The 576,716-nt window shown below is 37.3% G+C and overlaps 5 protein-coding genes and 4 non-coding genes across 32 annotated transcripts; 3 read left to right on the forward strand and 6 right to left on the reverse strand.

The window, feature by feature from the left end:
* The first annotated feature begins 13,532 nt into the window (after window positions 1–13,532).
* LOC131591713 (ankyrin repeat and sterile alpha motif domain-containing protein 1B-like) lies at window positions 13,533–420,629 on the forward strand. Of its 15 annotated transcripts, XM_058862673.1 has the most exons (28): window positions 13,533–13,666; window positions 58,616–58,696; window positions 62,399–62,555; window positions 70,269–70,565; window positions 78,320–78,395; window positions 80,556–80,657; window positions 88,054–88,164; window positions 91,183–91,358; window positions 111,679–111,819; window positions 128,345–128,510; window positions 151,053–151,189; window positions 164,468–164,624; window positions 176,637–176,648; window positions 181,800–181,808; window positions 185,334–185,361; window positions 208,268–208,814; window positions 210,738–210,810; window positions 230,932–231,038; window positions 257,670–257,768; window positions 268,067–268,219; window positions 371,712–371,819; window positions 377,003–377,182; window positions 393,764–393,892; window positions 398,046–398,117; window positions 408,758–408,844; window positions 413,494–413,631; window positions 418,938–419,105; window positions 420,246–420,629. In XM_058862673.1, exons 1-28 carry the CDS (start codon window positions 13,533–13,535, stop codon window positions 420,354–420,356), a joined length of 3,756 nt encoding a protein of 1,251 aa, XP_058718656.1. In that variant the 3' UTR covers window positions 420,357–420,629. The 15 variants fall into 15 exon arrangements, with proteins under 15 accessions (XP_058718656.1, XP_058718657.1, XP_058718658.1 ...); XM_058862674.1 differs by lacking the exons at window positions 13,533–13,666; window positions 58,616–58,696; window positions 62,399–62,555; ... (1 more) ...; window positions 181,800–181,808; window positions 185,334–185,361 and adding exons at window positions 73,773–73,887; window positions 74,073–74,077; window positions 388,497–388,571 and having other exon boundaries at window positions 70,431–70,565; window positions 164,468–164,648; window positions 208,234–208,814; XM_058862675.1 differs by lacking the exons at window positions 13,533–13,666; window positions 58,616–58,696; window positions 62,399–62,555; ... (12 more) ...; window positions 208,268–208,814; window positions 210,738–210,810 and adding exons at window positions 388,497–388,571; window positions 406,207–406,214 and having other exon boundaries at window positions 230,838–231,038; window positions 398,046–398,121.
* A 15,888-nt stretch (window positions 420,630–436,517) lies between these two features.
* Window positions 436,518–466,990, reverse strand: LOC131592435 (apoptotic protease-activating factor 1-like). Of its 4 annotated transcripts, XM_058863937.1 has the most exons (27): window positions 466,908–466,990; window positions 465,769–465,910; window positions 465,298–465,487; window positions 463,907–464,104; window positions 462,695–462,878; window positions 459,663–459,775; window positions 459,018–459,149; window positions 458,374–458,612; window positions 457,664–457,831; window positions 456,721–456,852; window positions 454,648–454,761; window positions 453,903–454,081; window positions 452,783–452,909; window positions 450,744–450,869; window positions 450,039–450,170; window positions 449,141–449,266; window positions 447,913–448,074; window positions 447,516–447,644; window positions 446,661–446,786; window positions 445,624–445,743; window positions 444,878–445,003; window positions 444,404–444,529; window positions 442,853–442,972; window positions 442,406–442,531; window positions 441,529–441,654; window positions 440,944–441,090; window positions 436,518–438,157 (listed from the first exon to the last, which is right to left on the reverse strand). In XM_058863937.1, the coding sequence occupies exons 2-27, from the start codon at window positions 465,904–465,906 to the stop codon at window positions 438,014–438,016; spliced, it is 3,750 nt and encodes a 1,249-aa protein (XP_058719920.1). In that variant the 5' UTR covers window positions 465,907–465,910; window positions 466,908–466,990; the 3' UTR covers window positions 436,518–438,013. The 4 variants fall into 4 exon arrangements, 3 of the variants coding, with proteins under 3 accessions (XP_058719920.1, XP_058719923.1, XP_058719922.1); XR_009280607.1 differs by lacking the exons at window positions 436,518–438,157; window positions 440,944–441,090; window positions 441,529–441,654; ... (7 more) ...; window positions 447,913–448,074; window positions 449,141–449,266 and adding an exon at window positions 452,133–452,227 and having other exon boundaries at window positions 450,101–450,170; window positions 450,744–450,787; window positions 466,906–466,969; XM_058863940.1 differs by lacking the exons at window positions 436,518–438,157; window positions 440,944–441,090; window positions 441,529–441,654; ... (8 more) ...; window positions 449,141–449,266; window positions 450,039–450,170 and adding an exon at window positions 452,133–452,224 and having other exon boundaries at window positions 450,745–450,869; window positions 466,906–466,969.
* A 148-nt stretch (window positions 466,991–467,138) lies between these two features.
* On the forward strand, window positions 467,139–479,520 carry LOC131592436 (inhibitor of nuclear factor kappa-B kinase-interacting protein-like). Of its 3 annotated transcripts, none has more exons than XM_058863941.1 (5): window positions 467,139–467,472; window positions 469,070–469,298; window positions 469,996–470,113; window positions 470,997–471,820; window positions 474,050–474,214. In XM_058863941.1, exons 2-5 carry the CDS (start codon window positions 469,105–469,107, stop codon window positions 474,069–474,071), a joined length of 1,158 nt encoding a protein of 385 aa, XP_058719924.1. In that variant the 5' UTR covers window positions 467,139–467,472; window positions 469,070–469,104; the 3' UTR covers window positions 474,072–474,214. The 3 variants fall into 3 exon arrangements, 2 of the variants coding, with proteins under 2 accessions (XP_058719924.1, XP_058719925.1); XR_009280608.1 differs by lacking the exon at window positions 470,997–471,820 and adding an exon at window positions 476,245–479,520 and having other exon boundaries at window positions 467,259–467,472; window positions 474,050–475,217; XM_058863942.1 differs by lacking the exon at window positions 470,997–471,820 and having other exon boundaries at window positions 467,259–467,472; window positions 474,050–479,520.
* Window positions 479,521–480,473: 953 nt separating this feature from the next.
* Window positions 480,474–490,276, reverse strand: LOC131592437 (solute carrier family 25 member 3). 2 transcript variants are annotated; one of them, XM_058863944.1, is made up of 8 exons: window positions 490,131–490,276; window positions 489,819–489,975; window positions 485,029–485,150; window positions 482,638–482,817; window positions 482,342–482,523; window positions 481,462–481,634; window positions 480,918–481,028; window positions 480,474–480,806 (listed from the first exon to the last, which is right to left on the reverse strand). In XM_058863944.1, the coding sequence occupies exons 2-8, from the start codon at window positions 489,967–489,969 to the stop codon at window positions 480,646–480,648; spliced, it is 1,080 nt and encodes a 359-aa protein (XP_058719927.1). In that variant the 5' UTR covers window positions 489,970–489,975; window positions 490,131–490,276; the 3' UTR covers window positions 480,474–480,645. The 2 variants fall into 2 exon arrangements, with proteins under 2 accessions (XP_058719927.1, XP_058719926.1); XM_058863943.1 differs by lacking the exon at window positions 485,029–485,150 and adding an exon at window positions 485,308–485,429 and having other exon boundaries at window positions 490,131–490,275.
* Window positions 481,930–482,169, reverse strand: LOC131592531 (small nucleolar RNA SNORA53). The gene has a single exon (XR_009280649.1). It is a non-coding gene; the product is annotated as a small nucleolar RNA SNORA53 (small nucleolar RNA).
* A 4,788-nt stretch (window positions 490,277–495,064) lies between the features above and the next one.
* Window positions 495,065–517,675, reverse strand: LOC131591797 (lamina-associated polypeptide 2, isoforms beta/gamma-like). Of its 4 annotated transcripts, XM_058862858.1 has the most exons (9): window positions 517,267–517,675; window positions 509,518–509,644; window positions 507,186–507,341; window positions 505,129–505,229; window positions 500,476–500,595; window positions 500,275–500,370; window positions 499,606–499,716; window positions 498,313–498,404; window positions 495,065–496,954 (listed from the first exon to the last, which is right to left on the reverse strand). In XM_058862858.1, exons 1-9 carry the CDS (start codon window positions 517,507–517,509, stop codon window positions 496,663–496,665), a joined length of 1,338 nt encoding a protein of 445 aa, XP_058718841.1. In that variant the 5' UTR covers window positions 517,510–517,675; the 3' UTR covers window positions 495,065–496,662. The 4 variants fall into 4 exon arrangements, with proteins under 4 accessions (XP_058718841.1, XP_058718842.1, XP_058718843.1 ...); XM_058862859.1 differs by lacking the exon at window positions 500,476–500,595; XM_058862860.1 differs by lacking the exons at window positions 500,275–500,370; window positions 500,476–500,595.
* Window positions 517,676–524,408: 6,733 nt separating this feature from the next.
* On the reverse strand, window positions 524,409–524,480 carry TRNAW-CCA (transfer RNA tryptophan (anticodon CCA)). The gene has a single exon. It is a non-coding gene; the product is annotated as a tRNA-Trp (tRNA).
* A 441-nt stretch (window positions 524,481–524,921) lies between these two features.
* Window positions 524,922–524,993, forward strand: TRNAD-GUC (transfer RNA aspartic acid (anticodon GUC)). The gene has a single exon. It is a non-coding gene; the product is annotated as a tRNA-Asp (tRNA).
* Window positions 524,994–525,102: 109 nt separating this feature from the next.
* On the reverse strand, window positions 525,103–525,174 carry TRNAD-GUC (transfer RNA aspartic acid (anticodon GUC)). Its single transcript has one exon. It is a non-coding gene; the product is annotated as a tRNA-Asp (tRNA).
* Between the last annotated feature and the right edge of the window lie 51,542 nt (window positions 525,175–576,716).

Below are 576,716 nucleotides of genomic sequence, written 5' to 3' on the forward strand. Positions count from 1 at the left end.
TAATAGGCTATACTAAACATAGTTACGAAAAGCCTCAGAATTAAAAAAAATTACTTAATTCATCCTCAAGGCTCTGCTGGTGTTCATAGCTTCCTTCCTAGACAGGAAGTTTGTACTATCAGTAGAGCCTCTTGCTTTTATTCTGCAAAGACGTAAGTAGAAGACAGTTTGGAGAATTTAATTGCATATAGAAAACTGACTCCAGAAGTCTGTTAGGAAAACTGTTACCATGTTTTGTTTTACATTTTCTGTGGAAATTTAAACTGGTCTACAGTTTAGCTTAACACTCTTCATCTTGTTTAGAAATGCTGGTTTAATGTCTAATGAAGCTTTCAATTAGCTCACCTGAAAAAGGCTGTGCCCTTTCCCATGCTTGGCCACTGAATCCTTCTGGCATGTGCTGTTCCCGTTCTCACTGCAATTCTAATTTTGTTGGTAAGCAGCAGTTTTAAATCAAAATTCTGTGGCCTTACAGTATTAATTATAAAAGGCTCAGTGAAGAGGGAGCTTTGTAGAGATCATACCTACTCAGGCCCCTTCCGTCTAAGTCCTTTATTTCCCACTTCCATTAGCCATGTCTGTTTCTCAGTTAGAAAATTATTTGGGTGTCTTAATCTGGGATCACAAGTGATCTTCAAAGGATAACTGGTAGCTGCAGAAAACTTCCAATGTCTGCCATGATAATGGTTACCTTTATTCAAAATAATTTTATAATAAATGTGAGGAGACTGGGATAATAAAAGTAAAGACTTGTTTCAAGCATCTACGATTCCAAGAGTACGAAATGTATGTAAGTATAGCAGAAGCAAACTCCCTCCAGTGACCAGATTTCAGGTAAGTAATGATGGACATAATGGTTTCTATATAAAATAATGTGCTTGCGTTGGTCTAGTTCTTAAAACATTAATTACAAAATGCTTCAAGTCGATTTTCAGCTCACTGTTGTCATCTGCACGTTTTTGAAAGTACATCAGATTCCAGTTCAGTTGTTGGTATAAATGAATGTATTTTTCTCTACTGCAGGAACAGAACATCATCTCTCTGGTATGTTAAGTAGCAATGACATTGTGGGCACTTGCTGTGAAATCCACTAATTCACCCCTCCCTGCAGGGAAATTAGTTTTTTGACAGCCCTGCAATACAACCTTATCTTTTTTTAATTCCAACCCATGCCTCTTCACTTCTGCTGACTGACTTTGGAATAGCAGCCTCATTTCCTGTGCCTCATTGTGAACCCAGTGGCAGGCTTTGTAGTGCTGAAGCACAGCTCTAGTGCTGAGGCTCACGCGTGGCTCCCAGTGGTGCAGCACCAAGCAGCGTGCTCAGCTCACTCCACTCAGCTCTCTGCCAGTGACCTCCTCGTCTTAGTAACAACAGGAAACCTGAGAGCACTAGCAACACAAAGATCATGCTAATCGCTGTTAAGGGATGCAAAACTTTGATAGGAATAGTGGTCTTTGCTGGACGAATAAAGCTTTGCTTCTCAATAAAATTGGGAAAAAGCATTAAGATTGCTGGTAAATAAAAGCTGTGTAGTTGTTTACAGTTTTAGGTATTTTTAGCATGCTTATATAAAAAAATTGTTCTGATTTTAAAGTTTATGGAAGATATTTTTGAACACTTTAATGTTTCAAGAACTTTTTTGCAACTCTCAGCTTCTCAAATACTATACAATGTCTAGCAAGTATGTGTCATGCTACGTGCTAGCTGGAACAAGTTGCAGGAATTAAATCTTCAAAAATCAACTCAACTCTTGATAGCCTGTGTTCTCTCCCATTATAAGGGGTAACTTCTGCATCCCAAAGAGATGAATCTTTCATATTGCCACCTAATTAAATGGGTAGATAATAACTTTTTTAAAAGGTCGTTTTTTGGCTTTGTCTGCCATTGCCCAAGCCACTCCTAAGCAGTTGCATTAAAGTATCTGTATTCTATTATTCCTTCACTGTCTCCTGCCTTTCTTTTTGTTGCCATCACTCATTTTAGTATGAGTGGAAGTGGAATATATGTATTTCCTAAAGTTTTCTGCCATGTAATCTCAGTATTAAATCTTAATGTTGTTTTAACAATCACTGAGAGCATTGTTTTGGAAGTAAAAATAAGATGTACTTAGGCTGTATCTTCTTTGAGAGTAAGAAGGCACTTTGTGGAGCATAATGCATGAACCGGTTACTGCAGTTTTCCTAGGACAGAGTCTGTTTGAAAACACCATGATTTAATTTGAGTTAGGTAATCGGTAAGTATTTTAAACATATGACAGAACATGGAAAAACGAGCGCTTCGGAAGCGGTAGTCTGAGGCAGTAAGTGCTGAATAAAGAGGCACCCTCTACACAACTTATCTGTGGAACAAATCTGCAACCCTCATTCCACCGGTCCCACGGAAGGTGCAACTGCCAGAAACAGCTTCTGTCCGTGTAATGACATGGTTGTAGTAACGTGGAGTTTGCAGCGAGAATTCCAGTCCCTGCCGGTGGCTGTGCTGCCGGTGCGGCCCCGCGCTGAGCAGCGCTGCCGCCGGGGGGCGCGGAGGGAGCCGTCCCCGGGAAGGGTCACCGGACAGACAGCCCGGAGCTTCCGTCAGCTTCCCACGCTCCATTTCATAACATGACTGGAAATCAGGCGGTGGTGGTGGGGTTTTTTTTCAAATTTAGATACCTTGGAGTTGTTTCTACTGCCTTGTTTATGACATATGTTTTCCTCTTTAAGTAAATCACATGAACTGCCTGAACAGTGGCAGAAGAAAGATTTTCTTTCCCCTTTTAGCTTTAAATAAATTATAAAAACTTATTTTTCTACATATTTTCCCTTTTATGGTAAGATTTTTATCGCATTTTTTGTGCTTCATCTTTTTCTCTTAAAAGTGTAGAATAAATTATTCTGGTTTTCCTATCCTTGGGAAAGGATAGGAAAAAAAAAAAAAGCTCCACCTTCGTGTCAACAATTTGTTTGTTCAATTTCCTTGCTAACTAGAAAAAACACCTCGTTTTTAATAAAAGGAACATACAGAGAAGTTTCCTATGTTTCTCTGGGAATAACCAAATGCAATCCTTTACAAATGCTTACCTTACCCACCTTAGCCAGATGGTAATCTAACATGACAGTTTATATTAACACTATACGGTGTGGTAAATTATCTGGAGTTATTTCTTTTTATATCCTCTTTGGCTATTCAAAAACTTCCAGGCAGAATGACTAAGCAGATAGAAAAACAATTTATATAAAATCTACTGGAGGAATGGGGTAGCTTTATTTTTGTCAAATAGAGAAAATAGCATAGAAAGCAGCTGTCTCTTCGTTTCTCTGGAATATTAATGTAGTTTTTTCCTTCCACTTATTTTTAATTCTGTTTCTAACAAGAGGCTGCAACTCAAGATAGGTACAATGGAGAGTTTTTTAAGATGTCATCCTGCAGTGCCACATACTAGAACATGTTGCAGAACATGACAATATACTGGACACCAGCAAAATCACAGCTGCTCACATGAACTGAGTTGGATGTAGAAATGAGGCTTCTCTGCTCAAACTTAGCAGTAGGATAACAGCAAGTCTCCTGAAAAATCACTTCATTCCAAACATGAGATTTGCTATTGCTGCAGTATTCAACAAAAAAATATATATCTATTTACAGACTTTTTGAGTTTGTATGTAGAGATATATATATATACTTGAAAGTATTTATACCACAGCTTTTTTAAATAATTATAAAAAATATGTCATCCCCAGCATTTTATTTACTATCCAGAAGTAATGTAAGAAATATGGTAAGTTGCAAACAGTCATTGAGAAATTCTTTAAAGCTGTATCAAAGCTATTTGCTTTAACTGTGTCCTAAATCCTTCCAAATCAGCTGGCAAAGTAACTCATGGAAACTACAAGTAGAGTTTCAAACTCTACTTCATGCTCATCTTAAGATATATCTGAGAGGGGTCATGACCCGAACGCTGTTCTTAGACCTTCCTTTGCAATTATCAAAAGCATTTTCAGCTTATGCAACAGGAAAGAATACCTTCAAAGTCATAATGCTAAGAAGATTTAAAAAACTCCTTGAAATGGGACTTGACAAAACACTTCAGCAAGCAAAGGCAACCTAGAGTTAATCTCCTTTGCCTTTTCATTATGCAGAACATGTCTCTTATTTAGTTACTGTAAGTCAAGGAGGAAAAAGGGAGAGGGTTTGAAATAAGCATAAGGAAAACAATACACTAGAACAAATTCTGAGCGACTTATTCATCAAAATGTGTTCCTATGTGGCTGAACAGCTGTCATCCTTAATGTCAGTGTGGCTGCCTTTAAATCCACAGCTGCTGGAATCAAAAGGAATATTTTTACTTAGTAGCAAATAGTAATGTATAGACAGTAAAAGATTTATTTTTTTCTTCTCCATCTGGTGATAAAAGTCATATATGGAACATCATCATACTACATGTGATAGCTGGATATTAATTGACGAACACTGTCATAATCTTCCACTTTGCTGATGTCCTTTCACTTTAAGGACCCTTAGAAACTTACGGCAATCAGGAGACTCTACATCAAGTGGAATTTATGAATAACAGGAAACTTAAGTATCAGATACTCAGTATCCAATCTCACCCACTACCATTCCTGATATCCACTGGAAACAGGCCTGCCAGAAGATTCTGAGCCTGAAACACTGGAGGTGATTACTGTGAGAACTTAATTGAAGCTGTGTGTAACTAAAAAAGGATAAGGCAGAGCTGTAGCACAAACACATCCTCAGCATGGTGTACATTTTCACTACAACCATCCTAACAGGGACATGAGAAAGAGAGTTGTACTATAGAAGGAAGCAGAAAAGAGAGACTGAGAATTTCTGTGAAAGGAAATTTAAAAATTACAGCAAAAGAGAAAGGCACAATAAACAGATAAGCTGAATATTAATTAAATCAGGTGCTATGAATGCTTAGTTACTGTATACATAATGTGCATTATATCACACATTACAATACATTACAAAATGTATCAAAACATTACCAAATAATTGGAAAATATGATTTGATGTAAAAACAATCTTACCAGGAAAAAAAAGAAATTGAGTTGGCTTCGACAGCAAATCTGAGCTGTTGTTTCCTTGCTCAAATGGTGGTGGTGGTGAGATGTTTCTGTCTCTCCTCACAGGAAACAAGTGATAGGACAAGAGGTAACTGCCTCAAATTGTACTAGGGGAGGTTTAGGTTGGACATTAGGAAAAATTTCTGGACCAAAAGGGTTGTCAAGCACTGGAACAGTCTAGCCAGGAAAGTGGTGGAAGCAACATCCCTGAGGATATTTTAAAGATGTGTATATGGAACACTCCATGTACACAGTGCAGTCCATTTGGCACTGGTGGGGCAATGGTTGGGCTCAATGACCTTAAAGGGCTTTTCCAACCTGAAGGTTTCTGTGAAAAGGGATTGGGTTAATGCAGGGTAGTGTCTTCACTGGGATATTGCTGAGAGAAGCAATAGTTTGATGAAATACCAACATCAAAATAAAACTGGGCAGTTCCATATTTTGATGTTTCAAGTTTAAAAATGTTTTATTGCATTTTCAATATAAAAAGGAATGATGTGATAAGATAGTAGTGTCATAGAAGCTCATTCATTTGCCATTAGAAAGTCTATTTTCAGAAAACTACAGTGTGTGGTAGGTCCAGAGGTGTGAAAATAGGAAACAAATGTAAGAAAACAGCAGTTATCACATTTATGTGACTTCAGAATTTTCCTACTTGAATTATTCATCCTACTTTAGTTATTTGCCCAGCTTTACTGGAGGTGGATCTTTTTAGCTCCAAATTGTTGTATGCTTAATTATTTGATTAAAGATTACTTTGCATTAATTATTGCGTATTTTTCTAGGATTATGCCAGCCTATTTGCATATCCATAGCAGAGCCTGTCTCTGTACTTTCTATTCTCTTAATAGAATATGGAAATAGAACTTCTATCACAAATAGCTGCACCAGTTTTCTTCCAATGTGAAAGAATGCAAAGATTAATTCCTAGATCTGTTTTTCTGAATCAGCTCCAGTTAGAAGATTGTTGCAGACACGCTGGTATTCCTGTAATCCTCTCTGCTACCTTTGCTACTGATGCTCTGGGGTAGGTCAGTATGCTGTTACGTTCTTGAATCATTAATCTTACATGGAACAATTTTTTGTGCATGGTTCTTCCTTTGAGATCTTAGCTTTTACTTAGCTGCAGAAATAAAATCAGGGCTTTTTGCCTGGGGTTGATAGTCACCTTCAGTTCAGATGAATAAGTGTAAATCAAATTAATTGGCGGGCTTAGCCATACACTTTACCAATTATTTCTTTAGACCAAGACCTATTGCATTGTTAGAAGGCTCAAAATGAGGGAGTTGCACGTCAGCAAACAAATTACTCATGTTAATATTTTCCTTTGTAATCCAGTTACACAAGAGGTAATTGAGATTAAGAAATGCACTGCATAACCATGTCCTCATTCAAAAAGCAATAACTTTCTTCCCTAGGCAGTGCAGGACTAGCTGTCTGATTTAAACACTCTAGAATATTGTTTTGTGGGACTTGAAGAAGTAATTAAGAATGAAGAACCTTTTTACTGTTGGGCTAACTGAATAAAATATGTTGGGGCCCTAATCTTGTGCTAGGAGCTAAGTACCAGTTTCACAAAATCAACATTTCCAACAAATTTGATATTAGTTGGTGGGGGTTTTTTGACAGAGAGCAGCAGTACCCTTAACATCAGAATAACTGTGTGGTTGTTGTATATGTACCTTCTGTGGTTGTATATGCACCTTCTGTTTTACTAGAACATCTACTAGAACAATGTACTCTTTCATACTCAGTTTTTTATTTTGTCCTGAAACCTGTTGTTTTGCTACTTTATTTCACTTCTTATTCTCTTCAGAGGCTCTTTATGAGTCTGCTGGACATTGCAGGTCCTAGGAGACCTCTATATAGCTGTGCTGTATTGAGAGGTATATAACTGTGTATATATGTGCTGAGGTAAGAGGTATATAACCACACCAATGTGAAAACTAGCCATTTTTCCCTTTTACCTTCCTTCCTTTAACCAACTGTCCACTCACAAGAGAATCATCCTCCTTAAGAATAATTTGATTTCTTTAAAAGTATTCTCTAAGGACCTTGTCAAAAGCTTTTTGGAAAGCCAAATAGAACCTATTGATTGACTTGCAATTTTCTATATGCTCTTTGACTCCTCCAAAGAACTCCAATAGAAACAAGAGACATGACTTGCTTCTCCAAAAGCTGTACTGAATCTTCACTGTTGTATGCAGCCAGGTGTCTACCAATTTTCCACACATGCAAATCAACTCAGTCCCCTTCAAGCCCTCAGGAGTTATTAGGATCATATTTGCCACCTTCCACACTTCTAGTACCAAGGCCAATTGAAACAATAGCTCACACGTCATCATTTTCATTTCGTGAATGTTAGATCTGAGGTCCTTCAGACTCTTTGAGGAATTGAATCTGGTCCAGGGAAGTTACTTTTATTTAGTGATTTGTTTCAACAAAGCCTTTACTTATGGGACTGTAACTTCAGTGAACACCTTGGACTTGGCCTGTAAAGAAAGGCCCTGGTAGTTGAAATGTCAACTACTTTTTCACCACAAATAGTTATATCCACTGGGAAAAAAACCTGGGCAGACCAAAAATCCAGTGCAAAGTTAGCTATCTGCTTAATTTGTGTTAAGAATAAGCATCAAAGCTAAAACTTGCAAGGATTTGGCAAATTAAAGTTAGTAAGAGAATCAGTGGAAGACTGTACATTTGAGAATTCTATACTAGGGAAAAAAAAGAGTGCAGTGTCCATTTGGTTATAGGTTAATTCCTACTGAAACATTAATCAAAAATCTGTCTTTGTCATGTATTTCTCCTTTGAAATTTCAGATGCATTCTGCCTTGTTGGTCATCACCACATGTATGCACAAATACAAACACACCTAAAGAATGCATGATGTATGAGTGTTCACTCAACCATTTACATCAGTTCTGAGAAGTGATATGTATTCATGTAGGATAGTTACTATTAGATGAGACAAAACCAGAATAGACCCCCTGGCAGAACACTTCTAACTATGCTACTGCCTTACAGTGCACCAGCCCCCCCATGGTGCTTTCCTGGATGTTACTGATGGAGAGCAAGGATAACACTTGCACACAATTCTACCAGCTGTCTGTACTTGCAGTTGCAGTCCCTTGTCACTTGCATGTTTCAGCTGAGACTTCTCTATGATCCTTCTTTCAGGCAGTCAAAATCTAATGTGCAGGCAATGTTGTACACATCCTCAAGGGAAGATAAGAAGAGGAAAATATTTTACAGTCCGAAAGAGGTTGCAATGTATCAAAGGTAGAAGTAAGTTGTTTTTTATGCAATAAGCTGTGCATTAAGTAGTACATGCAGAGCTTTAATACTGTACTGTATCTGTCAGCACACACTGGACTGGGGCATCTCATCAGCATGCTGTTCTTACCAACTCATATTTGATTGTGCATTTCTCTCTAATGCATGAAAAATAGTCTCAAGCATATTTTGAGAGCACACTGATGTAAACCTAACATAGAGCAGAAGGATTGGATGAATAATGATACTGCTAATCCCACCTGCTGTCACACAAGAAATACATGTAAAGATATGTATAGATATCCCAGTTAACCTTAGCATCTGCCATCAAAGCAAAATCACAATTGTACTGGAAATGGCACAGCAGACAGATTTGACTTTCTGTCAGTACTATCCCATGCCCATATTCTGCAGGTTCAGCTCTCCAGCGCTAACACAGCCTGCAGTCTGTGTGTCCTTGACACTTTCCAGCAGTGGGATGTTTCAGCCCTGTGAGGAATGCAGCACACTTCCCATGGTATATTCAGATGACTCTGTAGGTTAGTGGCTGTGAGACAGAATCACAGTTTAATTTCTTCCTCTTCTGCAATGTGTTTAGAGCCCCATAAGAATGATGGTGTGGGGTCATTGCAAATGCTGGGATGGCATCTTGCTGTTGTACAACATCACTAAGGGACCAGTTTTCAATTCTTTTCCCTTGAAAAATTTCCAACATGCTTGAAAGGAAGTAAGTGTTTATAGAAAATGGGATCTAGTCAGAATTGTTTGGTCAGAGACAGGATTGTTGTGGATAAGTTGTCAAAAATGGCTTTTCTCTCATGTTATTTCAGCTTCTGCTTCATCGGGTGAATCCAAGAATCTGTGCAGTGTTTTAAGACCACAGAACTCTTGGTGTTTTTACATCCCTCATGAGTTAGTTTTAGTACCTTCAGTTTCTATAATTTTCTTTTACAGTGGGGGAGGATGCAAGTCCTTTTGCATATTTCAGTGGTGAGAGCTAAACTAAGCATCATGTGAGTATTATGGTGTGTCCCAGTTTTCCAAACCGAGGCCATGTCCACTGTGCCATCTACCTGCTGAGCCTATCCCTGAGGAGGGCTGACCTGCATCTGGGTTCCACCTTGGCAGGGAACCAGGACATGATGGCATTCACACCTGGCCTCACGAGCTCATAGTTCTTTTTTATGCTGTAGATATACACTCTAAAAAGCAAAACACAATGTCTAGACTGAAAAACACTTGCCACCCAACACTTGCATGAAAAATACTGCTTTCTCTTGGGCAGCCCAAAAATTAGAATAATAATCAGGCCTATTTAATGCTAATTTATTTTCTGCTGTCAAAAAGGGCTGATGGTTTATTCTAGCATTTTGTGCTCTGTCTCAGAATACCTCTCAGAATTTGTAATCAGAATCTTAGGCCTTCCCTATATCTTTACATGAAAGAATTGATAATACATAGTCCTGAAATATGATGTCATTATGTTTGCTATTCTACACAACTATTTTTTAACATCATGGATTTAGTGTTTTCTTCAATACCTGCAACTCAGTTTTTCATACGCCCTTCCATGTGTCTGCTTGAAAAGAGAGAGGGAAAAGTCATGGAATGTTAGAAAGCACCCATTTAATTTCCCTTTAATTCAGGGAGGCTGAAGGAGGAAGAAATGAAGAAGTTGTCACCCTGATATGAGAACAAAGCCGAGTGATAGTTGCATTGTAAAAACATTAAGGAAACTCCCTGCTTTTTACAGTCACTTCTAGTCCTTTCAAATGACAAACCAGTTAAAGAATTTCTAGGTAGGCTAAGTGCTCTCTCTGGTATTCTAGAAAATGGAAGAAAACAGAAGGTAAAGCATATGTTGTGTTGAGAGAAATTTTGCAATTGAAGGTGTGATGCCACTTAGACACTGACAGCTGCAGTGGTCATAACTTAAAATGTCTTCACAAATACTAAAATCATAGAATCAAAATTCTGCCGTGATATAGAACATCACTGCTCAAAAAGCATATAACATTTTGAAAGATCTCTTTGATGTTTTACAAATAATTTTTCCCATCTGTAACTACTGCAAATTATACAACTAGAATGTGTTTCTACATTCTATGTCTAATTCACTAATTTATCATACATACAACTTTTAACATTCCACAGTGTTGTCCTGACATTACCAGGAGTAAAAAAACCTAAGACATTTAAAAACACAAAGGAGTCTACTTAATCTAATGAATGGGTTTGACCACTTACATTCAACTCAGTCTAGGTACTTTGTTTTTCTTACTACTTCATCCTAGGAAACAGACCAGCCCATGTTCTCAATTTTTTGCTTCAGTAGCCCTTAGAATTTATCCACGTTTAACCCTTCAATTAAATAGTGCTGCTTACATTCCTTTTTACGTTTCAAATTGATAGGGTTACTCTTTTCTGCCCTATTTGTTAATGAAACAAAATCTTCTATTTGGCCTTCACAGTTTTTTTTTGGGCACTAGGCTATGGGTTTACTGGGGTTTTCAACCTTGCTACATTCATAAAATCTTTCTGAATTTGCTGGCTACTGCAAGCATCTGCTCCATTGATATTTCTATGCTGATTCTCCATACTGTTCTTCAACAGCTTTCTGGACGATAATTTCAATTAGAGCACAGTCTTAATTTTCCCCAGAAGAATTATGTAACATTTATACTGAGTCATATTTGCCATCTGCTGATCCAAGCACATAAACAATACAAATTCTTGAAAACCTGAGATTTTCCTTAGTATCTGCTTCTAATCTAGTTTTTCACAAATGTGCAGGTTTCTGAACACACCTCTGCCTTATGATTAGCTCTTCACCGAATACTGGCACCTCTTCAGAGGTTCTCAGCAAACTTGAAGGAATCTCTTCATGCAGAGCATGCAGAGGATCCATGTGAGAAGGTGTTTATCAGGCAACACACGTGACTGCGTACAAAATCAGAAGCAAGGCAGGAATACAGGGAAATTATGGCAACCTTAAAAAGAATTCAGAATGCAGGGGTGCTCTTAGTTTATGGCTAATTTCTTGGGAACTAGTTAATGTTTAAGTGGCTGGCAACAAGATTCAACTTTTTAGCCCAGCTTTAAATTACACTTTTCCACTGTGACTCTGCTGTGACTAAAGACTTAAACTATGAATCTTAATTCATGTGATTATACATTTATATATTCAAACCACAATGAAACACTTGTGATCACAGAATCAGGCCTTAAAATTGCTATTTATATCAGACTCTTTCAATAAGAAAAGCGGTAGTTAGAGAGTCCTGAATAATTTTATGCATGTGTTCAATTCTGTGTCCTGCTGACAATATTGGAGAAGACATCATTTTACACCCTGAAAATGACAAACTATGTAAATTACATTTTCTAGATAAAATATACTGTTTTGTTTCTGTGGATGACTTTATTGAAATAACAGGTCTCCATAAGGATTGTTTTTTTTATTTTGTAAGAGAAAATCAGACCCCAGAATGAAATTTCTATCAATATTTAAAATATTAAAATTGTTCAATTAGCTAACAGAACGTTACACAGGACACAGAAACACAAAAACATCTGTAAAACCGTTACTGACAGGAACTAAAGCAAATCATTAGTGAAATTAATAAGGATCTTTCCACCGCCTTAAATGTACCACAGGTTTGGTGTAATAAACACTCTCTGAAAACATAACATTAGAATCCTGCCTAACACAATGTTATTTTGCCATTGTTCCCATTGCTTCTTGTGAACACAAGAGGAGAGTGGGAACACATGGGAGAGAGCCACGGATCCCAGTTGGGGAACGGTGAGGGATCATAACTTATTTGCCTATGGTCCTACCTACACCAATTACTAAACTAAAACAGCAACACGGGGCTCTGATTTACTTCTCACATACGCACAACATCAAACGGTGCATTTGTCAAGAATGTGCCTATGAGCTGGCCAGCACTGAGTATTTTCAGCATTGCTTGAAAGAACCCAAAATCCAACGAGGAACAATTCTTTTCGGTGCCCGGAAAAGTCACACAAATTAAAAGGTCTCTGTAACAGAACCGGGAGCTCCAGAAGGGCCGACTGGCTTTGATACCAAATATATTCAGTTATACCTCCTATCCTTGGAAACCCTGAGAAGCGGCGACCCTGGCGTGCGGCAGGTGCCGGCAGTCCCGCCTGCCCGATTCGCTCCTGCCCTGCGCGGGGCCGGGTTTTTCCTCTCCGCCCGCGCGGTTCGCGCAGCGGAGCCGTGCGGGGCTCCCGGATGGGCAGGGGCCGCGGATGGCGCCGCCGCCTCGCACACACGCCGCGCTGTCACACGGGCCCCTCGCCCCGCCCGCACCTGCCGGCAGCTCGCCCCGCGGGCGGTGCGTGTCCCTCGCCGCCCGCCGCAGGAGCTCGCCCTCTGCTCCCTCCGCTCCCGCGGCTGCTCTGCCCTCAGGCCCCCCCGCCGCGGCTCCCTCGCCCCCCGTGCTCAGCGCGGGAGCCGTCCCCCGGCCCGGCGCTGCCCAGAGGCCGCCCGGAGCCGCCGCGGGGGGCGCGGCCGGCGCACCTGGCGGGGCGGGGGGCGGGCGGCGCTGCCGGCACCGCAGTGGGGCGCGGGCCGGGCCGGGCCGGGGGCGCGGCGGCCGCGGAGCGCGGGGCCGGGGCGGGCGGAGGGGGCGCCGCGCCCGGGCAGCCACTGGGAGCGCGCCAGCCGCGTCTCCTCAGCAACGGGCCTGGCACGGCAGGGCTGCGCCTCCTCCTCCCTCCCTCCCTCCGCCCGCTCCTCCCCGCTTCCGTCCGTCCGTCCGTCCGTCCGTCTGTCCATCTGTGAGGGTCGTTATCCCCGCCGGCCCGTCCGGCTACACGGGCCGAGGCTGCCCTCTCCCCCCGCCCCATCCTCCCGGCCGGGGCTGTGTGTGCATGGGAGTGGGGGGAGGTTCTTTATTGGCCTCGTCCTCCCTCTCTCCCTGCCTCCCCCCTTCTTCCACACTCCACCCAGAAATGATCCAGTGAAACTAGGAGGAGGTGATTCTCCTCCTCCCTCCTGCTGCTGCTCCTGCTGGTCTGGAAGGGACTGCAGGAATCTCTGCTGTGCTCTGCTCTGAGGCAGGGTCTGGGGAGGGGAGACCGTTCTGTGGAGGGAGGGGGCCGCTGTGGCCCGGGGTGCAGCTCTCCCGTGGGGGGCTCCTTGGTTCCCGACCATGGGGAAGGACCAGGAACTGCTGGAAGCCGCTCGCACTGGGAATGTGGCTCTGGTGGAGAAACTCCTCTCTGGGAGGAAAGGAGGGATCCTGGGCAGTGGATCTGGAGCTATTCCCTTATCCAGCTTATTGAGGTAGGGACATCGTTCCCCATAAAATGCTGGGGGTATTAACCTGTTCTTCCCTATCATCATTATCGTCGTCCCTCTCATCTTCATTTCCATTCCTGCATCCTTCATAGTAACAATAAATCGTTCACTCTCTCGCCAAGTACAAGCATGCCAGGGTTTAAAGTCACAGGCAGTCATTTTATTAATGTAGTGGTACTGAATTTCCTGTCTTCACTGCGCCTGCAGGGTCCTTGTTCATTTTGTTACTAGCTGTGGTGCAGAACTTATGTTTTGACTGCTGCGTTAATATATACAATGTATTAATTGCCCTTCCTTTGATATTTCCATCTTCAAATTTCTGCTTTAATCACAGATGGAAGTGTTTATCACAGACAAGGCATTGCATTGTGGAATTCTGTGTTAAAAGACGTAGCTTCACCCCATACCCTCACCCATAGCTGCTACCCTCGCTGGCAGAAGAAATTAGGCATGCCATAGTAATAAGCCTACAAAACAAAGAAAGGGAATCTTTTTTGTGGGGGATCATCGAGGCAGAGGAGGTCTAAAACTTAGGGAGCAGGTTAGGTAAGAGCAGCATTACTTTCAAGGTACCTGGCTTTAGTGGAGTGTAACTGGGTTACTGGCCATGTTGGGTGATAGGGCTTAACTTCAGTCATTAGTTGTGTCTCCTGGGATCTACAGCATAGCTTTGATCGTAAGTTTCATCATGCTCTTAAGTCAGAGCATTGTCACATTTACGGCATTGGACTGTATTCAGAGCAGAGAAGGTCTGCAGCACACAGTCCAGTGCTAGTGTTCAGTGCTTAACTAGGCATAGCAAAGGAAGACAAAATGAACTGAAACACTGTTGACCTAGAAGTTCAATAAATTGGGGGTTTGGTTTGGTTTTTTGTTCCTTAAAGAAAGAAAAGGCCTAGTACAATGGAAATTGATTAAATGAAAATATATTTGTGATTCTGTTGCCAGTGCCTTCTTGTCAAGGTATTTATATTATTTCCAAGTTCAAATTTCCCTATCAGGGAAAATTTAATGTTCACTCTCCAAGTTATACTGTTCAAACTGTATTATAAAATCTTGCTATTTTAAAGCTATGTTTAGTCCTGTAAACAACAACAGTTCGTGTATTTGGTAGTTTACCAAAGTTCTGTGGTGCCCCAGCTCAATTGGCTATTGCACCACTGTTGAATTACTAGCCCATTGACCAAAATCAAAACACACCATGTGATTGCTTTTTTATACTGTGCTCGAATAGGCTGCCTAGGGAGAAGTGTACCAGATAGTCAGTTGAATTTGAAATATGATACCCACTTTTCCAAGTACAGTAGTAAGTTCACTTCAGTACAATGACTAGCCATTTATAATCTAGTTCTAACGCATGGTTTGTGTAGTGGCTTTCTCCAGAGCTACTGCCTGTGCTGTATTCTTGCACTGTTAATTTCATGCTGTATGTCGTGAGGGGGTGTATTTGCTTGTGCTTGCCTTCCTTTATTAAACAGCATTGTTGTATGTTGTGTACACCGAACACGTGAACCATGTGTTTTGTATATACAGATGTGTCATCGCAGTCCTTGTTTCTTACTCAGGATTGAAGAATTTTAGGTTATAAAGTCAACTGGCTGCTTTTTTTTTTTATTTCCTGGAAGTGCACTTAACTTGAAGAGAAGTAAAGCAGAGTAAAACAAATGCTATTTAATTTATGGCATTTCTAACTAATGTTAACAAGAATGTCTATGGCTTCCGTAAACGCAACTCCAAAAATTAGGAGCGAAGTTTCATCTGTATGCTGCATCCAGCTGTATGATGAAATATTTCTAATTTAGAAAGAATTTGGTAATGGTCTGATGCTTAAATGTTCACAATCTAACACACTATGGAACATAAGACTTTTTGGAGGTTTCAGCACAAATGGCCAAAGCAGAAACTACTGTGTATTACAGTAAATGTTTTTCAAGAAAGGATTTTATGTGACAGGTATTTTGACATAGTTGTTTTTTTGTTTGTTTGGTTTCTGTTTGGTTTTTTTTGGAGGGGAGGGGGTTTGAGATGGTCCATGATCTAACTGATGCCATTAATTATGGATTAAGTCCAGAATGACATGCAAGATTAAGGTTGGATCTATCTTAGTACAGAAAAAATGGAAACAATATGAAAGTCATGTGAACATTCTGATCCTGTTTGGGAAGTCAACACCTACTGAAAAAAGCAAAGTTGTAGAAGAGCCATACTTGTACAGTATAAAAGTTTGAGTTTGGGGGGGGGATCCAAAGATTTTTTTTAAATAGAAAACCTGAAGAAGTTTACTAGTAGAGCTATACTGATATTTTTGCATACAGTTTATTAGAATAAAAACTTTTGAAAGCTGTTTTAAAAAAAACCTTACAGAGAAAAACATAGGGATGTAATTTTCTTAATTTTATTTAATATTTAGGAGTCATTTTGTCAGTAATTGCTGCTGTTTTTTTCATCATAGTTATTACTTAGTTTCTAAAATGGTGCCCCAGGACCGTACGTGTCCCACTGTGGTAAGAAAGGTCCATGTTGATCTTTCTTTCTCCTTTTGGCAGTGCTGTTTCTAGTGTTAGGTTGGAACAGTCCAACTCTTTCAGCATGCAAATGGGCTAATACTGTGCCTGATGTGTTGGTCTAGGTAGTAGGAGTACATTATCCCTTTGGATTTCTTCAGAGTGCTGGAGACAACATAGTTTATGTAGCTGAACTCTCTACAGTTAGACACCTTTTTCTGGTGGAAATTTCCTTTACAGTAATTATGCACCCTGTGAATGAAATTTAATATTCATAAATTGACAAATACACATTGATTGTTTTCTGAACCAATGAACAAACTATCTGAGCTCTGATATCCTATTTACATTTTTATAACAGTGGTTTTTTCTTAGCGGTTAACGTGTTTTATGGTACTTGGGGGGAAAATAGGGCAAACTTTTGTATGGGCATTCCATAGTTAGAACTATTTGTTGATGCTAATTGCAGACTAAATTATATAATTTTTGAAGGCCTGACTGCTAACTCCTAAGTCATTAAATTATGACAACAGTTCAGGAAAACACCTCTGTTCTGGAAGGCTATTTAAGCACACATGTAAATGTATGAATTAATTCCTACAAGAATTTAGACACGTGCTTAGAGTATGTGGAAAGTGCATAAAAATGATGTATGCTTAATTAAGACCTCATATGCACCCAGATATCTGTAATACTTACTACATAATACCTCATGCCTAAATTGGTTTATCTAAAACAATGACAACAAATCAGCGACGTTTGACTGTGTGGACTCTGTAACTTGTTTCAGCTCAGGAGAAGTTTTGGAAGGCTGCTCTGGGTCAGTTTTTGCCCCCTGCCTCAATTTCCATAGTTTGCCCTTTATCATAAAGATTGCAGGCAAATATAGTGAAGGTGAATTTCTCAGGTGCAAAGATCAGCATAAGGCATTGCAACATACTAGAGCAAGTAACCTAAATAAATGCCTAACATAATTTAGTTCCTTAAACTTGGGTACTTCCGGGTACTTCAGGTGCCCAGGTGTTTTCTGAATGGACTGATGGGCTTTGACAAAGAATCAGGAGCTCTGGAGATACATCTAAATTCCTGGTGTGATACACCAGGGTATCTAAAACTGTGTTACATGTTTTGCCTATGGTCTCTAACCCAAAACATTAGTGCAGGGCTGGAGTCTCTTCTTTTACTATGTTGAGACACCTCATGAAACATTCAAAGTCTTAAGTCTAAATTTATTTTTTCTGTTTCTTTGTGGATTCCACTGCCTGGAATCCATCCATATGTTAGTTATTATCTATGTTTCGTATTAAAAAATGAAAGTTTTTAAAGTTTAGAATTGTGGATTATTTTCCAGATTGCAAATAGAATTTTCATATATTTTTACCTAATTTCACTAGCTTTTCTATTATTCCAGTGTAAACAAAAACTTGACAGTAAAATCCCACAGTCTCTCTAACGGAATGTATAATTTAATTTCTGTATCCCAAATCCTTAAATTTGTGTTAAAAGCTTTAACACATAGAAAGAGTATAGTGTTTCTAACAACCTGGTATTTTTAATTTACTTAATTTGATCATCTCTGTATGCATAGCCTGTTTTAATTGACCAACCAGTTGTTCATTGTTGGATAAAGACAGCCTTTTTTTCTTTCAAAGAGTTTTTAGGAAAAATAACTTTGAAGGTTTTAATGTATCTCAGAGACCTTACCTCATTTTGCCACATGTAGCCATGCACATGCCTATTTGTTCTATGTTACTAGCAGAAATTGATAGTTTTTGATTATATGCTAATTTTTAGTCTTTTTAAACTGTACATGTTAAAAGAACTTTGGATTTTTAACAGGACTGTGGGATTGAATATTAATTAATATGAACTGGCACAGAGTAGTAGGGAAGGTTGAATTGGCCCTTTTTTGCTCTTTGTTGGCTGCTGCCATTACACAGCATGAGAGGGTGGAGCAGCCTGCCTGGAGCTGGTTTTTTCCCTTTCCACATTTGGCAGTGTGGCAGGGAATGGCTTCGTTCTTTGCTCAGCCTTACTTAGCGCAGCTACACCACGTACAGGCCTGGCCCAAGTTATTTCTCCTCTAAAGTGTAAGAAACACGGCAAGCAGATTGTCAGTCTGGGAGTTGCAATCTGTTTCCTCATCTGTTTCTCAGAGCAGTGTCTTGCTTGCAGCAAAGCCACAGTTTAGCCTGATGGCCTCAGTGCGTGCTGAAAGCCACACAGATCCTCTTCTGTCCTTGTGCCGAGCCCTCTGATTCATTCAGCTTCTTTTGCAAAAGCAGATCACACTTGGTAGGCCTTGTCCTAAGCAGAGACCAGCATTCCCAGATTTCCCAATAATCTTCTTTATCCTGTTAGAATAGGTAACCTAATTCTTTTGAGGACATATTTAATCTTTCTTCTTTCTGCCTTTCAGTATGGAAAGCAAACTAATAATCAGGACAGCAGTTTATGCTTCTTGGTATTAGTGATAGTTGTTTGCTGCCTTGACTCTGTTTGCCCTTTCAAATGTTTGAGCTTCTCAGCCTTCATTTTGTTGAAGGCTAAGAGAAGCTCATCTCTTTCATTATCTACCCTTCTTAGACTTATTTTTATTCTTGTTTTTGATAAATGCTTTCAATCAAAGTTCAGACAACATTTTATCTATTGAACTCCTTAGATTTATTCTCTAGTTTGAAATATTTACAGTATGTAAAGGTAGTGATATAACAATATCCAGGACATCTGATAGATGGTTAAGGACAAGATGATTCTCAAGGTCTGTGTAATAAATCCTCCCTAGGAGTTCAGTATGACCAAGCTCTGTAGTTAAACTCTATGGATAAACCTCTCACTTCTTACTCCAGAAATAGTTTTCTGAATATTGGTCAAGTGTACGTTCTATTAATTTTCTAAGTTATAGCAAATGCAAAAAATGACCAGCAAGAACTCTAGTTCTAATGTAAAATCTACCAAGGTAATTTTATCTGTCCGTAGATATGGGCAGATAAAGATATGGGAAGGTACAACTGGGAGGACTGATGGAGTGTATGATGGAATCTGGCAGACTAGTAAGGGTAATTTGACAAATATGTTAAATGTAGAAGGTAAAGAAAAACATTCAGAAGGCTGAAGTGTCTGTAACTAAAAAAAAACCCTTTTAGAATTCTTGTAGAATACTTAGCCACTAGATGACTAGTGCCTAATTCCACAGAGGATCCTATAAAGTCATTGTGATCACCACCATGTTTCCCCTCCTGTCTAACATTTATCTTTTTAAAGGTTTGCTAATTCCATAGAATTAATGCTGCTTTGTAAATTTTTGACACTGACATGACATTACTGTTTTTAAGAAGTAATGTTTTAGTAGAACTAAGAGGGGAAATAAATAAAAGGGAATGAAGAATGGTCTATTGTCTTGTGAAGGTTGGAAATGTTTTAAAGAGCAAATACAGATGCTTTTAGGGCAGGTGTTTTCACAGTCACTGCAGTAGGGATCCAGTACATAGCCGTGTTTCCAAAACTGTACAGGTAAATTATTTTATTTGCTTCAATTTCAGTTTGTATGAGTATTCATGGGTGAGTTGCTAAGGAGTGCTTACAGATCTAGGCCATTTTTTTATTTTCCTGGCAAAGGCACTAGTGGAAGCAATTTATAAACTGCTTTAGTTTATGCTACTGGTATATAATCTGTAAGGGACAGTGTAATGTAGGGTGCAGTTACAGTGCCTTTTCTTCAGTAAGCTTAGTCTGCTCATCTGGGGAGGTGACAGTTACAAGAGCTCCACAGCTGGAATTCCCTTCTGTCATGTCATGGAGTTTCTCTGCTGGCCACTTCCAGTTAGAGTACACATCCTAATCCTATACTAATATATCAAGGTAAAATATATTGACAGCTTTCAGTGTTAAATGTGTAAGGCATAGTAAGTAGTGTTAAATTCTGCCAACTGATAGGACATTTTCATGTGTGTGAAGTCTTTTGGGAAGTAGGGAATACTTTTTTTTTTACCTTCTAGCCTTTATTGGAAGACTTTTTTTTTTAATTACTTTTTCCTGGTGACAGTATTTTCAGTATGATCACTTTGCATTAAGAAGTGATACAACTGTTCTGCACCTTGCTTAACATCTATGAATTTCCAATGATGTACAGGTATTTACTGTAAGAAAGGTTCTGTGAGATTTAATTCCACACTGTTATGCTTTTATTGTAATAATTTTATACTGTTTCCTATGTATTGCACATACATTTTCTAAAGCAAGAAAAAATGCTAAAAATGACATCTTGAGTGCAATTTAGTTCCTCTTTAAAGCAGCCAGTGGCAGCCATGTTTCTGTTGATGTCAGTGTGAGATATCTAAGCTCCTACTACAGCCAATGGAGATCTAGTTATTAGGGGGCATAGAGAGTGACTGAGCTCACCCCAAATGGATATTGAATGATTTTATGTCAAAATGGAACACATCCCTCATTTAAATACTTCTGTAGGTAAACTTTGAAGAACAGGAAAACAATTGTAATTGAAAGTATATGTAGAATATATTAAAAATGACCACTTATATAGGTAGGTTGAAGCTAAATTTGGGTATAATTTCTTTCCTTCTGTGTTGTATAGCTGATTTGGATTAATTCAGAAGCAGTAGACAGGAGGTACCAATTGATAATCACTAGATTAACTGGCCAAGAGGCAGAATTCTGGCTGATTGAAGTTAGAGATACCTGAAAACTGCTTAAAATTTGTGATGTTGTATCACATGAGGTTTATTGAAAATGCACCAAGTGTACAAGAAACAAATTATAAAACATTACCTGGAGTTGAAGCTTAGGAAGATAGGAAAGGCAAAAGTAAATATGTTGACATCAAAAGAAAATATGGACTCTGCTTGGTGGGGCAGAAGACCTAGTGACAAAGCTCATGGAAAAGGTAATGACTTGTTGCCTTTTCTGCTTTGCTTGTTTGGCTGTAAAGTCGGACTTTGCCAGCTTTCAAAGCAGTCCCCACAGTAGAGGAAGATCAGGGGAACATTTACATTTGAGGAACCAATATTACTGTTACACCACTCTTAATTTTTGGAGGATTGTGTCAAACACGGGAAGTTTCTGGTAACTGAAAAAGGAAAATGTCATGCCTGTGTTCAGGAAGAGCAAAATGAAGGTTCTGGGGTTACCTGGCTCATCAGTCTATTCTAGGTCCTAGAGAAGGTTCCAGAGCATATGCTCATGGATGTAATTTCTGTTCTCTCAAAGGATAGGAACACAACTGAGAACAGCCAGCATGGATTTACTAAGTCATGCCTGACCCACCTCAATTGCCTTCTACAATGTGAAAACTGCACCTGTGGACAAGGGGAAAACTGTGGTGTTTTACCTCAGAGCAGTCTCAGTCAAAATGATGAGCTATGGACTGAATAAGAGGATGATAAGATGGGTTGAAACTTGGATGGACTGTGAGAGGGTGTGATCAACAGTACAAAGTCCGGCTGCTGGTATTTACTAGAGGGTTTCCTCAGGATTCAAGGGCCAGTACTGATTGCAGTGTGTCATGTATAGCAGGTTTGCAGATGACACCAAACTGTGGAAAAAACATTCATATGAAGAATTGCTGTAAGGAGGGACCTGGACAGGCTGGAGAAATGGGCTTATTGGAGCCTCATGAAATTCAGGCAAAAACGTTGTGTAGTCCTTCAACCAGGAGTGAACAGACTCTTACACCACCATAATCTCTTGTGCTGGAGTTGGACAGTTTTTTGTGTTGTACTTATTTTTCTGAATTGTTAGTCATTACAAAACCACAAATATCACATTTGAGTCTTTGAGTTTACACATTAGTAACTTCTTTCTCCTGTAAATGAGACTTCTTTTTCCTGTAAGAATGGTATAATTGGCATGTGGATTTTCTCCTAATCCTTCATAGCCTGGACAAGTGCTAAAATAGGTTAAGCTGTTAAATATTCACACTGTCACAATATGAGAAGTATCCAAGAGATAGATGCCAGGAAGGAAGGAAGGAAGGAAGGAAGGAAGGAAGGAAAGTTTTCTGAATCAGAATTGGGACTATCTTTTGGACTAGGTATTTTCCCACCACACATTGCCTGAATTTTAAACCTTCATGATAAAACTTTCCAGTATCATTTTTACTGGTAATCTGAGAATTAACTATTGGGTTTAATGTCTTCCATGTTTACTTACTGACTTGTCAGGGTCATTGTTTTCCATTTTTAGCTGTCACTCAATATGAATAGTGAATCTCTAGGTTATTTTTTGCAAATTAACATCCCCAGCATATTCATATAGTTTGACCCCAGAATCTCAATTAAGTCATTGGTAAGGTTTCTTAAAAACATAATTTGCACTTATTTTTAGTTTTCAGCTTTCTCAAGTAATTATTTATCCACTTCCATGTCCTTCTTGTCATCTTGATAGTTAATTTGTCAAAATATGCTCATAAGTGATTTGCAATCACCCTGCTTCCTGTTTTGTGCACATTTATTGCAGAGCAGTATCTTGCATAACCAAGTGGTAGATCTGCCAAGGATCTTCTCTATAATGTGCACAAGTAATGCGTCAGAGAACCAAATAAATCATTTGAGGAAATAAAGCATACGGCATGGAGCGTACGTACATGTTACAAATCTGTTGTTTGCCTGTCACAACAGTTAAATCTGTCCTCTCTATTCCTCCTTTCATGTAGACTATGTAAGTCATAATTTCAAAGGGAGAGGTGTTTTCTTGTAATCAGAAAATAAAGCCCCTAAAGGTGTGGAATAAGCATATGTTCTGGGTGAGAAGATGAGGGTAGAAGACAGGTGGAGACCTGAATAAAGGTATTTGGAGTGGTTTGGCAAGCAGGCTGTATGTAAAACTCTGAAAAGACTAGAATGTTAGAAATGGTTTGTAAAGGAAATGAGCAAAAGAATTGAGATTAGGAGTAAGAACTGAGACTGACCATGGCAGTTAGCAGTGCTGAGGACAATGGGAGAAGTTTAGGAGATGAGCTATGAGAAATGGAGCAGAATAAAGAAAAATTCATTCAGCAGAATTGAAAGGAAATGCACATGCACTGAAACATAGTTTTCATTCAAAGCCTGACATTTTCATATTTCCTTGCTATATTTGTGAAATGCATTTGCAAATTGTCTCCTATTCTTTTAGTGCTAAAATGAATTGCTATGATAGTGGTTAATAAAGGGCCGCCAGTCATGCCATTAGTTTAAGTGGAAGGAGGGGTTGTGATAAATCATCTAGGAAAGTTTTGCCAAGATGACAGCACAGGGTGAAATTTCAGGAGTTTTAGTCTGCTTTTTTATATGAATGATACAATTAAGGTTTCCAATGAAGTTTTTATGTATCTCACTGAATGCAGGCATTACATGTTTGTTTTTTTTTTAATGACTCAGTCTGTAGTCTTTTTCTCACTTGAAGTCCAGGATTGACAGTGCTCATTAAATAAGCAGTTATTCAGTGTTTTTAACTTACTACTAAGTGTTTAGCCCTGAGCCTTATTTTCTGCACACAATTCAACATCTTCTCTACAAAAAGAATGATTAATTTTTCTCCTGGGCTTTTTTTTTTGGTGATGTTTGTCGCTATAGTATCTGATTCCTTCACAGCATTAAATGAGTTTACTGTCCCTGTATTTCAGTGACTACGTAGGGGTTTTAATATCTGCACTTAAAAATGCTGACTGAAGCACTCTTAGATTATGGCAAGAAGTATGTGTTGAATTGGCGATTCCATCTGGTGGCTTCAATGAGCGCGTTTTTCACAGGATTAATATAGTTAGTGTAAAATTATAGGAGTGGCTCTTCACAGTCAGAATGAATGTCTGTCTAGAAAAGTACTCTTCTCCAGTTTTGACTGGGGGTTAAGAGCCTGTTCTTAAAAGAATATAGTGGCAAAGCAAACACGTAGTATGTAACAGTTTCTCCAGTGTACTCTCACAGCTTTTAGCAATTTACAGCAGCTTTCTACAACAGATGTATTGTCTTTGTATTAACTAGCTCCAGTGGATTTTTTTCTTCCATTCATTTGTTCAATTGGTCTTTGAAGCAATGCAAATTTTTAGCATTCATGGCATCTCACAGCGAGGATTTCACATCTTAATGAAGTATTATGTGAAGAACATTCTCTGTAAATTAAGTAGTATTTTATGTTCAAATGTATAAAGATCTGTTCATATATTCAGAGATTTGTTTCTGGAGAACAGACATGGATAGGATTCAGTTCTGTGGAGCAGCATTAAACTGCTGCTCCAGTTCTTACCTTGTTTAATTGATTTAATAAATACCAATGCACCTTTTAATAGTTTTGATTTTCAAAAAGAAAAGAGTTTTTATTCAATCATCCCCATTCTAGGGGATAGACCTTCAACTGTTCCAAGATCACCATTCATTGCACAATGAAAGGAAATCATGTGATTATGGCTAATACCTGTGTGTTAGTAGGATGACTTAGCACCGGAACTTTAATCCTTGCCTTTGCAATCTCAACAATTTTTAATACACTCTTTTTGTATACAGTTATGTATATACTTTCACAGAAATATATATATATTTTTCCAGAGAAAAATATATTTCTTTTGAAATTGTAAATATGGACTACACATATGGTGGTGAACAGAACCTTCTGTTAGAGGTGAGATACCTCTAATAACTTAAAAAAAAATACAACTCCTGCTGTGAATATAATATCTTTATGAGATATTATGTGGAATTTAAGATGCTGGAGGATGTTTTTTTCCTTTTTTTTTTTCTTTTCAGTGACTAATGATATAATTTGAACAAGATTCTCATTATATTACCTGAAATAGCAAAACTGAGGCAAGAAAAATTAAACTTTAATTGTTGAAAGTAAAGTGTTAAGATGAAATGAAAGAACTGTGTGTAGGGGAAAGATGTTAGTTTCCTCTCTTCTCTTGTGGGAAACAGTTATTGAGGAAACAGCAGAGTCATTCCCCAGTGATGAAACATTTCCTCTTATGCTCTAGAAAGATAGTTTGAGGCATAAATGGGATGTGTATCATTTTCCCACTTAAACTGTGAGCCGAAACTAATAAGTTACTTCAGAAGAGAAGCCATTCCTGGCCTGTGTTACTCACTGTATTGGTACTGCTTAACCAAAAAAAGAGAGAAGCTTCAGCACCGAGCATCCATGTCTCTGTCATTCAAGCAAGAAAGAATTACACAGGCATAAATGGCATAAAAGGAGTAAAAGCAGCAGAAATCTTGTCATGCATCTCCAGTGCATGAATAGCTTTTGCTATGACATGAACAGTTGCCATGTTTGCTCTCCTTCTTTTGCTTTAAAGCTCAACTGGTTGTAACAGGGCACAGACTAAGGAAGTAAGTTTTGAGAAAAGCAAGTGAGGCTGTTTAGAAGTGTCTGCTTTTTAAAATGCCAAGGGAGCATCCTCCTTGTTTGGCTGCCTATTTCAGTAGACAGCCTCCAGGGAATAAATCAGCTAATTATGATGGTGGTAAGAGACAAGGAGATTTCTTTCCCTTCTGTCAGTAAGTATATATTGTTTTCATAGGATTTTTTCTCATCATCATCATCTCTTCTTTTCCCACTAAAATTGTGATGCCCAGCTTGACAAGGGAGAAAAATTCAGGATATGAAGAATCCTGTAGTTGCTAATGCCAGCCTTGAAAAAGAGAACCTTGCTGCAGATATTCATCTCAAGGCCAGGGAGTCCATATGATAAAAGAAAAAAAAATAAAAAAATCTAGGTTAATGACTTTGGAGAATGCAGAAGGCACTAGGCTGGAAATGACATGGAAAATTGAACATAAAGCAGAATTTATTGGGTAGTTTGAAAGAATAGACACAGTGCTGATCAAAAGTGTGAGATTGGGGGTACAGGACTGATTTACAAAGTAGGGTATGACAATTTCCTGGACAAAACGGTAGAGGTCCACTTTCAGAACCCTCCTCAAAGACTGACGAAAACTTAAGAAGTGGCAAATTTATTTAGAGAGTGACAAGAAAATACATGCTGGTGGTTGGATGTTGTTTGGTCTTTGCCCAAGAGACCCATAGTGCATGTGGATGAATTTGCCTAGCTACTTTGGGAAAATGCCAGAGCCAAACCCACTATCACAGAAAAATGGGAGAAGGAAGGAACTCAGTCCATTTGTGGTATTTCTGTTAAAATATGTTCTTGGGTTAAAAAAAAAACTTGGTCAACAATGAGAAAGCAGGCCTCAGGATTATTTTTTAAAGGATGGAGCCAGAATGTCTAGACTTCTTTCTTTGGAAGTTTACTACTTTGGCTAGTTTTCATAGTAGCTAATTACCCAAATCTCCTTTGAAAGTATGAATTTATTAAATTACACGAAATGTCACCATTTCTGAGTGTCACAATTCCTAAAGAGGAATTAAGAACAATTACTGCAGAAGGTCAGCTCATAATATGCATCTTTCTTGATGAGTTTCATTTGACTTGTGAGTTGCTGTAGCACTGTCAGTTGCTCCAGCAGCTGTCATACAGCATGCAGTATTTCAGTCTTCTGGGATTCTTGGAAAAGTCCAGAATACAGCTGAGATCTTCCTGCAAAAAAAATTTATCTTTTGGTAAAACTGTCAATTCACTGTATTCCTGGAGATTTGGGTCTTCAAGGATTTTCCCTCTCAGCTCCATAGAAAGCAATCTATATAATAGATTCATTTCACAGTATTGCGCTACCAAACTTACTGGCCATCAGATGAACCTTGGGTAAAGCATACAGATTTCAGCAAAGGATGGGTTTTTTTCACTGTAACTATAGGGCAGATAATACCTTTCAAAGCAGTTGAATTGACACTCACATAGGGACTTGTCAGGAACTATTTCAAATTTACCAGAGCAGCAAAGGAGGCTGTACTGACTGTGTTAGCACTGCTCAGGGTATACTTCTAATCATGTGCAATTTTAGTCACATGGCCTAACATTCAGATCATCACAGGCAAATGCAGTATAATTTTGATGACAAATCTCTTTCCCTTTGCAATTCCATTAGGGTACATTATTACACATCTAAGCATACAGAACTTGAAAATAATGTGAATGATTAAAATAGTTGTTTTCCATTTAAAGTTGGTATTTGAACCACTTCTGATTCAGGTATGAAGAATTACTTTCTTTCTGAAGATGTTTTAAGTTTAGTGTTTGTGGGCATCATGCAAAGAGCTTTTAGCTAGATTTGAAAATGCTTAGAAACCTGGTAACAAACACGTGGGACTAAGATTAGAGATTTGTGACCCACCTTAAAAATTGTCAGAAAAGGAAAAAGTAGCCTGACATTCTCATCCAAAGTGTTATATGTCTCTTAATTTGGTGTTGTTCTGCTGTGCTGAAGTTGGCTGTATGTAATACAGTATCTGATTTTTTCCATCATTTTCAAGAGGTTTTTTTCAGGAGGTTTTTGGGTCAATAAGCATATGCTCTGAGTAGAAATTACAGTATGCAAAGAGAAGTTTGCCTTGTATCCCTTCAAATGGATTCTCGGGCTTAAGCTGGGATAATTTAACTTTAACATAACAGCTGAAGACTTGCACACCCAAACTTTAGTTCAAATTCCAAATGAAGAAAATGCATTTTGGCTAACAGCAGTGTATTCTGTATCTAGACACTGACTGCATTATTGACATTGTGTAAATTATTATTACTGTGCTAAATATTACACATCTCCAATTCTGTTTGTACTTTGATCATTAGATTCTCTTTTCCATTTGAAACACTATCAAGTTGTGTTTATATGTTTTACTGTTAATCAATAGTGAGCTAGCCTATCAATTTCTCAATAGGTCAGTATTTTCTACTACAGCTTAAAAACTTAAATGTAAATAATTACTCACTTTATCTTCACACATCTTTTTTGTTGTTGTTGCAGGATGTTACTTCAATGCTAATGAGACAGGGCTGGGTATCACCATCCTCCAGAAAATAATGCAAGTGGGAGAAAACATACTGAAGACATTTTGCAAATAAATTTGAGTTATGTCTTGCCTATATAGGAAACCTTGAAAAATCTTGAAATGAGCTCAGTCACAGTTAGGTAGTTATGTGTCCATTTTATAGATCTATGCTTCAGTGAAAAGATCCAAGTTCCTCTCCTTAGAGACATGCATCAATGATATGATGATGTCAAAGATACATGCCCTCTTCCCTCCCAATCAATATATTTGTTTTCAAGAAAGTAGAGGTGTCTGTATGTCTGTAGTTATGTATGAATGTTTCACATAGCTCTGAAGAGCAGCTGGTAATAAAATTAAAGTGGATAAGTTTGTTTATAATTTTTTCAAAAGCCAGGTTCAATGAAAAAATACCAGCTTTGCTAATTGAGCTGTGGTAGCTTGTTGTGATCTAAGTTTCTGACCGCAGAAACAGCATGGAGTGTAACAGAGCCCAAAACAGTAGTTAAGCTGATAACCCCGTAATTCACCTCTGATGTGTAGACTCGGGTTCAAGTCTCTGGTCTTAACCCAAGAGAGTTCTGTAATAACTGGTTTACTCAGCATGTACTTTTCCCTAGACCAAAGATTATACAGAGTTACATAAAAATATTGAAAGAGATTAAAGATTTTAAATCCAAAACATACAAGCAGTTGTATGACAAAGTCATGACACTTGACTGGGACACAGAATGATGGTACAGGGTTACTTTAAGTTTAATCTTCCCATCATAATCCAGCAGCCTTGAGTTTCACATTCTGTTCTTTTCTGTTTAAAAAACTTAAAAGTCAACACAAAAAACCCCCACTTCAGAATGATTCTTAGTTTAAGTTTCACATAGGAACGTAACTACCAGAGACTCAAAATTTGGAAGTCAAATACTTTAGTGAATTCTAAAGGCAATTTGCAAAGTCTGTTTGTATTATATTGAAACATTTCTGAACCACACCTTTCAATTCAATTATTTTTGTGTGACAACGTTTTGAATGAGTAAGAAATGTGTTAGTGTGCTGTGATGGTAGGTTCAGAAGTGTTAGCAGTGTTTGAAGTGGACCTGCAGTTTTCTCTGTGGCATGGACTTCGAAGTACGGGACTTTGAACTTGTAGAGTATTTCGACTATAGTTTATAGACTTAGCAGAACTTAGCAGTTATGCATGTATTTGTCGTAGGTTTGATTTGTTCAGGCACTGAACAAGATTTAAAATGTATCCTTTTTCAGATAAGTATCATCAATCCATTCATGTCTGTGGTGACGTTTTATATATGTGCAATAATTTTCATCTGCTAGAGTAATTACTATTCATGTATAACTTCTAGTTGAACTGATTGGAGAAAAATGCATTCTTTAAAATATTACATTACTGAAATATATCAATTTGGACCATAGAAGTCTTTCTTTAATATCCCTATTTCTTTCTTCCCCTTTCCTCTGATCCCTCTCTCTTGGTTTCTCTGCCCACCTGTCCCCCCTGCCTGTTCCTCCTTTCTCTGCCTCTCTCTCCCCCATAACTATCTTCATTATCTACCTTTCAATTCATCCCTTTCTCACCACATCTCTGCATCCCATTCTGCCCTGCCACCATCTCTCTCTTCTCTCTCTCCACGAGTTTAAACCATAAAAATAATCACCCGAGGCAAAATAATGCAGGAACACAAACCAGGAAGTGTTGCCTATTGGGCTAAAAATTGCAAGATTTTGATTTTAAAAATTGAAGATTTTGAAGGATACAGTGACAAAGTAGTCTGAAAACAGAGAAACTGATGTCTTTGTTTAAGAAAAAAGGTGGTGTTCCTGAGGATGAACCAGTGGCAAGTATGATTAGACTAAAACAGGACAAGTCACCCATAATCACATCCAACATTAAAGAGGAAAACTGTGAAATAGAGAAGTCGTATTTTATTTAGAATATGGAAATCTGCTTGGGTTGTATACTCTTTTCTATGAACTGAGACTTAGCATAATAGTAAGGATAGGAAGTATCCTAAAGAATTGTTGGATGATTTGACTGATTATATGTAAGTTCATGGAGAGATAAAAACCTATGCAGAAATACCTGATAAGAACATAAACTACTTCAGAAAGGAGAGCTGAAGATGAGGATGTCAGATATGTTTTCAGAAATAATTTAGATGAGAGTGAAAAAAGAAAAAGGTGTGACTAGGGATTTCTGGCAGTAAATAGAGTCGTTTTAGGTCACACACATTTAATTGGCTTTGGTGATATTGCTAGATTGTGCTGGATGGGCCTTTTTTATAATGTAAACAAAAGAACTTCACACTTAAGTGCTTCAGACTTACAATGGGGCTGCTCTGTAAGAAGATAATTAAAGTAATGAAAAACCAAAAAGAGTGAGGAAAAGTACAGTGACTGGCTGATTTACTGGTTTATAAAAAACCTGGAGGCATGATTTTGTTAGTTAAAACATAAGCATGAATAAATGTATTTATTTAGAAGAGATATAAAGAGAAGCTACAGAAGGGAACTCCTTTACACTAAGTATGCAATTGTCTTGAGAAAGAGATCAGCTGATGAGTAAAAAAGCTGTCTTGCAGAAATCAAGGTCATATACTGCACTCCACTTCAAAATCCTCTTTCTCTCCTTCTTAAACATCTTATGTCTAGAAAAACAGTCATAGAAAGTGGGGAGAGCAAATTTAGGATCTCTTAGATCCTGAAGTACTAGAAAGCATGGTGAGGTGACATACACCAATGTTATCTGTACGAGGATCAACAGAGCCGTCTAATAATCTATATATGGTTCTCTTTAGATTTACATGCGTGGAGCAATGACACCAAGCCTAGAGCTACACAGGGCGAGTTTGGGTTTAGCAGGACTTCTTAGCTCAGATTCAGTGTCATGCAAATGTGGCTACATGTCTTCCAGACTTCAGCTAGTTTTAGGAGCATTATAAATGCATACAGTTGGCTAAGAAGTGCTATTAAATCCAAACTGGCTTTTGCAGACAGTCCTATGTCTGTGTACCCACATTTGTCTGCAGATAGTCTGCCCATGAACTGTGGTATGTTGATGGCATATTGTGTGTATCACTGAATGTTGTACATTACCACATGGTGTTCTTCAGATAAAATTCACTCCACTTTAATCATACAAGAGGGATGGAGCTCTCTGAGTTGTTATTTAGTATTTTATTTTCTCATTTTAACTGTTAGCTTATGCCTTTGATGCACAGCTTGCAGGTGCTTCTGTAAAAAGAATTCTTTTTCTCACTTATGTCACAGCAGAGTTTTGCAAGTATAATGCATTTATTTTAAAAAACAACCTTGTTTGATGACAGGGTATTATTACTCCACTTTACAAATGGATATGTGAAGCCCTGGGATGCTAGGGTCAACATCACTGAGTCATTTTAGATGCCTGGTTCAAAACACCTAAAACCTGCATTCTGATGTTGCAGAATATTTGTCATCACAAACCATTTAAAAGTGCAAAGCAAATTTCCTGTGACTAACAGGGCAGCTGCATTTAGTGCTCGTGCAGTTAAAACTCAAAATATGAAGTGAGTACTCTGAAAGTTACATGCTTGATCATTCTTGCGAAGTTAGGTTTAAGAGACTTTCCTGCTGTCAGAAAACCTCTGTGGTTCAAAAAGTCTGCATCTCTAGGTCAATATTGCACTACTCTGCATGCAAATATATTCATTTTTCCCATGCAGTTCTCTAGTTCATTCAGAATATATTTCTCTTTCTGTTTAACTTCACATTTAGCAGGCTCTGTTGGTTCAGATTCATGAACTACCTTTAGAGTAGGTTACATAGGTTGAGGCAGGTTTAATGAACGAAAAAATATATGCATAACTAGTTTGTGCTACTTTCTGACTTTTCATTGTGATTTCTTAAAATATTTTTACATGATTGTGTATATATATATATATATATATATATATAATTTTCTTTTTCTTGTCTTTTGTAAAAAAAACTGTGATAAACTAGCAATTCCATCATATTTGTGGTATCGACACTCAAGATATATTAGGCCTGTTCAATTTTTGCATCACAACTGAGTAGCTGCATGATAGGAACTCATGGGCTACCTGGAGTATTCATGGCCAAAGAAGTCAACTTTTGTCCTTATGAAGCCTGTAAGCCACCACCTAGATGAACCTGATGCAGGTCAGTGAGAAATGCCACTTCAGGATGTGCTGCACAGAACTCTGTGTGCTTGACTAGAATGCTTGGTACAGGTAGCCAGTGGTTGTGTGCATTACTGTTTTGTTGAAATGGTCACTGACATTTCCCCAGTTATCATGGAATTCACTTTAGGAAAATGCATTCTGGAAGAGTGTCTAACAAGTGTTTCTGGCCACTTGATCAAAGTTCAGTTTTTCTAGTCTGTCCAACTGTCTTCTTAGCTTTAGCCTTTATTCCAAATACCCTGTGCTTCTTTGTGTTCTGTCACAACTCTTCATTTTACCCTTGGGAGGCTAATGCTGCCAGTCTTTTCCTCAGCTATTTGAATTACTTCAACACTCCCTCTCTGAATTTAATGTCTGGCCTGTATGAGTTGGGTCCTCTTTTCTGTATTCTCATTTAATATTATTTTAATTGCATGTGAATTTCCCTTCATATGCTAATTTATATTTCCTTCCCTCATCCCCTATTTTCTTCTTCTACTCTAGAGTGTCTTTCTTAGAAGTCTGGCATGTGAAATTTCAACTTAAACGAAGTAGTTTAATCATAAGCAAAGTAAAATGTGATTTTACACTGGGGTGTGGAGGTAATGCATAAGAATAGGCTGTGTTGCTAGAGCACTTGCTAAATTCACCATCCATAAAGAAGTTCTCTTTCTTCAGAGAAAGAACATATCTGAGTCTGCATTTTACTGATGGGCAGTAGCTTTTTGGCATGGTTTGTACAGAAGACTGTGATTTATTTAATTCTGCATGGTAGGATGAGCAGAGTCTTAGAGTGCACTAGCGTGTAAATAGTACACTCAGGGAACTTATTGTTTATAAAAGAAAATCTGATTATTATAGTAGAATTAAGGGAATGCTGCAATCAAGTAGCATGGAAATCGTTTTAGAAATCTTAAGATTTAAGTTACTTTTTTTAAAAAAATCATGTATGAAAATGCTTGAAAAGTTGGAAACAAAAAGCTTTTAGTTGAAGAAGGAAGAAAGCATTTATTTGTATGTATGTATATATATATACACACATATATCAAAAAGGAAAAAAATAAATCCTTCTGTAAGTGAAGCTAATTTTATTGGTTTGATTAGTTATTTTGCAGAGTGAACGTCAGAATTCCTCTGTGCCATGAAAAACAGTGTTTTGCACACATCCAGCATTTATGCATGATGCAGGTACTTTGTATTGCACTAGAACTTCTGCACTGGTAATATGTTCCAAGTAGAGAGTGGTTTCAGAATGTCAGTACATTCAACACTTTTATAAATGCATCTTTACCATGAAAGATACATGCTCAAAGTATTTGACTGATGAAATGGGAGAAGACCTTGTAAAAGTTCTCCACTCAAAAATGCAAATTTCAGAATACATGCTACATAAGTTTGTTTTTTTTTTTTAATATCTGCTGGATGTTTTATTTTATGAAGAATATTAACTTGAAAATTCTTGCCATAGCTGAGAATTCTTTAAAGGAAACTGTGAAGAACTGAACTCATGTCTTGGTATGGTGTATAGTTTTCAGAAAGGAAAAACATGACAATGAATATTGCTTTCTCTAAGTCTATTATATTTTACTATCATTTAACTTGGAATATGAAGGAAAAAATCATTAATTATCTAGAACCTGAGCAGAAAGCATTAATAATTAATGAATGATAATTTATGTAAAACTGAGTTCTATCTTAAAAGAGAATTATAAAATTGGATAATGAAAGGATTGCAGAATATGCAACTTTTTTTTTTTTTAAATTTATAATCAGATTTAAGTAAATCAAATGATACTGTGATTCTTAAAACCTTAATGTTGATAAAAACCAAACATTGCATTAACCTGAACATGAATGTTGTCATGGAGTAAAGTGTTACTAGATAAGAGATTTTAAGCAGAGACTATAAATGGTTGTTTATTGTACCAAATGTTAATGTTAGTAGCCAGAAGGTTACTCTAACAGTAAATCAAAGTGGAAGATGCATTTAAACGTGGCTGACTCCCAAGCTAATCTTAACAAAGTCTGGTCTGAGAGCTTCCATATTCCTCTAACCTGTTTGTTTCCTTTGTTCAGTGTCTTAAAATAAATTGTCACTCAGAGATATGCCAAAGTTTGATTCTGCTGAATATTTTCATTTTGGAAGGAGAAACTAAAATTACATTAGTCAAATTGACAGACACTGAAAAACTGGAAACTATTGCAAACTACTTTTCAAAACAGGATTAGACTATAGTAAAACCTAGATAATCTTCAGGAATGGGTTAAATGCAAACATTTTGATAAATCAAGAATATTTTTAAGAAGAAAAATAAAATTTTAAAGACAAAATATATAAAGAATACTGAGCATGAAGAAATTGGTATCAGAGTCTTTAGATAACCACTCCATGCATATACTTCTTTTTATACTATCAAAAGAATTGAGAGATCTCAAGAAAGCTCCAGGAATCTAAATTCTTTAGCAACATACAGTAAGAATATTCCTAATCCCAGTTTACAACACAAAACCGCTGTATTGGCAAGCAGCACTAATAGAAAAATTCCCAACAGTTTATCTCAAATTTTTCTCAAGATGGCAAGTGTGTTCCAAAATTGTAATTTCTTCTCACATCTATTAGTACGGGCTAGTGGTTCATATTTATTTAGAGTCTGTCTAGAGTTCCTCAGATGTCTGCATTGTGATATTCAGTTCCATTCTACTTCAGGTAGGTGCATCTTGGTATTTGTATTCCTCTTCTGTGATATCTGTAATAAAAATAGTGTATTTTATACAGTTGGTGGCTGGGACTCATCCTGGTGCCTGGTTCATTTTGTTTTTAAACACACAGGGGAATTCTAATCTGTCAGTACCTGCAGGTATTTGGAGCAACATCTGTTACTTGAACATGTAGCTGATCTAGCACTATACACCAGGACCTATTCTTGGCATCTCAAATAATGATAATATATTCTACTTAAATGATGTATTAAGACAGTAAGTTATGACATATTTTCAATAATTTTAAAAATTATTTGATATTAAAGGAGATCCTCAGATCGGGGAAAATTTTCTCATGGTAGAAGATTGCTGGTCTAATGTGTGCTGCTTTCTCTTGATAAAATTATGCCTTGTGTACAGGTTTGCCATTTCATTTTCAGAAGTTTTATCAAACCTAGTGATAATCTGGCTTTCACTGTAGTAAAAATTAGTGACTATTTGCAGCACCCTACATGTTTATGCATAACAAACTTTATATCTAGGTGGCCATGTTTTGAAATATATCTTTATGTTTTATTCTGGATCTGTAAGAACCATCCTATTTGTCCTTTCATATTGAAGATGCAATTTGTAGTGAATCTAAAAAAACACCTTCAGATGGTGATCCTTGAGGCCATACCTGAGAAATAAAATTCTCCTACTATCTTCAAGAGATGTTTCCCTTTCAGTACATTACTGAGGGTATTGAAGTCAGCAGGAACTTGAGCACATCTTCAGAGTATTGCATTGCTATTCTGAGAAGAGTATGATATTTAAACAGTTGGAATGAGTGCATTGTGCATTATTTTTGTGTTACATTATCCCATGGCAGGTGTACGAAATTATTTCCTATTCAGGTGTTTATGAATACATTTAGTGAAGTGCAGGATTCAAAATTCCTAGAAAGCATAATAGACAGTGTATTAGAAATGACAAGAAGCAATGTCAGTGAAACATCATACAGTTGACTGATAACAGATTAACCAAATGCATTAAGGCTTAATTTAAATAGATCTAGCATTACCCATCACCCAGAAATCTTCTGTATGTGGCGTTTTCCTTCTAAAGTAGGACAGTTGTGGTTGAAGTAATTTCAAGCTGTTGTGCTTTGTTAGAAAAAATTGAACAAAATTCAGAAGATGGTTTGAAATTAGAATTAATTATATTTTTTTATGAATAGATAAACTATTCAAAAATCTTTGTGTAAGATCTGAGGAGGTCCTGCAAAGATAATCAATGTTTACAATTTCATTCATGTTACTAATATAATAGCAGACCAAGTTTTAGTGTGAAATTATTCTCTATTTATCTTGATCTTGTGCCCTAAAATCAAATTTTTTATGGTGATTCTTTCAACTGAACTTCAATTTTAGTCGATATTAAAGATGATGGCATAAGACTATCCATTACTTTATAAACTAAGACTTTAAAATTAGGGGATTGGAAATTTCAGAATTCAAGATAAAGCAAGAATTTAATAAATCTGAAAAATTTCATATTTCTGTAGGCATCCAAAGTCATATGCATCTGGATAATGGAAGCTTCTACTAGAAGCTTCTTATTTATCATGGAGAGAAATAAAGTAGGAGAACGGGATTAAAGCTGGAATGGATAAAAGTACTGAAATGCCCTATTTAAAGCTGTGGCTGCTCTTCAGCAAGAAGTGAGATAGTAAAAGCAGTGTTCAGTGTGAGTGAAAGATGTATGTGTGTGCCTAAATGGATATCTTGATAGTGGTTTACTCTGTCTTCTGCAAATCATTTTAATTTAGAAAGATAGCATTTTCTTGAGACTATTAAATTTAGAATGGAATAGTACGGACAGCTGGCTTCAAGATAATTGGTAAATTAGAACTCTGACAGACCAGGCTACTAGCAATGAAAATATCTGTTCTTTAACCCTTTAATCCCATAAAGCAAATGTCTCAATCCTTAGAATTCTAAGTTAATACAGCTCCCATACCTTTTCCCAGCTTTGTCTCATATGCTCTCACAGCCCAATCATACTCTTTTTGTGAGTATACCTACTGCTCTTTTCACAGCTAAAATCTACACAACTAAATGAAGTTCACTTCCATTCACCTTTTCTATTCCTTTGGTAACAACCAGCCTAGTGCTGAAGGATTCTAGGTCCTTTGACCATTTTCTCTTCACTTCTGAGCTGACTGTGAAAGATTCTGTTCCTGCTTTGTACAAGGAGGACCAGGAGTAGCAGAACCTGGATTAAATGTTATTTCAGTCTGTAAGGATCCCAGTTCATATGGAGTGTAGGATAATATTTATTTAATCCTTTCTGATATGTAGTAATCTCTCAGTCTTACATCCAAGAAAGAAGCCAATCATGAAAATATGGCACATTTCTAGGATAACTTTTGAAAGCTACTGCAGGCAAAATTTACATGTCCTAATTTTTCTGTGGTGTAACTCCATAGATTTTTTTTTTTTTTGTGGATGTCTTACCACAAACTCTGTATTTATTACTTTTGTTTGACAGATTTTAATAAACTGTCATCAAAAACACAAGACATTTGCAGAATCTCCTGCATAATTCAATATAGGCTTTATCATAGAGACTTGTTATAGGTTACTGAGAGAAAATCTTTGCTCTTTTTTATGCTTGAAATGTTCTGTTGCAAAGCCTATGTCAGAATTTATTACTTTTAGGATTGTTTCTGTATTTTATCTAGAATAACCAAATATAATATATAGAGTCATTCACTAGTTAAGAGACTGGAGGTCAGGGTATTTTCCAGGTGAATGCTCTCATTTCCCTTTTTAAGGATTTTCCACCACCACTGAGCACCTTGAAAAGAAAGAAGTCAGCTTTTCTGAGTTCTTAGGGAAAAAGAGATGGCTGCTTATATTTCTGAAATGCCATCCAATCTATGGGTTGTAAATGGAGGTCTTTTTTCTTTAGTCTTGAGATTCTCTTTAGTCTCCTTATCCTTGGAAGAAGAGGGGTTTTCAGAAACGTGTGTTAGAATTTCCTCTTTACTAGATTCAAGGAGCTGCATAGTCTTCTTCTCTTAGATTATTCTGCTGAGTGTCAGCTGAGGTGCCTGATTCTGGCAATGCAATGTATGTTTATTTGTTCATAAGTGATTAACTTATTTACTCTGAGGAGAAAGATCTATATTACCTATGTAATATGATATATGTACTGTGCTTTTCATAATTCTAGGCCTTAGAAAAAGGCAACTACACTTTAAAATGAATGAAAAAAAAAAATCAGGTCATGGGAACCTGAAGAGAGAGCACAGAACATGGTAGCCTTTCAGCTTTATTCAGACAGTATTTATTTACAATTTGGTATGCCTTCCTTTTTAGAAGAGAACTAGGAAATTCAAAGGGTTTCACAGTAGTGAATTGATGGACAATACCTAGGCTTCAGTCTATGAATAAGGAAGTAAGACCAAGATTTGAAAAGCAGTCATTATAATAATGAATTTCTATTAAACCATATATAGAACAAAAAATGTAAAATTATTATTTCTTACTTGAATCGTCTTCAGGTTTTTTTAGTATCTTTGATCCCATCAGGGTATGTGTATTTTCTTCATGACAGCATATCCAAGTACATAAAGGACAAGAGGTTGAATGAAGGAATCAGCCTGGATTTACCAAGGCTAATTTATAGCTGGCTGACCTGTCTGCCATCTGTGATGAGAACATAAGTCAACAATGTGCCCTTGCAGCAGAGAAGGTCAACAAAAAACACGGCCAGCAAGTTGAGGGAAGTTTTCACCTCTGTTCAAAGACTTGTACCATTTTGGACTTCATTCTAGGAGATAAAAGCAAACTGGGGAAAATCCAGAAGAAACACACCATGATCATTAAGAGGCTAGAGCACTGGAACACGAGAAGTTGAAAGAGCTGTTGTTCAGACAGAAGAAAAGAACACTAAACAGGATCTCATTAAGGTGTCCTCAACCAAACTACTTCTTTTGGTGTTAAAAATGGTCCAGTCTTATCAGGTGTGCACAGCAAGGGGAAAATGGGGAGAGATACAAAAGGCAATAAGGAAATTTATGATTAAATATTACAGATAAAAATTACTGTGAGGGTAATCAAGCTCTGAAAAAGATTGGCAAGAGAGATGGTGAAATGTCTGTGACTGAAGAGACTTAAAACTTGACTGCACAGTTTCCCAAGTAAAGTGAACTAACCTCAAAATTGGCTGCAGGATTGACATTTTCCCATCTCAGAGACAGCGACTGAATGAGATGATTCCAAAGGTTCATTTTGTATATTCTGAAAGTCTACACAATTACATTCTCACCATCAGCATTCTTTCTTTGCTGGCAACAGTATCCACAGGTGCAAGTTCTTCTGGTGCTGAAGCTTGGCCAAAGAACTAATTGTGATCAATCATGTTCACTACTTGCTACTGTTACTTAGATTCTTAAACAATGAGACTGTTGGAGAAGAGTAATTTTCTCCTCCCTTTCTCTTTGATAGTATTATTTTCTCATTGAGTAATTTAAGTTGTACTAATTTAGTAACTCTCCTTATCGGTTACCTTCTTCATTATGGGTTGATAGAGATGATTGCATGTTCCCTTTGTTTTTCATTGTAGTCTTTCATTGTTAAAGGTGGCATTCTTCACAAACGACTTGATGATAAAGTAGTTCTGATACCTTGAAGTTCCTTCAGCTCTGAAAATTAGAGTTATCTTTTAGTGGGATAGAGCTTCTGTTGTGCCAGTCCATTATTTACATTGTCACAAACACTCTGAAAAGATGAAATTGTCCAAATTGTCATGCTATCTGGACCACAAACATAGATTTTCAGAAGAAAAGAAATAGGTTTGTTGCAAGTTTTTTGAGTAGTTGTGTATTGTGGTCTTACTTTGATACAAGTCATCTGATCAACTTTTAACCAGTCTCATTATTCTTATCCCAGTGATTAATGGGGGGACTTTATGGCAGTACTGAATGCAGTTCAATGTATCTCCTACATGCCTCTCTAGGACTGCCAAAAGCAGAGATGTTATTAATGCATCCTAGCTCCAAGTTTCTTAAGAAGTGTGTTTAGGATGGAATGTGAGGTGCACCTGCCTTACATGTGTTAGAAAGGAAAAAAACCTGGTTGGTTTGGATTGTCTGGGTATCATTACTCCATCACTATAATATGTGAGTTACTCTTGATACAATCTGCTTACTGGTGTCTAGATTAATTTTTTAGATGAAGCTCTATAGTTGAAGAGGAAAATTTGAATTCTCTGTATATGAAGAAAAGAAATTTACAGATGTGTTTTCTATTATATGTACTTTCATGCATGACATCAAGAGGTGGACCTCTTAGTAAAAAAATCAATACATCTTCATGTAATATTAATGTATATCACAGAAGAATTGATGTTGGAAGGGACCTCAGGAGATCTGCAGAAGTCAACTAGAAGAGGTTGTCCAGCCAGATTTTGAGCACCTCCAGGAATGGACACTCTGCATCTTGGGGCGTGCCACTGCTTAACCTTTACAGTAAAAAAGCATTTTCTTATTTCCAGATGGAATTTACTGTGATGAATTTAATGTCTGTTGCCTCTTGTCCTGCCACAGGGTGCTGCTGAGAACAGTTTGGCTTTGCCTTCTCTACACTTTCTGTGAGATCCTCCCCAAGCCTTCTCTAGCCTAAACAGTGCTGTAAGACTCAGTTTCTATTCTTAAAAGATACTCCAGTCCCGTAGTTTTGGAAGTTTTTTTGTTTTTTTCTTTCAGTGACAATTGTGAAATAATTATTCTGATGGTTTGGACTTAAGTTTGCCAAATGTTTTTACTTTTATTTCTTTCATCCTGAAAAGATATCTTTATTTAAAGAAACTTTATCCCCTTACATAAAAAGAATTCAGAAAAATATCAGGAAAAAAAAATCACTGTTTTATTCATGTATTATACAGCTATAACTTCCCCTCATTTTATGTTTTCATCTTAACTACAAGAATAAAGAAATAGCAATAGAACCAATAAAAATAGAGTCAAATTCTGTTGGAAACACTTAAAATATGGGGAATTGCTGTTCTTTTATTGCCTGAATTATTGACAAAGTAACTTCTCTCATTTGACTTCAAAATATTTTATGCATAATTTATGTTTTATAGTATAGTACCAAACATTGTAGTAAAACCTAATTTTATGCTGCTGTCTTTACAATGCTGAAATATTGATGATGATTTGATAGTAACTACATTGACTTTGGTATAATATCCTGTTCCCTCAATGTTTAGGTTATGTTCAGGATAGTAAGACTAATTGATCACCTTTCTAAGGGTAAAATCCACATATTATCTTTTGGAGAATATGAGACTTTCTTCCTCAGATAGGTGACAACTATGAGTTCTGCTTGATGTAGCTCAATGCCTAAGTGTGAAAATAATTTCCAAAGAATGGAAATAGACTTGGGAAGAAGTGAATAAACATAGTATATCCATATACTTCTTTACAGAACCCTCCACAGTACGTGGTGGAGCATTTAGAAATTGAGTTTATCCTGTGTTTGCAGATGCCTGTCTTTGCGTACGCAATAACCATATTTAAAATAATTTCAACTTAAAATAAAGTTTTATAGTGTGCTAAGAGATAGTTTCTAACTGTGGATTATATACATATGGATTACTGTTCTTCTCTTGTATTTCATTTGAGATCCATGGGTTGGGTTCTAAGTTTAGAACTATGGACTTCTTTTATTTCACAGTGAGTCACATCACTAGAAATAGTAAATGAAGAATAAAAAAAAATAATACAACTTTTATAGTATAACTAACTTGAGTTCTCCTTATTTTTAATCTTATGGTTGACCACAAGTTTGTGGTTGATTGATTTCTGCACACATAAGACCATGCAGCTGAAATTAGAACTCCTTGACCTTCAGTGCCTGTAATTCACTTCATCCACCATGTCCAAGTGTAAAGAAGGTAGTACAGCCTGCTAGCAAATCTTTGTGATCTTTTAATGGTTATAGTTGCAGGATGCGACTGGTAGGAGCTGAGTTCAAATAAACTGACTTTCTTTCTTCCTTTTTCTTTTGTTTATTTAGTTTGTCTTATACACAGTATTAATTGCATTTAGTTTTTATAGCTGTTTTTGTTTGTACTGGCATTGGTTAAAACGTTTCCTTGAGTCTCTCTTCCCAGTCCCATAGCTGTACAGAACCATTCCAATTTTCCTTCAGCTTTATGTGACAGTGGCCAAGAAATCAGTTCCTTTTTTATTGTGTAAGAAACCAATGGTAAACCAGTTACATTCAAGTTTGAAAGAAGGGGTCCATCTTGAGCTTGAAGAATAGTTTAAATTATTGAATTCAATGCCATTTTAACTTTAAATCAACAGAGGTTGTTCGTATCTCTTGCTTTGTAAGACAGTTTTTTTCCATAATGTGATTTATCTGTGGGAAATCTAACTTAAAATTGGTTATGAATAATTCCAGTATATAATCCTATAGTTTGGACTCTTTGTGACTCCAAGTATCTTCAGTGACAGTCTCCCATGCTCAAGTGGACTAGAGCACCTTTTTAACTTCACTATGATGATTAGGCATGGAACTGTACCTCTACCACCATGCGATCCTTAAGCAAAGTGATACAAAATTCTCTCTGCCATACTGAAAGCTGGCTAATCTTTCAGATCAGTATATCCAGTTAAAGATTTCAATTCCTAGACTCTCTGAATACACTATCAAACAATTTGACCTACTGTAGGCTTATGAACTGTGAGTAGATTTAAGACAGCATTCTGTAGTTTGATTTTATGACCTCAGCCTTCCAGAAGCTGAAACTTTGTCTCAGAGATCAGTAGAATGTGTCTCCTGCCCTGCTTCAGCTGTGATGAGGCGTTGGAACTCCTTTCTTCCCTGTTTAAATTTCCTGATTTATGCTTTCTTTTCTTTTCCATTTTTAAGGGATTTTCAGAGACAGTATGGCAGAACTATGGAAGTTCCTAGTTCCAGCACATTCTTCATCTTGGGTATGGATATCCAACTCTCACTTTCATCCTTGACCTGTTCTCACAAGACAAAAACTTGTTCTTCTTCCTGGAAAAACCATTTAGTTAATTATGGAAAATAATATCTCTGCTAAGTGGGACAAGTTTCCAACATTTAACTAGGTCCCTCTCACCTAAGAAGGCTTCTTTCTCCTTGATTTGTGATGACTGGGAAATCAGAAGTGAGAAATATGTCAGTTTAGTAAGGCTTTGTCGGTCTTTAATTTCAGCTTGTTTTGTATTGGTGGGATTAATTCTTTTTTCTTACTCAGTCACTTCTGGCTTCCTTCTATACAATTTGAAGTTTCTTTCAGAGTCTCTGTTTATAGAACTTAAATGTAGGTATTTTTTGTGTGAAGGATTTTCATATCTATGCCTACCTTTGCTTTTTTGAACCAAAAAGTACTGCTTTTTTTGGTAAGTGTTCTTTCTGCTAAAACATTGAAGATATTCATGCTGCTGTAGCCATTAGCAATATTTTCCTGGAATAAGTTCATTCTGAGTCCATTGTAGATTCTTAAGTTTTTACCACAATGAAACTCCTAGACTGCTTTGCAGGTATACTATGCAGTTATGGATGTGTTGCTAGGAATTTCCATCAATGTAAGTATGCACATGAAGGAGGAGAAAAGAAGGAAAGAACTTAACAACAGTGGTGTATTGTTTAGGATATTCACATCTACAACTTTCCTCACCCTTATCCTCTATCTAGGCGTCAAGCAGTCAAGCAAGGAGCTAAAAAAGGAATTGGGGTCAGTGTACCACCACTTCTCCCTTATATGCCCGCTGCTGGGAGAATCAAAGGCATAAAGCAGAAGCATGAACCATGGGACAGAGGCTCATCACAATCTGTCTGGACCCAAATTCAAAACAGCGGTGCTCTTGCATCCTCTAAGCTGATAAATGCTGCTGGTGAGAGACAGGCTTCTGCCAAATTTGTGACAGAAATGTGAGGCTGCATCTAACTTTAACATGCCAAGGAACATTTCTGGGTACTGGAAGGTGCCATGTGGCATTCTCCCAAGGAAAGAGCTACCAGGCACAGCTGAAGAATTAGTATGTGCCTAGGGCCTCATAGACAATCTGGATGCAGCAATCCTGCTTAGAAGATTTGAGTAGTGTAGGTGTGGAGCATTCTATGCCAGTATGACCTCAGTGCCAGGAAATAGTTCCAAACATGTTTAGTTTACTACTGCTGGTGCAGCCTGAGCTTCTAAATGGTTCAGAGTTGAAGTGACAAGAGAACTGATATGGCATTCAGGGTCTGGCAGAATGGAGAGTCCTAACCTGCATACAACCCATGACATATTTTCTGGGAGCTAAGCAGAGCCAGATAGTTTTAGTATCTATTGTGCTTTGATCTCAACAGTATATAAACATTCTAGATCCCAGATTGTCCACTGCTATTTTGTAAATGAGGACTGAAACAATTGTGCCTCTGTTACATGGAAAAAAAGTATATAAAACTCTACTGCCTAAACGTGATTGTCTGGACAATCTGTTAGGGATTTTAGGTTGTTCAGAGGGACTGTGATGTAGGAAAGCAAAAAACCAGTTTCTGTTTGTAAAATTAAAAAATACAGTCCTGTACCAGTTTACCTCTATGTAAAGATTTTTGTAACTGCAATGGCTACAAAACTGAAGATGTAAAATTCATCTTGCCATTTAAAAAAAACCTCCAAGCTGTTCTGAAATTAGTTAATGCCCCTGACTACTCCTAAAGTTTTGTCTTCTATGTGGCAGAACTATATGATCAACTATGTAAAAATTTGTATTTCACTGTAATGGGAATCTATTCCTTAATTGATTGAACAGTTTAAGTTTTTTGTTTTACAAAAAACAGGTCAGAAGTTTTGTTTCTGTTTTGTTTGCTGTGAATTTGGTATAGTTGTAGAATTTCTGCAATCATGAACTGCATCCTGGTATTCTGTTTCCATGCCCAGGGAGAAATTAACCTTCAAGCTTTGTTTGATTATGCTTTCATAGAAAATATTTACAAATTCTCTGTACATTCAGTCTACTCTGAACTGGCATGATCAAAGTCTGTGTGGAATCATGGCTGTATGGAATCTTTATGCTAATACTGTACCCCAAATTAATTCAGTGTCTCAATTATCAGTATTATGGGAGTATTACAGTATTACAGCAATGCTGTGCTATGTGTGTTTTTTCAAATTGTGTGCTATCAATGCAGGTCTGTCATATAAGTTTGGTTTGAGCTCTCATGCTTTTTAAGATACCAAGTTCCTTCAGATCACTTTGCACTCTTTTCAGGAGGCTTCTTGAAAATCCAGAAGAGATGGATATTCCAGTAACTAGATGGTTTTTAAACATTTACCTTCTACCATCATTACTATTACATTTACTTCTACAATTCCCTCACCCTAGGAAAGAAGTGTTCCTTGAATTGTGCTAACTTCAGCTTTGTCAGACATATCTATATGAGCTTCTTTGCCTGGGTGGTGGGACCATGGGGGGCCAGCCATGAATTACCAACTAGCTGGGCCTTGGCCAATTTTAAAATTTAATTCCACTAGAATGGATTTTCTAGTGTGACTCCAAATATGACAAGTGTAGTTTTGGTCAGGCTTCAGCACTTGGGGGAAAATGACCCTCTTCTTACTATTTGAAATCTGATTGTGTTCCCTTTGGTGAAATGATGGCTTCATCTGAATAACTTTACTGCCAAGATTGAACTAACAGTCAAATCTACTTGCTAAAAGTGACCTTAGAATGAGATGCAGTAAAAGGTCTTTTTTTTCCAAGATTAATCGACATTTAAAGTGAATTCAGAATAAGGTAAATTCAGCTGGGGTCTGTTTTTCAGGGGGTTTTGCGTGCTTTAACTGTCTTTTTAACAGTTAATACTAAGTAGCTTCTACAGAACCTAGCCTATATGTATGTCAGAGGCCTTCCCATCTCCATAATTTTCTAAAAACCTACAGCTTTCTGGAGATTTCACAAACAAGGATCCCTTTCTCTCTGCAAATGTATGACCTTTAATGGAAAAAAAAAGAAAAGGAAAAGATAATTATATGTATATTAAAGGAAAGTAGGATGGAATCTGCCATCCACACATGCATTTCATAACCTTTTTCTTTTGGTGTATCATTTATCTTCTTTTTGTTGTAGGCCAGTCTAGCCTTCCATGATACATTTAGATTAGTACCTAAGGTATTTAATTCAGGATTGGTTTTTTCCTGCTGAATTATATAAAGATTTAGGAACATTAATTGAATTAAACACAGCTGAAAAAAATCACAGTAATTGTTCTATGAGTCCTTCAGGTACCACAGTGCTGATAGTAGATTAGAGAGAGTTGTGATGAATCATTTTGCATGGTGTCTTATTGTGGAACTGGGATCTCTCCTGCAATGTTTTATTTTTTAAATCTATGATATTAGGAGGAATATTTTCACACAAATTTGGATTCTCTAGATATCTCTTATAAAACAGACAGTAACGAAAGGACATTAAATTATTACTGTTATGGATGAATCTTGTAATATATTTTACTAAAATGTATTTGCAAAAACAGATTTTGTGAAGTTTCCTATCAGTTCAATTTAAAGCTACAGAAAGATGCTGAAAGATAATTCTTTAAATATATTCCTTCAAATTTAGCATTTTTATTTTAATATTGCTGAAAAGTTCATGATCCACACAGCTGGAATCCTGTGGAGCACTTGCAATACTTATAGAGTAGGTTTCAGGTTAATTTCCTAGAAAACATTCTGTAGTAAAACTATTTGACATGCAAAGAATATTTCTTTGTTGATGTCTGATTGGTTTTTGGCAAATTATAAAACACAGTGTTCACTTTAGATATATCTGGAAATAAGTGATGGGTTATTGTTCTTTTTAAGCTGTTTGAAACTCTACATCAGCCAAATCTTCCTTTATAGTAGAAGATTCTGTGTCATTTAAACCTCTTAGTTTTGAATTTCATTTCTACATTTGATAAGACTTTTAAATAGAGTAGAAACAATAACTCCTAATGGATTTAAAAAGGGAGTTCTAGCATAAATAGACTAAAAATTTACTGAGTATTTTTACTGTAATTACATTTTGCCTTCTAAGCTGTGTGTCATAAATAATTTTATTCAATGAAAAGCATCATGTTGGATGAATTGATTTTTTCTGAGTGATCCAAATGATTACTAGCATATCCTACCAAATACTTTGTCAGTCATAATGAGTATGACCTTTGTAGTTATTTCAGTAACAGTGTTCAGGAAATTTTAAGTGGTGACGTTGTTATATATCCAAAAGCTTTGGAAGACCTTTGTAGTATGTCGCTGTGAAACTTCATCCTCTAGTTAAAGTATGTAATTTGTCTTTGTATAAGTAATTTTGTGGTAATAAAAGTATTTCTAGTCATGATCATAGTAATGCTTTGGATGCTGCTGAGGTAATTCTGACCTCTGTTGGCAAAGCACAGCAAATGAAATGTGTACTGAGTAGCATCCTTCTGTTTTGATATTATTTATTTCAAATATGACATGTTGCTGAGAGAAAAAAATAATGCATTAATTTTATGTTTTTATTGTTTGAAAGCTTTTTTCTATTCATCTGTTCAGTTAGCTAGAGCATAGAATAGAGAGTTTATGCTCAAACTGTCCTTAGTTAATAACATTATCTGACTTAGAAGTTTTGTACCATGCAATAATTTCATCCAATATCATTCTTACTCAGATTTTCTATGCTAAGCCAAAAACATTTTAACATTTCACATTATAATAGCTCTATATGTTAAAGATTAGATGTTAAAAAGATTCCATCTGAGGTTTGCAGTATGTCTGATAAAGACTAATCTTCAAGGCTCTGAAAAAACTTGATCAGTTTTGCCCAGTTGTACTTAATGAAGAAGCTAATTTCACCCTGATTGACTTCCTTATTTAACTTGATAATCAGTTTAAGAGAAGAAAGAAATGCTGATGCAATCTGAACAGGTGCACATTTTTTTTTCTATCTGCTGACTATAATTTTTATAATGTATTTGTCATATCTATCTCTATATTTTGTATGTCTTTCCTAAGCTGTGTCTTTGTTGAGGAAGTTAATACAAAGCTGATGTAAAGAATGAGTGTTAGCACCTGGATGGAGGCAGTCAACATGTAGATACCCCATGGTAGCATTCTAGCAAATGCAGTAAGAGCACCTCTGATTTGAAATGATGTTTCTCCAAAGAACAGACTCAAATTGTTTAATATTTATGTTATTAAACATAAACATAATGTTTACATTATAAAATTCAGCATTATAAGAGTCACTCCAGGACAATAGGAAGGAGTTTTAGTACTCTTTTGAATTCATTTTGATCAAGGTTATTTTCAATTACCTTATACCTTGCAAAAATGTACTGTTGCAGGCTTCTGATGTTCTCTGCCTTTCTCATTGTCTGCTCAGGCCCATGGAATCTGAATAACTGAGAAAGTATTCTCCCAGCACAAACATTATGTAGATATTCTACATATGTTATAGGTCATTGATAGACTTCAAGAGCCTTAATATCTCAGGATTTATATTTTGGAAGTTAGTTCCTGGGGCTCTAGTCTTTCACTCTTGTGAGTTTATGCTAAAGTTATGGCAGGTTGTCCAAAACGGTTGGACATTATTGCTGCTATTATGAGATGAAGATATGGAAGCTTTGAATTCAGAATATGGGAAATCATGTGAATAACTGATTTAATATCATATGGATGCAAACTCAAGAAGTGAGACTCTCACATCTGTTACATTTTCATATGTCAAGGTAGGGATTGATTACATTGATGCAGATATTAATGCTACTATAGTTGGTTTCTGAATCTCATTTTCAAATCTCAGCATAAATTGAGAATGAGGTGTGAGATGGCCTTCAAGAATCAAGAGGAAATGCAATCATGCATTTTTGCTTGTGTATATTTTGCTAGTGTCTGAAAGAATTATTCTACCTTTGAGGAAACCCAGATGAGGAAGGACAAGGTATTAATGCCAGCTGAGTTACCGACTCTATATATAGCAAACTCTGTTCTGTATGTCCTACAGCTATAACAAAGAGTCTTATCTCAGGTTGGTTTCTAATATGAACAATCTTTAGTGCTGGATTGAGGTCATAGATCTAGCAGCATCCATATTCAAAAATCTTTGATGCAAATTGCTACTCTTCCCAGCGCTGCTTCCAGTGCCAGATCTTCAGGAATTTTTATTCCACTTAAACAAATGTCAGTAAGTGTTCCAGGATGCATAATTAATCATTTAGAGGTTTTAAAATCTCCTTTTCTAGTAAATATTGACTTTGCCTCTCTGTGATAAGAATGTGTTTAAAATTACAAACACCATGAATTTATGATGGATGGGAATAGTGTGTTGGATCTCCAAAAATTAATTGTGGAAAAAACTCTTTTCTTACTAAAGATTCAAGGTCAGCTGAAGTAGGAAAAAGAATGGCTAAGGGAATATCTTTCCTAATACAATATGTCATCATATCTGTATTCTTGAAAGAAAGAAAAATAGGACTTTGGTTCAGTTTATTTCTGATAAAAGTAATATTACAGTGGCTTTTTAAAATTTTTATTTTAATCTCAGCTATTTTTTTATACAAAAAAAAGGAGTCAGAATGGTCTTTCTGAGAATGTGCTTGGTTCTTCAAAAGAAAACAATTATGTATGTACTATACCTCAACATTCATGGTTATATTCATACATGTATTCCATATATGATTCCATTCATGTATGGAATCAAAAAATCACAGCATATGCTGGGTTGGAAAGGGCCCACAAGGGTCATCGCCTCCAACTCGTGGCCTGCACAGCACCATCCCCGAGAGTCCCACCCTGTGCGTGAGAGCATTGTCCAGACGCTCCCTGAGCTCTGTCAGGCTGGTGCTGTGACCACTGCCCTGGGGAGCCTGTTCAGTGCCCAAACACCCTCTGGGGGAAGAACCTGTTTCTAATACCCAACCTAAACTTCCCCTGACACAGCTTCAGGCCATTCCCTTGTGTCCTGTCACAAGGGTCACCACAGAGATCAGTGCCTGCCCCTCCTCTTCCCATCATGAGGAAGTTGTAATTGCCATGAAGTCTCTCCTCAGGTCTCCTCCAGGCTGAACAGACCAAGTGTCCTCACAGACACTTCCCCTCAAGGCCCTTCACCATCATTGTAGCTCTCCTTGGGTTGCTCTCTAATAGTTTTATATCATTCTTATATTGTGGCACCCAAACCTGCACACAGGACTCGAGGTGCACTAATGCAGAGTAGAATGGGACAATCCCCTCCCTCAACCAACTGGCGAGTGAGTGTTTGATGTACTTGGAATGCGAGGGCTTTCACAGTGCTTCAGGAGATTGATTTCTGTTGTGCTTATAGACAAAAATAATGATTCTTTATGTAATTTCACTAAATATTAGTTGTCTGAAAAGAGTTGAAAGAACCCAGTATTTATTTATGAAGGGTGTTTAATATATGAATGTACCCATAAGTATTGTATTCACACTGAAAATAAATATAGCCAAGGCAATTAGCCTTTCTCTATTATATAGCCTAATACTAAATAGCACAGTGAGCTGTGTTCCTGGTTAACCTTCATTTCTATATGATCAATCTATAGATCTTACACGAAGTGCCTAGGTCAGGTTCATAACAAGTACTTAGAACCCAACTACCTCACACATTTTAGGGGGCCCAAACTCATGATCCGATGGGCGTGGAGTTGCTCTTCACAGGAACAATTAATCTGATGCACTGATCTTCAGAATTAGCCATGTGGTATTCTTTCAGATTGCTCAGATCACCTAAGATCATACATGGAGATACCATTGGCAATGGTTTTAGAACATGATTCACATTGCTTAAACATGAATGATTTTGCTTATTAAAGGTAGTGCCTGATAATCTCGTTTTGAACTGTGTATTTTCATAATTTAGTAGTTGTTCTTACAGCATTCTTCTGCAGGATGATGCCAAATGAGAGGTAACGTTTTTTTCTGTCAGGATGACTGGGTTTTCAAGGACAGGACTCTGGATTGAATCCAAAGATCTGTCTGACTCATCATTGACAAGTTGGAATTACTATGGTTCTCTGTGGACTAAGCAAAACCCCAGCTTGTCCCTATAGACAAGTGGAATACAGAGGAACACTTCTGTCATAACTGATGAAGGCTTTCTCTCTTTTAACCACTCCAGGCAAATTGGTCTTGACTGTAAAAGTTAACCAGTACTACTCAGGAACGTTTTGCTTTTTGAATATAGCCACAGTATTATGCAGCATACTCAGCCACTGTACTTTTAGATGAGTAGTCCATAAAGAATGATGAAGCCAGACTGGTGAGATAAAGGTCAAATGCAAAGTTACCTTATATATGACAGATTTTTAAAATAAAGCATAACTAATTGATTTCCTATTCCTGTGTGTGACATCATCCTGAAGTCAATGTGTTTCTCCTTTTGGTTTTTCATATTAACTGATTTCTTACAACGTTTAAAGTGATGTAACTATTAAGACTATCAGGATAAAATTACATACCCTCAAGGGAAATTAATTGCAGCTGCATGTAAACAAAGTTCTAACTCAGTTAAAATAGTTCATGTGACTTCTGTTCAGGTTTAGTTTATTTAGATTTTACCATACAGAGTATTTAATTGGAGAGACTGAGTGCTCATCAACATGTTTTTCTAGGTAGATTCTTTCCCAAACTGGGCATACCTAAATTTGAATGTAGTTATGCGTGTACAGACTGTCCAATCTGAAGAGTTGTAGGACATGCCTCCCAATGACCTATGTCAACCATACAAGACCACTGGTTTCTCTAGTATTTTTAATATAGATCTCCAAAGTTGACTCACAAAATACTTAGTAAAACTTCAGCAGAAGCCTCCTCATCATCTTCTGTTCTCCAAAATTTAACCTTCTCCCTGTCTCTCAGATGATATCACCTCCTTGATTGGTCTTAACTTCAGAGACCTACAGCCACACAACTGGCTCCCTCACCTACTTTGCTGACTAATCCAGTTTGGTCTTTGTTAGTAATCACACACTGTCTCCATGGACACATGTGGGTCCTCTGATCCAAGGTCTCCTTCCAGTTTATGGTATGCAGACCCTTGTTTGCTCATTTCCTGGCCAGACTGACATATATTATCACTAACCCATCCTCTCACTCAGGTGCAGGCAGTTTGGCCCTCATGCATGCACACAGAATAGAGGCCCTTGCCCAAGAAAATAGAATCAGAATTTAATAAGACTGAGTGCAGGACACAACCAGCCTATTGTGCTGCAGAACCAACTCTACACGTGATCAACCCTTTTTGTCCTTCTATCCCTTATCCCTCTATCTTCTCAAACTTGTTCCTCCTCAAATCACCTAAATCCATCCCTTACCCCGCCTTTGGTTCCTCCCCTAAATATCCCATCAGAAATCTTACTTAATCCACATGCCCTGTAGCCCTAGACAATAGTGTCTCTCAGCTTGAAGTGTTCTCCAGCATTGTTTCATGTTGATGTGTGTCACCCCTGGGCAGTGAGGTGGAGGCTCTCACAGCACAGTTTTGAGAGGGACCCCAACAAGGTGGGGTTGTTACCCTCTGCTGGACCTGCATAGATGGGCTTTTAATGCACTGGTGACACTTCTGTGGTGAGCTCCAGAGTAGTGGTGCTAGGGTATTACTTGGTTCGCCCACCCTCTGTTGTCCCTTTGTGCTCCTTTGTATATAAACAAGAGCTGTTTATTACATAACCTAACGTGAATAAGAATTTATGTTGTTTCCAATTATCTCAGTACTATTCCAGCCTGTTCTTTGGGTACTTCACAATCGTAATGTCCTCATTTACAGGTTCTATAATTTCTCACCTCAGGACTTCCTTTAAAGTTGTTTCTTAAGTCCTAACTCTATCAAAAGGTTTTTTGTAAAACCTTTTTCTTTCAATTACAATTCTTTATCCTGAGGCTATTCAAAGGATATGGCCATATTGACTCTCTGTAAGACTCATCACAACTAAGTCTTTTCTGGATATCCAGGATTTTTGCTATCTCTATGTGTCTGGCTTTCTGCGTCTCCTCAGCCACACACTGACCTTCAGTCATTTATAATCAGCCTTTTCATAATTCTTTCCACTGGAGAAGCAATGGATGTCAGGTTGGACTAATGATGGTAGGGGTCTCATCATTCTCCAACCAAAAATACAGTTAATAACAGCAAGAATGGTAGTGAGCAAATATACTAGGTTATCTATTGGACATAAAGGTTATTTTCATACTTTTAAATGCTGCCACCCTACTCCCAGATTTTAGTCTGGGCAGATGTAGTCTGTTAAATCTATCAGTGTTCATTTACCAGTGATATTTTACAACACTTGATAAACAATAATTACTGGTAAGATACTGTTTTTTGAGTCTTACGTTGTTGGACATAATCCCATTCTTCTACGTATTTTCTTAAATTACACTTCCATGCTTGTGTTATCACTGTAAGTGTTGATCCTTCTGTTTGCATATTTGGAAAAAGATCTTTTTCTAACCCACTGTTTTAGCTAGCTCTAAGTATAGTAATGAGTAAATGTTGTATACTAAATAATCAAACTCATAATATGTATTGCACTTGAGAGATCAAATAGAAATCATGAACTGAACAGATTCAGAATGGAAATAAGACAACAGTTTAGTGGAATTCTCCAGTTTTGCTGACTTAAACTTAGGCCAAGACTATAAACAGATCAAAGTTAAAGAAAGCAAATGGAATAAGCTGCTTTAGAACCTGAACTTAAGTAACATCCTTAATCCATGAATAGTTGAATTTTGTTGTATTATTTATAATGAAGCAACTAAACAACAGGAATCACATAGGAGATAAGCACATTCAAAGCTGAAATGTTTTTGAGTCACATTTCACACTGATACAACAAAAGTTTTTAATTGGAATTATATATACAATAAGCTTTAAGCATAAAATCAGTATTAATTGAATTGATAATCCATTTGTCATTCCATTTATTTTTAATTAAAATAAAATTATTATTTTAATTTGAGATTTTTAATTCTCAGTTGCTTTATGCAATAGGTTTTTTGGTACTGGAAAGAAGGTCAAAGATAGCCTTACTCAAAAGATCATCTACTATTTTCAGTTTAATACCTATAACTGCACCTGTTTGAAATTAATCCTAAAATACATTTTTCAATGTTTATTCCCCATGTACAGTTATTTATTAGGCGTTAAAATATGACTTTCTAAAAGGGTTTTATCTCCACTGCTACTAAAAGCAAATATTTAAATTTACTTTCTTTGAAGTAATTTGAAGATATACCTCAAATTCAGCAAATGAGTGTTGATAATAGGTAAAACCATGCATGAAAAAGAAATACAATTTTTTATAGAATAATGTACCTGGCATAAAACTGGATTCCACCAAAGATGAATCCATAGAAAGAAAAAAATTCAAATTTACTAAAATGATACACTTCTATATTTGATAAGTAACATTATTAATATATAGGTTAGAGGAAGAGTTGTCAATGTGGTATATTTGTGCATGAAATAGAGAATGGGAGCTATTTTTCTGCTGTTCACAGTAAGTAATAGTATTATTATTATTTGTCTGAATCATGATACACATTATCATGTAAAAGTTTGCATTTTCAAAATTCTCTGTAATACTGACCATGTACTTTGTATAAACTGACAGCACAACTGAACATGTGCATGAATGTGGGCAGAATACTGATAAAGAGCCTGGCTGTGTGCTCAAAAGACTTTATTCAATTTGCTTCTGTCAGATTAACAAAAAGCATGGAAATTTTGGAAGATTTTGGCTGAGAACAAGATAAATTCCTGTAATACGTATTTATTCTGTGGAACACAGGAACAGTAAGAGGCTGTGTAAATCTGAACTGGTGTTTGCCATTGACATCAGTGGAAAGAGGATGAAGTTCAGAATGTCATGTCATCAAGCAGCTTTCTAAGATTTTTAAAAATTCTTATCATTGATCACCAAAAAGATTTTCCTTTCACCTTAGCAAAACTACTATATAAGGACCAGAAATATTTTTGCATAGTCATGAAATAGTATAATGATAATGGAGTGATATAATGCAGATATATATACAGAGAGGAAATGCGATGCATAAAAAAATTATGGGTTCCTTGCAAGCATAGTTCTTGTACTGTTGATGGGGAATGTGTTTGAGATGATTATCTGGAAAAAGCTTTTATTTCCTTGCTTTTCTGTTAATTTGTGTGTAACAACAGCCATTTCACAATTATTTCTTTCCAGAAAGCATAGCAAAATAAGAAATCAATCAACGAACCATCTTTCTACCTGTCATTTTCATGCTTCTTTGAAATACTACTCTTTATATGTAACTATTTAAGCAGATGAAAAAAAAAAAAAAAAGAAAAACAATAGTAATTTTCTGACCAAGTAAAGAGTATTTTCAATTAATATTTGACATCACTTCATAAGGCCAATATACCTTGTCCACAGTGAAAGCAGACTGTAAGAAGGAGATCTTTCTGCTTTCAGCAATAATGTAGATAGTATAACAGACTTCTGTTTATTTGTGCTTTACTTTGGCAAGACGTCATGGAAGAAACTAATTGATAATCGTGTTTTAATTCATTGTTGAATAAAAACTAGTTTTTTGCACAAAAAGTAATTTCAATTACTTTCTTAAAATACATTAAGCAATAGGAAGGTTTTAATTTACTGATGTACATAGGAAAACAGATTCCTAACTTACTAATGCATGCCCCATTAAGAAGTTTGATTACTGACTGCATCAAAGTATTAGAAAAAAATATATTTTTGAAAACATTCAGTATTAATGGTATTCTAAAGAACCACTAATTTTCTGTCAACAAATATTCTTTTCTGGAGATTGAATGGTATTTGTTTTCTGTCAGATTCTCCTTAGTGTTGCTTTCACAAATGATTTAATACACAGATAAATCAATATATTTAATGATTCTTCACATATCATATACATTTATGATACTAAAGAAGGGGTATTTAGGTTTTTCCTCAATCTCTATTCCACTTTTGTTTGAAGTCAAATGCTTTGTATTGAGCTTATAGATGGCTGGACTTTTGTCCCACTGTATTCTGATTGCAACAGAAGAGCTTTAGCTAAAGCTGGGAGTTTTATAATGTAAGAATTTGTATTCAGACTGTCCAATTTGAATTTGATTCTCAGTTATCAAATCATAAATATCCCATATATATATATACTGGACCTACATTCCTTTTGTAAGAAATAATGTTCCAATACTGTCGCAATCCAAGAGAGGATTTTTGCACTGTGCCAAGGGATGAGTCCTGCAGCCGAGTCCTGCTCATGCTTGCTGTGTTCTGTAGTTTGATAACCACGCTGTGATTTTGAGCATGTCTTTGTGTACCCTTTGGGAGCTGCTAGTGATTACTCTGTCCATCCTGTCTTGTGTCTCTGAGTCATCAGCATTTACTCATTGTCTTTTGTCCTTTGCCTCTCACCCACCCAACCTGCATGTCCTGAGGAGTTACACATAAGTGCATTTATATATGCTTTAATAAAGTTTTAGAGCTGTTTTTTTATAAATCAGAATAGTTTCAGTTCAAAAATATTTCCTAAGATCAGAGTCAGGAAATACAACAATGTTTTAATTAATAAATGGATTAAAGAAGAAAATTAGGAGAGAATAAGTATTATCTTATGTGTCGAGTTTTGGTGGGAGTTTTTTGTTTTTAGTTTTTTTGTGGGTTGTTTGGTTTTTTATTCATGATGCCTAGCACATCATAAACAGTACATGAACACTTGAATCCTTGCATTTTGAAAAAACAACCAACAGACAAATCCCAACAACTCTAAGTCAAAGCAAGCAAGCTATCAAAATCAAGTGAATTATGTTCTGGTTCGTAGTGTATTTTCTTTTTTGGTAATATTTAAAATCTTACTTTCTATACACTTCTTGTTTTCTTCATTCTCCTATAAGCTGGTATACATCAAAGGATGAAAATATAATTCAATAAATAAGACAATAATCGATAAACATTATGCAGAAGTATAAGGGAGGTTGTACCTTATCAATAAATAAAGATTTATTTCCTTCTAGTAGATAGAAAGCTTGGCCTTTGCCATACAAATAACATCTGTCTATCAGGAGCTATCTGTTCAGGAACTTAATTTTTGCTATGCCATGAAGTTAAAATAATTTCCTTGAATTGAAAAGATTAGAGTGACTTTTTGTATCTGAAAGTTGCCGTCTGTAGAAAAGAGCATCTGTAGATGTTGGAGCAGATTTTTTAAAAAGTCACTTTTTTTTTTTTTCTTCTTCTTTTCACCCAAGAAAATAATTCAACCCTGTTCTTCCAAGAAATTAAATTGCAGGGAGAGGTGAGGTACCCAGCATTATGTAGAATTATGCTCACTGCAGAACACAATGTTTCACACAAATAATTCTGTATGCACACAGTATTACTTGGGGGAAAACAACTTCTTAAGTTTATGAGCTAATGAATCACTCCAATACACACAATCAAAAAGAGACCAGTCTACATCAGTATTCCCTAGTGTGCATATATATATATATCTATGTATATAAATATATATTCCATTTTATGGGTAATAAAATACAGATTCAATAGTAAATAATTCTTAAAAATCATATATTAAGCATAATGTCATTTTACTAATGGTAGATAATGAAAAATGTCAATATGAAAAATTCTTTTTACTTGTTAGTTTCAAATTATTTTCTTTAAACTACAGCACTTGATTCTAATGTATGAAGTGAAGGAAAATATGGCTTGCCAATGGATGTTTAGCATTGTATTAGAAATGAAAGAAAACAGGCTGTAATTCAGGAGTCAAAATTTTGTACTCAGGAAGTTTTAATACTGATGATTGAAAGCTGTTACGGAAGGGTAAATTGCTTCTTTAAGGGATACAATCAGTTTCAAATGTAATCGGTTAGACAAAATAGCCTGCTAGTTTTCAATACACCTCTGTTATCCAATTTCCAGGGCTTGATTTTGTTGTTGGTTTTGGTAGATTAGCACCCATGTTTTCCACTTTGAAACAAAATCTGTCCTTTAGTGTTTTTTGAAGAGTCCATAATAGATCATGAATCTCATTAAACAGGTTATGTAATGAAGCTGAATGTAAAATACAGAAAGATAACAAAATAGAATTTAATTAATTTATTTTTAAAGGCATATCTAATTTATTTTAAGAATATAATCAGCTAAAGTGGGAGCTAAAATATCAAGTTAAGTAAAAAGAATAAATTTCCTGTCCCTTTAAACAATTTGATTGGTTCCAACTAATCTGATGCTTGTTTGATTCTAGACTGACCTAAAGACAATGATTACATACTTGTGGAAAAGTAGTACAAAATCAGATGATAACGTCAGTGTAATTACCAGAATAATAGAGGGAGAAGAGATCTAATTGAAATGACTATTCTGTCATTAGTCTTTGAGTCTGCCCTATATACAGTTCATGACTCATATATAGATGGATGTGTAAAATTATTTTTATAAATAAATTATATTGCTATCAAGATGACATTTGCTATTTTAAGTTTCTTTCAAGGTAATTCATCTCTTAAAGTTTTATCACACTTGTTGCAGAGATCTTTGGATTATTTGTGGATTAAATTTCTGACACTTCTGTACTTTCCAAGCCAAAAAATTAACTTCACAATTTTTCTGTATTTGCAGCATCTGGCGAGGACCAAACATAAACTGCACTGACAGTTCAGGTTATACTGCTTTACATCATGCAGCTTTAAATGGACACAAGTAAGTGCCTCACATTTAGTTTTTATGTAGAATGGTATTTAACTATGTAATGCAAGAAAATACAGCATAGTTCTGTAACTTGTACCAAAAATTGGCAAACCCTGACTTTTTAAAAAAGCCTTATTTTCAATGGAATATATTAATATAAGATGTTTTGACACAGTCCTCAGTATTAATAAGTAGTAATGACAAATGTGAAATGTTTAAAACTATTGATTCTATACTGCTTCTTCCAAATTCTTCCTCAGTTTTGGGGAAATTTAGCATTGTTACTGCTAGTCTTGGTTCTAGTGTTTTTCCATTGCTGGGAAATCACAGCAGAAAATATTGTGTTATGTTTCTGTGTGTATGTACATATGTATAGAGTGTCAACATTTTAGGAAGCAATTTTGTGAAACAGAACAGTAGAGATTAATTGTTATCAAGGCAAAAGTAACATGAAAAAAAATTTATTAATTATACACTTGAAAGCAGGAAAAAGAAGGGTATTTTCACTAAAGAAAGTTTTGACGTAAAACTTTGGTTAACTGCTCTGTGGGAGGTAAGGAATTGATCCAAACTCAGCTGAAATTAAGAGTGATTTGTATGAATTTTAATGTGATTTTGGACTATCCATAAAATAACACATGTATACATAATTATTATGTGTTTACTTTACACATTGCACAATTTTTGCATCCTTCTAAGGATAAATTAAAATTTTAGGATGTGTCTTCAATTGTATTCTAGAAAGGTGCCTATTTTCTTTAAGATGGATTAATCTTTTTATGAATATGCGATATTTTTTCTGAATAAATATATGAAGTAAACTCTTGAACCAGATATTGTGCATTTTCCAAAGTTTCAGCTGTGTAGGAAGGTTCAGAATAATCCATTAATATATTTTTATCTCCATGAAATTAGGTCTAAGTTCTTATTATGGTCTATTAAACTCAGCATTTTTGTTCATGATTTATGGATTGTTTCTAGTGCTATTGCTAATTTTTGATGACCAAACCCGAAGCATTGGCTTGCAAAGATTGCTGGTTTTAAATAGATGAAAACTGGGTTTAGTGTATTTAATACTGGCAATAAAATAATAGTTACACAGAAAGTTAAAAATATTGCTGTATAAACATTGAAACTATCAGAGGTTTCAAGTGAATCCTAGCAATATAAAGTATCAAATCCCAAAACATACAAAAGCCAAATGATGATTTCAGATGTAGTATTGACCAAACTTTTTCTGAGGACAGGGAGGACTTAAAAACTTGGATTTATGTACAGCAGCAGATATAACTGCAGCCTTTGAAAAGTGCAGTGTTGGCTGCTATGACCCCATACACTCACAGCAGGATAAGTAGCAGTAACTGACATCACAATTATACCTTCTTACATTAAAGAAAACTGAAATACGTCGTGAGATATTTTGTGGTAAATCATGAGGGTTTCAGGACCTGTTATCCAAACCATTATACTGATCCTGCTGCAACGGCAGCATGGCCAGCGAGAGAATTAGACAGACACCTGGTGATTCTAATTTTGTTAGTCATCACAAATAAAAAATAAATTACTTTACACTCTATTTGAGTTTTTGAACTTGATATTCAAAATCAAAACGGCATACAATCATTTGACACAAGAATCTTTCCACTTAGGAGAAGTTCCTGTCCTTTAAAAACTTCTGGGATTTTAATTTTTCCCACTTTACAGTAGGTTGAACCTGAGGGATTTCAAAGTTTTTCAAGAAAAGTAAGAACATAAGAATTTGTGGCTGAGATACTTTTTGGACACCATTGTTCAAATCCTTGCTTGATCACTGTGTGTGATGAATTCCCTCCTCCTTGGTTATTCTGGGATCATTTTCTTTCCTTGGGAAACCATTCAGCTTTATCTAAGTAATTAAATCATATCTGGGGCAGACACTGGAATCTCAGTCTCCCTAAGTAATTTCACTTATCCCAGTAATGTTACTGGGCTAAGGACTTTGAGTCTTCTCCTCTCTGAAATGTATTTGTACAAAATGAAAAAGTTCTGCCAAAGCACTAAAGAAGTCTCACCCTAGATAAGTGTAATGGGGTAGGGCATTCTTGAAGGATGAAGGAGATGCATGTTCTATTTTGTAGCTTGAATGTCGCAATAGGCTCTCCCCAAAAATTCATTTGTTTTTATCTCTAGATTTCATATGTGCAGGGCTTTTCTACTGACTTTCTTCCACATAGTTCAATTTATGCTTCCTCTGTTTGGTCTTCCTTTCAGATGAACTGCTGTGTACGTCTAGCTCTCATTGGACCATTTACTGCAAAACTATTATTTAATGGGAAGTCTCTCAAACCTTACGTATACTAAAGAGTTTCCCTCAAGAGTCCCTTTTCTGGAACTTTTTGTGTAGCAGAAGTCTTTCTGTAGTGGAGCTGCTCTTTCTTGGCTGTTCTCATGGTATTTGACCTTGTCAGGAGTAACCAAAATCCAGCTTAAATTTTCCTCAAAGCTTTGATGAGATGACTCCAGTATCTTTTGAAGTCAGCTGGGAGTTTCTTTTGACCTGGATATATTCCCTCATAACTTGCCACAATTTTCTTTCAATATGCAATTAAATAAGGTTCCTTCAAGGTTGGAAGAATAATTGCCTTAGATTTATCTTCTGTCTTAATTTGTAGTCAATTTTGTAGTCATTTTTGGTCATAATATGGGCTACATTGAGCTCCCTCCCCTCACTGTTTTTTTTGAGCCAAATCACTAAGTCGGTGTTTCCATATTTGTAAAAAATGTGCATAGAACTGCCCACACTGGATCATAGATTCTCTTAGCTTAATAACTAATGAGACCTGACTGTGTCAAACTATGAGACTACAAATGCAGCAATAAGACAGAATTTATTTACTTTCTGACATACTTGTTAATGTTATCATGCCACACAGCTGATTTTTATGTTTAGCTTTTGAAGTTAAGTACAGGAGACTGCTTAAAAATCAGGGATGCAGTATACCAACTTATGCTAATCTTTCACTTAATGTATGATAAGCCACACCAAAAGTACTGAAAGGAATATAAAGAGAATTAAAATGGTAATAAGTCACTTTTCCCCTCACTACTACAAGGCAGCTGAATGTGGGAAATGAAAATAGAAGCAGTTATTTCACAGAAGTTATACATAGAAGCTATTTCAAATACCTAGCTAGATCATCAAATTGTTTCCTAACTGTCTTTTAGATAATGCCTTAAAGAAGAGGAAAAACTATTACTTAAGCCTTACAGTAAATTGTCCTCTTGTCATCCTGCCTCCAGAATTCAGCAGTGATGGGGCCAAAAGTATTTCTCTGCCTTTAGTGCCTTGAGGGACATGCCCAGGTTCTAGATGGGAAAATTCTAAAAATGATTCTGTGGTCAGGTGATCCTATTGAAAGAAACAGATTTAGAAAGCTGATGATAATATTGTTCATGGTATTCATAAGAAGCAAGAATCTTTACAATTAATAGCATTTTGTCTATGTTTTACTCTTTCATTTTCAGAAATTATTCTATTAATAAATAATATTAATTAATTAATTAATTAAACAATATTATTATAGTCTTCACTCTTGATAGCTGTTTCACTTGAGGTACAGGTTTGGGTTTTTTTTCTATTTTCCATTCTAAAAATACTGGTAATATGTATGTTCATGTAAAAACTTAATAAAATTAGCTTCCTGTCCATTTTTAGATTTACCTCCTGTTTTCCAGGGATATAGTTCTCAAATTACTTCAGTATGAAGCATCAACTAATGTAGCAGATAATAAAGGTTACTTTCCTATACACTTGGCTGCTTGGAGAGGAGATGTAGATATTGTGAAGATTCTCATCCATCATGGACCATCACACTCCAGAGTGAATGAACAGGTGAAGTGATAAAAAATATTTTATGTGCATCATCAGAAAAAAACCCTGCACATATTCTTTAGGTCTAACCAATTTATAGATAAGTTAAAAAAGTCTATTTTCCATTGTTTCAGTAATTTCTTCTCCAAGATTGATAAAATCTTTCATTATAAACATACCAGATACATTTCTTCTGGATAGGCACTGACCTAAAGAATATTAGATTAAAAAAGTAAGGAAAAAACTTCTTTTTGTTTTGGAAAAATCACATCAAGACATACTCTAACTATGCATCTTTTCTGTATGGTTGTAAATTTGCACAAACTGTGGGTTTTTTTACTGTATTAGATATTAAGTTCCTGAAAATCTTTGAGATAAAATTAATGTCCTTGGTCTATTTTAAGAGTACTGTAAATTATCAGATATGCAGAGGTAAATCAAAAACCAGATGGACTGCATGGATGCATGTGCAGCAGAAAGGACACATAAAAAGACCAAGAAAAGTTATAAGAGTATTACAGCATGTAAGGGCAGTATAAGCATGTTGCATTCTGCTGTCAAACATATGGTACACCTTCTGTTTTTCTTCTGTATATTCTTACATGGTCCATTCATAGGATTAATATTAAGAAATAGAAAGAAGCTGATTAAAATTTGACACCATCTAGGCTGACCTGCTAAAGAACTGAAGTAGGCTGTGAAATACAGATAGTAACTATTGAGCATTTGCTAGGGTAGTCAGTTGGAATGTGAAGGTGGGAGTTATCTCCTAATTCAGATCTAAGCTATAATGTCTATATTGTCTGCATGTGCACCTCTTGGTTCCACAGAGGTCTTGTCTGTGTAATCACAGGAGCCAACAGGGCTGTTCAGATGACTGAAAGGAGGATTCAAGTGTCCAAACACAGAAATGCAGTACCTTCTGAGGCCCTGCACTAGCAGAGACATCTGCATGGGCCTGAGAGTGTGACAGAGGGTGTTCAGAATTTCCAGGTCCTTGTGGAGTGGGTGGTAAGGTCCAGGTACAGTACCGCCTGGCACCCCACAGCACCTCAAATGGCAAAGTGCAATCCAACAAATTAATTGTCCTCTCAGTGCCTACATTAGTGTGGCCAGAAGGCAGACTGTGAAAAGATAAGAAATGTGAGACCTAGATTACAAACACTTAACCAGTGTGAGATGCCATGCTTTGAGTAATCTGTTCGATCTCTGAAGTTATGCACCTAGCCATTGGAATCCATACAATAACTAGGATATGAATATCAAGTATTAGTGCAGAAAATATAGGAAAATAAAGTAATAAAATACGTCCATGTGACAGTTTTCTGGGAAATTCTGTAATACTCTGACACATTCTAGAAAAAAAACAAAACTCAAAATTTGTCATTCTGTGATTTCAGTTTCAGATTAACATAATTATCCAACTTTCTCATTCTCATCAGCTGTCTTATGTAGGATGAAACCAGTTGAACTGTAGGATTACCTTTTGTCAAGGAGAGGTTTTTACAGTTTTATTTATGCATCAAAACAAAAAGCAACTGTTGGATTGTAAGTCACGCATTTGCTTGAAGACATGACGTATTTTCTACTGACAGAATACTGGAAGCTGTGTAGAAACTTCAGAGAGGGTGAGAGTGAAAAAGATATTTCAGTAAGACTAGAAAGAGAAACGTAAATTCAAACCCACTTCTCCCCAGTCCCACATGTACTTCCAGACTTCTAGAATATTGTCAAACTTGATTAGGTGTGCTGTATCTGGTTTGGTCACTGGAGCAAATAAGCAGGGATACCCTAATACTTCTATATGCCAGTGACTCAAGAAAGATCCTCAGATGTCTTCCTGTTTATGCATTTAACCCAAAAACATGTGAGCAATTCTCACAATAAATGTTGCATCTTAAGTCTTTTAAGAGAATCTTAATCATATTAAACTTTGAACTCATGCATACAGAGTTTTTCTGACCTTATAAATTCCTTGGTGTTCCACTCTAGACAATGGCCAGGTTTAGCATGTGGACTACTTTGCTGGCACCTACTTTCCTCTGCTAATTAGCACTGTACGCAGGAGAATATTCTCTGTATCCCAGGAAGAGGGAAATGTCGTGTTGTTATAGAGCCACCTCCACCCACGTATCCTCAAATAACGCCTGAGAGGCATCCTCACCCTGACGCCTGGTGTACATTCATATGAGCCTGTAGAATTCTGAGGCTTTTGCTTATTTGCAGAGAGGCTCTCTAAGGCAGGGGACTCCTCAAAGCTCTCATAACTTCTCTCTTGAGCTGAAGCTATGGCTTGTAAGAAATCCTGGACTACTTTTCTTTCCTTTTTCTTCTGATAGTTGGAGATAAGGACATCCATATTTCATTACACTTTTTCACCACAGCAAATGGTGCACTCAAGTCAGATGTTTTTCCTCTGATTTTGCTGTGGTTTTTCTGTTTGTTTGTTGGGTTTTTTTAGAGATCACGTTAAGATGTAATTGTTTGCATTTTAAGAAAATAATTTTGTTCATGATTTTAAAATTATTGCAACTAATTTGTAACACATTTTTGTTTTCATCTATCTGATGGAAATCCTGTGTGAAGGTAATGCTTCTAAATACTTATGTGAAAAAAATGAACGACTGAACGAAGAAATAAACGACAGGTTCATGATGCATAAATGTATATTACATGAAATAATGGATTTTATGTGGTATATTTTAAATTGATCAAACTGCATTCTACACTTTCAAAATGCAGTAAAGTAGCACCATAGCATCATATCCAACCATATCCAGCATATAAAGCTCTGAATGCCCCCTGCTGTTCCTATTACATAAAATTGGAACAAGCAGTAAAGAGACAAACAGTTAAATGACAATTATATTGTGGGGGTGGTGGAATGTAGACTGCCAACTCTACACACAAAGAACAGTTACAGCATAACAATTACAAAAGAAGAATTCTATCCCTGTTTAATGTAGGAGTCTTGACAGGTATGGTGTGTTTTAAATCATAAAATATGGTGACATTGCAAAAATATGTTTAACTTCATTGATGGAGATTTAAAATTATGTCAATTATAAACTGAATTAAGACAGTATGAGATCAAGATTTGTTAATTGATAATACCAAATAAAATAAAAAGGTATGCTGTTAATAGTCAAACTACTTACATATTTATTTATGTAAGGACATCTGAATAGCTAAAACATTTGTTGTGGCAACTTTCATCATAATATTGCATAATCAATAACAAATCCTAATCTATGAAAAAATGGTTAATTATCAGTCACATATAGGTCAATATGTAGTATTTGTTTTTTTCTCAGGAAAAAATGTGAATAAAATCAGGGAAAAATAGAAATATATATTATTAAATACAAATAAAATATATTCCAATTATATACATATATATATATATATATATACACACACACATATATACGGAATATGAATTGTGAAAAATTCACAGGGAAAAATGCAAACACTTCTGAAATTTTTATGGATTCGATGTGCTGTAGAATTTGCCTGTACATCAAATTGTAATTGCCACAAAACCCACCCACATTTCTTTAAAGCTGTTCAACAATTCTTCTGAAATGTGAAGAAAAATAGTTCAGGATGCATTAATTTGATGTGAACACCTAAATTTTAACATACTGCTAACTTCTCCACATCATGCAAATGAAACACATATATGTTTCTCTCAATGACACCTCAGGACTTCCAGTTCCTAAATAGCCTGCAAACACAATATTTTTCAAATTAATTTGATTTTACTCTTCAATTAATTTGAGACTAGTGGATGAATTTCAGAGTTTCCCTTGCAAGTCTTACTGTACTTTCATTTGAAGAAAAAGCGGGTACATGCAATCTTTCTGATTTAAGCCAATTTGCAAGAATAAATTGGAATTTTTTTTTTCAAAGTTGTCAACCATATTGCATTACTTTTTTTATATTGTTTACATAAGTAAAAGTGAATTTCAATGGGAAGGCAGTAGATTTGATTTTGATTCACACTGAATAATTTGCAGATAAACTTATTTTATTTTTTCAGAATTATTAACTTCTTGGTGGAAGTTCTCAGCAAACTGTCTTCCTGATTTAATACATAAAGTAAGACCATCCTGAGGTCATTCCTTTCTCTGTCTTGCATTTATTCTTTCACTTATTTTTTCTCTATTTAATTTTTTTAGTTATTAAAGTCTTAATTTTTGTGTTGTTTCTCCTCTGACTACATTTGAGTATATTCAGCATATAGATAGATATTTCCAAAATCTCCCATTATTCCCTCCTTCTTTAATTTAAACTTAAATTCTAATTTCATAACTGAGAAAATAGCAAAAAGCTTTTTGTAACAAATCTCTTGTTCACTTATTTTACACTTGGGATTATGTGACAAAGAAATGTCTCAGTGATTTAGGAAGTCTCCTTTTTCAAGTTCAGCATCAAAATTCTTCGATAAATAAAAGAGGTGAGCATCCTTTGGAAAGGTCTATTAAATCACTACTGGAGTTATTATTGCTTGTACAGTACTTGCATGGACTTTAGGAGATTTAAAACTTGCTTAACAAAAAAAAAAAAAAAAAAAAGGACTACACAACTATGCAATAAATGTCCTGAATTTACCCACAGTTTAATAGTGGCTTCACAAGGGCCTATATAATATTCATGATAGCCATTCATTTTCTTGATACTTCCTGTACTTCTTCACTATCAGACTGCCAAGCTACAATAACTGTCTCTATAATGTATTTGCTAATCTGCCCTGTAATGAATAGACCTCAAGATACGCTGTACATTTTGCAGTGGCACACATCCTTAGCAGCTAAATGATGTAGCACAGCCTGAAATACTGATGAGATGCAGAGCTGTGAAGGCACAATTCAGTTTGCAGCCACACCAGCCTGAGTTCTGGCTGTATGTGGAAGAGAAGAGATTCAGAGAAAGGCTACAGAAGGTCAGGATTATGCCCATAAAAAGACCCTTGTAACAAATAATGAAGAAAATTTTTAAAAGGTTAAAAGCTGAATCATAGAATGCTTTCCTTATTTCTGAACAAGGTCCTTTGGACATAAGAGTAACCATTTTAATAATAAAAATATTATTAGAGAATATTAGAGACTTTTTTAATACTATGTTTGCATAATATTGGTCTATTCTTTTTACCTTACATTTTGTATGTCTTTAGTTGGTTCTTATTTCTTGATCTTTCTTTTTCTAGAACCATTCAGTCATAGAATCTGTCTTGTAGTTGCTAATATATTGCGAAGTATATGAAATTTCTACGAGGATTCTAGTCTTTTTCATCAGCACTTGATGTATTATTTGGTCCTTGGATATCAAATTTAAAGCTCTAATTACAGAATAGTAATTCACATGCAGTTACTTTATAGCTGATTACCTGCTCATTTGCAATGACTGTTAACACATAAACTTTCTGTACTCCAGAAACAATTGTTTATGCTTGGAAGTGAAAATACAGGCAACAGCACTAAATTATTACCAATCTATTGGAGAATTTTTTTGTCTCTCCTCTCCTCTCCTCTCCTCTCCTCTCCTCTCCTCTCCTCTCCTCTCCTCTCCTCTCCTCTCCTCTCCTCTCCTCTCCTCTCCGAACCTCTCCGAACCTCTCCGAACCTCTCCGAACCTCTCCGAACCTCTCCGAACCTCTCCGAACCTCTCCGAACCTCTCCTCTCCGAACCTCTCCGAACCTCTCCTCTCCGAACCTCTCCTCTCCGAACCTCTCCCCTCCGAACCTCCCCTCCCCTCCCCTCCCCTCCCCTCCCCTCCCCTCCCCTCCCCTCCCCTCCCCTCCCCTCCCCTCCCCTCCCCTCCCCTCCCCTCCCCTCCCCTCCCCTCCCCTCCCCTCCCCTCCCCTCCCCTCCCCTCCCCTCCCCTCCCCTCCCCTCCCCTCCAAACCAAACCAAACCAAACCAAACCAAACCAAACCAAACCAAACCAAACCAAACCAAACCAAACCAAACCAAACCAAGTTTCAGGTAGTTGATAAAACATTGCAGCAATATAGTATTGTGACAGTATATATATTTTAATCTGAATTTCTGGTCTTTATAACAAAGAAAGCCCACATGGTAGTCTGAATAATGCACAATGATCTAAATACTTACCAGTCATCAAACCATGTCTGCCCGTGGAAGCTTCTCACTTTCCACCTGGATGTTCTCCAGCCTCTGTGTTGCAGTTTAGCAGGAAACACATTCCAGTCTCTCAGGTCTTGTGTGGTGCTGCAGACACCCCATGAGTTTGACTGCAGCATTGATTTACCTGAATGTATTGATCTGTCTCTTCTCTTTCCCAAGTTCATCTGAGTCGTCTTAGATTGCAAGAGATGAAAATGACAGCAATGCTGTTAAAACCACAAACCCAAGATTTGAGTTCTGGGTTACAGAATTAGAAACATCATTAATAAAAAATAGATCTTCCCTTTTCCTCCTTTCTAGTTTTTACTGTGCAACATGTATATTCTTATCCTAGCTAGCTTTTGAGTAAGAGTCCAAAGCCTAATTTCTCTGAATCTCTGACTCTTTCTGTCTTTCAAAAGACAATTGTTTTTTTCTGTTTTCAGTTCTCTGTCCCCTGAACTTTCTTCAGCTGACTCCATGAGAAATAGAACTACGGGTTCAGATTTATCACTTTTCGTTCCTTTAGAATGATATCTCTACCCTTCTTTAGTATCTTTCCTGAATTTACATTAAATTATTTATAATAATAATTTAAAATAAATAAAATAAGCACATTAGCTTCTTGGTTTTGTACTTTTACATTAGTAAACTGTCACAACATTTTATAAATAATTTATCAGAAGAGGCATTCAATGTACATACTTCTACAATTTATAGAGTCTGGTGTATTTTAAAGCTTTGTAAAGTCTACATGTAATATATTAATAATATAGATGACATATAGAATTCAGAGAGCTTGATAAACTATTTCTTTCCTCTTTGCCTGAAGTTGTTTGTCTCTTTGGCACCGCAGGTATACAGACATGACTGGAAGAAAACAATTTAAAAATATGATCCTTATTCTCAATACTTATTATTAAGTTTATTGAGTAATGTTTTTGGAAACGCTTGGAGGTGGGGTCATTGTTTTACAAAGCAAAAACCTGTTCAGTCCACAGCATACACATACTCACATGCCTTAGAACACATACATAATTCTAATTATGTGATTCTAAGTCTTTCTACAGGTGCTATTTTGTCTTGCGAGTTTTTATTGTTGTCTGGATAGTAACTTTGTATAGTGATACGTGAAACTAACTTGTGCCTGATACATTTGCATTGCACAATTTTTCTCTGTAATTCTATTTCTCTAATAACAAACAGCTATGGTACAAAACCAGCAAAAGCAAGAAGAGAGACTTCACTGTCAGAGTATTTTTAAGAGAAGGACTCAATCATAATTTCAGGAACAGCTGAATCAAGGAAGGTTACAGATTTTGGCATATCATGAGTTACAAGGTTTTGAGGGACATGTTAAAATGGATTGGGAGCAATGTAGACTCATAGGGAACTCATCTGCTTGAGAGCCACAAGCTGAAGTATTAATGTGTTATTATTAAAATTTCAGTGGAGTAATTCTGAAGCATTTAACATACATTACCATACATTATACTACAAAACCTGCCTCTGTAGTGATCTCATGGAGGCAATTTATAGTTACTGAGCATTTCTATTGTGGATTAAACATGAATTTCTGAAGCTTTTGGGTTTTTTTTTTAACAGAACAATGAAAATGAAACAGCACTGCATTGTGCAGCTCAGTACGGTCATTCAGAAGTTGTTGCTGTTCTGCTAGAAGAGCTGACAGACCCCACAATACGAAACAACAAACTGGAAACACCTCTGGATCTGGCAGCACTTTATGGACGTCTGCGCGTTGTAAAAATGATCATCAAAGCATATCCAAATCTGATGAACTGTAATACAAGAAAACACACCCCTTTGCATCTTGCTGCTCGTAATGGCCACAAAGCTGTCGTACAGGTGCTTCTGGAGGCTGGAATGGATGTCAGCTGCCAAGTTAGTGTGTAATTCCTTCCTTCCTTCCTTCCTTCCTTCCTTCCTTCCTTCCTTCCTTCCTTCCTTCCTTCCTTCCTTCCTTCCTTCCTTCCTTCCTTCCTTCCTTCCTTCCTTCCTTCCTTCCTTCCTTCCTTCCTTCCTTCCTTCCTTCCTTCCTTCCTTCCTTCCTTCCTTCCTTCCTTCCTTCCTTCCTTCCTTCCTTCCTTCCTTCCTTCCTTCCTTCCTTCCTTCCTTCCTTCCTTCCTTCCTTCCTTCCTTCCTTCCTTCCTTCCTTCCTTCCTTCCTTCCTTCCTTCCTTCCTTCCTTCCTTCCTTCCTTCCTTCCTTCCCTCCTTCCCTCCTTCCCTCCTTCCCTCCTTCCCTCCTTCCCTCCTTCCCTCCTTCCCTCCTTCCCTCCTTCCCTCCTTCCCTCCTTCCCTCCTTCCCTCCTTCCCTCCTTCCCTCCTTCCCTCCTTCCCTCCCTCCCTCCCTCCCTCCCTCCCTCCCTTCCCCTTTTTTTTTTTTCTTTAACATACACTTGCATTTACTTTGTTGGAAATGCTGCAAGGTGACAACTCAAACAATGTGTTAAAAGAAAGATACATATCTTCAAAGCTGAGTGCATGTTTTAATGGTGTCTTGAGACATGTAGATACACAAAGCATGTCAACCATTCCTGTAACTGTATATAAATATATTTTCTGCAGCAGTGGCTGTAAAGGTCATAAGCTGATTATCTAAAGCTATGGCCATTCGTCATCACAGCAATCTAAAACAGTTTTTCACTGAGAGCTCATTTTCCTCTAATTATTCCATTCTAAACTCAAGTTGGTAAGTAGTAACAATTTTGATTTTCTGAATTTCTAAACACTTGTTTTATAGATCTAAAAGAAAATTCTATAGCAGTACACTCTTGCAGCTACTGACTCCAACCTGTCAACTGTTTGGTGTGTCTAGTTTTATGCACTCTAAGTTATAGTGACATTAAAGGGGTAACTTTAAATAAAATAGACGTAGATGGGAAGAGACACAAGGTACAGAAGCAGTGAATTTTTTGTTCAGTTCTTTGTACTGGAAGGTGTTCATGCCTTTTAACTACAGAGTGCTGGATTCTTTTATGTGTTCCGAAATGTTACCTCAACCTTATGATTTCTCTTGATTTGGCTGATAGCACTATGTTTGTTGCAGAGTGGATATAATCTTCATATATGAAGTCACTTCCTTTCTGTGTCTCTCTTGTTGTATAAAATATGCTTTGAATTAAGTTATTTCAAGTTTATATCTGTTTTCAGATAAAGCAAGCAACCAACCAAACGTAATTACATCTACGTTAGAGTCACATTCAGACATTCTCTCCCACTTAGCAGTTGGATAGAGCCTGCTGGTAAAAACACTGAAGTTATGGGTTCAGTCCCTGTATGGGCCATTCACTCAAGAGTTGGATTTGATCCTTCTGGGTCACTTCCAGCTCAAAAGATTCTGTCAATCTGTGAACAAATCTTGCAAACTTTGTCAAAACTTTAATTAAAATTTATATCCATTTCAAGCCTTAGGTGCATTTAATCAAACTCCTTTATACAGAAAATTCCCTTTTATATAGAAAGATTGGACCTGGATTCCATACACTTTTATTTCTGGATTCTTCATCAAGATCATGTTTTTTGAGAAACAGAAGAAAAAGAAAAAGAGAGAATTTTTTTGAGAAAAAGAATGTGAAGTGGAGAAGAAAAGACAGATTAAAAAACACCAAAACAACAAAGCAAATCAAAAATATTAGTGTATTTTAAGATCAAAAGTGGACATTCATAAGTGTCTTCCAACAGAAAATGTGGTAAAATTGTTTTACTACTTTTATTATCTCTTGCATGTTTTGAATTAGTGTTGCTACTTGCTTCAAACAATTTTAAAGTGAAACACTTCTGTGTGATTTGTCTGCTTGTGAATTTTCCACTCATCAAGCTTTCAATTTAATTTGATTTTGATTTTCTTTACTAGAGAGACACTTGCAAAGGTTAATGTAAGCAGCTAATTTTTTTATCTTTCTTTTACTATTGCTACATCTTCAGTATTCTAGAAAAGTTTAATGCTACAGCAACATAGAACTTTCAAATGCATGTTTCTGAACGTAAATTTCACTTATATCTCTAGCAAGTGAATGAGGAAAAATTCAGAAACTGATGCCTGAACTGATATTTAAGAAATAGAATAATTGAAGGAAAATAGTCTCTGTCACAGCAACTTCCAAACTGATGGTTACATGAGGGCAAAATATTACACAATGTTTTTATGAAATGTGTTCTTCCTCTTATGTAATCTAGATAATTTTAGCACTGCTGTGAATTCTCCTAAGCCATTTTTATCTATAGTTATACTAAAAGTTTTTCACTGGTCTTTAAAAAATACAGTGGCTGCATTTTTTTTTTTTTTTCAATTTTTAAGAAATGAAAGGTTCTTTTAATAATAGTGATCTCTTTGACATCTACACTAAAATTATTTGGCTTACTTTTTTAAAAACTTAATTTTATTCTAATTGCTTTTAATTGATATATATTCTTGGATTTTTTTTTTTTTTGGACATTATAAAGAGGCAGGGTGATTTTTATTTTTTTTTTGCTTTGCACTAGGTTATCTTGTTCCTTCTGCTTTTGTCCTATTTGACATAAGGAAATATCATTTATTTATTTTCTTGCTGGAATACATATTTTCTATCAATATGTTCCTTTTCATTTAGCATCTTAGCATATTGGTAATTTGGCTCTGTACCTACTGTTAACTTATTACTGCTATAGCCTCTGAAAAATTCTGTTGATAATTACTGGCAGCTTATTGAATTGAGGAGAACACAAATTATCAGCCTGTCACTTAAAACTAAACTCAGCTATTTTGTTATTAATTAAATTGATCTGCATCGCTGATCGAGAAAGAACATTTTACAAAGTAATATTTTATGTGGTAAACAATTTTGTACACATTCAAATGTGTTAAATAAATTCAATTTATCACCAGTAAAGACCTCTCAGAATGTTTAGCAATGATAATATGAGTACCCTGTCTTGTATCACTCTGTAATTTTAAAGATGTATTTGTTTAAATGGGAGGTTTACTTTAGCCATCTTATCTTTCTCTTCTGTACTCCCTGAGCACTTTTAATCACAGCAAAAATTTGGGCGAATAAAAGACAGCATTTAATTTTTTATTTAATTAATCAAATATTTTATTAATTTTCCAGGTTTATCCACTATCCTTCAATCCAGAGTTATTTAGGAGAGGGCAACCCAAATCTGCTCCATCTCTTTATGCTTTGAAGTTTTCATTTAAATTGAAACATATGAAAAATAAGCAGGATTTGATTGAATGATAGATTTTGGGCCTTCAGTAAATCAAGATCCTACACAGTTCAGTATGTTTCATGTAAACAGTAGTTTAATAATTAAAAATACCCTAAAATCTTGGCCCCTTCTGTTTATCCAGCTTTCATCTATCCCTATTTGCCTTCCCTGTCTGTTCCAATAATGATGGCAATTTCCACTGCTTGTCACTGGTAGTTCTGCAAAAAGCTGTGCCGCTTCCTTTTTGCTCCCACTGTATATGGAGGAAATTCCATTAATAAATTTGCAAAGCTACCATTCTGTCCTTCAGATTCTGTGTGAAATCCATGTCAGAACTGTAGCAAACTGCCTATGAATAAGGACTAGACAAATGACCTAATTACAAGCTCTTACATATTTACATGATTAAAAGAAAATGTGTAATTATTAAAACCCTTGGTGCTTCTCTGTGAGGCTGCAAATTGTACACCAAGGTGATTTGGGTATTCTGGTATGCTTATTGATGATGTCCTTCTGTCCTAGCTTAGTTTATGTGTCCACCTGTGACATTGTACCTGTACTTAGTAGTAAACAGGGGCAGGGACTGTTTTATTACATGTTTAGCACAATTTGTGCTCTGGTTCTTTGTATCTCATATACAGAAAACTTATGCCAGAGAATCAGTATATTATCCATTGATGCAAACTCAAGCAGACTTTAGCTCACTTTGTTCATGAAAAATTGACTTTCCAAATATAATGGTAATGTTTACTTTGCCAGGAAAATATGATCCAAGGCAATGAAAGCTTCAGGAAGTAAAGCAGTGAAAATTGTCTATAAATCTTAAGCTAACTTGCTGTAGTATAGAGAAGAAGAATATATTAGTGCACAAGTACACTGTTATAAGTGAAAAAGATCTACCTAAAAGTTCTAGCACATCTTAAATAATATATAGAAATTATTTTCAACTATATTTTTTATCCTTGTGAATTGTGTAAATGTTCTATTGCACAAGAGAAAAACATTCTGAACTTACTTCTACATTCAAGTAGTAAGCTACATGTACATTTACAAAGAGAGATGTATCTACTGAGCCAGTCAGAACTTCTCTTGGCCCTGTTCATCCTGAGGTTCAGCATTCCCTCTAAGTTAAAGCAGAGTTTGGTAACTGAACTCTGGTAACAAGGACGTTTTTGCCTTCTGGATAGTTTTTGGGTCGAGGGATCTGATTCACTTGTTAGTTATTCGTTATTACCATGAAATCCTGCCTAGGGCTTTTAAAATTTGTGTCATCATTCATCTCCATGACACCTTATGCAGGATTATACGTCTGCATCTTACAAGTGTGCTTTCTCCATATTCTCAGGTTTATTTTAGTGCAGTTTCATGGTAATATTTCCCCTCTTGTTCAGAAAAACACTTTTATAGTGTACAGATCCTAGCACTGTTTATATGGTGTGCCTTTTAAATTCCTCTTTTGAACAAATTGTTCATAATATATATCTTATTTCTGGGATGTGACATTCATTACTATTGTCTCATAGCTCAGAGTTACAAAGCATAGACTGCCCTAGAATACAAGGCAGTGGGAATGTCTGTAAAGAGTTTTAGGATCATGTTCTGATATGACAGGAAATACCATCTAGGAAGAAAGTAAGTATATAAGGGAAAAAAATGGCATTTAAGGTTGGATTCCTCTCCCAGCTCTAGGAATTACATGTGTAAAGGTGGCTTAAATTCCTATACTCCCTTTATGCATAGCAGAGCTATCTTCTGGTTCTTAAATTGCCCCCAGATAGATTTTTTGCCTTATACATCTACAGGAAGTTTCTCTTCTCATATTAGTTTTAATTCAATTTCTTACAAGATGTGTGCTTTCATCAAGGAAAATATTGCTTACCTTTCCTACAGTGGGGAATTTTGATGAATGGAAAGACTGCTGCCCATGCCAATTATCATATCAGGATCTTTTTCACCCTTTAGCTGGGCAATCTGAGGATAGATCCTGTTCCTTGTCCTCAAAGCTGTTGATTCAGTATGCCAGAACATTGATCTTTCTCAGTCTCAGATCATGGTACAACAATAGAAAGTTGTTGTCACTGATGTAGTCCATTTTTTTCATTAAACAAGGTTCCTTATTAGTACAGAATTATATATACAATTTTAATCAAGGTGCAACTGATTTTCATCTCTGCAATTCAATCTCATAGAAATAAAATTTAGTGCTCTGGCTTCTTCTAACAATTGAACCTCTGTGAATTTCACTGTTGTATACATCACTAATTCTTACCCCTGACAGAATCAGAGCATGGTTGAGGTTGGAATAGAACTCTGGAGGTCTTCAGGTCCAACTCCCCGTTTTCAAGCAGAATCAGAATAAGTTGCCCAAGACTGTGTCCAAACAACTTTTGAATATCTTCAGGGACTGAGAACCTACAACTCTCCTGGACAACTTGTACCAGTACCAGGGCTGAGTTACCTGCAAAGCAAAAGAAATTCTTATGTTTGAAAGAACCTATTGTGTTTCAGTTTTCCCCCATTATCTCTTCTGTCACTGGACACGACCAAACCTGGCTTAGCCTTTACACCCTCCCTTCAGATATTTGTACACAGTGATGAGATACTCTGTAAGCCTTCATTTGTCTAAGCTAAACTGTCCCAGCTCCCTCTTCCTTTACTCATAGAAGAGATGCTCCAGTCCCTTAGCAATTTTAATGTCTCTCTCTAGTAGCTCCATCTCTGTCTTGTGCTGGGAAGTCCAGAACTGAACAGAGCATTTCAGGTGTGGATCCACCAGTAGTGATCAGAAGGGGAGCCACCTCCCTTGACCTGCTGTCGACACTCCTTGATGACAGAGAGCTCCATCTTAGTAGTGCCAGGTCCACCCAATAGTCATGCCAGTAAGTGGTCAGTCCAAAGGAAGTGCCATATCACACCAAGAGAATAATAGATTGCTGATGTCAAGCCTGTTTCAGTTATCAGAACTATAACTATTTGTGACTTTTCTGAGAATTTTTCTCATTCCCAGAAATTTCCAAGCTGCACATTAATCTCTGTGTGTACCTTTGTGGTTGCACCGTCATTGCAGAGTTATCCCATTTTGAAGTCAATTGCACTAACTGGAAGTATCCTGAAGATATTGTTTGAGTAAAAGATTCTGAATCCACCTCTAAGTAAATCTGAATATTTAGTCTTATTGTTCCAAATAAACCTGGGAATGTTCAACTGGATTGTTTCTGAAAATGGAAATATTAGAAGTTATTTTGAGATATGTGTTTTGTATGTATATTCTCTTACTGACTTCCTTCTGCTCTCTGTTACACTGTTAGTATAAGTGGTATGTAGGATATAGATGGGCATGCTCTACTTTATATCTCCATGTACTAAGCATTGGTGGGACATATGTACACTTACAGTGGGCTCACATCCCATATAAGGATCTCTGATTAATTCTAAGTATTCTGTCATTGCATTGCTGTAACTCTGATGCAACTAATAATGAATTAGTATTTTATTTCAGAATAGGTTTTTGTATGTGTGTGTCTTTAAGGTCTTTCCACCATAGTAAGTATGACTTGATAAAGTATATAAAAAAAACAAATTCAAGCAGTAAAACCTTTAACATTTTCCACAAATAATTTCAAAATCTAATTTACTATCAAAACCAAAAGAGGTAAGTCAGATACTCAGTGAGATCTAGTAGTGCTCTAGCTAACGCTTAATGCTATTGGATGGAAAGCTATTTTGTTCAGATTTTTCAGTAACAGCAGTAAGAAATGTAGCTTGTTAAGAGAGATAGTGGGTTTTTTTAGTACTGTAAATTTTATTTGAGCAAAAGTCTGCTCACAAAGAATTTTGTGTCAAAACTGCAAAATCAAAGTCACAGGCATCTAAGGTAGAATTTAAATGGCATAAGCACGGGCATCAAAAGCTGTTGGGGGTGCCCTAGGGTATTCAAGGCATCTGTATGAGGCAGATGTGAGGCAGATCAAATGTGAACATCAAGTGGACCAGCAGCTGGACACCAGAATATCCTAGGACATCTCTCACAGTATAACTGAATTGACCCAGGGTATGATCAGTTTCACATTAAAACATCTAATTGTAGATGTCCACATGTAAACTGTCTGACCCTGCTGAAGAGCTGTGTTCCACTGATGGTACTGAGTAGATTTTCACTGCCTGTAATAGGAGTTTTACATAAACCCAGGCTTGTTAACAGGGAGCTGTATTACATTCCTATTATATTTTCTTATATACTTATTAATTTTATTATAAAACTGACAGCATTTTTGTTTTTGTCCTGAATAATAATAAAAAATCTTGTATTCTAGTATTTATTCTTGCCCATTCAGTGTTTTTTATGTGTAGTTAAAATAGAAGGGAAAAAATAAATACTTATTTTCCGAGTGTATTCTTTACAGAAAGATTAATTGATATTTTAAATGTCACAATATTTCTTTTCTAGACAGAAAAAGGGAGTGCCCTGCATGAAGCAGCCCTATTTGGAAAGGTGGAGGTAGTACGCATTTTGCTTGAAACAGGTAAATTTGATTTACAGGAAACACTGAACAAATACCCCTAATTTTCCCAATCTGGTGTATGCCTCCTTAAGTTTTGGTTATACGAATTACTTTTATCTTTATCAGCCTTTTCAAATCTAATCACATGTACTTCTCATTAAAACAGTGTTCTTTTAAAACAAGAAATTGCTATACACAGAGAACAAAGGTGATGTTCAGACTCAGAAATTCCATATATGACTCAGTGTATGCCACTGTATTCTGAAAATAAATGTATTATGAGAACAAAATGGCTACATAAAATTTTGTTTTTCTCTCTGAAAGGCAGCCAAGAATATTCTTTGATGTAGAGACCTCAGGATTCATGTTCACATTTATTTCCTTCAGTTAGCTATTCCTAGCCAACATACCATTCTGCCTGCTTCTTCATTTCCTGGATAAACTGAGTGCCTTGAAGAAAAGGGAAGGCACTGTGTCTCTGAGAATTGCATTTTGTCCTGAAAGAAAAGAAGAACAGGGATATAAAGTCCAAACAACCCATCTACTGCATAATAAGTTTCAGAACTGTTGTAGGTAAATTACTCATCTAGATAACTCTCTTCTCAGATAAATTGTAAGACCAATGAGAATGAAAGTACTTAAGAAATAGTAGTAGATTCATGTACTTCCATTACATTGAGGGATCTCATTGGTCTTTATTATCAGTTCTTGTGGTGTTACTCATACATTGCAAGAAAAGGTTTATCCTAATCACAGCTCTTCAGCTGAATCTCAACTAGTGTATCCCTGGTCTCAGGCCTGTTTTCAGAAAAAAAAAAGGCCCTTCCAAGTTTCTTTTCTGTCTGGATGAAAAAGAAGGAGGCTGAAAGGGATCTTCACCTGCCCTAAAAAAGGCAGGGCCCTTTTTTTTCCTAAAAAAGGAAGGACTGGAGAACATCACACAAACACAGGAAGTCCTTTAGACCACAGAAAAGGCTCACCTTTATCAGATTAATGTGTTACAGCCTCTATCAGCGTACAATTGTCAAGACAGTGGAGTAGAATCTTCACTGTGAACTCCTTCAACCCCAAATGCTCTGCACTTCTTGCAACACTCCCCACCTTCTGCCTTTTATACCTAACAATCCCCTTTTTTCTAGTTCTTCAAAAAGAGTCAGAAGATGTTATAGGTAGCTACTACAAAGGAAAGATGTGAGCTGGTATGTCTGGCCTCTGAAAGTCAACTGCCACTGCTAAATAGCCCAGTAATATTTTGGTTTTTTTCAGAGAGAAAATTTTGTGTTTCTCACAAAACAAATTAGGAAACTGTCCATTGGATTAGGAAATTACCGTAATTGCAGCCTTTTCTGTTGGACGCTTTCAGAGTGTCCTTTTAAATCCTGCTTTCTCTATTTTTCTCTGTTTAGTGTCCTGAGAAGAATTTCACTTTGTTTGCTAAGACATTTAATATCTTTACTTTTTATGAAAGCACATCTAAGCGGAAAAACAACTTGAGTATTTTATCATAAGGCAAAATTTCCAAGGAAACTCCTACAAGGCAAAGGTAGAGAGTCAAGTACCACGCACAACAGGTTCTGATTCAGGGCAATGCTCAAACTTAATTCACAGTTTAAAGCAAGCCATTACTTTGTTAACAGTATGGACAGTGTGTGAGGAAATCCCGTGGCTGTTCATAATGCCTGTATACTACACACGGATATTTCAGTCTATTCATGGCATGAATTTTGAAAATGTTGCCATGAAGTACAACTTTATTAACATACAGATAAAAATATTTTCAGTCTTGCTCTCAAAACACATACTTGTACTATGGACTAGAAAGTTCCCAATGAATTTGGAGTTTGGAGAGAAATGTAGGAGAAACATTCAAATAATTTATTGATTTTACAAAATATCCTTTCCAGTATGGCTCTCTGTTCCTTAGGAACAATCTGTTAAAATAATCTCAAATTTGGTTACTTTATATCCCCATATTCTATGGAAACATAAAAAACATCCATGTCAGCATGTGAATTTTAGGCTACTCAAGCTTTAAACTGAAATGTATTCTGTACTTCAGCTGTAATGCAGTTGTAAAACCACTTGGTTTGAATTTGTCAGATAGTTCAGTGTGATACAACACATTTATAATCTGAAGCATTTAGGGTTAAATATTCCACCACAGATCCATTTCTTTTTCAGGAATTGATACCAACATAAAGGACAGTTTGGGTAGAACAGTTTTGGATATACTTAAAGAACATCCATCTCAGCAGTCTCTCCAAATTGCAGCTCTACTTCAAGGTAAGCCACATTCAATAATACATTTGTTAGAGAAAATAGAGAAATATGGTTGTATATAGTAATTTCTACTCTTAACATGTTTCTTTACATAAAGGAGCAGTCTTTTGATTTAAAAAGACTAGTTGAACAAAAATAAATTGTCTAATATCTGAATTTCAGACTAAAGCCTTTCTTTTTTTGAGGATCACTGACATTAGCATGGCGTGTCACTTATACTTAGTCTTTTTACATTCTTCATTACACCATAGCATACTGTAATATTTCAATAGCAGTTCCATTAAATTGTAATGATAACCTAAAATTGAAATGCTTGATTTGTTCATAAATAGCAACTAAATGACTGAAAGATGATGACAATTTCTCAATTTCATTATATTTTGCTCAATTTTCTTAAATTTAAAAAAAACAACAACAACATAAAATAAACAACACCAAAACCAAAAAAATCAGGCAGTATTTCTTTTTATTATAGGAGAAATAATACAATTTTTCGTACATGCATTTGTTCTCATTCCCTGTCGTACTTTTACGGTGTCAGGTTGATGGAAGTTCATTGTTTACTTCAATCTTATGCTCTAGAAGATGGCAGTAAAGTGATGAAACATGAGATAGAACATAACTTAGTGTTAAGCATAATTTCTTCTCTTCTGTGCAATTTGTTCCCTGCATTTTCAGATTAGCCTTTCACTAAGTGCGTTTGACAGAGGAGGTCCTTGCAGGTATCAGTGCTGCATCTTCATCTCTATTGATTATTCCCACCATTAAATAAGCCATTTTAATCAGTTCAGTGTTGGTTCTACACATGAACTAGCTCATGCTACAGGCTCCCTCATATCTGTATTTTATAAGAATATTTCCTAGAGAAAATGAGGTCATGTGGCCATACTGTGTCCTTTCTTTCCTGAATAATTTCCAAACTAGTTGAACAGCTTCTGTGAAGTTTTCCAGTAAGATGATGGACTGGAAACACAAAGCTTCTATGAGTATAATGAAAATTTTGCAGGCTGTAGGAGAGGTATTCCTGTAAGGAGCACATTCATATTAGAGCTGAACCAGTTAACAGCTTGCCTTGAGGTCTCCCTCTCTCCCTTCCTATTTTCCTTTGCCTTTTCCCTCACTTCCCCCCTTCCTCCTCCCCTACTTCCACCTACACAGCTCTCTTACATATTTCCCATTTACATGAGACTTCAAAGTGACCTCATTCAGCTCATGAACTGGTAGAATACAAAATATATATTTATTATATATATAAAATAATGAGAAACAATATTAAAAATCTATAAATATACTTTCTGTAGTATTAATTAGCTTGCCTCCTGTGTGATTCAGGTCTCAGAGTTGCCTCTATCTCAGGTAACTACACAGTGCATTGAAAACTGAGGAGGAAGAGATGTGTGGAGGACACAGGCTTCCCCTGTCAGCAGAAGGGAGTTTCTAATTTGAGCCAGACTCAAACTTCAATCTTTAAGTCCTCACAGAGCTGCAGCATGAACATAGTACCATGTAGAAGAACAGAGGGTTAATGTCATACTAGAACTTCTTCAGTGGCAGGAAAACAGTTGGTCAGTACTCCCATTTTCTTAGACATCAGAATCAAACATCCTTCAGATATTAATCTAAGATTCATCATAAAATCCCATCACCAACTAAACTAATTTTACTATCTCTTCATTGTTCCATTTTCTCCTCAGTGTGATAACCTTGCAGTCTCCACTGACAAACATTTTTTTCAGAGTACCCTTGCTCTGTGAATAATAAAGCACCCAATGCCATCTCATGGGTTTCTCATGTTAATGGTTCGGTACCTGCCCTCAGTCTTTACCACACACAGAGAGAAAAATAAATATATTAATTTCAATCCTTTTTGTTGCTTTGACATGCAGTCTTTTTCAAAAGTGTGCCCTGAAGTATAAAAATGACTGCTTAGTAGTTTCAGCTCTTATTAGTGTGATGAAACTGTCTTGTAATGAGCAGCTGTTTATTTTTGCTCTCTGCCTATAATCAGAAGTGGTGTGCAAGAATGAAAAATGGTTACAAAGATGCCATTCTGACTCTTAAGACAACCTGAGGAGTCCCTTCAGAACTCCCTTGGGGAGCTTACATAGATTCTTTTTCATCATAAAGATGTTCACTGAATCTTTATCCATCAAAGTTTGAACTGTGAACTGAAGTTGAAAAAGTCAGGAGTAGCAGGATTCAGTACTAGCACTATTGATGATACAGTTGACCTACACTCCTCTAAAAAAGACAGCTGAGTATACTCTTCACTGAAGTATGGGTATTTATCCTATTGTAGCTGAAAAATCAATGAAGCACTGGAATTTTTGGAATCCTGAATGTACTATAATTGAGTTCGACTTCAGTGCATAATGAATTCCATGCAAAGAAAGGGCAATTACCAAGAGAGATTTGGTGACTTCCAAATAAATTCCCGTTAAGGCTGCTGTCTTCAGATGGTTGTCTACAGCAGCTTACAAGGCTCTTTCATGTAGACTTATAGGAAATAGAAATTAAATTAATGATGCCAGACAATTACTGGCAGATTTTTTAAGTTTCTTGCTAATTTTGTGCTTTATGCAGACATAGTGGAATTAATTTGTTCTTTCACCTTGTTGCCAGGATAGACTAAGATTTTATCACTAAGCATTCTCATTAATTTTTACTGGTTCCCCTTTTCATTGTTCTGAGTGTCACTTTACAGTTTATAGTATTAACATAGCATAGATTTTTTCCCTGCCACAAAACATTAGCTTTCAAAATATGAAACAGAGACTGAAAGATACCTATGGACAGGCTGGCAGAAATGGACAAAGAAATAATGTGACTGTTATTACTGGTGGGCCTGTTATGCAGAGGGATAACAGAGTTTGAAGAAATATTTATAAAGAGAATGAGTTAGTTCTGGGAATATTTATAAGAAACTACTTTGAAGGAGATAACAGTAATTTCTGTGTTTAGAAGCAGTTAATGAAGGTAGTAACACTAAACCCCATGAACTGATACTAAACCCAACAGGGCTGGTAGCCACTTGTGAATAAATGCTCTCCCAGAATTTAAGAATTTTGGATAGAAATTGTCCTCCCTCTTTTAAGAATATTTAGAAAACTACTTTTTACAGATTGTAGTTTTAAAGAAACAAGGCCTTTTGCCCGTGAGGTTTTAGAAGTGATCCTAGCATTCTTGTGATCCTTATTTTACATCTGTTCTTACTATCCTGAGAAAACAGCAATAGAAGTTTCTGCAAAAAAATTTTTTTGTGTGTTTGCAAAGCCTGCCATCTTTTTTGAGACGTTGGCACATAACCTGATAGAAGGAAAATAAGTTAAAAGATCACTTAAAAGAGCAACATGAAAAAGGCTGAGTCAGCTATTGTGGTAGTTTGGCCACTAACTTAATGCTTTTTTTACTGCCTGGTAATTATAGTTGGAATTAATAGAAATGACGCTTCAGGATTTACTTCTCTCTCTTTTGTATATCTCATAATTTTCTGTGTCTTCATTAGATCTGAGTAGCATTGAACTCACTTAAAAATACTTATTAGAGTTTGGATTCTTAAGGTAGAAAGGAAGAAATAGCTGTATATGTGCTATGTACTTGGAGAGTGTAGAGTTAGGATACTGTGCCAAGCAAGGCCAGGCTACTGGATGCATTTCATGGGTGCAGTGAAACAACAGCACTCAGTGCTGAAGCAGTTAACAGTACTGGCGCTTAGGGCTTTTATAATTAGGCATTGGAGATAAAAGGGCTGTTGCCAAGGCTAGTAGGCCTAAAATTAAACCAACCAGCTGTGTTTTAGTTTTAGCACATGTGAACGTGACGCAGGTGCGAGCTGCACCATCTTTCAACTCTTTCTCCACAGCCCACTATGCTCTCTATTAGAATCTTGCTCTTTTACTATTTCAGGAAGCAGAATTCTCGTTACTATGAAACAAAGGAGATAGTAGATAAACAGATGAAAAATGGCATGAGCCCCAGTAAACGCTGCTGCATAGACAGTATGGAAGGAGATGCACTGGAAAACTGTTTCCTCTCTTCTGCTGAAGCTGCTTAGAAACCTAACATTGTTTGTACCTGTTACCAAATTATTCATAAATGGGAAATGCATAGACAGCTGCAGAACCAGAACTCCTTTCTATTCCTTTTCTATCCCTCTTTCCTTAAATATCTTTGGTGTCATTAGCACTGGCTTTTTTTCTTTTTTCTTTTTTCTTTTTTTTAATGTATTCTCTCTCTCATTCTCTCCTGCTCTTTCTGTGGACAAGTACATCTTCCATTCCCTTGAGTGCAGGAGGCCACCCTCACTGGAGGAATGGAATAGGTTTTCAGTCAAGGATTTAATTACAGCTGCATCAGATGAAAATAATTGAGATCTCAATTCCCCTTCACTGTTTTGGGGATTTTTTGTTTATGGGTTCATTTTATTTTGTTTTTCTGAGGACTTTTCAGTTTCTTTGGTAGGCTCTTGTACAAAGGCTGTAGAGCATTAACTGCATTCACAAATTAATTTAACTGCTTTTGTTGAGACTGAAAGTTTAGCTGCACCCTTACGTATCTCACAATCATAGTACTTCAGTGCTTGTTTCTGTTTTCTTTCCTGAACACAAGCACAAAAACATCTACTGATTTCAGCTTTCTCTGGGATTAAGTTAAACTTGAATAATTTAGAAATTGTCCTTTGAAATTTTGGAGACTGAAGTGAACCATCCTCCATCACAGCTCGTCTGTCAGCTTAGCACACCTGACAATGGTAGTTACCAGTCAGTTTCCTGCTACTGCATCTTCTGTAAAGAGAAGAGGAATTGGGTCATGAAGACTCAGGTGGCCTCCTTCCCATGGGAGCAAGTGAGCTGTTTTGGGAGGAGCTTTTTGAGAGCTTTCAGGTTGGGGTAGGACACAATGGAGCTGCAGAATCCTCAGACAGGTTCTGGAAGAGTCTTAGGGAGGGCAGAGGGTTTTCTGAAGATTGCTGCCCTTCAGGAAGATGCGGAGTGAAGGAGGTGTAAGCCCCTCCCTGGAAGGACATTGGCTATGGAGGGGACTGGTTCCTATATAAGTTTTATTTCTGTGATCTAGTTAGTTAAGAGAGTCTTTTGTTTGAAAAGGTGTGTTCAGATTTTTATTCTGATCAAATTTGGCCTTTTTGGTTTTTTTTAGAATTTTTGGAGCCTTTTGGTCTCCTTAGGGAAAAATTGTTCTAGGAAGAACTCTATATGAATCTACTCCATGGCGTGGCTGAAGTGAAGTATAAAAACAAAAGAAAGGAACTTATACTTAATTCAAAGGAAAATAATGATTAAAATAAATAGTTGGGTTTTTTATTTTCCAATAGAATGCAGCCATTGGTGAAAACATCCAATGCTTTTGTGTGTTTTAAATTTGGCTCTTGACAGAGACCGCCTGTCTCTGTTTTGTGTCTCTTTCTCTGACAATATTGTCAGACTTAAGCCTCTTTCAGCTGAGGCCCTGTCTTTGTCTTGTATGTATCTGGTAGAACTTTCAATAATATAAAACCAAATTAGAAATCCCACAGAAGCCCAAAGTTTTGAGGGTTGTACCCTCACAACATTGGCATGCTGCCACCCCTCTTGTACTGTACTTTGTGTGAGCCAGTTATAAAGGTTTTCTGGAAGAAAATCTGCATTTTTTAAAGTAAGTATTTAAGACTTATGTTGAACTTGGGATTTCCTCCTCAGAACTAGCCTCCAGCAGGTAAGTGCATTGGTCTGGAAGGCCTGACAAAGAATAAAAATAGAGAATTATTTTAAAACCACAGTCTTGTATGATTATGTGACAGCAAGGCTAGAGTTATTCACAATATCCCCTCCATTTCCTTTCCTAGTCATAGCTGTATTGATCTAATAATTGTAGCATTCACCTCATAGAATTACATTTCCTTTTGGAAAGTTGCATAATTACTAAGCAAACATTTTTCAGACTTGAATTTCTTTTTTCTTTTACTTTTCTTTGGGTCTGGCTTCCTTTATATCTCTTCTTCATCTTGCACATTAACTTGACAAATACTATTGCTGACAGAGCTGGAAAACATTCCAGAGCATTTTGTCATGGTGCTAGTTTTCTCATGGTCTCTTACAGCTCATCTTTGCTTCTTTGCTTTCAGACCCCCACAAAAACACAAAATAAGGACCCATTTTCATATGAAGAAATGTATGACAGATTATGCCAGGGACCATTGCCAATCATCAAACTTAATATATGGCACTTTCAAATCATACAATTTTTTTTTAAAATACCCCAACAATCTGCAAAGCATTTTGAAACTGCATGCTGTTCTATGCCATTTCCAATTTCAATTTCTCAGATGTCTATTTTATCACAGATTGTATTTGGGTTTTGGGATTTGTTATTTAGTCATGAGTAGCAGCAAGCTAAACAAGTGCATTGTAGACTGTAGAAATTAAATCAGGGAGATGCCACTTCCCAGAAGCTCCTTAGTCCTTCAGTGTGATATTGATGAAAGATGTTATTGTACTTTGCTGCTGTGTGTGTTGTGACATATCCTATTGTGGTTACTACTGGTATCAGAATGAAATTATTTAAACAGTTCTCAGAAATTCAAGAAAATGCAGATGCAGAATAACTGCCAAAACTGAGAACCAGCTGCTCTGCTGAAAAAAAAATAATTGCTACTATTGAATAAATTAGTTTCTTATTTATTATTGCACTGAAATTCATTAAGGTTTTGGTTTTCCATTGAGGTAGCTTATGTACAAAAGCACATGAAAATAATGTAGATCTTTACAAGAAAAGAACAGTAATGAAATTGAAGATTAGCATTCATTATTTCATGTTTTTCTGGTATTATAAACATTGTCGTAAACATGGGGCAAGGGAAGTTTTGAGGACAAAAACTAGAAATTTTAGCACACTGCTTTTTTGACTGCTATTTTAAACTAAATTTTCAGGATTTTTTTTTTGTTTGCTTTTTTTTCCCTCATGTACTATATCTGTGCTGCAAGCAGAGTATTTGGCTTTCTTAACAATATCAAGGTCTCCATCTATTGTGAGCATCCTGAATATCTTGACAAAAAACCCTCCACAAACTTAGAATAAAAGTCCCTTTTAATTGTAATAATGTAATAGAACAGTTATGTTGATATTTCAAGGAGACAAGAAAAACACAGGGATAGTCTCAACTCATTACCCCTACACTGAGATTTCTCTAGCAGTTTCCACAGATTAGAGGACTGGCCATTATACTGTTTTATAGTACTTTCAACAAATGATTGCCTTGCAGCAGTGTTTATGAATAATTACAGTGTTGTAATATGAAAAATTGAAAAGGCTTTAATGAAAAACGAAGTAGCAAATATACTTTTGATTGAAATAAACCCCCTTAATTCAGTCTTTTAAGTGTATTTGTATCTTTAACTTGCAGAATACATGGAAACAGGAAATGCAAGTATTTCAGAGGAACGCCCACTGGAATGTGCAGAACATCAGTCTTGTGTTTTGTCCCCAGAAGTTCCTCCATCTCCAAAGGCTAAAAGTAAATATATGTACTCTGTGAATGCAAAAACTGTACTGAATTTCTCTTTAATATTAACATTCATCTAAACGTATGAAGTGGGAAAAATATTAACAAAGTTATTGATATCAAGTATGGTTTTTTCTACCATGAATCACCTATCTTGACTACATACACTGTAGTCCATGCCATTAGAAAAGCAAGGAACTGTATTCTTAGAAAGGACAAGTCACTAATGGACTACAATGTACTGCATTGTTTGATCTTAAATCTTCTTAATTTATCTGGCCTTATCCATTTCATAATCAAGTAAAACAAAAGTACTAAATATGTTTAAATACTCTGCATGTATTGTTCACATTCAAGTTAAAAATGGAATTTACTTCATCTTTCCCAGTGAGTGCATCTACCAATTGTTTTGCGTTTGGAAGCCTCTTTAAAGGTCACAAGTGTACTGCTATTCCATTCATCTAACACAGCTTTCATACACTGTGGCAGTCACTTGTGTGCATGTGCTTTCATTTTATGTTCTGATTCACCGTTTCCACACCACAGCCACTAAAATAGAGCATTTTCTGAGTGTGGTGTCTTTAATGAAAATCATCTTCTTATAGAACCAAACCAGAATTTTGCCTTCAGTAATCATCCAGAGTGAATGTAATTGATTGCTGGCAAATAATTTAGCCTGTTTTTGGTTTTGTTGTGTGAGTTGTGGTGTTATTTTTCTTCATAGTGGTTTGTTTGTTTTTTTAGTATGGTTTTTTTTTTCTAAAACATGTTCACTGGGATAGTTTTTGTTCGTGAGAGAATGAAGGTTCCTGATGCATGTCAGATAATGATCTTCATGGTGATAGTGAATAAATGCTGTAGTTCCAATAGTATTTCCCATTGGGGTACTTAAAACATATGTGGTGTGTGAAGATAAATAGTTCTTTTGAGATTAGCAGGATTGTGAAGCAAACTAGCATATGCAATAGAAATGTCTGTCCTGAAATTAAATAGCAAATATTTTTAAAATATGTTTTACTTCTTAACAATAAGGTCATGATCTCACATTCCTCATTTCCTCTTGCAAGGTATAAATAATGTAAAACATGCAAGCTGGCTTTTGCTTGTCTATTGTGTAATCTGATACTAAAGAAAAGAAATCGTACATGATCATGCTTCCCATCCATCTGTCTGCCATTCATTGACAATCTAATTTTGGATAATTTAAACCAGCTTTGGAAGAGGGATAGCAGTACCAATTACCTTTCTGTGACTTTCATGAAAACAGGGAGCTGGATAGAGGCAAAAGACCCTAATTAGTACCTGTCCTCAAAGAAATAGGCAAAATCTGTCTTTTGTGTGTACTGGCTGCAATCAGCCAGTCAACTAGTGCACTCTCACCCAGGTCAGTCCAGTTTTGTCCCACAGAACTCATTCTTGCTCAGTAAGAAATACCGCAGGCCATATGTGGGACTAGGGACATGAATATAGCTCTGTAGGAAGCAATAGTTCCGTTTCTTTATAGCACACTGTATCTAGATTTTATAACAGGTTTTTTTATATTTAGGTATTTTACCTCCAATTTTTAGTTATAATATTAATCTGGAATAATTTTGATTTTCTAGTTAAAAATCAAAATATAAATAAACCTGGTTATATTTTTGTTTAGTTTAAAAGTTCCATGCAAAGCTACCATTGACTAAGAGTAGCAAGAATTTTGAATGCAAAATTTGTTAGATTTTACAAAGCAATTACATTCTTTTAATTAACAACTCTTGTTCTTGTCTCTGAAAATTTTGGTAATAACTGTCTGTGGTTATACTTTAAATACATTTTTGAGTATTTGAGTTAGCATAGCAAACAGTAACTGAAAAAATCTGAAACAAACAGAGCTTTGTACCAAGCAGTACACTTTTATCAGTTGATTCTTTAGTTATGCAAGTGTACTTAAGTCTGGTTTATGTATGCTGAGCTTAATATGCTCACTCTATTTTTCCTTTTCAACATTTTATTTTCAAAGATGGAGTAACATGGAAGCATCTGTGTTTTATCAAGTCTAAGCACTGCAGTTTCCACCAATATGACTGTTGTAAACAGTCATTAAAAAAGTTAAATAAAAGGGTTTCTTATTTGCTCCTGGAAACTCTTGGCTTTTTAATTTCTTATTGCTATTACTAAAGGTAGTTGTAACGCACACACACAGTACAGAATCAGAACCCAATGTGGGTTGATCATACTGAGTAGCTTTTCAGTCTGTAGGGGCCTTACTGCTGCCAGTGGGTTATTTGCAAAATGGTTAGCACTTAGTGTGATTCTACTAGTTATTACAACCACTATTTCCAATAGTGTTCCTCAGTACAGACGTATGAAGCCTATTGTCTTACTGTTCTGGTAGATTTCTTAACTAAAGAAATCTGATCAATTAAGGAGAAAACATGAAACACAATGTAGAATGCACTAAATGTGTTTCTGATAGACTGTAGGAAGGCATATTTTAAACATGTAGGGTTTGCCCAGTGTATTCTTCCACCATTCCATTTAATCCTGGGAGAGTGAGCAAGAATTATTCATAAAGCATATCTGCTTTGATGGGGGAGAGATGCATTCTTAACCACTCACAGTTTACAGAGCTTATGTAGTGTATTAATTAATTACAGCAGCAAACATGAACCCAATGCAGAACATGAGATATTGCTTTGTATGTTTGTAGAAACTTTCCTTTCCTGGATTAATTTTACGTTCTTGGATAGTTGCTATTTCTATAAATTTTCAGGATTAGAAAACAGAGAAAGGGTAAGTGTATATTCATCTTAATTAAATGCAAGGTATAGGGCAATGCAGAAGAATGTAGATTGCCTCCAGCAAATTCCCAGGCTGGAATAAGCTGCCATTATTTTTGAACAGAGAACGGTGCATGAAGATGATTGTGTAGAAGATGAAGTATGGAGAATAACAGATACTCAATAAAGTTTAAAGAATGTGCATTTCCTTTTTAAGCATTAATTATCCCAGTATTCTAATTACTGACTAATGGTGTGTCTGTTTTTAAAGGTGAAGCTGTGACTGGAGAATTATCAAAGCTCTTAGATGAAATCAAATTGTGCCAAGAAAAGGAATACTCTTTTGAAGATCTGTCTCATACACTATCAGACCATTATCTGGAAAATTTTAGTAAAGTATCAGAGGAAGATCTTATGACCAGTGGAAGCCAAACCAAGCTTAATGTAGTAAGTAAGATGGGATACAAGGACAATATATTCAGTTAAATCTGATTTATTTATAGCACATTCAAAAAAGAAATAATAAAAGAGTAAGAATAGTAAAAGGTTAACATCATAAAAAAATACATAACATGTGGTTCTTACAGATTTAGAATGTAATGTTCACTTAATTTCTCATTGTTTACCACACCTCAGAATGGATTTTTATGTCACCACTAATCCATTCAGGTTAGTTGTCTTGAGCATGATGAGGGCAAGGAAGGGTTTTTTTGTGAAATCAGTGGAGATCAGTATGTTCAATACTAGTCTGAATTTTAAATGTTAACAGAATCTGATCAAAAATGCCCCCAGAAGAACCAGCTAAACATCCTCAGTTATTTTTCTTATACATTTTATTACTATATAGCTTTCTTGGTAGTCTAATGATACTGAAGGCTGAATCTCTAACACAGAAAATTGTGGTGTTGATACTTCAGTGATTTCCAAATACAGTTGAAGATGACTTCATTGCTACTAATATAATGAATAAAGTACTCTAGGATTCATTTCATCTTTATTGTAACAAGGTTTTTGGTATTTGTTTTTTTTTTCTTTTTAATTGAATTCTCTTCCTCAGCCGTTTTCCTGGTTTCAGCTGGTTTAGGCTGAAACTTAAACCATGACATGAAATAAATGTGATTGCCCAGGGAATAAAGCAGAGAACAAAGGAAAACCGCTAAGTTTAAATTTCATTTAACATTTTTCATAAGTTTAGGAAAATTATGCTCACTTATGCAAGTGACATGGCAAGTTAAAACTTCATGTTTGGGAGGATTTATTATGACATATATAGACAAAATGAGATTTACAAAGATGCATAGCTGCCTTGAAATGCAGTAGATACTTTTGTAAAGCCCTTCAACATGTTTGAATGTTTAGATGCATAACTCATACTGAACTCAATATGAGCAAGATACTGATCCCATTTAAGCATTTTTAGACACTTGTCTAGTGTCTCTCTCAATTTAGGTGCTAACTGCTATTTAAATCTTCTCAGCTGCTGTTTTGCAGAAAATGTATTCCATATAAATCCGTCTGCTCAGGCCTAAATGAAATACAATGTGAATAGAAAGTATTCAGACACTAAATCTGTAATTTCTGTGACAGGGAAATATCAAGATAAATTAGGCAATATATGTTTTTGATATTTCATATATTTTTATTGAACTAGATGTGGAAACAAATTTTCAGAATTGGGGATTGTTTGAAGCATTTCATGGTACTTTCCTACTGTGGCATCCAGCTTTTCTTTCAGAGAAAACTGTATTCAGGATGATGGGTGTGCACTCCTAACATGAAATTAGGATGGAGGTCAGAACTTGTTTTCCTCTGCAGTAAACCCAGCTATACAAATCTGCATGGAGAGGACTCTGCTGTGGTGTGAGATTTTCCTGTTCTAAAGCATCCGTTTAATTTTTTAATATATTTTAAGGTTATTCGATCTGTTTAGTTTCTACCTGGATGCCTTGCATAAAAAAATGAAAGCTGCTTCCATTTTTGACACAATGACTTTTAATTTTGGGCAGGTGCTGCCTTGCCTTTCTGTTTAAACTCCGTGTGTAGTACATTGGTGATATGAAAACCCACATGCTCTGTAAGGGGCCATGAAAGAGTAATTGGGAAGAAGCACTAAAGTGAAGAGATATGTTTAGCTCTGAAAATGATTGCACAGGTGAATGCTGCCATACTGCTCTGGGGGCAAGACCAGCAAACATAGTCAAGGAAGATGTGTGACAGTACAGTGATGATTGAAGAAACTTAAATGAATATTTATGTATAAGAACATGAAGATACAGAGAGAGAGAAGTGAGGATGTATATAGATGTGAAGAGTCAGAAATAGATTCCTTGGATATGTATTAAAGAAGAGAGATTCTTGCAGCTTTTTCTGACTTAAGTTTTCTGTTCTATGGGAAACTTCTGTAAGAATCTCAATAGGTTAAGTGGGCTCTCTTCTGTTATCTGCATTTGTTCAGCTCACATTTGTTTCTACTCCACATGCCAAGACCCTTTGGAAGTATGGGCAGCACAGGACACCCTATGGAGTCTGTCTGGAGCAAAGACTTCCTGCCTGTTGGACTGAGCATTGCCTTTCTCTGTTACCAGCTCCAACAGAGGGCTGGAACCACATCTGGTGTGATTCTACTTCAGGTTCAAATCAGCAGGTTTTTCCTAACTTCCATTGCTGGCTGTGCTAGCATCAGCTCTGAAGAGGTGTAGAAGTTAGCTTCCTGTTGATAATGTGTTAGGTGGTGCCATTTCCAGACCAAATGTCGATCCCAGAGACAATGACTGTTGAAGGCTTTTCTACTTGTAGTTCAGCAATCTGAAAATTTCTGAATCCCAAGTCGTGCCACTTTGTGACCCTTAGGGAAATTCTGCAAAGGCACTGGCTGCTTGGACATCTGCAATTTTTACATCATGCAAAAAGAAATAGGAGAGAGAGAAATAGAAATAGGAGTGAGAAATAGGAGGCCAAGACTGGGGAGTTTCTGATTTGAGTAGTAATTTGTGGATCATAAACTTAGGAAGCTGGAGCAAAGAGCATCAGGAGCCACCTCACAAGGACAGCATAGGCCTGGGAAAAAGAAGGCATCAGTGAGCAGAGGGTATTTTAAAGCATTTTTTAAACAATTGACTCTTTTCAAGAGGGCCAAAACTGCTCTGGCTAAATGAGGTTATGATTGATTTCAGACTGCAGAAAGGAGTGTCTGTCTATCCAGAATCCATAGCCTGGAATTCTGTCCTGAGTTTTAACTGCTTACCTTTATTGTTTGAAACAGTGGGGCTCACAGTTTTTGTTTAGTGTAAGGGTAGTGTGGATGCCTGTTTTTAATGCAATAGCTTGACAGTAAAGTCTTCACCAGGAAAAGTAATGTTCAATTCTGTCCATGGCATAAGGGTAAGTTTCAACATTGGTTTTATCATCTCCCGGATAAAGTACTGATCATCGGGCTGTGATCCTTTCTATTATTGTTTCTGCATTGTACAGCCACTGGAAAAATACCAGTGCCATCTGGAGAGCAGGACTTTGTATGCCTTCTTCACAGACACATTCTCTTTGTCTGGTTTTAGGTATCTTGCATTGTTTGTTGCTCAGTGATACAGCACTTGTGGAATTCTATACTTTGAAAGAATTGGGTTGGAAGTCTTTTACATCAAGAACAGAATTGAATCCATTCCTCCATTTCATGTGTTATTAGACAAGCAGTCATCCAACAACGTAACAAGTTGTTCTGGAATGTTTGTAGTAAAGAACTACCTCTTTTCATCAAATTTTGCATTGAAAACCATACATGTTTTTATTACTTTATAAGTTTCTATTGGCTAGGTGTGTGATTTGTGACAAGGCATTAAATCACCAGAGATTTATGCACTTACAGTGTTTTTTCAAGTTAAATAGGAAGCATAATTTGCACAGGTCTGAGATTGCGTGAAAAAGAACAAAAAGAAAAAAAAAGAAAAAAGAAAAAAGAAACTGTTTTGTTTAATCATCTGAGTTCCAAATTGCTAGTCAGCTTTGACTCTTAAATTTCCTTGGGACATGGAGAAACTGACTAGGAAAATTGATGGTCAGGATCTTGCGGACTGGAAGGCATCGCATCTGGGAGAGGGAGAGTACAATTTAGCAGTAATTAGAAGTAAGGACAGTAACAGTAGACCCATAGTGTAGACATGAATAGGAACAGATCTGGAGATGAGCGAAAATGTCCCCACAGGATGCTTCCCTTCCAAAAGTTGAAAGGGGAACTGTGACAGAAGAGCAGATTTTTAGCTTCCTGAATGGGAGGGAATGATTAATGAAGAGGGAGAAAAGACTGAATGCTGAATAGCAGAAAGTCAGATGAGAGTAAGTTAATGTGATTTTTCAATTTAAAGAGTACATTATAAAGGATAAACCAAACAAAGTCAAAGCTGCACTGGAAATGTCATAATTTAAAGGTTTTCTTTTGCCACTCTGGCTGTGTTTGGTGTGCTGTCATGCAAAATATTAATGCCTTTACTGGTCATTAGAAGAAGTACATTACAACATACCATGCAGTGAGCCCCACATTGTCTCCACAAAATCGTTCATTGTCACCACAAAATTAAAGGCCAGATTGAACACAGTTTTGCAATTTTACTTCAGAGAGACTTCCAAAAGACATTCATAGACCTATGCATTATTTTAGTTGGAATTCCTATTATTTCTCAATGACTTGTATGCTGGGTGGGGCCGACAGTCGGTTCACAGATTTTTTTGCCTCCAGTTGCTGTCTTTGTTTTTCCCATTTTGGTCATTGGGATGTGAATGTACTCTTTAGTTGACCTGTGTATGCAAAGCCCTGAACTGTGGAAAGCCCTGACTGATGCTGCACAGGCAAGCTGAGGAAGCTTTATACCTGTGTATCACTCAGTGCTGATGTATTACAGTTTTCCTATGTTCCCTAAATAAAAATCTTTCAAAAACCCTTGAATTGGATTGTTCAGTGAGTCAGAAAAGCAGCTGTGCTTCAAAACTTATTTCAGAAAACATGAGGTGGAAAAAGATATAGGAAAGTCCTTGATTTTATCACAGTTCAATTAACTAAGGTGTTTCCTTTTCAAGCTGATTTAAGTACGATTGCTAGAAAAATCAGATTTTGACAGTAAATTATAGCAGTTTCACATTATTTTGGTTTTTTTTTCTTTTTTTAAAGTATAATTAAAAAAAATATTTATTTTCCAATAGATGGCAGTCTGGTTCAGTAATTTCAAGAACAAAAGCAACCATCTTATATAAGAGTTTTCCAACTTTTTTCATTTCTGCGTTAAAATTGTGCATTTTAACACAGCTGATAGTCCAAACTGCTTAAAAATGAACACCTTTAATTCCTCTAGGAGAAAAATTTATGGAACATCATGACATACATTTAAGCTACAAACTAAAATGTCAGGACTAAATTTAGAAGTGTATCATGGCAAAGAGGTTGCATACCAAGTGAGTGTTAAACAATCTGTGTGAATTGAACAGCAAGCAAGAAAATTTAAGTAGTATAATGTACATAAATTTATAACATACAAAGCAGGGATCCAGAAAAATTAAGTGAGTCTGGAAAATTAATGGAAGACAGTCAAAGTGTGTACTGTGAGAATCCTGAGCTCTAGCAAGAAGATTGCTTTAGATTCGCCTGTCCAGGGTTGTCTAAGAGCATTACCTGTTTCCTGTCAGGTGCGAGGTTCCTGTATACGTGTTCATGTGAGGACAAGTAATTCTAATTGTATTATTAAACCCAGAAATGCACTGTCTTTACTGCAAAGTATTTGTATGTTGCTTTTCTTAAAAAATAATATCAGAAAATAAAAATATGGGTTTTTTGTACATGTAAGAAATTCCTATGGATATCAAAGAATATTTTACTTTTTACTTGCTTTGGCCAGGCTGTGACTGCAAAAAAAACCAAAAAACCAGTAGGAATTAAGAATTTCTTCACTTGCATGTGTGTGTGTGTATACATTTGCTAGATATACACGTTGGATACAGTAAATCTCAGACTTTTTTCTTTTGTAAACTTCATATTTTATTTGAAAAATATTTTCCTAAAATTGACTCTTAAAAGGGCTTCATCTTACTTTGTATTCAAAAGTTTATTTCAGTCTTTGTTTTGAAAAGTGTGATTTTCTTTTCATGTAGGAACCATCACTGTTCCATATTTTTTGAGAACTACTGAGATTTTTTGAGCTAAAACTAATTTTAAAATGTGCCACTTCAATAGAACTAAGGCTCCAAGTTGATGTATATTCTTCAGAACAGTCTCTTTAATCTTGTGTGTTAGGTGGTTGCTTGCAATGTTTGCTTTTACATTTATGCTGTTGTGTTCAGAAGCATAATAAAAAAAAAAGTGTTACTGATTTTCAAGTGCAAATGCAATATCTTACTGTCTTTGGATTTGTGACATAAGTGTAGATTAAAGAAATAGTTCCAGAGAGTTTTCCAGCAGAGTATATGTTAAAGGGTTTTGCTCAATTATATGGCATAAATACTGAGAAACTTAAGGTGCCCCTAATTTATTTGTTTTTAAGCTGAAGATAGTAAAACCGTGTAGTAACTGCACTACTGTGGGATTTCACAGAAGTGGCAGCAGCATATCTGTTTAAATTTAATGTGGTTATATAATAGATTATAAATGCTGGCAGCAGTAATTTAAATTTAAACATGAGGAAAGGTTCTGTGTAGTCTCAGGGAAAAGATTTGGATTTCATCACAGGCATATAAATGTCAGTTTCTGCTTAATTCTGTCATCCAGATTGGGAAGTTGATATTTGTGCATGTTGAGAGAGTGGAAAAAATATACTTAAAAATATAATAACATTGCTGAAAACAGTGATGGTGCATATTCAGAGATACAATTTTTACTCTTGTGTCAGAGTATTAAGAAGATGACTCTATATAACAGCAATAAAACTATAATCGTATCTGGTTTATAACTAAGGAGAGATTCAAAAGCATAGAATTATGTGGTTTTGAAAGAAGTTGACTAAGAGAATATATTAGGGTGGGTAAAATTTATGCATGGTTTTTCAGAAGTCAGTTATTCTGATTAATTTTTTTCTCAAAGAAAAAGAGAAGTTATTTTTTTATAAAAAGTGCACAATTTCTTTTTTATTTCAAAAATTAATAATCCCTAGAACTTGTTGAGGAATATTTAAGTAAACTATTTAGTAGCATTATTCAAAAATACTCTTTTGGTTTTTACATTTAATATAACATTTAAATAAATAATGGCTGGATTGAAATATAATAGCTAAGAGTGACAAATATGCTCAAGTAAAATAATTGCTTTCTTGAGCCTTTAAAAACACTGCACACTTGCATGCATGCATTATTGAGAGAGTGACACAAAATTTCACAGAACAATGATGATGAGCAAGCCAGAAGTATATACAATGGATTACTAATGAGGATACATTAAAAACACATTCCAGAACAATTTTGGTTTCTTATTCATTAGGGAATATTAATCAGGCCTGATTGTATGGGGGCTTCAAAGACAGAAACAGATAAATTTTAAATTATTTAATATAGTAACATTTGCTGAATTTGATAATAAAGCTTCAATGTATTTTGCAGGTATTTACGGTGTATTAAAAAAAGGAAGAGAATTGTATTGAGAGACAGTGTTTGGAAGATTGTTGCTTTACTGAATTCCCTTTTTGTAAGAGTATAAATATAGATTTATATATATAAGTATATGTAAAATATATATATAAGTATAAATTATATAATGTAGGTATTGCCAAATTTTGATGTTTCAAGAATTTTGTATTAAGTTGCTCTTTCACCCAGTTCATTTATAAATCCTATTTTGCAAGCATACACTGACTCTTTTCTCTATGTGAAGTAAAAGTATCTCTCCCAGGATATGTAAACATAATTTTTTAGATTCCCTTGTTGGAAAGGTCTACCCACTCTCTGAAGATAAGATTATATAACTTTAAAAATGTATTTTTAAAAGCTACCACCCAACTAAAAACCATCTGCTACTCCCAGTTTCTAGTGCACACAGTAGTATTTCCGACTGAGAACTGTTGTTGCTGCTACTTGTTTTCATTAGATACTTATAATGGGACATCCAATACTAAACACTTGGTCAACATGGAATGATATACTTTCCATGAACTCCTTTACAAAATTATTTCTAAATTCTATTTAAATATGAGCTGGTGATTACAAAGAAGCAGAGGGAAACCAACTCAATGCAAATTTTGCTCCCTCTTTTAGGCTACCTAGTGAAGGGGAGTCCAGTCATTCTAAATGTATCCTTTCCTAACCTGTGTTCTGTAGCTATTAAAAAACATTATATTCTCTATCTGTAAGTTAGGCTGTGCTTCAGCACAGTGTTGTAAAAATGTATGTTATAGGGGTCCTAATAGCAGCTACGTGGAACTCTGTGCAGAATTATTTGCCTGGCATCATGCTTCACAGCTGACTAAATTAGCCTGCAGCTCCCTGCTGCTGTGATTTGGGGTAGAAGGATTGCTAGACAATCCTCCAGCAAGCTGCACAGACGTGCATGTGAGAAAGCCAGTTCATCTTAAAGAATATAAAATCTCAAAACATGACAACACTTAGTGTGATTTAAAATGCATGGAGTTAAATATAACTAGGGAAAGGTTGGCCAAACCACCAGTTCTAATCTGCATTAAAAAGTACCTACTCTTTTTTCCACTCAAATGATTTTCTGGAATATTTAAGCAGACTGTGCAATTATGTGTGTGCAGCAAATTCCTTGGCTATCAGGTACTAGCAGGAAAATAGCTTACAGACAAATGTATCTCTCTGCATGCTGTTATGTGTTTAGCTTGCAGTGGTGAAGCCTAAAGTTATCTAATCCTTTTTCTCCAGTCTGTCACATTGTTTACCACCGTGACCCTGTATTGCTGTTTTGCAGAACGTGTGCTCTAGACACAGGAATTGTCTTTTATTGGCTGAGTATGTGCTTCTTATATGTTAAAATCTGACAGAGTAGAAAAGAAGGAATGCTTTGTGGACACCCTCCATAATTTGCAATGCTTCAGGCTTGTTCTTTCTTAAAGCTGTGTTTTTCCTGACTAAGTAATCTTAGCATTTTCAAGTTTATTTTGTATGTAAGTCTTTCCATACTGCCAAGCACTTTGACTTGCCCTTCTGTGGACCCTTTCATCTCAGCTGAATCTTTTATATAAGGATCTTGGATATGGGTTTAGAATTTTTTCCATATAAAGTAATTATAATACAAGCTTTTCAGATCAAAGAGCTTGTTTGTCTTTATGGTTATAAAGCTGTGTGTAAATTTGGGGTGCTCTGGCAATGATGAGTTAAAATTTGTCTACTCAAAAATTCTGTTTGACAGCTAGGTTTTATTAAATTGACTACAGTAGATTTTATTTTTACAAGGACAATTTTAATTCAATACTGAGCACATATGTAATTTGAAGAGTCATCTCTGTTTTATTATACTTATATGAGCACCAAAGATATCTACTAATCTCGGTAGGATTAGCTAAGATCTGAGGACTTTATCAGAACTGATCTTGAAATCATCTTCCCAATATGAAATATATTTACTTTCATTAAGTATCTTTTTTTATATGTTACTCAATGCTTTAGAGAACCCTTTTTCTCATCCATGTTTCAGGATTTCTTTTTAACATCCCTGAGCTGTCTGTGCCATTGTGCCGCTGTTGCCAGTGCTGATAGCAGAACCCGTCTCTTGCATTTTTTTGGATACTCTCAGGGTCTGTCATCCTGGAGTATTCAGTAGCGTACAACACGATGCCCATTTTTAAGCTGCAGACTCCAGATTCATTTGGGACCTTCCAAGAGAGTTTCAGTCACTTCTAGAGGACAGAAGGAGAAGATAATACCAGGAGATTTCCACCCAGACTTTTTTAATGTTAACATCAACTGTCTCTTTGTGATATTATTATAAAACCAAATCATCAGGAAGACTAAGTTATTGGTCACCAAAGGTGCTTCCCTCAAGCCCTTACCTTCCTTAGAAGTCTGTCGAAAATAATTCAGTCATGGACTCCTACCCTCCATTTCCCTTGAGTTTCCCCTCTCCTCAAACTGTTCTCAGTCAGAATCATATTTCCAGATTCTCCTTCAAAGAGAACAAAAAGTTCTTTTCATCTTCCGTGCTTCTCTCAAAATGCTTTTCCTGCCTATGTGATTTAGAGCATCACCAGTAGGAGTGCTGATACTCCAAAGGTATATTGGCTTATCACATTTGAGCGATAGAGAATGGAACAAATTACGTGGTCTAGAAAGAATATTGAAGACTTTGCCAACATTTAGGTACAACCAGATTTTAATTTCTGAAAATAAATTTTTTGCTGTCTGGAAAAATTGCTTTTGGTAGAATATAAGAATGAGCTTAGATATATAGAAGATTTGTTTTTTACAGTTGTATGTAGATATTTACCTGAGGGAAAAGATAACTGAGTTAATAAGGAAAGAAGGAGAATCTGTCTTGGAATCTAAACAAAAACCACATTGTTTTAGAATGTTTTAGCTTTTGATGTTTCTGCATTTTAAAAGATGGGAATTTCTGTAATATTTTAGAACTCTTATCACTGTTGTCAGCAGTGATAAGGGACCAGTGCAGGTTTGATTTTTCTTTATAATACATAGTGACCTAAGAATAAATGAGTGGTATACCTACACATCAAGTTACAAACAGTAGAGGGAAAAAATATTAACTGTTTTTGTATATACCTAAAATCAACACTGATTTAATGTCTATTCCATTAATGTAAGAACAATGTCATTAAGCTTGGAACTTGCAGTGTAGCCTGATGATCACCATCTGACAGGAAATGCATGAGAAAAATAAGAACCATATGGGTATGTCTCAGTTGTTTTTCTCTAGTCAGTAGAACAGCATCATTTTATCCCAATGGTATAAGCAGGAGATGGAGCCTGCTAATCCATCAGAGCTATCTGAACTTCTACAAGGCCCAGTTGGAGATTAAATGTATGGTTTCACTATATTTTATTCAATGTTTCTTTTTGAAGCTAAGTAGGTACTTTCTTAGAAGCAGCAGTCTCACTTTCCTTTCTTTGCTTCTTAAAAAGGTATACAAATAATGCTAATGGCAAATAGTGTGCCATATTTCACAGGGCAAAATGAACACCCATGATAAGCTAATACAAAATAATGCTTTGTCTGAAAATTGTTCAGTAGCTGAAATTAGAGCATTGGGCAGTTTGTTTGGACTACTTGTTTAATTTTATTTTTATTCTATCCTAATTTGCAACAAGGCATATAAAATAAATTCAGTATTTTTCTCCTTAAGTCTTGAAATAGTTGACCACTCATAGCATAGAGTTTCATTGTATTCTGTTGACAGATTTTTCCAGCCTCCATTAATAAGCTTGGCAAGTACAAAATTTATAGAAAAATATACTGGACCAGATCCTATACCTCTATGAAATATAGTATCTCAAGGAATTCAGTTAAGGGCAAGATCCCAATTATTTACTATACATTAGAAAAGTTTGCCCAGGGACATCAAGAGTGTGCTAGAAATGCACCCCCTTAGCTTTTCTGTGACTTTAATATATACTGGAATCCTTGTCTGAGTTCAGTGGTATACATTTTTAAACTGAGACTAGAATCAGAAACCAGATTTATTTGATGCGTTGTGTCACATCATGCACGTGTTGGTCCTTACACCAGTTTCTTTATTTTTCCAGAGAAATGTGAGGGATGAATGACTTACACAATTTTGAGTATCTATTTTCATTTCTCTTCTCTTGGCATCTATCCTTCCTAAACTTACCACAAGCTTCATTTTTCATGAGGGAAAATATCAGAAGAGGTTATTTGCTTCAGTAATTATTTGTGATTAAGCAATTTGCATTAATACTACCACTATTATTTTTGTTCATATTGGTGCTCTGCCTAATATCTCTGAAATATGGGCTGTTCACAATCTGCGAAGAAGCACTCTCAATACTGCCTATCAAACAGACAAAAATCATATTAAAATATAATTACTTTTTTATTGCTATGCTGGTCTTTCTTTCAATTATTAATAGTTTCTTACTTATGGATATTGGAATATTTATTGCCTTGCCTTTGTCTCTGTCAGTGGTGTTTCCTGTAAGAAATTGAAATAATTTTAACAGATCGTGATCACTTATTTAGTCATTGATACTTCCTAAGAAGTGTAGTGCTTCACAGGAGTTATAGATAAAAGCAGATGACTGACTGACTTGTTTAGCTATATTTTGTAGGAGCCTAATGACATTATATTATGACTCGCTAGAGAAAGAATTTAAATATTAAGTCTTCAGATACCTAGGAATGTGTCTGGAAAAGAACATAAAGGTGTGCTTGTATTGCGGTGGATCTGAATGTGCGGTGTTGAATCTAACACAGGCAAAAAGAACAGTACCAATGAGCTCGCATGGGAAAAGCACCCCTTGTCCTACATCTTCCAGCAGTAGGGGTTACTGAGATGACTGCAGTGACGTCACTGATTTAATTATATAAGTCAGGAAAAAGCAGCAACTTGCAGTATGTGAACTTCACACTGCCAGATTTTCCTACCAGCCATAGCAAAGACTTTGCCTTTCTAGTGAAGATGATTTTGAATGCTGCTTCCACGTGCCATGTAAATCAGGCTGCATTGAGAGCTGTTCTCCAGTTGATAGTATTCTGCATCTCTGATGGGATGGGTGTGTGTGTGATCCTTTTCAGCACCTCTAGAGGAGTCTGAGTCATTGCTTGCACTTCTGAGAACAAAAGGTAGATTACTCTTTGACTGATCTTTTCCAGTTAGGCCTTCCACTTCTATAGCCTGCTAAGACATTTCAGCTGTCAGCTGTTCTACTGTGTTGTGTTTACATTCTCTTTAGCACTTGGCTGCCAATATGGCAAACCACGAGTAATTTGTTACTTCTGGATCTGTAAATCATCTAGCAAAAATGTTTTTCAAAGCTCTTTTGATTAGCTCTCAACCAGCATTCATCTTCAGATGACGAACTCAGTACTGCATATAGTTCTTCTTTAGATTGGCTTTGTCTATTCAGGTATGATTTTCCTTTACGTCCTTTATTAAGCCAACAGCAACTTAATGGAATAATAACTGCATTTTCATTAACATATATCTACTGAGAAATATGTGTGCTAAATAAAAAACTGTGCACTGGAGGAGTAATAAAGTGGTGACTTCTGCCTACTCTCTTACCACCTGATTTTTTCCCCTAATTTAATTTCTCTTCCTTCTGCTCTATATCATGACAAATAATGTATTTTCTATAAGTTTCATCATACTGCCACCCACTTACCCACCCTCTCTTTCACAATTTTAAAAATGGAAAAATGCATGGTTTACTGCTGATTTTCATGGCAATTATATAGTGGAGATTTTCAAATGTTACATGATATCATTGAGATGGTATAAGGCTGTTAAATACAGAGATCTCTCTTTAGCTATTCTCCAAGAAATATTTTCTCTGAGACATTTAAAGCCAAAAATGGTGGTCATTACTTTTAATAATGATTTTTTCCTTTATGCAAGGGCAAATAGTCTGTAGCCTTTAATTCCATTTAATATTTTTAAAATTATGAACACTTGATTTTGCTTTTCTGTGGGCTTCTATGCCCTTCATTATCAGTTTTTTCTTTTTCATCTGGTACATGAGTTTTTCAGTGACTCACATTTTGGAGTGAGTCATGTGCATATTGATTCAGGGAGACGCATAAGTCTGTCATTAACATGAGAAATTCCATTAACTTAATTGGAACTGTTCCTGTGGTTAAATTTCAAGACTCAAAAAAAAGTTACCAAATTCCTTCCCTTTTTGCACAGCCCATATTTGTGTATACCCTTCCTACATACCAACATAGGTCAAACCTACTATGACTGTGGGATGGAAAGGCATTCCTAGAAACACATTTCTGTAGCAGAGTGTCCTTGCTGTCTCTATGACTTCCTGGGTAAATTCTGTTTTAGGGCTTTATGCTTCATATGTTAAGTTCTTTCTCATGGTAAAGCAAAGCACTTGAAGTGCTTTGATATTAAATATTTGAAATTAAGTGTGCAAATAGTCTGATTTATTAGTATTAGATACATGCTGAGAGTTGGACAAGTAGTTAAAACACAGGTTCACTCTATTTTAGCTAATGTTAAGAAAGGGAAATTAATTTGGCAGTCCAATCCTGTCCCAAACACATATATTAGAGTGGAGTAAGTTATGCAAGTGCCTGTGTTTTGATACATTATAGAGAAGTAGCTTAATCCATAGATTAAATATATTAAATCAGAGAATCAAAAAACACACTGAGTTGGAAAGGAGCCACAAGGGTCATCGCGAGAGTCCCACCCTGTGCCTGAGAGCATTGTCCAGACTCTCCCTGAGCTCTGTCAGGCTGGTGCTGTGACCACTGCCCTGGGGAGTCTGTTCAGTGCCCAAACACCCTCTGGGTGAAGAACCTGTTTCTAATACCCAATCTAAACTTCCCCTGACACAGCTTCAGGCCATTCCCTTGTGTCCTGTAACACTGATCTGTTCTTGAGAGAACAGATCACTTACTAGGTTTTTAAATCCTAGAACTTTTGTTTTATCAATGGTTGCATCCTTCTGTGAGAGTAATGCAAAGATTCAGAATCATCTTAATATTCATTATTTATGCTACATACAAGGATGAATTAAAAATTTCAAATGTATTGCTCTACTTTCAATACATGTCCAGATGTACTCATTTTATAATCTCATTTTTACTTAAAATTTTGACCTTATTCAGTATGCATTGTACTTGCCATTTGTTTCCAAGATGCATTTCCTGTACAACATCAGATCCTCCTCTGGAGGCAGTGATTAGTTTTGGGGTGCTCATCAGGATAGGTGTCACTAGCACTTGCCCACTCAGGGGCAGCAACTACACAATCACGTAGTTTTCCTCATGTATGTGGATTAATCACCTTTGCCTAAAGTTAATACATTTTGTGTTTGCTAAATGCAGCCATTTGACTTGACTCTACTGACTTCAACTTACAGGAATTTCTTCTCAGAATCAGATGTCACTGCGATCTTGAGTTCAAAGGGTGTGACTGCTTCAGATGTGGTGTTCCTTTTAGAGCCCCTGTCAGAAGATACTGTCACATGCAGCTGGGCTGATGTACGGTGGTGTAGAGACCGTCCCACATCTGGAATGCTAGAGCTGGGATTTGCAGGGTCAAAATAGTCACAGAATCTCTCAAGATGATTCCTGATGTAGCCCAGCATTTGTGCAAACTCACCTCCTTCAGTTTCAGCATAGCCAGCAGATCAGGAGCACAAACTTGGTGACCATCTTGGAGATGTTGAAACAACATGTCTAGCATCCCACAGGGATTAAGACAGAGGCAGGTACAGAGTACATTTCTCCATCATTCTGCTGCTCTAAATACAAGACTATCTTTGTCTTCCTGATATTTTTTTGCAGAATGCAGGAGGTGAAGTCAAACTCTAACCAGACTCATAGTGAATGAAAGGGATGCAAACTTGGAACATGTTCATGAAAGAATGGCAGCAGATGTGCAGTGTAAGGTAAAAGACAAGATAATAAGGATGGGAAACAGAAGAATGTTTGTAGGGAGAAGGCCTTGGGGGATGTGGGAAAAGTGTGCCCAAGTTCTCAAAACCTTTCACCGCCTGGGAAACAGGATATATGTCATAACTGAGGCATCACCTTCTCAGAATCCTTGCTGACTATCAGAAGGGCACATTTGCTTAATGTGGGGATGCTGCTGTAGAAAAATAGTAACTGATTGTGTTATATATCATGCCCTAATGCTCTTTTTTTCTTCTGCATACCGCAGGCATTTTCCCCTGAGAGCAGCCTGGGCAGCAGCAGGGGGAGCACTGAGAGCACAGAACACTGTCACAGCTCTTCTGTCCCTGGCTTGACTGCTGCAGCTGCTGGGGACAGCCGTGGCAGAGATCAACCTGCTTATCCTAACTTATAGAAGAGATTCAGGAACAGTTTCCTGCTCTATTAGTTCTTAGTATAATGTCAAAATAGAATACTAGGTAACAGAACTGTAATTTTTTGCTTTTTTTTTGCTTTTTTTTTTTTTTTTTTTTTTTTTCCAGTGTAAGGTACATGTCCTTTGGGCCAAGGGCAGTTAGAAGCACATCTCTATAGAGATGACAGAAAATACATGTTTGACCAATTATTTCTGCAGAAGAAACTTCCTACTGACCTCATTGTTTCAAACTGAGTGGCAGCATTTGGCTTATCAAATGTCTGGTTACTTTCTGACTCCCGTAATCAGAAGGATATTGCCTTCTGGATTTCATCTTTGCTGCTCCATTTAAAACTATTTCCTTCCAAAGATAAATGATAAGTTAATGTTCGTGTCTCCAGAGCTATGATGCAATAGCAAATGGTAAATGTCCTCTTGTTTTGTATGTTTAAGAGTTTTCTAATGCTGTTTTGCTCTAGCAGATACTGTTTGAAAGGGTATGTGAAATACTTCTGCAAATGAATGATATTATAAAAAAAGCAGATACAAGAAGGAAAGGTTTTGATGTTTGGTTTTAGGTTTCACTGGACTAGTACAGGAAAGTCTCCTACGTATTCTGAAACAAGGGAATTGAGTCCTATTTTTCCTAGCAGTGGCTGCTTACAAATGTCAAGGCAGAAAGCAGACCAGTCTTCACTAAAAACTGAGAAAAAGAGGGACTGAAAGGAAATAAGATGTCTTCTATCATTTACTGTATTCCTTGAAAAACACTTGTCTAGGTAATAATACATTAGATAGGAAATAGTTAACATCTATTAAAAGGAAGGCCATATATAAAGGTATTTATGTATGTTTTATACATTGTGTACAGCTGCTGAGCCGTAAACTTGGTAACTGTAAGTAATAGTTAAGATTAAAGCTGCTCTCACCTCCTCTTGTTGTTGACTTAAGAGTAGAACAGACTTTTTCTGTTGTTTTTTTGTCTGTAGTCATCATTCTCTCTGCTGATAAATATTCCTCTCTTAAGTCAGGATGGAAGTCCCAAGTTATTGTGATAGACAATCTGATACACATACATGTTTTGGAGAATCAACAGCATCTTTATAAAGTGTCCTTTAATCTAAAGTAGCCTCGTGTGCAGATTTTACCTTTTATGTAGATGGAGACATGAAGAGGAAGGCTTCCATACCTAAATTTGGAAGACGTGATTTAAATACATATTAAGGGTGAAAATGAGAGGTGATGTGATAGGCTCAGTAGTGTCTGAAGAATATTTGCCACTAATTGTAGTGGTCCAGTGTTCTTATGCTAGATCTTACTGCTCTCTCACTGCTGTATCATTATTTTTCTCTCTTTACACAGAGAAGTTACTTTGTTAGTCTCTTACTACTGCAAGAAATGTCTAATACATGATTCAGTGTTCCAGTAGAAAACAGAACTTTTAATAAGTCTTTAATTCTCTATTAATATCTTGTGATTTCTCTACAAATTTTCCTTTTGCATATCATATCTAATATTATGTAAGGTTTTCTGTTCTGTTTGACAATATATGTTGCTTGTGCCTCTTCTGACTTAAGCAGAAGTTCCCTCACTGGAGCTTAGTATTGCAGTTTATATCAACGTTGCCATTTCATAATGTCTAATTCAATTAATTGAGTAACTGTGATTTTCATGGCATTTTAAAACTATATTTGTTTGGGTGGTTTTAACTCAAAACAGGCATAAATAAGAGGTTCTAAATTGTGCCTGTGTTTCTTTACTTGACAGAAATATCTTCTACTCTATTTATTTATTTATTTTCTGAGAAGTGGGCATAAATAACTTTGGTTTTACTAAAACTCTCCCTACAGGGCTATATCAAGGCTTCCCAGTAGCACACACAGAATTAGATTTTCATGTTCAAAGGATCTCTAAGGAGGCAAAATTAAATTACACAACAGAACAGGAAAAATTAGGGAGTTCTGGGAAAGGAATGAAGGCTGTGAGAGAGTAACAGGAAATTGTGCTCTAGGTTTGGAATCTTACGAGTTTGTGTGACAGTCTGAGCTTTGTGAATTGATTGTAGATTTTTCTGTACCTCATCTGCTTCTGCCAGACACATCCCTCTTCCCAGGGTATGCAATCCCAGTCTATCAAATTTGGGGTACTTTTGACCCCTTTCTCTCATGTAGCTATGAAGTCCTTCCTTCCTCTTTGCAAATGCAGCTCTCTTTCCCTGCAGTAATTCCCACATATCTCTCCCATTGCCTGGGAAGAACTGGGCTTCTGTCAAGCAGGGGTGGGTGAGAGAGGTGATGGCAATAAGTGTTTCTTCACCCTCCAAGTAGACTTTTCCTAATGGTTCTTTTTTAGTGCTTTATTGGTGTCAGAAATCTGGGCAAGTATAAAAAGAGCCATCCCTGATCTGCAGTAGTCTGTGAATTAGTATGTATTATGTTCATACCTGCATTGTCTAGTTGCATGAGAGTGCCAGTTTATTCCAGTCATGTGTCTAATGAACTCTGGCATTGACTGATCCTTTTTTGAATGATCAGGAGATCTGGCTGTATACTTTCCACTTCCTCTCATTCATATTGACATTAAATTCCTGTGATTCACACGCTATCTTAGGCTATTTATATAAAACACATTTAGCAGAAATATACAACTCTCGTTCTGCTTGTGTATTTTTTTTTACCGTTCAATAATTGTTTGGCATGGGTTTTTTTCACTCTGTACCTGTAATAGCTAAATACTCACATGCTCCCCCTTCATTACCTCTATTGTAATTCATCTTCCTTTAGTTGTGTTGAATATTTCTCGTTTATATTATCTGTGATTTTTACCTTTACCAGGTGCACTGACATTTTTATGTGACTTTGGTCTTCATTCACTTCCATTGGCTTGTAAGGTCACGGCTAATGTGTATTACCTGCTTTACTGTGCTGAGCACTGCTGCAGTTCTTGGCTTTGTTCTCTAGGGGGCAAGAAGTGCTTTATTCTCTGGTACAGCAGTCCTGAGATATAAGATACAAGTGTAGGGCAGCTACCATAGAAGATGGCATTATAAATAGAGGGGAAAGACCTCTAGTCTGCTTCCTTTGTCTATGCAAATACCTAGCAATAATAGTCTTTCATGACCTACACTCTGCAGAATTAACCCAATCTTTTTAATAATCACTATGGGAATATTGGTTGCTATGGCAACATATTCTGTGGTACTACTAGAGTGTCAAAATAACCTAATGAAATACCATACTAAGAATGTTTTAGAAATTGACTTCTAAAATAAAAAGTAAATAAATCCACCTAACTTTGCAAGATATGGCCAGATTCATGAAGTCTGCAACAAGGGAATAACCATTTCCTAACCAAGGGGAAGCAGAACAATGGAGTGGGATATATTGTGTTTCTAATCTTTGATGCATGACTTGAGATAGAATTTAGAAATATTTTCCCTGCTTAAATTAATGGTTTACTAACAAATTTTGTGTTAAGAAGTTAGCACAAGAGTCAAGAGTTAAATGGTCCTCAGATACTACACAATTTGAATTAGTGCCTGTCTTTGTGGTGCCTGTGCTTCTTCTACAGTTTCTATCAGCTTGTGTTTATCTTTAGAGCTGCTGCTGTTTCTCTACTTCTTTTCCCACCTACCTTTCTTTCACTTTTCTATTCCCTTCCATGCAGCAAACTCCATGCATTTCTTTAGTCTATTGGCTAAAATAATCTGCAGTTAAGTGTTGAGGCTTTTCAGATTATTTTTACATGGACCCCATTGCAGTGTTTTAGAGTTAATGTTACCATCAGATTGATAGCTGTGGTCAGCCATTGCCTCAAACAGTCCTATTCTGGTCAAGCAAAAATCCAGCCACTTCTGAAAGAAGCGTTCCTAAAGACAACATTTAGTATCTGAGTATCAGGCAAGCTGCTCAAGCAAATTTGAAACAGGCTGGAACACCTATTCCATATACCAATTTAAATAGGGATAAAGAATTAAGGTGTAAAAATAACTTTTTTTTTTTTTTTTTGGCTAACAATTTGTATTAGAATGAGATTTTGAAATTCATTCATTACTGGGTTAACTTTCCTCCTTCTTCTTCAAAAATTAATAAAAGTTGCCACTGCAATTCAGTTGGCATGGACTACCCTGTGTAGCAAAATAATACAAATATATGAGAACTGACCATTGTTCCTAGTTCTGTCTGTCATAGAAAATTAGGATACTGATTGAAGCAAAGATCAGCATTTTTCCCTTATTGCTCAGATCAATATGTAAGCCATGGTGTTCGTAAGTCAACGACTATTCCTGATACTTTTCATCCCTTCCAGACTATAAAACAAAATAATACAGGTCAATGTTTAAATACATCTTTTGCCTACAAAATAAGGTAACACATTTATTACTGATAAATGTAATGCAAAAATTGAAACCTTGTCTTTTGATTGATTTAGTATTTGTTGTCTGCAAAAACCTTGGACCCATCCAGGCAAAAGTTAGTTTTTATTCTTTGTGGAATATCCTAAACTTAAAAATATTACAGTGAATTTTAAAGTAAAGTGAAGTAGAAATTGTCAATTTCTTGGTAATAAAGACAATAAATATTTTCAATGTGTATTAGTATGTTCACTCAAATTTAAAGTATAGTTGTGGATAGCTCAATATGCACCTTCCTTAGCAAGTATTATTTTCATACAGCAGTTTAACAGTTGAGTAGGTACTTTGTATTAAAATAGCAGATTATCTTTTGGAATTTGTGAATGGGACATTCTTAAGACCATAAGATAAAAAAGTTTCTTTACAATATATCACTTGTTTTAACTTGAAAGTATTGTTTCTTTATGCACAGAGGCCTTCTTCAATGCGTTTATCACCAAGAGAGGAAGAAGATGATGATGCAGCTGAAAATACTTGTGGACCTTCTGGCTTATGGGAGGCTCTGACACCTTGTAATGGATGCAGGAACCTCGGATTTCCCATGCTTGCACAGGTATGTGATTTCCTTTTCATCGTAAAACTTAGTAACTATGGAAAAGCTGCTGAATCTCTGCCTTAGCCCTTAGAGTTATTTAAAGTCTTGCCTGATTCCCTTCAAAATTGCTACTTTCACTCTTCATTTAAATGTCAAAAGCTGGTTCCAAAATTAAATGTTGAGATTTGGTCATCCTGCTATAATACTTATTCATAACAGTTTAATATGGAGACTGATGTTTACTACCCCTGCTCTAGATAGATGCTGTGCTAGATAGCTTTCTTTTCCATCTGGAAAGAAATTTTGAAGTCACATAGTTTCCTTTGGGATAAGTACTCTATTTTTGACAAGTTACTAATTAATAAAATGACATCTCAGCTACTTTCTTTATAGAATTAATTGAGGACATCATGCATAACTCAACTGATGTAAGAATATAGCCTAAGACTTCTCATTGAAGATTATGTAATTTAAGGAAAAAAATCCTCAAATGTTTTCAAATGCTCATCGTAATACAGAAGAGAATAAATAGAAGTGGCTAATATATTTGGGTCTAAGTCCCAGCAACTCTCAGAGCAGATTAGTCTGCAGTATCTACCAAAGCATTCCAGCAGCTGTGTCCTGAACAAGTGATATTATATTGCTACAGAACAGGATGATGCTTATTGCTGCTTCTGGGTCTCCCTTGTTCTCTCCCCCCACTATAAATTAGCACTCTCGTTTCTGTAACATTTTTCCTGCACTTTTTGTTTTGTAGCATTGAATGAAGACCTGCCAAATTTCTGTTTAGAAGTGTCTGTTTTTTCAGTTGCATCCTTACTTGGCACTGCATTTAAATAGCTCTGTCAGATTCTTGTGTACCACACTGGAATTACATATCCTGTCTCACCACACTTCATACACTGTTGCTTTCATACCGTGACTGTACGTTTTATTCCCTTTAAGTCTCACGGGACTTGCACCTGTTAGAAGTCAATGCTGAAGCCTTCCCTGCAGTCAATGGAAACAGGATATGGCCACTCATGTGCTTGAATAACAATGAGCACTGCCCTGTCTCTTGATAAAGAGCCTTTATATTCCTTTCCCCTTTCAGTAGCTGTTTCCTACTTCATACTATCCATCATTTTAGACATTTGGCAAAGTGCAGAGCTGTTGGAATTATCCTGATTTACAATAGGAGTACTATAGTTACTAATTCTTCATTTTTAAGCATTTGTTTCAAAACATATTTCTTAAATGGAACTTTTCTTGTTTAAATATCACACATGGTTTAATTATTCTTAAACTTTCCTATGATGAACATACATGCCATTTCTGTTTCCTAATTTTAGAAAATATTTTTGTTTTCCTTGTTTCTTTTTTATGTAAGGTATACATAAAGGGTGCTATAAAATTGAGGGATGCCTTTGAAAAGTGGAATCAAGTGTGGTTGATTGGTATGTCTTTCCTATTTACAAAGAGAGATTCATTTCAACTGTAAAGTACGTTTTAAGATAGTGATTCCTGAATTAGTTTTATCCACTGTACTTAAATTTGAAGCTCAGACTTATGATATCACATACTTTTTGGTCTGAGAACAATAAGATTTTTAATTACGAGTACAAAAAAGAGTATGTTTATTATGCTTTCATTTATGATATGACATATTGCCTTTCTAGATTGTTTCTATCCATAAAAAATGATGACAGAGATAGTTTTGGTCTTTTGTTGATTTCTTTTTATGGGAGAAAGGAAAGAAAGTAGGTAGTAAAAAAATCTCCAAACTAAAAACCAGTGACTTCGGTTTTTACAAATTATTGCCATCAATGTATGCAGTTTTTGAAGCTGTTAGCTAATCTGTTGGATCTTCTACATTTACTTCAGAATACAGCAGAGAACATCTTGTTCTTAGGCTTCAAAACACAAAGTATATATGTAAGTTTCTGGATTAAGAACAGCATCTGGAATCGATCTAACAAATTATATATTATGTGCAACAGCATGTTTTAGGTAAAAGTACAAAAATATGTTTCTGATACTCATGTCAATGCACAAACATATCAGAAAGTACAGACTTCATCATGAAAAAATAGTGAGATAAAGGTATTTGACATGATGTCTTAAAATTTGTACCCTCCTAAAGGTCCAGAAATAGGGAAAAGGGTCTATCAATTGCTCTTGAACACAAACTAGTTCATTTTTACAGTTCTCCTTTGTTTAAAAATAGATTTTACAATCATATAAATATATCGTGTTTGCACATCAAAGGTGAACAAACATAAAGATTGATTCTTGCTTTGTATACACAGAGGCACAATGATAACATGAAATTGAATTTTAGGTGAGATTATGACAATGTCCATCTGTGACCTAGTAAGCTAACAGTTTTCAATATGCTGAAGGAGAGGGCAGTAATTGCCTTGACAAGCTTGGTTTCTTTCCTGCAGATAGAGAAAAAAGCTTGTCTGGAGGTACTTTTAGCATGCAACATGTCATTGCTGTCTCTACTGTGCTAGCAAGTGTTGTTTGAGAAAGGGCTATTATAGAAAGTTCTCTGTAAAATGTTATATCATTTAAAACCTTGCATAGCAGTAATACAGGTATTTTCAGAACAAGCAACTCTCTTTTACAGTCTCAGAAGTGGTGAAGTGCTGGAAGAGTTTTATGGAGAAATCTTTGTAAGAATTTCAGGGGTTTAGAGTACGCAGCTGGATTTTTGGAGATTGAAATTTAGATATGTCTTCTTAAATTAGCAGAGAGTGTATTCCATTTGTAGGTTATGATTTAGGATTAATCTGGGGCTGTTGCTTTGTTCTGGAGTTAATCTTTGGTTTAGGGCAGAAATTCAGTACCCACATACATATTCACATTTCCTTGAGAATAAAGCAGCATACTCTGAATGTAAATAATTCTATTTTCTTTTTCATGGATAGCATACCTTGAATATTTCTCTGCTAAGGGGCAAACAGGGCCTGATGTACAGAGGTAAATAGAGGGAAATCTGCAATGTCAGAGAGATGAGTGCTGCAGAATCCTATATGATCCCTCCAGTATTATCAGTTTAAAGCAAGCAGTTCGCACACCTTAATTATGACAGCCATACCAGCATATTTTTCTAATTATGATATAAAATTATTTTGAGATAAGACCTGTTTAGCTCTGTCCCATTTAGGGTGCTGCTGGGTCAGCTTGGCTGGATTGTGTCTTGAATTGTGTTGTATGTACAACTTAAAAATCCTGACAGTTATTCCACGTGTTTGACATGATGGCAGCCAGGAACACCTCATTTGTCTAACTGTTATAAAATGATGTCTGTAAAGAGAGCAGTGCAGTTGCTATGGAAAAATTGAACTTTGATTCAAAAGCCATAAGTATAAATCTTCATCTTTCCAGTTGCTGGGAAGCATGGCTCTTCACAAAAATATATGGAAAGTTTACATAAATATTTAAATGCTATGTTTCTAGCTTAGTGTCAAATTTTCATCTTTTAAGAGGGAATGAACTTCTGAGAGACCTTGACATTTTCCTTTAAGACTAATGAATATTCTGCTTATATAACTCTAGGATTCCTAGAGGTAGGAACTCCAGCAACTTTATCATGGGTTCTCCTGTGGAAGAGAGACTTTCCCCCCAAAATACCTTTTTATTTAGAGGGAGGGAAGAAAAAGTGGACGCCTAACTACATTTTTAGGGGATAAGAACTGTACGCAATAGTTTCTTTATCAATATGGGCTATGGTGGGAATATTTAAAGTTTGGTGCATCTGTTAATAGGATTATGTATTTCATGTCTGCCTTCCAGAAGATCATTTTGTCTGTCTGTACTTCTTTTTGTAAATTTAAAAAAGTAATTCTTAATGGGAAGAAATATTGTATACTGTTTGTATTGTAGAAGCTAGTTAAAGTTGTTCTGTAAAAAGCCTGACATTGAATATTATGATGTTGCAATTATTTTTACATTTTCAAAGTTGGCTCAGGATACATGAGAGATGAATGGGGTAATTAAGTAAGGAAGTAACTCAATTTTCACATAGAGATCAAATCTGCTCCGAAAAAACCACTCTGTACTGATGCTCTCATGAGAGAGGCAGCATGGCTCTATGATGTCTCTTTCTGAAGAATTTAAATATTGGAAATTTTATTTGGCATTATTTGTTTTAATTTTAACATATTCTTTCAGTTTGAACTCCCTCCATTTTCAGTTACCTCAAAAATTTTCTTAGATTTTTAGCTCGGTGTGAATGTTTGAGTAATTTTTGAACTCCTAAGGTGCAGGGGAGGTAGTAGAGAAGAGGAAGTATTTCTCCTTTGTTTTTTAACAAAACAAAGAAAAAACCAAAGAACATGTTTCAATTGAACAATGATGGCCAAAATGTTTCAGCTTGGTTTTTCAATACATTAATAACTTTACCTTTCAGTGCATTCAGTGGGAGCACATTTCAAACTGGTAAAGCACATTTGGCTGATCTTAAAGTTTCTCCAAAATTAATAACAGAAAGTCTTGTGGCTTTACCTAATTTCTATCTTACAGGGAAGGAAACCTGTCTTCTTGTTTAGTGATGTTATAGACAAAGTAGAGAAAGTTTTGGCATAAAATATACCTTAGTATAGACAGCCAGAGTTAGATTTTTATATTATCTATAATATTTTCCTATAGTTTCTAACCTTCAGTGAAAAACATTTTTTTTTCTTCCTAATTTAGTGGATTAAATGATGAGTTTACTTAAATGGGAGTAACATGGAAAGCTCTACTACCCATAAAAAGTATTTCTGTTAAACTCTTGATTTGCAATGTTGTCTCTTTTGCAGTAAGCTTAAGTCTTATTAGTAATCTCAGGAACACACCACCCACACACTGAAGCAGCTATTGAAAAGTGCAATATGTATTCTGCCTAGAAAGAACCAGCAGGTGATGATTATACCCTGCTGAACAGTGATAAAAAATAAGTATATTGAAAAAATTGTGGCTTATTTTAGTGCTATGCTACATTTTCTGATGTGCTTTAAGGAATGAAGCTGAATATTTTATTCTTGCATATGGTATGTATTGCACATGTAGGTTCTAAATTTCCAGTGTAAATTTGCAGTTGCCTGTGTAAATTTGCAGGTGTCTTGTTGCAAATGCAGTTTTACTGCGCTAGTTGTGTAGTCTAGACACCACTACACAGGTGTGTAATATGGCCAGAGAAGTTAAAATCTGTTTATCCTTGGGGACTTTCAGAATTGACTGATCAAGCTCCTCATGTTTAAGCTCTGCTTCAACTGCAAGTTTAGACTAGATGATTTCCAGAGATCTATTTCATATCATTGCTAACACCAATGTTCTAGAAGTCTGTGTAAGGCTATGGGACCTCAGATGAGCTTATTTCTTAAAAAATTTAGGAACTGCCTCGGCAGTTTGTAAATGACTGTTTTTGAAAATTTGGCTATCCCTGTCCAGGACTGTGTAAATCTGATCACTGCTGGGATGTGTTGTCTCTTGGTGTGATCATGAAACAGCAAAATTAAATAGGATGGGAGAGAGAGGAGAGAGGTGTCAAACTGTACTGGAACTGTTGATGTATGCCAGAAATAATCTGAAATATTGACGATTGCAGTGGTTTACAAGATGAAATTTAATTTCTAGTAATGGCATTCAATTTCATGTAGAAATTACTGTTGAATTGAACACTGTCACATACCTAACTGAAACATGTCACAATGGTAATCTGGGAAGATCTTCCATAGTATAACTATACTACATTTTGTTCTTTTGTGGTTTGCAGCTTAGTGGTAACTAGAAGACACACTTTCATGGAATGTTTTTGCTTTCAGTGCCGCCTCTCAAATTATGGGAGAATGGAAAAAAAATCAATTTGAATTGCCCAAATAGGAAAAGCACATGACAATTAGTTTTGTACATGAAGGAGGTTCATGTCAACTGTTAAAAACTTCATGTTTGATCTTCATCTGCTTCATAACAGAAATATTAGAGCAGTATATTAGAACCTGAAAATTTATGTTGAACTTCCTGGTTATTCTGACCAAACTGGGCTACTGTTCAGTATTAACATTTCCTGGGGAAAAAAGCCATCATAGCTATATTGTATTTGTTTCTACCATAGTACCAGGAGGAAGAATTTACTTCTACACAAAAGTGCTTGTGTTGAGGAATCTGGAGTTAGATATCAGTTGAGTGGTGATATCTGGACATGGTGATTACTACATGTATCTGCTACACTGATTAGTCATGCAGTCGTGCTTTGTGTCAGGTTGTATTTCTCTGAAGGGCTGTTTAAAGGCTCTTGATGTTTTGGGACTTTTTTGAACATAAAATGCTCTTTTCTATTCTGTTTTGGTTTTTTTTAATGACGTTAAAATATATCTGAGAACCAAACTAATATTGGAACTGTGATCTTTTTTTTTTTTTTAACTTCAGGTTTTATAGTACAGAAAATCATGGCTTTGTAGAGGGAGTCTGTGAAAGTCTGTAAAATTTGTAGACCTGATTTCTTTCTGAAGAAAACAGCTGACTGACAGCTGGACTTTTAAAAACAACAACTCTGTAGTATCTAACTGTGAATCCTCTCTTGCCGTGCGAGAAGAATTGCATGCCTTGAGTTTAAAGTCATGTCTGGTGGCAGGATTTCACTGAAAACCTTTAATGTTGGTATCCATTATACAGGGTCTTAAAATGAGATAGATCCCAAATCAACAAATTTATTAAATATAAGCATTAATGTGCTCAATCCCATTTAGGTTTTCAATAGAAATGGAACTTTATAAACAGATACCTTATATTTTTACCAAAATTCAGAACTAGTCTAAGATTTAGAGTTTCTTAAATCCCCAAACTGATTGTTATGATTTTTTACACTACTAGCAACCTGTAATTAAGAAGAACTAGTGAACTGGATGTAAAATATAATGAAACTGAAGTTGAGAAAGGCTGTAGCTGTTCCTTCAGTAAAAGGGGGAGATAGCTTTTTTTAAAAAGAAACACGTTGTAAATACATCTCTGGATAAACCAAATAATCCACCAGGCATTTTGCCAGCTTTTCTAGATAAAAGTTGTAAGTGTGAAGACTTTGAGGTAAATTAATAAATTGACGGTATCAAGCAAACCATATTATTTTTGGAGGTGCTATAATTTTATAGCATCCTAGTTTTTGTTTCACAATATTTTCTACTGTGAAGAAGAGATAAAATAAAATCTTTAGGCAATGTTCAGTCCTGTTATATCGACCTGATTTTGAATTTAGCAAAATTAAATCTATAACTGTCAGACAATGTTTTAGCCAATGGTCTAAGTACTTACAAACCACTAGTTTTGTACCTAATTAGCTTTTATGATTAGCAGACACTACATACAGGTAAGCAGTTCTATGTACATATGATGCTTTTTTTAGTAAACTGTAGTAATATATATATAGGCAGGTGATTAAATTCTCCCTTATTCAGATTGGTTTATAGAGTTAGTGTTTTTGCATTGTGAAAAATAAATATTGACAGCAGAAAGTTCCTTCAGAAACCCATCTGGATGTTTTAGCTCCTGGTATCATTAAGAAGGTGTCCGCATCTCTGAAGATGTTCCACTGATTGCTATTTACTGTTGAGCAGGGAGCCACTGCGAGCCAGCCAGTGTGAGATAGGAAGTAGAGGGATGTTTTTGATGACATGCCTAGTTTCTGAGCTGGTGTGCAAATTAAACACAAGGGCACTTAGGGTATGCAGCTGACAAAGCAGACTTTCCTTCACTCCTTTCTACCTGCTTCCAAAGTGGACAGACTGAGTGTATCTTTTTTTAAATCTCTTTTGAATGCAATAATATTCTATTGTAAGGTTCATGAGCAATTTTTGTGCTGCCTCTTAAGGATAGCAATCTTAACATCTTTCTCCCACAGTTATTTCTCATCAGGACCGTAAGATCAAAGAACTGTACACACTCCACAGTTTGGATTTTTAGTGGCTAGAATCTAATTTTCTGACCCAGAGAGACCCACAACCAAGGGTTTCCTGTTGTCTGGTTTTAGGTGGTTTCATGTGACATCCAGGCATTCCAAGTAGCAAATTTCTTTTACTTACCAACACTGTTTTCTCATCATGAAAATATGAAAGTTTGAGTTTGCAAATTACTTGAGTGTTTTTTAACTTTTAGCATTTACATTGCTATTTTGAAGATGAGTTATTATTTGATGAAATATAAGAAAATAATTGAATTAGAATTTAGAGCAATAGAATCATTAGGGAAAACAGTTTTTTTGGTGAGAACTTTTTACCATCTTGGTTTTGGGAAACACTGATATAGTAGTTTGTTTGTATATGAAGGAATTAACAGCATTAACAGAGAATACCTGTAATAAAAGTATTCCTTACAGCTAGTGTGACTGCAAATCTGAGGCAAGACCCCTTAATTCTTTTTAAATAGGCAGATGATTCTGTGGTAGCTGTTTCAAAACTGGAGTCTTGCAGTGACTCTATAGAAATTTTTTTAAGTCCAAATTTTATTGAAACTGTGATTTAGATTCCCTTATAATCTTTATTCACTACATTTTATTTGATCTTCACATTCTGTTTCCATTTCACAATAGCTAGGGCTGAGAATTTGCAATGAATAAGTAGATTATCATACCACAGATATCATCATAGTAACAATTAAAACAGTAGAGCTTTGACATAAAACAGTGGGATTACTTATTAAAAAGCCATACAGAAGTAACATTATTACTATATATAATATAGTAATATGTATATATCTCTCTATATATATCTATATATCTATATATATATATAAATTATTAGTAGCAGAATGGTTTTCCTTCAGTAATGAGTATTGAATTAAGGAATTATGTTCACGTATTGTCCTTATATTTCCATCTTAGCTACTGAAGTTCACCATGGCCACAACAGCCCTCATAAAATTGCCAAGAATATAGGCAGTATGAGGAGATAGCACTGAGCAATGGAGCTTTTTGTACCCATAAAACTACAAATCCATGAATGTTATGTATGACACGAATGTATGAATGTTAGTGGGCTTTGGCACAAGTTTGGCCAGGAAACAGCAGAGTTCATTAGTTCCCACTCAGAACTACGTTCTAAACTATGGTGTGAAATAGAAGATTACTGTATTATTTAAGAATATAGGAGATACAGGTGCTGTTCTCTTAACTTGTGTTTACTGCTAATGTGCATATATCCTATGTTGTCATGGAATAATTTGTTTTACTGTTTTTAAACACCACTTCTAGCTTACAGCATGAATTTATTTTCCCTCCAACTGTTTTTAACTGTTAGGCTTAATTTTCACATTGCTGAAATATCTGCAAAGTTTATTTGGTACTATTTAATTAGGAAGTATTAACTTTTACAAACTTTGCATGCTGCTGGGATCTTCAAAGAACAATTTCAAACTTTTTCTGTTAATTTGGTAGTTCACTTTTCTCTTCAGTTATGTAACAAATAAAAGTATGATTCACAACAAAGTTTTTTCATTTTGATAATACAGCTCTGTAACTTTAGTATTTTGGAAAACATTTTCTTGTTCTTTTTGTTTTACTGTGGGAGCATATGCAGGAGAGATTTCTTCTAAGACAGTCTTAGTTCATGCTCTTGCAATAATAACTTTTATACCGAACACACTTAAATTTTTATTTCTTCAGTGTCAGAAACTTTTAAACATGGAAGATTGTCTTTCCTGAAATAGCAAATATTTGTCCCTTCTATCAAATCTATTGTATATAGTATCAATTAATTTGTTTCTATTGTGCAAATTTTTCAGAGTATTTACTTGACTTCATAACAAGATGCATGGGCAGATATAGAATATTTTCAAAAAAGCTTTAGGTTGTTTGTAATAGAAAGTGGATTAACACATTTTGGTGATTTACTTAAGTGCATTCAGTTCTTCTCTCCCCTTCACAGCAACACATACATTTTTCATTTAGTGGCACTGTTGTTGATAGAAATTAAGCTATAAAATGTGAGAAATGTGAGGCTGCTTAACAAAGAGTAGTGTGTTAATACTTTTCTGCATTTGCTGTCAAATAGTGACTTCGGTGTAATGTTTCTCAATATTGAACATTTTCCATGGTTTCTGCCCTTAAAATGTGAGGAATTAGTCTTCGATTTGCTGCTTCAATTGGACCTGTGTGTGCATGTTTAAAACCAAGGCATTAGAGCATAAGCATCTTGCAGTATTGTTCCTTGATACTTGCAGTATTGTTTCCTTGGAGCTTGGGTTTCAGCTCATTTTATTTTTTTTAATAAAATAACCTTTATTTTAAAGAGGCATTTCCCCATGGCTTGAAATTCAAACAAGACACAATTTCTTTTAACATCTTTCATGAAAACAATGGGAAAAAAGGGAGGATATTTAAACTGGAAATTCCTTTCTAGTTTATAATTGTATTTTTTTCAGCTAAACTAAGAATCATTTATTAAAACAGTTATTATATTGTGCTACATTGCCATACACAACCATTAACATTTGCATAAACCAGATTATGTATACTTTTAATATATTCTTTGTCACAGTGAGTTATTTATTAGAGGAAGCATCTGCTCTTTTTAATGGCCTGAGTGTTGAATGCATGGGAAAGCATGTAACATGACTACAACAATCTAGCTTCATTTGAAATGCTGAATATCTGCCAGCTAGAATTATGAAAACACTGCATAAAATATAGTGACATGTTTCTGCTGCTGAGGTTAGCGCTGCATTCATTATGCTCACAATTTACCCGTGTCTTCACACATTTATAGTTTAGGCTATATTAGTGAGTTTTGTGTTATAAGGCATTGTAGGAACCTTTAGCTTTATGGGATTTATGTCTGTAGAGTTTTAGTATGAACTTTTAAATCTGAAACATGGATATATGAAAATATACATTGGAAAAAGAGAAAATAAACCTATATTTGGGGTGTTATATAAATAATGCTCATTTTTTTTTCATACATAAAGTTTGAAAAAACAAATCTAAATTTTGAATGGTTTCTGAAAAACTAAACATCATATTTACATTTCTAACTGAATAAATAGGACAACAACTCTAGCATGCTTTTTAAAATTTATGTTTTTCTCAACTCTGTGGAAGGCTTACTGAAACTTAAAAAGGCTGCTTCAGGTGCTGAAGGGAAATAATTATTTCAGTTAACTCTGCACATATATTATTACTACAACAGCAAACCCACAATTTCAGATATTTGGTGAAAGGGTAAAGGACCATACTCTTAAAATCCGTGCTAGAAATACTTTGTGCAGACCAGAGTAGATCCCCCAGTGTCATTACCCTTAAATGAGATTATTGGTGATTTTCCAGATTCTATAATATATCATGAAACTTATTATATGTTCTATGACGAATTACACATTCAAGTGTTTCTAGCTGACATAATAATGAACATTTATGATAGTTTGACTCATGAAAAATTATTTTAATTGTACGATACTATGAAACTTTGGTTAAATTATTTGTAATAGATAAATGTGCTTTTACTAGCCATAAATCATAGTAATACTCCTGGTATCTTTGACTGGAAAGGCAGTCAAAATAAATATTTCATCATCTACTTGGAGTTTTTGGTTATTGTGACATAGGAAATACTTTTAGTTGTTTTTGCTCAGTTCATTATTGTGGCAGACTTGTGCAACACTGTTCAGGTTCAAGCATTTCCCTTTCCACTTTGCTGCATGTCAGAAAACTGTTCTAATTATCTTTAGTCACTGCTCAGGACTTCTTTCTTGCTTGTGTTCTTGATTCCTCTAAGCAACCTTCAGTTGTTTATCATCAATATTTCAGTGTGAAGTCCAACAAGGTTATACATCAGTCTGTTTACAAATGTCAAGAAGTATGTTTGATACAAATACACTCAGACTAGATGTAAGGAAAATACATTTTTTTTGCAATGAGGATGGTGAAACACTGGAATAGTTTGCTCAGGAAGGAGGTAGATGCCCCATCCCCTGAAACATTCAAGGTCAGGGTCTCTGAGCAACCTGGTCTAGTTTAAGATACCCCTCCCCACAGCAAGGGGTTGACCTTTAAAGGTACCTTCCAACCCAAACCATTCCATAATTCTATGATTCTATGACATAAATGGCATAAATGCAATGTTCATTGCTCACTCTTAGGCTAATCAGGAGCTTTGGGTTGATGGAGCATATAAGATCAATAACTCCAGATTTTCATCAATGAAGTATCATAGTACCCTTCTAAGGAACATCTGGGCAGAACTGGGCGTATTTTGATGGAATGGCAGCCACCTGGATTCTGGATGCTGGTCCTCTGGCCTTCAGCAGGCCAGGGGAGACATCACAATACCCTAGTGGATCTCAAGGGGTATGTCAGAATGTAATAGCTGTTCTTCACTATCTGTATAAATGAAAAAGATATTTCTAAAGGTGGCAGATATATTGCATTCTTCCTTTCTATGTTTCCAAGGTTATTTCTACTTTGAGAGTCATGTGTGACCCCAGTGTGTTTTCCCATGGTCCAGGGAAGTAATAAAGTTTCTAGTGACCTGATTTTTATAGGAAAGGATATTGACAGATTAAGTACAAATTTTATCTTCTTGTCAGAATGTCAGTTCAGATTAGGTGCCTTATGAGCCTCTATCATTCTCTTCATAGCTTGTACGAACACAAATTTGCATATGCTGCTTGTATCTCAGCCCTTAAGCATACGTCATTCAGTTTGATTCTGAAAAGGAGGGCAAGACTATACAAAAAGAAGCAAGAGAAGCTAGAAACCTGGCAAAAATGTGGAAAAAAGATCTAATTCTAAAAACATCATATTGTTCTTGAAGATTTAGTCATGTTACACCACATTGTTTCACAATTGTGTATAACCCTTTGCAATGGCCAAAAGTAGATATTTTAGGAACATTTTCATTTCCACTGATTAACAATCTCTTACCCCTGTGCAGGTTTCAAACAGTGTATTATAGGTATTATAGCTTCAGATGTGTGCTCAGAGGAGACCCAGCTGACTGCAGGCCTATGAATAAGGGCCACAGTGTGTCCCTGGCATGTGCTTTGCAACCTCAGTGTCACATTACTCTTTCTTTCTACAAGACAAAAAAATCTAATTTATATTTATCAGTATAGGCAACAGTTCTCTAGTGATTTCCCACTAAAATTACTCACTCACTCTCAATACTGTTGTTTTTTTTAAATTTCTATTGTGTATGTATTTTTTTTCCTTTCCACAAAGAATACTTCTTTTAATGTACTACCAGACCAACACATTCTTGTTATGAAGTTATAATTTCAAATAAGGACAAATTCTGTCCTGATGTTGGTGGTCAGTTATATGTCTCATGTTCAGCAATTTGGGATGGTTAACAGAAATTTGAGATTGAATATTCTGTATTTTTAAAACAAAAATTAGCCTCATTTTGATTTCAGGACTAAAGATAAAGGAAAAGTATTTTAGGAGGCTTTATTATGCCGTTGATAGTAACTTGGACGTGTAGAATTACTGTAGTTACTTGTTATTGCAGTTGGTCAAGAGCTTTCAATCTTAGAAAAAAACAAAATCACATGGCTTCATGCTGATACTTACAGACAATCTTACAACATCTGCTAACACTTAAGTTAAAGTTGGTGAATTAGTTTAAATTTTAGAAATTTCTAGAAATGCTCAGTACCAGCAAAATGGACAACATTTTACAGCAACCAGAAGACTATACAATGCTTCTCTCCAGCAATGAGAATTTTTCTTTTTTCTTTTTACTACATATGTACTTTTTAACAAGGTTTATCATCTTCACTTAATGGTTGATAGAATTCCAGGTTTTCTAAAGTATTAACAATTCTTTTTTGGCTCTAACTCATTTAACTTCTGCTGGACATACTATTATTACATTTTATTTATTAGAGAGATATTTAGAAAGAATTTAATTGTCAGTAGTTTACATTCAAACCACTTTCTGAGTAGCCCCATCATTTTTATTTATTCTTCTCTGATGTTTATATTCATGCAATGTTAATTACAGAATGTTAAATAGCAGTCATAAAATCAAATTGAATGTTAAGAGCAATTAGGAAAGGAGTAGAATACAGAAAAAGGAACATCATTATGTCAGTATGACTACTTGGTGAACCCTCATCCTGAATGAGGAATTCTGAGAAAATGTGATTCCTGTCACAGCACTGAAGGCTGAGAGGATGAAGGGTCAAAATCCCAGAACAGCTGGGTGAGTAGGTTAGTATTTCTCATTCCCTGAAGGAGAGGACATGGGAAGTGCATATGCCGGTGAAATCACAAGGAGAGGATAAGTAAAGAACAGCCCTTTATTGCCATCTAAAGTATAAAACAGCCATGTCAAACTTGGTGAGATAGCTAAAAACTAAACGGGGGGCATGTGAGCTATGAAAGGTGACGTGCTCTAAAGGCAGCTTGAGAAGGTAATTCTAAAAAGTTGGATTGGTAGACTTGTGAAACAAAGTGAGCACCTTTGGATTGTGAAGTGTGAGACCCACAAGGTGTTGCAGAAGGAGAAGCAGATATTATGTGCTTGACCTGATCTCATGTTGGTTTCGCTGTTCTCTAGGTCAGCACTGTTGGTTACCTTTACAGACAGAATAATGGGTGACACAAAGGATGATCCAGTGTCTATTGTAATGTTTTGTGTACAAATTTTTAATGTTTTTTAAATGTAGCTGAATTCAGGCACTGAACAGGATCTAACTTTGGTGTTTTGTGACAATTTTAAGGCTGCAGTATTTCTTCATGTGCTTCTCTAGGCAGATTTACTATAATTAGGTTTTTGGCATTCTGACTTAAATGCATGTTTCTAGAAGAGTACAAGGATTAAACTGAAGTCTCCTGTTTCAGTCATTGCATTTGTAAATAAATTTTTGCCTCTGCCTTTTTACAGCATGCTTAAGTGGACAGGGTAAAACATTTTTTTCAAGGTTGGAAGGATTCCTTCTCTTGTCCTGCAGTTGCACTTCAGCTGCTTTGATGCATCTGTATAATTTTCTATTAATTACATTTAAGGAATGAAGTGGCTGATGTTAATAAAGTTACTTTTGGAGCTGCAGGAGACCTACTTGCAAAATTTTATAATCCTTATTATGTCCACTACCTGAAACTAGTTATTATTAGTTTATATCTGTGAGATTACTGAGAGCTCATAGTCTGACTGGATAGAAACTGTAAAAGGAGAAAGAGGTAGGGATGCAATCACATTCCTCTTTTAGATATATTTTTTGAATGCTGACCACCAATTTTGTATTGTTTGCTAGTACATACTATTTTTTTTTAAATTACAAATGCACCATATTATTATTTTTATTTTATTCACATGATTTTTTCCTCTGATCACTGTTCCCAGTGTTCATTTTCAAGTTCTTTGTTAGTTTAACCTGGGATTTAAATCTGTCTCTACTAAAGTCATGAAAAATTTTGAAGTGAAGCTGCTCTTGGTGCCATCGTAACCCTATCCTTCAAGAGGCCTTGAATTATTGCCAAACTATGAACTCTCATAAAGATCAAATGAGCGCAATGACCAGGGAAAAAAAAGTACAACAGGAAAAGCCTGAACAGTTGAGTCATATAATTATTTCCTAACAGTATAAATCATTTATCTGAAAAGGTGCTGTTACCTACAGCCATAGCTTCCCTTAGGTAATACCAGTTCTTGGTGAAGAAATTGTTATTCCACATTTTGTTTTAGACATTGCATTTTTCAATCATTTTCTGAGTAGGGCTATGATAATATCTAACTGTCAGGGTGCTTTCTTGCCCTTTGCCTTTTATTATATCATATCTGATTTATGTCTGATGCTTGACTTTCAGAGACATCATATGTCCAGCGTAAGAAAGATGTGGAAATATCTTTGCCCATGCAATTGCTTTCTGCTGGGATTAAAAAAAAAATAAATCTCTGGTAAATAAATCACTGCTGAAACTGGAAATTATCTTCTTATTCATGTTCAAAACTAGAAACAGGCTGCTTGATTGAATTACTGTCCTAGCAAAACTTCTAATTCCCTTTTTCCCCTCCCTCAACATTTGCTAATCAGTAGAATTTGCTGTATGTATCACTGTTATGGGACCTTTTGTCATTATTTTGCTCAAATGTAGAGCAGTAATTCATCCTCATTCACAGCCTGGGATCCTGCCATCCATATGTAGAAGGCGTATTTTTAGTTTTCTTAGATGTAATATAAACATTTTGTAAAACCATCCCTGAAGAGAACGTAATTGTAGTGGTTAATGTAATTGTTGCTGTCATGAGATACAATTAAAAAAGAAAATGAGACATCCCCTGAATTACAACCTGGCAAATCAGGTGTGGCGAAAGCAGTAATCCAGTTTTCATTAAATACAAGTTTGGTGAATCAGGTTCTTCTGTAAACTGAACAAGAACAGTATTATCAAAAATTTAAAGAAATAAGAAGTGTTATCTTTTAACATGCAAGTAATCCTTCTGGTCTGTTGCAGTTTTGGTTTATGCAGAATGTGCTATTTAATTTCTTGAATTCAAAACCTTGCTAGCTAGAGTTATTGAGCCCGGTTCTTTTACTGTGTCATCTGAGAAATATCTCTCTTACCTACTTAATTTTTGCATTTCAGGAATCTTATTCAAAGAAGAGAGGTTATGCACTGGAAGCAATACCCTCTGTACCTCTGGATGCAGTTCCTTCAGAAAATAACAGCAGTCTTTGTGATTCGATAGACATAGCAGTCACCAAAAAGCCTTGTTCTCTAGAGATAGCAAGAGTTCCTTCCTCAAGACCAGGTAAATCAAATAATCCTTTACACAGTCATTGGTGTAAGTGTTAATCTATAGAATATATAGGTTTCTATTTTTAAGCATGCAGTACTCTATTTATCACAGTATGATTTTAGTTAGGTATATCCATTAGCTACCATAAGTGCTTCACATCAGAATAAAGATTAATAGCAAAATGTTGTAGAAATTAAAACAAAGCAGATGTTTATATACTTTCCTAGATAAATACAAGGTTGTGAAAAGCTGGGTTTTCAGTTTCTTGTAGACAAGCCTTTTGCAGTAATCCTTTAACCAACCTGTTTCTTTTTTTTCAAAGTACTGCTTAGCAACAACATTATGGAACTACTTCAAAATTTAAAGTAATCTGCATTTTCATTTTATGTGAAAGAATATCTGATCCATTTTTAAAAATTAAATAGTGAATGAGGATTAAGAGAAATACTAAATGACAGTTTGACAGGCTGCTGTTTGTGTTATATATAGGTTTGAACAACAGCGAGTTAAAATAGTTAAAAACTGATAGAATTATGCTAAATCAGATATTATCTGTAAGGATGATATTATCTGTAAGAATTCTGTTTATGTTCTCCAAAATGATATGATCTCTTCCATTACCCTTGTTTGAACTCTTCATTAGTCACCACCTGGTACAGGAATTTCAGAATATAGTCATTTTGCTCTAAGTAATTGGACTGAGTCTGCTTTGACAAATGACAGTTCTCAGCAGCAGAGACCTATTTGAAACAGGCAATTGACTTTCTGACCTGTGAGATCTTGATTAGAAGTCATGATTTGGGTTATATGCGAGGATGACAGATGGCTGTTGACTAACATCGTGTTACTGATCTGGTTTGTGTAAAGGGAAGAACCTTCTTGATTTCACAGCTGAACTAATACTGAAAGAGTGCCAGAGCTATATCAGGCATAGTATATGAGGGCCAGATAGCAAGATACAGCTTTAGAGTTTGCAAGGTAAGGTGGAGTGGATTGTAATTCCAAACTTTCTATTAAATTTGGGCTGAGGAAGACTTGGTGGAACCTGCATTATAAGCAGCAGTCTAAAAGGTGGTTATAAAGATTTATGTCATAGTTGCACAGAATGGGCTAGAATCTGACTTGAACTTCAGCATGACTCTGATGATTTTGGCTCTGATAATCTAAAAAAGTTAGTCTGTGCAGGACAATATTGTGGGTTGTTTTTCAGTAGAGGAAGAAAATAACAAATCGTCTTTGCTTTTCACACTTCTACTCGCACAATTACCATAAACATATGTATTGCAGTGGAAAGACTACCATACATATATCCAGTAAATTGTAAGGGGGAGTTAATTACATGCCTTCTTAGTAATGGGTCTCAACAACATAGCTTCCCATTGTAATCAGTATTTTTTTTAAAAGATGGAGTTTTCACTAGTTAAAATACCAGGCTTTGTAATTGTGCTGTCCGCTAAACGCAAGCATTTTTCTGAGGCATAATAAGTCCATTAAGATCAGTGTGAAACACAGATCCTATAAAGGACATTTCTATGTCTTAATCTGGAAGTATGTTTTGTGTAAAGTTTAAAATAGTGTAGATCAGAGGCCTAGAGTATAACCACAGAAGGTGTAGGACATTGATGAGGTCATGCATGATATTTAGAAGATCTAACAAGATCAGCAAGTTGACAATACAAATGTACTGTAATTACTTCCCTCTTAGTTTTCCATATACCACTATGATATTTTCCCCTTGGCATTTTATTGGGAAGAACATTTGCCTGTATAGAAAAATGTGGTTTCATTTTAAGCTATAAATGTAGAATTCATTTAACTGGCCTGGCTTGAAACCCATATCTAGAATCCTGTTGGCTCTTAACTTATACTACAAATGGACCAAATGAAATAAATCATGTTACTCTCAGTTATAAGGTATTTAACTCTAGGCATAATTGTATGTGAAGTCACCCTGCCACTTTAGATCATATAGATTTATTGCTTGAATAAGTTACATATGATTATAAATAATTTATTTAAAAGAAATATCTAATTTTGCGTGCTTTTTTTCCTGAATTTCCCTCAGTTTTTGTGTCACTGAGACATGCCTTTGGGAATACTGTTTCAAATTTCTTTATTATGTGATATGTAGGACTCTGGGGAGAAAAAACAGACTGCTCTGTAGTTCTGAAATTTATTGTTGAACTGGTAAAGAATCACAGAGGATAAGATCTCATGCAAAAAATTATAAGGGCTTTTTCAGGGAGAAAAACTGAATAGAAAGCAAATAAAAGTAGTCATAAAGTTGGTTACCTCTACTTCTGAAAGCCTGTGTTGTGTGAGTTTTATTTCTGTTTGCAAGAAATTAGGTTTATATAGGAAGAGGAATAGTTGCATTTATTGGTTTATGCTCACAGGTTCAGCAGTTGCTTCTAATTATGACAGACTTCAGAGTAAAAAAGATTGCTTGTGTGTCTCAGTCCACGTTAAACTGTTCTTTGTTCCTGTGATAGGTTGATAGGGCAAGTTTGGCAGAGTGTATAAGCATCTCTCAGCACTTCTACCTTTAAACTAATAGTTAAGACATGATAGAAATAATGTGAAATATTACAGCCTTTGAGACCATTTTATTCCATTAAGTAAAATATAAATTTGGGGGTAAAATTTCATTGATCCATCTCATAAAATGAATATAAAAGAATGGATTCATTAATGAGTCTGACTGATTATTCTGTTGGATATTGTCCTGTTGAATATTGTACTGTCCTATTCCAGGACAATATCTTTATTCCTTAAACTTCAATATCTACCTAAAGTAGATATTTCTGCTACTCATTTTAATTTTTACACTTCTATTTAAAAAAGAATTCATGTGACATATTTAATTTTGAGAAGTAGTCATGAAATTTTATGAGTTCATAAGCCATGCATTGGTATTGTCCTTTTGCTTTTAGGGATGTAATGAAATATTGTGAATTAAAGCAACAAATCCTCTCAGAAATGTATAAATGAAGTTCAAAAGACTTTTATTTAGTTAGTGAGGTTTTGGTCACTTATATGGAGTCCAGAATACTGATTTAGGTAATACCACCAGTCTGCTTTTGGGACTCTGATGTTAAAGACCCTTATAGACTTGTACTCTTAGCAGCTTAGACATTCTCTACCACAGTCCATCCTTGTACCTCATAGTGTCATTCATTTTATTTAGGAGAAAAATTGAATTAAATCTGAGCTGCTTTACAGAACAAATGCTGATTTTTTTTTTTTCAGTTGTAGTTACATACATGTCCCTACCTAGTAGGAAGATTATATCTCTTTGAGACTGCTTTTATCATTTCTACTGCAGAAATGATAAATGAAATTCTACCTATGAATTCTACACCAGGTGGAAGTTTACGTGTTACATTTTCAATAATAGTGAGTGATGGCGAATAGTATTTTAACTATTTTTAGGTCTCCTTGAGTATCATCAGGAATTAGAGAGGACTTTTCAAGCTCTGTTTCTGTTTGTTACTCCCAAACAAACTTGTGGAAGAAAAAAGCAACCACCCTCCTTACGAAATTTGATTTATCTAGGCCGATTAACAAAGGTTTTAATAAAGCATCTCAATGACAAGAGACATTTTTCTATATAAACTCCATGAGAATCACCATTGGATAAGAGAATTCTAGTTCAAGAACCTATTGTGTTTCGTTATATTACTTCACTGTGGCTGCAGGTCAGGGACACCTTAGTGAACCATCTTCAACTATGAAAACAGGTGAGCTGTGGCAAAGCAGAACTCAGGGTTGGCTGCACAATCCAGCTGAGAAATAAGGCAAATAGTACGGGGCTTCACTTATGCCAACCTCTCAATTCACAAGTCAGCAATTCCCAAGCCAGTAATTTTGAAGACAGCTCTTGTACAACTATTCTACCCAGTTATATCAAAGATATGGATTCTATCAGGGAATAGAAATTGTCCTGAGATATGTGATGTGTTGCCAGTAGCCTATAGCAGGCAGGCAAGCACAAGACAAGGAGCTGAAACATAAAGAAAGTGATAGCAGCTATTCTGCTCCTTCTCCCAGATAAGTGTACTTTGAAGCAATCTTGCTGTTGTCAGTCAGGATGTTTTTGTTATCTAAAAAAATTACTTTGATTTGTGCTTAAATGTCAGTGACTCCTTAAGGAGGACCAGGCAGTTAATGAATCTGTAATTCTTCATACCTTCTACTTAAAGCCTTATAATCACAACAGGGAAATTAATAAAAAAATTGTTGACATTGAATTAATACAGTATGTCAAACTGTCCCCAAGCTGGCCAATTCTTTGCACTATTAGGGTTTTCCTTTTGCTTTCACAGCCTGGCATCCCTCTCCTGTCATTACAATGAAAACGAACCTGAAAAATTGTACTCAGTGTGTCAGATTGCCTCAGCTGTATAACACCGTGTCAGTAGTCTCACACAGATATCTAGGAGACTATTCCCCAGAAACCTGAATTGAAAAATAGCCTAGCTATGATAACATTTTTATCAGCATTAAAATATGTCTTTTACTTAGTTTCCAAAATCATCTAATACTTGGCTTGGTAAGTAAAGATGATCTATTTGTCAGATCATCAGTTTCTGTTTGACTTCAGTAATCCTGAATATTTGCCCACTTCAGTTTACCAGACTGAGACTAAGATCCCAAATACATATTTTCTAACTTGATGATTTTATACCTTCACTTTTATGTAGTTATTTTCTAGCTATAAGCAAAGCAGTGAAAAGTGGCCACAAGAAGGAACCATCACACTGCCAGATATAAAAAATTGTCTGGATGAATGGAAATTCAAGAATGTAGCTTTAGTCATCAATGCTTCATCACCTTGAAACTCTAATTGATCTGAAGGGTCACACACAAACCTTTCTGAAAGCCACTCAAACGAATTGCTTCAAGCAGAAGGACTGCTAATAGAGCTGTATTTCATATAAGTATGCTTTTTAAACCAGAGATAGCAGGATATAGTGCACTTAAACACATGACCCACCATCTAACTCCCCCAGATTAAATGCTTTCAAGAAATAGTATTTAATGATCAAGAAAAATCATCTTAGTTGTGTAGAGGGAAGTATATAATAAAGGAGGCAGTGTAACAGTTGGTCTAGAACCAGCTGAAAATACTTAATGAAATTTAGCCTAATTTCACACAAATGTTTCTGAAACAACTGACTGTCCATGAAGGCTTTTGATATTCTGGTGCATCTTCAAAAATATTACTACCTACCTGCCATCAGTGCTGAATTTTCTAAGCAGCAGGGATGTGATTTGAGAACCTTGGAATGCTTGTCAGGGCCATTAAAACTTACTAGTGCTTCAGGACGTGACTTGACATCACAGTGCTTGAACAACACTCAGGCACATGATGTGATTCTTGGGGCTGTCCTGTGCAGGGCCAGGAGATGGATTTTGATGATTTTGTGGATCTCTTCCAATTATTATTATCAGAATAGTCTGTGATTCTGTGATGATATATGAGTGCTAATCACATGTCCCTTATTGTTTGGTCTATTGCTCAAGGGGACATTATCTCCAAAGAGTTTAATTGGTCTGTAAATTGAGTGAGAAGTGAAGAGCCACTCAGAGGTTGTCATTACAGAACACAGGCATAGGTGTGTATCGTAACATAGGTGTGTATCGAGCATCCCTTTGGTGGAGTTGGTTCACTGACAAAAGAGGGTTGTGTTTCCATAACAACCTAATAGCGGAACAATTCTTAGGCAGCAAGCATTTTCTTCTCTAAGTAATTTTTTACCTTAGAGAAATGCTCCTGTTGTTAACTAAAGGTTCTGAGTTCTCAGGATGTTTTGCACAATATAATCCCCCTTCACATTTAGCACAGAAAGGGTATCATAGACCATCGAGAGAATGAGCAAGAGAGTCTCACAGTGCCCTGAGATGATGACAATACACCCCTTAAAGGGAGAAAAATTAGGTTCTAGCCTTTGTGTAGCTCCTTTCAAGATCTTCAAAATATCTGGGTTTTGTGCCTGTTACTCTTCATAGAAGTCTGTATTAGAATCACTAATCTGTGCTAGTGATTAAGAGGCTTCTTATTTCCAACTTCAGTGTATTCATGTCAAGACAGAGATATCCTAACATTCTGTCTTGGAATAAGTTGGAGATCTCCAACAAAGTTTCAGAAAAAAATCTGGGTTATAATATTTATACCAACTGAAGTGGTTGAACTGGAGAACAGATATCTTTTTCCAATTAAATGTTATATTTAGTCCAAATGAAAACAGTTTGATTTTGCTGTTTATGTTCTTTTTAGTAAAATTTACTTCAAAGTAAAAATTGAGAAATATCAAATTTTTTCAGCTGATTTTTTAGACAATAACTTAGTAATAGCGAAATTTAGTGTCAAGACCTAAATATTTTTCTTTCTCTCCTATTCTTTTTTCTTCCTTTAACCTATGTTTGAGCCAAATGGAGATAATTTGGTACAGAATGGATCAATTTACTTGTTTAACAGGTTAATTTACAGTATTGTAAGTTCACATTCAGAGTTTCAAGACACATATCTTTGCCGGAACACTTTACCAGAAACCGAAGTACCCTTCTCCTGACTTTCAGTGATGACACATTTTGTATTTGTCATTCCAATTGCCACAGGACATAGTGCACACTTATCAGAAGCTATTTTGTCTAATACATTAATACATATTTACAGCTAATATTTTTAATTTCATGTGACATTTTAATGAAAATCAAGAGAGAAAGAGATGGAAGAGTGAAATATACAATAGCTCTTCTATCTTGTATTTTGCTGGGTTTTTTCTTCAGTACAGCTAGTACTTTTTTAAACACCCTTCAAAACCAGAAAATATTCCCAAAATTTATGCCTAGAGTATTTGCTGCTGTAGCTGTTTCTATTACAGAAATTGCAATTTTATAATTTCTTTTAATTTTTAAAGTATTTTCTGGAATTTTATAGTTTCTTTTATTTTCTCAAAGTACAAATCCCCAAAATATGAGAAGCCTGGGGGTTTTGTCTCATTACAATGTTATTTTCATACCTATTTTTTGTATGATAGTATTTAATTAGGATGCTTTCTACTGACATTTTAAAATACTGTATCTCCTACAGGAGCACAGTTCACCCGTGGTCCTCTGCTGGTCACTATTATGGAGACAGGTGATGTATATCACCTGGTCTTGATGAGTAGGTCTTCAAGTGATCTGAGGCTCAGAGGCTGACATGTATTCCTAACATCCTTGATGTTAACAAATGTTTTGCCAATGATTTCAGTTTGGTTAGATTTTCACTGTATAACTTATCTTCCAAAAGAAGGTTTTTCATTAAAATTATGAATTAGTCAATTAAGGATCGATATGGGACTGGGAAAATTGTCTCTTGTATTATGAAATGAAAAATGAGGTACTATCTGGGAAATATTCTCACATATTTCCCTTTTGATTTTGTCTGAAATCAGGAGAAGATGCCTCTTAAATTATCTGCTACACTGTTGTAGTTGGAAGTGGCTGTAGATGTGTCGGTGAGGTGTGTAACCCTGATTTCTGCCCTGTTAATTACCTCCTTCCAACCACATTGTGACAGCATGTTAAAGCTGTGGCCGACTCTAGCTATATTTGGGTAGTGTTCAGGAGGTGAGTGGGACAGTCTGAAAGTTCTTTCCACAGTGAAGTTTGTTCCTAGGTTGTCCAGGTATGGCAGGTTTCTCGTATTACCCAAGAAACAAGCTCTGGTGGTCTGTATTCACTTTATGTACATAGATACTGTCCCATGTTCTTTCTTGACATGTCTGTAGCCTGCTGTCAGTGGATTTACCCACAGTCCACGTATTCCCTCCCTAATGTTTAAAGAAGAAAACATATCCATGCTTTATTGTTTCAATTTCCTTTACAATGTGGGAATCAGGATTTTTTGTTAGCAGTTAGAAAGGGAGAGGAAAAAAAAGTGACTTGTGCAAAATAAGCACCATTTTCATTAGGATTTTATTCTAATTATAAATGTATTAACAGAGCAAATTAAGAGATGAGGGAAAATAAATGATAAAAAGTTTCAGTAGGAGTTCATCCACTGGCTTTCCCTACTAAGCAGTCCTGGGCAGGATGAGATAAAACCAAAGGTTCCTCTAACACAGCTGTTCCCTTAGTTATTCTATTTTAAACAGGGAAATTTTGTATTTGGACAAACCTCTATTATCATAAAATTCTCAAATTAATAGCTAGAAAATTAAAATCCTCCAATTTTGTCATCACATGAGTGGTAGACTCTAACCCCAAGGAACTATTTTAAAAATGAATTCTTTGCTGTGTTGGAAATAAAAAAAGTTCTGTGGGGTTTTTTTTGTTGGGTTGGTTTTTTTTTTTTTTTCTTTCACTTAACTTGACTTTTGACAAAATTAGAATTTTTCCTGTAGGGCTAAAATAAAACTTCAGTGTCACAAACTGAGAAGTAGACAGTGGAACAGACAGAAATATTCAGTGATTGCTGTTTCTAGAGTGCTTTCTTGGCTGACTCTTGCCCATTTAACTGGCAGCTTTCAGAATCCTGACAAAGGGCATTAAAGGAATGAGGTTTATGTAGGCTTTTTGACACTCCTTTTACCCATAACGGATTTGCAGGATAAAGATGGTTAAACTGTTACCTTTTTCCATTTGGGTAGTGCACTCTTCTCATGCACATGTATCTGGAACAATTCAATATTAAAAAAAAATTAATTTCCTCCACTGCAAACACAGACCATTTGAATAAATTTTTTTAATCCAAATGTACTTGTAGTGTTTACCTCTATTCAACAAAGTTAACATTTTATTTTAAGAACAAAGGTTAAATAATAAGATCCAGTTTTTCTGAAGCATTTCTAATTTGCATAACTTATGTCCCTTCCATTTATTATTAACGGTGATCCATATCAGCGATTCCATTATTTCTGGTCTCAGGCTGAAAGCCTATAATGACCAAGGTTACCCCATTAGCTTCCTTTTAGTCTTCTTAAATCTTATCAATATATCTATTAGGAAATAGCACCATTTGTTGAGATGAATTCTTGTCATATCTTTTGGAGTTCTTGGATACAAATTAGATATGTTGATTAAAACTTTCTAGCTTTAGCAACTCTCATTTAACATTCATTTTGAATATTTTCGTGTAAATTTCTGTTTGACATTTAGGGAAAATATTTTCCATCTCTTGGTTTGTAATAATATTGCTCTTGCCACATTTCTAGGGTAATGTGTCATAATTTTGTTTGTTCCATTGTCCATTTCCCCCACATTTTTATGACCTTGATGCAGCAGAGGTCATGTGGAGAAACAGCATTATAATCATAAAGGCTTCCTCAGAATGCATGTGCTGAATTGAGGTTGCACAAGTCGTGTCAATTCTTACATACTGCAGCTCTAATGTACTTTCCTTTAAAACCTTATCATCTCTCTAAAAGGTTTTTAGTATATAATTAGGATAATTGCTCCTCATCATATGCTCCCCTGGATAGCATCTCTGATAATATCCTGAAGAATGAAATGTTATTCTTAAAAATACACTGTCATATTTGAAGTTAAAGCACATGGGGATGGCTGATACCATGGGATCAGTTCATTATCAGAATATGTGCACGTCTCCACCCATCCACTATGTTCCAGTAAATATGTTTGCATTAAAGTAATTTTGTTTTTTGAAGGACTAGCTTCCATTTTCGCTACAAACCAAGAGAAAAACCTTCTGCCTGATATGTGTTAAAAATTTTTTGATGTTTCATTGGGTTTTATTATTATTCATTAAAATGCAGTTGAAAAAAATTAGCCCTCACAGGAGTTTTTGTCAATTTTTTGCAAATGAGTGCTCATCAAAGTGTGTGCATTCTGACCAACGCTCAGTTTCATCCATCCTGGTGTGATTACTGTCTAGAATGATCTCATTATACACTTGACTGCATGCTGTCAGACAAAAACCCTTTTTCAAATCAAAACAATGATTCAAAGGAACATAATTATTTTTGGCTGTTTTGCATTTTAAAGCCCACATGAAAATATTATTTAGCAGGATTTGAGTTTTTCTTTGTTAAATGACTATTGCAACCTCCTTTGTAGTACTTTTGAGTTAGGACTGGAATATATATAGACCACACAGAACATATTCCATTCTAGTAAGTAATGCTACACCTCCGAGTGCTGATGGGATTGTTTGATAATTGAGCAGATGTAAATGATAGTGCCTTTTGTAAGTGGCAGTAAGTTAATAGATAAATGGAAAATAATACTTCTGTAAAATTCACCAAATTGCTAATACTAGGAATAATAGTAAAACTTCATCTGACTATTGATTTGTTTACAGTTTATGTGCATCTGGTACATTCTAGAGGAATATGTTTGGAACTGGTATAGCACTGCACAGAGATCTTAATAGGCATTTTGTAATATTATCTCCTGATGCACCTTTGAATTTTCTGCAAACCTTTTTGGTTTGACTCTTGCTCCATTTTAGAAGCTGGGAAGAACCAGTTGTCTTCGGCTCATAGTTTTTTTCCTGTTATATTCAAGACTGCATGTTGTGCTATTTTGCATTAAGATGAAATTGAGTCTCATAGTTTGAGAGATCCAGTGCTCAAGAGCTAGTGCTTTACCTATGTCTATAATGCAATGCAGTTCAAGCACTGTAAAAAAATCTAAAGTTGTTTTCTGAAACACTGAAATTCAATATAGATACATGTTGAATCAAACAAAGAACTCTGTCTTTTGTGGAAGATTAATTTCTCCACTCTATGATCTCTCAATTTCATATGATAAAGCTGCTCAGCTCTGAATGTTTAATTGATAGACACAGCAATATACATATCTTAGGGTGCTCTAGACATTGTCAGCACCACCAATGCTCTTGATGTCTCCTGCTCCTGCTTCTTGTGTAGTTTTGCCAGCTTTTTTAATATTTTTGTATTGAAGGTGGCAAGTTTAACACAGTTTATTAGGGAATGTTTTGTGACTTGCTGTAGATGGTGAGTAGACGTGTAGCACAGTTTTGTTATGTGGTTACCTTTGATTTAGCTATTAGGTTTGATGACGTGGGCAGTCCCTTGTATTTCTAAGTCCCATATAAGGGATGTGGAAGATCAAGTTGAGAACCCTAAGTGTCAGACTATAATATGAGTGACTGTATCTGTATCACAGAATATAAGAATTCTGTTCATTGCTGGGTACATCCTGTGTGCATCCCAGCTCCAAGCCAGACACCCCATGCAGTAACTCTTCTCTTTACTCACCACCAAACAAACTAAAAGTTTTTCTGGTTCTTCTGACTGGCAGCCTTTAGGAGAATTTATATTGGTGACTGACTGTGTCAAAATTGGAATATAATTTTATCATCTATCATACAATCAACTGAATAGCCACACCAATAATTTTATTTCAGCATTGGCCTGAATCAGATCTGAAATACTAGATTTTATTATTTTTTAAAAAATACTCCTATTTCTACTGTCTTTACTTTTCCAGTAAAAAACAACTTAAACATTGTAGTTTTGTAAAAATAATCAAGAGATTGTATTTAATACTTTAATACATTTAACTGTGTTGCACTGGGAACTCTTTTTAATGAGAATTATATGTATTATGCCTTTTTAATAAATTTCTCTATTAACTTTGGTACATTTGGAAAGCACATCTTGGCATAGCTTGCTAAACTTTGTTCAAGTCAAAATATTTGTGAAAATATTAAGCAATTTCTAAAATAAACCAATTTTGTACATAATGAACAGATTTATTTGCTTTATTCAGTGTAATAAATTACTAAAAAATAGAAAAACATTGATTTCTAGTGAAGGTCATCAGTGTTGCATTTAAAAAAAATTCCTCCTGTTCTATTTGAAGCTAAATAAAAACCACTCATTTGCTTCCATTTTCTCTACTTCTGTCTCCCTTTCTCATCTGCTAGTCCTGATGGCAACATATAGCTTGCTGCCAAAAAATTTTTATTCTCTTACTTTACAGAGGCTTGATTTTTGTTCTTTTTATACCATTTTCTTTTTATTCCACCTCAAAGGAAAACTTGAAGTGTGCAAGAGATTTAGGATTTTGCTATTTATCCAAATAGTGTGGGAAAGGGTTTCTATTGCCAATCCACAAACATATAGATGCAGCAAATATTTAATAGTATCTAATTTCAGAATAATTTGCTGCTGCAACAGGATATCAAACTAGTCTTTACCTTTCTTTTTCCTGATATGCATTAAAATACCTCAGTTTTGGAAGAACCCATATGAAAGAATATTTCCATATCCAGCTGCTTTATTGTATCAGAAAACAGAAAGTCTTCAAAAAGACCATTTCAAATTTTGTGGCTCCAGAGCAGGATGTATTATTTCTGTAATACAGTGTATCGTTGTGTGTATTGTCCTGGGTGATGACATTAAAACCAGCTGTTAGCAGGAATATTCTTTCCAGTCTAGCTCCAGATGCAGTTTACCTCATGACATTTTCTTTCAGAAATCATTCTCTCCATGATGGAAGACACATAATAAATAGTGCAGCACGATTAAAAACATTTTATTACCCCTAGGACTGGGAATGACACTAAATTTGTATCCATTACCATTACTTTTACGTCTATTTGTGTCTTACATTATGGTGAAAAGATGGGAGAACTTTCTGTGAATACCGTGTAAGTAAATTTTGAAAAAAACAAAACTTTCTACTAATCAATTATGTGCATTGTCCTTTAGAGTTTTTTTCATCCAACCTGATTTAACTATACAAAAAGAACAATTTGCCATTGATCAGTTTAGCAAAAATGTGTTCTAATGGAATAGCGGCATTTGCAGATGGAAGTTGTTAGTGGTTAGGGGTTTGACCAGTAAGAGTGATATGACTTGTGTGGGTCTTTCAGTTAAATTCTTATGTGTATTCCAGCATGATTTAATTGTGATTCTTTATTATATTTTAAGAACTTTAACTTAAAGAAACTTGAAAAATTTCAAGCCATATTTTTCTCCATAAAACTTGGCAACACCCCCACAATTTTATTTAATTATAATCCCTCTTTGTTTCTGTTGCACTGTGCTGGAATACTCCTTCTTGTCTAAATATAATGATTTGGCTCCATATCAAATAAATGGACCAAAGCTGCATGGTCTAAACATTGAGATTTATTCATTTGCTGTCAATAGCAAATACAAATGGCATACCTCTTCAGTATATACAAAGGTTTGTGCTAACTTTATCATTCTTTTATGTAGTTAAATGCAGCCCTCAAAAATTCTGGGACTCTATCCAAACTAGATATCTGTGGTCTCTATAATCAATGTAGTAGGTTGTATTAGTGGGGAAACATAATGGGAAGAATTTTAAGAAATTTACAAAACTAGCATATGGATCTTAGAGAACCTAAAACCAAAATAAGAAGAGAAACCTGTGACAGTAGCAAAATTAAATATGCTGAAGTGTTCAGAAGATTCTAAACGCTCAGAGAAGTTATGTAAATCCTGGTTTATCAGTCAGAAGGTAAGATTAATAATGTCTAAATATATTATACTTTTATAATACATAATTTCATCTGAATTGTGGGAAATAGGAAATAAATTAATGCAGGAATATTAGTAAAAAGGATAGAATTTTGGTATTTTTAGATGAAAATTATATGTACAAATTAAATATATAAAATATGTCAGACATGTTTTGGCAGATTAATTATAAAATGGAAAATTTGGAAATTAAAAAATGCAATCAAGTTTTTTGGGGGTTTTGAGTTATTAGAAACTTTAATGCTGTAGTGCCTAAAATTAACTGTGAATGGTTGAAAACTGGATTGTGTTATTTCAAAATTATCCACATTATTTCCTTTATCTTTCTCAAGTCATTTGGACACTATCAGAGCAATAGATTGGTCTATATAACTGGTCCACTCTGTTACGGATGCTTTGGTATCACTTTCAAATTAACCACTGAAGCCCATAAAGATTCCCTTAATTCTGACTGTGTATTAGTAGTGTATTCTATTTGCTGGACAAGTTCTTTATGCCTAATGAATATAACTGGTACACTGGATGCAATATGCAATATATATTAACAAGATACTTCTTTCAGTGTAAATATGTATTAAATGTAAATTTTCAGGGTGAGACTGAGCTTTCTACATCTCTCTGAAGCTGCTTGGGAATTTAGATACTTTAAATAAGAATAACTGGATTCTGAAACATTTTAAAACATCATTTCTCTCTGATTTTAAAATTTTTTTGGTTAGCACTTTGACTTCAGTGCTGTGATAAAGAGCTTAATTAATTGATACTTAGAAGAACTGAAGCTCATGAAAATATAGTTGTTTCCATTAATTGATTTTCACTGCATCTTTAGATAGTTGTATATTGGGAGGTTTATTGTCAAGACTGCTTAAATTATTTATTAACTGAGATTCATCCCTGGGGTGTATGGCTATCATTGACATTACTTAAATTATTTGTGAACACTTAATCTCACAAGCTTTTGTGGTTTATTCTCTGAAATAATTTGACAATGTAGTCTAGTTCAGTAATTATCCGTTGCCTTTGTAATAGTATTTTTTTTTCTGCACAGCACACTTTGGTTATTTTCTTTGTTTTAAAGGAGAAGCCTTATGAAATACTAAGGCATGAATATGATCACGTTCAGTGACCTCTCACTGATAAGTTGAATTTAAAAATAAGCACAGAAATTATTTATATTTTTTTTACAAGACTATGAGGCATCCCAGTTTTTAGCTAATGGCTAAGGTAACCAAAAATATTTTAGCACCTGTAATTATACCCTATGCTTTTCTCTGAACTCCCAGAAATATGGTGCCTATATGTTGAGACAGTGCAAACAGAGAAATCTATGAAACAGCTATCATAGACAAGTGCAATCATTTCACTACAAACCTTTTAGGTGTGGAAAAGCCAATGAAAAAGCCATTACACACACACAAAAAAAAGGTACATGGCGACTGTGTAGTATTGTTTCTGAATGCTCAATTAGATATCAGCAGCTTGCAGAGGCAGTCTCAAAAGGTTACTCAGGAAATGGTGGAAATCACCCATCATCTCTCATTAGTATTTAATGAGAGATGTTTTTCCAGACAGTTGCCTGATACTACAAGGGTTATGCAAGCTTGAAGCAGTTCCAAAGTCTATTTGTGCAGGTGGGTGATTAGAGGGAATAAAAACTTGATAATAGTCATACCCAGCTCTCTTGGATGATGCAGAAACAACTAAACAGACCCCCTGCTGCCACTGGAATGCACTTCACTGGTAATTAATTCCAAATACAATCCTGAAATAGCTGCCACATCCAAGACTGGCCCAGTTATAGCTTTGAGCGCTTTCAACAAGACAGTTGCAGATATATATTTACAATTCTACTCAGAACAATGGTTATTCAAGTTTAAGTGTGTGGGAACCAAGCAAATTCAAAAGAGCAAATGCAAACAGTTGAGTCCAACCGTTCTCCCTATGCATCCAGTGTAGCTACCTACTGATTTTGTTACTCACTATTCCATCTGTTCTTTTGAAATGTCTCTGGTAATGTTTGTTCCTTGAATTCTGAAATACATGATTGTCCTTATCTGTATTTTATAGATTTATTCCATATTGAATAGTTATGTAGGAGAGAAGATTTGCTCTGGGGATTTAGTCAAGTTAAAATAATTTTAAAGCTGAATCCCATGCTATGGGAAATTACTTACTCCTGTTTGAGGCTACTTTGTAACATGAATATTTTTGTTATCTGCCTGACAAAATGGGAGATCTAATTTCTTTTCCTGGATTTTTGTATGAACTGCATCATTTGCTATATGCAGTTGCTGTTAATGTTTGCAATGGACCCACCACTTACAGGAGACAACTTTTTTATCACACATGTTGTCCAAGAAGTCTTACACATGGCATCTGTGAATAAAATCAGTGTGGTTCCTGCAATTTTGTGGCCTGCTCAGTTTTGTGTCTATGTTAGTTATTTCCTACTTGATGGCTTGGGGCTCCTGCCTTGTAAATCTGCTCATGCTGGAAACCAGAAACCAAGAGTGGTCCATAATGAATGGACTAAGCCCAAATGCTGTCTTCATAAAAACACACACTTTTACTGAAGTCTGTGGATTTGGTTTAGAATAATTGCTCTGCCTTAGAAAGGGTTGTTAATGAGCTCTCTACAAGATTCAGGGCATTACTGACTCCAAATTATCTTTACCATGAAGAATCACATTTAGATGACTCTTCATGTGGGTCTGTGTCTCTCTCTTGCTTGTAGATTAAGCTCAAAGATTCCCAGAAGTGCAATCAGGGAAGTTTCTTGGTCTCCTCAGAGTGAGAGTATCAGCATATCTCTGTTAAAGCATCCATATCTTTGATTATGACAGGAATCATAAATTGCTAGCTTATCTATCACTTCAGTGGGATTATAAGTGGCAATTCTTTTTTCATTCCAGTCATGAATATTTTAAAAGGACTAGGTGACCATTCCTCCATTATCAAAGAACATTAAAATCTATTCCTAATGGTGCCACACATGATGGGATCAACCTGTGTTAATTTCTTAACCAGTCAATTAAATCAGCCATTTTGGGGGCTCTCTTCTCTGCAAGGAGATGTATGTAAGTTCAGTCACTGCACATTGATCCTCCAGAAATAGTACTATTTCTCTAATATCTTCTTTTTTAGTCTTCCAAGATTTCTATTGTGATTATGACTGATTTCTGTCCAGGACAGATGATTAGCATTGCTATGTTCTTTTTAGAGCTTTTCGTCTTCATGTAACATATTTGATGTTAAAAGGACATGTAACATGTACAGACAAAGGCATTCCAACTTTTTTTTTCTAAAGACAGATACAAACCCATAGCAATTGCCAAACTAGATAAGAGTTTTCTAATAGTCTAACAAATTGAGTCTGCTATAATTGATCAAACTTAGGTCTGTCATTTTACCACACTAAAAAGCATTTTGAGCCCAGATGGCATTGAGCTATCTGGACCTTTATCCAGATTTTTGCATTATCCCTGATGCTGGGGTGTCCGAAACAGATGCAGGATTTTGACCTACTGTCAAATAGTTTGAAGCATTGCATGAAATATTCCACACTGAGCAGAGCTTGAGGAAACTATTACTAATAACAAGGTGCTTTTGAATTTGTTGTCCATTATGTGTGCAGGTGTATCTCCATATGTTTATGTGTATGTATGTACATGCACATTCATTTTCCACCTTGTCCTTTTTCTCTCACAGAATTGCAGTGAACAAACCTATCCAGGCTCTGAGTTTGTAGTATAAATTTCTACAAGGTCATGATGATTAGGCTTTGTGCTTTAAGTATTTTGTACATGCCTAGTATTGTATTTTCAGATGTTTTAGAATTTAATATATGTGTTTAAGCACAGCATTAGGTGTGTAGTGTATAGTTTAGTTCTAGGTTATTACTGGTCTGTACCTCTAAAGTGAAATACACATTTCTTCCATTTTTATAGCAAATTGTAAATCTGAGAATATAGTATTTAAGTGACTCCACGAATAGTTGGAATATGGAAATAAAATAGGTGGAGTACACATTTGCATGTTGGCTCAGAGCACTAGATGTGAATATGAAATAAATCATCATTTGCAGTTGCTATTCATTTCTTCACAGGCCAGCTTTGGAGCACATAAACCAGATTCCTTTTTGATCTGAAGCTCCATTTTAGGTGGGCACCAAAAGCATAGGGTCCTTCTGGAAACTGGAAGTTGTGAGGAGCATGTGTGGAGGGGTGTTTGGTAGAATAAATAAGCTGCTAGATAGTGCTAAAAGTTCTAGCCCACGTATATTCTAAATGGATTCTAAGCAGATGAACTGCTTTTGATCTGCTGATCCATTGCCATTACACTAAGTTGTAGAAATAACTGATGTAATAGCTTATACAGACATAACTGTAAATTTTGATAAGGATGCTAGCATGTTTCTGCAATGAAAGTAGAAAACCAGATTAACTGTGGTTTCCATTTAAAAATTTGTTTGTGATAAAATCTAATTATAACTATATTTCTGGAATATGGGCTGTGTCTGGCTACTGATATTTTGCTTGCTGGGATGGAGTAAATGTTCTGGTTAGTGTACTTGCCTGATAATGCTGTGGCATTGTATACATAGAGTGCCTTTTTTTTGAGTACATTATGAGAAAAAATATCACTTAGAAAAGTTTCAGTGAGCAGTTTGTCCTCACAGTACATAGACTGTGGGATGAAAATGCTGATGAAGCACTTGTTGAACTCTGGTGCTACAGTCTATTATTATCCATGAGGGCATTTTTCTCTGTGCAGTGCTCTCTAAGAAAAAGGACTTATAAAACTGACTACTGATGCCACATGACACAGGAAAAGGCAAAAGTCCCCGTGTATGGCTTTTTTTTTTATCATCTCAGTTAAAGAGTTGACATTTTATGTTTTTGTCTGACATCTTAGAAGCCAGCCCTAGAATAACACCTCAGTTTGCTCTTACAATATACTAAAAGACTATATTCATATATTTTCCTTGTTCTACTCTATTTTCTTTGCCCTGAAATAAAGGAAATTGAGAATGTCAAGTCCTCAGTAAGCATTTTCAAAAATCAAGCTAAGCTCCAATTACACAGACCTTGTGACAACTTCTCATGTGTGGTGGAGGAAGAAGGGAATATTGTTAGAGCACACTGCAGTTCATTAGTTTTTAGCTGCTAGATGATCCCTGGATCCTGATGTTATCTGATTTACAAAGAAACATATAGATTATTGCAATGTGAACCAGGAGCTAGAAGAGAATGACAGTTGTAAATATTCCTCTGTTGGCCCCATCTGTAGCACCTATCAGAAATTCAGCATGAGAGTTAATCTTTCCTAGGTAAATTTGGTAGTTTCTTAAGCTTCCAAGTTCTATTTTCCATTAAATGTTTTTCTGAAGCTTGCAGTGTTGCCATTATAGTTACCCGAAGGGAAAAAAAAAATTGCTTTAGCTTTGTCACAAGGGAAAATTAAAACATGATTATTATATAATTTAATTCCAAAGAAAATATATTCAAAGATACTCCTAATGAAACTGTAAGTACTGTATATATAAACAGACAGGTCCTACAAATTGGTTGCAGGAACTAATTTGATGGTTCTCTCTCTGATAGAGCAGACCCAGGTAGTAAATCATTATTGGTTGCCTAATGGGAACATCCTACTGTGAAAATAAACAGCTGTCCACAATGAAGAAACTGTTTACAAGAAGCCATTACATGTCAGACAGCCCCTTGAGAAAGAAGGGAAGACATGAAATACTGAGCAGTTGGTTGATTTTTCTGGGCTGTTTATTTAAAAAAAAATAAAATTGTATGGCTTCTTTTTGCAAAGTTTTGTTTTTAGACTCCATAAACACGATCCTTTTCTTTGTATTGCCACTTAATTTTGCTTGGAAAGAAGGACTGTAACTACTCTTTTCTGAGATTGCTGCATATTGTTTATGTTGCTGAATTGGTTATGATTGTATTTACACATTGTGGCTGGAGAATTTTTTCTCAGCTCTGTCTAGTGGGGCATGTAACAGCCCTGTTTCCCCTCCTGCATGCCTTCCAATAAATTTTCCTTCCAAGAATGTCACTCCCAGTTGGTTCAATGCCACTTGTGTGGGACTGTATGAAGGGGCAAAACCTGGCTTTCAGTGAGCTACTACTGAGTAGGGTCAACAAGAAGCCTTTCCTATGCAAAGACCAAAACCTTGCTCATATGACTTGACTCCTCTGTTACCCTCTTCTGCATCTTGGAAGTGTGCTTAGACTGAGCTGAGGTGACTATCGACAAGGCTTTGAAACAAAATAAACTGGTGGGCAGATAATTGCATTTCTTACCATCAGCACCAATCTGCATTTCTTATGATGTGTCCTTTGAGTGATCCATCCTTGAGATACTTCTGTATCTGCAAGACTGCCTGATTTCACTTGCAAGGCTTTCATGTGCTAGTTAGCTCGAGGGCAGTTGTGCTAAGGACAGCCACACAGGCTCACAGGGAGGGAGTGACAGAAAGGCAGGGGCTGCTGAAGTATGGAGGAGTTTGTGTTCCTTATAGCTTTAGCTGTTTGTCAGAGACAATCATTCTGTTTGTTTCTCACACCAGAGAGTAAATAAGTGCACTAAGTGCACTTAGCTGGATTCATGTGGAGCATTTATCACGCTAGAATTTATTTTTTTACCTTCCTATATATGGTGCCTGTATGCCCACATTTCTTGACAGTAGTATAGTCCCTTGCTTGGTGTCTCTCCAAACAGAGGGCAGGGGTGTCGTAGAGCAGCTCTCTGATTCCTCAGTAAGGGAGGTTCATTGGTGATTTTCTATCTGTCCATAGAGTGAAAGAAGATGCTATATCATAGTCTGGAACAATAGAGGCTGAGACTTTCAGCTCACTTAAGGTATTACTCATATCTAGTATTTCTCCTCACAATGAGATTTTCAGAGTATGGCAAGGCTTTAGAGGCTTCTCCTCTTGACAAATCCCTATCCCTCCTTTAATGAGCTAGGCTTTCAAATCACAGAATACCCATTTACATGGTGCACGTGACCAACATTTTAAAGTTAGACACCAGGTCAGGCAGCAAAGAATATGAGGCACTTCAGGCTTTTGAAATGCTATAAAATTCTTCAGTATCAGTTATGATATTGTGAGAATTCATTTTCAGTTTCTTTCTAAGGCTGTGTAAAAATTGTTTTCATACATTATATTAACACGCATTTATTACTTTATTAAATAAGTTACTTCTGATCCAGGCTTTCTATGCACACTTCTGATGATTCAGGAAGAACTCATCTGTGTGGTAAGACTGCACACCTTTGTAACAGGCAATTTTGATGAGATACTTTTAAAAAAGTTGGACATTTTTGTTTCTGTGACAGGGTTCACTCTCTCTGGTAACACCTGAGGTTATCTACAGGATGTCTCAATTTTGGATGTCTGCCAATCTGCCATCTGAATTTTTGTTTATACTTTCATTAAGTGCTGTATCAGTGTTGCTGAAACATTCCAGCCTGAAATTTATTTTAGAAGAATAATTTGTCAATCTGTGTTTGATTAGAAACATTGATTAGAAACCTTGTCCAGTTATGTAGTGTTTCTGCAAGAAGAATCCTGCAGATTTCCTAGGATCATTCATGCTGTGAAAGTATCTGTAAGCTGGAAAGGCCATCAAGTTTACATTCCTGAAACTATTCCCCTTTATCCTATATTATCTTTGTTAATGTAACTGGGTATTTCCTACCTTTCAATATCTCTGTTACCCATCCAGGTTAGTAGGACTGAGAGAGAGAAGCTTCGGTCATGGCTTTCACGAAGGCATTGATGACTTGTGCAGAGGGAGGAGCCTGTGCATGTACTTGTAGAAGTTGGTCAAACAAAAATTCTCCAGCTTAAGAGTGCTGGTTTTACATATTGATGTTTGGGTTTTCCACAGAGTGGAAACACATATTGGAGACAAATAAACTTGCTTTCTTCAGTGAACACTGCAGGCTGTCAGTTGAGGCCCAGAGACGTGAGATTTGACGTCACTGTCTTGATGAAGAGCCTCAGATGTAACAGCACATTTAGGAGCAAGGAGCACATCTTTGTAACTCACAAAGAAAGGTGCTTAGTAAATTCACAGGCCCTGTAATAACCAGCATAACCATGCACAGACAATGACCCTTTCCCCAGAATCTGAGCTAAAGCATTTCTTTACTGATACAATTCTAAAGACCTGAAGTAATGTGGAGTCTTTTGCCTTCTGTCATTCCAGGGATTAGGTACTCTCACAGCTGAGAAGCTATTTCATAGTCCTCTTTCTCCTCTGATCTGATTTTCACTAACTTTAAAATGATCAAACAGCATTAAGAACATTTAGAGAAGGTAACAATGATATTTTATGTCCTTTTATGGTCCTTCACAGTGCCATAAAATGATAAGAGGAAGATATGTCCAATGAGCAGTTTCCCAGGTACATGCAGGTGTGCAGGTATTTTTAAGCCAGCTGTAGGTTATCTAGCTGAGGTACTGCTGGAAAGGAAGCTGCTACAGTGCAGAACTCTATGGAGGATGCAAATGTTACCTGAGAAACTGAGCATGTTTCCATGTAATCAGTCCTTGCTGGTCAGTTACACTGATCACAATGTTAAGGAAAGTTGTCAATGACGCCTATTAGCATGTTCTAAGTTCACATGTGTTTGTATAACATGTATGTGTTGTATGTGTTAGGATTCTCCAGGATGAACTATAATGCAACTAGAAGTTGCATTATAAATCTTCCTTTCAAGTTACCCCTGTTATAGTGATAATATTTGGATTCACAGTCAGTAATTCAAGGTAATAAAAGTAAAATATTTGTGCTTGGTTTCTGCCTCATTTTGTTTAGGTACTGAGAGAACGCTGTATCTTGCTTTAACATAGACTGAATGTATGGGGTGAAAAAATAAGTGTAGATATGCAATATATTCCTTAACAAATATGTTTAAATTGTATTATGTTTTGTAAGTTTAAATACTGTTCTGAATAACCTTCTTGTTTTCAAAGTTCTTTTTTATTTTAAAATATATGAAGTATTTGTAATTTCACATAGATGTTATTTTTATTCACAGATAATGCACCCCAGGTAGCAATTACCGCACCAGGATCTGGTAACCATAGAAACAGCTCTACAGGCCCAACACCTGACTGCTCTCCTCCATCACCAGACACTGCACTTAAAAACATAGTGAAAGTCATACGTCCTCAGGTAGGTGCTCACCATAAGCATCCTCTTATTTGTTGTATTTCTCCTTTGAATGGCAGGCTATGATGCACGTATTCTAAGAGGAAGTTATGTCTTTACACATTTGAGTAGGTCAAAGACATAAACAGAACACAAAATACCTTGTCATCTTAAGAATCAGTCTTAGTAGCAGAAGAAGATAACATATGAGATGAATGAGCCCAAATGTACAGAGTACATACTTCTTATAGCACTGATGACAAATGAAATCCTTATGTTGTATTTCGTATTTTTGCATACTGTTACTTTTCTTTTAAGGCTATGTGCTGAATTTATCAGTATTACTTCCATAGTACTTTTTCAGGTTTACTTTCTTATTTCTGTATCTCCATTTGCATGGAGTTTTATACCTTTTTATTTTACTTTCCCATATAGTACTGCTTATGAACTTCCATTCTAACTATCCATCTTTCTAATGCTGTTTGGGAAAAAAGATGCATAATGTGTGTAAAACTTGAGTGCTCCATATACTTCTTTAAGGAGTGCATCTCTTTAAAACCAAAACTTTAAAGTAAATACATGTTAGAACTTGGATCAGTGATATAATCAGCATAGAGTAGTTTATTTTAAAATCATGGGCTCATGGTATAAGTCAGAACAAACCTTGGGATGATCTATTTCCTTGTTTAAAAAGCCATGACATTAGGTGTGCCAAAGCTAGCTTGGACAACTACATGCTGAATTGACTAATTGTGAAACTTTCTTAGTGTTAACCAAAAAAATTTAATCTCCTACTAATTTTGGGTTCAAGTGCAGCCATCTGTTCTTTATTGCTGAGCTGATCTCTGCAGCTGAGGCACTCTGATGCTATTGGATGCAGGCTTTGTACCATCAGTCACTGGCATTTGCTTTACTTGAGGAGTAAGCTGATGGACATATGATATTTTCCTGGGAGTTGTATAGGCCAGGTTGTTTTGGTACCACACAAGTGACGGTGTCCCAGTGTTGGAGGTGAATCTCCCTTTCAGTACTCATTGGAGCACACAGTTCAGAAGGTCTTGAAGAATTAAAGGTAACTGCTAGGTGCACTTGCCATTTCTGTCTAGGAGACATTGGCATCCTATGGCTGACACTGTCACTATACAATAATTCGACTGACAGGTTGGTGCATCCCCTTCTGACACCAGCATAGTTCAGGTTTCACGTGGTGTAAATCTAGATTGCAGAGGGTCTAAAATTACAGTTTCTTCTATTTTTTCTTTTTATAGTTGTTTCTCATTTTGCTTGTTTCTGTAGTGTCTCTGTCCCTCCCACCCTACACCAATCTATAGTACTGAAATGCCTCCTTCCCTCCAAGCTGTTTTCTACAGTAGGCGGCAAACAAACAGAAAGGTAATGAAATGTTGTTGAAACAAGCTGTTGTGTGATAGTTTATTTGAAATAGCATTTAAAAAGCTGTTTCCATCATGATATTGCCAACAGATGGACCCAGAACACTTCATGGTGATGTTCTCCTTCTAGTTAACTCTGAATGGATTCAGCAGATTCTGGGGAGCTATTTTCAAATTTAAATTATTCCATTTACTGAGTCACAGTGTTCTCATCGTTCTGCAGAACAAAAGCTAGCTCTGTGATATATATGGTCAGAACTTTACCACATTTCCTAAAATGTCTCTCACATGGCCCTACACATGGCATGCTCCCTGTACAGAAAACAACAGCAGACAGGCATAATGTATGTTATGTGCTAATACAGGACAAGCTGGATACACTGTAGCATTCAGATTCCATTATGCTTCTCTTTTATTCATGTGTTTTATGCACATCCCTCAGTATTCTTTTTTTTTTCTTTGTTTTTGTTTTATATCTAATCACCTTCCCCTAAGATCTCAACTCAAGAATTTAGACAAAGAAGTTGTAGATATTTGCAATGTGCTGTTTGCTAACCATTAGTGATCATTCTGCCTGCATATTTAATTCTTTTTTTCCATTCAATTACCTGGCAAGCTCTTTGAAGGGTAGCACAATGGGATTCTATTCCTGACTGACCTCTCACCATTCATGTAAAACTAATGAATACTCTTACACAATGTATGCAAAATAATTAATTTTCTGTTGGCTGCCAGGGCCTCTTTGCATTTTTCTAACAAGATAAATTGATTTATAAGAGATCTAAACCAGGGATCATATAGATTTCCAAAACAGCTGTCACTTCTTTCCCTTTTTCATACCTTGTGCATCCAGCATGAGAAAGTGCCAGTAAAGGCGGAATGGGAAACCCTTCAGCAGCCAGCTTTGCATGAGGCAGGCTCTGACAGCTTGGATGGAATTGCCAGGGAAGACTGGCCTTTCAATACATGTAGTTATTTTAATTTATAGCCTTATTTATCTTTCCTGTAGGGTTGTACATATAATGGTTTACCAGCAGTGAGCAGAAGACTGTCTCTATGCAACCAGGACGAGAGGACACAGTCTTAAGGTGCATTAGGGGATGTTTAGGCTGGACATAAGGGGGAATTTCTTCACAGAAAAGGTGATTACACACTGGAATGGATCATACCTGGTGGAATGATCATCCCTGGAGGTGTCTGAGTATTAAGTTCAGTGCTGGAATGCCAGCCACCTCTACTACCTTCAGTGCTGAGGCTGGCAGACTTAACAGTATCTCAAGCATCTGTGTGTGCTTTTGTCTGTACACCTTAGCTATGGCTCATCCCTCTGATCTAGTATTTTGCAATTAAATTTCTTCTTTTCAAATTTTCCCATGGTCAGTCTCTGAAAAAAAAGGTTTTTGGAAAAGTTGCATATATGCAGAGAAGAAGTAAACAGAATTTAGCTCAGGTCTGGAATTGCTTGATTTTTTTTTTTTTTTTTTTTTTTTTTTTTACTGATTGTCCAGATGAGACTTGGTTTTAAACTATTGAAATGCTAGTTAATGGAGACTTTGAGAAAGCAATACATTTTCAGATTAAGGACATACGATACTCTGTATACTCACAGCACCTGTGATCCAAAATAAGGTGGGATAGGAGAACAAGTATATAAGTCTCCTTCAAGTTTTAACTTACTTACATTAGTACATAGAATAAAATATAACTTACCTTATCAGACTGTTGTTTTAGAAAGTGGTAGTAAAATTGAGCTTGTTCCACCACAGTTCCTGTAGCTCTCAGTCTGGATGAAGCCTGAACAAAACTAAACTTCTTGTGATGCTTCATGTATTTTTTGTATTAGCTACTCAATTTAATAAGCTCCTTATTTATTTGTTCAGCTCCATTTGAAAAATAAACTATATCCATAGAAGGAGAAAGAGCACCTTTTTTCCTCTGAGACTGTTTCTTTAGCTGGTGTTATTTACTTGTGGGTCTTGGGCCAATTCTCATAAAACTGAATTCTAACTTCTCACCTTTAAATTTATTTATTAAACGCAGTCCAGCATTGGCATATTGAATTCTTGTCTTTTTAAGATATATTTCATATGGCTTACTTTAGGTACAGCTTTTGATGTCAAAATGTGGATTATTTAAAAGTGACTTTGATTTTATCTATCATGAATTAGTATTTTCCCTATTTTATGTGAATAACCCAATTTCCTTAAAGTGTTGTTTCAATGCTATTAAGAGGGTTTCTGGTAGGAGGACAAAGGAACAAAGAATTTCAGTGTTTCTGACATGATGAAATTTCATAATCTTGTTCTTTCTGGTTTTATTGCTAAGATCTGAAACCATCTATTCATCATAATATCTTTCTCTTTTTTCTTATCAGTGTGGATACGCTGTCTTTACAGGAATAATATTTTTTTTTTCCCCAGTATTCTTATTTTAACCTCTGTAAACAAACTTGAAATTCAATCTATGGCTCCTCATTCACCTGGCTAAGACATCTATGAATATAATAGCAGCTAATAGTTTAAACATTAGCAGGCAAAAGTGTGTGTCTCCTTTTTCTGCAAGTTCTAACAGAACCCAGCAGGACATGTGTAGCCTCTGATAGACCTATCCCACTTGTTTAAACTATCAGGTGTACAAATGCTTTTGCATGCAGTGTGCCTGTCAGACCCATGTATGTGTGTACATATATGTATATGTACATTCATCTAGGCATAGGGAAAGACAGGGACCATGACATTCCACTCCCTGTGTCAGCCTGGACATGAATGGACAGACCATCTGTAGGAGATGTGTGCTCCAGAGCCTCCCTAGCTGACTTAAAAGTGATAATAATTTATATTCAATGAAATTATTTATCATTATTTTTGCAGGTAGGTGCAGGAGTTTATTTGAACACAAACAAGCAATCAAATAAAAATCATCTTAGAGGAAACTCTGAAAAATCACAGTTTCAGAAAATAAATTTTCAGACCTAATAGCTCCATGAGCAGGATTTTCAAGTGGATTAGTGTCGCTGTTTCCCTATGTTGAAACAATGAAACTATTTCTGCCTGCTTCCTCCCCTATGCTAGCACCATGCTGTGGTTTCCTTAGCTGTTCACAAATGAAATGCGTGCCTTGTCACAGTTGGCTTGGCACGTCCCTCTCTCTGCCAGCTTAGTGAAATCCCTGCTGGAGGTTGTTGCACCAGTGCACAACACCATGAGAACACTGTGTTGCATCTGCTGAACTTGTTTTGCAACACACACACACACAAAATCTGTTTTATTTCACCACAAAAAGGAGGGCTGGAGAGCACTGTTATGCAATAAATTCTCTCCACTCTCTGAATGAGATCACAGGACAGCGGCAGTGCAACGACCTTCTTTCTCCTATGAGCTGCTTTCTGTGCTTAGCTCCTCTTAGAACATGCCCAGCCAGGCAGGGAATAACCAGGAAAATCACTGTGAAGACTGTGCAGGCACACAGTGCTTCCTGTTCAGGTGCACTTCTTTTCATGCTGTGTTTTGGTGCTGACTTTGTGCTACGTCCATGCTTAGCACAAGAGGCAAATAAGACTTTAAAAAAACCACTTTACTGAGTTATGATTTTGTGGGGAATCAAACCCATCATATCCAAGGTAAAAGCCACTTCTGTGTACATGCTTTTATGACGTTCTGGAAGATGCTGAGCATTCCCCAAACCCTCTAAAATAAAATTGTATTCTACAGTCCACACATGGGTAGGTTTAGTGCTCATCCTTTGTGTGCCTGTTCTGGAGATTCGCCCTGGATGTCATAGTGCTTCCAAGGCTACTTGTATCTCTTAGGGCTGCAAGCATATTAAGGTGGTTGTCAGCAATCAGTGACCTTGATTCTAGGTATGTAAATATATTTCAGATTATTCTCTTAGTGACAGGGAATGTCTATACAAATCTACTGCACACAGTTTGATGTCTTCTCATTCTAATGATGTTGAATAAAAAATAAAGCTCCTAAATAGCCCTTGAAAAAGAGAGAGCAAAGCAGAGTAAGAGGTATGCTGTCAATGCCATTAAGATGTGGTTAGCAATTCATCCGTGCATGACTGAAAATAGGACAGACATTATGAAATTATTTTATTCTGGACTACTGAGTACCAAACACAAAAAAAGGTTATGGTTGGAATTGTCTCACAGGACTGATTCCTACACACACCTCCCCCCAGTACATATGCCACACATCCACCTGTTTTACCACAGCATTTATGGGAAGAAGATGTCTAACAACTCCACAGGAGAATATTTGAAAAGAAAATTCCTTAGTGCATAATGGAAACTCTGTGACTACTTAATAACAACATTAAACAAAACATTATTAAAGAGATGCATTGTAAGAGATCTCCTTTGACAAGTAACTATAAAACATATTTCTATTTATATATTTTAATTAGATCTAATAAGAAAACATAAACACATCTACCCAATACATGGTACTAATGAAAACAGCAGTGTGTGTTAGTGCATTTAATTACAGTTCAACAGGATACTAAAACACAAGTATAAATTAAAGCAGAATAACACTCTGTTGTGAATAGCTAAGGTTTTAGAATATCACATGCAATAATAAATTCATATGTCTTTCTTGGTTGAAGTTGGTTACTTAGCTGGAGAAATTCTCCAGGCTGTGATTCCTGATTCAATATAAACACAAATCATGCAGAAATATAGAACATTTTTCCTATATGAACTTGTAACAGACAGGTGAAATACTGTTTTTAAAGGCAGTTCAGATACTGAAAGGCACATCTATGCTAGCAAAAGGAGCTTTAGCTCTGCAGAGTTGTCATCTACACTGTTGAATTATGGACACAGTCCCAGGTAAAATTTTAGTAGTGTACAATTTTCTTTCTCCAAACCTATCCACTGTCAGGCCTGATTTGTGATTTGAATAGACCAAGCACCATTCCTGGTAGATAATTCTGCCTTGTAGACCCTTCTCTGACACCTAATGAAGTTTAATTGTAGGGGTGTGATCAAATCCATGCCAGTTGCCCTGCCTAGTACACATAATGCTTGGAAACACATTCAGAATCTGGAAGATTAAAGCCTTATCTATTGTGCCTTGATGGGTTTCTTACATTATATTCCTAGAAATCTCCTAGGATTCCTACAAATTTTCATTTGTTTCTGTAGTATGGGGGGGTGGGGTTTGAGCACCTTAGTAACCCTTTATTGTCATCTGATATTGCACATTTTCACACATGCATTTTGTCTGTAGCATGCAGTTTAAAAAAAGAGCCATCACTTTGGCCCTTCAAAATTTATGCTATAAGAATATAATGATGCAAGCACTTTTCATAATCTGCAGGTGAAAAGGGGGATGTTACTAGCAGCTGGAAGCTGAGCTTTTTGGAAGAAAATGGTCTTATATCCATTTTCCAACTGTTTCAGTGAAAATAACACTATTTTAATCTTTGAAAGATAGGAAATTTTTATAGCTGAGGAATGAGACATTCCTCTTATTTATCAAATTTATCTCTAGCTATTTAGATCTCATTTCAAGCAATGTTTTCCCAGGATAGGTATAATTGTGTATCTTCAAAATCTGGTCACATCTATAAAGGAAGAAAACTGGCCCAAAGGTGTTGCAGTTTTTGGCATTCAGAATTGCTGTTTCTTAGAACCCACACCTGCAATATGGTTGCAACTAAAATAAAAGTAGAAGGCAAGGAAAATAGAAACTGGGGAGAGATCAACTCTTTCCCTTATTTATTTCCTGTGTGATTTGTCATCTGAGATAAGACCACGGGTAGAAGGAGCAGCAACCTTCTGACCTTTAATTCCATACTCCAGTGGAGGGCTCTGCTGGAAGCAGAGCTAGGATAAGGTGCAGAGAGGAGAGCAGAAAGCTCTGTGTCTTTATAGTACCAGAGTCACATGGCACAGCTTCCTGACCACAGGCTACGCAAAAGAGCTGAGTCTGTGTCATTCCTGAGCATGTCACTGACAGGGGAATGATCCAAGTATTCTGAGGGACCATGAGATTACTATAAAGTAGTATGCATTGCTGCTCGTGCAGGATGTGAGCAGTGTCTTTCTCTAAATTAATAATCAATCAACCAGAAATTGCTTGGACTTTGACAGTATGATGTCATTAAAAATTAATTTAGTTTTAGAATGCATTATGCTTTTAGTATCATAAAAGATCTACAGTTAAAACACAGTGAAAGCATTTTTTTTTAAATTCGTTGGGGTTTTTTTTTAAGTCTCATGATCCTGCAAACTCCCTTTTGTGGATGCTTGGGATATATTAGATGCCAGCCTCTGTGTATTTTCTGCTTTCTGCACTTAATTAAAATGTTGACAAGTAAAATCAAGAATGTCAAAATGGGTACTGAAACTGCATATATTTTATTTTTAATTGTTGTCATAATATAAGATAAAGTTTTGTGAAATGAAAAAAGAGAAAATGATATTACCGCATAAAAAGAAAATGTGTCTTCGGCTTGTTCAATGTGGTATTTTGAGGCTTGACAGAATAATTGATTCAGTAGTCTAGTAATAATTCAGTGTAGTCTTGCACTTCTAGGTGACATAGATGAATCAAACCCAGATGCATCGTAATCTCCAGTTTTTGCAATTTCAAGGCTACTTGATCACCTTAGCTCAGATCCTATAAATCAAATATTTCTTGACAGGAGCATTGACTGATGAGAATGTATCAGAACTGATGATTTCTGCAAATCAAACTGGAGACAGGAGAAAACAAAGGAGCCCATCACAGGCTGTATTTTACTGAGAAAATGAATGTTTTGAGCTTTTATGTAAGTGTAAATGAGGAAAAGAGACAAAGATAGAAACAGAGATGGCATGCTGGAATGTAGAGGCAAAAGACAGAAACCATAAAAGTGACGTGAAATTTGTATGTGAAAGGAAGGACAGAGGTTAAAATTGGATGCATAGAAAGACAATGGGAGGGAAAGACAATGGGACTGTAAAATCAGTGTGAGATGGGACCATTAGGGAGTTTGAGAGACCTTGACAAAACCACAAATAAAGCAGAAAATAAAATTTTGCAGTACCAAATAGAACTGAAATCAACTGGATACTGTGAAGGTTTATTTAGAGTAACAGAAGTAGCTTAGGAAGGAATGTAACAATAGATAGGAGAAAACAAAAGAAGAGAGGTGCCCAGAGAAGTCACGGATGCCCAATAATCCCTGGAAAGTGCTCAAGGTCAGATTGGATGGGGCTCTGAGCAACCTGGTTTAGTTGAAGATGTCCCAGCTTATTCCAGGGGGTTTGGATCTAATGGCTTTTAAAGGTTCCTTTCAACTCAAACCATTATATGATTCTATGAAAGGGAAAATGAATGTATAGAAATAGAATGAGATTTTACAAGGAAGCAAGCTGGAGAAAGGAATATTTCTGAAGTTGGAGTGAGATGATCAGAGAATTGAAGGAATTGAATCATCTGGCCAGGTATCAAAATGAGGGATTTAAGGGGCCACTTAAGTACACTCACACGGTGTTATATATGTTAGATGAGCCTGGGGGAAGGGGCTGCAGCCTCCTGCTTTCTTTGGTAAGTCTGTATTTTATGTGCTAACTAGAATTTGAGAATGTAGGTGCAGTTCTCTCTTCTATCTCTTCTACATGTTCTGCATGATATATTGCAACTGTAACCAGTTTCTCCATTATATAGTGCAGCTGGAATTTGACAGGTTTTGCCAAATGCAGAATTTCCTTAGGCTCATTGGTTCTCAGCGTTTTAACAAACCACACATCCGTCCCTTGAGAAAGCTCTATAACCTTGTTCAGCATTCGTGAAATGGGGCAACTAGCTTTGCTGTGGTACAGAGTGTTGTGAGAATTAATTTTTTTAAGACTGTGATAGTGCTATGTACACAAATCCCAAAGGTGAGAAGGTGAAGTCAGAAGCTTGTATTGCAGAGTGTACTTCAAAGCTGAAGAAATATTTTGGTGTTAAATTGAGAAAGAAGTTTTACTCTACTGCCTCCGCTAAATGTTGTAAGAAAGATTTCAACGATCCCTTGCCTCCTTATAGTGTTACATGCCAGTCATGGTAGCATTACAGAATTTGCATGCAAATCCCATTAATGGACACATTAAGTCCTTACTTGTCTTTTTAATAGAAAAGCAATTCAATATGTGTATTTTGATGCTTTTTCTGATTTTGCAGTTTCAAAGGGATATCTTTCATTGATATATGTTCACTACAGATTGAACATGAAAATGTTTTTGTTAGACCTGATTTAAAAGTTATTTAAGTCTTATTATTGGAATATCCTTAAAGATTTATACTGATATTTTTTTGCTTATGCATTAGAAAGATTTATTCATTAGCCTTATTTGATATTCTATTTTAGGATAGGGTAGGGTTTTCTAGGTTGGTCTTATGACAATTGAAATAATATTTGTGAAGCAATGCCTTAAAAGTAAATATCAGTCATTAAAAAGATTTATACATATACATATACACTTGAATGTAATGAATAAAAATCTACAAATCTGCATGCTATTTAGCATGCTTATTGGGGTGAAATGAAGCCATAAGTGTGCCAGAATTTCATAAGGGTTATCTAAGCATGTCCAGACCTTTGTAATAGTACAAGGAAGGTATGGAATGACAAAGCTGGCTTTGAAGAATAAAAAAAGCATTATCTCTTTGGGACAGAGTTTTGTGTTTGTGTTTCACAGCTATGAAATCTTGACCCCAACTGAGTTATGGTGTTCAATATAGTAAATAATATTAGAATTTTTCAGAAAATATCTCAACAGTTCTTGGTAAATGTAGTCAAACGGTGGCTTTGGCAGATGCAATCAGCAAACCAAGTTTACTGACAGTAAGGTGGAATTTGACATTAAATTCAAAGAAAAGATTTCTAGAGCATGTCTAGATGTGAACTGGATGTGAGATTAAATCTGGGAGTGAAACACCTCTACTTTCATTTGTGTATGTAAGAATCTCTGATTTAGAGATGTAATCTCTCATCATGCTTAGGACAGATGTAGGATTCAATTCAATTACCCAAAAGTAGGAGTCTAATGTCATTTAAGGTGCCATAGAGGTGTCTTTGAAATGCATGTGGAGACTGTCAAGTATTGTACAGGGCATTTATAGGGGAGACCAGCACTCTTCTGAATGGCAGCTGGAGGTCAGGTGGGATGCCCTGAGGAATCTGCAGTGATGGTAGATACCTGCACTAAGGCAAGGGAATCAATACCAAGGGGACTGGGGTGAGGTGAATTGTTCTCTGAACTCTTGATGATATTCACTAGATCTTGATTTTATTGACTAGATCTCAACTGACTGCTCTGGGATTTTAAATAGCTAAGGTAGAAGTAAATAGCTATGCCGGAAATTTAGTTGATGAAATTGGGAATGGAATTTAATCCTAACTGTAGAAAAAAGTTTGATTCATTTCTACTGGTTTTTTTAATTTTTTTTTGTGTAGCTAGTGCTTTAGACACATAAAGGCAAAGATACCCTCAGCACAAACTGGTCTACTGAGTCTCTCATAGCATATATTAATGAACAGCTAGTGTACTTTAACATTTTACAGGACACAGCAAAAGTGCAAAAAGTTCCTCTAAGTTCCTCTAGTTTCTTAGCTATAAAGGCTTAGATGCTGGATTCCTGACTATGTAGAAAAATTATTGGCACATGTTGATTGATGGACCTTGTTAACTCCAGAAAGTATAGCAGCAGTGTAATGCTGTGGAGTACTAGAGGCTGAGAGAGCTTCTCTGCAGAAACCTTAGATTGGAAAGACATTTTAAACTGAAATATGTTTCTCTGAATCAGTAATAATAATGCCTAAGTCCAAAATATGATAGTGAAAGGCCAAATGGTGTATCAGATGCTGCTATTCTGCTCCTAAGGGGCACACAGACAAAACAGTGGCTGGAGGCCTGAGTAGACAAAAGCCAGAGCAGTTGCCTTTGGAGCTGCTTTGGGAGACAAAGCTGGACGATTCCAGCTGCCTATTTAGGCAGGAACTGTCTCAGCTTAAAAACAACCAGAGATACCGCAACTCATGTTAGGAGAAGTGTCCCCTTTTCAACAGAGGAGTTCAAGTCCTGCAAATCTGCAAAGACACCATTGCTTGGGAAAGGGCCAGAAAAATACTTCCAAATGGCCAGAGATCTTTTTCAGTTTTAGAAATAATTAGGCCATTCATGAATATGTTGTCTAGCAAAAGTGGGCCATTAGATTTAATTAATACAGATGAATATTTTTGGTCTGATCTGAGAGTTATTTTGGCTCAGATCCCAAACAATGACTTCCAACTACACTGTTTGATGTTGGAGTCTGTCCCTGTTCACTGAACTCTCCCATGAAATTACTAGACCTAGGAGTCAGGCTTTCAAAGCAGAAACTGGTTTGAATTATTGAAGAAAGTAAGTCTGCTCAATAGACCAATTGATTGCCAAAATTTCCCATTTTTCTCAGTTTTAGTATGACACAGTTAATTTACGTGGTGCCTAACACAACTTTAAGAAATAATCAACCTTACACACACCTAATTCTATTGAATTTTTCTATCTGACATTCCAATAGAAAGGGTGAATTTTTAGTGAAAACAGCCTGGTTTGGTATTTATGACACAAGCATTGCAGGACTTGTAACCTAAAAATTAAATTGACCAAAAACAAATTTGAAAATTTTTCCACTGGGATAGATTGTATTTTAACAAGTAGTTCTAAGTAAGGGATGGTGAATACCTTCATGGTCCAAGGAAGATATTATTGCTCCCAAAGGTAATAATTAGGTCTTGATACTAATTAGGAGCAAATTCTTGACCCTTACAAACATTCTGACATGTTAAGCCTGACATGCTAGAACAAGAAGAGATGAAGCATCTTTTACTCTCTTTATTCTATTTTTGTCCAGGTTTGGTTTTCCAATGCAGAATTTCCTGAGGTGTTTTTCTCTGTTGTGAAATAAACATATGGACAGCTATAAACGTGGCTGCAGGCCTCCTCTGTTTTGGAGACATTTAATGTTTCTGGTCATTGATCTTGAAGCAGGAAGGAGCATTGTGGGGTTAGGTTATTTTGGGTATGGAACCAAATGAGTGCTGCAACAGACTACTTAGCATGGCCTGTGGCTTACGAGGCGTGACACTGAGCACTAAAGTTATGCCTGTACTAGTAGGTAGTGCAGTGCAATGGGAACAAGTCCATGTAGTGAAAAAGTTGTTGCTGACCTGATGAACACATAAATTTCTTCATCTTATGGTATAGATCCCCCCAAAAGAAATTAGTTTCTCATGCTCTAAAACTGCTCTGCATTCCAAAGCACAACTATTAACTGGGGTCTGCTCAGTGCTTTTATTTGAAAGTAAATATTTGAAATCAAGTAGTAACAAGTTTTTTAACTGTTCCATGAAAACTCACACAGAAAGTTTGATTTTCATGTATGTTTTTCAAGTTGAAATGTTTCCCTTAAGCTTCCAAACATTTCAGTCTTTGAATATTTGAGGCATATTCATAAATGGAATAAACAGCAGAGGGTGTCTTTCGAGTGATGGGCACTTGGTATTATTTAGTAAACTTCATTATACAGGCATCAGCGCTCTAATTGTTTTGCAAGATGTACCCATCAATGCAGCTGGTGAAGAGTTCCCTTTCTTATCAAAAGATGATTGAAATTATTATATGCAAGGCTGTAAAGGCCTATTTTATGTTGAATTAAATTGATTAGAATGAAGACATGCATTTTTTCTAATAAAGTTTAATCCAGATTTTAGAAGGAAATTATCTCTACACACCACAGCTTGTGATATGAAATGATTTTTACTACTATAACCTTTGAGCCAAATAAAAACAGTAAGAACAGAGAAAGATTGGTTTATTAAATGTCAAGTGATGAAAACTATACAAAAAGTCTGGGTTTTTCATGCCAAACTTCTATTTTTCTTGTAGCCAAAGCAACGTACATCCATAGTATCTTCTCTGGAATTTCACCGAATGAATCACAGCCACAATTATTTTGAAATCAACCCATCCATTGGCTGTGCAAGTTTTATTTCTACTCCTGCAATCAGTCCAGCTAATTATTCCTTTGGATCTCTGGAATACAGTCTTGAAGAGAAAGAACTTCCAGGTATAGAAAAAAAAAGCTTACTTTGTCTGTCAACAAACTTTTATAAAACTTTAGGTCTTTGGGTGTAAGTTGAAATTTCTGTTGTCTTTGGTAGTAAAATACATTTATCATTAATACACAAAATTATTCCTGATGTTTTTTCTCAGTACTCTACAAAGAGTTCTAATATTTTATGACCAGTATTATGAGACATACTTTTCTCCTGGATGTTATATTTTGAATAAAACAACTGTTATTTCCAGACTTTGCCTAGAATTCGGTTATTGTAGTTTTTGAAATTATGATGATTTGTACATCTACTTTCATCACTGTGTGGTCAATATACTGCAGCAGGATTTTGAATTGAAAAAATATAATTAGAAATCATTATGTAAGCACCAGTAAAGATGTGGAAAGGAAGATTTCTAAGAAACCTGTGATTGTTTCTGCAGTAGTAATGGGATTCATTAAAGTAAAACTTCAATGTATTTGCTCTGATGATAAGAGTTTGATAGAGTGATAGTGTGATTGTAATGGGGAAGGTTTTATCCCTAAATGGAGATTTACATAATGAAAATGCTTTAAAAAGGATTAAAGTATTTCTCTTTTCACAAAAAACTTCAAGAATCTGAAATTGTCAGTAAACCAAGCATTTACCTTTTCCCCTTCAAATTCCATATAAAAGTTGCTTTATTTAGGCTAAATTTGTGACAGAAGGGTGTAGTATTTGGGAAAGCTGATGTATTGAAACAAATGTCTTTGATAGCTAGTTTATGTGATCTGCAGATCAAGTTAAAAAGTGTATTGTATTTAAAATATAAATAGGAGTAGATTACGGTAAATTAAAAATAATACAAATGTTGAAATTCAGAGCAAACTTATCAATTGGTTTTTGTAGCATTGGTCTTGAAATGAGATGAATCCTCTTCATTCCTAGTTGGTAGAATTTAAAAATTCTGAAAAGTATTGTTTTTAAATGATAAAAAAAAAAAATAAAATCATACCTAGATCAATAGAAAACTATATGGTTTGGGAACTATTGTGAAATAAGAGTGAGAAATCCTATCTTCTTTGATGAAGAGAGAGTTAAAATGATCAGAGATTATTCATATTTGTTTTTTGGATTATAATATAAACAAAGATAATATGTGCAATTTTCTTTGAAACTAAAAGAATGTGCTTATATCATGGATATAGGAAATATTTTCAAACTTACATGGAAACAATTAATTTGAATGGTATCTTTTATTCCTAGGTCTGGGGTCATTTGATTCTTTAACATTTGGGGTGTTTTCTGTTGTTACTGGTTTTTTTCTACTGTAAATTCTCCTCAGTAATCACAATTTATTCTGGGCATTTGAATGATGCTACGTATTTCTTGATGTTTAAAAGCAAAGATAAGAAAACAGAAAGAACATTCACAGACTTCAGATAATTAACTTCTCCAGATTTTTGCTGTTATGCAGTTCTGTTAAAGTTCTTCATAGTATCTGGAGTCGTTTGACTCATATCTTCTTTGGTTAAATCTACAATGGACTACACTCAGAAACTTCTAATAACTATGTTTAATTTTGTCTGAGATTGGGACTATAAGGTCATGCTTATTAGAATTTATGCTTCTAATTTGTGGATGATTTGATTTATGGATTGAGTGAAAGCTGAATTTCCTTTATCTTTGCCCAGAAAGCTAAGAAAAAATAGCAGGCAAAATGACTGAATTTCAGGGTATCTTCTACAGACTCTTCAATGGTACATTTTACAATAAGTAAATCAAGTAATTTACCATTAGTGAATGAAATATTTACAGTAAAATTACAATTCCACCCCCCATTTTCAGCTGATATTCTAGAATTATTTAAGTAATATGCAGAATCCCATATTAGACACAATATTAGCCTGAATGAAAAAAACCCACATTTTATTTTGATCATTTAGTTCATTTTGACTCCTTACAGATAGATGATGCACGGTAACTGTGCAAAAGAAAAGGAGTACAAATATGGAAACTGAATAACAAAATCTGGAAGGAACAGATCAAAATTGTCTCTCTTGAAAACGTTTTTATGGCTTGTCTCTTACCTAGAATGTTAAAAACTGAACCTTGAATAATAATGGTCAGCAACGAGCAGCAGAAGCAGTGTTCTGTGTTCTGCTACAGCTTTTCTCTGCTTTAACTAGCTGTTGTTTCACGGAAAGGTCCCTTTTTTCTTTTCAAGATCTACAGTGACAGTAAGTACAATTCATCATGTGACCTAAATATAACCTTAAAATTAATGAAAATCTGTATCCTAAAATAATGGTTAGTTTATTGCTAATTGAAGATTTGTGTGCATTTTAGTGAAACAATTAAAATGCATTTTACAGGATTTCTTAATTAGAAATTTCCATCTAAATAAAGCATCAGTATTTCCCTACTCAGTTTCGGTGCTTTTTATGTCTTCTTCGGGAAATTTGTAATTATTCATTATAATTGAGATTAAAATTAATTAATACAACAAAATAATTATTCTAATTCTATAATCTTCATAATTTTATCTTTACCTCAGTAATCTGCTACCAAAGAAGAAACAACCTGTTGTTTATGGTTCCTTTTTATGTTTGGATATCAGTTTAACTCTTGGTGTTTTCTAATTCCCTACAGCACCTGATTTGAAAGAGGGGTCCTTATTTTTAAAAAGTGGGGTTTTTTATCAAATAGAAAAACACTAAATTCTTCCACAGATATATTTCATATCTGAGACATATTATCTGAATGACAGTATATGACAACATTTCTGATTAATTATCTGGAGAACAGGCCGCATACACTGGTAAATATGTGCTTCAGCTTTGGCGTCAGATAGCCTCGTAGAGTAAACAAACCAGGTATGTTGAATGCATGGACGGTAGCAGATACCAGCAGATACCTTAATATCAGGGTGCCTGATGTAAGGATGAAGGTTCTGTCCTCTGTTTTGAACTTTAGCCGGTGGAAGAAGCTGCAACAAGGTGATGGCAACACTTCTCTCACTCCAGTAAGTGTAGGGCAGACTGCATGAATGCAGCTGTGGCGTGACCTATTCTCAGGGCTTTGTCTGGTGCTAGATCATTGACATCAGAGAAGCATTCTCAAATTCTAAGTGAATGGTGATGCTTTCATAGCATTGCATTTCACTTCAAGTTGTGCACCAGTGCATCCCAGTAATGTCAGCTACTACACATAGTAGTGTAGTAAGTTACTGAACTAAAAGTCATTACACTTCTATATGTAACTCTGTCCCAGCAAGATGTGTGTAATTTTCTTGATCATCTGAATATATATTTAGTAGGTCTCCCGTAAGATAACACACATGAAAAGTTAAATAGCTGATAATCAAGTGATTGATTGTGAGATGTTCCTCATGTTACTTTGACCATGAACTCAGACCACAGATGTGCAAGATAATTCACTCCAGGAGAGGGCAGCCTGGGCTTTCAGGGAAATGCCTGTCTAACAGATCTCTCTGCCTTGTTTTCTATATCCCTCAAGTTCTCTTGAAACCATAAATCTTAAAGATTGAAGGCAACAAAATTGTGGCCTTTCGGTAACATCAGCTTGGCACAATCAACACTTGCAGCTGAAACTGTCAGTCTGGATGATTTTCTTTTTCATTTTTGCTTGATCATTCCAAATAATGGATCTTTCTCTAACCCATATCATTTCATTATGTCTTCTTGTCCCAAGTATAATTGGGCCGTGGAATTAAAAACAGAGTCCTGCAGAGGTTCTTGCTCTGTTTCAGATCAAAATAGGTCTGTACTCAGATTCATGTATGCAGCAAACATATCGGGAGATGTCTGAAGGTAATCGCATTACAATCTTTATTTTCAGTCCATGAAAATCTGTACATTTTCAATAAATTCAGTATGCCATTCATTGTAGAAGAGGATACAGTTTTTCCTCTCATCTTCTTGTGGTAGTAAGAAGTATTCACTGAGTTTATCTCTTAGTTAGAAGGTCTGTCTCCACAGGAAAGGACCTTAATATGCTTCTACATGCCGTGTTCTCTGACTGTGAGAGCTGTTATTTAATACATTTAAGAAGGCTACATATTTCCTTAAAACAGCCCAGAATGTAAAATTCAAAAATGTAATCTTTAATGTGTAGACTAAATTTTTTTTCCTCTTCTACTTTTGAAAAAAATGCATTTGAGTCACACCTTTGATTCCTTCTATAAGTGTTTCCGGATCTTTCTTTACAGTATGTATCTGATCAAATTGTTCTGTCTCACAATCCCTATTTCAGAAGCAAAAGCAGCCTTAAAAGCTTAAAACTTGCAGTTTTGTCTTTTTCTTTTGAGACAATCAAGAAATACAGCCTATTAAAACTGGAAACTTCTTCCAGAGATCAGGCCTAAAATTCTTGGCTATGCTGCATTCCTATATACAGTCAGAATTTATTCTGGAGCAGGAATATTTCTTTATGTGACAATAGTAAAGCTGCTTTTCGAAGTAGGTCACATATTTGTCAGCATTACTTTCTCATTCAAGTATCTCATATATTAAGAGCTGATATGAGCAGATCAAACTGTGATGTCTATGTAGACTCTTCAAGCCTTGTTTCTTCAGTTATAAAAGGTTTTGGAGTGAGTAGAAGTGAAATTCAAGATGAAAGGAATACAAAGAAGAAAGTAACTTTTATTGCCAGAGCATTTTTTTAGGTGTGCTGTATACAAGTTTGTGGTACACTGTTAACAGAACCTCCTAATTAGCAAAAGAACATGGTTTTCAAGTGACAGAAAAGAGAAAAATATTGGCTTGTAATGAAATAAGAATAATCAACAAATTTTGGTAGATAAAGCATTCCCATCTTCTTTATCCAAACACCTGTACAGCGAGCGAGGTAATATCTGAAAAAAAACAGTATTACCAGTCTGTACCAACTTGTCATTGATTGAAAGTTATTTTCCAGATGAAATGGCTCCGAAGGTCAAATTCAGACCTTCTTTTATCTTTCTTCATCATCTTCTTGATTACAATGCATTCTGCCAAGGCATTCTTCAAAACAGGTTAATTTGAACCTTTTCATCTGTGAAGATTATCTGTTTTCCCCTATAATTTATAGCTAAATTCAACTGAGTGTAATTATTAAGACATAGTAGAGCTATTCCAGGAACTGCTACTGGGGATCATACTCAGTACTGTCTGATACAGTTTATTTTTGTTCTAATTAACTTGTCCAGCAGATGTAACATGTTGAGGTCTCCTTATGTTGCCCTTCTTTTTGCTGCTTCTAATTTCAGCCCTTTCAAAGTTATCCAAGGCAAGACACAGTCTGTCCCACAGGGACAGAGAAATGTAGGGTTGATCAATATTATAAACTTCTCTTTGTTATCTATTATTGTCTTTGCACACTCCAGTTTAAAAGCAACATATTTCATGAAGCTCATTGTAATTATATTGCAGTGTTACAAATATGTCAACAAGTCCAAAAATCTAGTGGCAGAAAGGTCTTCTGAGGCAACACGTGGAAATCTGTGGATGAAACCAATTCCTGTTGTATACAGTATGCTTTCTCCAAGAAATTGGTTTGTGCTAGTGCTTGCATGAAATATTAGATACAATATGCCCCTAAATCTCATGCCACCTGAATTTAAAAGTAATCTCCTTGGGATTAACTATATTATTCAAACTTAAAGTTCATGACAGTGTTACCCAACCCTTCAGTAATGCCTCTGCAGTGTTATCATTGAGTCTTTTCTCAGGCTAAAGGGAATTATCTGGGCTAAACCCACTTAGTTGTTCATGTGCACCTGCTCTCCAAACATACTGTCTCACATGTCAATCACTATGTGGACATTCCTAAAAAATGATAAAGTAATAAGAAAATAAAACATTTTTTTAGCAAGCATATTGAGAGAATAAAACTGCAGCTGGGTCTTGAATCTCTGTTATCAGATATAGCACTGGATGTGTTAATCAAACAAGGAGTGACATGAACAGCTAATCTCTTTTCAAATCAAATTCTGAGCCATCTGACCACATGAGGAAAGGCATGTGTTGAGCCATGTGCCTGCCCATCTTTTATTCAAATGGCTGTTCTTCACAGGATCAGCTCTTTTCACCCACATTATTTGCTTACTGTGAATAAAGCTAGTTAGGTATTGTTGACAATACAGGGGAAAAAAAATCCCTTGTAATAGTTAAGATATATCTACTAATTTTGAAAGCCTGTATTCTTAGGCCTCAGTCAAGGACGAAGGTAGGAAATAGAGCAATGCTGTGATGATGCTGGAGATGAAAGTTTTAGAGACTGTCCTAAAAGTGGGGAAAATTTCCCTCAGGATCCTTAGAAACACTGAGTGTTACACTGTTGTCTGTTCAGGAGTTAGCTATTTCTCTGAATCCTTTTTTGCCTCTGAAGTAAGCAGAATGAAAAGCTTACTGCAATGTATGCATGTTTGTATACCTGTCTATTTGCAACTATTAAAATATTTTACACTTCATTTAGTTCCATGCATCCCTTTCCTTGAGAGGTGTCAGCACAGATAAATAAGTGCTTCATCACATCATAAAATGATTTTCTGAAGGAACAACAGATACTACCATATTAAGTCAATAAGGACTTTCTAAGGACCTTCTTTTGAGGAACCTTTTTTTGAGGCTATGAGTGCAGTTGTTAGAAGCAATATAATTAAAAATGGTATTTATCTAATTTTATTTTTTTCCAGGTGTAATAGCAATCCTGACATGTAAGGTCAAAAGAAAAAATATTTTCTTTAATGTGTCATTTACAATTATTAGCCATTTCTAGAAGCAGAGTAACTGTAGACAATATTCATATTTAGCTTATTGTCATCTTGGTCAGCTCTTTGCTGTTTTGGTTTGTGTTTTTTTACTGAGCCAGAAGCAAAATAACTCCTGAACTTGTAGTAGGATCATTTGCAGAGAAAGATTGTTTTAGTCTTTAGGCTTCACCATGCCTTGTGTTGTTCCCTGATCTTTCCATTGGACATTTTGTAAACAAGATTGACCAAGCTGTGGAGGGATGCTCTTGAGAACTTCATCACTTCATCAGTCAGAAGAATTGCCATTGCAAGATGAAGGCAATGAGCAAAGAGCACTAGGATGTCTCAGTCTTCAATTCCTCACAATATTGTTTGCAGTACGGTTTTCTTCTGCCAGGTGAATGCACTTAAACAAATTGTAACATTATTTAGAATATTCTATCTTACATTTCAATTTATTTTTCTTTTCCTGGGTCATGTCCTCTTATTCATATTTAATTGCTTTTCTGCTTCTTCTCCTTTGTATCTTTTAGAAAGCTTTCTGCTCACCAGAAATTTCCAAGCCTTGTGTGACATGATAAGAACCGAAGGAAATGGCAAAAATGTGCCTGCTTTTTATAAAAAAATTATAGTCCTCTGAGTATAATTAGTGATGTCCAGTTTTAAGAAAAACAGAAAGCTCTCTGTATAACATACCAGCCAGTAACAAAAAAGAATTAATGTTTTCTCCTAAGGCCATAATGAAATAAAGACAATTTTGTTTCTATTTCTTGCACACAACTCAATAGATATCTTTCTTTTTTTCTGTTCCTTGCTGTCCAGTTGTAATGTTAGTTACATCATTTGATGTAGCAATCCTCTCTGTGTATGTTGTTTCAAGCTGTATAAAAAAATGGGGATGGGAAAACAAGCCTTCTTTACCTTTGGTGAATATCCAAAAACTAGGGTAGAGTCAGTCTTCCTCATTAGCTAATTAACTGCATATTTTAGAAATAGCTCTAGCTGAACAACATAAATGTGACAAATATCAGAGTACATTGGTGATGGTAGTGTTCTTGTGGAAGCTTAAACTTTGATGCCATTTAGTGAAAGATGAAAACTGATCACCAATCTCCCTCATTCTGGAATAGCCATGGTAATTCTTTTCTAAAATGGATATGATGCTGTGAGTTCCAGAATTTTGATTCCAGCCTTGAAAGCCCTTTCTTCAGCAGGATTTGGTCAATAAATCTGAGACAATTTCATGAATGATTTCAGAATGACTGAGTAGATCTTATTGTAAACCAAGATTAAATATTTCCATCTGGTTCTTGCTATATTTAATAACTTCTATACAGCGGCTAGTTTGATTTGTAATTAGAAATGAAAAAAAAATAATCACAGGTTTAAAAAAATTAAAAATATTCCTTGGTTTTGGGAGCATTTCTACCTTTTGGTAGAAATGATTGTACAAATTCAGTATATAATAAAATTGAAATTTTCAAAATTTCTTTGAAAATCCACAGAGACACTATGTGTTACACCTAATTTAGCACTTGATAATACAAGTTCTGTATATGACTTTTCAGTTCATATTTATAATTGTAGTGTAGCTCTAACTGTACAGCTGAATAAATGGAAAATATCTTTTTTTTTCATTTCTAGTGTTTACATAGTGAGAGATTCATTATCTTCTTAGAGCTATGCAGAGGGTTCACTGAACTTGGACTTAATTCATTTGAAGAAGAAAAATGTGCATGGCCATGTCTGGGGAAGATATAAATCTGTACTCTGAAGATATGTCAGAACTGTCAGATACCCAAATGAATAAGTTCTCATAAGTTTAGCAAAAACAGAAGGACAGAAAATAATGTGGTTTGTCTGAGTAAGAGTAAAGTTCTATCTACCCTGTGCCGTATTTGACCAATTATGAATGCCTTTGGGAAACGTGTAATTGCAAAACAGTGGCATAGTGACACCTCTTCAGAATGTTAAAGCCTTCCAGTATCTGCAGCCCAAGGTTCTCCTCAGCCCAGATACCTCCTGGATGTTTATTGTCCTGTGTACTATGTAACCTCACTAAGATGAATGTTCTATGAATGTATCCATGCTCCGTGAAACCCATAAGCGGATCTTGTTCCCACAAGGAATTTTGCAAGGAGGTACACACACACTTACCTAGGTATCTAATCACCATGAGGGAGTTCCATCTTTTGTTTCAATAATAATTTCAAAGCTCAGAAGGCTGGAAAGTGGGTCCACTGCTTATGTTCTAGAGCTTTCATTTGTGTCACTTGTACCCAGCAAATTGTGACACCATCTGATGCCAATTTTCTGCATTTCAACAGCACCATTCATAGAACTAAGATTCTCAGTTCCTGAGACATAGAATAATTTTCTAATCACAGAATATTCTGAGCTGGAAGGGACCCACAGAAAATCATCAAGTCCACCTCTTAAGTGAATGGCCCACACAGGGAACAAAGCTGCAACCTTGGTATTATTAGCAGTATGTTCTGACCAACTGAGCTAATATCTTGGCTTTTTTTTTTTTCTATTTATATATATTTTTCTTATATCAAAGGAAGACCTTTATTAAATCATTTACAAGGAAAGTCTTATTTTCACTTTTGTTGGTGTTTGTAGATCTTATTAGCAGCTATTTATTGCTTATGTATTTACAAGGATGAAAGTGTTGACTTGCTCTCTAGTGGCATTATATATGTTTTCTTAATATTTAAGTCATGCTGAAGCGACCTCTTAAGAATGAACGCTGGATCAATCTTGTACAGCTCACAAGGAATAAAATTAATTGTCTCCTATGGGTTTTATTTTTAAAGAAAATATATAAAAATTGGTGCCTCCAGACATATCTCATAGAATGGCAAGATTCTCTATTCTTCCTCCCAGAATCCATTTTGTCAATAGCAGAGGCAACACTCACCAAGGAGTTTGTGTCACACTTCTGATGATCAATGTAATATTATCTGCAGTCTCTTTTTAAAGCATCATGTAGATTGTAGCTTTGATAATGGGATCTGTGTTTCTGGCACAAGTCAGGCTCTAAGTGGCTGCAGTATGTCCTTGTGCAATTGTTTGCAAGATATTTGCTTGTCAAGAAAGAAAAATCTCCATGCAAAACCTCAATCTATATGTGAAAATACATGCAAAAAAGTAATTTCATCATACCATTTTAATACAACTTTAATTAAAAATATGGTTAGGTTTAAATGCATCTCTGGGGCCCAGTATGCCTGCTTTTTAAAATTTAAATCTAAGTTTTTCCTCAAATGTAATGCTCCCCAAGCAGCTTTTGATTTATCTAAGTATCAGGATATCAGGTACAAACACACACACACACACACACACACGCACACATATATATCTATTTATCTATATATCTATATATCTAGATATAGATATAGATATAGATATAGATATGGATATAGATATAGATATAGATATAGATATAGATATATAGGCTTGCCTGAGAGTTGTAATATTACTTCTCTGTGGTGACCAGTAATAGGACCTGCGGGAATGGCCTGAAGCTGTGTCAGGGGAAGTTTAGGTTGGGTATTAGAAACAGGTTCTTCCCCCAGAGGGTGTTTGGGCACTGAACAGGCTCCCCAGGGCAGTGGTCACAGCACCAGCCTGACAGAGCTCAGGGAGCGTCTGGACAATGCTCTCACGCACAGGGTGGGACTCTCGGGGATGGTGCTGTGCAGGCCAAGAGTTCGTCTTTTGGCTCCCTTCTAACTCAGCATTTTCTGTGACTCTGTCATACTGCTATGCTTAGCTTACATGAATTTTAATCAGGAGAAAGGTAGGTGTAAGTTTATTCAATTTTAGTGTTCACTGGATTCCATATAAGCAAATACTATAGTTGAATAATAATATTTAATAGAAAGAATTCAATAACAAATGATTAAAAGTTAATTTACTTTTTTGTTTCTAATTTGGTATTTCCAAGAGTTGGACCATAAAGTTGTCACTGGGGACTTTTGTTTCTGATAAATGGGTTGAATTAATGAAAAACGAACTTTTGTTTACACAGAAATCCTCTAAGAGGCAGTTTAATGCTGCTGTTACTAAGGCAAAAGTAAAAACCAGATATCCTTCAAATGAATCCTGTGTATCATATAGATTCTTGTTGGATCTTAAAATATTGGCTTTGAAAGTCTAGTGGCACCTTAAAAATGATGGAATAATAAATTATGTAAATCATGTAAAAGTAAACAAAGGTATAGTGCTCACATTTGAGCCCACATTCCCACTTAATCTTAACCAGAAGGAAGACACTTCAAGATTGCACTTCAAGATTGCTCCAGGATGTGAAAAAAACCACCATAAATAGGAACTGTGGAGACATTTCCCAGACAAACCAAAACACTAGTGCGGATGCACCTGTAAGCCTTCAGTACAAATGAGCTTCTATTAACCATGAAAAAAGTAGATGAATGAAAACAAAGAGAAATGAGAGATTCTGAATGTCTCCGCTGTAGAAAAAGCTCTAATTGTCCCTTTTACCATGTCAAATATCAGAAAGCCTAACTATGAGATACAGGTTTTGTATAACCAAGCTTATTGTTTTGCTCTTTTTTTCTGGGAACAATTCCAGGAGTTAAATGTTAAAATCATAAATATTCAATTATTTGAATCACTTGCTGTCTATCCAAGCAATTAGAATAACCCCTGCCTACTTGCTAGCTAGTTCATATCCCTAAGATAAAGTGAGATGATACTGAAAATTGCCCTCCCCTCCCTCCTCCTCTGGAAAGGTATGCTATGTCATCTTCACAAGCAAGAGAAAGGAGACACTGAAAAAGAAAAAAATCTAGTAATGACATAAAAGAAGAAAAATAGTGCTGAAAATATAGGTTCAGGGAACAGGGAAGGCTGTTTTTTCCTGTATTACCAGGCATTTTTCACAAAGCTAAAAACAGACATTATTTCTCAGAGCAGCATGTACTGCATGAACTATTCTCCCCCAAGTTTTTTTTGTGCCTTAGGAGGTAGTTTTATGTCATGACCACAGAATGATAAATATTCATCACCATTTTTTTTTTTTCATATTGTAAAATGATATATGGTCTTTCCATTTTTCCATTCCCTTTGTGAGTGATGTGCTCCCCTTCTGAGCTTAGCACACTCTAGTATAGGCAAAAACCTCCTCGATGATGTTATTCCAGTGGAACTGACAGCCCATATCTGCCTACATGGGGTGTCTACATGTTGTCAGGGGAAGGTCTCCTTGGACAGTTGTCACCTAAGAGTTTCTGAGAGAATTTAGGCAGCTGCGCTTTGATGGTTTAACAAGCAGCCAGCCCTCATATCCTGTATCTTCATGCTTTTACTCTATGGCAAATGCTGAATTTATCTACTTCACAGTGAAACAGGGATGGAGCACTGTTGGTTTCCATCCATGTAGGAATGCTAAGAGTAAACTCTTGATAAGGTACTACAAGAGCCTGAATTATGTGTTGCCTTTTATCATATAGGTACACATTGAATATGATAGGGAAATGGAAATAACACTGATCTCAATTAAAGATAAGGTGAGAAGTACCAAGGTACTAAATTCCTCATTTAGTTTTGTAGAAAAATTTTAGAGCAGACCTATTTCAAATTACAATCAAGTGTCATCATGTGTCTTAATGATTATTTCAGGAAATAATCACACATGATTATTTTAGGATTTCAAAAAATTCTGAACTGATATATTCCTTCTCTCAAGAACATTCTTTCACAGTAAAGCAGCAATTGAAACATCACCTATAGCAACAGTAGCCATGGGGAAACATTTTTTCTCAGTCAGTGAAAGCAAACCACTATCACAAAATGTGGTACATACAACATCGAAGCAAGAATATCTCCTGATGGTGTTTACCTGGAATCTTGATGAAGTAAACACTCTTAATGCATACTTCAATATTTTAGATTTTTAAATTAAACTCTTTGAGTTTAATAATGTAATATATTTTGGTCTAAACTATTCTGCCTCTTATTACTCCAAGAATAATATTGAGTTGCCTTAACTACTTACATCAGCTACATAATTAATCAGCACAATTACTTTAGAAAATGTCATATAGTTGCCTTTCTTCACCTTTTGAGATTTAAATGATCATAGATTATTATGCCTTGAATAAGTTTTTAACTTCTCATTGTAATTAGATGTCATGTTGTGTTTTCCTTGTGAGAGCTTTATTTCTTTTTATGAGAGCTCTATGCACTCTTCTCAGCACTTGGAAACCAAGCATGGTTACTGGGTATGTGCTCTCCTTCTGTTTCATTCTTCTGTGTTTAATGTTCTTAAACATTAAGGCCATTCACGCTTCCAAAGCCCATATTCAGATACTGATATTGAGTTACAGTAGTGTCGAACAAATAAAAACCCCACCCATCTCTCTGTCTATAATTAAATTCTGCCTCAGCACTATAGACAGCAGATCTTGTACAATTAGCATTGGATCTATAAGCAAATTAAGCTTAAATAATTGATTACTAAATACTGTCATTAAAGTAGTATTAGGAAAGAAAAAAGCGAAATAGTAAAAAGATGTTAACTGTATTGCACAGCTTTCAGTTGTCTTAGTCCTAAGTCTGATAACTCAAGAATAATGACAGTGATTATAAAAAATAAAAGAAAAAAGTTTCTAAGCAAATAATTCTTCTTATAAAAGAAATGTAATTCTTAGCATTCCTTATACCCCTCATCCCCTGGAACCTTGAGAAATAAAATAAAATTGAAATAAACTGAAGATAGGGCAGTAGGTCCAGTTTTTCTCTTAATAAGTGTCTATAACATGATTATGCTAAATCTGATGAGAAATTTAGAAGTATTTTGTATTCTGACTTAGAAATACTGTCAAAACTGTGAGAAAGAGAACAAGAAAAATCTACTAGATAGGTCAAAATTAGGACAGAGAAGAGAAAGAGAAGACAAGTCAGCAGTTTGATTGCAAATTCTCATCTATACTTTAAAATCCTTCTTTCAAGTACCTGTTTTTTTAATGGATATAGCAAACTGTTCTGCATGCTATCATTCATTCATAATGTGAAAAACAAATTAGTCTGTTTATAAAGGAGTTTTAATTACATGCTGTACTTACATATGCTGTATTTACATACGCTGCATTTATGAGAGCATTGAAGTCACCGTTTAGACCAAAATGTGCAAATGTATTTTGCAAAATAAAATGTTCTGCAAGATACCTATAGTTATGGGTATATATAACTATACCTATATAATTATCTATAGAAGGTGTCATAGAATATTTGATACTGACAATATATGCAATTTGGTAAGAAAAATGTGTTTAAAATGCTGATTATCAGTTAAAATTCTTTGTGGGTCTGATCCAAATCTTATTGGTATTAGTGGAACTATTCGTACTCAGTTTAGAAGATTTCAGATAGAATCAGAATCCAACACACTAAAAATTACTAGTGTTGAAGAGCTTTTTCTTTCTAAAAACACTGGAGGCAAATACATTATTTGAAAACCAGTGGGATATCATTCTGAACTAAATCTATAATTCTAAAGTAGAACATGTGCAGGATAGAACTGAACAGTGATTTAAAACAGATTTGAATTGGACTGGCACACTTAACTGACAAGACTTGGGATTATTCTGTGCTCTAAAAAGGCATTTAAATCTGCATGCTTCCTGTTTTTCTAAGGCTAGCAATCAATTTGGGGCATTTTAGCACAGTACATCACTTATTTCTGTTTCAGATTCTAAAAATTGCTTTGAAGTATATGCCAGAAGCAAAATTATTTCTGCCCGTAGATGAAATAACTCATTCTCTGTGGCTTCCTCAGATGTGAATTCAATCTCTGCTCAGGAAAAATAACATTTTTAATAATATAATAATATGTGACTCCTAATTTTAAGCTGAATGTTTAGTATTCTACATTGAACAATTAGCATTCTGATTTCCTTTATGAGCTAAATTGTGGCACAGAGTTGCAAAGTTTTTCTGGTGGAGGTGCATCCAAGAAGTCTGTCTCAGCTGGGCACAAGCTGCCCTGGGAAATAGGAGAAAGAGGAGGGACTGTTGTCCACTGCACATTATGCCAACAATAAATTTAACTTGAATCCCATTGGATAAGTGGTTATTAGAAAAGCATGGCGGTGTTAGAAATAATTGTTCCGTTTTTATTATTTTTTAATTTTACTTAACACTGCAAATTCATGCAAAATAATTCGAACCAGTTACCTCTTTGCCTCTTTTCCTCAGATGTGTAAGAAGTAACATGCCAGAAGAAAAGAGGATTGGTTTATCTCTTCTGGAGATCAGGGAGAGTTTCTGTCTGGGGTTTTTGGACAGCTGTCTTGCTAGCTGGTGTAAGGTCTTGTGTCAGGCTTTCACACATCCACAGAAGATCAGGAGCAATACACAGTCTGGCCCTGTGTGGATTCAGAGCAGGATATTAATAGAAAATCATGGAAAGAGACACCTAGTTCAGACCATCACAGCTATAGTCTCATTACCATTATTTGGTTTTCAGAACATTTTCTAATCAATTTTCCACATAACTTTGAACCCTTAAATGTTGTAAGATCATCACAATGGAGCTCTGTGTCATCGTTTCTGTTGCTGCAGCATTCAGTCTGTTGCATCTGCTTGTGTTGGTATGGTTTATAAGGAGATTTCATATAAAGTGAATGCAGGGCATGTTATCACTAAGGACAGGATCTGTGAATCATGCTAGAAATAGTTCTAGAGTTTTCAGTGCCTAAACTGGATCTCTGGAGCTATTAATTTTGCCATCATGCTGTTCACAACCTTCCCAGATCTAGTGCAAATCCCGCAATCCCTTCCTGTCCTGGGCTGGAGAGGACACATTTCCTTTTGAGGATCCATCATGGGAGCTTCTGTCGACATAAAACATTAGTGAATTTGGTTGATGATATAAAATTTAAAATTGAGAAAAAGCATGTTAAACATGTAGACATTAATGTGACATTCTCTTCTGTGTGTCCAGATTTCTGTGAACAGTAAACAGAATATACTGCTTTGGAATACTCTGTATGGGGACATGTAATAGGCTGGAAGATGCTTATACAAAATTTGAAAGGTGTTTGCATCATTTAGTGGTATATGGTGTAGTGTTTGGGAAGTAGAAGTTTATAGAGCATTCTCTTTTGATCTCATCTATTGGTCACTTTGAACCTCTTTCTGGACTCAGAGATGCACAGTAAACATGAAAACTCTTTTGAAAATGTGGTTATCAATAGAATTGTACCTTTCCAGCAAGGTATTTCCAAAGCTATTTGAAGCTCAAAGCCTGAATAAGCAAAACCAATGCAATTTTTCCCAATTATGGTTCAAGTGTGATTCTGCGTATTTTTATATAATTAGATAGCATATTGGAATTATAGAATTATGATAAAGAAAGGTTTGGTGAAAACTGTGCTGCCCTGGTATTTTGCAAGGAGTTACTGAAAATAAGTTAAGTGTGAAGCATTTCCCAGATGGTAAAAATTCACTCCAAGGAATTTAAATTGATACTCAAAATGTTGCTGTGTTCATGAAGCTCCTTTTGCATCTTTAAAAAGAAAATTGCAATGTACTCTAATCGCTGACATTTGTACTGTAATTTATTACAGGGAAAATTAAATGAACACAAAAATTGCAGGTGGAAATTTAATCTCACCCTGCATTAAAAACTCGCAGCATAATATTCTCATCTTTCAAGTTTTTACCTGTTTTTACTGTATTATCATGAAACTGAACTTTCTTCAGGGAAATATCAGTAAAAAACCATGCCCTTATGAAACAGCTGTCAGTGTTAATTTAGTTACAGAGACATTTCTTTCAGCTTAAGCAAGATTTCTTATGATTGTTTGATGTAGTGCTGGTTTCTAAAAAATATTTTTAATCAAAGGATTTGTCATTGTGTTTGAAATATTTAAGTCAGTTCATAATATCAGTCTAATATAAACATTTCTTCAAATTCCATAACATTGAAATGTACCATTTAAAACTGGGTTTTTGTCTATACTACTTTATTTTTTGTCCCAAATTTTGCATGTAATTTTGTTATCCAATATTTGATATGTGCTTAATACAAACTGAGTCAAGCAAGGCAAGTAATGTCAATTTGATTAAAGAACAGAATGATACTGATTTAATTTGGCATTATTGGCATAATAATCAGTATTAATTCAGACAAGAAGTTGCACATTCTTTGCTGAATATAACTTATATTAAAAGAATAAAATGAAGTACTTTTAAAATTAAAATATCTATAAACTTAATGCAGAGAAAGAATCTTCAAAGTTAAGCAAATGCATCTATATGCTTCTGCACAGTCATATTTTCCTAGCATTTCCAACACATAGATTCAACTTTTTATGAAAAGACAAACCAAGAACAAAAGGCCTTCAGTTATGGCTGATGTTAATTCTCTCCTGGCTTCTGCATCATTCAGAAGCTGATCACAGTTTATCTGATATAGGTAACATTTTTGTCTATCTAAAATGTGAGGTAAGGAAAGTGTATTGTTTAATTTCTGTGGCAGGAAAAGATGTGCTGCTGGTCTTAAGTCTCCTGTATAGTTGCCATTGTGTTCTTCAGAGGCAGCTGCCTGTTAGCGGTAGTTACACTGTGTTTCATGTTTGGATCAAAGCAGTTGTGGGACTGATTGTGCTTCTAGTTATTAATTTATTTCTGTGCAAGGAGAATTATTATTATTTTGCAGAGGGAATTATTGCATACATATCTGTGTATACATAGTATAGCACTGTGAAGGCAAACAATATAAGCCTTTCAATCTGTGATACTGAGAAATGAAGGCACTGTTTAAGGACAATTGTTCTGGTTTTGTTTTCTTTTGAGGCTAGCAGTAAAATACTAGAGGTAAACTTGAAAAACAGAGATTGATCCAGTTCAGTTTATAAAGCAACCAAAGATGTGATTCTTAGAATAGCCATATTTTAAAATAAAACATAATACAGAAGTATTAATTTAAATTTCTCTTAAAGACTGAAGTATGGATCCTGAATTCTTGAATATTTATATCAAATAAAGAGAACATGCAAGGCTTATATCCAACAGCAGAGGAATATGTCTTGACTTTAAGCTAATCTGTGACACAGGAGTAGACCAATACTTGTTTTCTCTTAAAAGTGAGATAAGCTCATGTCTACACTAAGTATAAAATATGAAATGCAGCCATTATTGTAGGTTACATATTATTGTTAGATTTCTCATTAGTGGAAATCATACATAAAATATCAAGTATGTATGTTTAGCATGTAGCTGAGAAACTGGGTTAAATGCCAACTCTTAGGATTTTAGATTGAAACTGAGATACGAAAAGAAGGACTGTAAGGACCTGCAGTGTCTACTTCAATGTTCTACTTCTTTCTTCATTGCTATGATTTAGCTTTTTCTTCTGTGTTTGATGCTTTGAAAATTACTTATTCTAAGACATAGTTGCTTAGAATTAATCACTGTGGCCCTAACATCTTTATCACTGATCTTCTGTCTTAAGAGGTACCCCTTCCCCCTTTCCAAAATAGAAGGAAACCATGTATCTGCTATTTTTCTAATGTAATTCAATATGCTAAATACTGAGCTCTTGGCTGTACAACAAAGCTGGTATTTGTCAACTCTTCAGTTGCTTGTATTGTCCTTCTGGCTTAACATACCCTGACTATATTTCTTTTTGTGTCAAATGATATTCATTTTCTCAAATGAAATTCAGAGTATCTATGAAGGCTAAGCTTTGCAAAATACAGATATAAAATGACAGCTAAAATTAGAGCTGGCTTTATTGTAAATATTTTTTCTAAAGTACTGGGAGGGGAGGTAATATTATTGGTATAGTTAATATTCTTTATTCCAATACTAATTCATATTTTTAAAAGTTCAAGCATAGATTATTGGAATTTTTTTTTTTTTTTTTTTTTTTTTTTTTTTTTGGTGAGAGATCACTTGAACCATATAAACAAAATGAAAGCTGGTACCAGGACTGTGCTACAACTTCCTTATTTTTTCCAATAGGACTCAGGTTTAGATTGCGGTATTTTTATAAAGCCCATGCTTTTGTTCAGTACATCAGATGGGTAATTCGACTCAGAAGAGCTTATCCATTATTTCTTACTGGCATAAAATTTCCTGTGACATTATTAAGAGAATGGCTTCCATAAATCTCACATAGATATCACAGAAATTAGTCACAAATATTTTAATTCTTTATTTGTTATGAAGATGTTGCTGAATATCAGTTACTATTTTTTTCAGAAAAGCAAGTTTAAAATTCAGCTTTCTTAGTGATTCAATGCATTTGATGATTCAATGCAGTTTGGAAATAATATAAGTTGTTAGTATCAGTTCTTTTACAATTTTGTTGATGTAAAATACATATCAAATCTGGACTGTTTTTCTGGTATTATGTAACATCACACTGCTTTATAAACTGGATACCAATTCTGAATTAAGTGGAATTCCATTCAGCGAGATTACTTTTTCCATGTTTTGTTTCCTCACAGTTGAGCTGGTTGCCTGAGCAACCAGTAAAATACCAAGACTGGGATGTGGCTGGTGCTTTCTTCCTCACTTCTAACCTGAATGCAGTTAGGGCTGTGCAGTCTTAGGAGCTGTCAGGAAAGCATTGCCCATTGCACTTTACGAAGTGAAATGTGAATAACCTCCCCTGGACTAGATAAAATCTGTGGTATTTTGTGTTGAGTGTTCTCCTAAGAAATATGAAGCTGGAGCTGATGCATTGGGTGAAATCAGAGAACTAAAGATGCGTATCTGAGGACACGAGCCTCCATCAGCCACTGTTCTTAGAGGGGGCCTTATCAGAGAAAAAACTGAAGCAGTGACAAGTGGCATGACCTGCTGAGAGCCAGACATAAAATATGTAGCATAGAGATGTGCAGAAAATCCCAAAATCTTGTTAGAGCTTCACATTCTCTGCACACAGATCAAGTGTTGCCCAAAAAATTGGTAGCTCTGTGAAACAGGGTTCCTGGGCAGGTTATTTTCATAAGTCCTGTTGATGGTTTTCACTCTTGAGCTCTTGTTAGATAAAAAGACACTCAGCTGCTCCTTCTCTTGGATTAAATAGACACTGGTAGGCCCAGTACTTCAAGAAAATTTATCAATCTGATTTTTTCTATTGCCAGTTGAAAATTTCAGTATCTTTGTTTAATAAACAGCAAAACTGAACCAATTTCAATTACGTTGAAATACGTGGAAGATCAAAAATAACCGTGGTATGTTTCTTGAAAGTATTAGCTACGTTAAGTACTCTTGGATCAGATGTTGTAATATCAAAAACAGTAATTATATTTTAGAAATATTTGGGGAGGTTGAGTTTATAGAATGAGAAAAGGTGAAATTCTTACACTAACATTTATTTTCCTGAGGCAGTAAGATGATATTTTAAGAACATGCTTATATGCAGTGAAAGGAAAAATGAAACATTTTATTCCTTTTTTTACTCCTTTTAGTGGTGATGAAAATAAAATGAAATTTTAGCATAAATTAATGGAGCATAACTTTTCTGCACAGTTGGATAAGGCACTTGGGTGCTTTTTGCTCATTTGTTTAGTAGAGAGTTCTGGTACCTGAAAGGAGAGATGATGGATTTGAGGGTTTGTCCTCCCTCATCTTCCATCATCACAATGGTCTGTAGTGTAACAGGCTCCAAATTTTACATTTTTATGTTTTACAGTCTCCTAAACAATAAAACACTATGGCAGGGACTATCCACAAGTTTTTTTTGCATAGCCAGGCTGGGTGTGAGTATTAAAAAGCCATGTCACTGTTCAACATGTGTCTGGTACTAAATAACTGAGTAGAGAGTTAATTTGTTATTTGGGAGCTGCCCTTTTGCTAACGTATGTGGTGATTTTGCTTTCTGCTTGTATAAAATGTCCCTTCTTTGTGGGGGTGGTGGGAGTGCTGTGTCTTCTGTAACACTTACAGCTAAACTGAAAATCCAGCCTTGTAGCTATTTCAGTATCAGGAGAAAACAGTCTGTAGAGAGACAGCAATCTGTGTACCAGTTCCATACCCATTTGGCTTTGCTCACATGCATGGTAAGCTGGAATTGACTGGTAAGTTTGAAGGAGTGAAGTTACCCATGTGCATAATTACATGTAAATCTGGTCTTTTTCTAGAGAAAAAAAAAAAAAATCAAAATAAGGGCTTTTTTCTTGAGAAAAAAGAATATAGTTCCACATGTGTTTTTTAAAATACTATTAATTAAGATAAGAAATGTCCAGCCTATTTAAGGAGTAATTGCCAAGGTATAGAATTGACAGCAAAATTATTGCTCTTAGGTTTTTATCATATTATTAGTCACTTCTCTATGCAGACTGGACTAATTTGTTTTATACTCGCAATTTCAATATGAATTCACTTCCTGCAGGGACTAATCACTTGCAAACCACATGAAAAAAAAAGGTCTGTACTCAAATGTAAATAGAAAACAAAATTTGATTTATGACTTTATTTAGTTTTCAGTATTTTTAAACTAAATAAACTGCATTTAAACCATGTAAAAATACACATTCTAGTTCTGAACAGTTCCATTACATGATTTCCTTTCGAAAGACATTTGTGTCTTCAAAGTCATTAACTTCATTAAGTCAATTAAGTGTGGAAACTTCATTAAGTGTGGAAAAGACCTCCAAGGTCATCAAGCCCAACCTTTGACCAAATACTACCATGCCCAGTAAACCATAGGACTAAGTTCCACATCCAGTCATTTCTTGAGCACCTCCAGGGATGGTCATTCCACCAGCTTCCTGGGGAGCCTGTTCTAGTGCTTTCACCCTTTCAGTGAAAAAATTCTGGCTGGTGTTTAATCTCCCCTGGCACAGCTTGAGGCCATTTCCTCTTGTCCTGTCTCTGGGTTCCTGGGAGAAGAAGCCAGCCCCCACCTTTCTACAAACTCCTTAAGCAAATGCTCCTGATAAGAAATACAGTCCTTAAATGTGTGCTGAGGCAGTACCATGTATTCATTCACTTCAGGAGGCTTTGCAAATACCAAAGATAATGTCAGTTTTTCAGCATTTCATGTTTTCCCAGAAGCAGAATTATCACAAAATTATTAAATTTTAGTCATTCATGCTATCTGTGGGAAATGCGACACTCTGGAAATGAACATTATACTGAGAAGTGGCAGATGCTCACACCATATGGATTAGTCAGGAACAGCTTCATGAATGTTAGGTATGGCAGAGGATCCTCTGGGTATTTTCACATAAAGAATTGCGTGGGCATAAAAGACCCAAGGACATCTGAAGTATTCTTGATCTCTCCTGCCAACTTACTGCAGTGCAAGCTCTGGAGGGTTTCGTGTGCTGTATGTCTTAAATGGTATGGAGGAGCTGCTTGGGGACCTGTAATTCATGGCATGTCTGTGGATGGTCTCTGAACTCTTCAGACCAGTGTTCTCAGCACCACTGCCTGTACTTAGGAAGGACTAGATGCAGTGACCCCATCCTGGGTGTGTGCAGCCTTTAGCGATGGTATTCCTCCCTGAGAGCCTCAGTCTGCTCTTGGAGCTAAAGTGAATGGATGGTATTTAATACAAATGACATTTAGGTACAACACAAGCATCTTCTCTGGGAAGTTTTAGCAATCATTGGAATAAGAAGAAAAGGGTCTAGAAAACCCAGAAGAGAGAGACCTGGAAATAAAAAAAGCAATAATTCTCTGGCAATATAAATATTTTTTTCTCCCCTCAATCCAATAGCAAATAGATGGTATTCAGTAAAGAAACAGCTTGGGAGATAGTTCAGTAATCTTTGATAGTAGTAAAGGTGGGAAAATATCTGGGTTTTAAACATGTATTTTTATTATTTCTCATACCTTCTTACAGAGGTCAGTATTGTCTCCATTTCACAATATTTCTGTGTTGTACAATGAACGTGTGATAACCCAGCAATTCAGGAAATAGAAACAATTAACCTATAGACCTGTGTGAGGACCTGTTAGTCCTGAGAGAGCACACTAAACAGACAAAAATTATATTGACATAGAAGGCTGTATCTTGCACCTGGGCTTCTATTTTTGCATTGCACTACATTCAGTTAGATAAAGCATTTTCCACAGCTGTGCAGCATTGCTTATCGGTGTCCTTTCCTTGGTAGGGAAATTAGATAACAAGTGTAAGAAAGCATAGGGATTGAGTCAGTTTCTGGAAAGATGAAATGTGCAGGAGAGGAGGAGGCAGATAATATGGTTTGGGGTCATAACTTGGAGCAATGAGGAAAGGCTGCATGACACAGGGTTGATACCCTGTTTTGGAGGCTGGAGCTGTGCTGTGAGAAGATTAAGAGCAGTGTTTTAAATGGAATTTTTGTAGCTGGATTGATAGAGTCTCAACTCTCATATTTTCTAAGATTAGCTCTTGCAACAGAGGCAGGTATAAAATCTCAAGGGATGTTACTTTTCATATGGAATTAATTTCTGTAGGTTACTCAGATGACCTTAAATCATATCAGGCTCAAGGCAGTAAGCTCAATGACTGCCTAGTTACCTAAATAGTTTCTTGAAAATGTCTCTTCTCAAAAAATATTGCTCTGTTTTACAGAAAACTCTATGGTTAGTGGTCATCTCTAGTATAGTCAGTGAGCCAGCCACAGCTTCTGAAATAAGATCATATTTGCAGAGATTATTTGGGGATTTTTGGGAGGATTTTCTTGACAGCATTAAAGAATATGAATGCAGTTTTTATTACCAAAAAAAAAAAAGTTAATGACTAGAAGTCTAAAATCTAAATGGGTTGCTGTGGGAAAGATCATAAAGAGGCAAGGGATTTAATTGAACCTGGCATTCACGACAACATTGCAGACTCCCAGTGCAGTTTTTCTCCTTACTTTTCTGTGTGAAGTTGCACAATAAATAAATGTTTTAAGTGAACACCATATTTCTAGCTCCCCTTCCAATATATAATGACTTTCAAAGACCCTAGAGACCCTATTTGTCTTAAACAGAAAAAAAATACTACCTTGTCTGACATATCAGTCCTCTCAGTGACAATACTGGGTACCATCTGCCGCTGATTTAAATTCATTGTATCATACTGTGTGAAAAATCATGTTTTGCAAAATAATATTTAATCATTCAAATCTTTTAAATATTTTAAATTAATTTTCTTGGAGTTAAACCATAACCATTTGCTTTTGAAGTATGTGTATCTAGGAGTAACACATCATTATTATAGCTAGAGGGCTTTGTAAAACATTCTCCAATTTTTCAATTTACTATATGTATTTATTATGACACTATGTATACTCTGTAGTTAAATTTGTTCTCACATACATTCAGTTCCTTTCATATTAAAAAAGATTCCTACAATCATTAGAGAAGTAAGAAAACCACAGTATAAGCAATTTTAAAGGACTTCTGAAAAATTCAGGGTTTATGGTGAAGTCTGACAAACACCTTAAAAGATGCTGATAATACTTAGCTTTCCTATAGTGCTGTTTTCCTTAGCAGTTCTTAAAGCCCTTTAGAAGGATTGATGTTATTGCACCTGAGGAAATTTAGGCAAACAAATATTAAACTGATTTTCAAAATTTACCTGGTAAACTGAAAATGCTAGGACTACCTCCTGAGTCACAAATACAGCAGATTTTACTTTGGACTGCAGTGTTTTCTTCTTCATTCTGTTCTGCTTTAATTAGAAAGTCTTCCATTAAGAAAAATAGTTGATTTTAATTATTTATAACATTGTTCTTGGGGACAATTAAAAATAAAGAGGTTAGTATTTTTAAAGATATCTATGCATGATAGGCAAATTGATACAAAGCCTAATTCCCTTAGTCTTTCTTGGCAACCCTGATATTTTACTTAAATTGTTGAGAATATTTCTGCAAAACAGACAATTATGCCATCTTTAAGCTGCCTCTAGCTTGGGAACTGGTATTAAAATGCAACATAACAGGCTAATTTGCTCAGGGTTGGAGCAAGCTTCACAGCCTGTTCAGTGAAATTACTCTGTAATTATATTGCAAGGTTTCTGTAACCAAGTAGGGATTTTTTACAGCTCTCTTGCTCTGTACAAAACACTGTAGCTATTGTGAATGCAATGTGTCTCATCTCACGTCTCTTTAAGGAGTTCTGTTTGATTCCTTCCTGCTGACCTTTCCTATCACCTCTTTTCCCCCTTGCTGTGATTCATCACATCAATGTTAAATTCTGATTAGTGAACTTGATGTGAGCAAAGGTATTTAAGTTACAATAAAGTAATTTTTGTGAGTTTTCTGTAGGCCATTAAATAAGACACTTCTGAAGTGTTCATGTTGCAGAGTTTCTAGTATATAATTGCATTAATACTTAGAGCAGAGGTGTATTTAACAGAATATCAATGCATACTCGTATTTTCTTCAAATTAGTTTTACCTTCTTAGCTTTCTTTCTGGCAGCTAGAGCATCTTTCAGAGTCGAAGCAAATTTGCCATTAAACCAGATAATGATTACATTTTCTGTTTCATAAATAAAGTGTATTTATTCTCTTTTATATCTAGAAGGTGTTGGGTAGAACCTTATATCCCCTTAGTAGAAGGGAAACTACTACATCAAATACTTTGGACACCACAATTTATATTTGGAAGGGGCAATTTCTTAATGTAATACTCCCAGTGAACAGCTGGTACACAGTAAATTTTATATCATCACAGCTGTCCTCAGTAATTTTTATGACTCAGCCAAGTTTGATACTAAGACTAGAAGCTTAAATTATGTTCAATTTTTGTTCCTTCACACTTAAAAAAAAAATTACTTCAGAAATAAATAAAAATATCCTAATCTCCTGATTTATGTGATTCTTGACAGTCTGTAAAATCCTAATAAATACTTGAGCGCTTTCAAGAAAATCAATTCTTCTCTAGTGGTCTATATAAAAATCAAGTTTCTTTTGATATATGTAAAATCTTTATTCTAGTTTTGATTTAGTAAGTTTTGAATGTTCTACTGTGAAAAAAAAATTTAACACAAAATGGCTTCATATTGGTGAATGTGGTTGAATCAGTATTATTATTCAGCTAGTCTGTGTCACATGTGCAAAGACACCTTCCAAAAAAGCACCATTGCATTCCCACAGAAAAAAACATTTGTTACCTTGAAAACTACCTTTTAATTAGGATAGTGGAAATTTGTCATGATGGTAGATTCATTAAAAAATAAAAATATTACTGCGTACTTACTGACAGATCTGCAGTATTCCCACTGAAATTGTGGGAAGGGAATTTCTTGTGTAAGAGGATAGAGACCTCCAGGGTGGAGACAGGATAATGAGCAGCAAATGCTTGGAGGCCACTGGAGATGTAGTGATGTGGCAGATGACACTGCCAGCTGTGTCACTGGAGTGGGATGCAAGAGATGATCTACTACATCTAAAAAATTATTCTTGGTGTCTCTAGCATCACAGCTGTCAATTAAGTGTTCCTAATCCTGTTGAGAGTCCCCCAGTAAAGACTTGTGTGCCATGCTTATGCCAGTATGATTGGCGGTGTTGCGGGTGTGCAAGGGATGAGAGTCACATCTAGCCCTCAGTAACAGGTAATGCTTCCAAATAATTCGTGGTCTTTATATGTGAAATTGAGAAAGAGGTCTGTCTCATTCACATGTTTAATTTAAGAGTATGTGGGAGCCTAGTTGTATTAACTGGCTTTGAAATTGTAGAGGAAGCAGAACAATAACAATCTTATGCATAACACTTCCAAACTTTTCTTGTGGTCTATTGCAAACATTGGATCTGCATATTAGCAGTGTTTCTGTTTTCTGAAGAATGTGATTGATAGGGCAGATAATTTCCTAGCTCATCAAATAACCTTTTTGTCAAAAGGCTGAAAAGTATAGTGAAAAGGCTGAAATTCATCCTAAGATTTTGTAATATTATTTAAAGTGAACCAAATTACTTCTTTACCTGCTTAAGCTATTTTCCTTTTTCCCCTCCATCCCAATCTGTTTCTTAGGTGTACAATCTCTATGAATTTGTTTACAATCTCATGAGGATTTAGAATGAAACTTAACATTTTTAGGTAGGGGTTCTCTCTGTAAAGTTAGCTGAAGGAAAAGTACATTCTGTGTATGTACTGGTATCTTCCAATTCACAGTATCTGTGATGGCAAATACAAGTCTGTATAGTAATGGTCATGTGTGTTTGGGATTTTTGATTTTTGCTTTGCTTTATCCGGTATAGGCCAACTCTTCACAAGAAAGGTATGGGTTCATGAAAAAGGCTAAAAATACTTTCAGTATTCTGTTCCTACTCTTTGACCCCTTCTGTTGTCTTTTCACTTGTTTAGTTGAACTTTACTTCCTCTGCCCTTAGTATTTCAGATATTATTGTGATTCTCCCAAAGTGGTGACTTCTCCTTGTGTTAATCCAGGAATCAAGTATGATCTCAGTACCTACTTCCAGCTATGCAAGAAGCTTGGTTTTCAGCTTTGAGCTTTGCACTCTTTCATTGGGTTTGGGATGTAGTTTCTTTGTTTTCAAATGGTTCTGGAAAATTACAGTGAATGAAGAAAACACTTGGGACACCAAGTGTTGGGACAACACTTGGGACATCTTATCTGAGGCCCAGGAATGCACTAATCCTCCTTCAGGAGTCAAAACAAACACCATAGATAAGACTGCACACCAAAGAAATAAGTATATAAGGACTTGAAAAGGTGTTTGATGACTTAAAAAAATTCTGCCTTCATGACTGAGGATTTGCTTAGCAATAGCCTTGATTTTACAACCTGGTTTACAACTCAGAACAGCATGGCTGAGCTTCCCACATGGCATAGCTGGAAGGATTGCTGAGTGAATAGGGAATATGCTAAGAAAACTCACTGTCAGCACAGCTAAACATGTGAGGAAGCTTTTGTGTTTTTTAAAAAAAAGACATCTGTCAAAATTAAGTTAACAAAAAAAAAAAACCATCTAAAATGAATAACTAAAAGCTATTTGGGGGTTTCTATTCATTTTAATTGAGTCAACATATAGTTTTTCAAAGGTACTTTAGCTACTTTAAATTTCTCCTTGATTTTGTCATAAGTTTTCCTATGATTTTTGTGATTGTGATTCTGAGAACATTATTTTTGTCAGAAATTGTCAATGACAAATCTATAGGTTTAATTAAAGCAGGAAAATAAAATGTAATTCATTCAGAAAATAATGTCATTGTTATTTTTGTGAGAAAAGTTGCATATAATATGATTGACTTCAGGCAAGACACCCAGTAAAAATAAAAACTCCCTGCAATTCTCTTCATCTGTAGAGAAACAGCAAACTAAGCAGTGTCCACACAACAAATATTTGAAAACTTCAGCTTGTATCTGGGCAGTGATATAGAGCTGTTGTGGCTGTGAAAATGTAGACAAGGAACATAGCAGAAATGAAAGACAGAGATGTCTAATTTCAGAATTTTGATCAAAAGAGCTTCTTGACAGGAGAGACAGATGCAGCAAGACTGAAAGCACTTGTCGAGTAGTGCAGCTCTGGTTAGAGTTCCCTAGAATTATTAATATATATATATATAACCACATAGAACTATTGCTATGTATATCTCTATGTCTACAATTAATATTCCCCCTTGACTTCTGCTCCTGTGTTTCCCCACTCTCATTTTCTTGCTTACTCTCCTAGAATATTTTTAATTTTTCTGGTATTGTAGCTCTTCTTTTAAGTTTTCTCTTTTTTTATTGGTTGGTTTCTTTTTTATGTATTTTCAAGTAGCCTTTTTATATATTCCGTAAATTAATATAGTGTGAAATAGAAATAAACTGAGTTTAAAGAGGCTTTGCCTCTTAAAAATTCTTCGACAAACACTAATTTGTGAAAGAACCATCCCATGATTAAAACTGAAAACTGATTTCCACATTTAGTGCCTTAGTATCAGATATGTTCAGGGAGATGAACCACATTATTCTATGCTCTTATGTGCAGGGCAGATAGAAGTGGCACTTTCTGACCCTAAATTCATGATTTTGTGTTACCAACTGCTGTGTGTTTTTCTAAAATACATTGTACCACACCTGTCAGATTCTGAAGAAGACAGGCCAGCCCTGCCTTAAGCTTTGGTCCACTTCAATCAGCTGGGAACCTTTGTCTCATGCACAAATTTAAAATTCATAGAATAGTTTGGGTTGGAAGACACCTTTAAAGGTCATTTGGACCAGTTGGACACCTGTGCAACATACTGGGACACTTTCTACTAGACCAGGTGAAAACTCCATCCATGGCCTCAAATGTTTCTAGCAATGAGGCATCCACTGCTCTCTGGGAAACCTCTTCTAGTGTTTCACCACCCCCATTGTAAAAAACTACTTCTTCTTATCTAGTTTGAATATTCCTTCTTTTAGTTGAAAACCATTACTCCCCTGACCTATTGACCTATTTTATACCTATTGTATAAAAATTCTGTCCCCATCTTTCTTCTAATCCAATCTAAATCTTCTAATCTAATCTAAATTAAATAATTATTGAATTAAATGTCTTCACTCAGTCTTCTCCAGGCTGAACAACCTCAACTCTCTTAGCCTGTCTTCATGGGAGGGGTGGTTCACTTCTCTGACCATTTATGTGGCCCTCCTCTGCACCTACTCCAACAGGTCCATGTTTTTCCTCTACTGAGAACTCCAGAGCTGGATCCAGGTGAGGTCTCATCAGAGGGGAGTAGAGAAGAAAAATACCTCCTCAGTATGGACCTCTCATGTCTTGGTGTATAGAGGTACTTCCATCCCCACAATGAAGATGAAATATTTTTACTTTCTATGAGTCAGTCTCTCTAACTGCCAAGATACATTAAGAACTCATACCACAAAATTAAGAATTCTTACTTTCCCACAGGAGTTCTTATAGGATTAGCCATGTAGGGGAAGAATATTGCTTTGCCACCCTTCACCTGAGAACTGTGAAGTAAAGTCATAGAAAAGTGATGGCCTTTCTGTTTAAATAGTCTTCCTCAACTAACTGACTTCAGAAACTGGCAAAAAGAATCAGACCTTTTAAATGACTGACTTATTCTGGATCTTTGTCTTTGGTTTGATAAACACAGCTGCGTTGGCTCCAGTAGAAGTGTGGTTTACCTGATTGTAGTGGTTTAGATTTGCCAATTTGAGTTTCCCGGCCAATGCACCAATAGTGTGGTGGGTTTAGCACTGGCTAAAATCACCAGTGCACTTACTCATTCTTTGCTGTGAAATATGGATTAGGAGAAGGGCAAAACAGGCTCAAAACTTTAAAGGTATAAAGAAACTTTATTAATAGAACTCCAAGAATAAGAAGCATCAGAATAAAACCTCCTAAACACCTTTCCTCCCACTGCCCAGCTTCTTTCTTTCCCTAACTAACCATGCAAAGACAGAACCTGGGATGTTAGATCAGACGCCAACTATACAATAGTCTTTCATCAGTTTTTGTAGGGAGAGGAGTTTTCTCTTGCTGTGTCATGGGGACTTCTCCACAAGAAACAGTTCTCTTGTGGTTTTTCAGTTCTATGAGTAGCAGCTGCCCGGGAAAGGTTCTGCCATTGTGAAATTCCTCCCAATTTCACAGCCCTCCTAGAGATGTGTCCATGGGCCATGAACTCATGGGGTATTATATTAAAGATGAGTTTTTCAAAGGCAAAGGTTCTCTTCATCTGTCTCTGTGATCATCTCTGGGAACAGAGGTTTTCTTCTTCTCTCCCTGAGGCCAAAGGGTCTTCATCAACTCTCATCTCTCTGTTCAAGCATCTCATGGGATCACAGCTACTCCAGCATCTGCTTGGCTTCATCAATGGATGCCTCTGCTCACATCTACAGTTTGAATGCTTCATCCCTCCATACTCTCATGAATTAAAGAATATATTTCAGTGTATCATTGGTCATCTACGTGGCCCTACCAAAAGAATATTTCAGCCCAACACTAAGGCATCTCCTCATTCACCTTCTGTCTAGGGCTTGACTCTTTCTTTACTGACCTCAGTGTTTTCACATTGTCTTCTATGTGTTCCCACTTTGTCCTTTCCTCTCGAGGAGAGAATCGTGGTCTGCAGGTCTCATCTGTGTAGTGAAAGAGTTAAATTTTGCCAGGCCTGCAGATGGATGTAGGCAGTGGCCGCCACAGTCATGATGATGGATTTCGGGCCATGCTGGGCCCCTCCCTTTGTCCAGCAGCCACTGGGAGGGGAGGCTCGGCCTGGAGCTGTCTGTGTGAGCCAGGGGGAGGTTTAGTGTTGGCAAGATGTGAGCAGCCATGGCCTGGCCCAACCTTGGCCATGCCCCACAGCCTCCATCCCCCTGCGAGCCGCTGGGCTCTGGCCCAGCCCCACCCAGGCCGCACAGGCTGCAGTGGCGCGTGGGCCTCTCCAGAGCTCCGACAGCTTTCAAGGCTGGAAGCAAGGAGAAAAAATGTCCCAGGTTTGTGCTTTTTAAAAGGTGGATCTCACAGAGGCAGATCTAATTTCTAAATGGTGCAAAATGTTGTCAGTTCTCGGAATTAGACAGCTATTGGCCTTTCTCGGGCATAGAGGAAGCTCCCAGCAGCTTCTCTCAAAGAAATCACTTCCATGGTGTTTTCTTACTTTTTCCCCAAATATCTATCAATGTGAAACCACCACACTGATGTAGAAGAAAAATGCCACTTTTAAAAAGCAGGCAGTTATTTTGATTGAAACTTTTGTACTTCTCTGTGATGATTACTGCATGTCTTGGGATTCTATCAAATGACAAAAGCAATTGAAGTTCAGATTGATTAGAGATAGTTTCAAAGTACTTACAAATGACAGACTTTTAGTTCTTCATATTGATAGTTTGACTGTGAGGTGAACTTAAGTCAAGTTACAATTAAAATTTACTTTTAAACTTCACTGATCAATTTTCATACCTGTGGAGTTAGTTTTGGTTTGGAAACACATCCATATATATATATCCTCATATATATATATATGTATATATATATATGTGTATATATATATATACATATATATCCTCATATATATATATGTAGATGTTTTTTGGTTTTTTTTTTTAAATTTGTCCAAGTTATGCTTTGAAGAAAAGAAGCTGCTTTCAGAAAAAAAAAAAAAAAGTATATAGGTCTCTTTCCTCTGTGCAGATTTATTCTTTGTTTACCAGTACTGTAGCTGTCCCAATTAGCTTAAATTCTGGCCCACCATGTATTCTCTGAGCAGAGAAGATTTTAATAGCTTAGTGCCTTTTTTTCCATCTAAAGATTTGAAGAAAATTCATTTATATGTTAAGTGTGCTAGAAAGAGGCCAGTATACATGTCCCATTGTATATGGGACATGGGACTCCTGGGTAGCTGACTACCCATTCATTTAAGAACTCCTGTCATTCTCCTTGGAAATACCTAATGCATGTCACTTATTCCCACCAACCTCACCAGCCTTCTTTCATTTCAGTTGGTGCAGATAGAAAGAATGATTAACTAACTTAATGTGAAATGCTGAAAACACTATAATTTTCAAGTCAACCTATTCTAGGAGTGACCATCTTTACTTTTTTTACTGTGCTTCTTTGTAATTGATGCTTCCATAAAAATGCTTTCAGGAAACAAGCATTGTCTAAATACTTGACATTTCATCTTTGTATCTTCATGAAATTCTTGCAAGTTAATTAAAATAAAAAAAAAAAACAAAAAACATAAAACCACATTGCAGATTCAAAAAAGTCCTTTTTGGGAACAATTGTAATTTGAAAGTCCTATCAAGAGTTTCTGGTTTTACTATCTGTGGTCATCAGAAAGGCTTTTTTCTTTCCTCCTGTCTTCTCTCTGCCTTCCCTTCTTCCCTCTTTCCTATTTTTACAAGAAAATGGTGTTTTCCCACTTTTAATCAGAGAAGTGATTAAAATGTTTTCATGGTAATTTCTCATTATTTTAACAATAAAATCTAGCAGAAGAAAGAGATCATCTGCATATTTTTTTTTCTGGTATATATCTTATAGTGCTATCTGATATGTTGAGCTGTGCTTGTTTGCTTTTAGAGAGAGAGCAAAAGTGACTTGTTTTAAATTTCTCAGGAGACCATTATTATCTGATTTCCAATTTATTCCAAATGAAGAATATGCTAATTCAAACAATCATAATATTGTTTCTGCAATTATTTGTTACTTATGATTGACATAACGAACTATTTCTGCACTCTCATTTCTCTTGGGTATGTTTGGTAAGTTAGACAACTTGCTATATCTCTTCACCTTGCTTTTGCAAGGAACTTCCCTGTTGATGGAGATTCTTCCCATTTTCAAAACAAGATCTCAGTGATCTATTGTCTCTTCAGGTGAAATGTAAGCACACTTGCTTAAATAGCAGAAATATATAAATGATAGGGAGATCAGATCTGCCTGGTTTGAGGCCTTAGTTCACATATAAACATACCAAGTGTAACATAAATAAATTAGAGCAGAATGAAGCAATAATAACATACTAGGCCAGCCCTGCTTTGGATGTATCTGAACTTGTTACCACCTGTCTTGAAGCATTGTAAATGAGAAGTAAATAACTCATGATCGGAAAAAATGTTTCCTAAATCTAAAATATCTAATTACATAGGAAAATTCATTTACTTAATAAAGATGTGACAATGACTGGATGAAATTCTACCATCTATTATTCCTGGTATTCTGATCAGACTGTTAGCTGAACAGAATCTGGTCTATAAATTATGGGACTAGAATGGTATAATTCACACAAATATTAGTCTCTTTTCTGATCCACTAGACTGAATTTGTGTTTTCCTATTTACAGCTCTTGGACTCTTAAACAAACTTATATATGTATTTCTACTGGTCTGGAGGATATTTAAGAAAGCTGTATCATCTTAGTTCTTTTAGTTTGATAAATTAAAACTCTTTATTAGACTTCGCTAATATTTATTATCCCCATGCACATTATCATCCCTGGTTAAGAAAATATTATTCTTAGTAGGTGTACCATATGTGAAAAGCAGAGCTGTTTTGTGCCTTTGGGTGATATCTGCCTCCTTTGTTTCAAAGAGAACAGCTGATCCATTCTTTGCAGAGAATATCATCCTTTCATGAATGGCAGAATTCTGTGGAAGTAGCAGAAGGTGTGACCAGCACCTCTGTGTCATTGCACTTCCTTCATAGGATGTCCCCAGATATGGCTTCATCAGAAGGGTTTCTGTGAGAATTTTAATCCCTCTCAGGCAAAATAAACCAGGTGAATTCAACTAGTCTACCCAAACTGGGGCAGCTGATTAGCCCTAGAAGCAGTTTAGAGGCCATTCCTACACTTAGCTCTGGCCCTGGAGCTGCTCAGTGTTACCTTCTGTTTGAAGAGCAGCATGGTGAGTGGTAATGTACTCTGTTGCCACAGCTACTGAGTAGATGAAACTCTGTCCTCTAACTCTTGCATGATCCTAGCAGAAACTAAATTATTCAGTTTCTATGGGTAGAATTTGTGTTGTGTGACTTTCCAGCTCGTTGTGTAAGAGGGGTTTTAATTACATTAAACTGTGCCTCTTGGTCTCTGTGAGAGCTTCTGTCCTGCAACTAGTTGATGAGTCATACAGTTTTTCATAATAATATTTTTGTTTATTTGGTTGTATTTATACAATAAGAGAGCTCTGTAAAGTGTCATTTGTGGTGGAGCGTGAATGTTTGTAATTGTCTTCCAACGCCATTCAATGCTCTTTCATGTCTGAGCAACTGTAGTCTAATGCTTGTTTTTCCTTTAACTATATCTAAAATTGAGCAAGTGCTTTTCTGCATGCTAGTAGCTTAATAAAGCTACACATTGACTGCTAGCTATGACTGCTGCTCTCCTAGCAGTAACAGTTAATTTAGAGTAGGTTAATTCCATGTTTCAAATGCACATATGTTTACAAAATATCCTAAACTGATACCTAGTGTCAGCCAACCTTTCATGCTCTATGGCACTCAGGTGATCTGCCCTCTTAACTTGATGGCTATTTGGTAGAAGTATCAACAATCATGACTTAAAAGGGTAACAAATTTTCAGTTCCTATTTAAAGTAAGTGTATGTAAGTCATCTGAAGTGGGGAATATGCACACCTGAAATTATTTATTCTACAGTAAAGGATGCTCTGAGATGTATTGTCTACATCTACCCTCAGTATTCCTTGTCTGCTACCATTTGACCTCTAAGAAACAATTCAAGTGCCAAACCAGATGTCTAGACCAACTTGGATACTACAAGTACTGTTTCTGACCTCTTGCTGCTCCACAAGAAAGACAAGGGTTTCCAAGTTGTGTGTCACACCTGTCAGCCTTTGCAATTATTTTGGATACCCTATAGTGTCTAAAATGGTTATATACTCCTACATTAGCCACTTGAATCTCTGCCCTTCTTTTCACATCTTCTTTTAAGCATCCTGTGTGTAATATTACTTTTTAAAGAAAATACAGTTACTTGTGAACAGCAAACAACTTTCAGAGATATTAAATATACTTAGAAAGTTATTATTCTTAGCTAAATTATTTTGCACATAGTTGTGTAGATTTTTTTAAAGATCATTTATGTTTTGTAAATACTTTCAAAAGAATTTAAATGGTTATCCTCTCACATTCACAACCTCCAAATAAATCATTAGGAGAAAATGATTACAGTTAATTTAGTTTTTATTCTCTCATTTTCCCCAATCAGTATTTATAACTGAAAGATGTGGTGAGCTGCAAGCTTGCTAAAAAACTATGATTTTTAGTGATTAGTTTCAATATTGTCACATATAAGCAATTATATAAAATTTCAGTGAATGTTCCACACAGAGTTGTAAATCTGAATGTAATTTTCCATGGCTGTATATGTACCTATATCTAGAATTGAAATTTTGTTCTACAGACAGAGGTATGTTCAAGACATTCTTAATTTTGTACACATTTTGTCCCTACAATCTAACAAGAGATTTAGTGAAAACTGAAAGAGGCCATTTGGGTAGGGGGCCTTTATTTTACATTATTTCTTATGAGAACATAAAAGAATTCCATTCTTTCTGGATTTGAAACGTAAGTTGAAAAAGAGCATAGATGATCTTCTACATGGAATGAGGAAACAGACAAGGTGAAGTATCTTAAAAATGATGCTCTGCTCAGAAATATATATATTATATATATATATTTTATACTGAGGTTAGAAAACAGAAATGTACGGCCAGTGCAAAGGACAGAACATACACTTTGTTTGCTTTCTGATATTGTCTCATGCTGGGGGAAGCTGAGTTGTTGCTAGGGCAAATCATTCCTTTTAAATGAAATTTTTGTGCAGTGTCTCCTTTTAGAAACATTCTTCTGAGAATCATCCACTGTTTTGTATAGTTTCTTTTGCCTTGAATATTAGTAAGTTTTGTTCCCACTTGGTGGAGAAACTTGTCATTCCTTCCTTCCATGTGATGTGTGAAACACCAGAAGTGGAACATGTAACAGGGTTTTTTTACAGTATTCAACAAAAGGATATAGTTTCAAGTGCTCATCTATCTATCACATTGATATTGCTTTGCAAAGATTTTGGTTATTAAATGTCACCAAGTTTTCTTCTTGTATCACTCTGCCCTGCTGTACTCCACTGTCAGATTAACATGTACTTTCTGAGCACAGCCACAGCCCACTCAACTGCTTTTTGCTGAAAAAAGATCCTCACAGAATTTCTCTGTGATATGTGATCTCTCTGTAGAATTACATTTTACATCCGTTGCCATTCACCTCTCAGAATTTCTTATGAAACATTCACTGAAAGCTACAAAGACTCACTGAGAGGATTTCTTTTTACTTTTGCTGCGTGGCAGAGCTGAAATGTTCCAGCAGAATTTTAGCTTGGATGTGAGTGTTGAGTTTGTCCAGTATTTCACCTGAGAGATGCTGACCATTATTTTATCTGTCTGATAGGTTTAGTCCATAAAAAATGTTAGCATGTTATTTTTCTGAAGAATCCTTATTTTGATGTGCAGGCATAAGGCAGAATTTTGTACTGTAAAATGTGATGGTTCATGAGAGCCTGTCTGTCTTTAAGATGTCTAGGAACCATGCCTTATATAGTCACATAGAAAGAAATCCTCATGGAAACGGCATTATGGAGGTGGCAGCTGCAGCTCTTTATTTTTGTCTGTGTTGAATTTTGCAGTAAAAGTTAACCCTTTATGGGAATGAGAAAATTACATTTATGTCCTCCTCAAATACAGAATATATATTTATAAAAAAAAAATCTGAAGATATACAGAAGCAGCTCAATAAGAGCTAAAATTAACTCTGTTTATACCATATTACACTGCTCTTGCTGAAAATTTGGGCAAGGACTATATTTAAGCATGATAATACGGTTGGAATTAAGCAGTAATAACTGCCTAATATCTTTCCTCACCCAAAGCTTTTTTTCTTTCTTAGATGCTGGCAAGCAATATTCAGAAAACTCCATATGGAGATATCTTTCCTAGAAGATCTTTCTCATCTTTTCAGTTCTAGATGGGTCGTTGTGAAACAGATGAGGAGAGTGAAACTATGGAGGTAGAGACAATGAGGCAGAGCACAGACTCAGTACAGAGTCAAGTGCAGACTGTGATGCTAAGGGGTGAATTGGCAGTTTTGAAGATTTTAAGAGCAAACTCCCAACCCACAGCGAAGCTCATTGTGATTTCTAAGGGGATGGGTTTTGAGAAGCTGGCAGAGTTAGAACCTGGGCACAGAGCCTGGAGACCATCAACAGCAACCTTGCCAACCACATTCTGGTGATTTCTCCAGATTTAGAAATAAGCAGAAGAAGAAACTGCAATCTGGCTGGACACTATTGCTCCTCTTCTGTGTCACTGTAGAAGCCCACAGTCTTCGTCACTTGCTTAGTAATCTTGTTCTATCTCTCAAGTCCATTGTACCTGCTATAACTTTTATAGCTCTGCCTCATCTATGATATCTGCAGCCAAAGTGCTGCCATCAAAGAGCTGTAGCTTGGTCAGAGCATGATTTTGTTTGCTGTGTGAAATAATGCCTTCCTGAATATTGCTAATTCTGTTTTTAAATACTATGAATTTTCTGTCTTACACCTTTCCTTGCTGATCATCCCCTTTTATATCACTTTGCCAATACAACTGGTATCCTCCCTGCTGAGGGTATTCTAGTGTCTGCAAAGCAACTTTACTATGCAAATATGCTTATCCATCCTTCTATAAGAGGGTAGTTTCCAAATATTACTCAGTTCTGACTGTTGGTTTTAGCAGTCAACTGAATGTGGGGAAAAGGAGTTGAGAATACATTTTTGGGCAGATATTACACATGTGCAAAGTGTGATGCTAAAAACATTTTTCTGGATAAAATGAAAACAGAACCTGAATAGAATAATCATGTCACAATAAAGTTGTTACCATAGCTATAGAACAATTTTCTAGTGGATTTTTATTTTACATTAGAAATTTTCTACCATGGCAACAGCAATGCCTGTTAAAGATCTAACTCTGTCATTATAATTTATCTATTACAGCTCTTTTCATTGGTGTTATTAACAACTGTTATTCTCCTGAATGCACTTTAGTTTGGAACATGGAATCTCTTGAGATACAAATGTGAATAAGACAATTTCCAATTTTACATGAATGCAAAATTCACAGTATTCAGTCTGCTTCTGATTTTCTTAATGTGCTCTGCAGTCTTGGAGTCAGAATCAGGAAAAAAATAGATGAGTTTGATGAAGCATCTGTAAATTATAACTCTCAAATACTGCAAGTGAGGAATGGTATTCCATAGAGTTCTATATATGTACCACAAGCAACTGTGCTGGGGTGCATCAGTGTGAAAATAAATAGCTGACTGAATTGCAATCTGCTTCCTAAATACCAGTTTGGTTGTGTATAAACTGGTGATAATAGCAATATGTATCTGTGGCTTTGAGATTATGGCACAACTGAATTTATTTGTAGTTCCAAATGTAAATGTTTTCCTTGCAACACAGATATGGCAGTATCACAGTGATTTTCAGAAGTAATCCGCTCAGATGGATAAGCTGTACGTGCACTTGTAATAACACTAAAGTTCTGTAGAAATGACATCTGTTTATGTTTTGGTATTTATGATACTATTTACAAGTAAAAAGATAAAGTGGTAAGAAAAGCAGTATCTGGTAAGGAAGCAAGATCTCTTTCTATTGGCTTATTTCTTTATTACAAAAATAAATGTACTTGCAAAATGAAAAAAAAAATTAAATAATTATAAGCTGAATGCTTCTCTCCACTGGGACTGAGTCCAAGATCTTGAACTTCTCCTGTTCCCTTCTATCCCCACCCTCTCACTTAAAGTTCCTTCTTATAAAGCTTACTCAAAGGCCTGTGAAAAGAAAAACCTGGCATTATTAAATGACTGTTCACTGAGTATAGACATATGTAATGTAATTGTTTATATAAATTCTTAGTGCCAGTTAAGTTGGCTGAAATAATAATAAGAAGAAATAAATATATGAATTAATAAAATATTTAATAGTATGGGGTTTTTTCAATACACAGCAATATTCAAAATAAGAATTTTTTTTTATATGTTTAAAAGCAGAAAGTAATATATAAAATATCACATTTTGTGCATCACTACTAAGCTTTAGGAGAAATATTGATTTCAGTATCATTTTCTAAATATGCAAAAATTAAAAAAAAAAAATCTGTCTCAGAGATGGGTAATTATTAAAAGCTGGGATTTTTGGGTTTTTTGGTTTGTTTTTTTGTTTGTTTGTTTGTTTGTTTTTTAATAAAGTTGTCTGTTTTAGCAAGGGTATAGTAGTGGTATTAGCCTGTGTAAAGCTTTTCATTCTTTAAGTTCTTGAGATGGAGTTTTTGGATATTCCCATGAACAATGAATCTGTATTTTTAGATAATGGTGCAGTTTGAAGAGGTTTTTAACATCTCCTATTTCAGGTCTTAGGTCAACAAATACTGATTTGGAATGAGAAAGTGTACTCAAGGGAATTATTTTATGATTATCTGTTATATGGTTTATTTTTTTTTCCTTCTATAATTTCTTCAGAATATGACAGTGAGTTATGCTACTGTACTGTTTAGAGCAGTATTACAGTCCATCTCTGTGCTCTCCTTATTTGCTGAACATAAAAATATTAAACATTAACTACATTAAGAAACTAAAATAATAATACAAGTCAATATTCAAAGAACATTAACCTGAACAGTTATCAATTCAAAAACCAGAAGATTCAGAAATATAATTGTTTCATTAAACTGTTGGATGTCTGGAGGATTTCTAGTCCATCCTCCTGTTTGGAGCAGGACTGTCATCATAAGATCAGACATGTCTTTTCCTAACCAGGTCTTGAAACTGTGCAAGGGTGCAGATGGCACCACTCTGGATAATCTGTTTTAGGGCTGCAGTGCAGCTTGCAATGCTGCTTGCTTCACAACCTTCATCATGACCACATGGATTATTTTTTTTCCTGACAGCCCCAGTCTTTTTCATTTCCTGGTATAGATGTGGTTTGCATTGCTCAAAATCATGGGGTGAAGGAAGTATAGCTATGAGATCTTTGCTTACTTTGTCACATAATTAACAAAGCTCTTATTGAAAGCAAAATGTATCAAAGAAGTGTCAGCTGAGGCAGCTAAAGGCAACATAGAGAATACACTGTCTCTGCCAGAGTTTTTTTTACTCTGGTCAGGATAGACCAAAGGTTACCCAAGCAGCCGTTACCTGAGGGTTATCCAAGTAGTCATTGGCTGTGTTCCTTGGTTTTTGAGTGACGAATTTGACATTAGGGTTCTGATTCTTTTGATCTATTGAAATAAATAATAACAACCATGCTATGAAAATATTCTCTGTTAAAAGATGTTTAATACTCCGAATAAAGAAAATCTTGAGGAATCTCAAATCAGATACCCAAACATTTGTACATTTTCAGCATTATATCCTTGTGTCTTATCTCCCATTTTTCAAATTAGTATAATATCACATTACAATCTCACCTTAGAAGGATACATGAGTTCATATTTGTGATCCCCTTAGATAATGGAGTCATAAAAATTTGAGAAGCTGTTAAAGAACTTGATATTCAAAAACAAATTGGATACTGTGCAGTAAATAGGTAGTAAGACCACTCTCATTGAACAGAGAGTATAAATCCCTGGAGATATTTAAAAGATGTGAAGATATGACACTTAGAGACATGGATTGGTGATGGTGGCGGACTTGGCAGTGCTGGTTTAACAGTTGGACTTGATGATCTTAGAGGCCTTTTCCAAACTGAACAGTTCTATGATACTATGAAAATGTTGAGGAGCTGCTTCTTCATTAAGCAAACTTCATTCTGAACACTAAGTGAAATAGACAGGGCATTTATGTTTGAAAACTAGTAGTGATCTTATAGAAGACTAATGGGTGCACAAAAAACTTCTGTTTTATTTTTTTCTGACTTTCTTGAAGTATTTATGTGGGTATTTTAAAGATGAAAGTTATTCCTAAGTAAAGTAGAATATATATACTTATGTGTGCACAGTGCAGTAACTGTTGTGAAAGATCAAGCTGCAAAAGGCTCATACAATATATTTGAAATCTTTGAATACATGGTAAACTGCTGCCACAATGACTATCAAAACATCCAGAATTAATGTTTTGATGTGCTGTCACTGCAACACTGCTGGAAAGTAAGAGATACACGCACTTTCTAGTGGTCAGTACATATATTTACTGGTCACAGGTGAATAGGAGTTCTCAGCAAGAACTTCATTTACAGCAGTAAACATGAGATGCCACTGGCAGTCTGTACTCTTAAACTGTTTGGGTTTTGCCAGTCTTTGGCCACTACTGAATAGACTCACCTAAAAGGGGGCCAGGCACAATGCAAGTTTTAGCTGAGACCTGAGACCATTCCCAGTAATTATTTGGGTGGATGAGCTCTGTCTTGAGAAGGCGAGTGTAACTTAAAGGACATGAGCCTAGTAATTCCTTCAGATCCTAATAGCTGTTGGCCAGTACTATTTTGTAAAATAGATGTAGCAAAATTGGTAGCAAAATTCTTGCAATCCTGTCTCTGTAAGCTTTTCCTTTTCCTGATTTATTCCTCCTGCTTTACTTTGTCCTGATAAAAATATTTGTCTCCTCAATGAGTTCAATACACAGCTATAAGATACCTCTCTGGAACATCAAAATAGGATTCATTACTAAGATGTATAAATGTAGGTATCTGAACACAAGCTGAATGCTGTTTCCCATAAGTCACTGGCAGTGTAGTTAGCCCAGTTAACACAGTACAGGGAGTGAGAGGTTCCACTCATTTTATTAATCTGGTCTCTGACTATGGTGGGAGCTAACATGTTTCTTACCCATGTAGAAAAATGAGGTATCTTAATCTGGAGCAGAATCTCAGCTACTGAGCTTTTCATGTAAAGGAAAACCACCCAAGTCAGTGATTATTTGCATAATTTATTCCTCATTTTGACTTCACCTTCAAAGTTGCAGACATATGTATAAATCAGCAACTTTCAGAAATCAAAGAGAGGATGCCCTGTGTCCTCCTTTTCCCCTGAATTTTTGCCCTAAACCAATTTTTTCTGGGTTTATTGATCCCTTAGGCTCTGTCATGTCCTACATTTAACCTTTCTCCATAACACCTCACATCTTTTTGGTTGCAAAATGTCTGAAGTGTATATTCTAGTTGGTTGTTTCTCAAAGAAGAAAAGTATATGTTCATAGGTTCTTAGAATTTTATCATATATAGAAAAACATTTAATTTTATATTTTTAAGCTGCTGACTAGTGAAAGAGTTGATGAAGTTTTGAAGTACACACCAAAATCTTTCTTCTGTCATTCATAAAGTCAAGCACTGTTTTCTTTTAGAAAGGATATTTTGAGATTTGATTGAGGCTTTTTTTTGCCAGCAGATATTTTTGTTAATTGGAGAAAACTGCTCAATATCTTTGCACATGATGCTATGCTTGATTCCTTGTGGTAGCTACTGCTGTGCACACAGTCCTACAGTTAGAGTCAATCTAGAACATACAACTTCTAGAAAAAATGAGATTAATTTATTTATTAATAATTATTAATTGTTATTCATTTATTTATTTTTAATGAAGTACTTTTTGAGATGTGACCATTAGCAGGGACACAGTTATTCTGAGTAGAACATTCTGACTTAATGCCATGTTGATAGAGGGATGTTAACCACACTAACACTTAAAGTGAGGCAGTGCAAGCCTCCTTTTTTTTTACCCTCCTAGTTCTTTCAGAAACAAGTGTAAAAAAGAGCTATAAAATTTTAAAAATCCACTCTAAAGCTTGCTATAGAAGTGCATTTTTCTGTGGTTTCTTTTTGTGTGTGTGCGTATGTACTAAGTTACATATAAAGCATGTTTGAAAAGACTTGATTTTGTGCTCTCTTTTCCCAATGGTTACTATTACTAGTCTCAAAAGTTCCCAAAAATAAAAGCAACACTCAGATCTATTCCTTAGAGACTGTCAGTAAAAAGGCATCAGAGTGTAAATTCACTATTATTATAATGCCTATAAAAAGAAAAATTACTAAGAATACTCCTGATAATAATGGTTCTTCATGTATTTTACCACCTACAAACTAACTACCTAATTCATCATACTAAACTGTGCAATTTGTGCTCATTTCAACTCAATAACAAATTAAAAGAGACATCATCAAGTTGATGGAATAGCACTGTCCTATTTTATCTTATAAATTTGTTTTTTCATGGAATTTATATATAGCACTGAGCATTGTTGGCTGTTCTTCAACCAGCAGATATTTTAGGATAAAATAGACACATTTAAGATTTTTTTTTATTAAGAAAATAATAATTCAGTTCATGGCATAATTGTCATATTTCTTTACATAAGAGTGCAGCATTAAAAATTAATTTTGAGGGGAGTAAGTGTTTTGTTGTTTGCACTATTTTATGTCCCTTTTATGTTTACAAGGTACTCTCTCATTTCAGAGCAACGTAGCCAGGGTGAAGCATCCACTGAAAGTGAGCTTCCTGAAGGACACCCTGCTGAGCAGTTTGCAGGTTTACTTCATGGATCATCACCTGCATGTGACCCACCTGAAAATCCTCTCCAGCTGTACAGCAAAGTAAACCTGTGCAGTGGGCCACTGGAGAAAAGCATTTTGAGCAAGAGTGCAGCACAGCAGATACAGCTACGGAAAGAAAGCAGCTCTGATCCTCCTGTTAAGAAAAAAAAGCCACCAATTGTAAACAGAACCATATTTCATACTAAAAATAAACCAGCAGAAAATCATACCCTGGTTGGTGCGCCAAGGATAAGTGAACAATGGGTTATTACCACTGGGGGATTTGTGGAGCGAGCGTGCACGCTGGGCAGAATACGATCTTTACCAAAGACCTTGCTGGAAATGCACTTGTGCAAAAATGTTTCAAAGTCGGATTCTAATCTTATCACCCATCCACCAAATGATAAAAAAGCGAGAAGCAATTGGAGTGAACCCACACCAAAGCCACAGTGCTCCAAAGGGAATTCGGAGAGAACACCTTCCTTCACATCAGAATGGGAAGAAGTAAGTTGTTTTTAATTTTTTAAGTACTATGGTCTTGTGAAGACACTGATATGGCTTTCAGTTTTGAAGACAAAATAAAAAGTGACTGTTCCACACTTCAAAGCCTCAGAGAGAATGTCACATTGTATTGCAAGGGAGTTCAACAGCTGGCACAAAATGCGAAGCATTTCTGTTCAAATGCTGCCCACTCAATAAAGTCTATTGTTTCCCTAGAGAATGAAGTTAACCAGAAGTAATTCTGCAATTTTTTGTGGCACTGAAATTATTGTCTACTAAAGCCCTCACTGCTGACAATAATAACATTAATAAAATCCTTAGTAACTGTGCCTATTGTTTACATATTTGCTAATTATTTCCACCATGGCAGTGCCACATCAGCAAGAGCCAGGAGAAAATGGCAGCAATAGAGAATTCATTGGGCATTCTACAAACCCTCCTTATGTATCTTATCCTCTAGCTGGTATGTAGCCTGTGTACAAAATGCTTGGCACATACCTGGCTGTTGTGTGAAGTGGGAATACTCCTAGCTGCAATGATTTTAGGACTACTAACAGAAGTGTCCACACTGAATTTGTAGTGCACATGCTTGCTCATATGAGAGACTTTATTTTAGGTTAAGAATTCAATTTAAATTAAATTTTAGACACCCTATGTTTAACTTTTTTTTTTCCTGTGCTGAATTTCAAGAATGTAAATGATTCTTCATAGACACAGAAGTACCCATCTCATTGAGGTAAATTAAGAGTGTGAAATGTTTAGATCCTTACTGCTCCTACAGAGAAGTGAGCTTTTCTCTTTAAAACTACCACAGTGGGGAAATACATCTATCTCCAGGGTGCTATTATCTTCAAAAAGAACCCAGAGTTTGATTATGTGGTTGGTTATTTTTCTAGGAAAATGTTTCAAGCTAGCCTAAATGTCTGATTTGATAGGGCATTTTAAGGCACTTTTCATTGTAGAGGAGATACTCTCTCAGTGAAGATGTACCAAGTTTTTTTTACTCAGATTTTAATTTTTACAGTTTGGATAGATTACAATAAAATCCTGATTAGAGTCAGGTCCAGGTTTGCCTTTTGACATCAAGGTTTGATCTTAAGAGTAAAAAAAGTGCCATCTATCTATCTATCTATCTATCTATCTATAGAATATGACTGCTCAATCTGCAGATTCTCTCATCATTTCTAGACTTTCTCCTGTCACCAGTGGCTGATACATACTTTTCCTACTAGCTCTAATATTGAGTTTAATAAAGTGTGTTTCTCTTTGTCTACCTTCTTAGTCCACAGCAACCTTTTGATTCTCATTTTGGTTTGTCCTGTTCTTACAGAAAATATAATAGATACAGTGATTTTGACCTAGTAAGTTCAATGTACCTCAGAAATGTGTGTAGGTTTTGGGATAAGTGCAGTGTTGTTTCACAGAGAATGTTGTTCTGTCTTATGTGAGGACACAACTATGTTTCATACCTATTTAGTCCCCTTGGGGCAGGTAGGAAAAAAAGAGGGCTAGGAAATTCTCTGGAAATATTTATTGAACAATTGGTTTCATTGTTTATATTTAAAATACTTCAGAACATACCAGATAATATTTTTTAAATTCATTAATATTAATGCTTATATAAACCACTAGTTTAGCCTAGTATAACCACTAGTGCTTATAGCTAGATGACCAGAGCCATCAGTATGTAAGAAACTCTGCCATGGAAAAAGAAATACTAGCTTTAGTTTTTGCTGGCATACAAATATTGCAAAATAAAAATCAAAGTGGAGAAATTAATTGTCTACCTTTGATTTATGTGTTTTTACAATTTTGATTGTTGTTTTCCTAATGAGAGAAATAATGCCATAAATCTATGCGTGAAAAACTAAAATAAAATACTGAAGATGGGATCCCTCAATTGTTTCACTGTTGTCTCTTTTGTAGATTGATAAAATCATGAGTTCAATAGATGCTGGAATTAATACTGGACTGGGTGAGATGAAAGATCATGCTACAAGTAAGGAAAAACAACCAACTATTGTTTAATTTTTATTTAATTGTCCATAAGGAAACTGTGGATAAGAAATTGCTAAGTAACCCACTGTGCTGAAATAATTTGTAGATATTTGAATAACCATGAACAGAATCTATGTTGTTTACTGTTAGAAATGCATTAGGCCCAGTGTCCTGGAGCTGTTGCTTTAAATAGCATCTTGGAGTCATTAATGTTGTTTTGAAATCTTACCAGAAAAAAATACTTCATTAATGTCTTTGCATTGAAGCCTTTCTTCAAGGGGGGTATTTTACAGTCTTTTCCAGATGACGATTTGTTTGGAATGATGAAACTCTGAGTATATATAATCCAATAACTGCTGACACTTTTTAAAGTATTGTATTATATAATGCTGCTTCGAAGAAATATTTGGCACAGGGCTGAAAATGTTGCTGACAGACAGTGACTGGTGTTAGCAATGATGGGAAAATCTGAAAACCTCCCCTACCATGGAGAATTCTAAGAACCCTATGTCATGCCTAGCCTGTTGGTCTGTCAGCATAAACCTGTGCAACTGTGCTGATAAAAATTTTTAAAGCATTTTATTATGTCTCCTGCTTAAGTCATGGAGGGAAAACTGACTTGCATGTCCAAATAATTTAGTTCTGAGGCAAAGCTGTGTTAACTCACCTGTACTGGTACATTCCTGCTAAAAATTGCATTGGGTTTATATATAGGGCAGGATGTTATGTACCTTATCACTTAAAATTTGGAAAAGGATATATTTAAACAACTGTCCATTTCATTACATATATATACAGGATGAAACTGTGTCTTATCAATTAAATATAATTGGCACAGCTATTTTAACAGTAGCTTGCAGTGAAAAGAAGATCTGGGATAAAGAGAAAATAACTGATTTGAATGCAAATATAATTGCAGATAAAACAAGCAGACTCAGCTTATTTTTTTTTCTAAAAAGAGTAAGGGGAAATATCACAAAACGTGCTAGGCATGTTGTTCTGGCAACTGGTCTTTCTGCAACTTTCAGCATTGGAAAACAGAACTGTACGTAGACAAACTCTATATTAGGAGATAGTGAATAATTTCTGAAGATATTATAAATAATTCAGGATTTTCTGTTTCTTAGATGTCATTGTGGTAGTTGTACCAGGTCTGCTGGAGATGGAATTATTTCCCACAGCAGTCTTCATAGTTCCTTGCATTGGTAGCTAGAAAGATGTTCACCTGTCAAACACCCTGTGCTCACTCAGCACCCAGGCTGCCTCTCCAGCATTCCCTTTTTACCAGTGAGTGGAGGGTGGGCAAGATCTTGGGAGGGGACATACCCAGGATAGCTGGCTCAAGCCACAATGAATACTCCATACCACACAGGGGTGTTCAGCAATAAAAGCTAAGAAAAAGGAGGGGGAGGCTGCATATCACCAGCTGATAGGAAGTAGAAAATAAACCTTTTGTTTTCCTTTGTCGCTCTATTAAGGAACGGTTGGGAAGAGACGACACAGACTCTCATGGAGTCAGAACAAGAGAATCCTTTAGTTTATTACTACAGCTTTGTTTTATAGACTGATTCGTGGAAAGTACAGAAAGGAAACTCTTATTGGTTAGCAAACCACTACATCACCATCATTGGTCAGTGGTGTACAATACCTCCTGACTTTCTCCTGCAAAGAAAACAAGGGACAGACAAACAGCACCTGCAAGGGCTGTTTTCTGTCTTTGAGGATTGTTTTTAAATCCTCCCATGAATTTCTCAGGGTAGCTCTCAGGCAGGACTGAGCTCTGTGGCCTGTAATAACTACAGGCACTCTGGTTCAGATTTAACATCCATATTCCTTTGGTTTTGCACAGGCATTTTCTTTTGCTGTATTAAACTGCCTTTATCTTGACCCAAGAGGCTTTTTTTTTTACATCCTATTTTCTCCCCTGCCCTGTCCTGCTGAGGAGGGCAGTGATGGAGTGGCTTGCTGAACATCTGGCATCCAGCCAGGGTCAGCTTCCCACAGTAGCACAAAGGCACCAAAGGCAAAATTGGGTGTAGGGTAAGAAGCTGCAGAGCAAGTAAGAGCTATGAAGTGGAGACAATAGCAACAGTATATGTTTGACAATTTCCATAACTTAGTGATGTGTAAATACCACTCTGTCTGTTCCTATGACTGACCACTGCTTTTCATTTTCTACTTTTTTAGGATCAAAAAATAACCTCACAACTCTTGTCATCAGCCATTTTGTGTTTCTGCTGCATACGTTATTTTTCTTGATGGAAATATGGCATTTGGTGTTTCAACTCTTGCAGGTGATAAGAGGCCTAGTCTTTGCTTCTTTTCCCAGAGTGGACATTGAGTTCCAGCTTACTTTCTATTCAGTGTGCAGCTTTCTCAACACCAACATTTTTTTTTCTTTCCTGTCAACTCCTTAACAGTCTTTAGCTAGTTTAGGATAATAGTTTGACTTTGCTCTTAACTAAGACATCAAGCTATGATCGATCAAAATACAGCTATATTTCCTTAAATTTTAAAGTTGTGCTTTACATGCAGCTTTCAATAAAGACATATCTTTCTCCTATAGACCTGAATATATGCAGCTTCACATGTATGTCTTCCACTTTTCATTCCTTTTGGCCATTTCCAGATTCAGTCAAACACAATTTAGGCAGAAAAGCAAAGGGAACTATTACTGAATCAAATGCATTACATGTATTGAACATGCTATACTTCAAGTATATTATTTTTTATTGTCTAAATAATAACCAAGTAATAGGTTATCTTGGAGGAAATAAGTAGTTCTTACTTCTCACTGCTAGCAGGCTTCACCTTAAACATAACACAGCCAAAGGTAAAGATCTGGCCTATGCTTAGGAATAAAAATTAAGTACTATGGTATCAAATAATGTAATTTTGAAACTTCATCAGTTTATGCATAAATAGGTGGGATTTTAGTTTTTACTTGAATATATGTGGGTAAAGCTTGTCCGGTAAAGCTTTAAAATAATGTTTTTAATGTTCAGAGAGTGTATGTCAAAGAAACTTCTACCGTTGAACTGCAAGCGTCTAGATTATTGAGCACTGTATTAAGGAAACTTCACTTGTCTGATAACTTTTTATCAAGTAGCAAAAATCCTGATAATAGTGAAAAGTAAATGTAGCTTCCTATGGAATCCTTCATTTTAGTGTTTGCTTAGTCCTGCACTTCATATTATTCTTCAGTGTTTTCATGAACTTCTGATAATAGCAAAAATATGTAAAATTCAAACACTGTCAATCATGAACATTAAGAGCTTTTTGTACTACATATTATCTCATTCTCAGTGAAAAATACTTGAGAAGAAATATGCTCATAATGAAATAGCTATATTTAAAATTAGACAATGATGAAATCTTGTGATGAAATTCTTGAATGGACTTGCCAGAACTTTGGCCTATATTTTCCTGCTGGTGATATCTGTAAAGACTTCTCTTAGATCTCCAGGGAAATCTCTTAAGAAGCAATTAGAGGAGCAGTAAGAGGAAAGAGTCAAAATTGAGTATGCTCATGAGGACTTCATCCACAGCATGCATTCAGGAACAAAAGAATTAAAACAGAGCTTTCTGTTTGGTAGCAGTACAGGTATTGGAGGAGCAAATTTAAAACTACAGAGAAGAAGATGACTTTTGATGTTCTCTGGCAAATGAAAACAGGACTTCTGACCAGGAAGCATGTAAGAACAACTCTTGATAACTGCCAAAACCCCCAAACACTAGCCCAAGGAATAAAACACCCCCTATTACCAAGAGGAAATAAAAGGTGCAGCTGGCTGCTGTGATCTTCTACTCAAGGTGTTGTGGAAATATCTTCAACATCTGGCACTTAAATTATGGCTGATGTTCTTCTTCAAAGAGTCAAATTTTGCCAAATTACAAAGGATTGCACCACTCATTAACATAGGATAAAGAGTAATAATGGTACTGCTAAGAACTATCCTAGAAAATCAAAAGTTCTTATCAGGCTCTGTGGCAGTGAATGAAGTTGAAGATCCAAGATAATATTCTCTCATCTCATGTCCAAGTCTAGCATCAGTCAGATACACCCTAAATGTAACTCTCCTCTCTCACAAGAGAAGTTTAAAATGAGAATCATTTGGCAAGAACAAAAATCATAATCTTAAATAAGGCAACTTGAACATATGTCTTCTCCCTGGGATTATTTAAAACAAGATTAAGGAAGTGACTGGAGAAAGTAATGGGTCAGTTTGCAAGGTATCTTTGCTGTTTGCAAGCTAATGGTAGAAGAGAGAGGGACAGAGAAGCATTAACTGAAGAGTTAATGAGGAAAATGATAATTAATTGGATATTACAACAAAACTGACATTGTTGGTACTTTATCCTAAATATCACAATAGTAGAAAAAGGGAAGAAGAGAGGAACTTTTGGCTTGTATTTCAAAAACAGTTGCTTTCAGATCTCAAAAATAGGACTAGATAGAGCTTTTAAATTTCTCTTTGTGTCCAGGGAAGCAGTAAAGACTATATTTGTTCTTGATACTTTTCCAAAGATATTGGACATGATAGTAATGGGAGGTTTTAGTTGCCATTTTTGTGTAAAAAATTACATTGACAGACTGCCCAGGGGAAAAAAAAAAATCTGAAGATGGTAGGATGTCAACAACTTCAGAGATTTTATTTTAAGAAATATGTAGGGCACAGGTTCAAGACAAGTCTGTGTGGTTTTGAACAGAAATCTACTAAAGATCATAGTACAATCTTCACCAATGTGAAGAAAAGAAAGTGTAAAAGACCAGCTGAGCTAAATTTTCATCTCTTCTTCCAGCTTAGGCAAAATGAGGAAAATTTCTCTACTAAACATGGTGGAATAACGCATGTGTGTATAGACATGTAGGAAGTGCCAAAGCACTCAGTGAGAAGCAACCAGTAAGATTTAATATAACTATATTAGTACATTAATAGATAAAAGAAGAACAAAGAAATCTTCAGTACCTAAGAGAGCTACTGGAGGAAAGGAAAAGGTGCTTGGAGTAGGTGCAGAGAAGGGAAAAGCACACAGTGATTTTTTTTTTTACTACATGAGTTTACTGTAAAGGTTGTTGGTGAAACAATTTTTTTTCCAATAAGAAGTCTTTCAAGACATACACAGCAGTAAGTCTGTGTTAGTAGGAGCTTGTTTGCAGGTGTGTGACTCAGGGTTTACTTACATTTGCAAATCACTTGGAAGGGAATAATCAAAAAATAATCTACTTTAAAAAACCCAAACTAAAATGGGTAATGGATATCATATCATCATCATGATTAAAGCTAGAATTGGATAAAATCAGAGCAGTTAAAATAATGAGTAAGAAAATAATTTTTGAAAATCACAATTACACATCAAAATAGTCAACAATCATTTTAGTTTTTTGAGAGACACTTCTGTCAAATATGTTCTAGCACATGGAGGGTGATTTAGAGTTTTATAATTCTACTAATCATAAATTCTATTTTGGATGCTGTCCATAAATGCACTAAACAGTTGCTGTGTGCATACAAGTCACGATATTTTTGGTCAGCTGAGCAAGTACCTACTCTTGAGTGCTCTCCTAGTTTGCTCCACCTAGACACAGACAGGGTAGAGTTTACTGAATTGTCTTAATTTTCTTGATCTGAAATTTTAGTTTGAAATATACTGTCAAACGTTTTTCTTACAGCTGAAATAACCAAAATTCTAGTTGCGTTTAGGAAGATTGTATTTTACGGGGTTTTGGATTGCCCTTTTGCGAGAACAGTGATTTTTCCTGTGCTTGGAGATAATCCTAGCACCATATGCAGCATCTATGTCTTCATATCAATATCAAGGCTACAAATCTTGCTTGATAACACAGCCTGAGTGCTTGCCTTTCAAAGATTAATGCTGCTTTTTTACTGAAAAAGGTATATGAAGCAGAATCATACCACATGAAAAAAAATACTTCCAAGGAAGCCAGCAAATCTGCAGAATATTTACTTTAGCAGTATTTATTCTCATGTGTAGAGCTTCAGAGAGGCTCATGAGTTGGCTCTTTTAGGGCTTCTTTGAAACCAGAAGTACTCTAGAACACTGAAGTCTGTGCCTAAGTTGACTGCACTAGCTGTATCACATTTGAAAGCAGGACTGTACTGCATTGTTCTGTATTCAGAAAAAACCTACAACTCCACTTTATGTCTAGTTTTTGTACAAGCAAGACTTTATTGCTTCTCGATGTGCCCACTGTATATTTGTGTTTCAATGTCATGTTGTCCAAATTTAATGCCAGGGACTGACAGTAGGTCACAGAGCACTGAATTAGAATACATTTTGTAGTGTTCTTTCTAAAATCTTCCATTTCAGGATGAAAGTTGTAGACAGTCATCATACAAAAGTTATTTTCTTTGTTTATTTACCTTCTCTCTACTGATATGGCCAAGGCTATTATTGATGATTTCTCCTTTGCAGTATGGGGAAAAATTTAAGAAATCTTTTCAGGTTTGTGAGGGAAATTACTTTGAGCACAAAGAATGGGAAAATAAAGTAGATGTGACCACCAGCTTAGGATAAGATGGAGTCAGGTGGGGCCACATCCAGAAAAGCTGACTGAGAAGTAAGGATTCATGTTGCATACTGTACAGCTGTAATAAAATTGAAATTGGGAAAAACCCTTGATTGCCTGAAGCTACATGCTTGGTTTTCTCTTCTTCTTTCACCTGTTCCACTGCCACTGCTGAGACATGAAGCCTTCATCAGCCCTAGTGTGGTTCTGCCTATACAAGCTAATACATAAATTCAAAAGTCAAACTTTCTTTTAACATGAATGAAGTCTTTTTAGACTGGCCCTTTTCTGTTTGCTGCCATATGGTTGCAGTTTTGGCAAAGTGGTTTTCCTCCAAAGCTGTTAATATTCTCCCTCCTCCAAGAGCTGAAAACCGATAAAATATAAGTACTTAATTAGGGCAGAATTTTAATTGGATATGTGTAGGCATGGTGGCATAAGGCAGATTTCACAGTGGTACATTATAGACTTAAAGTATATATTTTTTTTGTAATTTATAGCCTGTTTTGCAGCATTTACCTTGTCCTTTTTAAATCTCCATTTAGTTAAAATAAGAGCTTTGATAAAGTGGACCTAAATAAAAGAATTTAATAAAATGAGCCATGAAACTTCTCACTAAGAGGGACACCTCTTAAGCTTACAGTTTTGAACACATAATTATAATTTTGCCAGACAACCAGACTGTACAACAAGGATAAAATCACTTCTCTTCCAACTTCCCTTTGAAGCTGATATGCTGTGCAAAAAGACCAAAATACCTGTAGCATCATCTATGGATGGTGAAAAAAAGTAAAGGAGAGAAGGAACCTGACTCTGTAGCTGGTAGAAGAGGAACCTGATGCAATGAGACAGTGGCTGGTGTCTGCTCCCAGTGCTGTTTAAAGCTTCCTCAATAGGAAATGCATATGCAGTCTGAAATTACCAAGCTGCAAGTCTTTGAACTCTTTAACAACAATTATAGGGCTGCACTTTAGGAAAGAGAGACACACATTTGTGTTTGGTTCTGCCCTTCATTGTATCCTATTAACAACTGGAATGTGAATGTGGAATTTTAATTTGCAATGGCAGAACAGCTGGGGGGAATCTGCATAACCAAAGTCAGTATGTGATGTTACTGAAGGCAGAAGTGATTCTTCTTTTAGGTAAAATGGTTTTCAGTCAGTCACATTCTCCTGTGGAGCCTGTCACACTAAGTACCCAAAAACAAGGAGGTGTACATGTGTTTGTGCCCAAGTTGCTTGTCCATGGTCACTTATGTGTGTTGTGGTAGGCTGACTGTTGCATTCTTAGTGTATCTCTTGGGTTGCTTTTGATTAAGAAAAGAAAACTATTTTTTCATTTCCCTTTAGGAATCAACCTTTGCTGTGGTATGGTCCTTTTGATCCAAAATTTTCTTCAGTGGCTCTCCTTGTTTTTGCTTCCTTTTTCAGATATTTTTGGTCATCCTTTTGGAATAACAAAAAGATGAATATCACACGCAATGTGCTGTAATGTTGTTGCTGTAGTGCAGGGTCTTCCGCTGATAAATTGTCTGAGCTGTTGTTTTATCAGAGCACACTCCTCCTCTTGACAGGAACATATTCCCTAATGTTTTACCACTGCCAGCAGTGTCCTTGATTATCAGTACAGACCATGCCTTTAACTCTTTGAGGTAATGTCTCTTCTGGTGCTCTCACACATGCATTTCTGCCCCTGCACTATTCATACCAATCTTCCTATTTCTATTAAAAATATTTTCATTTCAAATTATTTGAACGACAATTTAAGTGTATGCAATCATCTAGATTATAAAATAGTGGAGAACAGAAGGCATATAGCTATAAAATATGAGGAAGAAATATTTTTAGCATTTATTTACTGAGAAAATGATAGTCCTAATGTACTGCATGTCATGAACTTGCCTAAAGATCACATAAATCCTACAGAAGTTATCACATATAATTGGGTTAATTTTTCTTTTTTTTACTTCTACATTGTAAAAACCTAAACAAGAGATAAAAATGTATCTGTTTAGTGATTCATTGAATCCCAAAACAAATGTTACAGAAACTGGGCAAACTGCAAGATAATTGTAGAGCTTTTAGCTATGTTTTATAATAAATGCAATGGGAGTTGGATGCAAAAAAACTGCAGGCATTCATTTTATTTTCTTATTCTCAAATATTCCTATTATATTAGCAATTTTACCCTGTAGTGTCATAAATGTAATGTGTTTTTCATACACCAATTTTGTTTGAAACAGCCTACTACGACTAAGGCTACTACAAGACTCAGGCTAAACAGAAAATAGAGTAAAAATGTAAGTCATTGGACCATATTTACCAAAGTAGTCTTTAACTCTGATTCATTTTCTTTTTAAATTTCCACTCTAAGTGCCAATCAACATTTACCTTTTATCTCTGTCCATGCTTTTTATGTTCAGTGTAAGGCTTCTTTTTCCAAAACGGTTGCAAAGCAATTCAGTCATTATATTCACAGACTTGGATAAATGATTTCTGGCAAGATGTCTTCTAGAAGGAATAGAGAATATTGATAGCAAACAAAGAAACTTAGGAAAATGAAACTATAATGTCATAAATATTGACGTCCATCAGAGAGTAAATGTATAGCTTAATTCTTGTCAATTTTGATGTAGTGTACTTGTGGCTGTCAGACCTGGTCTGCAACAGAACTGCTTGAACAAAGGAGTCTTCTACAAACTCTCTTTTAATTGGGGGATTGTCATGTAATTTTGACTGATTTAATATGCTAAGACTTTTTCAGCAGTATTTCCCCACATTGGATGTAAGGTGCTGTTGAAACAGCATAGGAAATTAAGGCCCTATTTCAATACTGATATTTTCTCATTTTAAAAAATAAGTATAAAATAAGCAGTCTGGTCTGCTGTACTGTTATTTCTTAGCAACTGAACTTTTTTCCCCCTCATGGGATACAAACAATGTATTCTTTGGAAAATTTTCTCATATATAAAGGTTTTTTATTCTCTAGAAATACATATTTTCGGGAAGAGGAGTAATGCATACTGAATCCCTACCATTTTTCATTTTGTTCTTAAACTAAGAGCTGATCCATCCATTCTATTGTTAAATATGGTTACAAAAGAAGTCTTTGTGACCACAGACATGAACAGTTTATGTACAGTTTGAATGCTACTCAAATCTATGGAAATTCAAATAGTGTACTTACCACTGTTATGAAAGCTTTCAGTATTTTTAAAATACTCTCACATTATATAATTTCCTTTTAGAAGTGAGAGATATTGAGTTATAAAGAAGATATGTATGTTAATATGTCATGATATGGAGCTATAGTATATTCACTTCTAATATATATTTTGAGACAGAGTGCAGAATGGTATGAATACTCAGAATGCAAAACTCAGAAAATCAGATTTTCAGTGACTTCCAAGGGCATGAAGCTCAGAAATACTGACAAATAATAGTAAAATGGAGAGTTCAGTAGTATGATGTTTGAGCATGCTTTGGGGACAGTGCTTAGAAAAACTGTATATGTTACTCTATAGAAAACCAAAAGTAAGTGAATAAAAGTTATTCTTACTTTAAAAGTTTGGATATACCTGTTTATGGCCTAACCTTACAAAATTACACTGATAAAACCAAATCATGCTAGATCTCAAATTAATTGGTTGTGAAAGTTGTTTAAAAATAATACTGCTCACATTACCTCCTTGGTTCTATTGGTAACAAATGGCTGACTCTTAAATCCTGTGGATTTAAAAATATTTCTGAGGATGATGTTACTGCTGCACTCTGCTCTTCCTGGTCAATTCTCTCCTCTGTCAGACCAGTCCCTGAAGTCACTGAGCTATATATAATCTATCTATGTCCACCAAGGGGTTAAATACATATCTGAGCTTGTAGATAAAGCCTAGATAAAAGGATCAACAAAGGAAGAATGCAGATTTCAGAACCTGAAAGAAAAAAAGGATTAAAACATTTCTAAAGTTATTTCTAGTAAGACTGAGGTCTTGCCTGTTTACCGAACCACAACAGTATGGGGAGAGTTTCCACAAAAACAGTTTGGCTGGATTTCACAAAGTTAATGCCAGAGTACTTGCTGGTGTGCCTAAAAAGTATCAAGCCAATGATGCCCTCATTCTATAATGCTCTAATAATCATCCTACTGTAATTCCAGAGTTTAAGAAATATTTCCTTCAAGCCATTATAAATGACGTGAGAAGAATTATCAGATCACTTGAAAATTTTATAAATCACATGTTTAGGTTCAGCTTTTTCCTTGCTGTTTAATCTGAACCTTGCAACTCTGTAGCCTCTTACACACATGTATATTAATATTTTATTTAATTTATTTGACTAAATTAAACAGTGTTTATTTCTAAAGCAGAACCAAATTCAATACCAGGTTGAAAAAATGTATGCAGAATAGGAATCAGCACATCAATGGAATTAAAAATATCTGATTAAAAATGAGGCTTTCACAGCCTGTGGCCAGAAAATACTTAAAAGGCAACAGAATATTCCTGACTTCTAAAATAGGTTTTACAGATCTGGCTTTAGTAATCAGTTTGTTGTTTTCATATATGATTGCTAATGGCAAATCTCTAAAACTTTATTCAGTATCTCTGGTGGTGTTATGTATGAAGTGATAGGAGTGTCACTCTCAAAAATCTGATAGGGTTGGAGATGTTGTGGCAAGTGAGACTATGATGAAGTTAATCTTTCATAAAAAAATAGAGATGTAAGTCTACTAAAACTGTATTAATAATGGTTTCTTGAAAGTTCAGCTGATTCACTCATGTCTCCTTCTAGTAGTCCTTGGATTTAAATAGATATGAATCTTTGGATTCATATTTCTAGTAATCACATTTTGAGTAATCACAAGAACATCACACGGTAGTTGAAAAATCTTTGGCTTGTTATAGAATTTACAGCACACCAAATTGTTTCTAGTTTTCATTCCACCTACAGAAAATGAAGTAATTCAGAATATTGAATTTATGAAAGTGAATTCATTTCCTTTCTAACCCAGACTGTTAACCTGAGTTCATGATTGTAATGCTAGGATCAGTATTTTCTTGTTTCAGTTCCTTTTATTAAGGAAGGAACTGCTTTGGAATGCCATCACATTCTTTGAAAATTATTTGAGATATACTACTTAGCCCCCCTACAATGTAACTCATGACACCAGGAATTTTACAGAACTGTTTTTCTACTTTTATCCATTGCTGTTATTTTAGGTTATTGCACTATTACAATTCTGAGAATGGCTGAGGTTGAATTATTGATTGATAATATGACTTTCCATTAAATGCTAAAAATAGCATTTAGTCTAAAGTGGTGAATTGTTCTGGAAGCTATTTCTAAAAGTGTATTTATTATTCATTGACAATACTTGCACTTCATGCATGAGTTTAGATAAATATTTCTTACAAACTCTGCTGTTTGTTTTTCTATTTACAGAGTATGATGGCCTATCTCAGTTACTTTGTGCTACTTTTGTTTTCTGCTAGGCTATTTGAAGTGTTTCATAGAGCATAATTCTAAAGAATATATTATCTTGTCAGTACACAAATCCCCCTATTTGCATATCAATATGGCATTTATATAGAGCCCAGCCATTCTTCTCAAATTTATGCAAAACAAAAATCCAGGTACATGAAAATTTTGAAGTGAGTAGCAAGAAATGTGGTGAAACAGCTCTAAACCAGAATGTGAGACTACATGCAGGTGTTGGCTTTGCTTATTTAGCCACCTCAAGGTTTGATCTGCTTTGTAGTATAGGAAATAATCTTTAACCTTCAATAATCATTACAAAATATTGGTGGAACTAGCCTGATGAGTGCATTTTCAGGTAACCTGTATCTGCAGCACCACTTGAGCTCAAGGTGAGATCCTTTAGCCTTGACAAATGAACCAGGTACGGAATGATTCCTGGAGTAGGTTTTATGAAACTTATCTGAAGAGCTGCATTTGTATCATTCCAATTTCTAAAACAAAAAGCCATGCAGGACTGAGTACAATGCCACGAGAGGTATTTACAGTGCTGTAAGCATCAGCACATATTCTTGAAACAAGACCCTAGGCTCCAGAGGTGGGAGATTGAGAATAGAACCATTGGCATGAGGGAGCTCACAGACAGGATGAACTGGGTTTATATAAGCTCATCCATATGCAAACAGTCCAGTGAGTTGCCAGAGCTGTGCCAGCATGCCACCCACTCAAGTAACGTCTTTATTATTCATTGAAAGATGCTGCAGTTTTCTTGTGGTGCTGCAGAGCCTGTGTTAGCAGGGGATAAATATTACAGAAGGTGGTTATAGAGTTTGTGTGTAATAAGGCAAGTTCCTGTTGAGAACCTGACTTTTTGTCAGGAAGCAGAGTTAGATTGTTGCTCCCTAAAAAGCAAGGAGATGATGCCCAGTGGTCAGAGCCAGGTGCTGGTGATACACTCCACTGACCACTGTAGTTAATGTTACCTGAAATACCAAATGCAACCTAGCCTTAACTCTAAAGAAATCTTGGGGTAGTTTAATCTCAGGTAAGTTATTTCATTTTTAAATGAACATCTTTTTAACCTGTTTTAAAATATTTGAAAGGGGAAATGGGAGAAAAGGATTAGAAAAGAAAAGAGACTGATGTGAAACAAAACAAAAAAAATTGTAGTAGCTGGAGGTGAGGAATGACCAAAGAGCAAATGACCGTAATTTACATGGAAAATAAGAAGCAGTGAGATAAACAGGGAGCATAGAAAATGAATTGTAAAATGAAGTTAGAAAGAATAGGAAGGAGAGAAGGGAATTCACCTGATCAGCTGCTCAAAGGAGTTGTTCACTCTGAAATCTGGTGTACTGGGGGCAAGGGAGCCTCTGAACCCAGCTAGGCAAAAGGTAACAGGAAAAAAAAAGTGCCACACTATCTCAGGTTGAACCTGATTTATAAAATAACCACGGGAGAAATCTTTAATCTTCCATCATTTACAATTTCATGATTCAGAATTTCAAAAATATGTGCCAGTATATGCTTCTCATTTTCACAGCTCTTCACAGGACCTTGCAGCAGTTACCAAATCTATGAAATCAAGAGTGAAATCTATGAAATCATTTCTTTAACAGCTGTATTTAACTTCATGAGATATCTCTGTGCAGATATCTTTTTTTGAGCACTTTCTTCAAATAGTTCTGTGTTACCCAGTTCTGTGTTACCTAGTTCTGCTTGTTTGCTAGTCCGGTGTTGCTTAGCACAGAGCTGTAAAAAGATTTGCTCAAATTTGAAATTACATAAATTTTGGTTTATGGCACCAGAAATTATAGGATAAAGGGTTGAGCTTCCTTAGTATTTTTAGCAAGACTATGTAGTATACATTTTTTATATATATGCACTCAGTGTACTAGCTTTTAACAGTAGTCTAAAATCTTTACTGAATTAAGTAAAATATTTTGATTGGTCATGGTGTCATGTAAATTTTCAAGGTTTTTTTCCCTTACTAGACGAAAGCAGTGAAAATGATTACTCATAGGTGGTGAGTGTAGTGTTACTATTATCCCGTAAAACTTCCCAAGACAAGGACAGAAATTGCTCTGAGAGAGTAACTCCTTTTTTCAGAAAGTGTTATTAACTTCCATTGAACTCAGAATAAGGACGACTCTTTCTTAGGCTGTATTTCATCAATCACCAAACTGTCAGAAAAATACATAAAGGACAATTAAGCATAAAGACACTTTCCCTTTCAGGGAGGCATTTAGCTGCAATTTGCTGAAAACTGGGGGAAATGCTAGGAAAGGATCACTGGATGTCCATCTTATTCTTATGCAATTTTTTAGTCATCTAACAGTAGCCACTGTGGTTGAAGCTGATGAATGATGAAGCTAGATGAGCTAGATAAAGCTGTGCTCTGATCCAATGCAGCTGATCCTGTGGTCTTGCAGTAAAGCATCCATCTGTTCTTAACTAATTCCTTGTGATTCAGTAGGCTGCATCTTGTATTTCTGTTCTGTAAGCCAAGGATACACATCTGATTGAAGTTGTGCGTGTTGCAATGCTATATAATGTATATATTTGATTATCCCAATGTCTTTAGGAAAAAAAATATCCCCCAAATCTATTAATTTAAAATAGAAAATCAAAATCTGCAAAGACTAACTGTATCTCAAGCACTCTTTCTGCATGGTAATAAATGTTACCAAATACAATAGCTAGCTAGCTAGATGATAGGTAGATAGATAGATAGATAGATAGATAGATAGATAGATAGATAGATAGATAGATAGATAGATATTTCTCTGCATTATGGTAATGACATTCTTGAATAGAAACGAGTCCTAGTCCAGTGGCTGTGCTCTAGAAAACAGGTATTTTAATTTTTCAGTAAGATCTGCTCCTCATTGACTGAACAGCATGCGTTCTGAAGGAGGCTAAATTAAAGTTGTCAAAGCAATCAACTGAACATGAAAAATATTCTAACTTTGAAGTGTCTGTGATAAATGTATGTTTCATGATATAGTGGAGTGCTTTGACTGAGCTCTTTCTGGGTAAATAATACATCAACAGTCAGAAATGCAAACTTGTAGAAGGGCCAGTGTGGTTCACAATGTACAGGTCAGTGCTGACAAATCATCTGTCAAGTAAAATGAATTTTCCTTGTTGACCTTGAGGTTATAGTTATTAAAGATACAGCACTTACACAGTGGTAATGTAGAGTTATAATCAATATTGGTATAAAAATCAGAAAATAACTGTATGGATGATTTTTCCTAGTCACTGAGGGTTTTTCCATTAGCTTGATTAGCTGTGATCTGAGAGCTATTTTTGTGAGTTCTGAGCCACACATAAGCAATGGAATGTAACCTTTAGATCATAGATACTATACTAGATAGTGTTACTTAAATTCAAGCTGTCCCTGTTGATTTTGTTTTGTTTCTGTATATGCCATGAAAAATGTCTCAAAAAGCACTTTCAGAGAAATATTCAGCATCACCAAATATTATCATCCACAGTACCATCATCCAAAGAGCTAGGCTGCTGACAGAAGTTATGCATTTTATGCAAGGCATCCATTTTTTTCAGAGTTTTTTATAAAAAAGATAATTTAAAATCTCTAAGCCTTCAGAGTTGCCTTATAATATAACTGAAATGAGTAAGATAAACCAGAATCCTGCATACCTTTCTTGGAACCTAGTATGCTTCTCCCATAATAAACTTTAATTATAGTGGTCTGCTGGATGTTTGGTATAGTTTTTCTCAAACAACATCCTGTTCCTAGCTATCCTTATCTCCACTCCAGAACACATGCCTTTGTTTAGTTTATTCATTAGAACACCCTGCTATGCTGCCACCCAACACTGTCACACAAGTTCTGTCATAATGTAGGCAGGTAACTTTTCTATCTGCCTGAAATCATAAATATAAGGAGAAAAATTAGATCCCATTTAGCTTTATATAAGGCTGGAAGCTTTAATAACAAAAAAAAAAAAAAAAAAAAAAAAAAAAGATTTCATTACTTACTCTAGAATCAATTACTTCTCCAGCTTTACTAAACTCACCTGCCAGCTTACCTAAATGATTCATTCTTTCATATTCTCTACTCAGGAAATTTTTGGTCACTACTAGTTACTACTAAAATCCTCCACTTTTCAATTCCTTAATACCAGAAGTGTTTAGCAATTTTCAAGAGGTATTTATGTATAAAAAAAAATTGTTTAAAATAATCTGTTCATAATGACTGGGGGAACATCTCCTCTACAAGTAATCACTGCAGTTTCTTCTCCTTAGTCAAAAAACAATGAAGAATCAAGAAAAATTAATATTGTTAACAGCAGAAAAAATAAAATTGAGAGGCCCTTAAATTACTTAGCATTTAGAGCAAATCTGTCTTAAAGTATGTTTGAAATCATGTGCCCTCTGATATCACAGATTCAGTCAATTCCAAACTCCACAATAAACATATTCTGAATCCCATTGGGAACAAGATGTCTTGTAGAAATTATCGTATAGCATACCAGATGGCATCTTTCTTGCAGACATCACTTCAGTGTGCTTCTTCTGTTGCCTTGGAGAAGAAAGAGCTCAGTACTGCTATCTCTGTAAGAGACTTAAGTGTCAGTTCTCCCGTGTAGGACTGGGTACATATTTTTTGATTGTGGTCTCACAGAAGGATTATCATAGAATTTATGTCCTTTGAAATCACAGGAAAGCTTGGTAGTGTGTAAATATGTTGAGGTGAGACCATCTCACAGTCTGCTTGGTGTTTTCAATGTCAGCACCAGCTTCAGGCATAGGCAAAGTGTAGGCACTGCCTGCAGCAGCACACTGGTGGGGCTGGCACTGATTCATAGACTGAAAAATCAAGAGACAGCCTTTTAGTCTCAAAGCAGGAACATCTGCTCCAGGTTCCCATTGCATTGGCTCAGAAAAACTGCCCAAGAGCCCCCCTGAGGTAAAACACCTGAACACCTGATCTGGAGATCTTAAAGAGCTGCAAGTTCCCTAATCCAAACAGCCCTGGCTCTATTTTGTGCCTGCCTTTGCCTTTTGACGTTTGGCGGGAGCAGGAGGGAGGAAAAGCCTTTTAGATAACAGGATACTTCAGCAATGAGACAATAGTCAGAGGTGAGGACTAGGCAGCAAGCTGACTGTTTCTCCTCACTTTCTTTCCCCTTGCTGAGCAACCTTATGTTGTGTTGATGTGTTCAGATGTGTAGTTACATGGCAAAGGACAGAGTTGGAGGAGAGTGCACGGTGGGACCAGCAGTGCTGTAATCATCCAGGGCTGGAGCCATGGAGACAGTTAGACACAGTACCAACAGCTACATGAGGAAATGTGTCTGGGGAGCCACTCAGCAACTGAATTTTGCCTACACTGTTGCTAGGCATTGAGCCAAGCACTCATCACTGGCAGCATAGCTTCCATGCTGTTTATAGTAAGGTAAGGGAGAAGCAGTTTGACCATGAAACTAGTATATTGATTATTGTGTGCGCCTTTTTGTGGGCAGCAAATTTTTGGTATTGCGGAACACAATGCAGAGACATTTGTGTCTCTGCATTTATAGGAAATACAGGAGCCAGTCATGAATAATCCATTCAAAGGGATTATGCTTCACTAGATCTCTTTCTGATATCAATTTTTATGCTTACAAGGAAAAGGGGAAGAAGGAATCAGGAATCCTTTTCAAAGAACTTTATTAATTCTCAGTCAAGAAAAATTCAGAAAGGATAGAACCCTCACCTTGTTTAAAATAACTTTGTTCTGAATTTGCCCTCTGAAGATCTTGCCCAGCCTTTTGAACTTGCCTACTCAGGGGAAGTCCCCTGTATTTCAACTCAGCATAGCCTAGCTTTCTTCATGCCTGGGCACAATCCTGAAGGGATTATGATCTGTCTATATACAAATATATTGATTCATAGTAGAGAAAACTTTTAAAAATAGGGATAATTTGCAAACATGTGTGAATAACTGCATTTCTATCTCCATGAGATCTAGAGTTCCTATCAGTTTGGCATACCTACTTTCTCTGAGAAGAAATTAATGATCCTTTCATTTATTTGAAGTACATTTAGCAATTAGAATTCTCAAAGTTTCTTCAGCAACTGAAGGTTTACCAGTGGCTGGTGAGTGTTCAGTATTCTTTTTAGAGACATCATGAACCTTTCATACTTTCTGTAGTAAATTTATCAAGTCAGTAAGAATATCCAGAATGGAATACCAGAAGATCCTGTAAGTGATCTTAGGCAACCTTCCAACTTCATGAAACATCTTCTGTGCTCAACTAAAATTATTCTTCATAATTATTATGGACTTCAGTTTGAATGAGATGTTTCACAAATCCAGGCAGCAGTCTCCAAGTGAAAGGTCATCCAGTTTTAGTCCAAGGACTAGTCAGATTGGAGATGAAACTCTTAAAATATTGCTAATTCTATATATTTAGAATCTGTTCTGTGACTGCTCAGGGACCTTCTGTGTGGCACTGGAAGAGACATTGTATTATAACGTGTTGGTCAGACTGTAGGTTTAGATTTCTATGAAACAATTATCTGCCATAGTACCATCAGTCCCATATTACCCCCTTGACAAAATCCTATAATTTCCTCATGCTGGAATTAAATTCCTCCTTAGAGATGGTCATTGCTCAAGATTCACAAAGGATAAGAAAAACAAAAAAGTAATTAATGTGCTCGATAAATGAAGCACCAGTGACAGGGTTCCTTCTAGAATTGTACCCTGAATGTACCTATTTCCTGCCTTTTTTTGCTAAGTCCTTTCATATGGTTATGAAAAACTAAAGTTTAGTAAACATTCCTTTCAGAACAAAGGAATAAAACATTTCCATCTCAAGAGAAACTGTCATAAAGATGTAATGCAGATAGAAAATACACCATGAGGTATTTAGTTTCTTATGCAGAAAATGAATTTTCCGCTCATTCAAAATTCATAACCTTTTTTTTTTTCCCCAGTTATAGTTGATAAAATTTAAATCTTCTCTAGAAATCATGCAAATCTTGTATGTCTACTTGCTATCATTCACATTTTTGTAAGAAAGGGTATAAACTTACAATTTTATTCTTTTAATTATTCATTTGAAATGGTGACCTTTTCAGTTTGAATTATTATATGTTGGCATGAAGATTTTCTTGTGTCTTATAATATTTTACAGTTGGAGAAATCATGCAGATAATCTAATTACTTTGACTAAAATTGTTGTGCCTTTTATGTCTTTTGCTGTACTATACGAGAGAAACTGTGAAATATATTAATTATCGATTCATTAAAGGGTTTTGTTATTATATAAGCAGAGATGCAGACCACTACCTATCTTACATTAAAGGGGGAAAGGGGAAGGCATAGTAAACCATGCCATGGGCTATGCTTTAAGTATTGCATTTCTTAATGTCTTGTGAAATGTAAAAATCTACAACAAATAGATATGTAAAGCGTAACTGGTATGAAGATTCTATTCAGATTTAAGTGCTCTAGGTTGCTTTTGAATCTTGCTATTTTCTGCATTTGTTTTGACTGCTCTCATCATTCAAGATTGACGCTTGGATGGGTGTGTAGGAGGAAGCAGCAGCAGCAGGCTTACAGCTTGCAGACAAAAAAAAAAATCTGCCTTATCTGATGGCTATTATTGAAAATGCGAGGTGTAGCCTAGGCTGGGTAATGAAGGGGAGCGAGCGAGGGGGAGCAAGAAGCATGGAGCTGCATACTGATGAGTGTAGGAGTACTTGATAAAAAGAATTCTTGCTGCTGGCAGTGCATTGCTCATTGTGGAGTATTCCAACAATCACATATAACGGAGAACAGCTTAGCTGACAGCTTGATATGCTTTTTTTTTTTTTTTCCCCTACTGTATGACGTACTGGTCTGTAGTAAAGATTAATAACCAAGAAATGTAGAGCTGCGATCAGATCTTACGTTATATACTGCCCGGAAAACTATGTTTTACTTCTGACTTTTCTGTTTGCTGAAAACATTAATCTGTCAAGCTGGCGGGCTCGTTTGATACCAACTTTTCCAGGAACACGATGTGGCAATGCCACCTCTCAGCCCAGGACTACCGCTATTATCCAGTGGATGGTTATTCGTTGCTTAAACGCCTCCCTCTTCACCCTCCTACAGGACCCCGATGCCCTGTCCAGACAGTGGGACAATGGTTGGAAAATATTGGGCTACCTCAGTATGAAAACCACTTGCTGGCTAATGGATTTGACAATGTGCAATTCATGGTAAGAAATCTTCCGTGCATAGCTGTGTCTATACACTGTAGCTGCCTTTTTTGTCTGTCTCTTATGTGCTCATAAGAACCTTAGAGCTATTCTGCATTGCACTAAGATCTGTTTAGTGTTTCACTTTTCTATGTGTAGCTGAATTAATATATAAGCTGCCTTTTTATAAACTTCCAGACTGTACACATTACAAAAGAGTTTAGCCTGAAATTTGGTAAAATAAAAACTGAGTATTAATGTTCTTTCTCTCCCTCATCGATCCTCCGATTAAAGAAGAAAAATGCACAGTTCTTTTAATCCATTGCAGGATTTTCATAGTATGAAAAAGCTGCAAACACCCCTTTCTGCAGTACATCACATTCTTACTTTTATTTCAACATTAACTTGTAATGATAATTAAAGAACATGCAATGCCATTTTTGCCATGAGAGGTATTTTAATAACAGAAAATTATTTAATGAAATGTGCTCTCTCTGCAAGTAATTCTGGATGTCTCGGTTAAATATTTTTTGCATCTCAGATAATCAGGCTATGGGATTCACTTGTTGAAACCTATGCCCTGGGAGAAAAAGTAATGCATTCCTATTAATTGTTCCATTTTCATGTTTTAACTCTCGGCATTTATCAGGAATGTTTGAATGAAATGAAATTTTAGTTAGGTCAGGATTTACAGTATCACCATGTGGTGTAAGGTAACAGACCTGTCATGCACAAACTTTCCACTGAAATGAATATTGACAGTAAAGACAGAAGCTTACTTGTACAGTTGTTATATAATCACTTTTCTACCTGATTCAGTATTCCTTCTTCTTGAGGCTCATCCAAAAGCCCTGACTCCATTACTTAAAAAGTATCAGAGATTAAAACATATTTTAAAATGTCTTTGAAATATACTTTAAGTACCCATATATATCTTGGAACAATTCTAACTTTTCATAACTTTTATCTGCCATATAAGAAGCAGAAGTGAAATGACATGAATATTATAGCAATAAAATCATCACATGAGTTGTGTCCTTTCTCTTTAAATTATTTTGCCAACATCATTATATGCTTTTGGAATACTGACCAAAAAAATTAAGGAACATATCTCTGCCATTTTCACATTATAATAGTGCAGATGTTTCTTCCTGTTTTTACATGGCTGGCATGTGATCATTTGCTTAGATCAGTAAAAATCATTGTAATCTGTACCTTTAAATATTCTTTAAAACAAATCTGTGCTGTCAGCCCAGCAATATGGGGGAAAAAAAAGGTGTATCATGCTGCAGTTTCCCCAAAACGTAACATATTCTTATATATGTTGTAGCATTAGTTACATAAGTAGGTGATCATTTAGTCTTAAAGAGGTTACAAAAGGAAACTGTTCACAGGAGGCTGTAGGTGGCATAACAAATGCAGAGGGGTACACTTACCACTGGTAAATTATGAGCACCAGAGAAGTCAAATAATTGCCCTGGAGGGCTTTTCAATTGTACCCTGGCTCCGGAAGGGCCTGAAACATGTCCTCAGGGAATTTCTATGACTTTCCTACATCTCTTATTACTGTACTTATGTAAACATACAAATTACATACAAGATTTTGTTATGCAATATACAAACCAAACTTCTAATGTATTAGGCAGATTAAGATTAATACTTCTCTGTTACCCGGTGTTTTCTGGTAGTTTTAAGCTTTTTTGATATGCTACAGATAAAATACATAATTACTCTTAACATTAGCTGAGGTAGCATGCACTGAATGGAAGATTAGACTTATAAATCAAATAACAATAAAAGAGCTGTGAAATTGTGTAATAATAAAAAAAATGTATTATTTCAATAGTTTTATAATTTCCAATTTATTGATTTAACTATTCATCACACTTTCACATCTTTTGGTTTTTGTCTACCAGAAATCAAATATCTCCTATATTTTATTGGAAATAAACCACTGATTTCTTTTTATATTACTCCTTTGAGTACATCAGTACATTATGTAAGAAAAGCCTCTCTTGAAAAATTTAAATGAGTGTTTTAAAAGCTATTTTTCATCCTATCCAAAATATTAAAGGGAAAATTAAACTTAGAAAGTATATAGAAAAATGAGAGGAGAAATATCTGCTATGCTGAGGAAAATTCAGATGATTACAAACTTAGTATGTTGTATTCTTCCTTAATATGACAGAACAGCTTTACCTTTATTACAGTGGTTTACATATTAAACTAGAGCTTAAAATCTTATTAACTCAAATGTTTCAGATAGGTTAGCTGTTTTGCATTGAAGAAATCCAATAGTTCAATGCAGTAAAAATCCGTTAAGACATATTTTTTATTCATTCTGTACTATATTCCTGCTTTTGTTTTTTCTGGAAGCACATTCTGACCTGCATTTATCCATTCTGTTGCCTAAGCAACAACCATCACACTCCTATTAAGTATGATTTAGTAGTACAGGTCTTACTAGCTGTTCAGAACAGAAGAGGGAATATCACAATGTTATAATTAATGTCCATGGAATAACATACATCTGAGAACAAATATATCCCATACATGCTATTCTCAACAGCGAAATTATATTAATTAAATTAACATTTTAATAAAAAGGTAATTTTCTGATAAAAAGATTTCATGGTTAATCGTTCATTAGATCATGGAAATTAACTCCTTGTGTTTAGTCTCTCTTGGGCATTAGGAAAGTTATTCACTAGACTGTAGTTGGAATTAGGAAGATTTGTTTGTCTTGCCTGAAGTGTGTGGACTTTATATGAAGAAACAGCTGGATTCCTATTAACTTTACAGTATAAATATTTTTCAGTACTTAATCAATGTGTATGTTTTAAAAATGCATTGAAACATATTATTTAAAAAATTAGCATTTATTCATTAAATACTTTATTTCTATTTACAGCATGTTTGCGCACATAGCAAGTGCAGCTCCTACCCCCTGTTAGTGTCATGCAGGAATGACACTTCCATAATATTTAGTAGGCCCCAGACAGATTCATTCCCAAGATGTGGTTCACATGTGCTTGAATATGTACATGAATACACAGTCATCATTAACTTTGGTAATTTGTTGTGTAATAGGCTGCAGTGTCCTTCAGATGTAAAAATTTGTAGTGACTTTGTGCAGATACTCTGTATTTGAAGATGCAGATGATACTGCAGTTTCTTAATGTGAAGGCTATTTCGCACGTAAACCAATTCCAAAGTGCAAGAAAACAATTAAACAGGTCATAAATCACAGTATATGAACTAGATTTAAACAGTAACAAAACTTATGCATCTTTTTGATGCATAGGTACGACGGATATCCCTGGGAAAAGCTTTAATTTTAGGCAGACTTGCAGGCCTACATCACTTAGTATGCTGAGGGGAAAAATAGAAGTTGACTTGCAGAGAAACAGATGTAAATATAAAAATGTGTGAGGTCACTAAAAGCTCTCATGCAGTTTTCTACAACTGTGAAACTTCATCAAAGACTCCATTCTGGGTTCACAGAGATAAAAGCAGTTCAATCAAATCATTGCCCAGTGGGGACTAGTTCTGATTAAGGACTGTATATGACTATCTATTTGTAGGTTGTCCTAATCATCTAAGATATTCTGAAGTTTTATCGCTTATTATTGAAGTCTGATGAAAAAAAGTCTCTTAAAAAGATTCATTAAACACACTATGACAGAAACCAGCATTCAAAGTAAGTTAACAGAGAAATATGAAGCATTTTATTATATTTTTGACATTCTAAAGCCTGATGCATAAGATAGCATGTTCACTATCAACAGTTAATATTTGCATTACCGTCTAGGCTTTCATTGCTACTTTTAAAAGACATTCATCTCTACCCCTCCAAGTACTTATGTGGGTTGCATTGCCTAATGGTCTAAGTATTGCATAAGTGGTTTGCTTTTGTTTTTGTTTTTTTTTAGTTCACTCTTTTTCACTGTTGGAAAACAGACATAGAGTGACAGCAGGGTGGGATTTAAAACTCATACATTTGATACAAGAGGCATTAATTCTCAGGATACCTACTGACATAATGTTCAACAGATCAAGTCAGTTGCTTAAATGTAGGTGTCTAGTACCAATTCAAATACCATAGGGAACCAGGAGATCTAGACAAGGCTGACAATATTGCTGAGGACCAGAGACAGCCAGGCCCTTCATGATTAGCAGCTCAAGTTCAGGTGCGGTATCACTGAGCTCCTCAGGCACCTGTAGTGTCCTTATGCTTTTGCAGCTGAAATGAATCTTAAATTACACAGTTTGTGACATGTCTAGAAACTGAACATGGATGTCTTGAGCTTCCATTTATTTGTATATGCCTTTCTTTACCTTCTAATAATTTTCTGTATTGTATTCATCCTGTGAACTTACCTGCAGAAGTATTGACCAGGTATCTCACTGGTAGGCATGGTCTACCTTCTCAATTCCCCTTAGCTGACTGCTTTGGATGTAGTTTTGAGTTAAATTTTGTCTTTTCTTTCTCCCTTCCTCACTCTTTCTTTCTTTGCTTTTTTTCTTTAATTTTTTTTTTTTTTTGCTTGTTCTGGAGGTTGATTAGCAGAAGTTTATCTGAAGACTCTCTTCTCTCAGGTGTCATTCCTAGGAATTGCTCCTCTAGAATACACAGTAATTCTTCTTGCCTTTAATCTCTCTTGAGGATCTTAAACTCTGTATCAAGTATAGAGGACAGAAGCAATTTTATTTCCTTAGAGTGAAACATACCTAAAAGAAAATCTCTATATGCATTAGCTCCAAGTCCTGCAGTTGTGGAGGCCATCAGATCTTTTGACCAAAAATATCTAGGGCAGAGATTGATGATTTAGACATTAGATGAAAGCTAAAAAAGTCCCTGTCAGTTTCTCAACACCTTTCTTAAATTAACGGTGTGGCTAGTGATGAAAAAGAGTCCAATTTTAGATAAGGCTTCTAGTCTGTAGTGACTTTCGTGTCTTCCAGAAACCAACCCCTAACAATCTGAGCAACCTCTGCAGCATCCAGGCTTTCAGCTCTCCAGGCCCATAATGGCTACTGCTGGGACTCATTGGGATACTCGTGCATTATCTGGACCCTAAGAAGACATTGTCTGTGTGTAGTTTACCCAGAAATTAAGAACTGTTTAAGGCAACCTTAAAACTGTCTGTTGATAAGTTGGTGATATACAGCAAGCCATACTTTCAGCAGAGTCCACTGATGCTGGAATAAGCTGTGTTTTAAGATTTACTACACATCTAATAAAATCTTAGAATATATTCCTGGACTCACAAGTTTTGGGCCTCACTCTTGCACCCAAGACTTGCTTTTAGCTTCATTGCAGATCTACAGAACCTAACACTAAAAATGTGGAGCTTGTCTCAGTACCAGTGTAGCCTTGGCTTATTGCATCTCTCTCATTCTGGTGCCTTCTGAGTCTTCTCCTTCACCCCAGTAACCATTGCACCTGTAGGTCCTCAGGTGGACCACCTTTCCCCTTAGCTCAAAGAGAATGGGGCAGATTTGAATTTCAAATATAAACAATTACATGTCTATTTACACATCAGTAGATGTTTAGGACTGTGTTCAGTTGCCCTCATATTGAAATTGAGATGTCTGGGACATCTGTGTAGGCTTGGACTTTATGGTACAGGATCTGTAAAATAGCCATATCTGTTTGGAGCTTCAGTCAGATTCCAAGCAATGTACATTTGCAGCACCTCAGATGACTCTAAATTCATTTCTGTGGGTGACTAAGTGAAGCACCTAATCAGACATTAAATCCAATGGAGCATAGAATGCAATTTAGCTGGGTGGCTGAATAACTATTAGGGTAGTTATTTGAGGATAAATTAAAGCAGATTCATCTGATCAGCTGAACCACTGTCTAGGCTGTATTGATGGTTTTGTAACAGATCTCCTTAAGCGATAATGTAGACACAAAATTTTTGATGGTTGATTTTGGGCTAGAATCCATACAGGGTTCACTGAAAACAAAACACAAATTATTTTCATTAGAGCTTTTCCTCCTCCCTCAGAACATGTAGCCCTGAGGCTTCAAGATCTTTTTCATCCTAGTAGGAATTCTTACTATAGAAACTGCAAATTAGAGCTCAGGTGGGTGCCGGAGTTGAAGATTGTGCCTGTCATCCTGCAACAGCAGTGGGTCTAACAAATAATGCCATTCCACATGCTCCTGTTAATGCTTCTGTCATGGTATTCCTCAAGCTAGTCAAGAGACAGAAGGGCTTATTAATGTACTACCCAGTATTGCATGTGTAAATAATAGCTTGCACTGTCTTTCTCTCTTGAGGTTTCCAGCAAGTCTGCTTCATCCTGTGTGAGTGCATGCAGCTGTGGAGAGGTAGTGCTCATTCCCCAGTGGAAGGGGAGTTTAGAGGAATCTGCTTCATGTTTATAAATCTTTATATGTAGTGTGTGTGTGAAAAGCACAGCACTGCAGGTTGGGATCCTGCAGTTAATAGAGGACTTTATAAAAATGTTGGCAGTAATGATCACTTGACAGAGACATGAAGTTTTTGTGTATTTGCCTCAAATAGTTGATTCATAAGGAATCTACCTCCAAACAGACTGTTGGCTTCATTAAGAGATGCTGGGTGTGGTGGATCCCTTGAGAGTCAGAGGGAGTATGTTTTCATCTAAACCTGTCATAGCAATTGTATATTTAAGTAACAATCAGGGATTAGTCCATCTGCCTGTATGTTAGGTTCTGCTAAGTTAATCTTTAGGTGAGGGTTTCTCTGGTTGTTCTGGAATATTTGGCCATCTTCAATTAAATGTTGTTCCACATGAGGTTGTACATACAAGGCAGAGAGACAGGACATTGGCTGCACTCTTGGTCAGCCATCCAGATGCCAGAATCTTGAGTGGAATCTTTGCAGTCACCTCTGCCATTCAGGTTAGTGACACTTGGTGCGTATTTGCTACTTTGCTAAGCTCAGTCTTAGAGGAAAGAGCTTATCCAAGGTCCACAGCAATGTATTGGTCTCAGTCATACCCTCCCTAGGAGCAAAGGGCCAAATCTAGATGTGTTGAAGCTATCACATGTAGTCACCACTAACAATGACACTATTTCATGGTATATATCTCTGAATATGATACATGAGGACTGGAATTAGTCCCATCCGTTCTAGCAATATGTTAGATATTAATGTTAAACAGGGTGTTTAAGCTAAAAGCCTGCCTAGTGCAGACAATGGCCTCACTTTGATGTACAAACACTGATGAGCTGTATTTTGAGACTACATATGTGGGGAATTGGCTATTGACCCTAAATACAATTTTATGAGAAACTAATAGCAAGTATTTCATCTTAAAGCTAGTTTGATAAAGTGTATGAAAACTCTAATAACCAGAATGAACCATGACATCTTAGTAACTCATAAAATAATAGGTATAATGCTAGTAAAGTGTTCTTGCTATGTATTTAAGGCCAAACCTTCCAACTGATTATGTTGACCAAAAGGAGCAATGGTAAACCTTCAAGAATTAGAAATGTTTGTGTATAGAGTGATGTGTATGATGATGTTCTTGATAACTGATGAAAGTTATGGAAAACTTGACAAAATGTAAACATTGTTTAAAGTAACAGAAAAAGCAAAGATTAAACAAGGCAGAAAATCTAGGAAGTTTTATGCTTCAGGGCAAAAAATTGAAGATTCACAGGACAATCAGTTTTTAGTTCTATTTACAGTTTTCAAACGAATGTCCTGTATGTAATAAGAAGTTACAGCTTATTCTTAATTATTCCATATGGGAATAATTTTAAATAAAATTAAATTTAAAAAAAAACAAACAACAAAACAAACAGAATGAAAGAAATTTTCAAAGCAACATAGTATATAGTTGTATATATTACTGGTTTAGAGCAACATTGTCCAACAAGAAGCAATTAAATGGTGTCTGGAACAGTAGATAAATTTCAAACAATAACAAATTTCCTAAGTTAAAGGACAGAGCAGTACAGAGTGGCTTGATTGTAGATAATGGCATGGTGGGACTCTAAAGGAGTTTTCAGGCAAAGATTAATGACTGCAAAGAGATAACTGGAAATAAACATGATTCTTGGGCATGTTATCCTATTTGAAGGAGGACCGGATGATGTAAGAAAAGCTTGGGTAGTTATCTGAACAAAGATTAATGCTGATCAAAAAACAGAAACATTGTAAGTTAAAGAAAGAATACATTGTGAAAGAACAGATAAATAATCAAAATGCAAAAAGGAAAAAAAAATAGGAGGGAAAATGCAATGTCATTAACTGTGTGAGTAGAATATATTCAGAGAAGTTTTTCTCAATATGCTTTAGCTAAAAGAACTATTAAAAAAGCTACAGCCACTTCTGGAATCAGATAAAATTCATTTTAGTTTTGCATTAAGAGCAAAATATAATAATTAGTCAAGTAAAGTGTTAATGAAGACCACTGAGAAATTGGAGGAAGAGAAACAGTGAGAGTAATCATATTGCAAACAGACAAAAGAGCACTTGGTTAATTAGAATATCTGAATCATCTGGCTTAGGTGCTGTTTGATGAAGAGCTTTAAGAAACTGAAGAGACAATACCAAATCCTTTAACAATCATTTTTGAGAACTTCTGGAGAATGAAAAAATTATTAGAGGACAACTAAAATAAAAATGTAGTACTAATATGTACATCAGATCACAGGATTCTTCCTCAGGATAGATTTCCAATCTCCTGGGCTCTTTGGCTTCAGCCATTCACCATACAACCTTTGCCTAAATCAAGGAGGAAATGTATGGTGGTGTTGCTGGCAACAGAAAATTACTGTCATTAGCACTGACTGGTAGAGAGAAAATGGGGCAGTATACAGAATGCTGCAATGGGATGTAATGGGAAGAGAATAAAAGCTAAATGAAGTAACTCAGCAGTTAGGAGATGAACTATTTAAAGAAACCCAGTAAAGAAACAGATGTACTGTACAACACATTGTGACCCCCATAATTTAGATGAGAAATTATTTTCTGTCAAAAGCAACTAGGAGTTCGACAAGGGAGACGAGCTTAGTTTTCCTAATGAAACTACAGCTACCTTTTAAAAGCTGGTTTAGAATGATGTACCAGGATTGCCATGCAAGTAAGCCATTCGTGGTACAGTTTGCCTGACTGCTTCTAAATTTCTCAGGTATCTAAATTTACTGCCCTTCAGTTTGGAAATCTTTTGTTTTCCCACATATTGGTGAATTTTTTGCCTTCTCCTGCACACAATACCCATATATCTTTATGGTACCAACACCCCAGCATCTGTTTTAACCTTGGCAATGACGAAAGCATTTTGTCATTGCCCTGTGTAGCCTTTAGGACCATGCTGTCCATTCTGTCTGTTCATACACTCACGATTTTGCATACACATATTACACAAAAAGGTAATTCCTTACAATGAAATGTTCTACGTGTTTAGAAATGAAGAACTGGAGAGTTACAGTACCTGGGTGACCTCAGTTTACCCATCCTGTTAACAAGCCTTATGAGAGAGTCTTCAATCACAGCTTGCTTTACTAATTTTTTTCCTTCAAAATTCCTTTCTCATTAAGTGTACTGAGATTTGAGTATGCACAGGAACATATTTCAAAGAACTAGCAGTTAAAATAAGACCTTTGTTATTTTTCTAATGCTGCATTGCTTAAATTTTATGACTTTAGCCCAATATTAATTTAAAACAATAATGAGACCCTTAAACTGCCTTTATTTGTCATTCAGAAGTGATGTACATGTTTTTCTGGATCATTAGAAAAAAATACCTGTTTATCTGAGCATGCATTTGCATTTTAGAAACTGGGATAAAAACAGCTAGAAAACATAAAACTATAGTACTTCAGGTTATAACTTGAGGCAATTGAAAATAAGTAAATGCAGTTAGAAACGCTTTTGTCACATTTTTTGTGTCAGAAGTCACCTCCAAAACTGCCCGTGCTTCACATGGGTCAAAGCACAAGCTCAGTTGTAAGAAAGTATGATGTTCTTGATTTTACATGGGACAAAAGATACATTCTTAAATCTGCTGAAAGTAAAGTAAGGGCCCAGTGTAGACAAAGCAAGCTGCTGTGTCTAAACTATGATTTTATTCCACATATGCATAATTGGTTGAATTAACAGAAAGCTTTTGTTCATTGTAAATACAAGGTCACAATGAAATTCACACCTGGTCTCTGGTCTTGTTCTTAGCCCAGTCCGGATTGAAATACATTTTCGGTAAAACAAGAAATGCAAATGCTACTTTTAATCCCCAAATAATTTACTTCTGTAGTCTTTAAAACACTAAATTAAACATTTCAAACATTTTATTCACTATGGAACATGTTCTATTCTGTATCTTTTCCATTAAACCCCAATTATTGTGCTTGTGGGATAAAATCTCCTTACAGCAATACACTGTATTTGCTTTAGTGGCTAGTACTGATGATACTGAAGGCATATACACTTGTTGAAAATGCAGCCATAGACTTAACTCAAACCTCATCTTTCAGATGTTTATTATTCTTATCTTATGCACTATTTCATTGAATTATTGGAAATGTGATGCTTTAATAACATTATTAATGGGAAAAACAATGGGTTAAATTCGCAAGATATACCATACCTGATCTAGATTTGTGTTGAAAGCCTTTGATTAGATAATAATTATTTAATTTTTTTTGGCCCGAAGTCTAGACCTAGATGGAAGTTATGACATATAAGAGCAAAAGTATTTGGCAGAAGTGGAAGGTTAAGGTTACTGTGAATAGAAATGAATAAATATTAAAAACTAGAATACCATGAATAAAAATACTCAGGTTAAATACATATCAAATAACCTTTCAATATAAATCTCAAATGGTGTTTTCTCTAAATGCCTACTTAGCAGCCAAAAATTAGTGAAGAGTGGCCCCTCTGTGCACTTATTCCTCTTTGCAGTCAGAAAGAAGGGGGAAAAACCTGTATGTTATTCACTGGTATCTTACAGTTTACACTTAAAAAAAGTATGTTATTTGCTGCAGCTGGTTACAGCTCTTAAATCTCTGAAATGATTGATAGCTTCTGCTCTTCAGAACTATTCACAACTATTTCCCAGCTTTTTCACTTTTTGAGGTTTCCTCTCCCCAGACAGGTCCCCTTTCAATCACACAGTAGGGCCACTTCTTGAAGTAAGTTAAGATGGTGTTTAGAAAGAAATAGCAGTTCTTAGTTGCTATCCTGCATTAAGATAAAAGATTGCACAACTGAGTTGGTTTTTAGCCTTGATCCATTTTTAAATATAGTATGAATATTATAGCCCTGTTTTCTTCTCTGAACTCCCTAGGCATCCCCCTTGTTGCTGGAAAGGAATTACAAATTGACAATGCAAATTATTTTATTTTGTTTTCCATCTCCCTTGGAATTTGGAAATGTGTCTATTCTGTCCATGAGCTTTTTATTTCCTGACATTCTGATTTTTAAGTACTTTTTTTATTGCCTATAGAAATAGCAGATCTTTGCTTTCTGCTTGGAAAAATAACTTTATGGAGAAAGAGTGGGATATTATACCAAAGAACCAACATACTGACAAATCTATGATTCTAAGTAATATCAAGCTTTTTGTCAGAAAATTCTTCTCTCACTGCTTGTATGGTTGATTTTCCTCTATCTCCTAACAGTGCTTCAAATATATGTTTGTTTAAAAAACATTCTGATTTCCCTCATTCTTCAAAAATAAGAAATGGAGACTCAGGGGAAAAGAGAATAAAGAAAACACTTGCTAGGACATGCAGAAGCAGCATGGTCCATGGAGAATCCATAGGACAGTATATCTAAGGGTCTTCTCTGAGGTCAGCTTTTGATTTGAATTTGAGTTTGGAGAAAATTCCCTTATCTGGCTGAGGGAAATTACATAACTTTGCTGGCCTACATACAGGAAATCAAGAGAGGATCCTGGGATAGAAATATCTGTGTATTTTGAGCTATCTTGTGGACAATTATATGCTTTTGTCTAACTTTTGATGTCCAGATTTCTAAGTACCTTTAGCTGGGAAGAACACTTTCTCAGGAGGGAGTCAGAGGTAGCCAGATTACCTGAGGAATCCCACTGAGTACTTTCAGTTCAATTCTGAATTAAGTCAATGGCAAGGCTTGGACTTAAGCTAAAAATAGTGCAGAATAACAAAACAAGTATTTAATAGTTAATTTAATTTTTTTTTTGAAAATTAATCAGGAACATTTTTTTCTGTGTATGAGATTGCTAAATGTAATTTTTCATTATTTTAATTTTTAAGTCATGCTTTTTATTCCATAAACCATATTCAGGGCAAAACAGGTTCTTAACATTCCTCTTGTCTTCCTTAGAGCTGCCTGGGTACCACTTTTCCTTTCTGTTTATTTCTGAGGTTCTCTATGTCTGACCCTTTCCCCCAAAATTCGTTTGGTTTCTGAGATCTCTTTCTGCCTCACCATTCCTGCAGTCTGGGCTCTTCTTGGGCAGCCCATGTCCTCCTTTTCTCCATTTCCTCTTTCCTAAGAAGAAATCACCCTATGTCTTTTCTTTGGTCTCCAAATCCAACGAGGGAGAGAGGGACCAGGGGAGGGAGTGAGGAAGGAAGAGAAGATGGGAAGGAGAGGAAAAAAAGAGATGAAATAATCAAAAACAAAGAGGGGACAGAGGATGCCTGCTTCTCATCCATGTTCTTTTACTAACATAAAATATTTTTACTTGATTTAAAAAGCAGTGGTCCCACCTAATTGGATGTTTTTCACCATGATTTGTCACTCACACCTCAAACCTAACAGAGTTAGTGCTGAGTGAAAACTGGCTTCCTTGTCTGGGCTTTAGATGACTTCTTGCACAGTTGGCCATGCTTTCCAGAATGCTTCATAGTTCCATGTTATTCTGATTTTTCTATTTTCCAGGGTATCTCAGGCTTCTTATTTACCTGGACAGCTAGCTACAAATTGTGACAAACTTGTCTGATAAAACTATTACACTCAAAATCCTTTAATACACATGGCAAAAGGAAGGAGCAGATTTTGATTTGCTGAAGTGTGAGTGCTCACAGCTAAAACTGAATATAACTGCAGCTGTCCTTTGAATACATATGTAGATAAACACTAAGGTACTTACTGAAATTGAAGAAAGCAATCCCTGAATTTATGCATTGAGAACTAATATACTGTATTTTTCTTTTAATTCTAGCTCTAATTTGTTCTACTTTAATTCTTTATCTGTATAATGGGTATTAAAATGCCACCTTGCTTTGATGGAGTCTTATACATTAATTCATTGTTTGGAGCTGTCTAATATTAATTCAATGAATGTCTAAAAAAAAAATCTTAAGAAAATGAGTCATTCTTACTGTTGAGGTCTTCAATGGTAAACTATATATAAGACATGGACCCACACAGAGAATGATAAAGGCTAAAAAAAGAAATATCAGCTGCCTTATTTTCCAAGTACAATCCATCCTCCTGCACTGAATTCCTGGATTATTCAAAAATATAATTATAGTGTGTGTTTGGGGCCATGTGGGATATGTAACCTGGGGTGAAGGGTAGTTAGCCAGTGTTGAACAATCTGCAGTCTGATATTTTGTAGCTTCGTGACATTCCTATAATATGTAGTGGGGATTAGTAACTCCTGTTTTGTCTGTTTTATTCATTGCAGTGACTGTTCCTTTTAGGAAGGTGTGCTGGAATCAAGAAATTACCTCAAGTGAAGTCACAGTCACCCACAATCTTGTCTCACCAGATCAGGAGTATACTGTTGTGCTGTGCAATTTGTTGATATCATTGGTGTGTTTGGACCAAATATCAGAGGTGTGAGGGACAAGGGAAACTCACAAGTATTCACCAAACTATTAGGAGCAGTTTCTTTTACTGCAAAGAAAAATTTAATTAGAAAAGGCTAGCTCTTGGAGCAATGTGTAAAGTGTCAGTAAACCCCTTGCTTTGAGTTAGGATAGGAGGAGGCCCCAAAGGATCCCTAGTTCATTGTTACATGCAGTGTCCTTGTATAGAAAGGGGTTGGTGGAAACACTCATCACAATGGCATCAAGAAGAAGGGTGCCAGAAAAGGTGGAGTGACTTGCATGAATGTTTCCTTGTAACAGAGGGAATGAGGTACTAGAGTGCCAGATTAATGGACTTTGACAGAAGATATCCCAACACCTTAAAAATCAGCTGTGTAGCAACATTGCAGAATCCTTCCACAGTGTTTTGCAACTGAGTTAGTCTGTGTACAGTTAACGTTATCCTAAGAGTGTATCAAGCTGTCCCCTCATTAGTTTTTAACACATTAATTCAGATTTCTAAGAAAATGCAGTACATCATGAGAAGAATAATCAGCCCTTTGGACAAAAAACAGAAGTTTACCTTTATAGAAAAGTCTCTTGAGGACAAATACTGTTTGCTAGTCAGGATGGAGAGTTCAGAGGGCTATATCAAGGTGCTAGGACTATGTGTATGAGACCAATATGTGACTTTAGGTTTCACAGCCAGTACTTGCTTCAGCTGAACACAAGTTGTATAGTGCATTTCTCTGAACAAGTGTGTTCAGATTGGTGGATTTTTTTTTTCCTTATATTTACTGGTAATAAAAGATTATGCCTTCCATCAGAGATGCAACTAATTTATGGACTGGTGTAAAAATACTTGTGTGAGCATTTGTAACTTCTAACTACTCAGGTATCGGTAGAAAACACAGAACTGTGGTAGTCTAATTACTGCTTTTGTGTTGCATTTGAGGTAAATAAAAGAACATTTTTAAAAGAGTGAAAAGATGTAAATGAAGCAAAGAATGTGTGCAGAAAGAAAGGTCACAATATTAGAACTGTTTCTTAAAATATTTGGACTGGGAATAAGTTGCACAGGAATAAAGAAACAGACATGAAGGGAAAAAGCAGAAACAAAATAGGTAGTTTGCTATCTGGCTTAGACAGAAATCTGATTTTCCATTTGTTTATTTTTTGGATGTGCTTGTTTATTTTTAGGTTTTGGAATTATAAATGTTTTTGTTTAATGGCAAGATACGTAAAATTTGTGGGAAAATTATTTTGAAGCCAGTGGTAGTTAATATTTTATATGAGGTCCAGTTGACAGCTACAAAGTGGTAGCCATGTATTTTTTTTATAGGTTCTGGGTGAGTTACTGCATTATCCATGACGTAGCTACACCAGGCTGCATAAAATGATACTGTGTAATATTAGAAATACGGTGTCAGGAATTGAAAAAGAAATACTAAGAAGTGTAGTGAATCACTCCAGAGTGCACTTCTAACATACAAGTGGCTCCCTAGTTATTTTCCAAAATGGAGCCTTTTCTTTTTAGATAAGGTTAGCATAAATGGAATGTGTTTCACTCATTCTTTGGGATCATTCATGAAGCTGAAAGTGATTTTGGGCAACATGAAAATTGTCCCTGTCCATTACAGGAATTAGATTATATTTCAGGATTCCTTCTGACCCAAACCAGTCTGTAATTATGTCTCTGTAAAATCATTTAGTTTGGAAAAGACTCAAGATCATCAGGTATGAGCATTACCCTGATACTTCCAATTCCACAGGTTAATGATTTTCCTAAATGCCACATCTATGTGTCTTCTAAATACCTCCAAGGATTGTGACTCAACCTGTTCTTTAGGCACTCTGTTCCAATGCTTGTTGACCCTTTCTTTCATATGCAATCTAAACCTCCCCTGGTGCAGTTTGAGGCCATTTCCTCTTGTCCCATTCCTTGTAACACAGGAGAAGACTGACTCCCACCTGGCTGCACCCTCCTTTCAGATGGCTGTAGAGAGCACTAAGATCCCACCTAGCAACCTTTTCTCCAGGCTGAACACCCCCAGCTCCCTCAGCCGCTCCAAATCAGACGTGTGCTCCAGACCCTTCCCCAGTTCTGTTTCCCTTCTCTGGACTGTTCCCAGCACCTCAGTGTCTTTCCTGTAATGGAGGGCCCAGATCTGGACACAGAATTTGAGATGTGGCCTCACCAGTGCCAAGTACAGGGGGATGATTCTAAATATCCTTTCTTCCATGGTTTCTAAAAGTTTGGGTCTGCCATCATAACAGTTTGGAAAGGTGTGCTTTTACTTCTTTTACTTCTACTCTTGTGGAATATATCTTCCCAAAGTTAATCTTTAAGAAAGATAGTCCAGTTTTCTGTCATCTCCACGACACATTAAAAAAAAAAAAAAAGAAAAACAGCTTTGCAGTGCAGGCGTGTTTTGCTGCAGTCTAGAAAAGGCATGGTAAATCAGTTTCCTCCAAATTCTAAGGAGCTGCTGGATTTCATGTATTGATTCAAATTTATGGTAGATTTTTATTTAGGAAAATCAGGTCTTCCTGGGTGTATATATATATATCACTCAGTCTCTGGTGTAGCTAAATGCCCATGTGCTTAACTTTAAACTAGGCCAAAGATGAGAGTGCAGAAAATATATACATGAGATAAATTATTGGTTTATTTTCCTTTTCTGGGCAGTTTTGGCCAGTAGCAGAAACACTGAATCAATGAGTTAAGGAGACCTTTGATCTCACCTAGTGTGGTCATACTGATGTTTCTGAACTGCAGGTTTAATTCAGATTCCCTGCAGAGTTTCTGAGGAGCAGGGTCTGCTTGGTGCCGAACATAGGCTTCACAGTGCAAACCAATCATTCCTGAAGTCGCTGCATGGGAAGTGAAGCACATCCTAAGGTGATGCAGCAGTCCATGCATGATGCACAGGATGACCAGCGGAACGATAATCAATCCTCCTTTGTGGCAATATTGACATGCCTCTCCAAATGGTTTCTGGAGAACAATAGCACCGTGTAGTGACACAAAGCGCATGGGATCGCATCACAGCGATCCGCTGGTTGCCGTGGTGACGGGAGTGGGCCCGCAAAGCCAGCCTCCTGGCTGCTGAGTTGGAAGGGATAAGAAAACACACAGCCCACTTCCCATGTGAAATGAATTACAAGAACAAGCAAAGGAAGAAAAGAAAAATGCCAACCCTTAATCAAATGTTCTCTTATTTTTAGAAAGGGTTTTAAGAAAATGGAGACCATCTCCTCTTACCTCTTGGGCCTCAGGGATTTGGCTAGTAATATCCCTGTACATACTGTGGAAATAAATCACAGAGGTTTGTATAAGAAAAATCACATGTAAAAGATATCTGTGTGCGGTGGGAAATGACAAAACCTTATTCAATCCTGCTATCCTTAGTGCTTGCCTTAGCAAATAAAATCTGTAAGTATATGTTAAAATGATTCTCAATATAACAACTATATTTGGCAGGCAAATGAAATATGCAGATATTTAGCTAGAGAAAAGTAGTATATTCCAGTTTCTTATAATTTCACAATGTCTCTTACCTTTTACCCTTGCTGCACAGCTGCATATCAAAAGCAACATGGTAGACTTCAAAATACATTTAAGCATAACAAATCAGTGGTGTGTAGAAAACACCATTGATTTTCTAGTATTTCTCATTTTTGGGAGATGCTTTGTATTTTATTATATTTAGTAATACTAAACAAACCAGGAGACAACCTCCAGTTATTAGCAGCTAAGTCCTGAAAATTATTTGGGCACCTGACAGTTAGGAAATGCCTTCATTCTGCAGGACACAGGGTGGACTAAAAATACAGCCAAGTTAGGCCTCCAAGACCATAATAAAACCACAGTGAGTAGCAGCGATTTGTGAGCATCATGATGTCTGGCTGTAGAGCTCCTGTTTCTGGGAGCAGGATGCCTACTACTGAATTAGGCAAACAAGACCCTACATAACTTAACAGGAAGAGAAAGGCATGTAGAAAAAGGGTGTGCAATGCTAAGAAGAGCTGCTCCGAAGCAGGAGTTATGTCTGAAGGCTTTGCCTCCACTTGCATCCCTGCATTAGACACTACTTGGAAGCTGGATTTTCTGTCCTGCACCCTGGATCTTGACATGTGAGTCAACCCTTTGGGTAAGGACATCTGCTTCATTGCTCTTTCAAATTGAAACACAAGCATAAGCCTGTAGCTTAGAAATTAGGATACTCGGATGAGAGAAAGTCATGCATTTTTAGCTTTTTTTCTGCTTTTATTTTTTGGCAGTCACTAGATATAAACCAGAAACATTTCTAGAAACAGCAAAAGAAGATTGATTTACCACAACCAGCTGTCACTGGTCTAATGGATAATATTCTTTCCGACTTACTGACTAAACCTCACAGCAATTTAGTTTCAGCAGGACCAATGAGCAATTCCTCCTCAACTCCAGATATCCCTTTCCTAATAGTTCTTGCATAGTTTCCTCTGTTTTTAGGAAGTTTGAGCATGAGAAAGACAGGTCAATCTTATCTCCCACCTTCTGCATGAATTCTTTAACAGGTGGGCTGTTCTATAAGAAAGATAAAGCCATTCTTCCTTCTTTTGACACATTTTAAGAAAGAGCAGCAGCCAGTTCATGTTGTGCTCCTGTTTCTGCCTTGGGCATGCTCTTAGACTTCCTACCAGATCAAGCCCTGATGGCATTTCAGAGGAGGGCCTGCTTTCTAGGCTCCCACAAAGGACTGACATGATTTCCTAGCTGCTCTGTCTGCTCTGAACTGGGAGCTTGAACACCAGGCAGCCCACAGGCAAAGCCACCAGTCAATTGCAGGCAGGAGGTGAACAAGTGCTTGAAGATGTCAGTCATAACTTTAGGGTGTAAGTGTGTGAAAGCTTATGTATTTTGTTGGGCATGTTTTCCTTTCTGCTATTTGACAGGCCCCTTCTGGCTATAACCTATTTTTAAGATGTGGATCCTGCCCGGAATTTTCATATCTTTGACTCTGCATTTTGTGCTCTCTGGGGTGATTTGGGTGGCTTACATTTTAAAACACATAACTACAGTTGATAAAAATATGGGTAAGGAAATACTTGTGTAGGATACTCTGGGAGGTAAACTGAGTTTTTGCATTTCATAGAATCATAGAATTACAGAATTGTAGACTTATAAAATAGGTTGGATTGGAAGGGACCTGTAAGATTACATAGTTCTTCTCCAGGCTGAACAACCCTAACTGTCTCAGCCTGCTTTAATAGAAGAGATATTCCAGCTCTGTGATCATATTCATGACCCTCCTCTGGACTAGAGGTTTGTGTCACTCTTGTGCAGAGGGCTTCAGAGCTGGATGCAACACTCCAGGTGGGATCTCACAACAGCAGAGTAGAAGGGCAGAATCACCTCCCTTGACCTGATGGCCACAATTCTTTAGATTCAGCCCAGGATAAGGCTGGCTTTATGGGCTGTGAGTGTGCATTGCCTGGTCATGTCAAACCCTTCTCCTCAGGGCTGCTCTCAATCCATTCTCTGCCCAGCCTGTATTAGTGCTTGGGATTTCCCTGACCCACATTCAGGGTCTTGTCCGAGGCCTTGTTGAACTTCATGAGGTTCAAATGAGCCCACCTCCCAAGCCTATCAAGGTTCATCTGGATGGCATCCCTTTGCTGACAAAGATGTTAAACAGTGCCAGTCCCAGCACTAATCCCTGAGAACACCATTAGTCCGTGCTCTCCACTTGGACATCAAGCCACTGACAACAATTCTTTGAATGCAACCATCCAGCCAATTCTTTACCCACCGAGAGGTGCATCTGTCAAGGCCATGCCTCCTCAGCTTAGAGACAATGATGTGTGAGACAGTGTCAGATGCTTTGCACAATCCAGGTAGAGGACATCAGTTGTCCCTCCCTTATCCACCAGTGCTGTAACCGCATTGCAGAAGGTCACCAGATTTGTCGGGTTTAATTTGCTCTTAGAGAAGGCATGTTGTCTGGCAGCAAGAAACACCAAATTTTATTACAAAAGTTACTTTGTTATTTTATTATCACCTCCTTATTTGTTACAATACCACTAGTGTTGGCTGGTTAAAACTCCATATTACATACAGAGAAGGTATTCAACATTTTTGGTAAGTCTGAAAATATTATCTTTGTCCCTTTCTGCACTCCACAGCCTTATACACTTATTGGAGAAAGGAATATTTTTCTAAGGCTTTAGAAGTATGATAATTAGCTCCTAGTAATATTGATTTTTAAAGTGGGTCCTTTGAGAAATTTAGCATCCAAGCTCAGAAGCATTTATAGCAAGTAATCTGAATAATGGTACAATAAAAACTCTCTGGAATTTTCATTACTCAAATGAAGTGAAATTATCTTCACAATATACATTCAAGACATTAAGATGTAATTTAGGTAAGTATTAATAATTATATTATTGAATTGTTATGACTAAATAGGTAGACAGAGTTGGGTCCACAGCATTAGTAATTAAGTGGGCCAAGTGTGACATCAGAGGTAATTTTTTCAATTGCCACCTTATCTGTGCAGCTAATTTGCATGTGACAATTGTGTTGGTTGTAATGAATCAGTGATACAAGGAGGAGGGATAAAAATAACAGAAATTCTTCTTACAAGGATCCTTGTCCCAGCTATCCATGTTGTTTAATTACCACTACACTTTAATTAACTATTCCTGTTGTGTGAAAGGTCTTTGACTAAATGATCATTTGGATGTCAATATTTGAAAAGCTTTTGATGGCACTGGTTGCCTCAGGTTCATTTCTGGAAGAGCTGAATGTGAAACAGAGAGAGATCTTTAAAGCTTAAGTCATGTGGGCCTGAGATCTGTAGGGACTCCATTTTAAACTGGCCCTGGCTCATATCACCACTTTTTCTGTACATAGAAGTGCTATCATCCCACCCTTATCTATGAGTGAAATGGCCTTTTATTTAGTTAACATTTTTATTATTTTTTTATTTTATTATTATTTAGTTTTTTATTACTTCCTGACTAAATGGCATAGACATGGAAAACTCAGTTTTCCTTGGTTTTGTGGGTTTTTTAATTGCTATGTAAGCCATAAATGTAAAGACTGGAAATAGAGCAAGGTGGGGATTGAGAATGAGCATCAGTAACTTTACACTAAATAAATTTTGGAAGAATGATATCAAATGAATATTTTTCAGTCTGCTTGGTCCTTTCTTCCTAACATATTTTATAATCAATCTCTTTCTCCCAAGACAAAATTCCTTGCTTCTGCAGGGGACTTTTTTAACAAAATATTGTCAGGTTTTTAGATGAAATAATATCTGCAGTATCTTAAGGAATCTGATAAATCTTTCTGACCTGAAAGTACAAGTTGGGCATTTAATTCAGTAATCATTCTTACAGATCTTGTTTTCATGTTAACAGTGGAAATACTAGTGAGAGGCAACCTTTTCACTTATAATGAAGCTTGCTAAATTCTGGTCATTTGCCAGTTCTAGTCTGGAAATTAAATATGTGACACATTGCCTGAAATTCTCGCACTAATAAGAAGCACTGCTTATTACTGAAAGCTACATTTCTCTAGTCCTTTCTTGCAAGTCTTTAAGAAACAAATTCTTTTATCTTGTGGGAAGACTGTGTTGTGTTTGAAAAAACCTTTTGGCATATGATTTAGATTATGAAAAAGTCTTGGTTATTCAGTGTGTTCTTTATTACATTGGGAGATGTCTTTCATTTGTTCCCAGCCAGAGGACAGTTTATCCACTATTTCAAGTTTGGAAGGATATTAGAGTTAGATGGGTGAGAAACAGAGCAATTCCGGCTGAGAAGGCTTGTTTAAGTGAGCTGTTGAGGATGTGTTTTGTAACAGTCCTTATTTCCATTGGTACCAGATATCTGCTCCCTTCCTCACCAGTTATGCATTTGGGATGGCAGAAAGTAAGGAAGAATAGAGCTCTTTGGTGCTGTTGATGTCAGTTTTCTCTCTCTGATTTCAGTCTCCAATCATGTATAATGGAAGAACATTCCCATCTACTCCAGCCCTGTTCCCACCTCTCTTATCTCACTAACAGGAGTAATGGTACTCTTGGATACTCCAGCTAAGTGTACAAACCAGCAGATTTTCTTTTCTGTTCCAGGCCATATTTCCAGCAGCTCTGTAAGCCGAAGTATGAGGCCTGTTGCCCCACTCCACTGAAATCCCTCAGCTGTGCTCCTGCAGTGCCAGGTCTCAGTTCATCAACTGTGAAGCTCGGTGCGGTACACTCTGGTGGAGACATTGGCAAGGCACTTCAAACACCCACCAGACATTGTCTGTCATACACATGCACACGATCCTGCCCACTGCTGCGTGCTGGATGCCACCTGCACCAGCTCCTCAGTCTCTTCTGATCTCATTATGTTTATGATGCAGCAGATTACTACATGGATGGCTGGGAGAGGGCAAAGGAGATGCTCCCTTCACATTGGGAGTGATGCAAGCACCTCTGCTGCCCCCTCAACCCTGTACTTACATCAGAAGTCATCCTTTCCTTACCCACATCAATCCTGTTCTTTGTCAAACCAGCTTCCAGTACATCAGACGCATAAAGTATTACCAGAAGTTGTTGTTACCCCCACTAGCACTTGGTATCTACAGCTAACCTTGGTCTCAATAATGGCTTCATGGCAAATGACTTTGACTCCATCTGTTGAACAACAGCTTTAGGTACCAGATTTACTACTTTTCCTCCTCTGCTGCCACAGATGAACACTGAAAGAACTGGTAAAGTTGGCATTTCCAGCCTAAAGCCAAAAGTCTCCAAATCTTCTATTTCTTATGTGAGTCTTTTTCCTTTGCAGGATAGAAAGAAGGATTTAAATTCAAAGTTGATTTGCTCTTTCTCCTTTTTTTAGTCAGTTTTTTTGTTCCCCAAAGCTCATCTCTTCCAACTTCAGGGGCTGAATTTCCAGATAGGTCTAGTAATACATCCGCTAGCTATTTTAAAGCTTCTGTACCATTTTACTTAGGTGACACAACCAGACATTAGAATTTTTCATTATAGCTCTCCAGCACAGAAAATATGTGAAGGAAGATTAAAAACATAGGTACAAAAGGAGGAATGTGAAACATATAGTGATGTCTGCCATTCTAATATGTTCTTCAGTCACTGTATTTTATAATCTTTGGGCACAAGTCTTCAGAGCTCTTTTGTTCCTGCAGGAGGTAGAATGCATATGGGTGCCTAGGTCTGATCCAGAATTTTTGGGAAAGACTGTATTTAGTGGATAATTCCAGAGGTGATTTTATATTAAACAACCCAAATAAATACCAGTGACATCTTTATCTTATAATGTATCATTATGCATTTTGTTCTGAAGTCATTTATAGGAACTATCTCAGAACTTGGCAGAATTTCTGGGTTTTTAAAATTATGTTGTTTTTCATATGCCTTTAGTCTCCCACATGCAGTTTCTCCTTCGTTTTTGAGCCCAACTGTTCTGTGAAACCACTGCCTTCTTGCTCAGGAGATTAGCTTCCTGTGTGTGCTTACAGGGAAAAAGATAATCCTAGGAGTTGTGCAGAACCACAAATCTGGGGGTGGAGGGTTTCAGATACACTCTTGTCTTACTGGAACTCAGAAGCAGGATCTTTCCAGTTCATTAGAATATTATGCATTAATAAGACAGGAATTTCAACACTGTAAACTGAAGTGAAATAGATCTGAATCTGTCCTTGTATAAACAATTTTGATGTTTTTTTATGGCTTTAATTCCAAGAAGTTTTCATTCCAACTAAGTTTTCCTATAGACTTAAGAAACTAAAGTATCACAAAGTCTTTTATATTTTCATTACAGAAAGCATAATAAGCTCAGCAAAGATTGCTGCCCCATATTTCCTGTTGTAAGAAGCGGTTTTGCATGTAAGCATATAAAACATAAATCTTTGGGCTCAAATTCTCTAGGTGTCTATTAGGATAATTTCTTTTTGGTGACTATTTCAACTAATGTAGCTCAATTTTTTTTAAGGATGAAATAATGTGACAAGACAGTCTTGCATTCATATTCATTTTAATTACATTTACCATGTCATCTCTGTAAAGTTAATTGAGGTTACATTTGGCCCAGCTTATAATAGATGGAAGCTAAGATCAGAGTTTCTCCCCTTGTAGCTACTCTGCAGCAGAAGGAAGTTAGGTTTTCTTCACTCTCTGTGTAGGAGCCTATGGAAAGGGACTGGAGGAGCACAAGAGGAATAATCAGGTAAAAAAAAAATAAATCAGGAAATAGGATTAAGAGGGCAATGTGAGCGGATACTAGGGAGGTAGGACTGTGAGGGATAGGCTCTTTCATTTTGCAGGTATTTCTGCAAATGAAACAGCAGCTTTCTACTACATAGTTTCATAAACTATGAGTTTATGCCTCTGTGCTAAGCAGTAGTGGATTATACTGAGTATCTAAATTTCCTGGTTTGCTGTTATGGAAAGATGAAAAGTTGTTTTAGCTCCATGGCAGAAGACAATAAAACCAGTTTTACAGGAGGGATGAGTGTCTGCTGCTGTTGACATTTAACATTGACACAGCAAAGCTCTAAAACCTGAGCTCATTCAAAGACAAGGTTGTTGCCTTATTAAACTGGGAATAAGGAGGCAACATGAATTCCAGGCTTTCCTTAGTTTTAAATATTTGCTTTTGTAACCTTGATATACTTTAAAAAATACATTAAATAATACTTAAGGAAAAAACAATAGCAAAGAATTAATAAAATAATGCTTTCTCTGTGATGCAGCAACTATGTGCAAATATTTTTCCTGTGCCTGTTAATTTAATTGAGTTTTAAACATTGTAATATTTGAAGCTGATGTCAAGGTTACTGGCATCAGTAAACAGCGATGACTACACTGTGATTATGTGTAAACATCATGCAGTAATGAAGGTGAAATCTAAAAAACTGTTAAATAATGAAGTGAAAGCAGTAGCTGCAAACAAAATAGATGCATTTATTAAAATGAATGGAAATGCATAGCCTTTGTTTTGGACTGGATCCTCAGTTGGCTCAGTTTCCTTAAATCCATTCATGCTAGCTATTTCCAGCCACTGGAGAATCCAGCCCAAAATGGATGGCTTTTTTCAAGAGTTTTCGCTGTAAGTTTACAGCCTCCTTTTGGTTACCTAAAAGAGAAAGGCAGAAAGAGGAAATTATAATTTTTATGTGTTTACCAGGGAGATGAAGGGGGTATTACCCCCACCTAATCACTCTCACTGTTTGCACAGCCCGTGCTGCGTGCACACTTATACCGGGTGATCTATTTAATCTGGCATCATTGCACAGCTCTCCTTGTAGAGCTAAGGTTTCTGCCTGCCCTGTTCTGCATGCTGCACACCAATTGTTTCAGGGTATGATTTGCAGACTTGTAGCCTTAAATCATAACAATTACTGTAAAATATAGTGTAAAATAGAATAGCTTTGAAAGGTTTCCTCGATTCTCTTAAGAAGACCTCACCTAGATTTTGCAGGGTACTCTGTGGAGAGGAACTTGAGAGTCCTCAGGGGTGCACCTGTGAACTAATCAGTCCATCTGAACACACTGAAGATTTAGCAGCTGAACAGAGTGAAGCCTTCCATATTTCAGGGTGATTTTTGAAAGAAATCCATGATGCTTTGGGACAGAAGATTTTATATTCAGAAAGAAGTCATATCCTTTATTAAGCCCTGACTCAGCAAAGCATTTAAGCATGTTGTCTTACGTGCCTATTTGCTTTTCATTTTGCCACTTCTTAAGAGCTGTGCTAAGTCAAAAGCAGCAAGCCCCAAATGGAAAGGTAGAGATCTGCTCACATAAAGCCTTTTTCATGATCAAATTAGATGAGCACAAGTAAGAATTCTTGCTTCTAGCCAATTAGTGTCATGAGACTCCAACAGGGCTAAGAGATCAGGACAGGTCTTCTGTTTTTTCAGGTTTTGTTTTCAACTGTAATAGAAACTTTTTAAAAATTAAATACCTTTTTTAAAAGCTGACTTATTTTATTAAATGATCAGATCAAAAAAGAATACAAGATTGCCAGCAATCCTGACTTGATCCATCTGCAGTTCCCCTTTTGAGCCACTATTGTACCTCCAAAGATTCCTACAATAGTCACTGCCAGCTTTTTAGAAAATTGACCTTCAAATGCTGAACTTACTGGGTGATGTCAGACTCCTTGAATTTACGAATTGTATTGTCCTATTTGTGTAGCTCCTACTGCTAACAACTCCTAAGAAGAGATGTTTGAATTGTGGAGGTTTATATAATGAACTTTTCTTGCCAGTTGTTTTGTATATTGTTTGAACAGATGGTCTTTTTCAGCTATTTGAATGTTTTGAACTATTTGACCTGCCCACAAGCAGAAAGATAAAAGCAGTGACAAGTTAGGATTGAACTGGTTCAGTTAAATTTAGGGGGATGGGGACTGCACAATTTGTTGATACCTGTCCCTTTCTTCATCATTTTACTATCAATAAACAAATAATTTTATCCTCATCCACTCTCCTCATCTTATTCTGTGTTGGGTTCTTTTCCCAGTCCAGAGAAAAATGAACATCATAAATAGCTAGGTGAGGTAGGAGGTGAATTGAAAAAATTGAGAGTTCCTGAACAATTTTGTAGTCAAGTCCTTGGTTCCAAATGAAAGAGTGTTCACATCTGGTATTTGGCTTGAGTGAGAGGTACAATTTCTCCACTGTGCTGCCAGCAGTGTTGCAATAGTCCATGGGTTCAAGCACCTTCCACCATATTTTGTTATTGTGGAAATTAATGCAACCACTATTTTATTATTTTTGTCAGATGCTATAAGTTAAGCCAAGTGTTCTCTTTCAAATGTGACGGAAAGGCCTTTTTCAGGCTATTGAGGGCATCTGTTAAGTTTTTCAATTTTATTTCACCTTTTTTCCTCATTTTTAGGGAAGCAACGTGATGGAGGACCAGGATCTCTTGGAAATAGGAATCCTTAACTCTGGGCACCGACAGAGAATACTCCAAGCAATCCAGCTTCTCCCAAAGGTATACCTTCTGTTATTATACAAGTGAGGGAACTAACCCCTGCAGTATTCACATTATTTAAAACACTTTTTCAAATGGAGATAGATATAACTACACTGGTTTTGTAGACACATTTTTTGCATATGCAAATATGGCATAAAATAATGATGGACTCCCTTCTTATAGATGTGGTTGACAAAAGAATCAGTGATTTGACATGATGGCTGTTTAGAGTGTATTTGAGTTACTTCTGGCCTTTCAGACTATTTATAGATTGACATTACATATGTGTAAATAAGGCTGTCCATGAATCCCAGAATGCCTGTCTTAACATAGCAGTTGCCCTGGAAATACTTTGCCCATTATATAAGTACTCAAAAGCATTAGAGGAAAGATTGTTTTCCTAATAGTTGGCTTTTGTGTGAGATACAGAGACTTCCTGCAGGTTGCATATTTCATTTTCTGCTGCGTATATGAATTGCTTCTCAGCTGCAGACAGAAAGACTTACAGCCATTTTCCCAATCATTTTTAGTGCTAGCCAATTTAAACTCTAGATTTTAAAATCGGTGGTAGAATATTCTGCATACCAGAATTTATCACTTCTACTTCCATTCCATACTCCTTCCAGTAGAAGGAGGCTTCTACTACCTTTCCAAACAAGACATGGTGGACTTAGCATGGAAGATTACTACTTTAATCTGGAAAATTTTGTAAGTGAATGATGAATAGTGAGCACCAGTAGGGCTCCGAAGGCTGTCACATGTGATGCTGATACTTTGTGCAAAATACTAAGGCAGGAATAAAATCAAGTGTAAAGTGCACTGAATGTTCTGGTAGCAGCATGTGGGAAATAATCGAGGTAAGTAGAGATTAGTCCACTTGATGTTTCATAATACTGGAGAATGACTAGAGTTATTAAAGGGTTTTTCAGTTTAGATCATGAAGCAGACCTTGTTGGAAAAGGCTTTTTGATGCATCAAGGCTTCCTGGATGGATGACTTGTAAAAGAGCAGAAGGGTTTCTTTGGTATGGGAAAATCAGAAGTTGTGAAGTAGTTTCTGAATCTGAGAGTGTTAGTCAATCCATATATACTACAATGTGAGTCTGCACACAGAAACACCAAAAATCATTAAAAATAATAATTTTCTATGTACCATATTAGACAAATGAGATAGATGGTACAAGAATTAAGGTATTAGAAGTAGCAGTTGATGAATTATGAAAGATATTAAAGTTTGATATATTAATTTATGAATTTCTCAGCAATACTATCATTCAAGCAAAAATTTTGTAGTCTTTATCTGAGCTCATAGCTGATGGTATTTTATGTTTATTCTGTTTTTCTTGCTTCTTAGATAAGCTTTCATGTAGTCTTGTTTACATTCTTCAAAATTAATGAATCAATTGTTAATATATCATCATGATAGTGCTATCTGCACTCATTGGCTGGTGTTTATGAAAACATTGCTAATATTGTCTGCTTTTGGAGAGTTTCCTAATGCTGAGAGCAGATTCTGTTATAAAACTACAATTGCAGTCCTTTTAAAATCTGCTTGATGAGAGACACAGTCGAGACCTAGAGGTACTCCTGAAAACCAGTTGAGAACAGGATGGTTATGCAGTTACTCAGATAAATTCTGAACCAAAGATAATTAAGTAACACAGGATGGCTTGAAGCTCAAAGCATGAATGAGATAGTTTTTAGCTCCTTCCCTGTTGAGCTAAAAAGGCAGTCCCTAAGGACCATGCTTTTAACATGTCTTTGCTGCAAAGATGTTACACCAAAACAAAGCTGCAAGCTGAAGCTGTGCGTCATGTTTCTCCACATAAATGACTCAGCAATGTAAGAAAGCTTACATAGTAAAAACACATTATTTCCTATATAAACTGAGTTCTTTTGAAGACAGGTTATAGAGCCCAAAAATTAGGATCACGGGAAGTTTTATCTAATTTTATCTAACACACCCATGTTGTATTCACAACAGCTTGCTAAAGACATAAAACACTTTCACATCCTGCAACAAACCATGAAACATTGCTGTATATCTCATTGTGTGTTGATAAGTTCAGCTCTGTCATCCTGCATTCAAAATAGTGCATACCATCTAAATATATTAAGACTTCAAACCGTAATTGGAGTCTCACTAATTTGAATCTCATTAAATAAAAATTCTGTTTGTTTGTTTGTTTTGAACATGTACCTCTTTTCTCTTCCTCATTTAATTTAAATCCCGATGACTCCATGCATTTTTTACTTAATGGCATTGCTGAGGGTGTTATTTTTAGTTTTACTAATAATGTTTCCTGTCCTGAGATAGTTTTTAGCTCATATTTAGAGGTGGAAGTTAAGTGCTTTAAAAAACACCTATCAAACATCTCCTTAAAGCCTCAGGCAGCACTTAATAAGTCTGGAAGGTAAAACTCAAGCAACAAAACTGTTGGCAAGGTTTTAAAATACCTCTTTAAAAGCTCTTTTTGTTATTCTGATACATATTCATCTCTGCAGCCTGGAAATGCAACAGGTATTTAGTAGGTAAAATTTTTTACTCATAATTGCTGTCTTCCTAAAGAGTGATGAATTTCTAGATGTCAAACACTAATATCCTGATTAGGAACAATTGCCTAGAGCTTGAAGTGGTTTTAAATACCCACATTTTGGCCAAATATAGACTAATTCATCATTGTAGTTTCTTATGTGGTGTTTAACTGTATTAAAAGGCATGTTTACCTGGATTTCTCAAAATGTTTTCCCGTTATATTCTGTATTTGAGAAGAACATTTCATAAGAGGGAAAAATTGTATATTCACCAGTAGGTAGGTAGGGTTGAAACCTTTGAGATAGATAGAATGCTTCTTTCCAAAATACTCTTTATTTTTGTTGGATTAGAGTTTGTGGCCCTAATTCTTGTCTTGTACCAACATAATTTAAGTTACTTAAGTTTCACCTTAATATTAACTAGAGCAATTTATGGCCTATTTTAATAATGTAAGGTTAAGAGAGTCTAGTAGAAATATCATCTGCAAAATTAATTATTGAAATGGAATTATTTTATAGATGACATCAGTCTTAAATTTTATAGCAGAGTTTAATATTACATTTAAGATTTTTGTATGAAAAAATGAAATCAATGAATTTTTGTTGGAGGATTTTATATGCTCTGTTAGAAAAAAAGTTCAGATATGTTGAAAAGCAGAGATAACATATAAAAAGATACTGAAGATGAAAATACCTTGAGAGAAAAAATACTGAGAAAAGAATTGCGTGCAGTGTATGTTGACTAAGAAAGTAGTAAGAGTCGTGACATAAAATTTTAGTCACACTTAAGTTACACAGAAAACCTAAGGAGTATTGTCCAGCTATTTCAGCATCCCAAACCTATGTGCAAGTGACTCCTCAGTGGGTTCCTTAAAAGGTTTTTTTTTTAAAAAAAAGGCAATTATCCCAGCTTATCTCAGAATTTATCTAAGAAAAAGGATTGGTTTTGTGTGGGATGCTCAGTGCATGGCTCCTTCTTCTGGCATATAATGGGAACACATGCGCTCATTTGACAGATGGAAGTAAGATGTTAGCTGAAGCAGCCTTCTCCTGGCTTCAGAATTATTCTTACAGCAGCTTGTTCTTCCTGCACAGAGAAGTCTCAGCACAAAGCAGGTTTGGGAATAGCAGTGATGTGCAGGCAGCCAGCCTCTTTTCTTGGGTGCTTTGCAGAACTAGACAAGAAGCAGGATTTGAGCAGGCTGTGAGCACATCCTGTCTGTGAGTGGTGTTATAAGAGCGATAAAGCTCTTCTTCCAAAAAGTGCTGGACTTATTGCTCATAGGAAACACTCTTGTGCAAGCACAGTGAATCTGGCATTTAGAAAACAGAACTACTGTGCATGTGCTCATTAACTATGCTGTGTATGTAACAAAGAAAGATCACATCATGGGTTTGCTGTTGTTATATTGCTATTGGCTTAGACACCCCAGAGCTCAGCAAGCTGATTTCAATCCTGGTGTTCAATTACCTCCCATTTAGCACTTCCATTCCTAAGACAATTTCCAAACTAGGAGATGCTGCAAAATGTTGATGACCCTTTCTGCCTGTGACTCCTTGTTTCTGGTCTGCTGGAAGTCAAAACGAAAAACAGGACTCAAAGGACATTCTTTCTACTCTGCTGTTTTCTCTGCTTCTTACACCTCTGGGAATTACTTTCCTGGTTTGAAGGGAGGCCACTCACATGCTCACTGTGCCACTTGCAAGACCTTTAACCATAAGGACAGAAAGAAGCATTAAAATCCAATACAACACATCAATTTTTCAAGTCTGAAATACAAATGGATCATCCATGTTATTTAAGTAAATGCAGCACAATAGGAATGAAACAGTAGAAGCATGCAAGCTGTAGTTCCAAGTATTTACTTCAGAGCACTCCGGCAGGCCAAATGTCCTCTCCAGGCACGTGCTTCAAAACTGCCTGATGAAAGCAGTATCAGAAATATTCTCCTTCTCATCTGAGCCTACCAGAGAGCCACTCTGGACATGACACGCTGACATTTATCTATGCCATGTAGATAATAGTAGCATGCTGCTCATCCTGCCACCATTGCCCTACAGGATGTCTTACTTACCTACCTGCTTCTTTTTTACTTTCTTATTTGTGATTGGCTCCACAATATCTACTGGCTGCTCTGAGAATTGTCAGCAGACAAGGAAATATGCTACATGAGAGGAAGTGCTATCCCCTTTTTTTGGTAACCAGACTAGGGTAGCAACCTGAAGGAGCTGACTTAAACTTTCAAATGAGATCAAAGGTCATAGCTTCCTCTTAGTCCACAAATTTCAGATTTAGATCTTCTTAAGATTACATTTTATGCAGTGGATATGTCTGAACTATTGCATACATTATCACTGAATGACAATTGTTATTCCCTTGTCCCACATACTGTATCTGATGAAGAACTAGGTTTCTTCATCCTTCTGAATGTGTAACTGTTTACATTTCTCCAGAAAAAAAGAAAAAAAAAACCAAAAACACAAAAGCCCCCAGGTGTGCATCTATTTTCCTTTAAATTTGGAAGACAGATTCCAACTGAAAAAAACATGGAAAGGATGCCTACTGAAATTCTGACAATCTTAGGTATGAAACACTGAACTCAGTTAGGAGTATTCTGAACCTGCCATTGAGGCAAGATCCTGAATCAGACACTGCTGTGAAGTGAATGTGCCTGTACTGTCTTTTTCTAGCAAGCTCCACAAGACAGAAGGCTTTTGATTAGTGGAAAGAAAAGTCAAACATTAATAGAACACAAGCTTGAATAGTTAGCTTTAAAAATATGTGACAGGGTAGATGGAATAGAAACCCAAAAAGTTATGTAGAGTTCTTCTTCACCCACTGTGTCTCTGCAGGGAGACCGGTTCTGCTCAGTGCCTTTCTCACCAGCAGTACATGCAAAGTCTTCTGATGTCCTCTGTCATTCGTGCCTGTCCCCTGTGAAAGCTGCCCCTCGGCCCCTGGCTGCGGGCTCAATTCCTGCCCAGGCACTGCAGGCTCCAGGTGGTGCCTGGTTCCAGCCAGGCTCTCTGGGCTTCAGAAGTGTCTCTCTTTTGAGCCTTCCCTTTCAACACTCCAGAGGAGGAGTGATCTTTTCTTCCAACAACATGGCTTCAACTGACCATCTGACCATATTTGTAAAATATATAATGTATAACAGACAATGACAAAGGCAGGAAACAAAAATTAACTGATATATCCCCCATTGCAACCACCTAAAATTTCTTACCTAGGTAGTTGATAGTTTCATATAAGTTCCCAAAAATGCAGCTTAAAACTCTTGAATGCACCAGCAGTGTAAAAGAAAACCCTATATGCTTGCTAAAAAGATTTTTTTTCCAAATGAACCCAAGCATAAATTCACAGTAATCATAGTCATCATTTAAAAAGCTGTAAAATCAAGTAATCTCATCCTCCTTTTACAGCACATAAAAGCTTGATTTTGATACACACACTAAGCTCCACTAGATAGTGATATTACCTTTGGAGAACATAGTATTAATTCCCCATCTGTCTGAAGATCAGAGAAAACTGGTAACAGTCCATGCTACTGAATTTACCTTAATGTTTCTAGTGTATATGTGTTTACTTTGAAGTGTTACTATTTGTGTTTATTTGTCCACCTTTCAGAGACAAAAAAAATCTGGATAAACTCTAGAATAAAAGTACCTTTTATCCTAATGTAAAATGCTCTAGTGACACAGTAGTGATAAACTTTTAAAAAGTATATCACCGGACAGACGGTCTCGTGTGAGGGATTTCTCAACCCATTAGGCTACTACTCAACACTGCCATTTTATTATGAGAAACAGCTCTTTCTGGCTTCTGCTTTCTCTTCATTTCAAAGAAAATGATACTGATGATATATCAATAGGACCTAGGAGAGAAATCTCATATGATTTGTATCTTCTTCCATACTATTTTGAATCATACTTTCTTAAACATTTATTTTTGTCTAAATCCTTTGGGCTTCAATTCCTAGCCTTTTTCACAGTTGGAACATGAAAATCTTCTGCGGTGACAAAGCTAACATTGGTTTTGCTCTCTAAACAGCTGAATGAACTGGTAGTACTGTCTGTGGAAGAACAATAGTGCCCCTATTTATGAGCTGTTAATATTTGAAAGACTCATGACTTGCAGCTCAGAGATTTTACATTGATCTGAGTCAAACAGTGTGCACCTTAGCTGGATGTTTGACACCACTGGTGCCTGTGTTGTAGCTGGTGCAAAATGATTGAAATATGCATGGAAATATGCTCAGTAGGTAGGAGGGAGTTTTTCTTTCAAGAAATATTAATCAGCAAGGAATCCTACAGGGTATAAATGATCTGTGAGAGGAGTCCAAGTATAGAAAAGATACAGTCTAATAGCCAGGACCTGTTGATGAAGACTGGAATAATTTTCAACTAAACTGAATCTCTGACAAAGTAAAAAGGCAGCACTTCCAGACAGATATTTCAAAGTGTTTTTATTTAAAAACTCAATAACATTTTTTATGAAAAGCAGATACTATTAATGATACTGTCGCATATAGATAACCAATATGTCTGTCAGTAAGTATTTGAAAGGAAAGCATTCAGGTAACTATGAAAGACAGTTAATAAAGTTTGTATTATTAAAAGGCAGAAAGAGACTTTCCATACAAGAGGACAGATACTGAAATTTTATTAATTTTCATTTTAGGTGCATTTTAGAAAGCCTGTTTTAGATAAGAGAGTGGTTCTCAGTTCATGACAAAACAAATAACGGCTTTTGTGTTGAAACCAATAAATATTCTAGTTCTGAGATTAATTTTTTGTGATAGTAGCAACTGTCCTGCCAGGGAAGCTGGGCTGGGAGCTCAGGGGGGCAGTGGGCACTGGGACAAGGTGAGTAGGGCAGGGACAGTGGCAGTGGCTGTGAGCAGTCACATCCCAGGGAAAATCCACAGGACATTCACAGGGATGAGGACAGGACAAGGCCACCTTGGAGGATGAGTCAGTGGTTGAGGATGAACAAATGTGAGCATAGACACAGACACTATGCTGTGGGCTACAGCATAGCTCAGGCAAGCGTCAGGACATGGATCTGAACTCACATGCAGCTCCTGCACAAAGCGGGGTCTGGCTAAAGCCCTGGCCAGACTTCTCACTGCTCTTCCTCACACAGATCTGATCCAAGGCTAAGCAGCTGCACTGCCTGCAGCATGGCCTTGAATACAAGCAGACAAAACTCTGGGACAGGGAGAGGGAAAATCCTTGGAGAATCAGCTGCTGCACTACAACAAACCAGTGTATTTTCATGTAGGCTATTGAGTGACCCAATAACAATTTTATCTATTGGCACCAAATCCAAAGACTGAAATTGTCACATCCATTTCAGTTGTTCTCAGCCTCTTGTTTATTGCATTGTTCACCTGTGTTTACTTGCCTGCAGCCCTTTGCAACTCTGCTGTAGTAAAGGAATATCAATTTCAACAATTCTTTTGATGGAGATTTCCAGTGGGAATTGAGAATTTAGAAACTTGTCATGTTGTGTTTACTTTTCATAGAGGCTGATGGGTTTCCAAGAGTATGGACCAGATTGTGAGGGTTTTCTCAAATCAGGAGGCAAAAAAAAAATCATTTTAAAATCAGAATCTATTAAATGTAAAGCTCAAATAGTATTAAACACAGGAAATAATTTGCATAACATGCCCTATCTGGATATGTTGAAAATTGTTTTCACGGTGCTTCAGTTTTCTTTGTTAGAGAAAGGAAACAAAAATACCTTATATTTTCTGAAATCCATGTGTTCCCTGTGGACATAGAGATGTCATCTCTATGCTAGATTTTTCTTCTTCCATTTATCGGGTTCCCGCTTTTCAAGTGTCTGCTATCTAAGCATACCCTTTTTAAAATTGGATGCTGAAATAAGTTTTCTAGGAGCCAGACCTCCCAGGATCCTCCAGTATTTTGCAATCTGCTGGACAGACTACTGTCAATCTAATATTTAATGTAAGTCAGAATGACAATGAAAGAAGACATTGCCATGTTATTGACATAGAATAATTTTGTCCTATATTATGATGAAAGTACATTCCAAAATGTCAAGTTTAACAACAAAATTGAGCTCTTTCTTTCCAGTATGATTTGTTACAGCAGTAACCTGAAAGGCTATGATTTCCAGTGTTAATCGTGTGATTTCTGTTGTCTTTCCTTTATGATTTAAGACAATGATTTCATTACATCATTTAAATATTGCAATTATTATTTTATACCCAACATCTGCAGCAGAAGACTATGAGCAAATTCTCATATTCACATAGCAATGTGCCTGCATCACTCCTCTCTGGCACTGCAGGAAGCCCAGATCAAGACCATGACATGCTGGCTTTCTGCATTTGAATGGACAGATTGACAAACACTGCTGTGGCTTTCAAATGAAGACTTCTTTTTTTTTTTTTCTTCTGCTCTGAATTTAAATTATATTTCAAATAAACTGTGAGAAATAAATTGGTTCAGGCAAGATATTAAGATCAGAACTCTCTCCTTTTTAAATTACTTTGTCACTCACTTCAAACTTAAGCTCAAAGAATTATGTTTCTGTCACACTTCCATTGTTTCTCATAAAGTAGGAATGTATCTTAGTAGTTAAAAATGGGAGACTGGCTTTTACTATTTGCAGTCACCCCTGAACAATCAGGAGAACCTATGGAAAACCCATGGTTTCTAGCCCTCTAAAGCTTCTTAACAATTTACCTGTTCAGTGTATTATCAAGTTAGCAATAGTTACACTTCCAAAGACATATGTGCAGAATACTGATGAAAATTGAGGCTATTTTTTATACCTCATTCTACTTCTATTTTTGCCAATATTGCAGATTACTTTGAAATTCATTAAAGCAGTGTGGCATAACAAACTGCACAGGTAGAGGCTTTATACCTTTTTATCTTTAATGGCTTTAATGACTACCTTTAATGTCTTTGCTTGTGTCACTGAGAGACAGTTGTGAAAGAGAAATTGCAGCTTTTACTTCCTGGCAGCTAACAAAATTCAGAAAAAATAGATGCCAGTGGTATTTCTTAGTTTTTTTTTATGAAAACAGGATTTATGACATTAGGTGGCTGTGTTTCTATATACATGCCAGTGTTGCACTTCTGTATACGTTATTCTGTCAATTCCATTCCCATAATATCTGTTTCAGTTGTCCAATCTTAGGCAACTTGACAATGAGCAATTTAAAACATGTTAAATTCCCAGGAGTGCCGTGAAAAATGTGAGCAGGTAGAGGAAAGAGACTTTTTTTAAACCTTCCCTGGGGACAGGAATATATAGCGCAGGTTCAGCTGTTATAAAATAACATATAGCCTGGTAGAAAAGATAAATTAGGAATAATACAACCAAGACCATATATTTCATTCACAGTATGATACCAAAAGAACCATTTCTCAGTTTAATTTCTTCCCCTTCTATGAAATCTAAGGTGAAAATATGATTTTTTGGGCAGTAAGGATATTGATGTGTCTTTTACCCTTGTCTTCCCTCACTTACGGATTCTCTGATGTCTGGAAAGAATTGAACTCCATCTACAGTCTTGGTATACTCTGGTGTAAAACGCAAGCATCCATAAGAAAAAGATGCATCAAAAATGGAGTTCTATCACTGCTTTTGCTCACAAAATTGTTTCATGCTGTACTAACCATTAAAAGACTGTTGATCAGAGAATAAGATAACTGACCCAAAGAAAATAATACATTTAACTCCTGTTCCAAAAGGTGTTTAATGAGTATCACCAGTAATTTTTGCTCATCCTTGTTTTTCAGATGAAGCAGATCGGTCACGATGGTTACAACCCCTCCTCTGTAGCTGAATGGCTGGATTCCATTGAATTGGGTGACTATACCAAATCCTTTCTAATTAATGGCTATACATCGATGGACCTTGTGAAAAAAATATGGGAGATTGAATTAATTAATGTAAGTTGACAAATTTATAGCAGTAGTTCCTCCCAAATACATTGTATATTGCTTGTCTTTGTACATCAAGGAGAATGCAGAACAGCAATTTACACCACAGATATCGTCATCAAGTGCTGTTCATGCCTGTAGCTGGGTTGACTGTATCTTTTGCTTCCATTTACTTTACCCATGTCTTTAGCATGGTATTCAATCAGCATGATTGTGTTTGCCTTCAGGAGGCTGAATTACATTTAAAAATATATTTTGGGAGATTATAGCTACAAAACACGTCTTTGCTTTTAAAGTGACCAAAAACAGTGCATCCTGTAGAGATACTTGTAATTTGCTTTTTCTACATGCTCCAGCTGAATTAGACATAAAATAAGGAAACCTTATATCTAGTAAGTTATTCTAAAATAACACAATTTTTTATTTAATTATCACTTTTGCTTGAAACTTCATTTACATGTCTCAGTTTAATTAATGACCACATGTGGGCAACCATAAACTTTAATGTGGACTGCACTGCAGGGTAATTTGGAATGAGAGGAAGTTTGTGCTGTTATGGTGAAGTTTGTAATGTTACAGTGAAGACATTGACTACAGCTCGACCAGTGGAATTTTCATGTGAGTTACATGTCTGAAAGTGACTTGTTTTCTCATATAAAAGACTGATGACTGTAGTTCTGCTGTGACTTCTGAAATAAATTGTAATGTCAGTTTATATGAACTTTTAGAGCAACCTCTACTTTGGAGAAAAGCCTGATATCACATGTTATTGATTCTTCACAGACAAAAGGCTCTGCTCTTCCTTCAGATGCAGGAGATACTACATCTCTGCCTCTGATTAGTGCCTGAGTCCCAGAGCAGTCCAAAGGCTACCAGTAACCATAGTCAATCAAGCATGAGATACAGCAGCTGGTATAGTTTTATGCTAGGCAACAGTTCCCACTGTGTCCCAAGCTGGAGAAATGAAGAACATAACTATGGTGCAAAGCCCTGCTGCAACACAATAGCTGCTGCATGAGGCACAGGCAGGTGCAGCCTGGGACCAGCATCTAAACAAAAGAAAAAAAAAATCATAAAAGGAGTTATTTCATATGAGTTGGAAGACAAAACCATTGAATGCTAGAATTTCTTTTCTCACTGTCACAGCTGATGTTAACTAGCACAAAAATGTAGTGTAAGGGCCAAACTGTCTCATTTAATGTATCTTGTAGGTACATAATTGAAGTCAGGATATGATTGATGCATTACGGATGTCTGCTGTTGAGTTAGTTGTAACTGGGATTCTCTTTTCTCTAAATGGCTGGAATTAAAATAAGAACAGGGGACCCTTTGCCTCAGAAGCTGATATAGACCAGCCAGCACTGAGTCGAAAAAAGTAGATCATTCTGCTCTTACTGTTTTCTGTAATTTTGCATCCTATTTTGCCACAATCAATTTGGAAACAAATTACCCTTTAGCTCCCCCAAGTGGATCATTAAAATGTCATTAAAGGTTTGTGGTTTGATTTCAAGCTTGCATAAGCTGATGAAAAGGGGAGTATCTGCACTGAAGTTAGCAGGAATAAATTTCTGTAAAGCTAGTATAAACCAAACCCCTATGTTCCTCTAACTTTAAAGCTTAACATTGTGCTCCATTTGAAGGTCTGTAGTTCTTGGGAAAAGATCCCCCTTTTGCCATGAGTTGCAAGAAGAAGCTGGTTAATAGTTGTATAATTACTTCCATAGGTATAGAAATCTATAGAGATAAATATTTTTTTCTGCCTGGTATGTTTGAATTATATTGTTCAAGAGCAGAGTTAATAAAACAGTTTTGCCTTATAAGAATTACAGTTTTAGTCCTGGCATATTTGATTCCCCCCAATTGGTAGGAGCTCAGTGTAATGATATTATGTTCACTGAGAAAATCTGTAGCTTAGAAGGGTATTTACTATTACTATTTTCTTTCAATTGAGGGGAATCTTTCAGAAATGGACAAGAAATTGGTTTGAAGCATTGTGCAGTCTGTCAGAACGAGATATTTAGCTCTGACCAGCAGGCCTGCTGTCTGAAATTGATTTCAAAGGTCTTACTTCTTCAGATGATGGCAAAGAAAAGCTTATGGCAGAAAGTTTTCGTGAAAGAATGTATAAAGGTCAAAGCCACTAAGTCAGGAACAGGACTCCTCACTTGAGTAGGTCAAAATCCAGGCACTTGAAAAACAAGAGAAAAAACAGACTCAGAATCCTAAAAATAATTCAGAGCACCCTTAGTTTGATGGCTCTTGATGCTTAAGTTGTAAATGGAACAAGAAGTTTAAATTAAAGTTGTGCCTAATATGCAATAAAAATCTATCAAGAGCTACAGAAATTATAACTTCTTCATTTCATCTTTTTAATCAGTTTCAGCCACAAAATTTGACATGAAAGCTATACCTAATTTGGTTCAAGGAATCCCTTTGTTCATATTTGATGATTTTTTCCATTTAGCTATTGGGATATCAACCATGGGTCCTGAAGGGGTAGAAACAAGTTTGATGCTAGAGATAGTATCTTCTGTTTGGATCCCTCTCTACAAGAAGCAGGTTGAGGTTCTGGAGTGTATCCCGAAAGTTGGGGAAGAGTGTGGAACACACATCCTATGATGGGTGGCTGAGGGAGCTGGGGTTGTTCAGCCTGGAGAAAAGGAGGCTCAGAGAGACCTTTTCACCCTACACCTACCTGAAAGGAGGCTGTAGCATGGTCAGTCTCTTCTCCCAAGTAAAAAACAATAGAATAAGAGGAAATGGCTTCAAGGCTCATATTGAATGCTAGATAAAAATTATTCACTAAAAGTAAAGAGTTGTCAAGCATTGGAACAGGCTGCCCAGGAAAGTCACCAAGGTTGAGTCACCATCCCTGGGGATATTTCAAAAACATGTAGGTGTGGCATTTAGAGATATGGTTTAGTGGGGCCTGACAGTGTTAGCTTTATGGTGGAACTCAATGAACCTAAAGGTCTTTTAAAACTTAAATGACTCTGTGATTAAAGTTATCCTTCGTGATTTACCCTTTATTCCCATAGGACACTGGAATGATCAGAACGTTGAATCTTCTTCTCTTCCTAAAAAGAACAGTTCTTACTTTATTTCCAACACACTTTTATTATTCTTGTAAATTATCATCTAGGTAAGCACATTTAGAACCACTGTGAGGAGAGCACCAAGCATATGAGAGAGGGAGAATGTCTGAGGCACTGGTGGTGCATCTTCCCTCAGCTTTTTTGGTCCCCCAGCCAGCTCTCTGGCATTAAGAAACAAATTGAATATTCAGCTTCTTCAAATTTATTTCAAATTATTCCAGCAAGGTAATGCCCTCTCTGACTTACATGCTATTTTCTTTCAAACTTTTATGTGTACATAAAGCATGTGTTTCTTCAAACACAATCAAGCAGGAATTTCTAAAAGCATTTGAATCAGTAGAGTAATCTTTAAAGTTATTCACTTCTGTTTCTTGTAAGGTCTCACTAGCATTCTAAATCCTTCCTCAACAAATCAGACTTTGAAATTTAGATTTTGTTTCACTAATTAATTTTTCATTTAGATCATTTAGAATTTTCCCAGATCCATTTCCTTCTGTGATATGCTTTCTGGGAAGCATTGTTCTAATTTTCTTATCCTTGGATTGTAAGTATTCAGAATGCCTTCTCCTAGATTAGGCTTTACCCACACTTCTGCTTTTGTCTCCCAGTTTTCTTGGCTCATAAGAGAGATCAGAGTCTGTATCAAGATTCAGATATAATTTATTCAATGGTGCAGCTATGAGGAACTTTTCAGAAATACATATTTTCTGCTGAAAAATAAGTCCAGTATGTTCTATAAACCCCTAACCCACCTGTGCACCTGTGCTTTGATGACTAATGATATTATTCTTGTCTGTTATTCTGGATTACTTACGTAACCCTCCCCCTGTGGGACTCACTCTCTTCAGGGAACTTTTACCATAGAGATTCTTCAGGCAAGATATAAACACCTTAAAAGCACAAAGCAGGTTATTTGTCGTGTAACACACAATATATTGTAGGACTAATGAACCAGGCATTAAATCAACCCCCACCGAGTGAGTCACTCAGTATAATGGGCAAGTAGTCATCACTCAGGAAAGGGGAGAGCTGGCCTCTGGGGCTCACTGGAACAGGCTGATTTGTGGTAGTGCTGAGCTGCTATCTTCTGATTTACCTTTCTTTTTTCTTGTTAGGATTTTATGCCTCTTCATGTGAGTGTTGTTCCTTGAATCCTTGAGGTGCCAGTTTTCCTGTCTCAACAATCTTACTTGTGTCTGCAACTTTACCTTTCTTATCTCGAATGTTTCCAGCCTGTGCACTCCCTCACAGCTCCCTCTCACACCCAAGCAATTTTCTCAGAAGGAAACTGAGAAAAGTTGCAAGCTGCACTGTGCTGAAAGTAGGTCTGGAATCACAGATAGTTGGACTCCTGGGAGGAGGGTTACATGGAAGTGGCCTGGTTTACATTTCTTCTCAATTAATTCATCTTGCACTCTGAGCTTCTTTTCTCATACACACTTCTTTCACACTGATGATTCAGTCTTTGTCTTCTGTAAAATTAATCTTTATCGTATTGGCTCAATTACTGTCCAGATTTTGAACTTTTTGGGAAGTGTCCTTGAAAATCTCTCACAAATGGCACTCCTGATTTCTCTTAGGATATAATGATTGCTGTTCAGGATCAGAGGAAAAATACTAGAGAGAGAAATTAGTTAGGACTGCCTTCCATTAGTTTACAGCTAAATACTTTGGACTTTTCACAACATGCTGGTGAGTCCCACAATTTAATTGAATTATAGTGTGTGGAAAAGTGACTCTATAGTTTAATTTAAAGTGGGTACATGATTATTGAAGCACATGATGTTTTTACTATAGGAATGAAAGAGCCTAACAGCAGCCATAGTGAAGCAGATCAGTAGGTCTACCTAACCCACTGTAATGTCTATAAAAATTACCATAAACAGAGGACAAGGGAAGGCTATGTAGCAAGTATAAAAACAAGCATATTATTAATTATTTACATAGCATTCTTAAAATAATAATTTCGAACTTAAGGACTTCTGGAATTAGGCCAAACTGGTCCTTGACTTTTTAATCTTTGATAAGTTCCTATCATCATCCAGTTTTATGATCTTACTTCTAGTCTTCTTCCCTATAGAATGAATAAATATACTGAGCTGCCAAGGCTCATTCACAATCTCTTGAAGAATTCACTAGAAACCTTTTTCCGCCTTGAAAACTGTGATTTCTCCTGCAGTTTCCTGGTTTAAACAACTAATTCTCCATGAAAGAACTTCTTCTTATGGCTTAATGTCATGACTGCTGTTTTGTGGCTTTTGTGGTTTTTTTTGTAAAAGTGTTTTAAGAGTGGCTTCATCAAAAGCAGATCAAGCAAATTGTTAACCTTCTGTAGGTGATTTTGACTGCTTCAAGGAACACCAGTAGGCTCCTGAGATATGAGATATCCTCACATGCAGTCACTTTAACTCTGTTTTTATTCATGTGTGTATTACTAGTACTCATTTTTTAATTCCTACTATTTCACCTGGGAAAGGGCATAGAAACCAATATTACTGTGAATCTTCCATGAAGCTATTCTCAAAAACTGACATCAATTTTGTCAATTTTCAATCCTCAGATAACAAGTTTTTAAGGGAAAAGTTACACATTGTTGCTAGTAGCTCATCAAATTTGTCCTTGAATTCCTTCCCTATGTATCCTTTCTGTGCTATGGATCATTTTACACAGTTTTATAATTTCTTCTGTCAATGGTCTCATTTGCAAACCAAAGAGTCTTACATCATTTAGTGATTTCAGACATGCAGAAATCCTTGTTCTATATCTTTCTGGTCCTTCTCTTGGATTCTCTTGGATCTCTCACAGATTGGCAGTGATACATGTCTAATTTCAAAGTCAGAATTTCTTTATATGTATCTAGCTTGAGCCTAGAGATCTAAATTATGGAAGCCACTGTGTTGAACTTAATGCTCAGGGCTCTCATGAGGCTTTAGCTGACATGCACCTACAATATCTATGCCACATATAGTCTGTGCTTGAGGAGCTTAAATGTACCACACATACTGAATTCAGATACCTTGATCAGGTTAGTGTCTCACTTATCAGACTCTTCATCTATTCCAGCAAAGTTCCAGATAGTAACTCCACAGTTTGATTGGGTACCAATCACCAAATGGATGGATTTTGTACACTACTCACTTGACAGCTTAATTTCACTTGCTATCTAGTATGAAAAGATGTCTTTTTCTTAGGAGGGCTGTCCTTCAGATTCTGTTTGAAAAAATACGCTGTGACTCTTCTTCTCTTGTTACTTAATTTCCCAAGTGTGCCACTCTGCAGAGACAGTTTTGGGAGAGGAACCAAACATACTCTGAGACATTGCAGCTCCAGAATTACAATTCCTGTTCCTTTTCCTCTCTGCTTCAGAGCCCCCTGCTAGATTTCATATTGCTGAAAAGAGCTAAGAGAGCCACAGTTCTTTCTGATCTCTGAAATACACTGCTGATTGATAAAGATGCCCATAGCTCTTCCTGTAGTTGCTTTCCAAATGGCACCAGCAATTTTGCTGATCAGAAGAGGTTTCAAGACCATGAGGCTGCCCTAGCAATGGGCTGTGGGATCTCAAGTTATTAGGTATTTTGTTATAAAAATATCTTCTAGAGTTGTGGAGTGTAGAAAGTCATCTGTATGACTTTTTCTTTATTCACTCTTTACAAACATTTGGAAGCATATTACTAGGGTACTTGATTAAGTTCTTGAAGTTAATTTATGTGAGCCAATACTTCTTTAGACACAACCATATTGATGATGGTGCAAACCCAAAGGTCTTCTATTTCGAAGTTTCTAGGTAGCATAAAATTCTTAAGAATGTCTCTGATTTCTGCAAAGACAAATATGCCTCTTTTACTGAAGAACAGATATTTCTACCCTTTGAAATTTTAATATGAATCTTTAAAATTCTCTACCAGGAAGACTGAACTTTGGGTCTTCTGACTCATTAGTAGAGTAACCTATGTATAAGATGCATTAATACATTCAGGAAAACATTTTCTACTGCATTAATGGTGGGTTTTATATTAAATAACTACAATTTTGAAATGGGTAATGGACAACATCAGTTTGTTTGAGGAAATAGGAAGGAAATGTTCAATATCCATTCAAATACTTTGGCTAAATTTGCAAAGCTATCCTAATTAATATATGTATATAGGACCAAATATTAAGCATTCTTTTGATAACAGAAAAGTTCCTCATGTCTTTCATATCAAAAACTCTGAAGATGAGTATGGAACTGAATAGCTTTCATCATGATGCATTATTTCTTCATGAGGTAAGATGTATATGGATTTGTTCAGTTTCTCCTGAATTAGTAGGACAGTGTTGTAAATTGGATTACATTCATATGTGTTAGCCAATATGGTAGAAAATACAAAGGATAATACGCTCAATTATTATATTTACTTTTGACACTGGATCAGTAGGTTCATTAAATGTACAAAAAATGCCTTGCAATATAATACAAATAGCATTTTTTCATACACAGCAATTGTGTAGATTTCCTTTATCCAGGGCACCCACAGAGGTCTCAAAGTGTTTTCAATAATGCATATCTGTTTGTTTAATAATTAAATACATACCAATTGCAATCATGTATTAAATTTTTTCCTTTGGATCTTGCATTTGAAATTTATTCTTTCTGCAGTCAGACTCTTTCTGTTTTGAATGCTGATCATATCTTCATTAGTCACTCTGTTCCTAAATTACTGTGGATGTTACTTATAATTTAGAAACTGTCGTTATGTTGTAGTATTGCAGTGGCTGTCTCTAGAAACCATTGGAGTCTCTGTATCCTCAACAAATCCATGTGCCAGTATTTTAACTTCATAACACGTTTAACTCTTCCTTACAGTGTCTGCATGTCACATTTAGCACAGGTAGTGATCTTTCAGCCTTGGAGTGATTTGATGTGCAAGCTTCCATCTGTTCCTCACACTAAAGAAAATACTTTTTAACTACATCATTCTCTGTCCTCTACACTATTACTTGCAAAAGATCATGAGATGACATAACCATGGCAATTCTTTTAAGCATCTTGTGTTTATTGCTTCCTACTCCCACTTTGGATCATGGCTGTGCTCAGACTCCAGAGGCAGGAAGGAAGGCAGGAAGGAAGGCAGGAAGGAAGGCAGGAAGGAAGGCAGGAAGGAAGGCAGGAAGGCAGGAAGGAAGGCAGGAAGGAAGGCAGGAAGGAAGGCAGGAAGGAAGGCAGGAAGGAAGGCAGGAAGGAAGGAAGGCAGGAAGGAAGGCAGGAAGGAAGGCAGGAAGGAAGGCAGGAAGGAAGGCAGGAAGGAAGGCAGGAAGGAAGGAAGGAAGGAAGGCAGGAAGGAAGGCAGGAAGGAAGGAAGGAAGGAAGGAAGGAAGGAAGGAAGGAAGGAAGGAAGGAAGGAAGGAAGGAAGGAAGGAAGGAAGGAAGGAAGGAAGGAAGGAAGGAAGGAAGGAAGGAAGGAAGGAAGGAAGGAAGGAAGGAAGGAAGGAAGGAAGGAAGGAAGGAAGGAAGGAAGGAAGGAAGGAAGGAAGGAAGGAAGGAAGGAAGGAAGGAAGGAAGGAAGGAAGGAAGGAAGGAAGGAAGGAAGGAAGGAAGGAAGGAAGGAAGGAAGGAAGGAAGGAAGGAAGGAAGGAAGGAAGGAAGGAAGGAAGGAAGGAAGGAAGGAAGGAAGGAAGGAAGGAAGGAAGGAGACATTTATTTTATTTTTTTGCTAGTATAATGATTCTTTCCTAATCCACCTGATGTCATTTTGCACTACAGGTTATTTAAATAGAAGAAATTTTATAAATACTTTGAAATAATTTCCCTGATTCTATTATTTTCTTACATTATGCCAATAACAAAAAATATTGTTTTCTGATTTAAAAGTAATATAAAAATAACCATGTTTGATTTGTAAATCTAGCCATTGAAATTTGCAAATAGCAATTGCTTTTCCCTCCTTTCTGAAACACTTGCTTTAGAATTTTTAAAATCAGAACTTCCCCCCCCACCCCTTTTTCTTTTTTATTTCTTTCCTTCTCTTCCCCCACACTCTCTTCAAAACAAATTATAATCAGGTAGTGATTGGCAGCCATTTTTAGCACTAATAATCAAAGCTGAGCAATTTTAGCACCTATTGTGTTCCATCTCCAGGATCATTTTCTTGTCCTGTAACACACAAGGTTGCACAAATGATTGATTTATTGAAAAAATTATCTTGCATTATAAAGCAATCTGCTCTACCTATTTCCAGAGAGGGTACCATCTCTGAAGTATCCTAGCAAAATCTTGTTCCATTCAGGAACAAATAAATTCCCTTATCATTTGATTTTCTATCTAAAATCTTGGTGTTCTATCAGAAGGTTCACATTTCAAGTTTCAGAATGTGATCTCCTTTCCAGGGAGTACAATAGACTTCTTATTTCCTTTAAAACCCCTAGAAAATAACCTCTTCTGCCAGCCCACCAGTTCTCTACAAAAACAGATAAAATACAGTCACTAAATATTTTGTTGTCCTAGGCAACAACTTGTTCTGCCTTCGTTAGCTTAGAAGAGGCCTGAATAAAGAATTATATTTTACCAGCTTAACCTTTTAAGTGTTGATGAGCCAGCAAGGAAATTGGATTTCCATTTAAAAATAATGTCCCTTTTCAGATCAAGCTGATATTAATTTAGAAATTTTATGCATATCCTATTTTGAAGTTGACCTCTGAAATGTGCAGGCTTAGGATAACATCCTTTGTTACTACAAGAATTGTTGATTGTAGTAAAAGACAGCTGCTCTAAATAATTTCATTATGGGTATTTTATTTTTATTTTGTAGACAATATTTGTGATACTTGGGCTGGAATAAATTGCTTTTTGCAAATGCTTGCATTTTCTACCCACAAAACCAACCTTTCATAGTTTTAGCTTAAGGCATTTTAAAACAGATTGTGTTGATTGAAGGTCAATACAAAATACTTGAAGGTGATGATACATAAAAGCAAACAAGAACATAATTGTGTTAATTTTGTAAACTAATACTTCTGCCTTTATTTTGAAGCAATTTGCAGCGATAAGAATATCATAAAGAAATATCCCCTTTTTTCCAAAGAAATAAAGCTGCAGAATTTATTACATAATGTTTTTAAGGACTACAGTACTATTTTGGTGCTTTTCAAAGAATACTGTGTTCAGTAGTGTGCAAAGGAGAAATAAAATCTTATTAAATTTTTTTTTCTGCTTCTGCATTACTTTATAGGATATTGTGATGAGTTGATATTTCCTGTTAAAAATCCTGAATGTATCAGGTCTTGGCTAGCATGATTTGTCTTCTGTTTGCAACTGATTTCAATAGTTAAAGGTAAAGAGAACTGAATTGCAGTCATTTTAACTATAAAGGTATTGAAGATCAGAAATATTTGAGAAATATTTTCCCTCTATAACAGATTTTGTTAACATTCTCAGGCATGAGAGCCAATGCAGTTTTGTGCCATATAGACCTATCAGTGTGATTAATGTGCCAGAATTAGGACAGCAGCCATACCCTGGGTATTTTGCTTCATTCTCATGTCTCATATTGTTCAGAGCTACTTTGGATATCTCTGCAGTCCTCTGCATTTGTATCATACAGATACAGCCCTGGATTTCAAAAAAGACTGGAAAGTATTATTCCAAGATTATTAATAGAAGTAAGGTCAACATTTTTCAAAATGGTAAAGTTGAGGGGAAAGTATTTATTCAACTGTAAAATGTTCTGTCGCAGCCTACAGACACCAGTCTGAGTCCTTAAAGATATCTTCAGGGATTTTTGTCCTTTACTGTTTTTAACTTTCAAATAAGGTTCAGTCACTTTCCATAAAGAACAATGCACAATTCTAATAGCTGTTGGTGCCAAGAAACTTGTCATATTCAGGCTGTATTATTTCAAAATTAAATACCATTATCTCCAGTTATAAATTTTCTATTGATGTAAATAACACACTGGCAGCCCAAATGTTTACATCCTTGAAATAGTTATTGGCAAGTACTTGCAATCCCTTTCATGATGATCAAGACCTTGCAAGGTTATGTACATTTAACTCCTGTTTTATATTCCTGCCTCAGACTGTTCTTTCTTACTCATTGCTTATTTTAAAGATTGTACTTCGCACCACATAGAGATCTTGAAAATGCTGTATTTATCCAAAATGAGTATGTGTATGGATTTGAATGCACTGCTATAATATAATATGAAAAATAATTTGAGAAAATGCAGTTAAACTTCTTTGTGCAATGATATTCAAAATGTTATTCAGATAATGAACTACAACATAGCTGTTGCAAATCTGTGAGTCTGTTAATAGGAAATTAGAAATCTTTCTAGTTTTCTGGAGTTCAAAACAGAAAATCAGTTTCAAAATCTGTTAGAATGCTTTATCTGTGCTTTTTTTTAATCGATGAACTGAGCCTTATTCAGATGCACTAATGACAGAAGCTACTGGAAAAATATAGTTAGACCTTAGTTATTCTTTTCTTCGTGTATTAAAAGCTGGAACAGAACCTGTCTGAACTAATCAGGTTGTATGAACACATTCAGCAGTAAAGGACTGACAATAAATATATTTCCAAATACTATTTTTTATCACTCTTGATGCATCAGCCAAGCACCTGGCCATCCTGATTTTCTCAAGGTCTGGACTTCATGCTATCCTTTAAAGTAATAGATTCAATAATAATTCTATTGAGTGTTTGCAGATGAGCTGCTAATGGCTGTCTTTCAGTCTCTGTCGCCTAAGGATTTTTTCATCATCTCCTGTTCTACATGCATGATCTACTTGAAAACAAAAAACGCCGTCATAATGACTTTCTATAAAATACTTTCCTCTCCAATAAGCCACAAAGAAATGCATATGCACTCATGTGCACACATAAAGCACAAGAAGAAGAATTATGCAGAGCTAAGTATTTAAAACATTTGTGTTCCCACACACAATATGGTTCTACTGTGTTTTCAGTGAACATAACCAAATGCAAGGTATTTTGTGCTTCCTGCTTTATAAGTTAAATTTATGTAAGATTTATATAAGCAATAGATAAGCATCAAAAGCCATAGCCAAGGAGGATGGATGGCAAAACAAGCTAGTTCATAAATTTACATTATTAAAGAGAAGTGATGGATCTATGCTGCTTCTTTGGTTGAAGCTGAGCAACAATTAGCAAGCAGAAATAATTCTTCTCACCCACTTTTGATAGGAAAGTATACAGTAGCACAAGTACATGACATTCACCAAAAAAAAGTTCATTATTTTAGGTTCTCTGCTCTGATCTGTGAATGTGGATTTTTGTTAATTTGTGGCTCTCTGGGAATCAGAAGCATAAGATGTGAAAATGTGAGAGGAAAAAAAAAAAAAGACAGAAGTTTAATATGTCTCTAAGCATATGGAGTGGTTGGCTTTGGAAATTCACTAGAACTGAAGCATGGCAAAGAGGAAGATGAGACTGAGGAGAGTTAGTAGTAAATGAGATAAATGCGAGAATGAGATGTCAAGAGTCAGAAACAAGTGCCATTAGAAGCGAATGGGCTTAGCAAGAATGACTAGAAATGTATTTTGAACAAACACAGAGTATCTAAGTATCATATAAAACAGAAAATATGATAACAGTCCTTATTTTATGTCAATTTAGAATGGAAGCAGATGACTATACAGATACATAGGGAGTTTCAAATACCCAAAATTTCTCTCACAATTTGGTTTTCTGTTTTCCTTTAGTCAAATCAACTTGCTGACCTTTTGCATCAGAGATGCACCATCAAGGTTTGACAGCGAGATCCTCTCTAAAATATGATCAGAAATTAATCTTTCTGTATTTTTGTGGTGTTATTAATAATCAATACTATGGATATCAAAATGATGATTTACAATAAATGTGAAAGATGACCACATGTCATATATTATGGAAGAAATAAAACATGGGATAGTATTTCAGGTAAGGAGATTTGTGTCAAGAATGCCTTGATATGAGAAAGAGTTTACAAAAGAGTCTTTGAAGATGTTTCATTTAAGCTGAGGTTCTCAGCAAAATATTTTCCTGTGGATTTTGATGTGTACTTCAGCTTTTCACCATAAGGTTTCTAATGGACACTGGAATTCAGATAGGGCAGAGAAGCAATCTGACTGCTATCTTCTTTTCATTTCCCCAGAGATTTGACACAGATTATTCCAGTGTGTCAAGGATAAAACCCCTCACTGTTTTGCAGGAAGTGCTGTTAAGGAAGAGGGCTCTAATTTTGTGTTTATTGCTGGGAATTTGTTATATTTCCATAAGCATCAGCATTTTTAGCATCTCATTTGTTTGTGGTAACCTAAGTATTTTTTTCCATGTAAGTATGGAATTAACTACTGTGTTTTGCTACAAGGAATCAAGGAAGATACTGTTGATAATTAAACACAGACCAATTAATAGGAAAATGAAGAATTTTATTTGCTCCTGAAACTCACTCATTTTGTTTGACTGTGCATGTAGCAATTATGAAGACACTAAATAGACTCAGAGGTTCTGAAATATAAATCTTCTGATGGGAAAATGTTAAGGTAAGTTTAAATGAATAAGAGGGTCAGAAATCTGTTTACTGAAAAGCAGAAGACTACCATCAGAATCACAACACATAATTCTGAATATATGAAATCTTGTATTTGGATTTAGTCTTCATCTTGTCCTTCTGATGTCTTGTAAGTAAAAAAAAAAATAAAAAAAAAACCCTAAACAGTAAGGAAAAAATCCCCAAACCTTTCCCAAGTATCTGTCAAAAAAGCCATCTCTTTATAACAAATCTTTTATTGAATTTTAAGAGAGATAAATGTTAGTGACAATACTCGCTGTCAGTTTTTACTCACAACTAGTAAAATAAGTAGTAGCATGTTTTATTTATTTTAGAAGCTAGCTGACACTTGGCTTTGACAAATACTGTTGGAAATCAATTCTTTTCATTGTTCATTTTGTTTTCTGCTTCATCTTTTTTATCTTAAGGGTAGTTTCCCATTAAAAGGTTTCAGACCTTAGTTCACTCTCACTGTGTGTGTCCCCACTGAGATCCTAATCCAGTTCAGCTGACATGCCAAAAGTAAGTACAGAAAGAACAAACACCGGTCAGTGCAGTGGGCATTCTGGGACATATCTGGAGGTCTTATATCTTTGGTGCTTTCACCGAAATTATCTTGCCAGCAGCTGAAAACTTGGAATTCTTCTGTATCTCCTCAGGAAACTCATTGATGCTTTAGTAACCCAGCACGCTTGTCCAGTGCATTGCTTTGGCATGAGGCTCTTGGGAATGTTTAAGATGTGTGCACTCAAGTGTCTCTGATGGTAGGATACCATGAGTTGTTCAGCTGATATGTGAAGCTATATACAAAGCCATAAAAAATTAAAAAAATAATAAAAGAATAAAGTTACATAATCATTTAACAGGTTCCTGTGTTATATTTAATTTGCTTATGGTCTTCCTCCCCTGGCTTTTATTTTATAAGACTTCTCTTTTGCCAGTCTTCATGTAGTATTACAGTATGAGTAATAAAAAACAAGGCTAACAGTATTCTCAGAGAACTTTAACTCAACCAGTTTCTCTCCTCATGGATAAGCAGAAGAACTCTCAGTTACTTTATTGATATTTTAGAGTGCATCTTCTAACCAGCCATTACCAAAATGATTCAAGTTCAAAAGGGTTTGCAGCACAACTTTAATGAATTATTCCAAGTAAAGGGCAATGTTGGGAAAAATTCCTAACTGCATCTTTCATCTGCCCATTATATTAATTATTTTACATATTCCACTAATTTAGTGGGTGGAAGTGGAGCAACACTGCATTACTAGAAAGACCTATATTTTCCCTATGTATGTGTTAATTTTTAAGTTCCTTGTGATGATTGGTCCTACACTATGCAATCATGATATGCTGGTAATTTTCAAAATTATTTTATTTTTACTAAAATAAATTTATTTCAGAAACACACACTCTTTTACATAACTGTGTCATAGTTATAAAAAGAATTTTCTTTAATTTATTTTAAAAATTTAAAAATAAATTGCATTTGAAAATCTATATAATTTTTAAATATCTAAATATTTTTAAAAATCATCTTGAAAGTTTATTTCATGTACCTAGGGCTTCACTTGAAACTGGAATGAAATCATTAGTGTTTTCCCTGACTTGTATTGAACATGCTAAATTGTGTTGTGTTTTAGCTAAAGGAGGAATAATAGAAGGATAAAATTTCAGTTTCTAACTATATCAGTGAAATTCATGCTTACAACCCAGTCATAGGATATACATGTCTAGCTTCTTGCTATAATCATTGAAGATATGCAGGCATTTCTCTGATGTGATTCATCTAGTCCTAAAGCAAATGCCTAAATTATATCAAATGAGTCATGCCTTAAAGGTGTCTATTTTCCCCTGTTAATTAAAGGGACCTTTACGTGGGTACTGAGATCTCTATTGTGGACATTTTATATGCCATAAGATAAATATTGCTCTGAATCTCTGCTTGGCTTTGTACTTGAGAAAATACAATAGGAATTATTGACTTAAAATTGTGATGTGCAAGAAAAATAATAATTAAAAAATACTCCCAGTATCAAAATTTCTGAGATGAAACCTGTTTCCCCTAGAAACCTGTTTCTTATTTGAGGAAACGTACTTGAAAGTCTCGGTATGTTCTGAGAAAGTAATTGTAGCACATCATCATATACCAACACGTTTTATCATTAACAGCCACTGGATGTACCAGACTGCTAAATGCTGCCTACTCCTTTGGAACATCATGTATCATATGTCTGGGTTTTTTCAGTCCTGCAACTATGTCTCTCATACTTCTGTGGCATTTGTACCACAAAAGAGAACAACTTTTACCATGTCTTTTTAAATCCATGCTTCTAGTTATGAATAGAAAGAACAAAGCAAATAACTGCATTTTTCTGATATGGCAGTATTCTGAGAAAGTCCAGAATAATCTCATATAAAACAGATGTTCCAATTCCCTTTTTAAATTCCTGCATTTTATCCAGGACCTGTGTTATTTTATTCAGGCAAGATAAATCCCATTCAAATAGCACAGACTTGATTTTCTAAGGGTTGTGCTCTTTAGAGCTACACCTACAGGTTTGAACTCATTTGCAGTTCCTAAGATTAAATTTTGTATATGATTTGACAATTGTAATTTTGACAATTTGTAAACTTCACAGCAAGATAATAAATATGAATTCTATGTTCAGTGGTCAAACCAAGCAGTTGCTGAAACTATAGCTCAGCAAATCTTGTGGATTCAGCTAATATATCTGCTTTATATTTGAGGCCTAGAAAAGTTTATAAACATTTTTCTAGTGTTCTCTTAGAAAATAAGTATGTATATGGAAAGAAAGGAATGAAATCTGATTATGCTGTCTTATGTGATGAAAACAGTCATACATGCAGAATCACCAGCTCCTGCCTGTATTCCTGAGATTAATTTAAAATACAAAATAGTTTGAATATGGTCTTACAGTTGTAAAAATACATGTTATCAAAACATATTTTTAAGTGTCCTTAATATTTCTGTGCATCACCTCAGTACAGTTTTGCATGTATCCTCAGAAAGATACTAATATGTGTTTTAGAGAATTGAGAGAAGAAAGAAAAACTTCACCAGAGAGTTTAAATTATATCAGTAACATAATTTAATACTGTTAAAGCAATACTGTTGTGGAGTACAGAAGGAACATGACAGAACTTTATAGATTTGAAGTTTAAAACCAGAGTAATGTATTCAATTGCTTAAAAAAATAAGATTACACACACACACAAAAATCCACATTTAATTTAGTTAGAGGAAAAAAAACGTTCATGACAGATGAAAAATTAGGAAATACTGTCTCCCTAAATAAGCAGTGTAAAATCATCCTTTCATAAATTTAAGGAAGGTGAATGTACAGCAGTCCTGCATGACGGGAAGAAACCTAGCAGGAGTCTCCCCAGCCCTAACTTGTGTGATTCAGTGACAATCATACATATTAGCTTTCCAACCAAGCAGCATATATTGTGATATTGCTTACAAGATGGCATTTTAGCGTCATTGTAGTAAAGGAAAATTCCACTAGGTGGATCTGGTGCTCTTCTAACAGGGATCGGGAATGTTAGTGCACAGCAATTCCGTGCTCTTTTTCTTCGTTTGTTTTGATTGTTTTCTTAACTCTTCTGAGTATGTCAGAATCCAAACATTTACTTATATTCTGGATGTTAGCACTAATATTATATTTCTTGATTAAAGGTAAAATACACGTGATCAAATAAGACCAATGTATGAGACTTTAATAATGTGTAATTCCATTGCTGAGTAGTTAGTATTTATGTTACTGCTAGTATTTATCTAAACTGCTACAGTGATGTTTTATTTCAGCCCTCAAAATTACCATTATTTTTTAAACTTGTACTGTAATCACAATAGACTTTGAATTACATTTTTTCTGGGAAGTATCATCAGTCTAAGTAGAATTTTAAACTGGTAAATTTTTTACATTTAAAACATTTTTAACACCTAAAGTGAAGTATGACAACAGAACATGAGCAACCAGGGGAACTTTCTTTTTGTATGGGCCATTGCTTAAGTGAGGATGTCAATTTAAACACATCTCTAGAGCTCTGCTATGGCCCAGTGCAGCCACTCATATTTTTATTAGAAACAATTTATATTTACCACCTTTTTCTCTCAGATGACCTGAGATATGCAACTTCAGGCATGCAGCTTGCATATTCTCAACTTGTATTCTTCTTTAAAGGATGCAATTGCTGTTTGAGACCCAAAGGCCTTATTATCCAAGCACCTGTATCTCCCAGAGGAGTCAAACTGGTCCAGTAAAAGGTTGTTTTCATTACTACAAGCCCTACCTTTTTGAGAAGGTTTAGAGTGGGTTTCTGGCTTTACAAAAAGGTTTTCTGTCTTTTTTTTCTTGCCATTTCAGGTGTTACACAGTTGGTTATTTTTGCAAACAAGGTTCATGTTATTAATGCTAGATAACTACTCCAAATATTTCCACAAACTACAGGACTCTCAGCTGCATTTTCCTAATGCGCTAATGAATGAGTTTTGGAATATTACAGAGAATAATACAGAAAATAAAGCATAACATATATGATAAATTCCTAGTCTGCACACCAGAAAACCAATTCTGATAATTTTTTAAACCCATTCACTATATGTGGTTTTATTTCTGGTGGACATGTGGGTTCGTATGCAGCAAATATAAGTCTATTGACAATAGTCCGGCTGAGACACTAGAAATTATTGTCAGACCCACAGAGGTCCAAAGTGCAACACAGAGTCCTATCATGCAAGAAATGAGAGCTTATATCATGTACTACTGATAATTACAATTTGTCTGGTATCTGGTTTAATTTTTTTTCTTTAGAAAAAGCACTAAAGAAAGCTCACTGTTAAGAAAGCTTTTAAAACAAGGTTGTACATTTTCTTTCTATTAAATATAAAGGTGCAGACCATCTACTCATCAGCTGTTTTCATCTAATGCCACACCACACAACCTATGCAGGGAACTGGATTGGTTCCCCACTTTACCAGAACAATCTTCTTACTTCTTTTCATGGTAGGTATAGAATGGAGATCTATTTCAGTCATTGAACAAGACTAGAAGTTGAGGTATTTCCCTGCATACAAAGATCTCAAAAGATTGCAACATCCAAAAGACATTCATCAAAAAGAGTAAACCATTCTGAAAAGTGCTATGGCATGTTTAAAAAATAACAGTTATTTGACTGGCAGACATAGAGAGCTTCATCTTTCTATAATTATAAAAAAAAAAAGTGGTGCACTTTTCCTAAAGCTCATAACCATTCTTTCATCTTGCCATAGCCTAATACAACCCTCCATAGCAGAAGTATTGCAGAGGTGTGATGTAAAAGCCTTCTAAGCTCTAGGAAGCTTGCCTAAAAATACCAGGTAAACAGAAGATCAAATGTGCAATGGATTGTGATTCATGTGTTGAAATACCCTTGTGACCTCCTTTATTCTAGAAAAATGTAAGAACAACTAGAACTAATATTTCAGTACAGAAACATATCTACAAAAATAAAAGAATTCTCTTTGTACTCATATGAAATTAAGCATGAAATAGCCAGTACTGGATGCAGAAATATGAGTATTTACAAAATTTATTTCTGCCAGAATTTCTTAGTGAAACTGAAGCATACATGCCTTTGAGCTACAAAAAAACTACTCAGTCTTTATTATTAAACACCAGAATCTCATGAGTTAACAATCAGAAGAATTTTGCTTTTCAATTCTTTTGACAACTGTTGCTTGACATAACCAGCAACTATCATTGTAACCAATACTAAGGCATTTGTGAGTGTGAATAACTAACAAGGAGCACTATTTTTAACTTTAGTTTCTAAGCAGTGTGATAGCAACAATACTAGTGCTGCGACACCGCTCCTCTGCTTCAGTTCTGCCCACAAAGCCTACCTTAAACAAAGGAAGAGTACGTACTTGGAGAATTCCATCATTAATGAGCTACAAATTTTACATAGTTATACAAAAACAAAACAATCTTCTGCCAACATTTGGACATGTCAAACGTGTCTTACTGCTCAAAATAAAAAACACAGGGGTCAGTAGTTTTGGCATGTAAAGACTTTTCATATGGTTCATAATACACATTGCCAGAATTGACCTTGAACGGAGAAGTCTGAAAGTCTATTTCTTGTCTCTTGATATTTCAAAAGAGTATTTCTATTATGTCCTAAATCTTGTTTGTCATTGTGAGCTTTATTTCTAAAGTAACCTCTTATGGTATTTTGTTTCTCAGGAGAACACATAAAATGTCACAGACTAGGCTGGCAGATTACAGATTGCCCTGGTGGTTCTTGACACACAAAGACATTTTTGGCAACTACTAGAGACAGAAAACTTTGAACAGTTTTGATTAGAATTCAAATTTCACACATATTTTTTCAAGCTGTTATTGCACTCATTTCCATGTGGACCACGTAGGATACTACCTCTTTAATTCCTTGTAAGAGTCTGTTATTGCTGGTGGATTTCTATTTGCTGCAATAATAAGCAAGTAGCAGACATAACCTCTCTGGCTTATGGTACATTACCAAATTAGTTGTGACTTCAGAGCAATGAATTCCATAGCTACATCTGTATTAGTAAATTAAACAGTTTCCGGGAAATGTGTCCAGGCACTAGAGCACGCTTTCAGAAGGACCCAGGTATCCTTTTGGCTTATACACTAGGACTGAAGAGGTGCTTGAAAAGATTAAGGTTCCTTTTTTCTTCTTCCTCTATTTTTCTGCTCATTGCATTGGATCCCAGTATTCTGGAAAAGGCAGGGAAATTTTTGCCCTCAGCATGATATTTACCCTGGTATCATAAAGTACATACATGCATATATATATATATATATATATATATATCTCATGAAGTATATACATGCATATATATATATATATATATATATATATATATCATAAAGTATATACATGCATTAAAACAGTTTAAAAATATCCTGTTACCTGCAATGACAAATGTCTAACTCCTTGTCCTCTTTCTCTTAGTTATACCAAAACCCATCTTCATTACTGTCTTGCTGTAACAACACTTTATATGAAATTCTAATGACTTGCAACTCAACGGGGAGTTTTAATTAGGGACAAAAGTTTTCCATTTCTGACTTTCTCACAATACTGTCATACAAGTAGCAGAAGAAAGATTTAAATTTTAATGTGTACTCCAGCATAGTCCTTTGATTTGTGTTCTAAGTACTACTTGGCAGCCTGCCCTTATTACTTGTGTTTTACTTTATTACTATACATTTTGAAAAATTGCTTTAAGAGTTGGTACAAAGTCTGGGTGAGAATAACCTAGGCATTTGCTGTTATACATCTTCCATTATTATCTTGTTTCCAACAATTTTGCTGTACTTGTCAGCTCTCTCACATTCTATGGTACCCAGGTTTTTTGATTGCTTTCTAATTTTGACATCAGCTGTGAATTAAAGCCTGCTACTTCTTCCATTGCTCACCCTGTAGACATTACTACTTCAACTTTGAAAACTCCTCAGAGGAGGGATCGCCATGTCATCTGCACAGTATTTGGCACAGTGACTTTCTGACTCATAATCAAGTTTGTCTGTCCACTCTGGAAGAAAAAATAGCTTATCCATATTTTATTATAAGTGATTTAAATTTTATTTTCATTTGATCAGGTAAAACCCTAGCAAAATACAGCCTTCCAGATGTCCTGCATCAACAGGGTGGCTCTGTCTGCACTGCAGCGTAACAGTGTGATTTCAGAGCTCACATACATCCTGGCTTACTCCAGGGAAGCTGGTTTATTCTTGGGAAATTAATTGTTCCATCTCGAATTTTATTTGAGGGAATAGCTGTTGAAACCTCTGTGGTGTGGTGTTTTCACACAGGTGTGGTGTTTTCAGTAGCTGTGCTACCGGGCTACATCAGCACAGGCTGAGGCCGCACATCTGGGCAGCTGTTCCCCTGGTGCTTATGTACCCAAGCTGTGACTTGCCCCCGCTGGGAATCTTTGTCTGTCTCACGGTGGGGCCGGGATGGCACAGGGGGAGCCTGGTGCTGCACTGACTGTGCCACAGCGCTTCAGCAGTCAGCTGTGCCTGGCAGGTGGGGCGGTGTGGGCACAGAGCACCCTCCTGCCCACAGCCTCTTCCCTCTGGCTGGCAGTGCCTGAGCCAGGAATGACTCAACTTTTCTGTAAGATATCGACGGAAGTCTCGAGCTGTTATTTAAAACTGTAGTATTTCCAAGCTGAACTAAGCGGATGTGTAACACATGTCACAGAGCTCCATCGTCTGTTTGAAGGAGTCGCTTTGCAGAACACTTAAAGTAATGTTGTACCATTGGTGCTGGAAAGGAATGGATTTTGAGAATAGACAGAGGAACAAGAAGATTTAGGAAGGTTACAGAAGCGACAGGGTCCCACAGGACCGGGGGCTCCCCAGGGCAGCAGGGCAAGGCCTGGCAGCCCAGCCCCATCCTACCAGCCCAGGCAGGAACAGGGCATCTGCAGGGGACCAGGGCAGCCCCAGGGATCGGGCACCTCCCCAGGGAAGGGACCAGGCTGCCCTGGGATATCGGCCCACAAGGGGGGGTCAGGATCCGGCAGGGTGTGTGGGGGCTGGGGTCAGACATGGCCCCAGGGTTGTTGTGCAGGGCTTCCCATGGCGGTGTCTGGGGGCCTCCATGATGCCATGGACAGCAGAGGGGATGTGCTCTGGGCCTCACCAGAAGCGTAGAGGTAGCTGAATGCAGCATGACAGTGGCATGAGCCTAGTGACACCTTTTCTTCCTTCAGTGGTTAAAATCATCCAGAATGTAACAACTTTGCTGTTTGTGTAGGTTACAATATATCAGTACTTTTTAAATTGGAATTCAAGATTGTTTAGATCTTTTGACATGTTCAGAGATTTGTATGTTTTAGTTTACTTGCTTGTTTCGTAGAATCCCAGAATGTTGGGGGGTTGGAAGGAGCCTTAAAGATCATCTAGACCCAACCTCTGCTGCCACAGGCAGGGGCACCTTCCACTAGACCAAGCTGTTCAAGGGCTTATCTAGCCTGCCTTGAACATGGCCAGGGTTGGTGCATCCACAACCTCCCTGAGTAACCACCCTCACAGTAATTTCTTCCTAATAGCTAATCTAAATTTCCTCTCTTTCAATCTGATGAAAGAGTCTCTCTCTTAGCTTCCCTCTAGGCCCTGTTTAGGTACTGGAAGGTTGCTACAAGGTCTCCACACAAGCTTCTCTTCTTTATCCTTTATGTCAAAATCTAGGTGTAACAGAGACCCCTTTATTCAGGATCACTGCTGCATAGGTGTAGCAGCTTTCCTTTGGCAGAACTCTTCAGGATATAGGATACAGGAACATTTTAAATGTTTCTACTCAAGAATCATTTGTAGGATATCTGACTTTGGCTTGTCATTCCTGTGAGTATGACAATCCAGATCTTTTAATTAAGTTGAGTATGAAGCTTGGTGGTTTTGTTATTGTTTGGGTTGTTTTACCTCTACTTCTGTAGATTAATTTCAAACTTTCATAGGTTTCTAAAAATTTAGTTGATCAGACTATGAAGGCTGGTAGAAAGCTGACATTTTCCATGAAATATCACATTCTTGCCATTTAGTTCTTTTTCAGTTGTAAATAAAAGAAAATAAGTTATGTCGGACGAAATGTACTTATTATTAACAAAGAAATATAGTAGTTATTGTTATATTTAAGTTCACAAAAGTGTCGATAGATCATTTGGTAATTTTATTCTTTAAAATAATCATATTAGTAAATTATCTTTGCTGCTTTGTAGGCATTCTCCAAGATCAGTGGAAGGAAATAGGTATCCCCCGTGACAAATTACCACATGTTAAACTGGTTCATTCTGAAATTGTGCTTTTGACCTCTACTGTTCAACAGTGACTGTATGATGGGGAATAAAATCGTGCTAATATCCAGATTCCATGTTACTGAGCTCTGTTCTGTTGAAAAATTTCCTCTTTATGTCTGGATAGTGATCTATTCTGCAGTGGTTGGGGATGAGAGTAATGTTCACATCATAGCAGTGACTGCATGTTGAGTAATATGCCAGAAAACTTCTGACTTTCATGAATCATCACATCTGAGTGATGTGGTGATCCTCTGGGCTGATTTGGAGGGTGGAGCAAGAAGAATTTCAGAATGTTCCTGATCATTCTTGAAGTGATCCAGTATCTTCTTATTTCTACTGCACATCATAAAAGTTGAGCAATGAAATGTTCTTACCCATTAACTGAAGCAGGCAACAGCCAGAGGAGTCAGAGTCTGTATGCTTTTTGAGGTTAAGTTTGGGGTTTGGGGGTAATTGAGAAGGCAGGAAGTTTTACCTAAAAAGACTTGAAAGCAACTTATCTTATTTCTGAAGCAAAATATTTCCACTCAGGTAAAGGTCATATATCCCACAGTTGTGGAGAAATTCCTAAATGTCAAAATTGATACAGACTCCAAGAAATGTAGTACTGTTTGATATTTCTGCGTCTTTCATGTTGATAACTGGTTTGTGGAAATCCTCTGATTGACACATTTGGTTATCATACAGTATTTGCAACTTCAAAACTTGAATTCTCTTCTTTTCTATTTTTAACTGCAGTAAGAACACTGACAAACTAGCAGAGCATATGAGCTTTTTAAGGATTAAAGAAAAGCAGTTAAGCCCTGTGTATGAAGAAACTGTATAGGTTTTAGAAAGCCATCAAGGCCATTCTCTGCTGATGGACTTAGACAGGATAAGATAGGTTCTGGTAAAGTTAGAAACAACTTAAAGAAGGATTTTTTGAGAGTAGTGACAGAGAAGCTGAGTTAGATTACAAAGTGAACATGGTTAGGGACGACTGATGTGTTATGAAATTAAGTGGCATGAGCTGACCGATATGTGTTCAGCAAAAATCTTATCCTTACCTCCAAAAGAACAGGTGATGATGTCTGAACTAGCTACTGAGAATGGTCCCTGGAGCAGGCTGTCCTGAGAACTGTGCCACAGAGAGTGCTAATTTGCCATCCCAGGGTGAAGGCTATCAGTTAATTAACATGTATGATGGGCAGTGTGGTGCCTGGGTTCACTCCCTGGCTCCATTCCACTGAGCAGTTTAGTCATAAACAGCTATCCTTGCTGGAATGAGCAGCTTTTCTCTGCAGGTTTCAGGCTTGCTAATGGCCATTGCTCATTGATTCAAAGGCAAGTTGTGATTTAGTCTTGTTCAGTGGATTGCTGCTTTTTTTCTCTTGCCTTGCTTTATAAATTGATGAAAGCCTTCTGTTGGAGCACTGGCAGAACCTGGTGCCTGAAATGGAAGGAAAAGACCAGCTTATACTTCATTCTCTTTCATCTAGTCTTACTGCAATTTTATTATGAGATAAAGGCAACTTGTAAGCTACCTAGACAAGTAATCCGGTTTTGCACGTACTGTAAAAAATGCCCTGGCACACAGTCACAAGTCCCATTCTAAAGGAATTTAAAGAAAAAATAATTTGAATATATATATATATTACAGTAGATAATCAAATCAAGATCACTGATCTTTTACTCTTGGGTGCAATAGGTGAATTAGATTTGCAGCAGCCTGTATTTGTTTTTATGAGAACTATAATTCTTTCTTTCCCTACTGCACAAAAAGGGCTATTTTCCCAGAAGAGCTTAGAGAAAAACACCATGAAAATACAAAGGAGCAGTCCCAGACTTCAGCTTTTGTTCAGACTCTGACCCAGTTCCCTCTCCTGTGCTATAGCAGTAGTTCCAGGAGGATATGACTCTTCTTGCATCTGGATGGTTTTCAGCAAAGGTTCCTGAGCCAGGAGGAGGCAAATGCTTACCTCTTGATACTCAATGAATTAATTCTAATTGCTTAGATTACATCTAATTACTTAGATGGGTTCTGCAACCTGTATCAGTATTTCTAAGTGGTGCTGGTTCCTTTTGACCAATAGACCTATTTACATGTCAGTAATTACTATATAAGCTGTTTTTTCTGAAACCCACCAAGCAGGAGATGCACTGGCTCTTACATCTTGGAGGATCATCTCATCTTTATTATTCCAAGCATTCCAGACATCGTTCAGATGTTGGTCACAGCAACAAGGAGTGATGGGACCAAATGCTAAACCATGTCTTTCTAAGTTTGGAAAACAAAAGAATCTCTGTGGTAGGCTGATTCATCTGCTTCTTCCTAAATGATTTGGAATAGATTGTGAAGTTTTTTGCATTTGCAGAGCCTACCATGTTATTGAACAGCACCAAAGAACAATCTCCTGTATCATGACGGGAGGGCAGGTATTACAGAAAGCATTCATTCTTCATGATCAAGAGAAAGAGCACTCCTGGAAGGGAAAGCACCTCTCTGGACCTGCAGGAGAGCTAACTGCAAGTGAAACAGAGAGCTATCAAAAAGTGAAGCCATCAGACAAGGTAATTTGCTTTTTAATGTCACAGCTTTTATGGGTGTGTGTTTTTTGTGGGAATAGATGTCATAATTTTTAATTTTAGCAGACAGCGTCCAGGACTTGATGTGTTGTTTCATTAATGTCTCTGCCAACCACCTGCATATGTCAATCACAATATCCTTGATAGACCATTTCTTAGTTTCACATTTCACTTTAAGAAGCTCATGGTTTTTAGTATTCACTTCTGATATAAGAACTATGCTAACCCCCATATTAAAGATGGTATCTCATTGTTACTGTAAAAGACAAATGCCTTGCAGAATGTGTGTTCCAAAGAAGAAATAGCAAATATTAAATTGATTTGCTAGAAAGCAAGTGGTCTACTTTGTTATTTGTGGTCTATCTACTAGTAATGAATTGATCAGCATGTATAGATGATGGCACTGGAATAGCTGCCTATTTAGTTTTCAATCTGTAAATACTTACATGGCCATCTCAGTTTATCATTATTTTCTCCCTGTGCTGGTTTATTAAGTTTGTCTTTTGTTTACTGAATTTACTAATACTGATAGCATAAGCTTGTGAGGCCAAGAGGTCTTCCAAATTTTTTGTAACTGATGCTAGCCAGTGCAAATAGAATCTTCTGGATTAGGGTCAAACATGCTGCTTTGCATTATCTACTGCTGTACCCAGATTTGGTCCTCTAAGTAGGAGCATTTCCATAAAGGTGATTATCAATACTAAAGTTGAGGTCCCCAGAGGATCTGAATTAATGTTGTTTCAATACCAGTCTTTTACATGTTGTGTGTCTAAAACTTGACAAGGAACGGAACACACAGTAGCACTGCTAACACCTTCATACCTTTATTTTTTTTTTTTTTTTCAAGTGAGAAGACATTACATATGGTCATACAGCAACAGAGGCCAGGAGAGAGCTCAGCTGCATAGCAACTGAGGTTTCAGAAGAACAGAAGACTGAGGCAACATCTTCCTCCTTTTATGCAAGGAATCATGAAGACAACCTGAATTGCAAAAGCCCAGGAGAATAAGAAAGGGGAAAAGAGTAAACAAAAATAGGGTGTGAACCGCTTTGACTTTCCGTAGAGTTTGTATCCTCAACATATCAACAGTACTGAAAAAAGGGGATCAGTAGCAACAAGAAAAAAAATTCTGTAGAAGAAAGTAAGAGAGAAAATAATCTCCTAAGATTGTTTTTTTTCAGAAATGAAAACACTTAGCCAAGTTGTCAGTGTCCCTGGTCAAGAGTATTGTATATCAAATCTGAAGTAGCAGAGAAGCAGAATACTTTTGTTCCCTGTAAAATTGGTAGGAAAAAGAAAAAAAAGCAAATGTGGAAAAATATTTTCTTGAAACATGAATAACAGTCAGTTTTTTCTGCAACATGTGATATTCCATGAGTATCCTGCTTCTGCTTTTTGAGACTAAAAGGCTCTGAGAACCTTTTGGAGGAATCTGTACCCTGCAGAAGGCAAATTTCTCCAAACCTCCTATAAAAATTAGAAATAAAAATGCAAGCAACAAACTACTCTGTTCCTTCCTGCTGTCATACAAACAGAGGTGTCTGTATCTTAACACATTAAAGATTCTGTAATATATTTATTTTTGCTTCTTGGAGAATGATACCCAGGTTTGTGTCCACACTGTGCTTTTCTGACAACATGCCAGTCTGAAGTGGCATATGCTTGCCTGTGTTTACCACACATCCAGCACAGTGTGGCTGGCCTTTATTCAGGGGATAAAAGCAGGTCTTCCAAGAACCTTCCATTCCATCCTGAACTTTCAATTCTTGGTAACCTTATTCTGCTATGACTATAGGAAAGGTAAGCACAGGTTCAGTCTTTCTGTCTGAGTTATGTCAGGACTGTTGCAAAGCACCAAGGGGGGATGACAGTTTTGCTACTAGTGAGCAAAGACTAGTTTTTCTCTGAAACCATTTCTTTGTTTCCATAGACTCAGTACCCTTCATATTATCCATCTCCTCTTGGAGAAGGAAGAGGGAATGAGAAGTAGCCTATTGTCAGCTTTTCATGTTATTGACAATGCCCATTGTTGAAACGTGAGAATGAATTACAGAACAACCCTGAATTTATAAAAGTAATTTGTTTTCCCATTTTGCAACAACTAACATCCATTTTCATAATTTCGTGCATTAATAAATCATCATCTTTGCAGTGCATTGCAGTGCCCTCTCTGTCTCTCTTTACCTTTTCATTCAAAAACGTTCAACCTGAATGAGATACCTGATATCATATCTCCTATTCTTCCTGCATTACTGTATCTCTCAGGCCATCCTCAACGTCATCTACTTGAAATACGAATGTGAATTTTAAGATTGCAGACGGTGTAGTAAAAATTACTCAAATAAATCTGTTTTATTTTATTTAGCTACTGATTCAGCTGCTCCACTTTGCAATTGTTTGTGATTTGTGGACTTGAGGGAGAGCAGGCTCCTCCTCACAGTTTCTTGGTTAGAGAAAGAAACCATTCAAAAGCCCTACTGTGGGCCATTATCCCCAAAGTTCAAATTGAAATCCTGACTTTTCAAACAACTTTTCTCCTTCCTGTGGAGCACATCTTGAATAGTTTTCCTCTGGGGGAATTTGCAGCTCCTTCTCAAAGCACCATCAAATAATTAATTTGTTATTGATTAGGGAAATATTAGCGTATCTCCAATTTGAAGGTTACTTTTCTCACTCAGGTTGTTTTCTTTGTCTCTAGCAACTACATAGCAGTAGGAAGCTGTTTTAGTGGGGCTTAAGTGAGCTCTGCAGTTCATTCATTGACTGTTGGTCTAAAGCCATACTGTTGGGCTGATGGACCATAGCCACTTGATTTTATGATTTAACAGTTTCATGCTAAATGAACAGTTTTAGAGATTGTAAGTAATTTTTATGCACAGTATAAAATTGAACAAATGAAGCCTTTATTTTGCTGTTTCATTATGTTTGAATAGAAGTCTTTGACCCTATGTTTACCCAAATATATAGTATTTATTGATTATATGCAAATAATCAATCTCTTTGGGGTTGTTTGATAAGAAATTGCCAGAAAGCTAATGTAAAAACATTCTTAGAATAAGCTCATGGGCATAAAGTTAATTTTTTTCTGTTTGTGCTGTAGGTCATCTAGCATGCTTCCAGCGGTTGTAACAATACTGAGCTCTTTCAGAAAAAAAATTAATAAAAAGGAGAAACTAAGTAAAAATGACTGATTGTATTCTGTCATAGCTGAAAACAAATGTAAATAATATCATCAGGAGTAAGGGTGTGAATGTTGGCTGCTGTCACAAAATCACAGAATATGGTGAGTTGGATGGGATTGATACTGTTCTTTCTTTAAAGTATTATTACTCCTGTTTCACAAACTTGCTATCTGATATTGGCGAAACTAGAAGTTTCAAATAATTCCTGGGAAATTGTTGATTTAATTAGTTTTAGCTCTGTTTCTGCATGCGATTTTGTCATGAACGTGTTATAATTTTCTCAAATGTACTCATTAGAAAATTTCTCTGAGTAAGATTTGGTGTATATATTGTTCACAAATACTTGAAATTCAACATCTAAGCTGTTTAAAAGAGCTTTGATTGGATATGAGTCATATAGTATTTTTGTGTTCCAAGACTGGTTAAAAGAAACTTATAAATTTTTATGACTAGTCACATTTCTAAGTTCAAAATTTTCTGTGTTCTTTTTCTCTTTTTTGTGAACTGTTCTGCTATTTGACTCATTTGCCTGAATAGGCAACAAAAACTAGCCTCAAAATTAGTCTAAACACAGCCACAATAGAGTCAGCATTTTTCCAAGTAAGTATTTCTGGAAATTCCACTCAGGTAGATATATACCTCATGAACTGGCCAATTTAAATGTGCTTTGACAGACTTTTTTTGAAGTTACTTTGTCATGGGAGTATTTAGATCTTGCAAACTGGGGGAGGGGGGAGGGAAGGAAAAGTCATTTACAATTCTGAGGTATGTCTTTTTCTGCTGTAGTTAAGGAAAGGCATTTAGTATCCCTTAGTGTCTGACTTCGTATAATCAGAACTGAATACCAGCCCAAAATATCTGGATGCAGCTGTATACTCATTTTTGTGTTCACAGGTTTTCTACTCTGATACCACTTAAAAGAACTATCCCTTAAACTAATACTAGACTCTAGGATAGGTTTAGGAGATATACATATGTCTGTTACTCTAAATCCTATAACTAAATCAGAAGCATGTTCCTGACATGTGATTATTTATATGTAGTGATTAAAAATTAAAGCTCTGAGGCACTAATACCCCAAGGCAGCTGTTCGGTTTTGCTGACACATAATGGTGAATTAAATGGGTCACTTTTGGCCTGATCACCTAATTCATACACTCCAAAATGGAATGAAATACTTTGTTAAAATTTCATTGGCCTGCCGTTTACCTTTAATAATTTGTGGAAGGGACAGAAATGAACAAAATCTATTGATTACATACTCCACAGTTTTGTAGTGGTTAGAATAATTTAAAAAGGAAGTTATGCATAAGAATATGTTCATTTGTACAGATTTATACTGCAGATATCATTATGGTCATAGGGATATTTAATGTCATGTATTTTAATGAAAACTAACTAAATTTATTAAAAAATACTTCATTGGGACTAATTCAAAACAAAGAATGTGCTTAAATCCTCTGTAGACTTGAAACATGTAAGAAGTTCCATTATGGTTCTCCCTGCTCTCTGGTAACTAAAATCAGGCATCTGCTAGTCTAAAGAGAGGAAGTTACTTATATTTCACAGCAAGCTCTAAGTGTGCCACAGAGTTCATTCAACATAATCCAAGATTCTATAAGTTTGATACATCAGAAACATTAATTTATACATCTTAATTGCCAATGAACTCTTGCCACTCTTTTCAAGTAGCATTTCTAGGGCTACTGCTACCAGCAGGACAATTATTAATGTGGTGTCTTAAATAATATCGGTCAGATTTATTGAAGTTGGTATTTAACCTTCATTTTTATTCACCTCTATAGTCTCAGGTAGAAATTAACACTGTGTTTCCAAACATATAGCAAGTACTTTCAGAGTAGCTACTTTCGGAAGACTTATTCTGGAACTACAAAAAGAGATCTGTGGGCAGAGCGTGGCCAGAGTTTCCACAGACTATTATTTCTCTCCTACTTGTATATCTTAATTGCCTGGGTTTTATTTCAAGTAGTTAGCAGATGCTCCGTCTGACCTTACACAAAACTGTGAAGCTGTTCCCAGTAAATAAATTATTATCTTGAATATCTAATAGACACAATTAAATACATGTTATTTTTCCAGAGCTATCCCACTACTTAGGTAATGCTCTGGCAACAAATGCTATTTTTAGAACAAGATGAACTTTTATATTTTGCCCTTTATAGAGATGTGCTTAAAAAATCAGCAACACTATCTAGCAGTCAAAAATGGTAATTATAGCTTTGTCTTTTTTTAATTATGTAAATTCATTTAGCAAAATAAACACAAGGATATCCCTTGTTTTATGATGGCTTGTTCTTCTGCCTTTTTTTCACGCAGAGGGACAACCATACCTTACATAGGATCCCAGCAGGAAAAACCCTAGAAATTCCTGGAAGCCCTGCCATCTGTTGGAGCATAGCAGAATGGGAGCTCTCAGATTTATAGGAAGTTTTGGTCCATCACTTCTACACTTTCTGTAAAGAACAGAAGATAACACACAGCCCTCCATTTGAATTTTGGGTAAGCCCCTTTAACATAATTCTCATAAAAAGATGTTTCTGGCTTACCTGAGGCCCTCTGAGATCCCCAGTTTGGGATCAGCATTATTTTATTAAATGAATAGTAAAGATGTAGCAAAAACTTGCATCAAATAAATGCAGGTTTTGGAATTATTTTTTTTTCCTGTATGAGCTTCATATCCTGAGAGAATAGCTAAAGATCACTGTTATTTATCAGTATACAAATTTGGTAGCACAAAAGCAATATAAAGGTTATTTACGCACTGAGTTGCTTTGCAGTGATTGTATCCCACTGACAGTCCTTTAGTGAATAGAGCAGTTTTATCCAATATTCCTGTTCTTCCACAAAACATCCTGTGTCTGCTTCTTTTCTCCTTTTCTAAAAACAAAGGTAGAGCAGATAGAAGAAGCAGGATTAAATGACATAAAAGCATTTCCTGTGCAATCTCTTTCACTGTACTTCTTTAAACAGATTATCATAGATATTGAGATAACCACTATTTTTCAGTCTATATAGAGACAACAATAAGGTATATTTGTTATGAAGTAGCATGGGGATCAAAAATAATCTTCTGGCAAACAGCACAGTGAAACAGGAGCAGAAAGGTCACGATAGACGGCATCTGGGTGGATTATGACAAGAAAGAAATGGAGATGAATGACTAGTCTTAGATTCAAGATTCTCAGAAGCATCTTACAGTAATCATCATTGCAAAGTTGATTAAAATAGCACGCTTAGTCATGTTGTCTCCACTAATCTGGAGCTAGAACATTATTTTACAGCGCTTATTCACGTATGTAGTACATGAAGGCAGAATTTTAAAATGGTACATCCCATTCGGCTTGTGAGTCAAGCTCAGATTATGGAACACCCATTTAATTGCCTCTGTAATGCCACAGCTGCAGTATGTGTATTTCTGCATTCAAATACTAGAAGCTACTTTCCTAGCTCTTTTAGCTCATTTTACCTTCATTCTCCTCCCTTCCTTGCTAAATCAGCTGCCCAAGACCTACAGTGAAAAATGGCTTTCTGCCATCTTCTAGGGGAAGGTGTCTCCTGCACCCAGCTGGTCAGCACTAAATCAGAAACCTCCATTTCTTCTCAAAAAGGAAAAAACTTCTGCATTCTTCCTGAAGAAGACATTGCTGACATTTTTAACAGACCATCAGACAGCAATCTTCCTAAATTTTCAACAATTTTTACGTAACAGTTGTGCTCTCTAATCTATCCAACCTTCTCTTAGAATTGGAACTAATTCCCCTGATTCACAATCAGATACATGATCTGAAAATTCCTGTGTGCAGCCTGCGTGCTGAGACTTAAGACTAACATGCTGTTGCATTAGTTGTGGTTTATCTTTTTTCACATCAGTTTTAGAAAAAGATTCTTCATTTTTGATAGTTCCTGACCTGAGGGGATTCTGGTCTGCTTGTTCTCCTTGTAAAGGCACGTGACCCTGAATACCCCACAGCCTCTGAAAAATCTAAGAAAATAATTAAGTATTAAGAGATGTATTGTCCAAATGTCTCTAAGGTGAATGAATTATCCCACATCACATTTTTTTTATCCACTTTATGCTCATATTCTATTGTATACATGGAGATGGATTAAGACAAGATATTCATTTAACTGAAAAAGCTACCGTTGTGAGTAACTTATTTAGAATCTGAGAGTGAGAATGTAGAACATAGCAAGACTATCTTGGATACTTTTGTGAATTGAGAATCTAGAAGACTAGAAGAAAATAATTGGCATTATCCTTACAAAAACATCTATAAAAATAGAAAAATTAGAAGAGTATGTCAAAATTCAATAAAATATTCTGATTCTTGAATAATCAAGGTAATAGCTAAACACAGAACATAACCTTAGAGGGAGCTGAAGTCCCTGAGGAAGACAGACTAATGTGTGTCATCACTAATCACAGCTCTGTGCAGCCCTGATCTCTAGGGTATTTGCAGGAGACAGTGCATTTGACAGTATATTGCTTCTTACCTAGTAAGAAGCAATATAGCTGCATTATTGCACTCTGCTTGCTTTAATTTGTTCTGCCCAGAAGTTGTGTCTGTTGGACAAGGCATATCCCCTCTCCGGTGTGACTGTGATGCTGCAAGTCACAAAGGTACTCAGTGCTGAATTGTGCTGTATCATCATAACTGAAAAGGTTTTCTCTCTGGTAAAAGTGTAAAGATATGCAATTATAAGATATTTTCTTTTTTCATACATTATTCTGAGTTGTATTATGTGTTTTTCATTTTAGTCTTCTTTTTCCCTTGCATAGAAGAAATTCTGGTGTAGTGCCTGGCAAAATGATTTGTCAGGTGTCATCAATCCCAAATCCCTTCTGATACCCAGATTTTTCAAGATTGTCTTGCATAATTTCCTTAATAAGGAACAGCTGTCTACAGAACACAGCTAAAAAAATAGTTCTAAATTTAGATATATTTTTATTACATTTCAAGCTATCTTTTAATTGCTCTAGTTTGGACTATGGGTATCGATAAATTAAAAATTCAAATAGTTACTGGGACTGATTCAAAAAATTGTGTCCTTTCAACCAAAGAAATAAAACTATTACTGATTATTTGCTAACCCACTGTATGGAGCTCTGCCAAACTGCTTTCCCTAACTGATAGCATCCATGGTAAATAGGCAAGATCTTTTTCTTCTTCCTCCCCTTCATCTGTGAAATGTTTTGAACTCAAGGGATTGGCCTCTTCCCAGGGGATCCAGAACTTCATATCCCTAGAAACTAATGTTCCCTGCTCTGAAGCAGTATCATGAATATTATTCAAGAGTCAAGATACTGTCTGTTCTGCCAGGGAAAAGAAGGCTTTTGCCAGATTTTAATCATGAACCATATAACCTAATAGTCTAAGTTTAGAAACTTCTCTTCCAGATGGTGCACATTTCCTTTTCTCATCTTAGGAATTCTTCTACTCAGTTGCACTGTTAATGTTATTCCTTCCTGTTTTTCCCTCTGTTTCTCTTCAAATAAGATTCATAATTAGTCAATTCAGTAAAAATTTAAAATAATTTTAAAAGTAAGTCTTCCATTTCAGTGGGGTCTGCCTCAGGGCAAAAATTAGTATTTTTAGATAGTGTAGTGCCATTTTTCCCAGATGAGTCCAAAAATGTCTCTGAAATTATTTTACAAGTACTCTGAGTGATCTGTCATATGCTTTTATTTGAGGTGATAATAATTTTGATGGATTCACATTGCAAGGTTACATTTTAGTCTTCCTTCCACTAATAGAAAACAGTAATGTTTTGTAAATGAGTTTGAAAGGTGTTGTTCCATAGAGATTGGACCAGCAAGAAAAGAAATCATCAGTCACTATTGTCTAATTGTAGGGGCAGGAGAAGGAACAAAGCCTACTAAAAATGTTCATTGTGAAGGAAGACATGACCATGAAAGCATTTTTTTTGTTTTGATGGGAGAAATTTTTCTTTCAGGGGTATAGAATTTCACCGGAAAAAAAAAAAAAAATAAAACCACACCCGAACAACTGAGAAGCAGGGAAATAAGAGTAAATACTGCTGAGTGTACAGTGGGGCTTGTTTTTTCTCTTGGGTAAGATTAGCCACCTCAGACTTTCAAGCACACACTTGATTGCATGGTAACCATGTTGTGGCTCTGATGAGAGCCTTCCTTTATTGCTGTCCAGAGGGAAAGTGCTGTTAACAAGAACATAGCCCAGATAGTTTTACAGTGGCACACTGAACATCTGAGAAACAAGAGTGGAAAGTAAAAATTGATACAAAGATAAGCAATAAAGATTTCAAAAGAGAGAGGAAAAGTGGCAGTAGGAATCAACATGAAATCCAACAAAACATCCTTAGTAAACCCTCCATCTATTCCATTGTTCAGGCATTGACTTTGTTTCTTCTTATAAAAGAATGTTGCTTAATATTAGAGTATTATTCCTGTCTCCATGCCCCTTTTTTTTAATGCTTAGGACTTGTAGCAAGATATTTTGATATAATATATAATTGTGGAAAATGTCTCATGGAGCACAGCTCAGTAGATAAGCATTAATATCTTAGAAGAACATCATTGGATTAGTAATGAACTGTATAATTTGATGCTGTCTTGATAAAGGTGGTAACAGAAATGGATCATGGTAGCCTTAAGTTATTACAGCTCTTTTGAATCTTTGGACAGAGAGTCACTAAGGATTCATGGGCCACAGGCAGGATGTTTTTCTCTCTCTCACTCCACCTGTCCAACCAGTCAGATCTCAGTGGACTAAGATCATGGGGAAGCTATGATCTTTTGCAGCAGCTGTGAGGGAGAAGGAGGGACACTGCAGTCTGTGAGGACGATATCTTTCAGGGACTGTACATCCACTCTGTAAGAAAACTATCAGGTACCATGCCCCCAACTTTGAGGAGAAATTATATTAAGCAGTCAAGGGGGCAAAAGCAGATGTATGGTATTGGACCAGGGAGTACTGTGCAGAACCAAGAACAAGCTTCATGTTATGCTGACTGTCATGACTAATGCATGCCTAATAATTCTAGTGCAGTTTAGTATCGTGTTTCTTTAAACCTCAGCATTGTTAGTTGTGTAGTGTGGGAATATGTGATGATAGTATTTCTGCACTGATGGGGATATTGGTTTTTTGAATAGCAAGAAAGAGTGAACTCCTTTGAGTCATGCATACACATTCATATTTTCTGCAGCTAGATAAGATGAGGAATTAGGAGCATAATATGGAGCCTGCTCTTTCTTTTTGGATCTGAAATCCTTCAAAGCTGACACAAGCTGTTAATACCAAGTTGTTAATACTGCTGTTTGATTACTCTGGAGTGGACTATGTGAAATGTATTTCATGGCTGCCATTCTAGCTTCTATATTTGTTGCAAATTGTCAGTGGTGTTGGTTAAAGACTATGTGTACTCAAAGGAAAAATTATTTGCATGTCTGTGGAGCTGATGCTTGCAAAATGGTTTGAAGAGTACTGTCAGGGCTGTGGGGAAGTTTGCAATGGGAGCTGATAGACTTCTATGGTGGGAGAATGGGAACTTAAGAACATTAACAGAATAACCAAAAAAGTTTCATAGAAATACATAGACAGTTGGAAGCAGTTAAGAGAAACCTGAGTTAAATGTGAACATGAATAATAAAAAAGAAAATATTATAATGAACTGAATGATAATTACTGTTGGGAAAAAAGAACAATTCACATGATAATGGATAATGAATAGGATCAAAAGGGAGAAATCTCAAGATTACGATATAATTAATTGCTATTTGTACCCCAGAGACATCTTTTTTTTACTCTCTAAGCTATGCTGGCAGGTAGTGTATACCTAGTGTGCTGGATCATCTCTTTTGCACTTTTGTAGGGGATCAGGCAAAATATATTTCAAGTTCTTTTAGTTATTAATGGTAGTTTTTTCACCTTCCACTTTGCTATGTGACATCCAAAAATTATTAAGGGTATCTTTTCTGGTCACAAAAGTCTGTTTACATGGTTTTTAAGGTATTAATAAGGTGATAGTCACAAATGGATACCTGGTGATAAGGTCCCAGGATGGAGCAGTACTTTTTCCATTATTAAAGATAGATCAATTTTCCTGTTATAAAAAACAATTTTACATGTCCATAAACTCACAGTTAAGATCAGCAAAGGTTTATTTAGGGAATATCCAGCAAGATTACTTTTTTTAAAATTCTGCCAAGCTTCAACTTTTGCAAGCATTTCTCCACCTTTCTTTAGACATTGGGATGTTAGGAAAGCTGTTGTCTCTTGAGGAATGCCTTTAAGAGCAATTATATAATATTCTGAACAGATGTTGACAGATTAAGGAATCTTTTCACAGTGATCGTTGAGATATCTACAGAACACAATTCCTGAAGTTACAGTCAAACTACACCAATTCCTTCATTCTTTTGCCCCCAAGCTAGCAATATTTTCAGGTTATTTCAAAACAGATTTCAAAACATTATCTCAACATTATGTTAAAGAGCAGGTGGGAACATCAGTGACTAACAGTGCAATTCACATGAATAGGTTGCCCTGAATAGATGAGCAGTCATGATGAATGATGGCTTTGGGAAGCATGGAAGATCATTAGTACCTTCATGCATCAAGAAGAGATGGAGGTAGGACATCTCTTGTAAGGGCATTACTTGTACAGGATATTTTTCTGCAGTGGATTCAGCTGGTGGGACAAGTCTGTTTTTTTGGCACTCCAGCACACAGCAGGCTGAACACAGAACATAGGTCTCATGACCTAAATGAAGCTATCGTTTGAGCTGTAATCAGAATGCACTTTGTATCTCGTAAAAAGTGTTTAGCCTCTGCCATCTGGAAAGCTACTTTTTTCCCGGTTGTATAAGCCTATAATCAGCCATTTTAATGTTAGTAAATTAACCACTGAAGGTGTTTTAATATTATATATACTCTGATAAGCCAAAATATGCCTTCACTGGCCATAAAACTTGTCATAAAAAAGATTGATTACAGGTTTTGGTCCCTAAATTCCGAAGTCAAGCAAGCATAAGCAGCCAAAGACATAACCACAAGACTGTAGCACATTATTTCACACCCCCTATCCCTGCTGGGATCCTGAGACTGTCAAATACTTGTATAAAGTGCCTGTACACTAATGCATGCAGTCTGGAGAGCAAACAGGATGAGCTACAGATCCAGGGGCAGTCACAGGGCTTTGACCTCATTGTGATTATGGAGCCTTGGCGGGATAGATTGCATGGCTGCAATGATGTCGCACAGGGCTTCTTGCTGTTTGGGAAAGACACACAAGGAAGGCACAGTGGTGGAGTTGCCCTCTGTATGAGGCAACACTTGGAATGTATTGAGCTCTTGGGGTGGATGATGAGCAAGTCAATAGCTTATGGGAAAGGATAGAAGGGCAGACTAGTAAAAGGTGACATTATGGGGTGTGTCTGCTCCAGGCTGGAAGGGAATCCTGATTTTCAAATGAAGGACACAAGGAACTACTGGCCAGTCAGCCTCACCTCAATCCCTGGAAAGATGATGGAACACCTCATTCTGGAGGCCATCTGGGTCCACATGGATGACAGAAATGTGATCAGGAGTAGTCAGTGTGAATTCGCTGAAGGTAAATCATGCTTGACCAACCTGATTGCCCTATAAAATGAAGCAACTACCTGGATGAATGAGTGGAGAGCAGTGGATATCACCTGCCTTGACTTTGGGAAGACTTTTGGCACTGTCTCTCTCAATGTCCTCATAGGCAAACTCAGGAAGTGTGGACTGGATGAGTAGACAGCAAGGTGGTTGAGAATGGACTGAATGGCAGATCCCAGAGGGTTATGATAGTGGCACAGGGTCTGGTGGGAGGCCTGTCACTAGTGGTGTCCCTCAAGGTTCAATACTGAGCCCAGCATTGTGTAACTTATTCCTCAATGACTTTGGATGAGGGGGCAGATGCTTCCTCAGCAAGTTCACTGATGACACAAATCTGGGAGGAGTGGCCAATACTCCAGAGTGCTGTGTAGCCCTTCAGCATTGCCAGGAGTTTGAGGGAGATGATCCAACCCCTCTACTCAGCCCTGGTGAGGCCTCGGGGAGCTGTGCCCACTTTTGGGCTTCTCAGCACAGGAGAAACATGGAGCTCTCAATACAGAATGCTCTCATAAGGCTCCAACTCTGGTTCTTCAGATGTCTTCTTGGGCCTTGGGGTCATGACCAAGAGCACACTGTGCTTTATTTGTAAAGTGGATTTTAGGTTTTGAGTGGTTAATACTGGGTAGAAAATAATTACACATTATAGCACCTATTTTGATTTTGAAAGTAAAATTGATTATTAGAGTAGATATGCGGTTGAATGGCATTTTTCAGTGAAATTCACTTCCAGAGTAATAAAACTGTAACTTTGAGGTATAACAGCACAGCAGACTGGAAAACTAAAGTAGCCTACGGAAAGGCAATGTGCAGGATGAATGCATATTTGTACAACCATGGATCGTAGCTGTTCTTGTTTCTTTACAAGTGGAGGGTCTGTCTGTCCCATGAAAGTAGAAGACTTTCAGAGGCCTTGTGTCCTCAGTAGTTTTTAGGACAGGTTAGAAAGGCCAATATACTTATGCATTGTCAGTCACTGTCCTTCAGTGAGCTCAGCTCTACTGTTTCATATCCAGTATCTCTTCCTGGATGAAACTTTTTCTGTCCAGTCTTCCTTTTCTTGACTTTTTCTGGCATTTTTCTAGTTCTTCTGCCTTGTTCTTCTCTTTTAATGTAACTCTTCCTTTCTGGTATGGTGCAGCTTCTAACTTGGAGGCATAGCTCAGTTTTGTTAAAGCAACACAAGTTTTGTTTTTCATTTTCATTCCCTTTCTCATTTCTTAGAGATAAAGCAAGGTATTAATTACCGATATCAGGGGGTTTTTTACATCATGTTGTATTGTATTTGGTGCTAAAAAAAAGAAACATTTTTGATTTCCTTACTGAAGAGTATTTTCCAGGAAGAGTAAGATTTTAAAATGTCTTCCCTTCCCTTCCCATTTTCCCTGCAATACAGTCTAACAATACCCTTTCAAAGATTACCACACACCTTTCTAAGCAGAGGCAAAGGATTTAAAAGTACTAAGACTAGTAACTTCATTTTAACCCTTCCAAGACAGGCGTTCCTTCCTTTGAAGATAGCACCAGCCAGAATTAAAGTATGCTATTAATCAAAAAAATATCCAGAATTGGAAAGATGCACTTAAAAACTCCTCAGCATCCTGAGACCAAGGGTTTAGCAAATGGCATAAAAATTGAGAGTGACCAATAAGTGTTAAACAGCATTTCCTGCTTTTTGTAGGCAAGGATAATGGCATAGCGGATCAAGTCAGCAGGGAACAACATGTATGCGTGAATTGGCTCAAAGAGATCTAGTTCAATGAGATATATTTAACCTTTCCATCAGCTGAAAACTGCCAAAGATAAGCTGCCATTATCAGATTCTTTTGAAGTGGGGGGAAAATACATTATACTGGAGAAATGCTTTTTCCTTTTAAACAACACATGATTGAGCTATAACTTACAGTTTTACTAATTGATCCTGTGTGAACAAGATAAAAAGTACATAAAGTTTCTTCATTCCTCCAGCAGTGTTCTGCCAGTGATACCAGATGCAGTTCATAAATACGACAAGAAAATTTATCAACCACTCTCTCATTATACAGGAGGTAAAGGATCTAAGTGTTCCTTGAAAAGCCTTTCTCTGAGATGTAGAATAATCAATTTCAGGAAGTTATGGTGAGAGCAAAATGTTTAAACTAGACCCTGACCAGCATCTTGATCCCATGTGAATGCCAGTACAATGTGGTTTTTCCATATTTAGTCTATTTAAATGGTCTAGACAAATGCATGTCAAAGTATCACTGGGCAGCTGCAGCACATCATATCCCTGCAGACAATAAATTTACTTTTGCACATGATACAGTTTAAAAATGTATGAAAGGTGGTGTTAATTTGTACTCACCAGTAAAAACTAAGTTCTGCCATGGGATCTTAATTTGGCAAGGATATAGCCTGGATCCCTTTGAAAACATGGTGGATTCTTTTTTATTTTATGTATTTATTTTTCAACAGCTATTGTAAGTCTTACACCATCTGCAAAGTTAGAGAAATTTGCTAGTTATGGTAGCAGCTGCTCTTTTTCAAAAAGTTAACTGCCCCTAGAATCCTTTTTGGTAAGCCAGGCTCTGATGGTTAGTCTCATGAATTTATTAATGATTAATATTTCTAAGACTGCCAATTCATAAATGTGAATATAAATACACATTTCAGGTTAATCAACAGTTAATTTGAAATATGAATAAGAAATCTCTAAACCTAGATTTCTATTTCTTATAATTAAGTTTTATCTCCTATTTTTATGGCAAATGTAGAAAGATATTACTTCTCAGTCATTATATAGATGAATTATTATATAGAAAAGAGGTCTAGAGTAGTATCAATTCTTCCTTCTCCAAGAATTCAGACTAAATTGATGACAGCAGGTGTGGACATATTGTTAGGAAGTCTCTGCCATATTCGTGTTCTTGAAGGATCTCTATTCTTACTATACTAAATAGTATTAATGAGATATGGCTTCTGGGTCAGCTGCTTAGTTTGGCAGAACAGTATTTCCATACCCATTAAACCGTGATTCAAATCTACTCTGACTAGCAGTGTCTGGACAGGACACCTGAAGAAGGAATGGGTGTTACATATTCATGTACTTTCAGGTTCCACTCTATCTTATTTGTGTGAGAAGGAAAGGGATTCTGACCAGAATGTTAATAAGGTCAAAATAGGTGCACAAGTTGGCAGAGAAAAAAGAGCTGAGTCATTGGAAATACCACAGTGTTCCTTTAGTGCCCTGGCTTTCAAGATGTGCAGCAATGATTCAGAGGGGAGGACTAATAGAGGCACACAAGGCTGTTAAAAGAAAGTCCTGAAGTATAAAATGTTGTCCTGCCTCTTAACTCTGATTTAACACTGCAGAAAAAACCTCCATTTTCACAAAATGTTGATGAAATAGGGGAAGGACTACCTACATAGCATGCAGCTAAGCCTCTAGGTTGCACTGCTTGAACTTTTATGACCCCAACTCCAAAGCAAAGTGAAGCAGCAATATCTGTTCCAATTAGTGATCCTGATGTATACACAATTAAGGCACAAGTTTAAGTGTTACTTACAAGTGAAAGTTTACTGAAAAATAACTTCTAATCACTATGTAACAATAGCTTATAGCATTTGTTACATTTTTTAAAAGAAAGCTTAAAATAATTTAGCCTCAAGTGTGTGCAGCTTTAATTTCATTTAATGTATAAGACAATCTTACTATCTCTGAATGTTTGGTATGGCACAAAATTTGTGACCTTTTGTTAATTTTCTACTAGTGTATTTCTTGGACTTTTTTTTCTTTTGTTCTATGTACGGCCATGGAAAGTTCAAGGGCATTAATATTTATTTCTGAATGTGTTACATTGCCAAGTGGAAAAATGAGGATCAGAAGCAGTTATAAGAGATGAAATGGTCAAACCAATCAGAAAAGATGGGAGAAGTCTTATTTGATTTACAGATAAAGGATTAAAATGTGTAGTGGGGGGAAATATGTTTTACTGCTCAGTGTTCTTGCTTCAGTAATACTCTGAAGGTGCTATAGCATTAGAGAAACACCTAAGCAGCGGGAAGACTGAAGGACATTGAGGTCTTGTCCTGCCATTATTTGCTAAATATAGAGGTAGCACAGAATTTTTCAAATCTTATACAGCAAGCAGAAATGGGAGACTTGGTTATTTGAAAGCACTTTGTACCTCCTGGATTAGAGACTTTCTACAATACTGTTACTTATCTTACCCGTAGGCTATGTGATGGTGGGACTCTCACTGGATAGAAAACAGGCTGAAGGCAGGTGAAAGCAGATATTTCTCTTGGCTGCACTCTGATGGCTTTCATGGTCTCAGGGAAATTTGATGCATTGCAAATCAGACACAAAATACTGAACACACATCATGGTTCTGTGGTGACTGCCAGGTAAAAATCTGGTCCAGCTTCTCACACAATGTGTGTATGGAAATGTGCACTGAGAAATGTTATTTTGACTTTGGGTTTTGGTAGTTCACCCTGAGAACTTTGGCAAGGAACTTGTCCCCTGGAAACAGGATTAATTCCAATAAGTGTGGTGATGTGCTAGGACATAAAAGAAACATAGTTAAAACATGCCTCATCTCAAAGGCAGGAAACATTGGGATCTTGTATCATGCCTGTTCAGAAAGCACAGGACTTCTGCTTGCAGCTGACTCACCATCAAAGGCCCTGTCATGTGCTGGAATTACCAACTGCCAAGTTTTGAATATGTCTACAATTAGGTAAAAAATAGATCAATGAATGGGGTGGGTCATAGGTTGAAGGGATCAAAGAATGGAAGAAAGAAGAGTTCTCTGAGCAAAGCAGATGTGGAGCAATGCTGTTTGTGATAGTTGTGGAGACAACTGCTTGAAGAGGTGACTGAAATAGTAATAACAATCTATCTCAGGATGAAATAGATCAATGTAGAGCACAATTTTACATACAGTGAAAATGATCACTTTTTAAATTATAATCTTCAATGTATAGAGAAGATCTGCATTTTGATAGAAAATACTTTGTTTGCTGAAAGACTTAGTTTAAATTTTTCAGAAAAAAAGAAAACCCAGACCTCTATAAATTTCCCATAATTCTATCTATACACTTAATTTCTGAGCATGTGCTGGTTTTGGCTGGATTAGAGTTAATTCCATTTGAGGTTAAACCACAATGCTGCATAATGGACTTGGTTTTTGTTAAAACTTCACAATTCAATATAATCTTCCAGGAGAAGCCATCAAAAGCACTTTCACAACAACTTCAAAAGCCTCTCTTAAATCTGGAGGAACTGGCTATCAAAGACTGTCAGCCAAAGCACTAACATAGTACCATCAATTCAAGTCATGATCTAAGTAGACAATAATGTTTCACTCTAGAGCACTTTAAAGGAATTCCTCCTTCCTTACACTGTACTACCTGATTAGCAGAAAGCTGTGAACAGTACGGTTCTCTATTCCAGTAGCTAATCAAATAATATGAAAATTTTCCACAATAAGTGTCACTGTTGGGATTTTTTGTAATTCAATATGAGCATGATCCAAAGCACATGGAAACAGGAAGGAAAAACAACGATATCTTCCTGAACCCCATCAGCTCATTACGGAATTAGTCTCTGTGGAGATGACATCTGAACTCCTTTCTACAGAATTTTCTATTGCAAGCATGAAATGAGGCTGATAATAAGTATAGCTATTAAAGAAATCGGTCTGCTTTTTGAAAGGGGAGTTTGTTTACTTTTGATTAGAAAAAGTGTCCTGTCCTGAGGAAAAAAGGTCTGTTTATTCTTTGCATGTCATCCAATTCTTTTGAAAATTAGTTGCTGTTAGGGTGCTCTGTGTAGTTTCCTAACTAACCGTTGTCATGCTAGCAGCTGAAGGTTTGTTTCCAAAGGCATTGATTATGCTGAAAGTTTTGCAAGAAGGCATGGTAGAGTATATTTCATTTGAAAGGCTGCCATGCTCAGGCCTCGAGTAAGAGCTGAAACTACTGAAGTCCTTTTTGGTGACATTCTGCCCAATACGTGCCCTGGAACTCTTTTTGGAAATAGAAAAGGACGCACTGAAATACTGCTGTTATAAAAGCCGCAGTTCTTGAAAATCAGAATTAAATAGAAGAAAATCTGATTATGAACTGAACTAAAAGTCAGATTAAAAAAAAAATTCCTCTGAGTGCTTTAATAACTTTTCTTTTCTTTTTATTTTTTAGGTTATTGTTTTCCTGCTTCAGGACAGTTCTTCCCTCCCCTTAATGTGCCAGAACGGCAGGGCTTAGTCATTTCTTTCCCTTCCTCTCCTCCCCCCAGTGACAGAACTTTTCATTTATGTTTTCATTCTTTGGGAAAGCTAAGGCAGCATTTGTGCTCTCATGATTTATCCGTAATCCCCTGAAGTTCAAGGAAAACTTGTGCAGAGAATTTTTCAGAATATATGATAATGAAATATGCCTCAGAAGCGCTTCTCAAGTTCCCAATTTAGAATTCTATATTTTTTCCTTTCTGCTGTTGTGGACAAGATCATAAGTAATATTTTAATGTTGATCACTGACTCCTGATCTAGGAAAAAAAGGATTCTCTTGAGAACCTGTTAAGACAGTGTAGTTACCCAGAAGAATTACTGCTGGGCAATATGGACACCTCCTCACCTGTAGGGATTAAGAATTTGGCATTTTCAGGTCTATTCATCTTTAAATTGAGAAACTTGAGCATGGTGATGATGCTAAATCTTCATGAAAAGGCAAGGAAAGTAATTAGCAGTGAGCCACGGAGCAACTGTCCACTTATTTTTTTGTTGTTGTTGTTTTCCTAATGGCATGGGTGTTAGTTTCAGGACAGTAGCTTGGAGATTTTAATTTGTTAAAAAATGTTACCAATATAAAGCCATTGATTTTTTTACTTTATAATGCTGCTGCTCAATTTAAGCTATTCTAGACAGGCTTTGATTTGGAATGTCCAGTCCAAATACGGACAAATGTCATTGAAACATAATTAATTGAAACTCACTGCTTTAACTTTTATAAACAGTAAATTCATTAAACTAAGTCAATGAAAATTTTGTCCAGAAGGGGCCATTCATAGTCACTGGCTTGTCCATGGACGTCAATAGGAGGTTGATCCCTTAGGCATTTAAATCACTGTTCCCACAAAATATTTCTCTTTTCCTTTGACTGTTATGTAAGAATAAACATGGTGTGTTTATATGTATGGTATTTATTACCAATTCCTATGGTAAAGAGAGAAAAATGTGGTATAAATTCATAATCCAGCTACCACAAAAGCCAAAGAATCAAACCCAGACTGATTTCAATGACGCATGCCATGTACCACTGTTGGCAGTGCAGAGGTGCTCTGTAGGGATGGTGACCCATGCTTCACTCTGTCAGTGTGCTCTTGGAACTTGTTGAGTGATTCCAGTTCTCCAAAGGGCTGAGCAAGTTCCCAAGTGCCTCTGTGGCTTCCACGAACTTGCTTTGGGATGCCATTCAGAAGCATAAATCCAGAGAAAGTTGCTGGGCCCCTGCTGAAATTGGAGCTCTAAAAGACAGATCATAAGAACAGGTGACTGCTAAATGGAGTGTGGAGAGGAACTGATAATGCTTTCCACTGTAGGAAATTATCTGGTTTTCTCAAACTGTTTTATATTTAGTATGCATCCTGGTGCTTTGACTGCTTCCCTTTTATGGGATGTAGTTGGTTCTTAAAGGACATTGGTTACTAGCAGGTGTTTCCAATTATACTTTGGTTATTATTGATTAAGAATCAATGATGTAATACTTTACATACAGTAGTTCACAAAGCAAAATTGTTGTGGCAGGCTAGTGGATGCATCAGAAATTACTTCTAGCATTCTTTAAATTTGCATTTCATATAACTGGTCTATTTGTGCCACTGGATGCATTAATTATTTTCAGATTGATTTTTAGGGTATTTATAGTCAATGGCTACACTTGTTCTTCTGAATGGCTCTTCATTTCCACAACTTGAATTTTATTTCACAATAACCAAAAGATGTGTGAAAAATAAATGGAACAATGCTGCAAGTCTGTGTTTGTACAGAGTACTTCTAATCTGATCCCAGTTTTAAGGTTTGGGAGTTCTGAATGACAGTGTACCTCAGTATTTAACTCAGCTGGAGAAAAAGAGAAGTAAAAGAGTACAATCTGAAGGTAACAGATCTTCTCCTGAACAGTAGAATATACCTTGCAATACCTTGTTGGTATGTGCATTTGAACCTAGGAGTTATTTCTGCTTTTTATTGTCACTCAGGAGGAATGAAGTCCAGCAACCCATCTGAGCCTTTTGGGAAAAAGATGGAACAGTGCTAATTGGTACATGACAGAGAGAATACATGAACACAACCTAGGAGTTTGTTCTGCTGAAAGCATCATACTATGTTGTTTCCCTATGGCTAGAAACTGGAAAAGTCAAAGTTTTTTTCCTCAGGCTTCCTTACTGCCATGAAAGTATTTCAAATTACATACACTGGTAGAATTATCACAGTAAATTTTATACAAAAAAAATCTATACATTATTGAAATGAGAAAAGAGTAAGTTATCCATTAAGAAAGGGTCATTTGCCTTTAATAATTTATTCTGACATATCCAGGACTTGGCTGAAGGTCACCGGCAAAGACAAACTCCTTGGATTTGTGGGAGGGTTTGTGTTGAATGTAGGGTTTTCATTCTGTAATAGATTTGGACGCAGCCCCCGCCTGCACCCAAATACCCTCCTGCTCTTTGGACATGAGTCCTTGAGGCTTATCTGCCTTACTGCTTCAGGCTTAATAATACATTCAGAAGAATTTTCACCAGATGCTGATGGGAAATGTGCTGTAGCCATTCTCAGAGTGGTTTATAGGGAAAGAATAACATCTTAATTGAGTTACATTAATTTCTGGTAATTATCATGCAATAACAATTTAATGTGGCAAATACTTTGTCATTCAAGTAGTGTAGTTGTTATTGCATATTACAGTTTTCTTGAGATTTTGTATAATTTACTGATAGGCAAACATTCACATGTTCATATAAAAATTATAATACACATAAATATATTGTATAATGTTTATATCTAATTACAGATATTAAAATGAGTAGCAATTTGAGAATACGATTGCTAATTAGCAAATCAGATGTTTCTATGAAATTAAAAAGAAGATTACTTTTTTGACCTGTATTTTTTTCTATTTTGAAAAACTTTCCAAAGTTACCTTGTTCCTCTCTTGGTTATTGGGCACTCAGTTCTCTCTAAGTGATAATGTCACTGAAATCTAAAGAAATTATCAGTGTCTGACCATAAATAATTTACTTATTGAAAGACATTATGTAAATAAGCCAGAATGAACTGGCCTGGTGGCACTCCATGAACTGATTTATATCCTGCTTAAACAAGTTCCACAGTCTGAGGGTGTCGGTGAGAAGGAACCAGAGTAACTGGGGACAGAATTCGGTCCATAAAAATTCCTCATTCAAATACAGGCATCCTTCTAACTGTCCACTAAGAACTCTGGAGCTAGAGTTTATTTTTTAAAGTATAATTAACACCAAAATATCTTCAGGTCTTTGTTACTTTTACTTCCATGCTACCCTGTTTCTTTCATAGGATCCCAAGTAATTTAAGGTGGAAGGGAACTCTAGAAGCCATCTGTGCCAGATGAGAGGACTCAAAGGAAACAGGACTAGGAAAATATGTTTGCAAATGCTAGAGTCTTCAGATACTACTGAGAAGATACATTAGAACCTAAGATTTTATGTGTCATTGCACTATTTAGATTTAATGGTATACTTCTTTTACCATAAAAAAAAAAAATTACATTAAAAGATATTATTTCTCTCAAAAGGACAAAAAAACCCTTTTTTCATCTGGTATACAGTTTCATAAATATATCAGATTTTTTCCTGGGCATTTAAAAAGCACTGTATTACTATGCTGTCCACGCACTAGCGTAAAGAGATGTATTCTAATTTTAAAGTTAAAATTGAGCAGTTTGCATGCTTGGGTAGTAAAACTCTTGTCAGCAACGTCTTCTGCATCTGAACAACTCTTCTCTCTGGTTGGAAATGTACAGGGTTTTACTGCAGGATATTGTTCCTGCTTACCTTTCTTTGTCTAGCTTTGCGACACCTCACAAGTCTGTGCTCAGTGGTGAATTTTGGAGCTTTTTGACCCCCCTACAGTGGCCACACATATAATATAACAAGTGTGATGTTGCAAGGAGTTCTGCTCCAATAACACCTTTTTTTTCTTCTCTAGTCTTGCAGATTACTTGAACAAAGGCTCAAGGAATGTGTCCTTGTGCTTTTATTTTTCCCAGTTTCATATTAAGTCTCTCAAGAAAGGAATGAAGTTTTCAGTCAATATTTGTCCTAAAAATAACCTAGGATGTTTTCTCTTACAATCCCCTCACAAGTTGAGATTATGACTTTTTTTGGTATCTCCTTCCAGCACTTCATCTTTCTGTGTCATCTTTGATTTGGGGGAAATCCCAAGTGTTTTCTTCAATATTACAGACAGGTGAATATATCCCTTCACTTCTGTAATAAGCATCAGTACTGAAGTGGCTTACTTAGATTATGCAAAGATATGGCAGAAGTGGAAAAAAATTCTCAAAAACAAGAATTGTCAGAATTCACCCTTTCATTTGGTTTTATCAAACAGCTTCTGCCTGTGCCAGAAGTTGCAGCAGGACTCCTCCCTGTTCTGTCAGGATATCAGCTGTGGGTAATAATTAGTCACCACAAAGTAATAAAGTGCTGGGTCTGCACTTTGTTCCTCATTTGCCTTTCCTCAACTGTCCACTACATGTCAAAAATAACTGTCACTTTTGGACTGCATATTAAACTTCATTATTATTATTATTATTATCATCATCCAGCTAGCTTATTTGTGCCAATCCTCTTCCCTTCCATTATTTTTTCCAGAACACTGAAAACAGTCAATTTGTCAAGGACATGAATTTTCTGGTTTGCCCTTGGTGCAGCCAGAGTTCAGCATGGGCAAACAGAATATCTGAGCTCACAGGGCAAGGGAAGGAAAGCAGGGAAGAGAAAATGGCAACAGGATGGCAAAAGGGACACATAAATATGGGGCTTTGAGTAGTAAAGCCCTGGAAGGCTCCACAGACTTCTTTGCTCAGGAAGCCTTCAACAAATAGTGTGCAATGTGATTTTATTGAAATATCTGCTTTCCTTATCAGCAATTTGTATGATCCTTGTGCATGCTTATTAGGAATTATTGCCTATTCCTTTCTGTCTTTCTGTCTTCCTGCCTTCCTGCCTTCTCCAGATCTAACATATCTATTTGCATTGGAAGTATCTGTAATCACTTTCTAGCATGTCTTCTGTCCCTTTGTCACTGTTATTGCTCAGTGGCTCTACTTTTGGTAGGTGTTATGGTTTTTGTTTATTATGCTACTGTATTAATTGGGTAATCTGATAAAGCAGGGGTCTCACTAGGCTTTAGAAATGCTTTATTTAAACCAAACAGATAATTTTATTAGAAATTATATAATTTGGTTTGATTAAGGGCATAGACCTTTTGGAATATTTGTGTAACTTTTCCTACACAAGCAGTAATGTAATAGTGTGCAAATGACTGAAGTATGAAAGAAGAATAAAAAAGAATAAATGCCAGCAAAGGCCATTAGTAAAAGTAAAGGAAAAAAACCCCACAAAGTTGAGAGCTAAGTATCAGTAGCATAAAGTATCATTGAGGTGCCTTGTAAAAGATTGTTGTGAAAATAGCCAAAACTTTCTCATTTGGGACCTTTTAATCTAGTCTCGGGGGAAAAAAACCTAGGAAATACAGGAAATATCCTTGTATTTGCAGAGATTAATGACACACTAATAAAGATCTTCTCCAGCTCTAACTTCTTTGAATCAATTTTGGACAAGACAGGCTGAAATGTTGATGTTAAATAGAAACTTAAAGTCGTTGACACAAAATCTTGTCATGGTCAGGGAAGTAAACAAATTACAGTGATATGTCAGCAAAGCACAAAAGCAAACAGGAGAAACTAGTAAACAGAAACCCAGTAAACTAATAAACAGTAACCCTAAAATACTTCATTTGGCCAGTGGCACTGTACTACAGATGGAAATTAGGTTTGTAAAAATGAGCAAGCCCTTACCTATGCGCCATATTATTATGCTGATGTTCCTTAGGGGAAAAAAATCAATCATAAGATTCCCCGTTACAAGGTTTTTATACTAAAAATGTAAGTATGTTCAATTCCACTTTGCAACATTTTTCTCTTATATGTCTTAATTTAAAAGTCTAGCTTCTGTCTGGGCCATTCATTTATGGACCTCAAATGTCTGCTGTTTGGGTTTTCATGACTACCACCTTTTTAGGGTTTCTACCATGAAATTTAGGACAGAAAATGACTGTATCTTGGATGTAGAAACATCTTGGCTGCCAGACTTTCTCACTGTTACCAAGCATCTTTTCACATTTCCAGTTTATACCAAATCTTGAGAGACTGTTCCTAAGGTGATCTTACTGTAACTCTTGCTCATATTTACCATGATTGCTCTTTTTTTCCAGTTGCCCCTTCTAATCCTTTATCTTTTAATTCATTTTATCTTGCTTATTTCAGATGTTAAAAGGGTGTAGTTTTTGCTGTATTCTATCATGTTTTTAAAAGCATCCAGAAACTCTAGATTTATCAAGGGAGTCCTCATTTGACAGTTAAATTATTTTTGTCATAAAGTGGATATTATAAAACTCTTTGAAAGGAAGCATGAAACTGAAATGATGGGACAAAGATCAAAGCCAGCAGCTACACAGAGTTTCTTGTGTGGAATCCTTGACTGGCTAAAGGAAGCCGGCTGATGGCATTTTTCTGTACAACTAATGAAAATTTCTCAAGAGGTTAAGCCTTCTATTAGTTTGGAAGACGTAATAAAAACTCATTTCAGACTAATACAGCAATATGTCATATGTCTGAAATTTGCCCTTTACATCTGGTAATTTGTCGCCACCTTATTCTTCTGTCCTGCAACCACACACAGGATCAGTCCTGTTTGTTTCGGTGCTTATTCCCAGAAAAACTCTAGAATCTCATTGCTGCTGATCTTTCTCTAACTTTTGAACACAGATGCTCTGATCATTTTTAGCAGTACTTTTGTATTTTATCAGTACTGAAACTGAATCTCAAATCCTTTGATTGACATGGTAGAATATCTGCCTGTAAGTGTCTGTATTCCTTTACCAAAGTGCTTCTAGATAAATATAATAAATTGAATCTTAGTACAATAGTAGAACTGGTAAGACAGTACATTTTGACCAAACTCCTTGGTGTCTCACTAGGAACTTTTATAAATTCTGATTTGTAATTAAGATTATATTTCATTCAATTATCTGGAATTTACTCACTTTATATGTACTTTTACATCACTACAAACTTTTTTTATTTAATTAAAATAGGAGCTTTTTTAATAGTTTTATGTGAAGATAAGAGAATGCAAGGTGCAGAAAATAAATGTGGAGAATAGGCAGGAGCTGAAGGAAAAATAACAGAAGAAAATCAATAATGATAGAAGAGGAGTGGTGTATCAAATGAAAAAAAAAAGTATGAGACTTACAGAATTTAGGTAATTTACTGAATAAAATGAAGTAGATTATCCAAAATAAGAGTCACTCAGCAAGATTTGTGTGTTTTCTGGGAAACTTTAGAAGTGTTTTTCCCCTTCCAACTGCAGGTAGTTGGGTATCACATTTATGTAATATGGTGTGTGGCTTTTATACTGCTCTGCTATTTACTCACAAGGAAAAGCACCATTCATTAAACAACCAGAAGCATTTTGTTCAGTGTTATGGGCTTTCCTTACACAAGATCCATCACAATAAAGAGGATTGCAATTACTAAGATCTGGCAGTTACATGGTCCAAATGTTAAACATAAGAGCTGTTTAACTACCATTCTAGTAGACTATAACCTGCAATAATCTCTAAAATTATAAAGCACTTCAATATTTTCATCCTGTATGGTCAGTTCTGAACACATGTGAATTTTCAAAAATTTTTAGAGGCCCATCAGGAAGGTAAATATTACCCATAAAATGTCTGATACAAGCCTCGGTTTCTTATTTTTGTCAGTGTACTGCAAGGGATGTCTTTGCAGTACACTGAGTGTATAGAGTATGCTCTATATGGGAGAGGATGCAAGGAGGTCAAATATATATATCAAAAATAAGGAAATTTTCATTCAGAACCGTGAAATCTCCTTAATCATGCTGCAGTAGGATGTAGCTGTCAGTTTGGGCAGTCTCAACTCCCTTTCCCCTGATACCCAGAAGAAAAGTTCCTGTAAAAATCAGACACCAAGTCTGTTGTTTATGAAGTTGGCATTAGCTGTTTTCTAACTACCTCGATGCTCATGGGTTTGGTGGGATTTTTGTGTCATTAAATCAATGCTTTATAGCCCTAAGAAAAATGTGACGGGGGCTTGGGATTGAGTCACTATTTCCAGGACCGACTATGTTCAGATACTTGCTAGCCAAATGACATTTTCAGCACAGACAGGCAGAAGTGAACAGCTGACTGGACTGTAAGAAAATGATGCTCAGTTAACACTCATTTAGATGAGCTGGGGAGTTCCTCCTTGTTAAATACACATGAAATGTCTTATACTACTACTACTACTACTATGCAAAATGTCTTACTTGATTAAATAAAATCACTACTACTACTACACAAAACGTCTTACCAATCCAGTCTTTCCATTAGGATCAGGAACTTCTTTTTCAGGGGAATGTCTTACTGGTAGTTCATTTTCAGTGGAAGATTTTCTTCCTGTCTTATCTCAAACCTGGTCTTCACTGGAGAACCATAAACCAATTACTTAACTGATCTGAAGAATTTTTCCTCACCAGTCTTGCCTGGAGAAAAAGAACATCAGATGTTTGCTGTGATTGCCTTTGTTTATCCAAACCTGATAAACCAAAGTATTTCCATGAAAATGAATTCTCCACTTTCTCTTTTAGGATTATTTCCTTCCTGGAAAGTCAATCCTCTGGTTCATGAAGATCACCCCAGCCTGGACTTTTTGCTCTTGGCAAGTCTTTGCTCAGAGCTTAGAGTCAGGCAATGTTACCAGCCCCTGCTGCTGCTCTTACTGCTTAAGACCTAATTTAAACTATTCTTTGCTAACCACACATTTTTCATTAAGAGAGAATCTTATCCTGATGCTGTAATCCTTTTCTTTATTTCTTTTTTTACTCAATACAATAGATAGGTAGCTGTAAATATACTGCTGTGCCACTGAAATACAAAAGGCTATTTTATTTGGTTGCAGATTTGGGGGCTTTTTTGCCTGTTTGGAAATAGGCCTAACTAGAGAAATATGTGAAGTCTGCCATTAGACAGTCCTGTAATATAATTACCAAAGAATACAGAAAAAGGTGGAAAAGAAACTTAATTTTTTCCTGGAATATGAAAAATACAGAGTAGCAAATCTGTTTTTTTAAGTTTGAAATTGTGCTTCCATTCATTTAAGAGAGGTTAGGGAAGATTATATATATTAGATATATTATTATGAAACTTTATTTTATATTTCTAAAACTTCAGCAAAAGTTTTCCATATAAGAACTCTAATTCTGGAATTGACCTATGCTAGTTAGGTTTGAACATATTGGTGGCAGAAGTTAACCTGAGGTTTCACTCAATAATATATATTATTTTTTGTTCCAATTACCACTGGATCACCTGCTGCTAACACAAGGAAAAGAAAATTTAGAGATGTTGATTTATGCAACTGCTGATTATGCAACATTGGATAACAAAAAATAATTACAGATAATGCAACAGTTTGTGTTTTTATAGAAGGATATACAAAAATAGTAAAGCTGAATGGTTTACTATTAAACCATTAATTGTAGAATTAATTTCTACAATACCCCAAGAGAGCAGTAGCTTCTAAAGAAAAGCAAAGAGGAAAATAAGTAGTTTTGTAGGAACAAGTTATTTTAGCCCTAATTGTCTACCAAAACCAGATTGAGCATCTTTAGAGAACCACTAGCATATTTTCCACTCTATTTATATCCAGCTAAGACTGTTCCTCTCTAGGCTCAGACTTAAGTGTTTTGCTTTTGAATAATTTCATAGTTGTGGTAGGTTGCTCCAGTGGCATGGCCTACTTGCTTTAATCACTATACTAAATTCCAGATTGATAAGGAATAAATTTATTTTGTTCTGTAATTCCAGTATTCTTCATAATCTGAGATCTGTAGTATTGTGCGTGTGGAAAAAATGGAAGATCTCTTGTGAAAAAATTATTAAAAAATAGTTCCATATTTGAAAGTATTACAAATGTCATTAAAATTTTTTATTTGAGCCACCCAATATGTGTATTTAGGATTGCCTTTTGTTATGTTAATTTAGCTGAAGATAATGTATTATTAAAATTGATTTTGACCTCTAAAATATGTCATTTATTTGGTAGAATGTGGTGCTTTATTTGAGTAAATACCTGTTGATATTATCCATTATTTAAATGTTACAAAATACAGGTTTATTTATCAACAACAAAACTGCCCTTATCAATAATAAACTGCTTGATTTCTTGCACCAGATTGGAATACAACTTGAAAATTCTGATTATGCTAGAGCTACCTTTTTTGACACTCTGAAAGCTCTCTTTTCATTATCACCATCTGCTATTGCTTTATAGATTTGTAGGTGAAGATGCAAATTGGAACGAGTGAATTTTCTCGTATTCTAATGAAAAAATAGCTATCAATATTATGCACTACCAAAGAAAAAATAATTCATCAGGATATCCTTCTGGCCTGCACAGGTTCTGCTGACTATAAAAAAAAAAAGCAGTATCCATTCAGGAGCAGGCTCAATCTTGCTGGTATTTTGCTGCATTTTGCCTGCAACAAAGCGAATGACAAAGTCTTCAAACTTTTTGCCTGAAACAAAGCAAAAGAATGGATGAGAGAAACTTGTACAAAAAGCAGCTCAAATCCCTTTGGCTGCTCTAGGTGAGGCTGTATTGAACCCCAAAGCTGTGGGTAGAGTTCAGGCTGTTGAACCAAAAATATTTCAGGCTAAACTTTCCAGAAGCATAGATTACCAAATGGTTACATTTTTCTGTGCTTATGCTTGGAGTTTGTAGTTTGTTATGTATTGGTGTCATTAATACAGATACTGTTTTATATATATATATATAAAATGATGTATGTGTGTATATATATAAAAAATACTGACATAAAAAACTGACATAAAACAGGTGAATCAAGCTAAGTCATACAGTCAGGTAAACTCTGATACTTTATCAACTGGCAGAATTTTGATAACAAAAATCTAAAATGACCTGGTTGGACTGCCTTGCTTATGTGTTCCTCAGGGCAGTCAATCGAATTTTTTAAACAATTCACCCTCCACTGTACCCATTTGCCCCATCACAAATGAATGGATAGAGAATTATGTTACATCTTCATTTACTGACAGACTTTTGTCATTGACACCCTTTCTACTTTCCTACTGATGTATGTACTGTGCATACATACAATGTAATGCTGGAAACATATGCATAAAAGCCATCACATTCAGATTCATTAACAGCTAATTAACAGCCCTTCTGGCCTTTGCAGAATACCATGCTAAATTCAAGAAATAATTTGAATAGGTAATTATGAATGCTATTTTAAAATAATGAGTTGAAGCATCTACAAGATTTTACCTTGACAAAAATGTGATTGTCAAAATTGCCACTGACTAACACATAGTTGGGAGGAACAAACAGCATTCAGAAAGAGAAAAAGCGTAGTCCCATTGTCCACAAAAGCTCATTAGAATTAAGACAGAAATTTGGAGGATCTCCGAAAACAGGATTATGAAATGGAAGAGGGGAGAAAGTAATTTCTTGGAAATATTTTTTAATGGATGAAAATACACAATATCTAATGTCATTTGCCAGGCACTGGACTTTGCATCATGCTGGCAGTGATTGTCTCATCACAATGCAAATTATAAACCTGGGGATTAAGTAGTCACTGTCATGCACAATTCAATGTTATAATACTTTAGATTTGATTTCTACAGAGGCCTTGGAAATGTTGCTACTGACAAAACTAAATGTATTCTTTCATAGTCTGGCTTTTCAGTCTGCTTTTTATTCACTCATGCCCATAAATCACCACTTTCTGTTTATATTATAAGGTTACACTAGCATCCTTAATCTAACAGTATTTGAAGCAAACCATTTATGAAAATGAATGGTTTGCATACACAGTTTGCAGATGTCTGAAGTACCCAGAGGGTGGTTAAAATACAGTGTTATTGTATGCTGTACAAAGGTATTAATCAGTTTCATGTTTTTGTTGCCTTTTAACAAAAGCCAGAGGCGATTGCAGCTTCAGAGTTGCGCAGTCTTGAGATGACCTCTAGGGGTCACCTGATACTTTCTCTTATAAAGCACAGAGTTTAATTATTTCTAAACAACTCCAAAGAAATTGACTTCTTGAACAGTTTTTCACTTTAAGCTAGTGATGGCACACTCTGATTTGTATACGAGCTCTTATTTGTTAAAATCTTATACAATCTTTCCTAATGTGTAACCTACATTTTCTTTTCTGCATGTTAAATGAGTTCCTCAGCCTTCTTTGATTAATCAAAAAATATGGCCTACTTTATGACATGCCTTTAATTATTCGTAGACAGTTCTTGTTATGTCATTTTCCTCCAGATGGCAATTGCTTAGCTATATAATTCTACATAGATCTTGTTTTCCAAACACCTCTGTTCAGCTCCAGTCTACTCAGCTTGCTTGGCCAGAGCACATCCTTTTAAATACTGTGTCCCTGGACAATTCTCTGATCTTTAATCACTGTCGAGTACTGCATTGCCATCTTGCTCAGTGTTTGCGTTGCTTTTCCGGAATGAATGAAAAATAACATCTGAGCCTAAAGGGAACCCTACAAACAAGGAGGAGAAAGAGGCCAGTTTAAGGGGAAAATTAAGAGTGATGTTAAGAGGGGCAGCAGCCATGAGAATCCTGAAGTTCCCTCCCATGGCTTACCCAGGTCAGTCAGGTGTGACCACAGAGCAGCAAGAGCTGACATTCTGATGAGCCCAGGAGCGTGTGTTCTCGCCCTTCCCACATACAAGTGTTCCTGGCATGGGAGACAGCTTCCTTAGATCCTCCCTCTAGCAATATATCATCTTACAGCCTGACAGGCCAGTATCTTCATAGAGAAAAATAACACATTTCTCTCTTTTGTAGCTGTGTGAAATATTAACGTAGCATGAATTTATATTTGATCCTGGGGAGAGAACTAAAGGTCATTGTACCTTTGCTTTGCATTTTTTATGTAGCAATACCTTCTGGCCAGAGAAGATAGGAATTTTCTGAATCATTAATGTGGTTTTGTCTTTGATTAATGCATAACATTTTATATTTTTTTTCTTAAAATAATAAATATAACACTTTTACATTCAGTGAATATTCCGTAACTTTTAATTGATTCAAGTCAAGAAATTGAAATCCAAAAATATTTAATGGAGAAAGTATTCTGAAAATATTTTCAGAATATAGTCTGGATGTATAATACATCCATATTTATGGTCATAGACAGACATTTGTTTTGAATTCTCAGGCGAAAACAAAATTGTAGATTAAAGTATTTCCATTCATTTTCATGTGGGATCAGTATTTATAGACACATTTTAAAATAGTTTGTAGGCTACTGATTCCTCTGATTCACCATGGTATTTGTTCAGAAGGAATCTTGTACTGAAGTAAAAGGCTTTAAAGGATTCTTTTTCTTCTTCTGGGAAAACATAGAAACCTTACTTATTGATCCTGTGAGAAAGTCACTGAATTGGAAAGATAGTCAAGGATTTTTTATTTTTTTTTTAGAAAGAAGATATTAATATGGAATTTTGTTTTACTTATTCAAAACAAAACATTTAAGGAAGAGTAAATTGGCTAGACTTCCAAATGAAAATTCAGTGTTTTTAATGGAACATGTTAATTGTGAAGAAACTAGCTATCAATAAAGTAGGCCACCTAGTAAAGATACTGTATATCTTTTGATTCTCTTCCAACTTTCTTCTGATCACTCTACTTTATAATCCATCTCTCAATCTGCTAGTAATATCTTGAGAAATTTTACAGTGAAGAGTCTTAGAAATAGACTGTGTCTAATATTTGAATAGTTCAAATATAGTATGACTACCATTACAACACAGTGATTATTTGCAGCATGGCCTTTAACACCAATAACAATATTCAGCATTTAGATTTTTTTAAAACATCTGTATGCATCTTACAGTGACATTAAATATACATTTAAAGCCGTATATTTAGTGTTGGTATACAATCTGCAGTCATGCATTTCTAAAGTCAAGTAAAGTTTTCTTTCTCTTAGAAGCTGACCATCTCATGGTATTTTTGGACTAACTATACCATCCAGCTCAAAATTAATTTCCTCAAGTAGCCTTCTTTCTCTAATTCTCTGGGAAGTATTTATTCCTTCCTCTCTGACTTCCAAGCTTTAAAAATAGTACATTTTCAGGAAAAATAATAGAACAAAACTACTTCTATGATTTTATGCTTTCCTTTTCTACATAAATACCAGCAAATGGCTGAGCTTCACTTCAATATCCCATTATTGTTTCCCTTCTCCCAGTAAATACATGCACATTAATATTCACCTACATCCCCTTCATGACTCCATGGTTAATTATCTGATTACTAGGAAACAAATATTCTGCCCTATAATTCTGAGGTATTATTCCACTTTATACATTTCTTAATCAGGATTAAGAGCAGATTTTCACTCTTTTTTCATTGCTTTGCTTTCTGATCACGCATTATATTGTAGCTGTTCACTCAACTATTTCTTTTCTAATTAGACAAAGGTAGAATAACCATTGTCACAAGAATAAAATGGATCCTCGTACTTCTCCTAGATTTCTTTTCTTTTTTCCATTAACCTACTTGAAATCAGATTATATTTTATATTCATATCAATATTCCATATGGTAAATTAAAGACATTTCAAACTAGATTCTACAGTTGTTTTGGTTTGGTTTTTTGCTTCAATTCAGGTTGCAATGTGGTTCTTTTAGGAAAATTTAAAAAAGAACTTGAAAGCATGAAGCCTGTACAATCTCAGGAGCTCCCTTTTGCTGTCTTTTGCTCTCAGAGAAACTGACTTTACAAATATTCCATGTTTATAAGCACCATCAGCATCAGTAATTGACCAGATCATTTCTTGACACTTCATTCAAAGGCAGATTAAGGGTATTTGTAGTTATTCCATGCCTTCAGCATCCAGATACTTGTTCTCAGCAAGCAAAAACCAGATATGGGAGTCTGTATGGACAAGACCTCTCTGTAAATTCAGTTGATCTTCAGATATTAAATTTCTTTGATTAACGCTTTATATCTTTATAGACCTAGGAAATTGTCCTGGTGGGGGGGAAAAAGGAATAATCTGTGTTTGCCAGTGAGAATTTCTTCTCAAACTCCAGCACACCTTAGCACCAGTTCCTGCGGAGACTCCAGTGGTTCCAGAAGATAGCTCCAGTTGTTTCTTTGGATCCTATGATAACTGCATGCCCATTCAACTTTATTTGGAACTTATTCAACTTTATTTGGAACTTATTCAACTTTATTTGGAACTTGCTCTTTCCAAAGGGACTGTATAGTCCAAACTTATCAGCTTCTTCGAAATTCTCTCCAATATTGGACAATTTTAAGAATCAAAATCAAAATAAATTATGAAATATTTTGAAACATGGGCATTTCTTATTCTGAGATTGTGATTCTGAGATTGGAATTAAAATAAATGTATCAAGATAACTCTGGTTGTAATATGATAGCTAATTTTTTTTTCTAGTCCTTAACTTTTTTTCTAGAATATTTAAGTGTTCAGAAGTGTTCATCCTATACAGCAAGACCCCATCATCTGAGTGCTGACCCAGAGCTGAGAATAAAGCCAGCTTGCAGGACTGACTTAAATTTCCCATGAGATTTCCCTGCTTAAAACATCATTCTGTTAGCTTTCAGTGTTCAAAAAATGACAACTTCCTTTTCCTCCCTTACTTTGAGCTTAAGTCTCTGCTTCTTACCCGAGCCAACACAGCTGTTCCATCTATCTTCAGTTAGCATGTTCCCTTTGTCTGATTTGCTACAGCCCTGGTGCAAGTGTTAAAGTCTTTGTCGAGTTATATATCATGGGCATTACATAAGCAGATTTTACTGAGTGCAGAGAATTTCCTTATGTGCTGGACTTCCAGGACTGTGCATAATCACAAACTTCTGTGACTCTTGTTTGCAGCTCTCCCTTTCCACCTGTCCTTTCTCACCTGTATATTCCCAGCTACAGGGACCTACATACACCAGCTATAGGGGCGTTTTGGCAAGTATAATTTACTAGCAAAAAATTCAAATATGCTTTCTGTTTATCTCTTTGATTCACATTATGATTATGCTTTCTCGGTAAACATATTACTTTACTCATTATCTGAATATTATTATGTTTATGTGTATTCCTAATAACCTATGATATAAATCAGTCTGTTTAGTCCCTATTCAGGAAATTCAAAATCAACATAGCTCTGAAAAAAGATTGTAAAAGCAGTCCAGTTAAATATTTTTGATCATTTTATCTTTCTTTTTAATGAAGATCACTTCTCTACTTGAACACATGATTTAATTTTATCTTCCTTTAACTCTCTAGACCTCTTGATAGACTGTAAACCAGTAAGAGTATGGATATCAGCAAAACAGTTCAAATTACTTAGAAAAAAGAATCAAGTTATTATAACACAGACCTTTGCAGCACTGGTGAAAGAAAAAAAATGAGCACAAACCTTTGGAGAAGTTATTTGAAGAATCAGGTTTTAGTACTTTTACATTTTACTAAGAAGAAGCTGTTTCAACTTATTTTCAGAAATAAACTTCATTGCTAAAGGACATTAATTTTTCATGACTAAAACTTCCAGTATGAAGCTAATTAAGTGTTTATTAACAATTAATTATAAGCAGAAAATAGATCTCATCCCTAGGTTTCAACAGATTTCACTTTCTGTGAAAATATATGTAACATTGTTTGTCATTAGATAAAATAACTTTTAGGAGCCATTTTGTTAAAAATCTAGGTCTGTTTTGGCTTATTTATCAATGTGCAGTGTGGTGATACTCATGGATTGAGCCTGGGAAATCTTGGATTTACCTAACTCTATGCATGTGGTAACTGGTTTCATTATTTAAAATGGTCTTTTATGCTATAGGTTAGGGTGATCCTTTTCCAGACATGATCCAAACCTCCTATTTCTGCAATCTCATTTGTAGAAGAAATTTCTACTTTCACGTAGAGGTTACTCAGGTCTAAAATCTATGGAATGTTGCTGCCCACAGGTGATTTCCACAACAATGAGGAATTCCCCAGGGTACCTGATTTTAAGGCATATCTGGATACCAGATGAGTATAAGAAAGCAGATCCTGTTCTAGCCATTCTCTGGGAATCTTCCTCATTATAGTGCCCTACTGGTCAGGTAAATTTCATGCAGACAATGACAATAATGGTAGTCTTTTGCCATGAGGCTGGTTAGCCAGAGGTGCTCATCATCTGACATTGCTGAAGACACCCGAGTTGAACCACTGCTGCTCCAGTGCCTGAGCCACTCCCAGGGCAGGAGAATCACATGCTGTCTACTCTTCTCTTTTGACACCTAGGAGTTTCCCTCTAGCATCACATCAACTAAGAGAACCAGGTCCACAAATCAGCCACAATGGATGAAGCGTGCAGGAATGTGTAAATGGCACCCAAAAATATTATAAAGCCATTCGCAAAACCAAAAAATTTGACAGGACTGTCCCATTGCTGTAAAGCAAAAAGCAAGCTGCCTAATTCCTTTCAAGAAGAATCATGGCCACCATAGCAGCTCCTCATAGTGATGCACTGAACTACCGATAAATGAAGTGTTGGGCCAGGCTTTGATCACCATGATCAGCACATCAGCATACTTTGCAGATCAGTTCAGGGAAAAATATGGCCTCGACATACACATCTAAGACTCTGAGGCTTAAAAAAATATTTTCTAAAACTCATTAAATGGATTCCTCTCTCTTCTACCTAGATCCCCATTACTAAAATAAATTCTTACTCTGCCTTCATGAAAAGACTGTCATCTCACTTGTTGAAACATAGAATGGCCCACATGGCCCTCAAGCCAGGACTGCAGTCTGTTCACAGTCTCTGCTTCTCACACCCCATCTCAGTCCAACCTGTAACACCCACAAGAACACTAACTGAAGAAATGGCCTGTTCCTGCCTATGAGAGAGGCAATTTCTTCTCCCTTTATAGTAACAGAACAGACTGAGGTATCCCAAATGTACATTCCTGCTATGACAGAGGTCCCTCACTTCATTTATTTTTATCTTATCTGGCCCTGTCAGGATGCTGAGTAGCCAACCTTCTCTTCAGCTCCATCACATGAGCTGGGTGAGAGCGCAGTGAGGTACAACTGTCTGGGCTGATGTGGCTCACTCACCACTGACACAGCCATGGCACCTGCTCACCTGGAGGTGGCCAGACCTTAGAGAAAGTGCTGCTGGCTGGAAAGGAATCCAGGCAAAAGGAAGGTCAGAGTGGCTGAATGGGAGATGTACCTAGTGGTGAAATCATGCAGATCTTCTCTGTCAAAACATTTCAAAATCCAAGTTCATGTTTGCCTCTTCACCAAGCTTCTAAATGTCTAAAAAATGCCCTTTCTTTCACCATCTTGCTAGAAACCTTCATCCTTTCCTAGGACTTGCTGGATGCTACACACTTTTTTTCCTTCATGGAGAGTGGCTATAGCCTGGAATATGTTACAGTCAATAGAAGTAATGAAGTTCATGGCAGGTATAGAAAACGGCTGGCACATCCACTATGCTCTGCCATCATCAGATTGGCCTCATGCTGACAGCCTTAACTGGTTCTTCCTCTGGCTTAGCAGTTCCATGTAATTATTGCTCCTAATTCACACAGTTGTTAATGGATCACGTCCCACCTATTCTAAAGAACTGATTTCAATTTAAAAATGCAGATCACAAAATCCAGGACAAAGCAAGTTGGGACTGTGCTAAAAGTCTTGTTAGCTGAGATAGAGATGTGGAGACCCAAGGTATTGGAAAAGTATAGACAAATCCATAAACATCATTCAACATTTTAAGGAAATGCTGCCAAATCGTCTGCTTTGAAAAGATCTGTTCATGTCAGAACAAAAGTGACACTGACAATTTAGACATTAAAATTTAAACTGCATTGACATGTTTTGAAAAGATGAAAAGAAATGTTTTGAAATGGACATTTTCATATTTACAGCCTCAGTTTTTGGAATTATGTTCAGAAAATGTTGCAAAATGTTTATGTTTTCTCCTGATTCAGGATGAAACTAAACTTTTGTATTCTGTTCAGTCCTTCTCCAGATGGGCTACATCAAACCTATATAAACACCAGACTGTATCTATAAGATTTTATTGAAATAGTGGAATCTGCAAAGAAGCAGAGAGTATTCAGTTAAAATAAAAATAATTTTCCTAATCTCATTCTAAAATGTGCTTCAGAGCTAATGCTTAGGGTTCCCCAACATTATTTTGGTAGGAACAATAGGCTGAAATCAGTTATGATATAGAAAACTGTATCTTTAGGAATTTTCATTACCACTTCAAGCATTCCTTTCAACTCTTAAATAATCAGCAGTGGATCTTTGGGATTCATAGGCAAACACTGTTGCCTTTACTCACACACATACCAGTGCATTCAAAGTCAGCAATATCTTGTGGTTGAGTCAGTCCAGCTAACCCACTACACATCGCTGAGCTTGTGGCAATGTGCTTGTTATTAACACCCTTTGTAACCAAGAGAACCGTTCGTGAATGTGATCATTTACTCCTTGAAAAACTTGCTTTTGAAAAAATGCAGCTTAGCACTAGTTTGAGACCTAATTAGTGCTCTGAGGGACATACACTCAGAGCCTCAAATATGATATATTTTGGTGCTCGAAGCCATCTATGCTTGAAGTTCTATATAAGCACATGCAGTTGAACAGACAAAAGGGCCAGTGAACTAGGTTTCTACATTTAATCAGTGTGAGGTCTCTGAGAAGTCTGACTATGAACTTGTACACCTGGAAAGTCTGCCTTGCTTGTGTGCTGGATCTGCAGCTACAACATCATCCATCGCTGCTCTTCCTGTTGCAGAGGCTGAAAATGATACTGAATTTCAGCACTGTGTCTTGTCTGTGCAAAGCTGTGCTGCCCAGAGAGACACACTTAGTTTTTCTTCCACTCGTTTATTGAGGATTTTATTTCACAGAAGACAGAAAGCCTCCAAAGGCAGGACTGGGGCCTGAGGCACCTGCCTGGCTGATATCTTGGGTAGATCTGCCTGGAGCGAGCTGGAGAAATGCAGCAGGCGTTACTAACCACATCCTTCCCATCAATTCACCTGCTGTAACTGAGTAAAATTTTTTCACTTGGTAAAATGTTTCTTCCAGTCTTCACCGGCTGAGCTTGTCAGATAATGTGCTCAGCCACCAAGTAAGTTCCTCAGGGAAGCAGAGTAAGAGATAAGAGTCGCCATGGGGGACTGAAAGTGCAACTCTGTCCTCTGACATTTTGTAAAGTTAAATTATAGGGGCATTATCTTTCGAATTTTATTTCATTTATTAGGCAGCCCGGGTGCTGCTTAATGGGATGCAGTCACTGAAGTAAACAATCCCGTGGGATGCTTATTTGTTGGTATTAAGGCAGGAATTCGAGCTCGGATGAGATTTATTCAGACACTCATGTTATACAAAAAAGAAAAAAAAAAAAAAAAAAAAAAAAAAAAAAAAAGAAGCGGTTCTGCCGAGGGAGCAAGGGAAGGCGTTCGCCAGCCGGCGGCGAGGACGGAGTTTCGCCGGCGGCTCCCCCGGCCCCCGCGCCGCCCCGGCTCCGCTCGGCGGCCCCCGCCAGGCCCGGGGCAGCGGCGGCGCGCGGGAGGGAGGGAGGCAGGGAGGGAGGGGAGCGCCCCGCCCGCGCGGTGGGCGCGGGGGCGCGCAGGGCCCATATCCATAGTAACGGCGGGGGCCGGGGGAGGCGCCGCGGCAGCTCCCGCCCGCCGCAGCCGGGACCGCACCGAGCCGCGGTGAGCGCGCGCGCGCGCCCCCGGCCCGCTCCGCCCCTCCCCCCCCCCGCGGGCAGCGCGGCCCGGAGCGCGCGCGCGCGGCCCCGCGGAAAAGCGGGAGGGGGCCCGGGGGCAGGCGGGGGCGCGCGCGGCGGCGGCGGCCGGACGGGGAGGGCGGCGGGGGCTCCGGTGCGCTCTCCGTGCCTGACTCACCGCGGGGCGCGGGGAAGATGCTCAGCGCGGAGGGGTAGCGGCTGCGGAGCAGACGTCGGGGCCCCCCTCTCTCTCCCCTCCCTCCCCGCCCCCGCCGGGCTCGGCAGCTCAGCCCGCCGCCGCCGCTCCTAGGTGAGACCGGGGGCCAGGGGAGGTGCTGGGCGAGCACGGGGGGCCGGGCACGGGGCCACCGGGCACCGCCCCCGCCCCGCCGCGCAGCCCGGAGCGGGTGTCGTCGTCCCCCCGGGCTCAGGGAAGCGCCGGGATCGGACCCCGGGGGACGGGCGGGCGGGAGCCGGCGGCGCCTGCGGTTGCTGCGTTCGCAGGATTATGTCAAGCCTCGCCTCGCCGGTGCCGCTGGGGCGAGCGGCGGCGGCGGCAGCTCCCGCCCGGCGGCGCTGCGGGGCGCCGCGCTCCGGGGCGGGCGGGGGTCGGCGGGGAGGCGGCCACGGGGCAGCGGTGGGCGGCGGGGCGGACGGAGTTTGAGCCGCCCGACGGAGCCGGTGCTCGCGGCTGGTGAGTTCTCACCGGGCCGGCGTGGCCGCGGGATCAGGGCGTCCCGGGCGGCCCCGGTGCGCTCCCTCCGAGCCGTCCGGAGCGGTGATGAATCCCGGGGGAGGAGGGGGGTGGGCACCCACCTCTTGTGCCGCACGGGAGAGCGGCAGCGCGGAGCCCGCAGCAGCGGCTGTCGCGGGGGGCCGCGTCCGTGTGCGCGCTGCAAAGCTCTGTCTGCTTGGGTCTGGTAACTTGGCCGTGGTGTGCCCTGGTCCGAAACTTGCTAAGCGAGGTCTCGCCTTCACGGCACCGCCGATTGTCCCCTCGGTATTTCAGGAACGCTAGCTGGGCGAAGTGTTGCTGCTGGGGGGGGGGGACGAAAAAAAAAATGAAAAAACAAAAGGAATGAAAAGAAGTGTGTAAAGATCAGAATGATGGTTTATATTTCCGTATCTCAGAAAATGCTCATGTTTGAAAAATACATAGTAGCAAACATGTATTGTAGCGTACGGCGAGAAACCAGTATTGGGAGACAAACGATAACTGAGCGTTTAATTTGGAATTTAGTTTGGTGCACACCTGCAGTAACAGTTTTCCTAAGCATTTTTAGCGTGTGGAGTGATGCATGTTGCCATGTGCCTTGCAAAATTCCTTTAGCTGTGCGAGCGGTGGCAATGTGTGCCAACATGCACAAAATCGAGGTGTACTCTACTCCGTAGCGTCGTTAAGAGCGGCGGTACTAATGAGGAATGCTACAGTGTCCATCTGTGACAGGATTACTGATAGAACGTATCTTAGAGCTCTTTAAAGAACGTTTTAACTACTTCTTTTAACGAGGCACAAAATACTGTTAGACCCTGTCCTGATGGATAGTAACTTGCCATTTGAATGCACTTTAAGGACCAATTTGTGTCCTCCTTGTATATGCCAAAATAAATAATATAGTCACCTGCTAGAAAAAAAACCCCTCAGTGGAAGGTCGTTCGTATGACTTTTTTTTTTCCTGTACAAATGTGACCACAAATTATAAGCACTCACGTGAAGTTGATACTTGTTTGCTCAGTACAAAGCCTTGATCCTATGGTGTATAATTAGGATAACGAATTAAAGTTCCATTCTGATAGTACTCTAAAAATTTCAGTGGTGCTCTGAAAAAAATGAAGAGTAAGTGATTTTAGCAGAAAATTTTTGGTCTGTTGGCAGTTGCTCGCTAAGAGATCTGTTCTTTTTATTACATGAGTATAACGCATACAAGCTGCAGTTGTGCTATTGCTCCCACACCCTCTTAACTTTACCCACCTGAGAAGTTCCATTTCAAGAATTTGTGCAAATGGTTGACAGATGAGAACTAGAAGAGCTCTCTGATGTATTCCAAGTAAGCTCTGCTTTCTGTACTATTGGTGAGCGCCTTTATAATTTTTTTCCCAGAGAAAGGAGATGTGATAGTCAAGAAGAGATAAATTTATCCAGTAAGAAGGCAAATTAAAATGTATTATACATATTCATTCTACTTAGGAGGCATTGAAATGCAGTACCCCAAAATTAATTCAGAAAGCTGAGGGTCTGCTGCTTTTCCTCTTAGCATTTTTCTTGGGTGGGGGGAGGGAAGAATGACACCTCTAACTGGAAGTGGGCACATGGAGTTAAAAAGGGAGGGTAGAGGATGTGAAAATTTGGAACAGAACCAGCAATGAAACGACCATCAAAGGTGGCTGCACTGAAGTAAGAACTTAAAGCAGACTCGCTCTAGGTAAAAGTTTTGCTGCTGAGGAACTTAAGAGGGAGCTGTGACCTGGGTCAGTCATGATTTCATTTACAGTCCAAGAACAACACACTTTACTGTTGAAAGAATCAGAATTCCATGGGGGAAATGTTAATTTTAATTTGTTTCCGTCACTCACGAGGATTCAGGTTTTGCTTTGTTTTAACATTGAACAATTGGCATTTTGGTAACGATCTCTGTATTTATTTGTTACATGTTAGTGATAGGCATAGTGAATAATATTCTTCACAAATAGTAAACTCCCACCTTGCTTTGGGCAGACTGAGAAACTGTCAAGCCTTGGACTTAAGCTCTTTTGGCTCTTGGTCCTGAGACCTGCTCTGCATGCAGACTGCAAGTTAAAGCAGAGATGAGAGTGAATGGCACCATTCTGGGTCCAAGCTTATTCATTTGCCAAATACCAATTATGACTAGATTTTTTTCTGATGATCCTATTATCATAATTCTTTGCTTATTAAATGTTGAAAATGTATATCAGTCTTCCAAATAAACACTCATTGTGATGAACTGGCCAGTTTTTACTCTGAGAGATGTGATTTTGTATTGTTTGTACATTAGGGAACATATTGGCTTATACTAGTTTGCATTTTCAATGTTGTCTTCACAGTTCTATGAGCTGCAAGCTTATTTTTAAGAAATCACAGTCAAATCCTGGAGAATAACACCTTCAGAAAATTGTGCCATACTGGCACTCTTTACAATCCAATGCAATTTTTCCCTTTGTGTAGGCAATAACAGAGGGCTGCTTGTACTTGGTCTTTTAGTCTGTGTGCCAACTATGCCAGCTTGTCTACAAGACAGTAGTCGTGGTTCCAAGTATCAGAGGGTTATGCTTCAGATAAACCTGGCTTTGACAAGGTAATTAAGCCAGGAAAGGTGTTTCATTGTCTTAGTTTACTTGCTGTCTCTATCCATAGTCTTTCTGTATATTTTTGCCTTTGAGGAGAAAAGATTCAAAAGGTGGCAAGTTCCTCAGAGGCTTTCAGCATGTTAAGCTGAGTATTTTGGGCACTGCATTTCAAAGATGCAGGTCTTCACATACCTTATTCTCAACAGCTTATCTCTATAATAGAGTATCAGTCTGCAGCTATGTTTGAATTGCTCTTGGCAATTGTCTTGGTTTCGGATTACATGTGAACACAGTGGGGCATTTTTGGGTCAGTTTCAGTGGTCATATTGCTTTTGATGTGGACTTATACACTGCCTAGTACTCTGAGAGAAGAGGAGATACGTGGTGTTTGGTTTGGGTTGTTCTCCTTCTTTTCTATTTACGTATTCTGGAGCAGTAGAATTTTTCAAAAAGCCCTTCAGTCAGGTAGAAAACATTTCTTCCTCTCTCCAAAGAGTCTTTATTTTAAAAAAAACTCAAATTTGGGCTAGATTCACTCTGACAAACTTGAGCGTAGTGTTAAAAGATCTTGTTGACACTGTCACCCTGCAGTGAATTTCTCTGAAGTGAAGTACCTTACAACATTTCAGATGGCTTCATTTAGCAGATAGCAATTGTTATGTCCAGCCTAAGGAAGTGACGATACTGGCGTTGAAGAAATCTTAACCAAAGGAAAATCACCAGGCAGATAGCCTCTCTCCCTTGACAAAGGAATGGTGATTCTTGGTAGAGAAGTCTTGGTACATCTCCTGGAGATTATCCTCTGATCCCAGAGTCAAAGATGTTCTTATTGTCATGGAAATGCTCAAGCGCTGGGAAAATCCAGGATAATATCCATTCTTCATTCCTTCCTTATTGCCTCCATCCTCTTACTGGTGGGTTATTTCTAACTCTGTTGACTAAAGAATATCTTAGAGAGTTTTCTGATGCCTTTTGTAATGGCAAATGATATTTGGTCCCTGCTTGGCCCATCCTTTGGGGTTGGATAGTGTCTTTGTGGTATCTCGGGAGGAATAACAAGAACATAGAGGCTGCAGGGTTATCAGTGTTAACAATACCCAGCATTCATCTCTTTTTCATTAGGACTCAAATCTCAGTATATCTGTGCCCTGGGAACAGAGTTTGGGTTAAAGTCAAATGCCTGAAATATAGCTTGATCAAGAGAAGAAGTAATGAGCAATGACAGTGTATCTGAGGACCTTCTAAAATCTCTGGCTGTGCTATCACTTGAGGGCACTTGCTCAATGTTAGAAAGCAGTCTTCAGCACTGGCATATACTCACTCTGTGGATGGTTAAGATTGTACTTGTTTTCCCTTGTGGATATTCATATCTTGGCTTGTTCCCAAGACTTGCATGATCTCTTGCTAAAAGTAGAGTACTTTTCCTTTGGGAAAACCAACTGGAAATTCCAGCTGGTCCAGAACTAAGTAATTGTAACCATCCTGTTTTTTCTAAATGTACCACACATGCTGTAGGCTTCTTGGCAGTGCCTGAAATAAGTGTCTGGTGGGGTCTTGGGAAGCTTAAGATGAAGGTTCTTTCTCCCAGGCCTCTGTCTTTGGAGTTCGCTCTTTCTAGAAACTGGGACATGTTAAGGAAGGATATGTCTCTTTTCTTACTCTTTATCCAGATTTTTGATGCAGGAAATCCAGCATGATTTACATGAAGTTTATTGCATGTAATTGGTTTGTTCTTCATTCTGTTCTTGTTTCCTGCAGTCATCAAACATTGAGAGAGTTTTTTCTATTGTTTAGGATGTTTTAAGTTCTGCAGCTGTAAAAAGGCTAAATTTAATAATAGCTGCAATAATAGCAGATGAAGTCAGCAGGGAGTTTTGCCTCTTTGACAGAAGATTTTAGACCATTGTTTTAAATTTTGAAGTTCTTTTTTTCCAGAAAGTACTTTTTTACATTTAGTTTTGCAGTACATTTAGATGTGGTGAAATGTGAAGGTGATAAACACTTGTTTTGCTTGTCCAATGGTAGATGATTGTCTAAACCCTTCAGTTAGTTGGCTGGTCCTCCCAGTGAAGATTGGAGTCAGACCTTCAGTGCTTCTGGGTGTTTGCATGTATGCTGCCTTAGCTGGTTCTGTGTACTTTGAAGTAAAGCTTTTGCAATGGTATCAGTGAGAATATATGTCTCTTTTACCATGGGTATACTGAAGATAATTTCTGTCTCCTTCATGTATCTCTTCAATGTAGAACATTATTGCACACAATATCTTTAAGTGGTATTAAACCACTGGTAAACTGGTGAGCCACAAAAATATTTGGGTGTAATTATTCCCAATATAGGAAAATGCAAAGTCAGTTACAGGGTTCATCAAGAATTATTATATAATACTAAATGGATGTTTATGTGTGTATGCATGTATAACAGAAATAATTTTAATTCTAGAAGTTTTACTGTTGTAATGTGTGATCATCTCACTGTTCTCAAGCTTCATCTTACTCAACTGAGACTGATATTAAATCTCTCAATAATTTTGAAAAGAATCATAAAAAATGCATGGAAAAATAATCTAGTAAATTCTTACTGTTTGTACAATCTTAGATAATGTTACTTACAGTATAAATAAATATGCTGGTAAATGCCAGTTTGCAAATAGTTAAAACACTTAGTTTTTAAGTTAACTGAAAACTGGCTAATTATCTCCTTCAGGATCCCATAGTCAAAGAGCTGTTATGCCACTGTTGTGCTTTACTAATGCTTTTGTTTTCCAGGAATGTTTTCAGATATAATTCTAAAATCTTGGAAAAGTGTTACTTGCTTAATAGTGCAGCCACCTGGAAAGTACATTATTAATGAGTACCCAATTGGTCTGTGAAGCACCTGTGTTATTATTGTACAATCGAAATACATAGAACTTCAATTTTCTGTACCAATATTAATAAACCACCACAGAGGTAAGTAGGTATTAGAGTGAATAGTCACACAGAAAAATACTTCAGCAAAACCTAAGGGAAGTATTGTATGATTCATTGTATTTTTACTGAAGCTATTATAAACTGGGTGTAAGTTATTATTTTTCTTTAAAATATGAGTGTGGTAGGGATTCGGCTCTTAGCACTAGCAAGAAACAAGAATTCAAAGATTTCCATAGGCTTTTGTGAGTACTTCTCAATTCTAATCCTTGTTGTGCCTAGCTTGGATATTTCAGAAAGAGATTGGCTCTACAGGAAGCATATTATAAAAAACTTCCAAACCTCATCTTCATTAAAAATTCATATAAAAGCATTATGTTTTACAGGTGTTGACAGGTTTAAAAACCTGTTGCACTAACCATTTCCTAGGCATTTCCCCACTGCTTATTAATTTAATTAATTAACTATCCATGTCATCTTTACATACTTGTGCGAAATGACAATAAATCTTTAATATTGTCTCTATACTGCAAAGTTGCACTTTTTTAAGCATTAAAATATGGGAAGAACATGAAATATTACAGCTGATCATTGTCTGCTTGAATTCTATTGATCACAACTTTTGTTGGCAAGTGTATCTTTGACTTGTGTGAAAGATTAAAAGATCCTTAGCACAAGATGCAGATTTTGGAATCATCAGGTGGTGCTGTGACTTGAGTGCTTCCAAACCATTGCCTGCACTGAACCATCTCAGCACCTTGCCAGACAGCTCCATACTTGTCCTTTAAGAGCTTTGTGTATGTATTTGTCACAGCACAGTAGTAGCAAGTTTAATTGCTTAATGCTGTCCACATCATCTTCCTTTCATAAGCATCCACCAAACAGTGCAGAATAATCCTTCTGCTGACCTGGATGAAATATGCCCTTTTCACCTGCAGTTCTTGGCTGTGCCCCTTCCTTGCTGTTACCATTTTTGTTCCTTACAGGGCTGTCTGGGGCTAACAGCAGCTCTACAATGATGATATGCACAGGGAAACGTAAGGCAGGGGGAGGAAGCACAACATACCCTGAGGGTTTGCACTCTGAGGTTTTGAACACAGTTCTCAGCTAGTGAAAATTGTCATAGGACCATTGATTCTGTTGACTGCACAGGCTGAAGAGCATGTCTCAGGTGCCTAATCTTCCTGGATACTGGGAAGAAGGAGAAGCAATAGAGTGTGTTCAGTTATCGCCACGGTGAAGAAGCATTTGGACTGTTTCTGATGTACCTTTTGGAAGATAGCAAGGATCTCCCTATTGCTATCACAGTCATGAGGGCTCTGACACTGAGAGAAAGCCTGTGGGATCTTGCTAAAGATGCCATCTTTTAACGTGATTTTATTTGCTTCTTGATTCATTTGCATTGACCAGTTAATTGGCTAAAACTTCAAAGAAAATGAAACGTCGAAGAGGAAACTCGATATGTGGTTTTCAAAGGCAAAACCTGTAGAGAAAGGAAAAGCCTTTAAAGAAAGTGTTAGTATAGCTGATATTTTCTGTAAATGCTTAGCTGTGGAAATAGGAAAGTAATGTTAGGTGGTCCTGATCTGGAAAGCTTGGCTGGAGAGTGTTAAGTTTCCCTTTGAAATAGACGTCAAATATATATGCTGTTTAAAACATAAGCTAGAGAGCAAGTCATAGTCCCCAAAATACCAATTTTTTTTCCCATTTAAATAGTTCACTGCATTGAGATTTTACTTATTAGAGGGACTGAAGACTGCAGTAGTTAACAGAAAATTGGGAAGCTTCTTTCTTTTTTGAACAGTTTCCTAAATACTTTCACAAGTAAAGCAAAGCTGCTGCTTGCTTCTGTTGACTCTGTGTGGTGCAGCACCTAATAAACACACACGGTGCCTGAGGACCTGGCCATGCCCCATAGTGCTCAGATCACCTCAGCTGAGGACTGTAGCTTGGTCAGCCTGGGAAGTGATTCCCCAGCTTCTTGCTCTTTGGTGTCAGAGATTGGTAATCTATGCTGGGATCTTTGCAAGAGAAGGATCCTGTTTTATCTGCTGAGCATCACATAGAATTGGTTCTTAAAAATGTCTTTCTTGACTTATGGTAGAAAAAAATTAGACTTCATGTGAAAAATTTCTTTTTCAAAAGCAATTTAGAGCAGAACTACTGTAAAATAAACAATCTGAGTTAGAAGCAGTGAATAAACACAAAACAGCAGTCATCTTTCCATGTTCTTTTTACATTGACATGCACCCTGCTTTGAATTATGTAACTTAAGTAATAGGATTGTTCTTTGACCTTCATAATCTTTTTCTGTACTGAAGGTACAAATACTCGTGTAAAGTAAAATTTCTTGGTTTCTGACCAGTCTTCACTTTTAGTTATCCGTATGTGATGATTTTATACTTTAATGCAAAACTGTTGATTCATGGAAGTAATCCTGTGCTCATGCATTATACAAGACCTACATGTAGTATTGTTGCTATTGCTAGGGGCTGATGCGTCACATTTTTATAAATCTTGTTTCCAGAATATCTTATTTCAGCCACCACAGCCCAGTTGTGGTTAAAACCCTATTATGTTGATCCTAATGCAGTGATGACATAACTGAGAGAGTGAGGGGGTTTATTAAAAACTAATAATAACCCTGAAGTATTACTTTAATTTATTAGGAATGTAGCAAGTCCTTACCAGTCAGGTGTTCCTAAAGAGATTGATTTTAATGTGTAACATGAGTGGAAGCTAGTAGTTTTGGTTTCTTACTTTTTTTCTTCTACTTCCCCCCTGGTTTTTTAGTCTTAACTTTATACTTTTATATTATGGATCTTATACTTCATTATTCACATCTGCCATTTCCAAAAAACAAATCCTGGCCTTTTGCCCTGATGCCTTTGTGCTGCTCCATGAGCGAAGGAGAGGTGGTGCTGCCCTTCCAGAGTGTGTGTGGAGAATCCACTTGACTGATGGTCTCCAAGATGGATCTCACCATTTGGCTTCCTGTTATTCCTCCTGTTCCTGACTTCCTCCTTCAGCACAGGGCCCTGCTGATGAGACAAAGTTCTGAATCTCCCTGCCCATGGGAGGATGCAGGTGGTTGAAACTTCACTCAATCTTGAGGCATCCTCATATCCTACAGATTCAAAATGAGGATTAGGGCATCATAGTAGAACTTCAAGTCGCTCTTTGTCGCACATTGCTGTGGTGAGCAGAGGGTCTAGTCCCAGCAGTATGAAAACTGACATAACCAAGTTTGGTTTAAAGGTTTTCATGTTGCTCAATTCACAGATAAAGCAGCTTGAATTTGGCTCAAACTTTAATGGTGTGCGTGAGTGTATAATCAAATTTGAAGGCATTTACATAATTACTGATATATCGGAAGCATTAAGAGACCTGTCATGCATTATTATGCTATCAAACGTGATACCCTTTGTAGACTGTGGCACATGGAGTGTTTTTGTTTATACTTTTGACATACTACAAAAGATTGTGTGATGCATTCAGAAATTACATTGACATTATAGCAGTCTCTGTCTCCCTTTTTCTACACAGCAGTTTTTCAGAAAGAAGAATGTCAGTCATGGTTTTCTATAATCTGAAAAGGGATAAAAGTTGAGTTAGTTAATCATCATAAAAAAAAAATCAATGTTTTTTCTACTTCTTAAAGCTCTGACAAAGAGGACTTCTTCACTCCACAGTACTCTGTATTTACAGGCTGTGAAGGTTGAAAATTAGAAAACTTGTTACATTGTGAACAGGAGTAGTTGAAAACAACAGTTTTAGTGTTTTTTGTTTGTAGTCTGGAAAACAGTGATGGCAGAATGGAATGGAAACTTCACGTCTTCAGGTTTTATTCTGGATACTGCATTAATTGGGCCATAATAAAGGTTTAAAATATCATTAATTTTTATTATTAATGATTACAGTTTGTATTTGTATTTTGTAGTCTTCTTCTACAGACAAGAATCCAACAGTCATATTCTTGTTTAGATTTTGATAGGGATGGTTTGAAAGACTGAAATATTTCCTGCTAATGGGGTAGGCTTATTTTATTTTCTGGGATACAAGACTAACTGAGCTACGTTTGTGAGGATTCTGTAAAGATATTGTTCTCTGTTATAGTCCAGATGTGGGCTGGGGAACTTGTGTAATCCAAGGCCTCCGTATGGAACTTGAGTCCACCCTCCCCAGTGTATCTGGGAGATATTTTGATAGTTACATGTGTTTTTCTTAGGTGTGTACATTACAGGAACTATGCAAATCAGGGCACCAGACATGTTAGTTTTAACAGAGTGCATCTCAGCTTGAAAATGCAGTATTCCTATTATTCAACTGAATATCTAAAATTTATGGAATCGGTGTATTCTGAATTCAAATGTGTCCCTAGCATTGCAGTCAATGAGAACATTCTGGTAGGTGCCGCTTGGTAGAAAGCTCTTGTGCCAAATGTCACAAAGTGTGAGTGGCTTCAGGCAGGTAACAACAGCAAAAGGGGCTTCTGAAGAGAGACTCTTCACAAAGATCAAATAGTGATAGGACAAGGAGGAATGACCTTAAAGTAAAGGAAGGTAAGTTTAGATTAGCTATTAGGAAAAAAATTCTTTACTGTGAGGTTGATGAGGTACTGGAACAGGTTCTGGACTCCTTATCATTGGAGGTGTCCAAGATCAGGCTGCATGGGCCTCTGGGTAACCTGTTTTAGTAGAAGGTTGCCTGCCCATGGCAGTAGGGTTGGAATTAGATGTTCTTGAAGGTCACTTCCAACCCAAAATATTCTATGATTTTTTCATAGCAAATGTGGCTCATCAGTAGCTCTGTGTTGCCACAAAAGAGATTGCAAAGTCATCTTTGGTTTTTTGAGCAGTAAGGAATGAGGGAGCAGGGTCTCTGAGGTATTGGCTCAACTAAAGCAAATGTTCCTTTATGAAATCACTCCAGTTGCCCTTATTTCAAGCTTTCTATAGAAGATTAGAAAAAGATTGTCCTATTCTGCTACAAATAGCTTCAGTATTAGTCCATGACTTTTGATTTTGTTAGAGTAGTAGATTCAAATACTTCTGCTCACTGTAGTGAATCATCCTTCTGAGGCAAGAGTGTTTTTTACCAACCAAACCAAGGCTTTTTTTGGTGATAGGGTTGATTGCTCCTCCAAAGTGTAACAAATCCCACTGGAAAGCAAGTGTTCTTTCACCAGGAGCACTTGGTCCATGATGAAAGTGGAAATGTTTTTCTGGATGAAGTAGATAAGAAATTGAGTGATGCTCATTTCACACACTTTTATCCTAAACTACTGGCCTCCTCTTAAGTAGTCCTGAATTTCTGTCAGCTTGGTAATAGCACTGGACTTTCATCTGTCTGTTTAGGATAATACTATGTGTGTGATTATTATACAGCTACGTTTCTGCAGGATTTATTCCCTGTGTTTGCTCTGCTGCCTGAACCATACCTATCCTAGGAGTTGATTGCAGTATTTATCAAAGCTATGGAGCCCCCATTGGAGCCATCTGTAGGTAGTGGTTGTGCCATCTGTCACTAAAGACTGTGTTCCAGAGGGAGAGACAATATGCACAGACTTCGTCATGCAGAGCCTGTAGGGTACAGTCTCTGATGTTTGCTCTATCCTTCTAATATGTATAAGTTCCAGTGCTACACTAACTTCTAAAATCTTTATTGCAAGAGGCTTTTGAACACCACAGTAGCTGGTGCTTCATCCTTGCCCCTCTGTATGCATTATGCATTTTACTGAACTCCACACATTCCTCTGAGAGGTGAACTATGATCCCTAGTTGTTAAAGATTGCAAGAGTAGTAAAAAATGGGCAACACCAAGCTGCAAAAAAATTCCAACTAGTATATAAAGCCCAGAGATAATGGCAAGAGCCACAAAAACTAATATGCCTTTAGGTGCAAGCATACAATTTTCTGAGTATTTTTGCTATGAATTATCAACGATTACAGCAGCAGCAGATGTTCGAGGCAGCATGATATAGATTGTGTATACCTTTGTGCTGTGATTAACTGAGCCAATATCCTTGCATGCTAACAGATAGGCGAGTTCAAAAAGTTTCAAGAGAACATTAACAGAATATTTTGGGCATGCTTTCCCTATAAATGTTGCTACCAAGTGCAACATTCAAAATTTTTTGTGTGTTGTTTAGTGATCTAATTTATGAGTAGCAGTAGTGGCATGTGATTAGCCACCAAATTGTAAGTGAAATTTGCATTATCTTAAGATGTATCTCATATTGTATCTGTGTTGACCTAGGCAATATTGGATGTGAGAACCCACTAAGGAAACTGTAGGCCTTCAGGACTGCAATTTTCATGACTTCTCTATTGTACAAGCTTAATTGCAGTCCTTGTCATAGGGAAGGATTTGCACTCATGGGGCCATGAATCCTTGTGCTGCCTCTTTCAACCCTGAGTAAAGCACAGACCAGACACATGCTGGTAACCACCAGTGTTCAGAGGCTGCTGTCAGATTTGCACGTTGCCCAACTCTGTAGCTCATCCACACAAGTAGGACTCCTGAGCTACTCTTGTTTTTGTCCACACAGTGTTGGCAATCTGTCAGAAACAGACATGAAATATAAAGCAACAAAGTAGTGAGGCTTTTAGTACAGTTTATTTTTTAAAATGCAACACAAGGAACAATTTGTACGAATGACAGTATCCTAAAAAGAGATATTGCATCAGTAAGAGACGATACTATGCACTGCTATGTTAAATGGAAGAGGAACTGATTTAGCATAAGCAAATGAACTTTAAACAAGCCCTGTGATACCTATTCTTATTTTGTTACAGATCAGATGTAGCATTAAGACCCTGTCATGACTTATATGTGTTATGGTTGTGTACTTATGTATGCGTTAAAATGTTACAAAAAATACATAGCAAGAACATTATATTGTCAGCAAGAGGTTATGCATGTTTAATCTAGACCAAGCTTCTGAAAATACCCATGAAATGTGGATGATCAAACATTTTATTTAAATATTGAATTTGAGGACATTTGAGTGGATTATATTTTGTTCTTTATGGATGTTCTCTCAACATGAAACGAAGGGAATATATATATATATATATTTCCTTTTTATGTATTTTTTTTACAGCATAGCAAGGACTTGCTTCGTTGCTAGGTAACAAGGTATTGCTTTATTTGCAGGAGCAGTAGCTGAGTTGATAGCGGAGGCAATGATTTATCTGAAATGTATTAATATATACTGGAGCAGTAATAATGATTATTGAAATTGCTTATTTTTATGTGCTCCATGCCATGGAAAAAATATATAATCAGTTCATTAGAATATTTCCTTCTACTGTGTAGAATAACTGCTTAATTACTAAGAAGGTCCAGTTATTTAGTAAAGCACCAGAATCTGTATAATTTATTTGGTGTCTTAAAATGGGTTCTTTCAGGTACAAAAAAAGTAGTAAAGTGGTACCAAAATAAGGGGATTTGTAAGGTGTAGCTATAATTGTCCATTCATAGTTTTCTTGGCCTTTCACAGACAGGCTTGCTTTTTCAGCAGCAATACATTTTCCTCCAGGGATCAAGGCCAAACCTGCCAGTCACCAGGGCAGAAGCTGGCTCCTTTCCTGTGGCAGGCTGCCATCTCGGTTCTGCCTCCAAGAAGACGGGCAGGTGGTCTCCAGGCCACTCCACTGCCTCCTTTCTCACACAAGTCTGGGAATTCAGAATGGTCACAGTTGCCTTCAGGGTAAATGCTAATGCCACCTGCTGCCACTGCTGGCACGGTGTCTAACTAGGTGGTGCTGGATGCTGTACCCATGGCCAAAATGTCACTGCTGTTCATCTTGCTCTGTCTTGCTGCTGCTTGTGAGAGGGAAGCATATACCGTCCTGGTGGAGTCCCCACCAGCTTGAGGCTCGCTTCTCTTAGGTCAGGGTGCTCTTAGCCAGGTAAGCACCTTCATCCCTGCCTGCTCTGGGAGACACCAGGTCTCACTTGTGCAGGCAGGCTGTTTGAGTGCATGGAGGAGGATTTCTGTGGTCATGCTGAAGCAAAAGCATGAAGTTGTTCTTTCATGGTGGTAGAAGCCATATTGACTCAGAAGAAAGTTGTCTTCAGCATTAACCAAATTAATGAATGTGGTATGGCTGAACAATTTTTTAGTATGTTTCATGGAACCCTAGAATATCCTCAGTAGGAAGGATCCCACACAGATCATCGAGGTCCAGCTCCTGGCTCTGTGTGGGACCATCCTCAAGAGCCACACCATGTGCCTGAGAGCATTGTCCGAATGCTTTATGATCAGTCTGGTGCTGTGCCTGTGACCATTTTCCTGGTGATTCCAGTGCCCAAACCACCCTCTGGGTGAAAAACCTTCTGATATCTAACCTGCACCTCTCCTGACTCAGCTTCAGGCTGTTCCCTTGGGTCCTGTCACTGATCACCAGAGAAAAAACATCAATGCCTGGCCCTGTGCTTAAGTTTGAGTCACCCTTGCCTAAATTTTTGACACCTTTCCTTCTTACAAGGACTGAAGTTTAATAATAAATCACATGTATAATTCTACTATTTTTAGAGTAAACATTGACTTTTTCCTCATGTCAATCAGTTTTTAGCAGCTGCAACTCTTTTTAACCTGCAAGATTACCTGTTAGACTTACAACTTTGGTTCCAGATATTCACGTACTGCTCCACAGTATGTGAGGTGAACTGCTCCACTGTTCACCTCCACTCCACTCATACAGATTTTCTCACCCCAGTGGTTTAATCTTTAAAAAGACTATTAAACTGTAGTCCTGATCATTCAGTTTCATTGGTTTGTTTGGGCTATTTTTGCAAAGTGAGATCCTGCTTAAATTAAATAAAATGGGGCATTTATCAGTCTGTGATGGAGAACACGACTAGTCTACAAGGGACAGTTGATGGGCAGGTAAAAACAGGATAAAAGAGATAGCAAAGTGTATCTCAATGTGCCCTACCTGTACTAAGAAGAATTTGTGGGTAGTGTTGCAGCTTGTAGTTTCTGTATTGCATCACACTTGACATTTTCCCTTAGACCTCTAATGACTTCTAACACAGTCATTGACATAATCATTTCATAAGTAAATAGCTGCAGGCTTGGACAGTATCTTAAGAACTAAAGTATTCTCGACTTTTTTGCTTCCATTTCAGCAAAAACAATGAGTAAATAAAACAAGGCAAAATGGCATTCTCACAGTATCTGTCTTTCCTGAAAAGCTGCAGGACAGAAAAAGAAGCCAAATCACAATAGAGTTAAAAAAAATAAAATTTAGAGAGCTGTTTCTATATCTACAAATATAAAAATTCAAAAGAAATAAAAGGAAAACAGAAAGGACAAATGAGAGAACGGATGCTGCAAAATTAAAAAAGAGCAGCAATTATGCTTCAGCATGAGTCAAAAGGACAAGTAAGGATGGTTCTCTTCTGTAGATCACCAAAAGAAGAAGGTATTTGGAGCCATTGCTGGATAAAGCCTTCAGTATATACAATTCTGTTATCTTGAAATTAGAAGAAATAATTTTTTTTTACATTTTCATGTCTTATCCAGTGAAAGTTGTGCATTAAGGAAACATGCAGCCAGGGTTGGTCACTGCCTGTCTGACTGTCCTCACCTCGCTTTCACCTCTCCTGACAGCACCTAGTGTACAGCATGTTAGGGTTCGGTGTTGATTTATCTTGGCACTGGGAGCATCAAGAGAACCCTTGGATCATCATCATCATCAGAGGCATACTAACAGGGACTGTAGAACTTCCTTAAATCCCCAGAATTAGTGAGCACTGTGTTTCATTTAACTGCTGTTTAAAATTCCCCAGTAGTAATAATGAGACTGACAGAGGACAACATTTGCCTGCCTGATGTTTTCATTATTTGAGCGGCAGGGTTGACGACTTGGTTCTCCGCTGAATAGCACGTCACCTGCATGGCTCTTTTGGTAAAAATGCTTTCTTTTGTGGATACATCATCAAAGCACTGCAATTTTTCTGATTCCAAAACTTTAACATGTTAGTGTAGATGTGTTACAAGCTCAGAAATCAATCTGATCCTTGCTCTTCCTAAGCATCAGATCTCTCTTTCCAGTCTGTATCAAAAGAATGCTATATATATAATATATAATAGTGTATTATATGTGTATATATATATATATAAATGTATAATATATATATACACATATATAAATATATAGTATATATAGTGTTTAAATTCTGGATGTGTATGCTCAGGTGAGAGGAATCACTGAAGACAGTTGCTTAATTAATCACTGTTCTGACAGGAGCATGGAATGACATTCACTCTACATGAGCATCATGTCGTTTAAGTAAACACGAGTGCACAGCCCAGGTTTGTTTTGCTGACTTGTGTTTATTGTTGCAGAAGGACAGAATTGAATCTAAATTTGGAGTGCTTTAGCTTCTCTATTATAAGCAAAATAATATTAAGAGTAGCATGATCTTTTTATTTGATGAGGTGAACAATAATTAAATAATTGCAGCTATTTGAAAAAAAGATTTGATGTTCTTGCTCTGAACTGTATTATTAAAATACATGTATTTTATCATTTTTGGTCACCGATTTCCTCCATTAAAGTTTCCTTTTGGAGAATACTTTTTAACCTAAAGAAGCGTGGTGTTGCAGTGATTCTGTTGGTCTTTCAAACTGATGGGCATTTGAACTGGAAGAATGGTTTCTTTCAGAGGTATTGAGTCCCCACAACTTTGATGGAAGTGAGCAGATGGAACTCTTTCAATATCCTCATTGTGGCAAGGATATTGTGGCTTGCACTGTTGAGGGTAGGGAAAAGCGCAGTTAAGTAGTAGAGTTGTGGTGGGAAGCTGAAATTACAGTGAAGATGGAGGAAGCTGAAAAGAACACAAAGATGAGGAGGAGTTCTGCAATGGGCCAAGGGAAGGATGTGGAGACATACATGAAAATCCATAGGAAATTGTGTCATTATTTATTCTGCTGGTGATACTGGTCAATCACCAGTTGCCTTTTTAAAACAAGTCACTGTGTGATGAATGGCATGTTGGCTTAAATAAAAGCACTCAGTTACAAGTGACTTCTCATACTGCTCTTCTCACTGCAATAGTGCACCCTGACTGATGAGAGCCACCAACACTTGGTACTTTTGTCTTCTGCCCAGGGAAAAATCCAGTGCCACAAGGGAGCTGGACTGAGCAGAATGCCACAGTTTGTGGGAAAGTTCCTTGGTGTTGGTATGTGTTGGGAAAGCAGAGACAAATAAATACACCTTCTATCTGAGATGTGGCGTGATGTGATACATGGTGACGTTAGAAATTCACTTCTGCTTTCTCACACATTTTTAATCAGATATTTTACTTTTTTACAAGGATTAATGTTTACCAATCCTTGATTTGGATTTTCTTTATAGTTTTGATCAGAAAATACAATGTCTACTATGCAGCCATAATAATTTTTCACTTAAACTAGTAGTCCATGAGAAAGAGTGTTATCTTCATAAATGTAATCATTAGTTAATGAGAACAAAGACTACTATAAGAAAATACTGCGGAACGTCTGATTTTACGCTTGCAGAAAGTGAAGACTGTGAATCACTTCTTACAGTGCCTGGCCAGACAGCATACATGGTAGATGTTTTTTAATGGTCTTATTTCACCCATTCTGATTGTATGGATACAGCAAGTAAATCCAGGATGATTTTATGAATAAGGCATGGTGATAGGATTTAGAAGATAGGGTTTTCATTCCTATTAGTATGCCAAGTTTCACCTGCAGCCTCAATTTTTTCAGTTAATCCATATGTCCTTCAGGTTTGCATTTGTTCAAAAGAAAATAGGAAAGAGAAATCAAGTTAGTATTTTTTCCCCTCTGCCCTGATAGAAACATACACTTGCATTATTCAAAGATTCAAGAGCCACGCTCTCATCAACAATACAGAATCAAGTGACCACATTGCAACAGGGAAAGTTGACTCTTTATAAAATGAAAGTCAATGCATTAAAAAATGGGCTTATAACCTGATGTTTGCACTATGATAAGACTCACTAGAGTACAATAAAGCTTGATCATATGCAATGTAGGATAGTGGATTAAATTTCTTAATTGCTAATAATAAGTAATCCTTATGTCTCCAGGGTATACAGAAGGTTGAAAAGCAGCCAAACCCACTGCATTTTTATTTTGTCAGTCTCCTTGGCAGTTCTCTGTGGAATCATGCTGATGGGCGGGAGGGAGGTTAGGAAGAGCCTGTGGGTATGTATGGCATTGCTGTCAGGTTAATAAATTACATGGGTCCACTGCAAAGTGGGTGCATAGAAGCACATATTGTATATCCTTCAGTGACACTTCAGCATGGCATTCTTCTGGCTCAGGGGATTCAGTTATTCATTGCTCTCTCCCTCTCTTAATTTAATTTGTGAGCTCATTTCACAGTAGTCTATTCTACTCCTAATGCTTCTCTGTAACTTTCCAGAATACTAGAAGTGTATAAAAGCAGTGAGAAGAGAATAGAGCCCTGAGCCTGGACTGTGTTTTTCACTGTGCTAAATTCGTGTTTTACCATTCATAAGCTCTCACTCTCCAAAACCTGTGCTGCTGTTATAAAACGTGTAAGTTTGGATTTCATTTTTCTAGGTAGCTGGATAATAGACATAGAAGTGATGCATACAGCCACATATCAGAATAGTTCTGTGTTATATAGCTGCATGTGAAAGTAAAGCTCAAAGAACAAGTCTTTTATTCTTCTTCACATTTCTTTAATCATTTTTTAGCATGCTGTGAAGTAAAACATAGTGTGTCATGTTTTTCTTCTCAAACCACCTTGCTCTACCCTATTCTTATTTATCTAGTGAAGCAGGAGGCCATGTCTGAGCACTTGTACTTTGCACCCTGCACTCCAGTTCTAAACTCATTTGATGTTCAGTTTACTGCCCCTTTTCATTTCATCCTGATGCCCTGTGTCTCCTCTTGTACTTTACCATGGAGTGATAGAAGTCCTGGATGCCTGTGATACAATGACAATTCTTACCAAATGGGATGTGTCCAGTTCTCTTCATTTCACCAAGGGTGTAATTCTTCTTGAGACCCAAGATCCTGTAAGCTTCCACTGTAATAAGACATGGGTGTTAACAAAGCAGTCTGGAAACATTGAGAGTTGACAATATAGGATCAAGAGCAGCTTTTAGGAAAAGTTGCTATCATCTTACCCTAGCATATCACTGGGATGAGCTATCTGCAGCAGCTGCAGGCTGTCCCCAGATCTGCCTCAGTTTTACACACTGAAGCAGTGGGTTGGCAGCAGGGGATGAGCACTAACATCAGTGTCCTTTACACCCGAATCTCAACAGAGCCCTTTACAGAACACAGTCAGGGAGAGATACCACCAAACAACCTCTCTCATCTTTGCATATGGTTTTTGGTTTTGTAGTTTGATTACGCTTGTGTCCAAGCTGCTCTTTGCATCCCTCAGAGACTATAAATTCCTTTTACTTCAGTGAGTTAGAATTGTTGACAGCCCAGTGTTGTGAAAAGCTAAAGATTTAGGGAAGGGTTACAAAGTGCCCTGTTCATTTTGTCTTATGAATCACAAGGAAAAAGTTGTCAAGTTTGGAAATAAGAGGTTTCTCCTAATTAGAATATGCATGTTTTCTGAAAGCCTAATTTGGTCTCTGTAAGGCTTCTTTCTTGCCTTTATACAGTAATAAGGTGGCAATTTACAGTAGAGCTGCTCCATCTTGGGCAGACTGTTCCTGTGTAGGATTTGGAAGTTCAGTTGTCCTTTAATTAGTGATTATCTACATGATGAAAAACTAGTTAACCCCAGGGCTTGAAACATTATAGAAAAAAAAAATCATAATTCAAAACTGTCTATGCAGTCATGGGCCTTATGCATTTGTCTTCCTAACAAAAGCTGAGATTCAAAAGTTTGTGATTTTGGGAAGAAGATAAACTTTGTTGAGACTTGTGATGAAATCACAAGAGTTAAAGACCATATACAGGAACTGCTTACTCTCACAGTAACAGTGCCATGTCTGAAATTGAAATAAAAAGTAATCCTAGAGTGTTTTTCTAGCTCTGAGTATAAGCAGCTATGAAATTGAATATATTTATAGGGTAGGTCTGCTGAATAAGAAAATACTATTTTTACACAGTCAGCTTTCATTCTACCATTTCGTTTTAACTTTACCCATCCTTTTCAGTTCTGCAATGCAGTGTAATCCCTATTTTATTGGAGTACAGCATGTCCAAGCGAGACACTGGCTTCATTCCAGTCAATGATATTTTGACATTGACATCAAGAAAACCAGGTTCTCATCCTTGTTACCAGTATGTGGTGTTTGAAAGAGAATCTTTGGCTGGCAATAGATCATTGCAGGCAGGTAATTTATAAACTTGCAGAAAATATTTTAAGTGCATTCAAAGTTCTAGTGCATGTATGCTTTGTTATTAAACAGTGTCAAACTGATATTCAGCGTACATTCAGAAATTCTTACAAAGCAAAGATTCCTTTGGGAACAGGGCTCCTCAGACCAAGAACATAAATGTAAATCTAGACAAAAGATAAAGTGTTAGCTCAGATCTAAACATGAGCAGTTTCTATAGGGATTGTAGATTATGCAGCCCCAGATGTCCAGCACCTTGGTACTTCCAGCAAGCTGAGAAGGCTTCTCACTGGGTTCTCCTGACCTGGGAAAAGTACACGGGTCCACAGGCAAGGACAAAAAAAAAAAAAACCAAAGACATTTTGATTCTGCTTGGAGGATTTTGTTGTTAATATTTAAGTTAATGAAATGCCTGACCTATGGAATTATTTTCTTAACCATTTATCAAATTTTAAAATGCATGAAAAATTCAATGCCACTAACATAGCAAAAATGATTTAAATGTGTGTCCACTGAGTGCATAATAATCTTCAGTGTATAGATTGCTGCACAGAGATTTAGCTGTGCAACTTTGAGCTAAGTTAAAATAATGATGTACATTTTCCCATTTAATTTTAGATCCTATTTTTCAGTATATGGGTCAGCTGAAGTCAGTCTTCCATTAGTCTTGTTGCACAAAGCAGGTTTAGAACTGCAATCAGGTCTTCCACATTTCTGTTTCTTTAAAACACTGAACTGTAAATGAGATGATTATATCTAGAAATACAGATGTGTCTAACAACAGCTCTTGTCCTCTTGCAATCTACACAATAAAAGTTATATTTACTCTCTGAAAGAAATTCTTTTTACTGTTGACTCTTCTGCTGGTAAATCTCTGGAGATATTTTAACCTTTCAGTAATTAGAGATTTTAGAGAGAAAAAGTTTTTTCATCTTGTCTTAATCTCAGTTGTAAATTTTATCAGTTGTAAATTTTGCTATCTCATTTGTCCGTGTACTTTCTCTGCTGTTGTGAGGAACATTTTAGCACAGTAGCTTGTGTCTGCGTTTTTGTTTGGGGTGGGGGAAGCTGCCTTGATTTTGAAGTTAAAATAGGTTGTGTGAGCCTCTGTGAGAACATCTGAATGAGTAATTCCTCAGTTGTGTACCCCAGAAAGATGAGGCTTACCACCCAGTTTTCTCTGACCTGGATGATATTGATGCTATTCCAAATCCAGGCTTTGGTGGTCTCTGTTTCTCAGGCTTGTTGTGGCTGGCTCTGCTGCAGTAGTGTGAGGGGTCTCTTGCACATTTTCTTTCCTGTGTTCTAGCCATTGTGTGTGTAGAAAGTTGGTAACACACATCACACGTTTTTACTTAAGAGTGGGTGTATTTATTTAAACCCCACATACTTGCACACCAAGTGCTTGGAATCAACTCAATGAATCATGCCAATGCAGGATTCATTATCATTTCCATTTTATGCCTTAAAACTCTGCCTTTATGAGGAGGGTGGTCTGAGAGTCTTGTCAATACAGGTCACGGTACTGTATCAGGAAGGAATCTCTGAGGGATACCAGCCCAGGTCTTGTCCATAGAGCGCTCTGTATTTAGAGTTTCTGCACTCTTCATATATGGAAATTCTTCCTGCCTTTGATTTATTTTTGATGCAGGCTTTGTTAATGCACATTTTCTTATCACACACACGGAATAAAAATGTGGTTGAACTTAAAAGTATAAGTGACTGCCTTTGCACAAAGAGAAATATATATATATATATTCTACATATACATCACCTGGCCTTAAATCTTAACAGGTCATATGAGGTGGTGAGCTCTGAGGGAGATATTGGCCTTTTCCATTCCCTGATTTTAAGAGATATATGTGGGGGAAAAAAAAGATGGCTAGGATAAGCTTTTGGCTTTTTAGCACCTATTGAAAAATAATTCCATGCAAACCTTATGGTAGACACTCTTCATTGTGCCTGTCAATTGTTTCTCAGCTTTACACATGTTTTAAATGAGATAGCTGGACTACATTGCTTTAGCATTTAAATGAAGCCAAATTAGTATTCTGTCAGCAAGCAGAAGGGGTTTTTATACTAGAAAGGTGTAGGAGGGAGATGGATAATGGGGGATGAAACTTGCTGATACAAACACATGCCATATTTTGTTGAAAATATAAATTCTGAACCACTGAAGCTTGTAAATTATTAAAGATGGCCATAGATGATTTTAACATACATGCCTGTTCCTGGGGACTTATGAATTTTTTTATCAAAATGATACAATGATAACATACAGGAGAAAATTTTTATCTTTTCTAAGTATTTCCTGCATGATGACACAGTAATAAGTTTTGGTTTAGACAGTAAGAAAATATATCCTGGTGAGGAGATTTAATGGGATTTTAAATAACTAAAACTTAGATGCACAATTTTATACAAATAGTAATTCATAGCAGGAGCTCATGTTCACAAAAATCAGTTCTTTCTTCAAACTGTTTAATAGCCAGCCCTTCTGCAAAATGCTTCCTATTGGTAAGACATTGTGTTCTATATGTTTTATCTCAATAAAGAATTAAGTGATCATACTATGTGTGGTAGTAAACTCAGTCATCCTAGGGCACAGCTGATGAGGGGAGGTGGTTGCAGTTCTCCTTGCAGCACCACTTGTACACAAGACTGCACAGACCATGAAAGAATAGAAACGTATGTGGGTGTTTGTTCTCTTCATTTTCACGGTATCCTAGAGTTGCAAAATAAGGACAGAGATTGCTGAAGGATGAGGCGCTCTTTTTCTGCAACCCTGAGTGGTTATCCTCTAAATAAAGTATATAATAGATGTTAAACATATATTTAAAAAGTTCATTAGCTGCTTATTTCACTGTTTATGGAGGAGACCAGATGCCATTAAATTAAATCTGATTTTATTACTAATCCAACTGCTTCCTTTCCATTTTTTCCCTGGACTTTTTGCCTTATTCATTGGTTGGCAGTTTTTGCTCATTCTTTTGCTGTCATTTCTCCCTGTCACCTCTGCAGTGGTTGGCTGAATGAGGTGGGAATACGGTTGCAAGTGCTGATAAATTGCTGAGCTGGGTGGTGAGTGATGGGTGGCAAAGAAATGAGGAGGACCTAGAAGAAAGCTACAAGGAAAAAGGAATTTTGAGTTTCTTGAGCTGAAAATAAGATGTGAAGAGAGAGAGGGGAAAGGTTGACAGAGAGGGAAGGAAGCTGAATTTGCAAAGAAGAAAATAGGAAAGTTACCTGAACAGCCAGAAGAGACAGATAAAATAATCAACTCTGGTTATCACAAGTGACTTCTGATGTCGCCTACTGATATCCTTCAAATAGTTGCTTTTTTAATTTTATTTTAAAATGTTAATCCTTCCATTAGCTATTTCTCATCTGATTACTATAATGACCCATTTTCTGGTCTTCCTATTCTTCTCCCATGTTATTCATCCTCTTAAAATTCTGATACTCATTTTATCTCTCGTAGATTCTGAATTCTCATTTTACTTCATTATTTCAGGAGCTTGCGTTGGTTGTATCTGCAGTTAAGGAGCAGATGAACAAAACTTAACATTTTCATTTTAAATTCTCAACAGATATAATTCCTTGTACATTTAGTACTTAATTGTAACTCGTGGTGTCTCTCACCATCTTTTCATTTATGATTTTCACAAGGTGTTTTGTCATTTGTTTGCTTTCCCTGAGCAGGGATGTGGAGGAATCCCTGGCCTGTACAAGGTCTTATTTCCTGTTGGTCTGTAAGATGAATGTAGATTGTAATGTTCCACAGTCCTAGCTCTCTCTGAAGATGAGGGCATTCATTGATGCCTGAGATGAAGCCAGAGATGAAGCATGCAGCAATGCAATCAGCATGACCCTGTTTGCAGCAGAGGAGCTGCAGGATGGCAGCAAAGCAGCTCCAAGCAGGATGGGCACACTGGGCTGGTGGTAGGAAAATTTGTGCACTGTAGCATTCCACTGTTCTTCAAACTCTTCCATCCCTAAGCCCACCAGCATCCTGGTTTTGAACTGGGACTTCAGTGTCAGTCCCCAGAAGGCTCTGCCAGCAGATTGCTGTTTTCTGGGAGCAATTTTGACATTTCAGTGAGCTAGTTAGTGCACTGTGCTCTGCTCCCTGTTTTCCAAACTAAAATACACATTTTCATATCCTGAGCAACTCTGAAGAGCCAGTACATTCAGTGTTTTCCTTTCACCCAGAGGGTGTTTGGGCACTGAACAGGCTCCCCAGGGCAGTGGTCACAGCACCAGCCTGACAGAGCTCAAGAAGTGTTTGCACAATGCTCTCAGGCACAGGGTGTGACTCTTGGGGTGTCCTGTGCAGGGCCAGGAGTTGGACTCAATGGCCCTGATGGGTCCCTTCCAACTCAGCTTATTCTGTGGTTCTATGATTTAAAAATGTTTTGCTAATTTTACATATAATTATATATATTCATGTGTGAAGAATCTAGCTCATTTTTCCCAGTCCATCCGTGCCCTACTTTGATGGCAAAAACCTGCCTGCAGCACTCTTGTTCTGGTTCTGTCCTTTGGGCCCATAGCCAGGGGGGGCACCCGGCTCCCAGGGCTCAGTGGGAACATCAGTGCTTGGTAAATTCCTTGTGGTTGCTGTTCATTCATGAAAGATCACTGGACCAAGTTTAGGGTGAAACACAGAAAAAGTTCCTGCAAATGAAGAAATTTCCCACTGCTAAGTAAGCCTGTGGTTTTTAATGCAGAAATATAACATTTCAAAAGCATATTTTAAATTCAACACAGTAATTTTCTTACAATTCTGTTCAGAAATTTGGTTTACTTATGCAGTTGAGTACCTGTGAAAAATCTGTTTGAGAAGAAAATATGGGCGCAAAATACAAATGGAAAATATTTTATGATTCAAAGGTTCTTATTGCAGCAGAAGCAAGTAAGTTTAAATGTCAGGATTCTTAAAATGAGAAAAGGCTTACACTTTTCTGGATCCAGATCTGGATCACAAATACGGGAGGGATTAAAAAAACTCACATAAATGAGATGTATGCTTGAATACTAGACTTTCTAAAACTATACTTAACAGTGACTAAATTTAGGTTTACTGACTAATTTGAAAAGCCAAAATGTTATTTAATTCTCTAGTACAACTCAGAAATACATTTTAAATAAGTCGTGTGAAGATACCCCAGGTTGCTACATATAGAACATAGCAAATATGTAGGTTACATTATCATCTAATTGTCCATAATAAGAGGGTTTTTTTTTTCTTTGCTTGTTATTCATGTAAATCTACTCTTCTGATTCATTATTAATCACAGTTCATGTGGTGATTTGGCGTAAAATGCTCATGACAGGATTTCTTATGTTATAATGAGTTAATGTGATCTGTACTGTAGTTCATGTTTGTGACAAGATCATATAGAAACTTAATTGGCTTCACAATCATGCCTCTGGCTGTTATACCTAATACTATCAATTAAGAGATATAAATGTACATGTAAACTAATCTCTTTTTTTGCCATAGCAAAACTTGTCATCCCAAACAAATGTGGATTTTTGTGGCATTATTTCTGATCTGAAGGGTGATTATTTAACGTTGTAGAAACATTTGTAAAATAGGATTAAAATAGAGTATGATCTTCATAATGCATAAATGGGCTGAGTCAGTTATATAAAATTTAATTGAAGAAATGTGAAAGTGATTTATTTTGAAAGTACAGATCACTTGAGAATATAATGAGCTCTGAGTATATCACTGAACAACTCTATGGGGGAATAATTTGGGCAGGAGGACTAGAGTTACTTGGTATTTGAACATCAGTCAACAACAAAACACAAAAAAGGACAGTGATATGTGAATGTTGTGCATAGTAGTAAGAGGAGTGTGTTTAAAAACTTGTAGATTTCTGTCCCACAGCACAGTTCCCTTCATATTTCACCTGGGATCATGTGTTTATACATTGTATTCTTTATGTCCACTTGAAACAAACTAGGGAAAGAAAACAAATTTCTATTCTTGGTATGAGAGATTTACAAAACTGTATGTATGTTAATGATAAATGACTTTCAGAAGTAAAACTGTTCATAATGATGAATTATTTTCAGAAATCAGTGAGGACAGAACAAGAAATACAGATGTGAACAAATGACTAGGTATTAACCATTATTAATAAAACCTGTAATTCAAGAATCAGGGGTTAGTTGTTGGGTTAAGGATATTTATAATCATAGGATCATTTAGGTAGGAAAAGACCTCTAAGATGATTGAGCCCAACTGTTAAGCCAACAGTTTAAGCCAGAACTTTGAAGATATTTGCTGAATTACATGATTTAGAATTATAAAAAGACATGACTAGAGACTGGGGGGATTCTTGACAACATTCACTGTGGTTTGGAAATCATTATAGATGTGATTCAGGGCACCTGACTTATTTCAGCATGGGACAGCTATCCTGCAGTTAGAGAACCCACAGGTTTGGTAAGGCATTTTGGTTTCATGGAGGTCCAAATATCCCCTCATGTATCACTCCGTAAAATAAGGAAGGACCTGCTGGTGTTACTGCTACAGATGGGAAAAGTGAGGAATGGCATCCTTGGAACTGTCTTTCCTTTTTTGGCTTTATTATATGGTTTGGATGGGGTTAATATAAAGAACCAGATAATCAAAGCCTGAGCCATGGAGATGAGATTTATCCTCCCTTTGAAGAGAACCTTCCTTTTCCAGGAACTTCTGATAAGGCTGAAGAGAAAAAACAGAAAGAGTAGAGGTGTAGAAGACATGCTGCACTACCCTGTACGAGAAGTCAGTCCTGTAGGGCCCTTCTCACTGAGAAAATTCAAAAAGAATTTTTAGCAAGAAAGCCTTTCCCATGACAACCCATTCATTGGTGGGTTTTGCCGGAATGCTTCATTAATAATGGATCTGCCCAAACTGTGGATTCAGAAACATATATCTATATTCTTTTTCATTTATAAAATAAGGACAAAAAGTTTGAGATGACCAAAACTTTGCCAGTTTTCATTGTTAATAAGAAGTTTGGTTTATCTTTTTTTTTTTTTTAACTGTAGTACGAAATCAGCCTCATGTTTGGAGAGCTTTTCAGTACAGCTTGCTTTGTTCTAATTTGGTTATGTACAAAAATGTTTCTTCCTTAAGCCAGACTAATGTGGAATGTTTAATGAAGGAATTTGCATAAGAAGATGTGTAAGATCTGAACTGTCTTGTGGTTTCAGTCTCTCTCAAATCAGTAATATTTTCTGCTGGAATTCGTTGTGTTCCTCAGAGCCACATGGGAAGAATTTGCTTGAGCTATTGACGAATGAATATTTTTGCCACTTTATTTGTATCCTTTTGTAACCCCACCTTTTGATGGTATTCCTTCCTGCTCTTACCTCAAAGCATGAAAGAAAAAGATATTTTGAGAAATGCTTTTGCTGTCCCCTTGCTGCCACTGGCAGAGTTAATCCACCTATCCTGCTGTGCTTATAGAGCCTGTTCTTTCCCACCCATGGTGCTTCCTCCTCACAGATTAAGAGTCAAAGTACAGGATGATGCTGGCTTCCTGTGATGTATGATTCCGCTCTGCCGTGGTGACCACTGCCACCTTTTTCAAGATAAGGACTCTCATTGATACCGTCGTGACAGCATTAAGGATATGAACAAAGCCAGGATATATGGGAGAACTAATGGCTTTTTTAAAGCCATATCATGTATTTGGAAAGTGTACAAGATTTGGGGTTAAGAATCTGGCAAGCGGCATGACAATCCAAACTGAATGGAGATTAATCAAAATTTCTCCTAATTTATTTAAAGTAGGCTGATCAATCAAACTACCTGAAAGAAAACAGTAGAATACTTTAGCTGGAGTTGAGATGAATTGGTAGCTTTTATGTATGCAGTAGCTTCTTCCATTTGATGTTAAAGGATGAGGCTGATGAAACTTGGAGGGAGGGGCTGGCATTTAATTCACTAATTGTTGAATGAGCAAAGATTACAAACCAAGATAGTAAAAGATGTCTGGAAAAATAATTAGATTTTTTTTTATTAATTATTTTTATGCTAAGGTTGTATGTCACAACATAACTTATACTGAGTTTATAAGTTATTCAAAGTTTATTCTTCTAGGAAGTGTCCTTGCTGAAAGAAAAGTGATGAAATTGGTCAGCTGGCTGTTGCTGCAGTGCAGGTAGAGCGATAATCGAGGATCTTCTTTACATCATGTCATATCTGTTGGTGCATATTTCATGAAAATCTATGAAATTAGGATCCTGATAGTGGTGACATTCCTGGACGGCATAACACTTGGTACCCAAAAACAAAGTAAAGCTGCCTGTTACCAGCATGTCACAAAATGTGTTCGTCCCTCAGTGTGCCAAACACTGTCAATGACAGTGGTACGGCTGAGGATAAGCAGCCACTCTGCAGTAGGGTGAGTCCACACTGTTAAGACAAGGGCTGCTGAGTCCTCAAATGCATGGGCTTATAGACCATGGTTTCTGTTAAAACAGTTGCTTTATGGCTCTTTACAGACTTTCTTTATCCTAGCTTCTACTCTTCTCTTTTGGGTGGTCCACTGTGAAGGAAGCTGCAGTTTCCCTGTAGTGGGTTCATCTTGTGTTTGGCTCGTGCTGCTGTAAGCGCAAGCAGCTGCTGGGAATGAGTTTTCCAACCCTTCTTCTTTCATCTGCCTCTGGCTGTACTTTTCCAGACCGTTTTCTTGTGCCAATGTTAGCATTTCTGTGATCAAGGAACGAAGGAGATGAGGAGCTGGCCATACAGAGAGCTGCTCCCTGCCCACCTCCCAGGTCCTTCTTTGGAGTGGATGGGGTCCCAGGAGTGAGATCCCTGGGAGGTTTCTCTGCTGTAGCTGCTCCCATTGCAGCCCAGAGCCCCTCCTGCTGGGTCAAACCCTGGTATTTCTTTCTGCAGATCTTTCTTCTAAGGAAGCAGTTCCATAGTTTTCATGGGATTTACAGGACAACACAGCTGTATTTTGGCAGTGATTTGGGATGGGTTGTGGCCTCAGCATCATACTGTCAGTTCATAGTAGTAGAGTAAACTTACTTGCTTCTGCTGACATTACCAGTGATGGCTCTTGTATCAAAGCCTACAAACACTTTGCAGATTTTTATCATGATGATACTTCTGCAACTTTTCCCCTTAAAAAATGAGTAAATATTAATGTGAGCAGTAGAACAATAATGTATTGTCATGTTTGTAACCCTGGGATATATACTGTTGTGAGGGATAAGTATATTTTGGATTGCTCTATGTCCTGAACTGCACTTTAGCATGCTGGATTGTGTCCAGAGAAGGGCAGTGGAGCTGCGGAAGGAGCACAAGTCTGAGGAGGAGCAGCTGAGGGAGCTGGGGGTGTTCAGCCTGGAGAAAAGGAGGCTCAAGGGAGACTTTATTGCTCTCTACAAACACCTGAAAGGAGACTGCAGCCAGGTGGGGGTCAGCCTCTTCTCCCAAGTTACAAGTGACAGGACAAAAAGAAATCACCTTAAGCTGCACCAGGGGACTTGTCTTGGTCTAGGGCAAATTTGGGAGAAAACCTCCAATGCCCCTCCCCCCGCCCCAGAAGCAAACCCAGGACAGGAGGTTTAGTTTGGATGTTAGGAAAAAATTTCTTCCCCAAAGCCATTGACAGGCACTGACACGGGCTGCCCAGGTGGAGGCACTGTTCCTGGAGATGTTTCAAAGATGTGTAGATATGGCACTTAGGGACACTGTCTAGTGTTGGACCCAGCAGTTTTAGTTCTGTGGCTGGGCTCAGTGACCTTAAGGGCCTTTCCCAACTTAAATGATTTCCATGATTCTGTGGTTCTATGATAGCACAGCCAGAATGAAACCATTGCCTGTGTGCATAGATCTGACTTGAACTCAAAAGATATTCAAGAGTGGAACTGATGCTTTTAAAGTTTTACAATGTTTTAATGTTTTACAGTACAGAAAAATAGCTTTACTAAAATGAAATAATTGTGATGAAGAAGTGATTAAGTCTTTATGCATACATCTGGTAACTGGCAAATATACCAAGAAGCTAAGTCTGTTCTGAATAGCGTTTCTTAACATTACTTGTGATCTTCAGTCCAGGCTCTTCTCTCCAGTGTTTGGGTTTTCTTTCTCTATGTTGATGACAGAGTTTTCTGCACTCATTGTATATCTAAAGAATAGAATATATATCATCAATTTTTAAATTGGTTATTTAAAAAAAGCAAAAAAAAACATAGAGGGACTTTCATTAAACTCTAGTAGTAGAAGATATTTAACACCATCTTAGTTTTTTCACTATTTTTGCTGCAATTTTTATCAGACTATATAGCTGCATGATATAGAAGTAAACAACTTCCAGTCCTAATATATTAATATCTTTATAATTGACTGATATTATTCACATATTGCAGAGTTTACCTTTTCATGACAGACTTGGTTATAACTGTGAGCTCGAGTAATCTGCATTTTTACTCTGAGCAGTGAATGGCTGTTTTCTTCTTCTGACATTGTAAAAACTCTCATTACTCTATGTTATTAGAAGGCTTTAAAAAAAAGACATTTACTTAGTAGACAAATGTCCCATTCTTTAAATTAATGTTTGGGTTTTTTCCCTTTTGCTTGGATTTAAGTCTACAGTGAAGCTGGATCAAAATCAGAAAAAAAAAAAGGACCCATGTTACAGCTATTAAAATTTTCTATAGAGATTCTTTTTTTATCGCTTATTTTTCATTGCATGAGCTGTATTTCATGCTTGTGTACAGATTAATGTGCTTTGCTGATAATTGCCTATTAAAAATGGATAAATAAATTATTAGCTCATTATGAAACATGTTGTAGTACCAGTAACTTTAATTATAATTTATCTGCTGTGTAAGTAATCCTGCAAAATATTGTGGGATAACATATTGGTATTGCAATTGCTCTCTCATAGTGCTATGTGATTAACACTGAAGAACTCAAGGAGTAAGAGCTCCTGGTCTCTGTGACCACACATTCTTCAGATCTGATCTGAACCAGTAACTGGACCTATCATTAGCTCAATACAAAGATGAACTTGCGAGTCCTCAGTCGAGAGAACAGTCTGTCTCCTAGCACACAATTTGGGAATGTATTCCACCTTGCAAATTGTCTGATATTTTTTCTACTTACTTACTGTGACAATTGAATGTTTTCCTTTATGTTCAGACCTGCTTAGTGCTTGCCATTTTTCACATAAATAATATTTTGAGCCTTGTCTCTTAGAATAGGTAATCATTATTGTAGCAATCTTGGTGTTTGTATGTATAATAGATCCTTAGGATTTCTGATTAATGGGGGTTTGAGTCTAATGTGACAAAAATGCGCATATGTAATGTTTGTCATTACATTTCAGGCTTCTAAAATGATTGAACTTATTGACTTATTTCTTAAGAGGCCATGTATTTAACTTTTTAATTAAAAAATTGTTTTTAAAAAACAGTCCAGCATGTAGTCTGAGACACATCCTCAGAAAGCAAAGTGGCCAGGTATCATTTTCGGCTAGGTCCTATTTCACTGCATTTTCCTGGGTTTTTTTTAGGAAAAATATTAAATTGATATCTTTTATCACTGAAATATTAGTGTTTATTGATTACAAGCACAAATCTACAGTTACTATTTTTATATTAAAAAAATTTAGTGCAGCCAAAACACCAGCACCTGGTATTTTCCGTTAGCCAATATGGAAAACACTTTAGTGACAAAAATGGCTTGTCTGACCAAGTTTAGGACAAAGTCTGTCTTGAGAACCTCTACAAAAAATAATGAATTCTCACCTGCCTCAGTTCAACCTGAGTGGCAATGGCAACTTTACTCGGAGAAGACTCTTGGCCTTTGCTTTCTCAGTGCCCTTAAATGGAAATCTGCATCACAATTATTTATTTGAGTGATAGGGGACAAAACAAACATCCGTTTCTTATGATAACATATAGAAATGGGACTGGCAAGGCAGCCATTGGCCTTTGTGAAATGCTGTCATCAAGACAACTGACATCTCTTTCCAGTTGGTTTATTAATTCCAGAGGATTGTGATGCATATTTCATATCCTTATGATATGAAATCACTATGATATGAAATTATAAGTATCTCACAGGTGTTTTCCTAGGCATAATAAGCACTAGCTTCCCCTGCAGTTGTGGACACCAGAGAAGTTGCAGCAAGCCTCTGACCAGCAGGATGCTTTGGTGCTTCTCTGTTGCCATGTGCTGAGCAGGAGCATAAAGTATGCCCGTGTGAAGAATGCAAAAGAAGTCTAATATGGCTTGACTGGATTTGGCTTTGCCTGGTATTTGTAAAGCCACTGGGCATTTGTACAATCACAGAGTGGTTTGGGTTGGAGGGGACCTTGAAGAGCACCCAGTTCCAAGCCTCTTGCCATGGGGGCCACCTGACGCTAGCTCGGGTGGCTCAGAGCCCTGTCCAGCCTGGCCTGGAGCACTTCTAGGGATGGGACATCCACAACTTCTCTGGGCAACCTGTTCCAGTGCCTCACTATCCTCACTGTAGATAATTTCTTCTTAATATCTAGTCTAAACCTACCCTCTTTAAGTATCATAGCTGACTTGGGCCTATTTAATTTTCAAAGAATACCAGTCATTACACCAAGTAATCTTGGTTGGTATGCAGAATATAGAGTTTTTTGACCTTTTTTTATTTGTCTCTATGTTTGTTTTAACCGTTAACACTGACAGCAGTTCAATGGATAGGATCTGTAAAATTGATACTGAAAATTTATACAATAAGTATGTTTAATCCTTTTTCAGATTTTCAATTAAACCAATCCTGTTGGTCAGGTGAGCTGTATGGTTAATCTGGGGTCACTTCCTGGGTATTCTGGGTATTCTGGGCCCTGCCACGTTTCAGGATTAGCCCTGTGGGGCCGCGTTGTGGCAGGAGAGGGATAATAATCAAATTTATCCCTTCATCTGTAATTCCAGATATCTCGGCGTTTATTCCAATATGACCAGCAGTAATATGGTTAATAATACTGATTTTAGCAAGTGTTTTGGGCTGTTTTCTTGCAGAAATAGGAAGATCCCACTTTTTGGCTTGCATTTACAATTTTTTCTTGAATTTGTCTGATGCTGCTACTGGAGAATCGCGAGCACTGTTCTGATCACTCTTTAATTTTATACTTTGTAGCTGGTTCCTAGTGTCCAGTTGCTGCTAGACATTTAGTCTAGACCTCTTGTGCTATTATGATCCTAATTTTGGCCCTTTTTTTTTTTTTTTTTTCACATTATTCCAAAAGAAGAAGAATTAATGTCTTGAATTTCAGTAACATTTCTAATATTCTGGGAAATAAAAAGTAGAATCGTACAGTATTGAATATTATTATTCAATTAGACAAAAGATCAGGCAGGAGAATGTAGCAGAAATAATGCTCATTTTAGGTGGAATAACTTGTTAATTCCAGCATTTGCACATACACAGTCATCAGGGAGTTATTGGGCTACATGTGTTTTTTGAAACATCTGTCAACTAAACCAGAAATCTAAATGCAAAGTGTTACATTGGTTATATTTGTGGATTTCTTGCATTTCCTAGTGGAATTTAATTTTGTATGCGAATCATTGCAGAGTACAGGACTAAAAATAAGATTAAATTTTTGTGCATGTATCAATGCTTTGGATGAACGACTTGCCCCATTCTCTTTTAATTGAATCAACAAACAACAACATCAAATACATGAAATATAGTTGTATCATTTTTGTCTTGGGTATCCTGCCATCGGTGTGGAAAGAAGCATGTCATGTACATGCTTTTATTTTATTTTTTTCCCTTTTGTACCAGTAATGAAATAACATGCTGTGGAGGGCCTTGAACTGCTCTGAACAGTGTGAGGACATGTTTTTGCTGATTCCTGCAGCCACACTGCAAAACCCATTTCATTGTTGTGTAGTAAGTGGGCTACAGTCCATTTGACAAAATGCCTCACTGCATGATACTTAGGTGCACTCTATTGACTGTCCTTATTCAGTGTTAGTTCAGTGTTGTGGTGTTCACTGTCACCTGATTTATAGAAATTACATACCAGGAAAGCTAACTTTAGGGCTGTTTAAGTGCAAGACTTTCAACATTAACACATTTCTATGGTACTGCTTTAGGCAGTTGTACCGTTCCACACTGTTGACCTATATTTGTGATATTTGACATTTTTTATAAATACTGTCAAGGATAATCCATCACAGGATGAGTTTCCAGAGTCTCAAGATGTTTGTTAAGCCCTCATAACTCAAATATAGAAGTGTTTCAGAACACAGTATTTTACGTTTGTAAGTTGAGAAACAGGTTTTCCAAGTAAGGAAATGTCTAGGGAGTCATTTCCAGAAGAATACAGCTGTCTTCAGTTAAAGGAATATGTGCTTCAGATGATTCTGGGATGCAGCTGCCTGGTGCCTGAGGACCATATGTTTCTGTAGGTTGCATGGTTAACTTCCTCCCATTCACATTTGGGGCAACCACCATTGTAATAGAAAAACAAAATGTGGAGTAAGCTTAGCAGTGCCTATGGTATTTAAAGATCTGTATAACTTTAAAATTGAGAACAGCTTTTGAAATAATTTAGTCATTGAGACCCGTCTGCTGATCTCTTATGTGTGCAGTCCCTCAAGACTTACGTCCTTTTCTCTGCCTGTGAAGTCAAAGAGAATAGCTTTGTGTGGTTTGATATAGCTAATAAGGCAGTCAGAGTGCTGAGGACCTTGAAACAACCCAAAGAACTTTAGCTTGGCTTAAAAATCTCTGGATAAATGATCTTGTTGATGGGGAAGCATTATGAAAGAAGCAAGTTCACTGAAGTGCATTACTTGAGTAATGTTTAAAGCAGCTGTAGTTCATTCACGTGTTTCATATAGTTAAATACAGAGATAAACTGTGCACCCTTCTGTTTAACACTCAGTGTAAACTGAATACATAACTAAGTCTCCTGCATGCCTCAGGCATTTCTCTGTGTGCTGCATTATCTCAGCTTCACTCGTGCTTCTCTAGATTTAGACTGAAAGGATAGCACATAGCAGGGTGCTTTGTGGGACTGCAGCTTGCGTTCCCTGCTGAGCTGCAGGGTCTGCAACACCCCTGTAAGCTGCCTCTCAGAGGAAGGCCTCCATCTGCTTGATGTCATAGCCCATCACTTTGGAGATGCAGGCAGAAAAGAGGTTATTGATGTTCAACAGTATCAGCACAGAGACGTCTAACAGAGGAAATGTGGATGGATTCATGTGCACGTGGATAGGCAGGATAATGGATGGACAGGCATGGATACCAGAATAATGACAGCATGTTCCTGTACCATATTTTGAGATGTTGGATCCAAGAGATGTAGCAGGGGAGTTGCTGGGGTTTGGATAATGATGTTCTCATGAATTGTAACTCTCAGTGCTACCGCTTAAGCTGAGGTAATTGTTCACTAAAAATGTAGCATTTCCAGGTCTTTTTGGGGACTATTACTTTTTCTAGGTTGAGCAAGAACTTCCTCTCAACTGAAGGGTGTTGACACACGGTGGTCCTAAATATAGTGGGAAGTACTGTTTTCTGAGAGGGATTGGCGGCAGCTCTGGAGTATGAAACCACATGTACAGTCTGGAGGAGTTATGTAAGGACATTGCTGTTTGCAGAGCAGAGGCTTTGCTGCTACAATTAGTGCTGCTATACACTCTTTCCACTACAGCCATTGAAGCCATTAAAGAATAGCTTTGAAATATGTTATTTTTCCCACTAATACTTTAAATTTCCAACTCACTGCTTCTGCTCTCTCACTTTTCCTGAGAGCAGTGGTGATTTTGTATGAGGTAGGGACACACAGAAATACAAATGAGGAGTAGTTGCTGTAAATTTGGGGCAACTTTTTGGCAGTGTTCTTGGAGTTTGGACAAGCACGAGGTGTGTGAATGTATCCACTGATGGACACGTTTTTGTGCAACAGAGATTTTGTGTCTGATAAAAAGCGTAATACAACTCCAGGGTAAAATTTGTCCACCCAGTGTTTTTTACACAAGGATGAATCTACATAATAGCACCAACTGTAGGACATATTTGGAGATTACCTGCGTGTGTGAATCTACACATACAGGTAACCAAGGGCAACCCTCAAACCACAGCCAAAATGCAAAGGGTAGATTTATTTCATTACCTTGCTAACCACACCAGGTGACAGAGGGACAGGGACATGGCTCCATTCAAGCTGGCAGGAGGGGAGGGCTCCTGCCTCTCTATAATGCAAGGCTTCCCTCATGTCTGTGAGAGCGGGTTATCTCTCCACAGGACTTCCACTTCTCAAAACAGGCAGAGGATGAACAACATCAGACATAATAAATGGAGTTTTCCCACACCAACAATTTTAGGATTCCCAGCTGCAAGGTCACTTTGAGAGAAACTATTCCCTCCTCCTCTGCCAAATTTTGCAGTTTTAACCCTTTTCTAGTAGCAGTGGGAAAGGCATGGTGAATAGATTTAAAAGTGGTAACATTTACTCTTCGTACTATCTCTTTTTTCCCTTCTTGCCTCCTCTAAGCATTCACTGGCTGTTTCTCACTCTTTTCCTCATCCATCCCGTGAATCACTTTAATCCTCATCACTCACTGTTTGTATGCACCTTTGTATTTCCTTCTCCAGTCATCTCATCCCCTTCCCTTTTTTTTCTTCCTGCTCTTCTGCCTTCTCATTTCATTTTTGTCTCCTCTTTACTCATGTTTGAGCCTGTTTTTTTCAGTTTTCCACACCTATATATGCTCTAGTTTCTTCCTTCATTTTACAGTGTTTTTCCTCTTATCACACCTCTCATTTTCTCTGCTGATTGTTTGCCTCGCACAGCTCCCTGTCTGCTCAGCCTGTCTAGAGGACTGACTTGTTACAAGGTTTAAACAGAAAATGTCTTCAGTCTGAATGGATCTTCATGTAATGGTTGCCATGTGCTCTTTTAATGATGTATTTTTTATATTATTTCAGGTCTTAAAAATTAGCTTGATTGGCCACCGGAAGCGTGTTCTGGCATCTCTGGGAGACAGGCTTCACGAAGATCCTCCTCAGAAACCACCTCGGTCAATAACCCTCAGGGTGAGTCTATGAAAATTTGTTTGCATTTCTTGACAAGTCAGCAAGGGTTTCATAACATTCAGATGAAAACAATGGCTACTTTGAGTGGGGTTCAACTTACCTTACTTGAAAGTTGTAGATTATGGACATCTTAGGCTGACCGGCCAGCAGAAATATATTGACATTTTTACAGGGTGATCCATGTGACCTGTTTCAGATGTCTGCCTTAGGATGAGATAAGGAGGATCTTAGAAGTACCAGCTTATCTTTGCTAAAGAAACTAGCTCAGGACCAGGGATTTAAAAGATGCACATCTTCATTTGCCCACAGGAGTCCCAGTCCAGCTGATCAATATTGCAGGATGCAGCTTTTCAAATGTTTGCACTTACTTTTCAGACATATGCTTTAGGGTTTCTTTAAGGGGAACCTCTTGAAATTGTTGAGATAAAAATGCCATTAAGGTGTCTCTGTATATCAAAAGTTTCATCATGTTTTTAATTTTCATTTTTATTCCCTCTTTCAGAAACCTTGTTGCAATGTCCCTGGGTTTTTCCACACTTGACCACATTTAATCTCCTCTCATTATACCACCTTCACTCGGTTTCTCCAATCCAATGCCTTTGCTTACTTGTTGTCTGCTGCACTTATCAAGTTGTGGTCTGATGGCCACTTCCTACTGCATTCTCTCCAACAGAGTTCATAGCAACATTTTTATTTTGATATTTTAGGTCACACCTTTTACATTTGATTGGCTCTCATTATTTCCATGGGGCTGCATCTCTGACAGGAATCTCGTTTGGGATTAAATTTCAAAATGTCAGAGAGTATCTGTGCTCCCAAGCTAAATTTCCTGGTGTAAAGAGAAACACAGAAAGACAGAATGAGGGCTTATTTTTAATTGTACTTAAAATTTCTGTGACCAGCCTGTTTTCACCCTGCCTATTCTCAGATGCCCTATACAGACATTTTAGATCTGACCCCTTAATTCAACCTATTCCCAATGCCATATTTAAAAAGGTCTGACAAATCTGAAATGTGCTCTAAGGCACATTGCAGAAATGTGTGGATATTTTTCTTGTATTTTATTTTTTATGTATTTTGTGAATGATTCCTGATGCATGTCAGGTGTTAAAACACTCCAAGGAGAGAAACAGATAAAAAGGCAGACTTTTTTGCTGAATGCCTTCAGTACTCTGGACTGGATAATTAATTCCTCCTCAGCAATTGGGAAAGTTTCCACAGTCCACATTCTTGGTCAGGACTGTATATTCTCAGTTAATAGGGAAGGGAAAGCTGGATGTCCTCCATCTGTAGTCAAAATGATAAAAAGTAGTCTGCTGCTGCACAGCTAGAGCTACTGATGCGGGCCAGTGCTAAATGTCATTTATCACCTCTTGGAATTGGAGTCTTCACAGGGAATCCTAAAGAGGAGGACATGCATTTGGAATAAAGTTTTTCTTTCCCATCAACTGCTACAATGCCATTTCACATGAAACAAAGACATAGTGTTTAGTTTGTAGTCTGCAATGATTTGTATCTTGAAAATTGGCTTAAATAAGCTGGCTGCTGCTGCTGCTATAAGATTGATTTATATAGAACCACCGAACAGTTTGGATTAGAAGGGACCTTAAAGATCATCAAGTTTCAACCCTCTTTGCCATGGACAGGAGCACTTTCCACTAGATCAGGCTGCTCTACATCAGTAGAAAAGGTAGTTTTTGCTTTTAAGTTCCCAAGCTCAAGCTAAAGAATGCTAATTCTTCATATTTTTTGACTGTTTTTGTATTAGCTTTTATAATATTTTGAAGTAAAAAGTTAAATATTGAGGAAAACCAAAAATTCTTCAAAATCTAAAAATATCCACAACATATGTTATTCCCTGTTGTATGTTACTGTGTACTAAGGAGACACTATTTTGATTTCAAATATACTGTATTCAAATATATATATGTTATATATTACATGTGTATATACACACACTATACAAATGTATTTTTCTATAAAAAGAGTATAGAAATTGCTGGATCTCAGGTTACCTATGCAATCTTTCTTTCCTTGAGTGCATGATAAACTTTAATTATTGCACAGTTTCCATGTTCTTCATGGGAGCCCTCCCTCACCCAGTCAGCACTGGAGGCTGGAATTTAAGCTGAAGGACCAACAATTTTGGCAGAAAATTTGGAGAAAAAGTGTTGCAATAGTAATGATATCTTAACACAAGAATTAGTTCACTGGACAGAATTCCTGGTTTAAGGTTAGACAAACATCTGTGTGCCCAGGCAGCTTGGGGAAGGATCTCTTACGCTTCCTTCCAGCCCTGACCTATGTGGTTCATGGTGTACATGAGCAGCAGGTCTGAGAGGAGATGGGGCAGATTTTGAGAGTGAAATATGTGATCAGACATCCCTGCAGGTCATGTGTCCTTGCATCCACAGCCAGGTAGAAACACAAGATGAGTACCTGGTGACAAACAGTGGTGTGGTACTGAGGCCATGGTAGCACCTGCAAGGGTGTCCTGCCTGGTCTGCAGGTTTGTTTAAGAAAGTGAGAAGGTGGGTATGGAGTGAGGAAGAAGAATGAAGGAAGAATGGGATAGAGGCTCATGATTAAAGGAATAGCTGTACCTATGAAACTATAGACTTACACCTATTTTTGCCACAAAAAACTTGGATAATTCATGGCAAGTTATTTAATTAATTGCTTCCTAAACAGTCACTAATTGTATGTTACTGACAAGCTAAGTATTTGACTGGAGTTCTGAGTCTAATTTATACAAGTGCTGTGTACACAGTGCTGAAAATTGGATCAACAGAAGTGGAGTTTGGAATTCAAGCACTTGGGAAATTGAGCCATAGATGTTGTAATAGAGTGACTGCCACTTTCTAACCTTTGTGTGTCTCAGGTCACCCACATAAAGCAGTGATTATAAAATGCCAGAAGTCACAGGTGTGGTGAAAATTAATTGATTGGCATTAGTAAAGTGCTTACGAGCATCATGACTATGACAATATTAATCATCCTCTCTTCAGAGCAGGATTTGAAAAGAGTTTAGGAGAGAGGTTTGGGGCCATGAAACGAGGCAAGAATAAAATACTGACTACACGGTAACTAATGATAACACTGTGCTGAGTAGATGACAACACTCTGCACAGTTGAAGATCCATCTGTGCTGTGAAGGACAACTTTGAGAAAATAGCATAAAATCATACAATGACATACTGTTCCATAATGCAGAGGCACGGTAATTCTTTTATTTCTTGAGTTGGTATTTCTTGCCTGTATTGCCTTGCCAGCAATCTTCCAATATAGATCTCAAGTGAATTTCCTCCTCATATGCACTTTGATAAAATATGAAAAGTTCGATGGGGGCTGGAATCTCTATGTTCATCTGTCACTTGGATACACTGGTGGCCCTATCAGCCTGCAGCAGTGGGTGAATCCTGATTCAGAGCAGAGAGAGGTTACCCACCTGGCTGGAGCAGCAGGTAGCACTCACTAAAGAGGATCTTGTTTGTTGCCCATATACACAGGTTATTTTCAGAGCAGAGGTGTGTACACCATATTGTTAGGTCCAGGGAGGGAGGATTTTAGAGATTATGCCTCACCAAACCTACTGAGTGTGTGCAGACTACTTTCAGAAGCTTTTAACTGGACCAAATGTAGGTGGATTTTTGTGAAGGAGGGAAAATATTATTTCTGAGAGGAAAACGTTCTTTTCTTTGCCCTGGGAAATGTCAAGTGCTTGTCTCAGATTATAGGAAAGCTAGAGAATTAAAAAAAAAAATTAAAAAAATCCCAGTTAATTAAAAAATACTGAGGAGCTAGAGCTATATTTTCAACATGAAAAATTGGCAACATGAAAAATACTAATCCATTACTGTGATTGCAAGGAATAATGTCACATAGACTCCTACACATCAAATATTGACACCAGGCATTATTATGACTTGAACTTTCCATTTGGAAAAGATTATAACTCTCTGATTCCTTATAGCAGATCTTGTTTCTTAACAACGTGGAGTAAAGTACCTTGATGCTTTTCAGAACTGGGCTTACTTCAATGTAATAATGCATGAATCATCCACTTTAATTCTCTTTTTAAATAAAAAAGCAGAACTTTTTTACCTTCCACGCTGGATCAGGTTTTTTCTTGCTGCACCATCTTCAGGTCCCCTCTTGCTGCTCGGTGTTGAACTAGAGCATTGCAGCAGGAGGTGGTTTAGAGGAGGCCTGCTCTGAGCAGACGTGCTCCTGGCTGCGTGCTGCCCAGGAGCCTACATCACGAGGGAGGAACATTTCCCACCCGGTTGCTGTGCCAGTGTTCTCCTGCTCACTGCACAGCACACTGCTCCTGCTGATGGGGCTCCAGGAGAGTGTGCGGCGGTGCACCCGGACACCGACGTTTGTAGCTGCTGCTTGAACGAGTGATGCCATGCGCGTGGGAGCCGGTGCTTCCAAACATACACACCATGTCTGGCTGTGGGCAGTGTGGTGGCCACAAAATGTAAAATGTATACCAGGAGGACTTGTTTGTTTATTAGGTGGTGTTTATGTATCACATATGTATTATGTATTTGCACACTGACTGATACAAGGTTACAGTTCAGTAGAGGAAACAAGGAAAGCCAGGTGAAATATTTGTACTCTGATGCTTTCATGCATTCCAGGAATTGGTATTTAGCTTGCGTCTGATATCTGGTGCTTCAAGTTAAAATGGATGTTCCGCAAAACCTGATATAAAAATTGCAACAAAATGTCTATACTGTGTAAATGGACACACATTTCTTTTTTCCAGCAAGAGGTGTTGCTAGTGTTCAAATCATTTTCACTGCTCAGAGCAGCTGCTCAGAAGTGGTGAGAATGTATTTCATCTTACAAATAGCTGATCCTAAATCATAGCTTTATTTGGGCCTTGACAAGAAGTAGCTCACTGTTTTATCTCTAGAAGAGAGTATATATTACACAAGGAGGTTTTGGGGAGGAAATATGCCACTAGTTCATGTAATCAGTGAACTATTTTTCCTCCTACGTGGGCTCTGCACTTCAGGTAGCAAATCTCAAAAGTTCATCCACAATAACCTCTACTGAAGGAATTGTTCCATAATTTTTTTTAGTGTGAGCAAGTCAAATGCACTTTTAAATGTGTGATTTGAAGTCAGCAATATGCTGTCCTTCTTATGCTGCATTTCTCTTTCTCTGTCCAGGAACCCAGTGGTAACCACACTCCTCCCCAGTTGTCTCCATCACTTAGCCAAAGCACTTTCACTACTGGTGGCTCCCTGGACGTTCCCCACATTATCATGCAGGGCGATGCAAGGAGAAGAAGAAATGAAAACTATTTTGATGATATTCCCCGCTCAAAGCTGGAGAGGCAGATGGCACAGGTAGGACTAAAACCGGTGCCGTTAAAAGGCTGGGCCTTACTGCTTTTGGTTACAGGGGTAATCCTGATCAGAGCAGTGGGTTGTACATGAAGGCTGAGTGGTAAAGGTTGACAATTTTTCCAAGCTGTCTCTTCCAACTCTCTGTATTTCAAAATAGTGTAAATTGATGTGTTGGTGCATAATTTCTCCTCAGAGGTAGAGGTTTGTGAGTGTTTAGATGCATGGAGGATGAGGTGAAGGTGGCTTCTGTGCACCAGAGTGTGCAGTCTGCCCACAGCACCAACTCTGCCCCTCGTTTTCTTAATAAGGTGCAGATTCCTGAAATTCTGAGCAGCCTAGATAATAAAACTAAGATTGCATCAGTTCACTGCTGGAAATTCAGAGGACTTGAAGGGTGATGACTGCTGCATTTATTAATGGGAAGGGTCAGCATTCTGCAAAACTGTGATCTGGGAATATATTTTGATTATTTAAAAAAAAAATATTTAAGTCTGCAAAAAATTACTTGAACAACAATAGACTCAACTGGATGTTAAATCAAACTGTTCATGAAAGAAAGCCTAAAGTAGCCTTCATCTCTAATTTTTTTTCACCCAACCACTGAAAGAGTACTGATAATTTTAAATTAAGCATACATTGAGTGATGCCACAGAACCATAGAACAATGTAGGATGGAAAAGACCCTTAAGGTCTTCTACCCTTAACTCAGCTCTACCACGTCCACCACTAAACCATGTCCCAAAGAGCCACACCTACATGTTTTTTGAACAGTTCCAGGGGTGATGATTGAACCAGTTCCCTGGACAGCTCTCTCCAATGCCTGACCACCCCTTCAGTGAGGAAATTTTTCCTAACATTCAATCTAAAGTGCAGTAAATTATGCATGGACAGTCTGTTGGTGTTTAGAATGAGCTCAACTGGTTTTCAGTGATACCTATGACGATGAAAGAGAGCCAGGTCTTATGCTGCATGCTGGAAACAGGGCTTTGATTTACTGTCAGAAGCAGATGGGCAGCCAGGCCAGTTCCTGGAGCAACTCATTCCACGAAGGAGCAGGTTGCTGCATGCTTCCCTGCATGAGGCTTCCCAGCAGTGTCTCTGCCTGCCACAACCCAAAATAGAGCCTCTGTCCAAAATTCAGCCTCAAAATGGAAACAGCTATGCAAATAACTGTATTATAATGAACAAAAGGCTGCAGTCTGTCAGCTAATTACATGAACAAGAAGTAATTAAATAAACAAACAAAACAAGGTGCTGCCATTACCTGGGAACACGGAAACAAATTAAATTCCATTTGTTCAGAGGACATTTCTAGGGAAGTGAAATTGCTTTTGGTTGGGTGGGGCTGTCACCTTGCCCTTTTTAAAACTAATTTTCTGCTATATAATCTTGTACAGAATTAAGGAGAAAGTTGCTGAGTGAATGAGCTTGTTTTCAAACCAAAGACTCCTGGGCTTCTGTGGCAAGCATAAGGTTCAGCTGAAGTCCACCAAGAAAAGACAGGTTTTTAACATGAAAATATTTCTTGAAGGTCGTGAGATTTAGGTGTTTGAGCATAAAATGCACACTTGCTTGTGGCTGAATTCACTGGTTTGTCTAATTAGTTCATTTAGTCACTGTTCACAAATCCCTATACTCTCTACCTCTTTCAGTCACTAGTATTGAAGACAAAAAAAAACCCAAAAAAACAAAAAAAAAAACAAAAAAACAAAAAAACAAACAAACAAACAAAAAAATCCTATGCTAACAATTCTTTCTGACTCCATTTCACTCCTTTCTTTTAGTGATATTCCCAAGAGGTATGACATACTCTCATAAATGACACTTGGAGATTTCCTTTGTGCTGTTGAATTCTGCATTTCCAGAAGGACTGATATGTTACATGTTCAAAGAGAAAACGGAACAGTTATTACTTACACCACTCCAAATTCCTGTAGAACCAATTTAGTGCTTAGGAGATATTTTTTGTTGTTGGGATTTTTTTGAGGTGATGGGTGGGTGGGTGGTTTCTTGGGGTTTCTTTTTCGCTTGTGTTTTTGGGCTTTTTTGTTGGGTTTTTTTTTCCCCCCTGTTGTTGTTGTGGGAGTGTGTACCCACTGAATGAATGATTTCAGTGCCTTCTGTCTAATTTTAACTACTGAATATAGCCGTCATCCTTTGGGACTCCAAAGGAGAAAATGGATTCAGATGAAATCCATAAAACCGTGGTTTGTGTTGTTCCCTGAACTCCAATCTGTTTGAAGTCTTTTTCAGCTCTGCCCCCAAATTCTGCATTCCTGATGTATGTAAAATTCCCTTTGACTTTAATGGGAAAGTCAATGACTCCCTCTGGTGATCATTCTCAATAAATTGGACTCACCCCATTAAGACGCTAATCAGGGATTTCTTCAACCATTCTAGCCCAAAAATAGATTCTTAAATCCATTTTGTGCAATGTGTGCTCTGCCAGAACGAACTATATTTCCTTCATCCTTTCCCCCCAAAGCCCCTTAGAAATTAAAAGTGAAATAATTGTTTCTGCAAAGTAAAGGAGATCCAAATAATTCTTAACATGGACCTTCTGCTCTGAGTGTTGTGGGGTTTCTTGGGTTTTTCTTTTATCTAGCAACTTTCTCCTTGCAGTTTGCTGGTTCCTTTGGCTTGTGTCAGATCAGCAGCAACTTCTAAACTGATACCAGTCCAGCTTCCCAGATAGAATACTTCTCGCATACAGAACGATCCAGAGGGATTATTTGAATTGCTTTGAGAATGTTCTCTTGTCTTAACCCTTTCTTTGCTAGGCTGTTTGCATGCTGCTGTATGAATCTGCATGTTTACTGGATGCTTGTCCACAAATGTGCATAAAGACATCTTGGATGCTGTGACGTTTTGGAAGTGTTTTAGGTGTGTTCTTGATGATGAGATTAATGGGCGTTTTTATGGCCTTGAAAAGAGAGGTCAACATGGTATTGTGAACTTATTTATTGTACTACTTTAATGAATTTGATTTTAGTCTTATTCTAACATTTTTTAAATATCTTACTCTTAATTCAAAATCTAAAATCCTGAAGATTTTTTGATGAAACTGGATGTTTCCATCTTTATAATGGCCTGTGTTTTCCATAAAAACTGTTACAGGGAGTCATCAAGCATGTTGATCTTTGCATCAATCAACGAGTATTTCTTAAACAATGAGCACAGCAGCTTAAATCTGTTTTCCTTTGATGTGCTAGATGTGTTTAAACAGTTCTCTGAACCGTAATCAAATCTGCTTGTAAGTAATACAACTCTTTGTTTCCTGGAGGAAGCACTGATTTAAATTTACTTAATGTGGGTGGTTTTGTCTCAAGGCCAGCGTGTACCTTCATTTACAGTTCCCTAGCAGACTGTTTGTGACCTAAGGGGAAAATCGAATAATAAACAATGAGTCTAACCAATTTAGATTCCCCAATGGAATTGGTTTGGTCATCCAACCCCCTGGTTGATCATCCAGCTCCGAAAGTCTGTGATGTCTGGTTGTATAAATCATAACTGCCAAGATGGTAATACAGAAGGCTGTGAGATGGTTTGTTTTCCAAAAAAAAAAAGGACAAAAAAAATCTAGGAAGAAATGAGTAGTCTGAGTCATCATTAGCTGTGGATGTTGAATTTTGAGCCTGCAAACTGTAGGTTAGTATGATCAAATTAATGTAGTTTAAAATAGCTGAGGTTGTTCTTAAGATTGCCTGAACCTTTAAAATAGAACTCAAATCATGCAGGCAAAGCTTGAGTACTTTGGAACCAAAATCGGTAGGAGGAGGAGTCCCATTGAAGGGATTGGGCTCTTCATTCACCCCTGAAATAGTTGCAGGGAAGAACTTTGGAGGTTGAAAGGAATCACAGCCAAGTTCATTAAGAGACATCAGTTAAAATGTAGCCTTTTTAGGATTTGCAATTCTCCAGGCAGGAGAGAAGCTTTAGGTACTAGCTGGAAGCATATTCCAGACTGCCAGCCCCGAGGCAGTGGCTATTTATTGTGCCAGCCAGTGGCAGATGGTGCTCTTAGCCACTCTGGTCCATCAGACCTCTTGCCGTGGTGCACCAAGCTCTGCACCCTGCCCTGAGCCAGGAGTGAGGGCCAAAAACATCTTTCCCGTGGCAGGAATGCAGGGAGGTGCAGGAAGCACCCCTGGCCATGGCAGTCCTTGCAGGAGGAGAGCTGGGACAGGCTTCCCCCGATGCTGTCACACACCTTCCCCATGGTGCTGAGGCTGCGGCACAGCCCGAGCCAGGAGAGCTCTGTCCTTTGGGGAGGAAATGGGCAGGAGCCTCGCTGGGGCTCTGGGGACAGCCCCAGCCTGTGTCTGCCTCTGGGAGGACAAACTGGGAGTGGGTCAGGGTCAGCTCTCTAGCAGGATAAACCTGGTCATGACCCATATGGGGGTACCCCAGAGAGCTGTGATGGAAGGAGGAACTCTTTTAGTATCTGAGAGACTTGAAAACTTATTCACAAAGGCTGACAGGAGATGTTCATTCACAGAGTTGCTGAACTCAGACTTAATTTTGAAAGCCTTTCTAGGTGCTTCAGTCTGAGATCTCTTGCTATTTTTTTTAATTATTTTTTTAATTTTTTTTTTTCCTAAAATGCAAGATAGTTTAAATGCAAGGTCATTGTAATGACTGCACAGTAAGTGTGAAGTAAATCTGTCCTGATTGTTGGGATTTTGCCATTTAGCATTATTTTCTAAGATACAATAATTCATTGCTGGGTTAGGATTGATATGCAGGGGACAATCATTTAAATGGATTTAGTACAACAGATCCTTTACCAACAGAAGAGGAGAAATGTCATAAAAGCAAAAAACAGAATTAGCAAAGGCGGGTTTATATTAAAATTGTGAAATCTTTTTGCTTCTTTCTGAAATAATACCTTCAACTCAGCAATGTCTTCCAAATACTTCACAGATACTAATGTGTTTATATTTCCAGTGCACTGTGGGGCTGTGATTTTAAATTATATTTTCCATTTTTCAACTAGGAAAGCTGATATACACAGATGTTGCAGGCTGAGTAAGATGACATAGAAAGTTTGAAGGAGCCAAAAATAAAAAAGTCATATTTAGTTTTGTAACCTTAAACCATCACAGTACAAAATTTTTTAATTTTTTGTTTCATGTTTGTTTTCCCATCTTCTCTGTTTTTGAAGGATTTAAAGATTACTATGAATGAGGAAAAAAAATACGCCTAAGAGAATACTGGTGTGTAAAATGAGATTATCTAAGAAGCAATGAGGAAGGATTTTTCATCAATGGTTGAAATTACTCATGAAATAATAGAATTCTTTACTAGTAGATTTATGAAGCAATAAATACAAATATATGGTTGAATAGATTCATTAACTTGTTACTTCTCTGGCTACTTATTTCCATTTTTTATAAGCACAAAATAGTTTCTGTTGTGAGGATAAATAGACGGCTATCTAAAAAAAAAAGTCAAATCCAAAAAAAATGCTCTAAGGCTCATATTTTAGGTGCATTATATTTTTAATATGGAAAGATGACTGAACTGTGAAGACCTTCAATTTAACACCAAAAGAAAAATGCTTAACTAAATCTATTGCTGGCAGTTGTATTTGTAATTCACATAGATACAAACACCATAGGTGGCTGTATCTTGATCATTTCAGCTCGTTTTCATCCATAGATCCCTTGAGAATTATGTGTTTCATAGAATCATAGAACCACCACTGGGTTGGATCATCTTGTTCTAACCTCCCTGCTCTGAGCAGGGACGCCTCCCACTAGAGCAGCTTTCTCAAAGCCCCATCCAGCCCGGCCTTGAACACTTCCAGGGATGGGGTATCCAACACCTCTCTGGGCAATGGACAAGTACACTGTTAAAGACATTATAAGAAATATACTTAATTTCTGCCTGAATAGAGAGAGAGAATTTTTTCAACAATGTTACAGAAGCTAACATTTTAGAACTGAATTTATGTGAGGTGGATCATATCTACAAGATGCTTCAGCAAATCAAATTAAGGAAGCTGCTATTATATTTAATATTAACGATCCAAACTTTAGTCATAAATACTACACCAAGAAAAGTTAATTAATGTTCTTCATAATTCACCGTATTTCACACTCAGTCTCTTGAACTAGAAGGTTTACATTGAAAAGATTGTATGAAAACTGAATTTTGATATTTAACATTTACATTTTTGATCTGCTGGAAGAAAGTTGTATTTAGACTTTGAGGTGCTTTTCTGAAAGAGCTTTTTTGTTGTTTGGGGGTATTTTTTTGCAGAAAGCTAGATACCTATGGTCCCATAATCTTCATTGGTGTTTGTGCAGAAGTTTATATCCTCTCTGCAAGGCTAAGAGGCTGGGGTACACTGAAAGCTGGCAGCACTAGCAGAAGGGGTATTGTCAATGAGAAGGAGCTCACACCTATCACCCACTTCTTACCTGCAAGAGAGCCAGTCCAAGGAGGCCTGTTGTTGCCTGGAAATTTTCATGTGAAGTATTTTCAGGAGAAGCAGAAGAAATGCACCAATGCAAAACATGTAATTCTACTAATAAGAAGTGATATTTCAAGTTTCTGCTTCGCTAAAATAAACACAATTTTCAAATTTCACTCTTCATCTCTGAAGATTTTTTTCTGAAGGAGAATTTGCAATTATTTCTGCTAGTAAGGTAAGCTCTTCCCAGAGCTTTGAGAACATTCAGGGATGCAGCATCTATTTTTATTAAATACCTGAGGGTTTTTATATAGGAGAAAGAAAATTCAGCAGAGGGCCACCATTCAGATGGTTGGGAGATGAAGCAGTTGCCCTCCAAGGAGTCTGCACAACCAGGGCTGGCTGGAGAAAACATGGCTTTGGGTACAAAAACTAAAAGAGGGACTCTGGACACCACAAGGAACTTTCTCCCCATGTGGATAGGCAAGCAGGGGGACAGGTTGTTCACAGAGTCTGTCCAGTCTCTGTCCTTGAGGTTTTCAAGACCTGACAGGATGAAGCCCTGAGCAATCTGGTCTCATCTCACACTTGCTCCTGCTTTGAGCTGGAGTTGGAGTGGAGCTTTCCTGAGCTTCCTTGTAGCATGAATTATCCTGTGATTCATATCCTTATTCTTCTGAAAGACTGCTCTATCTACTTTGAAGTATACTGAAACTTTCAGATCTTTTTCGACCTCCCCCAACCTAAATCACATTGATAATTTATTTGCCATTTTATTTCTCTGTGTAATCCTACTAAATTTCATCTGACTGATCTGTAGCTCATCAGGTCTGTTTTCACTTCTTACCCCATTCTGAGAAGTCCCTCACTTCTGGATCCTCCTTAGAGAGCACTGGCACACCTTCAAGCCACAGCATGGAGCAGGTCCTTGCAGACTGCCTCAACATGTTCAGTCCATTTGTGCTTAAATACCAATAATCATTCTCGAAACATGCTGCATCAGGAGTCACACAGTGTCCAAGCCTTGCTGTACTTCTCCTTGCTGATGCTGATTTAATTGACCAGTTTTCCAGCACAGGAAGGAAATTTGATCTGAGATGATTCATACTGAAGAACTTAATTTTGAAGAACCTCCTTATGAGCATCTTGAATTTTTCTTGGCACATAGAAGCTGTCTTGGTAGCACATGGCAGGCAATATTACACTTCTTCTTTGTTATTCTCAATAATGTATGCGTAGATGTAAATATACACATGCATACATATATTCCTGAGTGTTTATTTCAGATGGCCAGGAGCAATGTCAGAAGCTCATGAGAACCACCCCTTGATGGTTGCTGGATTTTTAAACATTTCTAGTCACTTACTGGTCCCTGCAGTTAGGCTGGCTGCAACTTTCTGAACCTTCCTTTTCCCCCACCTTAAATACCCTTTTAGTACTTCTTTGGTCCTTTAGTTTCTTCCATGACTTTTCAAGGATAATTACTCCTAATTTAGGTAAATCTTTAACATCTCCTAAGATGCCATTGAGTGAAACTCATTGAGCTGTCATGAATACATCTGCACTGCCTTCCACCCTGGCTCCTGCTCCTCCTGTGTGTGCTGTCCAGGTATTCTTTTCTGCCACTTTCCTCTCCTTAGAAAGCGTATGATTTCTATGATCAGTCTTACAGTTACTTTATTTCCTCAGCCAAGCTTTCCTAGTCTTTAAGGAGGAAGCCTAAAATTTTCCCTTGATAATTCTTTTCACCCTTCCTTTGACCCTCCTGCCTGTCAGAGTTGCATTCCACCGTGACTAGACAGGGAAAACTTTTATGCATGGGACACTGCAAAAAGAGTATGATAGCAGAGTCTTACTGTCACATCACTTGTGTTATATAAGTGATATAAGTGATAAGTGTTTATCTTTTGGGAAGTATTAAGATAACGGCATGTTTGGTACTAATCAGATGATGCTATTGTTTTGCTCTTCTTTGCCATATTATATTACTTAGGAAAATGTTCTTCATTAAACTCTTTCACCTCTGTGAACCTCTGTGTCAGTGGTATTGGGTGCCCAAGTGTATTTGTGTTTACTGTAGTGGAAATGTATGCACAAATTGAATTCTTTAGGGCTGTTTTGAGAGCATATGTTTTGGGAGCTGAAAATTGCAAGTATTTGAAGCCTAATCCCCATTCTTCTTTCTACTGCCTAATTTTTTGGCCTCAGATAATCACTTAACCTTTTTCTTTGCCTTGGTTCCTTCCTCTCCACCACAGGGATATGCAACTTTAGGTAGTTCTCCTAGGCATTTCATACTTCATTACAAATTTAAAGTACTTTGAAGATATAAAATATATATAGTAAATGCTAAATATGTCTACAATGGTGCAAGGAAAAGGTTGAATTCTGAATTTGAATTCATTACCATTACCATAAAATTAATGTTCCATCTGCAATGCATTTCAGTACCTTAGTCATTCAAACATTAATGAATGCAAAAATGAGTAATGAGTTTTGCACTGCTGCCCTTCTGACTGGGCATTGGTGGAGTTGTGGGAAATTCCCAGTCTCTGCTGGTCTGCTTGATTTATTGTTGATTGTATTTAAAGATGGTTTCACTTAAACCTAGATCCTTTAAGCCTTTATATCTGGAGATAGATCTGATTATTGAGGGAAGTTCACTTGAGCAGTTCTTGAAGCACATACTCAGACCCAAAACTTGTGTGCTTCCATTTGGGAGAAGATGGGCTGAGGAGGGAGGGGCAGGATGTGTACCATTGACAAGTGTAGGAGAGGATTCATTCCCTGCCTTCTTTTTAAATGGAGCATCTTGAAGCCTGGGCACACACGTGCTGCAGGGTTACCTGTCTCTAAGTTAGCACCAGGGAAGCTGAAGGACTGAGATGGCTGAGGCCCCATGCCAATCCCTAAAAACAAGTCCTCAAGAGGGACAGGACTTAAAGGCACACTTAATTTTGTCTCAAGAATATCATGGTCCTGAGGAGTGGCTGCATGACATGGCAGCATTGTGGCAACCGCTTGCCAGTGCTGAGGAGAAATAAAACATCTGCCAGCATGCAGTATCCTGCTGCATCCCTTACTGCATTCAGTACCTTAGTGTGTGTACAAACAGCAGTGCAGTCAGTTTTCTTTACTACCTTAATTACCAGATGCTTGGGCATGCTGCAGCAGCATGGAAATGCCTTCTCTTTGCTCTTCTCTTGAAAAGCAGAGGCACAATCTTCTGCCATGGATTCCTATTCAGAAATCTTCCCCTCCTCAGCAAACAGAGAGAAGCATCACAGCGATGGGTATGGCCAGAGCATCCAGAAGTCAGTTTGCTTGACGTACACAGAAAAAGGTCATTGCTAAGCACTAGTGCAGTGTCCTATGGATGGCACAGCAGCAGTAGCTGCAGCAGTGTTTTGCTGCTGGCCTTGCACTGAGACTGTGTTCATCACATGAACGAGGACTAGTTCGTAGCAAGTTGCAGGGGATATATGAATAAAAGTCAGTTTTAATTAGCTAATTCTATGAAAATGTAGAGCCCTGCACATCATGAAGGAGAAGCAAGGAACTTCGAAAACAAGATGAGGGAGCTGGAATTAACCACATTTGTGAAAGTTTTAAAATTACTGAAGCTGGAGGAAGGGATGTGTGATTATGCATTTCAGATGATGAAGGAAATAAGGGACAATTAACAACATTAGACAGCCACCAGGCTGTCTGGCAGTGCTCTGTATTCAGTCCTGAGGATGCCAAGCTTCCCTGACAGTAAACAGAAGTGGTAACTTATTCTGTCACCAGCCAGGCAGCCAGGGTGCAGGCTACAAAAGGTAAGATCAAGAGTCATATTTTAAGAAGACTTGAACTTCATCAGGTTGATTTGAGCATTAGTGCTAAATTCCTGCTGCTGCTGCTGCTAACAAAAAACCAGCAATGCACATTCTTGATGCTGTTAAATTACTGATAAATTATTTGCTATCTCTTCTGGATGCTGCAGTTGCATTTTTCATGTCTGTTTATTGCCTTTTGTTGCTGCCTGCTGAAGATAGCGTGGGAAGATCCTATGTCTGATGCTTTGTTTTAGTTGCCTGGCTACTGTAAAATGTTATCTTAGCTTTCGCTGAGGTGCCACAGATGCTTTATTAATGATTGTCCAAACAAGGAAATGTATAAAAGATGCTGGTGAATGCTGTGCTTGCCTAGTTCTGCTGCTTTTGCTAGAGATGCTACAATATGCTTACTTTGCTTCGCTACTACAGATTCTCTGTACAATAATGTAGAGGGTAGGCTGAAACCTTTCATTTACACACTGGGGTCATGGTCAATGCCAAAGGTAATATTATCTGTATCTTAGTATGTAAAAGAACTGTTGTTGGAAGGAGATGGTGGGCATCTGCTTCACTAAATTGCAATGCATTCATTTCTGGTAATTGTTTTAAAGAAAATGTATTTTTTCTGCTGATTGTGTTGCCAGATTTTTTTTTTCCCTTCCTTTCTCCCTGTGAATGTCACCAACAGAGAGAAATTTAAGTCTCAAAACTTACTTGGGACATTGACTTCAAACTTCTCCCCTGCCAAAAACTGAAAGTAACGAATATTTCTTCTGCTCTAGGCAGTTTCTACTTATGCTTGCATAACTTTATCTCTTTACATCATAAGCACTTCTGACTAAATTGTTTTCTTGTACTCACAGTCTGAAACCTCTTCTAAAGTCTCTGAATAAGCTATGTTTCTTTTCAGTCGGTCCAAAAATATTTTGTCAGCAAATAAATAAAATAATTTCTTTTTACAACTGTTTTACTTCCTTCTTTAGTATTATTTCAAGCCTTTTCTTAATTAATCTTGCCTTTTGGCAGTTGCAGTGCGTTAATATTGACAAGATGAGATACAGTTTTCTGTTTATATTAGCAGTCTTCGGTCTGTGAGATCTGGACCAACCAGAATGCAGGATATCCTTTCTCATCGATTCATCAGGTTCATAATGTAAGATACAGCGATGAATGGCTATGTTGTCACTCTATGGATGTACAGTCTGTTGCCTTGGTGTTATCTGCGGGTGTCATGTCGCTGAAATGACGAAAGCAGTCCGTACCTTGTCCGCCCTGTGCGGGGACCGTGTGTGCGCGCATTGGTGTGTCGTGCCGTGTGGTTCGCGTGTGTCGGCTCCGTGGTGTGCGTTCCTCCAGGACAGCCAGCAGCCGTCCCGCTCAGGGAGAGCTCGGAATTCTGGTCCTCGTGTTTTTGTTCACTCCCTCTTCCCAAGCGGGAAACCAAAGTGTGAACGGCTGGGTTTGCACGGTTTGGCCCCGCCGTGTGTCTCTGTGTTGGTCCGTAGGCTTTGCCCGGCTGAGGTGACATGCTGCCTTGGCAGAGGCACTTTGGGGGAGTTGGGGGTAATGCTGATGGTGCCCTGGGTTTTTGTCACTTCTGGGGCAGTCACACGCGCTGTGTACGTGAGAGCAAACCTCCTGATCCATACTGCAGCGGGGTAAGCACGACAGCCTGTTGTTCAGCGCAGTATTTGGGAGCAGCTGTAGATTTCTCCTAATTCTGACACCCCTCCTTTGAACATTTCTGCCAGAGAGGGGTCATTTTGGCTACCGAGCTTCAGAAGTATTTTAAATCTGAAGTACACCATGAACTTGTTTCCATTATTTCAAAAGCCAAACATTTAAGGAGCTAAAAAATTTGTCTTCCTCTAGGAATTAAAACAAAAGCAAATAATGAGGATTCGACTGGTCTGCAGAACGTTTAAAATTTTTACAGGGAAAAAATGATAAATTTTTCAGCCAGAACTGTTGTATCCATGTGTGCTCCAATTTGTTGTTGTCATGGTGACTAATACACGTTACCATAACCAGGCATGAGGCTTAACAGGTGAAAAGTTAGAAGATGTGGTCCTTGTTAAAAATAACTGCATTCAAACCACTCAAAACCAGGCCTTCTTGGGGTTTTTTTCTTCCTTTTAGCATGGAGGCTTTTCAACTTGACATTTTTATAAAAAGATGAGGGAGGTGTTAGATTTTTATAGAAGATTTATTGAGGTTACTTCTTATCTGCGACTATCTCTGCATCCAGGTGCCTTTAATATGAGTCAAATACACTTCTCAGAGAATGGGATGAGGTAGGAAAATGTGCAGCAATTGTAGAAAAAATTATAGAGAAAATAATAGCTGCAGTCTGCTTCTGTAGCTCATTTGACATCAAGCATCCAAGCCTTTCTAGAGAAGTGGATATCTGCCCATTTTTGGGGTTAGAAAACACTGCAAAAGCACAAGATATTGTTCTCTAAGGCTATTAAAAGTTGTCACTGTGAAACAATTGAATCCTTACCCCTCTGGCACCTGCCTTGAGACCATTTTCTGATTATAAATTCTTTATCTGCAAAATGTGGAACAAAAAAATCTTTTTCATGTTAGCTGAGGCCAGAGAGAGGAAAGGTGCTGGTTAAAGTCATAGGGAGGTTAGAATACTAAACCACAGGCAGTACAGCAAAAACCATGTGATAAATTGCACAGCTGTCTGATGAGCTGTAAAGTTAGATGAGGAAGAAATTATCTCTTGCCTTTCTACTTCATCAGAGAGATAAATATCTCCATCCGTATATTGTGTCATAAAAAATACATAAGCTTAAATGTTTGATTATTTCTTATAATTGCAAATTAAATATTCAAACCAGAAAATCCTTATCCTATCATATCTATTTTTAAAACTTAAATCAAACATTATAGTTGGTCTTGCACAGCAATTTATGAACGCCTCTGTACTGCTTGAAAAGTGTATTAGGTCCTTATGAAGGACCTGAATATCAATATATCACCCATAAATTGTTCCACATCAGCTCCTCAGATTTTGTACTACTAGTAATTTATATTTTTCCACCCCAACTTGAGCTTTGTGGTTTCAAGCCTTCTCTAGGTCAAAGATGGTCCTATTTTGTATTTTTCCTGATGTTAGCTGTCATCATCACATCCTAAATCACAGAATTTCAGTATCTGACTAGAGATAGTCAGCTGAGAAGCTCCCTTTCTTTTTGGTGAGGTTTTTAGCCATGGATATACGAGTGTCTTTAGCTGTCTAAATCTTGTTTAAAAGCTTTTCTTCCCTAAAGAGAAGAAAAAAAAAAAAAAAAAGGAAAGGAAATTGCAAGAGGAATATGTAATAGGAATTACACTTCTAAAAATCTTCATGGGTCTGGGCTTTGGAGACTATCCTGTTACAATGCAGTCTAAATAGGTTATGAATACTAACAGTAATACTGCTTAAAAGTCTAAGGAGTTTGGTAAGAAAGGAAAGGAAACTGGGAGCCACTTCTGCTGAATATTAAAAAACACCTATGATACAGCTGTAAAAGAAAATTTTGACTGTGTATAAATTTTTATATAAATTTATATAAATTTTGACTGTGTATTCTCCATCCATCATAATAATCTATATCTATGTGTTTAATTTTATGCACTTTTCCTAGTAGCTGCTCTCTTTACAAGACACACTCAAATACATGAAAGTCCTCCAGGGGCCATGGTCTGTCAGGAACAGCAGAAATTCTGTATGTTTGCATTCCCCTAACCTCAGCTCTACTCCATGTTTAGAACATCCTAGAGATATATATAGCAATCTTGGCAATTCTGTTTTGTGTAATTTAAAAGGAGTAGGTAGTAGGATGATTATATTTATAGAGCATTCAGTGGGTACAAACATGGTCTCCACACAGTCCCACTCTGTCTCATACACTAGTTTTATTAGCCTGGTTGAAGATTATTTCTCATTTCTTTATAAAATGGAGCCAAAACAAGAGGTAATCATTGTTCCCCTTTCTCTGCCCTTTACAGACAGAAAAAATGTATTTCTCTATGCTTTTCATGCTTAATGTGCAAAAGGGAAACAAACTGTAAAATTATGTACTCATTTTTCTCCTTATGTACCCTGTTTAATTTGCCAGTGCTGTCCCTTTCCTGCAGGTGAGGAAAGCCACCTGCTGAGCAGTGCAACAGAAGGCTTTGGAGCACTACCCCTGGCCACTTGCTCAGTAGAAGTTCTGGTACTGCCTCACGGCCATCCCTGTGCTTCCTTGGTAGAGAGACCAGTGGTCAGAAGATGTACTTCTGTAGCTTTTCTGTCCTGAATTTACTCCCTGTCCACACAGGAAACTTTTGCTAAATGGCCAGGATGTATCTCCTGAGCTCTGCTTCCTTACACAGAGCATGCAGGAGTGTATCTTTATTAGGGGGGAAAAAAGAACTAAATCAAGTGCTCTGTTAGCTGTGGCCTTGAACAGTTCATAAGAGAGCTGAGCACACTGTGAGAACTGGTGATGGGTGCAATCCATCTTCTCTTGTTGTCAAAGACAGGCTCCACTAATAAGGATGCAGATCCTTGCCCCTTGTAATATGATGGAAATCTTATTTTATAAGAAGAACTGTCTCTTAAAGAAATCAAATTCCCACTTCAGATTAAATAAGATAGAAAGTTTTTATGCATTAGTGGCCAGAAGGATTCACTTTTGTGGATGTAAACAGACAAAAATTGGAGCAATTGGTCCCGCTTCTTTCCTTTCAAAACCTAATGCTGAAGTCATATCCATGGCATATAGGCAACTTAACTAGGCAAAACAGAAATTACATTACTGTGTAATTGGTAGATTTACTAATGGTGCCAACAGTAACTAGGTTTGACTTGTTTTATGATGTTCTCTTGCTTGAAGTTGCCATATTGGCAGGGTAATGTTGATGTTTCCAGATTTATCTCTTGCTTTTCATTGCAAAGTTGTGCAAATGCGTGTCATTTCGTTATTTTGTGACACATGAAAATGATGTACTTGTTCTGTTTACTCTGTCCTGACTTAATTAGTAAGATGTGATAGTTTGCTACACTTTGAATGTCTTCGATAAGACTTTTTTCATGTGTTTTTGATGCCTAACTTCTTTTTGCTATAAAAGTCTAAGCTTCTAGCCATGTTCTGTGTGAAATGTTGATGACAATTCCTTGTCAGCTTCAACACTTATTTTAACAAAATGACATACATAGAAAATGCACAGAGATAAGTGCAGGTAAAGAAAGAAGTAGCGTAATCCAAACTGAAATAATCATATAGGAAAGGGTAAAATAGTTTGAGAGAGAATGGGCAGGAGAAGGAAGAGGATCAGGAAGGACAAGTGTAACTGCAAAAAGACAGAGCTGTGAGAAGAGGGGAATTGAGAGGCAGTTCAGACCAGACAGGATAGGTGAGAAGTGGGGGTGGTGGCAGAGGGAAGGGGGCTTAGGAAGAGGAGAAGCCCATCCACGGGTCATTCTCAGTTCAGTTCAAGTGAGCTGATGCACAAGCCTGCAAGGGGCCCCTAAGGAGACGGCAGTTCAGGTCCTATGGAGCCATGATCAAAAATACACAATGGCAAGTGAGACCCAGAGCAGCACTGCCAGACTGGGGACATTCCTGTCCTGATGCCTGCATTGGCTCTTTTGGAGTGAAGAAGAGCATGCTGCGAAGGGATTTGGCAGCAAACTGCGCTCCTACCTGTGTTCTCTGAGGGCTTTGAGGAAAGAGAGGAGATGACACCTCAGAAAGGCAATCTCCTATATCAATGAGAATGATGAATGTTGAAGGGCAATATTAGTACCTCCACAATGAAGCATCAAGAGAAGGTGATCAAAGTAAATAATTCGCAAAGAGATTAAAGAATGCCTCGTGTGTTTGAAGAATGTATAATAAGTCTTCAGATCAAAGCAAAGTCTCTGTTATTTAGCCATTTAGGAAAGTTAGTTATTGGTTATGTGTGCCAGATAATGGAAGGCATATTAACTGTGCAGAAAAGCTTGTAAAACACATAGCAGAATTTGTGAAAGGCATTTTCATGCATCTCATGATTTTTTTCAAGTGCTCTCATCCTCATATATGTATTGTAAACACTTATTTTTAGGGAACATTTCCGGTGCCTAATGATTTTATTCTCAAAGCAAAGAGATTTAATTAAAGCCTCATTAAACACTACAGTAGATGACTTTGGATTATAAATTAAATCATGAAAAATGTTGTAGGAGTTGTGTTCCCTTATTTTAGTAACATGGCTCTAAGTGTAGAAAATAAATCCTTGTTAATTGAGCACAACAGTGGAGGGCTACTTTATAGTGAATTTGCTTGCACATACTCTTACATCTTGAACAACTGTGATTTTCAGACAGGAGACTGGGGAGAGCCTTCAATTACCTTGCGACCTCCAAATGAAGCCACAGCATCAACGCCTGTACAATACTGGCAACATCATCCAGAGAAACTCATCTTCCAGTCATGCGATTATAAAGCATTTGTAAGTGTTGATAAATTTAGCGGTTTGATTTGGGGTTGATATATTAAACTTGGATTTTGATAGGCTGTTGTGTTTTACTTTCATTTATAATACTTTTTCAGTCACTTTTGGAGAGACAGGTTACTACTTCTGAAATATAGTAATTGTAATAAATGAGAAACAAGGATGCACAGTACTTTTTTGCTATGAATTTTGTGATATATTGCAGTCCATGTGGCATTAATGTTAGAGAACGGGCACTGAGTTAGTGGCTAAGTGTTGTTGAAGTGACAGTGAGAGCAAGAACCCCTACTTTTCATCTCTTAAAAATCACATGTCTCTGAAAGAATAATAAAACATGACATGGGATCCTTATACCTACCTTAATGCTCTGTGACAGCAGTTAAAGTGTTGCCTCACCTGAACTTTATATATGTGTTTTTGGGAAAGGAAAATGAGAAAAGGAGATGAGGGTCCTGAGTGTTTTCCATCCATGGGACAAGGGCACGTTCAGACCTCTCCCAAACTGATGGCTACTTGTAGTACCAGTAGCAGTCACTTCCATCAGGGCAGGGCATACTTATTTTTACCTCCATGTGGCTGCAGGTGATTACCACTTCCCATCCCAGGAGCTTCTCTAAAGATTTAAATAAACTAAACTAGAGACAATTAGTCTTCCCCTGTTATAAAATGCTTGTGGAGGAGAGAAAAGTCTCCTGCAGTACAGAAAGTCAGTGGAAGGCTTTTTTTTTCCCAATGAAAAACAGTTTTCTGAAATCTTGAGTTCCATGCCAACAGCAGCGGGGGACTGGAGCTTCTGGGGAGCTGAAGAGGCACATCAGCCCACTTTTAAAATGCTTGAATATCCCCTTCTGACTTTGCTGGAATGCATTGTTGAAGTTGCTGAAGCTCACTGTGTGTCCTCTCTGGAGGTGACCGCCTTATGAAGGAAGGCTGGCTTATGGTTCAAAGGAAAGAGGCTCAGTAGTTGCAGTGACTTTAGGATAGTAGCTGGGGGCTCACTACTGGTCCAGGATGTGGGGTTGAGATCCTCTTCACCTGAAGGAGCTTGAATCTTTGGTGCTTTTTAGGATAATGCTCTGTTCACTACATACTGTTTCATTTTGGGGAACAGTTGGAGGTTTCTGGATGGGATTTAAAGCATATCTGGGAAGGTAGGAATTAGAGACTAAATGCAGGTGAGACAGAGCCTGGCTCCCACTGAGGAGGAGCAGAAGGGGTGTTACAGACCTGTCTTTCTAGAGCAAAACTTTATTTTCTATCAGACCCTCATGGGCTTAAAAATTGCCATGCATGCAGTGATTATCCCTGGTCAGTAATTAGAACCTCTGCCTTCCTCAGAAAGTTACAGTCAAGGACCATCTCACCTGGTCTCAGTCTTGTTCTCCTATTCTAAACCTCCTTGCTCACCCCAGATTGAAAAGGAAGGTTAGCAACTTCTAATTCTTTAAACATTTTTCATAGTTTTCAGTGAAGTGAACACATTTATCTTGCATGCCTTTTCTCTTTTTGCATGATCCAGCAATAAATTCATAATCTAATGTAACCTTTGTAGTAGATTGGAAGATGGATCATTTAAGAAATTAAGTTGGGATGACCAGGAATATCTAAGTTAGTGGTGATTAAGGAAAGACCTTCCTTTCCTAAGGACCATACGTCACCACTTTGTTTCAGCTCCTTGAGCTCTTTTGACCTCAGCCTTACAGAGTAAAACCCTGGCTTGTAAGTTATAATTGGAGTAGCTTTCACTCTATGCCACTCTGTCAATCAGTTCAACTATTGGATGTTCTCTGGATTGCTACCACATGCCATTGGTGTTTGAGAAGGAATCTTTCCAAAAGCACAGCAAGTCAAAAGGAAGCAAAACTTCCTCCTAGAGTTTCAGATTTTTTTGACAACTAAATTGGATGGTACTACTTTGATTTGTTTGTCTATTCTACAGTCCACCTTGGGAAGCATTTCTGAATGCCTTCTGCTGAGGGTTTTTGCTGCTGTGCAGATGGGACAGGAGCTGTCCTTCTCTTTTCTTTCTTCCTCTTCTGCCGTAAGCAAAAACCCTGGTGCCTGACCGACTGGTAGCTTTCAAGGAAAAAACAATTTGTTTTACTGTAGTCTATAAAAAAATGAGACAAAAGAAAAACCAGCCTCCAAAGCAAAACAAAAAACACCCAACCATCAAACCAACCAAATAAAAAAAATTAAGACATTAATTGCAACCTGCCCAGAGAAGGCTAAAAATTCCAAATGTGTCAGACAGCAGGATTTAGAGAAAAACATGGTTCGATTCAATATGGTTTTGTTTACTCTTCTAATTTCAGAGCTTGCTTTAAATTTGTTGTTTTTCTTCAAGGGCAATATCAAACTGTCCCATCAAATTAATGCCCAAAGCCCTATTCACGTCACCATCGAGCCCCCAGCTGGACTCACAGCTGCTCGGTTTATGAATCTTTCACATCTGCAGTCCTCTAGGAATGCCCTTCATTCATTCCTTTATGCTTGTGCTTATCTGGTAGTGTTGATGTTGCTCACTGGCCCATTTATAATACCCTATAAAGTGTTTCTCACTAATTGCTGTGTTGGCTACTGTCTACACTGAAATATTTATGCATTTTCTTGCAGGTCAGAGACTCCTGCAGTACACAGTGTAAACTGAAGGCTTTAAAGAAAATCTCAGTTTAGGTCAGGAGACCAGAGAACTGAACCAGTACACTCTGTTCAGTTCCAGCTTGCATTCATCTGTAACTGAAATTCTCTTTGATAGGTTCTTGTCTAAGCTGAAGCTGGTTCACCATCTGGTTGGGTCAGCTTAAGCTGTCTCCAAGAGGAATCAGTCTGGTAGAGTGAGATGGGTCAGCAGAGTTGGGTTGCAGCACCCTCCAGAAATAGGCTCTTACCCACAGTGCTTTCTCTCCTCCTGGAGCCTTTTCACCATATTCTCCCAGTGGCACGACTCATCTGCAGCTCCCAAATTGCTCACTTAGGACAGGAGACTTAGGAGAAGCTGTGGCCTTCTGCTGCAGTGAGAATGCAGAGAGAGAGAGACTTCTCTGTGCCTGGGGAAGAGCAGGTGAGGGGTGCCTTGCTGTGCTCTCTGCTCAGTTAAGCCAGACTCACATGTGACATCACATAGAAGTTCAGAAATGTCCCACAGAGCTCTGAGAACACATGCACACCAACAGATAGGCACGCCTGTAGCATCTACAGGAGAAATACAGAGTGTGGTGAGGCTTTGGTACATCCCAGTTAGCCAGAAGAGGACCCCTCACTGCTAGGTGGGAATGGCAGGGTTGATGCAGCCAGCCCCATCCCTGGAGGAGCAGCGCCATTCGAACATGGTGTTCTCAGGTGGGGTCCTGAGACCTCAGAGGAGCAGAGGCTGCTGGCAGGGTGCAGGAGGGCTCAAACTGCGTGTGCCACCAAGTGACACCGTGAAGGAGAGCCTGTAAGCACAGGAGCTGTGTCACTGAGGCACTGCCTGCCTTGTTACCCTTGCAGATGAGCAGGCTCCTCTGAGGGCACAGTGGTTTCCAGTGAGCTGACCCAGGACACAGCACCCTGCTGCTTCTCCTCCAGATCACTAAAGGCTCCAAAATAATAGCTCAGAGTCAGCCTTTCCTTAGGAAGAAATAATGGTTTAAACTAGTTTTAATACAGATTAATTGTCTTTCTTTGCTGACATCGGGCTCTGCTATTTGCACGTAAATTAGCTACAGATTGAGTACACAGAGGTTAAGATCACTGCTGGCCTTCTCATCCATGTGATTGCACACATAACAATAGGAGTTTGGCAGATGGCAGCTAAAAAAAGCAAATTCTCCATTTTATAATCAAATGGCTTTTTTAAGATGGAATCTGTAGAATTTGTTCATTGTTTCTGTAACTAAAATGATAAGCTAGAAGGCTTTCAGATACTGTTTCAAAGAACTCCAGCTGATCCAATACACTTGTTGCTGTGCATTCTTGTTTCATGGGTTGATTAACGCATTGGTTTAAATGATTTGTCAAAGAACTGCAGAGTAAAAATATCTAAAGCAATACATTAAGAAATTGATTGCTACCACTAGGTATTTTAAAACATTTTTGGTGCATTTCTGCAGATGTTTGTCAGTTCTGGAATTTCACTTAATTTAAGTTCAATGGATTTTTGTTCTAGTATTTAGGTTCTATGCTGGTAAAAGAGTTGAGAGGCACAGAGTCAACACAGGATGCATGTGCAAAGATGAGGGTAAGTTTCTAAACCAACTCCTTTCTCTATTAGTATTAAATAACATCAATCTGTGATTGCTTGTACTGTACCCTTTTGCTTTTGTAATGTACCCATTTCCTTTCTTTTTCATTGATGTTCCATAGGAAATCTATTCTGTCTTATATCTTAATTTGAAGTAATACCAAAATATAAATTTTTATTTTACATGTTGTATCTAACAAAAAACCCCAAATGTATGCTATGTTCTCTCATGAATCTTTGAGTATGTTTCAAAGTACTTTCCACACAATTTAAGCATGCCTATATCCAATTGTTTTATAAACAGAATTTATAGCTTTTATATGATAATTTAGATTGAATTTTCAATGTTAAATACATAGTAGTAAGTATATAACATGTCACCAAACACACTGGTTTTTACGTACAGTCTAATCCAACAGTCACATACTCCTATGGATAATTTTACTCACATGAGTATTTCTTTTAATTATGAGTTTTTATCAAGAAAAAAGGGTGAAAATGAGGTCTAACTCAATTTCATCTGATGGTGGAAAATCAACTATGTTTCCTTCAGACTGTTAAGAATATGTTTTCCTGTGACTCTTTTGCCTGATATTGATTTGTAGAAAATTACAGTAGTCTATCTCCAAGAAACATTGGCTGCTGGAAACTGAAAACAGGCCTTAGCCTGATTTATTCCCAACAGTAGTTGTAATAAGAACACACCTGTTCACAGCCATGGTGAACATGGTCTGGCATGATTAATTAATGAAGAATATGTTTGCTAATCTACCAAACATGTACAATTACCTCGATGAATGAGCAAAATCTTTTCTTCTCTGTATCATACGTCTCTTATGGAAGATGTCTCTGAGCACAAGATGTGCCATTCAGATCAGGAAGCTGGAAGATGTGTAAAATTCATGCAATCAGACAACCATTTCCTGCTGGTTACATGTGCGCAGCACACAGATTTTCGTACAAGCTTTTCTAGCTAAGGGCAGGCAATAATTCACAATTACTAGATTGCCTGAAGATCTGAGGCTTTTCAGCTAATTACATGCTAATCATTCCTTACCTGGGCTTAAACTCCTCTGAAAAAAACCCCAACAATTTGACACAGAGGGATCTACAATCACATACACGTGTTCTGGGGAATTAATCGAGGCTGCAAGCACACCATCTTCCAATCCAGTTTTGAAACTGTCAGGCTTAGCAGTTCAATTCTTTAGGTGCATGCCCATGCAGAAATTAGGGCAGAATTTGGCACCATAGTAGCATATGACAGCTTCAGCAAGCTTTCTGACTGAACTAGGAGGCATTACATCAAAACAGGCACTCTGAATAATTTATAGGCATTTTAATATATATTTCTGTAAGTAATAACTTTGGCCAATTAAACTTATACAACCGAAAAACCTAAGTGTTTAAAAACAGATTTAATTTAAAATACACATTTCCTATATAAATAGTGCAGTTGCACTGGTTTTCTATAGTGCCATGCAGGACACTTATATAATACAGTGGTGGGGTTTATATACATTTCTTTTTTACATTCTTGTTTGAAACAATTTTTATGTGAGAGTGTTTATTTTATGGTTTGAGGGGTTTTTATTGCAAAGATATTTGAATAAAAGAGTTTTTAATCAGGATTTCATCTAGTCTTTCTATGTAGTCCTTTTAATCATGTTCCTATTCAAGTCAAAAGCAAAAACCTTTGACTTAATGGGAACAAATTATTATGTTAGCCTGTTTCCCAGTGAGAAAAATGTATATTTTCCAAAACTTTCTCCCTCTGGATGTCTCCTGAAAGTTGTCAGTGAATTGGGAGTCCAGGTTGTCCAAAGTCATACTGAAATTTTGCTGTGATGTTCATTATTGTATTTAAGTAACCTTGGGTTGTCACTGAAGCTGGTTTCTGTTATAGTTACATTTTACTTTAAATGTATTGAAAGGTACATTTCACTTACAAGAAAAAGAAGTTAAAAGTTATATATTTATTTGGCTCTCAGGTACTGAATTCTTTACACTTGTCTAGTGTCTCATGAGTCAGCAAGACCTTTACATAGGGTTGTACTATTGTGATAGAACAACTTTTTTTTTATTCTAGTATTTTATTTGTTATTCCATGCACATATTGCAAAACTATAGCCTGCTGCAATCCAAAAATGTTGGGTATGGGGAACAGTATGTCACACATAAACTTGTACCAGGTTGAGGTCACTCCCCACAGTTTTTTTAATCTTTCTGGACTCAGCCACATAATGTTTTTTTGAAGAATGTATGAAAATTAGGTAACTAATTTTTCTGTCAATGTGGCTTTTGATTCTCCATCTTTAGCCTAATGCTGCTCTCAAAAGTGTTGACATTCACTGGATGTTTTTCAGTCAGCAGGTGCACAAGGATGAAAGAAGTGTATCAGTGAAAAAAAAAAATCTTGATCTTCCTTAATCATTTATAAATACAGAGAAACAACAAAAATGACATGTTTGCTGACTGCTGATCTCTCACTGTTAGTTGTAGATGCTCCCACGGTTTTAAATTACTGCAATTGATGGTTTTGGTCTCAAGGAAAGTTTCGTGTGAATATCCCTTGTGTCTCTCCACAGAGAGGCTTGCAGCAGCCTCCTTATAGCTTAAAAGTGAAAGGAGATTCTAAATCCTCTATAATGTTAAAAAAACCCCACCAATAATAATAATATTAATAAAACAAACAAAAAAACCCTGGGAACCTTTACCTTAATTACTCATCTTGGCAATCCACTCTGCTTCTCTGCATTGTGCAGCAGTGTGTTCTAGCAGGGCAGATGATGGATTTGTTTGGGAAAAATCATGCAGGTGTAATAGCTGGAGCTCAGTGCTGGGGTCAAGGTTATACATGGTCTTTTTCCCCCCCATCCAAACTGCAGCAACCCAAAATTATGGATATTTGTCAAGAACTTCACTTTTCTATTCATATATTTGGACTCTTTTATGTTTTACGGTTTCTTATTTGTTTCCACCTATTTTCTCTCACAAACTCCCTCTCTAGTGGACAGCACTGTCTCCTTATCTCCATCCCAACCTGCTGTAAACTGACCTTTCCTACTCGGAGATTAAACTATGGGCTTGCTGTCCTGGCCAGAATAGATTTATTATTTACACTTGAGAGATGCCTTCAAGAAGTTAAGAACTTTCATCATTTTCAGTGTGAAATGGGAAATATTGCAAGTTTTGTTTCCGATCAGATTGCTGCCTTCATCGCAATTATCATAGGAGCATGAAGGGAGAATAAGACACATTTGCATCAAAATAAAGGCATGAGTTAAACTTGAGCTAGAAAGAGACTTGTTCTCTACAGAAAACTTGATTTGGCATTTACACATCAGAATTCCTTGACCAGGTGGGAAGGGGATTGTTTTATATTTACAGCAACAAGGCAGACTCTTTCTTTGCAGCAGTGTTAAATCACTGATGTTGCATACACCAACTGAACAGTCTAAACCAGTCAAATATTTACTGCAGCAGAAGGGAACTTAAATTTGGTTCTTGGATCCTGCCACCTTCCTGACTATTATATTTCTTTCTTAAATATTTTCTTGTTAGGAATAGGTTCTTAAATTTCAGGTCAAAGTTCTGAGGAACCAGCAATACAATTCTGTTCACAAAGCAGAACAGACTAAAATGTCAAAGTCGGAGTTGCTACAAAATCTGGTTCTCTTATCTCTGGAGAGGAAGGTGAAGCAGAGTTGACTCACTGAAAACAGGCAGCATCTGGGGCCTTTCTTCCTCCTTTCATTTCTTATGTAAAGAAGGAACTGAATTTAGATGGCAATCTCCTTGTTTTTACTAAATCCCTTCTTACTTTTCAATCTCCATTTTTTTTTCCTCCAAAAGTAGAAGTGTAGAAGTCTGCATATGCCTCTGGTGAAACTCCCTAGGCAAATACCATATCAAACACTATTTTGGGATTTAGATTCTTCAGTCTCTGCTCTCTTGGGACTTGCAGCTCCGCCTCTCTCTTGTGTGACCACTGCTTTCAGAGGGTCTGCAGTGGAACAGACACATGGGTATTACTCAAAAGGAAAAAATAAGTAGTGGTGGAAGATCTTACAGACATTCAGTCTCTATGCACATCCACATCATGCTGTACCATGTGTTCAGAGGATTGTACATCCTTGAATTTTGGCTGAAAGGAATCTAAGGGGCGGGAGGAATGCAGAGGAATGTTTAGAGATATTGCAAAAGAGGAAAACCATCTCACTCCCAACTAAGTGCTTTACAGGTGCACCCTCAAGTGCAATGTTCATATTAATGATGTAGCTTGGATGATCCACTAATTGTAGAGCAGTAAAGAGTTTTGTACCACAAGGATTCCAGATGTAGTTTTATTCCAAGAAGTGTTAAATTATGTCAGTAATGCATTTTTAAACCTTTTGGACTGAGAGAAGTTAGTATTTGTTAAAAGTCAGATTGTATAATTGTATGTAAATATTTTTTAAAAGGCAAATTGGCTTCACAACTAACTTAAGTCCAACATGGACTTAAGCTTTTTATTTCAATTTCATCTCATGCATGATCTTGTCAAAGTGATTCACTCACTCTCCTCTTCCCCAGCTGGGCAAGGGAGGTGATTGTCCCACTTTAGACTGTGCTGGTGCAGCCTCACCTTGAGTCCTGTGTTGGGCACCACATTTTAAGAAGGAAATAAAGTGAGTAGAGAGTGTCCAAAGGAGGGCCATGAGAATGCTGAAGGGCCTTGAGGGGAAGCCTTATAAACAGAAGCTGAGGACACTTGATCTATTCAGCCTGGAGAAGAGGAAACTGAGGGGAGACCTCATTGTAGTTACAACTTCCTCATGATGGGAAGAGGAGGGGCAGGCACTGATCTTTGTGGTGACCCTTGTGACAGGACACAAGGGAATAGCCTGAAGCTGTGTCAGGGGAAGTTTAGGTTGGGTATTAGAAACAGGTTCTTCCCCCAGAGGGTGTCTGGGCACTGAACAGGCTCCCCAGGGCAGTGGTCACAGCACCAGCCTGACAGAGCTCAGGGAGCGTCTGGACAATGCTCTCACGCACAGGGTGGGACTCTCAGAGGTTGCCCTCTGTAGAGGGAGGAGTTGGATTCAATTATTCTTCTGGTTCCCTTCCAATTGAGATTTCAGTGAACTATTTAGTGAAGTTTCATGAGCCTTAAATAAATAGCAGACTTACGGGTATGATAGTAGGCGGTATGAACACATGTTTTGAAATGTGCATTCTGATGCCATTTAAAATTAATAGTTGCTACCAGTTTGGGAAAAAGTTCAGATTCTTATAACGAAGTGGATTCCAGTACATAATTGAATAGGAGAATTGCCAGCTACAATGTTCATACAGATATTAAAAATCAATACAGGACTGAAGATTCATTTCCAAAAGTAGAAAGCCAAGGTAAAGGATTAAGATTTTACAGGCTCATAAACTTTTACTTGGAATTTATGTATAAGGTTGTTAGTGACTTGTCATAGCTGAATGTTTCTTTGTATTTGCAATATTGAATAGAATTACATATAAAACTAAAAGTGAACCTGTTTTTATATTGGCCACTGTATCAAAGCTGAGTAATCTAGTTATAAATGCATGTACAAGTACATTGAAGTGGTAAACATGGCAAAGTAGAAGTACCAGTGCATTCCATTTCCTCTTGGCAGAAAAAAAATAACTGAGATGAAAGATTTTCAGTGGGGGCTGCATTGTATCATGTGCTACAGTATATCAAGGGAATTAGTTAGCATCTTACTTGGACACCATTTTATGTGTGTTTCTGAATTTCTTATTCAGCTGCTTTGTGTGTGTGGGTGTGTGCTTAGAGATGCCATGGTTTGTACACTGCAGGAGCATTCAAAGGTGTTGAATTAGTGCTCTCAGTTCTGCACAGAATAAGGTACTGAGGTACAATCCTGTCCTGAAAAGGTTAAATGCCCTTCAGGGTTGCAGGTTTTGTATTTGCTTTTTAAAAATAAATTGCTAGTTTATATTATTTTATCAAGTCCTCTGCCTCTTAAGCCATTGTTAATTACCTTGATTTGTTAGGCATGCTGACAGGGTGGATCTCAAAGTTGGATTTTAGTTTATATTCTAAATAAATGGCAGAAGTTCTGCACAGCCTTTAACTCAAAATCAGTATGCAAGTGGAAATGCTTTGCCTACTTACAACAATTTGTAGTACTACTATAATATGAAAATGAGTTTAGACTCTGGATATGAGAGTGATTTTTTTCCAGTGGAACTAAAGAAAATCCATGAACAAGATGAGAAGCAAGATTGCACTTCTTCTCTTGCTCTCTCTGGCACCACTACCCTTGCATCTCCTTATGACCCATTTCAAAAGGAGAAATTGGTAGCAGCACTGTCCAAGCCTAAGCAGGATTTTGGCACTGTCCTACGTAATGGCAGCAGTGGGTTCAGACGCAAACTCAGAATAATCTTAAGTTCAGACTTTTATTGTAAAAAGCAGTCACTGTAGTTAGTAACCAGATACCTGCAGAAGGTACCTTCGACCTTCTTCCACTGGGCTGATCTGCACTGTGGGTGCTGAGGGGATGAAGCAGCTTCATTGGAGCAGTTGCATCAAAATACAGACAAGACTGGTACTCCCAGTGTTCCTTGTTCTGAAGAGAGGGTTGCTCTGTGTCTTTTGAGAAGTCTGGGGAAGCTGCACATATGTCATATTAGATTTAGAATGGTGACACTTCCTTCTATCTACCTGTGTATGCACACAAGCCTGTTTTATGGCTCTTGAATTATACATGGCCTGCTTTCACATAGTCACCTACCTGTCTGGCATCAAGGATTTCAGAGGTGGGACCAAAGCTCAGTCTCTCTGGCAGTGCAGACTGTGGAGCACTCCTGTCTGCAGGAGCAGTGCACCCACGGAGATGGAGCATGCACATCTGTCCTGACGTAGGTGACCAGCTGATCAGCAGCAGGCACTGGCAAGGAGCCTGGAATAGGCTTGCTGTTCACCCAGGTGATTTTCCTAAAGAAGCACATTGAAATTAAGAGCCAGTTACAGTCACAAACAGTGGAGTTCATAGGAACTATGACCAGTTCCAGGCTAGTGAGCACTTGCCCAAAGACAGTGTCCTGTCACTATGATTGCTTCTTTGTGAGATGAAATCTAATCCTGCTACTATGGTATGAACATGCCTTGGAGCATGAGACCATATGTCAGCAAGCACATGACATCCAAAGCCAGCCTTCAGCTGTGGCTCCCACAACTTTGGCTCAAGTCCCTATGCTTCCCATAGAGACACCAGATGGACAAGAATATTTTGTCATCTCATTGTGTCCTTGTGGAGTTGGTACCAGAACCTGAAAAGCCCAAGGAAAAGGAATACTGACTCCTGTGTCCCACCTTCTTCTCAGATTCTGGGCACAGACATGGGCAGAGATGCCCTGCAGAATTGGCCTGCACAGAGGTGTGAAATGTCTGACCAAGAAAGCTGTGGGGCTTCATCTCAGCATCCTAGAATTCAGAGCCAAAGCACCTGCAGTGCCTGAGCAAAAGGTATTCCAACTGTATCTCTGAATTCACATGTTACACATTCTGGCAGACAACTCCTTCATTAAAAAGAAAGGAACAAGAAAATAGTGTGAGCGTACCATGACAACTCAAAACTGTTGAAGTCTGGAAACTGCTTGGAAATAATAATTATCCGGTGGATCTCAGTTACTGTATCACTAAGAGTCGAGCCAGGCCAGTCAGCTGTGTGTTTTTCTTGATGGCACTGTCGTAATAACAAAGGATGTTATTCCACTGCCCAGCTGTTTGTTTCAGTGGGAGCACAAGTGCAGAATTGTGCAAGAAACCCAGATCATAATTCTACACTGGACTGCAGTCTTCCAGAACACCTTTGCACAAATCTTGGGGTTTGTATGGTTTGCGAGCTGATGATGAACATCCCGTGCTCCTTACTAGCTGAGATGGTTAGGCTTAATAAATTACAAATGTCCATCAATCTCTCATTCATTTCCTAATTTGCCAGCTGTAATTTAATAGCATCTCAATGAGCTATTTCACTCAGAGACAGTCTGCTGGCAGTTCACAATCCTGATTAAATACTAGAGGTCAGGTCTGGTCAAGACAAACAGGTGAATGTGGAACAGATGAAGGTGATTAAATTACAAGCTATAGGTCTAGAGGAAAGAGGTAGTTGGTACAATGTGGCCTGGCCAACAGGATGCTTCACATTTATGGCAAATACCAGACAGTGAGAATTATACTGGAAAACTAAAATTTGTGAACTTAGTACCTGTCTTTGTGTAGCATATTGGAGGAAAGGAGTTCTGCTGTTAAGGAGGCAAGGAAGGAGGTAATTACAAAAATCAAAAAGGAAAAGGAAGCTCTCTTGTGTGTAGCTGTTGGACTAAAATGAAAGGACCAAAGTTGGATGATTGCTGCCTTGCCAGATGATTAAAGTGATATTGTCATATTTGTGACTGTTTTGTCTAGTCTGAGCAAATGTGGGGTTTCTTGCTTGTTATTCTGATAGATGTATGTACTGCAGCTTCTGTACAGTCACTGTCATGCTTTCTGTGCATTGAAATTGAATTTTATGAAAAGACTCATTTGAGATCTGTTATAGTGACACACACACACACATACACACAGGTAGCTGCTTGCTCTATTTTTGGCAGGGATACCAGTTCTTCCTGCACTCAGTCCACAGGCAGGCAGATCAGATTTGTTTCTTTCTTCAGACTTTGTTAAAATTCTTCAGGGCGTTTTACCGTTTAAGCTTCCATTTCTTAAAAGTGGTGAGCATTCTGGGTGAAAGAAGTTTTCTCCAGGATAAATTGACATTTGATTGCTGTCTCAAGTATCTCGTCATTTGATACGGAGAGATCCAACAAGCCTCTCTATTACACGGATGAGTGGGGCTCTCCTTGAAACTTTAATTAGAGGTTTCAGCCTGCATGGCATGGACACTAATAAAAGAGTATTACTTATAAAAAGTAATAACTAATTTAAAATCCCAAGTATTGTCTCTACATTATCAGTTAAAAAAAAAAAAAAAGTCAAGCAAGAAGAAGAAAGATGTTCTAAAATGTTTATTCTAATTCTTATTATTCTTCTAATTCTGTAAAATTTTCTTCATACACTTTAAATTTTAAGCCTATTTTGCCCTCCTTCTAATTCATATCTCACAACAAAAAATAAACAAATAATTCTAGTAAATACACTAGTAATTTTAGCCAGCGCTAAACTCTCCACATTATTTAGTGCATTTGCCAAAAAACTCAAATTAGCAAACCTAAACCACTACAGACACTAATTGCAGAACATAGCTGGATGTTTGTTTGGTTCTGGGAGGATCAAGAGCCGATAAAGAGACATGATTACAGGGCAGGTTTTCTTGTTTTAAGTTTCTGTTTATTTTGCTCTCTAGTGTTAGCATTGCCTATTTTTTCAAACATATTTTTTTAGATACAGCTTGGGTTTTCAAATTTCTATCTCTGCTTCTTTGGGCTTTTTTTTTTTAATAATACAAAGCCACCATTGCTGCTTTTGTTCAGCTGCTTTAATGATCTTCCTATGTGCCAGTTCTAGACTTTTCAGTGTGTTTACACTCTCCTTCTGTGTGCTGATGTTTCTTCATGTTTATCTGTAACTGTCAATAGTTCATTTCCTCTCAGGAAAATATTTGATTGATCTCTGTGATTGTTTGCAGATAGTCCCATAAATAAGCATTTTCTGAATGTTACCTGTTTATCTATAGAAATTTTGTATAGAATAGTCTCATCCATCATTGTTTTCCACCTTAAAAGAATTCAAATCAGTTATAAACTATTATGCCACATTTGAGGGTTTTGTTTGGTTGGGTTTGGGGTTGTTCTAGTAAATTCAATCTGTAAACTAAAGAACTTTTATTTTTTTCTGCAGAGAACTTAAATCTGCCCCACATATTTTCCCAGTCTGTTCAGTGGGAAATATGTTTGCTGTCTGCACACAGAAGTAGACTAGCATAAAAGGAAAAACAATCTTATAGGAGGGCATGAACTGTAGGTAGAAGAACCTGTCATGGAGGGAATGCAGAATAAGCCTCTGTGCTAATTCATGTGTAAAGCAGCTTCCAGCAGCAGCTGTACTTGAGGTGCAGAGACAGTCAGGGTGACAAGATCCAGCGCTGGGCTGACGGATTGACTGGCAGGCTTAGCGGGCTGCAAGGATACCTCATGTCACAAATACAACTGAAAATAAGGGGAAACAGGGAAATATTTCTAAATAACAACTAACTGCAGCAAAGAAATTGTACTACAAGAATTACTGTGCTGTTGATTCTTACAGCTGGGAAGGAGGGGAGAAGGGGAGGGAGGCAGCAGTGGATGGGCTGTAGCAGATAGATGTCCTAACGTGTTTTGGGGAACACTGGTTGAATGACTGGTCTTTTTAAGCCTGGAAAAGTTACTTTATTCTATTCCCACTGTGGTAGAAAAAAAAGGAGAATTTTTACCATCCTCACAACAAACTTAAAGCTATTTTAGTTTTGTAACTACAAGACAGCATAAACCAAGAGCCCAGCTGGCTGAAGAAAAAGTAAAATATTTGTTTAACTTAGGTATTTAATCAGAAGAAGAAAGCACTGTTATTGCAATGCAAGACAACTCTAATAAGATCTTCATTTTGATTTCAGAAGTCTACAGAACAGATGAAGAAAGTACCAACCATTGTCCTGTCTGTTTCTTACAAGGGAGTTAAATTTATTGATGCCACAAATAAGGTATGTGCAATTACTGAATATTACCTTTTGTTTCTCACAACTAAATAGTAATACCTATGAAGGCCAGGCCAGAGAGGTAGCAGATTTGCACTTTGTGTATTCCTCTGCTTTTTTTCTCCTCTTTTGCCCAAAATTGATGTAATATAATTGTCATTCTCCAGAAACTCAGTCTGGAGGACAAGTGAAGCAGCTTTAATGCTTATTTGGAGAACACTGTGTCCAGCATTCTGCTATTAAATGCAAGCTTATCACAAAAGACATTCAGAAGAGAGCCTCTGTAGAATCCTTTACCATATTCTTCTCTATACAGTTCCATAAATTGTCATAAACTTCTTCAATAAATATGTAGAATATATTTATATATATGTTCATTAGTATAATTTGAGGAAATTAAAAAATAAAAAGTCACAATAAAGAATAAAGATGTGGTTTTATCCAGGGCCAGCCATTTTAAGAACAAGAAACACAAGCCTTGAATGTCCTTTCCAGACATTCAAATACCACAACCTCTCTGTGAGCTGTTTTCTTGATGTTTTCTTTCCATTTAACTACCTGAACTGCAGTAGCTTCTTAATAGTTGCTAGTCCACTTTTTTTTTTTTTTTTCACATCTTCCCATGTGGCAATGCTACTGTGCTTTGTTTTTTACATTTCTAAATGCACCCAAATCTTTAAAAAACCCCAACTGACCAAAGCCACAAAAGCAGAAATTAAGAGATCAGAGAACTCAGTGATGGATAGAGCAATGGATTATTGTTTAGCCAAAGTAAAATGTACAAGCTCTGTAAAGAGCAGTAAAGTAATGCATTAATTTCTCTTCTTTGTATGTCTAAAATGGCAAGGAAATACCATCCATCCTGATGCTTTTCTATGAACAGAAATTATCTTTTCTGTTAGGCGACTAAAACTGACTAAGCAATATAAAAAATAAATCTGACAACCCAGCTACCTGACCAGGTTAATAATGTATGTAGTAGCTTTGTGTTGTTGAACATTCAGCACAGTACTCCTAGCCCAGTATCCATCAAACTTGCCAAATCAATCAGTTTTTAAGTTTGACTGGAACTGTGTTTTAAGTGATGGATGGAAGCAGTTTTGTGAACTTCTGCAAGAGTTTGGAAGCCATATTTAGAGTTAGAAAATAGCCTAAAAGAAAAACTGAGGTGGAATTACTGTTGTTTCAAGTCTGGCATATTTGCCAGAGCAGAGAGACCAGGGATTCCTGTCTGCTCCTTTTTCCTTCCATTGATTTAAAACTGAGCTTCTACAGCCCTCATTCCTTTTATGTTCTCTGATGTGCAGGGCATAGATCAGAACATTGTAATGCTATTAACTCCAACTTGGATAATGCTGTTTTCAGCTCTTAAATCTCCTCTGTAGCATAAAGGATGTAACTGCAATGTCCTTAAGTTTACAAAAAAAACCCAGGAGAACAAGAGGAGCTTCTTGTGTCTCTTTGCACAGTGCATAGAGTCTTATGGAAGATGGAAACCTGAAAGAAGTTTGGCAAATTGCATTAGATGACTCTAGATGAGTCCCACTGAAACCTAATAGTGCAATGGATGTATTTGATGGAGTTAAATATGCCACAGTCCAATGTTTTTTCTCAAGTGGTAGATTGCTTTCTCTCCAGTTCAAAATCTGCACTGCCTTTCCCTTCTGTAAAAACCAGGTGATAGCCTGCAACTCTCCCAGAAGCGTTGTTATCATCCTTGTCCACAGTATGCTGTTCCCAAACCCTTCAAGACCCAAAACAGATTAGCACTAAGGTGAGAGTTTATCCAGACTTGTACTGCTTCCATATGAGCTTATAGTTGATGGCGCTGGGCAGCACTTAGCAACAAACGCGTAGTTTTAATTGACAAAATTAGCTAGCAGTTCTGTGCTTGAAAACTCAGCTCTCATGGCTGTTCATCCTTTTCCTTTATGTCACCAAGCTACAAATTTGTATTCCCAGTCACAGCAGGCAAAGTTTCAGGTGACTGAAACTTGAAGGGGCCCTGACCTCGTTCCACGACAGCTATTTCAGTGGCGCCTTGAAGCTTGGCATGACACCATTTCTTTGCAAGTGAGGCCAGAAAGAAATTGCTGCTTAGTAAAAAAGCAGACTCACAGAATTTTCTCGTGGCTCACAGCTCACCCTAACTTCTGGGTGATTTCTGCCAGAAGGGAGATTGCCTGGCATGAGTTAGGCAAGCAAAAGGAAGGCTGCTTAGCAAAAACCTGGTCTCTCCAAGGTATTTCCTTGGCAGAACCAGAACTGACTTTCAGCTTCACCACTTTTTGAGAAGCACTGGAGGTTTTTCTTGCCAAACTGAAAGACAATTTTTAGAACAACTGTACAGTGTTAGTCAGTGCCTGAGGAGTGTACCCAGAACAGGAAGCTGGCTCATAGCTTTCTACTTCCTACAGAATAAGACCGTGGTCTACTGAAATGTGCAAGTAGGACAAAGTAAACACATGCACTAAAAATGTTTAATTTTGAAAGGAGATCACAGAGGATATCCTAGAGCAGCTAGGAAAAAACCTCAATTTCACCAATTTCTGTCCACAAGATTTAGTTTAGGTATACTTTTTGTTATTCAAAACAAAGTTGATAAGCGTATTTTTCTAAAATTCACTTGATTCAAAATTAAAACATTAAAATAATCTCCATGAATTCTGACTCAAGTGCAAATCCCTGTGTCAACCCCAAGTCACCTAGAAAAATTTCAGTATAGCAGAGCTCTTTTCACATATGCTGCATAAATTCAGGTGATTACATTGTGGCTCATGATTTGGCATAAATACCTCACGTATGAATTTAACACCTTCCAAGCTTTAATGCTTTCTGCTTTTTGACCTGCAGTGTTGCCAACACTACATCAATGACAGTGCATTACAGCTCCATCCATGGATATCTAAATCCCTGGTTTTGGTATAATTCTAATTCTCATCAAAATCTTTATTGAGGGTACAAGTTATCAATTTGAGAACAAAGAAAATAAAATGCTTCAAGTAACATAAAAAGCAATTGTTGAGCAGAGATTACACATGTCATTATAAATTGGCATATATTGAAACACAAGTACTGGTTTTGTAATTTCTATGAATAATGCATTAAACAGAAACAATCAAGTATGCTGCAACAATTTAAGAGGATTATTTCTTTTCTTCAGTAAAGTTTCCTTATCGTAGGTTTTCCATTTGAACTTGAATTTGAAATTTGAAATTGAGTATCCTTTTTATCAAGATTTTTCCTAAGTCATGATTTCTTCAATTAGATACGTTAATGCTTCTTTTCAATAACTTGGCACCTACATGCAAGGGGGAAAGTTGCCACTTAGCAAATGACAGAAGATATGACAAAGCATCTGAAGCAATTTAGTTGCACGTATTTTAAAAATAAATAAATAAATTTAAAAGGGAGCTGGAGGAAAAGAGGTGGGAAGGAAAAGAGAGGGGTGATGGAAAACCAGATATGCTCAGAGATTGTTTTAACTTGGACAGATGGCACTGTGGCAGCAGCAAGTGGTGGCTCTGTGAAGAACTGGGACATTACAGGTGTCACCAGTTCCATGATGCAGTAGTGATGCCATATTGAAACAGGATATGTCACTGTGGGCTTTTGTGGAAATGCCAGAGCTACAGCCAGCAGAGCTACAATCCAAGAAAGCATATAAACTAATCCCTAAGTAAATTCCTATTCAAGTAATCATTCTTTTCCTTAAGCAAACCCTTTGAAACATGTATGTTGCTGAAGCAAGGCATAATCATTAGCCACTCTGCTGTATCTTCTTCTCTGGCTTCATGGTTCCTTTGGCCTGAATACAGTAATTACATATCAGCAGTTTATGTAATGAGTACTCATAATTTTCTCCAAAGCTTTAAGACAGCTTTTTTTTGTTCCATCGGACAGACATCCCCACCTCTCTCCCAGTAGTGTGCTATAGCTTACATTGGCTGTTGCAAGTAGTGTGGCTCGGTGCATGAACGGTTTAATTTCCCTACATCTCTCTTACAGGATGCTGCTGTCAGTAAGTGGAGATAAGCTGCCAGGTCCCCCTGTAGTCACCATTTTAGTAATCAGAATACTTTGGATATCTCATGGTTTCAATTATAAGTGATGTTTGATGTTTTTTCCCTCCTGAAGAAGTATAGCTAAAATTTGTCAAATAGCATGTTCAAAAACCTGGCTATTGAGCTTGCTGGGTTTTACCAGATCCTGTCTGTCGGTAGACTGAAACAGTGTCCCATTTTGATCACTATACAAAAGCCCAGGAACTTCATAAGATGCTGGTATAGTGCTTTGAAACGTATCTATAAATACTATTTCGAAGCACTATACCAGCATCTTATGAAGCTGTGTCCTGTGCGGTAGGAAAGATGTCTTTGTCAAAGGAACCTGAATAAACTCCAAAGCACAAGTAGCCTCATAGGGAAGACTCTAGAAAATATGGTTTCCTACCAGATCATTGGCAGTTGGACAAGGTCAAAATTCCAAATACCTGTGTAAGATCTCACATGGAGTGTATTAAATCTCTTCTTATTAGGACATTCCTGAAATACTTTGGTACAGTACATCAATGCAAACGTGAATCTAAACCTATACCCTTTACAGCTCTTTTAAATTTAATTCTTAAATTGATTGAAAATATTTTTTTTAAACAGAATATTATTGCTGAACATGAAATCCGCAACATTTCCTGTGCTGCACAAGACCCCGAAGACCTTTCTACATTTGCGTACATCACTAAAGACTTGAAGACGAATCACCACTACTGCCACGTATTCACTGCATTTGATGTGGTCAGTTGACAGAAGATACTTCATTTAATAGTTCTTTCCATTAGCAATAGTTACTTAGTTCTGTTAAAATATTTTCAGGCTATATTAATGGTGATTAATGGAAGGCATCATTAATTTACCCCAGGAAAAGACTGCTATGGGATAGCAAAAGGACATTTCTGGAGAAGAGCAAGGATTTTCTTTGATATCTCATTTGCCATAGGAAATAACTCTGTCACCTCAGCTGTTGACTGTAAACTGAGCAAGTAGCTTTTCATACAAGTCTGAACATGTAATTCTTATAACCTAAGCTATAAGCCTAAGCCTTCCAAAAGTTTGTAACAAGTACGTTTGGCCAGCCATTCTGAAATCTCAGCACACACCAAAAGTCTGCCTTTATTCTGAAAGTAGCAAATTAATTATTTAATTATTATTTCCTTGTTCTGTAATTATTACCTGCATATCTCAAAATGGTACTTCAGCAAAAGTCCTTGGAGCTCCTATTATCTTGGTGGAAAATTAGTAATTTCTTCCTATACTTATACTTTCAGGTGGGGATGTGCAAACTATTATGGTTTCAAGAAATCATGAACACGTATCAATTAATCAGTCATGTAATTTTCAGCTAAATTTGATGAACTAAGTAGTGGCTAAAGTTTTTATGACTAAGACTTATAGTCCAAAACTTTCAAGAAAACTCACACTTTGACTTGTGCACAAGAGAAATTTAAGGTGCTATTAAAACTTCAAAATCATTCAAGAAAAAACATTGTAATAGAGTATAATGTGTATGAATTCTTGAAACATGTTCATGTGAATATAAGTAAGTTAAATCAAAAGAACAGGGTACCTGAACTACAGCTTTTTACTTGAAACTGGGGAAACAGTTAACATGCACAGCAATAGTGTGTGGGAGAATTTAAATAACAAGATGTACAGGTAGGTTAGAGGAATTTTAGCATTTTGGTTGAGTGCTTTTGTTATTTAAATTCTCTGCTGACATTTTAGTATCCACAGGGAGTAGAAAAACTTTGAAATTGTGTTAAAAATAGATAGACAATGATCAACAAGATGCTACATTATATAGGCTTTAGTGATGTGTGAACAACTGAAATTAGACTGATTGAGTGAGGTTATTATTTCTCCTAGTCCATTTAAATTCTACTTAATGGTTTTGAAGTACTGCAGTTTCAATTATAGGTTTAGTAATCAGGCAGAAACATAGACTCAGGTATTGCAGATGAAAGTCATCTCCTTTCTTGGCAAGGGAAGAAAAGTGATCCAGGGATAATTACATTTTGCCCACTTCCTGTACCTTCGGAGGAGCATTTAATATCCCAAGCACTTTAAATGGCTATTTTAAGCAATACGGAAACTTTAACTGTCTTAACTGAGTTTTCTCCTACAATCTAATCCCCATTTGGGTGTTACATACTCAAATATCCTCTTTTTGTGTTTTACTTCTCAGGAACTAACATTTTTGATGCAAGTACAAGCTCTATAAAAACTAGCTAGATGTTCAGAATGCAAACATACCATGAATTAAATTTTCTATTTAGAGCCTAATGTTTATGTTAAACTGATCATCCCATTTGCTAATAGAAACAATTCCACCCATTTGCCAATGGATAGAAGTACAGTCATTTTAAGAAAATTAAGGTTTAAAATTGTAGAAATCCACAATAAGATGTAAGGCATTTTAAACCATCTTTATTTGGTAATACTTATATGCAATGTTATGAAAAAAAAATTACTCTTTGGGTCCTTCAGTTTCTCAGGAAATGTGGGCAAGAATAATTTATTTATAGATAGGGAAATATTTCAGTGTAGTGACATGAAACCACAAGCATTACTGATACTACTTAAGAGTAACAGTACATTTAACTCAGAGTGAAAATTCTACAATCAAAATTGCAAAAATGTCAGACTTTATTACAGAATACTGCAGGGGAAAAGGTTTGGGGGAAAAATAGGACTTATTGCTCAATATTTGAAACCCACTTCACTTTCATTTTTTTACTAAGAAGCCTTAAATCTATGAGTGAAGGATTCCCTCTGGAGAAACAAACCAACACAGCTCCTCTATCAATTTCTGGTTCATGTATTGGAGATACCCAAAGTAATTTCCATCAGATAATCCTTCATTGCCCAGTGCACCTGTGAATAGAAGACAACAAAACAGTCAGTTAAAATATAAGGAAGCAATTAGCTATTGTAATAGGTTGGCTGAGTTAAAGCTGAGGAATTCTGAATCAGACTTGGTCTGGGGCTCTGACTTGTAGCATTGCTTGGCAAACAAGGTAGTTGAACTCATTCCTCATCTCCCAAAAATTGTTGCTTAAAGGCATCAGCTTATTCACTTTCCCTCTCTGCCTTACCACACAAGCAACAGGATTGCAGCAGCCTGTGAAGCACCCCGGGCCTTTCTCTCTCCTTTCTGAGGTGCTTGATGCAGTGCTGTGAGAGTCAGCGTCTCCTGCAGCAGCCAGGGGCTCTACAACTTCCATGCTAAGCGTCTGTCGGGGAGGGAGAATTGTATCCTTCCTTTTGTGCCACATGCTTTTGACCTTTTGAACTTATTTGAACTTTTTAGTTCAAATAATCTCCTCATTCCATCAGAGGAATTTCCACAATGGATTTTGGTTTAGTTTTCCACCCCTGTCCTGAAGAGAATCCTGTTCTACCTGTCCAAAATAGCCTCTGCAAGAATCTGTACCAACTCTGGTCCTTATAATTTCATCTCCCAGTACTACAGGTGGGAAAGTCTTCAAACTAAGCTTATTTACTTATGGGGTTTTTTTCAGATAACTTTTTAAAATTTTACAAGGTACACTTTTAAAGTCCTCCTTGCCTCCATTTGCAGACTTCCCTTTGGCAAGGCTCTACCACAGTAGAAATTTATGTATAAAATTTATATACAAGCTATGGCTCCGTTTGCACTTGAAATATTGAACAGAACAGTGAATGTTCCATTTTATTTGATATATTTCAAATATTTATTAACCAGAGAAGCAGTTACATGTTTCTTATGGTTTTCAGGTTCAGGGCAGGCCTGTTTTTTCATTTTACAGACAACAAAGGAGACCAGATTATAGTGGCTTTATACAAGATGCAGGACTTAAACTAAATTTATGGCTCAGTATGGCAAACTTTCAGTCTGTCTCTGCTCCCATCTCCCAGATTTTCAGGCCTGTCTCAGTGATCTTTTTTATGCCACGCTGGATGGTGTATTTTCTCAGTCCTACTACTATTGCAGCCTGCATATTCTCCAACAAGCCATTCCTACACCTTGTCTTGCTGAGGTATTCCTTAGTGATATTAATAATATCTACTGCAGACATTCCCATCGTGTTATAGTACACTCTTACTGTCCCGACAGCTGATTCTAAAGACATCTCTCTATAGAATAATATTCTTACCCCACTTAAAAGTACACTCCATTTCAAATTATATTATTCTCTACATTTTTAACAACTACACTCTAGCACTTAATTCCTTGGCCAGCATTCTGCTAAAAGGCAGAGCACTTTATAACAGACTCTTTAGTTTTTATTTTATTATTACACTGGAAAACTGCATCCTCAGTGTTTTTCAGTTCTGGACAGTTTCCCTTGAAGTTAAAGGGGAGATAATTTGGAGACTACAGCTATCAAATCAGGCAGACATTTTTATTTGGGAAGCTATAAAATTTTGGCTGGCTTGCTGTTGTGATTGTAGTTGTAACAGCAGAGAGCATGTCCCAGTGCAGGAGTATAATTGTTTTCTGTCTGACCTAACACAGGGCAGAACTGGCACCTTTATAAGAAGCTCTTATAATGAGCAAAATATGCTGAATTTAGCCTGTATTATATCAGTATAAATGAGTGATAAAAAAGGAATGGAAATTCTTCAGGGAAATTAAAGTGTAGATGATGAAATAAAATGCTTGTCCATTTAACTTTGTTTTAATGATTGAAGGTGCTGCAAACAGTGTACTTCCAAGTGCATTGCATTGCTTTCTCACTTACTGCAAACTGAACAGTTAGACTTGACTAGTAAAGACATAAGTCATTTGAAAAAGTATCAGAAACGTGAGAATTTTAAGGGATTACCTAGGTTCAAAGCAAAGCAATGCAGAATTGCTCATACTATAGGCTATGGAGATGGAGGAAGGAGAGGGTAACAGCTGAATCATATCAAAGATTTATGAATTATTCTAAGGGGACTGTAGGACATCATATGGAGGCAAGCCAACAGGCTTGCCTTTGTTTTGCAGGGGTTCTAAACATTATTGCAGAGTTAGTAGCCCAGAAGTAGGCTCTAGTAGGAGCCTAAAAATAAGCTCCAGTAGGAGCCTGAAAATAAATATACAAAAACAAACCCACAAACCTGAAGAAAAATTACCATAGGAATTCACTTGCCATTTAGAGTAAGGTCAAATTTGAAACTCACAGCTGCTTTTTCACTGATGTATAACTGTACTGAAAAGATATTTATATCAACCCCTCTGATACCTCATTCATGTGTTATAAATATTTCAACAGGTTTTTTTTCCCCATATCCAAAGAGGATTTAAAATATTCAACCTTTAACACTGAATTGGTTTTAGGCATAATACCCTGACTTTTTTGTTTATGCCCACTAACCTCCCTTCCCCTCGCTTACAAGAGTGTTGTTACGCAACTGTTTGAGCTCAATTTCACTTCTAGAAAGCAAACCACGAGAAGGCTTCCCCAGGACTTGCAGCAGGCACTTGGACCTGCACGCACAGCTACCTGCACTGCACCTGTCAGCCGGGGCACATGCTTCCAGCACTGCCCTCTGTCCTTCTGAACACATCACAGCCGTGCTGCAGCCTCCTCCTGTGCTGCTTGGTGAGCACAGAGCATCCCAAGGCATGTGCCCAGGGAAGCAGCACGTCAGGCTGCCGGCTCTGGAGGAGGACGGGTCAGCGCAGCAGTTCCGAAATAGAGCGAGGCCGAGTGTCACATTGCAACAGTGCAAGAGGGGCTGGATCCTGAGAACAGCAGATATGGGATGAGTTGGGAAGGTGGGAAGGTTAATATACTTGTTCTAAAAAGAGAAGACAACATACTCACCCACTCATGTTTTCGTGTTAGTAAGATGTTTTCAAGGGGTTTAGAAGTAATTACTTTCAGTACAATAAATTACATTTAGATTGTTTTTAATCCATGAGAAATCAAATGGCAGATGTAAACATTAGAGAGACTGAGGAGCTTATTACCAGTGTGATTTTAATTATTTACATTGAAAATCACTACCCCACTTCATTTATCTGACAATAATTCAACCTCACCTCAATTTTAACTGTTTCTGTTTTGTTCCAGAATTTAGCTTATGAAATCATTCTTACACTAGGACAAGCATTTGAGGTGGCCTATCAGCTTGCACTACAAGCACGAAAAGGGGGTCATTCTTCAACCCTCCCTGAAAGCTTTGAAAACAAACCCTCTAAACCTATTCCCAAACCACGTGTTAGTATTCGGAAGTCAGTGGTAAGTAGAAGGTAGTAATGCATGCAAAAAAATCCAAAATTCAGCTATACAGTTAAGAGTTTATATACTAGAAGCTGTACAAATAAAAATACCTCTCAAGTCAGAAATGCTCCATTGTACCACCTCTGCTCATCAGCTGGCAGGGTTGTGTCACCACAGCGCTGGCAGCCATTTCAAACAACTGCTTATTTCAGATTTCTCCAGTTTAAGATGTTGCTTGGTTAGTCTTGTGTATATGTCTTATAGTAATTACATCAGAGCTTTAATTAATTCAGTTTAATCAATGCATACCTCTCAAACTCTGAGGTTTTATGGACTTTCCTAATTTATCACCTAACTTGTTTGGTATACGATCATGGCATATGTATCCTAATCAAATTACAAATACAAATCAATTTTGTATCAATTCTGTACAATTATCTTGTCAGACCAAGCAACTTCTTTTTTTTTTTTCTTACCCTTTTTTTCTTTTTTTTTAAATTTGGGATTCAATATACTTTTCAGCATTAATCACAGATTCCTAAGAAACAAAGCTCATTGAAGCATTTGTATTGATTGCCTTTAAAGTGCCCTCCTGAAGTGCAGAGATGACAGAGAAATATTCTTTTACGGTAGACCTTTTAAAAAAATTATGAAAACTGTTATAAATTAAGTGAGAACACAGGCACAGGGTGATCTGGGAGGGTAAGGAGAAAAATGACCGCACACTGTATCATATTCACCGACTATAACGCGAGAACTGTACTCTATGACACTTAATTATTGGGTGAGGGGAAGGGTGGGGGGGAAATGTATGACTGTACACTTTGTCATCCATTGCCACAGAATCTTCCTCCATAAAACTTTAAGTAGAAACATTTCCTGATGCCATCGTCTGTCTCATTAGCGAACAGACTTCTCAGGATGAAGTGTGGCTTTAATGAACTATGATGCCCTATAGCTTGGGGGTAAACACAGCTCTGATCTCAACAGGAAGAAGAAGGCAGCCATGAGTACATGGGAGTGTAGACACCACCATACTTGCTGCTGTACGACTTTGTCAATTCGGGATTTGCCCTGTTAGTTTAAAGAAAAACCCTCTGCTCAAGCTGCCGTGCACGGAGATGGTAACCCGTCTGTATGTTTGCATTTGTCTTAAAGCAGATAGATCCATCCGAACAAAAGACTCTTGCGAATCTACCCTGGATTGTTGAACCTGGACAAGAGGCCAAAAGAGGCATTAATACCAAGTATGAAACTACAATTTTCTGATAAAAAACTGTCCCCCTGTTCCTTGTTGTGCCTTGCACGCCAAGCAGTCACAGCACAGCCTTTCCTTTATGGCAACGTTTCAATCCAGCAGAGAGGAAGACTGCACTGTATGAGTGGCCTTGTAACTAACAAAAAAGGCTGACAGTCATTTCTGGTGATGTTCTTCTTCCTGCAGCACTGAATGAAGAATGACACTATATGAAGACTTTTAAAATTACAGTCCACAAGAGGAGTGAGAAACCTTATTTTTCATGCAGTTCTCCCTTGTGACTCTGCCACAGTGCTTTCTTTGATTTCTTATTTTAGAATTCTACTTTTTAAAGAAAAAAAAACCAAAATGTCTCTAAACTAATACTAATGCTGCCTATGAGTAGAGTATTTGATTGGGTTTTTTATTTAAATCTTGGCAGTTTTTAATTGAAATAGAACCAGAATTAATAAATAGATTATTTGTGAAACCACTGAATTAATTAATAATTACTGTGTTGAATAAAGAACTCATTAAAGTGATGAGAAATTAGGCACCCTGATTTCTGTGTGCGCTGATTTTATATGTAATCATTGATGTCCTTTGATCCTCTACAGAAATAAAAACCTCTTGCATTGTAGCAAAGGATCAGAGTTTTATGAATGGTTAGAAAAAGGTATTAATAATGCACAGAAAACATTTATTAGATATTTTTATGGAAGAGAAGTACTATAGGAAAACATATGAATATTTATGGAAGGAAGCCAGATTAATTATGAGAAATACTGTTTATTTTAAAGTTAAGTAAATGACTGCTATTGCAGCATTATGAAAATTATAAGAGTTGTAGCATCAGTGCACTAGATGTTCTGTGTGATCAGTCTGGAATGAAAGTGGAATGGTCATTCTACTACACCTACATATAGTTTATGCAGTTCAACATTGCTATAGCCATGAATTCTACAAGTATTTTTAAAAAATAATCTCAGTGGTTCTAAAAGAAGTAAAAACCATGGATTTTGCTATCAAGATTTCTGTCACAGAAAGCTTGTTTGGAAGAGTATTGATAAAATTCTACTGCAAAACATTTTCTAAATAAAAACAGCAAGAAAAAGAAAAAAATTCCAAAGTAATACAAACGTTTTCATGAAACAAAAAAAATTAAGCATTTGCTTAATATTTGGTTAAACAAGATTTACTTACTTTTTCTTTAAAGTGTTTTAATTTTTTTAATGTCTGTGGAGTATTTGTATAATACCATGATGTATATTTATGTAGAACTGAAATTATAACAGTAAAATTATCATTATAGGAGAAAAATGACATTTTAACGTATATTGTTCTATCCAGTCAAATTGTGAATCATTTTGAAGTTCATTATAGAGATATTGATAAATTGTGTGGTTGTCTTAATGTTTTTTTAATTATTATTTCATATCCAGCTGAGGTTTTTCAGTTAGAATCATCAGTTGGTATGTTCCAAAAAATGGATAATTGAACTTGGTTTAAAACTGATAAATGTATATGGTTTAGTTAAACCTAATCATAGCGCTGAGTGATGACATCCTTTTAATACAGTATTCAATTTACTTGAACAAAATAGTTCCTTGTACATATTTTTGCTTATTCACTGTTGATATGTACTTAGTCAACTGACAGTCAAAAAAAAATAACACTAAAAATATGGTACCAAAAGGAAAATTGTATAGGACAACAGTAAATAGTAGCCTCACTGCAACAAATACTTATGTAAATATGCTTGGGCTTCCAGTTATAAATTTTGTAATTTTGTCATTTATTTATATCCTATAAAAGCACACAAAATAAAAGGAAGTTGTACAGTCCCAACTTTGTGTATCATCATTGCTGAGGGAAATCAGGGGCCTGATGCAAAGGATACTAAAATCAGTGAAAGATCCCCCCTCCCATTTCACTGAGCTTTGGATCTTGTACCAAGGAAACCTAGGAGCTGCTGTGTAGAGAGTTCTGGTTTGCAATACAGATTTTGTTTACAGATGGTAAAAATGTCACCCTTTAAAGTCCTTAATTAACTGGTTCTTCCATGCTCTACTCAACTGCTGACTTCCCATATTTAATCACACCCTGTAAAGATTTGTGCAGGAGTTATGTTAAAACACATTCACTTCAGGCACGTAAAGTACAAATGGGCCAAGTTTTTAAGGTATAAAACTGGGGCAGCTGAATGACCCCTAAAATTAAAGGATGAAACAGGAGCTGCAGCAAAACTCTAAGCAGATGTAAAGGAAAGGTGTGAAACAACAGGAAGAACTGGCACCTTGCAGGAAGAATTTGATCTAGGTTCATCAAAGAGATGTCAAGCAGGTAAGGTGGCACAATAAGCAGCTGAACTCATTTGGGAGAGATAATTGGGGCAAGAGAGACTGAGGATAACTAGCAGGACTGATGAAAGATGAGACAGATGAAAGACTGGTAGGGCAGAGAATTGAGTGTGAAGGTTTTGGGGCACAGGCAGTGAACAACCGAAGCCCCCAGAGCAGACAAATTTAAACTGGAAAGAAAGATAAGAATTAACACACATTAGGGACTTCTGTATTTGCAGAAACCTCGGATTTTAGAAGGAAACATATCCATCTACTCATCAATACTAGTGTAAGACAGCTGGAGAGAAGCCCACAGAGTCTCCTCTAGAATGGGACAGTGATTTAGCAGTCCCTTCTTCAGATCCAAAGGGATTTCTACAAACTTGCACTAAGCCAAAGGAATTACCACTTGATCTTTTGTCTTTTTTGGTTGAGGTGACTTTTCATTTAAGTTCCTGGTATGCTGAAAGTGCATAGGCAGTAAGGGGATAATGGTCAGTCTTAAGAGTGAAGGTAGGGAAAAAGCCAGAAACCTCTGTAAGATCAGAAAGTCAGTATATTTGCTGTTCTTGACCTCTAGGGTAAAAGGGAAGCAGAGGCAGGTCAAGGAGGGTATATGAAGAAGCTGGAGCATTTGGATTCTGTAAAACCAAGAATTAATTCCAGAGACTGACTTCAAGTAGGAAGGAGAAATAGGCAAAAGAAGAGAGGTGATACACAAGTAGATTGCATTTGACATGAGAAGGTAAGCAAATTGAAATCCAAACGAGATGTGGGTAACAAAGGATTTTGAGCATTATGTGAGTAGTGAGGTCTCCAATACGCTGTTGTGAATAGGTGGTTTAAGTTGCTCAAAGAATCACTGGCAAAAGGTATAGGCTAAAGCAGGTTTAATAAAAAAGTGAAAGAGCGATAAAGTTCATTGGCAAGGTTCACTTTACTGCTGAACTACGTAGTTGAAGCATACAGAGAAAAACTGGACTAAAACCTAAAATCAACAAAACTAAAATCAGTCTACATTATCTATGTGGAGGCTGAGGATGGGAAAAGGTTAAGGATGGAAAAGCATAAGGATAAAAGGGAATGAGGGGCACTCTCCTGTTGAGTCTCAGAGTAGACGCTTTCGCCAAACTTAGCCAGACTTGACCAACGGCTTAGGCCTCAAGTTTTTAACAGCACTTCATTGATAGCCTAATTTCAACAAGTTAAGAAAAGATTCTTTAGAATCTACAACGAGCACAATAGCAACACAGCAACAGGCCTAACTTCTGTACAAATCTAATGTACTTACAGATTACAGAGACCAACACTCACAGTGCATGAGTGTCCTGGTTTTGGCCAGGAGAGTTCGTTCTCTCACCCTTGCTGAGAGGGGCAGGGCCTAGAAGCATGTGGGTGTGGCTGGTGTGCCATTCTAAAACATCCAGGTCATTGCAGGGGGACATGGTTCCAGGTGGAAGAGAAGCTGAGTGCGCAGCAGAAATGGCACCAGTTTTGTTCCTTTTTTCTGGAGGAGCAAAGTGGTGACCACAACCCTTGAGGTGACACAGGGCGGTCAGTGCAGGCAGAGCAGTCAGTGACGTGCAGAGGAAGAAGGCTTGGAAGGTTTGTCCAGCCTTGTTTGTTGTCTTGGGCTTGGGGAAGGAGGACACCAGCTGTGAGAACATCTACCATATTGATTGTCTTGGGAAGAGCCACAGCTGCAGGGCTGTGGTACCATCCACCATTTTGTCTTTGTAGCCATGCGGAGCTGGGTGGGGGTGGTGAGCACCTTTTTGTGTGTAAATCACCTCTTTTATGCACTGTTTTTACCGTTTGCTGTTACTGTTTGTTTCCTTTCTCTCATTGCTTTTTCTTTAGTAAATTGTTATCTCAACCCATAATCTCTGCCTTTTTGTCCCTATCTCACTGGAGGGGATTGGGGAGAAGGGAAGCAACTGTTTGGTTTTAAACCACAACGATTTGCAATGCCATATTCACACTTGGCAGACACACACTAAAGGAGTGAGGACACATACCTGTGAAAAATTCACCTCAGGATCAGTGAAGTCCTCATACCTTTACATCATTTTGAAGGGCGAAGAGTTGAGCCTCGAGGAGTGGGGGTATCAGCCCAAGCTCCATCTTTGGCTTTTGGCAGTAGTCCTACAAATAGAGTGAACTTGAGAATTTTTTTGCTCAGAGGAGCGTCTCACTCAGAGTGAATTGCTGGCTGCAGCCCTCTGCGGTCCAGGAGAGCTCAGAGGGTCTCACTTAGAACCACTCTTTATAGGGCTGCAAGAGTGTTTTCTTTTGTCACAGCAATTTTCCATCCTGGCTACAATTCAGGTCAGTAACTTTCTGTAAAAGTTCAATTGTAAAAGCGGTGTTACACTTACATTCTTAGGCAGGCAAGAAAAATAGGTTTCCAAGACTGTTCGCTAAAAAACAGGAGCTCATTAGCTAAAATAAGTTCCTGGGAGCACACAGTGTTTCTGATAAGCTCAAGGAGCTTAGCTGAGCTGTCATTCATCAAGGCCAAGGCCTAACAAGCATTTCTGAAATCATAGTGTGGGCCAGTGTGAGAGGGGGATGCACCACCACATATGCACAGTAAAAAAACTGCTGCTGGGCAGCAGCTTGAAACTGCAGAAAGTCGTGACAAAAAACAGGGCACTGCTGTGTTTGTGGAGTTAGAGGTTTCCTAAAGCAGATGTTGATGTTGCATTTTAGACTGGATGCAGTGACTCCTCCAAATGGGCCTGATATTTATTAAAAGCCAGAAGAGCCACTTCTCACAGGTGGCAGGAAGAAAGACTCAGCATCTCTGGTTCTGTTATTCTGCCAGGAAGTTTGTGAGAGGCTACTTCACCTGCAGAACTACAAGGTACACATGCCTTGCAGTTTAAAGTCAAAATCTCAGCATCAAAAACTGGCATGACCATAAAATGGTAACCATTAGCAAGGGAATCATCAGGTTGTGAAGAGTTTGTCTGTGCTTTGGAAAAGAAGCAGCATGCTAGACAACTAATGCACGTACAGCTGTGAAATAGTTTATGTCCCATTCTAGATTAAAACAGGCAGTGTGTGCTGCATGCAGAACTCTAATTTTGCCCTGGATTTCTTTCAATGTGTGCTGTTCATCTCACCTGCTTCACACTTCACTGGAAGTTTGTGTCTAAGATGTCAACAAGACAACAGTCCAGAAAGAGTAACTCAACTATCTCCAAAGTACCAGTCCAAAGGACAATTGACTCTGTGAAGGAACTGTGTGGCAGTGACGAGTACGTAAGTGAGAGACATGGCATAAGGATTAGAGACAATATTTAGATGTGGGCATTTATCTAAGAGGGATATTTTTTAGCTCATGTTAAAAGACCATCTGAAGAGAGTGGGAGAAAAAAGGACTCTTAACCGACTGGAAATCCTGGCAGGATTTTCAGCCCACTGGAAAGAACAGGGGGATAATATAATAAAAAAAGGGGAAAGATAATTCTTAGGCTTCTACTGAAAAGCTCTGCAATTGTTCAGTGTTCTTTGGCTTCTTTAGGTGAACCAACTTCTTTGCTAAATCAGCAAACTGACTCAAGCTGTTGATAAGTCACTGATAGCTGACTACAGCTCTCAAGGCCACAGTTATTCTGGTTAACCATATGCCGGTTCTAGTTAACTTTCACACCTGATAACCTGAGCTAGACAGAGGCTGACCACAAGTGGCCAGAGTTCACACTGGATGTAGATTTTGTGGAACTGGTGGATGATTTTGTTCCTGCTGACTAGACAGTCACAGTCATCCTCATTACAAGCCTGAGTGCAACCAGCCCAAACACCACTGTCCTGCTGAAGAGACAGAAGAGGGAAAGCAGAGAAATGGCCTATGGTCCTTGCCTTTCAGGAAGGTGTGCTCCAAATGCATGAACGGGAAATGGCATCTCCAGCTGACTCCTGCTCTTGTAAAGACCACAAGCAAATTTATCTTCAATTCTACTTAACATCTATAGAGTGCCACATCTTTCTTCCTTCTGTGGAAGTCAGGTACCCAGATATATTCAAGAATGTGGGTCTGGGTAAACTGGTAACAACTAGGCCAATAAAAATGCTATCAATGCTATCAGTATGTAAATTAAACCAAATTCTCTCTCTCTCCTGTCTTCTCTTGCTACTGAGCTTGCATAGGAAATCTGCTTTTTCTATCAATCACAAAAGCTGAATTCAAAGCACATTACAACAAAATGAGGAAATATGAAGCTTATTGGAAATATTCAAGAACTGCCTGGATGCAGGCCTGTATCATGTGCTTTAGGATGACCCTGCCTGAGCAGGGAGGTTGTGGTCCCTACCAACTTTACCCATCCTGTGATTCATACAGTTTCTATGTGTGATGAAGAAGTCTGTGACAGATGTAACTTCATAAGCCCACTCAACTGTAAGATATATACCTTTTTAAACATGGTATTTCCTACTTTCAAGTCATCAGACTTGCTCAAATTCTCCACACCCTTATATAAAGCTAGATTCATTCTAATATTAAATCCTTTGGGGAAAAATAAAAAGGAAAAGAAAAATAAAAATTCATGCTCAGTGTTAAGGATAGGCCAATGCTTTAGAGAACATGTCCAAATTTGAAGGCAATATATTTGCTATCATATTTTCTAAACACATAGTAGAAAATCAGAAAGCCAGTGCAACAAAGGAAATAGAAATATGCTCCAGTATAGAGAATACCCAAGAAGCATTAACTTTATCCTATAGTGACACCATGAGGCAAAAAAGAAACAGACCACACTAATTTAAAAAATGCATTAGATGCAGTGCAGTCTTCATTCTTCCACTTGTGATTATTGGATAGCAATAACTGCGAGGCTACAGAATGGCAGGGTTGGCTATGTCCTAAGCAAAAATATCCTAATGTATGTAGTTGAGGCTCGCACTACTTCTTTTTTCAGTTAATGTTGCAAAGACTAATATTCTTTTCTTTAATTTGCCTTTCAGACAGTATGTAAATTTATAGAAGTATCAGTGATGGATTAAGTGATCAATTCTGCATTGGAATTGAGTAATCTGCTGAAACATGCAAGTGTCTGGGAATGCTGTGCATGAGTGGAAGTTAATACAGAAAGATACTAGATCATTCACCATGGCCATCTCTGTGTCACTGACATTACATTTAACTTGATTATACTTACATAAAACTTGAAGAGTTAACTAAGCTAAGTACCTCAAAAACCTGGAAAACTGAACTGATTGTTACAAGTAGTAGGGAAAAGAGACTATTATGGTGCCAACATTATCCCCCAGCACTTAATGTGGCAGGAAAGCCCTTCAGAGAGGTGTACTTAAGTAATTCCAGCTGCTGATACATACAGCCTGCTCCACAGACAAAGATGGGGGGAAATATTCCTGCCAGTCTGACTTTGGGGATATCTGTTTCCCAACCAGAAGTCCAGCTGGCATGATGCAATCTACAAGGAAACAAAAATACGAGTATCTATTGCACCTGAAGGTACAGATCACCTGTGTTTAATACTGCACATCCTAAAGCCAATCTCATAGGCAGGTGAAAAGATTTAAAGATCAAATTACACAGTACAAGAATGAAATTCTTCCTGATCTGCAGATAACCAAGAAAACCTCTGAATCCTAGTATTTCATTACAGCCCCTTCTCTAGAGCAGACTTTTGCAGATCTGAGGCAAGGAACATTATCAAAGGGTCTCTGAAGTTCCTTTCCATACCTATTTTAAGGTGAGACATATAAAGCAAGGAAATAAAGATCTTAGCTTTATAATAACCCATAACATTTGAAACACACTGAACATCTGGACTCATTTAAGCAGAAACAGAATGGTTTCCTGAGATGTTTGTTTAGACTACATTTTGCATAGAAATGTAGGAAATAAGAGCTAATTCCTTTGTTGAATATGATTTTACAAGTTTGTTTTGGATCAAAATATGGTGTGATAATAAATCAAATTCCTTTAAGCAATCCAAAGTTTATGTACTGACAATAATGTGTTAAAAACAAACCAAAAAAGTCATAAGCAAAACAATTAGAAATCTGTCAGTACCATTTGCCAAAAACAGCCTCTCAAAAAACCACAGCGGTCAGTAACGTCTAGAAAAAGCCTGTGATGCTCAAAGTAGATGCTGCTTTTCCATATAACCTCAAATCTGCCTTTCCACTGTTTTCCTCAGGACTGACTTCAGGGCAATAGCTGCCTCAGTCACCTCTGTAAAAACACCAAAACTGCAGCGATTCACAGCTTTTTGGAATTTCTCGTTTTTTTAAAGTGTGATAAATTTTACCAGGTGTGACTCTTCATCTTACCTGTTGCAAAAAATGTCTGTTTCTCATTTGGACTTGGTGGTTCAAAATTCTTTAGTTTGAACAAATGCATCCTTGCTACCTGTTCTGTTAAGATTATCGATTTCTAATGCCATATTTCCAATATCATATTTCAAACCTATGTCACTGCGCTCAGTGGAATAAGCTTATTTTTGTTAATAACATAGGTTTAATATTAATCTCTCATTTGGTTTTCTTATTGGTATTTCACTTATTGCTTTAAAAACCCTTATCAGTTGCTCTTATACTTCGTAACTTGTACTCTGAAATATTATAAACATCATCTCTTAATATATTTGTCTGCATTGCACTGCAGCTTATACACCTTTTTTAAAGGCATGTCATGTAAGATAACATTCAGCAGGTTTGGTGGTGTGGTGGCTTTTTTTCACATCTGTGGAACTGCGACTTCTTGGACCCCTCTCAAAGCTTTCCAGCTTTTACACATCCTACGTTACATCTGTGCTCCAAACCATGTCAAAATTTATTTGTTAGAATGATTCCAAATCTGTAACTCCTTGATCAAGGTGATACCCTGTTATACAAGGAATATGCAAGCAGAGTACAATCTATGACACCTGGAAAACTGATAATTTTTTTCACCTTGAAATTGGTTTCATAATTAAGATTTCATAAAGGTTTGCTTTTCAAGAACGTCTCTGCTGATCCAAAGCCAAATGCGTGGGTGTTTTTCATCTCGCTGTAGTTGATTTAACTTGTAAAACGAGACTTAACTTCCTTTCTATAGTTCCTCTCAATTACATAAACATTCCTGTGAGCCAGTCAGTAAGAGTTTATGACAGATTTAGAGCTGCTTGGTGATAATTTATGAGTACTTTATGTTGGCCTGATTACTGAAATGTTTGCTATATGGCTTCATTTGTTTAGTGTAACAAGAATTTGTCAGAAAAAAACAATTCTGAAAGGAAAGGATGGATTAAGGTACCCAATTTTCAAACTCTAGTCAGTCCTTAAGGAATGCAAGAATTATTTGAACATCCTGTTCAATGTAGCCTCTAAAATCAGCTTAGAGAATGAAAAACCAAAGTCCACAAATCTGCAAGAGCAAACCTTGTATTTCAAATGGTAAGCGAAAAATGTTTAATAGCTAAAAAAAGTGCTGCTTCTGCCAGTCCCCATAAAAACACCACCACTACAGTTACACCTTGAATGTGCCACTGCTGCTGGATTATCTATGCTAATGATTTCCAACAGTGGTTGCTCAAATCTTGTCTTCACTGCCTGTGGAAGAATTTTTGCAGTCCCCCCCTTGGACTAGGCCCTTGGGTTACAATACCTGATTCAGCTGTCCTCACTTTGACATTCTGACTGGATTTATGAACATTCATTTTTTTCCCTTCAAGGAATCTCAGCAGCTATCAACAGTCAATTTAGAAATACCAAAAAAACCAAAAACAAAACCAAAAAACAAAAACAAACAAACAAATTCAGTAGAAAAAATATTTTGTTAGAACTCACATGTTGCTAAAAACATATTATAAACAGAAGACACTCAAGTTCTAAGCCCCTTGCTTCCTGTCACAGGTATTAATTCCAGTTTTGACATCCAAAGTTTGATATATTCTTTCTCACAAAAGTAATGACCTCTTGTATTTGCTGCTAACTGCTCGAAGTATTCACTGTGATCAGATTCTCATTTTCCAATTGAGAAACAAAACAAACACATTGGCAGATACAGAACAATCCTAAAGTAACTTTTAACCCATCACAGAACTCAAATAAAGAGCAAAATGAATTTAAAAAAAAAAAATGGAGGGATGAATTGCTTGAGCTGGAAGCATTCTGACTCAATTTTTGAAAAGGAAGAGATGTAATTTGTATGCAAAATATAAATAAATACAGAAAGGATTATCATTTTCAGAAAATATGATCTTAATTTCCTAAATCCGTATTTTAGCAAAAAAACAGCTACATAATATAGAACACATAAATGTAACAGCTTGTTAACGATCACTCTTTTTTTTGCTATTACATGCTGAAGAAACCAGAGAGATCCAGAACATAAACTGAGAAAATGTTCCGTTCCACACAGTCACTTTGTGATTAAAAAAACCAGGAACAGTGAAGTCCAACTTTGCTGCAGCAAGTCTACCCCAAACACTACCAATACTAGAATCCAGAACAGTGGAACCCCTCATCTGAAGGAAGGTTGACACAAGTAATTAAACACTAAAAGTGAGATGTAAGGAGTAGTATAGGAGCTTGAGAAACTGCAGCGTGTAAAGACCTCACAGCTAGGAGAAGCTTAAGAGGAAAAGTAGATCATAACTCAAGGAACAGACTTTCTTTTTCTATTGCCACCAAAAGTTTAACTCTTTCAACAGAGATAATTCTGGGAAAAGGAGATAAAACAGTTAAATTGGTAGACTTATTGCTTGTTGCCACCTACTATGTTTAATATATTTTATAATATATATATATAAAATTTCATAATACATTTTGTATTGTGTTTAATATATTTTTAACCTAATTTAAATAATCAAGATACGCTATGAAGAAAACTCCAATCACATGAAGTTCAGTTGAATTGTACCTATCTCTGGCAGGTATTTACTGATACGATCTCATAGTGAAAAGCAATTCTTCCACAAGTTCAGCTCAGCCCCTCAAGCATTCCTTTGATTGAATGTGTACCTCTAAGATCTTCCTCAAATCCAGTGCTCCAGACTATAAAAAATCATCGGCTGACTCAAAACAACAATTTAATAGCTGAATCCTTGATACTGTAGAAATAATTTTTTTAAAAGTAGTATCTGCTTTATAGTTTTTCAAATAGAAAAACTACAACTCTTTGGCTTTGATAAATTGAGAGTGCAATATCTGCAAGACATTAAAACATCTCTTTAAATATTTTGAAAACTCAGACATATTCAGGTGACCTTTTTTCATGCTATTGTTAAACATATACTCAATTAGAGGTAAAATTTAGGCAACATTTCTTCTGTTTAAACTCTTTGAAACCGTTTCTCTTCCTATTTCCTAGTTCTGAAATTTAAGCTACGTATTGGTAAGACCACACATTTTCTCCAATATTTCAGCTGGAAATATAAACCTATAATTGCTCTCCTGTACTGAATATAAATAAGCTCCACAGCTCCTTTTAAGAAATTGTGCAAATGCACTGAAAAACATTAGGAGCTGCCAGCTTCTGTAAGTATATCTTACCTTACTGTGTTGATGTTGACCATCATGTCAACCATCAAGACATGATTATTGGCTTCAGGTTGGATTCTTTAGATCAAAATGTTTGATCTGCATTTAGAGACAGATTTCCACTGGCCTCTGTCTATGTCCATTCATATATTCTCTACTAAAAAAGACACTAAGTGTTTCCAAGTCTCAAATTAAAAACATGCTATTCCTCTTAGGTAATATTTCAGGGTTATTAAACCAAAAGTATATTTTTCAGCCTTTCCTTAATCTTTTTTTCCCTACACTACTTCTGGCAAGGGGCTTATAAAAAACAGCCAATACTGATCAGTATTAAATTAAAGGATGAATTTAAGTGGTTATAACTGGGAAGCACAAAAAGAAATGTTGTCATTGTTACTTGGGGACAGGAAAACTTGTTCTCAAAATGTCTCAAGACTAGTAAGAGTTTGAACCAGCAGGCTACAAAGTCTTATCAACCCAAACACTGACTAATGAGGAAGAGGAATATGAACAGTAATTACTATCTCTGGAGGACATGGCAGGAAAATAATATGATTTTTAGAAATAAATCACTGTTACGTGCTAGAAATTACTGTAGAAAAGTGCTATAGAAATTATATTTTCTATACAATTACAGAGGAGAATTAGAAGAGTCTAAATGCATTAGAAAAGTAAAATAAAAGTTTTTTTAAATACCAAGCATAGTCCATGTGCATTTATACATTAGAAATAACACATGCTTTACCTAAGAAGCATCCTGTTTACTTTCAAAGAGTTTGAATGGGTAAATTTGCCTCATTTTGAGTCATTTTAAACATGATTTTCAAAACCCATCTGAGTTCTACATTATTAGGGAAACTGAACAAAGTTAAAAATAAATCAGAGATGCAAATAAATTGAAGGAAGCTAACACAGTAAGAAATTAAAAATACCACATAAACACATGGAATCTAATTGCAGCATCCTAAGTAGCACTTAGAGGATGCCTCTTGAGTACAGAACAAGAATCCTCTCTAGCCTGAAGGACATGATTCTAACCATTCTCAGAGCACTTCTCCTATGTACAACATATGGTTTGTTAAATGGAAACAAGCACAGGAAGCTAATTTGTTCTGTAAACAGTCAGGCCCCAAGAGAGAAACTGCCTATTGAAACACTTACAAGATACTTTAGCTTTCTCATCCTCCTGAACAAACACACAGAGGCAGCTTAAATAGCTCTAGCCAATTATCACCCAGTTGTTCTATATCCCTCAAGTGCAACTCTCCTGCAAGTAGGAGATGATATAGGAAGTGATGAAGCTGTCAATGACACAGGCAAACTGAAAATAACTCCTTTATACTCTTTCAGGAGGTACCCTAACAATCTCAGCCTAGGCCTCTATTAAATCTAGTTGCGAGGTTTCTCATAAAATCCCTCCTAGAAGAAAGCTGTTCAGTGAATTCATCTGGAAGAAAAGCCTCTTAAAACCCAAGAAAAGCTCGCATCCATGCTCCAAACCCATTGGTCTTCACCTCCCCCCAAAAAAAAGCCACAGAGAGCAGCACACCCCACAGAAGCTTTAGAAGTGCTGAAAAACACAATCAATCAATCTACTGTCAATCTACTTCAGAGTTCTAGCCACAAACAAGTCCAGACTCAGCTTAACATCTTACTGCATATTGGCAGAGGCAGTGATGGTGCCCCATCCCTACCTTGAAAGAACAAAGTGAAATTGAGCACAGAAAAAGAAAAAAAAAAGACATCATACTGGAAGTGTTCAGAGTATCTGGCACCCTCCCTGTCCTCCAAACAGTAAAGGTTATTTGGCATCTGCTTTTCATGGAATCATGACAGAAATAAGGTGTCCCAAGTCCTCAGAGCTTTTGGGCATCATCATTACCATCTATAAACCCAAATAAATTTGTGCCTCCATAGTAGACACAGGAAGAAAGGAAGGAGGAAAGCAGAAGGTGGACAAATACACCTCCCACCTGTTACTATGGGGTTAAATGTTTCTGAAAATGTTTCTTACAATCTTGTAAAGGTAGGCCTCAAGAATGCTTGGTATTAGGGATGGTCTAGCAAGCTGAAATTTTTACAGTAAAGGGAACTGGTACTTAGGGTCTCCAAGATACCCACCCAGAGATAAGATTCGTACATGTTCGTACAAGGATGAGCTAACTCTCATGAAGCAATATCAATAAAGTTTATGAGGATTTATTAATGAAGCAATATTGATAACGTTGTTATAGTGATTACTGCTACAGCTGAAATTGTATAAATATGTGCACTTTGGACAAAGACGATGGAGCTAGATTTGGCTTGCTGATACCCCTAGTTCCTGCACGCTTCAATAAAGCACCTGCATATAATCAATCTGTGATTAGGTGTGTTCCTGAATGCTAACACACCTACCAGAGGGAAATACAGCCTCCAGGCTGACTTTTCCATTCCTGGACATTGCCATGGAGTCTGTACTTGCTATGAAGGAGAAAGGGCAACCAAGCAGCTCCAAAGGAGGCTGTGTTCTACTAGCAATTGCAACAACATACCTGAATTCTCAGCAATCTGCTGGCATTTTGGATTTAGTGGCTTCTTAGAGATGAGGGCAAGCAGCCTCCTGCAATGTTCTGTTCCAGGAGGGCAGAGGAAAGCACCCGAGTCAGAGTCTCTCAGTCTGGCTTTCCCCAGAAACCTGCAAGGGCATCAGCTTCTACAAAACACCTCGGGAGAGCAGTGATAAGGACACAGACTGTTGTTGCTATATACAACCTGGGCAACTGGGCCCCATACAGAGACTTCACCTTCAAATTTAAAAATTGTAAAAACCCCCTCAAAACAGTGATTTGCACAGCATTCTGTAACAGGGAGTTTAACTGCATAATTTTCAAAAGGAAGAAAAAGAATTTTGGGGTAGTGGATAATCCTCTAACGGCAACAGGTTACCAGTTCTACCCTCACAACAACACTACAAGAGTTCTACAAAAATCTCAGGCACTAAGTGCACAGTTCTATTTCAAACAACTGTGCAAGATAAGAGGGGGGAGAAGAACACTGTAGTTGGAGGAATGGTGCACTTTAAGGCAATACAAAACATTCAGTGCATCACACAGGGGTACAATTCCTAGGAAAAGAGAAAAAAAAGATATGTGAAGCAGCTGTAGGTCTAATTGACAATGAAAAGACTCAAAACTTCTACAGAAACTAATAGGCATGGTTAATAGTAAGTATACCTAAAAATCATTTACACTAAAGCATATTATAATTTCAGCTAAAGGACTAGACAAAATTGGCAATGCTCATTAGTTAAATTTGAATGTAGACTGATTAACTTTGAACTGACATAAAAAAAGGTAATGGAAACACTAATGTTCAATCCACATAAATTCTTTTAGCTAAGTTCTCTTTTGTATTCCTTTACAATACATGTAACACCTAAGAGAACAGCCAAATCTGATGACACAGCAAGACTTATTTTTTTTTATTACAATAAACTGTCTTAAATATTTTTAAATTTAAGAAGTTGTTTTCCTGGCTCCCATTTTAATAATTTTTCACTTGAAATTTTTTGTACTTTCCTTGCAAATCAGATGTACTCTTTGGCTCTTCAGACATTTTCACACCTATTTCTCTTCTTCCACCTCAGTTTCTAATACTTACAGCCAACTCCAGACTTCTACATATGTGAATGCAACCATCCCAACATCACCTTCTGTGAAGAACACCTTCCTCAGTTCCAGCAACAAGCACAATACTGCTGTGCTGTCATTCCTCCAGAACATCCATGAATGGAGTAATTATCTCACATTTCCTCAAGTTTTTGTGCTATTTGCTTCCTAATCACTTCAAAATTGCAATTGTCTATGAAGTCTGCTCATGCACCATTTGCTTTCTGCATTTAAATGTGATCCGATTTTCTTTCTTATCATCAGAATTTCATTAGGATTCTCAGAGAAGAGAACTTTCATGGGAAATATGTTTCCTGTACCTTTTAACCTGGTTGGGTCTCTAAGCTCAGCCTATGCAGTAAGGACAGCACAGTCTCTGGGATAGAGGGACACACTGGCTAAGGAAGCTTCCCATTCCTTGGATCTTCAGCTGCTCAGGAGGTACTGATGGGCACTCTGCAAACTGGACAGTAGAAGCAACTCTGTCCTGAACATTGCAGACATATTCCAAGACTTTGTTCTCCCTCTGTTTACTTTTTCCTCCACACCCATATTTAATACTGTTGCTCACCTGTCAAAGCACTTTTAATGTAGTTTGTAAAGCAGCATTATGTTTAGACTGAAAACAAAACCACAGTAAAAGATGCAGCAGTCCCCCTCCATCCCAGGTATAAAAAAACTGACTCAGGAATTCAAATTCATTTAAAACTTTGGCCAATATTGCCTGGATCATCTTTATTAAGTACTGAACATACTTGGAGTACAAAACATCGTGGTCTTTTCTATTGAATTTCTTCTCTTTACATTTCTGCCAGCAGTACTTTGATTATACTGACCCGTATTCAACAGCACCTTAGAAAGAGTAGAATTTCAAGTTGGAAAAGAGGAAAAACTGGGGATTGTCCAACCAGGGAAATACTAAGAATGCCTATTAAATTTTATGAAATGCACACAAAAAATACCAAAAGTAAAAATTTCATTATTCAGTACCAGTTACTTGCTACAGTACTTTCTACAATCAAGTAGTTAGACAGTGTTCTACTGCCACCTACAAAAATATGAAAATCATATGAATGCTTGTGCAGTTGCTCATAGCAGTTAAGAGGCAATTGAATAGAAAAAGGCTTACTAGGTATCAAATAGAACATTGCTACCCAATTATTCAGAAAGAATTTGTCAAGTACAGTTAGTACAAAACACTGATATTTCTACCTCATATTGAATCTATAAATAGACTGTAAAAATCACAAAAAAATTTTAAAAAAACATAAAATCACATATTACCAGGCAAGAGATCAACCGGGCGTAGAATCCCATGTAAACAAAGCTGACAACAGTAAAGTGTCTCCATAGTATAAACTGAATGCTATTTCCAAAAGAAAAAAAAACCCTAAAATTCACACCTTCTTATAATTTTCAATACATAACTTTTAAGCCATTTTTATTCTCATTTTAGCTGGTTAGCTGAACTCATCCTTTGACTGGAAATGTGGCACAGTCTCTTCCACTTCAGTTACAATACTGAATTTCAGATTTTGCTGTGAGAAAAGAAGATTCAGGATGTTCCCCTTAATGGGGACAGCTCATACATGTTACAGTGCACTTTATCTCCACAGGTTTGAAGCATGAGGGCTCTTACTGCAAGTGGGAGGCACAGCTGCTGTAAACTCAACATCTACTCGATTTGGTTTGAACATTAAGCACCAACATGGCTGGTTCCATTTTTCAAATGAAGAATTCCCCTGCCTCTTCCCATTCTGTACTAAATGAAAATCCTTACATGACACCTAAAAAAAATGGGTTTTTTGCATCTAACACAGTTGTGTTCATGGCTAGAGAGCATTTAGCCATCAGCTTTAGCATAAAATACCATTTCAAAGTATGATACACATATTCTTTCTTCACTGCTATTAATATTAATTTCAACTAATTTGAATAAATCTTAATATAATTTCCTTATAAAACTGGAAGCAACACACTTAAAATGCAAATCAAGATTCAAGGATTATAATAATGCTTATTAAAAACAAGATTAAATGCAAGATCATTTGAAAAAACATGCATGAAAGTATATAAATATACATGAAAACATCATTAATGAAACAATTAAATATAATTCACAGCTTAATGACTGTCGGACAAAGCAGAACTTTTTCCAGAGTAAAGAATTGGTTATCTTTGCAGCATTCAGCCCATTAATCAGAACTTCTGTAATACATAAAGAATACCAAGATTATCAACAGTCACATATACTTTGAAATTAGGGGACACATGTATTGACTTGAGGTTTGTTCCATTTGTGTAGAAGGTTTGTAAGGATTCTCCAGTAGTTACATTCCACCACTAAGAAAATAAAAAAAACATGCTTTCAGTTAGGTGAAGGAAGTTCAGAATAAAATCTGTTAACAGGTTTAAAATGGCTAGCCCAGTTGACTGCTTTTAGCAAAGAGGGAGAATTAAAAATAAAAACATCAAATTAATTAACATTTAAAAATAAATAATCTTTAAGTAGAATAAGTTTAGGACTAACTACTAAATATAAGGCTTTAAGATGAAAAGAAACTTCAGAAAGACTGAAGTTGTTAAATCTCAAGAAAACATACAAAATAAATTCAGGTACTGCCCCTTACCCCAACACAAAATGCAATCAATAGATACTGCCAGATAACTGAAACTATAGCTGAAATAAAAACTTAGCTAGACACACAAGAGGACTGATCATCTACATGCTTGAAACCGTTTGCACTTTTTTTTGTAGGACTGACTTCTTTTTCAGTGAGATTTACAATTAAGATTTTTTAGAATACACAGTAAGCATTAAGAAAGAAACCAAGAAACCTTCAACCATCAGTTTACAGTAGTCTGAAATTTCACCATTTCTCAGAAAAACTGTAGACCAACACAAAACTGGACCTAACACAATCCAGCACAAAGTTGTTATTCCACTGTGCCAGTAAAGTCTGCCTTCTATTCCTGCAGCATTTGAGTGCAGCAGCAAAATATCAGAACAATTACCTTCAGCTTTGATCACATTGAAAAGATGTTATTACTACTTTTTAGCTTACTCATCTCATGAAATATGTAACATTATAGTTGTGTGCATAATACAGATTGGCAACTACACAGCTACAATGCTCTGATTAAAAATACTGCTCCTAAAGTTCCTGTTATTTGGTGGAGACCCTCTCAAAAAAAAGAAAAAAAAATTAACTAAACCAAAAATGGATCTTAATGTGCTTTTGAACCTTCGTTCTGAATAAATGTGAATAAAAGGTGCTGAGCCAGTGTACCATTCACACAACAAGGTCAATAGTACTCAGGTGGATACACCTCATCTGTGGCTAAGATGACTCATTCATTTAAAGGTGTCGATCACACAGTCCAACTCAGTCCAGCTTCTAGGGGTCCAGACTCCCAAAATGTTCTGGACTTTCCCTGACTAGTATCTCCCTACAAAATGGTTGTGTGTGTGTGTGTTTTCAGGCACATCATATACATCTATCTGTAGATCCTGAAAGAAAAGCAGAAATACAATACTTTCAGAAGACATTGTGATTGAATCTGGTCCCGTGACTGGGAAAAGACAAATGCCATACCCACTTTCACAAAGAGCAAAGAAGGTACTGGGAACTACAGGTCAGTAATCTTCACTCCAGTGTCCAGGATTATTATGGAACAAGTTTTCTGGAAGTCATTTCAAGTCACATGAAAAACAAGGATGTGATCTTGAATGACTAGCAGAGATACACCACAGGCAAATCATGCTGAACCACCTGACTGACTTCTGCTGACAATAATGGTGTCTCTACAAACAGCTTGGGAAGAGCTGGATGTGAGCAACCTTGACTTTAGCCAGGCCAACAGCATGGTCTCCCATAGCATCCCTACATTCAAACTGGAGGGGTTAAGGTCTGGCTGAGTGGAATAAAGGGTAGGTAACAAACTGAGAGGGCTGTCAGCTCAGTCACTGTGTGTTGAGCCCTACCCAAAGTCCAAGAAAAACACTGACAAACAGGAGCAAGTCTAGCACACGGTCACTGAGGTGGCTGGACACCTAGAAGAGGTGTCATGGAAGACAGAGCATTGCATTTGTTTAGGAGGCTAACTGCTGTCTTCAACTACTAATAAGAGGGTTAGAAACAACAGTCAGTCCCTCCTTTCAGGACCTGGAGGCAGCCCTGTTGGACTGGGGACAATACTTCGAGGCAAGGCCCTAAACAATTTTACCTAACTCTGCAAACGACTTCTAGCAAGGGGCTGAACTACAAGAACTCCAGAAGTCCTGACATCCTAAACCATTCCATACTCCAAGAAGCATCACAACACCATACTGTGCAACCACAAGATAAAATGAGGAGGAAGCTAGAAACACAAAGTATGTCTTGTTCTTTAATATAAAATGAAGATCAGAAGGTGCTTTCAAAACTAACTTAGAAATTTCAACTCCTTATTACATGGTTACTGACTTCAAAGAATTAGTCTGATAGAATGTCTAACAGCTAGACACTGACCAATGATCAGCTAAAATCCATCTCTCTGAGGAAAGAGCTTCACCACCTGTCATTTCACACACACACAGATAACACACAGCTTTCTAATAATAGGTGTTAGATATCACAAGGGGGAAAAAACCAACACAAAACTCATGAGAAATTTAAAATTACAAAGAGCCATTCACAGACCGAAAAAAGGCCATCTCTTCCCCTTCCCAAAAGAACACATGCCCAGTAGATGCCTGAACCAATGAAAGATTGATGAAAACACTGATTTCCTCTGAATATTACTTATAAAATGTCATTCAAGGCAGAAAATCATCACCTGAAATTTCTTCTGAATTTCTGACAAAATTTAAGCCAAAATTAAAGATGCTGAGGAATGACATTGCAAATGAAAATCTGAAGTTAATAAAAATGGAATGTATGGAGTCTGAAAACAAACCTGAATTCCCTTAAAAGAGTTTTTCAGGGGACTTGCAGATATAAGAAGCAAAAAGTGCTATACCATTGCAAAAATGAAGCAGCTTTGTGTTAAGTAAAATGTTTCAGGTCTGTTTATTGAATTGGTCTTAACTGTCAGAGTACTGCCATTTAATAAGGTATGAAAGGGTAATTTATTATTTCAAGGCTTACCTTAAGATAACCTCCAGATGACACAAGCATTTTATTGTCAGGAGAAAAGGAGAGGTCTGTTACCCAACCCCCATGTGTTGGTTCTCCTTCATCTACAGTAACTGGGGAGCAGAAGTGAAGTAATGCACCAGTTAAAACATCCCAAATCTAAAAGAGAGGAAAGAGCATTTATAGAAAGAAACTTAACAGGGAAAAAAATGCCTCAAATAAGGAAACCTGAAATGCATTTTTCTGTATTAGAGAAAAACAAAACAACAACTTGCAAATATGTATTCTATTTGAAGTGACAAAATAATTTTTTAAAAAAATCTTGTTAGAAGAATCTTAGAACTGTATCTTATGTAGAGGATTTAATCACACATGCAATTCACAGTAGAATCATGTGAATCAGTTCCTTAGCATTCATGGAACATAATCTATCAATATGGTTACAAACTATTGCCTCATGTGGCAAACTTTGCTATTTTCACCCTGATGTTTATCACAGTGCTAAGAAATTAGACTTGTAGAACACAAACCATAAAAATTCTTCCATCTGTGAAGTGACAACTGAATTATAAACTAACATCAAGATTAGAGCAGTACCCTTATTTCTCCTTTGTCATCTCCAGTGGCCAATAGTTTGTTATTAGGAGAGAAAGTACAGCACCGCACACAGGCTTCATGGCCTTTCAGTTCATGAAGAGCAGATGAACTTTCAAAGCTCCATATCTAAATGGAAAACATTACAGAGGAGTGAAAGACAAGTTCAAAACCAATCATGATTTCTTTCTAAAAAGCATAAGCATTAAACTGTACATAAGACTTTTTATACATATGCATATTTGTATATGAATTTATGTAAATGTATTATACTGTAGAGTCTGGTTTTCTTTTTTATTACTTGAATCACACAAGAATGCACTTGCTACGAATTACTGAACTGACTGTATGTATCTTTCCTTGGACTATACATCTTAATAAAACCTATATATTTACAAGAAAGTTTAAAGGTGTTCATAGAAATAGGATCCATCAGTCACTTGAAAATTATATTTTAGAAATCTAATGTAATGCTTTAGGAAAATATTGGGGCAGCATCAGTTCACTTTGTGCACCTGCCTTCTGAACCTATGAACAGAAACTTCACTGGAAGTCTTGGAAATTTTTCTTTACTTTACAAATTAAGAATGTTAGGCTATCAACAAACTGATACAGAGAAACAATCAAAGTGTTCTGCACAAAGCTGTGAACTAAACATGCATTTTATTTGTACAGAAGTCACTAGGCTTAAGTTATATCCAAGATCAATTGCGAATGACTGCAACAGCTTTAGAAACACATTGATGGATACAGGAAATTTAAAACTAGAATTACAACAGGATAACTTGAATAATCACTAGTTACCACAAAATGAAAAATACAGATTACTTTTCAGGACAAATAAGGCATCACTTTTATCTCTGTACAAAAGGTAACCAACCTTTGCAGTTTTGTCAGCAGAAGCAGATGAAAATTTACTACCATCAGGTGAAACAGCACAGGAAAGAACAGCACCTCCGTGACAAGCAAAATCTTTTTCTGGATTTCCAGTAGTGACATTCCAAACCTACCACGTATACAGAAAAAAAATGTTAGTTTTTCAACATAGTAAAAAGGTTAAAACACACGACATCATATAAGGGATAAAACTCAGCTAGATAGTTCTAATGTGGCAAACATTTTGTTATACTCACTGGAATAGTTAAAATACAACAGTGTAGATCTTACTGGAAATAGAAAATCCAAAATTTTGTCTTAAAAGTCAGCTTACACTTTGTGATTGATTCAGCAAAATGTGTACCCACACAAAACGTAGGAAATACCAAATGTTACAAGAGACAGTCAAACGTGTTTGATGTGATTTCTCAGTTCACAGCCTTCTACTCACCTTAACGGTTCCATCGAATGACCAAGAGAGAAGTTTTGAATCTTCCAGAAGTCTAAAATCCTTGATTGCTTCCTTGTGCCCTCTTAGAAACAAACATTCACTCAACTGCCAATTCCATACCTAATCATAAAAATCAAATACATTTTTTTAAAAAGTGAAACAGCAAACATAAGAAGCATGAACTAACTTTTTATTTTTAAGTAATAGGATTAATAACAAATTCTTATGGCGATGGTGATTAATTAAAATGTTAGATATTGAAGTGATCCATAATGGAGATGCTGAAGATTGAGAGTGCTATAGTATATAATAGTCAGCTTATGACAGAGCTCCCTATAATACAGATATCATCTCATTTGCAAAGTGAATTTGATACTTAAAATTCACTGGTAATTTAAAAAAAATAATAAAAAAAGCAAACCAATAACTTTCAGGCACCTCAGTAGTTTGGGGTTTTAAACCTTTGATCACTGCAACATATAGATTTATTTCACCTGGCAGGCCTCATGTTTTTCTTACTTAAATTAGATTTCTTTGTATTTTTAAAGGGCATTTTTAATGAACTGCCATTTTGCTTTGCCTTTTTATAACAAAATGACACTTCTACTTTTAATTCAACTATTCACTGCAAAATGAATCAAGTGGAATTTTTTTTCTACAGAAGCTATTAAGCATCAATTTATTTTGAGCAGCAGTGATTGAGTAGCTTTCAAAGGAGCAGGTTTCCTGCAGCAGGGAGAACAGAAAGCCGCGTGTGCAGGTGACAGTCGCGGGGCTTTGAGCGATGCGCTGCCCAGCAGAGGGAGCTCAGGACCAGCAGAAACACTTCCCATGGCAGAGCCGGGAGAAGGATGCCAAGGTCAGCACCCAGGAGTGCTTTGGAGGTTTCATTCAACTCCAGGTTTGGCTGTGTGGGCTGAAGGCTCATGAGCAGCTGGACCAAGTGCTTAGGGATCCTCTCAGCACTCTGAAGTGCTCTCTCTGTAGGGCAAACCAGGGCTCAGCAAGCTCAGCCTGAGACACGGATCTTTACTGCAGAACTGCGGCCCTGAGGTGGGTACTGTTAACACAGACACACCAGAACGCACACCAGAGCAAACCTACCTTGCTGAGAGGCAGAGCTTCACCATTGGAGCCCACATTAGTGCAGTCACTCTATTTCTAGCTGGTTTTCAGCACTGCACTGGACAGGTGGGCACACCAGCCCGCTCAGAGATTTTTTACATCGTTCCCCAAGACAGTGGAAGCAAGCACACTGACAGATCTACAGCATCCCAAAACCTCATTTCAGAGCTGCTAAGTCACCTCGTTTGACAGCTAATGTTCCTTTTCCTCCTCTCAAAGCCTTTCTATCATCCCCATCAGTAAAAACAGAAAATCTGTAATAGTCATTATCACAGAAGGCATAAATAAAGGCCATGTTTTCTACAGTCCCTAGCTCTTAGATGGAGCAATACAGAATACAGTAGTCCTTTACTGAGTTTATATTATCTATAGTATAAAAGCCCTTTAAGTAAGTTACAGCATTATCTTTTTAAATATTGCCCAAACCTGTATAACGGAATCATGAGCACTTGAGATGAGAGTCTGACAATCAGGTGTAAATCGACAATGCTGCACCGATGTCCTGTAGGCCTCCCAGGACTTCAGAATTTTCCCATCTGACAACTGTAGTACCTTTACAATGAAGAATGTAATAATTGCATTTATTTGACAAACTTGAGGAAAACAAGAACATGAAATTTCTTTTTTAAATAACATGAGATTGTAAATACATGATTTTAAGTCATTGGATTGGAACAACCAAAAACTCGTATTAGCTTAGTCTGGTAAAATGAAATTCAGAGCTAGATTATTAGCATTACCTTTAAGTTATTTTAGTTTAGACATTACTCACGTAAATTGAATTACTATATTGAAGAATATAATTGCATGAAGTCATCCAAGTAGCATTTTTGTAAAAAGAAAAAGCATAAAGAAGAGTGTTTTCCTACTATTTTTAAGATCAGATTTAGGATTTAATACCTTTATTGTTCCATTCTCCTGCCCAAAAGCTGCAAATTTAAGATCTTCACTTAAGCAACAGCAGGAAATGGGAGACTCTTGGGCTGCTGTCTGCATAATAACATTGTCTGTATTTCCATTGATAAGCTAAAAAATAGGAAGGTAATTAAGGTATTACAATATTTTAAAATTTAAACTTAAATAAATTACAATACAGAGCTGAGAATGCCAAAGGGAACACTTATGAACTTTAAATTATGAGTTACTTTCATGAAGCACTTGGGTGTGGCAGGGCCCACATTACTAAGAGTGTAGCCACTATTTCCTTTAGCACAAATCTGGGCTCACACCTCTCACTGCCCCAGTTTGAGATGATCCATTCAGCTGTTACACAGAGCTTTGAAGCATTGCATATTTTGCTGTGTAACACCAGGTCTATAGCTGCTGCAGGTTACACTTTGCTGTGCACATCTGAGCCACTAGGAGGGCCCACAGACCCCCATCATGAAGGGATGAGAGTTCTGGTCCTCTGCATCTACACTCAGTTTCAACATTAATGTAAGAATTTCCCCTGAAACCCTATTTTTTCACTTATTAAACTAGGCACAGTTTCTAGATGCAAAAATATTACCATACATTGAGTCATCTGCTACAGATTCAACTCTTGAAAGCCAAGAACAAGAGGTTCTTTCAGTGCTTCCTCAGTTTTCTACTGAGATTTGCAGGTAACATTCAATCGTACTAAAATATTGATAAATACATCTTACTTGTAAATTCTTCTGATTGTAGATGGCTAAAATCATCACTTCACCATTGTGAAATACAACATCTAGTTCACTTTTCAGCACAGCATCAGAAGACTTGCACACCTTCTTTGTTTCCCAGATCTGTTGAAGAACACAGTATTTGATTACTAATGTTATCTTTATTAAAGAACAAGACAGACTTGAAACAAGACAAACAAGAAAAACTTGCTGAGTAACAGCACATGTAAACCAGGTGTTATAAACTGTTATAAACTTGCAAGTTATAGACTTGCTGTTATAAACTTGCAAGTAACACTGACTTTTTAAAACAATGAAAATGATGCTTCTGCTGGTTTTGATACTAGGGAAAGTTGTGCAATTACTACAGTGTTTCCAACAGATGAAATAGAACCTTTTTGTTCAGGCTGAATACAAGACTCCCCTGTGTTTAAAGTCATAGCTGTAACATCCAAAGATTTCTAATCCAAAGAGCAGCATTAAAATCCAATTACAAAAAATATGAAATACAGATTTCCATATTTCAGTTGCTTTCAAAATTTCAAGAATGTATGTGTTAACTTGGAAGAAAGAAAAAGGTTACCTTGGTAAGATATAGTTCTATTTTTACGGGTTTTAATGAGACATTACAATTACAGAAATCTATCCTAAATATTAACTGGCAAATATATCTAATAATGAAACATATCAATTCTGCTACAATCCTCAAAAACCTTCAAAATTCCCAATTCAGATAAAATGTAAAAGACGAATGTTATAATTACTTCTAAAGTGCCACCAGACTTCAAAAAATCATAAAGATATAAAGGAAATTTAGATAAACAGTAAATAAAGCAAAAAAGCCAGCACATTTTACTGTATATGTAAATTATTTTATAACAAATATTTAAATTAATATTGACTATAAACTTACAACATACATAACTATACTTTTATATCTTTTATATGATAGATGGTTTTACAATAAACAATTTCTTAAATGAGTTACTTAACAACACCTATCTAAATTCAGATATTTCAAAAAATTAAAGTTATCTTACGCGTATTGTCTGGTCATCAGATGAAGTCAGAAATAACGATCCATCTGGTGAAAATGTCACACAGTGAACCCAGCTCATGTGTCCTCTGCAATATGCCACTTTTGATAAAGACTTAATATTCCATAGCTACAATAAAAATATGAAAGAAAAACTGAAATGGATTTAGATTGCATTTACAGTGAATATAGTGCAAGTATACTTAATTACTATGTCTTCTAGTATTTTCTTAATTCTTATTCTGAAATCAAATGTAACAAGAACTGTGCCTGCTTTTGACATTTCAATGGTCAGGGAAATGGATCAACAGCTTCTTTGGCTGCCATGATTTTAAATGACACAGGAAAAAAAAAATCACATTAAAAAGAAAATACAAGTTCTCTTTGATCATACAGACTGAAAAACCAAAATACCCCAAAAACAACAACAACAAAAAACCCCAAACCAATCCCAACCCCAAGCTACTGCTATTAGTAAACATCTCCTCCAGTCATGCTAACCTCAAAATTATTCTAGATGTTCCCTTCTTTCTTAAGTACCAGCACACAGAAGGAGAGAGGGTTTGGTTTGAGTTAAGAAATACTCCTAAGAGTGACAAGGGCAGCTTTGGACTGTCTTAGTAGACTAGTCTAGTTTTAGATAAATGTGGGTTCCATTGTCCAAAACGAACATGTAACTTTAAAACATTTTTCCCAGCTGGTATTTTAAATTTAAGAAGAAAATTAAAAAGAATGGAGCATACCAAAAGCCTGCTAAAAATAGCTTCATCTGTTTTATTACTGCATACAAGAAACTATCAGGACAAATGTAACATTTTAAATTGCAAGTAGTCTTCCATGGTATATTGCAGACACTTACCTCAACAGAGCAGTGAGACAAAGCAACAGCTACTAACTCATCCCCAGGACAGAAGTCACAGTACTGGATTGTGCTGTGATGGCTGACAATGACTTGAGTTAACAAACCACAGGTGTTGATATCAAAAAGCTGTGAACACATAATTGCAATAGAAACCCTGCTTGAATGACTTCACTACCGACAAATAGCTTATATGCTCAACACTGTACATTCCTGAATTCAGAGGGTATTTCTCTTAGGCACAACTTTGTTGACCACATATTTTTATTTACACACACTTGAAATCAGGCACTTCTATCTGAAAGATCTTAACGGCCTGGAATTTTATCTGTAATCATAATTTCTACCTATATAGTAATACACTACCTCCAGAAGATTACTAAAGTGAGGTACTTACCAAAAGCTTGTTTTTGGCTACCACCAAAAGCATGTTACCATTTCTGGACCAAGAGCAACATTTTACTAAAACCTCCACATCATCTGATTGCTCATCTGCATTTTTGAAGAAATCTTTTATCTCAATACTTTTCAGTTCATTTCCTGAGCGTGCTTCCCAAAGCTGGAATAAACAGTAAATAGACACAGTCTCTTGGCTGATGTAAATACAGAATTCTACAGGACAGAGCTCCCAACTGCTTCTTTTAAAAAAAGGGCAGGGAATAAAATACAAAAGCCCCTTGTTACTTTCCCCCATCAATAAATAGCATTAGAATATTCACAAGTACAAATGATTTATACATTAAAAAAAAAATAAAGGAGAAAAACAAATTAAGAAATAAAAACAAACCACAAAGAGGATTATGCTGTAGCAGAACCCTCTCCTTGGGTTTTTTCCCTCTTATCATTCCAGCTACATTCCAGTTGAGCTGCCTCAACTTCTACTTATAAAATAATAAATTCAAAGGTAACACCTGCCCTGCAACACTGTAAACAATCTACTCACCAAGACAAATCTGGTACACATCTAGCTTTGTGCCTCAATTTCATTGAGGGACCTGCCAAAAATCTAGGGAACATTTCTGTCCCCTTTACCACATTTTTCCTTATTCACAACAGCTACAACAATCCTTCTTTCCTGATTTAGCAACTACATAGAAACATAACAGTGTTTCAGAAATTGCAATTCTGAAATAGCATAATTCTGTTGCAACTAAAGGCAATGAAAATAATACTTACACTCTCCAAAAAACACAAACCTCTCAGTTTTCTTCTAGTGCATACAAGAAAACAGCACATGGAAATGGCTTTTAGTTTTTATGTCTCCTGATGATTCATTTTCAGAGATGACAAAACTTCCAATTAACCTAAAAACTTACTACTATTTCTGATTAAACAATTTTTTCTCCCCACTCAAGTTTTCTTAACAAAGTACATTAGGGGGAAAAAATATTCAAAATGAGGTTAGGTTAGAATTAATGTACAACTGCAAGCAGTCAACTTTTTTTCCTGGTACTGGACAAGCCATTTCAAAATCTTGCATTACAAATGGGACAAATAATCAACTGTTTCAATTCATTAAAGCTGATCATCCAGACACAAAATTTTCTCATACATATTTTACATTTGATGCAAAACCTGCCCATTCATCATCAAAACAAAGGGATTTAAAAACATACTATATATACCTTTACTGTTCCATCTGTTGAGCAGCTAGCAACATATTCATCATCTGGTGAAAATCTGCAGTGATTGACAGAATTTTCATGACCTATCATCGTATTTCTACAGTATTTTTTATTTAAATCCCAAATCTGTATGAGAAATAAACATAAATATCATCATATTCATCATTAATAGATCATTAATATATTATATTAGATATTAATTATAAAATTATAATTATATATATAATTATATATATAATTATATATATAATTATATATATATTATATATTAATAGATTATAGATCATTAATGCTCTTCTCAAAATCATACACAGGAAACCAAAACACCACTTATTTTCTCTTAGTTTTACCGACATGCTCATGGACTGGATGCTATGCCCCAGGCTACCCTACAAATTACCTCTATCTGGTAAGATGCATGAAAACTATTAACATCAGAATTACATAAATCTAGTTAAAACTTTCTATACAGTGCAGACAAAGCCCCTGACCAGCATAAAATTACTGACAGTTTCCTCAGACTGAGAAAAAAAGCTTTGTCTTGCCTCATTCCTTTTCAATTTCCTAAATTCGAATTATGTAGCTTACACACTTTAACAAAAATTAAATACCTCGTTAGTCTTGAACAGTCAGAATATCATCAGGCCAAAGCCCTCACCTTCAAGCCCTACCAACAGAGGACCTACCCATTCTCCTTTGCTGAGTACAAACCCTTCTATTCTGCCTTGCTGAAATGTGCTTACAGAGCTGCAGTTAATGCTCTTGATCTGTTGCCATGTCTCTTCTACCAGGCTCGTTAAAAAAAACATTACTTTACAGTGTTTAGATATATTTCTACATCAACAACTACCCTGTTATGACAAGCAGCATGAGAATAATCTCAACCTTTTCCACTTACTTTGATGAAAGTGTCACTGGAGCAGGTGGCCAGAAGGTACTGACCACTTTTGTTATTGAACTGGCAGCAGTTGACCTGCTCGGAGTGTTCTTCGTATACACACCTACACTGGCCTGTTCTTGAATTCCAGACCTAGGCAGAATTGAAAGAAGAAAAACACTTTTAAATATATTTAAAGTAATTGTCTTTAAAAATATGGAAACTATGCTGAAATACAGATAAAGTCCTAAAACATTTCTAATAATACCTCAAAAATATTTTGAGGAGAAAGATGATACATTTTTAAAAAGAAGACATTATTAAGGGAAAGATCATAATTCAAATCAGAATCTGATAAACTGTGGAATTCCAACAAGATTTCGCTACTATAATGAGGAATTAAAAATCCCAACTATTTCACAGGTAACAGAAAAGAAGCATTAAATAAAGAATTATGGATAGATTAATCTCACATTATGTTCTAGTTAAAAAGAAACATCCGATAATAAAAATAAGTAGTTAATTCTGCATGGAGGATGTTAACATTAAGTATCTTATTTTATGTAATAAGTAGGACTTTTCTGTTTTATTTAATTATTAAATTATCCACATAATATTTAAGACAGTTTAAAACACCTTTAGTTTCAAGAATCTGTGCTGAGTTAGTTAAAAAGAAATTCAATTATGGGTTTGGAATAAAGAATCTTCTTTTCCTCATTCCCTTACCTTGACTTTTTTATCACTTGAACAAGTTGCTACAAATTCACCATCTGCAGAAAAAGCGCAACAGAGTATTTCATCGTCGTGGGCATTTATCTCCAGAAGTCTCTCTCCACTTTCTGCTTTAAACACCTAAATCAAAGAACAGTAAAACCTTTTAACTTGCAGACAAGTTCAAAACACATCAGTAAGTTTCTTTTATCATCTCAAATATCTCTCTTTATGTAAACTATTAAAAAAATGGGTTGATTTTTGAAAGCATTAAATTTCGGAGACAATAACGTAATTATAAAATTCTGCAAGGATGATAGAAATTGCAGGAGAGAGAATTAGTGAAAACTGATTTTATAAAATACTTCTGTTCTACCCTCACTCTTTAAACCAAGAGCCATGCCCTTTCACAGTTGATTTTAACAGTAACTGCAAAACACATTCTATTAACAAAATTTAAGATATTCTTAAAACTACAAATTCCAGTTTTATATGTATGGGATACCCATACATCTAAAGTAAGAATATCAACAGAATTGATGATTGGAGGAACAAAACACCAAAAATAATAGGGAAAAATTGAGAGGAAAATTGTCACACACTTCAGTCCCAAATTAGGTATGGGCAATGAAAGGACAGTTGGGGGAAAGTGCTACATATTAATGAATTTCCTCAAATTCTGAGGATTGAACTTTACAGTCAACTTTTCAATGTGGGGTGGGCAGGCACTGGAAATCAGGTCTCCTTTTGCATCATAGCTTACATATTCTTGATTATTATAACAAATCACAAGGTGTTCTTTACAGCGTTTTTCAGATTTTTTTTAATTGAACAAAAAAAACAATGACAATTAAATGGTTGGTATTTTTTCAAATAAGAACGTAAGTACTGAAGTAACAGGAAATCAACCTTCACAGTAAATTCTACACAATATCTATATCTGTTCCTAATCTAGGAATCATTTTTTTAAGTAGCCTTGAAAACAGAAAAGCTTAAGCCATAATTAGAAAAAACATGAATAAGCTCAAAGTTAAAAAATGAAAAAAGGATTATGGCTAATTTTGCTATTGTTTCTTCAATGAAAGTTTAGTTAAAATACAATTGCAATCCACAGGTTATTTTGGGTGTAAAATGAAGAAAAATAAGCAATCTGCAGTGTCAATAATGAGGCCATTCAGTACAGAAGCCCAGCACAGCAAGTGCAGCACAGCATGTACATCCACCAGGTACCTCCTAAGTGGATGCCATGTCCATAATACTGTACAGGCCAGCAAATAAAATAAGCAAATAAAAAGCCCAGTAACAACACAGTATGTAGCCAAATGAACAGCAACTTAGTACTCAACTTCTCAAGCATCCAAAACAACACCAAAGGTTTGCAGCAAAGTTGTTCTTTTCCCTTACCTTTGGCTGTCTGGAATATGGGTACTTTACCAGGTTACTGGCTGGCTGATTGCTAGTTTTCTTGAGAGCTGGCTGACTCCCCTCCAGGCAGACTGCTGGCAAATTTATATTAGTCACGTTCCTCTCTGTCTCTTCTAATCTGCTTTCTAAGCACTTTGGGCTTGTTTCCAATTTAATACTGTCCTCAGCTTCAGGCGTTTTCTCCACAGATATACTTTTGCATTAAGACATTTCACTAATTAAACACCAAAGTGGCATAATGTCCACTACCATCCCATATAAATAAATAGTAAAGCTATACCTAAAACATCTTACTGCTCCTCACTGCTGTAGAAGGTCTACTGTGAATGGAAATAGTATTTTTTGTAAGCAAATATTAAATAAGCTAGGGTGCATTGCTGGGCTGTGTCCTTTTACATATCATCTCATTAGGGCAGTGAGGGTACAAACCCTAAAATCACACCATTCTATTCTGAACACACAACTTGAGGTTTATACAATAATAACATCCTTGTCAATCATTTGTCTCCAACTATGATCTAGATCCAAATATTTCCAAATAGCAACAAAAGAAAAGTGACAGGACTGTTTAACAAGTGTTTTCAAATTGGTACACAGCATCTCCATTGACTCATGCATTGGTGTCTTACCTGAAGTGTTTTATCAGCTCCACATGATGCTATTCTTTGTCTATCCTTAGAAAAGCAGGCATGGTAAACTGCATCTCTGTGTGGACGAACAACCAGACGGTAGAGATTTTTCAAGGATTTTTTATTTCTACAGGATAAGACAATGATTTAGATGAGTGCCTTTGTGTTATTCAAAATCATCTCTAAGAAGATTAACACTTTTTCACACATCTTGAGCCACAAGCTTTATAAACAACCAACCAACCCACTACACCTCACCTCTCAGCCTTCATGCTTTGTTCAAATTCCAACATTCACTCAAGAGGTTTATACTGTGTTCCAACAGTTACAGCTTAGAGACCAAGAAAGATAAAATTTTTATGATCTGAAATATGCTATTTCCAAATATAAACTTTTTCCTGAGAATTCTGTTTCTCATGCAGGAGAACTCTTCCTTTTCAAGCATATTTAAAAATATTTGTAAATTTGCATAGATCTTCACAAATTTCCTTAATTTTCATGACAAGAGAAGACATCAAAAGAGAAATATCAAACAGAATCAGAGAGTTATGTGGTCAACCAACTATTGGACAAGGCTGGGAAAATGTGTAGATCTGTACACTTTTTCCTTAAACAGCTTCCAAAAATACAATAACAGCAAAGAGCTGTTTAAATTGGAGAAATTTCAAGATTGTGTAGAAATTACAATTTCCCATCTTGATACTTCATAAAACTTTGCAAGTTAGCACAAATGCTCTCCTTTTTAAAGTCATGGTTGACTTTAATACCTAAAAACATACTCTAACAATTCTAACTGTAAAATAAAATGATTTAAAGAAGATTCAAAGTATCATGTTTTCATCCTTGCATTGTTATTTAAAAGGAATAATAATTTAATACAGAAGTAAATATATTACTCAATTTAGTTTTATGTAATTATTACTAAGTTGTTGCTTTACATATTCAGAGTTCCCCCTCTTCCACAAGTTCTTGAAAATTACTACACCTTCTTTCCTCAGAAAAAAACCCCAGCAGTTCTTACAAAGATCCTTTTATTACCATACATGGTATTTAGCTGTACTTTAAATTATTTCCTTGTTCCAGGGATCAGCGTATCGGCCGACAGACTGCAGCTACTTACATCCACTCTAAATAAAATGTTCCTGTTTCCCTTTGGGCGTGTAGCTTGGCCTGTTGATACACCTCTGATGTCTCTGGCTGGCAAAGACCCAGCTGAATGATGTCAGGAAACGGCTGCCGTCCAAGAAGGTGCCCATTTAAAGACAGAAATTCCTGGAAATTCTCACGCACTGTGCTATCCTAAAAACAGAGCAGACATTTGATAACATAGATTTATCTTGGGGTTTATTTCCATGCTTTTTTTAATTTCCATATGGAAATATTCTTACAGAAGCCCTGAGCTCTATTTTTCTATGAAGTTATACCAGCAAATACGTACAATAGATTGAAATATTTCATTATCCTATTCAGAAAGCATAATATCCTTATTTTTCAAATAAAGAATATTAGCAATAGTGATTTATTCAATAAGCAGTGTGAAGTATCAAAGACTATTCCAAGTGGTCAGCATAATTCTACACCTCCTCAAAAGCAGAGTACTTTATGTACCCCCAACTAGGTATTGATCACTACAGTTATTAAGTTCCATGGCCAACTACTTACACACTGAAGTTAAAACAAACAGAAAACTGAGCTTCTTTCATTTCTATATTCTCCAGGTTAAAGTTCAATTTAATATTGGTTTCATGTTTTGTTTTTTTAAAGCTTTCTATATACCTGCCATATACATACATCCAACAAAATGCAATTACAAAATAGAAAATTGTATTTGGAACCAACTGATCATTTACCTTTCAGTATCATACCTTTTGATCCAGGATTGAACTATATTCTACATATTCATGAATCAGATGAGCAGGCCCTACCAATTCTGTTTTAGCTTTAATCCAATCTAAAGAAAACATAAGATCACGGAGCTCCTAAAAGAAATACAAATTTAAGTTCAGAGTGTAAATTTCACAACACAATTTACTTAGGGGGAAAAAAGAAAACATAGGAAATAGATAAGGTATTTAATACACTTTGGTACAACTGTCTCTTGTTGAAAACTTGGGCAATTTCCTGTTTCCGATATCTTAATCGTTCAGTTTTAAAAATTCAGTGTATAGAAGGTTAAGTTTGTTATTTTAAACTGTTCTTTGATACAGCTAGCCAAACAGCAGATGGAGGTACAGAGCAAATCTTGACTTCAGCAGCACATGAGACTTGTTTTTTTAACTCTGAAAAAGCTTCTTCTGGTCCAGTCTAGCAAAGATCAGTGCTAGATCAAAGATCTAGCAAAGATCACTGGAAGATCAATCATTGTTGATCTTCCTAAGAGTTGCTGAAACTTCTCAAACTATCGGTAAATGATCAAGGGAGTCCTGACATAACATCCTTTGATTCCTTCAGTGCTCTGGGTTGTAGCATATCAGGCCTATGGACTTCTGAACATTCAACTGATTCAGCCAGTCCCTTAAAATTTCACATTTGTCTCCACAAATGAAAAGTCCCTGTTCCCATACTCATGGTCCTCCAAACCAGGGGGCTGGGAAGACAAGGTCTGACAATATTTTTAAAGATTCAGGCAAAAAAATGCATTGAACTTTTGCATCTTTTACAAATATTGCTCCACTGTTTTCTTTAGACCTCTCCTAGAAAAACTACTTAGCAACAACACTGCACAGGTGCAAAGCGTATTCCAGTTCAAAAATCAACGAATGCCACAAGGATTAAAAGATTATCATCATTAAACTAAGAAAAGGAATACCTCCTAGCTTTATTAACCTCCCAAGAAGTAGAAATCATTTCTAAACAATGAAAAATAAGTGATACACAGCATATAAACTCTAGGAAGCACATAGTCTCAATGAGCCAGGCTAAAGACTTTTGAGAAGCTAATTCTACAAAACTTAGAAAGGCTGCTAACAAAACATTTTCACAACACACTGAAACTAAAGATACTAAGATAATGAAATAAATATAATCCAAAACACCTAGACTTGTAGCCGACATTAATTATGAAGGTTTCTATAAGAGATAAATCCACGAAGTGTATTATATGATGAGTCAGATGAACCATCTTGAAAGAAGCTCAAATGAAAAGGTTTGCACACATGTGAAATAAACAAATTAACAACCAGGACCAAATGCTATTCAAGACATTTAAAACTCAAATTCAAGTGAAACTACCAATTATTAATCTTTCTGCATGATTTGCATATTATACTAGCTCAATATCTAAAGAAGAGTAGTTGGCAAAAATGACAGCAATTTTTTTAAGGTGCCAAGACAGTCCTGGAAACAAGAAACTTGACCAACTCTTGATGGGGGGTTTTTGCTATTGAAATCAGATAATCAGTTTTTACACACAAATCTGTACGACATAAGAGGAAAAAGCTAACAAGACTTCTGAAGATAAAAAAGTAACTAACTGATAAAATGCTCTGATAAAGCTACCTGTATTATTAATTAAATTAATATTATATTATTATATATATAATAATTAAATAATATGTATATATTATATTATATTAATAATTAATATAATTAAATTAATATTAAATAACCTGTATTATTAAACAATAAAGAAAGCTTGGGTTTTCCAAAAGGTTTAGAGAAGACTTCTTATTAAAGCTTCTAAAAATGAAAAGAAAAACACAAACCATAATGGTCTAAAACAGGAAATCTTCTCAAGAACTGGCTGAAAAGATAAGATACAAAGACATAAAGTAGATTTTGTAAGGGACAGTGATTATCAGAGGACCTTCTAAAGACTGTAGGTTGAGTGTTTGGACTAAAGTAAAGGGGAAGAGAGGCTCAACTGGGAAAAGGCCTGGAGGGAAAAGCAGAGGTAAGAGTAGGTAAAAGGGAAGCAAAGGGCACCTGTCAGAACTCACCTGCTGCATTTTGGCACCTGCCATGTGATATGCTAGAAAGTTATACCAATACATGCAATCCTCTTGAGACAGAACAGGTGTATTAAGCTTGTAGTATTTCTTGTACTGATTTACTATGTTTTTATGTAGCTCCTGCAAAGTGAAGAAAAACACACTTTTGGCATCGAGGAAGTATTATTATTATTAGAAGTAGTAGTAGTATTAGTGTTATTACATTGTAAATAGCATTGAGGAATAATATTATTTCTCAGTTGTAATACATTAACGAGTGAAACAAAGCTTACCTTCCAAAGTTGCACACCTAACCTAATTTACTGCTAAAGACTTCTTCAGAAACATTCTCTGTACATTAAAAGACAGAAGAGCAAGCTGCTAACCTTGCTTCTCAGACTGAGATTAGCTGCCAAATTTCTTCATCTTAAATGTGGGTAGCCAACAACAACAAAAAAAGTATCCTTACATATCTAGATCTAAAGGAAGACAAAAAACTTGCCTTTTCTTCATATCTACTCTTTCTGCCTTGTCCTTCAGAACTGAAATTGAGCCCATCTTCCTGAAAGTACTGCCTTAAACTGAAAAAAAAAGGGAGCAAAAAGCACTTATCCGCATTAAAGAAGTTTTGTATTCTGGTAGGTCCTTGATATCTTTGGAATCAGCAGTGAAACATTACATCTCCTGCTGGAAACGGAAACATCTGATAGAAAAAATAATGGTTATAGAGTCTTCTCTCAGTTTAGTCTCTAAGCTGCAGATGGAACTGTCAAAAAATCCCTCCACAGTTTCAAGTTGAAAATAAATATTTTTAATTAGACGGCCTTAGGTTAAATTTAATTTAGACCTATGCTATGAAGCTACTCAGGGTACCATTAAACAAAGCATAATTTTCTGAAAAATGCCCAGCTTTGGAGAGTAACACTGCATGTAAGTATCAGTTGATACCAACCTGAAGCTGGTTGCGATTCTTCTCTGTAAGAAAGTCAAGCTGAAGATCATGTAAATAATAATGGAATGATTTCCCATTCCGATCACAGAACAACAGTGATTTGTTAACAAATTCCTGTAGTATATCTTCAACCTCTTCAGTTTCCATATCCCAAAGAATACAGAGAACCTAAAAAATATTTATACATTCACAGAGAAGAGAATCAGAACCAAGTTGTAGTGTCATTTGTATGAATATTATAAAAGGCTACCAATTAACTGTCAACCAAATGCATATTAACAAATATAGACACAAAGGGTAATCAATAAGTTATCAACTCCTTCATACCAAGGTACAGGACAGATATTAAAAGTTAACATATCTTTTGTCTATTTGTGCTGATTTATGGTGACTATAAAAGGAGACAAATTCCATATAACAGTTTTCAAGCTTTCAGTGAGCTCAATTACAATCTAATTAAAGAACAATATACAGAATGCAGATTGTACTTAAATAATATGAATATGTTGATTCAGTTATGATTATTTTAGTTTCACTACTAGCAATACAAGGCATGATGCAATAATGGAACAAATCTACCCAATCTAGCAATTACTATTAAGTTACATACCATAGAAGTTACACATGACAATTATAAATTTTGAGAGTTCTTTAAGGTTGTTGTTTGCATCTCACTAAAAATCAAAAGATTTTTGCACTGCTTCTATTACCTTAGTAGGTACTTTAACATCTTTTGGGAGGATAGAGAGGTCTTTATAGTAGTCTTTGTAATTGTCATCCAGTTGCTCAACACTTATGGACATTGCTTCATCAAGGGCTTCGTAATCATACGAGGAAGATTTTCTTATTCTTTTAAACTGCTTATTCTGCAGCTGCCTGAGATAGTATTCCCAGCGGCTAGGGAAGTCTCGTAGTAACGCACCTATCAAGGATATCACAAGAGGAGAACCTGAAAGAAAAGATAAAATCAAATTTAGAGGTCATCAGGGAACACAATCCAACAGCTGATGGTCATGTGACTGAAACAGGTAATATTCCAAATACACTGATTAAATTCTTGAGGTGTGGAGCAGAGACAAAATAATTAATAGACAAATAAATAACAAATTAATGATAAATATTATATATATTATATTATTTTTATATTATATATATATTATAAATAAACTAACTAAAAATATGAGACTTCTGCTAAGCTTAAAAAAAAAACCAAAATATTTAACAAGTGCTTGTATTTTACTTAACATACACAGTATTAAAGGATGCTCTCTTCTCTATTTTTAAGTCAAAATATAGAAGAAAAAAAAAAACTACATTCACTGGTAAATTGTATGACAAAGAGCAACTAGAATACCTTTGCATTCTCTTACAAGAGAGTTAGCTTGTTCTGGAAGCTCTGATATTTTCATATTCACAAATAGAGATAAAATCTCCAGTCCTTTCTCATGTGCTAGCCCACTTTCCACATGAACCTCGTATTTAATGCCTAGAAACAGAAACGTGGAAAAAATTTTAATGAACGCAAAAAACAGCATGGAAATTCAAAGTATTTTTCAAGTAATATATGGAGCAAAGATTCATGATTATGTGCATAGTATTTTAGAGGACTAAGAAGAGTATAGATTCTACTTATCAGAATCAGCTTGCATTAGAGATATATGCATAGGAAAAAACAGACTATAAGATAAAAAAATCACAAATGCATTATGGGCAGTCACTGGTGAATAGTATAGAGATAATCAGCCTAACAGCATCCCAGGGGTTAATTCATTCTGTTGAGAATTACTGCACTCACCAATGTAAACATGTAACTTTTGGATAACATACAATATTTATTTCACAAAGGGCATAAAAGCTCACAAAGCAGAATTCTAAAACCTTGCCGCTTGTGCACAGACTGAAAGACAGGTTCTATCAGATTCTTCTGAAAGCTCACATGAACAAGCTGCAGACACAGACACATAAAATCTGTGCTGCAGGAAAGGAAAATGCTCCTTACCAGCCACAGCATCTGTTACACTCCTGTCCCTGCTCGTGATGAGTACCTGACATTGATTATCGAATGCTTTTAACACCCAGGAATCCCAAATGTCATCCAGGACCAAAAGAGACCTAGTGTGAGAAGAAATACTTCAGATCAACTATTAATGCTAAAAAAAAATATTGCATTTTAATAAAGAAAAAACATTTTCAGAATTTACAAAGTATCACTGCATAATTTTTTTATATTACTATGTAGAATATCATAACAGTATGTCCAGAGAAAGGTAACGAAGCTGGTAAAGGGTCTAGAAAGTGTCCTAAGAGGCACAGCTGAGGAAGCTGGGGTTGTTTAGTCTGGAGAAAAGAAGGCTCGGGGGGACCTTATGAATCTTTATGACCTAAAAGGAGGTTGTAGCAGGTGGCAGTTGATATCTTTGCCATGTCTCAAGTGGAAGGATGAGAGGAAATGGCCTTAAATTGCACCAGGGCAGTTCAGATTAGATATTAGGAAAAAAAAAAAAAAAAAAAATCCCTGAAAGAGTGGTTAAGCAGTGGACTAAGTTGCCATTGGAGGTGGTGAAGTCACTGTCTCTGGATGCATTCAAGAAGTGTCTGGATGTGACACTTAGGGGATATCGTTGGACCTGATAATCTTGAAGGTCTCTTCCAACCTTGGTGATTCTATGATTAAACACTGTGCAAGAAACTGAATGCAGTTATCTCAAAAAGGTATTTACCATTTATTATTTCATAGCTACAGCTGAAGTGTAAACAATGTTTTGAGAAACATTTCCATTAGCAGATGCCAGGAAAACCAGAAATATTTACTGGTTTTAAGCCACTAGGTATCATAAATGAAGAAAAGAGTTGTATAAAACTAGACAACTCTGAAACAGGCTAGTGATAAGCTTCGTGGGAAAGCATTTAAGTTTCCTTTTGACTCAAGGGTTTTAAATTTTTTGTATCTTTGGAAAACTATATGAGGCTAATCCTCTTGTAAAGCAATTGTCTTGAATGGCAAGGCTCTTCTTACATAAATGATATTTCATAATGACTACATATTCCAATCCTATGGCCAGCCACATTTATAGGTTCCTACATGGAATCCCACCAGAATAATGTAAAGTAGACTTCCCTGCACCTGCCTATATATGACAGAGAAGTTACTGAAAACTGTTTTTAAAATACTGGCTTTAAGGGAGCAAGAAGTCAAAAAGACTAGCTGGCAAGTAGATGTATGAAAAGATACAACAGTTATTTACCTTCAGTGAGTTTTAGTTATTGACATATATCCTATAAATTATCCTATAAATTGTTAACATTTACTACACTTTTTTTTAAGGGATGGAATTTTCCACACCACTCAACTGGTTAAGTTGTCCAGCTCTCACTGAAGCGTGACAAAGCTTCCGCATTTTTGTTCAGCTAAGTGGAACTTATGCCATCAAAGCCTATAATTAAGGATTTGATCCTCCTTAAAGAAATCCATACACATCAGACTACATTCTCAAAGATACATTTAAGTCTTGGATACCCCTATCTCATTTTTATACAACTCTTCTACTAATAACTTTTTGATAAATCAGAGGGTCAAGAATACTACCATAGCCATAAAGGACTCATTTTGTGGCACTTTCATGATTGCAAATGTGATAGGTGTCGTGAATTACGGCATGATTTTATGTTTTTAATTACTTTGAGCACTTCAAAGTCCTCCATTCATTAGGCACCAGTGATTTTTCTCCCCCAGTCACACCAACAAATCTTAAATTCTAATTAGGATTATTAAAAAACACCTGAAAACAAAGAAAAACCAAAACAAACAAAAACACACCCCAAAGCAATGAGCTAAACCCTGTGATAACAATCACAGGAGATTAAATTCTGTAGTTCCTTATTTTAAAGTATACCATACTTTCAATTTTTCATTTGACTAATTACTAATTTAATCCCAAGAAACATACTGGCTTCAAAATCTGAATCCTTTGTCTAATACTTTATTCCCAAGAGATGCACTGGGCTGTCTATCTGAATCCAGATATAGCGAAAGTGACCTCTTGTCACCAAAGAATTCCAGAGCAGAGCCAGCTTCATCCCAAGCTGCAGTGAAGCTTTGTTTCCCATATACTTGCACCCTCTATGAACCTCACTCCCAGACACACTCCCCTCTATTTCCTCCCATGCCCATTTCTGAATTGAAGAGTTTTGGTTTCTTTTGTTTGTCAATAAACAAGAAATAACAATAGAAATGTGTCAATGGAGACAATCATTTCACATCCTTCAAGGAAAAGGACACTTTCAGCTGACAGGTTTCTTTTAGAGGACCTGTCAATATTTTCCACACCTTTTCTTCACAAGAAGGACATTTTTTCCCCCACAAAATGCCACTATTCTACTCTGTTTTCTACAAAGATCACAGGGCTGGAGCATTATTCCCAAGATAACCCACTGAGAAGAAGGCTTATTTAGTTTAGTACAGATTTTCCCAGAGAATAATGAAATCTTCAGCAAATAACAAAAACTATTGCTCAAAGGTGAAAAACGCTGTGCAGTGACTGAGAAAAACAGTGGTTTCTTGGCAATAATTGATCACATCATGAAAATCTGCTTTCATTTTGGTACCTCTAGACCACATACTTTTCAAAGACTCCAGCTGTTCTGGAAAGGAAGAATTTTCTGCAGTGATATACACCTTTTTTTCTGCTGTATAATCCTCACAATCACTAAAGCAGTCTACACATACAATGAGAACACTGAAGATTAGAGAAATCCTTATTTCCAATTGTTTGTTCCCATTTTTCACTATTCAATCCCATCTTTCATTATTTCACTCTTTGCTTTTCCAAGTAAATATGACTCCTGCACAGCTGGTTAACATATTTTGTTGACAGAAGTTATATTAGCATAAGTTAGGAAGTTGGTTAAAAAAACAACACACACACCACAGACACATGTAACCACAACACAGACAGCTCAGATGAGTAGACCAAAGTTACTCTGCAAAGTTTTATCAGTTAAAAGAATAGTATTTGACTTTACTAACATCACCTGGGGTATTTGCGTAACATCAGCAAACGAAGACGATCTTTAGCCTCCTCAATGTTAAGTGGTGGTCTTTGTGAAAGAGTGGAGTCATGTTCCAATCTACTACAGAGATTCTGAAGTTTTATGAGGAGCCCTGCTTTGTCCTGTTTCCCAACAGAGATCCAGTGAACTCCTCCTGGAAAGTAATCTATCAAGAAAAGCAATATTAATCATGCTACACATTTTAAATAATTTAAAATATTTCATAGCAATTTACAGTAGTAAGTCAGTATTAATTAAAACAAAAACCTGTAAAGTCTGTTGCAAGCCATCCTTACAACACTACTGTTAACACCAGAAGGTGATTCTACAAGACCACTCCTGTTTATTTTTAAAGGAACAGACTCTACAGGGGACAAGAACCCACAGAAATTTCACACCATCACTGATGCTGTTTGTCCCTCCTTTCTACACATCCTCCTTCCTGTCCCTCCACAGCCCCTTCTGCATCCATCTTCCTGCTAGTCTGACCTACCATTTACATTCTTAACCGTGTAGTACCGCAGGAGTTCAAGAGTCTGGCATGTAAAAATAATCCCCAAACAGTGATCAAGAAGATATCTAAAAGAGTCAGCTGTAGCAGAGGATGCTATAGTATCTATCCCTACATCATTTTTTTCTTTAATACCAAGTCCTACTTTCTCCTCCTAGTGTCCTATTCAAGGAAAAATAAATAAAATAGAAAAAATGCCATTAAACGGTTGCACCTATGACCTACTTTAAGCTAAGGCTTAAATCTACACAAATGCCTGCCACTATTAAAATATATGCAAAATTTAGAGCAAGATATTTTTTTTAACTCACATAGCAAGCAGAGGTGTCTGAGGACCTTACAGCAATGCTCAAAAGGAATATAACTAGATGTATTATTTTGCATTAACAGAAATAACAATTTCAGGTTAATTAAGGATGCATCTACTATCATGAACCAAAGCAGATTCTAAGGTGAAAAGCTATTCAAAACCTTTCTCTACAAACTAATAGAACACTTAGAGGTCCTAGACCACTAAATGGTTATGAAAGTTGTATGTTGCAAGCAAATATTTCAGAATCACCTAAGAAATTCAGAAATCCAAATCACTTTCAAGGTGACACATGATATTGCACCATACATGTCCAATATGTGTATACCTTACAGTGATTTTTGTAAAAATACAGATGCTTTCCTGAAAGTACCTTCCAAGAGCTGAGGATCCCTTAAAGCTTCTGCTGTCAAAACAGTCTTCCCACAGCCTGCCATTCCATAAACTGTGACCCAGCCTGGATCACTTCCCAAGCAGTACAGTTTCTTTTTAATAGCATCTACGAGCTTTGGTCGAGTGACAAACACAACTGGTCTCTGTGGCACACCCCCTTCGCAGAGAATGGTCTTCACTAAAGTTAAGAACAAGAAACATCAAAATAAAACACGAGTTCTAAATGTGATGCCTCTTCAAACCCAACCAAACAATTCTCCACCCAAATTAACTAGTGGGCTCCCTCCCCACCTCATGTTCCATAAAAATGCCCTAAAACCTGCTGGTCTCAAAATATCAAATACTAAAAAAATACTGCTTTTCAGAAATAAATTACTTAGCATGTAACTAGCCCCCTATCTAAAAAAGTGTTCAAATTAATAACTGCATGAGGAAAGCTTGTTACATTAACCCCTAGAAGTGAAAAGAGAATTAACATCTCCCATGAAAACTGGCAAACACAGGAGCTCAACATTACCCAACAATCAAGTCCCTTTCTCAGCCAGAAGTGGATGCAGCAGAAAAGAAAGGATGCTGTGTAAAGCCTTGCCTAGGCAGTTCACAGCACAGCGCTGGGATCCAAGCAAGACTTCCATTGATTTGCTGAGATAGCACAACTTGAAAGTGGTAAAGCATAACAGGAAAGGAAATGTGCACCTCATCTGTCCACTTTGTCACCATATGGAGTGACATAACTGACAAACTTTGATTATCTAAGACAGCCTTTGACACTTATTACCTGTAGAGTGCCAGTAAACATGGCAGTTAGTAGGTTCTGCCCATTAGAAATTACAAATTTATTTCATGCCAGTCAAAGGTAATACTGAAGACAACACAGGTAAAAGTCATGGAGCTTATATAGGTTACTAACAGATCTGGTGGAAAGAATTAACTGACTTTATAATTAGATCAACTTATCAGTGATTAGCTAGATCAATGTAGGTTGAGAGATTCCTGATTACTCTTAAATATCAGAACTGTGGAGGCTACAAGTTTTTCTTTTAATACATACAAATGAGAGTCTTCCTTACACTTACAAAACAAATGTTACAAACTAGAGAAAACCATGAGAGCATCAGGTATCCTGTTTTTTTAAAATAAGCATTATTTAATATGAACACTTTCAAGATGACCTGTAACAGTTGTAGCTGTTGTAACTCTCCTGGCCATATTAAGCAGATGACATAGAGACATAGTTATGACACTGCCAAAACAAACAAATGCACCAACTGCTGCTTTTTCATTGAAACAAGTATTACCCATAGCCACTTTCTACGGAATAAATAACTTGTGTTCTCACTCAAGCACAGGGATCACTGTAGTTACACTGACCGTAAGAAGTCATTCCATCCATTGAACTCTTTCTGTTACCAGATGAGACAGCAGGGATGCCGTCCTGGAGAAGTGCAGCAAGATCTCTGTACCCTTCATGGAGCAGTGCATTATAAAAGGATCTATATGAATTATTATCTTTTGTAAGAATAATGTTTATTAGCATAGCTGCTCTCTCCTTCTGTGTATTCTAGGAAAAAAAATTAGAACAGGTATTATACAGAAATAAGAAACCTCAGAAATCATTTCATCTATCACTCTATAAATTATAGACTATTTATAGTTATAGAAATAGCCTTTAACTTACCAAGCCCTTAACCTTATTAAGAGCAACAAAAAATGTGTGCTAGGCATATACTTTAGAATTTGACAAATCCAAGAATTAGATAGTCAGAAATTACTATTTTTAAAAAGCATGGTAAAATATGTGAGCAGACCAGGAAGAGAAATAGCAGTGAGAGATAATTCTACCTGCTGCTTCACTCTCTCCTCCTCCTGTAATGTTAGTACTTCATCAGCAATCATATGATCCATAATATAAGAAGTCTTGATGTCATTTTCCAGTGCTTGACGATTCATCAGCAAATAGTTTCTACTTTTGATATCCATATTTCTTCAGTGTGAAAAAGAACAGGGGGAGGGGAAGTCAAGTCAGACCGGGAACATAACTTACAAGTGTGCAGAAAGAAGTTTGCAAACAGCTTATAAATTTTGGTGTTAAATCAGAAAGAGTAGCAAAGCACCTGCTAATTCTGAAAAAACAATTATTTTCCCCATTCCTATGAATTTATGTTTATGAACACTTTCAGAACTACAAAACCTACTAGAAGCTTCTCATCTACTAACAACTTGCCAAATGTCTCTATTAAAAGGTCTTTTCCCCACTCACTGCATTCCTCAATTTTTTTAAGTTCTTGGATCATGCGATTTGGACAAGAGAATAAGAGGACTGGTCTCATTGCACAGGATAAACGCATTGCTGTCTCCAAGTCCAAGGCTCCATAAAAGGACACTTGGATCTTGACATATGATGGAAGACGGAGCACCCAACACTGCCACCGACTGTTCTGTACCTTCCCTTATCAGCATTTAGACACACAACTTTAAACTTGCATTCTTCCTCCATATCATAAAAAAACAAACGTCTAAAGAAAACAGAAGGTAAAAGCTATTGACTACGGCGTAAAGGTTTCCTATAACTCATCAGCGACTCCGAGAGTCCCAAACGATCAAAACTCTCTCCGATGACATTCCGGCCAGGAAAGCTCCATAAACAAGTCCAAACTCCTCCACAGAGCACCAATGCAGGTGCCTGCTGAAGCGTTCACCTTTTCCGCCACTCTCTCCTCCATGAGCTGGGTGTACAGCAGATGCACAGCAGCTGCCTTTGGATCAGCCCGTGATGGAGCACCTCTTCCGCCGTGCTGACAGTTTCCTATTTTCACTGAAAATTACGTAGTCAGGAAAGCCTTCCACCCTACCGCGGGGGAAAGGGGACGCTAAAGCTCCTCCGTCGAAAAACGGATAATAATAGTAATAACACTGCCACTCGCGAAGCAAACACAAAAGAAACCGCTCCACGAACACCAAAACAAAGGGCTAACTCACACCGTGCCGCTGCTGCCAGCCGCGAACCAAACAGCAACCGAGGCGCTCAGACCACCCAGCCCTGCCGGAGCCCCTGGCGCTCCGCTCCGGTCTGTCGCTGGGTGTCCGCCACGCCGTTCGCCCGGCGGGCAACGCGGAGCCCCCGGGAGCCGCCGGCCCGGAGCCCCTGCCGAGCCCCGAGCCCCTGCCGGGCCCCGAGACGCAGCCGCTGCCCCGCGGCTTCCAGGCAGGCGGCGCCGGCAGCGTTTCCTCCTTCCGGGCCTGGGCGGGGAAGGCCCGGCCCGGCCCGCTCGCCGCCCGGCCCGCCGCCGCCCAACAAAGCCCGGCGCTGCCTCCGCGCCGGCGCGGAGCCGCCGAGCCCCGGCTGTGCGTGCCGGCACCTCTGCTCGTCCGTCCGTCTGTCTGTCTGTCTATCTGCCCGGGGCGGGCGGGGCCCGGACGTGGCCGGGCGGTGATGCGCCGGCTGCGGCTAAGGGAGGGGCCCCGGGGCCTGTAAACGTGGTGCCTGCGGGGCTGGGCGGCCTCAGCCGCCTCCGGCCCCCAGCTGAGGCCGGAGGAGCGCGGCGGGTACGGGGCAGCGGCCGCAGGGAGGGGGAGACGGGAGACCGGGATTGCCAGGGCTGGGGGCATCCTGCCGGGCTGGCCCGGGGACTAGGGCTCGCCGGGAGTCCGGGGGACGGAGGGGACAGGCGGTCACTTCGGGGGGAGCGGAGGGGATGTGGGTCACTTTGGGGGGAGTGGAGGGGATGTGGGTCACTTTGGGGGGAGTGGAGGGGATGTGGGTCATTTTGGGGGAGCGGAGGGGGCAGTCCTTTACTTTTGGGGAGCGGACCCAGCGCGGCCGGAGGTCCGGCAGGGTCTCTGGGGAGCTGCGGCTCATGCCCTGGTACCGCAGCGGGCTGCGCGCTGAAGCCGTCCTTTTAAAGCTGAGCTTTCCTTTTCTCAAACTCTTTTCCTAACTACTATTCAGAGCTTTTTTTCTTTTTTTTTTTTTTTTTTTACCCAAAGATGTTTTAAAAGCTTCAAAATGCAATTTTTCTGCTTCGGTTACTTTTCTTTTTGTTTGGGTTTTGTTGTTTTGGGGTTTTTTGGAAATGAAAGCTTTTTTTCCTCCATACTTCAATGAGCTCTGAGCATGCTTCCTAGTACTGTGGCTCAAACAGCTCTAAGCTACCTGCATGACAGATAAGATTTTAAACAATGCCTTTCACCCCCGTGTCTCTGTAAAGATCTCCAAATATAAATAATTTTGATATTATTATTTTATTATTTTATTATTTTTAATAAGGATATTATTTTATTATTATTATTTTATTATTGATATTATTAAGTGGCAGTGCTGCAAAGTGATCCAAAAAACCAGCACAACAGTTTGGCCTCAAATTAAGCTAAAGCCACTCCGCTAAGGTTCAAGTCTATTTTGAGCAGTATGGTAGAAGATTTTAGGCTTGAAATCTACACTCTGTACTTCACTTGGTTGATTAAAAAATGAGCTGGAGATTCGTATTGATTCAATCTATTCTGACCTTAATTTTATCCAGAGGAAGTTACAGTTTTTCTTCTTTTCTTTTTTCCTGAGGCACGATTTCATTAATCTTCTGAATTTTTCTATCATTTTCTATCTTTTTGTTAACTGACATTGGTGGTTTTACAGATGACATGAAATCATTACAACTGAACTATATCTAAATTAAAGCTTGATTTGCAATTTTATTTTTTAAATTGAAAAATTTACTTCCCCCTTTTAGTGTGGTGTAAGTAATAATTATTTTTTAAATCTACAGGTAAAACACAAGTTCATCAGTGAAATTGCTGATGAACTTGGGACAGTCATCGGCTACAAAAAGAAGTATACTTTTAATCCTCTTAATTTTAAATACATATTTAAAATAGCTTATTCTACAGCAGACAAAATATTTCTGGAAAGGTGAAATTAGCTTAGGCTTGGAAAGTCAGTTCAGATAGAAAAAATATGAAAGCAGTGCTCTGTAATATAGAAAGCAAATGAAAGCATTATGATACTTTACAAAAGTTCACATAACTAGGAAGCATAGTGAACACTGAAAGAAACATTTTTGAGGGTGTTTTTGTGTACTAGAGTTTATATTTGAGGATGTTTAAAAGTAAGAATTAAAAAATAATCCTTTCTGGGATTTTTTTCTAGCTCTCTCCTTTGCTTCTGCTTTTTAAAACCACAAAATGTCTGAAGTTAAGCCAAGGAAAAAAGGTATGTCTTCATCCAAGACCAGTGAAGGGTCACAGAAGGCTGAGAAGCACAGTAATTATGGGAAGCTGGCAAGTCCCAGGACCAGCAATAATCACAGTTCCTTTTGGATGGACTCAAGGACAAGTTTGAGTATTGTTTCCCTTGCTGTTTGCCTGGTGCTGAGCTGGTAGGTAACTCTCTGAAGAGGATTTTAGTATTTTCTTTTGTATTCTGTGGGTGTATGATTTACGTGTTAACAGAGTGCATGGGACAAGAGTCTATAGAAACTTGTTAAAGCCAGAAGGATTAAGAGTAGCAGTGTTCACAAGCATGGAAACATTGGCATGCAGTGAGTTAATATAGAAGCTCCATCTGTTACACCATGTTGAAGGTGCCTTGCTCAGGAATTCTAAATACCTGCTTTGGAGACTACATCTACTAAAAAGCAACTTAGTCTGGCAGTAAATGCTTGCTTGGCAGGTAATAAATAATTGGACAGAAGAAATGAAATAGAGTTTTCTGTAAATAATTTGCTCAGCAGTGTAATAAAACCGTTCATCAGGTGAAGTCTTTAAGTAAAGGTCAAATACCTTTGTTAAAGATGTTTTAAAATATCTTGGCAGCATCAGTGCCTTAATTACCTTAGCATGCAGTGTAAAAGCAAAGACATCTATGGATGCTCCCTTGTAGTCATACCTCTTTTGGAAGATAACTCCAGTTATCAAGACAGATAAATTTCTTTTTTTTTTTTTTTTTTTCTGTCATGTGTTGATCTGTGAACACAAATACCTCCAGTAACAATTTGCTGTGAATCAGGTCCTGGAATACTTAATATATGCTAATTAAAAAGTTACGCTTTTTGTTTATTTACTTGAAATTTGCAGGTTTCTATTTCAGCAGTCAGGTCAATTTGCTGATCTGGAAAGAAAGTATAATTTTTTACATCAAGAAGCTGAAAAAATCCTGGATGTGGGAAATAAAGTAAACTTAATTTCTGAAAAGGTAATGACTAACATCTTAATTGGATAATCTTTGGTGAACATTTGTCATTGTTATGTTGTTAATTTAACTGACGGTTTTAAAATAAGTTTTCATAATGTGTTTTACTTGCCTGTGAATAGGCCTTTAGAGACTACTTCATACAAAGCATGTCAATCCATGCCATTGTTCCAGTGTGTGAATACAGTGGTTGAATCTCAGTATTATTTTTTAGAAACTGTTTTTAAGAACTGTCATATATGCACATTTCATTCCACCAGTCCTCTTTCATGTGTGATTCTAACATACATTGATGTGAAGAAAATTTACCAGCATTTTGATGTAACGCACCTATTCTAACAATATGAAGGCATAATAAAGTGATAGATAAGAAAATACAATAGTAATGAAAAAAATACTACCTCATGTGACATTATCAAGTAGAAAAACTGTGCTGGTTGCTGAATTATCCCTGATAATTTTTAATAATAAGTACAGATAATGATGGTAGCACAGCATGGCTCATGCCAGTGACTTTGTTTCAGCACTGATCTCAGAACAATGTCATTTATACGTGATGTAATTTGGATATTTATATACACTATGCTTCAGATTGCAAAATGTTGCATGGGATTTGCTGTATTTTGGACACAAAAAAAAACAAGTATGGAAAATTGAATATAGGCCATAGAAGTTCAACAATAGACATTTCTGGTTTTCCATGTCTTCTTCATGCTAGGTTAATCAACAATATTTTAAAGATTAAATGTGGAAACGCACCATGGAGAGCTTTGTAACAAGTACAGAGGCTTTTAAGGGACTTTATTTTCCCTTAATAAATGGAAATGGTTTTCTGTTCTTACTTTTTTTAAATAGACACAGACATTGTTTTATGTTGTAAATGCAGCTTGAATCTACTGAAAGTATCCTGCAAGAAGCTGCCTCATCCATTTCTGTGATGACTGAGTTTGGGCAGGAAATACCTTCTCTTCATAACTTCATAAATGATATTCAGAACAATGAACAGACTCTATCTCTAAAGATGCAAAGCATTAATGAGAAGTTCCAAAATGTTACAAATTCCTGGAGAAGAAGCCTGGATGAAATGAACACAAATGCTAGTGGTTTAAAATCAGAAGCAAAGTTCATACATACAGAAGTTACTTCCAAAATTAATGAAGTTGACCAAAGAATTAAATCCCTTTCAGAAAGAGTAAGAGATTTGGAAGACAGTACAGCCAGAAATATAAGAACACTAAAAAAGCAAGAAGATGATGAATTCTCTAGAGTTGAACAAAAGTTGAACTTGGATGCAAAGTCAATTGAAAAGCTAGAAGAAGAACAGAATAGTCTGGTAGCCAAGGACACAGACCTGAATCAGAAACTTGCAAACTATGAACCTAAAATTGAGGAGTGCAAGACCCATTTGCCAGCAATTGAAAATGCTATTCGCTCTATTCTTAGGTTGTCCAGTGACTTGCTTGGTATGGAGAAAAAGATAGAGGACTTGAAGACACAGCTGTACACTGTGGAAAATGACATGTTGAAAACTGTTTCTGATACAGTGGCGGTGCAGAAGGCTCTTGAAGCCCTACAGTCCAATGGCAGCTTGTTCAAATTGCAGCATGAAATAGCTGTTCTAGAAACAGGGCCTGACTTAACAGGATCTTCAAAAGTAAAAGAAGTAACTTTAGAAAGCTTTAACTTAGAAAATGACCAGAATGGGGATAAGTGAGTTTTGACTTTTTCATTAATGAAAAAGCACATTTTTATAAACAATGTGATTTAAGTGTATGTCAGGGATAGCTGAGATATTGCCATTGATCTAAAGAGACATTGGAACAGCCGAAAAAGTTGAGAATGAGGCCAGAGAGCCTCTGTTAAAGAAGGAAAGTAACATTTTCTTAAATTAAGGATTCTTTTCAGCTTATTTATTAAAATACCTTTTTTATTAAAAATAATTTGAAGGACAGTATTTAGTTTTAAGGAGAAAAGAGCTCATATTTTTAGTTTGTATTTAGTTTTCACTAGTTAGTTTCTTTTGTTGTTACTTTGTGTATTGTTTTCCATAGACTTGTAACACAGTGAACAATTAATTAATCATTTACTTCTCAGCAGAGATAGTTGTACCTTGCTTTTTATGTGTTGTACACTGCGATGGTTTGGTGCTGCAGGAAAACAGGAGTGCATTTTTAACAGCTGAAGCTTAGGTACAACACCCTTAGGGAAAACACTAGTAAAATACCTCCTACTGAGAACTTTGTCTTGCTCTGGTATCTATAAGCAGCTGGTATTTACATAGCAGCTGGTTTGTTTTTATTTTTGGGGAGTGTTTTGGTGCTTTAGAAACAAATTTTAGCCTTTTCTTCTCTAGGATATTCTTTGTTAGGCATGATATGATACGTGATACGTCTCATATTGCTTCACATTTGACAAGAAAATAAAAAATTAACAGTGTCACTGACATTGTTTCCCAAAATTTGCTGAACCAAGAGCTGCGGAAGTAATTAAAGAAATCAGTGGAGTTATGTGCTTGGGAGCAGGGAGCATCCAGTTTATCCATAGACCTATTTACATGATGTAGTAGTACCTGATAGCTATTCATTGAAACTTGGATCTCAGGGACAACACAAATTGTCTGCAGACTTATTGTCTTGGTAAGTTTGTATTTCTCAGGAAAGGAGATTGCTTAGTAGAAAGAGTATGAACCCATAACATTTATGACTTAATCAGATTTAAATTATTCTGGGTTTGTACATTGATTTCTTGAGAATTCCACTGAAATCTTCACTAAACAGGTAACACTGCCTATTCAAGAGACTATGAAACCAATGTTTCTCAATGTTATAAAGCTGTGCTGTCTTCATATTATTACTGCTTATGTATAAGTTTCTGTCAGTTTACAGTCATAGTCAAAATAAAAATATATTGTAGTGAATGTCACCATCCTGGTGCATATAATCTGATTCAAAATAAACTGCTCCTCCAGAAAGGGTACAGAGTAAATACTTTAGTGTTCCATGTCCTATTAGGAAAAACTATTATATAAATAAATGGTTTTTTAAATACTTTTAAACACTTTCCACAAGTGTCTTCCAAGTTCTAGTGTTTCTACTTCGTATGTTTTTGAGGCAGGGTGGTGAGAGTGCCAGTGGAATGACCCCTAATCTAAAGTCTTTCATCAACCTCAACCCTGCTGAAAGCTGAATATAAAGGAGGTTCAACATGAAATCCTCATCCTTGGAGGACATTAAGTAGGAAATAAGCATGACTTTCCACAACCTAAATTTTGGTGTTTTGCTTTTGAGCAAACAGTTCTGAGCTATTAAGGAATGACCAGCACTATGGAAGAGTTAAAAATATTTGTTCCTGTGATGACATTTTTTCTATTAGTGTCCAGAAAAGGATTAATATAAAACTAATTCTAGCCTCTTGGAATGTGTTTCAGTTTGCTTGTTTGGTGTTTTTTTTTTTCTCTCCAAGTTCTACCCTGACTTACTGGGGACTGAACAGGATAGTATCACTCAGATGATTTCCTTTTTTGCTCCCAAATTTGAAAACCAAGAATGAATCACAAGAAAATAAAAATAAAAGAGTGAACTAGCAAATCAAGACAAAAATCCAGCAGTAGCATGAGTTTTCTTTCACTAAAATAGCTTTTATGGAGACTTAAAAATTCCTGTATATGGAAGAAGATTCCATTTGATGACTTGTGTTTTCAAACATTACCTTGGAAAGTCATATACCACCTTCCTGTGATTTTTTGTAGTAACGGAAGAAGTACTAACATTTATTATGTATACTGAGAAGAAAATGTGGTTGTGTTGTAACAGAAGTTGATTTCCTAGAGACAGGCTTTGCATTCAAATTGAATGTCAGAGTAATAGGATATTTCATTTAAGTATGGCTTGAATTTTGATGTTAAGTTGTTAAGCTAGAAATATTTTTGTATCCCTCTAGTGTGAAAAGACTTGGAACTTAATGAAACAGCTGGAAGACCTTCAAACAATTTCTCACATTAAATATCTGCAGGAAGATATTTATACAATGAAAACATGGTCTAGCAGCATAATTAAAAAACAAGAAGAACTAGAGAAGAATTTAACAAGCCTTTTTCATGCAGTTTCAAGCACTGAACAGAATGCAGCTTCTATAGCAAAAAATGTAACGTTGACAATTGTGACAGTAAAAACTGACATAAGGCGCATTTCAGGCCTGGTCTCAGAAATGACTACACTGACAGATTCTTTACTAACACTAGAAGATAAAGTAGAAAAATGTGAAAAGGCAACAGTAAAAAATATAAGTGACCTCCTTACCAGTAGCATCGACCGAAGTACAAAAATCCAAAGCCTGGCATCCAGTAACGCAAAAAAAATTGAGCAAATTAAGACAGCACTGTCCGAGTTAAGGAGTGATTTTAACAAGCATTCCGACAGGCTTTTGAATCTTGAAGGTGACAGAGCAAAAGTTCTGAAGACAGTTACATTTGCAAATGACCTAAAGCCTAAGATGTACAAAGTTAAAAAGGAATTTGCCATCTTGGAGCCCTTAATAAATGACCTAACACTGAGAATAGGAAGATTAGTGGAGGAGGTGTTACGACGGGAGAAGGAAATTGCTTTACTGAATGAGAAACTGGCCAATCTAACAACAGTTCAAACCAAGATCAAGGATGTGAAAGATGAAATAACTAAGATTTCAGACATTAATTGATCACTGAATGGCCACTGCTTAAATGATAGTGTTGGATAGTGTTAACTCCCATCATGTGTAGTACTGAGAAGACAGACAATATTTAAAGGCTTCATTTAGAAGCACACCTAAACCTGAAATTTGTCCGATTCCTTGGAACAGGACAGGAAAAAGTCATACTTATTTCAAGGGAGAAATAATAATGTGAACAAAAAACTTATCTCTCTGCATGTATTTTTCTGAAGGATGACAGATGCTATATTTAATAAAATGCTTGTTTTGTACAATAAAACAATGTTAAAGTGTAAAATTATGTTCTTATCTTAAGAGTTTGCTTTCATGAAGAAAGCAGGACCCAAGAATGACAGATCTCCAGTTTTGCTTTCCTGCTGCAAAGGAAGGGATCAAATTGTGGTTTCCATCTAAACAAGAGGTAGTCAAACTGCAGTAGCACTTTGTCTCTATCCACACTATGATTTTTGTAAGCTAGTTTATTTTTTAAGTAATATTTAACAAGGCAAATGCAGCAAACCAAGAAATACTCAAAAATATTGCCTATGCCTTCCAAAATGTTTGTCACGCATTTAGATGGAATAATTTATATAAGGCTTTGTGTGAGGCTTTATAATTGTAAATCAAAATTACTGTGCAGCACTGTTCTGTCTTTAAAACAGGACACTCTATAGGGACAATGCTCTGAAAGACCTAATGCTGCTGATGGCTTTATCCCAGTGTCACGGTGTCTCACTGTTAGGATTCTCTTAGGAATCCTAACAGTGCTAGTCATTCATTATTTCTTGGTCTAAAAAATACTATATAGTGAGCAGCAGAATTAGCAGAGAAGTTACTTACATCCCAAAAGGCTACTGCTATGAACTATTAGGACTATTTAGGTGCTGAAGAGCAAGATTTGAGATATTTGAAAATGAAGTAGGCAGTAACAAGATAGTGGGAATGGTTTTAGCGGAGGAAGGTGGGGGAGAGAAATGCATTAAATAGGAATAAAAATTACTATAAATATCAATTAGAAGCAATACAACAACTCAGAAAATTCCTTTAAATGAAATTATAGCAAGAAGTGTAAGTATATAGTCAGGCCTTTATAACTTTTCAGTTGGCCATACCTGAACATCTTGCAACTACTAGACTCTTGATTGTATGGAAAATAAAAGCATTCCTCTCCCTCATTATTTTCATCTTCATTCAGCATTCCATGTCTTTTGGTCTGCTTCATGTTCCTGGTCTTCTGTACCTTCTTTGCTTCATTTGCCCACAGTCAACCTCCAACACTTTATTTAGTTTTCCTCTTTTTGGTATAGGTCCATTCCTACTCCCCCTTTTTTCTACCCCTTTCCAGTCCACCTGACAGATGGCAAGATAAAAACTTTTTAAAAGACAAGTTCTCCTAGAAGCATCCACAGATACTCTACCAACCCCTGTCCCTTTGCTCTTCTACACAGTTCTGAAGTGAGCTCCTGAAAATGACCAGATGGTATTTGAAGGAGGCAGCAAAATTAAAGAACAGCCATGGTAAAGTACACATTTCATTTGTATCATACCTGAAGCAATGGATGTACACATGCACATACACCTTAGAGGTTTGAGAGTTACATAATAAATATATTGTGGATTAAAGGCATCACAGGCTATAGTAATTGTGTTCACTTTGCTTTAAATTTTATGAATGCATCATTTGTGTTCAGTAGCCAGTAAGGAACTGGAGAGGCAGAACTGCAGAACCAGTAAAGCAACATCTACACAAGTGATGTGGAAAATACTTTCCAGCTGCACAGTTAATCTGAGCAGCCTTGACACAGCAGAGGTCTGTCTGCATGAAAAGGGTCCACTCTCTCCTTGGAAAGTAACCAGAAAACAAGCCAGGATAAACAAATGTGCATTTCACTTTCAACCTCCAAATTCTAGAACACATCTCCCAGTGAAAAGCTAAGTGTATAAAAAGCTAAAGTCCTGTGCATTCCTATTCCAGGGGAAGCTAAGCATGCAAAAGATGCTACAAAGACCATTAATTTCCCTTTCCCTTTGGATGTATGCTGACTTCCTACCCTTCCTTCCCAGGAAGTGCAGGTCCAAAGCATGATAATCTTATTAGAAACTTTTCTTACTGCAAGCAAGACAAAAAAAATAAGTCAAAAAGTAAAGTCTACTTGGAAAAAATATTTTAGAATAATCTGTATCTAAAGTTATCACACCACTGTACAAACCTCAGCAGGAAGGTGAGAGATCGGTAATTCTCCCATAATCGACGCAGGTATTACAAATCTCTGTTTGCCCTTCAGGCACACATCTCCACTGCTCTAAAAAAATTGAAGTTTTAGAGTAGCTTTATAGTTAGACTGCTCTAGGCAGAGAGACAGCTCTTTCTGCAGTGGAAAAGGTGAGCAGAGAGAGAGGTATTTTTCAAAAGTTTAAAGCAGACAGATAACCTCGCCTCCTTGTTTTAGTACTTGTCAGTGGTGAGGAGAGTATTGGCTCAGTGAAACTACAAGCCCTTAGTTCATTTCTAGGGCCATGCAGTGATACTCTGCAATATTATCAAATGATTGAGAGATTCAGGTAATGAAAATTACAGCTATGCTACTTAGATCATCCCATTGAGCCCAACCTGTAGTGACATTCAGGCAATCTTTGCTTTCAATTTAGCTTTCAGGTACAAAACTGGCCAATTAATATACTTCTCAGCAACTTGAAAAAAACAATCCAAAAGCCAGAAATGGCATTAAGTGATCAATGATGGAAAATCACATGAGCAAAGTAATCCCAAAACAATAAAATTCACTTTTAGACATCAGAAGTCTGCTCAGCCAAGAATTTCCTACTAGCAGTATCTTTCTACCCAGAACTGAGTTACAAAATTGTATTCTGTAACAAGGCCATGCAGCTATGAAGCTCATCTACCCAAGGTACTCATATTTGCTATAAAAAAGCAGAATGTTTATTGTTTTCACTGTGAACTACATAATTTCTATGTAGAAATGTAAATGAGTTACAACTATTTGTATTATTACAGCCCATTTTAAAATGATATGCAACAGACATTTCCGCGAGTATCAGTAAGTGTCAGCACATTTCATCTGTAGTACAACCTGATACAAACACCGTGTGCAAATGCAGTTGTTACTCCAAATTTTTATATATGGTATGCTTTAAACCAGAAAGCTCAGCTCAGCTCCAAAACCAGCAAGAAAGTATGTTTTCTCCATCATAAAATATACACAAGCAGTATATACATAATCCATGTTTTACAGAGCACTTTGGGGTTTAGTGATGGGTCTTGAGTTACCCAAAATCAAAATGGGGTACTCCTTTTTGATACAGAACTTTCCTTGCAATGGAAGTGCAAATCTGTCAAAAGCACCACTGCTCCATCTCAACCTTTCAAAAATGTACCATGCATTATGCACAAAGCAGTTCTGAATGACAAAGTTGACCTTTTAAATGCATTTTAATACTAATTTTTTCCCACTGAAGCTTACTTAAAATACTAGCAGGTGACCCCTTAAGCAATACCCTTTCCTAACAAGCATCTGAACAATGCTGTGGCTGAATGTTAATGAAGCTGGCAGGTGCAAGGCAATTCTCTCCCCCTCTTGGGTTTTCCACTGAAACACAACACTGCAAGGAGCACTAAGTGTATCTTCCCTTTCTCAGTTACAGAAGGGGAACTGCTGGCGGCTCCTTATAGTCTCATCTCAGATCTACCATGATAAAATTATCTGGCATCTTTAAAAGAGAGTTTCAGATCTGCCAGTGAGCAATGAGAAAACAGATTTAAGATCCTCTTATTATTGTACATAAGAACTGTGCAACATTGACTCAATCCTAGAGAAAAATTGTGCGATTTTGCTCCACATACAGAATTCTTGGGAAATTTAGCTCAGCACTAGAGATTGCTTGACAGACTACCTCACTGCATAAGCCAAGCATGTCTCACTCTTCTGCCAGCCTTAAAATTTGACAGCAGTGCTTCACTTTCCCCAGGATTAGAAGGAACTTTCAGCAAATAAAAATCTACTGAGTTACAACATGCCTCTAAAGAAACCAGTACACAAGTGACAGTTTTGCCTAGCAAGCTGCACCATACACACAATGTCAAAAGGTGATTTAACATCAATTCTTGATACAAGATCAAGTCATAATAAAGGCTCTTCTCCAAGGAAGCTCTTACAGGCATTGAATGACTCATTAAATAATTTCAGAGCTTCCCATTCATGATGGGAAAACAAGATTTACATACTTTTAGCATTAAATAATTTTAATTCAACAAAGTATTTGTACAAGTATTTTATTTAGACTTGGGATATTTGTCTTTGCTGCGTAATGCAGGAGCCACTTTACAGAGTGCCTTTATTACTGTCATGGTGACAGGGAAATTGTGGTTTCAGCTTTTACTCCCCATTCTGAAAGGCAACAACTCAAAATAAGGCCCAGCTTTCTTGTTTAGCATAATCATTCAAAATCTTGGAAGTTGGAGGATTTTCCCAGGGGGTGAAAAGCTCAATGCTACAATAGCAGGCACATCCAACTCCAGCAGCAAGAAGCTGCAGTCAGTACATGATATTCCAGTGGCACCTGCCTGATTTGTCCCTTTGGCTCTGAAGGAGCCAAGTAAAGAGGAAGAAGCAGTGTAACGTAAGTAAGTGCCAAGCTAAGTTCAGTATCAACAGCTCACATGCTGTAAGGCAGCCTATCCACAGTACTGCAGAAAAACGACATCAGCTCCAGCGCTACTTTGTGAGCAAAGTAGTACTAGATAGGGTGTAGTGACCACCAGCTGTGGGTTACTGAACAGGTGAAATGCAGAAGGCAGCACAATCATCCTTCACTAAAAGACTTGAGAAAAAAATTCAAAAACAAATACCTTAACATTGCCTTAATTGTGTCCTCTTGTGTGCTGAGGAGCATGTATTTCTTCACATCAAGGTCTGAAAAACCTGGTATGGCTCCTTGTGCTGCAGAAATACATGGTTCAACCATCATTCAGCATTAAACTAATTCAGGAAAAAAAATAACTGAAATAAAAAACTACAGCTGTAGCAAATGTAGGGAAAAGCTGCCAAGTTTTTCAAACTTTAGAATAAAAGACAAGCTATTTTTATTTTATTGTGAAGCTGAAGTACACCATTAATAGTCAGATATATTTGAAAATATTATCAGCTTTTCTCTAGTTAAGAGGTAGCAGCTACTGTTTAATTCCACAGGACAATAAGGGCCAAGTTCTTTGGTGTGGTTCAAAGCCAACAGAAGAGAAATTAAGTCAAGTAAGCATAAGTTAAGTTGGGATGACCATCCCAAGGCAGAAACAGCTCTAGTATGCATAAGGTTCCTTTTATCTCTGTGGGGAACACTGATAATCATGACTAGGATACCCATCAGACTCCAGTCTCATCTCAGCCATTCAGGAGTTCAGCTGTTCCACAGTAACAGCTTATTACAGGCAAATGACCAGTGGGATCAAAGTGCAAGGACAGGTTCTTGGCACTTCTCTGGAAACAATGAAAGCCTAATTTTATTTTTTAAGTGGAAGAGTAACATTTCTCTAAAATGTGGAATGGGGTTATTTAAAAAAAAAAAAAAAATTGGGTGGAGAGGGGGAAGCCAGGAGAGTATTTGAGGTATTTGCTACTATGAAATGAAGCTTACATATGCAGTAGTAAACAGACACTAAGCACTCTGTTTCTCATTTATTTCAGGCAATGACAGTGGTAGAATTTAAACCCTCTTGTGAGATGAGGGCACAACCAATAATGACATTGTATAGAGTTTGTTTTCTACATAGTCAAATGTATAAAATTTTCATGAAACTCATCACTGGGACAGTCAGCAGTCAGTCCATGAGTTGTCTATTCAGTTAGACCAAGCTTCTTCTTCAGAGATTCTGGCATTTCAGGTGGAGGTGGGCGAGGAAGTCTGAAATAAACCTTGACAGAATCGTAGATGAACCACTGTAGTGCAGTCAGGGTACCAATCATAATGATACGAGCAAATAGACCTTTCCATACACCTGGAGAGCAAACCATAAAGCATGAGCAGCATAAAATGGCATGAAAAACCAGAAATCCTCCCCAAAACACCAGAAACACTTGATCCAAAATACATGAAAGTAAGAACGTACCTTTGAATCCAAGCCTCATGAGAACCTGCGAAGCTGAGCTGCCCTTTTCTTTGTTCAACACAGATACCACAGAGTCAGCAGGATGGGAAACAATTGCACAGAATACACCAGCTGAAAGAAAAATTTGACATTAGTTCTGCCGTATTTTAGCTGTACACTACTGTGTACACTAAGAACAACCAGCTGAAACTTCTGAACAGAAGAAAACAACCAGAAAAAAAACTTCTGAATCTTTGGATATTGGAAATCCCCCTTCCATCCAAAGATTCCAAAGACTGAAGAAGATGCAAGTTTTTGCTTAAATCAGCTGCAGTTTTTAAATCTGGCCATCAATATTGGTAACATATAGGAGCAGTTAAGAACAGTGTCCTATTACAGACCCATTTTCCTCTAACAGACTGATTATAGCTATTTCACCTGCGTATTTTAAAGCTGCAAATAAGTTCTCCCATGTCAGTGACATGTGCTCAAAACTCTGAAAAGCAACAGATCTCTAGATTTGCAGTAATCCATTAATGAAGTGTAGGACTTAAAGATTCCTTACCAATATAGCCTGCAACAAATGTGACTACCAGCTGTTCTCCTTTTGTACATTCACTTCGTGGCTTGGGAACAACGTACTTGTAGAGAGCTTCAACAGTACGTTCAAAGCAGGCAAATTTCATCATTGTGTATGGAATCTGTCTCATCCATAGTGGAGCAACACCTTTATAGAAACTTAATCAGAGAAGAGACAATCTAAGTTTCATTTTCTTCAGTATTTAAAGTATATTTCTAACCTGAAATAAATTAGCTTATTTATTGCTGTTACACAACTTCTATATATTCACCTTGTAATGCTGTCAATACCTACAGAAATCTGAGTTGCATTCATTTCTGAGTACTACCTTCAAACAGCAACACAAATGGAAATTTTCCTGATCCCCAGGCTGCAGAGCAATTTCTTTAGTCACTTTTCAGATTACAATGCACTGCAGCAATGTAGTACTGATACTACCAGTGCAGAAAGGCTAATGTCTGCATACCAGCCAAGTCCTGATAGTGAGACATGACCTGTACATCAACAGCCACTTCTATCAGAACAGAAAGCTAACATGCAGTTATATTACTCTTACATGCCAATGACTCAAGCATCTTTGACTGTACAACCAGAAAGTTGCTGAATATCTCTGACTGGAACTGCTAGAAACTGAAGTTATCCAGCAGAACTCAGCACAAAGATACTCACAAAGATGGATCTAAGGAGCATGTGGAATCAACAGCCAGTTCAGCACAGATTGCCTGAAGTATGTTAAGTTCTTATCTTGAAAAATAAAGACCAAAAAGCATTACAAGCTAAGGCTAGAATTAGTTATAGCACCAGTTCTTCATTAAGAAAATGTACTGAAAATCAAGAGCTTCAATTAAGATGAAGGGATGCTTACGCCCAGATGCCTTCTTCTGCAAACATTTTGGGTAAAGCCTGCCGTAGAGTGTTCGCATATCCAGGCTGTGTCTGAATACGAACTTTAGCAGCTTCCATTGGAGCCAGAGCAATGTCAGCAAAAAACTCTGCACTGGCAGATGCAGCTAAATATAGCGAAGTACGCCACAAATAGGCGTTTTCCTGAAAGGAATTTAAACACACATTTTTATTAATGAATCATGCTTTTCTGATTATGCCTTATCACTAATAATATTACGCTGCAGACATATAGCTTTACATAAATTTAAGGCTTACCTCTCCCAGCATGTTGCCATACAGAATTTTGAAAACTTCATAAAAACCAAATTTACAAAGCCCTTGCATGGAATAGCCAATAAAGGTTGGAGCCCATCCCTTAGCCAAGCCACGAACACCATCCTCATTGATTGTCACTGAAAATCCATTGAAGATGCTCTTGTATTTTTGTGGATCGACCTAAATGGAATAGACAGGTAAATATTTGATATAGCTTACTATTTTCCTCCTCACAACCCCATCCAAAAGTTTTAATTTTCCTATTCCTCAAACAGCCAGCTTCCTATAATTCCCTGGACAGATGATGTACTCACCACAAAGTTACACTAATGTAACCATAATGGTTACTTGCTAGTCTCAAACCCAGAATTGTTTTAACAGCCAGTATGTTCCTCAATACCCAGAAACCACCAAATTCAATTTTGTTTCGCTTTAATTGTCCAAATTAACAGTGCAACTGTAATGAAAAGATTTACTGAAATCACTGTTCTAACACTGTCAGGTGTACTGGATCAGATTTTTTAAAAATATAATGGGTCCTGTCAGCAATCTCATTTACTTTACTCACTACTATGGGTATGTACAGGAACGTTGCCAGAAACCTAATGATTTACTTAATTACTGATCAGAGAAGGTTGTTTTTCCTGTGTCGTCTCTCCACATAGTCAGGCTAAGACAAATGGAGCAAAGCAGACCAAAGAGTACTCAAAAACTTCTACACTTGTACTTTCACTTGGCAATAAAGGCTACACAAATTGTTTTCTGACTATAAAATTTTGAGTGAGATTTTATTAACTCATCAGAATTTAACACAGACTGACTTGAATAATTTTGTTTCAGGTGAAAGGAAGTGATTTAGCAGAAACTTTTCAACAGGTAATTAAGTCACATCCCACTGTTACTTTTCATACTTCACATCATCCAACAGTTCCTCAGAGAACAAGAAGGAAGATATCAAGCTGGGTGCCCATCAGACTTTCAGAAAGAGCTATAGGACATGCATGAACATGCACAGACTGGTGTTTTCTCTTGCAGCTAGGAACAACATACGTGGGATCTAGTTCACCTAAATATGTCACTTTTGAACAGATGTAATTTTAGAAAAGTGGGTATTTAATCAGGCACTGTAAAATGAGACTATGCTCAAGTCGGAACCATGCTTAGTTATTAGGTGTGTAACAGATGTCCTGGTTTCAGCTAAACCATGGCAAAGGTGACCTCTTCTTAAAAAGACATGAGAGGGCAGGCAACAGGTTTCTTCCTGGAGAACTTAGGAAGGATTAGAAACATGCTGTACTGGATCTGTAAAGAGATAAATGCTGACAGGTTTTACAAGATCACACCTGAAATCCACATGGAACCCCCCTCCTGAACCTCCCTCTAAGTACTGGAGAGGGAAGGAGAAGTATCACCACCCTTATCATGTAATAAATAGGAACTGGTAGCCGACACTGAACATGTCTGAAGTGTTACGGATTTCCTGGTTTGAGAACACACCTTCAGGTGCTCTCAAGAATCTGAAAAGGTCTCTCTGGTAAACATTGTTAAATAATGGCCATTCAGAAGAACACAGTTTTGAAGTTTTTGAATATGCACAGCACGTGCATATTCCTAGTGTGACAAGGAGGTCTGACTAACTCATAGTTTCCTCTTAATGTAGGAGTTCTATAATTACAAAATGGCCATTTTTATAATCAGTACCAGCCTGTCCAACACAGAAATCATTAACTACTATATTTACAAGTGTGCTTTAATTTGCTTCATTCCTGCAGATTTGCCTGAATAAATCCATTAGTATGTTTTCATCCATGGCTGTTCACAAAATTATTTTCATGTGTCATAAGCCCAATGCAACGATGCCCCTTTCAGTTCAATCAAAAACCACCTCAAGGAAAGCAGTTGCAAGCATTGATGGCCTTCCTGAAACCAAGTTTTAGCCACTCTGTTTAAAGTGGCATCCTTAGAAAATATCCAATCCATAAGCCATGCATTGATATCCAGTGTTAATGGATCAAATTACACACACATGCCACTCCAGGCTAAAAACTACAGATCTTAAAGGTACTATTTCCTTACTCCAAAAGCACTGGAATAGTGCTGGACAGCAAACCAGCCAGCAGAGTAACATTGTGGTGAGTGCCTTTTAGCAAATACAGTCAGTTAAACATGCCTTAAATGCTGTCAAAAATAATGCGTCCAGATTATCTGTAATACCTTTACTTCTCTTTAAAGTGGTATTTTGCTAGTCTTACAGCAGTAGATTTGATAAAGCAGCATTCAAGTTTACTTGCTTCTGGTCATCCACAAGAGATTGCATCCCTACTGACAACTCTTAATATGCTGGCTAGATAGAAAAACCAAAGTTCAAGAAATGTTTAAGTTTATACAAACCTGCATACGACATTTCACTAAATCCAGAGGTACGACACCAGTGTGTGTCAGGCCACAACTTAGGACCCCACCAACGCCACAGAGAGCATAAAACTTGAGCGAGCCATATTCACAACTGTACTCTGCAGCAAAAAATAAAGACACACCATGCTTTTATATTAACTCCATGCACGGTTGGACAGCGATGTCCACAGTATAGTTTATGCCTCCAGTTCATTAGTAATTAAATATACCACACTAAACATGCTCTGTCGTCACATACCAACATGCAGAACAAACCTGCATTCTGCATTTAACCAGGTCTAGAGGAACCAGTGCCGTATGTGTTGTTCCACAGCTAATAATCCCACCAAGGCCACAAAGCACAAAGAATCTGTTTGAGCCATAGGCACAGCTGTATTCTAGTTAATTGGAAAAAATTACATATATGTGATCAATCATAAATGGTAACAATGATCAAAAAACAAGCAAAACTAAGTGCTACTTTCTCCAAAGTATTAAACTGAAATAACCTCCCATGCTGTATTACTTGAATAGAGTGTTATAATGAAAAATAATTATTTTGCTTTAAATTAAAACATTTTGGACGGACAAGATTTGATTCTAAGGCTTCCAAATTTAATGTATTCCTTTAAATAAACAAAGGAAGAAACTGTGAAGTTTTAGCTTGCAGCACACTAAAACCATAGAAATTAATCCCAGATGTTACTAACAGAAACTATGACTCTAAGTTGCAATGTCCAACAATTTCTTATAGCCACAAATTAAGGAAGAACAGTATTTCTCTAGTACTCAAAAGACAAAGCTTCTTTTGTTAAATATTCTATAACAGTTTAACTCCTGTATTTAAGTAGATACTATAAAAATCCACAATACTGGTGTTGGAGATATGCAGATTTATTTTCAGGTATTTCTCAGATTATTTACAGATTTTTTTTAATTTACAAGTTTTTTTAAATTGTGTTTCAAATACTGAATCTCAAATGTATACAGCTTGCTATTTATTGTTCCACTGAATGCTCGTACACAAGGTTCATTAAAGAATATCTGTGGTCACATTTAATCAAGAGATACTTCATATGCACTGTTCTATACATTGTATATACTGTGTATAAAACTATCCAATCTTAAAACAAGCTATTAATTTTCATATTTATTATTACTATTAATATTATTTAATTTAATATTTCTATACAGCAAAGTCACTGGAGCTATAAAAAAAGAATGTTTTCTTCTTTCATTTTTGAAGACGCTACAGAAGCTATGTGTGAGTGCAAACAAAAAACACCCAAATTTACAATGAACAGTACAAAATAAGCATAAAGTAGCACCACAGTTCTACTACTATGCTCAATGTTTTGAAAATATAAGTAGAAGCAAAACTGATATACTGAATAAGCACACAGAAAATCATAACTATGAAAAAAATATTCTCCAAAGTAGAAAGATAATTTTATGCTACTAAATCTACTGGTGTCACTTCAACGTAATGGCATTAAAGTGTTACAACTTACTAAGAACTATCTCCAAGAAACACTAATGAAAACTAAAAGACAGCAAAAGCCTATCTTATGCAGAGCTTCTTTGCCATCTTTCTGATTCTGAATTCCTTTATGAACAGTAACTGAAACTGACGATGATGTTCAAGAGCACCAACTGAGCAGCAGATAACACTAGCAGGCTTATCCAGCTCATAACTTTGTTAACATAACTTTTAAAGGAACTACCTCCCACAAATATTCCAGATTTTACATTAGATTTTATATTTACATTTTTCACCTTACTCTTAAAAATTGCCCAAACAATAAAAAATAAGCTTTTCTATATTTAAAATTATAAATATCAAATCACAGATGCCATAGAGAGAGAGCCTAAGTTAAAAGCCAGAAATCAGTCATCAGAATAACTTATTTTTAATTGACACACTGCTAAAGACTGTAAATATGCTGGTCTGGGACTTACACATAGCTCCAAAATGGCTTGGCTATGCTAGCAGATTTGCAGACAGAAATAAGTCTGTTTACAACTTTCCAGAATGGCTGGTTAAACACACAAAGATCAGGCAGGTGTAATCAGAGAACAGACTCTAGGTCTGTTTGGGGCGGCTCTGTCTAGCTGTGTCTTTGGCCAACAGCTACCATGCTGCCCAGATCTCAGAACTGTTTGTTCTCACTGCCTTTTTCACAGTAATTCAGAAGTCATACTCCTCAAATGACAGGGACAGACCTTTATAGTAGCCACAGGAAAGTAGTGTTTTATGTATGGGCTGTATTACAGTGCTATTCAGACTGACCTATCAGCCTGGTGTTCAAGTACAGTAATTAAGAAAGCCAGTATCAATTAGGCTTGAGCTCTTTAGAGGTGCCTAGGTTTGTAGTGGTACAGCAGTATTAGGAAAATAAATCTACAGATGATCTTGGACTTCCTATTTCAGAAGCAGAGTCAAATTTTCTGAAAACTATTAACTTGAGAAGAGAACCAGCTGAACATGCAGCACAGAGGACAAGAAAGTCATTCTAATTCAGACAAAAACTCTTAAGGTACACAAATATAAATACGTGGCATAAAAATATAGCTACTCTGTTGAGACAGCTATGTTGGAACTATTTAATATCTCTGCTTCCAATCTGACATGTTCACAAGGACAAATTCCATGAGCCAGTCATAAAATACTCGGTCTCTGAGCTCCATTGTGGTTGATGCCCTGAGCTGATCTCAGAAGGTCGTGTGGTTTGTACTGACTTTGTGTGACCTTGTGCAAGTCCAGATATCTTCTGCAACGCGTTACGTTCTCAGCACAAAAGCCAGAGAACTAAATGGTACATGAAATAGTGAACTCAGCAGAAAAGGTTATAAAGACTGAGAAACTTTGGCCACCTTTGACCACAACTGCCAACAAACAGGATGAAGATTAAGCATAATGCTTTAAAGAAATAAGTGCACCTACTGAATATATTTAGCATACCAAAGAGCGATTTAGGGCTTTAGTTAGCTGGCAGGATTACTCCACTGAAAGCCACAAATAATTTCTTGAAAACTTCATAAAACCTAACCTGTCTCTCTTTCACATATTCTATGAATATTCATGCAAGTCCCCTAAAATACTTCAATCATCATGGTATTTCAGAAAAGGTAGCTCATTGAAAGTAATTATTACCTTTTTTTTTAACTAAAACCAAAGAGACACTTTTAAGTTATTGACAGCTTAAGAGAATTAGAATTTTAATATCCACCTCTACTATTGTGCATTCCTTCAGATAGACCTCAACATGTTGGAGGCATGCAGAGAGGAAGTGAATTAAGGCCAACAAAGGCAAATGCAGGGCTCTGTACCTGGGGACAAATAGCCCCATGGACCATCAGTAGCTAGGGGGCTAACCTGCTGGAAAGCAGCTCTGCAGAGAAGGAGCTGGGGGTCCTGCTGGACAGCCAAGCTGTCCATGAGCCAGCAGTGTGTGTGTGGCCAAGGCCACTCCAATGGTATCCTGTAATGCATTAGGAAGAGCACTGCCAGCAGCTCAAAGGTGATCCTGTCCCTTTACTCAGCCCTAGTGAGGATACATTTGGAGTGCTGTGCCCAGTTCTGGTCCCCTTAGTACAAGACAGACATGCAGCTCCTGGAGCAGACCCAGGGGAGGGCCACGAAGATGATGAGACTTGAACACCTCATTTATGAATAAAGGCTGAAGGAGCCGGGTCTGTTCAGTCTCAAGAAAACAAGACTGAAAGAAGACCTCATCATTGTCTGTAAGTATTGATTGGAGGGTGTCAAGAGGATGGATCCAGACTTTTCTCAGAGATGCCAAGCAACAGGACAAGAGACAATGGGCAAAAACTGATGCACAGGAAGTTCTATCTGAATATAAAGTCCTCTACTGTGGTGACCACACACTGGAACAGGCTACCCAAAGACTCTGTGGAGTCTCCCCCCCGGAGATATTCAAGAATCTGGACACAATTCTGTACAATCTGCTCTAAGATGACGCTGCTTCAGCAGGAAAGTTAGACCTGTAAGGATGATGACAATGACTCACTGATGTCCTTTCCACCCTTACCCATTCTATAGTACTGCAAGTATCATCAAGGTCTGACCTTCAGAAGCCAACAAACTGACTGGGAAACATACAGGAAGCATTTGTACTTAACTCTTAAGTGCATCCCTGTATCTTAAATAGCAGGTTACATGGTGTATGTGCAACAGCTACTAAAAAGAAAGAAAGAACTAAAAAAAGAACAGCAGCAAGCACCTGAATGTATCTAGATGTTCAGTTACCCAGCTATAAACAAACTGGTGAAAAAAGTAAGAGAAAAAGGGAAAAAGGATGGGAGAGATGGTCTTTCGAATCCACAGATTCACTCACTGCTCTTCTCCACCGATGAAAGAAGTAGGGGCCTGCAACCTCAGTGTCCGACGCTGCAGGCCATGCAGAGCCAGAAAATGCACTCTGTGCTCCCCTGGACAGAATCTACAGGGATCTCTGCGATTACTCCGCGCTAGAACCTTCCCGTGTCCTTATCCGGCAAGCCCGGATCCCTCCTGCTCCTCGGCACACACCGCCGGCAGAGCGGAAGCACTGCCAGCGCCTCCCCCACCCGTGCCCTTCCTCGTCCTCCAAGCGGGCGCGTAGGCCCAGCGCCGGCCCCTCCCGGCTCGGCCGAGCCCCGCTGAGCGCTGACATTCCTGCGCCGCCCTGGCGGGCACAGGCCCGGTTGGCGGGGCCAGCGCAGGCACTCCCAGCCCCGCACGCCCGCGGGCCTCGCCTCCGCCGCGGCCCCTCCGTCCCGCTCACCTTCGTCGGCGGACGCGGCCGCCAGGCCCCGCCGCGTGGCGGGGGCCTCCGCGGGCTCCGCCGGGCGCTTTCTGACGCCGTCCTGCACCAGCTGGAAGTGCGGCGCGCAGAACAGGTTGTGCCGCGCGAGCGGCGCGATGGACGAGAACATGGCGACCTAAAGCGGGCGAGAAGAGCAGACGGACGTGGGACCGGGAAACTCCGCTACGGCGCGTCCGCCGAGCCCCAGCCCCGCACCCGCGAGCCGGCCCGGCCGCCCCGAGGCTGAGCCAGGTCCCCGGCGGGCGGGCGGCCCGCGCCGCCCCGACTCACCTCACAAGATGGAGCCGCTGCGGCAGAGGCTGAACGCGGGCCCCGCGCCGTCACCTTGTCCTTCGCCGCGCCGGGGGCGGGGCCGCCGCGCAACGACTCGCGCCGCGATTGGCGGAGGCGCCACGCCGACCGCTGCGCACGCGCGGCCACCGCCCGCCCGGCCCGCGCCTGCGCCTCGGGGGGCCGAGCCCGCCCCTCAGAGCCCCGGCAGGGACTGCGTGAGCGCGCCCAGCAGCGATAAACCCCGCGCCGCAGCTCCCGTTCCTTCCTTATCGCTGCCCGGCTCGGGGAGCTTGCCAGCTGAGCCACGTGCCTCCCGCCGCCTTGCCCCGGGCAATGTCAAACCTGTGACAGGCCCGAACGCGAGTTCCCTGTGCTGCCCTGGACCCGTGCTCTGCAGCGCTCACACCGAATCATGAAAGCATCAGGGTTGGAAGAGATGTTGAAGATCAAGTCCACCCCCTAGCAACGCACCCATTTTTTGAGATTAGCTGAAAGAAGTCCTCCGTATAACCCCAGGTTACACGTCTAGTAATCACATCTAGTAATGCTTTCTAATGACTGTCTGCTAAACACACGGGATGCAAGTCCCTCAGCAGAAAGCTGAGAGAATTGTGTCTCACCCTCTCACCAGACTCCGGAGTTCTGTCAACCCAAGCAGGGTCAGCTCTAGCACCAAGCGCTGTCTGCAGACTCCCTGGCCGAGTTCCACCTTTGGAGGGTAAGCTTGCAGGGCATCATGACATAGCCTGTACTACATGCTACAACGCCTGCAGCTGCTCACAGAATTGTTTCTTACTGGTTTGTTAAAAGCAGAATGTTATGTAACATGGGACCCATGTTTGGCCTTAGCTGCCTTTAACTATGCCTTTTCCAACACAGGGTGATTTCTCTCATTTTAATGACTTATGTAGTACAAGACTAGCACAGACAAGTCCAGCTGTCCAGTTACTGAAGAGGCAATAACTCCACTTTTTCATTGTTTTGATCATATTCTTTCAATTATAGTGCTCTGCAACAGCATACACACAGAAGCCAGGAAAGCAAGAGACATGTGCTGAACATCCCAGCCCTTCTGGGCAAATGACAGCATACCACACTGAAGAAACAGCCCAACGCTGCTCAGCTCAGGGGCTCCTATGAAACTTCCAAGGAAAGCCCTTAGGCTCTGGCTCTACTCTCTCTATTTCACAACAAAGTTGTGAATCCAGGGGGACTGTCTACACGGACAAAAGTGCCCAATAGCACTATCACAGATACCAAGGCTGGTTAAGTGCCTCTTGAATAAACTACACTCCAGCTGCTCAAGCAGGAAAAGGTCAAATGAAACTTGCACTCTACAAATACTTTTGTTTAGTAACCAGCTGAGAGCCCAAAGAGCTGTTGAATTCATTGCCAGTGGCAGCAGTGAAAACAAGCCATAATAGTTCATTTTACTATTACTTGCTCTGCTCTACTCACCTCTAAACAATTATTTTTAACAATGTTTTATTTTAAAGTCAAACACTGACACCTATTTTCAATTTCAATAGGTAACCTCTAGGCAATTGAGATTTGGGCTCTTCAAACTGCAGATAAATGATTACAATTCTTGCAGACTTTTCCGATTTTTAACATATAGAAAACCTCTGTTCCTTCCAATTATAAAGCATGAGCAGGTGACCACTTATAGACAACATCTAATGGCGATTTATGTGCACAACTATACAGATGCTTATGAATTAGTCTGTAGAACTTTTCTAGAACAAACTGTGAGTTTGGTTTTTAAGTGACAATTAACTTCTAACAGCTGTACTATAAACAAGACTTACTAAACAGCAGTCTAACATAGCCCCATGAAAATACAGGGATAATATATGTTCTTACTGAATACATATAATTTTACAAAGAAAATACCTACAACTTTTCCCAGATGTGAAGGAATGAAACAGCAATAGCCTGTAATTCAAACCATCTAGATTAATTTAATAAATTTCTGAGAGACATTGAAGGGAGCAATAGGTGAAGACTTGAAAGATGCTACATTCTAGTGTCACCTTCTGTCCAATTCACAGTAAATTAAATCCATCTTTTTTAATCAGTAGCTCTTTAAGTTTTATGAGGTTAGGAAAATTTCAGTTTGCAGCTCTGGAGTGTTCTTAATTTCATCTATCCTTCTGTTGTAACACCCACCACATATCCTCTCCATTTCCCACTCTAATTTCACCTCAAACTGCATACAATCAAGGAAATGCAGGCTAGTTCCTGACTTACAGTAACTTTTCACAATTCTAACATTTTGGTGAAGCCTGCAAGCAAAATCAAAACTCTTATGAGCTTGTTTTCCAGGTGACCTTGTTTCCAAAAATATATGAGATACTGAAACAACCATCCACACCTTTGATAATCAGGTTAGCAGAGCAGCATGTGCTTGGGTTGTAAACTTTTATTTTATATACACTTCCCTTATTTCAACACCAGAACTACTAGACCATGGTTCTAAAGTCAGTAATGGATCAGGTTTTACAGCCCAAGGGAAACCTTAAGTTGCAGCATTTCCTTCACCAGGACCCAGGCTTCCAAGGTTGGACAACTGCAGTCACATATTCTCAACACAGGAAGGAAGTAGTGAAACCTTATTATTCTTATTAATTGCTGCCATGTATATACTTGTCTAATATTTTTTTTTTTAATTCTCCTCACACCGTACATGGTTTATATCTATTAAACATCACAATTTTTTTTTTCTAAAGAACAAATAAGACAGTGCAGTTACTATGCTTTAACCACAGACTACAAATGCTAACAGAAAACTTCAGAATGCTAACAGAAAAGTGAGGTGTAACAAAACTCATGAGATTTCTTTTTATATCAGCATATACACAGTACTTACAGGTGTTTATGCCACCTTAGGACTGCTTTACAAGTTCAATTAACTTGGAGACCCTGTGCTGTCTGCAATATGCATGTATATATCCATTGCTGTTGCACTGGTGCAAAGCAGACTGGTAAATTCCCTCAGGAAAAGGAAAAGCTTCAGACAGAGAGGTAGACTTACCAAACACACAATAAAAGCCATATTAACAGACAACAAAGATATGCTGAAACAGCTACCTTTGCACACAAAAAAATTAAAATTATAGATCACAACACACCCCTGTATCTATTCGACCCAATATGTTACTTAAGCCATATCAAAGTAAGCCCAATGTACCATGCACAAGATATGTCACACAATTTTACCAGCTTCATTTGCAATTACATAAATTTTACTGCTGAGGTTTCTTTTGGACCTGTATTATTTAAAGGCATTCCTTTTGTACTCAGCTTTTCTGCTTTGACTCTGCATAAACTAGTTAACATATTTTTTAAAGACATCTTGTCCACAAAACTAGTAACAGAGGTAATTAGCAGGAATTTTAGTACCATAAAGAGTTTTGTAAGTTATGCCACCAGAAACAAAAAAAACACCGCACATAGACCAAGTCTAGGAGGGATCCAAAATCATTCTGTAGGGCAGTGCTGAGCATGCTCTTAGCAAGTAAACTTGAAGTTCTTTCATGCTGTTTCTTATGGAAATACAAATCAAGGTCTTAAAACACAGTGAATTTAAATTTAAGATCCTTCTTGAAAATTTATTGTCTTATACTGAAGCTCTGATGCTCTCACCATGGATCAGATGCTGTAAAATTAATCTCAAGTGAAATAATCTAGTGATCCACAACCTGATACCAGGGCTCCCGAGACTGGATATATGTTGAAAGATTAGCACAGAATTTAAAGGGAAAAATACAAGCTATGTGTTAGCTCCAATTCAGACAGGAAATCAAGACCTGCCAGGTTTTCAGCACAACATTCTGAGCAGTATGACCAATCATGAGAACAAAAGCCACCAAACCCAAAATAACATTGCCACGCCCATTAACTCCCACAGGCCTTTTCCAGGCTTGTTGTAGCCCCTGCCCTGAAGGGGACTTCTTAAACAATACTTTCTACATCAGAACTCTACTCAATTTTGCAACTAGATTTTGGATACTAGTCCCTAAAATTACTCTTTTTTCATTGGTTCTGAAAGTTCAAGCTGGCTCTGTCTAAAAAAAACCCAAAATGAACTAATGGAACAAAAGTGAGAATGTGTAAAAGGAAGAAGAAAAGGAACATCAGTGTGTATTGCTTCAGCTTTGATACAAAGACTACAGTAGAATTATATACTTCAGCTTAATTTATACAGCAGTTAGTTAGAAGGCTTTAAGCACATACAGCTCATAGCATTATTATATGTGTTACCCTTAGAATACCATGAAAAATTCAACTTTGGGACCAGGAGAAAGATCCTAGTCTTGGGGCTACCACACACCATTAAGTGTCTGAAATATAAAAAAGCCCATTCCTTTATTGAAGATGCACTGCCTTCTAACTACAACTGAACTAGAGGTGGGTTACTTTGAGGACTTTTCTAGAAAACTCTTTACCATCTGTGAGGCAACACTGAAATTGAAAGCATTCTCCAAAACAGTGAAAAAATGAAAGAATGATGACAGTTAATTGCAACAAAATTCAGTCTGTAGTTTGTTTTGATTGTAGTGGGTTTTTTTTTCTTTGATGATATTAATAGTACCCCTAGCAGAGGCAAACTGAAATTATTTCTTGTAACTAGGAAAGAAAGATATATTTTACATGCAAACATGCAGAAACGTGGTGTGAGAAATAATTTAAAGTGAAAAGGAAGTTCCTTTAGCATTGAAAAACAAATGAAAGCTACTTTCTCCCCCTCATCCAAACTAAAGGCCTGACATAGGCTAAAGGATTATGGCACAAAACTCTGATACTGCAAATATTATGAATATTCCTCCCACCAAGTGACATGAACTGACCTGAGTTTATTATCAGATTTCAAATTATTTTTTCAATATGGAAGACCATTGCAGCACAAAATGACACCACTGATACATCACTTGTCTTGCTTTTGCTGCCTTTCAGCAATGCATTTATTTTGATAAGGAAAATCCACACACATTAAAATCATTTTTATTTTTCTCCATTTTTGACACCAAAAGTGAATGTCTTATGTTACAATTCTCTATAGGATGGACACAGGTTTAGCTATTTGGATTACTCAAAAAAGCAGTTTAGAAGGAAAAAAAACATTAAACAGGAAAAAAACCCCAAAACTATTGCTTTGCTACAAATTACCATGTTTGTTCCAAAGTTCACAAAGTAAAGCTTCCCCATAGCTATAGTCTACACAATAATTGTACCTAGAGTAAAAAGATATTGACTATTAACTAATGTTCTCAGCTTTTTATAAGTAGCACTTTAAGAATAAGTAGTATGATTTATTGCAATTTTGTACCAAGCAATAAGACTGAACATCTGTATGCTGCAGATTTAAGCACACCAAAAAAGTATACATTCACTTTAAAAAAATTTTTGCTTATCACTCTTCATTGGTAGTAGTGAAATCAGCTGCCTGCTCAACCAAGTTACACAATAGAGAGTGTTTCAGCATGCTTCCACTGAGAAAAATAGTCAATGGCATGAAAGTAGTAAATCTCACCTTAAAAGATGAAACTGTAGCGGAAAATGCAGCAATGCCCTCTTCATACAAGAATAAAACTTCATATGGAATTTTCATACTTTGAGAATACTTCTCTACACAAATATTTAAAGATAATCACATAAAGCTGTGTTGGAAAGACCTCGCTTTTTTAAGAAAGAAAAAAGACCACTGCTAAGGTTGGAATTTAGACTGCTTCAGATAACAATCTTGACCCAAAAAAGTATTTTAGTAACAAATTGTTATGATGTAGTTTTTATTTCCCACACATATTACTAATAAATAAGTTCCTCTAATACATCTCTTGCCAATTAGATTTGTATTCAACTCCTACAACACTGTAAGCACTAAAATGAAGGGATACATTTAAATGAAGTTACACTTAAACAGTTACTAATATGATACTAAGACTTTTACAGAAATGCAAACAGGTTTACAGTTACATTTACTAAAAAGTTACAGTAATCTACAGAAAAGGTTGCTGTTGTACTCTCTCTACAGCCTAAGAGATCAAATTCAGTTATGTTGTTACTGCAAAAATGCATAATGAAATGCATTTCCCTTTATCCCATATTAAAATCCTTCTCCACTATAATCTAGAGGCAGAAGTACAACTTCTTTTCTGTACAAATGAAAAGCTTTAAAGACACAGCTTCACATTTTACTACATTTTTGCCCTTCTCAGCTTCCAAGTTCTTGCAAAAACAAATATACATTTTCTCAAAAGTGAATTTAAAGGATGTCCACATTAAAAAAATAAAGCCTAAAAAAGTTCAAAGATTTAAAAAAATGTTACTCCTATGGCAGTGATCTCCTACTTGTCCAAAGTCCAGAAAGTTACCGATGTCCGTTTAATATTATCTTTCTTCCTTTATCCAATTTATCAGGTTCCAATCACATTATTTATAAGAAGTCCTTGAGCCGATGAGAGGGCAGAAGAGTTCTCTACAATTAAAAAACAGGAGACCAAATTGGGTGTGCCTTTCAGAAAGATATTCATTTGGCACTGCCCTGAGTGACAATATTCATGTATTTAGAAAAAGGATTTCCTTGATTAGTTTCCATTGACTGATAAACCAAAAACATGAAGACTGAAACAACAACAAAGAGAAAAACTTTTATCCACAAGGGGACGGGGCGCTGTTTTTTTACTGCTGGTTTCTCCGACTTGGTGTCAGTCGAGGTACCATATTTTTGTGCATACTTAGAGTAACTTTCCTCCAGTATGAAGTCACTGTGCTCCAGAGGCCGGCTTGCAGCTCCTTTGATTGGTCTACGGCAGCTAGCACTGTGAATTAAAAAGGAAAAGAACCTGAAATATTGCATATTTAAAAGAGCAATCTAAAGTACATAGGGAAATTTTAGTATAATTAAAGAACTAAGAATTATTTCTGGTGAATATAGTACCTGTAATACGATTTTTGAAGCTTGACCAATAATGATAGACGCAATAAAGTTAGTAATTCAGTGTTCAATCAAAGTCTTTAAAAAAAAATCTCAAATGCCACTTCATTCTATCCACATAAAAAGGATCATAACTTGCAATCAAACTGTAGAAAGTGTCTCCTTCTATTTGCTTTCTTAATGATTATTTTTGCAGCCCCACTAGGATTCCTAAACAAAAGATTCTTTCCGGCCAATAAAATATCTACTGATGGCTAAGCCAAAACAGAGCCAGAAGACAGAGCAGTAAGGATTAAAAAAAAACATGTACACTGCCAAATTCTAACATACAAGAAGTATACATGAATGAGTTTTACTTTTTTTTTTTTTTTAAAAAAAAAAAAGTGGTATGGATTTAACTGGACCTCAAAACAGGAGAGCAAATTTGAGTGGTCAGCAGATGCCCCACAGCAGTAGTAACTAGTACTATATATTCTCCTTATGGTTAAGACTTTATGCAATTGCATTTTAAATTGAAGCTATAATTAACATGTTGGAAACACAGGAGATGATTTCACATCTTAACGTGGGGAAACTTTTTCTCATATGCTCTAAGCAGAGTGGTTTTTTTTAATTGGCCAATTAACCAGAGGGTTGCTTCAATTTTTGTTTAAATATAAAGACACAAAAAAACCCAAAAAACCAAAAAACAACCACAAACAAAAACCAAACAAAAAACCCCAAAATGACAAAAAACAAACCCAAAACCCACAAGTAATAGCCTTTCCTAGATGCCATCCTCATTCATGATAAGATTAATCAACATGATTGCCATTTAAAGGAAAAAATAAAGTATCTGAAAGTTCTTTCTGGCTTTGTAAAAGACAACTCAAATATATGGCACAAGATCTTTCCTTAATTTAAATGCAGGCCTAAGCGGTTGCATCTAGCCAAAAACTTAAATATTGCAAGTCATTACCACATAAAAGCTCTTTTCATTTAACTTTCACCATCCAGAAATTCTGGTAATAATTCCTACTATAGTACCACCCTGTTCTCCCTTCTCCAATTTAAATAAAGATGGGGCTGTTTTGGTAACAAATTTATGTATATAGAACAGAAGAATAGGTGGCTGTCACAAATGTCATTGAGCCGGAGTGCAAAAACTCTCTCAGAACTCTATCAATATAATCAAAAGATATTTCTCAGCTTAAATAGGTTTACAAGAACTGACAAAAGAAGCCCCATAAACTTTAGAAATACCTAATTCCTGTAGGTGTTGATACTTCATAAGGGAACAGTTCTTTAAGAATATCCCTTTCTATTCTTCTTTCTTCTGTAGTTCTCTCCAGCACCTAGGAAACCAAAAACAGTTAGAGGCCGAACAGACAGCAAAACTAAAAGCTTCTGTATAGCTATCTCAGTGACCACAACCATGTGCAATTTGTAAGAATGAGTGAGTCACCCAGTGACACTCAAGAAGTTTACTTCTTGGGTTTTAGAAGTTTGTTTAACCTTAATTATTGGCAGCCATCCGGTCACTTTTGGTGTCTTAAAGCATTCAGTCATCTCCTCAGTTTCCTTTAGGATAAACAATAAGTTGCATAAATCCTATACACCTGACAGCCAATGATGTAGATGATCAAAAAAACTTAACCATCACCTCTATCATGGCTGTGTTGAACATATCACAGGACTGGTTGTGACCAACATGATTTAAAAAGCACTGATGTGGGCAATCTGTCTCTTCTTGCTGTAAAAAACCATGCCACATTACATTAAAATACTGACTGAAAAACCCCCATCAGAAGCTTGGAATAGAACATCACGTTTACCCACAACCTTCTATTTGACAACTAAGTCTACATGGCAGTCACATTGTAAATGAAATGTTAATAGCAGCTTTATCTACAGCTACATGAACAGACAAACAGCATCTTGCAATGTAAAATTCCACAACATTACAGTATTATATTAATACAATTACATATACTTGCAGGTGCTTTAGACAGTTCTCCAAGAGATATAATTTTTGGCAGCTTGAATAGGTTAACAGTTAAAGAATTATTTTCTTTCTTGATAACTGAAAGAAATCTACAGATGCTTTTTTAATTCAGTAATTTGGTGTAAAGTCATTCTACTACTTGATTCCCTAAATTAAAGCACATTGTGTTTTTTCATGATAGGTTGATTTACAAGCTCAAATGGAGATAACCCAAGTCTACTCTACTTTGAGCTATTCAAAGTATTTAAAAGAAAAAAAAAATCTACATTTTATTCAGAAAAATAGCAGCCCAAGGAGAAATAACATATCAACGTATTTATCTTAGGAAAAAGAAAAAAATCAGATTTTCACACACACACACAAATCTGAAAGGGGAAGATAAAAGTAAGTTTATATTCTCTTTTATGTCATGTGACAACACTAGTTTCTTTTGACTGGTGTCACCTGGGCAATGACATACTCCACCCCCTCTGTACTAAGAAGTAAGCACACACACAGGAATTTTGTTCACAGAGAGTAAGCAAGAGCAATCTAAGTTTTAATTTATTTACTTCAGCTGTCATCAGTGGTTTCTTTGGTGTTCTTCTGGGCATGTCTGAGAGTTCACTGACTGACAGTGTAGGAGCTGCGTGCTTGAAATTTCCAGGCACCCTATTGCCAACCTGCCGAGATTCAAAATTGTTCACTCAGAAACAGCCAAAATACAAAATGAAAAGGGGCAAGGTGGCAGAACCAAACAACAAAACCTTTATGTGCATTGAATATATGCATGTTAGAAGTTAACTCAAGAAGGTTATGTAACAGATACTCCAAGATCAGCAAAGGAAACACACTGCTTATCATTCCAACTGGTTTCTTTTAAGCCATTTAGAAACATAAAAGCTATTTAGTTCACAAGAAAAGCCAAACTTAAAAGCAAATATTCTGCATGTACTTAAATAAATTAAGAAAGTATCTAAGCTTTTAAAGTGTTTTTTTTACAGCCCTCCCCCCACAAAAGACATCAGATGCGACCTAGGTGTTGACCTAGTCCCATCTCAAAGTGAACAGTATTAGGTATACTAAAACAGATACTGAGTATGTGTTTTCAGAGACTACTGAATAGTCTTACTTTCCTTAAAACAGTCTTCTATTTGTCCAAAACAGAATGATTCTGTCAGTGAAGATATGTTACAGAAGAATACCACAATTGATTAAACATATTTACTAAGCATATTTACTAGGGTCTCGTTGCTTGCAGCCAATATAGTTTCATTTATGGGAGTACTCTCTGATATTACAGCATCATCTACAGGCAACTGTGCTGTAGCTTCCACCTGTTTGTTTAAAACAAACAAAAGACAACAATTGAATAAAAGAGCCACTGGGACCCTAAGAGTGAGAGAAAAAAAAACTTGTCTATTATAAAAGCCTCTCATCACCCTTTTTCTTGGTGTTCTTCTTGACACTCTTGTAGACTCCCTAGAAAATGCCTGCAGAGGTCCACTTTTTGAAGATCCACTTGTCCAGACAGTCTCAGTAACTTCATCTTGAGAATAGGTCTATTCAAGCATCAAACACATGATCATATACATGAAAACCAGCTCCAAACATTGGATACTCGCAACCAAAAGCCAAAATAGCATGCACACTCCAAAAGCAACATGTTCTACAATCAAAGAACGGTGGATCCTAATACATTCAATAACGAATAGCTAGCTAGATTAGTAGCATTGACCATAATATTTACATTTCAGCACATTGTTGTTCAAATACAGAACTGAATAGATAATGCCCAATAGTAAAAACTGCTAATTTGCTCACTGCCCTGGAATGAGCTAACACTACAAGGAGTTACATCAAGTCATGGACAGCAGACATGAAGCTTTCAGGCCCATTACATTTCCTGCCTACAAACACACAAATCTATGAACATAAGAAGAAAGCATCACCTTGTTCTCTATACTGATAGATTCTCTCAAGCAGAGTTGGGCACAGTTTATGGCCAGACACCTAAGTTTCAACAGGAACTAATCTTCAGCCACAAGGGTCGGGGAGAGACACTAAATGATCTTAAAAATTTCCACGTACAGGGATGAAACTAACAATTATCACATAACAGGTTTAAACAATCAAGCCTGATACAGATCTCTCACAAATCAAAGTAACAGCATGAAGCACCCAACTTTTATAGCCATTAACAAATGCAGATCATTCCCTACACTTTACTGCAAGTTTCATGTTCAAAGCAAATATCCCCCTCAAAACTGATTCCAAGATGGAAAGGGAGATGTGAAGCTGCTTATTCTAGATTACATACAAGATTTTCTTTTATATTTGGTTAAGTTTAAAAATAAAAATTATTACTTTTTAAATACTTCTATCTTTGCACATTAACACCTCATACAGTGATGTATTATCAAGTTTTTGGAAGTTACACTCATTGCTAAATAAAGTTACACACTGCAACTGCCAATTACAGGTTCAATAGTGAAATGACTTCACTAGAACAGTATTAGCCACAAAACAATGTCTTAAGAGAAGAGGCTGAAAAGTACTTATTACTTGAGAGGGGACAGTGAAACTAGATGATCAGCTTTATGGTTCCATGATAAATTCTGTATAACAGCTACTAAATGCCCAGCAGAGGGAGCACAAGTGCCTCACTTCATTCCAAAGTCACTGAAGTATTTTATAAAACAAATGCACAGACCTCAGGTCCGAACAGACTCAAGTTTGTGGTTTTTTTAGAATTGTAGATTTCAGCCTAATTCTCCAAAGTTCTTTGCAAATTTAACAAATTTAACAGACATTTGAGGAAACATCTTCTAACCCCTTCTCAAATATTTACCAGACACTGCATTCTCTTCCTTCGGGCAACCTACAACCACAGTTCCCCACCTCAACCCCATACACTTTCTATTTAAGAGGTGTTCTTTAGAAGCTTAGAGAAAAAATACTAATTTCCGAGTGTTTTTACTCCAGTATAATCCACTCAGGAAAGCAGGAAGGCAAATTCACTCATACTAGTAACGAAGAGCTCCCCATCCCAGACTATTTGACTACAAATTTCTTATCTTCTAATGAAAAGTTAGAAGCACTTCACTGATTACTGCCTCTCTTCTTCGGATGCTCCAATTATATGTTTTAAGCGCCAAGTTTCAATTCTTTTCTTGCATGAAAAGTCAAGGAAAAACCAGAATCTACTGCATAAAACCCATCCAGACTTCAGTAGAACACATTCAACAGACAGAAAAGAATAAAAATTATTGTCTACAGTTATAATTACCCTCACTGTCAATGGAGCAGGCCTCTAACAATATCAAAATGTAACACCCATGTTAGGTACACCAACACCTGTAGGTAACCAGAGAAACCACAAGAGTGTGGTACACAAGCAGTGTTCAGCATGTGCTTCTAAACTGCCAAATAACTCAAGCAGTGGAGCTATAGATTATGACTACCTCAGCTACCACTTACCAAGTTACTATACAGGTAGCCAAAAAAATACAGGGATGAGTAGGGGAACACAGCACATGCAGAATGTCACTGTACAAAGTTTCAGGAGAGAGACTAGTTCTACACTGCTCCTTAACATTTACATAGTTTAGCCTGCCTCCTTCTGTCCAATGCCATTTACTGTCAGGCTGAGTTTTGAACTCCTACTCTAGATTCACCTACTGGATTTGAAGAGGGTATTTAAATTAGGGTTTTCTGCCAATTTTTCACTATGAGGAGGTAATTAAACACAAGTAGCTGAGCTCAAATTCATCCAGCACTCCACTACTAACTGACTGATAAGACCCATAGGCCTGCTCAACTTCCCCACCCAATTTCTTTTGCAGCAGTCTGCCTAATAACTGTCTATCTATTTGCACTCTTCTTAAGAGAGCAGCTACATCCAGCCATGCCAAATGACAGTCTTGTCCGCTATGTACATCTGGTCTAAAACCAGTGCTACACAGGACCCAGAAGTAACTAGCAAGTCTGCTCACACCACACTGCCCATCAGCTCAGCCTTACCATGCTTCAGCCACACACTCCGAGTCAATGCCACACATTCCTCAACAGTTGAAATAGTTCTGCAAAATGAGCATAGTCCCTTGACACATTAGCTGAAAACTACAATGCAATTCCACAGGAAGAAGGGGAGGGAAGAAAAAAATCTTCTCCATGTTCTGGTTTTGTTCTCAGTAAAAAGATATGACTACACACATTTGCTAGCCAAAAGCATTAAGTTGTTCTTGGCTTCAAGCAGCTGCAAAATTTTCCTGGGGGGTGGGTGGGGCTGTTTGTTTTGGGTTTTTTATATGGTTTTGTCTGTTTGCCATATTTAAAAAAAACCCAAAAAAACCCAAGAAACAATCAGATGTTCAAAGGTGAAAGGTTTAACAAACTGAAGAGAGCTTCTGAAGAATTTGGTGAATTTGAAATTAGGTAATTTTTTGATTATTCCTTTGATTAACTCCTGGTAGTTAAAATATTCAAGTTGCAAAATATTGCATCTGTACTGCACATGTAAGACTGCAAGGCAAAACAATAATGACCTGATACTAATATAGTGAAACTGGATGACAAAAAATTGACTAAACAAATCATCACCTAAAATGTCACAAAAATACCTCACTAAATCTATTATTCTGTGAGTTCCTGAAGACTATAAGTTTTGTTTGTTGACAGAAGAATTAAATATCTTTATTACACTGAAGCTGGCAGGGATTTCTGGCAGAATAACTATTTCAAAAAAAGTAATTATTAAAATACAAGAACCTAAAGATTAAGATGCTCATTATAAAGACCATTACAAGCAGAAGTTCCCCAAACAAACTAAAGAACACTTGGTGCATTGGGCTATGTGTGCATTTCATTTTTTGAAGTAAAATCTGTTCAGCTTGTACCCTAAAAGTCCAACTTAAAATAACCAAAGTAGTTATAGATCTCCGTAACTGTGTTGTATTACTCAAAGTCATAAAGCACCATTTAACCTGCTTTAAGAGCTGTCTGTAGCTCAAGCATGTTTATACATATACATACACACACTAAGTAGCAAGCATCTGGCATTTAACAAAGTACTGAGAAAAGTCACTGTGATCTGCAAAAATACACCAAGCAATTAACAAGTTAGATCCTGAGTCACTGAATGTTTCATTACAAGTCCTTTACTGTAGCATAACTCCACTACTTACTGGTCAGATGAGCACTGTAAAGACTCTAAATATCCTAAGCTGAGGAACAGGGTATTTAATGATGCTTTCACATCAGAATGACAGATCAGCCATCAACTACCGAGCCCTGTATTCAGCAGCTTGAAAATCAGAGGTGCTTCTGTAAAATCCCTCTTGCATTAAGGCAACAGAACTAATATTTATAAGTAAAGGACAGGTGGTACACGCAGGGAGATCTACACTTGTTATTTATCCTTTTTCTTCATAAGGAGAAGTTTTTCAACAAATTTATGTCTACTCTAATACTGCTGCTACATAGTTGAAGAAAAAATATTACATAGAGACCTAGTGTATGCATGTAAACATATACACACAACTATACATATAGGCACATACCCAAATACATATTATATTTAAATAAGTCATTAAACAGATCCGTTTAAAATGCATACCTATGTCTATTGATAGCTAACCATATATATATGTATTTAAAAACACTTCTTAAAAAAACCAAAAAAATCCCACACATCCCTTTTTCCAAACTTTTTTTTGAGAAACCACTACTTTTATAGAATCAAGTTGACTACAAGCATCCAACAGAAAGCCATCAGCCCATATGAATTAAAAATCTGTCAGATTTCTAAAACTAAACATGTTAAGGTTGCCTGCTCTTCTCTAGGAGGTGCTACAGCAGCTGGCAAGTCAGACAAACAGCAGACTGTAACTTTGAACATTATCAGACATGCTAAAAACAGCCACTATAGTTAATCCACAAGATTTTTCATGCTGTATTAGAACAGGTTTTCTAAAAGAACTTTAAAAAACAGCATAGCTCACTTAGTCAAATGTGATGTTAAAAGTAGCAAGGTGTTTAGTGAGCACATCACCTGCAGTTAGTAGTTGTTCCACGTGCCACTATGATAAACATACCTGGTTGTGTTCAACAACTCTTTTTTGTTTGAGTGCTACTGCTGCCTTTGTCCTGGCTTTCAGAGGTTCTCTCTTCTCAAGCCTCAGCTCAGTCTTCGGATCTGCGAACAGTTTTAATAAAACTAGTTTCTATAACACTACTCGCTGTTGTATTAGTTGCAATCAAATGTATTTTAATAAAAATTCATTTCAAGAGGCAACATAACTCTTATGAGATGCCATTTCCATAAAAAGCTGTGAAACAGGTATATTTCTCTATTAATGTATAAGAGCAAAGGTTTTTGAAGAACAAACTTAAAATTATTTTGAAGCACTGACCCACATATTTACATTTTGTGCTAAAACTCCTACATTTCAGATAAGCCTTGACCAATCCAACAGTTCCATTTAGAAATTGGTATCAAATTGCAATTCTTTTAACTGAAGTACCATTCTGCTATTGATTGCAATAAAGGTATTGAAGCTTGTCAATGTTGTTTGAAGTTGTTGCTTAGTTTCTTCTAATTTGTGTCCTTTTATATAAAACCCCACTTTTGACACAGAGAACGGTTAGCAGTCATCTCACCAATAAGAGGACGCATTATTTCCACTGCTTTTCTAAAATTCTAATAGCATTACACCGACATATTTAAGACCTACTTATAAAAAGAAACTTGGTTTTGGTAGGGGAAAAGAAGAATATTTGGGTTTGAGATTTTTCCCCAGGGTGTGAACAGTTCAGTAATTATATGAAGCATATGAAATTATAAGAAGTTAGCTGTCAGTTGTGACTCGGCTCTTGGCTGTCACAAACATTAATAAATCAATTTCTAACATCCCTTTGCCCCTGAAAAATGCAAGAGATAAAAGTTGAAAAACAAGCCCAAATACGCAATTACTAGGTGCATTTCAACCCTTTCTGTCTCATGTTCATGAAAATTCCTGCAAAAGCAATAAGAAAACCCACTCCCAAAACCAAGCCACACTAAATAATCATCTTCTAACAATCCATTCAAGTAATTCTTTAAAACCTGTGCTGTTTTTGTTTTTTTGTAAATTGCACAATGGTGTGTTTTCAGTTCCACTTCCCCAACCACTACACTTTCTTGATACAAACTTGATGTTAAAACCACAAAAAACACACACACAACCAATCAACCTACCCCAAACTACATCAATAAGGAACAGCACATAAAAGGGGTTGAATCATAAGTGTTAGATAGTGAACAGAAAAGAAGAAAAGTTTAATAAACAAACATTTATTCACTATCCCATAGTAAATAACTACTGTGAGCACCATAAGACAAAATTGGACTGATACTTAAGTACGACATGCAAAGAACATTGAAATACCCAATATGCAATTCTGTCTACTGGATTTAAAGGCTCCAGTCTGGGGAAAATGGATTAAAGACAGCTCAGTAGCAAAAGGTTTCCTTTCCCAGAACAGGCACCTGGATCACTGTGCTGGTACTGCATGATCAAGCACATGACTGACATGGCCTGCAGCAGTATCTTACAGCCTCACCCAACAGCAAGACTGTAGGAGAATAGATTGTGGAAGATTAGGAATGGCGCTGCAGCAGAGCCTCATCCCTAATGGGGTGCAGCTGTATAAGACAGGTGAATAGAACTGAAGGAGAAGAAGTGTGGAATGCTGATGTGACCAATCACAAAGGAGTAAAAGGGAATGTAGGTATTATGCATGAGAAAAAGGAAGATATAAAGAGTTAGGAGCACAGGGAGGGAGAAGAGAGACTTTTACTGGCGTTGCTGTGAGGAGGAGGAAGGGTCAGGCAGCCAAGTAAGGGACAGGAAGGAGTTAGCTGGTCTGGAAGAGGGAAGGAAAGAAGGAGTCAGTGCTGTGTGAAGCTGCCTGTGAGGGTGCACACAGAAAAGGTAGAGAGTTTTTACTACAGGATAATAAACTAATGGCATCAGTCAGTTTGAGACCACCGTCCAGTGGTGCCAAGCACCAATGCCAACACAAGATCATATGCTCTTTAGGTTATTTCTACTGCAAGTATCATTCATGTATCATTTGAATCATTCCCATGCAAGTTCCACTCAAGTCTTACCTTCTTCATTGTCGCTGTACTGGTCAGAATCATTGTTTCCATTCTGTTTGGTGTTCTCAGTAGTTGAAATCGCTGGGAGAGGCACGGGTCCCTTCAGGTCAGGACCTTGTTCCATCAGTTTCAAAAGCTTTTTCTCATAAAGTTTCCTAGTAGTAGCTACAACAATGAAGGATACATGCTAAAGAAACAGTTTTAATCTTTCCTGACTTGACTGATAGAATTTAGCTGTTACATATTCTTTGGGAATTTTTGAACATAATGTGTTGTTTATTTTTAATCAGTTTGTATGACCCAGAGTCTCTCTCTCTCTCCATATACACACACACGCCCCCCAAGACACACAACTCTAGCTCTAAGGCTTTAACTTGGCAGTTTAAGAGAATTCTTAGATAAACTTAGACTTCTTCATACACTGAACGTTTACAGAAAGGAAATCTATGGAAAGGGAATTTACCAGCTTCTTAGACCTTTTGCTTCATATGCTGCAATATAGAAGTTGCTATTCCCTCACCAAAAAAATTCAATGAGTTTGATATTACAAGTGATGCCATTTTATGTTTTACCTTTTTTTTTTCTTTTATATGTTCTCTCTATTCTTCACACATATATGTGCAGCTCTGTAGTCTACTGTATTAGTGATTTGCTTTCCCAGTACTTTTCCATGGCCTATCCTTACGCAGAAAGACAAAACAAATCCCAGAGCTCCAAGCCACAGGAGGTACAATCTGTACTATCTTGGTTCTTCCTGGGAACCAAGGCTGAGAACAACTCATCAAGATGCATTCTCCTGGCAGAATTACAACTAGTGCTGAAGTGGGGTCTCCAGAGCAGGGACTTGACCTGGCAGGGAGAACTGCATCACCACTTGTCCTCCCCTAATCAGGACTTTTTAATGAATGATGCTAATTTCCTAAAACCTATTGTACTCATCCCTGCGGGTAGGGGTGAGCTTTTGTGGACACCTTTTCATAACTGCTCCTGGAGGCCTTCAAATAAAGATCCCCTTTTATACTACCTCCGTACTAAAATTACCTCTAGTTTCATTTCCAGGTTGGAAAAAAGGCAACACAAGGGTAACAATTTCCATGCAGACTGCACTATTATTCTCCTAGCTCCCTTACCCTGGAATTACTGCCCCTGCCTTTGTCTTGTTGGCAAATTCAGCCCATTAAGCATCAGAGGTGGTGCAAACAAGCAGCAGCAACGGAACTTTCTGCTTGATACCACGTAGCCATCAGGTTGGCTTGCTTGATCTAAGAGGACAGCTGTTTAAAACATTTTAAATCTAGCACATACTTCCACATCTGGACTTTGTTGGCAAAAATCTGTAGAGGTGACTGCTGCTTGAGCTGTTAGCAGCAGAAAATAAAAGATCCTAACTTTTGAAGTTTTCTGATAAGAGGAAACCACCACTTAAAAGAAATGGCAGCCTCTAAAGAGAGTCCATACCCTGTAAGAATTAAAGGAAATAAATTGGACCAAATGTAAATGCCTTTCCAGTGGACAACATAGGTTCTTGAGTTTTTCATACGTGAGTACTATCCAAGAGGTACAGAATGAATGGCACGGCATGCAGAATCAGCTAACTGAAAATATTACAGATAAGGCTTTGAATATACACAGGACTGCAGGCTTAGTCACAGACACTTCCATCCACCTAGGATTTCAAGAACATTCCACAGAAGGCTCTGCACTCTACAGACAACAATCTTTTTTGAAGAGTTGTGAAATCAAATTCCCTTGCCATTAGGCTACTGCACAATCTGAAAGGCAAGGTGCTTTGATCCCACATCACAAATGAGTGCCCAAGGCAGGAGATTAGGCTGGGGTCAGGACTACTCCACAGGCCAGCACACAGGACAGAATGCTAGGCAAGAAAAAAACATCAGCAAAGGAAAACATTACTGCACAATGCAGTGATTAGGAAATGCTCTAGGGAAAGGGAAGTTCCCTGTTCTCATTCTGCTCTCAATACTATTAGGTTATTATGTAAGATGTCTTTCCTATTTAAGTGAGCCCAGATTTAAACCTCTGTATCTGAAGACCTAGCAGTACTGAACTTTAACTAACACAGCTTCAGAACACAAGTTGCAATATCTCCAGCTGGCCTAGAACACAAGAAACAAACTGCAGACTTGCCCACCTACAATGCTTCTAGACTTCTTAATGTAAGCAGTTCAATGAAAATATCCTAGGTGAAAAGTAGGATTGCAACAGTACTGGTACTAAAAAGTAACTATATCAGGGAAACTTCACAAGTGAGGTTTAGTGAGAAATAAAGCTCAGTTTTACTGAGTTAAAAGATTAGAATCTACTAGTTCAATTGACCTACCTACAATCGGGCCAGGATTTACTCCATACTTCATAAGCTGTTCTTGGAGGTCTTCATTACTCATCTCTGTTACATCTAGGTCATCCTTCTCCTCTGGTCTGGGTTTGTCAGTTTTCTTTGTAGCTTTCTGAGAGCAGGAGGGAGAAATGACAGACAGGGTGTTTACAGTGGATCCTGAGCACATCTTTTTCTTTTAAAGGAACAGGAAGACATATGAGTAATAAACATATAAACCCAGAAGAAATTCATCCTATTCTCCCCAATGATTAGTACTAAAGCTTATGTGAAACAGTACAAACATTTACACCTACTAAGAAAACATGCACAAATTTTCTACTTAGGAAGGAAATACCCATTACAAGTCTCCTCTACAGTTAAAAATAAAAAACATCACTCATTATTCTGGTCTGGTGTTTCAATTTGAAGTTCAAGTATACAGTGGGAGGGGATTGCTTTCCTGTGATTGGAGAAGTAAGCTTCCACCTGTTTCACCATCACTACAGAAAACTACAAATAATTATGTTACATTGGCATGTTTCTGCACTATTTTTCTACCTGGTAGGTCAACATTTCTTCCTCTAATGAAATGGAGGAAGTTCTTTAGTATCTACATACTTTCAACCAAGTTTCCAAAACCCCTGTTCCAACTTGTCCTGTCACTCTCTGTGAGATTACTTGATGTTACAAGGTAGAGTGCAGGAAAGGCAAAAATCAGAAACAGACGCAAATTTTCAAAATCCTGCTTTTCTGCTTACATCTCTGCTACTTGTAGCTCTAACAAATTCTAAACCCAGCTCTGGCAACACTACTTGAACACTTGGCAACGCATCATCACTACATACAGATGGCTATCAAAATAATCTGCTGAGATGCTACTCCTAAACTAGCAGTCTCTGCTCGATCCAAACAGAGTGATCATAATATTTATTAAATATTTGATCATAATATTTAATTACTACAATAGGCATTGTGAAAGTGAAGAGGTAAGACAGAAAAAGCAGAGGATTTGCAAGTTCTTTACTAAGAAAGACGTTGATACTGCTTTGAAGTAAATCATATTTCTATCTCAAAGTTGTATTATATAAACAGAAATGATTTCTGCATTTAGCATTTTTCTCAACTCAGTTGTCCAGAGGCCCAATGTGGTTTTTTTTAGTACTAATAAAAGACTAAAATTCCCAATACAAATATGCTATAAACACTCAGAAACAATTAACAGGTCTTTTTCTTGTTGCATTTTATAAGATAGCAACAAAACACTTTAAGACGATTTATATGAGCCAAGAGTATCTATCTATTGATGCCAGTTCAATATTTCTTTGCATACAAGCTTGGTCTTGCCTCAAGTATCTTGGTATTTTAAAGCTAAGCAGGGACTGTATGAGGGTTTCCCAAATATATCTGACTCCCAAATTTTCCTCTGACTCCTGGATACTGCAGCACAATGAACGTAAAATCAGCTGCTGGAAAGCAACAGAATCTCCAAGAGATCATGGCATTTCTTTACTCTAAGACAGACTCCAAACAGTCTGAAGAAAGTATAGGGTCATTAAAGTGGCGGATTTGACTAAAGACAGATTTACAACTCACTTTATCAGTCATTCCACTCCTAATTAGTTTTTGAAGCAATTGAGCCTCCTTACAAAGCACACAAGAAACAATCAACCTGCAGCTGCACAAGACTTTCGTTCACTCTTGAACATGTTGGTCATAACATTATGCCAACTTAAATATCACATTAACTTAAATTGCATATTCAATGCACTTTTTCTACACTACGGAACTGTCCAAACAGAAAAAAGTCCTGAAAAAAAATGCTGGGTTTTCTTGTTAAGATCTGTTTAGACTAATGACAGCTCTGGTGTTTTCCCACATCACCAAGCAGATTAATCAAGATGCTAGTCAATATTTCAGAAGAAAACTACCATGGTATAGGAAATTGATATTCAAAGACACTTTAGAGAAGCTGGCAACCTGTTGTAATGTATCCCTACCTTGTTCACTTAGAAACCACAGAAGATACTATAACAATATACACCAGAAAAACTACTCAGCATTCTGGATGCTTTACAGAAATCTTAGCCATCAGAAATCTAACTGCAACTAATAAGTACCAGGGTACTCTAACAGAAGAAAATTCACATATCTCATGGTTTCTTTGTGGCTTTTTTTCCTTCAAAATACCACTTTACTTTTTCCTGCACTACTGTCACAAACAGATTATCAAAATAGCGAGTTTCAGCAACGAAAAAGAGTAGGGAGGGGACGAAGAAAGTTGAAAGTAATGTGTGCTCTTCAATAATTGGGCCAGATGTGTTCATTTTGTGTTCTGTAAGGTCACAGCTTTTACTTTTGAACACCTATTCTCCTTAGAGCAGGAGCAAATGACTTCCCTTGTACAAGTAGAAAGCTGCCATTTAACCATTCAGTGGACCACCAGATGATCCTTAGAAGCATGAGGCAGGACTGAAGAATTTCTCATACCTCAGCTGTGGTATGACAGCATTAACTTCAGCAACAACACTTGCTTTAATTACCACTACTATTACAGTATAATGCACCGCTACACCTCCTGTGCATCACAACTACTTATCCACTGCACTACATCACAAGACTGACCAGAAGAGCTAGCTTAGAAGCTTAACACTGTAAATTAAAAACAAAAACCGATGCCTGCATTTACCTGTTCTATGATCACTAGTAAAATCTGTCTTACTGTGGTGCAGAGATAAAGTACTTAAAATGAAATTGTGGCAATATCCAGGATTTGCCAAAGTAAGGTGGTGCAGCTGACCACTTTGCCCACAATGTAAATATTTTTTCAATAATACACCCAAATCTATGTAAATATTTTTGCAACAATATACCCAAATCAATAAATCCTTATCTGAAGATCTTCTAATCCCATCCAGAGCTCACAGCATTAAAGAAATATTTCTAGTCATTGCTATTTTCTAGAAAACAGAAGATGGAAGACTATCTGCATACTTCACTTGAGAGATTTGTTCACATCAGAGATAGCAATTTGGTAGTGGTATCTGTCAGGCTCAGTTTGCAACTGCCTAGGAACTAACTCTTCAAACAAGTATTGTAGTGAATTATAAGCATGGGGCTGCCACACAGCATTGTCAGTACTAGGGCCACAGAAAAACATCCTAGGAGAAGTTCATCTTCTCCAAGTATCATCTCTTGACAGCACAAAGCTTTCACGTTCTTTTGCTGGCAAGAAGAGCAGAATATGCAAGCAACAGGAATTCAGACTTAAAAAGCTACCTACCCCTTACCTCTGGCATTTCTGCTGAACAGAAATGAAACAGCCAGAGACCAGCTTAATCAAGCAACCTTCATAAGCACATGTGGTAGTCCTAGCACTGTCCCAGAGACACGCATAAGAAACATGTTGGTTTTATTATTCAACAGCTTCTTTGACAACTATGGGACATCACCAGAAAACTATTTTCAAATCCCAAGTTAAATGGCATCTACATCAGGCTACACAATGATTTTAATCCCAAGCAGGTACAGCTTCATCACTAGATGCAAAAAGAGTCAGGGTTTGTTTACAATTTCTCTGAACAAGGTTAAAATAGGGTAAAGAGAGCCCAAATCACGCCAATAGAATAACAGATTTATACTGTGAAATAGATAGGTCTTTATTCCCCTTGTACTTTTTATTGTACCATAGACAATCATTTCCTGCAGTAGAATTTCCTTTTTGAAAACTCAAGTCCTACTGAACTTTTTAACCTTAAAGGCCTGGAGACAATATTTACCAAAAGCTACAGGACAGACAAAATAAACAATGGAAATTATGCAGCAGCAATTCAAAGATACTGATACACACAACTTAAAGTATTCACTACCTTCTAGCCATAATTAGTAAGTGCCAGACTTAGAATTTCCAAGTCTATGTACAGTAACAGTCATAAATTATAAGATTATGGACTATTCAACCCTTCCACCCCCTTCTCCTCCCAGACCCTAATTTCCATGTTACTTGGTGAAGGAAATGCACCCATTCAAAGTCTGAAGCTGCAGAGCAGTATAGCAGGACTTCTCACTGTAGGTGGGACTTACTTTGGTCATCTCATCCCTGCCCACAGCTTTCTCTCAGCCAGCAGATGAGCGCCTTTTAGAAGTCCACAAAGGATTGAAACTGTATTCTGGGTGACATCCATGCAGCATGTCAGGTACAGCCACACAGGAAACATGGAATAGATTCTCTGCCTTCACAGGGCATGCACAGCTGCTGTCTCACCTATCCAGTACACTTTCCACACACCTAATCTTCTTAAACTACCAGTTTTACTATTACCTTCTCTTTCCCAATAAGGAAGGGATTGAAGCTGTTGTTGTTACCTCAGCTACAGACACCACAACCACAGCATTCTGACTATGAAGAGCTGAAGCTGGCTCTTTATTTACTTGGCTACTTGATTATAACGAAAAGCTCCAACAACCCAAACTAAACTCTTCCTCCACCCCCCATCAAACCATGCATCTTTACCTGATAGGTCTCTTGTATGACCTTTCAAACAGGCCCTTCAGGTCCAGATGGTCTCATCATACCTTCATTAACAGGAAACAGTTGACTGATCTTTTTCATATCATCACTTTAAAGGTCAAAAATATCACTCAATAGGTTTTAGAAATGATTCTTCCAGGACATGAAATACACAATAAGCTCAATCATAATAATCTACACATGCTAAGCTCTGAACAGTTCTTGTTTAACAGCGTCGAGACAATATTTTTGGTACATGTTTTAAAGTAATAGTCCTAGGGAGGCAAAAATCTAATTTTATAGTTACTTTTCCTGTGAGCTATTTGTGCTGATATCCAGCCCATAACTAACCAGGACAAGGGGCATTCAGATGCAGACGGTTCACCCTGCAGCAAAACAGTGTCTTGCATACCTAGTCACAGTCCTCACAGACTATTATGCTAAACAAGCTTAGAGGAAAAAAGAAAAAAAGCTGCTCAAAAACCTTAGTCGATCTGGAGAAGCCGGCTCCTCCACTAGACAGTACTATCAGACTGAGGTACAAACAGGCATGATTTTAAAAGCTTTTCTTCTTCTGGTAGGAATATATAGCCAAAGTGAGCTATTTATTCTTGGGCTGGATAGATCTAAGCCAGAAAAGTGATGAATTCAAAACACATAATTTACAACAGAATTCAAACTATGGGATTTTGTCTGTGCACAGCATTTATCAATAGAAAATAAACATCAAAATGCATTATCAAATGCTCCGAACTTAGAAAAAAACACGCTAAAATGACAATGTAAACAGTTCAAAATCACTAATGACTACAGCCATGTCAAAACTCTGATGCCAGTACGAAGAGACCCGGCGTAGCTTTCAGTGACTGCAGCACGGATGTTCAAATTATTCCTGTGCCCTTGTTACTCACGCCCATTTTAAGGAAAGCGCTGCATGTCCCGTTCAGGACCCCGCGGCTGCCGCAGGAGGAGCCGCTCGCAGCGAGGCCCGGCCCCGGCGCGCCCCCTGGCGCCCGGCCCCGCCCGCACCGCCGCGACCCCGCCCGCGCCGCCCCGCCCTCCGGCTCCTCCGCACACGCGAGGACGGCAGCTCAGCCAGACGCCTCTAACTATCCGCTCGTAAGAAAGGGAAGGGCGAGCGGGCACAGAGAGGAGCGAGGGAAAGCCCGTTCCTTTATTTCATTCCTCCTATCCATAAATCCTTGCAGTTAGAGCTTCCCCCCTTGCCCCTTATTTCTATCTTCTTTCAGACGTCCGAGTGCTTTTCCTCCCGTCCCCTCTTAATCTTATCAAGATATTTTGCTTTGTTTTTTCACCAGAATCCCAGTCCCTGGGATGTCAGACTTCCCTCACTCTTCCTCCACTTTCCAACTGCTCTGGGGGCAAATCGCTCTGGAGACACACGTGCTAATCTTTTTGAAGGAGAACTGATTAGAAGAAGCACCATTGTGCCAAGAGACACTGACAGGGACAAGCTACTCAGGATACAAGCAGTTTCAGAACTACTCAAGTGGCTCAAAGGAAGCAACAAGCACACATCATCCAAGTTTGTTTTGCTTAGCAGGTATTGTTTGGGATTCTTCTGAGTGTTTTAGCTTAATGTTGGTTGTTTGTGGCGCGGGGCGGGGTGGGGAGGCGGAGAGAGGAACGAGGGTAAAGTGACATAACACAGGGCACAACTGACCCAAATCTGAGCAACACTCACTGGAGTATTCGCTGAAGTTCCGGAACTTCTGATGATACAGTGCTCTGATACTAACACACAAGATAAGCACAAATAGCACAGAGCCTTCCAGATATTGTTAACAAAAGTGTAGGAGTACCACCCATTCTGTAAACATCAAAAAAGTCACCCGTAATTGTTTAAACTTTGTGGAAAGGAAAACTCAGATCTAGGATAGGAACTACAGTTCTGAGATGTTCCTTCTCTGACAAGCATGAAACAAGTCAGATTCAAGCACATCCTGTTTTACTCAAAAGCACCTTATAAATGCAGACCACTCTAAGAGAAACGTCTGTTTCATTTTAACTGCATTTAGTAAATGCCAGTTAAGTGTCTGAAATGGACAGATGTTAAGGTAAATAACTTGGTTTTAGAGATCCTTTCCTCTTGAAGTTGCAGTTTTCAATTTTTTAATTCAAGAACTGCTCTCTTGGGCTTTTGATGGTTAAAGAGTGAAAGACCTTCAAAGGACTCAGTTTATCGGCACTCTCTTAACTAATGACCTTTGAAACATAGTATCTAAGATACAATTAAATAGTTATACTATCACACACATTAGGACTCCAGAAGCTGATAATCATTATCCAAGTCTTTTCTTGAGACCAGAATTACAATTTTAATTACAAAATTACAATTATCGATTACAAGACTGTTTCCTCAATATATGTAAATTTATAGTCCACTTATGAAAAATTAAGACGGAAATCACATTTTTCCCAAAGAGAAAAATTCCAAATGGCACCAGTTGCCCCTCTTTCCTTACATGTGTAAAGTCTAAGAAAACAAGTGCAGTGGACGAATTGAACTGGCACCAGAGGCGCTTTGCTGTAAAACACATCTTAGAGGTACGAGCAAGACATCTACATTATGCAGACCCTCTTTACACTAAACAGTCCACTTCATTAAGTGAAACAAACCAGCTGTTCCCTCACAGCTTCATCCTTTCATTTAGAGGCATTTACACCGAGTATGGCATTTACACAGCCGTACAACCGAGACAGGAGAGGGGAGTCCTTTCCTGAGCAAGTTACAACCTCGTAGAGTTCTCTTCCTTCGTTCCTCCAGCACCGAAATAGTATACTTAGGAGACCGCTCGCCAAGCTATAGTAAAGGTTCCCTAATTTACAGTGGGGGGGGGCTGTCGCACACTCCACGCGCGGTCGCGCTGCCCCTACCCCCCGAGCCAGCTGCTCCAAAAGGCGCTTAGGGCGGGACGCATCCCGGAGGAGCGGCCGGCGGCCCCCGGCACCGACCCGCCGTCCCAGCTCGTCCCCGAAGCGGGGCGGCCGCCCGCCAGCGCCGCTGCCCCTCTCGCCCAGGCGGCGGGACCGTCCCGGCCGGGCACGATCCCACCCTCAGCCGAGCTGGAGACACTCCCGACCCGTGCGGGGACCCCGGCGCGTCGTGCCGCTCCCCGAGCCGCGGCCGGCGGGCGGAGGCGGCCGGCCCCGTTCGGGCGGGAAAGCGGGCCCGAGGCTGCCGGGAAGCCGAGGCGGCGCGGGCGGGAGGCAGCGGTACTCACCCGCCCGGCGGCGGCAGCGCCGCGGCTGCGGGCTCCGAGAGGTGTGGGCTCCCGCTCCTCGTCGCTGGAAAAGTCGGGCTGCGCGAGGGCGGGCGGGTTGCGGGCGGTGAGGTGCTGCAGGTAGAGCTGCACGTACACGTCCTTGCGCTGCTCGCCGCCCGGGAGGCTCACATTGTTAGCGATCAGCTCGCTCTTCAGCTTCTCCTTGGTCAGCACCGACGGATCCGCCAGGAACTCGGGCATCGCCGCCGGCCGCAGCCGCCGCCGCTCTCCCGGGAGAGGCACCAACAAAGCGCGGGGAGAAGGGGCGGGGGAGCGGGAGGAGAAGGAGGAGGACTCGCCTGCTCCGCGCCAGGGACCAGCTCCACAGGGGCGGCCGCGCGCACCGAGCGCTTCTTCCCAGCCGGCAATAAACCGCGCCCTGATTGGCGGGGAGGGCAACGAAGCGGCTCCGCTATTGGCTGGCGGGCGGAAAAGGGGCGGGGCGCGCGGGAGCAGCGGCGTTGGTGCTTTGCGCGAGGGACAGTAACGCAGTTTAAATTCGGCTCGGGCGGGAGAGGCGCGCGGGGCGGCGCTCGCGGGTGCTGGAGAGGGCGCTGCCCGTGCCCCGCGGGTCCCGGTGACGCCGGGACCTTGCCGGGCCTCTTTCGGGCCCCTTTCGGGCGGCAGGTGTGTCCCCGCCGCCGGGAGCGCCCCTCCCTGTCGCGAGCAGCGGGGGAGGCTGTTAACGCGATTCCAGTTACCTGCCGTGATCCCGGTGTCCTGCCGTGACACCTGCCCGCGCCCCTGCCCCGCAGGCACCTGCGGCCCTGGCGGAGCGCGCCGCGGGCGGCCGTCCCTCCCGCGCTCGGCACCGGGCGGGCACGGCAATTCTCTCTGCCGGGATAACCGCCCCAGCCTGTGCCTGTCGGGCTCTAGAATAAATCCAGCCGCGAAATCGGTAGCTAATCTATTTGCGTGACTGCCGCCGTTGCTGTGACTTAGGCGCAAAAAAAAACCCCAAATTTGCATCTATAGTACCGTAGAGTTTGAAAGGCGCATAGTCATTTTATTTATTTATTTGTAAAGTCGACTTCCAAAATGTCACAAGTGTGTCCCTGCTGGAGAGGTTCGACTGAGTTCAAGACTGCAGTCTTTCAGTCTTTAAACAGGCGGGTTAAATCCTTCTGTGTTTACACGCTGCTTGCTGGGAACGCGCACTGCTTCTGTCTTATGGTGGGAAGGGTTTAGTGTTTAGATTTGACTATATGTCCTAGGCTTTTGAGAACTGTCTTGCAGTACTAGAGAAAAGAGTTTAAATGCGGCTATTTTAATTTTCCCATCAGTCATGGATCTGAAACAGGATTGTTGGTTTCACCTACTCCACTTTGTGTTCCAGAAGTTCTAAATTGCTGTTGGGGAAAGGGATTTCTACTACTGTTGTGCGCTCCATCATGGAGCGGTCCTGGTGCCTGCTGTTCCTATTTACCTTGCCATAGCCTTAGTGTCAGCTAGATGAAGGCAGTGAGGGTTATTTTTTGCGATAGGTAATTTCGGGACAGATCAAAGACCCACCCAACAGGAAGCCTGACGCTTCCCACTGATGAATTGGTGTGGTGTAACAAAGTAATTAAGGCTAGGGAGAAGCTTAGCTTGAGGCATTTAATTTACCTTGCTGCACCAGCAGTTCTGTGAGGTGGCAGTCGTCTGAAGTTCATTATTATTTAGAGCTGAAAGTGCTTGGTTCTTGGTGTACATACTTAACCTGTTCAGTTTGTTTGGCAATGAGGCTGAACAGTGGGTAGAAACATCTTCCTCTGTTAATACCACACACGTACACAGTAAAAAGTAATGTATCAGCATGGATTGACTACTGTCACTTACTTTTAAGTTTGAATAGAACAAATTAAATAGTTCTATTTTTCAGCATATCTTACCCCAGAATTTACTAGGTAAATGGATGTTATGTGACAGGTATTTTGGAAATGCTTAAAGAAAATTTAATTCCTCTTCAAATCTGATAGTACTAACTTAAAGCATAGATAGTATTTTTCACTTGAATGTGCTTCTTTTTCAGATATGGAACAAGTTGCACAGCATACTTCAGAGAGATTCTTCAGCTATCATGCTAATGTAAAAAGCAATAACTTCAGCTCATATCAAGTCTAAAATATTTCAAAGCAGCATAAGGGGGAACTGTGTCTGGAAAATTTTAGCCAAAGTTAATAGTGAAAATACAATCTAAAAAGTTGGTGTAGTCACCATCTTACATCCCCACAGACAATAATGATACAATAGCCCTGAAATTTGTTTATTGACGGTACTTCTTAGAAGAGTGCAGGCACCATTTGCAACTCGCTGTTCAAATTCTGTAATACAGTTGGTGCTGGCTCCTCCTGTGAGTGGCAATTCAGGAGTGGAAGGAGGTACAACTGCTGAGCTTGAAGTCTAAGTACATTGATGGTAGGGCTGGTTTTAATGCATTAAGTGTAGTGCAAAAAACCCTTACAGGAATATGGTATGAAGTCGTAAATCCCTACAGTTACAGTTCAGCTTTGGTCATATCAAATGGATGGGTTGACTTGCCTTATCTTGGCTCTGTGTTTTTCTGCTTTTGCTGTCAGATGAAACTGGCATAGAAGCATAAAGATAGCAGAGACATATCATATGTTTTAGCTATTTGCTCAAGCTCCACTAGAGTTGTTGTGGAGCCATTGAGGTTGTGGGTCTGATTAACATTGCTTAAAGTTCATATTTACAGTATTTAAATATTGAAAGTTGTTTTCCCCAACTATAAAGAAAAAAATTGTATTTATTGTGAATTACTTTCTCTGTTACATTGTTACCTTGAAGTAACTGCCTTGCACTGACACTGAACTCTTTTATTGGTTACTTTCAGTTGTTTCTGAAGCAGCCAAACCTAAAGAAGCAGTATAGCAGTATATAATACTTCAGTGTCACTCTTCTTGAGAGCAGCAGACTTCTCTGGGAAGCCAAGTCCCTAAACAGTCCTTGGCACTAAACTGTCCTTTATTGGTTCCACACTTGTTACTGTCGCACTTAGGGATCAACAGGCATCTTCCACTCAAGGTAAAGACGAGAAAGTAGTAGAAGAAAGCACCTAAATGTGCACATATATGATGATTGACACTGGAACTTGCAGGTGTCACCACAATTAGACCTTAGTACAGTGGAAGATCTGCACATTTGTTGTTTGTTCTGTTGGAAGAAAGGAGGTCAATTTTTGCAGCATGAGGCAGCAGCCAAAGGGATGAAGGGAACAAGTTCAGTATGAATGAGCTCAAAAAAATCTTTTTGTTGTGACAGTGGGGGGGAAAAAACCCAATATGAGTACAAATATGAGGTCTCTGCTCCATATGTCTATTCAATAATTTGCTGCAAGGGCTGGAACATGGAACTGTTGTTTTACCATGCCTTCTGCGAAGCTTTCCAGTACTTGAATGTTTATCCCTAACTGCAAGTTCTGGTTTTCAAAGACCAGAATACCTGCTTCTGCCTGAGAAACAGGTAATTACAATTTACCTCTTGCCAGTATAAATGCTGACAAAAGCAAAGTTTAGGGAAAAAAGTGAAAATGTTTTAGACTATAGCCATTTCCGGTGGTTAAAAAGCTGCTGTAAACTTGCCTAAAAATGTGAACTATGCTGAAAGAAGAAGCCAAAAATCCTTCATTTGTAGGACCCTCCCAAATGTCTGGAATTTCTTAGCTTTCCTGAGCGTGAGAAAGATATTTTTCAAGCATACATTCATCTTTGACATGAAAACACTGAATGCCTTTTAAATTGTCTCAGATTTCTGGCTAGAGTTTTGCTAAGTTTGTGATTTCTAACTTCTAATGCCAGACAAATAGTTCATGTTGCAGTATGCTGAAAAAAAACCCCTTTTCTATATATGTGCATTCAAAAAAGTATCCTACATTAAGTGGAGGGTCTGGAAAACAACCTATAATGAAATATAGATGTGTAATTTGCATTCATATGTAACATTACCCTCACAATAGATAACATTGTGAAGACTATAAATTCATAGCAAAGGCATTTAAGCAAGTAGTACAGACGTGCTCTTGTCTTAAACTGAGCTGATAAAGAAAAGTAAAAAAGCTGTATGAAGTATTAATTCAGTCTTGGCAGGTTTCACTATGAAAATGATGATTTCCCTTTGAGAAATTCACTAGAAACTGGAAAGCTTTACTAGAAATAAAATAAGCAGTTGCCTAATCATTATAGCACAGCATAACTATATAGAATCAATTATTTATTTTCCACAATCTTGATTAATTTAGAAAAATTAGGTGTCTCTTTAATAACTCTAGTTTTCTCATTAGAAATGCCTGGTTTTGAAGAACAAAGGGGAAAGTGATAAGAAAGTTTGCTTTAGTATAATGGAGCATATTGCTTCTAGAGCAGTTCCAGAGCTGGCAGCCACTGGGAACGCTGCTCTGCAGTGTCACCTGACACAGTGAACAGACAGGTGAATAAAGCACTGTATGGCTGTCCCCAGGCAAGGAAAGAAATTTGTACAACTGCTTTAAAACATCTTACTGCCGATCTTGTGATAGTTGAAGGCCTATACCAACAAGGATTAAAAACAGAAGTGTCAGCTCCTGCTTAAGTACGTGGGCAGAAATTAAATGGACAGTTTTCAGGGTAGTTTTCTACACTGGATCATTTCCAAACCAGAATTATTTGGATATTTATTTCTGTAAAATGCAGACAGAAACTATATTTGCCATATATAAGCTATTACTTCAGCTCCACTATTTTTTGACGCTTAAGTGGATTTAAGTTTTTGTCTATATTTAGCTAGTAACAATTTCATATGAAAAAACATCTGTGTTAAGAGATCAGTCAGGTTACAAAATGCAGTGTTTAAGAGTCAGCAAGAGACAAAAAACACAGAAGCACATAGGCTGTTGAGATGATGGTGAGAGACAAATACCCACTAGCATACTCGGATGCCTCAGAATGAATGGAGTAAACCTGACAAAATGCCTGTAAGGTCAAAGAGAACTATCATCCCCACTTCACCAACAGGAAATTGAGTGTGAGAGTTTGTAGATAGCTAATGCACATTTAATTCTTTCATTTAGTTTTGAAACATCACTAGATGATTTTGATTTAGGGACAGTGACCTCTCCCCCCCAAAGAGCAGCTGACAAAATCTTAAACTGAAGCACAAGTATTTGTGGTTGTTGCTGAAGGGGATGATCTATCATCTGCTGTCTATCCTGTCCCAGGCCATGTGCTCCTGGTGCTTTTCCTGCGTTGGATGTAGTAGTTGTGCCAGCAGATTCGCATGCTGAGCTGGCAGCTGCTGCAGTGCCATTGCAAGATGTGATCCAAGTAGAAGGAGGGAAATGCACAGGCAGGGATGGACAGAGCAGAGCGAGATGGACTGTTCTGTGACAATCTGCACATGTCAGGTATACTAGCATGAGCCATACCCTGAAAACTTTTACTCCTATAAGCAGATATGACCCAGAACTATTGTCTGGCAACAATCTGGAATGTTTAGAGCAGGGCACTTGCTTTGGCAGAGGTACAGGAATGCAAACAGATTGCTACTGCTTCTTACATCCAACTCTGGTGGGTGGTGAGGCTGAGAGATAAGATACTGTGTGGGACCAGGGAAACATCTAGCAGATTATGCATCTCATACAAAATGCATCCATCTAACACATTGTGCATTAAAAAAACCAAAACAACAACAAAACAGGACTAACCACATTAAATGGAATTCCCACCAGCACAGCATGTGAGGCAATCATCCTTGTCCATTCAGACCTGGTAAAATCTGAGTCAGCTGAAATACTGTGACCAGTTCTCAATGCTTAAAAATGCAGCTTGTTTGGACAGGCTCCAGAGGCAAGCGATAAAATAATCAGAGGCCCGGCAAACATAGTCTGTTATGCTGGAACATCTATAGAGAGGCATAACAAAATTCAAATATTTAAGAACTACCTATAAAAAGGAAGGGAATAAACTGTTCTCCAGTGCAATGAAAGGGCTGGATTTGAGGCAAAAGGGACATCAGGGTCGAACTACATATACTAATTTTGTAATTGTAAGAATAGCAAAGTACTGGAAGAGATCACTTAAGGAAGATGCAGAATTTCTGTATTTAAAAGGTTTTAAGGGTATATAGAACAAACAATAGCCTGTAAAAGCCAAAGTATTTGGCTTAATAACCCCCACATAATTTTTTGACTCTGCTGAATCGGATTTCTAAGACTTCTGTATTAATTTTCTTCTATGGTTTACAATACTAATAATCACTTCTTAAAAAGTGAGAATTGTATCTCTGGCATTCTCTCGCAATTCAGACCCTTGGCAAACTATTGTTTTCCTCCCAATTAAATTTTATCAAGTGTCAAACTTTCCAGTCCATCTAAATCATTAAACTATTATTTCTAAAACTTGCTATCTCATGTCTAAATCAGAGCTAAGTCCTCTCTGTGCCTTTCTGCCATGGATACCTGTCAATCTCAGCATGTGGAAATAGCTGCTCTGAGAAAACTCTTCTGTTCCATGGCCTAACCCCATCACCTCGAAGGTTTCCCCACCCAGGCACCCTGGTCCCCTCACTCTGCCTTTCAGGGTTTCATTCTTCTGCAGGGTTCTCAAGACAAGCATTCCTCTGAACTCTTGGCTCCATCAGACCACCTGCTGTCTCTGCCTTTACTTTTACTCCTTGTTATGTGAATTTTTGTACTGAGAACATGGTATCTGCCATTTTTAGGGCCTCTGTCCCCTTTAAAATTTGCAGTTACTCTTTCTATACAACTTTCTGAAGTTTTCTCATAATTTCCACACAGTCGGTTGCCTTAATAAAATAAACCTTTGACGCATTCTTGCCTTTTGTGTTGAAGCGTGTAATCAGTCCTAGACACACAAAGACCATAAACAAAGACATGCCAATTTTATCCGACGGGATCTTTATGGTTACATTGCTGCAGCAGCAGTCCTAGGCCTTGACCCCCGCTGAGCCCTCTGTGTCGCGCTGCGCTGTCAGCCTCAAGCAAAAGAGGAGATCCTAAGTTTTAGGGGAAAATAAAAGAAAAACCTAAAGCAGTAACGTTCCTCTGTTTCCTGCTCGAGTAAGGCAGTAATAAGCGGACGGAAGAAAGGGAGAAAAAAACCTGATGACCCCGACGTGATTCGAACACGCAGCCTTCTGATCTGGAGTCAGACGCGCTACCGTTGCGCCACGAGGTCTTGCTGGGCACCATTCCGCAGAGCGTTACAACTCGGCCGCCGCGGCCGCCGGCAGTGCAGTCCCTGTGCCCGGAGGGGCTGGGCTGGGCCGGCGCGGCCGAGGACCCTGCCCGTCCTCTACGGCAGCCGCCCCCCTGCTCAGGCCACTCTGCTCCGGCACCGTTCCGTTACCGCCCTCCCGCGCAAGCACGTTAACCCTCCCCACCCACACCCCCGCTAGTGGGCCGCAGACAGCAAGGGCCTTCCGCCACCCCTCCCTGGTGGTGCTGAGCTCGCCTCCCGCGCCGTTGCCGCCCTTAGCAGGCCCGTGGGTCCGTGCTCCCGCTGCCGGAAGCCGCCTCTGCTGTCCCTCCACCCGCAGCTTTTACAGAAGACTAGAACGGACATGGCTGTGCGGATTTGCTCATAAAAGCACTCCCGCGGAGGTTTCCGTAAGGCAGATCCTCGTTAGTATAGTGGTGAGTATCCCCGCCTGTCACGCGGGAGACCGGGGTTCGATTCCCCGACGGGGAGGCCGCAGTGGTTGCTTTTCCTGCCGGCGGGCGGCGCCTTTTGCCGGCGGCATCAACGGCTCGCGCGGGGCGCGGCAAATAAAACAAAAAAAGCGCGCGTGAGCGCAGCTCTCCCCGTCGGGGAATCGAACCCCGGTCTCCCGCGTGACAGGCGGGGATACTCACCACTATACTAACGAGGAGCCGCGAGCGCTGCCCTCCCCGCGGGGGCCGCTCCCGCTCCCCCCGGCCGGAGCTGGAGGCGGGAGCGCAGTGGACACACGGGCCCGGACACACGGGCAGGGACAGCTCCGGACACACGGGCACACCCGACACACAGACAGGCTCCGCGGACCTGCGGGCACGGGTCTCTGGAAATTGCCGCGGGAGGGAACTGCCCGGCTGAAGGCGGGGGGAGCAGAGCTGCACCGGCAGCTCGGGTGTCTTTGCGTTTGTGGTTCTGCATCTTGTTCACATAGAGCATCTTTTTACGGGAACCTGAGAAGTGCTGGAGTCAGCAGTCCTTGAGGTTAAGGAACCGGAGCACCTGCTCCTCACCTACCTAAAAAAGGAAACATGGAAATGGAAACCAGCTACTTTGGGATTTGAGAGTAAAAGGCAGAAGGACATGGGCTGACCATCTGGCTTGATGCTGACCCGGTCAGCAGAAACATGGTTGTAAGTTTGTATCACAGTGACATTAGACAAGAGACTATATTTAATTTGCTGACTTCTGAGCTGAAGAATTAACACCATATAATAAACAAGCAATTGGAGCAAATGGTGTTCTCTTTTGATGGCCTCCACTACTGCTAATATTTGTTTGCATAAATGAGCCCCAGCTCAGTTTTTTCAGATATTCATAGCTAAAGAGCAAACAACATCCTATATGTAGACTTCTAAATATAAGTGACCTGTAAACAATTCATATCTGAGAATCGGCCTACTCATTTAAACATTTGAATATGTTTCTCGGTGGATGCAACACATTCAAATTTTGTCCTGAAAAGCGAAAAATAACAACCACAGTCTCACAACAATTTCAAGACTTTAGATGTAGTATAATGAGACATATTGTAGGGCTGTGATCTGGTGATAGGCTTTAAACCTCCCAGAGCAGGATCAAAACCGGTGTTGCCAGGCTGGTCTACACTTGCTGTGCATGTTCGAATTTTGTTCAAAAGATGTTAATGGTTTGCTTGAAGCTGGGAGACTTTCTGGTGGATCAAACGTTGCTTGTTTGCATTTTATGGGGCCACACACAGTTTAGATCTTTTTGCCTGCAATTTCTCAGTTCTTTCTGTTCATTAACCCTTGTGGTCAGGGAGCTGAGCTTCAGACATCTTTATGTACCCCAAACAAGATGACTTGTCCAAAAATACCTAAGAAGGGGAGCAAGAAGAGACATGGAGGTGTGAGTCAGCTCAGCAAAGAGGCTGTTTTGAAGTGGATACGCTATTATGAGGCTGCAATGATTTGCAGTTACAGAGCATATGCATTCCTTGTTGATTTGTCACACAGCCTTGCAAATGCAAAGCAGAACAGGTACTGGGAACCACTATCAATGCTCCAAGATCTTGGAGGCTCCATCTTCTCCTCAGGATCTACATGCAGCTATTTCATGTGTCCAGTTCTTGCAATCTTCTTGCATGATTTCCTCATCATTGCATCAGCTCTGTGTTTAGCTTGTCCCTAGAGGCTGATAAAAGCTGACCGGTGAAAGTCACCTGTAAGAGTGACCATTACAATTACAAATCAATTTACATCTCTTAAGGGAAGGAGTGATCAGGCATCCAGCGTGAAATTAATAGCTGAAGAGCTGAAAAAATTCTGGGTAAAGAGGACCGTGACATTGTAGGTCAGTGCCTGGGGGATTAGTGGGAGGAGGGATTTAAGGGGCTTTCCCCTATTAGCCTGGCACAGGTTATTCAGTATTAAACGCAGCCACACAGCTGGGCAGCTTCCCCTCCATGTTGTCATGTGAACTGTCTAATAAACAGAGCCTTTTAAAAACTTGTTGGAGAAATCTCAGGGCTTGAATATTTATGTCCTAAGAATTTTGAAATTAAATAGACAAGAAATGCCCTTGCTGAATTGTATTTTCTGGTTAGCTAAAAATTTTAACAGTTGAATCTGGCCTTTTTTATTCCTATAGCATGGTTTACATCCAGTGGATGCTTTTCCTTACTTAGGGGTATACTCCAATGATTGCAGTAATCCATATGCACAGGGAAACCTTGAGAAATCCCAAGTGGTCTTCATAATTAATAAAAATCACTAAGGCATAATTCGAATTTCAGAAGTTGATTTTTATCTTTACCACGTATTGTACTATTACTCCTACTTCTGACTTCTCCACTCAGAACTTTTTTGTCTACTTTTTCACTAGTCTTCCTCTCCTCTCTTCCTTTGTTTTTGTTCGACTCTATTTCCTCAGGAAAAAAACAGGATTTTTACCTGTTTACCTTTTTAAAGCTGATTTATCTAAGTCATGGCAGTGCAAAAGAGTGACCTGAAGGCTTGAAGAAGCTCCTGGTCCTGTTCAGCCTGTCAGTGTTGGAATTGGCTTCTTTGGCTACTGACACAAATTTTGGTGGGTGAATGAGCAGTAGAAGGGAAGTGGTTAGGCTTTTAGATTTAGCAGATAGAAGAAAGAAGATGATATAAAATAAAATATTAAGAAGCCATTAGAGAAATTAATTGCCATTCCCGAAGTTACTAATGGCAGAGAAAACCATAGGTGGCTCAGGATGTGATTGTTGGTTAACTATCTTGCTCAATTGTGAAAAGCCTGACACTTAAAAAAAGGTGCAGAAATCGATCACAGCACACTTTACATTTGAAACAAGTGGTGAATATTTAAATTGAATAGCCGAAACAGAAAATGAGGGACTGTTGAGAATTATGTGCTTAGAGCACAGCTACTTGAAATCAGATCTTTACTATGTATTTGCAATATATTGCCTGACAATGACCAAAATACTCTTAATTCTAGTCAAATTAAAGAAAAAATGTTTAAAGAAAAGATATCAGATGCTTTGCTAGGTAGATGCACAGGACATTTTACAACTTTGTCACAGCTGATGTGGGGGAGATGGTGATCTGCAACCAGTGGTTTGGAGATGCCTGTTTCAAGAGATGAGAAAAAAGCTGAGGAATTGGCGTGGGGAAAAATATGAAGGGAGACATTGTCAAGGTGATAATAAATGATTAAAATAAGGAGTCATTAAAGTGCAGTGTAATGCAAAATAATGAACTTCCCAAGGAAAAAATATAAGCATGGTTGTTTTTAATTTATGTTATTGATCTCCATTATGAGTTATATTGAATGTGAAGAATTTTGCTTCAAAAGGCACAAACACGATGCTTCTGAAGATCAGTCTTTATTTCCAGACTGCTATTTTGCAGGATAATGATCTTACCCTAATTGCCTTTGGGTTCGATTTTTTATTTTTTGTTTTTTTTTTTTTTTTTTTAACTGAGACTTTCACATTTTCAATCGCACGGGCTCCCTCTGGTGGAATTCTGAAGTGCTCTACTTTATAGTCTAGTAAAATTATTGACTTAGACTTCGTTTGATAGATGATACATGAGGTTACTGTTTTATATAATTGTTACACTAAAAATAAAGAAAAAAAAAGAATCATGTCTCATAAATCCAATTCAGCTTACACAAAATGAGCTCATAGAATGAAATTTTAGCAATCTGGGTCAAAATGGCTGGAGAAAACATTTTTCATTTCCCCTCCCTCACATTCTCTCAACTGAAATCACGGACAGTGTTTTGCTAGAATGTGTTTGGAAAGGAAAGGAGTTACAAAAACGTCATAAATATGGGAATGGCCTGTTTAACTTGGCAATCTCTTACAGAAAGTTTTCATAGGAGAATTTCCGTTTTGAAATTGAGTCACTTGGCAGCGGTTGCCACTTGCATCCTGAGAGTTCTCACCAGAGCTGAACCAGACACTGCACTCCATTCGTCCATTTGTTATTAATAATGAATATAGAAAAGAGAAAAGGAAGAATAAAGAGCAGCAGGAAATGGGGAAACTATCAGCCTATTTCCCCTGTTTATGCATGTGGGAAGGACTTAGATTTTTGAGGACTTTGCAGAAAACTGAAACTAAGCCATTCACCTAGAGTTAGGTAACTGTATGGTCGCCCTTTCTCAGTGTAGCAAGACTGACTGAGAGGAAAAAAAATGTTTAAACTTGCATCATCTCTCCATCCCAGTCCCATCTCTGCAGTGTAAGTCCTCATTACTGCACATGGTAGGTTTCCCAAATGAATGTATGCTCCTGCCTCTTCTTTAATAGTTACCAAGGACTCAAAAACTCTTGCCTAGAGCCAGAGAAAGGTGAGAGAAAGTCAGTTTGACTCTGCTGTATAAACACTTCCAGGCTGACACACTGATATACTTGTAATTATAGCACTTTAGGAACTTTGAAAAAAAGAGGATGTGAAAAAGTCAAATTTTTCTGTAGATTGACTATGTAGGCTCCTCTGTTCACATGGATGAGAGGGCTACAATCTTTCCTGATATAGTTTAAGAAAGGTAAAAAGGGAAATACTAAAGGTATCTTTAGAACCATTGTTCTCTAAGTGGCATGAAGACTGAGCTATTTGAAAGGACTTCAGTGCTAAATACCAATAATATTTTATACTTTTGACAAAATTCTGCTAAAGATATCAAATTTTTGCTCAGTCTGACATGGGAAAAATCCTGACCCTTCATACTTCTCTGTTTAAGTAAAAGAATTTAAACAAACTTATTAGATAACTTTTTTTTTTTTTAAATGAACTTATTGGTCCGCTGAAACTTCAGCTTTTCAGAATTATTTCAGAAAAGTTATTTCAGATTTTCACAAGAACTCCACAACCAACAGTATTATGGTAAGAGCTGTAAGAGCTGTGACTATTGTACAAAATTCTGCACACCTCAAAGTTCTTGGAACATTTCCTTAACCTCTAAGACACACAACATCAGATAAGTAATATATTGTACATGTTAACATGTTACTCAAACATTTGATATGGACTTTAGTAATGTTAAGTCTTGTTTCTTCTTATGCAGAAATCCTATATTGTTCAGCAAATTCTTTACCTGATGTTTCCACAGTGAATGTTTGTTTTACATCTACAAACCTCACTAGTTTTGAACAATGCCTTTTTATATTTAAAATCAACTGACTCAGTCATAAGTTATCAATTTTTAAATAAATCTAGTTTCTGCACCAAGAGAGTATATAAAAAAATTCAGCTGTGTTTAAAAGGCAAAAGTTATTTCAACTGTGCATTAAGAATTGAAAGTCATTTGTACCATTCATTACATATGACTAAAAGCTGAGTTTGTCTATTTTCAGCTAGGCACTGTCAAGAGCAGTAAGAATCAGAAAACCTGATACATAGTGCAATCCCAGGTTAGATGCATGCCAAACAGACCTGTACAGTGCAAGAAAAGAGAAGAATGAAAATAATATTTAGAACCAGAAGGCATGTCTAAATTGCTTAGATAAACAAAACTGTAAAATTGCAGGCAAAAAGAGCTATAATAGGTAAAATTGTCAGTAACTATTTGTAAGACAAGTCTGCCTCCTATAGAGACTTTAAAATGTAAGCTCATAATACTTTAAAATTTACTTATAATGAATAATTATATTAGTATTATATTATATTATATTATGTTACGTTACATTACGTTACGTTAGGTTATGTTATTTTATATTATATTACATTACATTACATTACATTACATTACATTACATTACATTACATTACATTACATTACATTATATTATATTATATTATATTATATTATATTATATTATATTATATTATATTATATTATATTATATTATATTATATTATATTATATTATATTATATTATATTATATTATATTATATTATATTATATTATATTATATTATATTATATTATATTAGTAGTTTATTACTACTAATAAATAAACTCTCTCCCTGTCAAATAAATATGGATTAATATATTCAGAATGTATCTTTTCCTGAAGGCATTTTTTCAAACAAAGGAGGGAAAACAAACACTTTGTATAGGGGCTCAATTCCAGCACAATGCTGAATGCAAGCTTCTTCATTTTTGTTCTGCATTGACCTGGGTTATATTAATGATAATTTCAGGATAAGTGGCAAACATGAAGGCAAGCACAAAGGTGCTCTTTAGGGTGTGTATCAATCTCTTAGGGGTGTGTCAATCCCTAAACCTGAAATCACTTCTACAGTGTCTGTCAACTGGTACAACCCCATATGATATTAAAAAGTGTAATGGATGTAACTTTGTGAGATTACTTAGATCAATCTGGGAATATGACCAAAAGATGTATATTCAGGGTAGTTGCATCAGAAGATAGATCAATGGATTCATTGAGCAATCTTCTGGTCATCACTCTTATTCAGAAAAAAACCTTCGCATGCACAGGAGAGAGTTCATGAAGCTTGACTATCTCATTGAATAACATTGTATTTTCTTTGGATGAAAGATTAAATATGAAATGTACAGGTTCAGGGTTTTTTTTTAGGTAAATTAATTGTGAACATATGCCACCTCCTTTAACTGCAGTGTAGCAATCTGTTTTCCCTACATTTGCAAGTAAAAGAATGACTCAAAAATGGGCACTACCAAGCCCATAATATTTCTGTTCTCTTAACAAGAGACACAGTTATGTGTAAAGTTTAAATCTAGACCTGCTTTTCCTTACAATTTAGGGAGGGTCAGGACAGTATCACAGTTTGGCAGACCGGATGCAGAACTTCGGCTGAGATACTTGGGAGAAGGATGTTGTGCATAGATGCATATCTCAAATTCTAATACCTTTGTGTTTCAGGATGCATTGTGCTAGTTCCATATTTAAACTTCCTCTGTGGTAAAACAATTACGTAGTTTGAGATTTTGGTAAGTGAAATAAAATGGATTTATGGGTTTTGAAAAGACAAGGTAGTGAAAGCTATAAAGAGGAAGAGTATAGACATAACTCATGTGAAGAGGGTATGAAATCTGGAGGGCTGAAACTCCAGTTTCAGCAGCCCATAAACCATATTTCCTTCATGTGTTCAAATAATACAAAAGAAATTGTTGTGCAGTGTGCTCTCTCCTTTTGACAGGTCACTTTCTGAAAGGGAAAACAGCATGAAGTTATGCATGAAGAATGGCGATTTAATGGCTAGTCCTAAATGGATGGGTATGGTACAAAAAAAGGATGGGGATGTATGAGAATTGGGGCTGTCCAACAGCAGCAGGCGTGCCATGCACACTGTCAGGAAGTCAGAGATCTCAGCAGGTGCTTGTGCTTGCATTCATCATCCCTCTCTGCACGACAACGTGATTGCCACGCTGCGGCTGCTCCTGCCCTAGCTTCTAACTGCAATCCTTAATGAGAACACTGTGAACACTCCCTCTCTATATAGCCACTTGCACTGGTTTTGCCTGGGGTAGAGTTAATTTTCTTTATAGTAGCTCCTATGGGGCTGTGGTTTGGATTCGTGCTGGAAACAGTGTTGGTAACACAGGGATGTGTTTGTTATTACTGAGCACAGCTTACACAGAGCCAAGGCCTTTTCTGACTCTCAGCCCACCAGGGAGGGGGCCAGGAGTGCACGAGGAGCTGGGAGGGGACACAGCTGGACAGCTGACCCCGCTGACCAAAGGGCTATTCCAGACCACATGGCGTTATGCTCACATGTACAGCTGGGGGAAGGAGGAAGTGAGGGATGTTTGGAGTGATGATGGTTGTCATCTCAAGGAAGCCTTGCATGTGATGGAGCCCTGCTCTCCTGGCCATGGCTGAACACCTGCCTGCCCATGGGAAGCAGTGAATGAATTCCTCGTGTGGCTTTGCCTCTTTGTGTGGCTTTTGTTCTGCCTGTTAAAATGTCTCTCTTTATCTCAACCCATGAGTTTTCTCATTTTTCCATTCTCTCCCCGCTGCCACTCTGAGGGAATTGAGTGAACAGCAGTGTGGTGCTTAGTTGCTGGATAAACCACAGCACTGCAGAGAGACAGAAGCAGCATTTCACTGTGAGACTAGCAGAGTGTTATTCTGGGCTGTCTGCAGTGTCCAGAGTCAGGTGGGATAAAGAAAAGCTTGTTGACAAGGAAATTGTGGTTTCTTGCTTTGTATCTCCCTCCTTGTCCCACAAAGTTAGTTTCTAGAATTTTTTGTTGTTTCAGTGACACAAAAATATTATCTACCTTGACTTTTTTTTTTCTTTCCATTAAGCTTGTCTGCAGGAAGATACAAAGAAACTTTAATTTATATTCTTGTTATTACAACAGAGACAGTTACATTGAATGAAGATTGTTTTATACTGAAATGCTTTTCATTAAGCAATTTAATTGATGCATTTGGTGCTACCACAAGGAACTCCCAAGAAAAGAGCATGTTTTAGCTTGATATACTACGTATGAACTCCTTCCAAGCCTGTGTGGCAATTGCTCATCCTTGTGTCTGAAGCAATGGTCTTTGGGCAGAAGCTTAATGGCTGCTATTCCATTGGGCAAACTAAGGCTCTGTTATTCACTTAGAGAGTTATTGTCTTAATTCTTTGTGTCTGGATGATCACAGAGAATGTTATTAATAATAGATTGGAGATGAAAAATAAGAGGGTCTATTCATCAAAGACCGTATCCAAAGGACATAGGAACTCTGGCCAGCTGGACTGATTGCTTTGTGCAATGATTGTGTCATTTGTACAGCAGATGCCTAATAGTAGCTGCTGAAGTCACTGAACTTCATTTTTCTCCAGAAGATGTAAGCATCTTACTAATTTTGCAAATTGCAGAGATACTTTTTCATAGATGAGGATGAGTTTCATAGATGATACTGCTGTCAAACAGCTAAAGATGTCACATGACTTAATTTTATTGTATGACTCTAATCCAAATGCAGAGAAACTGGAATAGAGAAAAAGTTTGTAGCAGAAGGTAGCATGAGAAGAAAGACTCAAAAATGTTTTGGAAATATTTTTATTATGAAGGGTTCTTCTTGTTTCTGGGAAACACTTTTTATCATCTTTTGAAGTGCTTTAAAATAGCTGACCTTTTATATACCCACTGTTTGCTCTTCTACAGTGTGTGGTGTGAGAGGATTTTTTTATTCTGCAAACAGCATCATTTTCTCCTATACACAGCCATGTATGAGAGACTCACAGGAGTACATCTTAGAGGAGGAGGAGTTTAGGAAAAGTGTGGGAGTCAGACAACTGGTGCACTGGAAGCAGCAGAAACCACAGGAAAAAAGAGCATGGGTCAAAGTATTTTGGAACAGAGTTTTCAAGCAGTTATTGATGTGAGCAGCCTGGTTATTGATGATAGACAGCCCAGATTAATGTATGAATGTAATCATGCTCTACAAGATCAAAATAGCAAATGCCCCATTATGGCAATTATCAACTGGTAAAAGCACTATAGATGAAGTTGATAAAATACTTCTGTGCTCATTAGCCTCACTATGTGGCAAATGTGTTATAGGGCACCATATGCTAATGCTTTACCTGACAAACAGAAAATGTTAATGGGAATAATAGAAAGACAAATCATAAGGAAGCCAATCCATGTTCAGCCATTACAAATCCAACTAAATGTTCAGCCTACAAATACTTATTGGTGAGTCTGTGGTCAGAATCCAAAATTCTTTCTTCTGATCCAAGAGTTGAAGAGATTTAGGTCAGGCAGCATCTTTCTTACAACTTGGCTACTTCAAGCCAAGACAGAACCATTTTGATTTTTAATTCAGGGAAACAGGAAACAGATCATTAATTCATTTCACCTTGAAGAATATTGGAAGCCAAATAAATGATCAAGCATTGTCAAGCATTCTTCAGGGAAAAGCCATTTGTAATCAAGATTTGCAAAACAAAAGACACAAATAACTTGGACTAAATTAAACTGTTTTTTTTTTTTTTTAAAAAGAAAACATCCTAATTTCACTTTTGTATGTGTGGGTCCCTGCCTTCTATCATAAATATATCTTAAGGTTTTGCATGTAACTATTTTACCTATATTGTATTTTTAATGGAACATTTTATTAAAGTAGTTACTTTTTGTTTTGCTCACCAGGTACCAGTAGATTCCAATATGTTTTCAAGAATTTCATCATTTCCCTTTGTGGCTGAGCCAGGATTTTAATATTCACCCAAAGGTCTGGGTAGAACAGAAGGTACAGACTTTTACCAGCATGGAGTACATTCCCTCCATAATGGTACTAGTTAACAAGCTATAGGGAGGAAGGACTCTTTTCCAGATCTTTCTCAAATTTTTCCAGGCAAGTCCTTCCAAAGCTCTAAAGAGCCCTTCAACACTTACCTTCAGAAGATCTACAGGTTCTAATTACAACCAGGTTTTCACCACTGACGCAGATGATGATGATACAATGAGATCTCAGTGTGTTCCTTCCATTTTTTATTAACCTACAGTGAGTGTTGCAGACATAACTGGCTTCTATTGATTGCATATGCCACCACAGGATACTATGATACTCAGGATGCCAGCAAAAAAATTAAATAAAAAGCTGATTTGTGTAACTGATCTGATCTAAATTTGGTGCTCATTTCTAGTTTAAGGCCTCAGAACACAGATATACCTGTACAAACCCTTTGGAGTTGTTACATTTACCTCAAGATTCAAGCCTATGTAATGCTGGCGCTCAGGAAAAATTATATGGTAACTGGAGAGGAATAAAAACTCAACAGGATAAAACAGCACAATAAGAGGAAGAAAATGAAGATGTAAAAAGGAATGGGTTGTTTTTGAGGTTAGTGGAATGGGGCTCTATGGCTAAACCCAGCTGGCCTGGAGGAAGAGAAAAATAGGGTAAATAAAAATATGTAAATAAGAATCATTTCCAATTAAGTTTTAACATGATTTGGGCAAGAAAGTAGCAATGGTTAATAAAAATCTAAGCATTGGATTACTGGCAGGGGGAAAGATTTGTAAGCAGGCAGTTCTTAAATAACCAGCCCATATTTTTGGTATTCTCAGCAATGTATTTCTTCCAAGGAGAATTTCAAAACATAATCAACATAATTTCAACAGTTCTCCCATTCTCTGGACCAGATTTTCTTCCCTTTTTTGAACCTCTGCATGCTTTAATAGCTTAAAAAAATGTTGCAGAGGGATAGTTTAATTGTTCTGTAGTTAACTCTTGCAGATAAAAGTCGGGAGAGATCTGGGAGAAAAACCCCCAAATTTCTGAATAAAGAAAAAAGAATAATAGAGATCAAAGTATGCTTTGGGGCAAGCAGTTCTTTATGACTGCAGCAGGTGCAGCAGGTGATGTAGCTTTGCTGTGCTACAACCTAGGGTAAGGTTGGCTACTGTGCACCATCCTGAGGTGCCTTGGCATATGAGTGTCATTCATCTAAACAGCACATACTGCCTTGCCACAGCTTGTAGCAGTTGAAGAAAATAGTCTTGTGACAAACTTAGGGATGATAGGGGCCAGAGAGGCTCACCAAATTCCTTTGAGTTTTTTCTAAATAAGTAATGTCACCAAAGTGACTACTCCAGCCTTTAGACCAGCACCACTCCTGTGGGTGGGCTGAATTGCAGGACGCTTTGGGACAGTGAATGTCTCCTGTCCCTTGCCTGGTGTTCAGATGGGAAACTGCTCATTAGTGCATACAAACACTGACTTAAGCTCACAAACTTCTCATAATTCATATCCTCTGTCCAAATGGGACTTGACGGCCTTGGCCAATTCATGAGCCATTGAAGTTGCTCTGCTGCTCCTGTGTCACACAGAGTGTTATGGATTAGCAGTGGCACCGTGTCTGTGCAGTGGTCTCACCTTCAGCCACCACAGCAATGTGGTGGCACAGAAGAGCTGCAGAGGGATTTGGCTGTCCATCTAAACTGGCCTCAGCTGGGAGAAAGAGGCAGTGGGACCTTGTGGGTCTAGTGTAACCACCTGCCAGTGCTGATGTCCTCTCTCTTCAGATGTCAGAGGAGCTGCTTTCTGTGATATTGAGATTTTAGTATGCTGCTTGAAGACTCTGAAATATTATGGACGTTGACTAATATATGTAATAGATATTGCATATAATTAATATTATATTGCCAGATTCAATTTTAATTTCATTTATTTTGAAGTTAAAATCAATTTAAAGTGTCAAATGATTAGAATACACTTTGTAGAGTAGACCTTTGCTTATTATCCAAACAGAAAATCCAGCAATTAGACATGGAGCCAGAGAGCTGCACAACCACAGTTATGGGATCAGAGTAGTTCACAGAAATATTGTAGAGTTTTTAAATCTGTGTTCCAACCACTACCATAGAACTCTACATTCACATTCATAGTACCATCTGTGTCTAACCTGTGTCTGAGTCAATATGAAGCCAGTGCATTTTCGCATACTTCCAGACTTTGGTGTCTGCTGGAACCAAGGGCTGCAGCACCTTTGTGCTCTCTGTTCTGTGCAGGGCTGCATAAAACTGAGGGCAAGCAGGGTCGTTCATTTAGCTGCTTTTGATGCATTTCCCCTACTTTAAATTCGGGGTGTTAAGAATATAATCCACATGGTGGATGGTGTTCATGGTGGCATGAACTTTAAATCTTCCAGCTGTTACTTTTAACTGTTTCTAAGAAAAATAGCTCATCACTGCTTCCCATAAAAAGGCATAAGCTCTGCCCCACACAGTTTAATTGAAATGGGAGAGAAAGATAGCTTTGAATTTTAGAGTTTTCTTTTAGGGGTCAGTGGAGTGAGATAAAAACATTTAGGATGTAATTGGTGAAGTGAACCCAAACAGAAGGGTTTCTTTGTGAAACAAGAAGTGACATTGCCCAGTCTTATTACTCAGGTCAGATTGCAAAATGTTTTAGTGTGACTGTAACAGATTCTGCCATTAGCAGATGCATATGCAGAGTATGTACACCTTGACCTAGGAGATAATTAACAGGAACAGAAAACAGCGTGACCAAAAGCCCCTGGTTCCTCTCTGCTGCATTATATAATCACTTCTGGGTGTCATAGAATGCAGTACTATCAACCAGTATTAAGATAGGGTTTAATCTCAAGCCTCAGGCTCTGCCAGCTTCTGCATTGCTCTATAAATCATCCTTTCTTCTTAGCAGAGCTTGGTTGGGTATTAAAGAGGTGTTTATATCTAAGCTTCAAAGTCAGCACTTGCTGATACAATTAACTAATCTCGGCTCTCAAAGCTGAAGCTAGTTGTTTATTTTTAGGTAGAACTACTTTTCATCTAAAAGTGCTGATTTATCAAAATTGGAGTGTTTTGTGAGAAGATGTTTCAGCAAAAATTGAATAGAACTGTCTGCTGAGGAAGCATGAGGAGAATCTGCCAGCTTGATGGAGCAAGGGGCAATGACAAGCTGAGAACCCACAGCTCTGGGGCCAGGCATTTGCAAACTCAGCTTTTCTGTTCTCAGCTTTTAAAAACCTCACCTCAGGACTGCCAGGAGCCAGCACTGGGGAAATCCCTAGTGGTCAGCCCTGAACTGCCGAGCCACCCCAAACATTGGTGTAGCAAGGCTTGGGGAACATAAGGGAACTTTGTGGAAAAGTAAAAACATGAAGAGATATGTACTTTTGAAAACTATGATTTTGAAATTTCTTTGCTGTGACAATTTGACTTTTTAGTCTGAAAGAAAAGAGGTTTTTTACATTCTCTCAGCAGAAAAATCCCTGTGACTAGACAATAATATCTTCAAATGTATGTATACAGCATTTATTACGAAATTCCCTTTTCCTCAACTGTCTGCACAGAGCTTCTTAAACCCTGCCTATTTCAGACATGAAAAGAGAGGTTATGAGAAACACAGCAGCAGTCACCAAGGGAAAATGCTGACAAGCAGTATGGTATGGACTAACTAAATAGAAATCCCACATTGCAGTTATACCATTTTTGAAAGGAATTTAAGAATGCAGTCATTAGTAGATGCTATTCACAGGAGTTTTGGGGTACATACACACCCCCATCCTGCTCTCTCCATCTCTGAATTGCTGCATTTAAGACTTGCAGTTTCACCTTGTTGTATTTGCCTTTGGACAAAGCACAAGCAGAGCATCTTCTCTGTTCCTCTCAACAGCGACTCTAAAGATCTAGGGTCAGAAGCTGTGAAATAACTACTCTCAGTTCCCTGAACAAGCTTGCTATTGAACTGTCTCCTTTGTTCTTACCCAAGGAGAGTACTCATCTCTGTAATTTGCTTGGCAGCTGAACTACAACCTCCTACTATTCAAGGTATTTTGAAACTATAAAGCATTGTTTTAAATGTTTTATACTGAAGAGTTATATAAAATAAGAGAGACACTCACAAGTTAACTTAAATAATTGTCTACACAATTATACTACTATAATTACATTGCTAAGGTAGTATTTGTATGACTTATCCAGGATGAGCTTTTTTTTCCCCTCCTGAAGCTCTAACTCTCTTTTAAAGTGACAAAATGATGTAATTCTTGGCTAGGCTACAGTACTGTGTTTACAAGGACTTGAAACTTTCAGTATTTAGATACTTTGATCAGTAAAGAATGAAAATTTGATCAATACAGGATAGATCAGTGCCCCCTTTCAGACTTGGCCTCCTGCTTCCTATAAGCACTTTCTACAATGGTCAGTGCAGTTTACTGTTTTGGTGTCTATATTCAAGATGCTTCAGAACCTGCCCCAGCTTATCTAGAACATCCTATAAAGTCCCAGGAGGAAGAGTGCAATGAATAAGTTCAGGAGAGGAGCAACAATTATCAAAAGGGAGCTGTTTACTTTCTTGAGGCTGCTGGCCACCAGTTTATACTAACCTTGTGCTGCTTTCCCAGTTATCACACTGAAAATCCTGCTGTAATTATCAGACATTCCTTGAACTATGCTGGGCAATAACACAAGAATTTTAATTCTTGGTTGGCCAAAATATGCTTGTTTGTACAGTGGGAAATTGAAAAGGAATGTGAGAAAAGTGCAGGTGTAGAATTGCAGTTCCTAATACATCTTCCTGGCTTCTGGTAATCTGAAGTTTATGTGTGTCTAAAGGCAGAGCTAGTGTGATATTAGTTTTTAAAATGAGAAGTATTCTTATCTTTTTACAAAAAAAGCCTGTTTGGAGAAGTAGAAGAGTATGTAGGGGTTCCTCACTTTTGATCTAGATTTTGCTTCTTTCATTGGAAGCAAAATTTCTGTAGTCTGCCCCAGGCCATGAAGTTCTCTCAATCAGAAGTTTGGAAAGTACTTATTCAGAAAATTTCTTATGATCTTTAATGGTTAATTAAATGTGGGATTTAATACTGGCATACCAGGAACTAGAATGAATGCCTTTAATGTTCAAAATTTTGTAACTTTCCCTTCTATTTTTCTAGTATTTAAATAGTTAATTTTCATATTGCCTACAATACTCTTGCATTTGTGTAGTGCTGCTACTACTTTTTTATGGCTGAAATAATGAGAGTTGCATTCAAATTTTAGTTTAAATTTGGGAAGATTAAACCACATTTCTGCATTTTTCTCAATAGTGAAGGATATTTGACCCCCAAATTATAAAACAGTTGGACATATTTTACTATTTTAGTGCCACATATATATTCTTGTCTATCCTTGAATGCAAATAAGTTTTTTTTAAAAAAAGCCAATGCTGTGAATACCGTGCAATGTCATGTGAACTTTGCACTGGAGATAAATAGAATGTGGTGACATTTCCATAGCTGTGGGAGCATAATCTGGAAAGGTTAGACAGGACTACCTTCTTTTTTTTGTTTGAATACATAAAATTGGTCAGTTCACAGTCAGTGGAGGTCATCCATTTTGGGCTTTGGTTCACTGGACCATATCCAAAACCAACTGATGTACTTTACCCACTTGTATCTGCCTGTGGGGGCAGCAAACTCTGGTTGCTGAGTACAGAGGCCAAGCAGTGTTAGCTTCAAACTAGAATTTAAAACAGATGGTGCCACACACTGACACTGACCTTCTGCACACTCTCATGGCTTTTCTCGTCACCCTTGTGTGCTGGCTGTGATACGACTCCAGTACGGACCAGTTGCATTTCTTTAGTTTGTTCTGTTCTGTGCCCTCTGCCTGTCACACGTCGCCTCTGGTTTTATACAGAAATTGTTGTCTTTCTGGCTGAGGGCAGCATAGAGGAATTGGAAGGGTGTCTATCAGCCTCACTGGCAAAATCTGGCCATGAATGGAAATCAGAGTCTATTAATAAATAATACCATTAATATTTTGCTAAATACACTATTTGCTCTTGCCCTTTTACAGTTTCTAGCACAAAGCCTTTCATTTCTCTCATTGGATGCCCAAAGCCCAGCAGTACCACTGCAGAGAGAAGCGACCCGTGCGGTGCTCCGGGGGCTGCACAGACCCCGCTCCCGGTGTTTCAGCACACGGACACCCGAGCTGGACCAGCAGGGATCATCAGCAGCATGAGCCTAAGGAGCCATCGCAGCCCCGTGCGGGAGCGGCAGCCGCTGTCTGGCGGCGCTGCGGGCATGTGCGGGTGCGGGGGGACACCTCGTGGGCAGCGAGGGAAGCTCGCCCGCTCCGGCCGCGGGCAGCCAGCGCCTGCATCCCGCCGCCGGACACCCCCGGACGTGCCCGGCCTCGCTGAACAGAGAGCAGAGAGCTGCGAAAGCTGCGGGAGCCCAGGGCTTATGAAAAAACATCGCATTTCTGCAACGGGTGTGCATTGACAAGAGTCTTAGTCTCCCTTTGACATATGCCCGGGAGCCACAGAGGTCAGCCTCAACAAAGCTCAGGCACGAAACTGAGTTAGGGGACGTTTAGGCTGGATATTAGGAAAAGGTTTTTCACCCAGAGCGTTGAGCACTGGCACAGGCTACCCAGGGAAGTGGTCACAGCAGCAAACCTGACAGAGCTCAAGAAGCATTTGGACAATACTCTCAGGCACGGGGTGTGACTCTTGGGGTGTCCTGTGCAGGCCAGGAATTGGACTCAATGATCCTGATGAGTCCCTTGCAATTCAGCTTATTCTGTGGTTCTATGAAAATTGCTCCATGTGGAGGGTGTTTTGTGTCAGCAAGGAAGTGTACAGTGTGTAACTTGCATCAGGACACAGGGATAAAAACCTGCCTTGGAAGTGTAACCCAAGGCAGGGAGCACAACAAAGCCCCTCAAGCTGGATGCTGTTAGCATTCAGTGATTTGAATGCTGCACCTCAAACACCATGTTCGGTTTTGGGCCCCTCTCTGCAAGACAGGAGTTTGAAGTTCCAGAGTGTGTCTAGAGCAGAACAATATTTTAATCACTTTACATCTTACTCTTTTAAGCACTGAAATGAAACATTTGTTTTGATATATATTATATATTATATATTATATATTATATATTATATATTATATATTATATATTATATATTATATATTATATATTATATATTATATATTATATATTATATATTATATATTATATATTATATATTATATATTATATTATATATTATATTATATATATTACATATTATATATTGTATTTTATATATTATATATTAGATATTAGATATATATTTTATATATATATATATATTTTATAGCTCACTGTAATAGAAATAAATATTTTGCTGAATTATTTCATTTGCTGTCCAAAGGTATTTTGTTTAAACTTCTAGACCATAATCCTGTTTTAAGCTCTTCAAATCCCAAGATTGGGTTGACTGTTCTGTGCACACCTTTTATATCAGTGAGCACTACCACCTAACTCTTTTCTTGCACCCTGTGCCACTGATTCTATTAGCACGATGTAAACACCTGACCATCTAATTTCCATATTCTTATACAATATTGAATGTACTGACATGCTGAGGCTACAGGCACTACCACAGTAGGGCAGAAGTAATTACAGGAACACCAGTAACGCAATTAGTGGCCATGAATTTTGCTGATGTGACGTATCCTTAACAGCATGTCCAGCTCCTGCGGCATTGTGCAGCTGAGAGTTGTGGACAGAAATTTTAAGACAGTTTTCTGATGGAGATTGCTACTGCCTAAGAGACCACCTTGAAACCTTGACTCTTGCAACTTAAAATAACCTGAACTTTCCTTCAGGATTCTGTACAGATTTCACCTAGGCTGCTGAAGAAGTAGGAGCTATTATTAATCTCTCTGGAAAAATATATACAGGGATACTAACGAAAAAGATTCTGCTCAGTCTACTTCCATCTAGGATTTAGTTTCATTATATAGCTTAAGGAAGACAAAAAACATTTGCCTTTGATACTAGTATGGATACAAGAACACGAACAATTTTGTTTTATGATGTTTTATGAACGTTTTGTTCTACTTCCTATTACAGACTATATATATATATATATATATATATATATGTTTTTCACCCTTTTGCTACTGTTAGAACTCTTCATATGACATTGAAATGTAAAATTTTCTTGGTTTGTCTTTGATCTCTGAACATTAATTTTTTGAGTTGCATTTTTAAAATTAGAATTTTTCAGTTTATTTTCCAGGTGGAAAGACTATCATACTAACAAGTTCTTGTTTATTGTCCTTCAATATTATTATTATTAATTAATAATTATTATTTATTATTGAGTAGGCTTTCCAGAACCATGTATGCTTTTCTCCATGATTAGTTTAAATTCCAGGACTTCTTTTACTTTCTTCTTCCAGTGACTGTGTTTAAACCATTTTCTTTCAATCTGCACAATTTCCTTCTACTGCAGGTTGTGTACATTTCTCTCCTCAGAGAGAGTTGCTGTACATTTCAAAATGAGACAAAATAAAAGTAATCAGTGGGTGTTTTTTTGCCAAGGCAAAGAGAGCAACTGTAGGCGCTAGAAAAACAAACGTGAAATCAGGCCAAACTGCAATGAAACAAAAGTTCTTCTAGCTGCAGAGAACAGTAGATCCTCTGCTAGTCTGTTATTGCTCAATTTATAAACATACAGACCGTATCTAACAATATCCACATATTTAATGCATGTCTAATCACATTTGCAACAGAAAATAGACTTATTTTGCACAGTCATGGCCTAACTGTATCTTTAGGTTTATCTCATATCCCAGTAAGTTTGGGAATGGCTTTCTTTGTGTCTTGCACATTTACACAGAAAGGAATGCATGAAATTAGACAGTTCTTTCTCAGGTTTTGTATAACAGATTCTGTGTGTTATGTAATATATTTAACCTGTGAATCAAAGCTAGACAGAATTCAAACATCTGCAGGGCACAGTTGTATGCAATGTCAGTCTGTGCTTTTACAGAAAAACAATGTCTCACACTGAACTGCTGGTACATATATATATATATATGTGTGTGTGTGTGTGTGTGTGTGTGTGTGTGTGTATATATACACACATATAAAAAACTGGGAAATAACTGCACTGGTTTAGCTCACCTTCAACCTGACCTCCACTCCATCCACCCTGTAGCCTTTGCTATCTCTTACCACCAAAACAGCACAGGAGTCTAAAGCATGAAGTGTTATCAGTGCCACAGCAGAGGAAGCAGCTGGGCTGTTCCAGGAGCATTGCCTGGGGCTGTCTGGCTTGCCCATGTGATGTAGGAGCTGCTGTAGCCAATGCACTGGTGGGCACAGTGTAGCTCAGGATTCGGTATGTTGTGGCTTCCCAGCTGGTTTAAAGCCTGATGCATTCGTTTGCACAGTTTGAGCTCAATGACAGCAGTTTAAGCTGCTGCATCAGAGTCTGAAGTGCAAGGTCTGAGAGCCACCACACAGCTGCTGCTGTTGCCTCACCTGTGGGCAAGAATCTCCCAGGAAGTTATAACACTGACCTCTGAGAATGAAACCCCCCATGTGATGCAAATATGCCTTTTGGCATATTTGAACCTGCAGGGTAATTTTTCAGGAGATGTTTGCCACGGCTACTGGTCTCAGAGTACTGGCTGAATGGGTATTGATGGCTGGAAAGGACCACTGACCAAGCTCTTCTTGTCCATTGGTGGTGTTAACAACATGTCACCAGAATGGTGTGAGACTGTTTTGTAAGAAGCCGCTGCATGTTAATACATTTGTTTTATTTCTGTGTATGAAAAAATTGATTTTTGAAATCAAAGCCTGCAGCCTATTCCCCCTAATACAAATGAATCACTTTGGTATTCCTTTTTAGATTAATCCAGCAGTTGTGATAATGACATTTTTGAAAGTGGCTGCTGCCTAACACTGCATAATTTTTTTTTAGTAACTATTGATCCATAAAATAGAATTCATACCATTCTTAATACACATTCTAACTAGAAGCAGTGATGGTGTGTGTGCAAAGCAGGCATATCAAGAAGTGTCAGAGTCCTTGTTTCATGGGGCAAATTAAGGCCCTGGCTGCAGCAAAAGTAGGTATTCTCTTTTGGCTGGACTGGAATTTCAGTTGTTATCAGCTACAGAGGATTCAGTCTATGATCCAAGCAACAGCCAGACTCCAAAGCAAGCTATAGGAAATTAAAAGTAGAATGGTATTATATGTGAATTCTGTACTGTCTGTTCTAGACAGTGAATGAAAAGAAGTCAAGAGAAACAGAGACAGTGTGGGAAATTCCTTGCCTATGCCTGGGGTGTTCTCTGTAATAAAGTAAAATGCAGCTCTGGATAGTTTTTCACTTGCAGGATCTTAGGCCAGTGTAACATGGTTTGAAAAAACTCAGTTGTGGCAGAGTTTGTAAGTGAAAAGAAAAATATATGTAACTTTTAATTTATAAATTTTCTTTATAAAATGAAGACCCACTTGGTCAAACGCATTTGGCTTAAGTTCTTATATACAGGATATACATGAAGGTAGCTATTACTAAAGAAAATGTAAGGAGGCTAGGATAAGTCAGAAGAGGAAAAGGCTCCTCTTTATCCTTGAGTGAGTGTCCTTCAAATGCATGAAGTACTTCAGTAAACAATGTCTTTGTTTTTTGCTGGGGGGTGGAGAAACAGAACATTCCTTTCAACACTGTGAAATATTCATGTGACAAAGGTATCTATGCAGGCATTTTACTAGCAGTACTGCTTGGCCACTGGGACAGCAATTTAGCCTGATTCCTGCCAATTACAGTAACATTATTCCAGCTGCGTCTTCAAGAATTTCAAGAATATTTTTTCTCTATTGTTGGTCCTTGATGGAAATTACATTCTCCTAGAATCCAAGGATTTGGTGAATACAGGCATTGCCATTATTTTTAATTTTTGCATCTACTGGTTTAAACACTTTTAAAAGTTGTACATTAGTTCTAATTTGGTATCCACAGGTCTTAACAACAATTATGTTTTAAAAGCAACCTGTCCTACTCAGTACAATAAAGTACTGGTTGGTACTGTCAAGAGCTGGTAGGTCCATTGAGCTATAAAGACTTTCCTGGACTATGACATTCTCTTCCATTAGCATGTGAACTGCTTTCAGAAGGCTGCCAGTTAAAAGGGGCCATTTCAGCTGTGACCCCTGTGCATGGGACCCAGTCCTTTGTTTGCAGGCAGATTTAATATCTAAAAGACCAAAGCACTTGAGGGACCTTACCAGCAGAAGAACAAAGGTGGGTTTGGGGTGGTTCTCCTATTTATTTTTTGCTGTTAGATTTATAATGAAAGAAAGCAAATATAACATAGAGAGTGTTACATCTTTAACATTACTGCTATTTCTCCTCTACATGCTCCTGAGGGGGCCTTCCTTAATGAGGGACCCCAGTTCTGGATAGCCCAGCTTTAGCTTTGGTTCTGCTTTCTGGGACACTTGCTGAGCAGCAGAATCTCTACAGGTAAAAAAAGTGCCTGCAAATGTAATTGTTGGCCTTGTACCAAATGCAGAGCCAGACTGGATGGAGAAACTGATGATCTCAAGTCAACAAAGTGGAATTTAGTACAAGTAAGGGTAGAAAATGATAATAAGATGAAATCAAGCACAAAATATCCAATGTGTGGCAAGGTAGCAGAGCTGCTGAACAGGGTCTGGGTCACACACTGAAAAAAAGTCAGTCAGTGAGATACTGTGATATAGAAAATCAATCTCCCTCTGGGATGTATTAGGAAGAGTGTCACTGAACTGAGCAGAATTTGCTCTTTGCAGTGCCGGTGTGACATTATTTGGAGAGGTCAAAGCACCAGACATTAAAAGGAAGACATGCCCAAAAAGAGCAATGAGAATAGTCAGAGGCATTTTAAAGGTGTTATTTGTGAGAAATGAAAGAGGTAAGGATTTATTAACTTTTGGAACAGAAATAATGATGACTGGGGAGAGGTAATGCTGATAACCTTTCAACTCAGTAAAATTTAAAAGATTACTATAGGGAAAGAGAAGAGTGATCAATTGTTCTCACTGCTCATCACCACAAACCAAGGAAAATGGCAGCCGAAGTTTCAGTAAACTTTGGTTAAGTATCAGGAAAAAAATCAAACTACCAGGTTATTCAGTCTACTGGGTCAGTTCCCATGATAAACAAAACCTACAAAGAACTGCTTGTGTGACATCCCACTTCTCTCTGAGACAGAGTAATACTCCCCTGTATCCTCTTCCATAGGGTCTGGACATGGACTTATGGCACCTGGAACAAACCGTGAAAATTTGAACTGCTAGTGAACACATCCATTGTTTTCCCAGTTTTCTTGTATCTTGACTTCTTTTTGAAAGTCTGCATCTTTTCCTGCCTTCTGGACTGTGTCTGAAGTAAATAGAGATGAGTTGAAGGACTTAATGTTGGCAGCCTGGAAGGCAAATAATTCTGTGCCTGGGACTGTAACCAGGCAGCTTAGTCAATATCAACTTCAGTAAATCAGTAACACTCACTGATCTCAGCAAAAATAACTTCTTTCTCTAAAAGAGCACATTCTTGGAAATCTACACTCAAACCCCACTTCAAAACATTCCAGAGAACTAATTTGCATCTCACTGGCCTTTAACTCCCCTCTCCCCACTCAAACAGGTTACAAAATTTTGGCTGCTCAAAAGACCACTGTAGCAATTACAGGAGCAAAAGTCATTATTAGAAATCTGTGTATAGCTCTTTTTGAATTAATAATCTAGGTGGTGGGGTTTTTTTGTGCTGGGGACAGAAGAATATGCACTACTGTTTTGATGGGGTATAATATATGTAAGAATAATCTGTATATAGTGATAAACAGGTTCTCAAACCTGTTATTATTCCTGTTTCTTTGGCAGGCATAAAGCTGGGATATTGTACAAACAAGAAAGATGTTCAGGTGTATGTTTAAAATGGTGTGTTGGAAATGGCAGAAAAGTCTTGGATATGCCCAGGATCTGTGCAGGTGAAAGGTGACTTTTTACAAGTCATTGTCCACACTTCTGCTGTCACCTGGGGATCCCAGGGCAAGTAAACTCTATAATCTTTGACTGACTCTTTAGAAGATATCACTAGAAACTGAAACACACTATTTCATGCAAGAAAGATTTCCTACATTTTGGATTTAGAGAGTCTCGACTGCTGAAATGCTGCTTTCATACAGCCTTCTCTTCTAAAAATTGGTTTGCCCAAATGATCCCAAACTTTCTGAAATAACCTGACAAATCCTAATTCCTGCAGAACTTTTCCCCTCCTTTTTGGTGTTATCATTGGTAAACATACCTCTAGGCTGGCATTAAGTGGCAAACTTTTGACGTACTTCTAATAACTTTAACACCTGCTTTTTTTCTTCATGGCAGAGTAAATCCCACTGAAAAATATTTATAGTGATCATCATTTCAGATGCCTTTACAATAAGTCCAGGGGACTTAAGAAAAAGTGTTGATCTTTTCTGTGGGCCTCCATAACTGCAGTGAGTCTGACTGCAGCAAGTCACAGTTCCCAAAGGGACTTTGATTATATAGAGTCAAATGCAAAGAGCGTAAAGATAAGCCTAGGAACTAAAACCCACTGAATCCAGCCTTAAAATTAACAGTCACAAAAGCTGTATCTATTTAGAGCTTTGATTTAACTAAGTCTCTCGGAGCACAGATCAATCGTAGGCATGGCACTGAAGCCAATCACCACGATGTCTGAGTGAGGATGGTTATCCCAGCCTTGTTCTTCCCTGCATTAGCCTAGACACACAGTGGGATCAAACTCTCTTGTTAAGCACTCAGCCATTCCTCCCTTTGTATCTACAAATGACAGGCAAGGGACAGAAACAGATATGTCTTGCAGTCCACAACAGCATATCAATATCCCTATCTGCATAGCACACAACAGGGGTCACCTTGCAGATGGATTAGTGTGCCAGCTCCCTGTTGCAGCTAGGTAATACAATGAGTTACATAAAAGTTAATTAGCAAAGCAAAGAAAGCAGAGAGCCTGAAAGGCTCTGATGTTTTGTTTAAATACTATAATCCTCTGATGTTCTGCAGATTTACAGCAAGACACATGGATTCCTCTTCTTTATGGGAGGGGATGGGTTATTGCTTGGTGAATTTGACTCTTTAGACGCATAGCTGAATAATCTATAAGGCATATTTACAAGACAGGGTAATGCTTCATGAATCAGTCCCAGAGCTACATGTTATTTAGTGTCCTTCTGATTTATTCTGTTAACACAGCATTTAATAGGATTGTCAGATTGTTCCTGAGCTTGGCTAGCCAAGGCCTGACTTCCAAAAAGAAAAACTTGAAAGAGTTTGGGCATTCAGGCCCATTTAAAAGATTATAATTTCTTTGTTTTACTTGCCTGGGTATTGCAATCCTGTAGTTACTTTTATTTTTAACTAAGCCAATTACATTTTTGTACTAACCCTCTTACCTTTAGTAATAAGTGTGACCTTTAATTTAGCTGCCATATACAGTCCAGCCTGGTATGACAGAGAGACCGTAATGTTTATTCTCAAAGGTCTTGTGTCCTTTTGTAACATCCAGTCTGAATGCTGCAACTCTATAGAGCTGAGGAACAAGCTCTAATCTTCTGCTGCAAAGACTGCTTTTCAGCTGGGTGAGATGATGGTTGTATTTGTCGGCATCAGCTTTCCTTAATGGGGATCAGGTCTTCGTTGTCATGGGATTCCAGGCATAGTAACAGGCACAGGATGAGAAAACCAATCTACAATACCTAGTGGACATCAGATGAATGTGGTGATAAGAAAGTAGAACAGAGTAGTTTATGGACGTGGAATAGGAGCAGAGCTCTTTAATTTCCACCTTGTGTGGGCCATGACTCAAACGAACTGAGTCATACCAATAACTAACAGAGCTACACTCAATCTCATTTCCTTTGGATTAGCACTCCCATTGCAAAAATGTGGTTACTGCTGCAGATACTTTTATTGATAACCAGCAGTGTTCTCCACAGAAATTAAGCCCTTGGTTGAATTTCTGCAGCTGTGTCTCACTCTGGCCATCTGAAAATCCCAGGGTAGCAGGATGAGAGAAGACTTAATAGAGGTAAAGACCAAATTTGTTTCCATCCAGATCAGTGCTGAGTGTGGTTGACAAAGTGGTAGAAGAAAGGTCAGTATCTGTCATGCTCTAGCTCTTTTTTGGTAAAAGTTAGTTCCCTACAGCAGCACGTGCATCTTTCTGAAGTTTCAAAACCCTACAAGGAAAAAAAAAAATTAGAAGTGGGTCTGTCAAGAAAGGACAAAATACCAGGACACCCAAGGCACAGACAGTATGGCATTAAGAGAAGTGGGCAATATCATTGAAAAGACAGAAAAGCTAGAAAAACATTTTCTTGTGATTTCAGAATCTGGGCTGCATGGCCTTTGAAGTTTCATTCCTTTGGGCTTTCACCCCTTAGTTGCAAACTCCTATTTTGATGAATACACTGTAGATGCAGTAGTGAATTTTTTTCTGAGGCATAAATGTTGATATCATGCATTGTTGCAAGAAACAAATGTTTACTTAAAATGAAAACTTCAGGGAACTTCAGTCCACCACTGTTTCAATTTTCTGCCTAGAATTGTGATGCTAATGCAGAGACCACTGTGGTTTTGTAAAAGAGAAGAGGAATGACATAATCCGCAATATTTTTCTCTTTTGCAGATGTTTTTGTGGCAGGTTGGAAATTGTACAAGCAGCCACTGGATGGCAATGTTTCACACACAATTTCAGTCTCAATGGTTTAATAAGACTTGGAGTGCAGGTGCTCATCTGATTAAAACTTTCATCCAAATCCTAGTCTAACACTTATTTCAATTCCATGTTTGTGTCGCTGACAGAAATTGAACTGACAGTTGTATTATGGAGAGGCTACTGGCTCTGCATTGCTAAGGTCGAAACTTCTTTTCCATTATAAACTCAATCTTGGCCTCAACTCTGAAATTCTCAGTAAAGACTATTCCTCTTTCACATACTGGGACCACAATGAGCAGCAAAGAGACATTTTGTTCCCATTTCAGGTAAGTTAAGCAGGGTGTTTATTTGGTTCGGGTCTGTGGACACTCTGGTGTTAAAATGTATAAAACTTTTTGCAGTGTCTTTTCTCTGAAACTTCCTACGAAGTTCAAGACCCCCAGAACAACGCAGGCTGGATCTGTAAGGTTTGTTGAGTAAAATGGGAAGTGAAGTTTCTCCAGCTGAATTCATCCGTCCTTCCTTATATTTACTTGCAGTGAAATTCACCTAACATTTCTGAACATTTTCAGAAAAATGAAAATCTAGTGACAACACAGTGACAGGTGCAGGTGTTCTGAGGAAGCAATTTTTTACACTCATCTGTCAGTATTCATGCTGAGAGCACTCACACCTGGATTCAGCTAGGAAACAAGCACAGCACAAATCGGGTGACTTGGCTGGCAAATTAGAGCTGACCAACATGGCTCAAAAAGAAAATGCTGAATGCTTAGAGAATTCAAGTGGCATATCCATACACTTGGGATTTTTTATTCCTTAAAAAAAAGTAACATTGGAAAACAAGATGAGATAAGAAAGTTGAAGAATCCTGATCATTACAAGTATTCATTGTGAAAAATCAAAACACTAAAATCACTGATATTATTTACTTTGCTTCAGTCACTATGTTGCAAAAGCCTCCTTTCTCTTCATACACCTGCTCTTGTTATCTATTGCTGACCAACACATATCTGACAGGTATGCCATATGCCAGGCCAGCAAATCACCATGCAAAAGAAATTATCCACAAATCTTTGTTTCTTGTTTTGGCGCAGGTTTGAGTAGTAATTGTGGTGATCATGTTTACAGTACATTCCTCTCTGCCTGGGTCAGTTTAGTATGGTGTTTACTGCATCTGAGGAAATAGTTTCCTTTGGAAGACGATTGTCTCTTGAGATATTTCTTGATGCTGCAATCATCCAGGAATGCATACACTTTCTATTCTGCCACTGGTTTTGAGCAACAAGCTTTTTATACCTGCCCTCAGAGAATTCAGAATAGCTCTATATGGGAAAAATCCAATCTCATTCCTATATTGGCACAACCTTTGAATCCTTTGCTTTACTTCTGCAGATCATAGAGAATGCTCCTAGCGCTTTTTGTGTAACAGATAAAAAGGTACACAGAGGGGAGGACTGAAAGCTTGGTATTGCTGTGAAAGAGAGCTAAGATTAGAACTACACCTGAAGATCATTTCCCCTTTCAAGCATTCTCAGTTTAGTCTTACAGTGTGTACCCTAACACCATAATGTGTCTCTTAGAGAGTTAAAGTGCTCTTATAGTTTACTTCTCTGATACTGACAGGCACTCTCACACTGTACACAAGATTCTGTCTGGGAAGTACACCACTTCTTTTTCTTTGCTGCTGTGTACAGCTAAATTCAGAGGGTGAATCTGTATTTGATCAAACTTTTTCCAACTTGGTGCATCCACATTTTTTGATCATAAACAGTAACATGCCAGAAAAGTATGTTATAACACAAATAACTGAGCTACGGCCAGACAGTAAGGCAGAAAATAAATGAGACTTACATTGCCTAGACCATTCTGAGAAAATGATGTAACCTAGTCGTAGTAGTAGCATATTGATACCATTTGCGTCACTGAAATTCATTAATAAGGTCACTATTTCTCTAAGGAACTATTGCTTCAGGTGTTAGTAATCTGAGTGTGAATATTTGTTTTGTCAGGACTTTCATCAGTTTGGATATATTTAAGTAAATTATTTAAAAAGGGAAATACTTTAAAATTCTAAAACAGCAATGAAAGCAGATCATTAGAACCCTTAACGCTTTACTGAAATATGTTTTACGGGTATAGCATAAGGAATTTTTCTTAACAAGTATCTACTGACAGCCTCAGAGCTCAGGTTCTGGGCTGATGCAGTAGGTCAGTCATACAGAAAGGGTAAGTCTCAATAGCACTCAACAGATGCTTACATACTCTGCTCAAAATACCCAGAGCCAAACTTTCTAAAATTAATGTTTTGTTGAAATGAGTGAATTCATGTCTAATATACATATTGTAGCTATGCATCCAAACCTGGCCCATGGAATTCACATTACATATTTTGTGTATGTGGAACAGGTAAATAGTGATCACCTATAAGCATTTTAATCTAAATGCCCCAAATCAGACAGGACCTCTTTGTCAGGGACACAGGAATACTCGGTGCTACTGAAATAACAAAAGATTCAAATGACTTGTTTTTTCTCTTTCAAAAACATCAATGTCTGCATCTCTGGATAAAAATGGAATAGTTTATTTTGAGGCCTTGGCTCAGGACAGATTACATATTGACACAAATCACAATTAGAATTATCCCAGTGTACCCCTTCAGGTAATAAAAGGTTCCTGAATTAATTGTGCATTTGTTTGAAGTTAATCATGCAGATTCACATTTTCAGCATCAAGCTTTTATGTCAAGTATGTTGTGGTGGGCTCAGATTAAGCAGAATTCTAGAAACAGTACCTTTAATTTAACACTTTAGCAAACCTCTCATGGAAGACATCAGGAGTTCTCCTGAATTAAAAGTGTAACATTTCCCTCACTATTTGTGGTATGTCAAACAAACTAGTAATTTTCTCCTTGTCATCAAAGAAGACAGCTCTAAAATACTCTCCCCACAGAAGCACAAGTCAGCTCTCAGGAAGAAAATGAAATTAAGGAAAATCTGAAAACACTGAAGAACAATTTTTCCACAAGTAAAACTTGGGGGTGACTTCAGGACAGAAGGAAGGAGGGGACTTAAAGCTTATTTGTTGAGAGGTTTTTGGATATGAGAACCCTATTGCCTGTGGAATTGCAAAATTTAAAGTGGCTTTGAGATATTAATGTCCCAGTATAAATATTCTAAGAGGCAGTAAGAACATTTTCTTAGAGGGAAACCCTCTGTTGCACATCATCACCAAACACAGAAGTGATCCAGAGACACTGTGAAACAGTACATAAAATGAGACTGGAATTTTTCAGTGTGATAACTTTTACGGTGCCATGAAGTAAGCTTAATGTTAGAGAGATAGTCTGACTTGAAAATGCAGCAAAATAATAATATAAATTCTTACTATTAGTATGTTTCTGCCAATATTAATGACATCAAAGTGACTTGAGATTTCATTTATTTCTTATTGAATATGACAATATCCTGATACTTTCTCTACATCAGATTTGTGTGTGTACTGACATCTGTTTAGGGATAATAGTTGTCAAATCCAAGACTCATTAGATAATGGGAAAAAGCCAAAGAAGAACCAGGCTGCATGGGAGGACACATAAGACCTAGGATACTGCTAGTGATGTGTACTTGTAGAGCTGAGTGGACAGAAGGACTGCCAGGATGGAGATTCAGCTGTTCCAGGAGCTGACATCTACTCCATGCCTGAGGCTTTGAAGGAAACTTCAAGAAATGTGATAATGGGGGGACGATTGAACTTTTAGACAAATGTCCTCCTTTGCTTCGCCAGCTCTTGGCTCATCAGCTGTGAGGAAAAAATGTGATTAGAAGACAGTTATCCTCTTTAAAGCAGAAATAGTATTTCGCCTCCAGGCTGCTTTAGGAAAATGGTGTTTCTTTCCTCTAAGTGTGACACCCCAGAGAGGAAATTCTACAAAGCAGAGATGTGTGAAAGGAAGGGTGACCAGTGAATGCCAGCCCAGCACCCTTGCTTTGAGGCTGAGCAAGGGTTGGAAGGTGTCAGCAGGACACCAGACCTGTGGTCTTTCAAAATTGGCCAGCAGGCTTCTGGCTTCCTTGCCTGCCTTGCACCTTCATCCTATGTGTGATGGAACCCACCACAAGGCAATTTGTGCCACCCTCCAGTCAGTGTCAGATGGATGCAGGTAGAACAGTGCTCCTACGGCTTTTCTTCTCTTTGACCAGATAGGGAGGCTGTGGGCAGTGAGGGCATTTCAGAAATAATGCCCTTTCCCTGCATTCTCATGGTTGTGGGAGGAATAAGAACATCTTAAAAGCAGACAGGGAAGACAAAAATTCCTGTAAACAGAGGAGCGAAAGTGGTGGAATATGAAACCTTGCAACCACTGAGGTCAGAGGCAAGTTTGTCAGGAAATCCATGAGACCAGTCCTTCTGCAACAAGACTGGAAAGCAGAGAGAGATGGAAGCTTGAAAATGTTCAAAAAGAAGCTGGCTTTTTGTTTTCTTAGTTGCACTGCAGATTAGATGTGGGAAATATCAAATACTTCATGCCCTGGCATAAGCTTTTTTTTCCTTATGGGAAAGGAAATAGAGAAGAATTTGAAAACTTGTAAAATGGAGAGGATGTTTTGGGGTTTTGTAAGTCAAAGACCAAATGTCTTGAAGGCTGAAAAGGGACTATTTTAAATGTTGTTATTTTGTCAGCAGCAACTTGGTGCTTCACTAGGCAACAGAAGTCTTCAACAGCTATTTTATACACCTTCTTTTCCTAGTAGAATATTTTTCATCCATTTCTCTTCCCATTCTTGCCACAGTCTCCATTAAACTCTTATTTTGCCATTTCCCCTTCTCATTATTTTGGTCTACACCAGAATTTGCAAAGTGGCCCTACAGTTTTTGTTCTTTTTTTCAGAGAAGCTCTGTCAGGCTTATAAAGTTGGAAATGGTATCTACAGTGTCAGAGAGTCAAATGCTAAATGGTTGTACCCCCTCTCTCACTGCTGCTCTCCTGCTTATAGCTGTGATTTTGTATTCACATTCAGTTTTCAGTGTAGACAAGATTTCTGGTTGTATTTTGCAATGGTAATCTGTAGCTGTGATACCACTTATCAGTTCATATTTTTTGAAAAAATCCCTTTAATTTTAATCCAATAAATGGCTTCTTGTAAACACTCTGTGCAATTGTACTGTTTCCCAGCTTTGTTTGACAACACCTTGAAAAAACCTTTAGCTGTAAATCTATAAAGAAGGCCTTAATTCCAGAAACAAGAGAAAAAATAGAAAACTATTTACTGATATCTGATATCTGGGACAGACTTGAAGATGGTAACCATTGCAGAGATTGATTCTGCAGCCTCAGCAACTTTGATAGGAAATAGAAAGTTTAAAATCACCACCTGCAGCATTTTCAGAATCTAAAAAATAGTGAAAGTGCAAAACATCTTTCAGTTTGGAGCTACAGAGAACAGCACCTGTTACATTATGACTTATGAATAAGAGAAGAAAAACCAAAGATGTTCATATATTTAGGAAGGCTTTATTTTGGATCAGAGGAACATATTTCTCATATGAAAGAAAGGAAAATTACTATATCACATCCAAGAAATTTGTCATAACCTGCCTAGTTATTTTCATAACAGAATAGTCAGGGTTTTTTTTTCCTTAAACAAAAGAAAATCGGTTCTTTGGAGAACCTAGTCTTAGACATACTTAGTGTATAGATTCACAGCCTGGTTTTGGATGCTTAGGTGGCAACAGAATTTGAATTAATGCCCTGGGAGAGCCAGAGGTTAGTGCTTCAGCGGTTTCCAAAAGCTCCATCAGCAGGAGTCTTGATCTTTTGCTTATATTTTTCTTTTTTGTGAGGTGCCAGATGCCTGTCATGCTGCATAAACAAACAAAACATCTTCACTGATCAGGACAGCAAGAAGTAAAAATGCATGTTGATAATACTGAAATGCTAGAATGAGTTCTTTTCTGCAGTGCTAGTGTTAGCCTGTCTGACGCAAAGCAATGAGAGGCAAAAGCTCCTCTTGAAAAGTCCTACTCTATGTAAGGAACTCGCATCTTGGTTCTTGATAGTAATTCAAACTTTTTGTACAAAATTATGCTAATGATGGATTTGTCAAGGAGTCTGTTGAAGACACTGCCAATTGCCTGGATAACTCTAGGGCTGCTCTGGTAATCATGCTTGTGTAGTTATGGGATTGTGAGAGAAATACAATTAAGAAATATATTTTAAAGATAAGATTATTCTGTGCAGGAAAAAGATAATCTTGTTCAGTCAGTCCAGACTGCTACTACATCTTGCTTTTCCTTTTCCTATGATTCTGACTTTTCCATTCAAATTACATTGTTTATTGCCACCATTACTTTTATATTTGCTTAATTTGTTTGCTGGAATCTGAGAAGGAATCAGTGGGTGGGTGATTTCCCCACTGAAATGTTTATATCAGGTTGTCTGGAGTTCAGTGGGTCCAGGGAAGTTTGATCATCACACATTTGCGTTCCTTGTCAGCAGATCTGTGAAAGACTCACAGGAGACAGAAATGGTTTTAAGGTATTTTTCACAAGACAGTTAACAGATCACTGTGACTATGGTCACAGCTAAGGCGGTCCAAAGACAGCTCACTCCTCAGATCAGCATGGAGCCATGCTGGCTTTGCAGGACAATCCTTTGATGCCTGTAATTAGTAACTTGCTTTAACCCGGAAAAGGTTGGAGCAACATTCACCCACAAACTCTGGAGAGAGGATAGGTGAAAAGTACTTCTACACAGCACCTTTTCCTTCCTGCATCTTACTGTTTTCATTCAAAGCTACTGACTGAAGTCCAGCTATACACTCTGGAGCTTGTCGGATTTCTTTGCCAGGGGATGCTCTTGTTTGCATAATGGGATCAGCTGGTCATGACAGGTTATGATGCTGGCAGCTGCCTCTTTTCAAACAGCTTTAGTGTATCCTAGTCCCTGCCAATTGCAAGGTTGAGACACAAAGTCTTTTGGGAGCTCAGTCTTTATTAAGCAACATGGAGAAACCCTGTTGTTTTAAAAATTTGAAGCAAATGAGAAGGGTGATTGAGTACTTTATGGCTATCGCTACTAGCAATTTTGCTAATCCAGAGAAAGATCAGTGAACAAAAGGGAATAAAGTGGGTCTACTTTTCATATGTTTTAAATGGTTAAGAATTTCTTCCCAAATATGATTTCACCACTGGAACAGCACAGAAAAAGGTTTCACAAACATTTACTGCTTCCTAGCCAAGTGTTAATTATATAAGCTGCATGCATTGTTTCTGCTCTCTGGTTGAGTGACCTAGGTAACCATCCATTTCAATAAAAATTATAACAATCAACCTTAAATGTGTTTTTTTTCTGTTTGCTTTCTGAATAACTCAGAATTCAAAGGTGAAAAATCAATGTTTTGAACATCAGTGGAAGTGAAGCTTGACTGCATGAATATTTACTGACAGCTAAGATGTCAGATTAGCAAATCATATGAATCAAATTTGGGGCTGCTTGTTACTATTGTTAATAATAAGTGGTTGTGGGACAGTATCACTTAGTATTCTTTCAGTGTTCAAAATATAGCGAAAGCATACAATTAAGAGTGTGAACTTCAAAGAAGTTACATTGCAAGCATAAAACACAGGGGGCTTACTGGCTTTGGAACAAATGTTTGTAAAATTTCCCCTCTTTTTTCCTTGATTCCTTTGTCTCTCTCTCTCTTACAAAAATACGCTCTTTTCCCAATTATGAGCCGCTATGCAAAAACGATTGAAAGTTACCCCTTCATATTCCATAAGATAGGGCTGAATAAAGCTTTTAATTTCTCTCAACTTCTACAAGTGTTTTGTCTTAGAGAGAAGAGAGGAATCAAACCACATTGATCACATGTCTGTGATGTCAAAAGATTCAGTTCTGTTTCTGATGCACTTTTATAATTCCTTCTGCAGCGGGATCTGCTACAAAAAAACACTCTCTGAGAGCCAGCATGGAAACCTATCAGTGGTTTGTGTACTTCATATAAGTAGGAGAGTTGGACAAATATCCCTAAAACTTTCCTATGCACATTGACAAACAGTATTTAACTCTTCAGATGCTGTTTAAAGACTTCCAGCTGGATTATTTATTCAAAATTGAAATTCTGGCAAATGAACTGTTTGGCAAGATTGCTTATTGAAAGCTTATATCTTAAGTAAATTTTTATAAACTGATGAGTAAATTCATAAGTAAAAAAAAAACAACCCTGGACCACTGGATTTAAACAAAAAAAGGTAAGCATTTAAAGTAGAAATACTAGTCTAAAAGTTATAATATGTAATCAAGGCATGAAATCATGCATGGAAAGCTATGTACTCAATACAAAGGGCTAGAACACAACATTTCAAACACTGAATCCCTTCTATGGATTAAGCATAAAATGTAGACAGGAATATATTTTTGAGTAAGCCATCAACATAACATTGGAAATAATGCATATGTTCAAGAAATCCATAGTCAAATAATAACACGGTAAAAAAAAAAATCATATATCTTTTCCACTTGCAAGAACAGTTTGTCACTCAGAGGCAGAATCAGCCACGGAATTACCAGCAAAGTGAAAGAAAGCTTCAGCAGCCTTCATTAGGAGTGGCTAGCAAAATGCTCACTCCTGTATTACCTGATGTGGTCGCAGTACCCTGCATTTAAGCCAGGGGTGCTTCCATCCATTCAAGGATCAGTTCAAACTTAATTAATTAATTAATTACTTAAGTAATTTTAACAGGTAGTTGAAGACCCTCATAACAGAGGCATGCAGTTATTGCAATGTTAGAAACAAAGAGTGAAGTTCATAACCCCTAGCAAGATTACAGTAATGCACCATATGAAATCAGAGTGAGAAGAGACAGATAATACAGAGTGTGGTCCAAAGTGAAAGGAAATCAATAGCAGATCATCTGCAGGTTTCAGTGGGTTGGGATTGAAACGGAAACATCTAATTTCAAGTCTGATCCTCACATTGCCTGTAAATTTGGACAAGGTATTTCTATTTTTATGGCCTTCATTTCTTTCTGAAATGGTTGAGAGGTTTCAGTTAGTGTTTCAGAAGAGTGCCAAAACCTTAAATGAAAATACGAACAGTTACAGAAATATAAACCATAATCAACAAAACAAAAATATGGGGTTTTTACCTTAATTGAAAACAAGTAGCAGTGAGATGAGGATACATATTAAGTGCACTTAAACTTCTGACTTACAAATTCAATTAGAGAGACATTGCAGGACTGTAGATGAAATATATGAGTACCGAAAAAAAAGCAATAAAGCATCCAAAACTACCCAAATGTCTGTCATACGAAAACCTCCCCCCTCCTTCGCCCCTGAAAACCCACAGGTACTGAATATATTGGCAAAACAAAGAAAGAAGTGTCTTTCAAAGCAAGCCGGTGCTTGCAAAAATAAAACCATTCAGGGAATCTCAATGAATAATAATATGACTACTTATCACTTACATAATGAAGGAAACATTTTTGCCAAGGGCTCAGTGCTAGTGCAATTTAGCAAAATTGTGAGTGAAGAAAAAGGAGTATTGTCAACATGCGTATCAAAAAGTTATTTGATTTCATATTGGGATATTACAAACTTCCCTTTCTGAGTCTGTATCACCCCTATTTCGAGCTCCATGAGAGTGTCTTACTAAGAGCAAATTAATCCTTCTGGTTGTTCAAATATGTATATATACATAACTGCACCTTTTTGCATAATTTTAGCCTTACCATTTTTGCAAATTAGAAATCATTTACTCAGTTTAAGCCAAAAGGACATTTTAATTGAATTGGCATGATTCTTAGAATTGTATTTTACAGTAATACTGATCTTATAGAAGCATTCTCCGCAGTTAGAGAAAATTCTGTGTTATTCAGAACTGACCTTATATCCTGAAATTACAGTTTTTCATAAATTTTGTTGTGTTCCCAAACCATCTCTTTTCAGGCATGTTTTTAGGTGCCCTCACAAAGGTTTTAGGTACTAAACACAAACTATTCTTGGGTCAATAAATTTTTTCACAAGTGTATTTTTGCCAAGTATTTTCATGCAGGCAAAAGTACAAGTCCTTTTATCTACTAACTGCAGTATTGTAGAAATTCAACGCTATTTTTATGCAGGTGAATTCTCCCTACATATTAATAATAGATATTATAAAAATTAATTCCAAAAGTTATCTTAAAAATATAGCTCTAATACATGTAATTAGGTATAGTGTAACATAAGTTTATAAAGCTACACTGATGTGAGCTAAAGGCACTGTGGTACTTTCCTAACACTCTCTGACAGCTATATAATAAAAAGCATGTATGACTATAATATTTAAATTTCAAACTGGGTAAAATTCTCTCTATGTTAATGAAATCCTGAAAAACGTGACTGATGTATTTCAGTTTCACATGAAGAGAGGCTGGTTTATCCATGATAATGTTGTATAACCCAGAAGAATTCCATCCACAGCTGTTGAATAGCATATGTGAAAGATGGGATGTGGGAGCAGTCAAGTACATTATAACCTATATTGATGCCCCCTTTTGGCAATTTTACTATAGAAATCAAGAATTAGTGTGCCTGAAAATAATTACCCTCTCTTCACTAGAGATAGTCCTTCTGTACTGGGATAATACTGTGTGGACAATGGCTGCGGGACTGCTTTTGTCACGCTCCTCATGCAATCTGTATTTGACTGACAAACAAAGACTTTCAAGGGCAGAAGTTCAGGTTTTTACGAGTGCTAGTTGTAAACCCACAAGGTAAAATCCTCTTCTCATAAGTGTCAAGATCCTCTGTTCTCCCTCAGGTATGAGCCATCTCAGAGGTGGGTAGCAGAGAATAATGACTACGAAAGCACTGATGTAGCTTTGAGATGAGACTTTTGCTGTGAGAACACTCAGTTCATTTAAGCAGAAAGGGACTCATTATCCGGCCTTCTGTGACAAAACTTTAAAGGCTAATTTTGTTTCAGTCCTTTTGTCTGCGTTTGGAAAACTAACCATTCTGTATCCTGTTTGCTCTCATTTGCCTGAACAAGGTAATTTCAGGATCTGTGTTTCCTGATTTTAACAATTAGACCTTTGGACACTGCTGAAGGCGTTTGTATTTTTACAGCTAAACCTTCATATTCAAGGAGTGAGGAAGCCTACAAAAATAAAAACTATCCAGTGTCTTTCCCCATGTGGGGGATGGCTTAAGCTCACCGCTATTACAACATACCCTGCCCAGATGCACATGTTCTAAATCTGCTTTTTCTCATTCTGAAAGGGCAGAGTGTGAGAGGCAGCTCCTAAGGAAGGTGTAGGACACAAACGCTAGTCTGGAAGTCTGGAAGTTGCCCGCAGGCACATGCAAGCTGGGCTCTTTGCCTCGCCTGTGCCCCATAATCCCTCTCCAATGCTCTATAATAAAGTTTAGAAGAAATAGCACAAGGCTCAGAAGCTACTCTTTGCCCCAGGATAGGAGCATGCACATCAGCACTGCCTCACACTTTTTCAATGGAGTCCATGGAGTTTGTCAGTCAAAAAAGTCTCAGTGGTTCTGAAAGAGGCCTGTCCTGAGAGGTACCATGGCAGGTTAAAAATAAAATATGTCATGTTTTATCGCTGTGCCAATTTGTCTCTCCCTGACTTCAGACTGACACAGTCCCCTGATCTTTTCAAAAGGTGAAATATTTTGGCAATGTCTTCTGGCTCCCAACAGACACAACAACTGCATGTCTTGGCAGGCATACTCTGGACTGAGTGACCAAAGACATAAGACAGAGCTCTCACTAGGAAGAGATGCAGGCATAGGAGCCAATACCATGTCCTTGCTGGGCTGTGGGAAAGAGATCAGGTACAACTTATGCTAGCTTAGACTCTTCAGTCCTTTTCATTTGGATAATTTTCTGAAATTTTTATCACTTGTCCCTGGGCTCTGTTTTTCAAATGTGCTTTCAGCTGAGCACTGAAATAAGCAGGTGGAGTTCAAAAAAGTTCAAATTCTTGGACTAAATTTTTCTGAAATTCTGGCTGCATTTGTGGGTGATGACTATTTGCAGATCTTGCTCTAAAAGGCTTTGAAAAATGACTGATTCATGCAGTAGAATAAGAATTACAACTGAGATTCATTTTTGTACATACAAGGAACAGACAGATACTGTCTGAAACCTTTCCTTTCTCATCCTGTCGATGCCTTGACTCGAAAGTAATATGAAAGTTGGTCTATCTGTGGCTTATTTCATCCAATAAAGCAAGCTACATCTAAGATGGTCTGCTCAGATAGGATCTGAGCTCTTAGCTCAAAGCCTCTTGGGAACTTAAGTGCCATTTTTATTCTGTTCTGTAAACACACACATGAGAAAACTCCTGGAGGAGTAACTTGTAGATACCCATGAATTGTCATTTTGGTCTTGTCTGGATCAATAAAAAACTTCTGAGAGATCTGCTAATATGCTGCAAAACCTGTTAGTTGAAGATAGTAATTTTAGTGTCCCCTCTGGGTACTCTTCTCATTCTTTGAAAGAAGGGAATCATTCACACAGGAAGATATTAACAAAAATGAGAGACCAACAAATGCACCTGTCAGTGTTCAGCAACAGCTAAAATTAATTCACAAATCCAAACAATCTGTAGAAAACTGAAGACAATTACATAAGAAATTAAGTTATACAGTTGCCATGACCTTTAATCAATCATTCCAGCTGTTAATGTTAATTTTGTGATCTGAAAATCATAGTTCTATTTGCATTTTAATGGCTGTTAAATGAGAGTCATCAGGAAGAAATAGTGACAGCTTGGCCTTTTGATACCAAGTTCTTCCTTCCTAATGTGATTTGGAAGATTTGGAATTCCTGTTCAGAACGGGTTTTATTTCAAACCACAGCAGGCACACGGAGCCAATTTTGCAGAGGGAAAACTGGCAATTCAGAGCTAAATACCTTTTTTAATCCATCTGTGTCTATGAAAAGATCATAAAAAAACAGGTGGAAAAGCTGTAATGGCGACTTCATTACCCTCAGACTAACAAAACCTCTATCATCTTTTAAAGACCTTTTCACAGATATATGCCAGTTTAATACTTTTTTGTGAGCGGAGATGTTTGTACTTAATGAACAGAATTTTTTGTCAAGTGGTCAATGAAATAAAACCCAGAAAATGCAAGAAAACCACTGAATAACTATGAATTTTAGGATTAGTTAAATTAGTTTATTCTGCATTTACCTGACCAAAGTGTTTTATACAGGACTGCCTTACAACATAAATACCATTCATTGGCTTATTTTGCAGGTAATGATATTAGTGGTATTGCATTAGACCAAAACTATTTAAATCCGATTCCCATTCTGCAGTAACTGTCAACTTGTTGATAGCTTTAATTATTAATAAGATCTAAATGTCTGTCAACCTCTTGTGCTAGTATCTTCCATTTTATGATTAATACATTTTCTTATTAATAGGAAGACCTTCATTATTACATGATAATTTATTTGTATGCGAAGTGCACAGTTCTGATTAAAATGTGATGTTCTTCTTAAATCTTCATCTAAATATCCTAGGAGACAGTCCCCAAGTGAATCTTCTTTGCTTAAAAAAGGAGGTCTTGGAACTACATGTTCAGAAAAGGAAGCAGTGAGCTGCAGACAGATTTCAGAAATTGGAAAGCAAAGTCAGTATTAACAATGGAAGAAGAAAATGGTTTAGCTCTATCCAAAGTCCTTTTTATTTAAAGCAGGTAAATTGTAAGAGGAAGAGAGTTTCAGCAGATGTTTCCAGGCTGAGTTTCATAAAGGACTGAATAGCAATAGGGAAGAGGAACAGTGACAAATGCCCTGCCTTTTATGACACAAGTAGGACTTCTGTCCATAAAGGCAGCCTAATTTGAATGCAATGAACAGCACACCCTCTTCCTTCCCCAAGCACACAATCTATGCATTTTTTGCTTCTACATTACTTCTACAAATAAAACTTGTAAAGCTGGTATGCATGCTAGTGAGTCTGAACTCTGAAGTCAGAGCACCGACCGATGCAGGAAATTGTCGCAGTGCAGGACTCCCATCCTCTTTGTTACAAGCTCTGCCCTTTATGCAGACATACTGTTCTTTCGCAGACATACTCATGCTATCCCAACTTCCCATTTTAAAAGCTAACCCAGAAAGAAGGCTTGGCTGAAATACAAATCAAAAGTAACAGTGTCAGGATGCTGATATTCTGGTTCTGCTGGATTTTGGGAAGTTTGCTTCCTTAGAAATGTAAGTATTTTTCTCTCTGGCCAGTAATGTTCCATCCTCTAGTACGGCTTTGTACAATGTCAGTGCAGCCATGCGCGTGAGTGTACATGTATAAATAAATGTAAGCAAGCAGCAGCATGCAGTGCACTAATGGGAACAGATACCCTCAGTCTGAAATTCTGTCTCCACAGAACTCAGTGAGAGCATTGCCCCCACTTTTGCTGGAACCAGGCTGTCATCCTGTGGTCTGAAGTCCTTTAGTTCTTTAGACTAAGAATGGGTGAAGTGCAGGGCCCTGAGGGCTTCTCCATGCTGGACAGAGTTAAGAACATTTGGTGTGAAATGTCTCTTCTTGTCATATATAAGTAGGAAGAGAGAAATCTCCAAAGCTTTGGAGGTTGATTTGGCCAGATGTTCAGAAGGTCTACAGCTAATTCTATTGCTCTTCTCTGGACCTCTTCAGTTAAGTCATCAGGTCACAGCTTCCCTGAGCACAAGCTCTTTTATAGGATTTCTAGTCATTTCAGTTCTGATCAGGGTAGAAATAAGAACAATTTTTCCCCCCAGGTACTTTCGAATTATTGTGCACATCAAGTAAATGGATATTAAATATTCTTCAAGAAGAATGGCATGTGAAAAGGATTCACCTAAATTCTTTGCTGGAGAATCAGGCTTCTCTTTTTTCTCAGCCATATACATCTGTCCTGAATTTCTATTGCCGGATTGAAGGCATTAAAGAAATCCCAACAGAGTGATTACTTATTATTTTCCACCTGTTGATAATCCCTGGTATTTAAAATGTCACTATTTTATTTTTGAGACAGAGCTTTCTCAGGAAACCCTCTATATGGTGTTTATCATGCAATACCTATCATGTTCCTCAACAAACCTCGGGAATCAAGCCAGCAGATTAGCTCCAGGAGAACAGACAAATCTCAAAGGTATCTTTATAGCTGTATTGCAGGTCAGAAGCTCACTGCAAACGGGACCCATTTTGTTGCTCAGAAATTGCTGAATTGCAGGAAATGTCTGCATTAATATCCTAAACAAATATATTCATCCTATTATTCTTGATCATATCTTACTTGTATTGCCCTTTTAAAATATAGATAATTTAGCATTAAACTGAAATGGATTCAACAAATCAGACCCTAGAGTATTGTTAGGTTGGTTTTGGTTTGTCTTTTTCTTTTTTTTTTTTTTTTTTCCCAGGTAGTCAGGGCTTTATGTCAGGTTTTGTTTCTGATTTCACCTTTTTTTTTTCTTTTTTTTTTTTCTGAACCCATCAGAATTGCTACTTGCTCCTTTCAGACAGATTCGAGTTTAAGAAAAAAATACTTTTCAAAATATTTTTATCCTGATTTAAGATATTTATAACACTTGATAGTCAGATTTTTTTGGTGATGATGTAGCCTGGGGACTAGTACATAATGCTGGCTGAACAATCTTGGTGCAAAAGCAAGCCAAATTTTGGTAAGCTTTCCAAAAGCAATGAAAGCAAAAGTGCGAAGTTTGGTGTCATGTACCTTCCTCCTCCTCATGAATATGCTCTTTTTTTTCTTCAGAAAACTCTAACCAACCTTGTTCCATCTGATCACAGGTGTTTTTCAGAAGTCCTACACCATCAAGATGCACTAATAGGAGATGTGAAAAGGAGTGTAATTTCTGTCCTGTTACCTAGATTGTCAGCAGCTATACTAAAATACACTTAAAGACCATCTGGCCCATGGAAGACAGTTTTCATACAAATAGATTTATGCCAAAAGATTTATGAATACAAAGATAAGTAAGAAGACTGTTGAGACTGAATGAGTAGATTCTTGGTAAAATAATGACTACTGGGGACTTTAATGTGACAGAAGAACTGTGTTTCCTCATACCCCTTTTGGGAAGACAAGCTGACTGTAGTTTTGATTCCATGGCTGGAGAGGAGAGATTTGGGGATGGGCAACTTCCTGGTCAGGCAGGACCTGGAGTGTGATGATGGGACAGAGTGAACAGTATCCCAGGTGACTCAAAGAGTGGAAAAGTGGAATCACAGCCAAACTCTGAGGACAGCATTGCTGAGACTGCTGATCCTACAACCAGAAGTGAAAGACAAGAACTGGTCTTTTGGCTATGGGGCAGCTGTCTCCTAAACTGCTTTAGCAAATCTCTGTTGCAGGTCTGCTGGATTCATTATTCCTCAGCCTCCCACCCTCTCAGCTTTCCCCAAGAGGTCCTCTTGGACTCCCAGAAGAGATTATTTACAAAGTTATTATTTAAAAATATAATCTTTTGTGGTAACTATGAAACATAATCTTATGTGGTAACCAGGGTAAATGTTAGATATTTAACCTGGACCATGCTACCACATCCCTCAAAGAGGAGGTAACCATTTCCTTAGCCACTTGGTGGAAGAATTTATCATGTCTTGTTCAAGTGGTATGTTTGGAATAGTTTTTGGTGTCCTTGTTGGATGACTTTCCAGATAGTAAGATTTCCCATTTGCCTTACAAATTAATCTTTGAAGATGGGTCTGGAATATGAGGCTTTGCAGACTTAATGGTAGTAGAAAAAACTCCAAAGAATGTAATAAAGTGAAACAACAACAGAGTAAATGGCAGTCAAATAAGTGGCATAAATCTTCAAAGAGAAAACATGTCTCAGCAGAGAACCAAATTTAATGGAGGAAAGAAATTTATCAGGAATTTAAACAGAGTCTGCAGGAAGGAAGGTTAAAGTCAACTAATCAATAAACGTTTAGAAAGTTGCCATTTCCCCAAGTCTCCTAACACTCACAAAGTCCTAATCCCAGCTTCTTAAGCTATATAGCAGAGCTGAGGTTGCAGGACAAAATAGTATATCTGGCCTGGTGCTGGCAGACTGAAACAAAGTTCCTTATATTTTCTTCATCCCTAGGACCTACAAGTAGGTTAAGCTGATTTACCAGGGCTGAACTTCTGACAGGATAGCCCTGGAGGCTAAAAAACAAACAAAGTTTGCATCGTTATTCAGAAATCTTATTCAGAAAACTGTATTTAATAATTAAGAATGCAGATGATTTCAGCTAGAGATATATTTTAAGTAACTTTCCTGCTTTGGCTTTTAGACTAATGCATAGGAGTGTAGCATAAAACAATAATAAATATAACTCTGCATTACGTGAAGCACTATTAATAAATTGCTTCTTGTAACAATGTTATTGCTCCTTATATGTGAGAACATACTGCAGGTGTCACAAGTAATTTCTTAAAGCAATGTTCAGAATATTTACTGATAAGCCTGACAGGATTATAGTTTTGGATAGGAAAAATCAGAAATAGTCTCTCTTCTGAATTTTATATGACTAATAATAAAAAGGTTAACAGAAATGCTCCATCACTGTGGAAGTATTTTCAGTGAGGTGCAGTTTTACCAGCACAAGAATAAGTAAAATCCATTTTAGACTAGGCTACCACATTGTATGTGAGCATTCCTGCTTTGGAAACTTTTGCAGTATGATTATGCTCCTGTTATACAACCTGAAACATAAATTGACAGCTTTAGGAGGAGCTTTTCATTCATTGGCGTAATGGTTCAATGTGTTATGGAAATAACTTAGATTCATTTATATTCAAGGGCTTTGGAAGGACTTTTATGTAGAAAGGTGCTCAGATGCAAATTTTCAGCATATCTAAATTCACTTGACATATTTTTCTCTTAAAATGAATTATCAAACACTAGGATAATATTATGGGGAAAAATGCATGTTTTAACCAGAAACAGTCATCTTATCATGGAGTGGTGTTCACATATGTCCTATTACAGCGAAAATGTCAGATATTTTCTGTATTTATTTTGCATATATCCAAGAATTTGCGTGTGTTCTGTTGTACATTCACTATTTAAAACTTCAGTCCTGCAGCAGGACAGTAAGAAATAGCTCCAGACCTAAGTCTGAGGGTAGCCTGTTAACAGCCACCTTCTGAAAGTGATCTGAAATCCAAGTGCAGATGAAGACCATCCTGAGAGCTGCTGCATTTTATGAGGATGTGGGGCAGAATTCAGCATCCAAAGCAGATGGATAAATAAAGCAATAAAAGATTGCTTTGCTGGAAGATGAGTGGGTGCTAATTAACATGCTCTCTGAAGTGTCTTTATTATGGCCATTGTGTGATGCCTAGAAGAGGATAGTGGCCAGCTACAAAGTCACTTAGATCAAAAGTGACATCCAGACTATTTTCAGCTGTAAAAATTAGTGGACTGTTGATTCCCTGTTTGACCCTTATGCTCCACTGCCATCAGGAAGCAGTGGAGCCCAGAGGTCTCCCCTCTCAGTCTTCATCGATACAAAGTCATGCTTTCATCCACTCAGAAATCTTAGGAGATGATAACTGCTGTCCTCTTGGATCTTCCAAAACCACAAAAAACATCTAAATAAACAAATCTACCTCTAGAGAAGTCTAGGGCCTTAACTTTTTCACAAGGAAGTCTTCAAGAAATATTGGCACATGTGTCTAATGAAGGTATCTCCTTTTCATTAGAACAAGCTTCTGGTCAGCCAACCCACTAAAACCACCACAGGATACAAAAAAATTTGATGATAGGCCAAAGGACTTATCCCACCACCAGCTATCATCCACTAATTCATCATGGCCTTGAATCCACAATCTGGATTATCCAAAAGTCTCTTGGAGATTTCTGAGTGCTTACTAATTGCCAATATTTGTGTACATTTACAGAAGACTTCAGTGGATCTGTGATGCTAATTAAAGGCAAATGGGTGTCTATTTAAGGAAGTGAAAAATGTAAATGTGAAGTTTAGGATCTGCTTCAGTCAAGTGAGCACAGAGAAGAAGGGAGGGAAACATAATAAAGCTCTTGAAATCCCACTGCAGAAGAGCTGACTTACAGCCAGGACAGGAGAAATGAATGAATTCTGAATTTCTCTCTCCTGAATACTAAAATATTTTCAATATGAGTCTAAAATAAACCTTTAAATGAAACTTTAAAATACCACTGAGTAGTTCAAGGAAGTTCCTGTGAATATAATAGACCACAGCTAGAATCCAAAGTGTCAAATTCAATCCAAGGGTCTGTGCTGCCTCCACTGCAGCTCAAACAGAATGTCCCTCAGGCATTCTCTGTGTCTTGATCATACCCTTCCTATATAGTACCAGCTACTGAAAGCCAACACGTGGGTGGCCAAGGAAGCAGATGTGGGTATCACTTTGAAGAACTGCCTTTTTGACATCTCAATAGCCTACCCAGGAGCCTCCAAAACACCAGTTTCTGAGGATCTCATAGTTACTCAGGTTCCTAGGAAGTCATATAGACCCTGTTTACACCAGCAGCATAGAAGACATGTATAGAGCCAACAACTTCTCATTCACCTGCCACGTTTATTCTTGCTTTGCTTGTGCTGCTCAGGCTAAATCACAGGCACACATGTCACAAATCCTCTGGGATTCACAATCTGCAAAATTTAAACACTGTAGGTTCAATGTGCCTCTGCTGAGGAGGCAGCCTTTCTGATCTCTTTTGTGCAGACAGCAGCAGAAGTGGAAGGATGTGAGGAAAGGAAAGCCTTTTTCTCCCAAAATTGGGTTGGTTGACTGAATTCCATGATCTTCCGCACAGGTCTGTCCTACCATCTTTTCCCTGTAATGATTAGCCCCTGATCCTCTCTACTCAGCTGCCTTGAGGCTCCCTGCAAGCTCCCCCCTCGCTTGCTTATGCAGGATGTAAGCTTTACGCACTTTCCACAGTTTCCCAGGGGATGCTTCTAACCCCAAGTGGTTTATAGTTGAATGTGTATTTGCAAATTGGTAATTTTGCATCATGCTGCTTAGCCTTGGGCAGTGCTGTATTAGGGATTAATTCCCCCATGGGCTCCTGAGCAGAAACTACAAAGACTGGAAGTAGAGCAGAGAGCTGGTGCTGGCAGCCTCAGAGGTAGCTGCTGGCCGCACAGAGCAGCAGGGAGGACGTGGGGTCCTGGGACATGATGGACAAGCTGCTGCAGCCAGCTGAGACAGCCACTTTCTCCCCATTCACTGTCTAATGAAAGGAAGAGTCTGACCTCTGGGACTGGAACCTCTCCCGAGGATACAGAGAGCCACACTGCACTCTCAGAGCTTTACTCTCAGTGGAGTAGCCCAGCATAGCCAAGTGTGCCATGCACAACACAGCCTCCTCAGGAAAGCACATCTATAGGCATTGCCCTTCACTGACAGAGTATTCACCAGCTTTGCTGTCAGGAAACCTCTCAAAACTTTCAGGTGGGGACACATGCAACTCTTCCCTGCCAGCTGGAGCTCTCTCCTACAGCAGCTATCATGCCTCACGGCTGCAGTGGTTTCCCCTCCAGACAAGAAAACATAACAAGAGAAGGGAAAGGGATAGTCTAAACAAGAGAGCAACAAGGAGGGAGTGAAAGATGAAGGATACTAGGAAGCAAAATATAGTTCAGCTTTAGAAAGTCACATTTGTATTGAGCAGTGCTGGAGTTGGCTGGGAAGAAGAGCAAGTGAATAGTTCATGTGTAAATAATAGCTGGGTAGTTACTGTGCTAAAGGACTCGGAAATTCTCACTGATGAGAGGAAGTCTGATGTAGCTGTCATTGCAGAGCACTAACAGGGTGATTCATGTGAATGGAATCTTTGTGAAATCAGTGTGTAGTTCTTGTAGGAAGGACTGAAGGGGAGGGATGGCACTCTGCACTACCCCCTTTAGAATGATCAGTAGCTGGAGGAGTGTGAAAACATGCAAATGATAAACTCCAGAAGGATGTTGGGGGAGTGAGGAGTAATGAGGTGATGAGATCTGCTACAAAACACTAAATCAAACCAGAAAGCAGGATGAATTACTCCTAAAGCATCTGTCTTCACTGAAGGATAAAAATTGCATTTTTTATAAAGAACTCAGGTTTGTAGGATCTCATGCAACTGGTAGTAAAACATTACACGTTTTAGAGATTGAATTTTTTTTCTTTCCACAAAACAGATTGCAAGTAGCAGCAATCTCCTTTTGGAGACTCATTCTAACATTAATACTAGGGCTACAAGCTGTTGATCACCTAAGGCTTACGTGATCTGGTTAAATTCATTATCAACAAAGGACGATTCTAACTAATAATATTTATATTTGGAGCTTCACAGAACTGGACTTCTCATCCTTAATGGGTATTAAAGAGAATTTGACCAGAGGGTGGATAAAAAGCAGAAAAAAATGCCTGAAAATCAGAAGCTGTTTAAGAAGTTTGCTAGATGGGCAAGAAGCCATGGCCTAGGGTCAAGAACACGGATAACTTTGGCAGAAAGCTCAGGGTAGTTGACAGAAGAAGCCCATGACAACAGATTTCTTAAAGCACAAAGGGCCATAAAGGGACAGTAAACTGTTGCACAGAGACAACCACAGCATATGGCTTCTAGCACAGGACATGGATGTCCTTGGATATTGGCAATTTTTATACAGCTCATCAGGCCTTTCAGAGGGAACTGCTACAGAAGTCCATCCTGGATTTATGACCCTAGCTGAATGACAAGGATAACGAATCCAGCAGCGATGTTGGGCTGGCCTTAAAAAGTTAGCAGTCACTTTCAGCCTCACATAAAAATTCTGACGCTGGGAGAAACAAGTATCTTTGGTGTCCCTTGAGAAACTACATTTTCCTGTTTGTGAATGACAAGCCTCTGTTTGAAACAAAGGAGATTTAAACTGGAGGAAAGGAATTTAAACTTAGGAAAAGAACACCAAAACAACCCAACAGCAGTGGCAAATCAGAGTCCTCATGGTTCAGCTGTACAAATAACATGTGAAACATCTGATTACGATCTGATCATGAGACTAACCTCCAGCAGTCTTTGGTCTTACTCGTGTGCCTGGCTGGTCAACAAATGGCTGGCTGCCCTTTCATAGGATGCTTTCCTCCCACCCGTTGGTTTTTTGGAGCCCCACTCGGGGTGTAGCATCAATAGCTGACAAAGTCCAGCATGTGAACTCAGGCAGGCTCTCTCCAGCCCCGAGGAGAAACGTTGTTGTGTTTCCGTGACAAGACTCCTATGCCATTTGCCCCTGAGTGACTGTTTTCCAGGTGACGGCGACTCTAGAAGCTCCCTTCTGCCAGCCTGGCCCAGTCCTGCAGGCCAAGTGCTCAGCACCCATCCACGACCCGGCACCGAGGGTGCGGGCTCAGCCTCACGGCCCGAAACGCGCCCGAGCCCCGTCGGGCCGTGAGGGCGGCGGCGCCGCGGGGCCGTGAGGGCACCAGGGGGCGCTGCCGCCCAGGGGCCCCGGCGGGCCGCGCCCCGGCCGCACGTGCGCGGGGGCGGAGCGGCGGCTCCCGCGCGCGGCCGCACGGGCCGATGGCGCACTGCGGCACCCGCGCGCCGCGCCTGGGCGCGCCGGCCTGAGGGCTCCGCACTGCCCGCACCGCACCGCTCCAAATGGCACTGCCCGCAATTCCCGCACCGCTCCACATCGCACTTCCTACACCGCACTGCCCGCACCGCACCGCTCCACATGGCACTTCCCACACTGTCCGCACCGCTCCACATGGTACTTCCCGCTCTGCCCGCACCGCTCCACATGGCACTGCCCGCTCTGCCCGCACCGCTCCACATGGCACTGCCCGCTCTGCCCGCACCGCTCCACATGGCACTGCCCGCTCTGCCCGCACCGCTCCACATGGCACTGCCCGCACTTCCCGCACCGCTCCACATGGCACTGCCCGCTCTGCCCGCACCGCTCCACATGGCACTGCCCGCTCTGCCCGCACCGCTCCACATGGCACTGCCCGCACTTCCCGCACCGCTCCACATGGCACTGCCCACACCGCCCCACCACGCCCGCCTGGCGCGGCCGGCCCATCAGCAGAGCCGCAGGTGCCCTGGCGCGCTGTGTGACTCCGCTCCGAGCCTGACACTTCAGCTGTGCTAAAGCGCCACAAACACGCGTGTTCGCCGTGCATCCAGACCAGAGACAGAATTCCCTCACACTCCCAAAGTGGCATTGGATAGGGGGTTTAAGATACAGGAGTCCTCACAACCTACTCCCTGCCGCTGGGGTGAAAACTGCGGAACACTGGTTTGTTTAAGCCTCTGTACACTCAGGAATAGTTCTCTTAAAAATACTCTTTTCTTGGAGAGGAAATTGATCCCCCTATGGGGATTTTTGGAGACTCATTAAATCCTGTGTTCAGAAACATTACAATTAATGAGTGTGTACAATGATGTGAGTAAGTCTGGGCTTCTTTTCAGAGGTGAAAAATTCATCATTTTTCATTAGAATTTGTTTCAGATGTACTTGCTCACTTTTAAAAATTTTTCCTTGTTTGAATACTTTATGATACATGTTGCCTGGCAAGAGTGATAGGTGAAAAACAAGTGATGTTTTGAACGATTGCAAGAGAATTCTCATAGAAAGTAATTTTGGGATTAAAAAGCATTAGAACCGGCATTGGAAAACTCTGTAAGAATGTCATCTAATCAGGGAACAGAAAACTATCATCTGATACACACCATCAATCAATATTAACCAATACAGCTCAACAAAGAATGTTGAATGCTGCCATAAATTTCTCTGAACAAACTATAAATCAAGAATATATGCTTGAATTATATGACAAATAGATTCTAGCAGTGAAATGCATCAAGGTGAAAAAAATTTTGTACATTTTGCCAAGAATTCACAAAACAAGAGCTAAATTCATGTGGTCATTATCAAAAGCCTGGCTCTAATTTTTTGTAACTAGTTTTACAACTGCAATTATGTTTTCAGAAACATAGTATCCATTTTTGTAGACAAATATTTTTGATTTTATGAGATTCAAGCTAAAAACCCTTTATTCTTTTAAAAATTATTTTAAAAATTATTGCTTTGTGCATGGTGATGTTGCTTGTTGAAAGCAATTTGCATGAATATTAATCTGACAATATATACTGATTGTCATGTAGGTCTAGAAATTATCACCTCATATAGACAGGCAAAATTAAACATAAAAATGATATCCAGCATTCATAAAATGGGCATAACATTGACAGGCTTTCAAAACCCTATAAGTGCTTCTGGTACCAAAAATTATGCTTGAGGACCACAGCCTTTCTCCTAATCACCTTGCTGCATTCCTGACATCTGTGCTAGACTCCCTGTCCAGCACATGGAAAGATGTGCCTGCCTTGAGATGGAGTCCAAGGAGACTCTGTATATCTCTTCCCTACTGTGTGAAGATGAAGATAGGGAACAGCTAGCAGTACAAAATAGTGCACATGTTTAAAGAATGTTTGTCCCTTGGAAGCCTTCAGGAAGGCTCTGTGCATTCAGGAAGGCTCTTCCTTTCTGGAGATAGGCTAATGTGAAAATCACATACAGGCTTCTGAATAGCAGGATGCTCTGGGTACCTTGCTCCCAAGCTTGTGTACTGACTACTAAATACTTTATAGATAACTGGGATCTCAGACTGCATATCTTCCTCTTTCAAAGAAGAGCTGAATCATATGAAGAGATCACCAAGTTCCACCTTTCCCTCTCCCATTTCCAGCAAGTCGTATTTGATGGTTCCGTACAGAGCACAACTTGCCCAAAGCAAAGTTAGTCCAAATCTGGCTTGGGAGACAGTCCAAACTGCCAGGGTTTGGGTATCCTTGAACCTGTCAGGCAATGCAAGGGATTAATCACTTCTGGTACAGGTGAGTGGTAACAACAACTTAGTTGAATCCTTGGTAGAAAATCCCTGGAGTACCTCTGCTGCATCAAGCCGTGCAGAAGAGCACAGCCCCTACTCTGGGGGTACCATCTGTGCTCCTGTCTGAGTTAGGGTTGAGCCACTCGCTGAGGTTGGGAGAGAGGCTTGTCTGGAAGAGTCAGAGTCAGATACTGGACCAGAAGAAGGTGATGTTTGAACTATAAAATATACACAGCCTGCAGGTGCTTTGGAGTAAAAGGAACAGGGCTGAAAAATTACCTGCATTTTGGAAGCAGAATCTCAGCACTAATGTGGACTTATTCCTCTGCTTTCTAGAAAATAAAAGGTTTTCTTTGGTTCAAATGTAGGGGTAACTTATAAATGGAAAGGTGACCTTGACCTTACAACTAAAAACAAAGGGAAGAAGAAAGGGTTTGATGGTTAGGAATTCCATTTATACCCAGATCAGTCCCCCTCAGATTTTCTACAGATATTTCTAGACCTCAGGAAAGATGACAAAAGCACATAGAGAACAGCCCAAACTCTTCTTATAGTCATTGAGTAGGTGAAAATGTTCATCAGAGGGAGCAAATCTGAGTATGTAAAGTTCCTTGTGCAGTCAAGGTGTCCTAGTTTTATTCCTACAAAAAAAGTCTACATATCAATCAGAGATGACATGTCCTCCCCCACCTTACTTTGGCTGTGCTAAATTGCTTCAGGGTATATTGGTGCTGTTGCTGTAGCTCTGCTGCAGGTACAGGTGCTAATAAATACATGGAGCTCTAAGGTCTTCTTAGCTAAATGAAACAAAACTTTCACAGAGAAAAAAAAACTTATTGAAAGGTTTTTATCACCATAGCACTAGAACGGAGCCTATTTAAAAGTTTTTCAAAAACAGAACCAATATTTTAAAAGTGGGTTTGAGATGCCACATTGAATGTTTTTCCT

Source organism: Poecile atricapillus, chromosome W (assembly GCF_030490865.1).
Source record: "Poecile atricapillus isolate bPoeAtr1 chromosome W, bPoeAtr1.hap1, whole genome shotgun sequence".
NCBI lineage: Eukaryota > Metazoa > Chordata > Aves > Passeriformes > Paridae > Poecile > Poecile atricapillus.

Excerpts from the sequence above, each read along its gene's own strand:
- LOC131592436 (XM_058863941.1), top strand. The coding sequence starts at position 469,105 with ATGTCTGAAGTTAAGCCAAGGAAAAAAGGTATGTCTTCATCCAAGACC. Across the intron at positions 469,299-469,995 it reads GTTTGCCTGGTGCTGAGCTG|GTTTCTATTTCAGCAGTCAG; the intron begins GTAGGTAACTCT and ends TGAAATTTGCAG. Across the intron at positions 470,114-470,996 it reads TAAACTTAATTTCTGAAAAG|CTTGAATCTACTGAAAGTAT; the intron begins GTAATGACTAAC and ends TTGTAAATGCAG.
- LOC131591713 (XM_058862673.1), top strand. The coding sequence starts at position 13,533 with ATGGGGAAGGACCAGGAACTGCTGGAAGCCGCTCGCACTGGGAATGTG. Across the intron at positions 88,165-91,182 it reads TCCATCTCCAAAGGCTAAAA|GTGAAGCTGTGACTGGAGAA; the intron begins GTAAATATATGT and ends CTGTTTTTAAAG. Across the intron at positions 398,118-408,757 it reads ATGCATGTGCAAAGATGAGG|AAGTCTACAGAACAGATGAA; the intron begins GTAAGTTTCTAA and ends TTTTGATTTCAG.
- LOC131592437 (XM_058863944.1), bottom strand. The coding sequence starts at position 489,969 with ATGTTCTCGTCCATCGCGCCGCTCGCGCGGCACAACCTGTTCTGCGCG. Across the intron at positions 482,524-482,637 it reads ATGGCAACATGCTGGGAGAG|GAAAACGCCTATTTGTGGCG; the intron begins GTAAGCCTTAAA and ends AATTCCTTTCAG. Across the intron at positions 481,635-482,341 it reads GCAGAAGAAGGCATCTGGGC|TTTCTATAAAGGTGTTGCTC; the intron begins GTAAGCATCCCT and ends TCTCTGATTAAG.
- LOC131591797 (XM_058862858.1), bottom strand. The coding sequence starts at position 517,509 with ATGCCCGAGTTCCTGGCGGATCCGTCGGTGCTGACCAAGGAGAAGCTG. Across the intron at positions 505,230-507,185 it reads GTACAGCGACAATGAAGAAG|ATCCGAAGACTGAGCTGAGG; the intron begins GTAAGACTTGAG and ends AACTGTTCGCAG. Across the intron at positions 496,955-498,312 it reads TCAACACCTACAGGAATTAG|TGCTAGCTGCCGTAGACCAA; the intron begins GTATTTCTAAAG and ends TTTAATTCACAG.
- LOC131592435 (XM_058863937.1), bottom strand. The coding sequence starts at position 465,906 with ATGGATATCAAAAGTAGAAACTATTTGCTGATGAATCGTCAAGCACTG. Across the intron at positions 465,488-465,768 it reads AGGAGAGAGTGAAGCAGCAG|AATACACAGAAGGAGAGAGC; the intron begins GTAGAATTATCT and ends TTTTTTTCCTAG. Across the intron at positions 450,870-452,782 it reads GAGCTGATAAAACACTTCAG|GTGTTTAAAGCAGAAAGTGG; the intron begins GTAAGACACCAA and ends TCTTTGATTTAG.